General features: G+C 50.7%; 155 protein-coding genes and 4 non-coding genes across 159 annotated transcripts in view; 76 read left to right on the top strand and 83 right to left on the bottom strand.

The window, feature by feature from the left end:
• Positions 1-212: 212 nt before the first annotated feature.
• Positions 213-284, bottom strand: BCR38DRAFT_t200. The gene has a single exon. It is a non-coding gene; the product is annotated as a tRNA-Thr (tRNA).
• Positions 285-1,271: 987 nt separating this feature from the next.
• BCR38DRAFT_458553 (uncharacterized protein) lies at positions 1,272-5,913 on the bottom strand (the record flags this gene model as incomplete). Its single annotated transcript, XM_040862181.1, has 14 exons — positions 1,272-1,820; positions 1,881-2,104; positions 2,157-2,823; positions 2,854-2,976; positions 3,031-3,187; positions 3,227-3,338; positions 3,387-3,429; positions 3,463-3,638; positions 3,669-3,738; positions 3,769-3,823; positions 3,884-3,901; positions 3,959-4,079; positions 4,113-4,205; positions 4,281-5,913. The coding sequence occupies 14 exons, from the start codon at positions 5,911-5,913 to the stop codon at positions 1,272-1,274; spliced, it is 4,041 nt and encodes a 1,346-aa protein (XP_040715070.1).
• Positions 5,914-6,884: 971 nt separating this feature from the next.
• Positions 6,885-7,711, top strand: BCR38DRAFT_410342 (uncharacterized protein; the record flags this gene model as incomplete). Its single annotated transcript, XM_040858453.1, has 2 exons — positions 6,885-7,019; positions 7,085-7,711. The coding sequence occupies 2 exons, from the start codon at positions 6,885-6,887 to the stop codon at positions 7,709-7,711; spliced, it is 762 nt and encodes a 253-aa protein (XP_040715071.1).
• A 22-nt stretch (positions 7,712-7,733) lies between these two features.
• Positions 7,734-9,816, bottom strand: BCR38DRAFT_458555 (uncharacterized protein; the record flags this gene model as incomplete). The annotated part of the gene is made up of 3 exons (XM_040862182.1): positions 7,734-8,125; positions 8,177-8,735; positions 9,766-9,816. 3 exons carry the CDS (start codon positions 9,814-9,816, stop codon positions 7,734-7,736), a joined length of 1,002 nt encoding a protein of 333 aa, XP_040715072.1.
• A 919-nt stretch (positions 9,817-10,735) lies between these two features.
• BCR38DRAFT_410344 (uncharacterized protein) lies at positions 10,736-11,441 on the top strand (the record flags this gene model as incomplete). Its single annotated transcript, XM_040858454.1, has 2 exons — positions 10,736-10,792; positions 11,043-11,441. 2 exons carry the CDS (start codon positions 10,736-10,738, stop codon positions 11,439-11,441), a joined length of 456 nt encoding a protein of 151 aa, XP_040715073.1.
• A 2,083-nt stretch (positions 11,442-13,524) lies between these two features.
• On the top strand, positions 13,525-15,055 carry BCR38DRAFT_458556 (P-loop containing nucleoside triphosphate hydrolase protein; the record flags this gene model as incomplete). Its single annotated transcript, XM_040862183.1, has 7 exons — positions 13,525-13,545; positions 13,600-13,620; positions 13,677-13,959; positions 14,070-14,598; positions 14,680-14,788; positions 14,853-14,973; positions 15,036-15,055. The coding sequence occupies 7 exons, from the start codon at positions 13,525-13,527 to the stop codon at positions 15,053-15,055; spliced, it is 1,104 nt and encodes a 367-aa protein (XP_040715074.1).
• Positions 15,056-20,405: 5,350 nt separating this feature from the next.
• On the top strand, positions 20,406-21,304 carry BCR38DRAFT_227781 (uncharacterized protein). The gene has a single exon (XM_040854295.1). The coding sequence runs from the start codon at positions 20,642-20,644 to the stop codon at positions 21,191-21,193; it is 552 nt and encodes a 183-aa protein (XP_040715075.1). The 5' UTR covers positions 20,406-20,641; the 3' UTR covers positions 21,194-21,304.
• Positions 21,305-24,459: 3,155 nt separating this feature from the next.
• BCR38DRAFT_371259 (PXA domain-containing protein) lies at positions 24,460-28,700 on the bottom strand. The gene is made up of 4 exons (XM_040857288.1): positions 27,970-28,700; positions 27,031-27,868; positions 25,271-25,563; positions 24,460-24,997 (listed from the first exon to the last, which is right to left on the bottom strand). Exons 1-4 carry the CDS (start codon positions 28,478-28,480, stop codon positions 24,756-24,758), a joined length of 1,884 nt encoding a protein of 627 aa, XP_040715076.1. The 5' UTR covers positions 28,481-28,700; the 3' UTR covers positions 24,460-24,755.
• A 9-nt stretch (positions 28,701-28,709) lies between these two features.
• Positions 28,710-30,891, bottom strand: BCR38DRAFT_524982 (zinc-finger of mitochondrial splicing suppressor 51-domain-containing protein). Its single transcript, XM_040865306.1, has 2 exons — positions 29,290-30,891; positions 28,710-29,230 (listed from the first exon to the last, which is right to left on the bottom strand). The coding sequence occupies exons 1-2, from the start codon at positions 30,759-30,761 to the stop codon at positions 29,200-29,202; spliced, it is 1,503 nt and encodes a 500-aa protein (XP_040715077.1). The 5' UTR covers positions 30,762-30,891; the 3' UTR covers positions 28,710-29,199.
• A 202-nt stretch (positions 30,892-31,093) lies between these two features.
• BCR38DRAFT_344457 (CPSF A subunit region-domain-containing protein) lies at positions 31,094-35,085 on the top strand (the record flags this gene model as incomplete). The annotated part of the gene is made up of 3 exons (XM_040856105.1): positions 31,094-31,337; positions 31,514-33,593; positions 33,774-35,085. The coding sequence occupies 3 exons, from the start codon at positions 31,094-31,096 to the stop codon at positions 35,083-35,085; spliced, it is 3,636 nt and encodes a 1,211-aa protein (XP_040715078.1).
• A 232-nt stretch (positions 35,086-35,317) lies between these two features.
• On the bottom strand, positions 35,318-36,218 carry BCR38DRAFT_345664 (uncharacterized protein; the record flags this gene model as incomplete). The annotated part of the gene is made up of 2 exons (XM_040856197.1): positions 35,318-35,992; positions 36,084-36,218. The coding sequence occupies 2 exons, from the start codon at positions 36,216-36,218 to the stop codon at positions 35,318-35,320; spliced, it is 810 nt and encodes a 269-aa protein (XP_040715079.1).
• A 656-nt stretch (positions 36,219-36,874) lies between these two features.
• BCR38DRAFT_344800 (uncharacterized protein) lies at positions 36,875-41,223 on the top strand (the record flags this gene model as incomplete). Its single annotated transcript, XM_040856131.1, has 2 exons — positions 36,875-40,653; positions 40,734-41,223. The coding sequence occupies 2 exons, from the start codon at positions 36,875-36,877 to the stop codon at positions 41,221-41,223; spliced, it is 4,269 nt and encodes a 1,422-aa protein (XP_040715080.1).
• A 1,310-nt stretch (positions 41,224-42,533) lies between these two features.
• On the bottom strand, positions 42,534-43,316 carry BCR38DRAFT_458563 (6-phosphogluconolactonase; the record flags this gene model as incomplete). The annotated part of the gene is made up of 1 exon (XM_040862184.1): positions 42,534-43,316. One exon carries the CDS (start codon positions 43,314-43,316, stop codon positions 42,534-42,536), a length of 783 nt encoding a protein of 260 aa, XP_040715081.1.
• A 1,957-nt stretch (positions 43,317-45,273) lies between these two features.
• On the top strand, positions 45,274-46,382 carry BCR38DRAFT_486169 (4-nitrophenylphosphatase-like protein; the record flags this gene model as incomplete). Its single annotated transcript, XM_040863994.1, has 4 exons — positions 45,274-45,342; positions 45,393-45,414; positions 45,467-45,535; positions 45,619-46,382. The coding sequence occupies 4 exons, from the start codon at positions 45,274-45,276 to the stop codon at positions 46,380-46,382; spliced, it is 924 nt and encodes a 307-aa protein (XP_040715082.1).
• A 721-nt stretch (positions 46,383-47,103) lies between these two features.
• On the top strand, positions 47,104-48,251 carry BCR38DRAFT_345012 (uncharacterized protein; the record flags this gene model as incomplete). Its single annotated transcript, XM_040856149.1, has 2 exons — positions 47,104-47,351; positions 47,510-48,251. 2 exons carry the CDS (start codon positions 47,104-47,106, stop codon positions 48,249-48,251), a joined length of 990 nt encoding a protein of 329 aa, XP_040715083.1.
• A 108-nt stretch (positions 48,252-48,359) lies between these two features.
• BCR38DRAFT_436805 (uncharacterized protein) lies at positions 48,360-51,520 on the bottom strand. Its single transcript, XM_040860481.1, has 5 exons — positions 50,795-51,520; positions 50,189-50,736; positions 49,607-50,134; positions 48,935-49,532; positions 48,360-48,828 (listed from the first exon to the last, which is right to left on the bottom strand). Exons 1-5 carry the CDS (start codon positions 51,189-51,191, stop codon positions 48,671-48,673), a joined length of 2,229 nt encoding a protein of 742 aa, XP_040715084.1. The 5' UTR covers positions 51,192-51,520; the 3' UTR covers positions 48,360-48,670.
• A 1,300-nt stretch (positions 51,521-52,820) lies between these two features.
• BCR38DRAFT_344820 (uncharacterized protein) lies at positions 52,821-53,994 on the bottom strand (the record flags this gene model as incomplete). Its single annotated transcript, XM_040856135.1, has 3 exons — positions 52,821-53,745; positions 53,799-53,858; positions 53,924-53,994. The coding sequence occupies 3 exons, from the start codon at positions 53,992-53,994 to the stop codon at positions 52,821-52,823; spliced, it is 1,056 nt and encodes a 351-aa protein (XP_040715085.1).
• A 2,740-nt stretch (positions 53,995-56,734) lies between these two features.
• Positions 56,735-58,674, top strand: BCR38DRAFT_410356 (uncharacterized protein; the record flags this gene model as incomplete). Its single annotated transcript, XM_040858455.1, has 7 exons — positions 56,735-56,804; positions 56,915-56,969; positions 57,191-57,399; positions 57,454-57,511; positions 57,548-57,797; positions 57,847-57,962; positions 58,017-58,674. The coding sequence occupies 7 exons, from the start codon at positions 56,735-56,737 to the stop codon at positions 58,672-58,674; spliced, it is 1,416 nt and encodes a 471-aa protein (XP_040715086.1).
• Positions 58,675-61,254: 2,580 nt separating this feature from the next.
• BCR38DRAFT_410357 (uncharacterized protein) lies at positions 61,255-63,576 on the top strand (the record flags this gene model as incomplete). The annotated part of the gene is made up of 5 exons (XM_040858456.1): positions 61,255-61,387; positions 61,549-61,663; positions 61,736-62,590; positions 62,662-62,898; positions 62,955-63,576. The coding sequence occupies 5 exons, from the start codon at positions 61,255-61,257 to the stop codon at positions 63,574-63,576; spliced, it is 1,962 nt and encodes a 653-aa protein (XP_040715087.1).
• A 1,716-nt stretch (positions 63,577-65,292) lies between these two features.
• BCR38DRAFT_228272 (uncharacterized protein) lies at positions 65,293-67,520 on the bottom strand. The gene is made up of 5 exons (XM_040854296.1): positions 66,984-67,520; positions 66,816-66,928; positions 66,582-66,764; positions 66,201-66,525; positions 65,293-66,135 (listed from the first exon to the last, which is right to left on the bottom strand). Exons 1-5 carry the CDS (start codon positions 67,182-67,184, stop codon positions 65,632-65,634), a joined length of 1,326 nt encoding a protein of 441 aa, XP_040715088.1. The 5' UTR covers positions 67,185-67,520; the 3' UTR covers positions 65,293-65,631.
• A 2,094-nt stretch (positions 67,521-69,614) lies between these two features.
• On the top strand, positions 69,615-70,897 carry BCR38DRAFT_228278 (60S ribosomal protein L10a). Its single transcript, XM_040854297.1, has 5 exons — positions 69,615-69,972; positions 70,032-70,040; positions 70,095-70,145; positions 70,209-70,418; positions 70,475-70,897. The coding sequence occupies exons 1-5, from the start codon at positions 69,852-69,854 to the stop codon at positions 70,735-70,737; spliced, it is 654 nt and encodes a 217-aa protein (XP_040715089.1). The 5' UTR covers positions 69,615-69,851; the 3' UTR covers positions 70,738-70,897.
• A 2,056-nt stretch (positions 70,898-72,953) lies between these two features.
• BCR38DRAFT_436828 (uncharacterized protein) lies at positions 72,954-73,537 on the bottom strand. Its single transcript, XM_040860482.1, has one exon. It carries the CDS (start codon positions 73,371-73,373, stop codon positions 73,077-73,079), a length of 297 nt encoding a protein of 98 aa, XP_040715090.1. The 5' UTR covers positions 73,374-73,537; the 3' UTR covers positions 72,954-73,076.
• Positions 73,538-73,561: 24 nt separating this feature from the next.
• BCR38DRAFT_436830 (WSC domain-containing protein) lies at positions 73,562-76,437 on the bottom strand. The gene is made up of 4 exons (XM_040860484.1): positions 75,986-76,437; positions 75,575-75,934; positions 75,097-75,515; positions 73,562-74,967 (listed from the first exon to the last, which is right to left on the bottom strand). The coding sequence occupies exons 1-4, from the start codon at positions 76,203-76,205 to the stop codon at positions 73,720-73,722; spliced, it is 2,247 nt and encodes a 748-aa protein (XP_040715091.1). The 5' UTR covers positions 76,206-76,437; the 3' UTR covers positions 73,562-73,719.
• A 2,636-nt stretch (positions 76,438-79,073) lies between these two features.
• On the bottom strand, positions 79,074-82,983 carry BCR38DRAFT_436831 (uncharacterized protein). The gene has a single exon (XM_040860485.1). The coding sequence runs from the start codon at positions 82,675-82,677 to the stop codon at positions 79,468-79,470; it is 3,210 nt and encodes a 1,069-aa protein (XP_040715092.1). The 5' UTR covers positions 82,678-82,983; the 3' UTR covers positions 79,074-79,467.
• Positions 82,984-84,650: 1,667 nt separating this feature from the next.
• BCR38DRAFT_458572 (GGL domain-containing protein) lies at positions 84,651-84,987 on the top strand (the record flags this gene model as incomplete). The annotated part of the gene is made up of 2 exons (XM_040862185.1): positions 84,651-84,811; positions 84,867-84,987. The coding sequence occupies 2 exons, from the start codon at positions 84,651-84,653 to the stop codon at positions 84,985-84,987; spliced, it is 282 nt and encodes a 93-aa protein (XP_040715093.1).
• Positions 84,988-87,140: 2,153 nt separating this feature from the next.
• On the bottom strand, positions 87,141-87,952 carry BCR38DRAFT_436837 (uncharacterized protein). Its single transcript, XM_040860486.1, has one exon. It carries the CDS (start codon positions 87,865-87,867, stop codon positions 87,418-87,420), a length of 450 nt encoding a protein of 149 aa, XP_040715094.1. The 5' UTR covers positions 87,868-87,952; the 3' UTR covers positions 87,141-87,417.
• Positions 87,953-87,981: 29 nt separating this feature from the next.
• Positions 87,982-89,137, bottom strand: BCR38DRAFT_436838 (uncharacterized protein). Its single transcript, XM_040860487.1, has one exon. The coding sequence runs from the start codon at positions 88,835-88,837 to the stop codon at positions 88,349-88,351; it is 489 nt and encodes a 162-aa protein (XP_040715095.1). The 5' UTR covers positions 88,838-89,137; the 3' UTR covers positions 87,982-88,348.
• Positions 89,138-89,549: 412 nt separating this feature from the next.
• On the top strand, positions 89,550-90,094 carry BCR38DRAFT_312982 (Rdx type Seleno protein; the record flags this gene model as incomplete). The annotated part of the gene is made up of 3 exons (XM_040854670.1): positions 89,550-89,582; positions 89,650-89,676; positions 89,822-90,094. Coding segments are annotated over 3 exons (333 nt in total), but the record flags the coding sequence as incomplete, so codon positions are not given.
• A 1,753-nt stretch (positions 90,095-91,847) lies between these two features.
• On the bottom strand, positions 91,848-93,053 carry BCR38DRAFT_344307 (Metallo-dependent phosphatase-like protein; the record flags this gene model as incomplete). Its single annotated transcript, XM_040856093.1, has 4 exons — positions 91,848-91,940; positions 92,007-92,306; positions 92,397-92,798; positions 92,874-93,053. 4 exons carry the CDS (start codon positions 93,051-93,053, stop codon positions 91,848-91,850), a joined length of 975 nt encoding a protein of 324 aa, XP_040715097.1.
• Positions 93,054-95,038: 1,985 nt separating this feature from the next.
• Positions 95,039-96,145, bottom strand: BCR38DRAFT_436855 (uncharacterized protein). Its single transcript, XM_040860488.1, has one exon. It carries the CDS (start codon positions 96,064-96,066, stop codon positions 95,824-95,826), a length of 243 nt encoding a protein of 80 aa, XP_040715098.1. The 5' UTR covers positions 96,067-96,145; the 3' UTR covers positions 95,039-95,823.
• Positions 96,146-98,211: 2,066 nt separating this feature from the next.
• On the bottom strand, positions 98,212-101,902 carry BCR38DRAFT_344909 (uncharacterized protein; the record flags this gene model as incomplete). The annotated part of the gene is made up of 3 exons (XM_040856142.1): positions 98,212-99,295; positions 99,347-100,377; positions 100,436-101,902. 3 exons carry the CDS (start codon positions 101,900-101,902, stop codon positions 98,212-98,214), a joined length of 3,582 nt encoding a protein of 1,193 aa, XP_040715099.1.
• Positions 101,903-102,285: 383 nt separating this feature from the next.
• On the top strand, positions 102,286-102,663 carry BCR38DRAFT_436857 (uncharacterized protein). The gene has a single exon (XM_040860489.1). The coding sequence runs from the start codon at positions 102,301-102,303 to the stop codon at positions 102,571-102,573; it is 273 nt and encodes a 90-aa protein (XP_040715100.1). The 5' UTR covers positions 102,286-102,300; the 3' UTR covers positions 102,574-102,663.
• Positions 102,664-110,786: 8,123 nt separating this feature from the next.
• On the top strand, positions 110,787-112,450 carry BCR38DRAFT_458583 (major facilitator superfamily domain-containing protein; the record flags this gene model as incomplete). Its single annotated transcript, XM_040862186.1, has 2 exons — positions 110,787-111,015; positions 111,066-112,450. The coding sequence occupies 2 exons, from the start codon at positions 110,787-110,789 to the stop codon at positions 112,448-112,450; spliced, it is 1,614 nt and encodes a 537-aa protein (XP_040715101.1).
• Positions 112,451-114,431: 1,981 nt separating this feature from the next.
• On the top strand, positions 114,432-115,918 carry BCR38DRAFT_486187 (histidine acid phosphatase; the record flags this gene model as incomplete). Its single annotated transcript, XM_040863995.1, has 2 exons — positions 114,432-115,264; positions 115,333-115,918. The coding sequence occupies 2 exons, from the start codon at positions 114,432-114,434 to the stop codon at positions 115,916-115,918; spliced, it is 1,419 nt and encodes a 472-aa protein (XP_040715102.1).
• A 2,019-nt stretch (positions 115,919-117,937) lies between these two features.
• BCR38DRAFT_436867 (uncharacterized protein) lies at positions 117,938-118,409 on the top strand. Its single transcript, XM_040860490.1, has 2 exons — positions 117,938-118,144; positions 118,203-118,409. Exons 1-2 carry the CDS (start codon positions 117,992-117,994, stop codon positions 118,254-118,256), a joined length of 207 nt encoding a protein of 68 aa, XP_040715103.1. The 5' UTR covers positions 117,938-117,991; the 3' UTR covers positions 118,257-118,409.
• An 873-nt stretch (positions 118,410-119,282) lies between these two features.
• On the bottom strand, positions 119,283-121,158 carry BCR38DRAFT_228561 (uncharacterized protein). Its single transcript, XM_040854299.1, has one exon. It carries the CDS (start codon positions 120,905-120,907, stop codon positions 119,720-119,722), a length of 1,188 nt encoding a protein of 395 aa, XP_040715104.1. The 5' UTR covers positions 120,908-121,158; the 3' UTR covers positions 119,283-119,719.
• A 2,234-nt stretch (positions 121,159-123,392) lies between these two features.
• BCR38DRAFT_436874 (uncharacterized protein) lies at positions 123,393-126,402 on the top strand. Its single transcript, XM_040860491.1, has 2 exons — positions 123,393-123,613; positions 123,713-126,402. The coding sequence occupies exons 1-2, from the start codon at positions 123,512-123,514 to the stop codon at positions 126,251-126,253; spliced, it is 2,643 nt and encodes an 880-aa protein (XP_040715105.1). The 5' UTR covers positions 123,393-123,511; the 3' UTR covers positions 126,254-126,402.
• Positions 126,403-128,234: 1,832 nt separating this feature from the next.
• BCR38DRAFT_410373 (uncharacterized protein) lies at positions 128,235-130,675 on the bottom strand (the record flags this gene model as incomplete). The annotated part of the gene is made up of 2 exons (XM_040858457.1): positions 128,235-129,956; positions 130,016-130,675. The coding sequence occupies 2 exons, from the start codon at positions 130,673-130,675 to the stop codon at positions 128,235-128,237; spliced, it is 2,382 nt and encodes a 793-aa protein (XP_040715106.1).
• Positions 130,676-132,618: 1,943 nt separating this feature from the next.
• Positions 132,619-132,989, bottom strand: BCR38DRAFT_436877 (uncharacterized protein). Its single transcript, XM_040860492.1, has one exon. The coding sequence runs from the start codon at positions 132,846-132,848 to the stop codon at positions 132,675-132,677; it is 174 nt and encodes a 57-aa protein (XP_040715107.1). The 5' UTR covers positions 132,849-132,989; the 3' UTR covers positions 132,619-132,674.
• A 2,562-nt stretch (positions 132,990-135,551) lies between these two features.
• BCR38DRAFT_394408 (uncharacterized protein) lies at positions 135,552-138,804 on the bottom strand. The gene is made up of 2 exons (XM_040857612.1): positions 138,525-138,804; positions 135,552-138,473 (listed from the first exon to the last, which is right to left on the bottom strand). Exons 1-2 carry the CDS (start codon positions 138,702-138,704, stop codon positions 135,867-135,869), a joined length of 2,787 nt encoding a protein of 928 aa, XP_040715108.1. The 5' UTR covers positions 138,705-138,804; the 3' UTR covers positions 135,552-135,866.
• Positions 138,805-138,996: 192 nt separating this feature from the next.
• On the top strand, positions 138,997-143,146 carry BCR38DRAFT_436883 (uncharacterized protein). The gene has a single exon (XM_040860493.1). It carries the CDS (start codon positions 139,087-139,089, stop codon positions 142,843-142,845), a length of 3,759 nt encoding a protein of 1,252 aa, XP_040715109.1. The 5' UTR covers positions 138,997-139,086; the 3' UTR covers positions 142,846-143,146.
• A 1,772-nt stretch (positions 143,147-144,918) lies between these two features.
• On the top strand, positions 144,919-145,045 carry BCR38DRAFT_t196. The gene has a single exon. It is a non-coding gene; the product is annotated as a tRNA-Ala (tRNA).
• A 512-nt stretch (positions 145,046-145,557) lies between these two features.
• BCR38DRAFT_486194 (uncharacterized protein) lies at positions 145,558-146,111 on the top strand (the record flags this gene model as incomplete). Its single annotated transcript, XM_040863996.1, has 2 exons — positions 145,558-145,763; positions 145,829-146,111. The coding sequence occupies 2 exons, from the start codon at positions 145,558-145,560 to the stop codon at positions 146,109-146,111; spliced, it is 489 nt and encodes a 162-aa protein (XP_040715110.1).
• Positions 146,112-155,221: 9,110 nt separating this feature from the next.
• Positions 155,222-156,238, bottom strand: BCR38DRAFT_228699 (uncharacterized protein). The gene has a single exon (XM_040854300.1). The coding sequence runs from the start codon at positions 156,079-156,081 to the stop codon at positions 155,476-155,478; it is 606 nt and encodes a 201-aa protein (XP_040715111.1). The 5' UTR covers positions 156,082-156,238; the 3' UTR covers positions 155,222-155,475.
• Positions 156,129-157,881, top strand: BCR38DRAFT_344660 (uncharacterized protein; the record flags this gene model as incomplete). Its single annotated transcript, XM_040856119.1, has 3 exons — positions 156,129-156,203; positions 156,395-156,683; positions 156,752-157,881. The coding sequence occupies 3 exons, from the start codon at positions 156,129-156,131 to the stop codon at positions 157,879-157,881; spliced, it is 1,494 nt and encodes a 497-aa protein (XP_040715112.1).
• A 4,121-nt stretch (positions 157,882-162,002) lies between these two features.
• On the top strand, positions 162,003-163,559 carry BCR38DRAFT_486196 (kinase-like domain-containing protein; the record flags this gene model as incomplete). Its single annotated transcript, XM_040863997.1, has 2 exons — positions 162,003-162,770; positions 162,846-163,559. 2 exons carry the CDS (start codon positions 162,003-162,005, stop codon positions 163,557-163,559), a joined length of 1,482 nt encoding a protein of 493 aa, XP_040715113.1.
• A 1,757-nt stretch (positions 163,560-165,316) lies between these two features.
• Positions 165,317-168,037, top strand: BCR38DRAFT_458585 (extracellular glycosyl hydrolase family 78 protein; the record flags this gene model as incomplete). The annotated part of the gene is made up of 3 exons (XM_040862187.1): positions 165,317-166,397; positions 166,450-166,896; positions 166,953-168,037. The coding sequence occupies 3 exons, from the start codon at positions 165,317-165,319 to the stop codon at positions 168,035-168,037; spliced, it is 2,613 nt and encodes an 870-aa protein (XP_040715114.1).
• A 1,164-nt stretch (positions 168,038-169,201) lies between these two features.
• BCR38DRAFT_486198 (uncharacterized protein) lies at positions 169,202-169,651 on the bottom strand (the record flags this gene model as incomplete). Its single annotated transcript, XM_040863998.1, has 3 exons — positions 169,202-169,305; positions 169,382-169,441; positions 169,528-169,651. 3 exons carry the CDS (start codon positions 169,649-169,651, stop codon positions 169,202-169,204), a joined length of 288 nt encoding a protein of 95 aa, XP_040715115.1.
• A 1,155-nt stretch (positions 169,652-170,806) lies between these two features.
• BCR38DRAFT_486199 (major facilitator superfamily domain-containing protein) lies at positions 170,807-172,792 on the bottom strand (the record flags this gene model as incomplete). Its single annotated transcript, XM_040863999.1, has 7 exons — positions 170,807-171,455; positions 171,595-171,811; positions 171,890-172,060; positions 172,117-172,231; positions 172,293-172,387; positions 172,501-172,565; positions 172,650-172,792. The coding sequence occupies 7 exons, from the start codon at positions 172,790-172,792 to the stop codon at positions 170,807-170,809; spliced, it is 1,455 nt and encodes a 484-aa protein (XP_040715116.1).
• A 752-nt stretch (positions 172,793-173,544) lies between these two features.
• On the top strand, positions 173,545-174,705 carry BCR38DRAFT_345154 (putative D-mandelate dehydrogenase; the record flags this gene model as incomplete). The annotated part of the gene is made up of 2 exons (XM_040856160.1): positions 173,545-173,866; positions 173,945-174,705. 2 exons carry the CDS (start codon positions 173,545-173,547, stop codon positions 174,703-174,705), a joined length of 1,083 nt encoding a protein of 360 aa, XP_040715117.1.
• A 2,374-nt stretch (positions 174,706-177,079) lies between these two features.
• Positions 177,080-179,085, bottom strand: BCR38DRAFT_228726 (alpha-1,2 mannosyltransferase KTR1). The gene is made up of 2 exons (XM_040854301.1): positions 177,590-179,085; positions 177,080-177,539 (listed from the first exon to the last, which is right to left on the bottom strand). The coding sequence occupies exons 1-2, from the start codon at positions 178,775-178,777 to the stop codon at positions 177,198-177,200; spliced, it is 1,530 nt and encodes a 509-aa protein (XP_040715118.1). The 5' UTR covers positions 178,778-179,085; the 3' UTR covers positions 177,080-177,197.
• A 5,271-nt stretch (positions 179,086-184,356) lies between these two features.
• Positions 184,357-185,233, bottom strand: BCR38DRAFT_228758 (uncharacterized protein). The gene has a single exon (XM_040854302.1). It carries the CDS (start codon positions 184,849-184,851, stop codon positions 184,393-184,395), a length of 459 nt encoding a protein of 152 aa, XP_040715119.1. The 5' UTR covers positions 184,852-185,233; the 3' UTR covers positions 184,357-184,392.
• Positions 185,234-187,231: 1,998 nt separating this feature from the next.
• BCR38DRAFT_344589 (cytochrome P450) lies at positions 187,232-187,564 on the bottom strand (the record flags this gene model as incomplete). The annotated part of the gene is made up of 1 exon (XM_040856112.1): positions 187,232-187,564. A coding segment is annotated over one exon (333 nt), but the record flags the coding sequence as incomplete, so codon positions are not given.
• Positions 187,565-192,206: 4,642 nt separating this feature from the next.
• BCR38DRAFT_317375 (RTA1 like protein-domain-containing protein) lies at positions 192,207-193,194 on the top strand (the record flags this gene model as incomplete). Its single annotated transcript, XM_040854724.1, has 4 exons — positions 192,207-192,480; positions 192,541-192,601; positions 192,658-193,074; positions 193,137-193,194. Coding segments are annotated over 4 exons (810 nt in total), but the record flags the coding sequence as incomplete, so codon positions are not given.
• Positions 193,195-194,248: 1,054 nt separating this feature from the next.
• On the bottom strand, positions 194,249-195,129 carry BCR38DRAFT_458590 (uncharacterized protein; the record flags this gene model as incomplete). Its single annotated transcript, XM_040862188.1, has 5 exons — positions 194,249-194,264; positions 194,353-194,645; positions 194,704-194,825; positions 194,890-195,055; positions 195,088-195,129. The coding sequence occupies 5 exons, from the start codon at positions 195,127-195,129 to the stop codon at positions 194,249-194,251; spliced, it is 639 nt and encodes a 212-aa protein (XP_040715122.1).
• Positions 195,130-195,293: 164 nt separating this feature from the next.
• On the top strand, positions 195,294-195,746 carry BCR38DRAFT_410384 (uncharacterized protein; the record flags this gene model as incomplete). The annotated part of the gene is made up of 1 exon (XM_040858458.1): positions 195,294-195,746. One exon carries the CDS (start codon positions 195,294-195,296, stop codon positions 195,744-195,746), a length of 453 nt encoding a protein of 150 aa, XP_040715123.1.
• Positions 195,747-196,059: 313 nt separating this feature from the next.
• On the bottom strand, positions 196,060-197,954 carry BCR38DRAFT_228838 (uncharacterized protein). Its single transcript, XM_040854303.1, has 7 exons — positions 197,519-197,954; positions 197,426-197,462; positions 197,286-197,376; positions 196,931-197,233; positions 196,822-196,878; positions 196,703-196,773; positions 196,060-196,644 (listed from the first exon to the last, which is right to left on the bottom strand). Exons 1-7 carry the CDS (start codon positions 197,738-197,740, stop codon positions 196,199-196,201), a joined length of 1,227 nt encoding a protein of 408 aa, XP_040715124.1. The 5' UTR covers positions 197,741-197,954; the 3' UTR covers positions 196,060-196,198.
• A 1,279-nt stretch (positions 197,955-199,233) lies between these two features.
• BCR38DRAFT_436919 (major facilitator superfamily domain-containing protein) lies at positions 199,234-201,787 on the top strand. Its single transcript, XM_040860494.1, has 4 exons — positions 199,234-199,955; positions 200,041-200,335; positions 200,486-200,867; positions 200,928-201,787. Exons 1-4 carry the CDS (start codon positions 199,550-199,552, stop codon positions 201,327-201,329), a joined length of 1,485 nt encoding a protein of 494 aa, XP_040715125.1. The 5' UTR covers positions 199,234-199,549; the 3' UTR covers positions 201,330-201,787.
• A 9-nt stretch (positions 201,788-201,796) lies between these two features.
• On the top strand, positions 201,797-203,600 carry BCR38DRAFT_394429 (putative salicylate hydroxylase). The gene is made up of 2 exons (XM_040857613.1): positions 201,797-202,840; positions 202,894-203,600. The coding sequence occupies exons 1-2, from the start codon at positions 202,013-202,015 to the stop codon at positions 203,314-203,316; spliced, it is 1,251 nt and encodes a 416-aa protein (XP_040715126.1). The 5' UTR covers positions 201,797-202,012; the 3' UTR covers positions 203,317-203,600.
• Positions 203,601-204,057: 457 nt separating this feature from the next.
• On the bottom strand, positions 204,058-204,577 carry BCR38DRAFT_344148 (uncharacterized protein; the record flags this gene model as incomplete). The annotated part of the gene is made up of 4 exons (XM_040856083.1): positions 204,058-204,133; positions 204,188-204,277; positions 204,337-204,439; positions 204,487-204,577. Coding segments are annotated over 4 exons (360 nt in total), but the record flags the coding sequence as incomplete, so codon positions are not given.
• Positions 204,578-206,025: 1,448 nt separating this feature from the next.
• Positions 206,026-209,348, top strand: BCR38DRAFT_475403 (uncharacterized protein). Its single transcript, XM_040863004.1, has one exon. The coding sequence runs from the start codon at positions 206,161-206,163 to the stop codon at positions 209,062-209,064; it is 2,904 nt and encodes a 967-aa protein (XP_040715128.1). The 5' UTR covers positions 206,026-206,160; the 3' UTR covers positions 209,065-209,348.
• A 7,734-nt stretch (positions 209,349-217,082) lies between these two features.
• Positions 217,083-220,585, top strand: BCR38DRAFT_436925 (Cullin binding-domain-containing protein). The gene is made up of 5 exons (XM_040860495.1): positions 217,083-217,499; positions 217,634-217,677; positions 219,192-219,271; positions 219,323-219,497; positions 219,647-220,585. The coding sequence occupies exons 1-5, from the start codon at positions 217,419-217,421 to the stop codon at positions 220,083-220,085; spliced, it is 819 nt and encodes a 272-aa protein (XP_040715129.1). The 5' UTR covers positions 217,083-217,418; the 3' UTR covers positions 220,086-220,585.
• A 545-nt stretch (positions 220,586-221,130) lies between these two features.
• Positions 221,131-222,533, bottom strand: BCR38DRAFT_436928 (ribosomal protein S6). Its single transcript, XM_040860496.1, has 3 exons — positions 222,249-222,533; positions 221,911-221,942; positions 221,131-221,790 (listed from the first exon to the last, which is right to left on the bottom strand). Exons 1-3 carry the CDS (start codon positions 222,270-222,272, stop codon positions 221,508-221,510), a joined length of 339 nt encoding a protein of 112 aa, XP_040715130.1. The 5' UTR covers positions 222,273-222,533; the 3' UTR covers positions 221,131-221,507.
• A 1,038-nt stretch (positions 222,534-223,571) lies between these two features.
• Positions 223,572-225,864, bottom strand: BCR38DRAFT_410390 (uncharacterized protein; the record flags this gene model as incomplete). The annotated part of the gene is made up of 2 exons (XM_040858459.1): positions 223,572-223,641; positions 223,694-225,864. 2 exons carry the CDS (start codon positions 225,862-225,864, stop codon positions 223,572-223,574), a joined length of 2,241 nt encoding a protein of 746 aa, XP_040715131.1.
• A 2,407-nt stretch (positions 225,865-228,271) lies between these two features.
• BCR38DRAFT_436938 (cytochrome c oxidase subunit VB) lies at positions 228,272-229,549 on the bottom strand. Its single transcript, XM_040860497.1, has 4 exons — positions 229,368-229,549; positions 229,221-229,280; positions 228,861-229,120; positions 228,272-228,774 (listed from the first exon to the last, which is right to left on the bottom strand). The coding sequence occupies exons 1-4, from the start codon at positions 229,456-229,458 to the stop codon at positions 228,616-228,618; spliced, it is 570 nt and encodes a 189-aa protein (XP_040715132.1). The 5' UTR covers positions 229,459-229,549; the 3' UTR covers positions 228,272-228,615.
• A 940-nt stretch (positions 229,550-230,489) lies between these two features.
• BCR38DRAFT_313641 (cytochrome P450) lies at positions 230,490-232,289 on the top strand (the record flags this gene model as incomplete). Its single annotated transcript, XM_040854675.1, has 6 exons — positions 230,490-230,667; positions 230,723-231,201; positions 231,349-231,668; positions 231,769-231,877; positions 231,933-232,099; positions 232,172-232,289. Coding segments are annotated over 6 exons (1,371 nt in total), but the record flags the coding sequence as incomplete, so codon positions are not given.
• Positions 232,290-232,480: 191 nt separating this feature from the next.
• BCR38DRAFT_314344 (NUDIX hydrolase domain-like protein) lies at positions 232,481-233,032 on the bottom strand (the record flags this gene model as incomplete). Its single annotated transcript, XM_040854682.1, has 1 exon — positions 232,481-233,032. A coding segment is annotated over one exon (552 nt), but the record flags the coding sequence as incomplete, so codon positions are not given.
• Positions 233,033-234,219: 1,187 nt separating this feature from the next.
• On the top strand, positions 234,220-234,543 carry BCR38DRAFT_410394 (uncharacterized protein; the record flags this gene model as incomplete). Its single annotated transcript, XM_040858460.1, has 1 exon — positions 234,220-234,543. One exon carries the CDS (start codon positions 234,220-234,222, stop codon positions 234,541-234,543), a length of 324 nt encoding a protein of 107 aa, XP_040715135.1.
• Positions 234,544-234,918: 375 nt separating this feature from the next.
• On the top strand, positions 234,919-235,891 carry BCR38DRAFT_229096 (uncharacterized protein). The gene has a single exon (XM_040854304.1). It carries the CDS (start codon positions 235,188-235,190, stop codon positions 235,752-235,754), a length of 567 nt encoding a protein of 188 aa, XP_040715136.1. The 5' UTR covers positions 234,919-235,187; the 3' UTR covers positions 235,755-235,891.
• A 44-nt stretch (positions 235,892-235,935) lies between these two features.
• BCR38DRAFT_345620 (aspartic peptidase domain-containing protein) lies at positions 235,936-237,574 on the top strand (the record flags this gene model as incomplete). The annotated part of the gene is made up of 4 exons (XM_040856192.1): positions 235,936-236,158; positions 236,212-236,460; positions 236,513-237,178; positions 237,228-237,574. The coding sequence occupies 4 exons, from the start codon at positions 235,936-235,938 to the stop codon at positions 237,572-237,574; spliced, it is 1,485 nt and encodes a 494-aa protein (XP_040715137.1).
• A 596-nt stretch (positions 237,575-238,170) lies between these two features.
• BCR38DRAFT_516932 (uncharacterized protein) lies at positions 238,171-239,489 on the bottom strand (the record flags this gene model as incomplete). The annotated part of the gene is made up of 4 exons (XM_040865108.1): positions 238,171-238,610; positions 238,702-238,841; positions 238,902-239,231; positions 239,487-239,489. 4 exons carry the CDS (start codon positions 239,487-239,489, stop codon positions 238,361-238,363), a joined length of 723 nt encoding a protein of 240 aa, XP_040715138.1. The 3' UTR covers positions 238,171-238,360.
• Positions 239,490-240,204: 715 nt separating this feature from the next.
• Positions 240,205-241,596, bottom strand: BCR38DRAFT_344238 (globin-like protein; the record flags this gene model as incomplete). The annotated part of the gene is made up of 2 exons (XM_040856088.1): positions 240,205-240,745; positions 240,881-241,596. 2 exons carry the CDS (start codon positions 241,594-241,596, stop codon positions 240,205-240,207), a joined length of 1,257 nt encoding a protein of 418 aa, XP_040715139.1.
• A 1,180-nt stretch (positions 241,597-242,776) lies between these two features.
• Positions 242,777-243,155, bottom strand: BCR38DRAFT_436960 (uncharacterized protein). Its single transcript, XM_040860498.1, has one exon. The coding sequence runs from the start codon at positions 242,957-242,959 to the stop codon at positions 242,795-242,797; it is 165 nt and encodes a 54-aa protein (XP_040715140.1). The 5' UTR covers positions 242,960-243,155; the 3' UTR covers positions 242,777-242,794.
• A 4,459-nt stretch (positions 243,156-247,614) lies between these two features.
• BCR38DRAFT_410398 (uncharacterized protein) lies at positions 247,615-248,055 on the top strand (the record flags this gene model as incomplete). Its single annotated transcript, XM_040858461.1, has 1 exon — positions 247,615-248,055. The coding sequence occupies one exon, from the start codon at positions 247,615-247,617 to the stop codon at positions 248,053-248,055; it is 441 nt and encodes a 146-aa protein (XP_040715141.1).
• A 4,222-nt stretch (positions 248,056-252,277) lies between these two features.
• Positions 252,278-253,299, top strand: BCR38DRAFT_486220 (glycoside hydrolase superfamily; the record flags this gene model as incomplete). Its single annotated transcript, XM_040864000.1, has 2 exons — positions 252,278-252,541; positions 252,595-253,299. The coding sequence occupies 2 exons, from the start codon at positions 252,278-252,280 to the stop codon at positions 253,297-253,299; spliced, it is 969 nt and encodes a 322-aa protein (XP_040715142.1).
• A 3,698-nt stretch (positions 253,300-256,997) lies between these two features.
• Positions 256,998-259,571, bottom strand: BCR38DRAFT_344673 (uncharacterized protein; the record flags this gene model as incomplete). The annotated part of the gene is made up of 4 exons (XM_040856122.1): positions 256,998-257,207; positions 257,261-257,857; positions 257,928-258,865; positions 259,067-259,571. The coding sequence occupies 4 exons, from the start codon at positions 259,569-259,571 to the stop codon at positions 256,998-257,000; spliced, it is 2,250 nt and encodes a 749-aa protein (XP_040715143.1).
• A 1,034-nt stretch (positions 259,572-260,605) lies between these two features.
• Positions 260,606-261,046, bottom strand: BCR38DRAFT_486222 (uncharacterized protein; the record flags this gene model as incomplete). The annotated part of the gene is made up of 1 exon (XM_040864001.1): positions 260,606-261,046. One exon carries the CDS (start codon positions 261,044-261,046, stop codon positions 260,606-260,608), a length of 441 nt encoding a protein of 146 aa, XP_040715144.1.
• A 783-nt stretch (positions 261,047-261,829) lies between these two features.
• On the bottom strand, positions 261,830-262,809 carry BCR38DRAFT_516973 (pyridoxal phosphate-dependent transferase). The gene has a single exon (XM_040865109.1). The coding sequence runs from the start codon at positions 262,406-262,408 to the stop codon at positions 262,064-262,066; it is 345 nt and encodes a 114-aa protein (XP_040715145.1). The 5' UTR covers positions 262,409-262,809; the 3' UTR covers positions 261,830-262,063.
• Positions 262,810-262,875: 66 nt separating this feature from the next.
• Positions 262,876-263,211, bottom strand: BCR38DRAFT_345120 (thiolase-like protein; the record flags this gene model as incomplete). Its single annotated transcript, XM_040856157.1, has 1 exon — positions 262,876-263,211. The coding sequence occupies one exon, from the start codon at positions 263,209-263,211 to the stop codon at positions 262,876-262,878; it is 336 nt and encodes a 111-aa protein (XP_040715146.1).
• BCR38DRAFT_458601 (uncharacterized protein) lies at positions 263,196-263,962 on the bottom strand (the record flags this gene model as incomplete). Its single annotated transcript, XM_040862189.1, has 4 exons — positions 263,196-263,261; positions 263,327-263,402; positions 263,540-263,676; positions 263,708-263,962. The coding sequence occupies 4 exons, from the start codon at positions 263,960-263,962 to the stop codon at positions 263,196-263,198; spliced, it is 534 nt and encodes a 177-aa protein (XP_040715147.1).
• Positions 263,963-266,418: 2,456 nt separating this feature from the next.
• On the top strand, positions 266,419-268,149 carry BCR38DRAFT_344406 (uncharacterized protein; the record flags this gene model as incomplete). The annotated part of the gene is made up of 6 exons (XM_040856100.1): positions 266,419-266,557; positions 266,616-266,989; positions 267,050-267,113; positions 267,161-267,279; positions 267,342-267,859; positions 267,957-268,149. The coding sequence occupies 6 exons, from the start codon at positions 266,419-266,421 to the stop codon at positions 268,147-268,149; spliced, it is 1,407 nt and encodes a 468-aa protein (XP_040715148.1).
• Positions 268,150-268,391: 242 nt separating this feature from the next.
• BCR38DRAFT_516985 (heterokaryon incompatibility protein-domain-containing protein) lies at positions 268,392-270,813 on the bottom strand. The gene is made up of 2 exons (XM_040865110.1): positions 269,098-270,813; positions 268,392-268,998 (listed from the first exon to the last, which is right to left on the bottom strand). Exons 1-2 carry the CDS (start codon positions 270,752-270,754, stop codon positions 268,409-268,411), a joined length of 2,247 nt encoding a protein of 748 aa, XP_040715149.1. The 5' UTR covers positions 270,755-270,813; the 3' UTR covers positions 268,392-268,408.
• A 2,607-nt stretch (positions 270,814-273,420) lies between these two features.
• On the bottom strand, positions 273,421-277,112 carry BCR38DRAFT_394459 (condensin subunit Cnd3). The gene is made up of 2 exons (XM_040857614.1): positions 274,022-277,112; positions 273,421-273,972 (listed from the first exon to the last, which is right to left on the bottom strand). The coding sequence occupies exons 1-2, from the start codon at positions 276,720-276,722 to the stop codon at positions 273,509-273,511; spliced, it is 3,165 nt and encodes a 1,054-aa protein (XP_040715150.1). The 5' UTR covers positions 276,723-277,112; the 3' UTR covers positions 273,421-273,508.
• Positions 277,113-277,215: 103 nt separating this feature from the next.
• BCR38DRAFT_229337 (uncharacterized protein) lies at positions 277,216-279,572 on the top strand. The gene has a single exon (XM_040854305.1). It carries the CDS (start codon positions 277,288-277,290, stop codon positions 279,514-279,516), a length of 2,229 nt encoding a protein of 742 aa, XP_040715151.1. The 5' UTR covers positions 277,216-277,287; the 3' UTR covers positions 279,517-279,572.
• Positions 279,573-279,628: 56 nt separating this feature from the next.
• BCR38DRAFT_486228 (uncharacterized protein) lies at positions 279,629-281,050 on the bottom strand (the record flags this gene model as incomplete). The annotated part of the gene is made up of 1 exon (XM_040864002.1): positions 279,629-281,050. One exon carries the CDS (start codon positions 281,048-281,050, stop codon positions 279,629-279,631), a length of 1,422 nt encoding a protein of 473 aa, XP_040715152.1.
• Positions 281,051-281,347: 297 nt separating this feature from the next.
• BCR38DRAFT_229349 (GPI ethanolamine phosphate transferase) lies at positions 281,348-284,320 on the top strand. The gene is made up of 2 exons (XM_040854306.1): positions 281,348-283,654; positions 283,709-284,320. Exons 1-2 carry the CDS (start codon positions 281,644-281,646, stop codon positions 284,275-284,277), a joined length of 2,580 nt encoding a protein of 859 aa, XP_040715153.1. The 5' UTR covers positions 281,348-281,643; the 3' UTR covers positions 284,278-284,320.
• Positions 284,321-291,397: 7,077 nt separating this feature from the next.
• Positions 291,398-293,018, top strand: BCR38DRAFT_344614 (GPI mannosyltransferase 4; the record flags this gene model as incomplete). Its single annotated transcript, XM_040856114.1, has 2 exons — positions 291,398-292,023; positions 292,085-293,018. 2 exons carry the CDS (start codon positions 291,398-291,400, stop codon positions 293,016-293,018), a joined length of 1,560 nt encoding a protein of 519 aa, XP_040715154.1.
• Positions 293,019-293,384: 366 nt separating this feature from the next.
• BCR38DRAFT_300661 (uncharacterized protein) lies at positions 293,385-293,742 on the top strand (the record flags this gene model as incomplete). Its single annotated transcript, XM_040854550.1, has 2 exons — positions 293,385-293,414; positions 293,533-293,742. Coding segments are annotated over 2 exons (240 nt in total), but the record flags the coding sequence as incomplete, so codon positions are not given.
• A 293-nt stretch (positions 293,743-294,035) lies between these two features.
• BCR38DRAFT_344306 (transcriptional regulator TACO1-like protein) lies at positions 294,036-294,893 on the bottom strand (the record flags this gene model as incomplete). The annotated part of the gene is made up of 1 exon (XM_040856092.1): positions 294,036-294,893. The coding sequence occupies one exon, from the start codon at positions 294,891-294,893 to the stop codon at positions 294,036-294,038; it is 858 nt and encodes a 285-aa protein (XP_040715156.1).
• Positions 294,894-295,127: 234 nt separating this feature from the next.
• BCR38DRAFT_371394 (armadillo-type protein) lies at positions 295,128-302,021 on the top strand. The gene is made up of 2 exons (XM_040857289.1): positions 295,128-301,162; positions 301,227-302,021. The coding sequence occupies exons 1-2, from the start codon at positions 295,472-295,474 to the stop codon at positions 301,701-301,703; spliced, it is 6,168 nt and encodes a 2,055-aa protein (XP_040715157.1). The 5' UTR covers positions 295,128-295,471; the 3' UTR covers positions 301,704-302,021.
• A 555-nt stretch (positions 302,022-302,576) lies between these two features.
• On the bottom strand, positions 302,577-306,333 carry BCR38DRAFT_475424 (uncharacterized protein). The gene has a single exon (XM_040863005.1). It carries the CDS (start codon positions 306,032-306,034, stop codon positions 302,873-302,875), a length of 3,162 nt encoding a protein of 1,053 aa, XP_040715158.1. The 5' UTR covers positions 306,035-306,333; the 3' UTR covers positions 302,577-302,872.
• A 335-nt stretch (positions 306,334-306,668) lies between these two features.
• On the bottom strand, positions 306,669-307,916 carry BCR38DRAFT_437000 (dephospho-CoA kinase). Its single transcript, XM_040860499.1, has one exon. It carries the CDS (start codon positions 307,667-307,669, stop codon positions 306,845-306,847), a length of 825 nt encoding a protein of 274 aa, XP_040715159.1. The 5' UTR covers positions 307,670-307,916; the 3' UTR covers positions 306,669-306,844.
• Positions 307,917-308,388: 472 nt separating this feature from the next.
• On the top strand, positions 308,389-310,857 carry BCR38DRAFT_486237 (phosphoribosylglycinamide synthetase; the record flags this gene model as incomplete). Its single annotated transcript, XM_040864003.1, has 2 exons — positions 308,389-310,078; positions 310,178-310,857. The coding sequence occupies 2 exons, from the start codon at positions 308,389-308,391 to the stop codon at positions 310,855-310,857; spliced, it is 2,370 nt and encodes a 789-aa protein (XP_040715160.1).
• A 409-nt stretch (positions 310,858-311,266) lies between these two features.
• Positions 311,267-313,377, bottom strand: BCR38DRAFT_458612 (Alpha/Beta hydrolase protein; the record flags this gene model as incomplete). The annotated part of the gene is made up of 3 exons (XM_040862190.1): positions 311,267-311,486; positions 311,584-311,762; positions 311,878-313,377. 3 exons carry the CDS (start codon positions 313,375-313,377, stop codon positions 311,267-311,269), a joined length of 1,899 nt encoding a protein of 632 aa, XP_040715161.1.
• Positions 313,378-314,596: 1,219 nt separating this feature from the next.
• Positions 314,597-316,967, top strand: BCR38DRAFT_410416 (uncharacterized protein; the record flags this gene model as incomplete). The annotated part of the gene is made up of 3 exons (XM_040858462.1): positions 314,597-314,943; positions 315,006-316,728; positions 316,782-316,967. The coding sequence occupies 3 exons, from the start codon at positions 314,597-314,599 to the stop codon at positions 316,965-316,967; spliced, it is 2,256 nt and encodes a 751-aa protein (XP_040715162.1).
• A 1,415-nt stretch (positions 316,968-318,382) lies between these two features.
• Positions 318,383-320,567, bottom strand: BCR38DRAFT_345653 (calponin homology domain-containing protein; the record flags this gene model as incomplete). The annotated part of the gene is made up of 4 exons (XM_040856195.1): positions 318,383-319,222; positions 319,284-320,267; positions 320,341-320,407; positions 320,521-320,567. The coding sequence occupies 4 exons, from the start codon at positions 320,565-320,567 to the stop codon at positions 318,383-318,385; spliced, it is 1,938 nt and encodes a 645-aa protein (XP_040715163.1).
• A 2,276-nt stretch (positions 320,568-322,843) lies between these two features.
• Positions 322,844-324,943, top strand: BCR38DRAFT_437007 (FAD linked oxidase). Its single transcript, XM_040860500.1, has 2 exons — positions 322,844-324,514; positions 324,578-324,943. The coding sequence occupies exons 1-2, from the start codon at positions 322,907-322,909 to the stop codon at positions 324,608-324,610; spliced, it is 1,641 nt and encodes a 546-aa protein (XP_040715164.1). The 5' UTR covers positions 322,844-322,906; the 3' UTR covers positions 324,611-324,943.
• Positions 324,817-324,915, bottom strand: BCR38DRAFT_t199. Its single transcript has one exon. It is a non-coding gene; the product is annotated as a tRNA-Ile (tRNA).
• Positions 324,944-326,816: 1,873 nt separating the features above from the next.
• On the top strand, positions 326,817-327,167 carry BCR38DRAFT_486242 (Tim10/DDP family zinc finger-domain-containing protein; the record flags this gene model as incomplete). The annotated part of the gene is made up of 2 exons (XM_040864004.1): positions 326,817-326,928; positions 327,001-327,167. 2 exons carry the CDS (start codon positions 326,817-326,819, stop codon positions 327,165-327,167), a joined length of 279 nt encoding a protein of 92 aa, XP_040715165.1.
• Positions 327,168-327,594: 427 nt separating this feature from the next.
• Positions 327,595-328,065, bottom strand: BCR38DRAFT_344429 (60S ribosomal protein L25; the record flags this gene model as incomplete). The annotated part of the gene is made up of 2 exons (XM_040856102.1): positions 327,595-327,682; positions 327,737-328,065. The coding sequence occupies 2 exons, from the start codon at positions 328,063-328,065 to the stop codon at positions 327,595-327,597; spliced, it is 417 nt and encodes a 138-aa protein (XP_040715166.1).
• Positions 328,066-328,707: 642 nt separating this feature from the next.
• Positions 328,708-330,047, top strand: BCR38DRAFT_458618 (putative methyltransferase-domain-containing protein; the record flags this gene model as incomplete). Its single annotated transcript, XM_040862191.1, has 2 exons — positions 328,708-329,566; positions 330,043-330,047. The coding sequence occupies 2 exons, from the start codon at positions 328,708-328,710 to the stop codon at positions 330,045-330,047; spliced, it is 864 nt and encodes a 287-aa protein (XP_040715167.1).
• Positions 330,048-331,716: 1,669 nt separating this feature from the next.
• BCR38DRAFT_313694 (HAD-like domain-containing protein) lies at positions 331,717-332,890 on the bottom strand (the record flags this gene model as incomplete). Its single annotated transcript, XM_040854676.1, has 2 exons — positions 331,717-332,325; positions 332,834-332,890. Coding segments are annotated over 2 exons (666 nt in total), but the record flags the coding sequence as incomplete, so codon positions are not given.
• A 5,649-nt stretch (positions 332,891-338,539) lies between these two features.
• On the top strand, positions 338,540-340,495 carry BCR38DRAFT_486247 (serine/threonine-protein kinase ksp1; the record flags this gene model as incomplete). The annotated part of the gene is made up of 1 exon (XM_040864005.1): positions 338,540-340,495. One exon carries the CDS (start codon positions 338,540-338,542, stop codon positions 340,493-340,495), a length of 1,956 nt encoding a protein of 651 aa, XP_040715169.1.
• Positions 340,496-343,545: 3,050 nt separating this feature from the next.
• On the bottom strand, positions 343,546-346,571 carry BCR38DRAFT_437029 (transmembrane amino acid transporter protein-domain-containing protein). The gene is made up of 7 exons (XM_040860501.1): positions 345,985-346,571; positions 345,275-345,928; positions 344,806-345,218; positions 344,586-344,746; positions 344,467-344,532; positions 344,019-344,413; positions 343,546-343,952 (listed from the first exon to the last, which is right to left on the bottom strand). The coding sequence occupies exons 1-7, from the start codon at positions 346,167-346,169 to the stop codon at positions 343,796-343,798; spliced, it is 2,031 nt and encodes a 676-aa protein (XP_040715170.1). The 5' UTR covers positions 346,170-346,571; the 3' UTR covers positions 343,546-343,795.
• Positions 346,572-352,912: 6,341 nt separating this feature from the next.
• On the top strand, positions 352,913-355,665 carry BCR38DRAFT_345099 (P-loop containing nucleoside triphosphate hydrolase protein; the record flags this gene model as incomplete). Its single annotated transcript, XM_040856155.1, has 6 exons — positions 352,913-352,953; positions 353,013-353,040; positions 353,099-353,154; positions 353,216-353,465; positions 353,531-355,022; positions 355,076-355,665. The coding sequence occupies 6 exons, from the start codon at positions 352,913-352,915 to the stop codon at positions 355,663-355,665; spliced, it is 2,457 nt and encodes an 818-aa protein (XP_040715171.1).
• Positions 355,666-356,596: 931 nt separating this feature from the next.
• BCR38DRAFT_437035 (uncharacterized protein) lies at positions 356,597-358,124 on the bottom strand. Its single transcript, XM_040860502.1, has 2 exons — positions 357,584-358,124; positions 356,597-357,470 (listed from the first exon to the last, which is right to left on the bottom strand). Exons 1-2 carry the CDS (start codon positions 357,709-357,711, stop codon positions 357,074-357,076), a joined length of 525 nt encoding a protein of 174 aa, XP_040715172.1. The 5' UTR covers positions 357,712-358,124; the 3' UTR covers positions 356,597-357,073.
• Positions 358,125-361,721: 3,597 nt separating this feature from the next.
• BCR38DRAFT_437037 (uncharacterized protein) lies at positions 361,722-362,974 on the bottom strand. The gene has a single exon (XM_040860503.1). It carries the CDS (start codon positions 362,920-362,922, stop codon positions 362,632-362,634), a length of 291 nt encoding a protein of 96 aa, XP_040715173.1. The 5' UTR covers positions 362,923-362,974; the 3' UTR covers positions 361,722-362,631.
• Positions 362,975-368,061: 5,087 nt separating this feature from the next.
• Positions 368,062-371,128, top strand: BCR38DRAFT_344775 (uncharacterized protein; the record flags this gene model as incomplete). The annotated part of the gene is made up of 3 exons (XM_040856129.1): positions 368,062-368,457; positions 368,513-370,698; positions 370,753-371,128. 3 exons carry the CDS (start codon positions 368,062-368,064, stop codon positions 371,126-371,128), a joined length of 2,958 nt encoding a protein of 985 aa, XP_040715174.1.
• Positions 371,129-372,050: 922 nt separating this feature from the next.
• On the top strand, positions 372,051-374,303 carry BCR38DRAFT_517016 (uncharacterized protein; the record flags this gene model as incomplete). The annotated part of the gene is made up of 6 exons (XM_040865111.1): positions 372,051-372,233; positions 372,323-372,919; positions 373,005-373,181; positions 373,988-374,031; positions 374,086-374,158; positions 374,202-374,303. The coding sequence occupies exons 1-6, from the start codon at positions 372,075-372,077 to the stop codon at positions 374,301-374,303; spliced, it is 1,152 nt and encodes a 383-aa protein (XP_040715175.1). The 5' UTR covers positions 372,051-372,074.
• Positions 374,304-378,114: 3,811 nt separating this feature from the next.
• On the bottom strand, positions 378,115-378,186 carry BCR38DRAFT_t198. Its single transcript has one exon. It is a non-coding gene; the product is annotated as a tRNA-Glu (tRNA).
• Positions 378,187-380,566: 2,380 nt separating this feature from the next.
• BCR38DRAFT_486255 (alternative NADH-dehydrogenase) lies at positions 380,567-382,448 on the bottom strand (the record flags this gene model as incomplete). Its single annotated transcript, XM_040864006.1, has 3 exons — positions 380,567-380,640; positions 380,704-382,008; positions 382,070-382,448. The coding sequence occupies 3 exons, from the start codon at positions 382,446-382,448 to the stop codon at positions 380,567-380,569; spliced, it is 1,758 nt and encodes a 585-aa protein (XP_040715176.1).
• A 1,908-nt stretch (positions 382,449-384,356) lies between these two features.
• On the bottom strand, positions 384,357-384,995 carry BCR38DRAFT_486256 (uncharacterized protein; the record flags this gene model as incomplete). The annotated part of the gene is made up of 2 exons (XM_040864007.1): positions 384,357-384,651; positions 384,712-384,995. 2 exons carry the CDS (start codon positions 384,993-384,995, stop codon positions 384,357-384,359), a joined length of 579 nt encoding a protein of 192 aa, XP_040715177.1.
• Positions 384,996-385,024: 29 nt separating this feature from the next.
• On the bottom strand, positions 385,025-385,605 carry BCR38DRAFT_229835 (uncharacterized protein). Its single transcript, XM_040854307.1, has one exon. It carries the CDS (start codon positions 385,434-385,436, stop codon positions 385,119-385,121), a length of 318 nt encoding a protein of 105 aa, XP_040715178.1. The 5' UTR covers positions 385,437-385,605; the 3' UTR covers positions 385,025-385,118.
• Positions 385,606-387,525: 1,920 nt separating this feature from the next.
• On the top strand, positions 387,526-387,936 carry BCR38DRAFT_410429 (uncharacterized protein; the record flags this gene model as incomplete). Its single annotated transcript, XM_040858463.1, has 1 exon — positions 387,526-387,936. One exon carries the CDS (start codon positions 387,526-387,528, stop codon positions 387,934-387,936), a length of 411 nt encoding a protein of 136 aa, XP_040715179.1.
• Positions 387,937-388,368: 432 nt separating this feature from the next.
• On the bottom strand, positions 388,369-390,357 carry BCR38DRAFT_437054 (acyl-CoA N-acyltransferase). Its single transcript, XM_040860504.1, has 4 exons — positions 390,085-390,357; positions 389,881-389,932; positions 389,256-389,495; positions 388,369-388,961 (listed from the first exon to the last, which is right to left on the bottom strand). The coding sequence occupies exons 1-4, from the start codon at positions 390,144-390,146 to the stop codon at positions 388,632-388,634; spliced, it is 684 nt and encodes a 227-aa protein (XP_040715180.1). The 5' UTR covers positions 390,147-390,357; the 3' UTR covers positions 388,369-388,631.
• A 3,319-nt stretch (positions 390,358-393,676) lies between these two features.
• BCR38DRAFT_229864 (uncharacterized protein) lies at positions 393,677-394,810 on the top strand. Its single transcript, XM_040854308.1, has one exon. It carries the CDS (start codon positions 393,728-393,730, stop codon positions 394,553-394,555), a length of 828 nt encoding a protein of 275 aa, XP_040715181.1. The 5' UTR covers positions 393,677-393,727; the 3' UTR covers positions 394,556-394,810.
• Positions 394,811-396,140: 1,330 nt separating this feature from the next.
• BCR38DRAFT_458629 (uncharacterized protein) lies at positions 396,141-397,631 on the top strand (the record flags this gene model as incomplete). The annotated part of the gene is made up of 1 exon (XM_040862192.1): positions 396,141-397,631. One exon carries the CDS (start codon positions 396,141-396,143, stop codon positions 397,629-397,631), a length of 1,491 nt encoding a protein of 496 aa, XP_040715182.1.
• A 605-nt stretch (positions 397,632-398,236) lies between these two features.
• On the top strand, positions 398,237-401,379 carry BCR38DRAFT_437063 (uncharacterized protein). Its single transcript, XM_040860505.1, has 4 exons — positions 398,237-398,414; positions 398,517-398,671; positions 398,721-399,916; positions 399,968-401,379. Exons 1-4 carry the CDS (start codon positions 398,331-398,333, stop codon positions 401,155-401,157), a joined length of 2,625 nt encoding a protein of 874 aa, XP_040715183.1. The 5' UTR covers positions 398,237-398,330; the 3' UTR covers positions 401,158-401,379.
• A 333-nt stretch (positions 401,380-401,712) lies between these two features.
• Positions 401,713-402,476, bottom strand: BCR38DRAFT_525065 (uncharacterized protein; the record flags this gene model as incomplete). Its single annotated transcript, XM_040865307.1, has 2 exons — positions 401,713-402,370; positions 402,452-402,476. The coding sequence occupies 2 exons, from the start codon at positions 402,474-402,476 to the stop codon at positions 401,943-401,945; spliced, it is 453 nt and encodes a 150-aa protein (XP_040715184.1). The 3' UTR covers positions 401,713-401,942.
• Positions 402,477-403,045: 569 nt separating this feature from the next.
• Positions 403,046-406,052, top strand: BCR38DRAFT_486263 (glycosyl hydrolase family 71-domain-containing protein; the record flags this gene model as incomplete). Its single annotated transcript, XM_040864008.1, has 5 exons — positions 403,046-403,312; positions 403,485-403,713; positions 403,858-405,011; positions 405,054-405,709; positions 405,854-406,052. The coding sequence occupies 5 exons, from the start codon at positions 403,046-403,048 to the stop codon at positions 406,050-406,052; spliced, it is 2,505 nt and encodes an 834-aa protein (XP_040715185.1).
• An 839-nt stretch (positions 406,053-406,891) lies between these two features.
• On the top strand, positions 406,892-409,026 carry BCR38DRAFT_437070 (uncharacterized protein). Its single transcript, XM_040860506.1, has 4 exons — positions 406,892-407,337; positions 407,397-407,687; positions 407,836-408,094; positions 408,162-409,026. The coding sequence occupies exons 1-4, from the start codon at positions 406,993-406,995 to the stop codon at positions 408,857-408,859; spliced, it is 1,593 nt and encodes a 530-aa protein (XP_040715186.1). The 5' UTR covers positions 406,892-406,992; the 3' UTR covers positions 408,860-409,026.
• Positions 409,027-409,582: 556 nt separating this feature from the next.
• On the bottom strand, positions 409,583-411,303 carry BCR38DRAFT_437071 (uncharacterized protein). Its single transcript, XM_040860507.1, has one exon. It carries the CDS (start codon positions 411,046-411,048, stop codon positions 409,987-409,989), a length of 1,062 nt encoding a protein of 353 aa, XP_040715187.1. The 5' UTR covers positions 411,049-411,303; the 3' UTR covers positions 409,583-409,986.
• A 560-nt stretch (positions 411,304-411,863) lies between these two features.
• BCR38DRAFT_458632 (RNA polymerase II elongator complex subunit) lies at positions 411,864-412,927 on the top strand (the record flags this gene model as incomplete). The annotated part of the gene is made up of 2 exons (XM_040862193.1): positions 411,864-411,869; positions 411,917-412,927. 2 exons carry the CDS (start codon positions 411,864-411,866, stop codon positions 412,925-412,927), a joined length of 1,017 nt encoding a protein of 338 aa, XP_040715188.1.
• Positions 412,928-416,440: 3,513 nt separating this feature from the next.
• Positions 416,441-417,527, bottom strand: BCR38DRAFT_475448 (uncharacterized protein). The gene is made up of 2 exons (XM_040863006.1): positions 416,671-417,527; positions 416,441-416,625 (listed from the first exon to the last, which is right to left on the bottom strand). Exon 1 carries the CDS (start codon positions 417,246-417,248, stop codon positions 416,910-416,912), a length of 339 nt encoding a protein of 112 aa, XP_040715189.1. The 5' UTR covers positions 417,249-417,527; the 3' UTR covers positions 416,441-416,625; positions 416,671-416,909.
• A 931-nt stretch (positions 417,528-418,458) lies between these two features.
• BCR38DRAFT_458644 (uncharacterized protein) lies at positions 418,459-421,015 on the top strand (the record flags this gene model as incomplete). The annotated part of the gene is made up of 3 exons (XM_040862197.1): positions 418,459-418,979; positions 419,049-419,249; positions 420,991-421,015. 3 exons carry the CDS (start codon positions 418,459-418,461, stop codon positions 421,013-421,015), a joined length of 747 nt encoding a protein of 248 aa, XP_040715190.1.
• A 910-nt stretch (positions 421,016-421,925) lies between these two features.
• Positions 421,926-424,206, bottom strand: BCR38DRAFT_437078 (peptidyl-prolyl cis-trans isomerase cyp8). Its single transcript, XM_040860508.1, has 2 exons — positions 424,170-424,206; positions 421,926-424,120 (listed from the first exon to the last, which is right to left on the bottom strand). The coding sequence occupies exon 2, from the start codon at positions 423,856-423,858 to the stop codon at positions 422,131-422,133; it is 1,728 nt and encodes a 575-aa protein (XP_040715191.1). The 5' UTR covers positions 423,859-424,120; positions 424,170-424,206; the 3' UTR covers positions 421,926-422,130.
• Positions 424,207-426,356: 2,150 nt separating this feature from the next.
• On the top strand, positions 426,357-428,284 carry BCR38DRAFT_458635 (lung seven transmembrane receptor domain-containing protein; the record flags this gene model as incomplete). The annotated part of the gene is made up of 7 exons (XM_040862194.1): positions 426,357-426,431; positions 426,491-426,524; positions 426,577-427,063; positions 427,113-427,153; positions 427,200-427,274; positions 427,328-427,570; positions 427,620-428,284. The coding sequence occupies 7 exons, from the start codon at positions 426,357-426,359 to the stop codon at positions 428,282-428,284; spliced, it is 1,620 nt and encodes a 539-aa protein (XP_040715192.1).
• Positions 428,285-430,400: 2,116 nt separating this feature from the next.
• On the top strand, positions 430,401-433,879 carry BCR38DRAFT_437098 (uncharacterized protein). Its single transcript, XM_040860509.1, has one exon. It carries the CDS (start codon positions 430,646-430,648, stop codon positions 433,388-433,390), a length of 2,745 nt encoding a protein of 914 aa, XP_040715193.1. The 5' UTR covers positions 430,401-430,645; the 3' UTR covers positions 433,391-433,879.
• Positions 433,880-435,013: 1,134 nt separating this feature from the next.
• On the bottom strand, positions 435,014-436,733 carry BCR38DRAFT_410443 (uncharacterized protein; the record flags this gene model as incomplete). Its single annotated transcript, XM_040858464.1, has 5 exons — positions 435,014-435,248; positions 435,306-435,559; positions 435,616-436,200; positions 436,265-436,490; positions 436,669-436,733. 5 exons carry the CDS (start codon positions 436,731-436,733, stop codon positions 435,014-435,016), a joined length of 1,365 nt encoding a protein of 454 aa, XP_040715194.1.
• Positions 436,734-440,581: 3,848 nt separating this feature from the next.
• Positions 440,582-441,535, top strand: BCR38DRAFT_458638 (uncharacterized protein; the record flags this gene model as incomplete). The annotated part of the gene is made up of 2 exons (XM_040862195.1): positions 440,582-440,715; positions 440,773-441,535. 2 exons carry the CDS (start codon positions 440,582-440,584, stop codon positions 441,533-441,535), a joined length of 897 nt encoding a protein of 298 aa, XP_040715195.1.
• A 562-nt stretch (positions 441,536-442,097) lies between these two features.
• BCR38DRAFT_458639 (kinase-like domain-containing protein) lies at positions 442,098-443,543 on the bottom strand (the record flags this gene model as incomplete). Its single annotated transcript, XM_040862196.1, has 1 exon — positions 442,098-443,543. The coding sequence occupies one exon, from the start codon at positions 443,541-443,543 to the stop codon at positions 442,098-442,100; it is 1,446 nt and encodes a 481-aa protein (XP_040715196.1).
• Positions 443,544-444,159: 616 nt separating this feature from the next.
• Positions 444,160-445,559, top strand: BCR38DRAFT_486276 (putative S-adenosyl-L-methionine-dependent methyltransferase-domain-containing protein; the record flags this gene model as incomplete). Its single annotated transcript, XM_040864009.1, has 2 exons — positions 444,160-444,435; positions 444,492-445,559. The coding sequence occupies 2 exons, from the start codon at positions 444,160-444,162 to the stop codon at positions 445,557-445,559; spliced, it is 1,344 nt and encodes a 447-aa protein (XP_040715197.1).
• Positions 445,560-446,704: 1,145 nt separating this feature from the next.
• BCR38DRAFT_230326 (family 1 glycosyl hydrolase) lies at positions 446,705-448,441 on the bottom strand. The gene is made up of 2 exons (XM_040854310.1): positions 448,213-448,441; positions 446,705-448,102 (listed from the first exon to the last, which is right to left on the bottom strand). The coding sequence occupies exons 1-2, from the start codon at positions 448,254-448,256 to the stop codon at positions 446,722-446,724; spliced, it is 1,425 nt and encodes a 474-aa protein (XP_040715198.1). The 5' UTR covers positions 448,257-448,441; the 3' UTR covers positions 446,705-446,721.
• Positions 448,442-449,556: 1,115 nt separating this feature from the next.
• BCR38DRAFT_230330 (uncharacterized protein) lies at positions 449,557-450,703 on the bottom strand. The gene is made up of 2 exons (XM_040854311.1): positions 450,393-450,703; positions 449,557-450,304 (listed from the first exon to the last, which is right to left on the bottom strand). Exons 1-2 carry the CDS (start codon positions 450,511-450,513, stop codon positions 449,694-449,696), a joined length of 732 nt encoding a protein of 243 aa, XP_040715199.1. The 5' UTR covers positions 450,514-450,703; the 3' UTR covers positions 449,557-449,693.
• Positions 450,704-452,772: 2,069 nt separating this feature from the next.
• Positions 452,773-454,300, bottom strand: BCR38DRAFT_344666 (sodium bile acid symporter family protein; the record flags this gene model as incomplete). The annotated part of the gene is made up of 4 exons (XM_040856121.1): positions 452,773-453,328; positions 453,390-453,828; positions 453,894-454,079; positions 454,144-454,300. 4 exons carry the CDS (start codon positions 454,298-454,300, stop codon positions 452,773-452,775), a joined length of 1,338 nt encoding a protein of 445 aa, XP_040715200.1.
• A 3,752-nt stretch (positions 454,301-458,052) lies between these two features.
• On the bottom strand, positions 458,053-458,978 carry BCR38DRAFT_475459 (uncharacterized protein; the record flags this gene model as incomplete). The annotated part of the gene is made up of 3 exons (XM_040863007.1): positions 458,520-458,978; positions 458,250-458,457; positions 458,053-458,194 (listed from the first exon to the last, which is right to left on the bottom strand). Exons 1-3 carry the CDS (start codon positions 458,728-458,730, stop codon positions 458,053-458,055), a joined length of 561 nt encoding a protein of 186 aa, XP_040715201.1. The 5' UTR covers positions 458,731-458,978.
• A 7,197-nt stretch (positions 458,979-466,175) lies between these two features.
• BCR38DRAFT_344903 (uncharacterized protein) lies at positions 466,176-468,572 on the top strand (the record flags this gene model as incomplete). Its single annotated transcript, XM_040856140.1, has 3 exons — positions 466,176-466,865; positions 466,914-467,484; positions 467,539-468,572. 3 exons carry the CDS (start codon positions 466,176-466,178, stop codon positions 468,570-468,572), a joined length of 2,295 nt encoding a protein of 764 aa, XP_040715202.1.
• A 602-nt stretch (positions 468,573-469,174) lies between these two features.
• BCR38DRAFT_230493 (S-adenosyl-L-methionine-dependent methyltransferase) lies at positions 469,175-470,414 on the top strand. Its single transcript, XM_040854312.1, has 2 exons — positions 469,175-469,352; positions 469,428-470,414. The coding sequence occupies exons 1-2, from the start codon at positions 469,267-469,269 to the stop codon at positions 470,149-470,151; spliced, it is 810 nt and encodes a 269-aa protein (XP_040715203.1). The 5' UTR covers positions 469,175-469,266; the 3' UTR covers positions 470,152-470,414.
• Positions 470,415-470,677: 263 nt separating this feature from the next.
• BCR38DRAFT_486283 (armadillo-type protein) lies at positions 470,678-472,964 on the bottom strand (the record flags this gene model as incomplete). Its single annotated transcript, XM_040864010.1, has 8 exons — positions 470,678-471,031; positions 471,088-471,425; positions 471,481-471,581; positions 471,635-471,894; positions 471,951-472,442; positions 472,499-472,650; positions 472,716-472,821; positions 472,899-472,964. The coding sequence occupies 8 exons, from the start codon at positions 472,962-472,964 to the stop codon at positions 470,678-470,680; spliced, it is 1,869 nt and encodes a 622-aa protein (XP_040715204.1).
• A 945-nt stretch (positions 472,965-473,909) lies between these two features.
• BCR38DRAFT_475464 (phenylalanyl-tRNA synthetase) lies at positions 473,910-476,057 on the top strand. Its single transcript, XM_040863008.1, has 2 exons — positions 473,910-474,107; positions 474,165-476,057. Exons 1-2 carry the CDS (start codon positions 474,055-474,057, stop codon positions 475,945-475,947), a joined length of 1,836 nt encoding a protein of 611 aa, XP_040715205.1. The 5' UTR covers positions 473,910-474,054; the 3' UTR covers positions 475,948-476,057.
• A 583-nt stretch (positions 476,058-476,640) lies between these two features.
• BCR38DRAFT_486285 (myotubularin-like protein) lies at positions 476,641-479,237 on the bottom strand (the record flags this gene model as incomplete). The annotated part of the gene is made up of 2 exons (XM_040864011.1): positions 476,641-479,127; positions 479,223-479,237. 2 exons carry the CDS (start codon positions 479,235-479,237, stop codon positions 476,641-476,643), a joined length of 2,502 nt encoding a protein of 833 aa, XP_040715206.1.
• Positions 479,238-480,120: 883 nt separating this feature from the next.
• Positions 480,121-481,051, top strand: BCR38DRAFT_344964 (40S ribosomal protein S3; the record flags this gene model as incomplete). Its single annotated transcript, XM_040856146.1, has 2 exons — positions 480,121-480,143; positions 480,286-481,051. The coding sequence occupies 2 exons, from the start codon at positions 480,121-480,123 to the stop codon at positions 481,049-481,051; spliced, it is 789 nt and encodes a 262-aa protein (XP_040715207.1).
• Positions 481,052-481,708: 657 nt separating this feature from the next.
• BCR38DRAFT_317429 (uncharacterized protein) lies at positions 481,709-482,353 on the top strand (the record flags this gene model as incomplete). Its single annotated transcript, XM_040854727.1, has 2 exons — positions 481,709-481,844; positions 482,094-482,353. Coding segments are annotated over 2 exons (396 nt in total), but the record flags the coding sequence as incomplete, so codon positions are not given.
• Positions 482,354-484,165: 1,812 nt separating this feature from the next.
• Positions 484,166-484,369, bottom strand: BCR38DRAFT_345190 (DnaJ domain-containing protein; the record flags this gene model as incomplete). The annotated part of the gene is made up of 1 exon (XM_040856163.1): positions 484,166-484,369. A coding segment is annotated over one exon (204 nt), but the record flags the coding sequence as incomplete, so codon positions are not given.
• A 4,978-nt stretch (positions 484,370-489,347) lies between these two features.
• BCR38DRAFT_230775 (DUF803 domain-containing protein) lies at positions 489,348-491,156 on the top strand. Its single transcript, XM_040854313.1, has 6 exons — positions 489,348-489,601; positions 489,666-489,691; positions 489,757-489,847; positions 489,915-490,166; positions 490,220-490,511; positions 490,569-491,156. The coding sequence occupies exons 1-6, from the start codon at positions 489,580-489,582 to the stop codon at positions 491,032-491,034; spliced, it is 1,149 nt and encodes a 382-aa protein (XP_040715210.1). The 5' UTR covers positions 489,348-489,579; the 3' UTR covers positions 491,035-491,156.
• A 783-nt stretch (positions 491,157-491,939) lies between these two features.
• Positions 491,940-493,276, bottom strand: BCR38DRAFT_475469 (ribosomal protein L10-domain-containing protein). The gene is made up of 2 exons (XM_040863009.1): positions 492,983-493,276; positions 491,940-492,880 (listed from the first exon to the last, which is right to left on the bottom strand). Exons 1-2 carry the CDS (start codon positions 493,171-493,173, stop codon positions 492,343-492,345), a joined length of 729 nt encoding a protein of 242 aa, XP_040715211.1. The 5' UTR covers positions 493,174-493,276; the 3' UTR covers positions 491,940-492,342.
• A 178-nt stretch (positions 493,277-493,454) lies between these two features.
• On the top strand, positions 493,455-494,428 carry BCR38DRAFT_437155 (mitochondrial intermembrane space translocase subunit). Its single transcript, XM_040860511.1, has 3 exons — positions 493,455-493,599; positions 493,663-493,732; positions 493,859-494,428. The coding sequence occupies exons 1-3, from the start codon at positions 493,589-493,591 to the stop codon at positions 494,048-494,050; spliced, it is 273 nt and encodes a 90-aa protein (XP_040715212.1). The 5' UTR covers positions 493,455-493,588; the 3' UTR covers positions 494,051-494,428.
• A 250-nt stretch (positions 494,429-494,678) lies between these two features.
• Positions 494,679-500,303, bottom strand: BCR38DRAFT_344128 (nucleoporin subcomplex protein binding to Pom34-domain-containing protein; the record flags this gene model as incomplete). The annotated part of the gene is made up of 3 exons (XM_040856082.1): positions 494,679-496,037; positions 496,090-500,170; positions 500,230-500,303. 3 exons carry the CDS (start codon positions 500,301-500,303, stop codon positions 494,679-494,681), a joined length of 5,514 nt encoding a protein of 1,837 aa, XP_040715213.1.
• Positions 500,304-500,927: 624 nt separating this feature from the next.
• Positions 500,928-503,493, top strand: BCR38DRAFT_437159 (indole-3-glycerol phosphate synthase). Its single transcript, XM_040860512.1, has one exon. The coding sequence runs from the start codon at positions 501,078-501,080 to the stop codon at positions 503,379-503,381; it is 2,304 nt and encodes a 767-aa protein (XP_040715214.1). The 5' UTR covers positions 500,928-501,077; the 3' UTR covers positions 503,382-503,493.
• A 1,522-nt stretch (positions 503,494-505,015) lies between these two features.
• Positions 505,016-506,722, bottom strand: BCR38DRAFT_410463 (uncharacterized protein; the record flags this gene model as incomplete). The annotated part of the gene is made up of 1 exon (XM_040858465.1): positions 505,016-506,722. The coding sequence occupies one exon, from the start codon at positions 506,720-506,722 to the stop codon at positions 505,016-505,018; it is 1,707 nt and encodes a 568-aa protein (XP_040715215.1).
• A 795-nt stretch (positions 506,723-507,517) lies between these two features.
• BCR38DRAFT_410464 (uncharacterized protein) lies at positions 507,518-508,289 on the bottom strand (the record flags this gene model as incomplete). The annotated part of the gene is made up of 3 exons (XM_040858466.1): positions 507,518-507,686; positions 507,900-508,034; positions 508,093-508,289. The coding sequence occupies 3 exons, from the start codon at positions 508,287-508,289 to the stop codon at positions 507,518-507,520; spliced, it is 501 nt and encodes a 166-aa protein (XP_040715216.1).
• Positions 508,290-511,658: 3,369 nt separating this feature from the next.
• On the top strand, positions 511,659-512,906 carry BCR38DRAFT_410465 (uncharacterized protein; the record flags this gene model as incomplete). The annotated part of the gene is made up of 3 exons (XM_040858467.1): positions 511,659-512,411; positions 512,580-512,598; positions 512,824-512,906. The coding sequence occupies 3 exons, from the start codon at positions 511,659-511,661 to the stop codon at positions 512,904-512,906; spliced, it is 855 nt and encodes a 284-aa protein (XP_040715217.1).
• Positions 512,907-513,362: 456 nt separating this feature from the next.
• On the bottom strand, positions 513,363-514,064 carry BCR38DRAFT_437164 (uncharacterized protein). Its single transcript, XM_040860513.1, has one exon. The coding sequence runs from the start codon at positions 514,046-514,048 to the stop codon at positions 513,515-513,517; it is 534 nt and encodes a 177-aa protein (XP_040715218.1). The 5' UTR covers positions 514,049-514,064; the 3' UTR covers positions 513,363-513,514.
• Positions 514,065-516,005: 1,941 nt separating this feature from the next.
• On the bottom strand, positions 516,006-518,186 carry BCR38DRAFT_410467 (uncharacterized protein; the record flags this gene model as incomplete). Its single annotated transcript, XM_040858468.1, has 1 exon — positions 516,006-518,186. The coding sequence occupies one exon, from the start codon at positions 518,184-518,186 to the stop codon at positions 516,006-516,008; it is 2,181 nt and encodes a 726-aa protein (XP_040715219.1).
• An 82-nt stretch (positions 518,187-518,268) lies between these two features.
• On the bottom strand, positions 518,269-519,083 carry BCR38DRAFT_230905 (uncharacterized protein). The gene has a single exon (XM_040854314.1). The coding sequence runs from the start codon at positions 518,838-518,840 to the stop codon at positions 518,352-518,354; it is 489 nt and encodes a 162-aa protein (XP_040715220.1). The 5' UTR covers positions 518,841-519,083; the 3' UTR covers positions 518,269-518,351.
• A 624-nt stretch (positions 519,084-519,707) lies between these two features.
• Positions 519,708-520,816, top strand: BCR38DRAFT_230930 (uncharacterized protein). The gene is made up of 2 exons (XM_040854315.1): positions 519,708-520,624; positions 520,683-520,816. The coding sequence occupies exon 1, from the start codon at positions 519,801-519,803 to the stop codon at positions 520,557-520,559; it is 759 nt and encodes a 252-aa protein (XP_040715221.1). The 5' UTR covers positions 519,708-519,800; the 3' UTR covers positions 520,560-520,624; positions 520,683-520,816.
• Positions 520,817-523,436: 2,620 nt separating this feature from the next.
• BCR38DRAFT_437172 (uncharacterized protein) lies at positions 523,437-526,253 on the top strand. The gene has a single exon (XM_040860514.1). It carries the CDS (start codon positions 523,849-523,851, stop codon positions 525,937-525,939), a length of 2,091 nt encoding a protein of 696 aa, XP_040715222.1. The 5' UTR covers positions 523,437-523,848; the 3' UTR covers positions 525,940-526,253.
• Positions 526,254-526,269: 16 nt separating this feature from the next.
• Positions 526,270-531,777, bottom strand: BCR38DRAFT_525098 (putative death-receptor fusion protein-domain-containing protein). The gene is made up of 9 exons (XM_040865308.1): positions 531,370-531,777; positions 530,483-531,321; positions 529,499-530,432; positions 529,213-529,443; positions 528,915-529,152; positions 528,562-528,866; positions 528,013-528,515; positions 527,202-527,965; positions 526,270-527,151 (listed from the first exon to the last, which is right to left on the bottom strand). Exons 1-9 carry the CDS (start codon positions 531,477-531,479, stop codon positions 526,402-526,404), a joined length of 4,674 nt encoding a protein of 1,557 aa, XP_040715223.1. The 5' UTR covers positions 531,480-531,777; the 3' UTR covers positions 526,270-526,401.
• A 313-nt stretch (positions 531,778-532,090) lies between these two features.
• The window catches only part of BCR38DRAFT_410471 (Tim17/Tim22/Tim23/Pmp24 family-domain-containing protein), a gene marked incomplete at both ends in the record, with an annotated part of 762 nt that continues 541 nt past the window's right edge, over positions 532,091-532,311 (top strand). Inside the window, one exon of the mRNA XM_040858469.1 lies at positions 532,091-532,311. This exon is cut by the window's right edge and continues 433 nt beyond it. Within this exon, the coding sequence (XP_040715224.1) occupies positions 532,091-532,311 (221 nt within the window).

Here is a 532,311-nt window from a genome sequence, read left to right on the forward strand (position 1 = left end):
GCAGCTGGGGGATGCACACACAGCAGGCATGCAGTTACAATCACTGAGAGCACAAAAGTAGACATTCTACGCTCGAGATCGAGGGTTGTTCAACCGGCATAGCATCCATAGAATACACAAAATTAAGGCACACACACTACTAGTAATACAGGAAAATTGTCTTCCATGGAAACATAAGGACATGCACAGGTGAAAAAAAAAAGCAAAAGAGTTGCCCCCAGACGGGATTGAACCACCGACCTCAGCATTACAAGTGCTGCGCTCTACCACTGAGCTATAAGGGCTATTTCATCACAACCGGTTAATCTTCGCTTGTTGATGTGTGAGAATGATATTGTTAGCTTATATAAAACAACAATCTACCGAGTTCTACCGAGACACCAATAAGCAGATGTCATCAATACTCTGTGGAGTTGGGAGACATGTGACAGTACGAATGCTATGATTGCTTGGGACTGAGAGCAATTCTAAGTTCGAAAGAGATGGAATGGTAACAGCTATAGATGAGAAAGTGACGAAATGAGTACGTGTAGGTGGTTTTGCTCTCAGTAACTGTCTTCCATCGCATGAGCAATCATAAGCAGCTGTTCCACAAGGATTGATGGAAGTGTTTGACTCAATGGCTAATTGCATAAATCAGTAGACACTAAGCAATTACTAGGATTCAAAAGGTCGTATCATTGTCACAGCAGCAGTACTGCTGTCATATGCATCTGGACAAGTGACGTTGTACTCGTGGAACTTATGTACTGGATTGCGTAATGTCTAATTGCCTTGCTTGTCCGCCATTTCGGTTCACTTCGGTCCAGTTCAGTCCGTTCCATTCGTCAGAAACCATATCTAAACCTTGCCTGCTGATGTAATGTCGCCAAGCCAACGCCCCCATCAGGAGACATATGTACCACACATATATGCCGACTGTATGCCATGTGTTGGGAAGAACAAGATTTGGAGAGCAAAATCATCCAAAATAAGTAAAACTCCAATCAGCCCATTCCGCCCCCTCATAAGCAAACTCCCAACTCCGCCCTATGTTGTTGAGCCAGGTAGAATATACGTTGGGTGTGTGGAATGAACTGCTGCTGATCGTCGCGTCGTTGCTTCATGAACAGAAGAAACTCACATTTTCGCAACAAGAAAGACTTCGGGTATGACGTGCTTTGGATGCCTGCGGTTGATATGATACAAAAAGCAAGCAGAAATCATGCGATTGAAGGCAGGGGTCGTTTCCATCGTTTCCGAGGTTGAGTTTTTTGGTGGATAAGAGAGCATCAATGGTCGCCGTTGATCCCATTGACTTGTGGCTTCTCCGACGGTCCCACAGGCCCATGGTAGCCGTTAACTTGAATGGTTGGAGAAGCAGCAGTAGGAGATAGGTTTTCGCCATTAATTGCTTCCGCCGTGTCGTTCGAGGTCATGCTTCTTGGCGTCAGGTGAGCGCCGTTCATAACGGACAATTTCTGCTGGTCAGAGAGCAGGTGACTAAGGCCTTGTTCCATGCATAACCGAGGGTATTCAGGCTCCTCGGGAGCGACGGCCACAATGCCACCCCGTCTTGGAACGCGCTGTTCTGGGAACGGACTCTTGCTAGGTTTGTAGTGGCCCGGCTTGTCTTCAGAGATGAATTGGCCGTTGATATAATACTTTTGTCGCGGTGCGAAGCCTTCCCTGCTTTCGGCGTCTGGATCTTGCTTCCACTTTGCCGGTGCACACCACGTGGCGAGTTGACCCTCGTGTTCCGGAAGCTCACGGTAACTGATGGCGAGCCGGACATTGCGGAGGTGTGAGAAGTGTGGGAGTATATAAAGAAAGTCAGATTCCTAGTTAAGCAGTCAGTTTGAGCTCAGGCATGGGTGCTGGAGTGTGTGTTATATACGTACCTTGACGAAGAACATGTCCATCTCGAAAAACAGCTTAGATGCCTCGCCTCGAAGCTGCTCCAGTTTACGGTACCCGACCTTGTTGGGGTCTCCGCCATAATAATCAGGTAGCTGCTCCCCTAGATGGTATAGTTTGCCTTCTGTCAGGGCGTATCTGTCTTGTTCTAGTCGCCAGATGACCGTTTTGGCAATGTTGGACACTGGAATTTGTTCCCACGCAGTGTCTAGGGGCCATCAGCTTGACATCTTCGTTGCGGTCATAGGGGCTAGTCTTACATCTGGAAAGTGTCAGGTCCTTCTCCCCAAGCAGCAGAGCGACCTGGGTGTTCAGAAGCCACTGCTCCCGCCCGTCTGACCTCCCGGTGGCCAATGGATTGATAGTGTCGTAGCGAACACCTTGCATGATCGTGAAAAGCTCGGCGAACTCCTTTTGTTTCGGGTCGGGACATTGATCAAACCAACGAAGCAGCGGGGGCAGCTTCGCCAGTCGAAGCCTTTCCTGTTCCTCCCGGATTCGTTTTTGCTCGGCCTCACGCGCTGCACGCTCAGCTGCACGTTTCCGTTCTCGATCCTTGCGTTCTTCCTCCTCCCGAATTTTGCGAGCATGTTCGGCAGCCTCCTTTTCGCGACGAAGTCGTTCCTCCTCCTCTCGTTGCTTACGCTCTTCCTCCTCCCTCCGCTTCTGTTCCTCCTCGCGGCGTTTGCGGTCTTCCTCTTCCTGCTGTTTCCGCTGCTCCTCTAACCGGACCCGCTCTCTGTCCTCTTCCTCCTTCCGTTTGCGCTCTTCCTCTTCACGCCGTTTCCTCTCCTCTTCTTCTTGCCGTTTTCGCTCCGCCTCCTCTTTTTGCCGTTTCTCTTCTGCCTCCCGTTTTTGCACCTCCTCCTTCTTCCGTACCTCCTCCGCAGCTACGGCTTCCAACTCAGCCTGGCGCTTCTTCGCTTCCTCGCGTTCGCGTTCACGTTCAGCTTGGACTTCGCGGTCCGCAGCGACCGGGGTATCTCGCATGTCCACGTCCATGTCCTGAGAAAACACAGTGATGCTCGCCTTTTCAGAAGGACTTGACTTTTCGGACTCTCTCCGATCCCGGTTGACCTTCTTCAGTTTGGATAGCTCCTTGCGTTCATTCTCGTGAGGTTTGGGGCGTTTTACCGAGTCACGAGATATGTCTCGCTTTTTCGGACGATCATCGGGGGATGGGTTATTCTGCGGCGTACGTTTCTCTTTTCCTTCTGCGTCGAGCCTTCGCCTCTTAGGGGGAGCCTCGCTATCATCTCTATCACCTGATCCGTGACGTGGAGGTGTCACGCTTGTTCGATGCCGTTTTCCAAAAGCGTCGCCCACAGACAGTCTGTCTTTTGATTCATCCCGTTTGAGTGCCTTGGTCCTATCATGGTATTTCTCCGAGATGCGATCCGCCCGAGCCTTTTCGAGTCCTTCATCATGTCGATCCGAAGCCTCTTTAGCAGAGTTGTTAGACACCAAGCTGGCACGGCGCTGTTTCTCACGCTGACCTTTGAGGTCTTTCGCAGACATAAGCTTCCTCCTTGGCTTGACAGCTTCGCCATCAGAAGAGCCTGGGACATCGGATTCAGCTCGTTTGGACTTCATAGGGTGGGTTTTGGACGACGATGCAGGTGAAGCTTCACGATCAGACACTGCAATTGTCGGAACCCGCTCCTCCTTCTTGGGTCGTCCGGGTCCGCGTTTCGGGGAGATCTGATCATCTTGGTTGCTGAATGACATAGAACGTTGTTTCTCTTTGGGACTGTTAGAGACCTTAGCAGAACCGAGCCGCTTCTTGTGCTCAGAGTCCCTGGGCGGGCTCGACGGTCGACGTTTGTGCGATTTTGACACGTCCTGGCTTGATTCAGTGCGACTGCGCTTAACCTCTTGGTCGTGATCCCGTTCTCGCCTCGATGGGGATTTGGTTTTAGCAGAGCTTCTGTGAGACTTTCGGTAATCGTCATACGCATTCTTCAGAATGTGTTCCTCTTCTTTCCACATCGGACCTTCGCGGAGCCTTGCAATTTCGTAATACGTCTCTCCTTTGAAGCGGCGGGTTGGGTCGAAGCCGGACTGGTCTAACAAGAGCTGAATGACCTTTATATTCTCCCCTCCTATCGCAGCAAGCATTGGTGTGCCATGGTCGGTGGGAAGTGTCTTTACTGGGGACGGATCAGGGTTTGCCCCGCCCAAGGCTAGGAGAAGCTCCATCACAAAACTGTGTCCACCACGAGCGGCTGCAACAAGGGCTTCTGAGTCATCACATCCTTCCTTGACTTGCAGAATGCGAGAGACAGTCTCGTGGTCGCCTCGCGCCGCAGCTTGTCGGAGTGTTTTATCGTCGAGACTCATGTAAAGCAGATGATTGCTCGTCTTGGTTGAACGCACATTTCCACCTCTGCGTGCTGCCGCGCTTCCAGAAGTTGCTGGGGGTGACCGACGCGGGCTGTCCGGCCCGTGGGAAGAGACGTCGTGGTTATCCTGAGGTGGATGGTCTTCTGAGGTGCGGCGCAGCTCTCCAATTCTTTGTTTAGCTTGCACCAGTGCGGCCCGGATTTCTTCGGCATTGTCAATATCGTCCGGTAGTAACTCCAGAGGCTCCTGGCCAATTGCATTAGCTTTTCGGGGGTTGACTCCTGCAGCAAGCAAAAGTTTAACAACACCCAGGTGACCGTTTTCAACAGCATCAAGCAGAGGCGTATCCTTCACATCATTTCGGCACTCCAAGTTGCAGCCAGCTTGGATCAAAAGCTCCACAATCTCTTCGTGACCATTCAAGGCCGCGACTTGAAGAGGGGTGTTGCCGGCGTGGTCTGCAAAGTTCAAGTCCTCGGGACGTTCCTGCAGGCGTGTTTTAGCTACATCGTACTCGCCCTTTGCACAAGCTTTGGCGAACAGCGTCTGACCATGCGCGTCGAGATGCTTCTTGTGGGGGCCCATCTTGGCCGGCGACATATTAGAGTCGCCCGTGACAGGTGTTGCAATGCTCTTCAACCGTGAGCTGCGAGGGTGGGGACTGCCGCTGGCAGAGGAGTCGTCTGAGTGGTATTCGGTGTTCTGAAGCGGAGCCGGGATGCGCCGTTTCTTGTGGCCAAGGCCATTCGAGTTGTGGGAGGGAAGCTGTGTCGACAAGCTCCTACGATGCGCACGGCCATGAGGCGAAATGGACCGAGTACGTGAAATCGAAGGCTTATCTTGATGGGGCCGACTGCTCGACGGTTTATGGTCCCGCGGGTGTTTACTTTCGACGCTGGTATCGGACATACGGGGGCGACGTGCCTTGCGAGCCTCACTCTCGTCGTCAGACTCGACCTTGGGAGCCTTGCGCTTGGTGGACAGAGGCCGACCTTCGAGTGGTTTGAGCTTGTCTTTCGACACCTTGGGCGACCGTGGCTTCGACGACTCCGAATCGGACTCTGAGCGATGGTCACCACCTGACCTGCGACGTCGATGGGAGGAGCTGTGGTTTCGTTGGTGGGACGGGGGAGAGGCGGGTGCAGAGCTCAGACCGCTCGAACCATCTTTGCTCTTTTGGTGTTGTTGTTTCTCTTTCTCCAGAAGCCCCAGCCGTTTCTTCTTTCCCAACGAGGAAGCGACGTCGTCGGTGGCTCCACTTGCACCTGCACCAACTGCGCCTGGACCACTCCTTTCTCCATCTCGGCCAGGTTGTCGTGGAACCGCCGGCACGTCGTCGACCTCACCCTCGCTCTTATCCTCATGCTTGATCATTTTTCGCGGCTTGGACGGCGATATGCCATCTTTACCGTACAACACAATTGTCTCGGCGTCTGAATCTCGGTCTGGGATAGGAGCGTCGCCATCGGGCACGGGCAAGTTAGATGATGATGATGATGCACTAGCCGCAGGCTTTGGATCGTTGATTGAGGGCGCCGCTTTGCTGGATACGGGTGATTTGGCATTCGTGTTGGTCTTCGCCTTGGCGTCATGTTCCGCTTCAGAGGCTCCCCACTTGGGAGAAGCGGCGGCCTGCTTCGCGCTTATGGACTCAAGGGCATTCTGCGCATCCATATCATTCAATTCATATACCACACTCGGTTGCAGTGGACCATGGTGGCCGCACTCGTGGGTGACGATGGACGACAATCGAGCAGGGCAAAGGGGCTTCGGTCGCGTCGACGGGGGCGGCGGCAGTTGGATCGCTGCTCGATTGAAGGGCGAGGATACGAATTTATGGGGCGCACGTCAAACAAACAGGCCAACAGAAAAGGACGTCGGGAAATAAAAACAAAACAAGGCACAGCGGAAATGCTACAGTGGCCAAACAGAATGTTTTGGATAATTTTGGCGATGATTTGAGTTGGCCGTGGAAAAAAGTCGCCAACGCCTAAGTTTTCGGTGTAGAATAGTTCGCAGTAGCAAGTACTACGATGAGTCTTGTTTGGGAGGGTCAAATAAGACTGGCACACTGGCTTCGAGATTCGAGATTGAATCAAAGTCTGCCCACGCCGCCCGCCGTCGTCTGATTGGGCCCGAGCAAGATTACGGTGGCCGGTAGTTGACTTTGACGCAGTTTTCTTGGCAGTTCCACCCCTCCCTCATCTTAAATTTCCAGATGTTCGTTTGGGACCTTGAGTCGTTCGTTCCCCCTTCGATGGAGCATCTTTTGGAAGGGAGGGCCGACGTGCGGATCCCACCATCATGGCATTCGACGAACGATAAGCTGGCAACACTTCATTTGACGAAGAATTCTGAAAGTGGACGAAACCCAACCGTCAGGTCGATTGAAAGAGGAGAACTGCGCCCTCTCCCAAATCCCAACCATTACTGCAAGAACGCACGCCTTGTATTTGAGCTGCAGGCTTTCCCGCCCGGCTCTAAAGGCATCCAAACGCTAGCCTGCTGCCTCCTGCAACCAACCCTGTGGCCGCCTGGCGGGCTTTCTGGGATGACATGGATCCTTGATGACACTGAAAGCGACCATCGCCAGATCACCCTTTTTACCAGTTCTTCGCTCGTGACAATCCTGACCAAGTGGTAAGATGGAGATCGAACCAGCCAGCAACATCTCGCTTCCAGCCGCACTTGAAGACGCGCGAATCACAGCCCTGCCATCTGCTGCTTACTATATTCCCGACTTCATTTCCGAGGGCGAGGAGCAAGCAATACTTCAGAAAGTAGGCCTTCATCGCCAGAACTTGACTGTTCTTGTTGTTGCTGTGGCATCCTAACTAGAATCTAGATCGCATCCGCACCCAAACCGAAATGGAAGCAACTCACCCATCGACGACTCCAGACCTGGCCTTCAGACCTCGTCAACAACAAGCTTATAGATGCGCCTCTGCCAGACTGGCTCCAAGAACCCATCGTTTCGCAATTGACCTCCCTCTGTCTTTCGCAGGACTCCAACTCGCCCGGCATCTTTTCCAACAGCCCTCACAAGCGACCGAACCATGTTCTCATCAACGAATACCCTCCCGGTATTGGCATCATGCCTCACAAGGACGGTTCGGCATATCACCCCATAGTATGCACTGTGTCGCTGGGCGCAAGTTTGTGCCTCGACATCTACAAGAGTAAGGAAGATGGAGCTCTCGACCCTGCGCCAGCATGGCGGATTCTGCAGGAGCCAAGGAGTCTTCTCATTACCACCGACGATCTCTATACGGAGTACCTCCACGGAATTGCAGATTCTATAGAAGATACGAACCTTTCCGAAAGCACCGTTGCCAACTGGAATATGCTCCGATCTAGTCACACCTTTACTGAAGGTCGCAACGTACGATCAACCCGCACCAGCTTAACCTATCGTGACGTGCTGAAGGTCTCGAAGTTGGGCAACAAGCTTGGGATGTTTCAAAAGAAGTGAAAGACCCGAGTGGGACTCCCTCTCAGTACACGAGAGGTATCATCAACCATCTGCCCTCAACCTTCTCGGTGCCGAACTTTTCCACATACCACGTCTTCGTTCCACGGGCAGTGACACCAAGATTGACTGAGACAAATAATAAGCCGCACATCAGCGTCTGGTTGTACCATTGATCCTTCGGAGCTGCTGTGATTGCGATTGAAAGGTACAACAGGCATTCGCAAGTATAATGTGGACAGATCAAGAACCGAAACATGCCCTCTTCTGGAAACGAATATTTCCTCAAGCTTGAGAGGTACTTGTGACACCTGTACTGCATTGACCAGCCGAACAGGAATAGCACTAGCCCAACAAGCTCATTCAACGAAGGCGCCTCAACATGGGAGAATCGCCGGTTGTAGTACAAAATTGACCCTAAATAGTCAGTAATTTATTTGAAGATAGCGCTTCCGAATGGACACTCACTCGATCCCTCGACCCAAATGGACACGCCGATACAAAGGTAATAGGCACAGCCCAGAAGCCAGTGGACAACCCACATCTTGGAGGATGAAGGTCGGATGATGGCCAGGTGCTCGTACAGGCGTCGGCCCCCTTGCATCAGCATCATCAACCACGTCAGGAAAACCTGGTTGATGCTCATAGTCGCCGCTGCCGATGATACTGCGGTCTGGCTCTTAGCAATGCCGTTGAGGATCGATCCACGGCACATGAACTGAAATGCCCAGAAGACGGAGCTCGAGATGGACAGTACGTAGAAATGCATGAACCATGAATGCGGCACGTTGCCGACGGACGTAACGCAGCTGATGAGCCTGGTGAACTTGTCTTGCTTTGCCCCAACGTCGTCATGATCCCGCTGAGCCTCGTGAGAGTTTCGAGCGGACGATGAGCTGCGAGCGCCGTATTGGATGAGAAGTTGGCGCGTGGAAGGGGGTGTGAACGCGACTGCGAGGACGGCGGCTGCTGAGAGGATAAAGAAAAGTTGGCAGATTAGTGCCGGTGTGAGGTGGTCTAGGAAGTCCTCCGGGAGAAAGCTAGTGAGAGTCGACGGGTCTAGTTTGATCTCCATGGCTTCTTCCTGAGCCTGAGCCTTCGTTTGGGGACTTTGTTGAGGTTGATATCTTCAATGTTAGTCATGCATTGAATGTTCCCAGCTGACTTAAATCAACCACAGCTCTAGCAGGAATTGGGATAAGCTCGGTTAATCTGATAAAGCTGGATACTTAGTTATGCATATACTGATGCACCTTAGTGGGGTAAAGGGGGCAAGTATACTGATGAGAAAAGCAATGTCAAATCCTCATAGAATGATATATACCTGCTTTAGAAACGCTTCATAAATACCCAACCTTAGAGAGTTCTTTGGGAAGCTGGATACGAACTACTTAGTTCGAGTCTTGTTGCAAGGGTACCATCATATCTAGAGAACTACCGCTTGACGATTCCGAAGTGGGACATATAGAGAGCGCTTGCCCTTTCAATAAGTTACATATGAGAACTCGTATCATCTATTCTACTAGCGCTTTATTATTGAGCGTGTACTTGTCTTACTGTGCTATTATACGTGTGTTTCATTCACCATTACTGCTGGTCCGTTCAGGATTTCCTGGCTCTTCGGACTGTTCTTACCAGCATTACTGCTGTGTTTCTCTCCTCTGCACTTTCTTCATGGTGGAAAAGTATCTCGCCATATCAATTGTCTGCATCTGCTCGTTACTCTTGTCTAGAGATCACATCACCCATCCGAGTCTTATCTACATCTGTATAGAAAGTACTCTATTTTAGCCTATTCTTACTCCTGTATAGTTTTGGACTTCCACAGCTGCTCCTTGATTCCGTCACTTCATTTATATCTATATTATTCTGGGATATTCTGCACGTTTGTGTACAGGAGACTAAATCTACAGGTGTCTTGAAGCGCGTTCGGCAGACGTACCTGGATCGATGCTGAGGTGATTCTCCAAACCCAGGTAGTCCATCATGGGGACTGGGTAGTTAGGAGCAGCGGATGGGATTCTGTAAATGAAAAGCAAAACTAAACTTATGCGTACTACATGTAAACCTTCTGTATAATCCTTCCGCCAGATTGCAAGAGCTGTCATACCGAGAAATACATTGTGCCACGAAACATGTCAAGAATCTTGATGACTGGGGCACACATATACCTTTTCAGATATTCGTTGTTAACGACTCCAGCCGCTGCCATATCATCAAAAAATAACCATGGTTCATATACCTTAAATCATCTTAACTGTTGGCGGCTTTTCCCCTCATAACCATAATCGTAACATGACCATGAAAACCCACCGCCCCTGGTGTTGAAGGGTTGTCTGCAATTTTATTTAGATATTCGCATATCCAAACATTACAGTCTCTCTAGAGGGTATCACAGGACTGCTACCCTATTACTGGTGATACGATGGTTCTAGGAATGAAAAAAATGAAGTATTTCTCAACTTAGAAACACTGGTTCGCCATCTGTCTGCTGAGTGTGATTCACATTTAAACTGCCCACTGTTTTCCTTTTTCTATAGCGCAGTCACAAATATCAGTCGACCTGGACTGAGAATTTGGCATTGCCTCATGAAACTATAGATGTCCTGGAGCCCTTTACGTGCTTTGACTGACAACAATCTTCTTTGCCAAGTGGTAGTTGTGACAAACTGGATTATACTGTGAGTTCTTCTTTTCGTTGTTCTATCCCTCTTTGGTTACAATGTCAGATTTGAAAGAGATTTTTGTTAGAGCTCATTGAGCCCGGATAATCCATGAACCTGGAAGCGTGAGACAGGTTACCCTCACCTGACAAATTGCCCACCCACTCATTGGCCCAGCCTCCGCCCAGTCTGATATTTCTCCCTTCCTCGTGGCGCTCGTAGATGCAGAACATGACTACATAACACTGGGATGTCTTTCGTTGGCGCTGGAGCCACTTCTATTCTTTGTATTTGCAATGTAGAAGCCAGGATGAGGCTTTCAAGTGATGGCCATATGCGTACTTACCGACAGGCCTTTCTCATTATGACCGTCATAATCCACCCCATAGGCCTCTATAGCATGCAGTGTGCGACCAGTCAGGTGTTTTAAACCTTTTGGGGAGCAGCTGCCAAATCAGTCTTTGACTTATCAAACCCATCTACAATTAATCCTTAGCATAGCAACAGCAGCATTGAGACAAGATGACCGAAGCCACCTACTCCTGGGTCTCTACCGACTCGATTATTCGGAATTCAACTCTCCACTGTTCCCAATCCAAACCGTAATTGTTCCCAACTGTGATACTTGCACAAGCCTTCGCTAAAAGCAAATATTGCTCCTGATTCGCTAGACGAGCGAACATGGTTCCGCGTGTTGTCTCCGTGTTGGCTACCAGGTGAACCCCTTTCTGGGCGCCAACGGCGAGAATTGCGATATGCAGTTCTGGGCCAACTACTGGTACTGCGTCAACACGGGCAAAGCCGGCGTCGTGACAGAGACGAGGACAACCATGACAATCATGACGTCGACTGACCAGACTGTCGAGACTATCGTTTTGGTGGATACTAGTAGGTCCGGTGATGCTGCGGTACTGGGTATTATCCCGTCTCCAATAACAAATATAACAATTCCTAAGGCAACTGCGTCCCTAGATCTGATATCGACCGCTGGAGCTTCTGGAACTACTGCTCTGCAAGTTGCGATGTATCTCGGCTTTGCCTACAAGGCTACCTACCGCGCGCTGAACTAGGGCGCTACTGTGATGGCCGACATGACGATTGAGAGGTTTCTTGCACTCTGTACCAGAGACGGGTTTCCCCTTAGCTGGTCACTGATACGGCAGCGAGTTCTTCTGCAGCACCGCACTAGAGCCTGCGGCGTCACTTAACTAAGAAGACCGCACTATGCCTTGTCTAGAAACAAAAGATAGATTTGTGGCGGGATGGATAGATTGAGTATTAACAAAAACTCGTCCATTGCCACCCCCGCGGTGGCGCCCACGGTTTCGGTTTTCAATTATCTGGGTTGTTTCGATGCGAGTAAGAGTAAGGGGTGGGTGCTGCTGGCTACTATGACGGGTGATAATAAGTCGACAGTGGAAAGTGTGCTGGCTTTTGTGATGGTAAGGGGTTGGGCTCTCGGGAGTACGGGCATGAGTGTTGGCGTGTGGAGGAGATGAAGGATGCTGTTAAGTTGGATGAAGGACGTTGTGGGATGAGGTGTACTGAGAATGGGGAGCGTTTCTGGGATGGTTGGGAAGAGGAGTGTTAAGGAAGATGAATTACGGGGAGGAGGCTAAGCCGCTGGTGAAGACGATACAGGTGGTTAGGAGGTGGCGGTGAGATGAAGGCTGGGACGACGGTATGGTTGAGTATGGCGCGAATTTTTGAGACTGCCTTGTTTATTGTTCGTTGTCTACCTTCATATTATCTTCAATATCAATGCGGCTTTGCGATATGTTCAATAGGAACTTACAAAATAACCCGGTTTGTTACTCTACTTGGAGCTGCCTTCATGTTATTGAGCCAGTCAGCCGATTCCGATTTCGCAAATCTCAATCTTGGCCTGACACCCTTGATACCGGAGGGGTGGCATGGGCAGACATGCAGCACTATGGCTTTATTGTATACTTATGTATAATCAACTTTGTTTCTAAAACTTCCCAGTGGAATAGTGGATCTTGGTTATACCCAAGAACCACGTCTGGGATATCAATCACGCGAGATGTGGACTATATACATGTTCATAGTCCTATACTGATCCAGCTGTTCTCGAGTCTAGATACCAGCTAATCGGTTAAATAAATCCATGTCCAACCCCAAGGGCTCGGTTGAGGAAGTCGGAGGAGCGAGTCTTCGATGATACCCATGTTGAGCTGCTACTTTTCTGAATACTTTGATGACTTCATGTTGCCTTGTGGAGGCTGGAAGTTGCACCTCGTCGAAGTGCAAAAAAAGGGTTGCGCCATCTTCTAGAGTCGGCATAAATTACGCATATCCTTCATTGACCTTCCTTTTCGTCGAATCTTGTCCCGTCTCCTCTGAGCACTACCCTTGACCGAGCGTCGACTGGCTGGTTTGCCTTCACAAGACTTGCTAGACCATTAACTGCGCTTGCTTCTTGGTAGCAGGACATATATAGGAAATGTTTCCACTCTTATTCCGCCTAATTATTTTCTTCTCTGTTACTTTTTGCTCTTTTCGAAAGCCAGGTACTGACACTGGGCTTGGTCAATCTGAAGTGCAACGGAACATAATAGGCACCACCCAGATGCCTGGACACCTCAGAGACAGACACAATCTCAGATGAGTACACATGATTGTGTCATTGCATGTTCATCCCATCATGTTAGACTGTCCGTTTTTTCGAGTAGAGATACTTACTTGAGTACTCGAGTATTGAGTAAATTTGGCTATTTTTCACGCTCAAGTGCAAACGTGATATAGGTTCTGCATTCGGTCTGCCTTGAGCTCATGTCGTCAAAGAGTCCACTTATGCCAAAGTCCACGTGCTCCTAGCAGTGTGCTCAATTTTGCAATTACGTCCACGCTGCTTTGAGCTGGCAAAACATTTATTTGGGGGATTCGCTAATTCCTTAAGGTTGGACCAAGTCGTTGCAGTCTGCCTTTTCAGAACCTGAATTGGGCGCCGAGTGCTTTTCAGGGTAAACTTCGGGTGGGGCTCGATTGACATCACACTTTGAAGTGCGGGAAGTTGCCCCACCAAAAACTTCACCAGACTTGCGATTCTTCGATATCGCATTGCGAACAGCTGGGTACCACGCCTCACGAATAGAACACCCATTGAAGAAGAAATCGTATAGTGAAGCAAAGATGTCGACTACAGTAGATAAGGTAAAAAGTCCAATCTTGAATCATCTGGCGAAAAAATGCTGATACACCACACAGATCAAGGAGGTCGAGGCCGAAGTAAGTGGTCCATGAAGGAACCCTAGGAAGATAGGGATTTACTAAGCTCTCGACAGATGGCCCGGACTCAAAAGAATAAGGCCACATCCTTCCACTTGGGTCAGCTCAAGGCAAAACTGGCAAAGCTGAAGCGTGAGCTACTCACCCCATCATCAAGCGGTGGCGGCGGTGGTGCTGGCTTCGATGTTGCCAGAACAGGGGTTGCCAGTGTTGGCTTCATCGGTTTTCCATCCGTGGGAAAAAGTACCTTGATGAGCAAGCTCACTGGCACCCACTCAGAAGCGGCTGCTTATGAGTTCACAACTTTGACATCTGTGCCCGGGCAAGTCACGTATAATGGTATGGTCATCCAAACACCCCTGGAAACACACGAGCTCAGTCCGTCACGGCACGGCTTAAGGCCGCGGGAAATGTCTTGGTTTGGCCTTTATTAACACACTGTTGCACAGGTGCGCCACTGCAAATGATCGATCTTCCCGGTATTATCGAGGGAGCCAAGGATGGACGAGGTCGAGGTCGTCAGGTCATTGCTGTCGCCAAGACATGTCACTTGATTTTTATTGTGCTCGACGTGAACAAACCCCTGACTGATAAGAGGGTCATCGAGACAGAACTGGAAGGCTTTGGCATCCGCATCAACAAAGAACCGCCCAACATCACCTTCAAGAAGAAGGACAAGGGTGGCCTCAACATTTCGAGCACCGTGCCGCTGACCCACATCGACAACGACGAAATCAAGGCCGTCATGAATGAGTATCGTATCAACTCGGCTGACATTGCAATCCGTTGCGATGCGACGGTCGATGACCTCATTGATGTGTTGGAAGCAAAGAGCCGCAGTTATATCCCGGTCATCTACGTCCTCAACAAAATCGACGCAATCAGTATCGAAGAGCTCGATCTGCTATACAGGATTCCCAATGCAGTACCCATTAGCTCCGAACACGGTTGGAATATCGACGAGTTAATGGAAGCCATGTATGTTTGTTTGATTCTTCCGAAGCGATGCCTGTGGCACCTCACTCATGCAACAGCGACTAACCCCTGTCTGGACTGCAGGTGGGAAAAACTACAACTGGTTCGAGTCTACACGAAGCCAAAGGGAAAGATGCCGGATTATTCGGCTCCTGTCGTGCTTCGGTCCAATAGGTGTACAGTCGAAGATTTTGTAAGTGTGACCTCAAGGCACATGCCGTGACCAGGGCAAACCTTGCTGACCGAGTGTTCTAAAGTGCAACGCAATCCACCGCACCATTGTCGAACAGTTCAAGACGGCCGTCGTGTATGGCAAATCCGTGAAGCACCAACCGCAACGTGTGGGGCTTAGCCATGAATTGGCCGACGAGGACATTGGTACGTATAACTATCTCCCCACTCACGTCTTGTTGAGTAAGGCATGCTCATATTTATTTTAGTTACCATCGTCAAGAGATGATGACTTAGATCTGAGTAATCTTGTAGTCTGCGAAAACATCGCGCAGATCTTGCAGAAATGACCTGAGTTATCACGAAATCTCAACAAGACAACCAAAGAATCCTCTTGTGATACGATTGGGCGCCGAGCTCACGAATCCTTTCCCAAAATTTGCGTTGAACAAAAGGTAGGACGGATGAGGGACTCGCCTTCATCTGTACAAGGCTGGCGGCTGTTTGCATTCCCAGGGGTTTGTGGTTGTTTGAAAATCAGCACCAGGGAGCCAGATGAGGCTGCAAACCGACTCGGCACGCACCGCGTGGCATCAGGAAGGGACATTTGTTGCAGAAGGAAAAGGGGTCCTGAATAGGGAACGCAGCCCGAGTTCAATTCAAGAGTATTTGCAAATAATCACTCGAGCCTTCCGCCGCGCAATTTTTTCCGGGGGGCAGGGGAAGGGGGCACGGGGCTGTCTCGATGCATGATCCCCCACAGTATCCCAGCGCCACATCTTTGAAGTCAAGCAGAAGCGGAGACCGGGCTGCAACCATTACTGCCTGCATACGTTACCGATGGCCTCTCTCAATGCGGCCATCATTCCGACAATAGCATGGATGCAGGAGCCACGCTTTCGATGGGGTATTATATCTTGATACACGGTTCACAGCGCTTAGTGCGTCAGGGCTAGTGCTGCCGCCTGCGATTTTGCCGGCCGCTCTCTCCAGGGGCCAAGGGGCTTTTTCCTCTCATTTTCAAGTTCCACGGCATCGATCAGAGTTGCTTTGCACCAGCCAACCAGTCGAATAATGACCCTCTCCAACGGTAAAATTGGAGCTTTGCACTTGACCTTTCAGAAAGCGCCATTAGCCGCCGACGCGCGGACGACGGCCCACAGCATGCTCACGTTTCTTGACTCGGAGAATTACGTGGTGGAGTAGTCGCTCCTCACATGGTATTCTCAAGACACTGACGTCGTCGTCGTCATCCATTGCCGAGGATTGGATCGCCCAACAGCACACATGCGCAGGCACAATGCTATCAGGGCCACAACTGTTTGGCCTTATCTAGGGTAGGGGTCAAATACGGTCAGATATAGCCATTGTTCAGTCACTGGTCAGCGTGGATTCGGATTGCGCAACCCACGGACGCCCCGCCCAGAGTTGACTGACTCGGCCACCTTGGGAAGCCTTCACTGCAAAGTAGATCGCCCAAGACCGAAATGCAAGCCTGGCAGAAGCAGCAACTATCAACAAGGCGAGGAGAAAGAAGCCTTAAACGGGCACAGACGTCAATCGATGCACATTGGATCAGTCGGTGGCCCTGGCTGTGCCGCTGTCCGGCTTGGATCCATGGCTTCCAGGATAACTATGTGCGGGATGCTCGCCCGCCTATGAAATTAACAGCCCCAAAAGTGGAGATATTGGCTCATGTTTTCCAAGCTTTCTTGGTCTTTTGATCTTGGGTTTGAATCTGGTCACTTCTTTAACAATCCAAGTATCTGCAATTTGGCAGATCAAGGGGCCCAGCAGATGTGACAGTCGACCAACTATAGGCTGTGCATAACCCTCATCTCTGCTTTGGGAAACAAGAATCGGGGTTTGCTCGCGACGGTGACAACTCGGATTCTGTACCTTGCTGATTAGACATCAGCATACCACTTACAAGTACTTTCACACTTTCACGATACGCCATGGATCTTCTGCAAAAGCAGACAGACTTATCCCGGTATTCGGCGAATGTTCCTGTTTATTAACTTTACGCTATTCATTTTGGGACCGGCGGCATCCCTCAGATCGTTTCCCTTTCCATAGTTTCTAATGGAAACCTTTGCTGGGACCAACATGCCGCCCCTGTCGTGGATACGCTCTGTTAGATCTGGCTAAAGGGAAAGGGCCGGCCCTCTCTCCGCGAACCTTTCCTTGTTGAGTCTTGTCACTCCAAAGAAACGAAAACCTTCTTGATGGCCCACCACGCCAACATGGCAATAACGTTCAGATGGCAGGAGGAGAGGACCAATCCTTCCAAGTTTTTCCGACTGATCAACCAGCAACACATTACATGTAGAATGCAGTAAGAATTTTCATTGGGCCTAATTTCCGGGTTCAAACACGAGGCGCGCACAATACCCATTGGGTAGAAAAGGCTTCGAGCCTGGGAGGGGGCCCAAGCGATGCCTCTTCCGTATGCCGGACTGAATTCCAGTTGGCCAGCTCTATCGGGGATCCTGGTACTATCAGTGCCACTCTATTCGACGGCTTAGAAGAGGCTTCACACACCCCGACAGGCGTGAGAGCTGTTTCGGGGTTAGTCTTGTATTGGAGACTTTGAGGACTCGAGGGAATTATCAACTGTGCCTTGTTCCCACACACCGAGTTGATTGGATAACTCGGTAACTGTTCCCCTTTCAGTGCAAGTTGGAGGCTGTCTGGGGATAAGATCGCCAATAGCATGTTTCCATGCCTAGATGCAACTTCCCGTTAACTGACCAGAAGGGTATCGATTGACTATGCGCGGGCGTTTTAAAGCGCCGTGCAACGGTGTGAATTTGACACTATCATCTCCGACATTTAAAGAAGCATATGGGAATAATGCGCAAAACGAAAGCAGCCGCTTCAGGCAACCTGATTGCGCTTGGGCGACTCGCTGATACCCACTGTGTAGGTACCAATAATTGGGCTTCTAATTACCGTTGCGACGTTGTGCTGTTGATGGAGCAAGGGACGCACAAAAGAGCTTTGCGTAGAGGACTGGAGGCTTTACACGATAGCGAACCCATCTCATTCTCCCAGGGCTCGAAGACCGGGCGAAGTTGTCAAAAACGCTAGACCAACAATAGCGCTGCTTTGACTTCTGCAAGTTTGGCATTGTGTTTTTGAGACTCGTCTCATGGGGCGGAGTCGATGATGAGCAACTTAAGCATTGCACGTTAGATACCAAACCCCGGCGCGCATTGCATTAATATCCATGAGTGCCGTAATGCCGCTGCGGCGCTGCCCTTGACGTCGAGGCTGAAGAGAGCTTAAGAACGTTTCGGCATTAATTTTGTCAATTCTGATACCAAACAAAACCTGGAATGGCGCGGATAGCATCGCTGTGGAGAGAAGGACAAACTCTAGGAAATTCAAGACGTCCGACGCCTACGCGGACCCCGGTTGTAAGCTAGGACCCCGGCGCGATGTTCATCTCAGTCAGATGGTCTCAGAGTTGGACGACATGGACCAGTACTGACAGCTGCTGACGAGGCATAGAAATGACTGTCCACCTCGGCGACTAGGCGAAGCTGGCAGAGCCCCTCTCCAGCGTTGTCGTATGGACGGAGATGTGCTTGGGAGGACTCGGCAGTGCCACCTTTCCCAAAATCCCTTTCACCGTCCATGATGCGATCCAGTGTCGCTTTCCCCACAGGCGGATGATGAGCAAAGACTGGACTGACGGGCTTATTAGGTTTCCACCACAGGAGTTGCGCGCCATCTATGAAATACGAATCTAGCTGGTGACGAGGTCGGTAAGTGGACGTGTTTCTGGACTATTTTGGATCCATGGAAATGTCGTTGAGGTCATTCCTGCCAAATAGAAATGCGATGAAGCTTGTGGACGGGAACCCGTGGCAGAGAGTGGTCCAAACCGACCGGCGACTGCCCTATGAGAAGAAATATGGCGGTCTTTTTTTTTTAGCATGGAGCCCACCCTGGCTGAGGAATGACCTTGAAGCAACCCCTGCTAGTCAAATCGCGGCCGTCAGTGGAGAGGTTCACAAGCTAGGAAGCCACGAGCCAGGCAAGTCAGGCAGGCTCCTCTTTGGGATGGATTCAATGGATCCTCACAAATTCGAAATACCTCATCAAGCGCTCTTGTGATTCCACAGTAAAGGCCGAGCCAGGCTGCTTTGCGCTGCGACTGGACTGCAGTCGCATCGTGTGACTCGATGTCGGCTCTCGGTTGTCCGCTTTGGCGGGGTACTGTGGGTGCTATTGCTAATCTTGACAAGCTGACCGACGACAGGATCAGAGGACTGACGCTGTTGGACAATCGCAAGATAGTAAGGTGCTCACACGGCAGCTTTTTTTCGCTCTCAAGCTCTCACCTCACGCTGTGATTTGCTTTTGGCATGTCCCGTGGACAGGTTAACACCTCGGGAGGTTCCATTATCGGCCTCTAGTGGTTTTCAGGTTGCTGACCATCCAGATCAAGATCAGCCAGGCCCCCTCGGCAGAGCTCTCCTGCCCAAGAGCCATGGGCAAACAAGACGGCCGAGACGCCAGATCAATCGACCAAAGCAATGGAAATCTGGGGAAACGACGTCTTCAAGGGCTGTGTTGTATGTTACGATTGACATCGTCTAATATCTAATAAGCTGCCTCTTCTTTTCTTCACAGCCTATTGAATTACGCCGTGTCGGATTTCCCGCTGCCTCCGGTTGCTTTTTGCGACCCCCGGTCACCTTGGAAATCTGATAATGGATGAATGTTGTGCCCTCGAGTCAAGTCAACGAGCATACGAATACCAAGGTCTGACAGTTCTCCTCTGACAAGCTAAGGAAATGTACCTCGAGGCCTTGTTCCCACCCCCCTTCCGTCAGCGACCAAGGGTCCCAGGTCTCCTTCCACCCTCTCTACACTAGCCTACCTTAATTCATCCGTTCCCTTCTCTGCAAGTCCTCGTCTGGTTTTATCTTGTCATACCACATCCTCTACTCCTCGAGGGTTCCCACCACCCCCATCCCACCCCCATCTCCTGCGTGTGTCTCCTCGATTCAACGACGCAACATCCTTGTCAGTGCATAGGGACGCACATATGTATCTATGTACGTCCTCCACATGTCTGCGTATGGTTTTGCCTTGATACTATCATCTCGACAAGTCCCGAGTATTAGACTGCATTGCGGCGTCTACCTGCTGCAGCAGACCCTCTGGTGAATCCGTACTTGTCCAGCAGACGGAGCTGTTTGCTACGCCCCATCCCATCCACACACCCATACGCTCTAAACCATGCCATCGACCCAATTACACCAGCTTCGCTTATAACACAATACAACGAAACAAGAGAGGGAGAAACAAAACACAACATTCTGAAATACATTAGGATAACCAACAACACGCAGCGCAAAACGAAAACCAACAAACGTTCGATCTGCATAATTCAAGCCGTTGCCGTTGTTTGTTGTTGGTTGGTGGTTTCTCAAAGTCGGCCGCCTCCTCCCGCGCTTGTAAGGAACTCAAGGTACCCATCGTCTGTGTAGTTTTCCCAACGGATTCTCCGCCCATCCTCTTTTAGGAGGCCCGCTGCAAAGGCTTCTTCTGCCAACACGGCTGCGGCTTCTGACCGCACTTACGACCCAAGGGCTGTTGACCTAGACAGCAGGCCACTGCACGCCTCCTTTCCAGGAACCCATTGGTGGACCAGAATATACATGTAGTCTTCCGCTGCTGCTGTTGAAGGTCCATCCCAAACCGCCAACAACACAACTCTCGGCCTAACTTACAGTCGTATCAGCTCCCAGTCCCAACCAATTTCGTCAATACGTACATACATACATCACGGCGGCGCTACCTCGTGCTCCCCAGTCAATGCGGCTCTCAGCTTCGAGATCTACCAGCATAGTCTCTTATGTTGTATAGGAGCGTAGAAGGGATGCACAACATGATCGGATCATCTGGCATGGACCAGGATAGCCATCTTGCCCATGACAGCAACATGTACTCCAACGATCAATGGTCTGATATGAGCGCTTACAACCAGATGGCCATGTCGGGCTACGGGGGAGAATACTACATGCCGCCCGTAACTCACGGACTGCCTCCTGAGTCCATCGGTAACCACATGCCACCTCCACCAGTCCCTCAACCGATACAGCATCACCATGCGCAGTACTCAAACCAGCTGCCTCCGCCGTTGATTATTCCCACGCAGAGGAGCCAAGTACCATGGCCCAGTCTTCAGACAAATCCATCGCAGAACTACTCGGCGCCGCCGGTCGCCATTCCACCGCAGTCGGCGCCATCCCAGAGACAACAGCCCAAATTGCCAACTTTGACGACGTCGCAGCCCAGGAAGACTCTGACAGACGACGACCGCAGGAGAATGTGCCAGTTTGCCGAAGACAACCCCACCGTAAAACAGACAGAGATCGGACAGAGATTTGGTGTAGAACGCAGGTAAGTCAAGACTGGGTCTGTGGAAGATTGGCTCGAGTATTCTGATGCTGGTGTTAGTACGGTGTCCAAGGTTCTCCGGAAAAAAGAGCTGTATCTTTACCAGGATCAGGAGCGCAGTGGCTCGCCCATCAAGAAACTCAAGGGGAAGAGCGTCGATATTGAGCGAGCACTGGCGCAATGGGTGCGAAACCAGCAGAAGAAGGGTCATGTTGTGACGGACGTGGAGATGGAAAAACAGGCGCGGCTTTTCCTCGACCACGGGGGAGGTGGTGGCTCTGAAAGTCCTCTGAAGACGGTCACCACTTCGTGGCTGGAGAAGTTCAAGCACAAGCACAATATCGGGCCTGGCAAACTGATCCGCCGGGCTTCGGAAACGGCGATTCCAGACAGCGCCAAACTGCCAATAGACTCGCCCATCTTGTCTGCGTCGCAGACGCCTGGTGGCATCTCGCCTGCTTCCCCAGCTGGCCCGCCTTCTCCGCCATCCAAGGGTGAAGTATCTGGATACATTGACTTTGGCAGCCCGACCTACAAGAACAACGCCAATTCACAAAGCACGACTTCTCTGTCGAGTGCAATCACTGATCCGGCGAGCTCTACTTTCTCCGCAAGTGCTTTCAGCCCCAAGTCGCAGTTCACCTTCTCCCCAGATCCAAACTCAGGCCTGTTTGAGCAAAGCCGAGTCCCTCCAGGAAGCGCTAATTTTCAACGACCGCGAAGCCAAACGCTGCCTGCTCTTGACCTCGAGTACCCTCAAGGCACGGAGCCGCTCACGCCAAAGTACAGTGTCTCTGCTACGGCCCCGTCCTCGGCCATGGAACCTTCAGTCCACGAAATAGCAGCACCGACCTTCGGCATCGACCAGGCAATGTCTCCTCCGTCACTCTATCACAGTCGAAGCAACAGCAGCCTGGGGGGACGCTCGACCCACACGCCCATTCTGCCAAATGTGGCGGTGTCGTCGCCCAATTCGCCCACACAAGAAGATGCTAGACGCGCAGCGGATACTTTATTGAGCTTTATGCAACACCTCGGGCCTACTGGTCTTGTCAACAACGAGGAGTACGTGACAGTACTGCGGTTGACTGAGAAATTGAGACTCCACCAGCAGCAGCAGCAGCAGCAGGCACAGCAACAGCAACACCAGCCGCCCAAGCCAAGTACAGGAATCGGTGGGCTTTCACGGATACCCGAGGGCGACATCGAGATGCCTACCATCACTTCGAATATGATCAAGAACGAGGCGATGACGGGGTAGCGTTGATCTCGAGTCGGAATTTCAGCAGCTGCTGATTGGACCATCGGATCTGGCCTTGAAGTTGATTTCTCTACATCCCTGTGAGGCTTATGGCGTTAACGTTTCATACCTATCGACGACGACAAGGCCGTGGACGAATCTTGAAAACAAGACCTGCGAGTTTGCGCCTCGATGCTTCTGGAATAGGGGCTCGGGTTTCAAACCCGTCGGTTTTTGCTGCTGCGAAGGAGGGGAATCACAAGCACGCGGGTTGGAAAGCCCTCCGTCTTTCTGTTTGTTCCAATTGTTGTTTTCACACCATCTTCGCAGTTTGGGTAGTCGATTGGCTGCCCACATTCCACTTACCTTAAACTTCGACTAGTCTCACGACGACGTTGGCCAGGGAAAGAATCAGCAAGCGGAAGGTGACGGGTTCCCGAATGTTTTTTGCCCACCGGGAGGATTGTCCAGCGATACCAGTCATCACCATATATACGACACTTTCTCACGAAATGCCCCTTTTGCAATATTTATATACCCCAAAGCCGCTCACGCGCCAACATCGAAATTCGATAGCTCACCCCCTCCCGATCGATTGGGATTCATGTATCTTCACCCACACGCAAAAGACGTGTCCCGCTCACGCGATTAAGGACCAACCAAAATTCAACTTTGCTTTACGTCATCGTATATATATGTATGTATACACTCTTTGCTACCCATCTATCGACCACTTGAATAAATTCACTGCCGCTCCCGATTGCCACCACCACCATTCGTCGAGATACTCTTGCATTGTGCTCTGGGTCATGCCTGGGGATTATGTTCGGGACGAACAAGCGGAGATAGGGGCTACAAACCCTGGGGAGGGAAAGAGGCCGATGGGCCATCCAGAAAGTAATAAGAGAAAGAGGAGGATTGGGGACGACGACGAACTGGTTTACTTCACAGCATCAGGGCGCCAAATCATCATATTTTCTTATGCCTGCACTTTTTTACCGTTTTGCTTGTTCTTGTCTTGTCTTGTTATCTTGCGAGTCTTTTCTCTCTATATATCATCATCGTCATGTCCAAGCATCAGTCAGCTATTACGGTTGTATGGATGTATGATTGGAGGGATGACTGGGGATTGGGATCGGTGGCAGGGACATAATCTGGACAACACAAGCTGGAAACTGTTTCATTGTTTTCAGTTTACCAAGGAAAAAAGTACGATCGAGAACGAGAACGAATGTGGACGAGGTACAAAGGAACATACAACAGCAACAGCAGTGAGGAGGGACAGACATTGAGGCGAAAGAAAAAACGAGGCGAAGCTACATGTGCATACGCACGCATACAAGGGAGAAAAGAGGGGGCAAAGAAAGGGGGCGGGCCGGTTGGGCAGCCAGTGAACCGACCCTTGGTCAGGATCGAGGTTTCCGAGAGCCCTGTGAAAGGGGCTTCGTTCGACTCCATGACGTACTGTTGGTGGCGGCAATGCTTTGTTGCTGATACTGCCAACGAGTCGGATGTCCCTGCTCCCGTCTTCCTCTTCCAACTTCCCTGTGGCGCGACGTTATGCACGCATTGGTTTATTCTTCTGCACAGACGTTCACTCTCCTTACCCACGCCGCTTGTTATTAGCTTGAGCTAAGGAGCAGCACAATATCAGTTTTTTGGGGCGGCCCTCTGCTTGCTTTCCGAAAGGTTCCTTTACAACTACCAATCAGAATTCCTCGCCTTAGTCGCGCGGCTCATGTGTATGTGTGCTATGTGCTGTGTCTGTGACTGAGTCTTGTTCGTTAAGCCGTCTTCAAAACCATGACATGATCTAATTTAATCTCGTAGGTGGCTTTGGTCGGTGAAGAAAGAAACATTACCAAAGAAATACCAACTTAACCAGGAAAAACAAATCAATGAAATAATAATAATTACAATGCTTCATAGGTAGTCGGTGAGCCAGCCGAGTCTACATCTACGGAATTCAGACATTGTACACAGCTCTGGCTGGCGCTAGGCTGGCTGCTGTGCGACTCTTCTTGATATTTTGTAGAACGGGAACACGAGCATAGAATTGCTGCAAGCGTAGCGTTGTATTGGATTGGATTGGTTATCAATAACAATAAGGTACAGACAACCCCATGTGTACATGCAAGGACAAAAAGCTTGCCGCTGTCCGCGCCACACCATGAATTCAGGCTCTACCGGTCAAGAAGAAAACTCGGCGCGGCTCTGTTTCGTCCCTCCGCAGCAGCTGTCGTACGACGTTGATTAGGAATATTCGCATCAATCGATCAATCAATTCTTCAGCTAGTCAATCACTTTTATAGAAGACTAGCGACCAAGGCTAACTCAGCTTTTCCTCCCACAGCTCAATAATCCCCTTGTCAGCCAACTCGGGCATGAGGCGCACGAGAATCAGCTCGAGCGCGCCGTACATGAGGTGCTTGTTGCAGTAAGCATCCGAGAAAACGTCAAGGACGCCCGTCTCGATCTCGGATAAGATCCTGTTCTCCTCGTCCTTGTCTTCGTCATGGTTGCACAAAAAAGGCGATACTTCTCCTTCCTGACTCCCCCGGTCTTCTGTTGCTTTGCCGTCGGCAATAACAGCCTGATCACCGGCGCCATATTCGACCTGCTGCTGCTGCTCACCGGTGTCGCCAGGGTCATCAATTTGCCCAAGACGACCCTGCTTACCAATCTTACTACTCCTACTGTTACTACTACTTGATGTCGACGTCGCATTGCTACTACCCCTCTCAGGCTTACCCTCTCCAACAACCTTTTGCTCCGCGCGTCCAGTTGCCGTGGTTGAGGAGGCGGCGGCCTCGGAGTTTGAAAAACTGGAGGTGGGCCCTTCACTGGACCGTGGAGCGTTCTTCGTTGTGGTGTTCACACTGCTGCTCTTGCTGGTGGAACTCGGCCAGAAGGACACAGAACCAAAGTACAGTCTGCCCACCCCCTTCGGCACAAGCGCCCAAATAGCGCTAGCGCATTTGCGACGCAGGGCGGCCAGCTCCTCGTCGGATGAGGGAGGGACGAGACCGGGGGCGCCTGGAGCATTGTTGGGAAAGAGGACACCACGGATCGAGCGCAAGAGTGGGGGTAGGATGGCAGGGTCCAGTAGACGCGCGTGGATGTGGTACGAAAGCAGCCTGCACAAATTGCATCGTCAGTAAGAACTGTGTTTGGTTCGAGGCATTAGCAGGGCCATCTTATGGCACTACGGGTGTTGCGTGGGGGTCTGAAAGTGGAAGTGGTACAAGTTGACATGAGGACCCGGGATATGTAGAAAGAGGGGGGGTGTGTTGCACAACATCTTGTAAAACGTGCAAGGCTGATTGATAGAGAAGGGATTCCCGGTTCCGAACGAAATGCAACACTGTTGCAGATTCGCGTTCTGCATTCATGGCAATTCCGGCACGGATCCGGACGAATTACAGCCAACTCTGGTAGTTGGTGATAGCGCTGTGTCGGCGATGCATGATTGAACAAAGTGACCAGGCAATTGAGGCTTGAAGTCGACCCTTCGCTCCCCCTGGAACTTTGCGGGGATGCTAGCGGGAGCATTGAGCACTCAGGAGCATGGGCCAATATGCACCACCTACCCCTGACCCTGATTCTTCGATGGGGAGCTCCTTGCAGCACACCCAAAAGTCCATAACATTGCAATATGATTGGACAAACCAGACAGGGTGAGTGTAAGCTCGCAGTGCAAGGCCAGGGTGCTCGTGAGCCACGCCCATCGCCGCCTCAACCATGGCTTTCATCCTGGTGAAGCCACTTGATGCCCAGGCTGCTTTGCCAGAAATGGCAATGCCAAGCAGCTGGATATGTTCGTTGTTTTCCATCTGCATGAATAGCACCATCGAAGACGAGAGTTGGCGATACGAAGACGTCAATATCCAACGACAATAAGAGGCGCTGTTGAGTCCCTGGCAACGGCGATTTGTCTCCTGACAAGTCGTTGTGTGGCAGCACGATGCCTTGCGCATGCGCGGACGGCAAGCAGCGTGGCGCGCGAAGAGTGGACAAGGCGAAGGAGCTCGTAGCGTTGCACTAGACCATGAAATTGGTTTTGATGGAATCATAGCCGATAGGCGGATACCCTTGCAAGTTCCAGGTCGGGCGCGTAAATGAGGCTTGCGGATGGCCAGGCCAGGTCAGCCCCGCGCCGTTTATCGAGCAATCGGAGGCAGAGCATCCAGAAATACCCCGTCATTGGTGGACGAGGAGGAGCCAGAACCGTTGATGATTTCTGAATGGTAAACACGCCCGAGGGGGATTGTTGAGACATCGTTGAGGTGTGGCTGTTCTTCAGCACTCAGCACTACTGGATAATGCGGAGATGGAGTGTTGCACAGCATTACTTTCGACCGACCCTTCCATCGAGGGCCAGGGAGTCGGGCCATCTCCCATCGTGTAACGGCCGAACTGGCCTGGCCCGTTTCCATCATGCCGGCGGAAATGAGTACGATAGTATCATGAACGGTGCATGCTCTCTATGACAGGCCGTTTCTCAACGCTGAATGGAGCAATCCCAAATCCAGTGACCTGAAGCGCATGCGGTGTGACGTGAAGGAAATGCCAGAGATAACGGTTGAGGAAAGTAATTCGCCTACCTGTCAATAAGCCCGTCATAGGCTGCAAGTCTTCCCGGTCCTTTCATGGCTCCCCATTGCAGGATGGAGAAGGCTCCACTTAGCCAAGGCATACGAACATTCATTTCGAGTAGGTTCACGATGGCCGGCCAAATATTGAAATCGATGATGGGGACCTTGACTGTTGGCGATTGTCTCTCGGAGTGGACCGAAGGAACGAACGACTTCTCGCTCTGATGCTGACCAGTCGCATCCGACCTTGGTACAAATGCAGAGGCGGGTCTAGCCGGTAGCGTTCGCGACAGTACAATGGTACTGATAATGAGTCGTACTGAGTTTACCGCAAAAAAGACCCATTGGAGGACGAACCAGAATATTTGGTGGATGGACCATATCTCGCGGCTTCTAGTTGGATAGCCAGTGGTGGGTTCGGGGCTGTGAAGCGAGTCTCGGGAACTTGGCTCGGTGGTTGTCTCAGATTCAGAAGCTCCGGAAGCTTCCCTGGTCCTCTTTTTGTCCACTAGGCGTGTCATGACGATGATAAGCTCCCATAATAGCCATGGCTGCGAGACCTTATTGGCGATGAGGTTACCAATGATCAATTCCGAGAATATTTGGCCGACCAGCGATGTCAGACAATCGTTCTCGAGATCTTCGGTAGGAAGGAGCACAGCGAGTACGCCTTGAACTAGCAGTTGACGATATGCCGTTTCATTGTCGACCTGGACCTGTACGCTTTTGGGGTCTTCGGGCTTGGGAACGGGGGATAGCGCTGGCAAGGGGCAAAGCGAGTGGTATATCTCGCGATGGCTAGACTCAATAGGGAGTCGCGCCGAAGAGTTCTGAGCAATCCGATATGCTGTGTGTGATGAGTTAGCTTGTTCAGGGATTGGCCTTCAATCTGCCGGGGATATGGGCCGGAGGGATCGAGATGTGAAGAGACTTTAGACAGACACGAACCTCTCACATGTGCATCGAGCAGTTCAGGCAGTTCGTCCAGCAATAAACTCTCCAGGTAGACCTTCCTTAGCCGCTGTTCCAGGGCTCGCGTGCAGTGAGCGATGATCTGCACCACCTCTGCTACGAATGTCTCATCTGGCGTGATCCTCTCGTACCATTTCTGCACATATTCCCTGATGACGATGGAGATGAGAGCGTAGAGCTGGAGATCCACATCATTGCGGCTGGTCAGAGGGGGCAATAGCTCCTCGATAGGAGCCGGAGTACTCCTCCCTCTATCAGCGACTTGCTGGGCGCATAGTGTTCGGCGAATCAAGGCTATCGTCGCCTTGTCCGAGAGGAAGTCGGCTGGTGTTGGACGCACAGAGCGGCGATGGGCCAATACTGGTGATGTTGGACAAGCAGGAGCAGGTTTGCCTGTTGTAAAGGCCACCGAATGTGAGTGTGTGCTTGAGGTTGGCGCCGCCTTCAGTGCGCTGCCCAGCGGTGGCTTTGAGACGGGTGCTGCCATGAGGCTGGCCTGAGGTCAAAATAAACGTTATCGGGGGATCATGGTAAGATTACACCTTGCAGTTGCAGTCTGCAGACCCGTTGGTCTTATGCAGCACATCAGTAGGCAAAGTCGCAATGAATGGAGGATTAACACTGCATGCAGAGGCGAGAGTCAAGTGTCCCCAGCCTCAAGGGAAACCGGCCTGAAATGCAACCAAGACTCCAAGTCATTCATCGCATCCAAGTCCCTTGATTGCACGAATTGGGGGGTTCAACGTCACTAGCGTCGATTTTGGCGGCGGAAGCTGCAGCCCACGGAACGTACCGAGGAAAGGCACGTGTGTACTTACAGACCTTACCAGGGAGCCCTTGCGTTGATTTCGTCTCATGCTCTTGCGATTGAGCCTCATTCATTGCATTGATATAAATAAAAGCCACTGGAGTAGCTCGTAAACAAATCCACCATAGAGACCTACAAGTCTTGCCTCTCTTGAGTATTATATGATTCAGGCGAAAGCGCCATGTCTGTCGATGTGTATCCGGATGACTGCTTCTCATGCAGGTTATGGGCATAGTCTTACGGCTTGGATGTGATGGACTATGGGTATGATTTTGGTACACTGTAGAGATGTACACCTATACATAGTATACAGTCTAAACTGGAGTTCAGGCACATATTTACAACAATCCCCTTGTGCAACCCGAAATCTCCAGACTTGGCATACAATCCAGCACCCCTTATTCCATGTTTTTGTGCGTGGCCTCATATCTAGCAAGGCTATTAGCAAAGTCCAGTCATGAAGCAGGCGAAAACAGTTGGGTGCATACCTCTTTCCACGCATTGCCCACACGCCCCAGTTTCCACAGGTGATGTCTTGTGGATCAAGATCATTTAAATCCCATCTTTGGCTTCGGAAGATGTTCTCGCCTGGCTCCATGAGGATGTCGAACTCTCCCTGACACGTCTTATTGACCCAGTCAATATCCCTCTCCATGTCGTATTGAGTATATCCTGTCACCAAGATCGGTGCCTTCGTTTCCAACAATTGGGGCACCGTCTCCGCCCACTCGTGAGAGCTGGCGGGATGGCCCAGACCGGGGTGGAATAGCACAAAGCAATCAAAGTACGGGTCGTACGGATAGAAGTACCCGGTCTTGTGGATTGTATGGTAGTAATCCACGATTGTGCTTATCTTCATCGTCGGCCATACTCGATCCTCAATGATGGCACCAAAGGGATTCGATGGGGTCCGCGGCGGCAGCGGGAACTCATCGTCACGGTTTGTCATACTCTCAGGCCCAATGAAAACGAGATGAAATTTTCCTCGGGGGAAGAGGTGGGCAAGCTGGACCCAGACATTCCTCGGCAGGGAAGACTCAGCTCGAGCTCCCAAAATGAATATTCTGACTGGAGGTGCCTCAGGTCGTAGTCCCTTGATATCCGTTCCACCACCTGTTCTCGGGGGATGTAGAGTATAGCGTAGTGCGCTCAAGCTCTTCAAACCTTCTGCGGTAAGACGTCCGCCTTTCCTGATGTTGTAGGGACTCAACTCATGCAGCACGCTCCCAATGGTCAATGGATATGTCAGCAGCCGGGTCACCTGACGCATGTTCTGGTCGTTGTTGATTGCCTCGAAGTCTCGAGTGTATAAAAAGGTATCCCAGTTGGTCATGTTGACCATGGCTTCCTCCATTTGAGGCCCGGCGTATTCGAACTCGGGGAAGAACCTGCCAGATCTTAGGTCATGGTCATCTTCGTTGATCTGTCGCAGAGTGTCGCATATTTGCAAGTGGGCTTCATAATCCTCTGCCCAGTGTTTCTCGCTGCAGTAAACTGGGACTCCACAATCGGGACACTCAAAGTCGACATGGGCGGGTGGCTGGCTTCCCGATATTGCCGGCTCCGAAGTGTCCGGGTTTACGGATAGTCGGGTAGGACGGTGGTCTGAATGAGGGCAGAGCGCATGTTGTCTTATGTAGGCAGCACGCCGGCGGATTTCGGGAATCGGCGAGCTCGTGTACGGGTGGAACAGATCATCGGAACGCAAGACGGGAGCACTGGGAGTCTCAGTTGGTGGTGCAGCTGAGCCAAACTGAGTGGAATTCTCTTCAGCGACCCGGGGTTGCGAGCCGCCGAATAACGAAAATGCGCGCCTGTTCTGCAGCTGTCTCGATTGCCGCTGAAGTGCAAGTCGCGATAATGGCCTACTAGAGACCGCCCTAGCTCCAGGTCCTGGTTTCAATGACTGTGAGCATCTCCGGCAGATGCGTGAGGCTGCCGAACGCATGACAATTTCCATTGCCGATATTTGAAAGCTCGGAACTGCAGTTGCGACGAGAATCAGGTTCTCGATCCAACATCCAAACGGTACCGGCCGTTGCAACACTCGACTGCCTCTGGTGTCGTTAGTTGCAGCCCAGAAATTTGGGCGGCACGGATAAACATAGTGCCCAGTAGGAAAGCTCCAATTTTTCGCTGCAGGTAGGTTGAAGCTTCATACCAACAACGCAGGCTGCAGCTAGAAATTTTGGAGCTTGCCAAACTTGACCACAACATCGCCCGCCTTTTCACTTCCATAAGAAGCACTTCTAACAGGAGCCGCGCAGGCTTTCTGCGCACCCCGTTTTGAACATGGCGACGACTTCTAACATGTTCCTGTATTCTCTCACCATCCAAGCCCCTACCACTATCAACCAGGCCATACTGGGCCAGTTTAGTGGCACCAAGGAACAGCAGATTGTCGTCGCTTCAGGATCACGGCTCACGCTGCTGCGTCCCGATCCGTCCCAGGGTAGAGTTATCACCATCCTCTCTCAAGATGTATTCGGCATTATCAGGTCAATTGCCGCCTTTCGGCTTGCAGGAAGCAGCAAGGGTAAGTCTCTCCCTGCCCCCTTTTCTAAAGCTTCACTTAGTGATTCTTGAGCCGCGTGGTAGAAAAAATATGGGCGATACCTTGATCCCTGGCTCGTCGACGGTGTCTGTCCTCAGGTCCGCCTCAAGCTCTGTTATATGTGGAACCTACCATACTAACATCTTTTCTTTGGACAGACTACATAATTCTTGCTACCGACTCTGGTCGCATTGCCATTGTCGAGTACATCCCGCAACAAAACAAGTTTGTCCGCGATAAGCTTGAAACGTTTGGAAAGTCTGGCGTCCGTCGAGTTGTTCCGGGACAATATCTGGCGACGGACCCGAAAGGTAGAGCATGTCTCATCGCGTCTATAGAGAAGAACAAGCTGGTCTACGTCCTGAACAGGAACTCGCAGGCCGAGCTTACCATATCATCGCCCCTTGAAGCACACAAGGCCGGTACCGTGGTGCTCTCTATGGTCGCGTTAGATGTGGGGTATGCGAATCCTGTTTTCGCCGCGTTGGAGATCGATTACACAGAGTCGGATCAGGATCCAACCGGCGACGCCCTTCAGGAGATCGAGACACAGCTTGTCTATTACGAGTTGGATCTCGGCTTGAACCACGTTGTTCGAAAGTGGAGCGATGCTGTTGACCCCAGTGCCTCGATGCTTTTCCAGGTTCCTGGTGGCAATGATGGGCCCAGTGGTGTCTTGGTTTGTGGCGAAGAGAACATCACCTACCGTCACTCCAACCAAGAGTCATTCCGTGTCCCCGTACCGAGACGGAAAGGCGCGACAGAAGATCCCAACCGAAAACGGACCATCGTTTCTGGCGTCATGCATAAGCTCAAAGGAAGTGCTGGTGCCTTCTTTTTCCTTCTCCAAAGCGAGGATGGAGACTTGTTCAAAGTTACTATCGACATGGCCGAAGACGACGAGGGGAATGCGACGGGCGAAGTGCGAAGACTAAAAGTCAAGTACTTCGATACTGTCCCCGTCTCGACGAGTCTATGCATTCTCAAGAGTGGTTTTCTGTTCGTCGCCAGCGAGTTTGGTAACCATCACTTCTTCCAATTTGAGAAGTTGGGTGATGATGACGATGAACTCGAGTTTTCGAGCGACGACTACCCCACGGATGCCAAAGCATCATATACACCTGCCTACTTCTACCCGAGGCCTGCAGACAACTTGAGTCTCGTGGAGAGCATCGACTCGATGAATCCCCTTATCGACTGCAAAGTCGCGAATCTCACCACTGATGATGCCCCGCAAATCTACAGTATATGTGGAAACGGTGCACGAAGCACCTTTAGGACATTGAAACATGGCCTTGAGGTGAACGAGATCGTTGCTTCAGAGCTGCCAGGTATACCATCAGCAGTCTGGACTACGAAGGTGCAGAGGAGCGATCAATACGACGCCTACATTGTGCTTTCGTTCAGCAACGGCACATTGGTCCTCAGCATCGGCGAGACCGTTGAAGAGGTTACAGACACCGGATTCCTATCATCTGTCCCAACTTTGGCTGTCCAGCAACTTGGGGAGGATGGACTGCTTCAAGTGCATCCCAAGGGAATCAGGCATATTCGTAATGGACAAGTGAATGAGTGGGCAGCCCCACAACATCGTTCAATCGTGGCTGCATCTACCAACGCGCGGCAAGTGGCGGTCGCCCTCAGCTCTGGTGAGATCGTCTATTTCGAGATGGATGCAGATGGGTCCCTCGCGGAGTATGATGAAAAGAAAGAGATGTTTGGCACTGTCACCTGCTTGAGCTTGGGCGAAGTGCCGGAAGGTCGACTAAGGAGCTCGTTCTTGGCTGTGGGTTGTGATGATAGCACAGTGCGCGTGCTCAGCTTGGATCCCGAAACGACCTTGGAAAGCAAGTCGGTGCAAGCTCTGACCGCAGCGCCGTCTGCCTTGTCCATCATATCTATGGAGGACTCCTCCTTTGGTGGATCGACCCTTTATCTTCATATCGGTCTCAACTCAGGAGTTTACTTGCGCACTGTCCTTGACGAGATCACTGGAGAGTTGACAGACACTCGCCAAAAATTTTTGGGACCGAGGCCGGTCAAGCTTTTTCAGGTGTCTATTCAAGGGCAAACTTGTGTTTTGGCCCTCAGTACGAGGACATGGCTAGGTTATTTGGAACCGCTTTCGAAGGCCTTCATGATGACGCCGCTTGATTATGGCGACTTGGCTTGGGGATGGAATTTCAGCAGTGAACAATGTGAGGAAGGCATGGTAGGAATCCAAGGCCAAAACCTGCGGTGAGTAAAACCTTTTTCCTATCCCCCCTGACTGATGAAAATGATGAGAAATTGGGATCCTATGCTATGAGCTTTGAGGATGAGACATTTAATATTGTACCAATTGTTCCTTCTGACTCAATTTGTTATTCACACCCTTTCTGTTGACCTTACAGAAGACATGGGCTAATAAGAAACTAGCATATTCTCCATTGACAAGCTTGGAGACACTTTGCTCCAAAAGTCAATCCCATTGACATACACACCAAAGCGTTTGGTCAAACACCCAGACCAGCCTTATTTTTACACCATCGAGTCCGAAAACAACACATTGCCTCCTGAACTACGTGCCCAACTATTGGCAGATCCAGCCATCGTCAATGGGGATGCGCGGGTACTACCACCAGAGGAGTTTGGATACCCCAGGGGCTCTGGTCGATGGGCGTCCTGCATCAGTGTTATTGATCCTTTGAATGAGAAAAGAGTACTCCAAACCCTGCACCTCGAGGACAATGAGGCTGCCGTGAGTGTGGCCACGGTCTCTTTTGCCAGTCAGGACAACGAGACATTCCTGGTGGTTGGAACTGGTAAAGACATGATATTGAGTCCGCGACAGTTCGCCGCCGGATTCATTCATGTTTATCGGTTCCGCGAAGGTGGCCCAGAAATTGAGTTCATCCACAAGACCAAGGTCGAAGAGCCGCCTATGGCATTGATCCAGTTCCAGGGCCGTCTACTTGCAGGCATCGGGAAGACACTGAGGGCTTACGACCTAGGGTTAAGACAACTCCTTCGAAAGGCGCAAGCAGAGGTCGCTCCACAACTTATCGTCTCTCTTCAAACCCAAGGTAGCCGCATTATTGTTGGTGATGTGCAACAGAGCGTTACCTACGTTGTATACAAGTTTGAGAGCAATAAGCTGATTCCTTTCGCCGACGACACAATTCCTCGATGGACCAACTGCACTGCAATGGTTGATTACGAATCCGTCGCTGGCGGCGACAAATTTGGCAACATTTGGATTGTTCGTTGTCCAGAAAAGGCCAGTATTGAAGCGGATGAGGAGGGAGCTGGAGCCCATCTCCAGTCTGCCAGAGAGTATCTTCACGGTGCAAATCATCGCGTCAGCCTGATGACGCATTTTTACACACAAGACGTACCAACAAGCATCAGCAAAACCAATCTGGTCGTTGGTGGTCAGGATGTCTTGCTCTGGAGCGGAATCCAGGGTACCATCGGCGTGTTTATCCCCCTCGTCAGTCGTGAGGATGCCGACTTCTTCCAGAGCCTCGAATCGCACATGCGCTCCGAGGATCCTCCTCTGGCTGGCCGAGACCATCTGATCTACAGAGGGTACTACGTCCCTGTCAAGGGCGTCATTGATGGCGATCTCTGCGAGCGTTTCGCGCTTTTGCACAATGACAAGAAGCAGACGATTGCCGGGGAGTTAGACCGGTCCGTCCGAGAAATAGAGCGGAAGATTTCGGATATTCGTACACGATCTGCTTTCTAAAAGGGGCCAGCATCGGCGCCAGGTTGTTTGCAAGTTCGTTGTATTTTACAAATGGTGGTATATGGAGGATGGCTCGGCGTTTCAAGGCGGGTCTACGAGCTGAATATATTTATGACATATCCCTCGTTATTGAACTCCCGCGCAACTGGAGTTACACAGCTCAAACCTTCAGCCGATTATCCAAATACATCAAATGACATGCAACGGCCAATGCCATTAACGAATGCTGATATCAATCACGACGCTTCCATGAAAGCCCTCTTCTTTTCCCAGCCGCTGCCCTTTCAACTTCTTTTCCCCTTCCCAATCCCTTGACAGGATGATTCTTCTCCCATTCCTCGTCAGCAACATACGCCTCAATCGCCTCGTCCAAATCGTACCCCGACTGCTCGAGGTACAGTACCGCAACATCATACTCCGATACTTTGCACCTAACCATGAACCTTCTGATTTTACTCTTCCGCAGCTCCTCCTCCTCCCCATCAACCGGACGAGGCGATAGACTAACACCGACTTTGTAGTACTCCGCTGGTATGATCACAGTCCGCCGCCCCAGAAGCAGGTGGTCGGACGTGATATTATTCGCCCTTCGCAATGCCGACGCGGGAACGCCGTACCGCAAGGAGAGCGAGGAGATGGTATCGTGAGTGTGATTTAGGAAGTGCAGGGTGTCTTCTGCGGGGGGCTCGTCGTCCAAAGGTACGGATTTTTCATCCAACGGGTCTACGGGTTTGCGGGGTTGGTCTGCAGTTGCGGAATAGGGCGGCGGCGCGAGGGAGTACGATGAGCTGGAACTAGTTGTTGCAATGGAGGTGTAGGAGGGCGGCTCTTTGAGGCCCTGAGGGAGGGAGGTGGGGGCTTGGCTGATTTGACAGTAGGGGCAGTAGGTGTTGAAGCGTTCGTTTTTCTGTAATTCATTTGATCAGATACATACTTCAGTCTACCCGCGCTTACGCTTATGTTTTCATTCAATACGAAGGATGAAACTGGTAGCGCACATGGAGGCAGTTCCCGCATATAACGCGTGGACAACATTCTAGTTGTCGGTCTGCGGGCACCGGCTTCTCTGAGCACTCGCTGTAGCGGGGCACTTGGATAAGGAGCGTTGCGCAGGTGCAGCAGGATTCGGACATAGTGATGGGCGGTGGAGGTTTCTGGATCATGATTTAAGATACTAAGTAATGATACAGAGTGATGTGAAGTCGTTAAAAAGGTGTGATAGGTTACGAGAAACGAGAAGGGAAACTACTCCTCAGGTATAAGTTGGTATAAGTTCACTCTAAGATGGTGGCGTACTGTCGTGACGTTTCTCGATAACCAACATGCTGGGACCGCTCTTCTTATCCCCGGTGCTGCCGATGATCCGCGACATTAGTGCCAGCACAGACTTGGCAAATATTGGATGCATCCCCTGGCAGCATGACCTGGAAAGATTCAGGATGTCGGTTGTTGGGATTGTGGTTCAAGAGCTGATTGCTTAACGTTTCACGTCAATCGATCGCAACAGTTCCGATTGCAGCAGTTTCGTAAAGTGACTGCTGTCGCTTTCAGATAGAGGCGACCTACGGACATGGTTCCGCATTTGAGTCGGGATCCGTGAAAGCCAAAGCTCCGCGAACGTCATACCGCTGGGAATCTTCAGAGGCATCTCCCTCATTTGAACCACCGCAACGTTATCACCTTTACCCCAAGCTATCGCCCCTCTTAGGAGATATACCCGTTCCAGCATCATCTCTTCCCAGACAGCCCCGATGCGATTCTGAAACTGGGTACATTGCACAACCAAGCGATGTCTGACACAGGCGCCGCGGCGCCGCCGCCGACTCCAGCAACATCAGCGATACCGATACCAGCACGGCACTCGAACCCGTCGATACCCGTCGTTCTAAACGAAGCAGGTCTCGATTCTCCATCATTCCGAGCCACTGCGCTGCACTTTTCCGACCAAGTCGATGGTATCGAGCGATGGCTAGAAGGCTACACCAAGACGACATCCAAGTTGTCCCATGATATTCAGATCCTCGAGGCGACTATCAACGATTACCTGTCGAAAATTGTCCCGCCAGTCAACGTCATTTCGGTCGATCATGACTACACGGCACTTGCGCTGAAGAGGATATCAGAGGGCTCGCGGGAATGGTGGACACACATGTTAAATACGGCCAAGAAGCTCGACACCCAGTCAGTCGAGCCCCTTCGAAACTTCTTGCAAAATGACCTGCGGTGTTTCAAGGAGACGCGGCGGAACCTGGAAACATCACAGAAGACATTTGATACAACACTCGCTCGATATGTTAGCCAGACCAAGACAAAGGAGCCTTCGTCGCTGCGGGAGGATGCGTTCGCGGTGTACGAAACCCGCAAGGCCTACTTGAAGGCCTCGATGGATTTCTGTCAAATGGCGCCGCAACTTCGATTCACTCTGGACAAAATCCTGGTTCGAGTATCGTCCGAGATCTGGCGGGAGATGAAGCGGGCACGAGATTCGACCGGTAGTTTCGCCAAATGGGGCCACGAGATGGATCGGGTGAAAGGTTGGTCAAAGGAGATGGAATTGACCGAGTCCCTGTTCAAACGCGAACTACAGTCTGCGAGACGTGAAGTTGGGGAGCGCACAATACAGCACTTCAAGCCCTCGCGAGAGCTCGACGATTACAGCGCAAACACGGTGCCTTTTCTGGGCTCCAAAGGCCCGATGCACGTCACTTCCCAGGGCCAATCAGCCACGATATCGGAGAAGCAGGGATGGCTGTTTCTACGCATGATGTCAGGAAAACCCGCTCGACCCAGTTGGACACGCCGGTGGTATTACTGCCGCGACGGAATATTCGGCTGGCTTGTCAATGGGCCCCAGGGAGTCTTACAGGGCGATGAGATTGGCGTTCTGCTCTGCAATGCTAAGCCAGCCGTGGCTGAAGAACGCCGCTTCTGTTTTGAGGTCAAGACTAAGAATCAGAATATGCTGCTCCAAGCTGAGACACAAACGCAGCTGATGGAATGGCTGGAGGTCTTCGAAGTTGCCAAGAAGAGGGCTTTCGAAGCTAGTGTAAGTCGTGACAACTCGGCACTTCCTGGAGGAGTTGACCCTGCCTTTGCAATTACTCCTCCTTCCATGCCTGAGTTCTCGGCCAAGAATCTGGATGCTCAGGTCAGCCTGGGTCTTGAAGATGCTGCGCCGACCATGGACAGACAAGCAACGCTCGCAGTCCCAACACCCGATGGCGGACTCGCTCCGAGACAGAGCGTAGATATTGGAGTGGCCCCTAGGCGGTCAGCCACTTCACTGGCTCGCGACCTAGTTCGCGAGGAGGGTGAAAGTGGCCGTGAACACGCCGCCAGGATTATGCAGAAGCTGGATTTGCATCGCAAAGCCAACTTCTCCTCAAGCACCGACACCACAGCAACGCCAGCCCCGCCTCCATCTGGCGGTATAGCCAGCCTCATCTCTGCCAGCCATGGTCTCTTGCCAGGCTACCCATCTCCTGTTGTAGGGAACCCTTTGCAATCCCCCCGATTGCCAGCTGCTACCCCAGTTCTCGGTGGACCAGAGCCACAGGCAGGTTCGCTAGCACCTTCAACACTGGCGAAACCGCCTGCACCTACAAGTCTTAGTAAGACTGCTGTCGTGTACAGCAGCGACCGCGCTTTCAGTGGCGAGGTTGGCCACACGATGCCCACTGCGATATTGGCCAACTACTGGGGCAGCAATGCTTGGGCACGAGATTACGCCCCCAAGCCTAAACGTCCTGGTTTTCAATCGGATGATCCATTTGGGCCTGACTCGCCCTCCATCAAAATGTCTACCGTTGGCGATAACGGTGAGCTGAGAACGCCATCTTCGAATCATAAAAAGGCAACCAGCATGGATGCCAAAATTATCCACCCGTCTCAAGCTCAGGACAAGCTGGTTCAGGAACAATTCCCACCGGGCTATCCCCTTGAACTCAAGACGAACGCGGCCCAGTTCCGTCTACTCTTCCCGAGCGTGCCACTGGAGGAGAAACTGGTTTTGGTTTTCAGGGCGTCTTGGAATAGCACTTCAGATTCCGAGGCAAAGACTCCTAGTATGGCTGGAAACGGCCGTGTCTACGTCACGCCGGATACCATGTACTTCTATGGACACCAGATGGGACTGGTTGTTGCATACACCATCAGCTTGGACAACATCACCGAGGTGACAGCCGCGCCCGGTCGGGACTGCGACTTCATCTTCCTGCACCTGAACCAGGACTCTGGCGACAATGCATACAGCAGAATCACCATCAAGACCTTCTTAGAGGACCTCGACCTTCTTCATGCTCGGCTTAACCTTCTGGTTGATGACCTGCAAGCGGAAGAACCCATGGATCTTCCAGACTTGGTGAAGGCTCTCATTAGTCTGGAGAACGAAGAAACCAACGACAAGAGAAGTCCCAGCGTGGAGAGCTGGGAGGAAGTGTCGGCCAACACGCCGATAGACGACGGTACCGTGGCTGGTAGAGCAGTCATTCCTAGATCGAACGACTTCATCTATAAATCTCGGTCACGAGGTGTCCGGAAGCACGTCCCTGCTTTCACCCTACCCACGCACCCTGTACACTACGAACCAGAGGACATGCAGAAGAAGGTGGCGGAGCGCACATTTGAAATTAGTGCCAAGGCTTGTTTCCATGTGCTCTTCGGGGACAAAAGCTTTGTCTTCCCCAAGCTCTACTTTGAGCGAAGGGCTAAGCAGATTGCTCAGGGACCTTGGACGCTCGGCGAAACCGGCCGGATGCAGCGCACGTTCCAGTTCAACGTTGCATATACAACGATGCTTGGTCAACGCAGGGCTGAGGAGATCAGCGACAAGCAGACAATTGATGTCTTTAGTGACCACGTCACTTACGTCGTCGCTCACGTCAAGACGCCGTGGCATCTACCACACGCGACATCTTTCAAGCTCGTGACCAAGATTGTCATAACCCACATCGCGAAGTCCAAGTGCAAGATGGCCATCTACACCAAAGTTGCCTGGTCCAAGCCGCCTGCACTGGCCAAGAACATGGTTGAGCGCCACGCTCTGGACGATGCCGGGCGCGATGCCGAGGAGCTGGCCGATGTAGCCACGGAGCAGGTACACAGGCTCGGCTCCCACAGCCGGACGAAGAGAGCCATTGAGGTATACGGCAGCGTCGGCCAGCAAGCTCAGGTCGTGCTATTCACGCCCGGCGACACGGACTCGGCCAAGAAGCCGCAGATCAACCCCAGAACGCTGACATCGATGTTGTTCGATACCGTCCGCTCGTTTGGTGAGAGCGCCGCGTCGTCGGTATTGATGTGGGTGTTTGCGTGTATCAAGACGTTGTGGGACGTCATTACCTCGCAGCGGTTACTCCTCTCCTTACTAGCTTTCAGTGTATTTACCAACCTTGTCTTCTCGGGACAGAGCACCTCGGCTTGGTGGACGGAGCGAAAGGCAGCCGGGTTCATGAACCGGATTGGTGTGGGACCGAATGTTATGATGAGCAAGGCTATTTATCTGGCGGACCTCGATGAGGCGGCTAGGAGCTCGGCGATTCAACCTTCTTGGCCGCAGGATAGCTATTGGTAAGTTTTCTACCCCACTAACCATAGTACCAGTATTGATCTCTGATGTTTATTCATACGATGCTAATTATGATGTGCAGTTACTCCACCTTCCAATCCATCGCCAACAGCACCGACATTGACGGACCCTACGAAAACTCTGGCTCCTCTCTCTCCTCGGGCGCAAGCCGCGCTACGGCTCGCCGCCTCCGCCGCACACGGCAACGGCTGGGTTCCTACCGACATGATTTGCTTGTTGCGATGCGGATGGTCAATAGTGTGGAGCGCGAGATGATCCAGAGCGAGTGGGAGAATTGGCTTATGGATGAGAATACCCGGTGCGAGCAGGTTAAGGCTGTATTGCAGGCTTGGGATAGCAGTAGTAATGGTGCGAGCGGGAATGATAATAGTGGAGGTAGTGGTATTAACAAAGTGAGCGATGAGGCTACGCAGAAGGTTATGAAGACGGGCGAGAAAGATAAGAGGAAGAGGGAGGGGTTGAGATTATGGCATGAGGAGTATTGTGGGAGTTGTCAGGTAGATCATGAAAGGTTGATAGAGGAGAGGAGGGGGATGTCATTGGGATTGTGAGGTTAGGAGAGACGGGCCGATACGGTGGTAATTTCTTGGTCGGAAGGTCTGAATAGGACTTGACTTACTTGAATTGAACCGATGAGAAGTTTTAATTCGACTGGCTACCTGTCGTGGCCAAGACAAGGAAATGAACGTACATTAGAAGGTGGGATGAGGTGGTGTCGTAGATACTCAAAGGGATGAGAGAATGTTAGACTATGCGGACCTACTTGTAGTACAACGACGACAAGGAGGGGTATAGTACTATGTAACTCGAAGGCTGCAAAGGGGGTTTTACATTGTGTATCCTTTCTAATTTTTTGATCTTTTTCAGAGGCTTAAGGTAATCCTGAAATCCAGGATCAAAACGCGATTGTTTGGTTGAGGAAAGCACGGAAGAATCGGGGCCATATGCCAAGTATCACAGATAACAAGCAGACGTGCCCCTATTTCATGTCCACGCAATACGCCCGGAGCAACTTCGAGACGATGCAGAAGATTAGTATACAACCTAGGTGTTATATGAAAAAAAAGATTATTTTTTATTATTAAATACGCCGTAGGCTCGAAGCCCCCGGTACCTCTACTAGTACTCCCGTATGTCAAACCGTGCCCTAATGGCTGGACTAAATACATACGCTGCGTCGTCGGTTCGCCCTATTGGCGACTGCGTTGCGTTCACTACCATACTACGTTGGTTCTCAACCTACCAACAAAGTCCCCCCTGAGAAGATCGATGCTATCTGGGCCTTGAAGCTGTCCGACCCGTCCCTAGCAGCCACCTTACAATGGTCCCACTAACTACTGGTTCTCCTGTTGCCGTTGCGAGGTCTCTAAAAAATAATAAGTCTTAGGAACAGTGTTCGATGAAATGAAAACTGAATTCTTATTGCGATCAAATCTAATTGGGGATATCAAAGCATGCTGCCTCAGCGAACATAACGCAAAGACTGTATCCTATTCCCGTTTTCCTCTATTGAAACTCGAAAGAACAAATAAAACCACGACGCGGTGATGTTTCGGTCGATCACTGAGTTGCAAAAGCGAATATTCTCAAATGCTCAGGATATCTGGGTGTGACAAACAAAGAAGAGATTTTTACCTCCTCGCATATGTGCGTCGCATTTAACCGTCCTCCCCCTAGTTGCTTGCTGTGCAAGCGCCACCTCGGGAGGCGTAACCGGGACGGTTGGTCTAGAACTAGTTGTAGTTTTTCGCGCGCGTCTAAATTTTTATTTCGTCTTCATTCCTCCCCGAGCAGATAACACTCAAGCTTGGCCACCGCCTGTCGATCACATGTTCCTACATCGCCCAAATCAAAGACCGGCCTACAGGAATCCTCGACGCGGGAACGACACGCCCTCAACAGCCGCCGTGTCCACGAACCATGAGCACCTCTCCCCCGTCGCCTCGTTGACAAGCGCGCACGGCAGCCCATCGCCCTGCTCGAAAATCCGCTTCATAATTTCCTTCTTGCCGCCGCCCGTAGCCACAAACGCAACCTTGACGGCGTGGGTGACGACGGGTAGCGTAAGGGTGATTCGGCGCGGCGGCGGCTTGGGCGAGTCGTCAATAGGGGCGACCCAGGCGCTTGTTTCGCGCAGCAGGGCGTGCCCCGGAAACAGGCTGCAGGTATGACCGTCGGGTCCGCTGCCGAGCAACAGCAGATCGAAGATGGGTAGCTTAACCGAGTCGCGGCTCGCGAAGGAGCGCACCAGGAGTTGCTCATACTGGTCGGCGAGCTCCTGCGTGTCGGAGAGGTACTGCGCATCGATAGGGTGAACAGTGGGTTGGCCTGCGCCCGCGGGGATCCGGTCTAGCAACTCTTTCTTCAGTAATGCGTAGTTGCTGTCTTCGTGGTCGAGGGGCACGGCGCGCTCGTCGGCGAAGAAGATCTCCCATTTGTCCCAGCGTACTTTGTCGTCGTTCGAGGAGGGAGGAAGGAGGAGAGCCTGCGCGAGGGTCTTGGGGAGGGAGCCGCCTGATACGCCGATCTTGAAGATGCCGTGGCGCGTGAGGCCGGCGTTTTGGCACGAGATGACGTAGGACCGCAGCGCGGGCGCCAGCGCGCTGACGTCCTCAAAGGCGAAGAGGTTGGGTTGCTTGCCCATATTTTGTTGTCACGGATCGAAAAAATAAAAAAATAAAAAAAGGCAAATATGGCCGAGTCGTACGGATGGTTCAGGGCAGTTATATATGCCCTTGAAGCAGTGTTTTGTGGATGGGCGAAACGCAGGAAAGAATGGTGCTGTAGATTGACACGACGAGAGCCTCAAGGGTGGTTAGTGGGACGGATGGTGGGGTGAGAGTGAATTTTGTTGCAGTGGATGCTATCGATAGCGGGGTGACGGCATCGGACGTTGACACACAACGTGAGTGTGGTGAGTAACGTGGGAGGTGGCAGTTGTGGTCGCTAAATACGACGGGGCGCGACCAAATTCCAATAATTATCTCTTGGGGGGTTTCTGAAGAGTGAATATGTGGGAGATTGGCTTTGGTTGTTTCTTCCTCTTAGTCAGCTTGTTGCTTGTTTGCTCGAAGTAGAGCGACGTAGAGATGAGTAAGTGACAACATTTTAATTACGTGCATGACGGGAGGACAGCTACCGGGTATTTAAACCGCAGGCCCAATAATGTATTTCCGACAGCCTGGGCCGCAAGTCAAATGGCCGTTAATATGCTATGGCTCACCGCTAATAGATGTAGCCCGAAAGCCGCGCACTTGTCAATGCAGTTTATACCACGTCTTTTTGCCAACTCCCGGGGTTCCTGAGGTTTCTGTCGTGGCCTGTGGTGGGGTGTGTTGACGTAGTTCTATGATAGCGCGACAATCGGAAGCCTTCTAGATTGGGGCTGATTGAGTCTCTGGCGGACCGATAGATGCAAATCGCGCTGTGGGAATCTTGGCAATTAGGTCCAAGGACCCTGAGTTCGCTGTTCCTTCGTGCTTGTGTTGCAAGGTTAGGTCGAGTACATGGCGGGCTAATGCGGCAACGATGGAAGCGATTAGTATGCATTAGTTAGAGGCTACGTTGTTGCTGTAGCTCTCTCTTATTTCGTTCGAGAGGTTCATCCCGACTCTCGCGTGAGCTATGAGAACCAGGGCCAGGTCACCAATTCTAGAGCGTCACTCTACTCCTTTGCAATTTCACCTGCTGATATAACATCAGCTGTAGCGAATACGGACCTGGAGGATTATGAGTGATGTTGTCAACGCGAGTTGTCTCGGGAAAAAGACTTCTCATCTTTGCGATGGAAGGATGGATCCTTCTGTTCCTGGCTGTGACCAAGCATTCGTTTGTTCACTTGTCCGACGTGATGCCATCCAGTTGTCAGAGGTTGAGTGAGTCTGATGACGATCCGCCCCGACACTGTTGTTCAACGAGGCTTGAATAGGCCCGGTTGCCCCTGCCTTTTCTTCTTTTCTGCACACCAACGAAATGATGGAACTCTGAATCGTCGTCAGGAAGATGGGACCGGGAACAGAAAGAAAAAGAAGAGTAGTAGCTTCGACGAGGATCCATGACGGCAACGCTACAGTAGCACCACGCAAGCCGTCGAACCTTCGAAGTTCCCAGTTTCAACGTGGGCATGGACAGGGAAGTCCTGCATTGGAGATGCATCGCGACAGCCAGTAAGAGCCAAGGTGCGCAATGCAGATGCATATCGCTGGATGCTGGTGTAGGGTCTTGCTGCATCTCATCGCGATGGAGGATGCAAGCAAGACCAGGCAGGACTAGGCACTGCGCCGCCAACGAGCACTCACTATCTCATTGAGAACTGATTACCACAAACGACTGCTGCAAGGTCACCATTTTATCAGCATCAGCCTCGGGAGACAAAGCGGGAGTATCCGATAATGCCGAAAGTGCAACTAAATTGAATCGTGGAACTCCGGCTTAGGACCGGCGATGACTCGGCGACAATACCGATGGGCAGACGCCACTGTTCTGTACCTGACCTAACCATTACAACGGCTTCGCAAGTGCTTATAAAATACAACTTCAGGCGAATGCGCGTAAGTAGTCACAACATCAATTCATCCTGTAATTTCAACGACCCTTGGAAGATGGCACCGCCACCGAAATATCTCACTGGAAACGTGGCTGCGATAAATGAATTCATCGACCGCTTTGATGTGCGCCAATTTCCCACCCCAATCCAACTCAGTCAGCTAATCTCGCCCAGGTCTTCCTACTGGACTGTGATGGTACAATCATTTGGCTGTCTAAAGTGAAATCGAAGGCTAAGTGATGGGGCAGGCGTTCTATGGTCCGGGGACCACCTCTTCGAAGGAATTGTCGAGACATTGGAGATGCTAAGATCCCGAGGTTAGCATCTACCTGCCCACGTACTCACGTGCTGAAGATGGCCGTATGCCTGCGCGGTTACTGAAACAGGCTTCCTTACAAAGGCAAAAAGGTGGTGTTTGTGACCAACAATTCGACCAAGTCCCGCCCCGACTACCAAAAGAAACTCACATCCAAGGGGATCCCCAGCGACGTCGAGGAGATATTCGCTTCGGCCTACTCGTCCGCCATCTACATCTCGCGGATCCTGCAGCTGCCCGCCCCCAAGAACAAAGTCTTCGTCATCGGTGAGAGCGGCATCGAAAGCGAGCTGCGCACCGAAAACGTCCCCTTCATCGGCGGGACGGACCCCGCTCTCCGCCGCGACATCACCCCCGAAGACTACGACAAGATGGCCGACGGATCGATGCTGGACCCGGATGTGGGTGTCGTGCTGGCCGGGCTCGACTTCCACATCAACTACCTCAAGCTCGCGCTGGGATACCAGTACCTGCAGCGCGGCGCCGTGTTCCTCGTCACGAATGAGGATAGCACTTTGCCTATGAACCATACCTTTTTTCCCGGTGCGGGGTCCATTTCCATCCCGCTGGTGAACATGACGGGCCAGAAGCCGACGGCGTTGGGGAAGCCGAGTCAGGCGATGATGGATGCTATTGAGGGCAAGTTCCAGCTGGATCGGGCACGGACGTGCATGGTGGGCGATCGTCTCAATACGGATATCCAGTTTGGTATCGAGGGGGGATTAGGAGGTACGTTGGCTGTGCTCACGGGGGTGAGCAAAAAGGAGCAGTGGGAGATTGAAGGCGCAGAGATTGTGCCTGCGTTCTACGTGGATGCGCTGAGTGACCTTCGTGCGGCGAAGAACTGAGATGGGGGCATTTCCTCCTGCTTAAATCCTCAACTTCCTAGAAGATAGAGAGCAAAGGTTAGAGGTTCAACTCCGGGTTCATAGATGGAATCGTCGCCGAGGTAGGTTTACCACGCTGCCCACGATCTACAGACTTAGAAGTACGGGTGTCGAAATTGAGACACACTATTGAAGCCCCCTTATGATCCAAGGCGTTTGGGTTATACTAATATGATGCATGACACAGTGTCCCTATAGATTACCTGGTTATCTGACTGTCTGTATTGCAAAGAGTCAATATGTGTCAATCATACCGCTTGGTTACAATACTTACCCAGTACCTGGTTTCAACATGCATTACACCGACAGAACCCAATATCCGGCGCTGCAAGACCACTCTAAATCCGGAGCACACCCACCATCAGTTCACGGCCTATCCTGCATAGCGTGCCAAATTCGCAAAAGACTACCCAATAAAAGAATTGGGGTTAAATGCAATCATATCCCCCCGCAGACTATCCGCGGACCTAACTGTGATGATTTGGCGTCAAAGTCAAGGATGTTCGCAAAATATACAACATCAGGCCCTCTGTCGAGCCCGGTACAAGACGTCTCTTCGCCACTACATATATACATATATTATTCTTGGCAGCTCTTAGATATTGACATCCCGCTCCTACAACATTGTAATCTCCAAGCCCCGTGGAGCTTGTTTCTCTATCTAGGTATACCATTCCTCACCATGGCATCATCTCCCGAGCGACCCCTAACCCAATCCCAAAAAGACTTCTTCTTGACACACGGCTACCTCCACATCCCCTCCTGCTTCACCCGCACCCAAGCCTCCGACGTCCTCCAGGGCGTCTGGACCCGCCTCAATATGTCCCCCACCGATAAATCAACCTGGAGGACCAGCGAGCAAGGGCAAGGACGCATCCACATGCCCTCGCACCGTTCCTTTGACGCCTCCGTCTTTGTCCCCAAGGCTTGGTGAGTAACTAACTTCCTAGGCTTTATTTATCAACTCTTTTAACTCCGTTTCTGGACGATTATTCGAGCGACGAGGAGGGAGGGGACGAGGACGTACCGGTACGGAAGCTAATTACTAGAATACCCTCATTACTAACACCAAGCCCCTTGCCGGAAAGGTCCGCCATCTGCGATCTCTGCGGCGGCAGCGACCGCATCACCCCCTCTTCATCCCAATGGCGCGACTCGCTTATCGTCAACCTGGGAACGCCCGGAGGAGAAGCAGAAAAACCACCAGTTGCCCCGAAAGACCTGAATAATTGGCACGTAGACGGGGATTTCTTCGTGCATTACCTCGATAGTCCCGAGCAAGGCCTCCTCGTCATCCCCCTGTTCACGGATGTCATTCCGGACGGGGGCGGGACAGTGATTTGTCCCGATGCGATTGCTGGGGTGGCAAGGTGGCTGTATGAGCATCCTGAGGGGGTGTCGCCTCGGATGGTGCCGCGGGGACATGGGGATTTCGACCAGGAGCGGAATCTGGACTGGTATCGGGAGTTGGTTGGCGGGTGTGAGGAGTTTGTAGAGGTGGTGGGCGGTGTGGGGGATGTGTATTTGGTGCATCCGCTTATGGTGCATTCGGCGAGTAGGAATGCGCGGAGGGAGTTCAGGGTTATTACGAATCCGCCGGTGAGCTTAAGGGAGCCGTTTTGTTTTGATCGGGCGGATGGGGGGTATAGTTTGGTGGAGTTAAAGACTCTGCGGAGTCTGGGCGTGGAAGCGGGAGGGGGCTTAAAGAGGTGGAGAATCACGGGGGAGAGGGAAAGGATCGTGCCGCAGAGGGTGAGGGTACAGGAGGCGCTGAAGAGGGAGGAGAGAAAGAGGTTAGAGGAATCAGACAAGGCTGGTGCCACGGCTTGAGTTCCTTAAAGATTGTAAAACATTTGGAGAGTGCGGACGGGTATAAGTGAAAGCTGTATTACCCTTTGCACGCCTTGCCACCAGGAGTTCAAGAGGTTGTGAACATATTCGTAACGAGGCTCTGCCCACTTCCTTTATCCCCCGACATTCTGTGTCTAAGAGAACGGCCAAGATTTACTTCTAGTATATAGACTTTATGGGGCAAACGGGGTTCATGACATGTAGCATATCAGTTCAAGTAGATGGCATACGACTAGAGACCACTGAGCTCATGATAAAAATCCCTTGGTCAAACAAAAGAGCGTTCATAACGTGGTCATTCCTTCATGTAACCTCATACACGCATCCCAGGGTATTTGCCAAAGATCATCATCACCGCCTGCTATATAACACAAACGAAATCCAAAGAACCCCGTGACTCAAAACTGGCCGTCGAACAGATACTTCTCATCCATGAACGACAACAGAAACCTCGCCAGTAAACGCCCCGTATAGTTAAACGACACATCCCTTGGAAACGGGTGGTGCTCCTGATTCGGCAGAATGGGGTCAGCAACCAGGAAGTCGAGTTCGTAGTCTGAGTCCCATCGGTCAGTTTCGGTTTCATCTCACATCCCACATCACCCGTTCCCACACAGCACGAAATCATACACGAAAAAAAGAAAAAGAAAAACAAAACTCACATGAATCTCCCTCAAGCAACTCCCTCAACGCCCTAACCATCTCTCCCGCAGCCGCATCCAACTCCCCCTCCTGCACATCGCACCCCTCGCCCACAAGCGGATTAAAAGCCCTCACGAATGCATCCCGACTGTGTGTCTGATAGATCTGATGAAACTGATACGCAAACTGCTTGAACGGCAAATTCTCGACCTCCTTACACAACCCCAGGGCGAAATCCCGCTTGCACTCCGGCTTTCTCCGATTCCGAATACTGATTTCGTTCTGCGAAATGACAAAGGTGTCAGTTGCCGTCTCTACAGCCTCCATGAAGAGACAGAGGACCAGGAAGGAGGCTAGACAGGGGGCCCACTCGCGCCGGGATTTGGGTTTGAGCGAGCGCGAGAAAGAGTCGAAAAGAGATTGCATATCCTTCAGGAGGATCTCGTCGATGAGAGATTTGATTTGACGGTTCAGGACGCGCGGGGTGACCCAGGGGATGTTTTGGGGGACGAGGTTGGTTTCCCGGAGTGTGAGGATGGAGGCGTAGGTTATGCAGAGGTGACGGGTTAGGACGTATTGCATTGCGTAGATGGAGAGGGCTTTTTTGACCATAGGGGACTGTTTGTTTTGGAATCATCAGCCTGCACGTCAAAGGGAGGAAAGGGGAGGGGGGTTCTTATTTATCGGCTTACATCTGAGCGTTGACCATATCTTTGCACGATCTTGAGGATCTTGCGCGGAAGCTCCGTGTGTCGGAATGCGTCGGTGACTTGCTCGGCGTATTGTGGCTCCAAGGTAATCGACTGGATGTATTCTCTGGTTCGTTTCCTCAGTTCCTCTTTACGTTGGCTGTTGTCCATGTCGACCCCGATCGGCGCGGATCCCCTAGATTCTAAGTCGATTTGGTTTACCCCGACGTTCAAATGCCAATGTTGAAGGGCATCCGGACCCTTTGCCGTGAAAAAGTTGGCTCGGAGAGTAAGTGTGCTCTGGAACCGCGTGCCAGAGAAGAGCTCAACTTGACAGGTCTTCTCCGCTCCGTCGACAGTGAAGCCGGCGATGTTGTCGCTTGTGAACTTGATCATCTGGTCTTTCTTGAAGTGTCCACGAATGAAGTCAGGGAAGAGCACGGGTAGGAAGTCCTGGAATTGCCAGCACATGATCTGGGGGACTTGCACGGTAAGTTTCTTGCAGTTCCTGCATGGCCTCTCTTTGTCGCACTGTTTGACATGTTAGTTGACTGATCCGCTCAACGCATCGCCTCAAGCACCTACCTTGACTTTCCGGCTATGACAGCAGAAACATGCGCCCAGTCTCCTCACCTGAAGAGCATTCTGCTTAATCTCATTGGCCAACGGCCCCTTTCTCCCCTTCTGGCTCGGCCGCATCGCTTGGAAACACTCAAACGGGTTTGGCTTCCCAGCAGAAGCATTGATAAGGCCCGGGGTCATGATAACAAACTTGTTCATCGGCTCGGCGGGCTTTTTCTTCTCGATCTTGCCCGTGCCCTTGACCTTGCGCATAGGGCTCGGCGCCTTGCCTTGTTCCAGCTTGACATCTGGAGACCGCGGACTCGATGACGGATGGGAGCTCGGGGGTGAGGGTTTGGAAGGGCTAGACGCGGTGAATTGAGACGTGATGAAGGTTGGTTCGTTGTTTTTGAAGTTGGTAGGGTCCCACGGAGGCACATCGCTGCCGCGTCGGAACTGCTGTGGTATACCCAGGTCGATGGGCTGACGGAACATGTCGAATGCTTCCAGGCCCGACACGTTTCCCATGTTGCCTGAAAACGCCTCTTTGTAATACGGCGATATATCGAGAGCTTGTAAAGTAGCTGCTTTAGCGTCTTGAGGTGTATACCTGTTATAGGTACAACTCACGGTTAAACGAGTCCGTAAATATGGAGTCCTGGCCCCCAACAAACTGCTGCTGTCCAACAAACTGTTGCTGTCCAATTCCAAAGCCCGCCATGAATTGACCGTCCATCCCCGCCGTTGCCATCATGGACGCATCGGTCTGGTCCGGGAACGAGGTCGCGAAAACATGTTGACTATCCGTATCCAGCCGTAGCGGCGATACGGCCTGTGGCGAGTGCTCAACTTGGTTCGGATGTCCGACTACAGCCCAGCTTTTCAAACTTCCACTGGCGGGACTGGGAAATAAACCGACGGATGCCAGGTTTGAGTCGACACGCTGCCAAGAGTGCTCCGAGTCGTCTGTGGACTCGGCCCGTTGGAAGCTATTTTCCGAGGGCGAGACGGATGCGACCGAAGCCATGTTGGGCTACGGGCCGTTCAACGGTCCAGAGGCAGGTTGGAATACTAGTTGTGCGATTTGCTAATTAGTGGTTACTAGTCGTTGAGGTTTGCGCGCCGTCGCAATGTTTCGAGTCCAGCTCTCACGAAGTATAAACCGCGGGGCCTTGTCGTCACAAGTCGCCAGCGGGCTTCAGCGTGTAGCACCCTCGACGCTCCTCTGGAAGCTCGTCGCAAACACTTTTTATCAGATCACAGTAATCAAAAATCAACGGCATAACTCAGAAACAAAACCACAAGCATAGACGATGCAACTCGGTTGAATGTAGCAAACTTCAACGGAGGGACCATCTGGTTTAAGAGGGTGCCTTTCCCAGCATCCCTGCTGCTCCATTGCGCACTAGACTCGATGGAATGACCGACGTCGAGTAAGGGTTCGGGAGAGCCACCCGCTGTTGCCTTCGGTATTCTGGGGGATTACCCAGCGGGACTCAATTGCGCCATGCCTCCAACACTAGCAAGGCAAGCTGCGAACATGATAGATGGTGCGCCTCTGATTAAAGGATATTGTGGCATAGCTACATTAATATGCCTTGCTGTGACGTCGGATATGGAGTTATCTTATCAGTCTGCTCCCTGGTGTTTACTCTTGACCGCTAGGAACCAAGACCGACTGGCCGACGTAGACTCACTCAGTTGACCGAAATAGACTCAGTTCTCCGAGTCCGAAAGGTAAACGTGCGACCGACTCCAAATCACTCCAAGTGGAGCACTCCGAAGGTCAAAGCAGGGAGAGTCTTGGCGCCATTGAATATAACCGCTCCCCATGGTGAGCCGAAGTAGGTGCGATGGCATGCGCCCGCGTTTTTAGGCAGCAGGTAGAGGCAAGGCGGCGCAACCCTCGCTCATTCCGTCCAAAGTGCAATTCTCGTAGTGTAGTTTAACCAGGTAGGAGGTACTCTGCTTTATTGCCCAACCGACCGTGTGACTGGCCCGACCTGACCCGATCTGTCTTTACTGCCCAACTCCCTCCAACCTGCCCGTCGGCCAGTTCCGAATCAACCAATGTGTACCCAAAGCCTCAAATCGAGATTCAGAGCAGGGCCACTTCACCACCTGGCCCGTCAGGAGGGAATAAACTGACGTGGCTCTGCCGCAAAAATGCTGAATGAAAAAGACATAAAATACAGACGGACGTACATACTATGCTTCGCTTGCTTTTGAAAACGAGAAGAGAGAAAGGAGGCAATATAATGTTGTTTCCTCACTGCATCCCTTCAGTATTTCCGCCTAGAACTCCTGCACGTCTTGCCCGCCGAAAACAAACATCCAGACCATTATTCGCCCTGAAGCTTATCCCAAGTCTGCCTCCTTGACGAGTCCACCTCCGACAAAATGAAGGAGAACAAGAACTGAAGGAAAAGGATAAGTCATTATTCGTTATCCGAGAGGTCCGTCATCTCGTACATGTTTGTTGAACGTATCATCTGGGTAGTTCCCAGATTTCACCCAACTCCGCAGGCTATCCTCCCCATCCATCCTCTCGTCTCGTCCTGCCAAGATGAAAAAAAATAACGTTGGTATTTAATCATGTGGTATCATGAAATCTGTCTCTCCGTCCATATGTCCTTGGCTCTTTCTTTCAAACCATTCAACGGAATCGCGCCGACGCCGCGGTGCTTCGCTCGTTGATCTGTTGTTCCGTCGAAACGTATAGTCTGTCCAGGTAATCCATGGCGGCCGCATCTTTTAGAATCTTGGCGACTTGGATCCCGGCGCTGATTAGTTGAAGAATATTCCTGTCATCCTTCAAGGGGCGCGACTGATGTTTTGCAGCATGGCGCATCTCGAGCGAGTTTTCCAATATGGTGACAAACTGCTTGATTTGCCCGTTATACAGAACCCGGGCGGGTATTCTTCTCTTGGTCGCCAGCCGCTTCAGCAGGTACACCCACTCGGTCCATTCCCGGTCTTGCGGTCTTTCGACCGGTCGCATGTCCTGCGTCAACGGTATGGGAAACTGATACTTGGCGACAAAGTCAAAAGCGCACTGCGACAACCTGTCGTTGACTTGCGTGAGGACACTATCCTGCTCTTGCACCAAGAGGTTCGTGGGAAGGTGTGGGAGCTCCCGCTCCTGCATGGCCACGTAGTCCGGCGGCGGACGTTGCAGGAACTGATGCGGCCCGTCAAACTCGTCACGATTCGAGGGCCGCCGTTGTGGTCGGCCTTTGCTGCTGCTGCTCTTGGACTTGCCAGATGGTGCGCCCGTACCGTTTTCCAGGGCATAGTCTGATGGGTTCGGAGAGGCGATGATATCACCCACCGAGTCGGTTGGCGAATAGCCACCTTGGGGCTCTCCCCATCCCTGCTGCGAGTTGGATGTTTGGTACGAAACCCCGTAGCCAGCGGCCGAACTACCGTACGCCCCAGACGCGGGCCTTGACGTGTATACCGGCGAGGGCGCATATGCAGGCTCGGACCGTCCGGCTGGGCCGCTTGTACCCACTACCGGCGCGTTGATCGGGAGGCCGTACGTGGAACTGGATCCGGACGGGTATGTCACACTTCGATCTCTTTGTTACTTTCGCTGTCCGTGCAGATGGGGCAATTTGTTGTTCTCCCTTACCTTGACCGGTGGTAGCCATTGTCGTAGCCACCACCCTGATAGGGGTCGTTGTAAATGACACTTTGAAAAACCAAGAAAGGGTTAGCCTGACCGCATGGACGATGGAATTGTCGAGATGATCGCACCTGCGCGAGGGGTTCCAGGGTCCGTTTGACATCATGGCAGACGTTCTGTACACAAGCTCCAGCTGTGCCATTCCCTTGTGGTAGTGTTTGGCAGAACGAAAAAAGTCCTCCTCGAAGACGCAAAACGAGGAGATCAAAACAAAACTTCGGCAGCGCACTTGGATCTTGCCAAAGGTTCCTTGATGTACGCCTTTTGCGGCAGAAAAAAACGTTTCCCGGGGGCTTGTCCTTGACAATGGCTCCAAGTATTTCCAAAAATTCAGGATCCTGGCTGAGATGTTTCTATCCGGGATATACTTGCTGGCCTCAGGCGGTGAGGTTTGAACCAGCTCTCCAGCTTATCGGTAGAAAAAAAAAGGGTCCTGTGTCCAAATGTCCAAAGGCGTTCCGGGCAGTGAATCTTGATCCGGCGGTAGAGTCAAACTATTACACGGTGGGTTTCCTGAAGGGAGTTACTTGGAAAACTTCTGTCCGTTCCGAAGATTCTTCACGATCGAGGTAGGGGTGTTTTATGTCCTTCCATATCCTGCCCCGCGGTCGAATAAGTTTTTCGCCACTCTGTAACAAGACTGAACTGATGACCCAAACCTGGCCGGGGCTGCTACTGACGATGTCCCTGCAACACGCCCGACTCAAGCTAGAATCTGGGGCGACGGCGTTCCGAGGCCCAGATAGCCCGCATTAAGAGATTGATACGTGACCCGAAAGGGATCGGCTCCATCAGCGGCGGAATGGGCTGCTAACAAGAACAGTATGGATCGACCGACAAAGAAGCGCAGGTATGAAAAAGCAGATGTGTCTAGGCCTAAACAGCTGGCAATGGCCTAGGAGAATCCTTGGTAATATCGCGCGATTCAGGTAGCAAAGCGACTCACCTTGAGGCATAGGCCAGCTGCATCTTGCGGAGCACCCTCTTGGCCCTGACTGCCAGAGAAATAAAATTGCGGGGAGGTGGTAAGGCATCATTGGGCAGTATTGTCGGTAGGGAAAAAAAAAACCGAGAAGTGCGTGTCGTGCCCAAAGACACCCAAGATGCCGGCAATAGTGTTGACTAGGTGTAGTTGCAGGGGCAGTCCTTGCGGACGAATAGCGGAGGCGCATTATTGAATGGCTGACAGCCGTTGGGCAGAAAAGTGTTACATGTCCCCGAGAAAACAGAGCCCAACGCCGCCCGTTGATGCCCACCGAGAGCCCTCCAACTGCACTCTGGCTACGCAAACACAGATCATCACAGGCTAGCTTCCCGAAGCAACAGGGCGCTCTTAGTCGTCGTGCTATAGCAATCCTGGAGTGGGTGCTAACCGATCAAATCACGATCGGGCGTTCCCAAGTCTTGGAAATCATCGTCAGTATCTCGATAGCCGAGGAGGGGCCGCAGTTGAAGTCCACTCAATTGAGGGAGCGTTTGGGGGCCACTCCTCCCTGCCCTCATCTAAAAGAAGCACGAGAGCTGCAACCGTGAAGCTTATGCCTCAAGGTTAGATGAAGGGCGGAAAGCTAGGCCAACCAGATTGATGAGCATCAGCCTCGCTGTCGTCGTCGTGAGTATCAACCAGGCGGCTGTTCGGTTTCTCGGTTACATCAAGACCGGCCAGAGGGGTGGGAAATTATATGTCTGAGGACTTGAGTGGGAGGTCAGCAAAAGTACACAGGGGCCATCATCTCACCACATGAAGCAGTCAGCTCCAAGTTCTTTGGAAGGCAATAGGTTGAACAGATCATGAGTTGAAGGATTGGGCCAGTTGGCCCTGACCACACTTAACTTGGGCAGAGTAAGCTGCATCTTGCTCTGTCGACTGTCTGGCAGCTGCCTGGTCCACGAACCAGAGTTTCCCCAAATTGGGTTGCATCATTATCTATATCCTCCAGCGATATTCGAAATCCTTCATGCTCTTTCAACAACGGTCAACTCGATCTTGGCCAAGTGCCCAAGGTTGCTTATGCTTTCTAGCAAGAATTCAGAGTTGAAGACATGGCCGAAGTAACAGCGCCTGGCTTTTCTTTGATCAGCCGGGCGTGCCTACCTTCGATCTCTTCAAGACGGCTGTACCTGCTATGCATCGTTCGGAAGTTCGCAACCAAAGAAACTTGACAAAGTAGCCGTTTGCATGGTGCGACTGGTTCTTGCCATCCCCTTCCCCTTTCCCTTTACTACTTCTTGGTGCCTTCAACATATCTGAATTTCGCCCGTCATTTGTCATATATTAACTCGGAATTCCCCAGCTGGAACCGGGCGGTACCTCAGTGCTCACGCACGCTACAATGTAGTGGTAGGGCACAAGATAGGGCTAGCCTTATGACCGGCCCCCTACCTACCCGTATTACATCCAATTGAACGTCGGCATCGTGTGTGACAAGCTCAAAGGCATTGGCGAATGCTCTGATGGTCAAATGAGTTGAACCAATTTTGGTCACAAAGTGGTTCTCAGTCTTTGAAGTTCGGGACTAGTGAAACAGTGTCCTTTGGTGGGCCAACTACCGCGCGTCTCGGCTGACAGCAACCCATCTAAAAAAGACAGAGAAGACGCCTGCGGTTGCACTAGGCCGTTGTCACTCAGGATGACATTGCGTCCGGGCAAAAGTCTGCGGTGGCTTAGACTTGGTGAGACGGTCTGCAGGATGCCAGGCCCTGTTCGAAGTTAATTCCATAATCCCTTTTCAGCGGCGATGCGCCATCCCAAGAAACCACCCCTGGTATTTCGGAGGGAACGGCTGCCTTGACAAGAAATATGGGATATAATGTTCTAGAGCTTCAGACAATGACAAACTCCAGTGGTCTATTTTTCAAGGATGCCTAATAGCTGCGACATCATGGTTGAGTCGGCTGCAGCCATTCTTCAGCGGCAACGCCAACGCAAGTTTCATCGGAGGTCAAGAAATGGTGAGCTTCATTGTGAGCATCCCGACCACCCAGAATAAGCTGACCGTTCTCGCGCGACCGCGCAAGTTTGCCGCCATAGGCAATCTTGCGACAAGCGCGATGGTTTGCAGGATGTTTTATATGTAAAAAGAAACACATTCGCTGTGATGAAAGAAAACCATTATGGTGAGTGATGTTCTGCTCGTCTATTCCGTCTTTATACGAGCACTGCCGCTGCAGGCTTGCACTTGCGCGTCTGTGGCCCAATGTCCAATTGACTTGGGCCCCCAAAGCTAGACCCGACGCAACGGGCCGCCCAAACCAACAACCCTAGCCGTTTCACTTTCGCGTCTACACGATATACGTCTTGTATGTCTTCTCTTGGCTCAATGCTAATGCTGGAGTAGCACGTATTGTCTCCGGCATGGCGGAGACTGTGGGTACCCGGATCTCGACTCCGCTATTACGGATATCAGGCGGGGCTCGGTGCACTCATCAGAAGACCCCCGGGAGGACGATGAACTTTGTCTCCCCCTGCAGGATGCTGCACCGAGAGATACGTTCTTCGGTTCGGGGTTCGACGTACCGCGGAAATGCAGGCCTCTTTTCCAGCTTTGTAAGACTGTATGGTCGACTGCCTTGCACTGCTGTTGACTGACTGTAAACAAAGTCATTACCACAAAATACTCCTACACAAACCCAGTTCCGAGAGAATCGAATTCTTTTGTGTAAGCACGTCCCCGAGACTGGCTTGCTATTACCAGATCATCAGAACCTGACACGCGCTCGTATAGAGTCCATCGAGCACTGTCCAATCCAGGATTCCTCCATGGAGCTCTTCTAATGACGACTTTGCAGTGGGCCTGGTCCACGGGCGATGAGGAATCCTTCAGTATCCCCTATCTGTATCACAAACTGCAAGCTATACGATATGTGAATGAGCAATTGGCCAATCCCGGCTCAGTCGTGGACGATGGGACAATCGCAGCTGTTGCCATCCTCGCCATTGTAGAGGTAGGTCATTGGCGTGACAACAAGCTTGCCGATTGCTGACGGTCCATAGAATGCCTTGGGCTCCATCGAAGCGACGGCCTCACATCTGTGTGGGTTGGCCAAGATAAAAGAAATCCAAGACAGAAACGAGGCGCCTCTCGGTCTTCTCCAGCGCATGATTCTCATGTAGGTTGGGAGAAGCCATTCGCGGAAACCCAATTGGCTGACCATTTCGTCCAGGGCTGCACGTTGTATTGCTGGTCAGCCTGTCTGGAACATACTCGACATTGGCCGCACCGATTCCGTGCACCAATCAATGGTTGTTTCGCTGCTCCGAGTAGCCCTGCGCCCGATATATAGCGTCTTCACGCTCGGTGGCTCTAACGACAACGATAGTGCCGAGCCTCTGTCGGAAATACTGGCCAAGAAGTCCCCTCATCCGCAGGCGGGCGACAGCAACGTCATTGCGCCTCTGCGGTCAGTGGATTGTAGCAGATCGCACTTCATCTCCTGTCACTTCTATCTCTACGTAATCCTGCGCGAGAACACTGTTGACTCCTTCGTGCTCAACTGGTTCATCGAGCAGCTGCTGGCAGACGTGGAGCGCACCGAAGAGGACATGTACAAGGAGCAGTATAGCCAGTCCCTCTGGTTCTGGACCGTCATGTTCGGTGCGTGTGCCACGACAGCCGCCCGAGCCACGTCGGCGCTGGAGATTGAGCAGATGCAGTCCATGCGGAACGAGTACCTGAGGAAGATTGACATTGCGAGCCAGGTGCTGCGAATCAACACTTGGGAAGGGGCGAAAGCACAACTTCGACTCTTCGCTTGGGAAGACGACTTTAATGGCGAGTTGGAGCTCAAGGCTCTGTGGGAAGAGGCGTGCATGGGGCGATGAGGAGCTATGGCAACAGCTTCAAGCGTTCGGCCCTATCGACCCGCAAATCCTGATGCGTTCAAGGGTATAGGCATGCAGATGGACAGACAGGGCGAAGGGTAAGGCATGCTTGGGGCAGCGGTCTTACGGTAAATTTTGCAGATATGACTACGTTGTACAAGGCTGGCAGGTGAATCTCTAAACCATATCGGGCAACAAGGTGCGAGTACGCCGCGTGTATATACCAAGAGAACTTTGTGCGATGGTGAATATGAACGTGTACATGCGGAGGAATGAAGCATTTTTCTCGTCATCTGGATGCTGGCTTGTTTGGCGACGTTGTGACCCAGGATAGTATGGGTGTCCACAACACTCGACTACCGACTGTCTGCCAAGCATCGAGATCAGATCCGGCCTGCAAAAAATAAGACAGCAAGGTAGTGTTATTAATTGGTGGAATGGAAGGGCCAGCCCCAATCTCGAAGAAATGGCCTCATCAGTGCTGAAAAGCAGCAACCTTACCGTGGCTTCATGCTATTGGCGAACACAGCGTCAACTATCCATAAGTCCAACCATCACATAGCTGTCTATTCATAGTGACAGCCTTGAGCTGGGTATGGCCCTTATGATGGCCACATGCACAACGTTCCATCTTGGATATCTCCTGCGCCGATAACGTGCCAACAAGATACCGCGTGGACATCGCTAGCCTCGCGAGAACAAAGATTTTGTCTTCACCGCAATTGTGACTCCTTGACTTCTTATCCACACTCTTGCATTTTTTTGAAGCTGGAAGAAAGATATGCAACATTGGTTGGCCAAAATGTGTTGTCGGTGAGGACTGCACGAGTCGCTTTTTCCCGCGCCTTCCGCAGGGTGAATCGAAAATATGTGGCATCATCGCCGGCGACTCAATGATTTGTTGTTCCTCTTATGAGCTGGCTGCAGTGCTGCGTTGTCGCTGCAGCCATAATCCCTCATCACGTACCAAAATTCTGCTGACCCAAGAATGATAGGCTGGCGACCTTCTACAGCTCCACTTGACACTCTCAGGACCAAGGCAATAACCCATCAGAAACGACCGTCTGACCAGCCGCCGGTCGACGAACCTATCGTAATTGCAGGAGCAAAGGGACAGGCGCAGTATTGCCAAACCTGCGGCCAATGTGACGACCGACTGAGATACACAACGGAAAGCAGGATATCAAAAAGAAAAGCCAAGCATACCAAGAAACCATGATTAACATGTCGTTGGCCAGCATTCAGCGAATCGTGTCGTGACAACCAGGGAAGACAGGGGACCCAGAGCGGGGGTCGTGATAGAACCGCGCAATTCAGTCTGAGCGCAATTTCCACGCTGGGCCTGGATGGGCACGATAAAACCCGCATGTCCCCGTCTCAATGCCCAATTCTGGTCTCTTCCTCAATTCTTTCAGCCCAAAGCTATCAAGTTTCTGCCCAATCTCCCGAATCTCCCAAAATATCCTCTTTGCCATTCCGCAATATCGCCACTTCTTATTCCTCAGGCAAACAAATCTTTACACAACATACTACCCTAGCACTGCACTACCCAAGGCCGTGTTTGATCTTCCCAGAGGGTTGTTTACTACCGTCCGGGAGATCGTCTCTGTGCAACTGCAACACCTTGTCGTCAACACGCAGGACTTCATCGAGAGAACCCAGACTCTCCAAGAAATCCGCAAGGACAATTTCCCGTTCAGGACATCAGGACCTTCGAGCCATCCGGTTCTCTTTTCACAGCCTGGGATTTCAATGTCGGCAGCTATGGTGGCTCAACGTCCAGACACTATGCCTGGCTACAGCTCAAATCTAGACATGGAGCACGTTCACACTCCCGCGAGGTATATTGCATTGCTTTCCATTTATTACCGGAGGTTATACTGTTTTTGCTGTCATGTTGTGCGATCACTCATGTTTTTCTTACTACGACGTTTTCGATAGCCAGCAAGTGCTCTTTTCGAACCCAGGACAAGGACATTGTAGCCCAGGATTCAACAGGATTCAGCCCAGGACATTTCCGTCATCCAGGAGAAACACCCGGGGAGACACGCTGGAGCCCTTTTTCTACCACGGACAGACAATCATCCGGATGTCGCTTCTGAGTTTTTGGCGTGCCATGCCCTCAGATGGACAAACCAATATTTCAAACAAGCATGGGAGGCAATCTCTCAAGTCGACGGTGAGTATCGCCCACGAGACAATTATGTCGCAGCAACTTGACAACCGCAACGGACGACAACATGAATATCAGACCAAAGGAAATGGATATCAAATGGACCTGGACAAATGGATCTACGCTTTTTTCATCGGATTTCTCATCAGGATTTTATCATGGACCAAGGAATCATTCTCGGAATCAACCAATCTCGTCAGGCTCTTTCTTTCCAGGTTTATCAACATTTATGTTTTCTTCATGCCACGGTCTTGCGCTGCAAAACTGGGTGGTATCTTGAGCCGCAAAATTCCCCTTGCCCAGGTCACTTTTTAGAGACGACTTTTTACGCCTTCCCGTGGATTTTCACCGTCGATCATGATACTGCACCCTCAGTGGATTCTCGAACCGTTTCAGGATAGCGCACCATGGTCGCCATTTCTTTTCTTTCTGTTTTCAGGATCATTGCTACACGGATCGCACTGCCTATTGCAACCCAACTGGATCGACTTTGTCTGCCAATTAAGCTCCGGGTACTTGTAACCCACAAGCTTGACCTCAGTACGTATGCCAATAACGTTGTCAATCGCGGAATACACGCCAATGTTTCCTCGTGCGCCTGTCGACTGACCCTCGTCTCCTTCGTGCTCATAGGCACCTGCCAATAAGGAATCCCTCTGTCCGTGGACTTTTCTTATGTCTATCTTGCATGTTGAACCAAGGCCCTGCCTCCCCAGAGGATTTCAACCGGATTTGCTACAACCTAAGGATCATATCGAATGGAATACGACCGGAATATGCCGCCCTGGATTGTGGCTTCAACCGTCAATCAGTTTGGTTTGTGCACCACGGCCCCCACATACCATGCTCCTGCTCTGAAACTAATCATTTTGCTGTACAGGAACAAAGTTGTGCCAACATTGCCTGGTATTTCCTTTGTTTTGCATTTGGCGTACATGGATCGGATGAACAGTGGGAGAACAGCACACTAACCAACCAATTCAGTGACTACAGCACATACTCCAATGGGAACATGATGGCCACTACCAATGCGCAATTTCTCTATTCTCAAACAGTACCTACGGACCTGAGTGGTTCGCTATGGGATGCGACAGCAACAGAAGGCACACAGCACTTCCACGGAGACTCCGAGGAATTCCCTTTTTCTTTTGGCCACGTTACCCCTAGAGGACATGGACAGGAACAACATGAAGCCGTGGATGATACCTGCGGAAAATGGATTGCCCAGGAGGAAGTTCCAGCGGTCACCGCGGAGCCGATGCGACGCATCAGCTCGCGGAGCTCTTCCAGGAGCAACAAACACAAGACTCTCAAGACCTCTGCCCACAAGACTCGACCGAGGATCTTGTCTACTGTGTCGCAGGGGTCTCACATGTCGCAATTCGACATGACAGGTAATGGTCAGATGGACGCGTACCTCATCCATGAATCCGACGCGGTTTCTTCTCAGATGTTTTATCCCATGCCCATGAGTGTTGGCTTAACCACGGACGGTTTGCCATACTCACCGGACGTGCTCGATGCCGCTGGCATGCCGCAGCAGCACATGGATCCCACCCACATGCAACTGGATTTTGACGCGTGCCTTGCCGGTAACTCTCCATCGGGTTCGTGGGGCTCCTCGTCCATCGAGTCTCGTACCTCTTCTCCCACCATTCCGGAGGAGTGGGCCAGCATTCCAATGGGAAAATCTTCGCCGCAGAGCAATGGATCCTCCCCCATGATCGACAGTCAGTCGCCAAGGTACGTAGGACTAATAATGATCACCTCAATTCTGAATACGCCTCTGACTCCTTTGGAATCATCAGTCTCAGCTACCACAGTGGAATCGGATTGGTTACCGCAGAGGACATCCATGGAAATGACATGCATGATGGCACTTTCGCTCCATCTTCTTTCACTCGCCGTCCCAGCGGCGACGGGGAGTCGTCTGCTCGCGACCACCCGCTCTACAAAAGCGCCATGCCAAAGCCTGACGGGCTTTTCCATTGTCCCTGGGAGGGACACTCCAGCTGCAACCACAAGCCCGAGAAGCTGAAGTGTAACTACGAGTAAGTCGACGACGCCCGTCTTCCCCAAGCGATAGTGTGTCTAACCCCCGTGTCAGCAAATTTGTCGATTCTCACTTGAAGCCATACCGCTGCAAGAACGAGTCGTGCGAGAACGCACGGTTCTCATCCACGGCCTGCCTTCTTCGACACGAGCGTGAGGCCCACGCCATGCACGGACACGGAGACAAGCCCTATCTTTGCACCTATGAAGGATGTGACCGCGCTGTACCCGGATGCGGCTTTCCCCGCAATTGGAACCTGAGGGATCACATGAGACGTGTTCACAACGACAATGGGTCGACCTTGAGCGCCGTCAGCGCTGCTCCCTCTGGACGTGGACCCCACAGCCACTCGGCCAAGGGCCGAAAGAGAAAGAGCAAGGACTCCTCTTCCGAAAGCTCATCCAGCGGTCGCAAGACTTCATCCAAGACGGCGTCTGCCGATGATGCCGCCGCCGCCGCCAGGGCGGCCGAGCAACCGCTCATTGAGGAATGGTACGAGCACCAGAGAGCTCTCCGCTCGTATCTCCAGCATTACGACAACCCGGCTGCCTTTGAGGTCCTGGATCAATGCGGCGAGGCTACAGAGCATTTCGCCGCCATGGAGAAGATTTCCCGCAATCTGAAGAATTCCCGTGACACTTACGGACGGTCCTACACGCACCACTACACTGGCTGAATGAACAAAGTAAGTGTTTATATTACGTTCCGTTCTTGACATGGACTGTGCTGACTTGCTGAAGACCATGTGAATGAATGTGTTCACACAAGCCGGTGGACTCTATGATCCATATTATGTTTGCAAGTGCAGACAAAGCCCCCCAACAGTCATGAAGACGTGGGGTGGACTCGACCTACACAGCTTCGCGAGGCAGTCGCCCCAAGCTTGCGGTCAACAGAAGGCTTCTTGGAGAACCTTCGTACTCACATAGACAGCCGTCTGCCCAGGAACATCCCAAGGAGATAAAACCTACCTGGACCGTTGTGAATTGCGGATAAAGGCGCAACTAGAGGGAGTTAAGAATTGCTATGCTGGCAAACCGCGGCCCGACCGCGAGGAAGATTGACAATATAGGGGCTTGGCACGGCCCGAGGCTTATGATGCACTCGAAGTCATTGCCTTCAAAGGCGAGACTCTAGAGCCGGGCAGGTTAGGCTCGGTCTCTATCGGACACATTGTACTGTTTGTTGCTTGTTGCTGCTTGTTGTCTTTGAAACAAAAAATTGTTGGGGTGGCTTGAGATTGAGAAAGACTGTTATCGAGATATGAAATTGACATAGAGAGAAAATTTCAAATTGAATATAGATTCGAATCTACTCGACGAGGAATGAGTGGCATTGACATCATATCCTAATGAAAGGGTCTTGACTTACTATTCTGGCCCATCTCGTACGCCTCGGTTTACACGTGGTGTTGCACCATGCTGTCAAGTGTCTCTAGGGTTAGAGTTGGTTATTGCTCTCTCTACATGCTATGGGTGCTAAATATACAATGCAAACTCGAGTTCAAGGCTTTAACCATATTTCTATTAGACTATCTGGGTCGGCACTCAAATTCCTTCCCAGTTTTATAATGCTGCACTAGTTCGCAATCAGCGCGATGCTTCGTATTTTGACCAAGCACGAGCTTATGAGATCGATTGCCTCAATGAAATGATACATAGCAGAAATTAGCGGGCAGGTAGCACCTCCGGGGTGGACGCGGCGTCAATCTGTGTCACTGGGTTTCCTGCTTCCCCTGAATTCTTGGTACCATAAACCAAGAATACAGAGACGCATGTAGACCGAATGCTGGCACTCGCATTCGCTCACTTGATTAGCTGTGTTCCATATCAGGCCGTACCTACTAGTACTTTTGGTCTCAAAACTCCCGCCGTGCCAGCTTTAGACGAGATGGCCCGGTGTCGAAACCGGTAGATTTCCATCCAATTCTTTGGATGGAGGATATTCCTCGCGAACCTATCCAGCTTCATTGAATATAAGCACAGGGGTATATTCATCCAAATCCTCACCTAGCAGTACCCGAGTTCCCATATCTGGAAGCCAATTACGCCACGACGGGTAGAGTTTATGAAACACCAGAGCGGCTCGTTCAGAATAACTCTAAAGTCTAAATCTCATCAGCAAACCCTCAGTCCTCGTACCGTGGCCTGTGGTATTATCAAGGTGTCTGCCATGACCTTGCCACGTAAATATCAGGCCTCACTAGTTGGCCATGTCTCTTCTTGATCCAAGAATCGTATCTTGGCTTTCATCACGTAGGGAAACTCGTAGGATGATATGCAGTTATAAACCTACTAAGACACGCATTTTATTCGTCTACAAAAGCAAAGCACGTAGATAATATTGAGAAACAATATCTGCTGTACTAGCACGTGTATCTCTAGTCACAAACGTCAACTTCCGCGGAATCATAAAACAACGTTGCAGATACAGCATATGTGGAAAAGACAGTTTGGTATCATGCGAACGCCTCCCAGTGTAATTACCGTGGTTTGTATGTGCGTGTTTATGCCGCAGTTTGCGTACCGTTTGGACGATGGTGTTTGCTGTTTGGAGGTGAATCATGTTCTCTTCGAGCATCGTTTAAGGTGGAATAGCCTCGAGGAGTGAAAAGACAGGAATGACTGATTAGGTCGCACGGTGTAACAAATGTTCTCGCCACACTGATGTGAAATAATTTGTGTGTAATGTTGTGATGATGAGTTGGCGACGAAGTATGTGGTGCCTCAAATCAGCTTTCAGTACTTCGGCCTCCCATTTCTTCGTCGTCCTGGAACATGATGACGACGGTCTGCCGATCCGGGTTCCCAGCATCGGTGGGGTAGGGAGTAATGGAGCGGTTGCTGAATCGTACGCCGGCTCTTTGTGGTGGACGCGAGAAGCGTTCGGTGTACACGCTGGCGTCTTCTGAGACCAGGGATGTGTGATGGTCCTCAGAAAACATGGGGGAGGATGACTGCCCTTCGTCTGAGGCAGATGGCCGAGGAGTGTTCAGACCTGTACTTCTCATGCCGTGATGATAGTGGGAAGGGTATGGTCGGTTCGGAGGGAATGTAGAGCTGGCGGGTGACGGCGTTCGAACATAGGCGAGTTCAGGATCTAGAAGCTGGACTAACTTGACATCTTTGCTATATCGCATGTCGTTGTTGGACTTGTGTGTTCGAAAGGTTTGACCGATAACCTGCGGAAGATACTGTGCGAAGAAAGGTTTGATTGCTGGGAGCGACGCGCACGTCTATAGGCAGATCTTCTGTCAGCACGCTGAAAGGATGTGCCAGTTCGAAAGGGCGTATAACTCACAATGCCAAGGAACAGCTCCACGTTACTGGCAAGAACGACGTCCCAGCCTGTCCATGTGAGGTCGAAGTCAGGGGTAGTTGCGAAAATCCAGGTCAAATAAATCCTCGCGATTCCAGCGCACGACACAAGCAGTCCCGCACCGAACAGCCCCATGACAATGAGCTTTTCTTTTCGCCGCAGCTCCAACCTCATTACTGTCCGTATCGGCAGGAAGACTAGTGTGAAGTCTTCGGCAGTGTTGATGGTTCCCGCGACAAGCAAGTGCACGTCATCATTAATACAGTTCTGAGGCTCCAAAGACACCGTCCAATATTCAGATACCGGTCTTCACATCAGTAGTCAGCTTATGTCGCGTCTGTGCGACCGATAACCATTCCATACCTGCACTGAAATAGCGTCACCACTACAAAGATGAAGCCATTGACGCAGACCAGTCCCGCCATTATCAGGACGCATCGATTTGTCCACTTGTCGTCGGAAGCCACCGTGAGACGATGGATCATAGCCAGTATCGACAATTTTGTCACTGTGGACGCCAGGTCGAAGAGAATAAAAACGGCGAGACTGCATGTCGTTAGCCAACTGCGCCTGTTAAATTGGAGGTGACAGACACACCTTGCTTTTAGCGATGGCACGAAGAACTCTTCGTGCACATCCCATATATGCTTGTTCCAACCTAGGTGTGACTGGGCGACCATGGCGATCACGGCAAAGATAATGGCAGGAATCTGTCACGGGTCTCAGCAACAGTTCATGTCAGATTGATCATGTGGGTTAAACCACATATGCGAGCACAATGAGGATATCATCAAGTCCGAGTCCTTTCGAAATGTATTGACGAGTAAATATTCGAACGGCCAGAAGTACGGTAACAAAGGTTAGGAGCGTTGTGCCTACGATCAAGCCAACTTGCCCCCTGGTCTGTGGATTCTCAAAGTTGGGTCGAGGCCACTTGAGTACGGCTTCAAGTGGAAGCCTCATCATGTAGGTAAGCGTAAGCAGGAGTGTTCTTTCCGAAGGAAGACTTCGCAGAAGGCCGAGGTCTATGACGGGATGTCCTCCTGAAAAAGTGCCTCCGTCCTGAAAGACGAATCTGCTTGATGTGCTTGGTACGACAGACGTCAGTTGGCGTCGAGTCAGAGTCGGTATGTCGAACAAATAGTAGAGACCATGGCGACGGTCATATAATTCGGGAACCTCAGAGAATGTTTGCTCGTTGGCTATCTCACGGACTTCATCGCTCAACTTTTTGAGTGTATGGAATTGGACGTCGTAGGAAGGATCGCGGATGGGAGTTATCTGCTATTCATAGGCCCCAACCACATCTTACTAATAGAATGTTGTCGGTTATAGCTGATGGAGCAACACACATAAATATGCATCCAAACGTTCTTGGCGTAGATCGCCGTCTAGTTGCATGTCCAAGAAAGGCATACACGGATGTGCCTCCCACGCCGCCGCTGGTGGTGCTGCTAGCACGCCATACTAAGGTTGCGGCTGTCCCTGTATGTTGCAAGGTACAACCTTTTCCAAAACGAGCATGATCCCGACCGGTATGAACGGCAACCACGTTACTGTGAACTCTTCTTGGCCTGTCACAGCTGCTATGAAGCAGTCGCTGATTCTAACCCAGTCCGGGATCCAGTCTTCAACAGGGAAAAGAATGCAAGGGGCATGCTGAACATGTCGGGAAACTTGTAATGCACACGTTGCGCACAGATAAGGTTAGCGCTCAGACTGCGCCTCTACCTATGTTCCTCGTGGGGGTTAAGTTCAGTCTTCAAATGACTAGTCTAGTCACACGGATGGAACTTACCTGGTGTTTCACAGCACGGTGTCTCAAGGTCTCCAAGAGGTTTAAGCATCGACATAGAGAATTCGTGACAGTCGAGTTGAACGGTTGAGATGGCCTTGAAATTCCGATGGAACACACATACTATCATGCTGCTTATCAAGAATCGAATTGAGGTCGGGATTCTGAAGATCGTTGCGTGATCCCGGGAGCCTTCTTACATGCGCCAGGATGAGACACAGACCTAAGAGCTGTCACGTTGGTCTAGATAATATCAAGCTGTCTGCCACTTCAATTGAGTACCAAGTCTCCTAGCATTATGCGACTCAGCGCACATGACCCATGCGTTTACTCAGCGTAAAGTGGTGCCGCTGGTTGGAGAACATGATATAGGACGCCCCTGACGTAGAATGATCCTCACCATGGGTGTAACCTCAAACTCCTTCGCAGAGGAACCCTGATCTTCGTGCTTGGCACAAACATCACAAATACCACGAAACTCAACGTGCTGGGGACACCAGCCCAGGAGCTCACTGAGCGGAAGTCACCAAGGTTCTTTTCATAATGACAATGAAAATCAGAGCAAACTTAGGCCGGAGAGGGACCGTTTCTCAGAAGCCGCGAAGAACATTGTGAAACATGATTGGAGTCTATTGTTCGGCAGTTGGAGCTCAAGACTCATACAAGATGGAAGAGTGGGCAGATGCTCTCATGATATCGATATGGGATAGCCGGCTTTCCACTTCATGCCTTTGTGTTGGGCACGTTGACCAGGATGGTTGAAGAAGCTTCTAAAGTGGACATCGTATCAGCGAATCGACAGCATGGCAGTGACGAACCAGAGATCAGTAGCAGGTGCATAGTGTCGTGGACGTGCAGCGGTGTCTACGTTCCATATCCTCAGATAAGTGGAGAAAATGATGCATCTTCGTTGGACTAAGAGAAGCTTTCCTTTTTGTCCCGTGTGCCATTCAAGCTTGGAAACCGTCAGCAATGTCGATTCTGAGGCTCCATGCCAAACCTATCTCAAGCTGTCTTGCCTCAAAAACCATGCCCAACTTCGTGCAATGCGACTGGCTTGAAGTCTGATGGTGACAAAAAGCAGGAAGCGTCCCTTGTCTCAGAGTTCCCGTCCTCGCATTGTAGATGACTATGAGTTGCGATAGGCTCATTGACGCAAGACGGAAGACAGGGGATCATTAGATGACCAAGCCGGAAGCCCAGGGCTGCGGTAGTAACTGGGTGGACATATTGTGCACGAGATGCTGGCAAGGAACAGACTGCAGGGTCTGAGCATGTGGGTTTCAACGCCGTCACATACTCTGCGGTGCCGATGCTGAGCCAACGTGCTGATTGCATTCTATTGTTGCCTAGCATTAATCATGATGGTCAAATGGCGTCAGTGAATAGGAAAGAGTGAAATGCTGCACACGGTTTGGGATTTCGGCTCTACAGCATTGGCTGTCACTGACTGTCCCGCTACCTTGAATTAGAAGGGATTCAGATCATACAGAACGATTACGAGCATGTTGGCTTTGGATTCTAGGGTCGAATTTCACTGGGAATTGCCTAACTTAACTCGATCATCCAAATGCCTGCAACTGACACTTGCTCAGGCTAAGAGATAGTACAGCCACATCTCGCCAAACCTCGGTGACTGCGGAAGTGGCAGACAACCCCTCTATGTCAGCCACACCCACAAATTTTGAGCAACTCCGAGTTGCGCAAAATCCCACTCAACACCCTGGTCGAAACGACTTTTCTTTTTCGACCAAGCCAAAACCAGTCCTTTTCCACCACCACCAACAACTGCGCAATAAACCTCACCATTAGATACCATCTATTGGAAGACAGCCAAGATGTCCAAGATCTCTGTCGCCGGTGTGCGCACTAACGTGCAGGAGCTCCTCGACTACTCCCTCGAGACCAAGAAGCGTAACTTCCTCGAGACTGTCGAGCTCCAGATCGGTCTCAAGAACTGTAAGCAAGTCTGTCGGAATTGCATTGATTATTCATGACTGACCCCGGATTCCAAATAGATGACCCTCGTAAATACGAGCCTCTCCTGATATTCGAGTAACGTCATTACTGATGCGATATAGAGCGTGACAAGCGTTTTTCCGGCACCGTCCGTCTGCCTTCGATCCCCCGCCGTACGTCTACCCACCGCGAAACCTAGTTAGTTACCTTGAGTCGAATGCTAACTTCGAATGTAGCCGGCATGGCCATCTGCATTTTGGGTGACCAGCACGATATTGATCGTGCGAAGCACGGTGGTGTTGACGCCATGTCCGCCGATGACTTGAAGAAGCTTAACAAGAACAAGAAGCTCATCAAGAAGCTCGCTCGCAAGTACGATGCTTTCGTCGCTTCCGAGACCTTGATCAAGCAGATCCCCCGTCTCTTGGGTCCTGGTCTGTCCAAGGGTGAGTACCGTTTTTGTCTCAAACCGTCTTGGATACGGAGCTGACAGCCTCTACAGCCGGCAAGTTCCCCACCCCCGTCTCCCACGCCGACGATTTGACTGGCAAGATCAACGAGGTCAAGTCCACCATCAAGTTCCAGCTGAAGAAGGTTCTCTGCATGGGTGTCGCCGTCGGTAACGTTGGCATGACTCAGGACCAGCTGCTCGCCAACATCATGTTGGCCATCAACTACCTCGTCTCACTGCTGAAGAAGGGCTGGCAGAACGTTGGTAGCCTGACCATCAAGGCTACCATGTCTCCCCCGAAGCGCCTCTACTAGACGGATCAAATTGCCACCGGAGGATGTTTGCTGCCACACTGGTGCTAACAATCATGGGATGGGCATTGCGAGTCACAGAAGATAGATACTGGTAGCGAATGACAAGTCAAACCTCCAAGACAAAAAAAGCTCTGCATTTTCAAGACGAGGTTGTAATCTTCAACCTAGTCAGTGCTTGCAGCACAGCACGTGACGCCTCGAACTATGGCACGATAGAACATACTGTGCGGCTTCGAGTGAAACACGACCTCGGCATAACCCTGTCCACAGTGCTATTTCCATGCGCAATTGGGATGCTGGTGAAATAACAAATTCATCAGTCAATCGTACCACACGGCAAGGCTCAGCTCGGCTCGAATATTACATGACGCGCAGGCCAACGGCAAGAGCAGGAGATCGATCCCCATTTGGATCGACATCTTGGTTGCGGTGTGGGGTACGTGATCGACGTGCTTCCATGGCGATGTGTGAGTGAAAACAGTTTCCAGCGTCACAAAATCCTTCCATTTATTTTGGACAAGACCCGGCATGTGCAGACAAGTGCACAATTGACCGGCTATCAACATCCCTCACAAGCAAGCAAATTGACGACTTTGATTACGATATGTCGTGAGCACCCCACAGTCGCGAACCTCGAAGAGACGGCGTCGACGGCTGATTAGGAAGAGCGCTTCCGTTGTTTTAGGAGGCCGGGAACGGAAGGAAATCCATAGAGAATAAGAATGACCCTCAGCAAGCCGCATTAGCGGAGCCGCCATTAGTTTGTATAAATTCTTATGACGAAGAAATTAGCCAAACCCTAATGATGATGAGGAAGAAAAAGGAAAAGGGCGAAAGGAAAAGCTGCCACAGACGCTTAAGTACACGGAAGTGGAAAAGAAAGGCGGTGAGCCGTTGCAGAATTCAAAATCAGTCAGGTGAGGGGATAAGCTGGTGGGTGACTGGGCAGAATCGACCAAGATCCGATATTGATAAAATTCGAGAATATCCTGGGTGAGATATCTCAGCACCTCCAGCCAGACCCAGGTTTCAAACCAGATGCACAAGGTAGAATAACACCTCTTTCTCCACATTTATATCAGTAGGTCAAAACTTCTTATTTCACATTGTTTCCCCAAAGTATTGCTGCTTGTTTCATAAACATTCCAGGAGATCAACAGTCATTGGGCTGAATCTATTCCATGGCATAAATTTCTTGCGCCATATTGTGCCTAGCGGAAGAAGATGTGAAGAGGATGCTCTTTCTATATAATAACATGGAATCGGCCGTAAAGGCTTCGCGAGACCTGACGCAAGTTTGCAAGCCCTGACGGCAAGTCTGTAGGTTCTTGCGTAACTTAGAAGGCTGAACGGCAAATCCGCAAGCCCTGTATTGAAGTCCGTAAGGCCTGGCGGAAGTTCGGCAAGTTCAGCGTAGTAGAATATGCCACGAATAACCCGACACCTGATATACCGTACGTTCCTTTTTGGTAACAATACTGTAGATATAGACCCAGTAGGTCGTTATTTATCGACACTTGCAACTACTTGTGAAGTAGTCTGTTAATTGGACATGCCGATGTCGCCTTTGCTCTATCTCTAGCATTGCTAATATCGGCATACTATTTCTGAAGTGTGAATAGGTTATCGATGCACGCTGTAGGGCGTCGGTTGTTTCCTTCTTGAGAGACCAGCGGATCATCAGAAATCATGTTGAGTGAATAGGAATGCCACGTTTTGTTGGAATACTAACAAGAGACCGGATTCGATGGAAGTCAAGCAGCTGGTTTGACTTGCAGAGCAGTCACGAACTTTCTCTCGGTTGCTTATAGAGCAAGTTGTATTTCGAACTGGAAGTACAAACAGCGCCCGAGTCGCGGTCACGGTGGGCTAATATAAGATACTTCTGTTACTAGTATCTTGTTGAGATTTTTCGGTAGAATGAGGATGCCTGAGTTACTACCTGGTAGTTTCAGCGATGGGGCGGTCTCCTCACTTTCTTTAATTATGCCAAGCCTAAGCACTGGGTATATAAGGAATATTCTCGTTATGAGCCGTGAAAGAGGATATCATTAGGTGCTGACAAAGGAGCAGAATATCCAAAGAGCAGTGGGATGACGCGAGTGCAATAATCGGCGTTAATGAAGTAGCACTGGGATAAATAAGAAATTGCACAAGCTATTCCAGTCTAATTACATGTTATATTCGTTACCAACAATATCAGCTAACACCCTGAACCCCATTCTGCAAGACCAATCGATTGCTCCAACCCTTGAATATATACGCAATCCGATTAGCGGTGGAATCCTTCACTAAAACCTAGGAGTCAAGCGGACAGGGGCATGCTTGGACTTCCATACCTAGACTTTAGAGTGGTTATTGTAGCCAGTGATGCTTGTATGCTTTTCTGATTGGAATCTGGTTGCGCCGTTGAATACGGAGTCGGAAGCTGGTGTGGATCCAGAGTTTGATACAGACGGAATGACGGGAGGCGGCGCTTGTTGAGTCGAGCCATTGCACAGAAGGGCAGATGGACCGGAGTTCGGACCCGAAACTAGGCCGGAGGAGGGAAGGGGTTGCACTGGACGGCAAAGAGGATGATGGGACATAGGAGCCGTGGTGGGTTCAACAGGGCCGATATGGGAGGGGAGAAACATCGAAACTGCCCAAATGTTTATCCTTTGGCGCAACGCCCACAAGTCACAGCTCAAGAATCAATCGGGTAACAAAGAACTTCACGACGGGTTGATGGCGGACTCATCGTGTATCCAAGCGAGTGAGAAAGGCTCTCGCTTGAAAAGAAAAGATGTGGTATACAAAGTATTATTGTTTAAATATTAATTAAACCGTATGAAAATTTTGCTATGCCGTACACGAATCGTATTCATTCCCCGTCGTACATCTTCTGCCATCGTCATTCTGAGCAAGAACCCAGCAATTCCACCCCTGCCAAAGTACCATCACATGCTGTTAGCTGTACTCGGCGACGCAAAGCCTAATGGGCTAATACCCCTCTCCAAACTTCTGACATTTCCCCCGAACATCAATCCCGCGGTTGACCCTTTTACAATCATCATACTGCATCTGACAATCCCTACTCGCATCATCATAGCCCCTGCTCCAGCGATTAGCCCCCGTGCGCTTCTCCATCCCGGTGGCCTCAGAGTAATTCCGGCCCCTCTTCCGGCTACTAGGGCTCTTGTACCCCTCGCCGTGTATCCGTCCGCTGGAGTCTTTGCCGCCCGTCCTGCAGCCCTGGGCATAGACGCTACTGCACTGGTTGAACTGGACGGTGCAGGCCTCCTGGCAGGCGTTGTCGCTCTGGTCGCGCGGGTACGACTTGCAGTTCTTGCTGTTGGATTCGGTGTACAGTTTGAAGACGTTCTTGGATCGGGAATTGTAGTCGGCCTCGATGTTGTTGCAGGTCAGGACGGGGAGCTTAATGCCGCCGACGGGACCATCATATTTTCTGGACGTTGGCTGGATGCAAATACCGGTCGGGGTAGGCACGGGACAGCTGGAAGTTGGCTTGATGGATGTAGACGTAGTCGAAGTAGGCGCCGAAGTGCAGGGGAAGGCAGTAGTTGAAGTGGTCGGGCGACTGCCATCAGGATACTGAGGGGGAAGCTTCTTGTAACAATCTCCCTTGCTTCCGCGAGAGTTGCCCTTACAATACTCCTTAATGCCGTCACACCACTCGTAGAAGTTGAAGCAATCCATAGCGTCAGGCCATCCGGCATACTTAAAGCAAGTGGCGATCTGGATAGCGCACTGGGACCACGCAGTGAGACAGCTGTTGCTATCTTCAAAATCAGGCAAAGGCTGAGAGCAGAACCTGCCACACTGGTACTCGCATGTGGGAGCAGTGACAACCCTAGAGGTACACATGGCAGGACTGGTAGTAGTGCTCGTTCGTTGTGTGCTGCGAGTGCTCGTCGTAGAAGAGGTGACGTAACCTCGGGAAGTGCTCGTAACACTTGAAGTTGTGCTTGCAGTGCTTGACCTGACACTCGAGGTGGTACTTGTAGTGGTAGATCGAGTGCTGGAAGCTGAGGTTGACGGTACCGCAGTGGTTGAAGCAGTGCTTGACCTTGTGCTGGAAGTGGAAGTTGTTGACGATACTGCAGTGGTTGAAGAAGTAGTTGAAGAAGTACTTGAGCGTGTACTATAAGTTGAAGTTGTGAAGGAGGTGGAAGTTGATGTACTGTATGTAGTACTTGAAGTGGTGCTTGAACGTGTGCTGGAAGTGGGAGTCGAAGTGGGAGTCGAAGTGGGAGTCGAAGTGGGAGTCGAAGTGGGAGTCGAAGTTATCAAGGAGGTGGAAGTTGATGTACTGTATGTATTACTTGAAGTAGTGCTTGAAGGTGTGCTGGAAGTTGCCGTCGAAGTCGGAGTTGAAGTTGTCGAGGAGGTGGAAGTTGATGTACTGTATGTAGTACTTGAACTGGTGCTTGAAATTGTGCTGGAGGTTGGAGTCGAATTCAAAGTTGAAGTTGACGTAATGCTTGACTGTGTGCTGGATGTAGAACTTGAGGTTGGACTTGTTGAAGTGGTGGAAGTTGATGACGACACGGCAACGGTCGAGGAAGTGGTCGAAACAGCACTCGAAGCCGTTGACGAAGATTGCGGTGGAGTATAACCGCAAGGTTCCAGTGAGATGAGGTCGTTCAACACGTACAAGTTGATGTGACCCGCGCCACCACAGAACTGGTCGTTGTTACCCGTACACGTTCTTTGACAATTACCATCGTCGGTGTGGACAGTCCCATTACCGATGGCAACACCGCAGTAGCATTCACCTGAAATAAGATGGATATTTAGCCGCTGTATTTTATAGTCCGTCAGGGTTGATACATACTAGAGAACTCCGTTCCAGCAAAAGGAAAACCCTTGCTTCGGCAGGCCTCGAGACAGATTTCCGTAGTCAGGGGCTCATTATCAAGCTGGGTTTGACGGAAAAACAGAGCCTTTTTGGCCTCGGGGTTATTATCCGTGTAACAACCGAGGGGCCTGTACTCGGCAATAGTCTGCTCATCCACAGGGAGGAAGGTGGTGTCGGTGTAGATGTTGAGCCCAGTGTCTCCACCGCAAGTCTGCGAGGAATTCCCGGCGCACTCCAAGTTACATTCCGTGGCGGCGTTGACCTCAGGCTTGTCGACAGTCTGCCCACAGTAACAGGTGTCGCGCCAAGCAAGACCAGCATATCGAAAACCATTGCCTAGTTCTTAGTCAATATTTGCAGGATGGCCCGTCGTATGTATGTCCGCACCTTTGCATGTTGCCACACATTTCTCAACGGTCATATCTGGGCTTTTATCGAACATCTCAGATAGTGCCGTCATCTCGGTGGGCAGACCATTGTCGTAGCATCCAACTTGAAGGAAGGGTTGGAAAGGCGACAGACATGGCGGTAGTTGCTCATACCATGCGTGGACGTTGGGAACGAGTGACAGAGCTGCAAGCGCAGCCAGGGACTTGAGAGCCATCATAGTTCTGAACGAGTGACTGAACTTATCCAAGAACGAGTGTGGAGGAATGATGTTGGCGTGAGTGGTAGGGACATATCTCTGAGATCGGCAGACGAGGTATGTTATATAGACATCTGCGAGTCTCGATCATCCGGGCGTGGAAACCCTCCTGGACTAACACCACAAAGCGGCGGGCCCTTTGCATCGTGGTTGCCATGCATCGGGCACGACCTGCCAGGGTCGTCGCTCGACGATACCTCAACGAAAGCAAGCCTTGCCACATAGCGTCGCCTTCGAGAATAATCAACGACAAAACGGTACTCGGAGCTAAGACGGGCGTAGTAGCGATTAGGCGTAGGATGGTAGCTTGCCTGTGCATAACAACTAGTCTGTTGCGGGTGCTTTAGGAAGCTCGAGACTATACCTTTGCTGCGAGGCCGGAGGAATGGCTGTCACGACAACCAGGCCAAGTGCCATCAAGTTCCTTCAGATAGCCAGATAGACAAGCTGGAGCTAAGCCAGTCTGGATGGTGAAGGGCGCCATTGTTTTTCCACGGCGGGCAAATCGCCGAAAGAGGAAGTGTGGTCAAAATTGAAATTGTGCTGGAAAGCCACGGGAGAGGCAATCCAATGAGGACGCCAGGAGCAGGCCGGATCGACCCAAATATGGAGGGTTTTCAGGTAGTTACTAGAGGCTGGTTCCTGTACTAGAGCCCGCGGCTAAGCCCCCCAATTATTTGCTTGGGGCAAGTATAACTTCTATTGTCACCTGGTGACACTGAATCGCGACTACCTAACCAGCAAGATAGCTTCAACAACGATACTTGACCCACGTTGCAATTCATCGTGGAAATTTGGGCGTACAAGATGCGCATCTGTTGCGGAAGTAAGTTGGTGGCGTAGTTTGGATAGACACAAAACATCTACGAGGAAGTGTGCAGGGTGTGAGCATGTTTAAGATGGCGTTCGTATATCGCAGCCCGGACACAACTTCTCGTAGGGCTTGGTCAACCGGAGGAACACAAGGTATTTCGAGTAGCACCGTTCAGGCGATGCGAAGCTGGGGTACTGCAAGATGCCGTGCACGTAGATCTTGGCTTTCAAACAAGACTTCGGCAGTGTTCAGACGTGAGGAACACTCCATGTCGTAGAGACACTGCCCAGCGACCGTTGCAATGTTTCTCTTCGGCCACTTAGGATCTGATGGCTTTTCTTGCACGGCCAGTCTCTCCATAACGCACGGTTCGATTATCCGGAGAAGTATACCTGCAGATTCCCCAAGGACGAGGGAGGGACCATCAGCGTCCCCCTAAGCCGTTGCGATTTATCACCTGGGCCACGATCGACCGATAACTCTATTTAGTGGGATGCAAGCTAGCAGCTTCATTTCGACCCCGTGCTCCAATGGGGGCAGCTGCAACACAATTCTCGTCAACCCAACAATCGAGCCGGGTCCAGGACTTCCGAAGAGAGATGTCACTTCTACTGGGTCAAAGAATGTATGAGGAAGTAACAGCCGACCCTCGTCGACCCCGTGCCCTTCCAATGCTGAAGTACAAGTCGTGGTGGAAATTGATCTCATTGCAAGTCAGCCTCAGCGGTCGGTCTCCTGAACCAATGGCAGCCCGACCGATGGCCCGCTGCAGAAAAAAAAATCGACATATCAAGCCCTGTGGGATTGCTAGCGCTACAGAACGCAGCAACCTCTCTGAACTAGATATACAAGCTTCTTAGGTGACGTCGAATGGTATAGTAGTTGGACCGGCATTATGAATACTGTACCGGCGCTCAAGTTAAACATGGGTACTTCGCTAAATAGCAACGGAGATTCGGTTATGGGACGGGCATCCGTGCATACGAGGATACAACGCGACAACCTCCGGTGGACTTACCCTGCTTGAGCTTTGAGAGGCTCCATCTGTGCGGATCGCGTTGAAAAGGGGTGCCCTCAATCAATGGGTCCCGCTTTATTGAATGCTGACTCCTTCGGCTGACGCAACGAAGATTGGACTCATCATACTAACAGCAGCGGAGATACGACGAGATCTTGCCGTCCACGTCCCACCCGGCGTTTGTGGTGCTGCGTTTGAAGTCGAGGCCTGTCAACTCCACTCTATTCAGCATGTATTTGATTATGTCGTTCAGATTCACAGTCACTGTAACATTACGGTGAGGGATCATCAGCGTTCAATCATACCAACTGCAGCCGATACCTTGCCTGCAATGCTGCTTCAACACTGCATGGAAATTAATATTAGCACAGGACCAAGTTGCCCCTTACATGCCAATGGCTCACATCTACGTGAATATACGATTACGTACCGCAGATCCATTTTGTTTCACAGTTCTCATCACATCTAGTGCCTGTCCAGTTCATCGACAGCCCAAGAGTTAAAGGAGACAATACTCCACAAGAGGCCGTATTCATCGTGACCCTCACTAAAGAGTCCCCCTAGCACCTGTCTCCTACCTGTGATTCTATCTCATCCGCGTGAGCCCCCTCAAGGCTCATGACCAATCCTTAGGGCCATGACTGTTACCCCTGTTTGGCGCCTCGCCCTTGGTTGCCGAGATGGTATCCCAGTCTTTTGATATCAAGAATGAAACAGCATGAGCACGTGTTGATCTTCAGCCTTTACGTCTCTAGGTTCCCAAGTATAGATAAATAGTAAACTCTGAGGATGAAAAGTTGCTAATCCACTATTGTTCATGGCAGGTGGAGTTGCCACGACTGCCGGGTAATGAGTTCGGCAGGAATTGATAACATTGAGTTGAAGTATCCTTGATAAACACAAATCATTTGCTCTGTTGTCCGCAGGCTACTCATTGTGAGTAATGATAATGCAACAAGTTAGACAGGTTATTCATTGGGACTGACAGACATATCAAGGTCGATTTCGGCTACAGCATGCACAGACAAGATGGTCAAAAGTGAATCAAGTATTGCAGAATGACATCATTTATAAACCGTAACTTCGCACTCCATCTACATGGGCGCAACGGACCAGACTACCTCTCATCAAATCATTCATTCCCCTAGATGTTTGAGTAACCAGTCCAAATGATAACAATATGGTGGTGTCAATTTCGTACTTTGTGACGTCATGCCACCTCAGCAAATACCCAGGTAGTGTTTTTGGTAAACTCAACATGCTTATATGATAGCTAGCGAATGCTACCCGACAACGCGTTGCTCGTAGCCCAATTATGCTACCTCACTTTTTTTTAAAATACACAGCCAATGACCTGTACCGAACCCCGAACTCCACGTCGATGATTCCCCCTATTTGTTGCGCATGTGGGGAGGCAACCATTTGCCACCGGCCCCCGAAGGCTTAAGCGGTTCAGCCGGAGTGTTGTTATCGCCCCGATCAATGCGATCGGAGCGATCCGGACGATCAATGACGCGAGGTCGCTCTGGCATAGTACGAGGGGGAGGTGCAGTGTCCCTAGAGATTTCCTTAGGGGCAGGGGCACCACCGCTTGCTGCTCTCGCTGCCTCACGCTCACGCCACGAGGGCTTGTTGCCAGCAAGGTTGAGACGAGGCGGACCACCAGCAGCAGGTCGATCATTGGAGTTGGTTCGTTCCATTGGGCTGGCAATACGTGCCGGCGGAACAACGTTGTCTGCAGGGGCGGCACCGGCAGCGGTGCGGGATGCGTCCCTCTCTCTCCATTTGCCAGCGCCGGGAAGGTTGAGAGGGCGGCGTTGGTTCGAGTCGGTGCGTTCCATCGTGGGGACATCCCGCCTGGGGACGCCGGCAAGTCTCTCCTTCTCTTTCTCCTCCTTTCGTCGCTGCATGGCCTCCTCCTCTCTGCGAGCTTGCAGCGCCGCCTTCTCGAGAGTCTCTTGACGCTCCTTCTCCTTCTGCTCCTTGATCTTTGCGAATTCCGCCCGTCGGAGTTCTTCACGCTTCTCCTTCTCCTCCTTTTCTTTCGCAGCACGCTCTTCAGCTTCGCGCAGAGCACGCTCCTTCTCCTCACGCTCGCGCTTCTCACGAATCTTGCGATCGCGGTACTCCTTCTTACGTTGGGCGATTTGCTTCTCGAGCTCACGCTCGGCATCGCGCTGGCGTTTCTCAAATTCGTCACGACGTCGATCGTGCAGCGACTTCCTGAAGATCTCGTACTGGGGGAACAGACGTTCGAGCCGGCGCTTGAGCTCGACACTCTCCTTGTGCTTCTTCTTGGCCTCGATGAGGGTCTCCTCTTTGGTCTTTTCATAGGCAGCCAAGTCGCGCTTTCGCTGTTTCTCGTAGTCCTCAGGAAGCTTCTTGACTTCTTCCCTTCGGAAGGCTCGCTCAAGATGGTCAATACGCTTACCGGTGATGCGCAGCTTCTCATTGACATCGTTCTTCTCCCGCTCCAGCTGTGCCAGCTTCATGGCACGAAGACGGTTGCTGTCAAGATCATCCAGATTCTCAATGTCGATGTCAATAGCGTTGGGTCCGATTTTGAGGTCGGCGATCTGCTTCTTGAGCTCTTCCTTGCGGACACGGTCTCGCTCATCCCGCAGTCTCTTCTCTTCGCGTTCCTTCTGCTCCTGTGCCAAACGACGTTCCTCAGCCTCGGCCAAAGCCTGTTCTTGGAGGCGCTTCTGCCTGGCCTTCTCTTTGTCCTTCTTAGCCTGGAGCTCAGATGCCTCATCCTTGCGCTTCTGGATAATGTCCTTGCGGGCAAGAAGCTCGCGGTGTTCCTCTTCGGCACCAGCCTTGGCTCTAACCAAGGCGGCCTCACGGGCCTTAATGCGCGCCTCATTGTATGTGGGGTCAATGTAGAAGCATGTGGTGTGGAGGCACTTCGCCAAACGGGTCAGCTGGGAGCGAACAATCTCAGAAGGGGTGCTCTGGAGGCGCTGGACGGAGCCGGTTTCGCTCTCAGCAGAGCCAGCAGCGGAGCCCGGGTGACCAGCCTTGGACGAGGAAAATACGTCAGTGTCGAAGCTGAGGACGCCGGTGGCGTGGTCCATGCGAATTGACAAGTCTCCCTTCTTGTTTCCGTTCATGATGAACTTCTCGACAGTGCCACGATCAATTTGGAAAGGCTCAGGGAACTCAGCGAGGCTCTCAACAAACGACAGATCCACAGTCTCGTATACCTGGGACAGCTGTTGGAAAAGTCGGGTCAAGATGACTTGCTGCAGAGGCGGGATGTACTGCTTCATTTGAGGATCATCACCGATCTTGGTCAAAATGGGCGAGATCTTCTTCACGATGGAAAGAGGGTGGAAATCGACTTCAAGGATGTTGTAGAGATCCCTGATTTCAGGTCTGGCCCGCTTCAGGAGAGACTTGGAAAGAGCGTCGCGCAGAAGCAGAGCACGCGTGGGCGCTTGGGTCATCTTCAGAAGGTGCGTCAGACGAGAGTTCTTGTTCTTCCTTGCCTCATCAAAGTCGACCATGGCACCACGAGAACGCGAGGTGCTGATGACGGGGATGGAGAGAGCAGACAGAAGCACAAAAGAAGCAGCCGTCTGGAGGTCAGCCTCATTGATCGGCGGGTTGTCGGCCTTTTTACTTTGACCGGAGGCGACCATAGCAGCAGACTGGCGGAGGAGGTTGTAGTATCTTGAGTAGGCGGCAGCATGGAAGAGGTAGTTCTCGCCGACAAGGAAAATGCGCGTAAGCTTCTCGTAGTAGTTGGCCATCATGACATTCTTCGGGGGGCGCTTGCTGAGGTTGAGAAGGGTGTGGATATCCTCGACGCTGCGGAAAGCCTCCTGCCAGAGCTCGAGCTCGACGGCGACATTGAGTTGCTGAAAACGGGTCTCAAGATGTCTCTGCAGGGTGTCAGGGTCGTTCAGATTGATGGCGTGCATCTGAGAAGAGTATTTGGCCGCCGTCTGTACGTGGTTCCGCAACAGTTCGCAGAGTCTTCGGAACTCGGTCTTTCGGGCATGCTTGAGGCAGAACTCGAAGGCCTGCATCGCAGTGCTCTGGTATAGGATTTCAAGTCTGGCATTGTTACGCAGGATGTCGAGCACAGTACGGTATGCCTCCCACAGGAATTTGAGCCATGGTGTGATGATGGCACGGTCGGTACGATCCCGAGACTGCTCGCTGGATACGGTAGCGAGAAGTATGGACTCCGGGGTTTCACTGGCCTCGAGATCATCAACGCTGGTCGTAGTAGTCGTGGCCTCGAGGCTGGACTGAACTTCATCGGCTTTCTGTTGGGCGACAGTGACCTTCTCTACTGCCAGCTCGATGAACTTCTTCAAAACCAGCTCGATGGTTGCAACGTTCGTGTTCTGTGCGATGTTCTTGTACGAATAGAGCGCGTCCTTGGCAACCTTGCCTTTCTTCTGCTCGACGGAAAGCTCCACCAAGAGGAGCATAACCGGCTCCAGCGATGCGATGGGAACATTGCGAGATCGCTTTGAGGTGATGTGGTCGTGGACGATGGTCAAGGCGGCAGGCGCCTGGTTAACCCCGATGAGTTCATGTGCGCGCTTAAGCACGTTTTCGGGCTTCTGATGCGGCGGAGGCGGCATCTTGGGCAATCTCCTGCTGCTCGAAAGCAGAAACTGGCTGGAGGAGACTGTGATAAGAGATGCGATGGGGAGTAATGATGCAAACTGCAACAAAAACTCGAGGTGATAATTTCGTTGCCAACGGAAGGCGTCACTGGGAGTCAGCGGAAAGAGATTTTGGTTCCTGTCCAAGTTCGTTTCGTGGGTTATTGGGGCAGGCGCAAAAAGAGGGGCTTGCCGAAAATGATCCGTTGCGGATCACGTGATTCGACCATGGTCGCAATTCTGCGGGTTGTGACTTGACTGTTACGATGGGAGCCATAAAAATATAAAAAAATATAAAAAATTGAAAAAACCGGGATGACCGCTTTGATTGAGCAAAATATGACGATACTTATGCTTAGCCTTACACCTAGGGTCGGGCAACGGGACTCTCTCCTATTGTACGAACGTAACCTTATGTTCAGGCTTTGTCCATTATTCACGACGTGCGCATACTCGTATCCCGAGTCAGTTTACACTCGGGTCTACACTGCATCGGTTTAAGTGAGTCGAGGGAGTTGTATACCCCACCCCTAAGGCAGATACAAGCAGTTTGGTATGAAGTGCGAAATCCAGCCAATCCCATACTCATCTATCTCAATTGGAGGATTCCTCGGCTATGAATGCCTGTACACGCATTGCGCAAGCCCAAGTTCTGATGTCCTTCGACAGAAAGCGGCAGGATTCAGCAAGTTGACTCACATGCGTAGTGATCAACTTCGCCTCGTGACCTTCCAACAACACCCAGTTTGAACAATTTGAAGCTCCCAAAGCCAAGATCTGCTTTGAAATGTATCAAATGGAGGACGGTGGGAGCGGCCCGCCACGGGTGGAACGATATGAATACCTTGGCAAACACGTACTACATTATAACGAACCAGTATAGCACTACCAGAGCTTCCAGCTTATTAGAGTATCGGAGTGCGCCATTGATTCATGTGCGGATTGGTTGTCATGTGAGAAAATACCGTTCTCGACTCAGAAGATCACATATGCCCCACCAACATAGATTGTATCTCGCTAGAAACGGAGGTTGGAGCTGTTATGGAGATTCCCGATTGCGACAAGCGTTCTTGAATCCCCGACAAAAAGCTGCTGAAGCAATTTCCCACAGGTCGCAACCTAGCCTGACCTGGCCCGCAAATGCGCGCCCGCCCCAGTCAGGCCAGTTCGTCCCCTCCCCCTTGCGATTGCTCTACCAATCGACGGCAACAAATCTCCAAGTCAGGCCCGTCCTTCTGTCTCTAGTGGTACCGACCTCCGACTCAGCCATTACTCTTTCTCCTTGACTTTTCCTCCCGCGACCCCCGTATTCCGTACTCCTCCTCCCCCATTTGTTGCCAATCCAGACTCAATTGAGGTACGACGAGTCCCAGCTGCACATCGCGCCTTTTTTCCTTTCATTATTTTAACGACGACGACGCGTCAGGAGCCCGTGGTCTTCTTGTCGCCTTACGCCCGTCTGCCGATCAATTGCCCCAACCAAAGCTGTGAGTGATATTGAGTTTCGTCCTGTCCTGCCACATCTGCACTTGGGGGAACGCTGTTGCGCGAATGAGTTGGCTTTCCGACACGCACGCTACAACGCGGTTTGCTTGCCTTCGCCGAAGCATGCTCCCCTCCCGCTAGGGGGAAGCACAACAGGGCGTGAGAAAAATAAAAAGTTCGGGCCATTAGGGAGGACAATTGATTTGAAGCTTCGCCGGAGATTTATGAACCATCCACTGACTCCGACGATGCATTCGCAGAAGCAGAAGCAGCCCTTTGACCAACCTCGTCCTCGTCGTTCGAGTCTAAGAGGTGTCTCGTTCATTTCGACATTGACGGCATCGACCTCTGTTGCTGGCCCGAGCTCTCCGCCGCTGCCGTCGCAAAAGCAGCAGCATTCTCCCGCTTCTCAGATCTTTCCACTGAAGAGCGATTCCGTCTCCTCATTCGATTTATCATTCACAATGCCTCAATACACTTCGAGGGACGTCGGCGACCCGTCGCAAATCAAGAAGAACAAGCAGTCGATGGCCGACCTGAAACTGCGACGCCTGACGGAGCTGAACAACCGACTGCGCGAAGATCTGGAACGAGAACGCATTCCAGTGTCACAGGCTTCAAAGAGGTAAGATCCATCGCCAATGGTGGCGCGAGTACCATGGAGTTAACGCGAGAGACAGCATAATTGCATATTGCAACAGCACACGCGACTACATGGTGCCATCGGTATGGGGTGCCGTGCCCAGAGGAGAGGACCCGTACGCGCCTCAACAGAGCGGTGGATGCTGCTTGGTTATGTAGAGCCAAGGTCAAAGAGCTACCTACCATTACCACAACCATAACCGGGAGCGGCAGATGGCAGAAGGCAGAAGGCTGTCATCTGGGATTTACGTCGTAATGAGAAGAAGGTGGACGAATCTCGATTTCGACTGGGAAGTTATCTGCCCAATTTTCCCTGCGCTGAACTCGCGTTCGAACGCCGACGCAACCAGAAACACCACGGATTGCAAAGAGACATACAAAAAACCCGACACACCGCTGCAATACCCCCGAATCAGCACGTCATGTCGAGGAGTTGATCGTTTTTGGTAACGTCACGATAATTGATGGTATATCGCCAGTTTTTTATTTTTTTCTAGCACGGCAATCAGGCTGGCCGTGGGCTACAGACAGGGCAGGGTCTTGCAGGAAGCTTTTTCAGCATGTAATATTTGGTCTCTTCCAAAGTGTATTTTTTTTACTTTATGTCTTGGACTGTCTGTTTACCGTAAACAGTCAGTCAAATGAAATGTGAATATGTTCATGTATTTTTTATTTATTTATTTTTTCATCTCCCTTGTCTAGCATAACCCCCCAGGTAGCCCTGCCGCTGAAGCAATTAGGAATTACATAAGACAGCTTGCCAATATTAAGCCATAAATGGCGATTGTCCCGTCTCACACTGATATATATATATGCTTATTATTGATCTTCTTTCAATTAATCATTTCAGCGCATTGCTCCTGCTGCGCAGTCATCTCGGTGCGTATCAGAAATGCCAGACGTAGATCTCGTCCATGGGAAATACTAGGCGTAGAACACACGACCTTTACGCGGCTGGCACGCGGCTTGACCGACCGAAATGAGCGCTGCGCAGCGCAAGTGTTATGAGACAGTTACAGTGCGATACTCGTGCGGTAGGACCCTTTGGTCTCGCTCTTCAATCTGCCTCGGGACAACCGACACCTGAAACAAATCAATGTGCAGCAACAACAACAAAATGGCAACGCTAGCTTCGCTGCAGGAGACCGATCCCACACCGTCGATCTTCTATTTTTGTTAGTCATTTGGATTCTTCTAAAGTTATTTATACTCTGTCCATTCGGGGAATTTTTTGGCTTGTCGAAATTAGGAGATGGCTGGCACATGCAAGACGGCCAACCGAGCCTGGGGTGTTATTTTGAATAAATATGAGAAAGCCAGTGGCTTGGGATCGACGTCATGTCGTCTCAGGGTATTGACAGCCACGGACAACATACCTACTTCATGTTGACAAACGTCGTGACATACCGAATTCGATTCTGGAATAACCACCGCGTGCTTCTGGTTGTTCGGAACAATACCAACTGCTGCTTACGATGAACCATTGGTAGGAAATGTAAACATGATCATTCCAGGGCACTTGAGAATTGCGATTTCCACTCATATAGCCCAAACAACCACCTCCATAGGTTTCAAACCAGCCAGCCCTTGACTAGGTCTACAGAACTAGACCCAAAGCAGCGGGTTGTTGTTTCCGTCCACTTAATGATCGGGACTCTGTTGGCTGCTTTATGGCCCGTATGGTACCTAGACCTGGAGGAGGAAAATAATCGGAAACGAGGGGGAAACCCAACAAGGAGAAAACAAGAAGGAATATGTGTGAGGATACATGAGAGCGCCTTTTGGCACCGAATTCAAGACTGACATTCATTTTATTCGGGTCTAAAGGAATACCCTGAGAACGCTTGACGAGAGTTTCTTAGGTTGTATCTCGACCTCGTAGGTCCCCAAATCGGCGCGAGTCACGGAAAGAAGTGGACGGCCTATGAGCTCAGAAATGCATGTTACAGTCATGGTCAGCACACGCGCACATAAATTGAGATCAGCCCCCTTTGGGAGAAGGGAAAGACTTACCAGCAGTCTGTGATCATAGACGCACGAACACGAACGCACTTGTTCAGAATATAGTTGCGAGAAGACTGGATGACAGAGGGAGAGAAACAAAAGAATAAGAAAAACAAACGTACGTCAGTCTTTCCCACACCAGGCCCGCCGTGCAGGAGAAGCTTTGGTCCTCGCCCTTGGTCGCGATAAAATCCGCTCCCCAGGTCTGGACCGACTTCCCCGGGGTAAAGCATGGATCGTAATACTTCTGCACAAGAGCCCCAACCAGCCGCTTCCTCTCTGCAGGCATGGCAAGAGCATCTATAGCCTTGTGGTTGATCCTCGGAGGCTGGCAGAATGCGACCTCCAGCGTCTCCGTGTGTGCGATCTAATGTTAGAACGAAAATTCGGCTAGAGAATATACATATATATATACACCCCATATTCATGACTTGAGCACGAATCATACCAGATGGTCAGTACATCGGAGATGTCTATGCTAGCGATCTGGGTAGGATTGCGGAAGCTCGAGGGTTTTCTCCTCGCGGGGGTCGATGACATCGTATTCTGTCCAGGGGCAGTTGCCTGGAGGGTGGGGAAGCTTGCCTAGACACTTCTCGCATGGGCAGTACGGCGGGTCCTCACCGAGGTCTTCCACTTTTGAATCTCCATTATTTGACTTAGTGGGGCGGCGGCGCAACTACCCAAGTGTGAATTGATATCGACGATGACATGGGGGTCGAACTGGGCGGGATGTGTTAGCAAACAACCATTCTTCCACTTTGTTGTTCTTATAAACCCCCGTCTGCCCATAGTAGTGTTGCTACTGGGCGCCTTGGAGTAGACGGTATCACTTCCGCCTACCCCTGACGAGTTTCTCCCGCGTCGTACCCCCATCCGCTTTGTCAATGAAGGATGCCGGGACGACCTGAGATTCAGAACCGGCGTCCCCCCCCTGAAGGGATCGATCATGATGTGCTTCTTGGCCCTCCTGACGTACCGTCCGTCGAAGCTGAGATTCCACCATGTGAGGGTGCAGGGCTTAGCGTCGTCCATGACTCGGCGAGCGATTCGCCGCCCATGTCGAGCCTCTCTCTGCACAACATAGGCATTCACCTGCTCCAGAGACTTGACGTACACCCTGATCCCAGGTTTATACAGTAGCCAAAGCATCGGGAACTTGCAGACGAGGGGTTCTTGGATGTGTCGGTTTCGCTCGTCTTCGAGTTGCTGCCGGTAGAGGTTGATACCAGAGTGATGAGTCACCACTTCTAAAGGACCCTTAGAAGTATTTTTAACAACATAATCATATGCTGTTTGGCCGTCTTGAACTCGACAGTCGGGTTGTCGAGAATGCCCGCCTTGTTAATGCGCCGCTTTTGACCCGTTGAGTTGTCAGCAGGCAGGTTCGGCTTCATGGCGGTGATGATGACAATGGTCCTGTCCGTGTCAAGAACGATGCCCTTCGCTCTTCGGCAAGAAAAACAGCTCATTCCAGTGCTGTCACTTCAGCAAGCCACCATCCTCGGCTCGAAATTCAGTATTGTGAATGAAATCCTCGCTCCGTCTCGTGAGGTTCTAGTTGCCGCCGGCTTCGTTGGTGGTCGCTATTGGCGTCGTGTCTGGTTTGTATCGCATCCCTTCTCCTCGTTGTCACTGATGATTTCCTTGAAATTTGATGTATTTCTGGGCTTTCCCCTGCTGTGCCCGACTCGCCTGCTGTCGATAGTGCAACATCTGCGTGTTTTTCGTCAAGCGCAAATGCTTCGGTGACGATGATGGCCTGTTCTTCATGATTACTACTCACGTCCGCCGGGTACTTGGGGCAGGTGAGTCTATTGAACTTGACCGGATTTTCGTGACTACGCCCCGTGATGCTGCAAATCTCCGATGCGGACGATTTCACAGCGTCGGATTCCTTCTGTGTTTCCTCTATCTCCTTGTCTCGCTTGGTATCTTGCCAGCAGCCGTTGCAGCAGGGTGAGACTGGGAACAGACGATTGCCCTGGTCGTGTCTGTGTGACATGCCACCATGCTACTGTAGGGAGGAACTTCCATGGGCTCATATCCGTCTACTGGAACATAGAATGGTTTGGATCACCGTTAGAAGAGTAATAGAAGAAGGCCCCCTGTCACTTACGAGCATTTTGAACAATGCCTATGCATACGGACTAATTGAGTTCATGGTTTCGATGTTACGTCCCACACTTAAAGTGATCCTGACTGTTTTGCGGAACAGATAGCATGCCGAAGATTATCATGCCCTGCGTAGGTCATCACAATGCTGAATAGCCCCCTGGGCGGGAGCTTCTCCTTACTACTTGTAGTGCGCTTGGTTGATCCCCTGGCCACTGCAGCGATCCAGACGATTGGGAAGCCCCATCATAGCCGAGACCTCACTAATCGGTAAGACCCGAGCTATCCATCACCTATAGTGGGCTCCCGGTCTTTAAGTGGACTGGACGTACCACAACCTGTGGCTGACTGGCTAATCCCGGCCCCGACCCCATCTCACCCCCGATGACCTACCGACGACGTCAGTGGATTCCAGGCGCAATCGCGTCGTGTGAGTACCTTGAGAGTTGGCTTGCTACATACACACAGATCCTGATCTGGAAAGTAGTATATAAACCAGGCACTCTATCTCACACTTTTCCATCATGGCTGAATCTACTACTACTACTACTACTACTACTACTCCAGCATCGACTGCGGACCCCGCACATCCCACCTTCGCATTACCTCGAGTGACTATCCGGTTCTGCACGCAGGTAAGACAACAGACAGCCAGTACTTACGAACTGTGCTTGGTGACCTGAGCTTACATGCACACCGCAGTGCAAGTGGATGCTTCGAGCCGCATATGTGAGTTGCACCCCTCCGTGACATTTCCAGCTAGTGGACGGCATTGCTTGATCACAAGCTCCAGCTTCAACCACCCCTCCATCCAACTTAATTCACCCCACTTTCAACCATCTCACTTAGATCTCTCTGACCTACCTCCAACCAGTTCGCCCAAGAGCTCCTCTCCACCTTCTCAACCGCCCTCGGCGAAGTAGCCCTCCAGCCCTCCACAGGCGGCACCTTCGTAGTCGACATCTTCTTCGCCCACTCTTCCTCCTTATCGTCCTCGGACCCATACCCCACGATCCAGCAACGCACCCTCTGGGATCGGAAAACCGACGGCGGTTTTCCCGAGACCAAAGAACTTAAGCGCCGCGTCCGCGACGTCATTGAGCCAAACCGCGACTTGGGACACGTCGATAGGGACTACGCCTCGAAATCCAAGGCCGACCAGACCACGGATACAACTACCACAGAAAACATGTCTCAATCCAACGACAACGATAACAAATCCGCCCACCTGCCTACTTCGGTTTCCGAACTCAAAGCGCAGTATCAAGCTCAATCCCAAGCCCAAACGGGTACACCTTTATCATCAGCCCCTGACAACCCCAATGACGGTCCCCTCCGCGCTGGACACTCCAACCCCCTCCAACGCACCGAGCCGGATTCTTCATCAGAAGCGCCAGTAACCAAGCATGACTCCAGATCCTGGAAAACACTAGGCCCGCACCCGAACCGAGCGGATCAGAGGGACAATCCAAGGATGCCAGGCGGGGGGATCATGCCCATTGCGCCGCGGGGGCCGACGGAATCGCATGTCGAAATGCAAGCCAAGGTGGACGAGGTGAATCGGAAGAAGGCCGAGCGAGCTGCTCAGGAGCAGACCGGCGGGGACAATAAAACCGAGGAGTGTGAAGACTGCAAGTAGTAAGTCATATACTACTTAATGGACGATTGGGGTAATGAGAAGATTTGGTATGTACGATCTTCACAGTGCTTAGCAACTTGACAAGCTATATATTCAATCAAGCCGGAAACTTTTGGATTGGCTGGCAGTTGACGGGCAAAAGGTTCCACGGTTTTGGCTAATGAGCACAATGACGGCATACCTCCCTATGTAAAGTAGGTAAGGAGCAATCGTCGCATACTGACTATACGCAGCCACATGATAGTTTAATAGCAGTAACGGTAAACTTCCCGCATAGATTGTTACCCTGGTTGCATAGCCACCGAGTACACGTCCAAGTGCCGCCATATCACTCCACAATCATCCCACCTAGCTATTCCAATCAACCAACCAGCCTATTCTTGCTATATGGCTACCTTCCTACCTGGTTGGACAGGGTAACATGGGCCGCGTATGTAGTGCCAGGGCCACTATGGAGGACACGCATACCTCGTTTGACACACGCAATTGCACCTCCCCGGAATAGTTTAGTTACACGGCTGCCCAACCAGCGAGGCCATTGGAAGAGTTTTGTGAGATTGCGAGGCCCTTGCCGCAAGGTTCCTTGGTTATCGATATCGAGAAGAGGCCGTCAGTAGCAGCTTGGACTCATCGCGTTGTCGCGTTACACGAGTCAGGGCATGCATGCAACATCTCTCTGGTAGAAGTCGAGTTGAGCGGGAAAGTCAGCTCGAGGAAGAGAGAGATCGGTATTGCGGACGAGGAAATTACTTCACCATCAAGACCGAATAAACCTGTAGGATCATGTGGCAGATGCTGCATGAGTTCATTGAAGTAACCGCATCTGGGGAAAACAATCAACTGTCTAGACCCCCTTGTTGGTCTTCATGTTCACGAGAGAGGTGAACAGAAAGGCGCTCATCATCATGAACCATTCCAAAATGAAAAACCTGATTTTATTCTTTTCGTGTAATAGCAACATTCATCAACAACTCCACAGCCAGCTCATCGGTCATCATCGGCGGTGGTTTGGGGAGGTACGGGTGACGACGAAAACGTCGTCGCAGATCGGTGGGTGGTTCGTGGTGTAGTACTCGGACAAGGATCATCGGACGTGCACATCGATGCGGCCAAGGGAGGTCGGAGTGTAGCCGGGACTAGGCGACTTATTGCTGGAATGGCCGGCGGGATGGAATTCGGTGGGCAGGCTGATATCGCGGAGGAGCAGTTTATCGACGGCCGAACCTATAGAGACGAAGCAGTTCGTATGCATTCATATTTTTCAAGACTTGGATTGCTTTCTGGGGGTTGCGAAACCGCTGCCTCCGAGGCCGCCACGGACGTACTTTTGTTTCTTCTCCGCTGGCTTGAGAATCTAATGGGTACTTTGGGTCAGCTTGCGACTTTTCCAAGCTGGGCGTGGCAGAAAGGCGTCACAAACCTGAAAGGAACATAGCAAACTCTCGTCGACGCTCATCATGGCTCCCGCGTTATCGAACTCTCCACAGTAGTTGGGTGCACTAAAGAGGGTAACCAGCTGGCGCTTCGAGAAGAACTCGTAGCCGTCCTCGACTACTTGATGAGCACGGCAGATCAGATCCATGTCGTGTTTTTGCAGGAATCGCGATACGACATCGGGACCGAACGTGAAACTGACACCACGATCGTTCTCGCTCCATCCCGTGATATCCTTGTCGGGATCGGACCACAGCAGGTCGCAAAGCAGACCGCAGTCGGGGATCTAGAGGGGCTCAAGTCAGCAACAGTCGGGCCAATGGTTGGCAGAAGACTGAGTTTTCACGAGTGGAGAGAGGGCACAAGAAACGCTTACATCAGTTGGACGCATGACGCGGCGGATTTGCTCCATGGAGTTCAAGTCGGGGCTGAGGCCACCGTGCATGGTGAAGATCTTCTCGTCAATGATGGCAGCGATAGGCAGGCAGTTGAAGCAGTCGGTAAAAGTCTTCCATAGCTTGATGTTGTACCTGCGCTTGCATTCGTCGTAGAAGCCGTAGATGCGATTGATCGAGGCGCATTCATGGTTTCCGCGCAGAATGAAGAAGTTCTCGGGGTACTTGATCTTGTACGCCAACAGCAGGCAGATGGTCTCCAGAGACTGCTTACCACGATCGACGTAATCACCAAGGAAGAGGTAGTTGGCTTCCGGGGGAAAGCCACCGTATTCGAAGAGTCGCAGGAGATCATAGTATTGACCATGAATGTCGCCGCAGATCTGTCGCGTGACACAAACAGTCAGCCATGATATATATCACCGCGAACGCACCTCCATGTCTCACGGGCCACGTACCTTAATAGGAGCCTCCAGCTCTAACAAGATGGGCTGGCTGATGAAGATCTCTCGGGCCTTGGTACAGAGGAATCGAATCTCCGTCTCGAGCAGCTGGACTTGCTTGCCGGGCCGGCTTCCGCGAACCTCGAGGAGGCGGTCGATGATGGAGTCTAGATCAACATCATGTTGGTCCGCCATCTTAATTCCTCACCTGCCAGGTAGATGGCCTGCAAGATGCGGGGTGGAGGAAGGGTCCTGACAGGAGACAGGAGTGGGGGTGAAGTCGCCGTGTGGATATCGCGATGGGGCCCGATCAGAAAAATGATACACTTCTTCGGCTTTACTCAAGGGGCAGGTCAGCAGGTGGTTGTACGATACAATACAAGGTCCAAGGCGGATATGGCAGAAAAAAGAATGGAAGGGTCAAATGCTGTCACTCTCGATTGGCCAATGATGGCAATCCCGAGGCCGAGTCAATGTGGTCAAATGTGGTGGGGAAGAAGGAGGCACGTAATTCCATGCGGGCGGACGGATTTTGGGTGGTGGTGGATGATGAAAGCGCGATGAAAAAAAAAAGTTGACTTACGATTGAAGTGATCTCAGCGGTGGCGGAGCTCCTAGGAGAAGCTCGCGGGTTGATTATGTACCTGCGCAGAAACAGTCGGGCGGCGACTTGTTCCTCAGGAATAGACGGGAGAAAGTGATGTCGAGGTGAAGGACGGCGAAGATTATTTTCGTCCCCTCAATTTGGGTGCCGGGCTGCCTTCGCTGTTGCTGCTGCGTTGTTGATTTTGATGACAAAGTCGAATGCGTCTCGTCAAAAAGATGTCGGCAATGCGGGGAGGAGATATTTTACAAGTGCTAGCACTGTTCGCTCTGGTGTCAAATACGATGACAGAAATTGGATCGCGTCAAGTCGACGTGTTATCCTTGATAATGTTCGCCGTGGTAGTCGATGCTGATTGCTGTGGCGTTGGAGGCAGAATTTGTTGAGACTGTTGCTGTCTCGGTCGGCAGGAATTCCAGATACTGGACTCGTCGTGTCAAAGTTGCAACGCACTTGCTTGTCGCGTGGATGCTTGGTTGCTGGCCCAAAACAATAGGAAGTCGTCGTCGGAACAAGATTGCGAGAAAGATCGAATCTTATCAGCTCACTAAGATTTGCGGACCGTAGAGAGACAAATATGTCGTCGTTGAAGAATATGAGTTGCCTTTACTCGTCGCGGGGTTTGGCTTGAAGGAGGAGAGAAAGGAATTCGAGACCAAGATTCGGATCCGTCTTTGGGCACTGAGCTGGATTGGCGCTCTCTTCTCTGTCTGTCCCGGTCGCAGCACGCTTGCATGCTTGGGAAGGGGCCGATTTGCACTAGTATAGGGTTTCACGACTCTCATTGGCCAAAATGAGGCAGTGCAAAAGCACTTGCCTCAAGTGACTGCCTAAAAGTTGCTGCTACAAGTTGCTTTGCTTTCCCTTGCCTACTGAAGTTCTAAGCATCAATCCACTGTAGTCAATTCGGCTTCGCATTTTACATCTATTCAGTCCCGCTAGTCCTCGTAAATCATAAATGCACCAACTTCAGATGCCGTGATATTGCCATCCAAGACCGTCTGCTCAAGTGCACTTGGGCTCATCATGTCATGTTGCGCGCCCGCGCCCATGCACACACATACACACATATATATATACACACACACATGGCTACCTTTACGCGAGCATGCAACACAGACACAGATACGCTTTTCATGGCACTCTCAAGATGAGATGAGCCCCTATTTCCAAACTTCACGTAGCCGTGAGGCTTCTCATACGCTCAGGCAGTTTGTCGTTGACTTCATCTTTTGACCATGACATCCCTTTGCAGTGCTTCACCGCTGGGCTTGTTCGACCGACCAGACGCACGTTGTATCAGCATCTCGTACTGACGTCCATTATGCAGTTGCCGCTATTTTGTCCACCTGCATCCACCCTGAATGGTCCGAGGGGCCGTAATCCAGGTCGACCGGCTGCAAGTCCTCGTTTTCTAGCATGCATATGCATCCCGACTCTACCGGTTTCTAGCCGCTTAAGGTTTCTCATGTGTAGGCTTGGCTGGGGTGGGTGGCTGCTGAGTTTCTTTGGTCGGCCTTTTCTAGTTGCTAGACCCTTTTTTGTTTCTTCCACGCCTTTCGTCTTTCCACGCAACCTCTGGTCATCTTGTCATTTTCTCAAAGAGAGGGAATGGCCTGGTCTCAATGATTTGCAGAAGTTCCAAACAGCGTACACGTTTAGGGCACTTTCAGTTGAGCTTGCATTCTAGACAACCGAAGATCTTCTTGACCCGATCCACATGCGGATTGTCGGACTTGTTTGACTCGTCTTTGCCGTCTCATCCAAGCATCTAAAAATCGCTATGTTCCACCTTGCCCGCCTCGGAAGTTTCCCAGTTGCATGGCGGACTGGTGGAGGCCCCAGAAAGCGGATGATTCTTGTACAGCTCACATTGGTTGTTCCAGTGGTATTGCGTAAGATTGTATACTGCTTGGCCCCTCATCATACCAAGCCAGTGTGTTGCTACATTCTCTATCCCTAACAAATGCTCCAAAGAACGTATCCGATAGTCTCACGAGGCGGTCGTATTCAACTCTGCCGGCAGACTAGTGAATTGGCGATTTAGTCACAGCTAAGTGCGACCGACCAGTTCACGCGGCTGAAACCATCCATTGTCCACCACAGGAAGCGAGTATACCGTGCAATAGCGTTTCTTGATACCGTCCCAAGGCTTGACGCCGAATGCTAGGCAGGCTAGGCAGGCTAGGCGCCTTCAACCCCTTGAGGGCGTATCAAATCGTCTCCGGTAGAGGAACCCAAAAAAAAACAACCGAGGCGTCCCGGTTCTTCCACAATCGATTCCCCTTTGTTTCGTCAGCCGCGTAGGTCAACCGGGGTCCCGGCGATTAGGCAAGTGTCAGGGGTCGAGACAAATAAACTTTAGCAGATTGTCGCGGTTGGAGAGGTTATCATTTGTGCTGATGAATCATGTACTATAGCAGACAGGTAATAGTTGCCTTGTGCACATCTTTGTGTGCATTTTTTGGTGGAAGATCGAGCCGACCCTTGTATGCATTCTCGCTGGGATTGGATGCTCCTCATTGCGTGTACGCAGAGCACAACCAGTCGCTGAATGCTTACCAGAAGCTTAGCTCTGGTGAGCTCATGCTGCGCAGCTGACATCAAGGCCGAATCTCTACCAAGCCCTTGTCACCCCGCCTTGGTTTCAACCTGTACCTGTCTTCCGATTGCTCAACCCAGGGTCACATGATCATCAGGACTGCGAGAAATTGCAGTTGGCTCCAGACGATGGATCGATTGGCCGGTATCATGGAGCAAGTTCCGTTTGGCAAAAGCACGTTACTCTCATTGGATATTGCTATCAAGAACCATGACCACGACTGACTCTAGATCAGTCTGATGGCATGACTAGTATAGTCCAGTACCAGACAAGTCTGACATGTGAATAGCCTAGCTGCGAACACCATCCTCGTCCAGCCAGTTCCTACAGCTGAGGGGATGCGCGGGCCTGTCAGGTAAGGTCTGCGTTTCTAGCCAATCATGAGGTCAACTACTTGGTTCAGATCCCAGTAGCAGTTGCCATGGGTGAGCCTGGATGAGCTTCGCATAGTAACTCGAAGTCTTCAATTTTGCAAATGTGGCTCTTTCATTCAGTTGCTTTCCCGGCCTTTTGAGTGTAACCACTGCACCGGAATAGCCAGTTGCGACATGAGAGAACATACTCTGAGGCAATTAAGAATACTCAACTTCATAATAGGCTGCATTTGGCGTGTGTCACCCATTGTTGCAACAGCGAGGCTAGGCTCACTGGCTCTACATCGTTCTTACAATGGAGATCCAAACCTACACGACATTGTCATGTCAAGAGTATTCGATTCTTCCTCAACATTCTGGTTCCTCGATAGTATGATGGCTGCTTAGTCTTGCAAGGTTGGTCGTCCTTATAAGGTCCCAATTGGGCCAAAATCTATCTTACAGTATGTTCACGCTTTGGGCAGGCGTGCAGGTCTCCATACCTTACCTAAACCTCTATAATGTGCCCAAGCATTGTCCGACACTACCTAAATATTTCGATACTACAAAAGACCCGCCAAAATTCCCAAGTAAGTATGCCAAGCTGATCGTTCTCATGCCATGCAGTCCATGTGAACGTACTGCCCCACCATCAAGGATATGATTTCAACCTTGTTGGCCCCTGGTAACGTCTCTCTCCTGAGATGTCACGTGGCACACGCGGTTTGAATACCTTCACCATGGGTTGTATACCCTACTCATTTGAACATCCCATCGCGTTGATCTATCCTTGCCGAGAATGAAACGAGCTATGAATGTGTTGACGGATGGCTTGGTTCAGTTGAGACAATATCAGTACACTTACTATTTGGTCGCTTTTGGCTTCCGCAGAAATGAAAGATATCTACCGCACACATGTCGAATGGTCGAAGGGCATACATAAGTCCAACGATTGTGGAAATGCCTACATCGGTGCATTTCTTCACCTACCACTAACTGCATGTGGCCGGGACAGCAATGGTCATATCCCTGCCCTAGCCCAACGTATCTGTGTTCGTAGAAATACATGCCTATATCCGTTCATACCGGATCCATCGATCATCATGATCTTCCCGCTGTGCGTTATCACGTAAATCAGTTGATGCAGACCAGCACCTCACCCCGTTGGCATTTCCGGATAGATCACAACATGGTTCCCGAGATCACGGGGATGAGAACTGCAATGCGAAGCACGTTAGTTGGGCAGTCAGCCAGTGATTGCTTTGTGCAGGTTTGATTAAACCCCAGTTTCACGGAGCACCCAACCGGGTTGGTTGTTTGAGAGAGGTACACCAACCCCACGCAACCAAGAGCCACAATCCACGAATAGGATACATCCTTGAAGTTCTCGCACACAGTACACCAAGGAATAACTTGAGGGAAACGGAGGCAATATATTATTCAGTACAGTTGTAACAGAGTGCATCTATCTCACCGATTGGGCAGCCCATCCATCCATCCATCTAACGCCTTGAAACCATTTCAAAGCCCGCAGAAGCTGCTCAATCAATCAATATCTGCACGGCCCACTCTGAACTCCAGAGCATCATAAATTACGCCGAAGGTGAGTAAAGTATATGAGGATATAATGTGTTTGCCACCGGGCTAAGGGAAAGGGGGCGAAACCCACCGGTGGGCTTACCAGACCTCCCGCGCCACGGAATACCGGGGAAAGAAAGAAAACGGGAAACCCTCGAGTCGCTAAATTCGTACTGATACAGACCCATCCAACCAACCCCTTATCCGCAATATTGCTCATCTTCGTCGTCGAGGCGTCTTACCCTTCTTCGCTTTCGTGTTCTTCTTCGCGCAACCTCCTACAGCGTCAGCGTCTGCAGAATCGGCAATGCTGGGAGGTGGTGCCGTGTTTTCCGCGTTGAAATCAACACCGAGCCCCTTAAGCTCATCTTCATCCAGTTCTGTCAGCTCCTCGCTGAGAGACCGGACGGCGTCTCGTCCCGGCCATTGCTCGTGAAGAGCTGATGTGCCCTCGGGTTCGAATGCCTTGAGGTACCATGGGATGCCGCCTTCGGTCAGAGCGTGTACTTGCTCGCGGCCAAGACTACCATTAGACTGTGGGGGTGTAGGAGGCGCTGGTTGTGACGAAGAGGGAGGTGCTGCCAGATAGCCATTGGTCGCGGGTGGGGTGTCCAAAGACTTTGTCCCATTAGTGATTGGAGCCTCCAGCTTTTCTTCTGCAGCCTGCTGCTCGTGCTCGACAACCGACCCATTGGGCGGTGAGATGACAGTGGCGTTGTGCTTAGCTTCGAGGTCCGATGTATTCACTCCTATTGCACCTTCGTTGGTGGGCTTCTCATCGCCAGCATCAGCCATAGCGATATCCACCTGTTCTTCTTGAATGTCAGCTGCAGTGTCATCATCCGCAGTGTTTTTCACTGTGATCTCCGCTGTCGACGAGTCAACCATGATAACATCCTGGCTTTCTTCAGCCTCGTCTGTCGCGGCAATTGTATTTTGTCTTAGCTCAAGACTAGCCTCGACCATGCCCTCAAGTTCTTGCTTGAGGTTTTCGAGAGATTTGTAGTTGATTTCCGACTCGAGCCGCAGAGCTGCCTCCAGCTGAGGTTGAAGAGACTTGAGGATCCTCTTGCCGAGTCTCTTTCTGTCTCGGTGATCGGAATAGTCAATCCTGGGAGGAGGGGCGACGACTGAGTCAAACTTGGGTTGGGTTTCCTGTGGAAGCTTGGGTTCGGTGTTGATTCCAACATGAATGACCTCGCAAAGGTCATGGGCGAACGCAAGGGTAGTAGTATAGAATCGTTCATCAACTTTAGTCTGTAACTTGAGCAAACCTTCTTGGAAGAGTTTCTTATCGAGCCTAAGATTTGGTCAGGACTTTGCTTCGCACAACATTATCTGGGCAACTCACATGAGGGCCTTCTCCATGATTGGTGGAAGGGACTTGTGGATCGGGAAGTAGCAAGTGTCGACGAATTCTTCCTCCACTTGAGCTGCCTCGAGTTTGAGCTTTTCACGTTGGACTACTTGCTGGGACAGAAGTTGCAGCTGTTCTAGGTCTTTGATGAGGGTTTCGGCAAATTCGATCCGCCTTGACAGTCGTGCCTTTCCTGATGGACCCATGGCAGCGAAGTTACGTCGCGTAAGCTCCATGGACGAGAATGTCTCCATCTGGAGCTGAAGCCGCTTGAGCAAAGCGGCACCGCGGCGCATCTCGCGCTTCAGGGTCCAGTAGCGGCAGGCATCACTGATGAACTCTCTCCTCTTAAGGAAGTTAAATCGCTGTAGTGATAGCTCCACAATGTCGAACACCGCCTGAGGAATTACGGGAGCACCCGACGGTAGCTTCCATATGGACTTCCCAGCCTGGCCCTTCTTCTGATCTCCGAGGACCGCAGACAGCTTCGCCCCGGTCATTTGGGACTCATCTGGAGGATGCTCAGTTATAGCGTTGCGGTGACTGGCCGCAATCTGCATCGCCGACGCCTGGTTGTCAGCCCATATGCGATCTCGCATTGTCTTCTTGTAATATTTCTTTGCACTCTTGGTGGCTGCTGCTACATCATTCTCCTTGGCGTACTCCGACGGACAGTGCTTATCGCAGAGCGCCTTCAGATTGGTGCTGCTGTCAAGAACGTCAAGGGCACCAGAGCTGTTCTTCATTCGCAAGAATAGCCGAGCTCGACGCGCGCAGGTGACGTGAAACGCCTGGTAACAAGCCTTGTTGCCACACTGGATGCAAGCTCCCATCTGTTGGTTGCAGATGTAACATGTCAACTTCCAGCGGCTCTTTGGGACTTTGTCGACGTCCATCACTGGTTCCATGAAGGTGTGGTTCCCCAATGTGACCTCGGGAATCCACATGGCGCAGAGCAAATGGGCCCATTTCGATGAGTTGGTCTGTTTGAAGGCACCATCTGAGTTTGGGCAGAATATGCAGGTCTAGAAATGTGTGTTAGCCTCAGGTCCAGGTACGCAGGTTATAGCAGGGTAGACTAACTGGGACTCCACGACCAATAAGCTGGCACTTCCGACACAACCATTGGCCCTCGGGGATAAACGGCACACCATAGCACTCCTGGTGGACTGCAAGATCGCAACCATCGCAAAACACTATCGCATTTGTGTTTTCACAGTCTCCGTCATCGCAAATGGCGCACTTACTGTCCTGCTCTTCGCCGGCTTGCGGCTCGCCGTTGACTGCTGCAGCGGAGCTAGAGCGCGGCCGATGAGTTTGGGGGGGTTTCGGGTTCGGCTTGGGGATTCTCTTCTCGAGAGCGTGCCATTCCTTTTCAATCTTAGTGATTGTTATTTCAAACACCTCCCGAGTTACCGGATTCCAGCCGACCGTCTTTCGCTGCGCATTGTACGCCTCAAGCCACATGTCGTCTTGCTCATCCATGTCGTATTCAACGCGACCCAAAGGATGAATATGAAGAGAGGATTCGCCATCGCTCTTTACAGCGGCATGATCCGCCTCATCTTCGATGTTTGCATCGGTCGCCTTAATCAGCCTACGTTCCGGTCGGATATAGTTATCGCTCTCCTGATACCCGACGTTCATCATGGCCTTATCGACATATCTTGCTTGCCCGAATGTCTTGCTCTCGAAAAGCAAGATGCGGTCGGTCTTGCGATACTGGGGAAGCTTGAGGTCAAGGCGCTCCTTGGGCGTCTGGTTGTGAATCGGTAGAACCTTGGGCGCCTTCGGTGTTGCACCCAGATCGCGGTTGGGAAAGTACAAGTCTCTAGGCCGGCCGGAACGACGTCTTGACGGAGTCCCTGGAGTAATTCCAAGTCCTGAAAAGGCGGCGCCGTTGGCCTGGAGTAATGCTGGGTTCGTGGCGCTTCCTGATATGCCATTTGGGTCCTTCAGTGGGCTTTCCACCTCAGTTCGATCTGTACCAAGACTCTGTGCCGATAAGGAATCTAGAGTGGGTTTTGCTGTCCCATCAACGTCGTCGGCATGGAATACCATAAAGGTACCCTCGATATCGAGGTTGGGGTGGAACTCTTCCCAGCCGCGTTCTTCTCTTGGTTTGTACCCCTCACTTTGCACTACGGCGGCGGCAACAGCAGCTGCTGAGCTGATCTGCATATCGTCATCGCCACTTTTATGTGTTGCTGTTCGCGTGCGTGTACTGCGTTCGCGTCTTGGGTAGACCGACGGAGAGGCGGCGACTCCGCTGTTGTTCGTATTCTGGCGCACCCTTGGTCTAGAGGTGCTTGCGCTAGCCGAGCCGGGCCGTCCCCCAGGGATCTCGTTTCCGTCCTTATCAATGAAGCGTCCACCCCCGCCGGGGCCGCCTGGAACATATCGCCGCCGCTTTGGTGGAGGTTCGGTCGCTGCAGTCAGACCGTCGTCTCTCTCGCGTCGTCGCGGATCAGTGGATCGTCTGGATGTCTTGGGACGGCTCCTAGAGAGGGGAGCAGCAGGCTGCCGTGGCGTCCTCGGGCTGGGAGCCATGTTGGAGATGAATAGAGGTAGGAGAAATGGACCTGGTGATGACAAATGGTCCTATTCAGGGTGTGACATCGAAGTGGCAAGAGAGGAGTGAATGACGAGGAAAACCATTGGATATTCGTTACTTGGCGTACAGAAACGTGTCTATGGGCTAGGTCTTGCGGAATGACGCGTCTTTGGCACGTTGAAGGCCTTGGAAGCGGAGGCTTGTGAAGAGGGGGTTGTCGCAAAGATGCCAAAAAGCAGCTGGACGCGATGTGTGAAGTTGGCGCCGGGAGGAGCTAATCCATTTTTGGAGAGGTAGTGGATCCTGATTAGTAACCTGCGCCTTTGCCGAGCGCCACTTCCCCAGGTTATATTTTTGGTCCAGATCCATTCAACTCCGTCCACAGATCAGATGAATGGTGCAAAGTGGTTGGCGAATGCGCCCACCCTTGAGTTGTGATTACGCCTACTTAATCGTCGGAACGATGGCTTTCCTGCAAGTGACTCCCACTCAATGTGATCCAAGCCCAATACGCCAATCGCCACAAGCCGAAAAGGATCTCTCCGAATTTCCCGAGGTCTTGCTAATTGCCGTTCTTGTTGACCTTGAACCGATCCGGTTGATGCCAACCTGTTTCCCGCCAATCAGCCAGTCTATACGGTGGCCCACTAACCGGGCAGGTCTTTGATAATTAACCGTTGAACTCTAGAATTCCAGAATTCTAGGCTCAGCCCTATGCGTCCGTACCTGCCGATCTCCGCCCCCATAGATCGCATGCCAGCACATAGGCCTTGACCGCCTCCTGCTTCCTTGCGATTGACGTCTTGGCTCGAGACACAGGATGATTGTCGTCGCAGAGGCCTAGCTGTGGGGGACAATCCAGGGGGCTGTCTTTTCAATTTCGCCGGTGGCCACACTCACTTCGCAGCAATAGATGTTATTCCAGCAGAATCATTACCCTTCGAGGTCAACATCTTCGCACATTTTTTTTAGTATGTCTCTCCATGGAAATGAATTTGGCCCGGCATGATGAACACTCTGGGAGATTTTGAGGATGTAGTTGCCCGTTGACGCTGTTCGAATTAATCTGAATTTGAGTCGATTTTCATCGAGCCTCCGTCGGCGGGGCCATGATTCAAATTGGCATACCCGCTTCGACCCAGCCATCGCAACTTGTGGGAATGAGGCTATTCGCACCGTCGCAGCTGTTCATGTCGTCACTGATCTTCTCAGCGCTACCCATTTGAGCACTTGGGCGAACTAGCCATGGATACACTGCTGCAGACTGGCCCATGATGACTTGACAGCACAGCGTTATGCTCGTGCCGAAGCTGCCACACTTCCCACATGGCAAGCACCATTGCAAGTCTTGTTTCCTGGATATCACCATTCCACGGCTGCATTTCATCGACAGAAAAATATGTCGAGATACTAAACTTATAGCGCTGACCTCAAAGGTATGATGAGCTAGTACACCAACTTTATCTAGACCGCCATTATGGAACAATGTCGCTGGAAACACTGATGCGAAGATTATCTGGGTAGGTGAGCAAAGAGGTAGAATGTTTCTTGTTGTATTCGAAATCTCTTGACCGCCCCATCTTCGTGAAGAAGCCGAACCCCCGAAAATCACTCTTGACTTGAGTTATTGGTTTGGGCCACATCAGCGGGAGCAGACGCGATATTACATGACAGAAAGGACGTTCGCCACAGAATGCAGCACCAATTTTCCTCTTGTGCAAGGACCCTCGCTTTTCTAGATAACAGTGTTTCTGCACAAACCACCATAAGGTGACCCGAAAATCGTATCCACCCAATCGTGCCCTACCCTATAACGATCCGAGCATCTCAGTGAGCGTGGAGCCAACTATTTGGTTAACCTGCAAATAGGACGGAAACGCACCAGAGCCTTCTGAAATGAAGCTAACCGTATCACCAATTCACGATGTCAGTTACCATGAATTCAGCCTGTAATGGCGTATCCCTGGACGTGCAGGCCATCATCATCATGTATATCCAGTACCTTATCTTGCGAATGCGGTTCGCCGATAACCGAAATGATATGTGAGGCATCAACGGCTGCAGGCTTTGAGAATCTCCCAGACACTCTGCATGTAGCATATCAGTCGGCCTCAACAAAGCGAGAAACCCAGATCACGTGTACATTACTGCAACGATATTGCCCAGGTTCAAGTAAATGGCCTGTCGATATGCCGCCAAACGTTAAACAGGCGGTATCAGACAACCCAAATGGTTTCGCACGATCGTTGTTCACGTTGAGTCTAGGAATGGAAAAGACCACGCTTTATCAAGAGTTCCGACTTGACAATGGAGGTTATTTCCGTCCACAATATCCCAGTCTGATCGTCCTTTCTAGTTTGAAGCTCACAAGGCTAAATATACATGTGAGAGTAGAAGCACGCCTGCCAATCGTTCCGAGCAGCAAGCACTGTTCCCAATTGAATACTAGAAGCAAAGCCATTAGTCTTCGGTGGAAACATACTTCTCAGTGCAACATGTAGGACTAGGACTGGTATTGATATCATATGCCAATTTGGTAAAGTCTTGCTGTTGCGCCGAGAACTACTCAGGAGGAGTTTATCTGCGGCTTAAAGCCTCTAAGGCCGGCAGCGCTCCAATTACCAACCATCCTCCTTTCCAGATCTCAGATCTACTCTCAAATATCGAGTTCAAGCACCATGTCTGTCTAACGACTTATGGGAGGGGTTATCAATTCAACTTGCCACATTCTAAGCAAGACAATCGTAAGCATGTGAACCTCGCTGTTTGGCCAAGGCTGCTTGTTTACGGGCACGAAGAATGTGAGCGATAAAAGCCGTTATAGCTTTGGAAATTTCTGTAAGTATATTTGAGTGATTTATTCTAGGTTAATACGCCTTCTCAGCTCATGGAAACTGTTTTAGGGCATTAGTAACTTGGAGGTTGTGGAAGGGGTCAATCCTTTTACCGGCAATGTATTAAAACGACCATCACATTTCCTCACTGACTATTAGAAAATGAATCACTCATGATGAATCTATATTGCTTCGAAGGAATGGTATTATCTGGATGATGATGAAGTGAACATGTCTGAGTACTTTGCATTTGGCTTTTCGACCCGCTACGTCTCGGTTTGTGTTAAGTTGGTCGTTGACCGTAGACTGTTGGCCGAAGAATTAACTGCAATACATGCATGTTGGACCTATCAAATGAGAATAACATGAAAGAAATCTCTCTCAGTATTTTATAGATGAGCAACAGGGCTCGAATAGTGGCTTGCAGGCTTTGTTCATGCTAGCTGCTAGATAGACGTGACACGGCGAAAGAGATCCAAGTTATGTATGCACAATATGCATAACAAAGCTCCAAAACAATCAAGAGATTGTTTAGAGACAACGCTTTGTCCTTATAAGCAGGCACAGCAACTCCCTATACAAGTACCCATGGATCACAAGACCACTAAAGTATATAGCCTATCCTCTTGTTTCACAGTGAACCCAAGCTCTATGAACCTTGCAATTCACAACCGCAAAACGACTGCAACCACTCAAATCACCTATAGCGACACCGCAAACATGTGCAAACACCTTGTCGTGATCACCTACTGCGAGGTCTGTCAACAGGAGACTGGCAACTGGGACACCAAAAATGACGAGCACTGTCCGTACTATAAGAACCACGGCTACTGTCTCTGCCAGGATAACAAAACGTGGATGACTCGCAGAATTCCGGACAAGGATCCGCATCTTTGTCCCGGACCCAGGCGAAAGCCGCTCAAGTGGGTTTTACTTGAGGCTACTGAGAAATTCCGTGATATGAGGGACTCGTTTTTCCGCGAGTAGGATCGTGACTGGTACAGCAGGGAGGGGAATGGAAGATAAGGGTGAGTGAAGTAAACGTATGAGTGTTAGAAGGAGACATCTTGGGTAGATAGATATGGATACAGTGTGTTCTCGGATATCATTTGTCACTTCGATCCTCGTGATACCTCCTCCCTTAAAGTGTGCTCATTAGACTTGATCATGCTGATACACCTCAATACTCATTGATTTTCTGATTAAATGGGATTAAACTGTTGTTGACCTCATCTTACTAGCTACGATACGATGCCCACGCGAGTTACGTCAAACAGCCATTTCTTTGTTCCCATGTCCACTGGTTCTCAGACAGTCACCCCCATTGCACTTTATCCAGTTAAACACCATACACCTACTCCCTGAAATGCCGATTGCCTCGCAAAGATTACTTTGAAATTACTAAGAACTGTGGGATTGAGCGTCACAGTTATGGCCTAGGCCGAAGGTGGTGTAGCGGCAAGTGTAGCTAGTGGGTCCAACCCTTCCTCCCTTATACATAGAGAGCAACAGCGCTTCTAGCAACCAACGCGGCACAACGCGTAGAGCAGACACGGCAATCAATACGAGATCCACACAGAGTCATCAACAGAGGGCTGAATCTTTCAAGAACTCTTATTCATGCTGGACTTTCCATAATATCCCCCTACTAAGTTATCTCTCTATAAGGAGCCACCAACCTTTCGAAAGTGACCCCGATAGCAGGTCTCGCCAATCGGCCTGGCGAGAAAAATTACCCACCAGCAAATTAGTATGCATAAAGCTATATTATGAATGTTTATGACTCAGACTATAGATTGCAGTCATTACATGACTTCTAAGGCCATGATCTTATCTGTGAAAATCTTATACGGGCGAGGCTGTTATATACGGTGGTTATCCGTAGCGCGATCGCCTTCGGGGCGACTGCGTGGCATACTATAAGTGAGGAACCGGCAGGGCCAGCTAAGAGCCTGATGGGGATACAGAACGAGTGCCTCCGGGTAGTCTGTGGCGCCCACAAAGCGACGCCGGTTCGCCACCTGGAAGCAGAAGCAGCAATCCCGCCACTAGACCTCTATCTTAGTGCCCGGGCTGCTAAGTTTGAAGAACGGCTACGGCTTAGCGGGAAGAGAAATCTGCTTCGCAGCGCGAGCGCTAAAGCGTCACATATACTCCGGCAGGATAGGCCGGCGAAGAGGAAGCAGGCGTCGCAGCTACTCCGACCGGCAGGGTACACTATGGAGAAGGAGGCCCGGGGCTCCGAGTGGATGAGTGAGGAAAAGGAGGTCCCGGCTGCCCTCCTCGGCCACTGGAGGAAGAGATGGCTCACCGGAGCAGAGCATCACGATCGCCAGCGACGCGCTATCGCTGAGGAACCGGAGGGCCCTTCGATGCAGATACCGAAAGGGGGCAAGTATTTCGGCCTGAACCGACTGGAGGCGTCTACGCTGTGCCAGATCAGGACGGAAAAAATAGGACTAGCAGCCTTCTTATTCAAGACAGGGGCTTTTGGCGTGTACTCGCCGCTATGCCGCTGTGGCGACGCCCCTGAGACGGCAGAGCACGTAATCCTCTTTTGCGGGCTGTTGGAAGGACCGAGGGAACGATTACGGGCCGCTATCGCACCACGGCCACTATACTCTCGCAGAGACCTCGCAACGGCAACAAGAGAACCAGTAGTTAGTGGGACTATTGTAAGGTGGCTGCTAGGGACGGGTCGGACAGCTTCAAGGCCCAGATAGCATCGATCTTCTCAGGGGGGACTTTGTTGGTAGGTTGAGAACCAACGTAGTGTAGTAGTGAACGCAACGCAGTCGCCAATAGGGCGAACCGACGACGCAGCGTATGTATTTAGTCCAGCCATTAGGGCACGGTTTGACATACGGGAGTACTAGTAGAGGTACCGGGGGCTTCGAGCCTACGGCGTATTTAATAATAATAATAATATCTGTGAAGCTCAATCAGCTGGATTACTGCGATTGTGTAGAGACCGATTTAACGTGAAGGTACAGCGACCCTCAATAAGTTTGGATACGGGCTTTATTTCCCTGCCAAAACTTACCAAATCTCGCTATATTTAAGATGGGAGTAAAGTTGTATAGTTTGTCGAAATCCAGGTATTAGGGGCTGTATTGGTACTATGAAGGTGCATAAGGGATCAATCTCAAGTTGGCCCGAGGGGTCCCTAAATACTACAACGCATGCCTGCCTGCCTCGTGCCCCTCCACACTTGAGACCAGAACTTCATACATATATCATACGACTTAGTTAAACTATGAGCCTTAAATAATTACGCTCTCATATATCTCATGATTTCAAAGCTATTATACTTCGAAGTTATAGGTAAGATGTATGTTAAAACTTTTGTGAGATTCTGATCACTTCGTGCAGTGCATTTGAGAGGATTGATCAATTGAAGCTAGATAATAGCTCTCAGTGAATGTACATAGTCCGCACAAAGTTTATCCCCCGCGTTTCAGCACTGAAGGGCCCGGATTGGAGGCCGGATACCTGTAGAAACAAATGCAGTAATGTAATGACCATGGAAATACTGATAATTATAAATAAAAGTATGATTACTTTGTAAATTGATAAAGCGACTAATTCTAAACATATCGGTGTACTCTTATCCTTATTACGACTTTTAGTTAACTTTGTATAGCTTTGAGAAGTAGTTCAGTCTTAGTAGCGGAAATATAGGCCATACGCAGATCTATTGAGGGTCACTGTAACGAGTCTGCTTTTCTCGTCATGAGTCAAGATATTGCCCTACGGGCAAATAACATGAACAGTTATTACAAGATCTCATCCAGGCTCTTGACAGCACTCGAGCCGCAAGGAAAACTCAGGTACTGATGTATACGAGTCCTGGGAAGCCCTTCATCAAATTTGTTATTAAGCACATAAAGACGGTTAAGGTACTGTTCATCAGCCAGTACCAATGAAAGACACTGAAAGTCAAGATCAAATCAGCTTTATGATAATTAACTTTAATGTTGTGGCTGATACATAGAAGGAAGATCGTTGTGGGATCCATGTAATTAACAGGGGATTACCTTATATCTCGCGTGGCCGTCGGAGGGGACCGCAGCTGTAGGGCTGCAGCGGACCGTAGAGCTTATGCGAGATCTACTGATGTAACCCTAATTCTGTCCAATGATCTTTCTTGATGTTGAGACTTATGGTGTTTTCGGTGGCCTCTTCTTAGCGAGCGAAAGCGCAGCAATATTTTGTGTTGGAGTTTGTAGAATGTATTCGTTGATCGGCTGGATACCACGAGCAGGGCATACATGAACAAGACAACGCGCTGCATCGCGTAAAGAGCTTTACCTCGTGACGGTCGTCGCGGACCCTTTAGCTTCTACCCGCCTTCCTTATGTGTATGAGAGGCCCGTAAGGAGTCGTGCGGAGCACCTTGTAGCCCCCGTAACAGACGGGCAAAGGGCAGAATGGCGCAACGAATTGAAACCACGAGCTTTCTCCTTTACGAAGTCGACGAGTCTTGTTGACGAGCTAGCAGAGTCATACTCCCTCTCTCACTGAATTCAAAAACCGCTCTAAGAGTCTCCCAAACGTTCATGTACGGTTTCCGAGATCTATCTTCATCCATCCTACGCCTCTCGCCGTAGAACATGGAATATGCCGCACCAAAATAACTGAATACACACCCGGCCTCTTTTGCGACACGTACAATAGGATTTCTAATAGTGCCATAGATCCAGCTGCCCTTAGATCAACTAACGGGCCTAGTGAAGGATACTGGTGCACCCTTCCGTCGATCCGTTCTCTGGCCTCGAATACCGCGACTTGGAAGCCTGATAAGGTGAGGATGTTGACAGCTTTCAGCCCGCTCACTTCTGTGCCGACCACGCAGATATGGGGAGGAGTTGATTCCATCTTTGATACTGTAGAAAGACTTGCCTTTCAAAACCAGTCATGTCGTTCCTTGGAAACTGAAAATCCTCCATATTCTCCATATGTCTATGCTCAGCTGCCAGCTAGAATAAACATCTTATCATTAGGAAACTGTTCTTGGGTAAGGGCACGAGGTTGTTGGTAGTCTGATCTGCGGATATGTAGATAAGTACATATGCAAATTTACCCATTTCGTAGTATCGGGGCTGGTATATGCATAACTTGAATATCCTACTGTCCAGACGGCTTCATTCTTCAATCCAACCACAGGTCAAAGGTCAAAAGAACGATGCCGTACCCATTATTTTCAAGCACGCAACAGTTGAATATGATACCAGGACCATACCATCTCATGAGTCGCACTACGTCTTACGAAGTACGAACAGCCACCACAGCTTTAGGCGCTCGCTGTTGGTGCGATATCGGAAGACATCATCCGACCTGACAACGTCAAGCCCGACCTGCCGGCCATGGAGTTTGCAGACCGCATCCGTGAATGCGCCAGAGGCAAAGATGGAGCATTGATAGACAAGCGGTGGATGATGGCTGCCTCGATGAATAATTTCAAATTCCCAGCCATTCCAGGCAAGCCGGGCAGCCAGGCTCCATAATCGGGCTCCATAATGTGGGCCCGGCATTAGCTTAGCACGTCGTGGACCCTTGTCATGATATGGTCAGCCTTATAAATCCGTTGAGAGACTCCATCGCCCCTATTACCGAGCAAGAAGACAAAAAAGATATTCTGCATGGCACGACGCGTGATAATGGACCATACCATGGCATGCCAATGGTCATTTTCTTGGCGCTCATGTTATCGGTCCACGGCACATGGGAGAAAACTATCCCCATACAAAATAGGCGTGCGGAGGCGTTTTGCCGGGTTTCTTTCAAGTGGAAGACCATCCAGCTTCCCAGGCACGATGGCAGTTACAATTTGCAGTGGGTCCCAGGGATCATAAAGGGACTGCATGGCGCGCTCTCCACTCTGGGAACGGAACGCCGAACCTCATTAGCTCGTGCAATCTTGATCTTAACTCTTTCCTAGTGTTTTGAGATCAACTCGTTCCCTGGCTGATCAATTTTTTCACATCGAGGAATAATGGCAACAGAGGACTCGAGGCTAGACTCATCACATGAGCATCATCCCGGGATGACTCCTCGTCGACCGGTGTGCCAAGATGTCTCCGATAACGAAGTGACGCGAACCTCGAGTCGTTTGGATATTTCACCATCCAGCGACGACGACTCTGATGGAGACAGGGACGGAGAACCCAGGACCTTGACGAGGCCGAAGTCTACCGTGTCCGTTGCAGAGACCCTTCCGTGGTACCGCGAGCTGCTCTTCGTGATCATCATCTGTCTCGCGCAGTTATTTACGCGTAAGGTTATCATCGCTGCGCTACTGGGTCAAAAACTAACGACTAGACAGAGGCCGGTCTTGGACAAGCAATTGCTATTCTCCACGTCATTGGTGACAACTGGGGAATAGCCAACTCGGGCGACCTTTCATGGTTCATCTCCGGCTACAGTCTGACGGTCGGAACCTTCATCCTCTTCGCCGGCCGCCTTGGCGATGTCTTCGGCTACAAGAAGATCTTCCTCATCGGCATGGGCTGGTACAGTTTCTGGAGTATGGTGGCCGGTCTCGCCGTCTACTCGAGCTACGTCCTCTTCATCTTCGCCCGTGTACTTCAAGGGCTCGGCCCGTCCTTGGCGCTGCCCAACGGACTGGCCATTCTCGGCGCAACCTACGCTCCCGGGCGAAAGAAGTCCCTGGCCTTTGCTGCTTTCGCGGCCACGGCCCCGGGTGGCGCCGTCATCGGATCTGCATTCGCCGGCTTGTTTTCACTGAAGTGGTGGCCATGGACATTCTGGTCCTTTTCCATCGCACTAGCAATGACTACCGCAGTCGGCTGGTACGCCATTCCCGACGCCCCGTCGTCCGATAGAGACGAACAGCCGCCGGACTTCTGGGGCAAGGTCCACCATCTCGACGTCCCCGGTGCCTTCGTTGGCGTCACGGGGCTGATCCTCATCAACTTCGCCTGGAACCAAGCACCGATCGTCGGCTGGAAGATGCCATACGTATACGTCTGTCTTATCATCGGCATCATCTTCGTTATTGGTTTCTTCGTCATCGAGAACCACTACTCGGCCAAACCCCTCATCCCCTTCGAAGCCCTGTCCTCCGACGTCTCCTTCGTCCTCGGCGCCGTGGCCTGTGGCTGGTCCTGCTTCGGCATTTGGCTTTGGTACACCTGGCAATTCTTCGAAGAAAGCCGGGGCGCCTCCCCTCTGTTGGCGACGGCCTGGTTCTGTCCTGTCGCCATCTCGGGCGCCATGGCCGCTGGCCTCGTGGGGCTTTTGCTGCACCGTATCGGGCCCCCGCTCGTTATGACTGGTGCCCTCGCGGCATTTACCGTGGGAACCATACTCATGGCTACCTGTCCAGTCGACCAGATATACTGGGGGCAAAGCTTCGTTGCGCTAATAATAATGCCATGGGGTATGGACATGTCCTTCCCAGCGGCGACTCTCATTCTATCGAATGCCGTGGCGAGGAAGCACCAGGGGATTGCGGCGAGTTTGGTCAATACGGTGGTGAACTATAGTATTGCGCTGGGGCTGGGTTTCGCCGGGACCGTAGAGTATAATGTGAACAATGGGGGGAAGACGCCTGAGGATAGGTTGAAAGGGTATAGGAGCGCATATTATATGGGCATTGGGCTTGCGGGGTTGGGGGTATGTGTGTGTATTGCTTATTTGATCAAGTCGAACCGGACGCCCAAGCGGCAGGTTGAGGAGAAGGCTTGAAGGGGAGGGCAGATTTGGTGGATTTATAGAGCATAGAGTATAGAGTGCAGATATAGACGGACTTTGCAACAGCCGCAGAGAGCGACGAAACATCAAGAACAATATGCAGACATCGAAGTCGGGTGAGAGATTCAAGAAAAGTGTTGTAATTAGATGAAATGATTGCCCGCTTAACGCATGATTCGAGCATACATCTTCTCTCTTCATCGTCTCATCAGCCAACACACTTGAAGAATTTGAACTGACTCTTTTACACACTGTTTGGATGCTCCGAGCGCCGGTCGAGTTGCCAGAGCTTCGCAAGCATATTGACCCACTACTGCATGTGGACTCCGAAATTTTACCCATATGAAGGCGGATTTCAAGGTCGCCTACGGACTAAAACCATGGTTATGAGGCAGAACGACGCGCAGATAACAAAAAAGGTCCTCGAAACGGTACCGATTCCGATGAAGAAGACCACCAGGAGTACCAACCCATGGCTTGCCAAATTCTCTTCCGGATCACCAGTTTGAGGATACTTATCATTGAGGTTGACCTTTGTAGCGGGGACGACCTCATCAACCAGAGCCATCTTGGCATAACCAGCCTAGAGCTGTGTGCATTCTACACGCCCGGGCGCGACCTACTTCTCCGTGAGTTCCACAAGGGATCAAACAGATAAGCCCTTCAACTCCACACGGGCGCACTGAAGTTACTCATTGTGAACTTGTACTCGGAAGATTCCAGCTTCTCCGACTACCTCCCGCTTACCTGCTTGCCCGAACCTACCAAAGAATCTGCGCACCTGAAGCTGACGACGCAGTTCGCCCAGTTGTGTAACATGGCGACGAGCAAACTAGGGGACCTACTGCCGCCTTCAACTCAAACCCTGGAGCTCAAGAACGATGGTTCATTGATGTTGTTTGTATGTCGGACGGAGACGAATATCAAAATCAAGATCAAGATGCAGATGATGCACCTATGCACGATGAGGGGCTGGAGTTCATGTAATTAATTTATGTTTAGGAGCATGCATACTGTCTAGAAGGAGAAGATGGCGAGCCTAGACGTATCCGGGGCGAATACGAGGGCCCAATCGATTCAAAAATCTACGGGATACCTTTTGCCGTTCAAGGGGTCGTGTTTATTAACTAGTAACACAGTTTGCTCAGCATGACGGGACCTGCGGTTGCTATATGCGACGCGACGAAGGCAGGCTACGAAGCACGACAAACATGCCTCACCAGGAATCTGGTCTTAAGCAAGTTGATTAGTCAGTTGATTTCAGGGGCAGACTGGGGGAACGAGTAGCAACTGAGGATTTCGCCCAGATCGGCCCCGATGAGCTCATAACCAGAAGCTAGCAATCCCCAAGAGAGTAACAGTTTCGCAGTGAGCATATCAAATCTCACGGCATTGCGTCCTTGCCCTTATCAAGCGTCATCATGTCACCTTCAAGGTAGGGATGTAGGGATGTCAGAGCCAAGGGTAAATGCCGTTCAAGCCGCTCGGGCTGAACTGTCCGTGCCAATGATGAGGCTTCTCATTTCTGTTCATTTCCAGATCGGCTAGTTCACCTATTTGATGACGTGAGGGGATTGACAGCAGGAATATTGTGGGGAAATAAGGTTCCTTGATCTTGTTTTGGCTACTTGCTGGCGGCTGAGAGCTCAGGCCAATGACGCCAAAGTGCTGCCACTTCAGCGCACTACCTCGACGGCGATCACCACGCCGCCAGCCCACAATTAAGCTATCGCCAACCACTTGCCTACACTTGCACCGCTGATGCAGCAAACATAGTTCTTCGTATTATGGGGATCTACGTAAGTAAACAATACCCTAGTGCTAGAAAGTGCAGGGCAGACCGATAGAAATACATTATGGCGCGCTATTCCCCCACACGAAAATCCACCGGACTTGCACTTTCACCACGCCATCGTCAACACTACACAAAGTCCTCCTGCAGCAGCTTGGCCACATGGCACACAAGGCAGTCAAGATGGCTCCTTCCACCACGCAGCTCGTGGGCCTCCTCCCGCTAGCAGCCCTCTCCTCAGCCACCACCCTCTACTCAACCTATAACTTCAACCCTCTCGAGCACCTCGGCGGCGTGGCGCCCTACTTTGAACCCCAAGACCCTCCCACGTCCCCTGACGCGCCTCAAGGCTGCTCCGTGTCCCGGGCCGCCTATCTCAACCGCCACGCCGCCATCTACGCTAACGATTTTGACTTTGAGACCTACATCGAGCCCTTCATCTCCAAGCTCGAGAACAACACGGGTATCGACTGGACCAAGGTCCCCTCGTTGAATTTCCTAGCCACTTGGACCGCGCCTCTATCCGAATCGGAGCAGGAGCTGCTTACCCAGGTTGGCAAGCTCGAGGCTACGCAGCTGGGTGTGGATTTGTCGTTCCGCTATCCTAATTTGAAGTTGCCTCAGCGCATCTGGACTTCCTCGGCTGAGCGCACAGAGAAGAGCGCCAAGTCGCTTGTTCGTGGGCTCGAGAAGGAGGATAACACTATTAATGTGGTTAGCGTGTACGAATCGGCTGAGTCCGGCGCCAACAGTCTGACGCCGTATAAGGCGTGTCCGGCTTACAGCTCGTCGGCGGGAAGTGATGAGTCGGCCGTGCACCAGAAGATCTTCACTAAGCCCATCAAGGCAAGGTTCAATGCCGCGGTGCCCGGGTTCAACTTCACGACAGAGGATGTGTATGGCATGATGCAACTGTGTGGGTACGAGTCCGTCATTAGGGGTCGCTCGCCGTTCTGCGACCTGGATCTATTTTCGCCGGATGAATGGTTGGCTTGGGAGTACACCGAAGATGTCAGGTAAATCCACCTCTTCTCACGGTTCCGTTCTGGATATTTTCCCCAGGTTACTGACTCTACTACCGTAGATACCATTATAACGTCGGCTACGGCAACAACGTTGCCGGCTACGTTGGCCTCCCCTGGCTCAACGCCACGGCCAACCTTCTCATGAGCGAGACCCCCGGTGCTGATGACCTCTACGTTAGCTTCACCCACCGCGAGCTGCCTCCTATGGTCTTCGTCGCCATGGGTCTCTTCAACAACTCTGCTTTCGGAGGGTCAGAAGCTACCGTCAATGATACCATGCCTCTTGACCGCATTAACCACCAACGCGTCTGGAAAAGTTCTCATGTTCTTCCGTTCTTGAGTAACCTTGCAATCGAACGCATGAACTGCACGGGGAGCTACGGGTACGAGGATGGGGAGTATTACCGCGTGTTGGTGAATAGCGCGCCGCAGTCGTTGGTGGAGTGTGCGGATGGACCGGCCACAAGTTGTTCCAGAGAGGCGTTTGATGAGTATGTCCAACATAGAGGAGAGCTATTTAGGGGGTTTTCCGAGATGTGTGGTACCCAGTATGAGAACACGACGGATACCATGTCCATTTATAGTGATAGCTCGTTGGGAAATGGGACGGTGGTGGGGAAGAGATATGAGGCTTTCCGTCTGTAGATGGGTTAATTAGTAATTTTAATGTTTATGAGATCTACATAGTTCATGTTATCGCTGACAGCTGATATGTGGTGTTGGCTGAGAACAGACACGCCGAAATAAATGGTTTGCAAGGACAGTAGGATCGCTAGTCGGTCAAGTTAACCAGCACGGGTCCCGTCTCTAGAATCTCGACGCCGCAAAAACAAGCGCTGTAGTTGTTTGAAACACGAATATGAGCATGCGTCGCCTGAACCTCCAACTCGGGGCTGCCATTTATCTCTTCTCCCCTTATCCGTATTACCTGCCGCAGACGCGTTAGTGGCTAACCTTACAAATGGTTAATACAAATATGAGAGCGATTGGATGGTATCTATCTCCTTTGACGGAGCAGTAAGAGGTCTTATTTGGTTTATTTTGCAGTGGCAATACAACATCTACAGACGTACCGCCTAGGCAGTTACGCTCGTACACCCAAATCCGTCAAGCGGGTTTCAGGCGCACTGGTCAGTCAAGCACTTAACATAGAAAAACGCATAGTGATGACTTGCTGCTCTCAATTTGCACAGATTTCGATCTCGATGTCTTCGGTTGGCATCCAGTATAGGGGCTACGACGTATACCAGAATCCACGGAGGCAACTTGGATTGAATAAGTCGAAATATTCATCTTGTCAATGTTTTCTTCGGGTGAATAACTTAGTGCTGCACTAGTTGCTCCTCGAGTCTGCGGTTGATCGACTGGGCAACAGGAGAAGCGACCTGCATGCATATTCCGGAACACAGAATTACCTCCAACTAAGTCATGGCCATACGAAATTGAGGAAGTAGATTTGTTTTCAAATACCCTTACATACAATATAGGACACGTGAAGTCATGACTTCCAGTTTGAGCATCATCCCTCTCCTGCTTGCTTACTCACCCGTGGGTTTCAATATCTCTTGTCTTCGGTCAAAGTAATGTAATGCCGTCTTTAGGAAATGATCCATATAATTTTATGCCACTCGCCAATGACGACAGAGCCCTGTCGTTTCTTTTGGGTATTCAGTGCCGTGGGATAACAAGCCGCTGCATAATGAGAACCCGGCTTTGGCGAGATGAACCGGAGCATCTAAGGGATGCTTCATGCAAGAAGTGGTGGCGTTGAAGCATTCGATAATGTCTTTGGAAGACTGACTTAGTTCGCCCGAAAGAAATTCAACTTCAGGCATTTCTAAATAGGTGCTCAGTAAATGATATTATCATCTCTCGCGAACGGCTGATGCTGGGATTTTGAGGCTTACGCGCCATATTTTAGTATGGCATACTTTATATCTATGTTGGAAAACCATCCGAGGAACTTCCCAGGGTACATGGTAAAGATTAGTGACGCGCGTGTCTCTGATATATCATTCATTTAATTCCATGTACTATGTTCTCCCGTCTTCTGATATATTGATCTCATTGGGTAACTTAGCTGTGGCCACGTGAGCCTTAATCTGTATACCTCAGAGATGCGTTGCATCGGGACGATGGCAAAGGGTTAATATCGAGTCCCTCAAGTTTGCTTCGCATCATTTAATCTATACTAATCATTGAGATATCCTTACTTCTCAAATATACACATTTATTCTAGATGTTCGCCACAACCTTGATCTTAGAAAACGAGTGTAAACATATAGGCAGATAGCTGATGCAGATCGCATTTGCCGCCACCAATAGGCAGCGCGCAAACACCGCCGCCTGCGGGGATTGTGGCATAAAACAAGCAGTATGTAAAGCGGTTGACGTGGCTCATCGGAGCTGCTTCGATTTTAGTCCAATCTGTGGTGGTCATCCAACACTTTGTCGATCTCTTTGTTGGCCCTCTCGGTATGTGTCCATGCCTGATGAACTGTGCAAAGAGAATCAAGTAGACTGTGACTGTAATGGACGGGATTGACGAACTACACAAGCTGATCAGTCAGCATGAACAAGACCAAATAACTCTACTTGACGTGTCGACGAAACACGAAGAGACGAGTCGACAGCATACCAAGGACATTCAGGCCATGACGGCGACTTCTAAGAACCAGACGTTCGATGTCGTTATTAAAGTTATAGAAATGTTTTCGGATGTTTCTGAGAATGCCATTCGACCACACATCGAGAGTTCCAGCTCGTTCGTTCCTCTGCACCTTTGACCCAACACGTGAACCTTCAGTATACTTCGAGGATGCCTTGGAAGAGTTATGTGAGTCGCCTTTGTTATGGATACATGACTGGGAGGTATGTATCACTGCATCGCTGATACACAACGAAAGTCGTCAACTAATTCCAGTCATAGGGGCTTTACAGACTGCTCGAAATCCTCCTTGAGCGGCAAAACGCCCTAGAATAAGAAGTATAGAGCATAGACCTTGGTCAAAGCATAACCTCGTCAGCTTGCCTTTGTCGTGGGAAGAAGATCAATATGACCATATTGTTCATGATTCCATCGCAGTTTTTAAACAACCGGAGCTCAAGCTCTTACATATCAAGTACCGAGACAGAGACATCCTTACAGTCCTTAACTACCGGCTTCTGCCGACAGCCACTCGCATCCTAATACGCGACACTTCCGTACAATCCCCCAAACCCTCTATCCTATCTACCAAGGCAAACCCGCACCAAGCCGGTCGGAACGTCTTTTCGACGCGCCTCAGTTTACCAAATCCTTCACCCGCGCCAGATATCGTGGCATCGGGCCGCGCCGGTCCACCCTCGCGAGCACACATCCCAAACCCAGCGATTCTCCTGGAAACACCCCAGAACCGCATCTCCCCAACCATACACCCGGCTATCAACAAAGACCGGCAACATGACCACCGACTCCAGCACCACACGCCCCAGCGACTAGACATCAACCGCCTGCCCTGAACCGTCGTCTGGGCTCCTCCTTGGTCCAACTCAAGAGCACAACGATGCTTTGACAGCGGCTCGAAGATATGTATGCGTTGCGGGATGTTTGCAAATCCGTAGCAGGTTAGTCGACACGAGAACTCATCCCGATGAGCGAGGAGGACGTGCTCTGGGTTGGTATCGCCGTGGAGGAAGGCTGGGGCGTTGATGAGCTGGAGCAGGATTAGTGATGTGACTGTGGCGTCCAGACTCTTGAAAGTGGGTTTTAGGCAGTGGGAGTAGGAGGCATTCTGGCGAGGACGAGTTCTTGAGTGAGTCTGTTCATTTTCGTCAAGGTATTTGATTGATATAATTCGCTTTCCTTTAATCTGGAGATTTTAGTTCTTCCCGAGAAATGTTTCTGCGAGTCAGGTTTCTTTTGTAGACTACATAACGCGTCTTTGCCTCGGGGGATGGCAGCTGGTCAGCAATGGTTTACATACAATAATCGAGGCCACAAAGATCAAGTCATGTCTCGTTTCAATGCGAAAGAACATGCTGGATTGACACCGTGAGAAGTCTCATATCTTATCTACCTATAGAACAAGAACTAGAAAGGCAGTAGTATCTCCTACGTCCATTAAGAACGACCCAGCTATACAGGTGGGAAGCAGCTACGGTTTCGAACTACGATTACACACCGCAGTATCGACAATAGCATTTCTCATTGCAGACAACCCAGATAGGCAGCACCAAATATTCTGTATCTGATCCGAACCAACTAGCAGCACGGCGCTAGCGGATGCAGGTCGATCCTGTCTAGTGACAGCCTTCGGCGTAGAAGTAAGGGATAAGAAAACCTGTTATTTGTTCTTTTCTTTAACCAAATTTCAACCTCGTGTCCGTCATGACCATAAATCATTCATACCCATATATATTCCCAAGATGACATACCAGTCATCAAATACTCGTCGCGTATGTCCGTCATCGATATTCTTCAACCTGCCTGACATACTGTCTCCTAACCCCCCGATCATCACCAATAGACTCCCTGCCATCAACAAACCCCTTCGAAACCGGCCGCACAGTGGCATTACGCTCCATGTATCTCGGCGAGCGGTCGTCGCGGTAGTCTCTCTTGGAATCGCTTGATCTGCTACCCTCGACAGTAGCCTCATCATAAGCTTCATCAAAACCTCGTGCACTCCTTGGCCACACCGTCCGATCATCGCGAACGAACTTCTCCCTCCTAGTGTCAGCGGACCGGCTGTCACCCGCAACAGTCGCCGTGCCGATAAGGCCTTCCTCGTATACCCTCTGGGTCCCGCCGACTGGAGCTTCCGTCCCAACTTCTTCAATGTACTTCTCCCTCCTAGTATCACCCGACCGGCTACCGTTCGTGGCATTCGCCACGCTGGCCGCCTCTGCATATTGTCGTTGAACAATAGCTTGGCCCACATAATCATCCTCGATATACGTTTCCCTCCTGGCATCGCCATGTCGACTCCCACTGGCCACACTCGCGACAGTGGCGACGTCCACAAAATCCCTCGAGGCATTCGCAGGCCTCCTCACAATTTGCACCCTTTCCATGTCCCTGTCTTGATCACGCCGGCGAGGAGAATCGGCAATTAACGACCTGCCTCCCCTGGGACCAAACCGTTCATCATCGCGCGGCCTCCTGCTCTCCGGCACCCGATCCCGATCACCCTCATACCGACGAGGCGGACTACGCTGCCGAGGTTCCTGCCCCGCCAAAGCGTGCTTGGCTTTGTTCCCGGCATGCTTTACAGCCTCCTTCATCTCCCACGCCTCCTTCTCACCATAAGTGACACCCTTGGGCCACAGCTTATGCGCTGCATACGTAGCGACTCCCACGGCACCCAGGAAGGCGAGAGAAGTCTGCAGGCCACTTGCCTCTGTAACTTCAGTCTTGACTTTGCTCCTCAGACCCCCCGGCCTAGAGCGCGATCGACTCGACGATCTGGAAGAGCTCGAAGATGATGAGATGGAACGCGGCCGGCGGCGGCGCCGCGACTCAGCCGATGGTGGTGCAAAGGAAGCTGCACGAGTAGGTCTGGAGCGGGAGCGGGACCGTGACCGTGACCGCGAGCGGGAATAGGTCAGGGAGGAAGCGGACGAGGATGCCCTTGATTTGCGGCCCCGATCCATGGTGCTGAGGGAACTTTATGTGAGTGCGGGGGAGGTGAGAGGAAGGTCGGAAACGAGATGTTTTTCATTAGAGAAGTGCGATTCTGGCCCGCAGAAAACAACTTCGGCGATCGAGGAAAATCGAGCTCGGTAACGGCGGGTGGAGCTGCAGTTGCAGCTGAAAGCCTGAAACTCCACTAGGATCTCGCGGAATATACGAGTAGCGTCAGACCGTGGGCAGGGGACTTGGCGTAAGAATCAAGGAAGTTGTGTGATTTATGCGCTGTCAGACCTGCCAATTTGAGATATGCGAGCAGAGACGAGCAACTTCAAAATGAGACAATCAGCAAATTGCGGATTAAGCAAATGCGCATAGTAAGCAAGGCCACTCACGGACCTACCAGGTGAGCATCGTGAACAAGCTTTACAAGATCAGGCGGCAGATTAGCTCTCGCGAGCCAAGGGAAAAAGGAGGAAGATAGCTGGATCATCCAGCGACAAGCTTTTGTTAACCGACTTGGCACTCAATGCCTGCAACTGTCCGCCCGATGGTAGGTCCTTCTGGGTTTGCTGCGATGCGATCGAAGATTCGCAGCTGTGTTTTCTAATTGGCAACACAAGTGTGTGCGGCTGCATTTCATCAGTGGCGCTATGCTGCTATCGAATGATACGCCAGGCTCAATGCACCTGAACTTGAAGCGGTTCTCGCTTCGAAGTCCCAAAGCGACTTCAGGAGGTGCGCCTTGACAACTTCGCCCCTGATGGACCTTGTTTGATGCCCCTGCATAGTAATGTATGTCTGATAAAAACTGGATAGCCAACCAAGGTCGCGGGGAATTAGCCGCAAGACTGACCTGTCCGTCATTCGACGCCACGTCTGGGGCGTTGTTTCGTCATAAACTGATCGAATAGGGTAACACGACATCCTTCGCAAGTGTTAAAAATGCAGCGAAAACTATGACCAACAAAGGTGGGGGTGTGAATGTGTTCCGATCGAAGATTGTTATGTTGAAAACGCACTCGACAGACGTCACAGCCTGTAGCATTATAAAAGTGCTAGCGTTGTTACTATTTTAGGCGGGGCCACTGGGAGATCTCTCACGTATGAAGAGGTAACGGGGAGAGTGCCACGCCTAATTTTTCCTAATATCAGGATACTCGCCATGAGAACTTCTCGGCACACCCTCCCGAGAACAGAGTCGCGCAGGTTAGCACGTCTGCCAGGCAGTTTTCTTGACTGCTGCTGGTGGCCCGACCCATAAGGTGTATTCTGTATCTTTCTTTCCGGCCGAATGCCACTGGTTGGCCGTAGTGGTCTCGCCCGTGGCATGGGGGCCATGCCGTTTCTCTTGGTCGAGCACCACCTGTCTTCTGCGATTCTTGCGTTTACCGTTAGCAGCCAAGATGGTTGTGACGGCAGTACTCTCGCCTCGAGTGGTGCACTGGACGCTTCGTTATTGTCAACTTCTATGTCTTGTCGAAACTGGTCGTCAAATTGGCTATACGACACAGAAGATCAACTCAGAGTCGCTCTTAGGACCTAAGCCTTCTGCAGAGTTCTCCGACGACATTCGAAGACCATCGAGCTAATTTATGAGTTCAGCTGGGATCAAGTCGGCGAAGAGGGTATATCAGGCGAGTGTTTTCAAGACACCGAAAGTCTTTCCGAGCAAAGTCGGCTAAACATTCAAAGACAGCCCCGTACATGTCCGGTTCGTAACGCGTCGCCTCTAGAAGACCTGTCTTCTCCGCCAATGGGTCTAGATGCCCTTTCCATTTGCTTCCGACGAATCTGCAACTAAGGGCACAGCCATGATCAAGTCGTCAACGTCGGGGTGAGAATATCCTTTCGAAGCTTCTTCTTTCTTTGTGACCAATATCCAGGTTGGCCGAAGGTGCAATGTTCGAGATATGAAAACTAAAGGAGGGGCTTCGTTGTCGCCACATACATCGAACATCGAGAAGCACCTAACCTTGGTGAACAGCTTCGCATCCAATTCGTCTGCGTCAGTCCGTCTTTTGCCCTGGATCATTGACTGAGTAGTGTCGCTGGATGACATCGAGACTAGACCATATACAGCGGGAACTTGACCGCCATCCATGGATAACCCGGATGAGAGAGGCTGTTGATGTAGCACATAGTAGTCGGATCATGAGCCATGAGACACGTCCATAGAGGCGAATGAGGTATAGGCCACTAACCGGCCTGCAGCTTCTACGGAAGTTCGTCTGGACATGCTCTTCAATCTCTTGTTTGCAGGTAGACCTGATACTGTTCGGATTGAATTACTGATCAACGAACGAGCTTCGTCTTTTGTGTGTTGAAGTTACTTGCTCGCAGGGTATTGGATTGCAGGTGTCGTCTCAACTGGTGGAGGCCCTGGCATTCACCCGTGCGCCTGCCGGCTTGGCATTGCTCCCTACGAGTGGGTACCCGTAAAATAAAGTGGTGTCAACTGGCGCCCTGTGAGATCCACTGTTTTGCTTGACGCGACTCGACGCGCTACACGGCTGCAGTGCATTGGATATTGAATGTGTATGCCGTTGTCGTGAATATAGTGCTCAATATTTTGCTTCGCCCCATAGCAATGTCTCGTTGCTTCCAAGACTGATGTATACTTGACCATGGAGTCATTCCCCAAACCAGACGGCCCTGAGGCCTTTGACGCGGCGCTGCCCTTCAAGGCCGTCGTCATTTGCTGCACCAGCGTTGCGGCTGATCTTCGAGTAAGTTGCAGCCACGATGGACTCGATCCCGCCAGTCCACAGCTACTATACCTCGATCATCGGGATCCTGAAGATTAACTAAACCCTCTTGCAACTCAGACCGAACTAGACCACCAGGCTGGCCAAATGGGTGGCACCCACAAATATGACCTTACTCCAGACGTCACGCATCTGATCGTGGGAGAGTACAATACCCCCAAATACCGTCACGTCGCCAGAGAACGGCCCGATGTCAAGCCAATGGCTGCTGGATGGATCCAAGCCGTCCGAGACTTGTGGGTAAACGACAAAGAGATTGACTTCCACAAGTTGGAGGCCGAGTGGACCCTCAAGCCTTTCGAAACCAGCGGCGGCCTGGCACAAGAAGACCGTGGCAGACTGCTCTGCTGCCTTACTGGCTTTCTTGATAGCGAGCAGCGCCAGTCTATCGAGGACACAGTTAGGGCAAATGGTGGCAACTACACGGGCGATTTGTCCAAAGCTGTCAGCCATCTCATTGTGTACCAGCCCGAGGGAAAGAAGTACAAAGCAGCTAAGAACTGGGGCATCCCGACCGTCTGCATAGAGTGGCTCCAAGACAGTGTGGAGAGAGGCATGATACTGGACGAAAAGTGCTACGACCCAGCTTTGCCAAAGGGAGAGAGAGGAAAGGGAGCCTGGATGCCCAAGGAGGCCAAACGCATTTTGTCGGGAAAGCGGCCGAGAGAAGGCCCTCCTGCAGCCCCCGACGATGGACGGAGAAAGTTGCGCAAGACGGCCAGCATGAAACTCGACAAACAAAGCGCCAACCTGTGGGATGACATTCTCTTTAAGCAGCCATCTGCAAACCCTCAGGCAACCCAACAGCGAGCCGGACTGGAGCAGAGAGCGGTAACCATGCCCGTTACCGCCCCCGCTGGCAGCTCCCTTGCATCTTTCACCGTCAACCATCCTCTGTCGCTGCCTCAAGCTGGAGCCGGCCAGAGCCAGCCAGACGGTCGCATCTTTTCCGGTTGTCGGTTTTTCGTGCACGGCTTCTCTCGACAGCAATCACAAGTCGTCTACGAACACTTGGAATCTCACGGCGCCCAGATCTCTTCGTCGCTCGCTGACGCCGCATCTCCTGTGCATCCCGAAGAGCAGCGCTTCCTCCTTGTTCCCCAAAGCTCTCAACCCAACACACACCCGCTCTTGCCCGACGGTGTGCACATCGTGACCGAGTTCTACATCGAGCGATGTATTTATTACAAGCGGCTGTTTGATCCGAACGAGCACGTGTTTGGGCGCCCATTTCCGCAGTTCCCGATTGAAGGATTCCAGAAATTGACTATAAGTACCGCTGGCTTTAAAGACGTGCAGACGCATCAGGTTTCCAAAACCGTCACACAACTGGGCGCAGAGTACCGAGCAAGCCTCAATCGTCAGAGCTCGTTGCTGATATGTCCCTCGATAGATGAAGTCTCCAAGCAAAAGTTGGACTTTTGCTTACTGACCAAAATACCCGTCGTCAATATGGAGTGGCTATACCAGTGTATTACAACTGGTTTTCTCGTTCCTTGGGACAAATTTTTGTTTCCGGAGCTGAAGCAGCGGCTTTCTATCGACGTGGATCCCGCTTTGGAGAAGGAAAGACAGAAACTCAAGAGATCGCGGTCGGAGCCTGCTGCGAAGCAGAAGGCCGACTTTCGTGCTCCGCCCTCCAAGGCGACAGTGGACCGGACAGCATTCGAAAACAATACCCCTCTCGCACAGGCACGAGAGGGCTCTGCGTCCGAGGGAAAGGACCCAAATGAGTCGTACTACGAAACCGCAAGAAGTAATCTAGCCGATAGTGTAGATGGGGAACAGGTGGCTGCACCCTTAACGGAAGTGTCAGAAAATGTGCTGAATAAGTCACCATCGGCGAAGCTGGACCAGCTGGACCAGCCTCCCCGAATGCCATTGCAGCGATTTCCAACGGGGGGCACGATCGCTGACTCGGAAGGCGGAGATGAATCAGATGCTGCATCTATACGGACAGACAAGGCGCCATCCGTCCCAGACGTTGAGGCGGCACGGAACCGCAAAGCAGAGGATGCCGAAATGACACAAAAACGGTTGGCAGACGAAGCCGAGGCCGCACGAAAGCGCAAGGTAGAAGAAGAGAAAACAGCTGAACGCCTAGCCCTTGCAAAGAACTTGATGTCTCTTGTCGACGCCACTGCTGAAGCGGCTGCTTCGGAGGGCAACGAGTCGTTCAACCAAGCCTCAGCAGTAGGACCCAAACGTCGCAAGCGAGAGATACTGGGCCGAGCAGTCAGCAATGTATCCGCCACTTCTTCGGCAAGCGCTGAATCATCCATGACCGCCACTGCAACAAAGGTTCCCCAACAGCCAACGGCCAGACGAGTGGACTCGAACAAGAGCGCGCCCGGTGCATTGGGGCTCCTTGAGGGTATGCTTGATGGGCGGGACATGAGTGCGGAGACGGAAGGGGAGAAACCACCTGCGGCAACGCAGTTGGACTACGATAACCCAGAGGCGCGGAAACACCGCGCTGCGGTGGTGGACCGCATGATGGGGAACAAGAAGGCGGCGCCTAGGAAGAGCTTGGAGAAACCCACGCTGGAGGGATTGAAGGGTGATGATCCTACGAGTACGAGGAGGAGCAGACGGCGTTGAGGCGGTTGGTACAGGTCCAAGTACAGGAAAAGTAGACTGAGGTTGGATTATGTCTGCTCTATGAATTTCACGGGATATGAGGAGCATTGAGTAGGCGCAGGGTAGGATACCAATCATGAGAATAACAAGCATTATATAAAGCATTTGAGTAACCCGGTCGTCAGTATTACATCCTCACCAGTGTTGCCATCACAGGCGTGGCGCTGATACGATTGAATTGTCCTCATGGAATGAACTTGCCCCCAACATGGCGGATACGGCTACTTTCGACATCGCTAGGGTGGTCTCACTTGTCATTGCCTTGAGCATCCACGATAAATATCAAGCACGCCGTTTTCTGATCTTATAATACAGAAGAATTCAACTAAGCAAGATCTCAACCGTTGGGCTGGAGTCAGGGTCCCAATCCCGTCTGCTATAAATAACCTACTACGCTGCGCCCCGCTGGCGGTGGCATGAAGCCAGCCCTAGACCAACACGCCCGTCAAGGATACTCGACACCGCCATGGCGTTGAGGGCTCTCTCTCATCTACTATGTCGCATCCAATTGAAACCAGAGATTGTTGACGGCACAGTATCACTGTCGGCTACTTTTCGAGGTAATGGAAGTCTGACATCATGGACTTTCCACTTTCACCAACCGAAGCCACGTACTTTGAACATTCTTTCATTAGACCAGTCCAACTACGCCTGTTGTATAAAATTTCCTCTCCCGTGTGGTGAATGTAGGGTTATCAGGAACCAATGGCCGAGCCCCCAACCAACTAACACCCAATTTCTCCGCATGTGCTAATGTGAACACCTACCTACTGAACAGGGGAGCCATTGAGCACTCACTCAGTACAGAAACAGCAACGATAGTGGAGCTCCACGTACGCCCTTCATACCTAGGTTGGATGCCTTCAGCCTCCAGCATAAATCGCAACATAAACCATCTTCCTGAACTCGAATCTCTTCACCTCGGCAATAAAGATAACAAGTTGGCCGCAGACGAGCCGAGGTCCAAAATCGAAAGGAGTACAAACTCAGGTTTGACAGTACGGCATCGCCACGATCAGGTGGGGGGGGCTCGTCCTCCACAATCCCATAGCAAACACGGGCCCAAAACGGGAAGATCTGTTCCTGGAAAGCTTCAAAGTTGTGGAGTTGGATTGGGTTTCGTCTGTAGCATAGTTTAGGTAATGCTAGGGGGTTAGCCCCATGGTTTCCGTGATAATGTTGGGCATGCATTAATGAATCACTACCTAGAGTTATGCCTTTATTGAATTATGAGTGCTGAATGTCCTACATACTCCCAGTGACGATGTCACGACTGTGGTTGTGTCGCCGGGAGAGGGAGAACTGGGGAAAAAAGAGTTCTTGGTAAGTTGGTATCCTCAGTAGCAAACTGGTTCCAAGGAGGCTTCTGTTCGCCCCACGTTCGCCCCACGGGCACACTTGCTGCCGCTTCAAATTCACGACCGGAATGACGAGGGTCGACAGCCCTCATGAAGAGTTGTCACCATCACAGCAATTTTCATACTCTTCCGCATGAGATACGAATATGATTCAATTCTTTCTCCTCGAGCTTATCAAATCTTGCCTCCGTTGGGTATCATCATCATTATCATCATACCTGTCCGTCGCAGCCCTTCGTCATCTGTCCCAAAGCCTGCGTTCATGTTTAAACCTTTACCCTCCCGAGATTAATAAAACAAAGAAGATATCCAACTTGAATGTCCACGATGTCATCAACAGTAGTTAAAGCCCGAACCTAGAACGTTGACTACTGCTTTCCGCAGTCTGAGGAACGATATGAACCATCATCTCATGCATCTCAACTTTTGCATCTTCTGTTTTCCAGCTGACTTGGCAAAATCTTGCGGGCAGATACCCAGCCCAGGCCAACCCCGTCACGCACAGAGCTTGAACCAGGTAGATATCCCGATATATTACATCTGCGACGAGCAAAGTTCGTACAATCAGTCAATATACTGGCCAACTACAACCCCGCAGCAGCCTCGGTGAGAACGCTCAGCAAGCTAGCGGCGGCACCACCAATGCCGACAGCCCTCAAAGTCTCACCCCTCGCCTTCTTCCTCGCAGCGCGATCTTCGCTCGTCTCAATGCGATCTTTGTCTCTGTACCGGTCCCTGTCGTCCCTCCTCCTCCGCCTGCCGTACTCATCACGCTCCTTCTCTCGTCTGCTACCGCCGGTGCTTCCTCCGTGGTGACGTCGATGGTGGCGGTGAGGGTACTCGTCATCACGACCCCGGTCACGGTCCCGATCTCGATCTCGGTCGTCGTATGACCCAGACACGTAACGGTCGCGCTCTGGCCCACGTTCGGACCGCTCCCGGTGGCGACGCTCTGGCCTATGAAGGTCTCGATCCGAATGCCGTGGGTTGGAGCGTGGGAAAGAGCCATCGAGTACTTTCGGTTCCGGGTCGAAACGCACGTGAGGATCGTCATTCTTGTTCTTGAGAATAGGCTTGGGCGTCACCGTCGCAGCGGGACTGTGCCCGTTTTCTCGTTCTTTCTCAGGGGGTGAAACAATGAAAGGATACGCCTTTGTACCCTTTTCTTCATCGTGCTTTTCGTCCTTGTCGCTTTCGGCATGGTTACCTCTACGAGGGCGGTATCGAGGCAGTTCCTCGTCAGATTCGGAAGAGTCGGACGAATCATATAAATCAGATGACGATGATAACTGGCTGTCTTGCTTCTGTTGGGCCTCGACATCCCAGTTCTTGTACTTTTCGGGATAGTACCGGTCTTTCTCATTGCGTGGTTCTCTCTTGCGCGCTTCCATTCTTCGTCTCCGCACCTCGGCGCTCTGCCTAGCAAACCCGGCAATTTCCGCCTTCGTGAAAACACCGAGAACAGCTACAAAGTCGGGCCGGGCTTCATAACGCACCCGTGCTCGGTCAAGAACCTCTGGTGAGATGAGAGATCGCTTGATGCGGGTCCATTGGGCATCAAGCGGTATGTCATGGCCGTGCTGGTCCGGAGCTAGGCGGGCATACCGCTGGGCTTGCTGTACAAATGGCGCACCAGGAATAGCGGGCGCAGAGGTAGAGTTGGGGTGAAGCGTAGGTGGTGGGCTGCCGCCGTACGGTGGAGGAGCCAAGGGCGGGACAAAGCGTGGGGACAGCCCAAACTGGTCTCCTACACTTGGGTTGAATGATGAAGGGAACAGACTCGCATTCGAACTTGACGGTAAGTTGTATGTCTGAGGCGAGGAGCCGGGGCTAGCAGCATGGGTATAGTTTGATGTGGCGTAGGGTGGACCTCGAGGTTGCAGGTGCATATTGCCCATGGCTATGGCGAGATCCGCCTCTCGTCTGTCCAGAGCCATAAGGTCGCGAGTGGATATGACCAGTGCCATCGAGTTGTCAGAAGCACCGTCATCAACATCTCCTTCCTCAGAGTGGCGATCGTACGAGAGGTCTGTGGCGTGCGTAGGCAAATTTGACGGATATGGCGGGTATTTGTCTGGTTGAAGACGTTCCATTTTCATCGATGGAAAAAACTTCTCGTTGGTGGCCGAAGGATACATCTCTTTAGGACTGAGATTCTCCATGGGGACCGGGGACATTGAATCTGGTGCGCCGTGCAGAGCACCCAAGGGAGATTGGTAGCCCTCGAGGAATCCGCGAACTGTTGGAATGGCGCCGCCAGGCATGCTCTGCTCATCAAGTTGGCGAATGTAGGCCCGGAGAACATCCTGCTGACGGTTAGCACCCCTATGCTCACAGATGTCGTTTGCCAGATGAGGCAACATACCTGATTTTTACGCAGAACGTCTCTCGAGAAGCCCTCCTTTTCCAATTCGTCCCGAAACTGTAGCCATAGCCCGTTGTCGTCTGACGCCTCACTCGACTGCGAATTCTTGCGCTGGCATATCCTCGAGGCAATTACGTCCACCTTGTCTTTGATCGAGTCCAGATTCGCGTTGTTCGTGTCGACAACCTTGCGCGATTTTGACGGATTGTGCAACTGCACTGTGTCGAGGAAAATGTCGATATTCAGTTTCTGGTTTGCCAATTTGGTTCGGATCAGACCGATCCTGTCGTGCTCTCGGCCACCCAGCGAACTGTTACCGGCTGCACTATGGCCCTCTCCGTCGCTTCCGCTGCCGTTGCCACCATACCTCTCGAGAATGGTGTCAAGTTGCTTGAGCGCGAACTCGGAGTCCTCGACAATGGGTGTTAATTGTCGGACGTACACCGGGCTTTGCTCCGAGTTGAGGAGAGAACCAGGGTCTTCTGCCTCGACTTTCAGGTGTTTGAGTACCGTGTGCAGGCCCCGCACGACAATCGCGACATCTGAAAAGTCGGACCCAGCTTGGCGGGCTCGTCGATACAGCTGTCGTGAGAAGACATCAACTCTGTCGATATCGGCCGATGTGCGCGCCGCGGTAGGTGCACCGGTGTTAGTGGACATGGCGACAATGGTGGTTGGGAGCTACGTCCCGTGAGTCGTAAGGCTCGGTCAGTACTTTTTGTGTAGTTGGGTAACCTAGTTGGTTTGGTGTTGAGTGGGTACGGCAAATATGAAGCAAGCTGCAAGGTGTGGAGAATTGGAAGCGACGGGAAGCTGCTGCGAGGTGGTGGAGCCTCTATATGAATTCGGAATTTAGTCGACAAGGTCTAGTCAGCCGGCCGTACGTAGTGCACGAACTCGTGGTATGTGCCTTGGGAAGCCAAGAAAGATAACCGCGTCGAAGTTCGTCGCTTCGCTCCGCTTCGCTTCGAGGCTGGCACGAGATCTAGTTACGTAGTGAGTGAGTGGGTGTATCGTGTGTTATGGAGGACGGGACGAGAGAAACAGGAAACTGGTGCGACAGGGTCAAAGTTGCTTAAATCCACCCCTGCTCACCAAAGACTCGGACTTGGAAGGTTGACAAGGGCTAGCTGGCGACTTTAAACAGCAGCTTGAAATCCACCAACCGCACAGAATGACGGATTGAGAAGTACGTAAAGTACCCGTGTCTACTTCGTATTCTTGTATCTATCTGCAGACAATTGTAGTACGCAGGATGGCTGGACATTGGCATGGACAAGCACGGTCCCAGCCTAGAGAGATGTGTTCACCTCTCCGTGGAACAACACAGGTCCAGAAATGGATCACAGGCTGCTTCTGTCACCATAATGGAAATAGTTATGGGCACAGTCGCATCGAATGCAGCTTCAGAGCTTAAAAGCGTCGCTGCAGAGGGGTCGACGGTTACGAACTTCAGACCGTGGGATCCTGCGCTGGTGAGTGTCTGGAGCTTCCGTCGCTGGGATCAACAATTGAACTGCGAAGGAAATCTACGTGACGTATTTGCTCGACTCGCATGTCATCATAGCTGGTCCATGCTGGCAAGAAGGCGCTGTGGCTATTGGCTGTAAGTGACCCTAACTTCTTCCCTAATCGTTGGTACGCAGGGATTAAGTTGCGACCCGACGAACGACATCTGAGTCTTGACGACCCTGGCCTTCTGCAGTTGTCGACACACCACAATCGATGCGAAGGAAGCCATTAACATTGGCAACCATTTGGCAAGACAACCTTTCAGTTTAGTAAACAAGCACAAAGTTGACATCCATGATGGCTAAGGAATCTACCTTGGCGCGGTGTTCGCCTCGGATTCGCGCCACGGCTCATGTTTTCACTGCGCCACTCTGTGGTCGCCTTTGTGCATCCCCCGCTTCAAATCACTAGTGGAGTGGTTTCCAATCACACGACAAACAACGAACAACGGCGCAAGCTACCAACTCCCAGACCCAAATTACTGGATCAGACACACAAATAAGGTACTGTGTGTCAGGCAAAAAGCTTGACTACCAAGCGGACTCTTTTCTCCCAACGCAAATGGACGTGAAATCGTTGCCGGAAGAATCAAACGAACAAGGTCGCCCAACAGATCTCTGCTACTCTGTTGACGATCTGACGGCCTGCTAGAAGATCCCTCTGCTCCCAAACACGAACGGCCTCGGCGACATTCATATTGCCTTGATGACAGCTCATGGCTTACACGTGCAGCCTAGGCCCAGCGGCAACTGCAAGCGTATGTCACGGATTACGGTAGCTGAGGCTATGGGACAGGTGTAGGCTTGCCTCCCATGCTCATACCGTCCATGGCTGCAGCTTGCCCAACGCAGCTGCGGGCTATGCCTTGCATGCAAGTTCTGGATTACGCGAATTTAAGTGCGTTTGCCTCGCGGGGCATACTGATGCCAGACAACGTGGGTTTCAAGGCATTGCTGCCAGCCATGAGGGAGCCGACTGTGATTATGCGGATAGATATCTATCGAACGACGACTCGCAGAGGCATATGGGTATTCAATGTAGGCTTCCAATATAGCTTGAAAAACGATGAAATCATCTGGCAATTGGTCTACGTACAGTCTGGTCTATCTGACGCTAGTGATTGTGGCTGTTGTGGCTGCGGCTCTATCTAACAGGCAGCAACGCCATGCCTTCGTCGTCTACACACCCTAGAAGCAACTAGTGAAGCTTCTAGAGATGGGGCGATCGTGAAAGTGCCCGAAGATGGAGGACCCATTAGAGTGATTCGTCTCCAAGGCGGTGCCGTAACTTTTCTCCAACATCGCCATTCGGCTGTCTGCATATTATCTGTATCACGCACGAGTACTCCGAACGCTCTCCCAGTCTGACTAAACCATCGTCCGGCCTCCAACAGTTATGCGCTTCTACAAGCAGAGCTGATACCAGGATGAGGCTGCATGGCCGTTGCAGCGTTATTTTAAAGCTGGAGAATGGGTTTATCAGACCGGGAGGCCGCTCCAAGGGCGGGTACGGTGTCCGACACGCAGTTTCGGGGCCTCAATGCACTTTTCCGCCGGGCACCAATCGATTGTATCAGCGTGGGGCAGTCACATTAACGCCATAATAGACATACTCGCGTCCGAGAAGCGCGTCAATGAATTCCCTCTTTACCAACTATGGTGATCGGTCCAATGCGAATAGGCTGACCAAAGATAGTCGCCCCATACCTTCACCGCACTTCTGCTTGCTTAAGAAGTTGCCATCCGTCGAAGGTAGCTGCGACGAGTACATAGGTAAATTGCTATAAGCTCTTATGTCGTGATACCCGGAACGGACGTAGGCTTCAAGCCGGACGACTCATCAGTGACATCTTCCTGGATGACGACTTAATAATGCTGCAGTGGACTCACATGCAAAGCATTTTCAGTATTCCACGACAGATCCCAACATGGCCATTCCGCGGTCAACGTTACCCTTGCATCCCATGGGCCATGGGGGCGCCGTATGTAACCGTGTTACAATACCAAAATTCTGGCCGGAATGAATCTTGATGGCTAAGCCGGGCCGCGTGCTGGGGGAAAGTAAGATGTGGGAGATGTGGGAGATGTGGGGGAATCTAGGGAGGGATCAGTGAGGCTCTGACCCAGACATGCTGACCGCACGCCAAGCGACCACCGAACGGTCATGGGGTGCCCCGTCGGTCAAGGTCTCATCGTCTTATCGCTAATTCACTAGTTAACGCCCAAGTTTACATCGCCTCCGTCACTGCCGGATATCGTTGTCGTCTGGTGGGGCATTATTCGTGGTCGATAGCCACTGCCGGTATTTGATACTTTTTTAGAAGGATTGTATGTTTCAACGGGTAAACTTGGAGACATTCTTGGCAGAATTCTAGCCAATCTGCATGACAAGGATGTCGTCGTCAAAAAGCCCTGAAGATTTCCTTCACCCAGTGAGGACGTGACATGTTTCTGTTAGTGGAAATCCCCAGCATTTTGCTACAACTCCAGGACCATCTTAAGGGCCAATATCTCCAGTGCTGTTCGTCGCCACTCCTAAAATTTATAGGCGAGCCACCGGACGACAGTGATGAAAGGTTCATATGCAGACGAGTTCAATCTTGACGGGGATATCAGGAACGATACGAGGACCAAGCACTCGCACGGCAGATGTTAGAGGCTTTCCAGTGGAGGGATGCCTGCATTTTTGCGATACATCGCCTATACCTGCACTTGTGATTTCTTGCTCAACTACCAGGTCATGTGCACATAATGCCTGTCTGCCGGGGCCACCCGCGAGGCAGGCAAACACTACTCATTCTGTTCTCCGGAGTCGTGGGCGCGGCCTTTCGCCTTGGAATATTATCTGCCCTTGGCATCTGTAAATACATCTCGGTACCCTGGATATGTTCAGCACATGTACGTCAATGTATACCCATTTCGTTCGAACTCTATCCAGGCAAAATCGGGCGTCATAGGGCTGAATAATCCGAACTCACTCACTCATAGACTCAACACCGGCGGTTTGTTTGTCAGGGAGTTGCCTCTTCTTATGAACGAGATGCGTCACGCGGTGGCAGTTAATGGCCTAGGCAGACCTTGCGAGTGATATTGCTTCTGCGCTCAACATGATAGCACCACTGGCATGCAGTATCCATGCCTCTGAAAAAAAAACCCCCGCGTCCACCACCCCTCGCGTCGCCACTCTACCAACCATCACACAGTGGTTTCCTCGGTCTGTCAGTCACTCAATGGACAGGCGAACGAACAGAGGTACACAAGCGGAACTTTTCGAATCCGCAGGGCTGATAACTAACTAATATTGCCGGTTCCGGCTTCCTTGCTCACCCGCGTTCTGCGGAGAGAAAAGACGTCCCACGAAGGACCTGCGGTCAGCTAGTCCATCCGTATGCCGTTTGCCTCGTCACATGCGTGTTGATGCGACGATGCTAGTAACCTCCAAACGCGGTCATCTCGTCCACGGCCCGTCCGTCAGGCTCCCTAGACTTCCCGCGGGATCAGACGCTGAGGATGCTTGCCTGCGACGATCTGATCGTGACATAGTTGATTCTCATTTGTCATTGTGAGTCACAGACCTTGGGAGAGTAACTGGTGCCGGCGTTGAACAGGGATGGGCTCATCGCAGAGCGCCCATAGAACTTATCAGTCAGCTTGGGACTTACCGCACGAAATGTGGAGGAAGGGTATGATGTGCCGGTGTTTGCCACAGTTGCTTACGCATAACACGGCTGGCCAAGTAGTTGAATTGTATTGTAGAACATAAATTGACCATATTGGGACTCACCGACAAGTGACGAGGTTCATGTGGTCAGGATACTGTAGTATCGATCGAATACCCTGGGTACTAGCTGGGCTGACATGAAAGGACCTTTTGTTCAGCTCAAGCATGTATATAGATGCGTAACAATGTACTACGTAAAGCTGAGCTAGCAAGTCAAGATAGATGGGAATTCTCCATCACGAGCTTGAAATATGATAATCGCTTTGTTACTGGCACCAACGAGGCTCAATCATGGCTAGATATCAGCGCTTGGCAGAGCCTGCCTTCATGAAGTGCAAGAGCTGAACTGTAGCTTGGCCCAGTACTTAAAAACCTGGATATGGGTGACTCAAGCGGCTGACACTAAAGGCTGATTACCGCCCACAATGGCGCTTTTCATGCGGCTCAAGTATTATCTTGCCGAGTATCTATCTCCATTGGTTCGTCAGACTACTTGCCTAGTCACGACACACTTTTCACTGCTTATCAACCCTTACAACTTATCAAAAGTCCTTCTTGAGGCGTACATCAAACAATGGTTTCAAAAACCATGACACATACATCTTAATGCTGGGTCTTTCTAGATAGCAATTCGCTCAAGCGAATATGGACCAACCTGCTGACTTCTCAAATGTCCTGTCTCCCGTGCTGTTCTCCGCACGACCTCACCTCCAGAAACGACCTTCGTTTTCTCAATGACCGTCTTGGTCTTCAAGCCAAGCGGCAGCGCCTCAGCGCCCGGCTCACGTACGTACAACGGCATGGGCTTGGTGACGTCAAGCATGGCGTTGGCCTGGGCCTCGGCCTTCTGGGCAGCCTCGCAGTACTTGACGGCTTCCCCAACGATACCACGCAGATATACTGCTTCTTGAAGCCCTTCCAGAGCAGCGCTGACCTCAAGCTTCAGCGACGCCACGAAGTCGCCCGAGTCGTCAATGTTGTTGCTTCCTAGGAGCGCGTCGTTGAGCAGCCAGCCGCCGGGACCAATAGCATCGATGCAGCGGCCCAGCAGATCAGATATCAGTGTGATGATGCCATCTGGCGGGGCGTCAAGTTCGGCATCTTCTTCGAATTCCGTGTTGTCCAGGTACCGTGACGTCCAAGCGCCCTTGACTAGCTCGACTCGCAATAGATACACAAGTGACAGGATTTCTTCGGGCTTGAACGTAGAACGTAGTGCCTTAATCGTGGAGACGGCGGGGCAATTGGCTAATTTGGCAAATGCCACACTCAACCCAGTGCCACGGATACCGGTGTTTCCGTTGAGGTAGGATTCCGTTTTTTGGATCTCCTCCTCGAGATTGTCGAGTTCCATTCCAAACTCTGCATTTTCTGTCTCTGCTTCCTCTGAAGATACGTTTGTGAGCAGCTTTGGCGGGCTTTGCTTGGGATCTTGGATGAGCTCGAGACTTTGCATAATAGCACGAACGGCCAAGAGCAACTCTGTGGACCCAAGTGTCGTCGCGGAGATGTAGCAGGTCAAAAGCTCCAGCGTAGGGTCAAGTTCAGCTAGTCGCGAAATCAACAGTCGAGCAAGGACTGAGTCCACGTTATCAACGTCACGCAATTGATCTCGCAACGCAGATTTCAGATTTGACACCGTCAGATGTCCCGCATCCACTAGATAGGTGACGATGTTGGTGTAGGGTAGCGAGCATATAAGACGGGGTGGTTTTGCGTCGTCACCATGTTCGCGGTGCCATCGAAACGCCTTGCTGATGCCATAGAGGATCCACCTTCGGTCGACTCGAGGGTACTCAGACCTAGACTTGGGCCATTTCCATTCAGGGAGTGGCTGGGCCTCTTCGCCGTCCTCCATGACACGACTCGTCAGTTTTTTCTTGCTGATTCGCAGTCCGACCTTCTCAGCGAGTAATGCCTCAAATTCTTCAAGCTGATCAGACTCAAGTAGTGCATCTGCCTTTTCCAGACCTTGTGTCCACGTCTCCCAGTAATCACCCCTGACCGAGCCAGGCAAATAATTTGAAAAGGCGGAATTGGTGGAGACGTTCGCGGTAGTGCTTGTGTCTGTCCTAATTGGCTGTTGCACACCGCGTCCAATTGAGTCAATCAAAAGACCCTCTGCCCGCCGCTTCTTGGTTCGAGTTTTGGGTGCTTCGAGCTGAATAGCCACCATGTGGCCGTTGGTGATGCCAATGGCCAGCTCCAGTTTCGAAAAGTATGCAACCAGTTCACAGCTGTCCGCGCCACTTAAGTCGTGGGAACTCTGCGTTTGCCCCTCAAGATCGATGGATGTTGAGCTTTGGATAGATCGAAACTGAGGATTGTAGACGTTCAGCTGAGAAGCCGTGCATGATAGAACAGACGTTTTCGACATCTTTAGGAATGAAGAAGCATCACCAAGATCCATGATGTGGGTGACCTTGGGAATGCTCTCGGTCAGGTCGTAGACTGTCAATGTTCCATCACTAAGCTCTAGAAAGCTTCCCGAACGGACGTCCAACTGGTAAGCCGACGGATTGTCCGCCTGCCTCGGTGGCGAGACCATGGGCGCTACGTAGAGCTGTAAAAGGCCTCCACTTGAGTACGCCAGAGTTTGCGAGAGCGGCATTTGGCTGAGGATATGGAGATGAAGGACATTCTGTCCGTCCATGGGCAGGCTGGAAACCACAATGAGTAGCTCAGGGTCTGAATTGTCATGGGATGCGCTTGCCAGGCCACTCAGCGAGTCTCGGCTACCCTTGAACATGCCTTGGATGACATCTGAAGTGGAGGCAGAGATACAGTGTTCCACATGGAAGTCCTTCTTGGAGCCACGCGCAAAGTCTTGGTACAGGACAGCCGGGTTTGTGATCCATTTTTGTTGCAAACTCTCGGCATCGAGGCCGATTATCTCTCCATTGCGCCGAATGACCAAGAGCTCATCGCCAGTTGAAGGCGAGAGTGTGTCATTGGACTTGGCGCCTGGTGGGGACCTAGTTGTCAGGTGAACCACGGGGTTCTGAGAAGCTAAGGCGAGCGAATTGGTGGATGATGTCGTCTTTCCAGATGGGTCGACATGATCCTTGAATAAGGTGACCCTCTGGGAGGGGTCACGAGTGGCAATATAGGTATACCGAATAACTTCCTTGTTTCCGGGTATCCTTCGCCGGAGCGAGCAAGACGCGCAGGTAAAGGACGACTGGGGAGGAATTGGGTACGACGTAACGAGTCTCGCTGAAGATATCTGGGTTGAGGTCAGTCACTGAGAAACCCCAGGAGCAAATGACAGCCTTACATCATAAATATTGAGTGCTTCTCCGTCAATTCCAACTGTCAGCTCAGACCGCTTCCGTTTCCTTGAACCCTCGGCGGTTCCATAAACCTCGCCGACCACATATCGGCCAGTAGCTGGATCTAGGGGCCGGGGTAGTGCATTGAGCACATAGGGCTTTTGGATATGAAAGTTTGAGGCCATTGCCAGCGTCCTGCTCTTTGCGTGAATGGAAGCTGTTGCTGTTTGTGAAGCTTGTCACTGCGCCGTCGCTTCCAATTTGAAGCTGTTGCGAGAACTTTTTGGTGGAGATCATGGGCAGAAAAAGTTATCGGTCGGACTTTGGAAGATGCCAGCTAGTGGGGTCTTGATGCATGATTGGTTGAATATGCTTACAGGATCTGCTCCAACGAAGGATACATGGCCCGTGCATCCAATTGAGCTAAAGTGGGCAGTCACGGTCCAGCGCGTCTATCACTGGCATAGGACGCGACTTCGAAATGGAACTTCGAGACGCGATGTCATCCACCCAACATTCATACTAAGTTTCTTACAATTCCGGGTATCTTGTCGCGGCACTATTACTATGGCTGGGAAAGATGGCATTGAGACCAAGAAAATCCATCCGTTCTTCTCAGCTCCAAAGAATCGCCCAGAAGCACCTACAATCAGCCTAGCACGACCCATGACCCCAGATCTCTCGGGTAGTTCCAATCCCGACAAAACTTGTGAATCTGCAGATGCAGACGGCGAAGACGATGGCGAACCGGAGGACTGCAGGAGGAAGCGACGCAGGACGAACCCGAAGCCAATTCATGCTGCAGAAGCTGCCCAGCCGGCCACAAAAAGACAGGCTCGACCCAAGCGACAATCGAGAATAGGAGGTGATGGGAGCATCGCAAGGCATTTTGGACAAAGCAGAGATGATGAGGATGTCGAAGTCGTTCAGGAGGATGCCGAAGTGGAGAACAAGGAAGCGGGAGCAGACTCCATTCTGGAACCCCAAACCAGGTCATCGCTTCCTCTTGCTCAAACCCCTGAATCGACTCTTAATACCGAACATACACACGATGTGGACGTGGACTCAAGGAAGAAGATGAATTCAACAGCACGGCCACAAATTTTGGTGAAGTTCAACCCAAAGACGGGGACATTTGGCTCTCCACCAAAACCAAAGCCGCAGACAGCGGATAAACCAGGCCTTGCGCCATCGAAGCCAACCGGCAAATCATGCCAAAGTAGACAGATGGTAAGTCTAATAGTCCACATCGACTATGGGACAGACGAGGAGACGAGGCTTCGTATCGGCGAGAAGATTGAGGACGTTATGAGTGGTGTCCGCCTCAGTCCTAGTCATGGGAACATCACAACAGCCGGAGAACCCCGGGAATCTACGTCTGCCAGACGTAACCGGGATTCGGAAACCGTGCAAAAAACTTCGAGGAAGAATGCGCCAAGACGCGGCAAGCCAAGGCGGTTAACTTCTGACGAAGATGACCAATATCCAGAAACCCTACAGCAGATGCCGAAGAAGACTATGCCCAGTGGAAAACAAACTCCGAAAAAGGCCACGCACCCATTTTTCACTGGGAAGCTGAAAGACACCAACACAGTTGCTACCTCAGAGCTCAAAGAAAAACCGAAATCACCCGCGAAGACACACTCTATCTTCACATCAACTCCCTGCTCTCCGCGGCACGCTCGCCAAGTACCCCCAGCAAAATTCAACTTGCCTCAATTTGGCATGAAGACTGGAGGAATCAAAGTTCCTGGAGCACAACACCCATCTTGGCCTTGCCAGGAGATGGTTCATGTTTACGGTGACGACCGTGACGTGAAACCACGAAGGATCAATAGTCAGCTTCTGACAGGCGTGGCTGGAAGGAAACTCAAAGGCCAGGAAAGTCACATCCCGGCCGAAGATTCAATGGTTTACCATGTTATGTCTGGGCTGGAATTAGACCGCCTGGCTGCGGAGTTGAGGGTTCTCAGCACTGAAGACTTCCAATCCCCGCCGCAGGAATTGCGCATCCCAGAAAGATGTTTTGAGAGTGGAAAAAAACTTCGTATCAGGATAGACCCAGAGCTTCGAACCTGCAGGAGTCCACAGGGAACCACGACACATCCTGCCGTCGCTCATGCATACAACTCAGTCCTAACCTCATCATCAGCCTTTGATCAGTCAAAATGCGAAAATAGAATTTGGGCGTCCAAATACGCCCCGACTTCGGCAGATCGAGTACTCCAAAGCGGGAAAGAAGCCGAACTTCTGAGAGACTGGCTTTTGACTCTTAAAGTCCAGGCAGTGCACACCGGCACGCCAGAAATCCTACCCTCCAAGTTGAAACAAGCAGCAGCTCCAAAGAAAAAACGAAAACGGAAGAAGCTCGATGGTTTCATTGTGTCGAGCGACGAGGAGGGGAATGTAATGGATGAGATATCCGAGTCTGAAGCAGACTGGGCACCCAATGGAAGTCAGGGTGGTGTCAAGAAGACTGTCGTCAGAGCCAGAGATATTCGAGGTTCAAAGGACAATACTCGCCTCACGAATGCTGTAGTGCTCAGCGGTCCACATGGATGTGGCAAGACTGCCGCTGTCTATGCTATTGCGAAAGAGCTTGACTTCGAGGTCTTTGAAATCAGCTCCAGTTCTCGAAGGAGCGGCAAGGATATTCTCGAAAGGATTGGAGACATGACACGAAACCACCTGGTCCAGCATCATCAGAATGACCTTGCAGCTGACGAGGTTGAAGGCGTTAGTGACGATGAGGTAGCCCGAGACATCAAGTCGGGGAAGCAGGGCATGATGACAGCATTTTTCAAGCCAAAAACCAGCAGCCAACCAAAAAAGAAGAAGCCAGCTCAGATAATCTTGAATTCAGCCACGGAGAATGAGACTAAGAAGCTGCCAGGAACGAAGCAGAAACAGTCACTGATTCTGCTTGAAGAGGTTGACATACTCTATGAAGAAGACAAGCAGTTCTGGACGACTGTGATAGCCCTCATGTCCCAGTCCAAGCGCCCATTCATCATGACTTGCAATGATGAAAGCCTGGTTCCTTTGCATAGTCTGAATCTCTATGGGATTTTTAGATTCGGCATACCACCCAAGGACGCGGCTGTCGACCTTCTCTTGCTGATTGCTGCGAATGAGGGGCATGCTCTACAGAGAGAGACCGTTGAAAGCCTCTTCGAATCACGCAGTCATGATATGCGTGCTTCGATCATGGAATTGAATTACTGGTGCCAGATTGGTGTGGGTGATCTCAAAGGTGGATTTGGGTGGATCTATCGCAGATGGCCGGCCGGCACCGATGTTGATCAGCATGGCGACAAAATACGCGTCGTCAGCGCAGGCACATATCGAACCGGCATGGGTTGGCTTGGCCGAGATGCAGCGCTCGTCCCTTCCGCATATCGGTCTGTCCAGGAAGAACTCCAACAGCAACTATGGGAGAACTGGGGTTTGGAAGATCTCGAAAGTTCAACAAGTCAGACTTCCTGGGCGCTCAAGGCGAGCAAACCGGATGCTACCCGAAGCACACGGCTTGAAGCTCTGGCACTGTCGGACTCCTTCGCCGAGTCCATGAGTGCGGCAGATATCTGCTCAATGGGGTCGTTCACAAAGCTCCACGAAATAACCATGGATCCTACCCAGCCGGGCCTCTCAAGCAAGGCAAGAGACGACTTCATCATCGGCTGCCAATTCATAGACGCGCCACCGTTGGCTAGTTACAGCAATACTAGCCTTCACATCGCCTCGACCATGAAAAACCTCAGTCGAAGTCTCCTGGCCACCTCGAACAATCTGTCAAATCCCCAATCTTATTACGTTGCCGCCACGAATCAGATCCGCGACAGCTTTAGTAATCCCCTTTACACTGGCCCAGTCGTCAACCGCTATGACTACAGCATCGCCTTTGACCCAATTGCTGCGTCGGAGAAGCCATTGAGCTCGGGGAACTTGGATGCCTCTGTGTTTGATCGCAACATGAAACTTCTCATTCTTGACGTAGCGCCATACGTCCGCAGCATAGTAGCCTACGACCAGCGGCTCCAGCAAGAACGATTACATCGAAGCAACCTTGTTAGCAAGGGCGGCAAGCCTCAGAAGCGAATCAGAACGACAAGAAGTGCTTATTCGGCCCTCGAAGGAGCTTCAAGGGCGAGCATAAGAAGGGAACAATACTTCGCCGCGGACATCAATCCCCACCTGGTCATACGCACTGGTGGTGAAGGGTGGGACGCTCTAGCTGCTGAGGCAACAAGGGGGCAACGCAGTTTACAGAGCTGTGCAAGCGCTCCGCAAAGTAGTGACGGCGAGATGGATACTTCGGGGGATTGATCGAAGACGCCCTGGCAATGGGATTGAAAATTGGTTGGTGTATGTGATTAGGTGTTGTCATTACTCGGAGTAAGGAGTTGCGAATGACTGGCTTGGCGTAGCGGAACATACCGTATGTTCATGAGGATTGAAGGATTATAGGCATTGGTGTAGCTCAGTGCATCAGTTTTCCTTTCTTGACCGTCCGGGTTATCGTTCGTCTCATAGATCTGCTCGCTCTCATCCCTGAGTGGTGTACCCTGACACAAAAGAGAAGCCCACGAGTATCACAATTTGATACAGCCATGATGAAAGATCACCATACGATAGCCCACTCACAGCCTGCTCCTTTACTGAATTTCGTGTAGTATGGCGAATGGTTTCCCTTCAAGCGGGCTTATAGACCTAAAGGCTCCAGGTCGAGGTCCAAGCTTTGAGTGATTCTGGTTCCTACGATGTCGTCTCTTTCCACGTCTCTCTGCCTCCCTCATAGTTATATTGTTGACTTTTTGTCTTTCAGGTGTATACCCTTTGAACTGCAGAATGACCCAATCCTTGCGCCTTGATCGCGCTGTCGATTCGCTTTATGGGAAGACTTGTTCCGGTTTAATGTTGAATTGTTCATGTAGCTACTGGGGACGGCTTGCACTTTATGTGTAGGTAAGGTTAATGTTCCCGCGATATAACCATCTGTATCACCGGTTGTGTTCTTTGTTTGCATTTCATTCATACGTGATATAGTAACTACCCCTAGGAGATAGCGAACAGTGAGCCCTTGTATGTTTTTCGCCTTGGCTAGGTCAGTTGATGAGCTGTGATACTTGGGAAAAGGGGTAGGTGACAAAGATGACAATACATGTTGGTTCGGATTCGTGTCGAATTCGTATCGATGCCTGGTTTGGGACCACATTAGAGGACATATATCAGTAAGATGTGAAACCTCGGCGAAGGGGCTGAAGTTAATACCTTGGGAATCCATAACAGGCAAGGGTTCGTAGTCGGAATCGGAAAGAAGCAGACTTCAGGATTTGACATTAATCAGGCGAAACGGAATTTGACTCCTTTATCACTGCTTGCATCTACACCGTGCTACCCGTTGTTTTCTTTTATACTGCAACTACGTATATGGTCACCGTGGCTGAGACGAAGCCCACGACATCTTGCTTCGTCCTGTCTTTCACTGCCTGGCGAACGTGGAAAAACTATGATAATACACAATTTTCTATACTCGACTACATAAGAGCTGAATAACCTCAGAATAGGACGCCAGATATTATTACACTTGAGGCATATTGTGTTAAATGTGAAGATCAGACTAGACTTCAAAAGTTCAACGAACGTGATCAACAAGGTATTCTTCCTCCCTCTCTGAGAATTCACAAAACCATCCGACCTCTTCAAATATATCCTTAATACTGTCTTCCAAATGTTTGGCCATTGATCAAGGTTCGGGATGCTCAACACGCATTGATCGCCAGAAGGTGATTTAGCAAGTGTGAAAAGGGATACAGCTTGACCCAGGCTTTTACAGCAGTTGCATCTCTTTACCACGACTATAACCCCAATTTTCCCAAGAAATTATACCAAGTTGACAATGAAAAGTTGCCAAACAAGGGACTATGGGACCGCGCCAACTCATATATGATCGTTGGTTATTTGGCAGTCCTCCCAATAGGACTAACATGTTTGGAAGAGGTACTCACATACCAAAGCCCATGCTCCAACCAACAAGCCATGATATGAGAAGGGCATTTGATAAAAGAGCACCCTTCGTCTGTGTGCAGCGCTATAAGTAACTAGCTGAGCAAGTCGGTTGGAGCTGGACAGACTCGCAAAAGGGGCAAATCTTCGAGTTGAACTGCCAAGCGATACGTCGGCATCATACAAATAAAAATGTCGGAAGCTCAACAGTAGAACTGGCCATCTTTCCCAATGTCATATACGGATTCCTTCTTGTGGTTGAGCTGGAGTATGGGGGTGGCTGTTGGTTAACTCACTCAATTCGCACACGAAGATTCTCGTGACAGTCAGTCCTGTTAGCCACTCCATTCATAAAATATTGCAAGTCCGGTTATCTTCAACCAATCAAGTCAAAGCATCTTGGCGCAGCGGAAGCGCGTAAGCATAGCATAAATTCAACTTGGTAAAATATGTTGTACTAACGTTAATACAGGCCGGGCTCATAACCCGGAGGACCCTTGATCGAAACGAGGAGATGCTAGAGTTACTATTTTTTGAGTGACCACCCAAACCACCTATATCTGGTGGATGGTGGTATTGTCGTTCATTTATTTATTTAAATTTTCTGTCTTTTGTACCACCTCATCGTATTTTCTATTGAATATTTCCACGTCACAGAGCATTTCCTTTCAGGGACCGCCACCCGAATACGTAGCGGGGCCGTATGTGGTATTGGGGTTACTCTCATCTGCGGATCAATATGAGAAGAATTAAGAGAATTAAGAATATTCAACTTTCGCCGGCCGGAAGCGATGCGGTGGCGGTTGTTCGCTGGAAGTGACGCGGACGGTGATGGGTCCCTCAGCTTTAGTACGAAATAATGCACAGAAGATAGAGGGTTGTTGACTCGCGACCTGGTCACATTCCTCGTTTACCGCTGTCTCGACTCAATTCGGTGGTCAATCTCGTAACCAGTGGCAAGTATATCACAGAGGGAACCGAACAAGTTTTCGTTATCCTACGACGGTTCTGTTCGTAGTGCAGCGCTATCATATGAAGGAGCTCTACATGCGACATGCTGCAGACTCGCGGAGCAATAGTGCGAATAAGTCGAACCGAAATGGAAGTATTCAGGTGTACTACGATTCCTCCCAAGCCGCCCTCGCTTCTCTGGACCGTGGACAAGTTTACTCACATCACGAAATTGCCGCAACGCATCCTGTTCTTATGCGAGCGGCTGTTAAGTACTCTAACCCACCGTAAGACGGCGCAGCCATGCAACATTGAGCTAGAATTGCAAACTGAGGAGCGTCGGGGAGTGCAGCTTGGCAATGCCAGATCACGGCCAAGATATGACGCATCGACACAAGAACATTCGGTCAAAGGCGAAGAAACATACAGATGTTGAAGGAAACAACGAGGGTATCCATCGCGACAAGACATGGCGGTCGGCGCAGAAGCACAGTCATGGCAAAGGTAAACCAATGGGAACACAAATGATGACGGTCTGTCTGATGCAAGTGGTTGTTATGAATGTTGCCGCACAGCCCGTCAAGAAACGCAATGCGGCGATTGAAGCACTAGAAGCGCATCGCAGCGCCGGCTGAATATCTGCCTCATGGCTGCAGCCGCTTAGTCTAGGGATTGGTTAGTAGATGGCCGCAGAGGCTTTGCTCGTAGCATGCGTGGAATTCGCGCAGGGCAGGTCGTCGTACGCGCGGGACCGGAAAGATCGAAGGGAGCTATCTGTGGTTTGCGCTTGAGAAAAGACGTTTACAAGGCTCGGCTTAAGGTAAGAAAGGTATTTTTGGTTTGCGTGTACAGCAATGCCGCACGTCGTCGGGTCGGGCTGGCGTCGTTTCAACGCACGTCGCCTATGTTTCTCCCTGGAGAACTTTGCTCTTCTGAGTTTTGCCGTTCCCTCGGCAGATCGCTTTCGCATCGCTTTCGCGTCAAGTTTGGTGTGCGTGTGTGTGTATGTGTGTGTGTGTGTCGGTCTGAGAATTCAGAGTAAGTGCGGATCAGGCGGCCCCTAAAAGCGTTGCATTTGTCGAGATGATATCGGCGCTAGAAAAAATTCGGGATGGGGGGAAACAGTCCAAAGGGGGCAATACTCGCGCGTCGTTTGTGCTTGTTGGAAATGATCTCACCATATGGTGGGATGGAACGAGCGAGATGTGTATTGCATGGATCCACGCAACACGACGACACGGGTTGACGGGGTTCAAATGGAGGGCGAAACCAAGCGGCATATTGTGACATTATTACGGTTGAGCAGAGCAAAAGCCTTGTTGGATACGAAACTGTGCGTGTGCAGGAACGGAGATTTGGGTGAGCGTAAGCGGGCCTCCGCTTCCTGGATACGACGGTATCCGAGAAGCAAACGTATCAGCTACATAGTACACAACACATCGCTGGGATCTGTGTAGCTGGGACCATGGAGCCGTGGGAGCACACAGTGTCGCCAAACCTGGCCGCGCTGCCTCCGTGCTAATTGGAGATAACGGGTCATGAGCTTTTTGCTGCAGTTTCGCATGGGACTGGCATCCGCCAATGAACTGGGTGCCTTCTGATTTCACTCTGCTCACTCCGGAGCGTAAGTCTAATTGAAATGGAGAACAGAGCCACCAGAGTTAGGCCTTTCGCAGCGAAATTCCTAGCCTGGTTGAATGCCAGATATGTGATTGGTTCCGTTGACGGGCTTGTGCCACTTCTAGAAGGACATGCCTCATTATTATCGTGATACGCATATTGGGACGTACCTTTGATAATCAGAGTGATGATAATATCTTACAGTCAAATGACGATAATTCACAAGCCGACGAAGCCTTATAGCGGATGCTCCGAAGCAAAAACTAGACATCCTCATACCAGTCGGGCGCTCGAGTTGATGCTGGCCATGTGGATAATGCCTTAAAGCCCAGAGGTTCGTCAGACGCCAACTCTGCTGTCGAGTCTCGAAGCCCCACTGGCTAGAGTTCGATATCATGATCGGGTGCGCAGCAAGATCGTCAGTCTCGGTAAGCGGCTGATTTGGCCACAGGTCTCCCTGACGGGCTGGAGAGAAATAATCAGCCCAATTTCATTAGGCGTGACTCCTGCAGTGGTGTACTATTAGATCTAATGTTCCTGCTGCAGTGCGCAATTGCGTAGACAGAGGCAGGCTATGCTACAGATCGGTACGGGCGTCGGCCGATGACAGGCCTGTGGAGATGACGGGGGTGGTATCTGGTGAGACTTTGCCCATCGTCAAGTTATGAAAATACAGTGTCGACCCCACCAACTTCCAAAGCGTTCTGCCGCTAGTCGTTTGTCGTTGATGTTACATACCTTGCCGGCAGACCATCCAACATGCCAAGCCTTGTGACATCTCGCATGAAGTTTAGGGGGAGAGCAGGAATTTGGTGCATCTATCATTAAGCTCGGCGGAATAATGATGGTGTTGATAGATTTCAGAGTCGTGGATCACCGATTACCGTAATGCCGCCGTGGTCTCATAGAAGTCGACTTGTAGTTTGTACGAAATTAGCAATTCGTGTCGTGAAGAATGCAACGCTAGAGCTGACGCGAAATATATGTGGTGACAAGACACAACCTTGAAAGTGATAAAATACCTACTCCTTCATTTGTGTCTAGTTGGGACTGGGATCATCGTTTGGTTGCCCTGCGCGCCTCACTATGCGCCGATTATGGACCAGCCCAGTGGTGCTTGATTTTACCCAGCTTCGTGATCCAAGTTTGTCTCCCTGTCTCTGTTGCTATTCAAACCTTGCAAACTGGCCGTAATGCTTCGTGTTCCAGATGCGTCCGTTAAGACAAGTGGCTCGACCTTTTACATTTTCTTTAACAAGATTTCTTTAACAAGAAACAAAACCCTGTCATCGTGATTGCATCCCGGTGGACAGGGTTATGGCAGATCCTGCAGCGCTTGATGGGATGGACAAAACATCTGTCCGGCGGGTATAACAATTTGTAGGGTTGATAGCTGCAGACGCCGGAATTGACTCGACTGACACCGAAGCGGGTTGAAAAACTTCGGACCTGGTGGACCTCAAGTAGAAGGGCCGTTGGTAAGGTTCTTGTCGTGGATACTTTGTATCGATCTTGGCCAAGAAGTTTTCAAGTGGTGGACTCTGCTGCTGAGTGGAATGCATCTTGCTTAATATTAGTCGACAAAGGGGCGTCTTGTCCGCTTGTTCAGCTACAGGTGCTACAGCTGATAGCGTGGTCTTACGGATGAATGACCTGGAAACCTTCACGTTGTTGTTGGATGGTGATTGGCAAAACTGGAACCCCCAACTCCTTCGCAGTCATTACTGCCTAGTGCTGCGCGAGCTGGCAACATCACAGAACCCTGCGCAATTTTCGGGTCCTAGAATGGCCGATTGACAGCACGTTGAGGGGTAATCAGGTTGGAATAGATGACGGCAAGACGGCTAGTGATGAGGGGGAAACTCGCAAATACGCGATGCGTGAGTCGGGATATTCATGCAAGATTTAAAGTAGACCTGAAAAGCACGGCCGTCGAGCCTTCGAAACGCCCCATTTGCTCAGATTGATTGACTGGATGTAAGATCACCTCCTAGGCACTGAGACATCGCCCAGCCGCAGTTCAAGGAACCAACTACGTTCGAAGTCCATTGTTACCAACTGCGGAGGAGACAGCCGGGGAAAGAAGAATGAGACACGAAACATCGAGTTTGACGCTGGGTTGTTCTTGAGCCAATGAACATTACTTCACATGTAGTAGTATTTGATCCATCTGATTGATGTGCAACAAACAAGGCTAGTGAGGGTGAGAAAACTAGACCATTTCCCAACACGATGACCATTGGCAAGCTCCGCACGAATAAATCTGCCTTCGCCAGGACATGACACTCATGAGCCGTCAGATGAACGATCCACCATTGAGGTACAAGTTGCCTTCTGATGGTGACAAAAACCTTCAAAACCTTGACTGGTGGAGGACAAGGGCAGCCTGGGTAAAACAAAATAGTGCTGAATGCGTTGGAGTTGTGAAAACCCAACTCTCATCAGTGTGAAGTTACAAAGCTTTCTCAACGCCGTCATAAATCCCAATTGAACAAGGAGCATGCGCCCCTCTCCGGCGCTCCTTCCCCGCCATTACCGGCCGGTCCAAGCCCAGCAACCCTCCGGGCGCCACAAATCCCTTCGCTGGCAACTTTTTACAAGTCGAAAAATAGTCATTACCCTGTTCAATGTTCACCGTCAAACTGACCTGCCGTCTATCTAGGATCCTCAATCATGATCCTCCATAATACTCTGCTCCAACGCAGGCATGCCACCCTGCTAACCTCAGTCCACAGCCTTAATCTCCAACAGAACAGCCGGCATTCCCTTAGGTCTATCCACGTGCAATGTTCCCAGCAATGATGATCGTGAGTTGGTTTCATTCTTCAAACCATCCTTGCTGCGTGTCTCCCACTGTCGGTGCTCCCAGGTGTCCATGTGGCTTGAGTGGTCCGCGCCAAACGAGGGAGTGTATGTATCGGCTGAAGATGGAAACCTAAACGCAGAAACATGGCGGACAAGGATGGCACTTATTCTAGACCACTCACTGTAGGTGGGACAGTGCGAGCTGCCGCTTGCCTGTCCTGTTTCTTTTCTGCGGCATTCGCTGCACCGCATGATTCAACCACATCCCAAACCGGAACCGTATAGCGACCCTTCCAGCACACCGTGTCTTAGGGGTCTTGGACCAATAGCGTTCAGCTTGTAGGCGGGAGGACACTACGAGTGTCAGCGGTTGGTTAGCGTGCAGTTTATTGGACCAACCGATCGGTCGGTCTTCCACACTGGGTTCTGGTCTGCCTGTGGCCTGCCTGCTCTGTTACGCAAGAAGCATCGATATCCGGCCGACCTCTCCTTGGATCCTGTGCTGACAAATTATGTCTCTGGGGCTAACACACAACCTGGAAAGGGGACGACAGCCCAGTGACACCCACAGGCGGAGTTACACAGCTGATAAAGCGCGTCAAATTGGGCGATCACCGCAAATAATACAGTGATACGTCTTGCTGGCCGGCTCACTCATAATCTATTCCAGCCATCCCTCCGCAACCTGGTCCACCCGGGCCCCCCATACATGAGTCGAGGCACAGACAACCTCTTGCAACCATCGGGGCGGAGAACCTTCGGACCGTGAGGCATCGTGATGAGGAGTTGCTGTTACCGCCTCGCGAAACGCAAAGTTCGGTGAAGCTATCGGCAGGTCGTGCTACGATTCGCCGGGCTTGCTTGAAAGTACCCGCGGCACAGAATGGTTAGTCAGGGAAGTGCTGCCACTTTCGACGCGCCGCCTCATCACAATCAGCAGCAAAAACACAGACACCGAATGCATATCACGTCATGGGAAGATAGGGAAATATCCAGTTGTCAATTTCGACGACTTTTGCCACTCCTAACATGGATCATCGCAATGGGGGGCCGCAGTAAGAAAGTCCTCTCGAGACTAAACAGGTACTTGTCTATTATCGTCTGGAGGCGGTGGCCTGTAAGCCGCATAATGACACGGTGCGGTACGGTGTCCCAAGAGCCAGGGCGCCCCTTGAAAGAGTGTTCTATTCTCAACCCAACTTGATTGGATGGGCACCTAGCCTTCTTGCGCATTCAACATCGGTAACATATTGAGCCGCTTTAGGCGGTAAGACGACAATCTCCAGCATTAAGTTGTTTCATTTGCAGTACCATCGCGAGACTTCCTCGTAGCGGCAGGCAGAAATCTGGTCAACTATGCTTCGATAATAGACGTTGGTGGTTATGTCACGACATAATGGCCCCCCTCCGCAGATGTTTGTGCATGTGTCTGGGCAGGAACACGGAGCTGTTGCTTGTGACCGACTGGCATTTGTGACACTCCTCGTTTCTTGTGGTTTCTTGATAGAGCAGACTGCCTGACTGAATGAACGCCTTGTGATTCAGCCGTCCCGGTCCAGGTGCTTTGGAAACGAGTAGTCGCTTCCGCCTTGACAACATCTTTTGGATGGTCTGAAGCAACATACTGCTCGTCATCTCAGCTTGTAGACCCTGATTGGATCCAGGTCTTGTCAGCCTGATTACCTAGGTGCTGCTCTAGGGTACAGTCGTGACACACTGGGCTTGGAAATTTACTCAAGAGACGGCGTTGAATAAGATCGTCAGCCGAGCAAGCATGACTATTGAACTCCGCAGCCTTGTATGCCAAGGTTGCCCGGATGTACCTGACAACCTGCGCCTCGTTACCTTGCGCCGTTGCACACATATGCACCGACATATTGATACGGGCATTCGTACCTCATTCGACGATCAGCACTTACGAGCGGGGTGTTTGACACACATGGGCCGGGGCTAAACAGACAACACTTGCCATTTTTCCAACAAAATACCTGGTTGACGGGGCGGTTTCATAGGGCCGTGGAAGAGCGAGGCTTGGCATCGGTGCATTTCGAGATTCAGCTTCCATCGACATGCCCCGGTTTGGTTGGTCACATCAGGAGGACTATCAAAGGGCAAACATTTAGTTACATATCCAAGCGAGTGCTTGGAGCAGGCCAGCGAAGCCTGGATCCGGCTTTTCCTTCCGCCAACTGTGGTGTTCGGCCACCTGATCCCCAAACCTTTTTTTTTATAAAATTTTTTTTAAAATAGCCCTATCGCATGATTCGCATTCCCCCAAGCTATGATAACACCCTACAACCAAATAGACACAAATATGTAACTCCTCCTTCCGGCGCTGGCGCTGCATCTGTCATATTACATGTATCAATAATTGACCTTGAGTGCGTGCATGTGCTTGTAACATGTAGGAATCCAGGAGGCACAGGGCCCTCTTCACACACAGGCAGCGTTGTCTCAAGCTTGGCATTAGGGATGGGATGTCGAATGACTGAATATGATTGAATCCCGTTCAAAGAAACGCCGCTATGGGGGATGCCCCGTCTCTCGCACTTCGCGTATCGCCGTCGTACGCCCTGCCCGATACATGCGCCAGTGCTGGCATCCTGCCCACTGCCCAGTCTTATCTATCGTTAGGGTTCTACTTGAGTACTTGAGTACTTTTTCCATTCACCTCTTAATATCTAGGTTGTCAGATGGGATCGATCGCCCACAGTATGGATCTGGATACAGGACTGTAATTTTGCCCTTTACGTTATTTCCGAGGCACTGGAACCAAACGCCATCTTCCAATAGAAAACCTGAGATGTTTCTCTAGGCTTGCCTTTCTGGTCTTAGTTCCGACATGAATGTCTATGACACGAAGTCTCCATTACGGCTTTTACTACATTCACACTGTCGGAGGTTCAGACCATGGTCCGACCTGAAAATTTGAGTGAGAAAGTGTTTTCCTTAGAAGACTGACTGCGTCTGGCTTTGATAACACGATAGCTTGCTTCTCTGTTGCTGATCAAATCTCGACAATGACATTCATCTCCGTTCCTCTGGCACTTCAGCACATCTTATAAAGATATAGATAGTGACTCCGAAGCTATTGAATCTTCTGCCCACCCAATTTGTGAGCCGAAACGGTTTCTATGTCCGAAACACCCTGTATTCTCCCGCCGACAATGTGAGAAATGGAATCCCGATGTGTATCCTTTCATTTGCCGTTTTCACGTAATATAGGCAATAATTACTCAAGGACGTACTGTATATCTGGCATTTGGTCCCAGACGGCTTGGTGTTTCCAAGATTGGACGGTCTCTGAGATAGTCGGAATGAATCATTGGCCTCAGACTACTCTATTTGCAGCTAGGTCCGTTCAAGTCTCCTTCAATTTTCCCTTTACGATGTTATGTTAAAATTGTCCAATGTCGTATGTTCCCCTAAAGCGGGCGTGAAAACCCCCCGATCGGCTTTCAGGCCAAGTTTTTTGCGTTTTGCCTGAGGGGCATTGGATTGAAGGAGGTATCTGACGATGAAAGTTTCTGCCCAGTTCTCCAGGTTCCAGACGCAGGCTGCTGCTTGAAGGCTTTCCGCAGCAGCGAAAAAGCCGATCGGTGCGTACGTCCCCACTCCAAAACTTGACCAACTGTGGGACACGTGCATCATCTTGCTCAAACTGTGTGCGGCAGCATTTGAGTCTAGGGCCACTTGTCTACATAGTAGCCACCATTTTTAAAATAATAAGTTGAACCGCGGACCATACTGCCCAGCTGAGGTGTAGTGTATCCATAGGAGCTCTGAGCCACAAACCAAAGATGGATGATGGACCAGGCCTCTAATACCCTCACGTGCTCCACAGTTACAATGGCACAGTGGTGCTCAGGCGACGCAACACCACCACCACCACCAGCAGTGCCTGGGCCTTGCTGCTTGGTGGCATTCAAGATTTTTGGCTGTGAGAGAGAAAGAGAGCGAGATTCAGAGAGAGAGAGAGGACAAATAACGGACTAGGGATTAGGTAGTGAGGTAGGGGCGCTTTTCTAGTTTAGCTTGACGAGTTGGGTTTGACTGCTGCGCCAGCCCAGCATATCGATAACATGACGGAATAAATAGCCCAGTACGTCTCTGAAGGGGTTAAGCGAGTAATCAAAGGAAGGACGTACTGCGGTGCGTCACAAGCACCCAAAGCAACCAAAGTGGTTGTTGCTCCTCCGTCACGCAACCGCACGCAACCTCAACCATTTAACGACGGACGGCAGGGAGACTACGAAGACGATCTACTCAAACCGCCGACGGCTGCACCAAAAATGACTGGCCAACCACATCATTCCCCCAGTGCAGTGCGCCCATCCGCGTCGTCCGTCCGATGCATCCTACCAATGCCTGGTGGCTGGTTGCCTTCTTCCTTTCGTTCCTGCCTGATGTTGTTGCTGCTGCTTGCGGATGAGTGAGCGTGTCCATTCGTTCGTGTGCATTCATCATTCAAGGACCGCCAAACTATCAATTCCGCAATGGCTACCACGGCACCACATTAGGCAAGCGGTGATCCATTAGCATCATCATCATCCATCCATCCATGGCCCACGAGAGCATCCATCAACGCCGCAGTGGTGTACAAAGTCTAGTATTCGTACCCCATGTTGCCATTTTCACTCTCCCTGACCAGCCAACTAAAGAACCTAGCTGCAAAGCAAAGACTGGCCAACCCAGCCGAGTACTTGTGAGTGTGTTAGTTCACAGGGTACATTGTAGTCACCACGAAACGGTTAGTCTCACCCCGGCCCACTCTTTAGCTTCAGGACCACACCCATTTTCTTCTGCCACGGAAACGAAAAGCATGCGCAAGGTGCCATGCCACCACCGTGGGTGCGCGGTTTCGTGGTGCGTGGGCTGCGTGTGCAATTTTTTTGGGGCTTTCACATTCACAATTCTGAGGCCAGCCGGTAACCCTGCTCCACACTTATTTTCCGTCACGCACCCCTCTCCCTTCGGGCTTGCTGGCCACACCCCCTTTTTTTTGGGGTCCTTTCTTCCCATGCCTGTCCATGCATTGTACCTCCGTACTGGCCAAAGCCCATAACGCCGCATCAGACACCGTCAACCACCATTCTCAATTTGGCCGGTACCTTGAACCTACATAGCGTAATGATCGTATATTACTCGATGGACGCCCAAGTCCCAATTGATTCTGGTTGCTGTCCCAGCAATTCCAGGGACGACAGAAACTTGATACACCGGCTTTGGATTACCAATATTGAACAGTTTGAACGTGGAAGGGAGCCGAGCTTCCATTCTTGTTTCCCACTGTGTCTTGTGTTGGCATCTCGAAACGTGCAGCTGCAACTCAACCACCGGCCGCCGCGATATATCACCAGCAACGTCTGAACTGAGTTCCTCAACCAACGCCCAAGAGTTTGGTTCCACACGACATGGCTCACATATGAATGTTTGACGAGAAAGGACTCTGCAGTCTTGCAACTATAATACCCACGCCGCGGGAAGCTGAAGTTGGTTGGAAGCAAGTGAAGAACGGTTGCTAGCGAATGGAGAAGATTTCGGAGACGACTTCACCTCGCACCTTCGCTTCGGTCACACATCCTTCACTACCCAACAATCTCGAACAACAGGAACAGCCTTGCCATCTGCCGTCCCTAACCCGCCTTCCTCTCTCACAATTTGCACGATCACCCTCCGAATTCTAATAATTACCCCCAATGTCTTCGGCAGTCTCGACCGTCCGCTCGGCTCTACATCCGCACCTCCCATCTCCGGCACATTCCTTATTGCATCAGTCACGAAGAGGTGCCCCTCCACCCTTAAGTCTGCAGAAGGTGCAAGAAGCCTCTCTGGCTGACGAAGCTGCCCTTCACACGGGCGGGCTTCGAACGCCGCCGGCAGAGGACAGCATGAGTACGGCGTACCATCATGCCAACCATGTGCTTGCGTCAACCTACAACAGCCTTGGGAGACAACCACAAAGTCGGACGGGGGGAGCGCCTTGTGAGGCCGTCCTGAACCCAAGGAATCCACCGCAACACCAGCAACATCAATTCCAGCACCAACCTCAGCTTCAATCTCAACCACCCTCAGCGCAGCAGATTTACTATGCATCCACAATAGTGGCCAATCCCCACCCGCACTCGGCTTCTTCCCGACACTCGACTCGACCATCGACGCCCTCGTCGACCGCAACATCGCACGTACACTCGGAAGGAGGAACAGTCTCAAGGAGGGACTCGACCATGGTCATGCACAGTCTACAGCTCCCCAGCTGTATAAGTCCCAATGGTGGTAATCTGGATGACTTTGCTGCCTTGGTAAGTTGCCTTCTGCGCCGCCTCCTCACTGGCAATGGCTACAATTATTCCACCAAATACCTTCTCACCTCAGTCGGATGAACCGGTGCTTTAGAGAGTTCCTCAAAAGATCCTGGAGACGAAGGATGTGTGGGATAATTGCTGCCGTCACCTCGTCCGCTCACTCGAATATCCCGACTGACATATATTAGATGACCTGCTTCTTCTGGTTTGAGAACATCGAAACGATTCAAGCAGCGGAACAGATCAAGGTTCGACAAGCAAACTTGACAATCCCTCCCCTGGCGAAGCACACTCGGCCATGTGCGGACTACAAGAAGTGGGTTAACAGTATTCTCACAACTACTCAAGTCACGCAGAACGTCGTACTTTTGGCCCTGCTTTTCGTCTACCGGTTAAAGTGCACGAATCCCAAGGTCAATGGTAGCCCCGGCAGTGAGTACAGACTTTTGACGGTGGCCTTGATGCTGGGCAACAAATGTGAGTTAGCAAGCACCTGTCTCCCGCCCCTCTTGACTCCATTGAATTGAAACCAACCAACTTCGCAGTCCTCGATGACAATACCTACACCAACAAGACCTGGGCCGAAGTGTCTGGTATTGCCGTGAAGGAGATCCATGTTATGGAAGTTGAGTTCCTGAGCAACATGCGATACGGGCTGTTGACGTCCAAGGAACAATGGGCTGAGTGGCTGCAAAAGCTGTCGTGTTTCCACGAGTACTGCGAGAGGGCCGAGATGAGCGAGCAAGCCGAGCTGCGACGCCGACAGGCTCCCATGGCACCTCTCAATATGTCACCTACCCATCGATTCAGCTCACCTATTCCATCGCCGACCGGCATTTTGCCTGCTGCCTTGCAAGGAACATCATCGTCACTCACGGTATACTCACCTAATACCGTGACATACAACGGGCATCAGAACTGGCACGGACAGTATCAGCCGACCCCCTCGGTGTCCCCACTGGCCGCCAAACCTAATCTTGGACTCGGTGGACATAGGAAGAGGAGCTTGGAACGTCCAGAGCTTGTTGAACCTGCACCAAAACGCATTAATCGCCAAGTTGCTGCTACTTTATCTGCCACAGGCCGGCAGCCTGCCGAGTCGGTGCGGCTGCCCATTCCTCAGCTCACTTTGGATATCGGCCAGGCCGCCACGTCGCAAGCTGGCGCTTACCCACCACCATCGAGCCATACTCAGGGCCAAGTTCCTGCATCGGTATCCTTGCCTCCAATTGGGTCAGGTATTCGAGCCATGACCTCGGCGTATCAGAATGCGACAACCTGGGCACCACAGATGGCAGTCCTCGCCACTTGCGGTCCCCAAACTCCATCTTACACAGCACCGTCCAGTTTCGGTACGCCTACTAAGCGACAAAGTCCAAGCGGCTTGACTGTATACGGCTCGTCGCCTCTAACGGAACCTTTCAACACGCATACGCCAATTTCGAACTCGCCTTCCGTGTACCTGCAGCAGCGAAATAGCCCGTACAAGCCGGTGCGGCCTGTTAATACCCTCAACTATCCCCCTCCCTCGATTCCCCTCTCCGAATACCATTTAGGGTCTGCCCAAATGCATTATCAACCACTTGGGCGCCGGAATGTACGAACCGGAATCGTTCCTGACTTTTTGCCCGGTTACAGTGGTCGGCCGACGGGCGCCGGTCATTACTATCCCTGAACTCACACTGCCATCTCGGGACATCACAAAAATCCGCCCCTTTGGAGGACTCCAAGTGTTCAATGGGCATTATCCACCAGCGCGACAGATGTCGATTTGTCTTCCTACCAGTTCTTCTTACTGCGATTTTATTTTTTCTGCTTTTGCTTCGCATTTTGCATGGCCCATGGCGTTTATAGGAAGGGGAACACAGGTGGCAAAACATATCTGCCGATACCAAGGAATTTGCAGATTCACATCACCCGCAGCATCATTCACAGGAGTTGAGGGGCTGGGGCCAATGCTCGGGCTGGCCATACCACACATCAAGCGATCGGAATCTTACTTTGATTTTTGCGGTTCGGATCAAAAAGGGAAGGATGAAACACGTCTGGGTCAGGGAAGGATGAAGAGTGAATAAGTGTGTACGATGGCTTTTGTCCCGATTGATGGCTTGAACGGGACAGGGAAGGGACGGAAGATAGGCCAGAATCCACTTCCGCATTGGACTGAATTCCTAGATAGATAGGCTTGTCAGCGATGACAATTAGCACATGCAAAATGAACAAGCATTTGATACTCACCTTTGTGCCTCTGATGCTTCGTGAACTAATGTGCCTAGCATTGCTTGAACTTCTCTGGACTCAACGCTCTGGATTCCGGAGCAGACGGAATGATGTCATCAAGACCTTATCACTACGTAGAGTCTTATCGGAGTCTTATCGGAGCCTTCTCGTGTTATCAAAATCCTATCAGCAACATGTCTTGGCTGATGAATAAGTCCGATAATTGGCCGGTTGTCGCTCTAGAGATAAGAGCAGTTCGGGTTGTTGCTGGCAGCAAGACTTCAAAACGCAAAGTCATTTCGATTCCGGGTCAAATCAAGCTGTGTAGAGATGGAGCCGAGGAAATTGAAGCCACTTGAAGACTTCAACTCTGGACTTGCATGCTATGCACTTGTATAGGTGTCCTTCGGTCCAGTGGAAACAAAGCCAGCTAACTCAAATTCCACGTATTTACACTACAGCGTAGAATCTTTGAGATCACTTGACTGTCAAGTTTCTGCCGGCTTCGAAGCCGGAGAGATAAAGGTACCTGGTGGCTTATCTTGTCAATGGGTGGATGCTCCGCCCCATGCTCGTAATGAGAGCATTAGTTGCCCATCGTCGAAGCTGTTCAAGAACAAAATGCCAGCCAGGTTTCACAGCCAGCCTTTGATAAGGTTCCGGGCCTGCAGGACGGGTCGCGTCCACGTGTTTTTATGCGGATTGTTTTTCGGTTTTGCTACTAAAGTACAGATTCGGGGCCGCCTTTGTATAACTCTACTACTTTGGTAGCGTGTTCAGGGGTTCCATGCTTGGCTGAACCCTAGGCGGGGAGAATCGCTTCGCTCGTGCGGTCTGGAGTGAAGTTATGAGTTCACTTGACTTGCGCCTGACGAGGCGGACGTCGTACCCCTGCAGTACGAGGACAGATGCTCGATCGAAGCGGTGCTAGAGGCTGATTGTATTGTCTCGACTCGTGTTGCATGACGGGCTTGCGTATGGATATATATATATATATATATATGTGTATGTATGTATGCACGCATGCGCTCGTAAGTGCAGTGAGGGGCACATCGCATCTACAGTAGTCTTTGCGCTTGTTTCTGCAGGGACGCGGTCGATCTATCTGTCTTTCTCTCATCAACTCATTGCGTTGCGTGGCATCGTGGCGAGATGAGTGCCTACCTGTCTTCTACAAAGCCATGGCAAAGCTTCCCCGTGGACGCCACTGAGGCTTGGGTTTGCTGAGTCCCATTGCCAGGCGATGGTCATGGTTATTTAGTACTAGGTCTGCTTGGAACAGCAATTAGCTCTCACTGGCCGTATATGCGGCGGCTTGAGCTTGTCAATGCTGAACAATAGTGACATGCTGTTTATTTGGGGGTATCCTAAGCGCGTGTGCTTCCCAGGTAAGCAATGTGCCTGGCCGCGACAACGAGCAGATTCTTAATTTCTGTGGTGTTTCTTTTCTTTTCTTTTTCCTCAACCACGGAATGTCGGATGAACCTTGGCAATTTATGGGATATGAATAGGTGAGGAAACTTTCCTGATTGAACATGATATGGTCCATTCTGTCCCTTCAGCTTGCCACATGGTTCAGATTGGTTCATGGAGAAAACGTCCATTCAAGTTGCTGGCGATGTATACGCAGCGTCTCTCTGGAATATCTGGTTGACAAGGACATACTGTGACGTAGAAGAAGCTTCTTACTATCTACGGCTCAAACTCATTTAGGCTGAACTTGTTCGCGGCTGTCTATTCGGAACCCCAACAGGGTCATGAATTCAACGTGTTTGTCACTAGAGTATTGCGAGTTGATCTCAATCATCGCATTGAGTAAGGCATTGGCAGAACTTCACGCTCAGTTATCTAAGGGTCAATTATGTGTACTTGAGCGTGACTTCGTCACGTCACTGCAAAATCAGGCGTAATAAAGGAGACACAAATGACCTCGATATTGCCAGTATCAACTTTAAGTTATTTCGTGCTCCGTTGATTCCTATCCAACGACCACTTTCACTGGAAGGACTGGGGTATCTGCGAGTCAAACTACACCTCCGAAGGCAGAAACATGGCCATGGACTTCGTGATAAGGAAAAGGTTCACAATATCTTTGGTGGAATGGAGAATCATGAGGATCAGATTCTGATGTGGCTATTGAACTCTGGGCTAAATAGGGTGCAAAAGGGGAAAGTGACTGGTATCAGCTTCAGAGACTACGTAAAACCAGAATCATGACCACAAGCACCAGGAGATACACCACCGCCTCAAGTTGGAAACAAATAAAGCGTTCAGCCTTTGACCTTTAACCCAGTAACAGGCACATGGGGCCCATCAAGAGGCTGCTATAACCGCAGACCTGAGCTATAATGAAAGAGGAGGTCAAACAGTCTACGAACTTCAGGATAATAGTAGAGTCCAAGATTTACCTGGAAATTACTTTAGGAAAGAAAACACATAATTCAAACAGCAGTGAAAATCCGGCGACGAATAAACCTTTGATCTTGATATTCTCAAGCAGAAAGTAGCTATGAGATGTGTCTAAGATTATGGCAGTGGCATCAAAGGGCACATCGACAATGCCACCAGATTTGGCCCTCGGTCTAAAATCGACAAGTGAGTGCATATCCATATTCTCGGCAGTTCATCATTAGTATGTGCTCTGAACTATTTAAGAGCTGGAAACGGCCATCATTCATTTCATTTAGGTCTCAAAATATCAAATCGTATCGTACATACCCCCTCAGACTCAAGTCACAAGCCCCCTAAATAAGGCAAGGGGCCTTCGACATACATCGAGACTATTATTGCCTGAGACAAAATCCAATTCTTCGTTCGTCAACTCAGGCTATCTTTCTACAGGTCACCCCTGTTCACCTGATATTTAATGAGATGGAAGGCAATAAAAATTTTCGCTGAGGCTTTGCCTTGTACATCCGTCCACCTCACCAAGTTCACGATAGTGGCGGCACCACTGGTTTCCCTAGACAAGCCTTTCCCGGATTTGGAAAGCATGGAGAGGTATTCCTTTTGTTCATGTTCCATGAGATAGATTATTATTCAATAGATAGCCTTAAACTTTTCCGCGGTCTATTGGGCCGCTGCCCTGACAGGTAAAGACGCGCCTTCGTATCTGGAGAACCAAAGAGGCTGTCACGAACCATGGTATGAAACCTGACACTTCCGCGATTCTGAAATCTGAGTAAATTAAAAATCACAAAGATTAATTTACGAGGCATCGCCAATTATTTTGCTACCTTTCAGCGGTTCAACGCTACACCTTTGCCTGATCTCACCAACCCCCTTTTCCTCCAGCCCAGAGCTCCACCACTCGACATCACCTCGACCTCACCATCGGGATTCACGCAACCATCGCGCTGCGAGAAAACAACAAAATCTGCACAGGAATAAAGGCCCGCACAATTAGTGGTCTTCTGCCGACTAATAATCTTGCCGCGACCACCCATCGTCGCCAACCCTCAAGCCTCGCGCAGTCACGAATCTTGACGTACCTACTAACTTTCCCTCAATCGCTAAGCATTGATCCTACCATTTCACTTGCAATACCGTCGATAAATCAGGGCCCTCACTTCCATCATGGCGCCCAGGGACGCTATCCAGGTCAGAGTATGGCACAACGGCGTATGGCTCGAGTGGGACGAGCATATCGAGTACGACCCATCCGGGCAGAAGCGGCGATTGCCTTGTTCACGAAAGCGTGGTAGCCTGGGGCATGATTTGGGGCTCCCACTGATTAAGGAAGCCGAGTACAGAACAATCACCTTCCGACCCGCAGGATGTCAGAGAGCAGACGGTGACATCCTCCTGCCTGGTACCAACAACAGCGACGAGAACGGCAAGACCTTTCGCCTGAAGGTCGACCAGCTTGGCACCTTTTTTACTCTCTTCTACGAACCTTTCAGCAACACCAGGACCCTTGCGGCATCGGGCCGCGCTATCAACTGCCACGACGGAACAGTCGAGCTCCTAACCGTGGCCCTGCAGACCGGAATTGGAACTTACGTCGTCGTCACCACCTTGATGAAAAAGGACGAGAAGAACGTCCTACTTGAGAAGTATCACAAACTCTTCCAGAGGCAGCTGCGACTGGAAATCACCAAACTTACGACGCAGAGCAATCAAGATATGGTCCACTCTATTCCCCAACAACCGGAGGGCGTCAGCGGTGACTATCTGGTCCTGAAGCACGCACGAACGCGTCTTGGAAGTGGCTCCTTCGGCACTGTTCATCGTGGTGTCAACCAGCGCGGATCGCAGGTCGTCGCGGTCAAGTTTCACAATCCTGGCGTCTCTAGTTTGGATGAAGTCCGTACTGAGTGGAAGATCTTGAAGAGGGTACATCACGTAAGTGAAGTCACCAGTTCTGTCCCAATTGTTGTCTCTAACCCCTAAGTCTTCAAGCTGACCACACATCAATAGGAGCACATCGTCGACTGTATCGACTTCTGCAGCAAGGAAGTCGCACTCGTACTGGAGTATTGCCCTGGAGGAGATATCCTGAAGCATCATGCGCCTGCCCAATGGCCCGCATCGGATGTCTGGACCCTGGCAAAACAGATGTGCGACGCTCTGGATTACATACACTCGAACTTCAACGTGGCACACTACGACATCAAACCCGCCAACATTTTGCTCTCCTATTCTTCATCCACCTCTCCCTTCAACACCAGCGCCAGTACCAGGACCAAGACTACTCCTTCCTTCAAACTTACAGACTTTGGTCTCGCATCAGCCGCACCCACCGATTCAGAAATCGGCGAATCGTCGCACACCAAAGTTGACATCTGGATGCTAGGCATAACACTCGCAGATCTTGCTTGGGACTTTTCATACTATTATCAAGCGCCCAAGGAATGCATTCGCCAAGCCAACATATTACTGCGCCGGTTCGAATCAGATTCTGAGTGGGAAGATGTCGCCGGGTTATTAAAGGGCATGTTGAGAACCAATCCTGAGAAGCGCTGGAGCGCCGCGCAGTGCCGGAAGCATATTTACAATGTTAAGAAGAAGAAGAAGAAGAAGAGGAAGGAGATGAGTGCTACGGAAAAGACTAGGAAGAGAGTCAGAGAGGAGGAGTTCGAGAAAGGCGACTTCCAGCTTCGCGCGGAGAAGCACAAAAAGAGATTACGCTAGAGTGGGATCTACTTGAACACAATGACGAGGCTATCTCATGAAAGCGATGAAGGGAGCATGCCAGAGCGAAATGGGGATGATTTTGAGTTTTTCAGCTAGATATTCTCGAGGAGGAACAATGGCTGATATCAAGACTGCATGGATAGATGGAGTGGGGTTTGTATTTATAGATTGTATAGAAAGAGCTATACCGGATGGTATAGCGAGATAGCCTTCGATTATTATTATTTTGACTACTATGATAAATATCAGAATCAAAGTATCTGCATCAAATTTGAGACCCTGATCATTCCCAGTGAAATATGTTGTTGACAATATAGTTCCTGACGAGTATTCCCCAGGAAAGGGTTCTCCTTGGTCTCCTATTGACACCGTGTCCGTGTTGATAATTCTCCTGAGAATAAGACTCACTAAACAAGCGACTGACTGTCATAGATGCAATCCATTCATTTAAACGCCATGGCATGTATACATCAGCTCATTCGCAGCCTTTAACGAGCCTAAAAGAGCACCTGGCTGCTCGACTACTGACTTCGAACGTCAGTCTTGCAGGGAATATTTCCGTTTCAAGGCTCTACTACAGGCACGTTAGCTTCATCTGAGTGATAGGAAAGTTTACTCAATAAGGCTATTCTGCCGATGATTCAAGTCCTCCTCAGATGGTGAGGCTCACCACCACCCCATCTTCCTTCCCGGGATATCGATCAAATAGTGACTCGCACCTCTATACGACTCTCGTCATGAGTCAGTGATTTCATCCTATGGTAGAGAGATACTTTGTTAACGTGACTGAGCTGTGAGAATTGCGAGAGTAAATTACTCCAAAATATTTGCGCTGAAGGGCTCATCTATCCTAGTTTGATCCAATCCTGACCTCCCGAGTTGGGAAATTTCGAAAACCGCCATAGCCTCCCCATACGTCCCCGAATTTGTCAGATCTCGGAATCACTATACAGATCCTTAAAATTATTGATTCTGAATCTTCACCCAGTTCATATATGTGCCTTTTGAATCCTTTCTGTTCTGCCCCTCCTAATCCAGAGTCCCGACAACACCAGCCGCATTGACTGCCGCCAATGTGACACAGCATCCATACCCAGCACCTCGGAAATCCCGAAAACCAGTGATAAACTCCACTTCCGGCCATACATTAGTCTGACCCTTCCTCATTGGCTCCAGTTCTCATCGTGACCCGAATACCTGCCCCGGACATCGGCATGCGGGCCTTGGCATGCGGAGAACGACATCCTCTTGGTGATATTTCGTCCTGAAAGAACTGGAGTGAAGATGGAGGTCGGGTTTGGGGAACTTGCATACATTTGCGGGGGTTGCAGCACTCTAGATCCCTCGGCAGTACGATTTCGTTGCTCTTTGAAGAAAACAAGAAGGGAGTCGGCATTGTGAACGTCATATGCACTACTAGACGGACCCTCGATGCTGCTCCCCCGCAACTAGATGGGTGCCTTGCAAAATCAACAGGCTTGAGAGGATCGCGACCGGCAACATACACCCACCCTAAGTGCTGATTTGACGACGGGGTCGTGATCTGCATAGGGTCCATCATTTCGTTCGGTGTTTTCCTGACCGACCAACCCTGAGAAAAATGAAAAAGGGAAAGTCTGTGAGATCACTAGCCTGAATAAATGGTCGTGGTTTATACCATGACTCGCAAGGAAGAAAATGGCGGTAGTGGTTCTGTATTCAGCAGGACCGCAGACCAGATCCAGACACCCGAATCTGAGCCACCTGAACCTGCAATGGCAGTATCAGTCTCTCACGTCTCGTTCGAACACCATGCTAGCGCCCTGGGAATAGGGGAGACCGAGCCTCGAATCTCATGGCGATTTGACGGTAATGCGCCCAACTGGACCCAGAGCGGGTATAGCATCGAGGTATCCCGGGGCGCAAAAGCCGAGCCAGAGCTATTCGACTTCAACTCATCCGACTCGGTTCTTGTGCCTTGGCCGACCGTCTCTCTAGCATCTGCCGAAGCAGCCACTATCAGGATCCGGGCGTATGGCGCGGGCGATTCACCGCCTACAGATTGGTCCGATGCTTTCACCGTAGAAACCGGCCTGCTAAACGAGGAGGTGTGGGAAGGAGCCATGATGATAGCCGCCGACAAGGAGACGGAAAAGGATGCCCCTCATCAGCCGGTACTGCTCCGAAAGGAGTTCCCTGTTGAGGAAGGTATCGGATCCGTGCGGCTTTACATCACTTCCTACGGCTTGTACGAGGCGTACATCAACGGCAAAAGGGTTGGCAACGCAGTCCTGGCTCCAGGCTGGCAGTCATATGATCATCGGCTTGTGTATGATACCTACGATGTCACTCATCTCCTTGACACTGGGACGAACGCGATTGGCATCCAAGTTGGCGAGGGTTGGTACTCTTCGCGCCTGGGATGGAATGGGGGCGATAGAAATATCTGGGGAGATACGCTTGGTGCGATGGCATTGCTGGTCATCAAGAGCGCCGACGGGACGAAGCAGACTGTGTCTACCGATTTGAGCTGGCAATCTGGGATAGGAGCGATCCTCACGTCTGAGATCTATGATGGTGAAAATTATGACGCAAGACTTGAGCAGCCAGGCTGGGCTACCACTGAATTTGACCCTTCAGATTGGATTGGGGTCAAGAAACTCGAAGCGCCATACAAACGACTTGTTGCTCCAGATGGCCCCCCTATTCGTCGAATGGAAGAAGTCGAATTGCAAGAGATATTCACGAGCGCTTCCGGGAAGACGATTCTGGATTTTGGACAGAATTTGGTTGGTTGGCTTCGATTGAAAGTGGATGGACCGGAAGGACAGTCAATCCGTATGGTACACACTGAAGGTAAGTGTGATTCATCGTCAATACTGATGGAGAAGGCTAATGTGACCGTCAGTCCTCGAGAACGGCGAAGTGGCCACTCGGCCCCTGAGAAACGCCACGCAGACAGACACCCTGACCCTCGCGGGCAAAGGGGTCCAGACCTGGGAGCCTGCCTTCACATATCACGGGTTCAGATACGTCCAGGTCGACGGGTGGCCCACGGACAGCACACCACTAGACAATAATGCTGTCACTGCCATTGTGGTACATTCCGACATGCAAGAAACTGGCTCCTTCGAGTGCTCCAATGCATTGCTGAACAAGCTGCATCAGAACGTGAGATGGTCGATGAAGGGGAACTTCATGAGCATCCCGACCGACTGTCCCCAGCGAGACGAAAGACTTGGCTGGACCGGAGATGCGCATGCCTTTTCCCCGACCGCGAATTTCCTCTATGACACATCAGGCTTCTGGAGGGGTTGGATGAAAGATGTTTCATCGGAGCAAATGGCGAACCAAAGTCAGCCCCCCCAAACCCCCCATAAGCAAGTCTTGTAATCTGCTAACAATAACCAGGCATACCGCCGGTAATCGTTCCAGTGATCCCCGTCGTCTCATCCGGAGGGACAACGCCAACGGCAGTCTGGGGTGACGTCGTAGTCGCCAACCCCTGGAACGCCTACATCGCCTCGGGCGACCTCATCGTTTTGCGTGAACAGTACAAGGGTGCCAAAGCATGGCTAGACACTGGAATTCCACGGAGCGAAGTCGGGTTGTGGAATCACTCGTACTACCAGTACGGTGACTGGCTTGACCCCCTTTCACCACCTGATGATCCCGGTAATGCAACCACGAGCAGCTCCCTGGTGTCTGATGCCTACCTCGTCTACGTGACCAACCTCGTCGCGAAGATGGCGTCCGCTCTGGGCCTCAAGGACGATGCAGTGTACTATAGCGACTGGGCGGCGAAGATCAAAACCGCGTTCGGCAATGCCTGGATCAGCGCAGATGGCATGGTAGCCAACGAGACACAAACAGGCCTCACACTCCCATTATTCTTCGATCTCTTTGCCAACGATGATCATTCTGCCGCAGCAGCCGAGCGGCTCCAGAAAATCATCGCGGATAATGAATACCTTGTCGGCACAGGGTTCGCCGGTACCCATCTCCTCGGACTTACACTAACCAATTACAACCTAACCTCAACCTTCTACCGCATGATCCTGCAAACGACCGTCCCATCATGGTTATACCAAGTCGTCATGAACGGCACGACGACATGGGAGCGCTGGGACAGTATGCTTGCCAACGGGACCGTGAATCCGGGTTCGATGACGTCGTTTAATCATTATGCCTTTGGTTCTGTCGCAAATTGGATTCATCAGGTTGTGGGAGGACTGGCGCCGGCTGAGCCGGGGTGGAAGACGGCCAAGGTAAATGTAGTGCCGGGTGGGAATATCACCGAGGCGAAGGCGAGTTATTTGAGTCCGTACGGGACGGTGTCGACGGATTGGAAGGTGGATCGGCATGGATTTCAGTTGAAACTAGTAGTGCCGCCAAATATGCATGCTGATGTCACGCTGCCGGGGAGTGAGAAAGTGAAGAGGGTTGGGAGTGGGAGGCATGAGTTTAGTATCCCGGGGTACAGAATGGAGGGCTGAGAAACAATGCCTATAGTGGGGTTGGAGGCATCGAACCCCCTGAGCCTCCGGTCTACATGTACTTGGAAAAGCACCTACCATCTTGAGCCTCTCTGCTGGGTATTTATCCTGATTATCTTAGCTTCCCAGCATCTTGATTCTCGACGAAGATTTGGGAAGCAGTCCTGCACTCTTGGATTATCAGATATTCGAAACGATCCTGGGGCAAATCATAGTGATATTAGCGAGCGTTGACTTTCAAGACCGAGAAGTGGTTGAGGTATTTGAAAGTTTCAAGGTTGAGATGTCTGAAGGGGAAGTAGTCCAGGTGAAGGGGACCAAGGGGAATTACAACATTTCAAGGGTCATGAGGATGGCCAGAGGTCATACTATGAGATGGAAGGACTAATCGAAGGTCCAAGCCATGGAGACTAACCACCATGATGTTGTTGATGAGCAGAGATGTTAGACTTCCAGAGTAGTCCTGCTATGCAGTTCTACGCGCTATCAGATACCGAATCCATGAAGGACGATTTACACCTAAAAAGGGGCAGGCTGTCAGAAACGCAGCGTTCATTCAGGCTTAATAGGAACTACAAGGTGCGCGATCAAGAGACGGAAAAGGATTCGGATGGAGAAATTCATGTAAATAAGACGATACTTCTCGCACCATATCTAGAAGATGACCCAACAATACGTTATACGAACCAAAGTCAGACCCTCAAGTAGCCATTTTCAAGTGAATCGAATCGTTAGGCATGTGTCCGGACAAATATGGTGATTAGGTAATAGTTAGAGTTGTTGTTAGACCAGCGGGATCGTGGTGCGAACCGCAGCAACGACGATTCGAGTAATCAACGCAATGTTAGCTCATCTTTGAATTGACGCCTCTGCAAGATTAAACCTAACAGAGGGACACAAGTGGTTTCCAGGCAATTCAACCCCAGAGCTTCCATCTACGTGCACTAGTTCTCCTCCTCGCAGTGGTAGGAGCTAATCCGGTTACTTAGCTCCTTGGGAAGCTCGGTCATTGTTTGCTCCTCGCTGATGATTTGCTTGCAGCCTAGATCACTGTTTTTTGGAAAAACAAAAGTGGTTAACACGCAAACTACATATAAAACCATAGCGAAAGCATGCAAAGAAAAGGGAACCCGGGACAGGAGGGGGGAGGAGCTCAGAAGGGTCTTAGGGGGAAGAAGGAAAAGGCACATACTCGTAGAAAACGCAGTACCAACCCTCGCTGACCTTCCACGACGTGGCAAGGTTCATGAACGTGTGTACCAGCGAGTCTACGGGGATCACATCAGTTGTCAGCTTACACTGTGTTTGGCTGGCCAAGTGAGCCAGTGTTATGGGATCACATACCGCAGCGGGTGGCCACTTCAATATTGTAAGAAGAACCTTGGAACTGAGAGGCATCCCACACTGTGATGACGAGCAATAGTGAGTAAAAGGTTCGTTCTTGGATTCGTGAAACGTTTTGTTCAGATTCATCATGGGCTTGGACTTACAGGTGGCGATGCGGGTCTCTCTGGTGTTGTTGGCGGGAACACTGGCGTTATTGGCGGGAATACTGGCGTAGGGAGCAGCGCTGGTGAGGGCGGCGAAGCCCAGCATAGTGGAGAGGAACTTCATCTTAGGTGATATGATAACGATGTGGTGGTTTGACTTGGCGTGGTTTTTGATATTTAAGGATTGGGATGGAGAAGATGATCGCTGTAAGGAAATAGAGTGGGTTTTATACACAGAAGGGTATCTCGTCAAAGATATTGATTTCGATAACGTTGAGAGGGAATGGTGTCTGCAGGGTCATCAAGGTCGTGATGCATGACATAGTAAGTTTAAGAAAAGCAAGAGGTATATTTGATAATTGCTTCACCTCTGCGACGATGCAGGCTGGTTACATCATAACTCTCATGGCAGACCTGGCCATATTGGCTACTGAGATGCAAGAAAACCACAAATACCTCACATGCTCGACACAAAATGACGGAATCAATTTGGAAAGTATAGCAAGCCGAGTTTACCATTGCCTAATTTCTTCCTGACTCCTTGTCATATTGCCTCTTTATGGGCAATTGCATGTACGTCTTTGCGTTTCGGTCAGGGAGTCGTCAATTCGCATCGTACTTTTCACATGATACAGTAGACCCCAGGCATGAACAGTTAACATCTCGGTTTAATCAGTTTCAATCATGAACCATTGAGGAGGCTAAACCGCCTTCAACCAAACTACTTGCAGTAATTCTGAAGAAATATCGGCCCGCAAAGTGAATAATCGCACTTCAGCATGAACGTTGTTGGAAAAAGAAAAGGGCGGTACGACGTTCAAATATATACATGTCTTGATGCCTAGCAGCCACTTATTTGCTTCTCTTCTTCTAGAAGCAGAAAATTTCGGCTTGCAAGTGTACCGCAAAGTCGTGAAGTTTGTGTGGACTACATACCTTAATCCGTTGTTCTTATCTCACTTATTCTGAAGCTTGACGTAACTCTGCCCCGTGTCTCTTGGTACGGCTTATCATCCAGGAAGCTTGTTCGGCACGTAAATGCGTACTATCTTCAAATGGGAAACCGCTCAAGAATGCGAGAAGGTTTCAACTGGTAACCGTCATTTGAACAAGAAGAGGCCCGAGTTAGGGGGCACAATGTATTCTAGTGACATGTTCAACCAGCGATTTCGCCACTCTATCATGATTAGATTCGCGGCAACGGCAATCTCGTCCCTGAATTTGAATATAACTGATCAAATATAATAACACTCTTCGTAGCATTACACGCGATGCTTGTCTACAGAGTAAACCTATAATCCGGATGACAGTGCCACCTCTCCGCTAACATCTTCGTCCGACTCCCCGCCGCCGTCCCCTCGATGTTCAGATCCTCCTCTGCCGCCCTGTCCAACTTCCCATTCCTCCACTTCAAATAGAATTTCAAAACAGTCGCAACGAAAACACACGCCCCGCAAAACGCCACATTCGCCACGTTCGCCTGCCAGTACCTAGGCCCCTGACGCTTCGGATAAAAATAACTCGCATATATGCTCGCGAAATTCGAGAACGCATTAACCACCGCATACGAAACGGCCCTCTTAGACGACGGGCGGGACAGTGTGGTCGAGACCCAGGATAAGATACACCCGAAGGACCCGTACACCGACATCATGAGGAAAGTAGAGATGTACCGGGCCGCAGCGTTCATGGTGGAGGCTGATACGACGAAGCCCACGCTGCAGAATATTTGAGGCCAGACGACATGCAGCCAGCGCTCGCGGGTGCGGTCGCTGTGCCACGAGTTGGTTATGCCGAGGATGGCGGCGAATACGAATGGTGGGGCGGAGAGGAGCAGAGTTTCGCGCTGGGAGTAGCCGAGTGTCGCTACGATGGTGGGGAAGAAGTTTATGAAGGAGGCGGCGGTGTTGAGGCCGAGTTGCATGAACCTGTATAAATTTTATTGGTATAGCTCTACTCCTTTAACAAACTCCTTCGACGAATAACTATGTTTGGGGGTAAGTCACTCCTTGTAGAACTGGCCAGTCCAAAAGCACGACACGGAAGAAGATTCAGGGGTGCACGTACCAGATCAAGTAAAGGGCCGGATCAGTAAAAGCCATTTTAAGGCCGACCATGGCCGGTGTCTCGGCTCGATCATCTTCTTCGTTAGCTTCTTCGGCGATACGGAGGATGGCAAGGATGCGTTCTTCAGGGCTGAGGAAGGACGTGGTGGATGGATAGTCAGGGATGACGAAGCTAGTCAGGATGGCCACCGGTATTGTGGCTGCACCTTCGATGATGACTACCCGAAAGTTTGGAATTAGTTAATCTGAGCCCATGGATCAGTGTCATTTGGTTTTTCCAGATAAGAAAGACTTACACAGCCATCGCCAAGCGGCAAGACCGGCCTTTCCTTCCATGCCCCCCATGATGGCACTACCCAGGAGCCCGCCAAAGGCCCCTGACATTTGACCTGCGGCGTAGAGAACCGAGATACGCGCGGCAAGTTCCTTTTTTGTGTACCAAGAGCTGAAGAGGAAGAGGGCACCAGCTAGGATATCTGTGAATAGACTAATAGAGACTCAGCGGATATGGCGAAGTGCTTACGGAAGAAGGGAGCCTCGACGAAACCCAATACGAAACGAAGGGCTACCAATCCACCATAACTTTGCACTCCTCCGGTAGAAGCGCTTACAACGGCCCAGCAGCACATGACGGTGGGCTAGTACGGTGACAGCTGGTCAATACGGAGTGGTATGTCAGCATCTTGAAAGTCTACTGACCAGGAATATGGATGGTCGCATTTTGTTGAGAATCATATTGGTCGGAATCTGAGTGAGAATATATCCCACGAAGAATATGCTAATGACAGTGTTGTCTGTCAAACACTCGTTATCAGTGGTCGCGCGAGGGTCGGGCAAGTTTCATGTTTCCACTCGAAATTTCCAAGATACATAGACAAAACGCCAAGAATATTCAACAGTTGCTCACATTGTGTGTCGACTAGCCCAATGTCCTCTTCGAGACTGCCGAGCCGTGCGGTGGCAATGTTGTTTCTGTCGAGGTAGTTCAAGACATCTGAGTAGAGTCAGCACAGCAGGTCTGAGGAGTTCTAGGTAGAGGCAGTCATGCAAATTAACATCATGAGAGGCATCATGCGAATGTCGATCTTGCGCAAGAGTGCCTTCTCTTTGTGTACCCGGTCCTCGATAACCACAGCGCCATTCACAACTTTGAGGTCTGCACCGGCTGTCTCAAGATGCAGATGCTGCACCTCGTCCATTCTGGAAGGCGTGGCCACCTTCACTGTCGTCATTCTTAAGATGTTAATCAACTCAGATCTAGGAGAACAGGGTGTGGAAGAATTTCTTGAAGAGGTGGTGGTGGTGGTGTGGTGGTGACAGTGTCGCACAAGCTGCGGCGGCATATATAGCCTCTTATATGAGTTTCCTTATTTATGGCGCAGTTCTGTTTATTACGATGAACATGTAAATGTAAGCACCCAAATACACCGGAGAACTGGGGTAATACCCCAGGTTTTCCAAGCTGATGTGTTAGGGCAGGTCCTAAAACAGAGTTGATCGACATCGTAATCCGGGGTGGCATCCTCTCACGATTATACGTCGGACTTCGTCCCGGGACTTTTCAAGCAACCAGTAGCCGATCCGACGAGCGGTAATCAGTGTCCCTGACACTGCATTGCCGATCGAGACGGTCGGAAAAGAGGCACTAGCTTGCTCTCTACCAGGTTCTTCGAATCTCGGGGTGCGGGGATAACCATCGTGAGGGGAACTCGACAAATTACTTTAACTTATGGCATATAATATGGTTCTAGTGGCCAAGGTTCATGCGGCGCCGGCATACCGCTTTTGTATGACGCGCGACTAAATAGCTGGGCGTCGGGTCATAGTCGGAGTCTATGCCGGCATGTACAGTTGAAATATCGACATATAGACAACCCATATAGAAAACCCATACCAGAACTGATGACCCCAATCCAAGAGCAACCATTCCATAATCGTTTTACTATACACCATGCCATCAGCCACAAAACCTACAGTCCTCCACATTGGGGACCCCATCAAACACAACCATGAGATATACAGGCGCTTCTCTTCAGAATTCACCGTCATTCGTCCCTCAGTCGAGGAACGGCAAAGAGTAGCTTTTCTACGAGCCTTGAAGGAAAATAAATGGGGCAACTTCGATGCAGTCTTTCGCCCCTTCTGGAACACAGGTGGTGAAATGGGACGCTGGGATCAGGAACTGATCCCACTTCTGCCCCCATCTGTCAAAATCTACGCCAGCGCCGGCGCCGGATACGACTGGGCAGATGTTGATATCATGGCGGAGCATGGTGAGCTTTCCCACCCGTCCCAATATTCCAGAGTTCAACAGTCTCAAGCTGTTGAACGAGGCATTGATATGAAGCCAGGAATCCTCTACTGCAACGGCGCCGCGGCCTCCTCCGAAGCCGTAGCCGACATGGCCCTTTTCCACATCCTCTCAGTCTTCCGGAATCTAACATGGTCCCATCTCGCCGCCCGCTCCGGAGATCCGGCCCAGTGGACCGACGCCCACAAGCACGCCACCATGACCGCGCACAATCCGCGGGGCCACACCCTGGGCGTCATCGGTTTGGGAAATATTGGCCTCACCATCGCCCAAAAGGCCCGTGCTGCTTTCGGCATGGAGATTTTGTATCATGACGTCGTGCGGAAACCTGCTGCTGAGCTAGACGAGGGGAAGAACGGAGCTGGTGGTGGAGTAGGCGCCGTCTACATCCCCACCCTCGATGAACTGCTCAGCAAGGCAGACTGCGTAGTCCTCGCCACGCCATTCGGGGGCAAGGTGTTGATCGACCGGGAACGACTAATGAAATTCAAGAAAGGGGCTCGATTCGTGAACATAGCCCGGGGCGCGCTGGTAGACGAGGATGCGCTGGTGGAAGTATTGCAGAGCGGGCATATTTTCGCCGCGGGGTTGGATGTGTTTCAGCATGAGCCGAGGGTGCATCCGGAGTTGTGCAAAATGCGGAATGTCACGCTGACAAGCCATAATGCGGGAGGGGCCATCGAGACGAATTGGGGGTTTGAGAGGTTGGCTATGGAGAATATTGAGGGATTATTGTTGAAGGGGCAGGCATTGACGCCAGTTAATGCGCATTTGATGCAGAGTGGTCGGGGTGGGAAGTGAGACGGTAGTATGTATGACTCTTGGTTGTGCTGTGAGGTTCTGATTTGCAAAGCGGGATGACAGACACCTTCTAGAGGTGAGCTCTATATCCTGTAAAAGCAACTCCAGATAAAAAGTAATGGGAGATGTACCTTAACATAAGGGACAAGGCATAGGCAGCCGATCTCTTTCCTAAAAGCACGCTCGAAATGTGTTGTCAGTCCGAGAAAAGGGGTCGTCGTAACACATTTTACCTGCCTTTAGCTATTCTGTTCACTCAGCCGCGCGCAGCGGAATTAGCAGTGTTTACATTCCGTAAATATTTATGGATTGCAATCACGTAGATTAACTAAGTGATTCTATCATTAAGTCGTGATATAGGACGAAATCTACGTCGGTAGTTAGTATGGATTCTCTACGGCGCTAAGAGATTGAGGATCCTCATTGCTTATTTGTTATTATGAAAAGTTATTATTTCAAGTATGCAAAACAATTAAGCCTTGTATTCTAAATTAATGCTGTTTCGTAGGTAGAGAAATAATGGGTTCAATATCTCCTTCTGGAGGTTTTTCACAACGATATAAGCAGCATCGGAAGGGCAAGAACATCACCCAGATCTTGAATTACAGCAGGGAACTACTGTCACAACTTTCTAAGCTCTATGAAACTATACTCAGAGATCCCAGAAGAACTAATTCAATCACTCAAGTTATAGTGATGGGCTTGCTTTTCGCGCACTCCCTTGCCGCTACCCTGGTTAAGGCTCTTGATGAGCATAAATCCTGAAAATCAATCACATTGGCTCGAGGAGCTCGAAAGTTACCCTGATTTTATTGAGTATGATTTTCAAATGGAGAGGCTGGTATGATCACTCTAGAGGTTTTGCTGAACTCAGATTCGCTCATAAGGATTATCCTCCCGCAAACCCCGATACGTCATACACGAGTCCAAGTTCCTCTTCAGACAATGGAGCAGAAGACAAGCTACGCCAAGCATCGTATTTCTCCAAGATTTTGGATTTTGGTTGGTTCACAGCAACCTACAAAGGTCTCTTCCTGATCCATCAATATGTGAAGGACTACCTAGTGAGAGAGAGGTTTCAGGTCTTGTCTGGTGACTCGCGCAGGAGTAGAGGAAATGAAGGCACATGACTCAATACGGGCGATAGACTTAGATTTATGGGAAGATCACAATGGCCGAGCCATCTATTTCCACATAAAGGCTCCTCTGGATAGGAGAGAAGAGTCAGAATGGGTAGATGACGAAAATCTCACGGTATTGGCATCGGCAAGACCGAAGAAGCAGAGTGCTCCTTGATCAAGGTCCCGTCCTCAAGGAGAGAAAGGGGGCTGATAGACGGCACAAGTCGATCCCAACTCCAGAGACTACCCGGAAATAAGCAGCATGAACATTGGTTCCGATGAAACAGAAAAGGAGATGGTGGAGGTCTTCATTAAGTTGAGAACAAGCCATGGTATAAGTAATGTGGAGACGCAGAATGACTCTAGACGCACTCCTCCCCATCTCGCCAGCCAGCAAATAACATAGAGGTGTTTTGAGACTCACTATTTTCTGACCGCATAGAGCATGGTGTGCCTGATAAGAGAGTGGGAAGAGGGGAGGTCGCCAATATCTGCTGCCACCGAAGTAGGAAAGACCTCCGCCGCTGGGAGTGCTCGTCACAATCAGGAAAGTCGATGATCCATGTTTGCGCAGTGTCCATGGAAAGCTGTCTGTTTGTTACGCAGTTGATATCAAACAAGGCAGAGCGGCGGAGGCTGCGGCTAGGCCCAAGTGCTCAGGGGTTGGCGGGCGCACCTCAGAAAGCGAGTAAGGCCAGAAGCCGCGCATGTGGATGAAGAATCTCCCCAGAATCAGCACGGGCTAATTAATACCCCCTCACGACTCAGTTCCCGCCGAAGATTTGAGGATAAAACTTGACTTCAACGCTGAGACATAGAGCTTCGATGGCTTGCCCACGCCTGTTCGATGGGGAGGCTGGGTTTGCTTCTTCACGGGCAAATAACTCTATTCAAGAATATTATGTACCATTGATATGAACTCCTAAATGTATGTATGCAAACCCTACGTGTCCGACGAGGCAACATTACTTCGACATCATCCGTGCCGAACCTCATATACTCCCCCTTGCAGACCGGTTTGACATGTCCCACACCCATAGCTTCGCTTCCTGTTTCTCTCAACACTGACTGCAGCCTACAACAATTTCGCTTATATCTAGAAAGCGATTTCTGCCTTGATAGCCTTTTTCTCTAACGTACAGGCTCCCACCAGAAACGACGCTATGATGACTAGTAACGAGGTGGATGAGCACTGAATGCTTCAAGCCGGAATTTCCCTGAATTGGAGAGGTAATATGCGGATAAAAGAACGACGAGGAGGAATTTCATGAAGATCCAGGGGGGATATGTGGCTGAAACAATTGAATAAGAGGGGACGTATGCGTGGATTCATGTCTCGTTCTGGTGACATTCACCAAGTCTTCCAACCGTCTATGGGCTGGCCCATCCACCAGCTACGTCGACCCATTCGGCCAAGCAGGACCCTTCCTTGCCCTCGACATCTACAATGTCCGTGTCGCAGCGGCAGCGACACCCAACACCGTTCTCTTTTTCTGCATCCCACTGCTCCCAGTACTCATCTTCTTCCTGTCGCTTCTTTGGGTCGGTGGTTGTCTTCTCCAGGAAGGGTTCGCGGGGAAGCTGGCGGGCCGGCGCGTTGGCAGGGCAATGCTGAATGGTCGTGTGCCGGTAACCGAAATCTCGGAAGTAGTGAATATCGCGAGGTGCAAGGAGCGCACCGGCCGCGAGAGAGTGGATGGGAGCGTCACCCCACTAGCAGAAGATTAGTGATGAACTATACCGCAATAAAATTGGAGACTTACTCTTTCCATCCAAAACCCTCCACTTCGATCCATCATCTCAAAGAAGTCCTCATACTCCTTGCTGCGGAACCAGCTGAGTCGGGCAATCTCAAAGTTTGACCAGAAATGGCACATATTGTATGACTCGCCCTCCATGGCCTCGGGGTCAATCTCAGGCAGGCTGTTGCGACCGGGGTCGCTGCGCAAGATCTCCTCAGGCAAGGGCGGCTTGTAGTTGGGATCGTCTTCTGGCACCTCTTCCTTGGGCTTCTCGATGGGATCCACAAACATTTCCCACAATCCCTGCGAGGAGATGTTCTTCATACGCTTGTATGCAGAAGCATAGCGGAAAATGTTTGGAACAGTCTCGCGAAGTTCCTTGACGGCGATGGTGAAACCATAGGTCTTATTAGCCGCAATCATCTCGAGGAAGGGGTCGTACGTGATGTCACAGAAGTACTTGATCTCGGGCTCCAAGCGCCAGTACCACTCGTATTTGGCAAGGAGCGGGTGCTTGTAGAAGAATCCAGAGTAGAACCGGCACATGGCATGGTAGCTTTCGAGGCCACCATACATGACAGCCGCATCTCCCTGCTTCGCGATGCCTTCCTTGGCGACCTTGGGGTCAATCCACTCAGGGTAACCCCACATCTCTGGACCAACCGTGCCAAACTCGACGGGGGCCGAAGTGTAGTTGCGAATGACATCCTTGAAAGTTTGATTGAACTCGCCATCGTTCAAAAAGACGTACGGATAGTGGTACCAGCGGTTGAAGTGGCGTTCAATCGACTTGACCGACTGGATTACACCATCCAGCTCCTTGTTTCGCGCAAGTACCACGAAGGCAGCATTGGCCTTGGGCTTGGACGTGTCAGGCTCGAGGCAGCCCGTAAAGAACACCTTGTCGTGCTCTTCACTGATCTTTCGGATGGCCGGAGGAGCGCCAGCGGGCATCAGTATCCTGCCTGGCGAGCTTGGGTGTCTGACAAACAGTACCAGCATCAGGATAAGAACGATGCATGGAAACAGGACCACCACTCCCAGCGGCACAGATATGCTAGAGTTGCCCTTCAATCTGAGAGGTCGTCTGAAGAAAGCGAGGCGCGACAGAAACCTATTCGGTCGGGCAGGTCTCGCCTTTTCGTCATCGGTAGGTAGCTGGGGCGCTGAAGTTGGGACGCGCTTGTACGCCCGCCGGAAGAGATCCATATTGATGACAGGATCTCAATCTGTCTGCTCCAAGACGGAGAGAAGGGTGGTGGGTAAAGCAATCGGCAGTGGAGGATGTCGATACGGTAGGAGCAATATTGATGGAATTCGACCAAGATATTTTCCTCACAGCGTCTCGGTGTGTTCAATGTCGATCATGAACCCGACGCGAGGAAATAGGGGAGGGTCGATGAACTAGGTAAGCTGACGACTAATATAAATCACAGAGGTCATCAAAAGTCGACGTCGTAAGGCCCCTTTTTTTTCTCCAAATGTGTTCCACTCTCTACCCGGTTTATTGAGTTGGCAGAGTCGGCGGTCGAGCAGTAGCGAGCGGCAGGGGAAGTCGGGCCCCTTGAAAAGGTGGCAAAACCAGTAGGCTGCGATGGATAGATCGGTAATGGTAGGCACCTGCCGTGCTGAATGACCGATACGCGTTAGAATCTTGGCATTGGGAGGGCTAATGGGTCGGGATCTGATGGACTTTTGTTGATTGCCGGCCAAACAAAGGTTATTGACTGACAAGCGCCAGTGAACTGGATGCTCCGGTAAAAGATGAAGAAGCTACGGAGCTGCTAGTAATGCGTAGGGGAAAGGGCTGGGAGCGGAAAGGAAAATTATGGCTGCTCAGGAGCGAAGTTTGGGTGTTGGGTTTGCGGGTGATAGTGAAATTGGCCGTCAGCTTTCGCTAGCGACCTCGGGCCAATTGAACACCGCTGTCCTCTTGGTGGGCGAAACAGGAGGCAGGAACCTTGGAAGCGGCTGAGTCCCAGCCGGGTGGAGACTTTTCGCGAAAATGTTTTGCCGATCGAGGCTTGTGATGAGGCTAAAATTGGAAAAAGCTTCAATTGGGGCCTAGGGGAATTTTTGGGTTGGGACCTGTCTGGATAGAGATTGGATGACAGACAACAATCCGTTAAAGCACTTGCGCATTCGTCTGAACATCGCTCACTCTTCAATCAGATTGCCACGATGTTTCGTCTCAAACTTGCATCTAGATTTGGTGCCTTCTCAAACCTGCCTTTCACGAGAAACGCCGGGCTAGCGTCTGCTAACTACCGTTGTTGATCTTAACACATACTTAGTACTCCATATTCCCCGGACTGAGCTCTGCAACGTTTGGCCCCACTATCAACATGTCGTCGTTCCCTGGCCATATTAATTACGGCGGTTGCTGGCTGTCCGACAGTCGAACCACTGCTGAAAAATTGGCATGCACGACTATCAAAGCACGCGTTACCTCGGATCGGGTTGAACTTTGGTGGGTCATATTGGTGGGCAACGTGATGATGAAACAAATTACATGCTGAGATCAACTAGGTATCACTGGGTCATGATATTCCAAGTATGTAGGGCTCTGGTAGGCTTGCTGTGACTTTGATTCGCGGGCTCAAACCTCCTTCCTGCCTCGTTACATGTTGTAATGTGATGCAACGTCTTGATTAGCACCCGAGTCTTTTGACTGACATCATCCCTCGTCACACTCGATATAGAGGATGCTTTCGAGCCGGGAGCCCAACAGCTCCGTGATTTGCATTGTCCAAGGCAGAATGTTGTATCAGCCATCTATCTTCCAAGGTTATTCCTATTGGTTATTAGTCGAGTGTTCGAGCCCTTACCTTTTAAGTAACCTCACGTAGCGAACCGCGCAAACAACCTTACGGGCGGTGAATTGTGCAAACATTATTGAGGGCCAGCATTGACTTCGCTTTCTCTCATTTTGTGATTTGGTATTCGATGACGCGAGGGCAGTCGTAAAGTACTTGAGACTCGAATACACAACCCCGTACTCTTTCACCTCCCTTTCAATCCATGCTTCAGCTCAGCAAACTGCCTTCCAGGGAGCTGACACGTTATAAACTAACCTAGTTTATAACCAAACATGAATCCACTCGGTATCTTTGGCCTTCTCGCCTTGGCCTTCAGTAACGTGGTTGTCTGTTAGTTCTCCGCCACCTGCAAAGACCCAGGGCCCGGCATAAAGCAAATAAAGCAATCCGGTCCACGATTTTATTTGTATCAGTGCTACTCAGTAATACGAACGCAATTCCATCTCTATATTGAATTCTCTAAAATAAATTTAAAGTATTTGCTATACTACCCTGCATCTTCATCAGGATCAATAAATTGCAGCGTATCAGACTTCCTATCGTACTTCAAATCGTAATATGTCTATCAACTCTAACCCTTTAATCCGGCGAACTGCATTATATTTATGGAATCGCCTTAATTAGTAATAGATTGCGTATAGAATAAGGTGGTTTACAAGCGACTCTTGCTTCCTCAGCCGCTCCGGGCTTTTAGTTTTGAACCGATCTTTCCTGAACTTTGGCTGCTTCTGCAGCTTTTCTAACCATTTCTTTGGCTAGTTACTTGTATTTCTCGTCTTAAAAACCTTTATGATATTGGATTGCCCTTCCTAGGTGTGTGCGGAATAGGTTGGGTTCGACTACCCACTAGGAATCGTAGAGGGTGGTTTCTCGAATTTGCGCTCTTTCCGTACATCTCCTACCTACGTTAGGCTAAAATCTTTGAAATATATTCGCTTTACGCTGTCTTAGCTTGTCTTCGGGCAGCTCGCCGATAATTGCGTGTGGTCCAGCAACAGCTTTAAGAGGTAACTTGGTCACAGACGTGTATCGGCTGATTCTCGATGTACTCCAATACTTGTATGTAGTTTTCGATGCTGTCGATATGAAATGCCGGCATTGATAAATAACACTTACTGATAGCAGGGGTCACCTATTATCCGCAAGGGTCGGATTAACCTCACCAACCTTATCATCCCCCTTGGTTGGTTAGTGATCAAATTAGTAAGCAAAACGCTGGTGATGTTGACCAACCAGTGATCATGGTGAGGTTGGTGAATTTTTGGTTGGATTTACTGCTAAGAGATGAAGCTATCGTTAACCTCGCCGGCGCGGTTGGCTATAGCCTCCTCTGTAGACTCGTCTGGTTCATCCAGACAGTTATTTTCTTATAACTCTCTCAGCCGTCAGGGCCCTAAGCAGAGTATCTAGCTGCCTTATCAAGGGCGCTGGCTACCTTGGATAAGGACCGATGGGGATAGGTACTCACAGATTCACATCCTATACTTCCGTAGATGGCCTATTACCGTTAACAACCCCTCGGACAAGTAACTGATGGAAACGCGTGCGATCTAACGACGCGATAAGGCTATTCGAGATGGATTGATCTCACGGATTTAAAATAGCGAGCGAAAAATGGCTCTTAATCGATTCAAGCGTCACCTTCTTCCTAGCGATACGCTCTGACCGGGATATACCAACGCGAGTCTGTGCCCTGATGTTGTGCCTCTTTAACAGATAGTCTGTAGCGTTTTGGGTACTATTAACGTTGAAGTTAGCGGGACAGAGGTGCCGAATAGTAACACAACGTTTACGCACCTATCGCCGCTTATTATCCTTCTGGATATCATGGCCATAGGCCTACTCCCACGATGAGACGGCCTTACCACGTTCGGGGAAAGTGAAGCCACGGAAGTACTAGAAAAGGCGCTATTGAGCCTCCGGGAGTACCGGAGTAGCCTTAGCCTTGGCCTGGTGAGATGGCGATGCCACCGGAGTTGGCGTTATAGGTACAAGTAGACCCTCCATAGCATAAGGGCAGCGGTTAAGCGGTAGAGGAATACCAAGATAACAGAAAAGTTTCAAAGTACCAGATATTTTGCAGAGATTTGCAAGATAATACGTCTTACAGGGGATCCTATAGGGCTGGTAGGGACCTACAGCACCTTCAAATTACCCAAACATTCGGCTGTCAGGGACCCAGCACGGTTAAAAGGGCTACTTGAGCCTTGGCAACCGTAAGCCAACCAGGTTGCCTAACCAGGGCCTCTGGTGAGGTTATCATTGGCAAAAAGAGTCCGGAGAATGGTGAGGGTATTGGTGTATATCCACGCCAACCCTAGCTCACCAGGTTGGCATGGTAAGGTCGTTCCGACCCTTGGGTACTTTTGTTAACTTAATTAGGGTAAAGAAGGCTCTTAGTATGTTAGTCTTTCACCCTCCCGGATCGTAAGGTCTTGTGAAGGATCTTGTTGTCCGTTGCTATCATCTTCAACTTAAACCTGCGAGAATTTACTGTCCGTCGTCAATATCGAGGTGGATACCTAAGTTAAGGGCTACGACGGAGATCTGATTGTACGTCTATGTGACGTAGCCTACTACGAGGACATCGTATATAATCTAATATCCCTCCGTCGAAGGAAAGGCTACTAATATTACTACAGCTGCTAACTGTCCACTTTCAATCCGGATATACCAGCGCCAAATACCCTGAAAGGTTTGCCATGACTTCAATGCACCCAGCCGGCGATGTGCAAACAGCCATTTGAGAGAAAGGAATCAAGTAAGATGCCGCAACCAACTAGCTGGTCAGAACCGACTCCATGCTATGCACCCAGGACAGTAAACTGATGCCAACAATCTGACATTGTGAGAAGACGTCGTCAAGGCCGCAGTCTCTTCGATATACTTGTGAGCGCTCCTCAACTGTTTCGGTTCTTCGCTAACAGCAGCTACCCAGAGCATTCCCAGAGTATTCTCCGATTCCCACGTTACGAAGGTTCGATTCCGAGAACGCGGCGGTACCCTGGAACGATTCCTCCGAGGCGTCGACTTTCTTACAAACTTCAAGACAACGCCACCGAGAATAAGCAAGGAAAATGGGTGTTTCACGCTGGCAAGGTTAGGGAGTTTGCTACGATGCTTCTTCAAGGGTTCTAGGATGAAAACTGGGCACTCTTTGCGTGTGGGACGACACAGATATTATGTCGCACCCGAGACCCTCGACAGCAAAAATGACTGTGGTCCTTAAGCCGAAGTTTGGGCACTCGGCGTCACTATACTGTTTGTACTTGAGAGGAACAGTCTTGGTGGGGTCTCAAGATCAATCCCGCCTTACCGCCTGGCATTACTTCGTATTGGGGCATCCCTTTGGGAATCCCGTCACGATTGCCAAATTCCATTGCAACAACACAGTGGAGGGTGGGTGGCTTAGGGCTTGTGGTGCTACAGCCACCAAGACAATGAATAAAAGTGTCAGCCTCAAACTTTGTTGCGTCAGTGCCAATTGGCTACTGCTCGCAAGAATCAGTACGGGAAGAGCATAAAGTAATGGAACAACCGCGGCGTAGTCGAGCAGGCAGCATTGGCGGTGTAGCTTTGGTGGAATCTGACGGTGTGCCCAGTACATAGTTGTCTAGAAGCCAACCTTCGAGCCTGAAGATGACCTGGTCATATTTGACGATGGAAACAAATTGAACCGAGAAAGAAAGAGATTTACATGAAGGCCAAAAAAGATGTTTTATTTTCTTCTTCTATGATGGTTACTTCTGGTTTGAGGCGGGGTTTTGTAGCCCTGTACTTGGCCGTAACTTCCCATCTGAAAGCTTCTCCCAAATAGCAAACATAGCACAGTTGAACATATTACTTAATACAGAGAGCAGAGAGGAGAGGCTTGATGTGCAATTCTCTGTCTATCTATCGATCTTCCCAAATACCATGGCAGTAGTCCGATGAATCCACCGTCTGGCTCCTACATCGACCTGATCTGGTGATATATCCAGGCAAACAACTCGCCCCCAACGGCTACTAGATCCACCGCTGGCCTCCTGGACCCCAAAGCACCTCGTAGTTTCCAGTGCCGTACTCAGTATCCAGCTTCTGCTGGATATACTCCTTGACGTGCTGAAGCTCTGTGTAGTACACGAACTTACTGGCATCAAGGCCCGGGACGGGCGTCAGGACTTGGAGAGACACGTCAGAAATGCTGCTGTTAGGGGTAGTCGTGTGGTCAGAAGCAGGTTTAATACTGCCGCCGCCCCAAACTATGCCTTCAGCGTTGCGCTTAGCATCGAAAAGCAAAGCACCGGAATCACCAGGGCTTGCAAACATGCTAGGTTCCGAACCCCGGGGGACGATACACTTTTCGACAGTCTCGGTAATAAGACTGGTTCCCTGGTACAAAGCAACCATCACCGAGGTCGAGATCTTGGTTCCGACGGTAGCACCAGTTGCGGCGCCAGCCTTAGAGACAAAGTCGTTGCCCATGTAGGCTCCACCATACTCGTCCAGGCTGTTGGCCAGGAGCGTACATGGATCCTACGTAGATAAATTAGTCAGCGCTGGCTACTCTCGGTATTAGCAGAAATCTACATTGGTACTAATAGAACCACGGTTGTTATCCACATGGAAGACAGCGATGTCCAGACGGGACTTAGGGCTCGGACCCGGGGTTGTGTCACCCATGACGCAAGCATACAGCAGCTTGCCAACAGTGCGGGAGAAAGACTCTGTGGTCTGGCGTTCGTGGATGAACTGGGGATTCGTGCTGAGAAATTGATTCCATTGCTCGTGATGGAAGGCGGAGGGCATATCCATCGTGGTGCCAGCGAAACCGTTTTTGTACCAATCTGAATAGAGTATCAGGTATGCAAATGTAGTTATCAGGTACAAATATACTTACCGGGATTCCCTACGTGGCCACAGGTCACGCCGACCAGTTCAGTGACACCGTTGACGCGTACCTCGAGCACAAAGGAGAAAGACCCATACCCGTCGTCACCCTGCCGACCGAGAGAACAGCCCGGGAATAGCGCGCCGGTATTGTACGTATCCTCGAAAGAGAAGCCAGACAAGTTCATCTTGAGAAAGAGGTCGACCTGGTACTCGCTGACTTGAATCATCAAGTGGTCACCAGTGAGATTGCGTCTGCCGAACACGTCCCAAATACCATGGATGATGGCCGTAGGCTTGGTCGGTCTAACATTGCCGGGCAGCACACCTACGAAGCAAGCGACAGTGCTGCTATCATTGGCGATACCACACAGGGCTACCATGGTGAAGGCGACGTTTTCCTTCTTCAGCATGTCCACAACTTCTGCGCGCAGCCCATCCGCCTCCTAGGCAGTGGTATACTGGCTCGCATTGGGAGGGACATCTGCAGGTGTCAGCGTCGTAATACCGAAGGTTGACAGCTTGGGGGGGTTGCTGGCAGCTGATGCTGTCACAAGACAGGCCAGGAAGGTTGGAGTATCGGAACGAATGCGCTCCGTAGGCACAGGAGGAGACATCGTGGTAACTCTGTTAATGAGGACTTGGGGAGATGCAGTCGACAAAAACAAGGTATGAAAGGTTTGTGAAGCTTGGGAAGGTGAGATCAAAGGCTTGTCTAAGATGGAATTGATAACCTTCACTACAACAGGTTCGCGAAAACTTCGGAAGCGAGATTTGTGACGCTCGAGCCCATTTCTGCGCAGTGTGGTGGCGGTTGTGGCGTTAGCCATGATGCCTGGGGTGGTCAACTTGAATACAATTGTGAGGCATTCGTGGCAACAAAGGCAATCTTAATGAATATTGAGGGAGATGAATGAAGAATGTGAATTCCTATAAGGTCCAAATCTATATATGCACAATTTTCAAGTTTATAAGCTATGACCGCACTGCGACTTTGATATCTCGAATGCCCTATTCATGTGGCTGGCTCTTTACATAGTGCTGCCCTAGTATGAATTGTGTGGTTACAGCCCAGCCACATTCTGGGGAAAAAAGTTAATATACCCTGCACAATCCCTGTAAATATTCATTTGCCCCGCAATTTGTGAGACCTCTCACTTGCCTTCCCAATCCATCAGTCAAGCTATTCACGTGAGCGTCAGCACCTTCTCACATTATGTCCAGTCTCACCACAACTAGAGCATCACAATTGTAAGCTCTGTAGAGGGCGGCGGACATCCCCCTTTCTGATCCTCTCTTTGGCAGGGCGTCCTCGAGGGACTCTAGTAACTGGAGGGTTACAAGGGTCCTCTGACTCGGGCTTGAGCTCAGAGACTTTAATAGCTGGCATAGGGCTATCATAGGTAGCAGCCCAAACTATCGGAGAGACATTCTGGTAGATAAGGGGTTATAGCGCCCTCTTTTGCTAGTAATCCGGCAATAGCATGCCCGCAAGGTATTCCATTACTTTGATACCGGCGGCATGAACAAGTCCCTGCTGTCAAGTTCACAATGCAAATAACGCCGTCAGGCTGTACTACTCTTGCTTCCGTTGGTGACGAACACTGATCACGATTGTAGCGACAATACGGTCTAATCAATCTCACTTAGACATAGAGAACTTTTGCCTTGCAGCTCCGCTGCGACTATGCTCCTTATAGACAATGTGAATCTGCTAGGTATCCTCAAGAGGGGAATAGGTTGCCCGCCAGCGCCACACACAGCCGTCTGATTTAGACACCCAAGAGCCACGGGTCTTATCTAGCCGCTCAACCCGATCAGCGAATCTCTCGTTCGCCGCCTGGTTCATTCCCAAGCAGATGCGACTGCCCTTGCCAAAGGCCACGATGTATTTGTATAGCTTTTTTCCCTCGCCACCAAATCAGCATCCAGGTTAAAATTTGTTGCTATTAAGAAGATTGAGCTCTTTGTGATGTTACATCACGCTGGTCATGCCAACAGATGTCTTTGGCGGGACCAACCAACTTCTGCCTGTCGTTTGGTTGTCATAGGTCAAAGTTCCATTAGGGTTAACGCGGAATTGTGGATCGGAATTGCCGTAGACTAATCGAATACATTGTTTGATGACAGCCGTCAGGTAAGGAAGGCTTTCCAGCGTTGCAAGCGGGACCTTACTGACGTCGTCGACTGAGGTCATCACGCTATGCGGCTCTTCCTGGAGTCTTTGAAGCACATCCGGATTATCGACCATCCAGTAGATCAAATGCTCCAAGATTGATGCTGTGGTCAGTGTGCCAGCCATGAGTAACGTCGGGCGTCTTATCCCAGCCGCTCTACGGACTTCGGGTGAACATAACGGAGATGGGAAGGTACGGCCAAGCGTAGGGCTACAAAACCCCGCTTCAAACCAGAAGTAACCATCATAGAAAAAGAAAAAAAATCTTTTTTTTGGCCTTTATATAAATCTAGCGGCTTGTAAGATCGACACAATACTCTCTCCCGACCAACCAACCTCTGATATCATATCTCGGGTTATCCTCTTCTGATGCGTGCACAAGCCAAGTACAAGATTCAGGCGTTGTAAAAGCGACTTGGGTACTGCCACCAACGCGTTGTTGAACCAGAGAATGCGCTTCAAAATGTCGTAAACCATGGCGCCTGACAAAGAGGCATCGCATTCTGTTAAATCAAAGTTAGGAGTCTCTGAGTTTTCCCTGCGTTAGGTCATGTTTTCCAAGTTCTCTCTTGCTTGTCTCGATTGGAGCTGCTTACCAGTTTTGTAGGCATGTCGTCCGAAAGAGAGCGTTTGAATCGGCAAATTTAGTATATAAGTTTAGTAGCTTGGCAGGCAGCATTATGGATGAGTTGAGCAGCTTACACGTACACAGAATCGTGGGAATAACTTCAAGCCGCTTGCTAATGGAGAATCCCCACCTATAAATTGAAAATATATGGGAAGGTTGTAATGCAACGACTGATCACCACACATCATGCTAGATCAATCAAGGTTAGGCCACTGTGAAAAGCGGTGGGAAGGGTACACTTACAAAAGATGAAACCGCAGCATAACACGATAGTGCTATTCCTCAAGATCCTATAGACGACCAACGCTTGGTCTCCCTGGTACCACTCGTTAATGGCGAGTGCAACCGACGTAACAAACCAGCCCACCAGTATTCCGATGACGTGGACGAATTTCATGCCTTCGAGAGACCTCCCCACTGAATCACCAGAATGAAACAAACCAGCGAAGCAATCAGTAGCACAGTCCCCACGGGATCGAATTGCACAGCGATCTTTCCCCAAGACTACTTCCCATGCATGCCCTTAGAATGGATAGGAGTCCGGAAGAATAATATGAAGCAAGCAAACACCACGCCGCCAATGGGTAAGTTGATATAGAAACACCACCGCCCACTATAGCGCTGATGGCGGGCACTCTGGCAGGCGTGACTATGAAACTAACAATGGTGTAGCATCCTCCTGTTACCCCGGCGGCGCCCACGCCTTGGACCGCGCACACGACGATGAGGGCGAGGGAGCTGGGCGCGATGTCGCAGACGAGGGGTCCGATTTCCCAGATGGCTACGGAGCATAGGAACGACCATTTCAATGGGAAACAGACGTATGCTTTACCCCAATGAGTTTGAAAAGCGGTGAGGGTCAGCGCGAAGGAGGGTCCGTACCAACCGACGTCGGCAGTGGAGTAAAATTCGGTGGTTATGCTAAGGGCAGCTGTACCGATGATACTCTAGAAGAGAAGTATTAATGCGTTAGTCCAAAGCATTCCGAGACGCATCAATGGCTGTTTGGAAGAAGCCAGAAAAGATAGAAACACAAGGGACAAGATTATATCATGTCGAGGGCGCTCTGGGATGGAAGTCAGCAAGGGATTATGTCAATGACATCTACACGGGGTACGAGACATACCAAGAAGAATGAAAGTACTAGACCGACGAGGATGATGTTGAGCCTAAGATCTGTCAGTACTGGATTTTGGCGGGATCCTATTGCGCATCCGGTTTCTTTCCAAGGTCTGTCGCTTGTTTTTCCATTGTCGCAGTCTCTTGACTCGAATTAGGTTGACTGAATGGAGTAGGTTGGGAACCTATCTTTGCTCTCGGTAGTGATTGCCAAGGAAGGAATGCAAGTGTGGTTCTTCGGTGCAAATGACTCGTTCAATTGAAGACTGCCCAGCTGGTGTGTACATCTGGATGTTGAATGGACTTTTGAGAGGAGCTGCAGTGCTTCAAACGAATAAATGTTCCTAAATGAGGAATGCGAGCCCTTAGGATTGGTAATACACACCTCGAACTGTCGGGTATTTTCTGAGGAATGTAATGGTGATGTCGGTGCCAAACATGAAGCGTTTACAAATCCCGATTCATTTCATAGCAGAATGTCTAGTAGTTCGAGCTTTGTCCCGGAAAACTTCGAGTACTTCTCATACGAACAAAATGACCAAGGCGGTCGGGTAATTTTTACTCCGGCAAAATGCAAGCTACACTCTGCAGTCTCAGTCTCAAATAAGACCGTTGCCACACGCAAAGGAGGTACCCGGCGTGTGTACCTCAGGCGGTTGCCATTGACCAAAAGGAACCTCCGAGCCAGCCAATTGACCATTTCGAGGCTCCTGGTTGTCGGTGTCGAACTTCGCCATACCTCTTGTCTAAGCCGCTGCAGGTGATACATTAGTGCAAATGCGGGTTGAGTACTTTCAGATCAGCGCAGTCAGCTGGCACCAGCAAGAAAAGCGTAGATAAGTACGGAAGGTACCATAATAGTCACATGAATTTGCACGGGTCTGCCCAGAGCCAAACGCCGTCCAAATGCAATTTTCGATACGTTTCTTGATTCTTTGAAACCCCTTTGCCTCTGAAAACATGGTAAATACCGAATACCCTGATTCCCTTGACTGTCAGCCGTTGACCTATCATAACGAGGACATCTTCCAAGGCTTTGATGATTGGTCTATAGATGCGTTTCTCGAATCGCCTACAACTTCTCATAACTATGATCATTGTTTGGTAGATACCGAGTACATACACACAGAACTCCAAAAGTGTGTAGACCAGGTGGTGGCAAGAGTCTCGGGCTGTATACCACCACGGCTGGATCAGGTAAAAGAGCACAACCGTAAGGTCATCGACAAACTCACGGCTCTATATATTGCTTCACAGGGGATACGACAGCTGTTGTACTTGGTTCGGGGTCACGCCTGTGTCCATCTACGTCGACGCTCAATTTGGACCGGGGGTGCAGCGGTAGTAACAAGAGATGGTGTGTCTCGCAGTCCACACGCCCGAAACTGCGAGTGCATCAATCCCGAATACGTCAAGTGTGAGCCCACCGTATCCATGACAGAAATGCGAACATGTAGCTGCATGTAGCTGCATGTAGCCATACTCGACCAGTGTACTCACGACTACACAGGGAGCTCGATCTGGAAGTGACTGCCTTCGAACTCAATCCCATGGCCACGGAAGCCCTTCATCTGATGGGCTTAGAGGCGGTTCAAAGCTAGCTAAGAAGTTGCTGCTGATTGGCAACCAGGAAGCTAGAATACAAAGTCGCAGAGATTGCCGCACAACTGAAAGCTCCAGAATCTCATAATAACTTCAAAATTCCCACCAGTTTTCAAATGTGTCGCAGATCACCGACATTTTGGATTTCCTGCTGCTGATTCTGAACCTGGGCTTAGCGATTGAAAGCAGTGCGCTCCTGGAGTAAAACTTCAGGAGTAGGAAAATAATCGCCCTTGCATACTTTTATCACACTTGCATGCTTGCAAAGGACAACCCAGGGCTATTTCTTTCGTGTTATGACGAACAACCGATACAGGGCGGTCCGATGCTGCATCAAGGTGGCAACAAGTCAGCCGTGCAACATCGCTTTGCCGACTTGATCTTTTCTCGGGCCCAAAACCAGGGTGAAATGCTCTTGGCTCGTCCCTTCAACAAAGGCGATGATGTAAAGAGATGAATTGCAAACATATTGATGTGGAGGAAGATTGGCAAGAAATGGGCGCAGATGATCTAGCGCTTTGGCTGTACGATACTTCGGCTACTGCCTACCAGTTTCTCGGAGGAGTAAGTCTTTAGTAACCCAGTAGTTAGGGATCATATTTTAACATATGAAAAGCTAGCGAGTTGCCCATGACGAAGTCATTGCCTGTGGCTTGGACCTGATCTATGGTGGACTCAAGCTATATCGAGCTGATAGATAGAGTGCGAGATTACGGCAAGTTGACGGAGTTTATAGAACATCCCGTCTCATGTAATTTACACTGGATGAAGCATAGCCACTTCCCCGTTTCGCGTTCATGCCTTACTTCAAGCTGGGCCTGACATGGACCAATCCCCATCTAACAAGGTATACAAGGCTTAGCGCTTCGGCTGACGCCAAATCTCGTCCTAAATGGCATGGGGGCAGACTTTCAGCCTCACAGCCCGAGGTAAGATGGGAACAGAGGACGCATATCTGAAAGGCTATTTCAATACCTTGCCGGCATAATCCTTGGCAATCCGGCAAGAAGAATGAAGACATACGAGCGGACCAATAACGGTGGTAGAGGCGGTGCTGCGCTTACCACATAGTTGGAACGCGTAGCTCCAGGGCTTGTAGGATCTATGCACTTGTCGTCAATTAACTTGTCATCAATTAAGAAGAAAACCCATCAACGCATGAAAAGTTGAGGTTGCCTAAATACTCATGGTCTCCATTCATGCATACATACATATTTGACATTGCCAGCTTCTCAAATTCAAGCGGACAACTTCTCATGATATCTCGATTAATCAGTCTCTCAGCAACCCCAACTTCACCTACAAGGGCACGCCAAATACCTTCTTCGGAAACGGTGTCCTGTCACCATCCTCATTCTATTACGAGCTAGCTGCAAACTATTCGCCATGGTTTCTCAACTTTCCCCTGAAGTCTACCAATGGAATATTGGGTTTGGTCCCAATTCCAATTGTACAGTCGATATATGTCCACTGGAGATGAGCGTAACAGGTTACTACCCCAGTCTTCCCGTCAACATCATTTTCATCGCTCTCTACGCCATAGCTATGGTCATCCACCTCATTATTGGCTTTCGTTGGAAAACTTGGTGGTTCATGAGCTGTTGCACCCTCAGTACCATTAGCGCAATCGTCGGCTACGTTGGCCGAATCCTTATGCATTACGACCCCTTTGGCTTTTTCCCCTTTTTGATACAAGCTGGTGCGTTCAATCTTCCTCTGTATTGGTCCCCCAGCATAGTGAAGCTGAATAATGTCACAGTCTTCCTCACAATCGTGCCCGTCTTCTACTGCGCTGCGATCTATGTTACCCTTGCCCTGGCGTGAGTTTTATCTGCCGCATTAAAACATCTCGAAACCACTAACAAAAAACTGCCAGCATAAACAACCTCAACACAACCCTCTCACGCGTCCGACCTAGCCTTTTCTACTGGATTTTCCTCCCAAGCGACCTCATTGCCCTCCTGGCCCAGATCTCCGGTGCCGCCATCAGCGCTACATCCTCGAGCGGTTCCCTCGGCAGCACACTGTCCACCATCGGCTTGAGTCTCCAGCTGGGTACCGTCTTGCTCTTCAGTATCTGTTTCATCGACTTCGACATTCGTTACTTCCGCTCGCCCAGGGGCTGCACCGAGACCAGTGCCCACGATACCCGCCTGCGCTTCTTTTTTGGAGCTATCATTATCGCGCTGCTGCTCACGGTTGCGCGTTCGGGGTATAGACTTGCAGAGTTAAATCAGGGGTACTCTGGGGAGTTAATGAAGGAGGAGGCCTTGTTTATTATGTTGGAGGGATGGTAAGTCCATTGCTCTTAAATGCCGTGTTGATCTCGGACTGACTTCTTTTGTTATAATGCAGTGCTGTTGTCCTGTCGGTTTTTTTCCTAGGCATAGGCCACCCGGGCTTCGTCTTACGTCCCGAACAGAAGTCTTACAAGCGTATTGATGAGAAGACCAGTGAATTGGAGTTTCAGTCCCTAAGTTACGACCGGGCAACTACTGGCCGAAATCCCGTCTCACTGACACAAGAGCGTGGTGGTTTTGAAACAGTTGGGGTAACTAAGGCTTTCATACAAGGCCCTAACTATTATGAGCATTAGTTCGAATCAAACAGGTCATAGATATTAGTGGGTTTGCTTTTTACTACACTAAAATAGAGGACAGGGGGTTTCAAGGGTATTTTCGGATGAAAATGTGCAATAAGTCTGTTTCTAGAAGGTTCTGTTGCAGTCGAAGACACACTCTTGATAAGAAGAGGTGCAGAGAACAACAGCAGAGAACAAGAAATCAAGATAACTAGAGAGGGGGGAGTTCTTTTGGTTTTAAAGTTGTTCATGATTTGTGCTTGTTGAGGTACTTCTGTGATTCAAGTCGATCAATCCAAACCTATTGATGCTTTATCTATTCTTGATCCATGGAGATAATTCCGTTCAAGGACCTGTTGAGGCCCAGTCGATTATTCGAGCCTACTAAGGCCTTTCTATTGATCTGTTAAAGCGACAAGGCTCTTGATATTCCATGTTGTTATCCGCCCGGACAGCAGATCTTATTGAATATCGTGTTGTCGTCTCCATCTTCACCTTAACCTGAGGGCTTTCCTGCCCGTCGTCAATACATAGTGGGATTTTGTGTTGTTGGAGTTATTACCTCGGTCTATTAAGGAATATTGGGCTGTCATTTAGCTTTAATCTACGCAGGATATCTGCAGGGACTACGAACTACTACTTTCGAAAGACTTTGCCGGTTTAGGACTGCCATGGCCCCTGAATACGACTCCTTTCGAGTTCAAAAAACACAACTCATGTAAAAGCACGAAGTGGAAGCATGCCCTTCATTATAGATTTGGTCACTCGAGGGTTCAGCGTCATGATATTAGGGTGCGGGTTTGCCGTCCTTAACTACTTTCCTGTTAGGAGAAGAACATAATTCTGGAGGGTATATTGGGCTTGGAACATATACGAGCAGTCGTCCTTAGTCCTCCACTACCCTACAATGCTTTCGTGTGTTCTACGTCACTGATCACAGTGGGCTTCTGTAGACTTTCCTTTCGCAATTTCCATAATGATCTCTCACACCTCGCCGGCTGGTCCAGAAACGGGCTATGTCCCGAGTCCATCCTTTTGACCGGGAAGTGTAGACCAGGCGTTTTCACAATCATCTCTTGCGCCTTCGCTGACATGCCCAAGTCTTGCGTGCATATTATGTACGCCTTGGGGATAGTCACATCGGCCACAACAAAATCGAATGGCGTTTCCCAAGTATCTTGTGAACTAGGAACCATCATGTTGTAGTATATGTCCCGATCACCCTTGGGGACGTCGGTGTAAAAGAGGTCCTTGCATTCCTCTCTGGGAATCACCAATTGGTTCTATGAAGTTACTAATCTCCGGTCTGGTGGAAAGCTTTATGGATTGAGTATGACCGACCTTGGTGTAAGGCTTTGTAGTTTGAACGATGTCTGGCCATGCACCACGATACATCTCCAACAAATCCATGCCCCTCTGGGGCACTACAAAAGCAGCCAGAAGAATGAGTTGTGAGAAGCCCCCTTTTTCCTCGAGCAGCACGCTGCTCAGTGCCGTGATCCTTGGTAGCGACTGCTGCTATCACACCACCATAGGAATGACCAATCAAAATGATCTCCTTCCCTTGCTCGAAAAGGGGCATGGCGGTGTCATGGATGCACTTGACGTCGGCCTTCCAAGTGATGCCCGGTGAACCCTCGCCTAGAGTTGGAGGCAAGGGGCATACGTACTCGTACTTGAACTCAAGGGCCAACTTCTCGTAAAAGTTGGGCGGTTGAAATGCACCAGAGACAAGGAGAAGACAGGTTTGTTTGAGGTTTGTGCCATTGCGCACACTGGAAATTTAAATGATGGACTTTGCAACAGAGAGATGACAGAGACATAGAAAAGTGGGCAAGTTAGGTCGCGTCTGGGTATTAATGAGAGTTGGTGACTGGCAAGACCGGCCAATCTGTACCTTCAAGGGGAATCAACCAATGAGCTAAATCAACATGACACGGACAAAATCTAGCGTTCAAGCTGACATAGTAGTTTTAATGGTTCCATGTTCGACATGGAACATTATTGAGCCGTCTATTGGTATTGTCTGTGCCTGCTTGCCAACCATGCAGCCCTTGCCCCGTATCATATTAGGAGGCCTGCTCATGATTTCCGGAAAGATAAAAGACGGTCAAGATGACTTTGACACCATCAAAACAATCAGCCAAGTTTCTGTCCGACCGTCTTACCGGAAGAGGCTGAGTAGGATGAAAGGCGACAATGGTACTGGACTGTTCGGGCGTCTGAAAGACCGTGAACTTTCGAGGGCGATGGCCGGGGATTTGTGGCCCAATGAGGACCACAATGAGAGGAATTACAATGCTAGGGGGCAACATGCACCGAGTGAGCAGAGTGTTGAGGTCCCCCTTGAACCAATTTCAAGGAGGCACACAGCCACCAAATGACATTCTTTCATAGTTAATGTTCAATGGAGTTACAATTCGAGGACCGGAAAGGCAAGGGGGGCGCTTGCTTGTAAGAGAATGATCGTATACTTACAAAGTTTCTAGCCAATATCTTCAACTGCCTTGGAGAAACAACGAGTTTTGCGACCAAATCTGTATCTGCGATCTGTAACATCGGCAAGTGGCCGGTATTATCGACAACAAACAGAGTCTTCGCGTTCAAAAAGGCATGAGGGGCAAAAGATTTTACGGCTGAATCAGGCGATGGTGCCCTTCAGGTTCTTTGAGTGAAATTTATTAGCTACCGTAATACACGAATAAACTTCAATGTGCAATCCACAAATGAACTGTGGACTACTGAAACCGAAATGATACAGCCATCTGGTTCTCTCATAGTGCTCTGTCCCCTTTTCATCATGAGGTTTTGCCCGCATATTTTGCCCGCATGCACTCTATTGAGACGTGGAGTTGACATAGTAGGATGACTTGCCGCCCTCCAAGCCGTCTTCTTGTTCATCTTGGCGACTAAATCTGGTCTCAGCAAAACCATACTCTATTGCCACTTCCACTTCCTTTGTGACTTTAATTGCTCGACTGCTCCTTTTGACGATCACATCCTGACTGTCCGTGGACTCGTCGTCTCTATCGAAGCTGGCATACGGCCCCGTGGGCCTTGGCCCTCGATCGATGGACTGGAGCTCACTGGCGTGGGTCTCGTGAGTGCCGGTCGTCTTGGAACCTGTTCTGGACGTGCTGAAGTCCGGCGTACGTCCCAGCACCCGCACGCAGAAGGTATTCCATGCCTCTTCGCCGATTTTCAGAACCGTTGGTATGCAAGAAGCAATGGTCGCAAAGTCAACCTCGAGTTGGGACACAATTTGACCGGTGGATGTCGAGTCTGTTTTCACATTTATTAATACGTTGGGAGCTCGAACAAGGGGTAATGGTACGCTTACACGTGAGATCTGAAGGGCTCTTTGCAGCACGATACAGGCTCCACAGTCGCACTGCGCCCAATCCTGTCTCACTGCATTTTTGTCAACTTCTGGAATCAAACGGAAAGGGTCGTACTCACGCTAGAGCGAGAACAGTCATGACAGTCGCGATAGCATACTTCCGCTTGTAGGATATACTACCTTCATATTAGTTCAAGCTGACGTGAAGCAAAGGAGAGGACTGAATACTGAGCAAAAAGCCACCACGGCAAGATGGCCATGGCGAGTGTCGCCGAGACGTTGATGATGGCATGTGCGTACCAAAATGGCGGCAGGTAAAAACAGTGAGATTGGTCCACCGTCTTGTTCCAGTTGCTTTCCAGTTTGGTGCCGCATTGAAACACCGCCACGAGAGAACATGCCAAGCAGTATAGGCCCATGTATGTGGCAAAAGCCTTACAGACCAAGTTGAAGTTGGGCTTGTGGGGCGTCGATATGGCGAGGAACAGAAATACGGTGGCCATTTTGGCTATGGCCGAACAGAATTTGTACCTGTTCAAGCGTCAGTGAGTCGGTGGTAGGAAAAGCGTGGTGTGTCACTAACAGTACTTGATATATGAAAAACATTTTCAAAACAGCGTGTATCTGTACTATACTGAGTTGTCGGACGTGTAGGCCTTGACCCCATTGGACAGCTATGCATTGTGAGTCTCGTCCCGCAGGATTAGGTGTTCTAGGACTGACCATTCATCTGGACAGCCGTGAGAGCAACGGCGCTGATCTTTGACCACGATGGTTAGCGCACTCAGGTGGCGGGGGCAAGAGGGCAGTAATTACATAAGAGAGTATAATGGTGCCGTCAGACACCAACATCCAAAATCGTGGCTCTCGGAATGTAGCTTTGGTTGATTTGTCCGGTGCTTTGTACCTGTATCGACCCCAAAGTCTCATCGCAACAACCGCTGTCAGAATGACTAGCATCACAGCACCGACGACTTGAATGCCAAGCCCCACGGGGTTCCTCAGAGTCGGCGGGCTCGTCGAAGCGTTTACCATCATGGAGGTTTTCGAAGGATCAATGAGTGTTAGTGGATGAAGCAAGCATGGAGGGGATCGTCACTTCTCCATATATGGTGAATCTCGCCCAGGAAGACCGTTGCATTGCATCAAGGCATGTTCGTCCTCGCCACTTTGAACATGCATCAACCTGCGATGTGATACAATGGAATATGTGTCAAGAAAGGCACAATCGCTTCAGGGGAATTCGAGCGTAATTGCTTGACCAGCTACCAAGGAACTGACCCGGCTGCGTACCCGTTGGCTTGTGTGCGGTATTTTGCGACCGAGCCAGCCTTCCAACCCAGTCTATTACCACAGATCTGGACTTGTTATGGTGTGGCTGCACACTGGTGCTGCAGAAAAAGAATCCATGATAGATTACATGAGCGGCAATGTTCTGGAGTATGGGCAAGGGGCAGACTTCTCACGCTAATGTCGCCGCGCACCCTGCAACATATCTCTGCGGTTCAATTTGTCAAGTGCTATTTGTTTCACGACGTCCTTGGGGAAACCCACCCAAATCTTGGACTTGTCATCCCCCGCAGCGAGACTCGAACATTGCCTGGCTAATCTGAAACGATCGCATAAATGCACGATATACTCTGATTGATTGGTTAGCTGCCTGCCGCGTAACCGCTGACTTGGATGTGTTTTTCTGCTTCTCATTAAATCATAACAGCGACATGGTGCCATTGACAAGGTCATGAAATGGGACCGGGTACACGCCAGGACTGTGCCTCGTTCCACGGTAAATGATCCCGGATAGCGATATGTACCGGAGTGTCTGGCCGGACACGGAAATTAGTTCACGGTGCGGAATTCAGAATTCCCCGAATTGCGGCAGATATCACTGAGGACAACATTGCATCAAGAGTAAATTATCAAGGAATCAGGCTTGATTCAGTGTATATCGGAGATCCTAATCCTAATTCCATGGTTGCTAGATGGCTGAAGCGAATTCACCTGACGTTTACTAGATGGATGAGATATAAACATGGGGTCAGTCAAATGAGTTGTGCTGGTGCTCTGGAATTGGGACTGCTAGAAATATGCCCAATTTGATCCACGAATAAGAGTCTTGTTCTCATTACGAGTATGCTGGGTTACTGTGGAACATGCAACAGCCATGCTACTACATGGCCAGGACACTTGAAGGCGAGGTGGAAATTGCGCTACTCACCACCTGTAATATCGCTACCTGCATTTCTACCGCTTATAGTACCCTGTCCGTTGTCCTGCTGGGATTATTCCAACTTTTTGACCATTGCAAGTCACGAGTACAGGGGCTGGAAGCAAGTCCGCTGCACGGATCAGGCGATAGTCCTGCGGTTCGCACAAGTCTAGATCCGTTACGGACCGACATCGACTCCAGACTGTCGGGCCGCCAACGGCCTCAGATCCACCCCGGGGCCCAATGATGTGTGGGCTCCTGCTCATGCATTCCAATCGCGCGAATCATATCATAGTTATCTACCATATACTATGTAACCGAGCCTCTGATCTGGGCAGGATTAAGCAGGTGGTATGTAACAGATAGGCTAGCCAGACCAGAACCCCTAGCTATGCCTCGCTTCTTCAGTCCAGTAAAAGTTGCTCTAAGTAGATTGATGAATAATTTTTGCACCTAGGGTGTGTCCTGGGACCCTTTCCCCATTACCATGCCACTACCCTCTGTTCATCGCCGCATCCTGTCAACTCTCTAATCAACTTTATGAGCCTCTCTCTTCTTGGTCAGCTTGGCTTGTGTCCCAACCCCTCTGAGACGCCCCAACATCACCGCCTTGTCCAGTAGACTGTGTTCTCATCCAAATGTCCGTCAGTCCAACCCAAAAGCCGCTACCCGACCAAGTCGCCATGGCTCTCAACGACACGGAGACGACGAGCAGTGAGAAACCTGCCTCGTCGATACACCGCAGTCTCCCAATGGCAGCGTTCAATGCCAGACTGTGCTCGAAACTCGACCTGCGAATCCTCACCCCCATGTTCTTTTTGAACTTCCTCTCACTTATGGGCCGAACCAACATTGGCGCGGCGCTCATCCAACATCTCCCAAAGGACTTGAAGCTGGATGCGATGAAGATATTCCTCGTTGTCAGCATTCCCCTGGTGATGCTGATCCTCTTTGAAGTTCCGAGCAATCTCATCATGAAGTGGCTTGAGTCGCGATTCGGATTGTCATATATGCGCTACCTGAGTTTGATCACGGTTGGTCTGGGTGCGTCTTTGCACAATTATGCCCCCCTTCTACCAATGCCCAGGAGTCTTGGTTCAAGGGAAGCTGACTAATTCGATGGTCATAGGTCTCGTTACTCTGGGCCAAGCTTTCGATCAATCCTACGCCGCTTTGCTTGCGACCCGCTTTCTTGTGGGCATCTTTGACTCCGGGCTTATGCCAGGCTGCGTCTTCGTCCTGTCGCTATACTATCCGTCCGTCCATCTTCAGTGGCGCATGTCAATGCTCATGGTGGCCAATATCGTCAGCAATATCATTTCCAATATCCTGGCGTATGGTATTTCCAATATTCATGCCTCCAATGGCTATAGCGGCTGGCGCTGGATTTTCATGGTTGAAGGACTGCTGACGATTGCCATCGGGTGAGTAACTTCCGGAGCGCTGTGGTCTTTCTTTTTTCTTTCCCTTTTCCCTCCCTCTCTTCAACACGATGTCTATAACAGTCCAAAGACAGAAGGACTCATTGGTCGAATATATGACTTGGCAACATCGCTAATCACCCGCGCGGCCAGAGCAATTTGTGTTTGGTCTGACATCGGACGGCCCGAAAAGTCAACATTCCTGTCCCATGAGGAAAAGGACGTAATACATAGCTTGGTCGAGAGCCGTACGTCTACTATTGGCATCGCTGCAGAGCTGAAGGTGTTCTTCTCGAACCCTCTCAACTATGCGTGGGCGGCTCTATACGTGTTCACTTGCACCACGCTCTACTCGGTGGCCATCTTCGCACCATCCTTTGTTCAGGCTTTCCACCCAGATTGGAAAGTCCCGCAGGTCCAAGGGCAGGTCGTACCTATCTTCGTGGTTGACTGTGTCGTCTGTCTACTCGCTGGATGGGCGTCTGACCGGTTGAACCACCGATCTGGATTTGCACTGGCGGGTTATGTACTCACCGTAAGTGACCTCCTGGAATTCATCTTAGCCCCTAACTGCCGATTACTTACTTTTCGACAGATAATCGGCTATGCCATGCTTCGAGTCCCCAACCGATTCTCACCTGCAATCCAGATGCTCGCCCTCTACTTTGTTTCCATGGGCACTTATATCTCGTTGCCGATGATCTGGGCACTTACACAGTTGAACTCAGCAACGCCATTTCAGAAGGCGCTTGGTTCTGCTTTTGTCATCGGAGTTGGAAATGTGGGAGGGTTCGTTTCGGCCTGGATCTTTCGTAGCAGCGAGGCACCTCATTACTCGGCTGGTATGACGGATGGTTTGATATTGACTTGCGTCGCCACTGGGCTGATCATCGTGGCTTGGGTCTATATGAAAATGGCTAACAGGCGTATTTCCGAAACCAAAGATGAGAGCAACGAAGGTTTGGCCAGTGGAGTTGTTACCAAATTTAGATGTTAGACTACGCCGTTGCAAGTGGCATGTTAGAGCTGGGCACATATTGGTTCTTCGAGGCCTTAACTCCTGGACCGTTAGAATCTCTCTGTTAATGATAGGAGAGCATTAATTCGTCACTACAACATGAAGTAAATATCGCATCTGGCTCTCCTATGACCCTCTGGCACAAGTGATATGATGCTTGTGGAGACACCGAGCCGAAATTTACACTGTCTACTTGCAGGGGCGCCTCGAATATTCCGTGCCACTCAAACGGCATGCACGGAGTAGAAACGCCTGCTGCATGAACCATCCTAACTTGCAAGGGGTCGACGTTATTAGTGCGACAGAGTGTGCAGAAGACAGTCCGATCCCTGTCATGTTGTAGTGCTATTTTCGGACATGTCCAAATCAGGCGACATGCAGATGAGGCCAGCTATGGCAGGGGCATATATACACATGGGGGGAAAGGAATAAACAACATCGTTGGAATTATGCATCGCACGATATTGCTTTTAAAGCCCTTTTAGTTTCTTTGCCACACCATCAAGTCAAGAAGTCAACTATTGCCGCCAGACACATCTGACGCCAGTCGTATTACTTTTATACATTCGTTGATCAACATAATCCTTTAACCGCTTCATTGTCCCGCTTTTATACGCTATCAATAAGCCCAACTGTTGCCACTACCAGGAAATTCTGCCACAATGAACGGCAATTCGTCATCTCAAAGTAAATTCCGTATTGCCATCATCGGCTCGGGGCCAATTGGAAAGCTTCTTGCCTGCGCTGCACAACTGCCCCCTCGCATCGAACTGGTGCAGTACGAAGCAGATGTACTACCTCTTCGGCCCTCTTTCGGCTACGGAGTTGGTCCACAAGCGCTCAAAGCGTTCAACATCGCTAACGCCGAGCTGGGCCAGAAAGTACGGGACCAGTGCCTCCTGGGGCATTCATGGATGCGATGGTGGCACAGCGGCGAGTCTGACAGACAACTTGCCGATGTACAGATGCCTGAGGGGGAGGTGCATGGATGGATTGGACGCGATGAACTGCTCGAGCTTTTGGATGCAAGCATGCCACAGAGCACACTTCCGATTCAGTACGGAAAACGCTTGACGAGCGTGACGAAGGTGGGCGAGCAGTTGGAGCTCGAGTTTCAGGGCGGCTATAAGGATATAGTTGATGCTGTTTGGGCGTGCGAGGGCATCAACTCGCTGTGCCGGCAGGCGATCCAGGGTCCAGACCACAAGCCGCCTCTATACAGCGGCATGCTTTGCTTCCGAGGAAAGGTTCCCGCTGAATATGTTCGGGCATCTCTAGGCGATGAGTTTGCCACAGGCCAGTACATGTTGATCGGTACCCAGGGTTGGCATATTCTCACATTTCCCATCGCGGCGGGGGCGTTTATCAATATTGCTGCCTTCTGTGTCGAGCATGATTGGAAGCAGCTGCGACGGGACTACAAGCCGACCAAGGATGATATTTTGGCTTACTTCCAGAGGCGGAACAAAACGGCGGATGCAATACTGAATGTAATGACTTCCACCCTGACTCTGGCTGCCACATTGATGCTAACCCAGTTTAGATGTTGATCGATCTAACCCCTGGCGGCTGCCAGCGTCTCGAGTTAATGCACCTCGGCCAGTTGGGGCCATTCACCAATCCGGAACTCAACATCACCACATTCGGCGACTCGGCCAATGCCATGACACCACACATGGCCGGGTCCATGTCCACGGGAATCATCGGCGTTGCCACTTTCGTACAAGAGTGGAATAAACGCGCCCACGCTCTGAAATCGGAAGCATCGCATGCTGACATTGCGTTCGCCCTCGCCCAGGCATCACAGGCATACGAGGCGCGGCACAAGCCTCTCGCACAGAATATTGTTGATGCTTCTCTACGACAAGGCGAGTTTGGATGGAGTTCTGGTATCACTGATGCGGATACTTTGACGAGGCCGTTTCACTCCCTCTGGGCGGCTGCTGATAAGTTGGAGCTGTCGTAGTATAAAGCTTCTAGATACTTAGATATTTAGACGACAGACCGAGCATTTGTAGTATATTAACTAGATGAGGGTGACGGATATAGCACTCGGGAGATGGTGCGAAACAGTGCCTCTGGAATCCAGATTTGTCGACAAGATACATGATTGAATACTATTTGTCAGCAATATTTAGTATCTAGTACTGCACTCTCTTGGAGATATACAGGTGTCCGAAATGCACCTGAAACAGCGCTGGAGGTGGGGTAAACTCTATCTATGTATATAGTTCAGATTGTCCAGACAAGCAGCATATAGAGAATTGAACCTCACTTCCAACCCGAAATTCTACACTATTAATAGTATATTTATATGATAACAAAAAATTCGTGAAGGCACTTTTATTATAGATAAAGAAAAGTAGAGAATGTGGCCTTAGTAAAGGAACTAGTTTTTTAATGAAGAAATCTAGCTAACAAAGACCTTGCACCTGAACCTACCCAGTAGCGACCCCGTAGCTACCCAGCAATAGTCTATAAACATCCGCTGTATACTCATGGCCCTCGAATAAATTAATTCGATTCAATATACCAATCATAATATTACAAGACCAATCTTGCGTCTCATAACATCCACTGGTCATCTTACAGGTTAAAATAACAGAAGGGGTCAGAAGTGATACTCATGACCTCCCCAATTGTCGTCGATGGATTGGTATGTCACATGTCAATGACAACAAAAAGTGATGTGAGAACCGGTTCTGAATTATTGGCCCGTGTGATATGGGCCGTAGGTTCCTGTGTTGAAGTCTGTGTGTCGTTTCTTGGGATCAAGAGCTTGCCTGAATGAACCGATTGGATTGCGCATCATGGGATATGGTGTTGATGGAACTTACCAATACGTGTAGAGGCGATCCATCATGGAATGATGAACCCAGACAGCCAGATTGGCTGGCGAAGTGAATAAATCACCACCGGGGTCACCGCTAATGGATTAATCAGTCTTTGTTCCGACTCTTGTGCTAGTTGAGAAATTTTCGCTCACTTAATAGTGCAACGAATTCTGCCATGGGGTCCAATCTCGACAATGTTTGGAAAACGCTCAGGCAGAGTACGGTATGTCGTGATGTGCGATTTCAGAAGAAGATCTGTCATCATCAGTAAATGCTACTCGGTGTGTGTTGTATGAATCGACTTAAGCCGGTTGAGTAGTTGGCATATCTTATACGCAATGCCGGGCTGACATCTCGCTCCAAGCCACGGGAATTATAGCCTTGAACACCGTCCAGATGGTGACGGTTTGATTGATGTAAGTCACGACGAAGTCGTCGAATCGAGGCTTGGCACCAGCAGCCACGGTGTGCGCGTCGGTAAGTTCTGGAGACACTTGTTGGCGTTGAAATATTCCAGTATTTCCGACTTGGATAGCCAACCACTACTCATCATCAACTACATATCGTCTACCATGGACTAGAAGGTATACTTGTTATTCCTGGGGAAAGACAGAAAGACAAGATTCTTGGCTGTGGAATCGGATGTCACTCCCCGTTTCCACAACGCATCTTCAGTGGTATTCAGACTGGCAAGCTGATCCTGTGTGATGGAGACGATGAGCTGACTGACTTCATCTTTCGCAGCGTCAAATTCGGACAACGAGTTTATCGGAGATGGAGGAATTTACAATGTTGTTGAATAGTGAGACGACAATCAATCAGACCGTGATGGGATGTGGAATTCAGAAGATGAATAAAGCTTGAGCTGGTTTGCTGAATGATGCGGCGAGATATTTAGGCTGTGCTACAGACTACATAAAACATACATCATGCAGTACACATATATACAATGAGCGCGTTGTCTCATCGCCTGCCTCAGCCCCGATCCTAGAGCTCCTAGCTAAAGGCACTTGAGATCTCGCTATTCGACTTCACCTTGTTGTTTGCCCATCTGCTTCTCCGGAAGACCCTCCAGTACGACCAATTGCGGCTAGCTGCAGATGAAGGCCATGATGAGCACGAGGTTTCAAGAGACAAGAAAAGGCCATAAACCTGATGCCGGGGTGGATGGACCCTCATGTTGAAAGAACCACTCGACTCGGACGACCAGACTCAATGGCAACAACGCGCATAGGAAGATTCGCAGGGCTAAAATGTGGAGGATGAATATGGCCATAAGGTTGAGGACAGCCCTAGAAAACCTGCCATGCTGTCGCTCGCGAGTTCAGGCACAGGACTTCGTCTAAATCTTCCCAAAGTCTTCGCTGGATAGGCAAGGATTTTCTATTTTGTTTAGAGTTGATCGGGTGGAGAAAGGTATACGCAGATGCAAGACTACAAGCTATAGCAACTCTACCGGCTTCTCAAGCTAGGGCAGAGCCGAAACCCGACATTGATATTGAAGTAGTGGTTTGAAGGCGTTCCAGCATATTGTCACCATTAAATACCAATTTACGCCGACTTACAATCTCAAAGGGGAAAACAACATCACGAATATCCTGCAGGCCTTGTTGATATGAAGACTCTCAGTTCAATAGGTTCGTAAAATGAGTAACGTTGGTATCAAATAGCATCAGCAACTTAATATGATGAAGGCGCCATTTCTCATGAAATGTATGTCAATATAAGGGCAAAATCTGGAACAGTGTGTATGTACCGTCCGGAAATTGTACTAGCACCGTATTCCATCATCAGGTGACTTCGCTCCTCGGACGCAGTCCACGTTGAGACAACAACTCTGAAGCGCGTTTCGCGGGGCACTAGCACTATTAACCACCAAACTCAGCTCGTTGAATAAACCACCTCTGATTGACCAGCGACTTGTTCAATTGATCAAGCATTAATTGCACGATGCTCTCGAATGCATTGTTGACAATATGGCGCCAATACAGAAGACCTTTTCCTTGATCCCAGAGCTGCCATCATGTCTGGGCAATGGCAACAACGAAACCGCGTCGGCCGGTCGCCCCTCCAAGCCGCCCATGACGTCGAAGCAAGCCAAGAAGCTATACAAGGCCAAGTCCACGGGCCCGAAGCTCTCCAAGGCCGAACAGAGGCGCCAGGACCTGATGGAACAAGACCGGATACGAAGGGAAATTGAGAAGGAAAAGAACCAAGAAAGAGCGCGAAAGGCACGGGACAGGCGGAAAGAGAAAGAGGACAAGCAGAAGGCGGAGAAAAAGAAGAGGGGCTTGCCGCTTGTTGCTGTACATCCATCCCAAGATACCATCGCTCGCTTTATACAGCCGAAACCGAAAGCGGCCAAGACCGAGGAGCGATCAACACCGTTGTCGGCCATCACTGAGGATGATAGCGATTCGACGTTGTCGGCTGTGGACGGCGATCATGAGCCTCCACGCAAACGGCAACGTAGTAGTGGTTCTCTAAAATTCGTTGGAAATGGCCCTGCGATGCATCTCAATACACCTCCAGACGCCAAATCGAAGACGTCTGGCTCCCAAGCAAAGCCGTCCTCAAACCCAAGAGTCGAGCCGAAGGTAGCTGGATCTCAAGCAAAGCCATGCCTTGATCCAACTGATATGTTCCAAGCAAATGCATCCATTCCTAAACGCAGTTACGATCGGGATGCTCCATCGACCAAACAAGATTTCAATCAACAGTTGTTCAACGAGTCCCTCTCTGCAATTGAGTCTTTCTCTACAGAAGAGTTGTCCTTTCTCGAAGATTGTGTTCAAGATATCAACAATGCGGACGACCCTTCTCATAAAAACTCACATGTTCCTGCGAAACTTCCTTCCCCAAAAGCACCCGAAATTAGCAGGTCTCAGGGCACGAAGCCGAAGATGAATTCCATCCTAGGTACAGGATTGAAAGCGGCTGAGTCCACAGCTTCAACGCGAAAGGTGGCCCAGGAAATTCACGGGAGTACATCCTGTGTCACTAAGCTGCTGCAGAGGACTGCAGAGCCGGCAGATAACCCCAGGCATGTCCATCGAGATACAGTATCACATGCTCCAGCCCGTGTCGATGGTGACGACAAAATAATTGAACCCGTCCCTCCACTGTTGAAGAGCAATGCTAGAAATCCACCAAATTTTCCACGTGCAGCACATCCTCCGAAGCCGCCTCCAGCCAGATGTGGCCCTCAGGTTAGTTTCGAGCCTGAAAATCTAGCCGGATGCGCGAAATCTCGTGCCACTGCCAGTACTGCAACACGCAAACCGCTTGAGAAGTTGTCACTCAACCAAGCTGACACCACTGTTTCGAAAACTGCCGCTCCGCCTCTCAGGCGACCCTTTTCCATGGACGGCTCTAAGCCAGCAGCAAGGACACCACAACTCAATATGCCCGAGCCTCGAGCCCTCACCTCCGCCTCAACTTCATCAGGTCATCGAACAACATCGGTGGGCCCGCCTTCTTTTGTGCCGAATTTCAAAACGGCCCACCAGGAGGCGCTTGTTGCCAAAATGAATCCGCCGAAGTTCCTGCGTCAACCGAGTCACAGGTCACACTTCTCGCCTGCAGCAGTGCAATCTGGTGCGGCGTTTCTACCCCCACCTAGTACACAACAGCTCTTGATGGACTTTGATGACTTTTTCCCGAGCCCTTCACAGGAAGTCAGGGAACTCTTTGAAGACAAACATGAAGGTGCGCAGACATTGTCCTCGGTCCGGTCCCATGTGCCACCATTACGTGACCGACCTATACTACCTCCTCGAGTCAAAACGTCCCTCCTTTCTTCCAAGCCCCCAAGAAATCGTCTCATAACAGCAAACAGACCAGTCACCGCTCCTACTTGCGAAAACTTAGTGAAACCCACCACGGTTTACATTGACCATAGCGTTACGGGACTTTATGAAATGCCGTTTTTTGCAACGCAAGACCTTTTCTTATCCTCCCAGGACCTTATAGAACTTGAGGAACATCCGAAATCGCCTCCAAAGGCTCAGACGCCATACGTTGAATCAATCCCAGGGTCACTACCATCCAGCGGAATGCCGGAGACATCTTCAGGTCCACGTCTCAATCAAAGAGCCTTAGCGAGACCTTCGGAGATTTCTAACCTGCACTCCCGCGAAAAAAGAGAGCATCCGTCAGATCATAACTCTGCCGGTGCTAATAGTGCAGACTGTTCGGTCTCGAATGACGAAATGTTGCAAAAGCCCCCAGTCGCGCCCGCGTCAGTCCAGCAAGCGCCACGATATGCGGAAATTCAACCAACATTGGAAACTCCCCGGCGTTCCCCAGAACCATTCTTCACATCCAGTGGAACCAGAGCGATGAAGGCCTACGCCATCGAGAGAAGCAAGACGACGCCTTGGGAGGAAGCACGTGTACATCTTGAACCTCAGGAAGATCTGGATATGGATCAGGCTCAACGATTACAAGATGAGTGGTTGGAACAGCTGCTTCTGGATTCTGCAGTTGAAGAAGACGAAACACGACGTGCAGCGGTTACACAGAGTACGTGGCAAGTGGTGAAAGAGGTAGCGAGTCAGGGGTTGGAGGACCACAACCAGAAGAAACAAGAGTCACCGGGCGATGGTCAACCAGGGGGTGGGGGGGATGACTACAGCCAGAAGCGGCAGGAACTCCCAAGCGTCTGTCAATTGGGGAGCCAAAAAAGGAACAAAGATTCTCAAGTTGGCCATCCGAAGAGCTCATATGAGATGATGTTGAAGTTGTCTGGGCTATCGGGAAATGAATACGTCTCGTCTACGCCTACGACCCAGGAGGTGGCTGGTCCAGCAGGCCAACATTTTGACTACTGTGATGAGGAGTTGGAGGATGATGATTTGTGTAGCGTGTTGCTGGAATAATTGTCTTTAGCGGATGCAGACAATCGTGAAGACGACCTACATGTTTAGTTGGATATTGATAGCTTTGCCTGGAATGAATGATGAGAGGGCCGGAAGCAATGGGGATCATATACTCTACCTCTGCTGGCTTTTCTCGTCGGAGGCTTGCAGTTATGTCTCTAGTCGGCATTGCTATTGGTCTAGAGACTAAAACTCCGGTTCTTCGATGTAATACTAACCCCTTACATCTGATTCGTGAAACGTTTCCTGCTTTGTAGACACAAAACATGCTAGCACCTGATGTCGCTCATCAAGATCGCCAAGGCTGCGGCAGGGAGGACGGTCGCCACGTATTGATACGATCGTAACTGTTGGAAGAATCGTAAATTGGTCCTGTACGCGAGAAGAGATCAAAAGACGGCAAATCGCGGCACAGTATGGATACGTCCGCATTGGTGTTCAGAAACTTCAGCATAGGTAGAGACTTCGATTGACCTTGTCGCGGTTTATTTAATCTTGTAGAGATATGTAAAGTAGTCAATTGTATGAATTTAGGTAAAAGAGCTGATATCCCAGCTACCCGTCACCATCAGACAGATCAATAAGGACGTCCGCACGGATAATGCTATTGGTCTACACCATGCGAAGGTCAACAGAAAGTCATTTTTAAAGAATACAAGGAGGTCCTTCCCTATGGATGAGAATACAGCACTAACAACTCATCATAGCTCAATCAAAGATTGAAACAATTTATCCTAAATACTTCACTTTCACTAGACCGTATCTCCCAACCCCAGCGAAACCTTTCGCGAAGACTTCAAGATAACCAACGTCATGCACATCCACGGAGCATACGGTGCAGTACCGTTTATTTACAACCGGTGGCACCCTCTGCACTTCAGCGATTGTTAGGACCTTGGGTAGGACTAGTATGTGCACCTCCACAACCAGTTGGAGGAGACGACTCTGGCTTTTGGCACTGCCTGAATTAGAAGTAGCCAAGATCACCATAAGTACCGGCCTTGTTCTTTCCCAAGTCCTTCGCCTTGGCCTTTGTGGCTACCAGAGCCATCAGTTCCCCACCATGTGCCGCCAGTCAGGGGGTTTCTCTAAGGAGATGATACAACTTTCTTTCAGGGCGTCACGAAGAATAAGGATCTACACAGCAGACAATCATGACGCAATCTTGCCATTGCAATCGTTACAGGCCCGTTCCGTTCCGGATCTTCAGGAATCTTGCGTCTAGCAACAGTCTGGAAAGTTTGAAGACGCGAACTTTCCTTTCAATATATTCCGTCTTGCGGTATTTGTGCTCGCGCGAGATTCTCTTGCTGGGATCGGGGTATTCTAGCCGCAGTATCGGATTAATTTGATCAGGAGTCATGAATGGAGCTTCAAAGGTAGTGAGAGAGGCAGTGAGCGAGTCGGCCAAACCTTGTTCAGTATAGTGGATTTACCCATACCTATAGGTGCCGCAAGCCCACAATTTGAGATGACAACTCTTTTTAGTTTTTGTGTTATGATATTTTAAAACGACTCTGACGTTGCGGGGGCTCAAGGGATATTGGTCATAGCTAATGAGTTATGTAATAAAATCATTCAATGAAACTGAGAGAGGAGAGCATGTTTGACTGATTTCAAATGAATGCTTGGCTGGTCGTTCTCCCTCCGCCTATTTGCGCTTCATATGAGTTTGCCGGACGGTCACACCCGATAGGTTTAGCCTGCTCCACGAGGCTAATATATAGATATGATATATATTGCCAAAAGTGACAGGTATTTCCCGTCATCGAGGTGCATGTAGAATATGCACCTTGGCTCGTTCTAGGACTTCATCCTCGTCATGAGCAAATAAGGTTCCCTTTCCCGTATGCTTTTATAGTGGTAGTTGACATATCATTTGCAGTCCTTCTATAGTCTAGTCTAAACGAGTCAAGCCGAGGACATTTGAATACGAGTCATGATTAATATACTGACGCTAACCTTTGCACTCAGGGTTGTTATATGGTTTCGGTTAATCTGTCAGGATACGGCTAGGCCGAAGGCAATAGTACAGAGTGATGGGGAGTAACGGGCGTCCCTCCTACGTAGCACCGGGTGGTCACTGGCGGTCTCAGGTAGGGGTGCCCACGATGATGCATTGATCTCTACTCTCTCTATCTTCTTCCCGGGCCTCCGCCCCTTACATAGATAGCTAGAACCCGACGTCGGAGCCGCGGAGCACTAGTTTCTCCGATTGTTCCGCAAACCAAGACTTCCATATCGTGTCATGACTCGCACGTCCCTACACCAGAGCCCCACTGGTGTCCCACCGGTGCCTATGGCATTCTGTTCTCTGACATAATCCTAGTGTATTGGTTTCAACTTTAATTTCTAATTTCTAACTCCTCACTGCCGCTACGCATTTGACATCGTCGAAGTTAAATCTGAAGGAGCCCAAGTAAACTATTACCTAGGTCGTGGAATAGGATGGAATTAACTATTACCGTATTCGTTTATTAAGTAGAGTAAGGATTTCTCTTACACAAGTAAAGTCATAGTATACTTCGCCAATAAAGCTAGTCTCGAGAGATATAGTTACGAGTCTATTTTACTTCTTTCGGCGAGATACGTGAATTATCCGTTGCTATGAAATCTCTAATCATAAATTCAATTCGTATCAGATAGGAAAAACAAATCACTCATATATTAAAAGGGATACGAGTGCGTATGGGGTCAAATATTGTGTTTTGGGAGAGCTGGCTAGCCGAGGGCCCTTTTGGGCTACCTGTCTTATCTCAAATATAGCTACTGACGTGGGGTTAGGGTTTTTGGGTGCTCGTTTTCGTTTTTTCCGGTTTCAGACGAGTTATGCAAGCGCGTTCTTGAAGGGTATTTAAGACCTTATGTACATAGTCACTCTCTTGAGAAAAAGATAGGAATTCAAGCGGCCTTTTCCACAATAATCTGAACTAATTTCTCTTTACTTGGACAGGCATTCAATGTCTGACGTACCTGTTGAGGTACTTTCTGTTCCCCTATAGATCTGATTGTGCCTGCTGAGGCCATTGTTCCCACCTTTCACCTGTTGAGGTGATTGTTCAAGGACCTGTTGAGGCTCCTTTTCTTCCCCAGCCTGCTGAGGCTCCAGTTAGTACCTGTTGAGGTACTTGTCGTTCCGATCGGGGCAAAGAGCTCTTGATCTTATTATTTCTTTCCACCTCCCGGATAGTAAGGTCTTGTTGAGGATCTTGTTGTCCGTTGCCATCATCATAACACCTTGAACCTGCGGGTGGTTTCACTGCCCGTCGTCAATACATGATAACCTCACTTGGGGTCACTCATCAAAAAAATCAATAACATTGTTATAAGTAAGTGAGAAGGCTGAAGAGAAGGCTACACTGGAGACTAGTAGAGCATTTGAATAATGTAGTCGGTTTGTTTTCTCTAAACACTAATGATTAGTAATACTTAAACTAACGGGATCTTACGTTTTTTTTGAAGTTGCGCTGCTCCTACTTCTATTTGTTAGTTAGGTCGCCGCCCTATAGCTATAAGATAGTTCGAGATATAAATACTCACTCCTTTAACTATTAAGTATTCTAAGATATTTACGGATAGGCACATTGAAAGTAGCTAAAGGTGTTATATAATTAGAGAGCAGTACGACATGTTATTAAAATACTCGGAAATAGTATAATTATGTATAGCAGACTGGATAGTTTGTTTACCACAGGAAGATTAGCATAGCAGGTCAAGTAGTATGTGAAGGCGCGATGCCCTAAGTTACTCTTGTTTCGAAGAGCAGTATGTCCCACATTCGAATTTCTCTATGCCACATCTACCCCATTTGCGGTATTCCTGTGGTGGCGTAACACAACGGGCGCCCCTACAGCACTTCTCCCACTTCTACTCTGGTGTTGTCTGTCCACGGCGGCATCCTCTAAAATAAAGGCGAAGCCGAGTTGAAGACCTGCCCTAGTTTCTACAAGTCCCCGCACATTATCGACCATATTCCCTTCCTGTCAACACAACCACTTGGGGTGGTGGGAAAATAGCAGGCTCATATGAGGTCCAAGCAAGTAGTTCCGAACTGGTTCAGCTAGAAACGCCGATAACAACAGGTCTTTTCCTTACTGCATATACGGTAGTTGAGGTGCATCTGCAAAGGAGACAACCTGAGCATCCTGGATCTTGTATCATGAAATTAACAAAGGACCTGAAAAATTTAAGATCCAAATTGATTTTGAAATCGATTGTGTATTGCATATCATCTTTGGGGGCTGGTCGTTCAAGCTGATGTGATTTACTGAACAGCAATTGCTACAGTATCAGACCCGGTTCCGACAACTGTTGACGTGACCACCCGGATATCACAAAATTTGATATTTTCAGGGTGCTTGTGGGAAATTTGAAGCCAATGCTCAACAATATCGAATCTGGCATCGGTATTATCACGGCGTTCAATGCCTTTTGGGCAGTGTTTTCCAGATGGCCCATCAGGCTGCAACATAAATCGACGAGGATAAGTCTGGGTCTACTTTGTGCATTAGGTTCAGTATTGATTCCTCCACTGCGTCAGAATGGCTAAGGCTGGCACAAGTATAACCGTGGTTTGGTCGCCAGAAATCACCCTGCACACATGCCATGATCGAGTGAAAGATGCAGCACATCGTCCTGGAAGATTGCTGATAGGTGAGAAATATCGTCTCCGGAATATCAAAGCCAAGAGTAAGATCAGCAGGGCCATGTTGGTATCATAGGAAGTAGTGACATAGCCAAGGGATTTCATTTTCATATTTGATGCACAGAAACCAACACCCAAGTCGCCTTAGGCCATCAGTATTCCACAGTTTCTACTATTAATGAGTGCACCGGCAATCTAATGACACCGTATATCCTTGATTCCCAACTCCCATATATGGAAGCAGCGGGTAAGCGGGCAGGACAGGGTAGCAGCTTGGTATAAACTAGTGACGTCAAATATGTAGCCAACACCCTAGAGACGTCACATTATTAAATGATTTTTCCTACACGTAGATGCCCCTAACCCAGATCTCAAGTAACAACTACTTCCCTACAAATTATAAATATTATATCATTCAATTTTGTGAGCATCGTGTGCGTAGTTTTGTCAATCAGAAGCAACTTCTATGATGTTCTAAAGGTGTTCGATAAGTAGAAATAGACAGTAGGAAGTTGGTCTTGATGGGCCCCCACTCGAACAACGTGCTGATGGGGGAAGATACGGACAATCACATTCGGCCAGATTCTACGAAACACTTACCCACTTTCCATCATGACTCGAGCACACTCATACACCGGAAGAGTAGCAAAAATTGGCTATTGTCCGATCCAATAGTCTGGAAATCACCAAGCACTGTATTACATATTCACGTCCGACCGTGACAGAGGCCAAGGGCTTGAGATTGGAACGGTGTATCACGAGACTTTGATGCAGTTTGCTATTTAGCAGCACAGCCGTGCTACTTGAGGAATTCCCAGTGCGTCGGCAATGAGATGCCTGATAGTTGGCCGACTTACAAGCTCCCAAAGGATTCCATCTCAGATGTGTAGGGACTGTGAGCGAAGCTCTGGAGCATATAATGTTCCACCAAGTTGTTGGTAGCCTTCCCGAACTTCAAATAGTAATATTATGATCTTCGATTGTGTGAATATGAGAGACGTGGTACCGCTCCGACTGCGAATTCCGCGTGGCAGTATTGGACCTCGTTTAAATGATCATCGTATTGTGGCCGACATGCTTCATTCTGGTGAGATGCCAAAAGCATGCATTTATTCTTTTCCAATTCCTGGATAATCGAGATGTTTGCTCCACGAATGTTTGTACGTTTGTTTCGAAATCCTTTCGCTCATCCCTTTGCCGTGGGTTCTGTTCGAGAGTCCATTTTTAGAAGTCTTGGGCACCATCCGACCATTGAAGTCAACCCAATGGCCATATTTCCAGTCAGAACGCATGCTCAAGAAGCAATTTTAGTCCATGGTGGGTTTTCATCTTCCTCCATCTGACTTCAATAGTACTGCGACAGGTGACACGTCGTAAGTCTCACAGAAGCTAGTGGCGAGTGACCAACTGCATTTGTAAATATCCCTTTCGAGGCTGGATTGGATTTGTCGATGGTATGTAGCCGACGCTGAAAGGTACAACAGGAATCTTGACTCACTGACGCTGCTTCTGAAGGTAAATTGTGCCTGTCCCGAAGGATATAGGCTCTCAAACATAATGCTTAACTAACATTTGAGGGTATAAGATCGTCATGGCCATTCAAGTCCTATAGTGAATGACTCTCTTCCTCACCAAGATGTTGATGTTGGTCTTCCGCTGCACCATATTTGACGCCTTAGCTTTCATCTTGGCCGCTAAGGTTACGGGCTTGGCCACGATCGGCTACGTTGCTGCTGCAATTTTGATGGCGTTCCTCATTTGCCAACCCCTGATGGACACTGTGGCAACCAGGTGCTATCGCGTCTTATCACTGGCGTGTGGAATATAGTTATTGATGTTGCAGTCCTGATCTTGCCAGTTCGGTACCTAGGTCAGTCCCTCTGAGCCATGGATTATCCTATGAAGAGAAAGCTGAGTATCCCGAAACAGTAAAACTGAATCTGCCCTGATAATTTGGTTTCACTTGAACTTCCTCTTGTCATGAAGCCTCCAAAAATTTGATCGTCATGTTACATGTTCAAGAAGATGGTTATAATTGCAATATTCTAAGTCGCCCAGAGCCCAGTATCGGTGTTGCGATTGCTTCAGTCCGACTGCTTCGCCCACTGCTTAGCCGCTACGAATATTCCAAAACTGGCAACGTAATCCGTTGTGGTCAGACAAAGAAAGTCAATGAGGGGAGCATGGTCCGCAAATTCCGTGATGCCCCAATTGAGACAATCGATGCCGAATCTTCCGAATACCGCCTGCGGCCGCTTGGGCTAGAGTATAGAGCCGAGATTAATGACAATGCTGGTTGTTCCAACTGTGAAGGGAACAAGAAAAATATTGAGTTGACTGGCCGAATTCCATCATCAGTGTGAAGCGAGATTGGAAGGTCGAGGCTCCTTAAGGGGTATCGCAGCCTTGTAAATTGATGATATTACAATTTGCCGGAGACTTTGTAGTTTAGAGTCAGTCTGTGACCTCGGGTCTTTCAGCTACCTGCGTCCTCAGCACCCAGTTTGACAAGAACGGTGACCCGAATGCGAAAATGAATATTTTTATAGTATCGCTTTGAGCTTCATGTTTTTCAAAACAAACAGCTATTTCTCCCTGTACTCTGTTACTGGAGTGATACGCACTGCATACAACAAGATAGTAAGTGAGCGATACTCGTCATTGTTCACTATGTTAGGGTCGTTCTCGGTGAGTGAGACTAGATGGATTGAAGCAGAAAAGCGAGGTCTAGCCAGATCCTATAAAGAATTGAAAGTCAACTGCATATGATCCTGATTGCTATCAATAATAAAAGGCGGGTCAGCAGCTCGTAGTCTCGTAGTCCCAACTTTCCGACAGGGTCCATGATTCAAAAGTAATGGGGCCCCCATTGATTGATTCATTGGGGAGTGGTATATTGATGCAACAGAACGCCTGAAAGACGCCCTGAAACGAGGGTTGAGTTGAACTTAGGTACGGTTGATCGATATATGCTTCATAATGAAAAAGGTGGTCGAATAGTGTTAGCTGAGGGGCGTGTAGATTCTGGATAAGTCGTGATAAGAGACGCTCGCATATTTAGCGGAGGGCATAACGAACGCTGGCAACAGTACATTTTTAGAGTTGCTGAAGTACTCGCTCGTTCCTCAAACCATACTCAAGGATACTACTTCAAAATGGTTGGTAGTTTGTTGTCTACAATTATCGAGGCCGAGGAAGGCGCAATGCTGACATGGAATACGTACGTACCTACAGTTGTAATCGTGGCTTTACTCAAAACCAGAGGCTACCCAAAGTGGGCAGGCATTCCCCGCTCTGCCGCTAGCCCAATTCATCGCCATTACCCCTCCACGTCCAGGTCAGCCTTGTCCCGCCTTCCCTGTAACCAACCGCGACTGACTTGACGTCTTTTTGGCTGCTAACAGAGAAGACATTATTAGACCACTCGACGCGCCTGTTTGGACATTCAATAAGCTGCAACTTTCGCTTCAGTACCAAGTGCTTCGAAATAAATCGTTCAACGATCATACACGTCTTTATCACGCGACCGCTGACCCCAGCCCTACGAACCTCCTCCCGACTCCAGACCGATTGCGGCTTCTACGAGCCGGTCCGACTGACAACTTCTGCCTTCAACTTATCGACAGGCAGCCACCAACCTGATCTCATTTTTCCTGCAGACCATCGTAGCTCATAGGCTTGGTCATCATAAACGGGAACGACCGCCACCATGCCGCTCACGTCGGCACAGAAGACAGCCGTCTCGCAGTTCGTGTCCATCACCGGCGTCTCGGAGAAAGTCGCACAGAGAGTAAGTTGGATCATACCAAACACCTATGATTACGGACTTGAGTTGCAGCGCATTTGTAGCTAAAGCCCGTTTGGAGTGGTGGCCTTTCACTTCCGTCTAATGTCACATCATTGCTAACCACAACTTGTCCGTAGTACTTGAAGAATGCTTCATACAAGATAGACCAAGCAGTAGATGCGTAAGTTGGATTTTCTTCCTTTTCCATGCATTGGCGGCTCTGGACTGGTTCTTGTATTTCGCTTTCTCGGACTGGACCGACTACGCCAATCGATGGTCGGAAGGCCTTGCAATGACCGAATGGCCGTCCTCAAGGCATCACGACATCGAGAGATAGTGGCCCGTTGGCCGCGCACAGATGCGGACACACTTGGCGGCACGGGAGAATGCCTCAGACTTCCTCAACGGTGTATGGCATGGGGGCGAAGCTGGTGAACGTACCCGTTTTCGCAACAGGTGTATGTTTGAATGCCGCCTTCGCTTGCTCATCCTGCAAGGAACGCGAGACGAATGGTATCTGCTTGAATAATGATAAGCCGATGAGCCAGGACGAAGGCGCAATCCGGGTTTTCGACCTGTCCACGAGAATTTGGTGGGCCGTTATCCTGCCAACGGCCTGACGAGCAGTGTCACGGCAGGTATCACAGTTTGTGGCTCACGTTTTCCCGAAATACATGTCAGCATTGGGCATGTTTACCCGTGTCGGAACGATTGCAAGCAGTTGGTACAATGCAAACGCGCACAACCCCAAGTTGCCATGTTCCGGTGTCAGCTGTGGCAATATGTGGCGAGATTGCTCTACATGCAGAACACCTTCGTTCTAAGAACACCTTCATTCCTACCGATAAGGCAAAGGCGGAGTTGGAGGGTACACCATGGGACAATCCAAGATGTCAATACTGGCCCCGGAACACTCTTTATTGAAGCCTGAAATGCTTGCGTGTTGTGCCACTGTGGTTCAACACAAGTGACAACTTCTACGCCTAATGCTGGAATGTGGGCGCAAGCCTCGCACTCACCCCTATCAATCCCAATCCCACTACTCTATCTCATCCATAAAACCAAGTACCTCTGGCATGCAGCGGCTTGGTGGTGACGGGTTTCTCATCACAGAAGCGCCACACTGGATGTAAGGGGCCGGCGATGCTCACAACTGGTCATCATGGAGTGCTCCGTTCATCCGCTATGGACTATCCTCAGGCAGGTTATTCCACGGATGCAAGGTTGCGTGTGGAAGGTTGCCCACACCACACCATGCGGAGATTTCTCATTCGGCGACTCGTTTTCGGTTATTTGCTCGAACTGGCACAGGGACAGACTAGTGTGCCGGCCTCATACCTTCACTAATTCCTCGGGCACAATTCATATTTCCAGCAACATGTGGACGAACTCCGAGCTGATGGGACCGAATCATGGCACTCTCTACAGCCTTTTCTATTGTCCCCACCGTTGCAGGCTCATTCTTGACACGAGAAAACTGGGGCATGGGTTGGCCAACTTGCGGAATATCGTGCTCGACCGCTCTGGACCTATTCACTCAACCGAGCTTGATTTCGACTTTCGGGCATTGGCCAGTTTTACGTACATTTACGGACCACTTCCCCAATTGTTCGGTCGGAGCCGCTAGTCATGTCCATCTTGAATCATCACAAAAGCCAGTGTTCTCCATTAACAAACTTACCTTCGGGGTTTTAGGTTCTACTCTGCCACGGGCGGTGCAACTCCCAGTGCCAATCGCGAGATAGCCTTGAAGAATCAATTCGAGTCTCTGAAAAGTGCGTCTTCTCTATCAAGTCATTTATAGCACCAATTCACCGTCTTCACAGCGTCTTCCGAGGATGAGGCCGAGAAGCTTGGAGCGGAAAGTTCGATGGAGTACCTACAGAAGCTTGGTGTGAACCTGGAAGACGCGTCGCTCTTCGTGGCATTGGAGGTGATACAGGCGGAGAGTATTGGCGAGATCAAGAAGTCTGGCTTTGTTGAGGGTTGGAAGGCCGTTGGGTAAGTCTCGCTCCCATATATCCCGTATTCCACGGTTGGGTCTCCACCTGACGTGGACTATATCACGGGACTTTATGCTGCCAACTCTGGCAATTGCAAATTCACACTCCTTTCCAATATACTGCACCAGTTGCTAACACCCTGCCTAGTATTGATGGCACCATACCGGCTCAGCGCAACTACATTCAAACCCTTGTCAGCAGCCTGCGCTCTAATCCAGAAGCTTTCCGCAAGGCCTACCGCTACACCTTCGTCGTTGGTAAAGAAGCCGACCAGCGAGCTCTTTCGAAGGAAAACGCCATTCTGTACTGGGAAATGCTCTTCAAGCCCCCCGGCCGTCCCTGGGTGGGTAAGAAGACGGGGATCAACTTTCTACCTGAATGGACAGCTTTTCTCAATGAGAAGTGGACACGATCAGTCAACAAAGACATGTGGAACCAGACGCTCGAGTTTGCCCGAAAGTCAATGGATGATGAGAGCTTTCACTTCTGGAGCGAAGACGACTCTTGGCCAGGTGTGATCGATGAATTCGTTGAGTGGTACCGCTCGAAGCACGCTGGGAGCATGGCAATGGACGTTGATGCCTAGGAGGCGAAATCAAGGGGTATTGCTAAAGACTCTAGACGGCAGAACCGCAGAACCTAGTCGACACGGACATGGAAACCGGCTCGACATATTGTGACACGGGACGCCGAATCTCACTCAACACCGATGACTCGATGGGATTGTTGACCCCTGTAGTGGTCGCTCTTTGCAGCCTGAAGCATGGTCTCTCCACACTTCAGAGCACACATGGCCTTTGAACGAGGCACCGCCTACAATAGACTAGAGCTTGCATCACTAGCAGACAGAACAACAGTATATATGCAAAGTTTCCGGACAGCTTGGCTTTCCTGTTGGTCCCGTGGCAAGGTAATGGCTGGTAACGAAGGGAAAAATCCTTGAGGAAGCGACGGACTCGAGCTCACAATCCTCAGTATACCTCGTTTGAGTACAATGGACGGCTGAATGAGACATGAATTCCCATAAGCATGTGCCGGAATTAGTTCTATAGTACCGCACTTGCTATCACTGAAGTAAAACGCTCCTATCGCATTTTGACTAGCTGATATGGAGCCTCCAACTACTGCATGAAGCCCTGACCCAGCAAGTGAAATTGGGTTTCAGAAACCGAGATATTCTCGACCCGTACTGATACGCGTATTTCTCGGTCATGACAAAATTTACATACATCTGAATATCCGCGGTGCACTGTTGGAACGTGCAGGCCGACGGCCGCCGGAGTGGCCGAGAGGCCCAAGCCACGGAAGGTCATGAAGACTCCGAGGCAGACACAGTACAGCGCCTCATCCGCGATACGAGTTCTCGGTATGTCGTGGATGTAGGTTCCTCTTTCTTCAGTCTTCTGGTGAACTTGGCGTTCTCTCGTATGCCCCACGGCCCGTTCATATGCGCTGGTCTTCCTGTCTTCAGCAGGACTGAGAAGCCGTCCAGCAACCGCCGCCTCTGGGGCCGCATAGATTATAAATTGGAAGGCATGGGATCCTGATCTTCATGGCACAGAGTAATTTGCTACACATGCTGTAATGATTCATCTGAACGTGTCTCGCGAACCAACAGAGATCAACAGGTGTGGCTTGCACTGTTCAGGTCGAATTGCCCGTCTGGGATATTGAAGTTTGGTGTTTGGTTTGCCAGGCTCTACGCCTGGCTTTCCTTTGTGTCTGTACTTGAGTGCGTCGTCTCCCTCCGGGCCGAGGGTAGATGACTGAATGTAAGACCTCTTGGTCCCCCAGCAGCCATAGCCATAGCCTCGACAACAGAGCTAGCTCCGCGCATACTAAGACCGCTATCCCGTATCTTACAGCTTCCTTATCTGCATTTTCAGTAATACGCAGGCAGGTGCTTCACGCCGTCCAAATCTCTCCACAGGCCGCAAAGCCTGCGCTCAATTGTTCTCCTGCATTCTTCCTTATCTCTTCTCTTCCCCCTTGTTCACATTACAGTACTCTACCTCCAATCCACCCCGCCAAACTTACTCATCGTCTCCAACTTGCCATCCCCCAATTTCACATTGGTATGACGAATGATACGCGGATCCTTGGCCAATACCTGCTTAACCTCCTCCTGCGTCTTGACGCTCGCGTCGTACCGCAGACAGAAGTAGTGTCCGGTCTGGTGCCGCCTTTGATGTATCGAGATGGCCTTGGGCAATGAAAAGACGCCCCAGTTGGCGATGCCGCGGATCACGCCGCGTTGTCGCAGGATTAGGGACCCGGCTGCTTGGACGATTCTATGAAAGGGAAGAGGGGTTTTGTTAGTTCCTGTGTTTGTGGCTCAGGGGCTTCGCGGTTGTTGGATAAATCGGGGATGGACGAGCGGATAAGGGTAGAGGGTAGTTGGACGGGCGTACTCTTTCACCTCGGTGATCTTGCCGGGTCGGACCTGTGGAGGGGATCGTGGTTAGCATGTTGTTGTGAGCCTCTCGGTCTGTCCCACTGCGTGTCGTTTTCGAGGTGTCTTGTTGCAACTTCCAGCTGACATGCATCCGCCTGTTGTATGCGCGTGAAGCAATGCAGCCCATCGTATCTCCCCGCCGTGGGAACTCCCGGGGCAAGCACTTGCTTTCTTCTGCCGGCTTCGTCTCCGTTCCCAAACACAAGTAGTATCGATCACGGCCAGGAGAGCCAGCAGAGGGTGATAGGACAGAAGCGCCCATCACGCGCAATACGTCGTAAACCAAGGACTTACAATTCCAATTAATTCGTACAACATGGTGACCAGCTGCTTTTCTCAATCTATGCTCGCCTTGACGACGTAGGATCCAGGCTGTTTCGCTTCGGCCAACCTGATTGCACCCGGTGTAGAGAGGGATCCCTTCGTCGGCCGCTTGGGGCAGGTGTCGTGGCTTGAATTGTAGCTTGTCTTGATGTCGGAATTTACCACATCGATCGTGATTGACGGCCAGCACGGAAATTTCGAAGCAACGGTCGAAGTCAGCGTCGGGATATCCCGATGAGGGACAGCAAAGAGTGGGGCACACCTTGGACCTACAGTTTTCGACCCTAAGGTCCTCCCGCTGCGTCTGTCTGGTCTCAGAAAGCATGCGAGTCACGTCAAGGATCATTGTTACTTATTATAGCAGCTCGATCCCTGACACCATCGAAGCTATCAAATGTGTTTCAAGTTTCAATTGAGTTACTTACTTTGACTTGCCCAGAAAGGAAGCAACGGGTCATGGGCGAAAACAATGCGTGCAAGTCCAGTTCGCCGCCAGAGGTTCGTCTCGTTCAAGACTACGTGCGCTAAATCAATAGTACGGTTAATAAATCAAACCACGAAAATCATGATAGCAAAGTCCTCGATTTCTCTATATTGTACAGTGAGTTCCGTTGAGAAGCCCTAGCCATATTCGCGAATTTTGGGGGGAAGCAGGATTCCAGACCTAACAAATGCGAACTCCCTGTGGCCATCTGTTCGCCGTTGCCAAATCGAAAAACAGAAATGACAGAGTCCATTAATGCCAGCCGCGAATTTTGGGGTGCTTAAGCCTTTGTCTAATGCCGTCTTGTCAAACAATCTCTGCCGGAACAAATCAAATCCATCACGCCTGGCCGTTTGCTGTGACTCGAACCTCGAAAATGCAAATGCGCAGACAGGGGGAAAGAAAGACAATATCGCTTGCGTGGCAATCCCCAGCGCGGGTGGGTGCACCCTTCGTATTAGTGTAGTGTATGTAGTAATGTTGTTTGCTGTGTTGTGACCCTAGCCGTGAGCTTTCCAGAGTCTAACCGTTCATGAGAAAATTCGGGTTTACCGCAATGAAACCGTTTTGATGATGAACAGGATGGGGAGCTTGATATGTGGGTTGAGAGGTGGAGACAATCGTGGGGTTTTCCAGCACAGAGTCATCGGTCCGAGACAGCGAGAGCATTCCTGCTGTCTCGGGGTAGGGGTTGTATCCGTCATTGGTCGTCGGAATCGAACAGAACCGCCGAGTCACGTCGATCGTGACAAGCGTAAAGTAGGCGCAATTAACCACGTGCCGTTCGTTCTCTTTATGAGGCATCGAGCTTAAGTCTCCGAATCCTCATCGGGCAAGGTCTGACTCTCCATAGAATCCCAGGCACCTTCCATTTCCTGGCTGTGGGAATGTTAGCATACGTCAGTCGCACAGTTTGCATTGGTTCACTTACTAGCTTTGCTTGACAAGATGGACATTCTTCTTCTTAGCAAAGGAAAGGAATCGCTTCTTCGTTCTCTCGCGCTTGAAGTGCGCCAGGATATTACCACGCTTCCCATCCTTAATCAGGACCAAAACCTTCTGGGATTCGGGCGCGTACTGAATCTCAATCACCTCGTCCAACCTAAGGTCGAAGTTGATGGGCTTCTGGTAGTATCCCCATGTGACCTTGGGAAATACGTCGCGCAGAACCTGGTGCTCGAACATGCTCTTGTCGGGCTTCCAAGTCCAATACTGCGTGACCTCGGTGCTGGTGGTCAGAGTGCGCGTCTTGATCTGATAGACGCGCCAGTCCAGATGCATTATGCGCCCGGCGGAGAAGGAATCGGTCGATGTGTAGCCGTCGTATTCCAGGTAGTCGACCTCGGGCTCCGGCTTGATCTCGGGCAGAGGCGCCACCTCTAGACGCTGCTTCTTGGTTTGTCGGGGTGTTACAGGCTCGAGTCTCTCGACGTCTGCCGGCTGAGGCGGTAGCTGTGGCTGAGCCCCGTCCATCATCACCGAGGGTTCATCCACGTCAACCTGGCCGATCGACCTTCTTGCCTTGCGTCGGGATGCGGTTCCGCTTGATTCGCGCTTTGGCTTCTTCGCCTTGTCCGGATTCTTCTCCCCGACCTTGTAACCCGAAGGGCGACCAATGTTTCCAAATCCATGCTTTTCGCGCAAGGCTTTCAGCCTCGCATCGTGATACAGGTCATGAGTGTACTTGGACAAGCTGAACTTATCGCCCTGCGCCACCGAAACCTCGTGCATACGATGCCTGAGCCATTCAAGGGGCGTCACATCGAGGTCAAATTTCTTCAACTCCTCGTGGACGTTGACCAAGCGGAACATGGTATCGTAGTTGATAAAAGTCTTGTAGAACTTCTGCATCATTTCCTTGCCCACATACTGGTAAGGGTGGAACTCGCCTTCCTTGAGGTAATCGAGGACTGCCTGGCCACGGTTGACTTGGCGGTTTGCGAGGAACACGGTGTGTCTGACGGCATTGGGGTCGCGACGAAGCGCCTCGTGCTTCTCCTTCCACTTATCGAGCTGGGGTTGGATGTATTCCTCCAAGGGTTGCCATTCGGGGTCCCAATAGGGGTGCTTCGGGTCGATTCTCTCCAACGGGACCCCGTACATAATGGGTGGTTCCGTGTAGAACTGACCGTTGTGCTTAAGAATAAGGGTCTCATGGTTGATCTCGGTCTCATCTGGTGGCCCAGATGCCTCTACCGATTGTGTATGGCTTCGCGCAGCGGGCAACGACTTCCGACCGCTGGGAGATCTTCCCTTAGACTCGCTAGCGGGAGTCTCTTGCTTGGCTGCAGGTGATGCATTAGCCGTGATCCCCGTTGTGCAGCTGAACTGGTTCTTCATGCAAGACTTACGTTTGCCAGCGGGCGATCGAACCACGGCGGGGAAGCTGGGCAGACTGTGCCGCTGCTTGGGCTTGAGCGGTCTCTCGCCGTCCTTCTTTATCCGGACAGGCAGAGCATCTGCGTCAAGATCATCTATCTCCATCTCAGTACCATTTGACGTGCCAGGTCGAGTTCTGTTGTGACTCGAGTCTCTGAAGGGCATGATATTACCGTTGGGTTCGGCGTCATCCATGGGGTGGTAGCCGCTGCCGAGCATATTGCCAGGGTCTGCAGGTGGCTCCTCCTCATCGTCGCGGCGACTGGAGCCCTTGTGCGAGTTGGCGGTGCCGTTGATACTCGTCCAGCCACCGGTGCTTCCACCGCTCTGTTGATTGCCCATCTCCTTGCTGGATGCACGATGGCCATTGGCTTTATTGGCATTCTCGAATGCACGTTGCTGCTCGAACCACTGCTGGTGTTCGATATCTTCGTTCTGGCGCCGGGTTGCGATTTGTTCACAGTGTACCTTGAAACTGTTCACGAGGCGCGCCTGTTCTTCCTCTTGCAAGCCGATGCTGGCGCGTAGGGAATTCAGCTCGTTCTCAATGTGCGACCGGCGGTCATATAGCTCCACAAGTCGTGCTCTCAATTGGTCCTGCTGTGCATCGTACTGTTGACGCAGCTGCAAGTCCTCGCGATCTCGTATGGTTCTGGTGTTCTCATACCACGACGCCTGCACTTCATCAAGCGTTCTTCCTCCGACGTCCTCCTTGGCCGACATTGTGATTGCGACCAAACCCGCCACGCGATGCCGTATCACCTCCACTGGGTAGTCGGCTATAAGGTTCGGATAGTCAGCGATTTGAGTTTATTGAGTATGCTGTGATGCAAATGCGAATAGAGTGAGTGGGTTGCTTTTGCATGTGCACCCCCGATTGAGCTCGATGCCCCACTCTAATAATAAGTTTTGAGTAAATAGAAATGGATGTTGGGATGGTTGGCTTGGGTCCAGCTGTATAGGTGGGGACTATTGCTGTACCATTTTGGGAAAGAACACACTTTGCTGGGCGGACTGTAGCCAGGTTTGCGAAACAGTGGTGCGAAACGGGCAGCGCCGTGATGTGATTGATATGCAAGGGGGGGGGAAGTAATGGAAAGGAACAGGTCGGCATCGGCCTATATAGGCGACACAATTTGTGATGCGCGTATTATACTAGATGCAATAGGGTGCATATGGACGGGGCAGTATAAAGGAAAAGTGAACTTACACTCTTACTAATGGGAAAAGTCCAAATGGCTGCTGAAAGCAGTGTTTGATGATGTTGTCATGGAGGGTGGGAAAAAAAAAAAAAAGAAAACACACGACGCAATCTCGACAGATTTTGGGTTGCCCGTGATAAAAGGCTTATGCGAGGGGCGGGAGAAGCGGCTTGTGGTGTCGTGTGTGTGTGAATCACCGTAATTATCGTCAGGGTGAAAAGCTGATGCGGATACCTGGTCGGGTGAACGACTATCTTTTCCTTGCTAATCGCCAGACAAGGGGACGTGAGGCGGGCAGAAAGAAACAAAAAGGGCGTCGCCACTAATCAGATCGCAAATTGCAAATGGTTTGGCGATGGCGAATCTGATATAGGATGCGCGCTAAATGAGGGACAATAATCAGTAAGTCGGTTGCCTCGTCGAGAAGTTGGGGGGCAGGGACAGAGATGCAGATGCGCAGATCAAGAATGGAAGGGAAGGGAAGGTGGATGGAGAATCTGGAAGGTTGCTGAAAGTGAATAGAGGGAGAAATACGATGGGTCAAATGGTATTGGGGGGCCTGGATGATGAGTATTATACCTTTTGGCTGTACTTCGTACTAGTACGGTACCAAAGTCTGACTAGGGCGAGTATGACCCCGTGGGTCGTGGCAACGAATAGTACTTTTTAAGGTGCTTTTAAGGTGCGCGTGTGTGGTGGGAGTAGATAGAAGCAGATTGCTGATGCGCCAAAGAACCCTGGCAATGCGGCTCCCTTTGTTGGTATGGCCGACCAGTCAATGGAACACACACTCACCTTACAGCTCAGCCGTCAGGTGCGTTGGATAGGTGCTCCGGTGGTCCCCGTCAAGAATGACCTGTGTAGGGGTGCTGCAGCGCAACAGGAGAAAAGAAAGAAGTGATGCGCGATGCAATGAGGTTGGGAACCGACGGGTCGGTATGATGATGATACTCTGACTAGTCGCTGCCAAAAAAAGAAAGCGCGTATTCGTAGTCCCAGGTGCTCGAAGAATCAAGATGTGCTGTTTGCAAGGTGGAGTCTGATGGATGTGGGACGAGTATTTGATGGATGATGGGGTGGATGGATGGACGGATGGATGGATCGATCGTGTTATTTTTTTTGTTTTTGGCCACGCCGTTTGAAAGGGGGCGAGGCCTGCGGCCGGGAATGGCACAGTCGAGAGTAGAGTGTTGGTCCGAGATGGTTGAGTTTGAGCTTCAGAAACTAGAAACCGGGTCCCCAAGACGCGTAGAATTGCGAGATCATGTGATAGGCAGTTGGCAGGCCAGGCAAGCTATTACGAGTAGGGGACCGATCGTTCTATTGATATGAATATGAGAAGCAGGGTACCAGGTATTGGACCAGGCTACAAGTGTGCATCGCCAGGGTGTCTAAGGTGGGCGACAGGCGACATTGATAGACCAAGGTCCATGGTCCAAGACGTGTCTACTTTAGTGACAAGAGGTGGTGTGTGCAGAAAAAAAGTGTGTGGCCTCCTATTCCTCAAACTTACGGGCTTGGAACGAAAAGCCACCTGCATAATCATTCATATTCCCATAGGGGGCAATAGTACTATGCATTCGGCTTCAGGCGGCACCCTGGCCAATTAACGCGACGCTCGCTATCCACTAGGGACGCTCTGACTGCTATAAGTATTGGCAAGTAACCGTCGGCATTTCGGATCCCCGCTCCCTTCGGGGAGTATATCTATCCAATTATGTCTTCCGCAAGGTATGCACCTCTGAATCCTGTCATCAAAATTCGGGCATGCTTTGGAATGCGCAAACGTTGTATACACAGTTTGAACTTGTGTTACCCATACTGTCAGGTCGCCCAGTCACCAGTCCATCTTACATTTTGTGAGATCCAAAAACAGCTGTCAATTAAGCTGACACCAATCATGTCACAGTGGCAGTGCAAGAATAAAATGGCGTAACAGTGGGATGGCCCGGAATAGTTGGTGTACCCTTTGGTACCTGCCAATTGTTTCATTGTTGCTTTGTCTAATCAAAGGCCACCATCTGCGGGAGTGGTGTTAGTATGTTAGGTATCAATATGCCTATCAGCCTTCTTCGATATTGCCTATATTTCGCATTGCGCGTATATCGTATATCGTATGCAGTCATGAGGATCATAAAGGTAGACGGATCTTGCAGATGATCAACTCTTTGGGAATTCTATACAGCCACGTCACCGGCCGCTCCTATTCTACAACCCTTGCCGCTCCAGGCACCAACACCGCCTCCTATTACCCTCGATATGTGCGTCCTGTTTACCAGTACTCGGGCTTGACGAAGTTGGCGAATGTCTTGGGCTCTTCGTAACCGTGGTGGTCGTGGTGGCCGTGGTGGTCATCCTGAGGTCCAACGTACTCCATCTTGTAGACGCTGCCGCACTCGGGGCATCGCTCCACCGGTCGCTCGCGGGACATCTGCAGGCAAAATTTTGTTAGTGTCGTGGTGTCCCATGTATGTATGGATGAATGCCTGGTAAAAGGGCAAATTGCACTGAACGTACGCCAAGCCAGTGCACGACGTGCGAGTCGGCGGGGGAGCCAGTGCAGCCAGCGTACTGCTCGTCACCAGCAGACTTGACCGGGATGGGGTTGTCGACCGTGCCCTTTCGCGACGAGTCGAGAGGTCGCATGTCAAAGATATCAACGCCCTCCATCTTACCCAAGATCTCGAGACGCTCGAGACCGGTGGACTGCTCGAGATCGGTGGGGACGGACCCAGGCTGGGCACCAGGTCCGATGAGGTCCTGCTCGGTCTTGATTTCTGTGAATTTCCCGCGTCAACATTGTCGTGCTTGGCCAAAGCTGCCATGATCGCGATCCGTCCTTGCACGGTGTCAATTGGGGGGTTGGAGAATTCGTACCGCTGAAAGACTTCATCTTCTGGCTGACGCTGGAGTGAGGCTCGACGTTCTTCGCATCTCCTGTTCGTTTCAAGGCTCAGTCAGCTTCCTGTGTCGCTGCATGGCGCCCAAGGTGACGCATCTTGTTCAAGGCGGGTGAGGTCTTACGGCGCATGACGGAAGCCGTGAAGCTTCGGCGGACGATGGGCGAGACAGCAGCTCGGCGGGCGGCCGCCACAGCAGTGCGTTGCAAAAACATTGTGGGCGCAATGGGTGGAGTGGAGAGGTCGATTCGTGATGTTGGCAAGAGAGAGGGATTTCCGGTTTGTCTGATTTGACGATGCCCGGGTGGTTCGATTGCGGGTACTAAGGTCTTGATGCAGCCATGTCTGGCTAGCTTAGCTTTTGGGATTCACGTGATGAGCTCACAAACTGCAGGCATCCATCCGGGCAGCCAGAGTTCTCCAATCACACTTCGACAATTGCGCATCTCCAGGATTCAATCATCACTTGCAACATCTCGGGGCGAGCTTTGCAGCTTTGCTGTTCCTCTCTTCATGACTTCCAGTTGAATCAGCTTCACCATTATGGGACAATTTGCGCAATATATTGACTAGGAACCTGCAGGTTTGATGTTTATATACCACACTTGAACCTTATTGATCAGCTTGTCCTTCCCGACTTCCGTGCTCGCTATTTCACTTGTCTCAACATGTTCTTCAGATATGTATGTGGATTTGTTGCGTGCCCTATGCACACCGGATGTGTGCTGGGTGCAGCGCTCGGGCCAGCTACCCACAGATAGACCTTCCGTAGCTACGAACTCTTGGGAGTTGGTCCCATCATCATCAACACTAATACCACTCTCTTGCCTGTATTGCCCACAGTAGTTTTATACATATGCTGCTCAGGTCAAGTTATTGATGAGCCAGATCTTCGGCCTTCCACTTTCTCATTCTAACCATGCTCTCCTTATCCCTATTCTATCCCCGTCTGGGACCACTTGTCTTCGACTTACACGTCAGCTCGCTAAGGTGTGGACTTTGTGGCTTGACCCCGCAGCAAAGGCAACTTCAAAGGCTAGCCTAACTATTGTGCCTTATTTCCCGTGTACTTTAGCACATCAAGGCATTTGCTCTGTGTAGTTTGAGAGTAATGCTCGCGGTGGAACTCGCTGGAAACCTAGTCTTGGGTGCCCAGTGCCGGATACCAGAACTCTGATCGCTCTTCAAGAGGTCCCTGGATCCTCAACCCTTAATTCAAACCATGACACCCCTTCTTGTGGGCACGTTAATGCTCGGACTCGTCGTCTGGTTCTTGTTCAAAGTCTTTCAAGGGTTATATCTCAGCCCTATCTCTCGAATCTCCGGCCCCAAGTTAGCAGCCATCACACACCTTAACGAGTTCTACCACGTATGCATACGAAATCACTGGGGCACTTATCTCAGATCTTTACATGGACGATATGGTGAAATCAGATCCTATGATGTAGTCTTCTTGAGACTGATTGTTGAACTCGCTAGGACCTATTGTTAGAATCAACCCTAATGAAGTCCACATCCTAGATCATGACTTCAACTACATCCACTTCAACCAGCGCAATCTTGATAAAGAAAAATGGTACTTCCAACTTGCCCCAAGGTCAACCGCTACCATCACCCCACATGCTGAGCACAGGCGTCGCCGGGATATCATACTGCCCCTATTCAACGGGAGACAGTTGAGATGGTTCGAAACTAGTTCCTTATCTTCGTATCTGACCAAGCTGGATGCCCATCTTGGTCGATTTGCCAAGTCGAAAGAGCCGCTCAACCTTACTCATCTTTTCTGGGCTGCGAGCAACGATATCCTGGCTGAGTACATCTTTGGTACCGGAATGGGTCTGCTAGACAGGGATGACCTGGCAGCTGGATATGACCACAGGACTTTCAATGCCACGAGATTGGCATCGGTTTTTCGCCAGTGGCCGTTGTCACTCTTATTAGTGGTCCGTAATGTTTCCGTAATGTTCCGCTCTTGAGAGGTTTGACGCAACTGCCTGTTGAAGCTGTATGTGACTCTTTAAAATTGATGACGAATGGGTTCCACGCGTTCATTACTCCCGTTCCTCAACCGTTGGACGACCCCAAGCTGACGAATAGCTGGGTAGTTGACAGCCGAACTCAACAAACCCTTCTTCTCTCCATCTCGGCCTAGAAAAAGCGGCAAGTCATCAGGGGGCATTGCGCAGCATCTATACAGCAATCACAAGCTATATCGGGATTCCTCTGTCCTGAACCCTGAATGTGCTGAATTTATGCTGGGAGGGACGGAAGCAATCACCTACAACCTAGCCCACGTGTTCCACGGACTGATGGGCAATCCCACCGTTGCTAGGAAATTGAGAAAAGAGCTAGATAGTGTAGAGGTACCCCAGGGCCGTATATGGGATGACCCTAGAGTGGTCAACCTCAAATATCTGGTATGTTTGTACGATATTGGTTCACCTGCTGTTTCAACTGACAACCTGCGTACAGAATGGTGTTATAAAAGAAGGGTTTCGGTAGGTGATGTTGTCTTCTTTCTCGAGATTTTTGGCTAAACCCTTTTCCTACAGGCTGAACGATACGGATGCTATACGATTTGTCCGCCAAAGTCATGAGACTGTTGCGTACAAGGGCTTTACCACCCCACCGCGGGTTCGTTTTCCTTCCTTCAGCTTCTCCTCTCAAACTTGACTCATTGGCGACATAGACTACCATTAGCATGACCGAAATGTTCGTCAACTGGGACTCCACCATCTTCCCCGAGCCCGAAAAGTTCGATCCCGACAGATGGCTCTCTAAAAGTCCGGAGGCCGATCGAGCTCGGAAGCTCGCGGTCACATTTGGACTTGGAAATAGGACTTGTGTTGCCAAAGAGTAAGCCTCTGGTCCCCTCCCCCCAGTGTGTACTCTCCTAAGCAATGTGTCTGATGGAGTGTCGTGTGCTAGCCTCGTCATGTCCATCATGACTAGAATCGTAGCGACTGCCGTTTCCAGATACGATGTCGCATTCTGGGATGAGGGAGAGAAGGACGGCTGGGGCATGGGGTATCTGAGGTTATTCCCTCCTGCTTCAGCGGTGGGACCTAGAGTTGATGTCAATTTCCGGTCCGGTTGAGGACAGAGGCAGCTCCAAGCATATGACATACTCTATCCAGAGTTCACTGTCGGTACGATGATGCCCCATAAACGGAGCCGTCTACCTTTCTTGAGACCTTGAATCCCACTCTAGATCCCTTATACGTTCTTGCCATGCCTCTCTCTCCAAACCTCAAACCCCTTGAATACGACGGCCTCCTGGCTCTTCGTCGTATACACCAACTCCACCTCCCCGCACCTCTTCGCCCGGGCCTCCTCCTCCGTAACCCAAACGTACCGCTGGTGCTCATTCGCATCCAATTTCACCTCAAACCCTTCCACCGCAACTAAGAAACTATACTTGCACAAACGACTCCCCTTCCGCGTAAAAAACACCCCATCCAACTCATCATCCCCGCCGCGTACCTGCTCCTCGATACTCTTAGCTTTCAACCCGCTCTCCTCCCACAATTCGCGCGCTACGGCATGCAGGAGCGTCTCGTCTTCGTGGTCACAAGCACCGCCAGGGATTTCCCACAGCAAGGGCATGCTGTCGTGGGCTGCGCGCTGAACAAGGAGGAGTTGGAGCGGAGAGGAGGTGGTGGGGGGTTTGAATACCAGGGCTCCAGATGCTATGCCATCGAATTGGGGATGGGACGAGAGGTAATCTTTCAAGGGCACTTGGAAGGGGGATAGGGAGGGGGCAACGGTGAAAGTTGTGGGTGCTGAGGGGGGTGACGTGGTTGTTCGTTCGCCTGACGAGGCCATTGTGGCAGTGGTAAAGACCGGCTTCTGCAGCTCACTTCCCGTGAGTACTCAGAAAGATGAGGCAAAAGCCAAAGGCGATTAAAACTGGTATATCCTGAAGTTTTGACCTGGACTGGATAAAGAGAGGCGACTGGTGCCTCGTGGTCGCGTCGTCAGCAGTCGGGTCTCCTTTGTCACTTGCTCCCATAGTAAAACCGACTGGCCGAGATAAATGATTCAGACTATCAAGAACTTCGGTCAAGTTGAGTCATGGAGTGATGAGGCTGAAAGATTCGTAGATAAGATGACAGAACTAAGCTCATCTTGGGATGTTGTGGTCTGCCAGGCTTTCCGTTGTTTCAGGAAAGCCGCGCTAATCGGCGCTTTGGTGGACCACCGCCTATGTCTGCCTCAAGGCAGCTGCGTCATACTTCGTTCGAACTTCAAACACACATTACCATACTACGCTCCATACTACGCGCAATACTTACCTTACGACGTTGTGAAATAGTCATTTGGACTCTCGCATTCAGGAGGCTTCATTTCTGCTGTATGCACAGAGTCGCCTTATTTTCAAAACCCACATAAACTTATTCTGCCGTTTTCATTTTGAGGCATTTTCCGAATGCCGGAAACGTAAACCGGCCCGTCTCTCAAATCAAGATCCGACTCATCGCCATGAGCGTTGAAATTCCGTGCTATAGACAACTAAGATATTTGAAATGAGGTTTTCAAATCCCAGATTACATCAGTACGGAGCGCACGTTCGTCGCAAGGGCTGGAATCCATCGGCTTCAACACAACGTTTTGTGGAGAAGAGCCTGCTTACAGTCGAATAAGTTTAGTTATGCTGCAGTATCTTGACCCGACCTTTTCTCTCGCGTCATCCAATTGTGTATGTCTTCAGCTGTCGTCCGAATGGATGAAAATTTGCGTTCCACACGCTATGTATTTGATTAGTCCGCAGTCTACAGAAAGCGAAGTTGCAATTGCTTGGCGTAAGCTTATCCTGAAATTAAATCGCGGGTTGCGGATGGAGCTCCCGATCTCACGGCAGGACCTAGCCGGGACCGTACTCTCATTTCCGGCGTCAAGTTGGCGTCGCCGCCGAGTACGTGCTCGTGCGCGCATCCGAGCTGCCCATCAAGCCCAGAAGCTTGGATTTCTTCGAGATGCCGGCGGTGCCAACTAGCGCATTGACGGCTTACCAGGCGTTGTTCATACAAGGGACGTCGGACGCGGCCGCTTTACAGAGTGATGCAGATGCGAAGGCGAAGATTAGTTATTTGCGCGTGCTTATCACCACTGCGGCGGGTGGCGTGGCGAGTTGGGCTGTCCAGCTTGCCAGAGTTGCCGGTGCAGGTGCTGTCGTAACCGTATGCGGAGTTTGTGCGGGCTCTCGGCAACGTTGGGCTATTGCTGCAGCGCAGTTAAATGAAGGCGGTAGCTTGATTAGCATTTGTAGCATTTGCGGTCTGAAGGAATCCGGTCGATAGTCTGTGGATGATTGTCGCGCCGCTTGGCAAGGACTTGGATGCCATCGCGACGTTGGTCGAGGCAGGCACTTGCCGGCCTGTGGTGTATAGTCGTCGGATTCGTTCATATTGCTAAGGTACCGAGCGACAAAGTTGTCGTGGAGGTGGATAGTCGCATTTGAGGTTGGCAATATTGTGGAAACGGAAGCGTTGCATACGGCTTCGTGAGATGACGATGTTCATTGACTGCTGACAAGTAAGCCTCAGCTGTGACCACTTGAGCACGCGAATCCCTTGGGAGCATTGGATTCAGTTTCACGTCTCATGCTGACGCAAGGACAGGAGCTTCCTCGGGGTGTCGGACATCGCGCCAAGCTTGGTTGACGATGCCGCGCCAACTCGAAAATGCAATGGCGCTCACTGCCCAGCCTTGCCTTCATTGTTGATCGCCTGGCCATTGGAAGTTGGAGGGATCGGGCCGATCGGGTCAGACGCCAAACGGAAAATCTGGCAGTGACGATCTACCGGGATGCCGTTCACAACGGAGAAAGTTTCTTCAAGCATGAGGGAGGGGCCGTGGATTGCACTCCTTGCGTGTTGTAACATTTTACTGGAATGTCTCCTGAGTTCTGAGTCAGCATCCTCCCCCCAAACATTCCACGAACATGTTTGGAAGGGTGACAGTTGCATCTGAAGGAGACAGAAACCGGAGTCGTTGCCGAGCCTTGACCATGCTAGGCGGCTCTTTTTTGGGGCCTTCGGGGTTGCAACCTCCTGAATGGAATCCCTGCACTATTACCAACTTGCAGGGAACAAATACCACGCCGACGTTTGATCATCCCGGCCAAGATTGTTACAGCCATTCAACGATCCGCTTGATGCACTTGAGGTCTTTGCTACGGCATGCAATGCCCAGGAGCTGCCATGAGCCGGTGGCTTGTCTAGTGGCAGCTCTTGCCCTTTCCATTTCCATTTCTCACGGCGTCGGCGAGTCTTGTCATTGGCTCTCGTCCCACCAACCTTGCAGCAGCCGTCATTTCCAACCTCTCAGCACTTCTGTGCATTTCCTCTGTTTATCTTGGGCGTCGTCGTTCATTCGCCTCTGTTTTATATTTCGGTGCTGGGCATCGGCCGGGGGATCACGAGTGTCTCTTCTTTCTTTTTGGTACTATTTGCCTATCGTTTTGAAATTACTTGCTTTCGTTTCTGGTAGCTGGATCTTCCCGACTTGATACTGGCGCGCTTTTATTCTTGTGTGTCACTCACCCACAGAGCCTCAAGGCCTCTACGGCAAGACACCCTCTGTGACTTGCGTCCTAGTTGATCCTCGGCACTTTGTTTCATCTATATGCCGTTGGTGCGGTAGCAGTAGGCTCATATCTTCCACCAGCAATGGCCTCTCTCCTCCCCTTCATGACTCTAGCCCTCGCCGCTTGCAGTCATGCTTCAGTCACCACGCCTCGGTTGGACAACTCTGCAATCAAATCTATAAGCAACTCCACAAGTTCAGGCAAATACGTCAAGTTTCCCGTTATTCACTCGACGAATCGGGATGTCTTCGCCGACGTGTGGGCGAAGCGGGGAATTCAAACTGTGCCGCTGGCAAATCGATCTGATGTAGCCTACTATGCAAGACGTGAGAGCTTTCCTCCTCCTTGACTTGGTGTTGGTGCCTCTAACCCTTGACAGTTGAAATCGGGAATCCTCCGCAGCCGAACTATGTTCAGTTAGACACTGGATCGTTCGAGCTGTGGGTGAATCCTGACTGCTCAAGTTTACAAGGGGCTTCAGACGTCCAATTCTGCAAGGCCGTGGGGTCTTATAACCCATCATCGTCTTCTAGTGCCGTGGTCACGCAGGGAACCAAGACGCTGAGGTATGGCATTGGCAGTGCCGATATCCAATATGTGACTGACGACATTGGTTTCTCTGAAGGAAGTGAGTTCGATCCCAGGCGCTCCACCTTGCATCAGACTGACTTTTCCACTAGATAGCCCATTGAAGAATGTGCAATTTGGTGTTGCATTGGCCACGGTAGATGAATTCTCCGGTATCTTGGGAATCGGCCACGGCGAGAATGTGACGATTCGGTACAAGAACTTCATCGACGAATTGGAGGACCAGGGTGTAACAGATACGAAAGCTTTCAGTCTCGCGCTTGGCAGCAAGAATGAACAGGAAGGTGTGGTGATTTTTGGTGGTCTCGACACGGGCAAGTTCACGGGGACGCTCCAAAAACAGCCAATCATCCCAGCAAAGGAAGCCCCTGATGGAGTACCAAGATACTGGATCGACATGGACTTTATGAGCCTTACGCCGCCAAGCGGGCAGACCAAGAAGTTCGCCAACACGACGATGGCGGTGTTTCTCGACAGCGGCGCCACGTTGACATTGCTGCCTCAAACACTAGCCGATGCCATTGGCGCCGACTTTGGGGCTGATGGTACAGACTCCAGCGGGTTCTACAAGGTCGACTGCGGACTGAACGATTTGAACGGCACTGTCGACTTTGCCTTCTCGGGTGTCACCATTCACGTCCCATATAGCGAGATGATACGGGAGATTCAGACCAGCTTTGGCACTCAGTGCTACCTGGGTATCACCCCCAATGAAGACTTTGTTCTCCTCGGTGATACCATGCTACGGTCAGCCTACGGTAAGCCTATACGTGATGACTCGAAAGAACCACAACTAAAATTTCACAGCTGTCTTTGACCAATCGTCCGACGCCATCTACCTTGCCCAGTACGTCAACTGTGGCACCGAAGAAGTCGAAATCACCACGACGACCGACATTGCCCAGATTAAGGGCAAATGCGGTGCTCCATCCTTCATGACGACTACGTCGACGACGGTTAGCGAGAGCACTTCAAGTAGTTCTGCCACTGCTACGGTCACTGCCGCCGCCACGGCAGGAGGTTCGTCTGTGGTTGCTGCAAGTAGCACCCCAACAGCTTCGAATGCAATTTCGTCGATAGGGGCGGTCTCCATCTACTGGCTCAGCATTGGCATGGCGATGGCGGTTTCTCTTGGTTTGGCGGGGGTTGTTTGAGACAGCATACCCGTTTAGACAAGTCAGACAGGCAGGCATCTTGCATTGGGCGACGGCGTTAAACATTCTGCTTCGACTTTGGATGGGTCGCATTGGAGGGGACATTCGACATACGCGCGTGTCAGATGGGTAACTTGGAGCCGCTCGCTGGTTGATGCTGTACATAGTTCAGAGGAGCGGGTAGGTACATACTTAGCTAGTATATTAGATAATGTGAACACTATACCCATCGGGAATAATTGACCTGAGGGAAATGCGTGTTCAACGTTTTCGGTCTCCAAGCACGCATCTGGCTTTATTTAGTCCCAAAGTCACTTGAGAAGTCATAATCTTGGTTGAAATGAGAGTTAAAGTGCGGCTGAACTACGGCTATGTAGTTCACAGGACGGGGTGACGCGTTGTGCATGCGGTGTACTCATAAGCTAGACTTGGGGGGATGGGGAGGTACACTCATCATCAATCCATAATCATCTGCATGAGAGTATTGGTGCTGAACGAGAATATCTATAAATTTTAGTTGTGCAGACTTTCTTATGGATGTGAGGTCCTCAGTGTCCTCAGCGTGAGAACAGGCACAGCTGCTCATATGAACTTGGCTGAAGTAATTGTGTATTTTCATGTCTATAACCACGTATGCCCACCAAACCTCATCATCTTGATCTTGCGCTGTGTAAAGAGCATCCTTTCAGGAGGTCAATTTGTTTCTAATGCAACGTGCATGATTCGCAGAATTTCATAATATCGTGACCAATACTCATCGTGCCAACAAGCGCCGTCGAGCGCCATCTACGACACCTCCTTGACGACCTCATCAAACCTCTCCTCCTCTATCCCCAAAAACTCCATCGCAAACCCCTCCTTCTTCTCCCAATCCCCATCAATCGCCCCGAACGCAAATACCACATGCTCCACGGCCTCCTTGTCGTCTCTGTCGGCCTTGGCCTTATTGTCCCTAATGAAATCCTCCGACTTAACCCAGTTCGCCTCCCAGTTCGTCCCCGTCGCCTTCTTCAGCGAAGCCAGCACCTCCAACTGACTGACACAAAAACCCTGGATGAACAACATCTAATTCCTCGTCTCCTCCTCCATAACCAAAACCTTCAACACCGCCTCCGGTCCTCGCCCACGTCGATGTCGAGCTACGATACGTGCCGTCGTCCAGCACATATACCTCCCAAGCCTTCAAATCAAAGTGCAAGAAATTCTCCCTCAGCCCCCAATCGAAGAAATTCCCAGCAACAAGGCTCGTATATGAGAACGGCTTCGTCTCATCTCATCTCATCCCATCCCGTTCCGCCAGTTCCTGCAGCTGCTCCCGCACACGCACTTTATTCAGGAAATGCAAGTCCAATTCCTGCGCCTGCGCACTCGACGAGTAACAACTGCCGTAGTCGGCGGGGATAAAGCGCTGCACTTCCGCGGCCGCGGCCGCGTCGCACAGACGCAGGTGCTGCGAGGCCTCTTTGGGCGGGAAGCAGGCGATGGCGGCGTCTTGGCCCTGGAGGGCGACTGCAAGGGAGTCGAAGGACATGGCGGAGTCGAAGCATTTGACTCTGACGGAGAGATATTCCAAGGCGGGGGAGGAAGTAGAGGAGGCGCGCTGCAGGAAGGTTACGGTGAAGAGGCCCCATTTGAAGAGGGCGTCTAGGACGGGGCACTGAAGTTGTCGCTTGCGCCGATGAGGGTGACAGTTTTGATGACCATGATTTAGTGATACTGAGAACGAGATGTGAAAAGAGGTGAAGTTGGTGTCTGGTAAAATAGTCAGCGTCGTGTTTGAGAACTCAAGTCACTCGAAGCCTCAAGGATGGGATGGTGCAGGTTGCAGCCTAAATCGAGATTTATCTGGCTGGGAGACTCACATTCGAGAAGTCATGCGGTCGATTGGAAGCCATTTTGCCTCCCTTCGGACCATTTGCGCTAGATTATCATGAAATCATCGAAGTTCGGGTCTGTTCGAACACTTCGTTGCTGGGATATTGAGACGGGGAAGCCACCAAAAACCGAAGTCCCGGTTCCGCTGCGTCGCTGCCATCGAGTTGATTGCTAACCGTCTGATCTTTGTTTGATCTCATCGTTACAGCCGTCACTGCGATTGGAAGCATTCACATGAACTTTGCTGAACCTCTTCATCAGCAGGCACGTTTCAACGGCATGGGCCATTCTTGCGCATTTTTCGGTTATCAATCCGTACTTAGACTTTGGTATTGATACAGGGTAACCCCGGAGCCGTGTTCTCTCCCGGGATCATACATGCGGGGAAGATGAGTCTGCCTCGAGATTTCTCGATTTACCGCTGTAACCCTTTTTCCTCTTGGTATTCCATTTCATTTTGGATCAACCCACGACCGTGCAGACGCTTATCCCTCTATGCCCCAATCTCATTTCTTGGCATGTGTTCATCGAAGCCAACTGCCCTTCAATCATCATCAACTTTATCAGGGGTCAGTTTGATTTCCTCTAGATGGTCAAACGACGCCCGGCCTCCCTTTTACCGCCTAGTATGCATCCATCCCTCAGCTACGGATGAGCGACATGCCTGCCGTCAATCACGTCCAGGCAACATAGCAGCAGCTACTGAGTGATGACTCTCTCGTAACGACAATTCCATTGTTCGAAAATTGTTCCCCTCACTTTTGTAACTCAAAGGCACCAGTTGCATGCAGCTCGTACCGCACTTTGCTGGTCGGCACTCCGTTGGTCTCGAGGTAGTCTGTCATGTCCCGCATGAAGCGCTCCGGCCCACACATGTAGTATTCTGTCCCCTTGTTGTCGAAGAACATGTCCTCCGGCTTCAGCCACTCCAGGTAGTATCCGAAGCCCAAAGTATCGGTCGACTCGGCTATATCTTTGTTGCCGATAGCTGTGTTGAGGAACGACGTTCTCAACAGCGGGTTGGACGTCTTCAAACTGTCGATATGTTCTTTGAAGGGAGTGCTGCCTCTCGCAGCCTGGATCCAGGAGATCGGTCGATCCAAGTGACGATCCACGACCGTATTGAGCATCGACAGCATCGGTGACACACCAACACCCGCAGAGATCAGTACCAGTGGCGTCGAGGCGGCGTCATTGTTGACGTCGAGGTAGAAGTCTCCCGCCGGATGACTCAGCTCCAGCACGTCGCCCTCGCGCAAGTCGTCAAACAATAGATTCGACATGACTCCGGGAGCCCTAGTCCCAAAGTCGATACCGAGGCTGCTATTACCGATGACGCTAGCTACTGCGGTTGACATGGAAGAATTGTGGCTGCGACTACTGAGGTTACTGCGATTGCTGAGAGACGACGGCGACTTGTCACGCCGGGACGACCTGTCTAGCTCGCAATCACAGCCAACGTGATCTCCAATCTCCCTTTTGACGGTGATTCGATAGCCATCTGGCCGAGGTGCGTCGCTGAGAGAGTATTGACGGATCTGGAAGTATGCCGATCCTGGCACGCGCAGACGGAGTGAGATGTACTGTCCTGGCATGAAACTTGGTAACTGGCCCCCATCTACCGGCTTTAGGGACAGAGACATGATATCGCCCTCAAGTGTCTCGGGTGTCTTCTTGTCGATGATGAAATGGCGCCAACTCGACCATGGCTGGAAGTCGTGGTAGATCTGTGCTTCTCTGGCACTGAGCATGCGTGCCAGCACCCAATATGCCTTGGTCCAAGCCACCCGTATCTCGGGCGTCATGTCCTCGCCCAACACGGCGGCGAAGGCGCGCATAAGGTACTTGCCGACGATCTCGTAGTCCTCTGGCCGGATGCCCAGGCTTACATGCTTGTTGGCGACGCGCTCTAGCTTGGGTGTCAACTCGCTGATGTGGCTAATGTTGGAAGCGAAGGTTAGGATAACGGATGTGAGCGCCCTCGGCTGTCTACCGTTCCTCATGTTGACGCTGTTGAAGTAATTGTTGAGATCTGGGTGGTCCTTGAGCATTGTCTTGTAAAAGACAGTTGCGATGTGCTCTCCATTTTCGTGCAGCGTCGGGATCGTACCCTTCACCAACATCATCTCCTTGTATGTCATCGCCATGATGGCGAGGTGAGTTTGGTGTTCGGTGATTGCGGTTGGTGCTCGATGAGAAACGGCAAGAAAAGCCAACGAACAAGGGTTGAGGACGAATCTTTGTTGAAGAGGTATTGTATCGCATGTGGAGAGAGTGGGGTTTGCGCAACGTACGAGACCGTGAGTCGCTATCAGATTCGTGAGCCCGTTTCTTTCTCGATCTGGGGAAAATGTTAAACAAACTTAGTTCCCCAGACTTTCTGAGCGGAAGATATTAGTTTTTTGTAAATAAGTGTGCCTGCCCCTCAAGCACCAATGCACGATAATGATCGGATCCGATATTGTGGATGTAGAACGCTGCGTAGAATTCTAGGACCCTTCGAGATGTTGACAGGTCCGGTTAGCGGTAGTCGGCTGCAGCCGAGATCGTTCTGGTACCCGGGAAACCCTTGTGGGGTGTTGGGGTTCTGGGAGGGTGGTTTGCTTGTCGTGCCCGCGGGAAGCCAACAACTGACTCGGCCGATCTGATGTCACAACATGGGAGTTCGCCTCGCCGTCATATGATTTCCATTATCCGAGACACTATCCTGTGCGAGCCCTGGCTGCTTCGGACGTGGGTTCGTAGATGGAATTCCCTCGACGGAAGCGGCAATTGATGGGCCTACTGTACATGTTCTGAAGTACCTGCAGCACAATGGCACGATAATCATACGACGAATCACGACAGTCCCGAAACTAAGAGAAATTTCGCCTCCAAACCTCGGTCGCGAGAATACAGACATATTGACTCGAAATGACTCGTCATTTTCGTAATTTTTCTTCTCGGAATGTTTCGGTAGCTGGCTTTGCGCAATCTGACGCAGAGATCTGGATGGTAATCTCTGTCAATATCCCTTGCTTCGGGGCCTTTGGGCTGCTTGGGTTGTTTGTGTTTGGTGGTTGATCAATCAAAAGAGGAAGGAACACCCAAGAGACGGAAGTGGGACTTTGTTGCCCTGAGTCAACCAGTTCTTGCCCATCTAATTCGTGCGGAGCACGGAACTTCACATGCGGGAAGGCACATGGCTTGGCTGCAAGGGAAATTTCGGATTTTTTTTTGCGTAGCGTCTTATTGGTGGATTGGAATGGTTTAGAATATAGATTGATGGCCCTCAGGCCGGGAGTTGATATATCATATTAAAAACCAAGCCCGTCGCTTGCCTCCCTCCGCACCTCTTCCAACATATTAAGTATCAATGTGCAGAGTCAGCCAGTCGTCCTGACGCGCAATATACCAGTCTTCACTTCCAACAGCCGTTGGCGCATAGAAAACGGCCCGTGGGTCGACCTTCTGCTTCTGCTCGTACACGGTAATTCGAACCAACGAACGCCGACCAAGTTCCGGCTCCATCACATCGCCTCGTGCCCATAGCCGCCACTTCCCGGGGTCGCCTTCCGAAGGTGACTCGTCCAGTCAGCCGTGATGCGGACGGTGATAGCCTTGACCTCCTCGGTGTCCGTCACCCCAATCCATGCATCTCCGATAATAGCGAACATGACAGCATCTTGACACGCTGGCAGCGTTGGAGGGGGTTTCAATTGGGGGAGGGGGGGCAGCAGTATAGATATTGTGTTGGATCCATGCAGAAACCTCATTGACGATGCTTCTCAGGGACGCGATGGTTTCATTCAACAGTACAGTGTCCTCCCAGTTCTTTTGTGGTATGAGACGAGACCCCGTGCGGACCTCAGCAGTTCCCACGCCATCTGTGGGGAAGTGGTTCTTCCACGTCTCGTAGACGCTCTCATGTTAAAAATAGGTAGGCTCCTACAGCCACCCCCTGCGTAGCCCAGTCATGAAGCAGCGGCTTCACCATCGCCTTGACATCAGTGATGGTCATGTTTGGCACGAGCCGAGGAAGCATGCTTCTGACATAACCGGCGTGAATGCTCATGTTGAACAGAGTCAAGCTGCATCCCTAGCTCTGCTTCGAGGAAATTTCAGGGAAGCGGCTCCAGTAGGTCTCTATTCCAGCCCCAAAGGTTGCATCGAGCATGTTCTGGTCTGCAATGAGCATCGCAAAGGTCACACCAGAAAATGTCATCTTGGGGTGGACTTTAACAGTCATAGATGTGACAACACCCCAAGTAGCTTTGAGCAAAGCTAGCTTCATGTGCTACTCCAGACTTCCCAAAGAAGGTGATGGCGGGACGGTGTGTGATCCAGACGGGTCTACGCAGGTATAAAAACTCACCAGCGCCCTCCGCCCCGAATAGCTCAGAAGAGCTCCTGATCTAACTCTCATCAGCAGTGATGAACCGACCATCAGGAGTGACGACATCGACGATCAGCATTTGATCAGCAACCAGACCACCACCCACAGTGTACCCACCGATGACACCAATCGTCTGCGATTTCAAGCCAGCGAAGTGGAGCCAAGAAACGAATGCTCATTTCACATACATGGCACTCACCGCCGACTCTGTCAGCAGCCTTATAGAGCTCATGCACTTGGATCCCCGCACCAACCTTGAAAGCCGGCCCTATGTACTATATTAATTACCTGCTGACAGGGCCCGACATAAAGCAAGTCCGGTCTACGATTTGATTTGCTAATGACTTATAAGTCTTTGCCAAGACTATCCTGGAGCTGGAAAATCTGTATCCGGACAATCAGGTTGCAGTGCATCATAATCACTAACCTCACTCTGAATCCATCAACACCTTCGAATCGCAACCGCTCTACCAACTCTCCAGCCCTTAAATCATCCAAACCTTCCATCTGGCGAAGTGTATCAAATTCTGCAGGCAGTCAAGCCCTCTAGCCATCGATTTGCACTAACTTCATCAACTTTTCGACTCTTGAAGCACCCAAACCGCGGAATCCTTTGAGTATCAGCCCTGCGTGTAAATACCGCCGATCTAAGAATGAAGCAGGCTCAGTACAGCACACCGATACAGCGTATTTAAGTAAGTTCGCGTAAGAGGGTTCTAAGCCCATAGTTAATATAATAGTGAACTGCAAGAGGACATGGAACTAATCAACTAGATTTCTTTCCACTGCTCGCTCTGGATAAAGTCAACACTATCGTGGCCATAGCTCCACCAGTTTTTCACGGCCTGAATAGCCTTAAGCGTGTCAATCCCTATACTTAAATGCAGCGAGGATAGCGTCATCTTGCGCACACTGAAGACACACTCCCGATCTACGTTGATAGGGGCGATAGATGGGATGTCTACCGCTATTATATGCAGACAAGGAAATTATGCCTTATCACATAGAAATAGGCGATATAAATGGGCGAATTCTGGCCCTTTTATACATGCTAGGTCCCAAAGGTCGCCAGAATTAGCATACAGATCACTAACAGCGAATTCTCACGAGATAAGCTCTATTTCCTCTTAACAGCGGTCCTGGCCTTGAAACATAATCCCTAGGGGAGTGCTAGTAAGTGGCGCTAACTTTTTATTAGAATTCATACCACGAAGTGGCCCTCTGGTCAAAAGTGTGTCTATAAGCGATTCCGGCTGTATTCGAATAGCTAACGCAAAGTTGTCGCGGAAAGTCGCCTTGTGCTGGAGAATGCGTAATTACGTGAACCAGCCGCTTTGAAGGCCTACTATGGTACTGGAAGCCAGTCATATTCGAAGGGTCAACGCGCAGTTGATGTCCCCACAGCCACAGCCCATGCCAACAGCCCAAATAAGCCACCCTAACTTCGCGATACCACAATAACCGCATACGTAGTGATACGGGCTCTGTTTATCGTCAGAATGGCCAAACCGAGGGCCATCGAGAGGTTAAATTCACTAAGCGTACAAAACCTGCTATATGGAGTTACAGCAGGTTAAAGGCTACGTTGCCTTTAGTGTCCAGACTACTCTGGGGTCTACACCCCACTTGCAGTTGCTTGATCCCCCAGAATAATACTGATTAGGGACAGCTTCATCTTACCCCTTTCCCCTGCGAAATTATAGCTAACCGTAGCAGCGTTCGATCCAGCTTATTCCGGTACTCCCCATAGACCTCTTGCCGGCCGGAAATCTCAAGGTTTGACGGGCTTTTGAGCTCAAGTAAATCGAACAAATCGGACCATAACGTATGTATTTGCAGATGTAGGAGCCAGTTATGTTTGCTTTGACTTACTTGGATTTTCTTTGATTTACTTGCCAAGCATTTGCTTTATGTTGGGCGCTGGCCTGCTGACTGGCAGTCCTTCATAAACTTAATTGCATTGAGGTTATAGGTCCAGACATTCGACGATTCGAAACCAGTGCTCTTTCCCTATTATGAGATGTTGCTACCTTCAAGGCCATTACAATCAAATTGCCAGTTTTTGAGGTCATGTAGCTACCCAACGTACGTTATGGGCCAATATGACGGCCTACCATGCTACACCGTTTCTGCCAGTGGGGAAGGCATCGTTCATTTATACGTATATAAGATCCTTATGACCACAGTATACTCTTTTAAAACGAGTATCTACAGAGATCTACATACTTTCAATGCAGTGCAGTTTGCACAACTAGTCCAATAGGTATCAATGACGGCCCGGAAGTGAGCGTAGTGTCAAGTACGATCATACCAGAAAAGTATGGATAATGTTGCGGACAACCAGACAGATGTTGAGATTCCGTGCAAAGTTGATGGAAAATTGGGTTTGCGTAACATTGCTGATGTTGAAAGAGCACAGAGGGAAGCCACCTATCGTGCAGTTGTTCCCAGTTGCGGCATGTTGCGGCATCCTGCGCTGACATGTGGTTTCTTGAATGATCGGCGATATCACGGAAGTAGAAGGCTCATCACTATGACGGTCAGTCGTTGACCGCTACGAGTTTCTTCTCAGGGACTCACTGGGTGTCAGAGTTTCTCTAGTGATCAAGAAGACACTGGCATTCGTCTGCATCATAATAAAGAGCCGCGTAAGAGGCAGCAACAAGAGACATGGTCTTGATCAAGGCGACCTCTTTTCTGAAGACCTTTCAGACTGGCTTATTGAGCTATGGCTGTAACTCGACTGGGGCTCCAAAGTTTGGGTGTGCAAATATGACATGCCTCCTTGAGCACATTGCCCAACGCGCAAAATGATGCCCGAAATATCTATCTTGTCATTATTAGTGCTTGCTAGCGCGTTAATAAATTGTGCGTGATTGAGGGTATTGCAGGGCGGAGCTGCCAAAAAGGAGTTGATAGTGTATGAGAAGACCAATGATGCTTTGTTGGCTGTAGATCGATGCATTAGGCAAGTTCGCCAAGTAACTTGGGGTGAGACATGAGCTAGTGAGATTCGGTACTTATATGAGCGTTATGCTACTTTCAGATCATGCAACTCCTGAGAGTGTACCCTACACGAGTCGTATCCAAAATTGTTGATGGAACCTGCATCGATCGCCTCCCTCACCATGAGCAATCAGCCTGAATATACCCCATCTTACCATCACACATGGACGCTTGCCGCACCCGGTGTTTACACCCAAACTTACGATAGTTTTCAAAAGTTGTTCAAAACATGGATAGAAGGCGAGGCCTCTACAGATAGAGACACTTTCCTCCTCACCTCTTGCATCAAGCTCAAGTTCAAGCACTCCCCTGACATCGAAGACCGCCTAAGCAAAGCCTGGATCGCAATGCGGTGTCACAATCCCGGCCTGTCGATGAAATTAGGTCCACGTTACAAGATTTACCAAGTGCCCCACCGCCGACGACGTGGAGGCTTGGATCAACGACACCTTTCAGGTTCACTCCGGACAGTGTGCCATTGACTTGATCAGAAAACTCAAGCGCCAGTCGTATCCGCGTCTGCATTAGTTTCCAGCCAGCAACGAGCTGCTCCTTGCGTGCAACCACTTTCACTTCGATGTAAGAGGAGCCTGGTACTTTTGGGACCTTTTCCTCGAGCTGGTGGTGAAACCAGAGGAAGTTCATTTCGGCGATGAGTGGAAGAACCTCCCAATCGCGAGGGACGATTTGCTAGGATTACCGAAATACTCGTCATTGGAGGCAGTCATGAAAGCCCACGCCATGGTCACAGGCTCCCTGAAGCAAGACATGATTCTTGTACGGCATGGCGAGGTTCTTCCTTTCCGTAGAGAAGACCGCCGAAATAATAGCTGCTTGCAACAAACGAGGCGTCTCCGTCACTGCCGCCTTTTACACAGCTCTAGCCACGACATCACAGCCGATTCAGGCTGAGCATGGACCAAAAGGAAGATACGTAATGAGCTTCCACCACTTCGAAGCAAGACCTTGGTTCAAACAAACCATTGATACGCGGAACTTCTTAGGCCTCGACCCACACGCTATCCTCCCCTTCGCCCTGGATATGGGAGAAGATAAGAGGAGTTTCCGCGATCTCGCATTCGACGCCAACAAGTTCTTCAAGTCCTACCAAACAGAATTCGCGGCTGATGCTACGGGCTTGGACTTCATAAACGACCTCCTCAGGTCTTTCTTGCGCCCTGAAACGCCCGCCCCGAATTTGCCAATCTTCTCAGTTTCAGTGTAGCTGAGAGGTATATGAGGACTTCTTTTGAGGGCTTGGGTATGTCGAAATGGAGGTCGAGGATTCGTATACGCTGACATTGATGCCCAAGGTGGTGCATTGTGTTTTGTTACATACTTTTAAAGGTCGACTGCAGGTCGTTGCTACATTCCATGAAGCATATCACGATGCACTCATGTTTGAGAGGTTAGTGAGCGAGACTTGTAAGTGTTTGTTGGAGGGACTTGACGTGGAAAGGTAGGGAGGGGCCTGGAGTTGACTGTCAAGATCTAATGCGCATAGCCGGCGGTTTCAATGTTTTCGTGATGCGAGGGTTCTTTTATTTCCTCCCTAACAGTCGTGTATATGCTAAAGAAGAGAAAATGCGAATGCTACAATCACTTTTGACTTTGATCCACGATACTCGTTCACTGCATGGAATGGCTCATATATTCGCCACCGTATACCAGCCTCGGTAGATTAATGCAGAATTCAGCAAATATTCGGTAGCCATGAGGTTTCGTAATAGTTCATATTGATATGATTCAGGTTCTGACCCAGGTTCTGACCCAGGTTCTGCGCAACCGAGCCGGAAATATAGTAGAAAACGGGTCGAGTGAACCAAGGTCAAGAGATGTGTGCACTTATTGAGAGCCTTACTATGCTAACCAATCATCTTAAGTGAGCAACCAACGTCCAGAAACTCAGTGGCACAACCTGATTGAGAGCATCTAAGAAATTATTGGCCACGTTTAGCATAAGGTGGCGTTGTGAACAGTGATGTATATTCACAACCCAGGATACAGCCAACCGACTGCAGCAGGACCTGCCCAGATAGAGTTGCGCATCATCACAGGTCCAGACACCCCGAGGTTCATTGCCGTGCCAGAGTTTCATCTGATCGAATCGAGGAATCGGATGGCATGTCCTCATATCCGATGCCTACGCATGAATCTTTTGCAAGGATAGCCCTGACATAGACCCGAACCGAAGCTTCATTGACGAAAAGCCTCGGATTTCTTCCAATCATAGCCATTGGAGTCGAGCAATTGAACGCCTAAGCCGCCTGGCGAGCACAATTGTGCCGTAGTGCCTGCCTTGCTGGCATCATATTGCATAGTAAGTCCCACCTACACGCAAGATCCATGATAAATGCTTTGACGCATTGCCATCATGCGGGATCTTTTAGAAGAAGTTCGAATGTCCCACGTTTGTCCCCAGGGTGCGTAGAGAAAGACACCAGACTTGACGAACATCCCATATTGAAAACTGATTTGGTTCCATCGCCGCTAGGATAAGCTATAAACTTTGGTCGTCTGAAGAACCCTCAATCATTGTTAAGATGTATTCCAGAATCTCCTCGTTGGTGGCATTCCTTTACTTTGTTTTTGCCTGTAGCGCACTGTTATCCAACATTCCCGCAGCTTGCCAACAAGCGTGTCAGGCTTCCAGGAATCTCATCGCCTCGTGTGGGATCACGAATACAGATGCAGGTAATGATTCGAGCAAGCAATGCGTCTGCAATGCAGCAGATGCTGAAGCCAATGCAGTGATGTGCATTGCTTGTGTCAAAGAAAATAACCAGAGCGATATCACCACAGGTAAGCTGTCCTGAGAAGCAATATTGAAAATATAGCTGACTGAGTGAAGATAGAGATTGCAGAACTGATGACCAATTGCGACTGGAGCGCAGCCACTGTCGTCTCTAGGTCCCCTCAGTTTGACCTACCTATCATCAACATACCAGGCATCAGTCTACCGACGGCGCTGTCAACAGCCATGCCTTCACTTCCAGGTGGTTCTCTACTGTCAAGCATTGAATCTCAACTTAGTAATGCAATCGCGACCTTGACTTCGGGAATGAATGATGGATTAGGTGGTAGTGGAAGCAGCGGAATTTTGCCAACTATCAGTATACCAGGGGTAACAGCTTCCAAAACGAGTACGTCAACGAGTACAGCTGTTGCTAGTGTGGCTATAAGGGTAACTACGTGGCATTATGGAATGTTTATCGCTGTGATGGTATCCTCTGCAAATATTTTGCTGTATGGTCAAACTAGCCCATGAAATTTTATCAAGAATGATTCAAGGATCCCATCCAATCCAGAAACTCTACTTCATAATATTATCACGCAAGCTCATGACCATATGTTGAGAACGGTTGGTTGTTTCCATACTAAATGACGATTCTTCCACAGTATGTCTTCATGCGACAGACGTTGTGAAGTAAGCAATTGCAGACGGTTGTGTCAGTATGTTTGTATTCGTCCGCCAAAACCTTGAGAACGTGGAAGAAGTCGGGTTGTTTACACCATCGATCAAATATTGCTGGACCGCATCTGTGGTGAACCAGTTCCAACGCAATCATGCAATGACTCTAGTTGAGGTAACTGAGAGGATGACCGAGTAAATAACAAGTACAGGCTTCCACCAAGTCTCCTGCGGCGATCATTGGATGCTGCCGCTTCCCACTGCCAACATTGCACCCGTTGAAGGAAAAATACTGCCATAAGCTCGAGTGGGATATGAATTACACTGATGAATCCACTGATACTGACCAATGCACTAGAACCCCAGCGAAGGTACTGCATAGATACACTGTAATCTTACCATACATAGCTGCTAGTGTAATGTTCAGAAGCCTCGGAATCTAACTTTTTGCAAAGCAGAAACATCTAGAGTTGAATATTGGGGTGGTGCCCGAAGCTTTAACTTACAGCATCAACTCTCGGTTAGCCGGCGTTGTTGATAGTTAGGCCCATCATTATTCACTGCCCGTAATAAAATAAAATAGGATCTTCCATGAACAGAACTTAGTATTGGTCAAACTAGACTTATTTTGCATCACTTCTAAGTTCAGATGAGCCCCATATTGAAATGATAAATCTACATATTTCAGTTCTACACTCCTGTCTCCCAAGCAAGTACTAGCACGCTACTCACCTATCATAGCACCAAACAACATCGATTTTCCGATTAGTATACTCCTTAAACCTACAGAGGAGAAATGGCCCAGTATGGCTGAGTCTGAAGTTCTCGCGTTGGTACAAGGACTGAAAATCATATATTAATGTTACAATAGTCTCAGGAGATATGTTATTGATGCTAACACCTGTGGGCCGGCTGCAGCCAGGTGCGAATACAATCTATGGAACGAGGCCTGTTAGTAAAAGCAGTTATTCAGAATTAAGCCCTGACTATAGCGATTAAGCCCTATAACTATACGCCTACCTTCTACATGTAGAGATATTAAAATTTATATTTGTAGGGCTTACTGCGAGGATTTTCACATTTGAAATGCTTAATTTTAATTTAACGTTGTACTTCTAGCGGGTACGTCTAATAATCATATAGGAACTACCCGCTGTATGAATAGGGCTCTACTGTAATTATAAGCCCTAACCCCTATAGTTATGGCATCTACATCTACCTACTATTAACGCATGGCCTACCCGCTATAATTTTAGCGACTTAATACCTAGTAAACTAATTACTAGTGCAGCTGGCCACAGTTAGCATACAGTTGACAAGTGAGCCTCAGCACTAATAGCAACTCTCATTTTCATGAGTTTCGATCTATCTTATAGATACCCAGTTACCACATTGTCTAGCCTACTGATGATTATTTTCTTTCGCAAAACAATCTACCAAAAACTGAGAGGGGTTCAGTGCGCAATGAACGATACATCAGATTCGTCTCTGATGTCTTGCTAATAACACAAGGAGTGAACCGCACTTGTCTGGCGATATAGGAGTTGTGGCATATTATTCCATCATCACCTTTTCTCCGCAGACCTCTTGGCGACCAAGGGCAGAAAGGAGCACTACGATGATATCTCCACATGCTTGCTTATAATCCGTGGGAATCATTCGACCAACTGTACAGCAGTGAGATCACGGAAAATATGCTTTGCCCAGAGAGTTAGTCGGCGTTGCGGCCAGTATTCCCGTCGTCCCGGTACCATGGCCATAGATAATTTCGTAACCGAGATGCCTTTGGCTAGTCCCCTCCCTAACCTACCACTCCGCTATTCGTGCAATATAAATTCCCCTGGGATTGGTTCTGCTGTTGCCTCCCCACAATGCGGAGAACCCAGCTAGAAGGGGTTTGGAGTCGGGTGACAGTTCCTATTGGTCAATTGGGTACCAACATTGACGACTTCAAATAGATATATGATGTTGGTGTGTCCGTTACTTGGGTTTATTCTGTTGGTCGGTTAGTTACGAGCCGAACAATTTGCCGACCATGAAGTTCTCCAGTTGCATCTCAGCTCTGCTGGGAGCAGCGGTTACGGCCACTGCTCTGCCCAGCTCAAGCGTGAGCGTCAGCAGCAAGCAGCCCGCATCGAAATATCCCATTGGAAATGGAAAAGGGCCTAATGCAAAAGTCGCTGGGAGGGTGTTCGACATCGATGGTCGAGTTGGATATTTCGCTGGCAGCAACGCCTGGTGGCTTGGACATTTGAGCAATAACGCGGACGTTGACATTTCCCTCCAACAAGTAGCTAACGTGGGTAAAGAGGGCATCCAAAAATATGTGATAGTCGCTGACCAGCATTTTAGACCAAGTACAAAGTCCTCCGGGTATGGGGCTTCGGCGACGTGAACACCATCCCTCTTCAGACAAACACCGACCCGAACAAAGTCTACTTCCAAGTCCTCAACTCGACCGGCTCCTATATCAACTACGGCGCCGACGGCCTGCAGCGACTCGACTACGTCGTGTCTTCAGCCGAAAAACACGGCGTCAAGCTCGTTCTCAACTTCGTCAACAACTGGGGCGACTTTGGCGGCATCGCGGCTTACACCACCGCTTTCGGCGCCAACGCGACGCAGTGGTTCACGGACGAGACTTCGCAGCAGGTCTACCGGAACTATATCAAAGTGCTCGTGAGCCGATACAGGAAGTCGTCGGCGATCTTTGCTTGGGAGCTAGCTAATGAGCCGCGCTGCCGTGGGTGCGACACGTTGGTTATTACGAAGTGGGCCACTGAGATTTCGAAGTACATCAAGAGTCTGGACTCGGGACACATGGTGACGCTCGGCGACGAAGGCTGGTTCGCGCCTGCAGACAAGATTGGAGATGGTTCGTATGCGTACGGCGGCGGCGAAGGTGTCGATTTCCTGGCCAACTTGAAGATTCCCACCCTTGACTACGGCACATTCCATTTGTACCCTGAAAGCTGGGGGTACGAATACACATGGGGACCTGAATGGATTCTCCAACATGACGCCGCGGGGAACACCCCCACATGTGGGACGCCCTAGAAATGATGCTGTATATTATAACCATTGACTTCAAGTTTTTTTTACACTTATTCTGATGCGACTACAATACAGCTTTCACCGTCACTAGGGTTTTCAGACTCGCTAGACTCATCTGTACTATCCTCAATTTCACCAGTCTCGATTTGAGCCTTCCGAATAGCCTTGATATTAGTAAACTTCGAATTAGGGCTCATCTTGACCTTCCTCCGCTTCCTAGCCCTACTAGTCTCAAGCTCTGCCTCTATTGCCTCAATCTTTCGCTGTGCGACAGCTAACTGGTAGTCCTTCTCATCAAAGCCCTTTTGAACTTTCCGAAAGAGTAGCCGCTGGGTATTTGGATCACTATCAAGCTTGCTGAATAAGCTGAGTTGATCTTGGAGCTCATCTCTCCTCTTAGGTGTTTACCAGGCTACTGCTGATGTCTCTAACGCCCAGTCCTGACTACTAGAGTGCCCTTTGCAAGTCTGACTAGGCTGTTTGATTGGTGCTGACGTATTCTCAAGGAGCAGGGGGCTCATAAGGGGTCTAGCTATGCTCGAAGGCCAGAGACCAGTATATTTCCATCCACTGATAATGTTCTTAGCGGTCAATGCTGCTAGACGTGCCTTTCTATAGCAGAGGAGAAAATTTCTCTTCCCTATGACAGTAGTAGTATCCCTTTGGTTAAGGTAACCAAGCTCTTTCTTATAGGCTGCCTTGAGGGGTCCAAAGACTGACTGATCGAGAGGCTGGAGAACGTGGTATGTGTGTGGCGGTAAGAAAAGCAAGTGTATCTTGTTTATGAAGCAGAGGTACATAAACTCTGTCGTTTCGTGGCTACTATGCCCATCTAGGATAAGTAACCTAGTCTCTTCAGGGTCCTCCTGGTTGAGTCAAAGGAATAAAGATCTTTTGTAGCCACTCAATAGCCGTAGAGTCTGACGTCCACCCATTCTCTGTTGCTGTAAATCCCAGGCTTCGTATGGAGTCAAGTCCAGAGGAAACCACTGCTGCTGGACAGACTTCCCCTTGTATATCACAAGTGGGGATAGTGCAGTACCAGTCGCAGAGATACACTCTATAAGAGATGTCCAAGCTCGAGATCCAGGCTGTTTCTTCCGTATAGAACGAGTCTCAGATGATCCTAGAACAAGACCATTTGATCCTATACCTTCTAGAATACCTGTCTCATCCATATTGTATCGATTCGAGGCCTTAATAGCTTTGATCTCAGGGATAGCGAGGTATTTGAACCATTGCCTGATCACATTAGCTGAGGCTCCATTAATACGCTGGGAATCGATAGCTCTGCTTCTCTGGACCTTGACTGAAGGATTCCTCTTGATAAAAGCCTGGACCCAGTTCTTTCCAAGTGGTTCGGTGTCTCCGTGGATCTGTAGGATACGCTCGGCGAAGTCTTTGAGCTGTTGATGGGTTGGTGGGAGGCCTAGGGCAGCCTGGATTCGAACCCATTCAGCCAGATGAGATTCCTGGGCTGGAGAGATCCTCTGGTAGTCAGTGAAGGCTATATCTCTTGACTGGGCTCCCTGAATCCGTCGTGAAAGAGTAGACCTTGGGACAAGTTGGACAATATGGGCCCTGTGGGCCATGTGGGTCCTATACTTGCCACTATCGCCACCTAGAACGGCGACCATCCCCACATACCTCTATTACGAGAAATGTGGCGAGGATAGAACATTCCCTACTTATCTATATGCTTCTACAACTTGTCTGAATTAATCAGCAAGTCTACCATTGATTGACTATATAAGAACCCTTTTGTTTCCATACATAGACCCTCGAAGAGAGGACCAGAGTTAGCTACAATACAGACAGGTTAGGCATATGTGCCCTCCTTTTGCTCCTTCAACGGGAACATCAAATCCAAGTGGACACCATGCTCATATGCTGCTTTTCGGAGGCTTTGACCGGTAGCTATTGCTTGAAGAGCTCGATAAATATCATCTTCGGTATATTGACTTATATTAGTGTAAAGAAGACGTACGTAAAATGTCGTAACGATTGAATCGATATTGGTAAAGATAAAAGAGGTTGAAGTTGGAGGCTAGCGGTGTTGATGAGGCATTTTTGGGTGTCCCACATGTGGGGGTGTCCCGGATGTGGGTGTGGGACGTTATGTGACCACTACCCACCGTCAAACAATTTCTGCCTATAGGGCAGGCATTGCTCCCTCTTTATGTATTTAAGACCTCAAAGGGTGGTCCTGTGAGTGGATATAGCAAGCAACTTGGCTTTAGACCATCGGACTTATGCTAAAATCTGGTTTATTTGGGCGAATAGATTTCTTCCTCTATCACGCTTAGTTGATATACCTCCGATAAAATAGCTGCGTAGAGCAATAAAACCACACGATTTGGAGAGTATTGAAAAAAATCCACATAATTCTACACTCAGCTAAGATGGGCCTTGAAATTTGCCATAGCATGCATGCGATGGTAACCAGAAGAGCCAAATTTCTGCCAATGGGGGCAAAGCCTGGAATGCCCAAGAACCTCTGGAAACTGCTGAAAATCGCCGGTCCCAGGGCCATGTAGCTGCGGCCGCAATGCCACGTTTTGCTATAGCACACCCGGCAATAACTCCGTCTCAAAAAGGAAAAGGAGGAAAGTGATACGTCGGCCACGACAGGGACCTTCTTGCGGCCCGGCCCGTAAGATCTCGTTTCAGATCAGACATGCTGCGCCCCGATACTGACCACCGATACTGACCAAAACAGTCCGTCCAGCTTATATACCAGACGATGGCGTCATTTATGCGGCAGTCAATTGCAGAAATTTGGTGCCGATAACCATTGATTTGACTCTACTGGCCCACACAATTAGGGTAGGGTGACGAAGCTAATATTCTTGTGAGTTTTTTGCAACAACTGACAGGTGATGTTATATCTTAGGTGGGTCGGCTGAGAAAAGGACTACCTCTCCAACGTAGCATATCCAGATCTCTTGTCATGCGGCCGGGATGTATTGGATAAGCATGCGGCACCGCCTACAGCGAATTCGTTCTTATTACGCTCGCATGCTGCTGCTATATGAACGAAACGACGACACCGTCAGCACAACTGAGTGTAAACGTGTTCCGATGGTTTGCTTTCTCTGGCGGTGCAGCAGACAAGAGTGAGGTCAAGTATACAGAGGAAAAAAATCGAAAGGGGAGATATAGCGACATGACCTGTTTCACTGGGATGTGTAGAGAGTTGCAGTTGCTGTCACAGAATCAGCCCACTGAGGCCCACGGGATTTATACCTGTGCCCATGGGCCATTGTTCGCAGGAAGAGGAACTTGGTGAAGAACTCTGATAACTGGGAACATAGTGTTGGCCACTGGCTGCTGCGGAGCAGCGTAGAAAGTAGGGTAGTGATCGAACAAAAAGGGTATTATGCACATACTCATCTCCCTCGATTAATGAAACAAACCGAACTGCCCGGGTTGTCAAGACAGGCCAATCTCTGGATATCGAAACACTCTTCCGAACAGTATTATCGAATATGTCGCCGCAGTCGTCAGCCCAAAAACTTTGCAAACACGCCACTCAGCGATGTGCTTGCCGCACCGGCCAAAAGGACCCTTCTCGCTTTAGTCTCGTCGATCTTTCTCGGGCCCGTAGTAGTCCTACTCTCAGCTGTGCCGTCCAGACCTGTTTCCTCATCACATGGAATAATGTTGAGGAAGTTTCCCTGCACATTGTCCCTCGATGACCTCTAGTCCCCAAGAGGCATCCCTTCCAACTCATCCAGTAGTCGTTTCCAATTGTCGGCAAGCAACTCGGCGTATTTCACCCGCTCTTGAGCCCAATCCTGGTTCCATCGCGAAACATGGTACTGGGTCTGTTGGAAGAAAATGAGCTCGTCACGGATACACTCGCGGACGAAGACGGAGCGGTTGTGCTGGTTCACTATGCTTTCCTTGTCCTATCACCGACGTTAGCGTGTATGTCACAGACACGTGAGCATGAACTACTGACCTTGATGATACTCTCCACCACTCTTTCCACCTCGCCAGGTTTGACGAGTCCCTCGGGCTTCGCTCTTAGCCCGGCCAACTTCGTCTCATTAGTCTGGATGCGACGCTCCAGATAGGGGATATTGTCTTTGTCGAGTCTCTCCCTGCGATCAAACATCTCCCGAACGCTGACTAGCGCATCCCGCTGTCTCTTCAAATCCTCGAGAACGCCAGCATCCCAAGCCTTGCTCTCGTCCTCGATCAGTCCTTGCGCGGTCCGTAATCCTTTGCTCATGGCAGCCAGACCGTCATTCAGCAAGGGTATATCATTCGTGTCGGTAGCATACGTGTCTGCGCTTGATTCGGTGAGAGACGTGAGGGAGAGGGCCATTCGAGCATGATCGGCTGCCACGCCCTCGGAGCGCTTAACCAACCGATCCATCAGATTGCAGGAGTTGATGTACAGGTCTGCAGAACGGCGGACACCAGCACGTGTGCGATCGAAGAGCTCGTTCAAGGGTCCAGCAGGAAGAGAATCTTCGAGACCAGGGGGTAAGGGGCGGCCGTCGAACTCGTCTTGGACGGAGATAGTTGCTTGTTTGCGCCACACCGATAGTTCCTACACACCGAAGATGGTTAGTTGACTCTCGCAAAATTTCCGATCTGGAACCGAGACGGAAGACTCTAACCGTAGGGACAGTCAAAAACATTATCGCCAACTGCTCCTGACCGAGAACAGGATGTCTAACAACTGCGTTCAAAAACCTTGCCAAGCCCCGTCTACGCTTCTCGATGAAAGCCCCGTCGTTGCTGAGGTGGTTCCCGTTGACCGCAACACGTTTTGGCGGTAGTAGAGGGAGAACTCGGAAGGGATAACGCTTATGCAAGCAGTCAAGCAGCCACACAAAGTCACTGTACCGACGGATTACTTTGCTCCCCCGGCGCGAAGACATGACCTCGTAGTTGTGATGCTGGAACATAAAAAGTCCCTCCTTCTCCGGCATCAAGGTCACCACGATGTTCTCCTCGATAGCGCCGCCGGTTCGTCCACCACTAATGGTACGTGAGTGGCCGGCGCCGAGCATAGGGCTTGCACCTGGTTCCCGGCCCACGCCTGGACTGTTAACACCGCCGAACGGACTGTTGGGCTGGATCGACGGCCCATTGAAGTTGGGCTCAGGAGTGGCACTCGAACCGTCGTAATAGCCCCAGCCGCCGGCAGGGTTCGCAGGCACGCTTGGGACAGAACCAGAGGCGGCTGATTGACGGCCGGAACCGGGGGCCGAGCCCATAGTCGTGGTCGTGAATGTGGAAGTTGTTCGTTGAGGTAATTCTGGTGGTGCATTTAGGGTTCCGTAATTGCCACCATTCACACCAGGACTTGCAGAACCACTACCGTTTCCATTTGTCGGGGATATCGCGGTATGATTGTGATTCTTATGCACGTCGGGGGTATTCCAAGGGTCTTCGTCCATCGAGGGCTGCTTCGGCCGCGCAGCCAGCGTCGAATTCTTCCTAGGAGTCGCCGGTGCCTGTGGCGGTTTGGCAGCGAGCTCGGATGGGACAGGGAATGCGTTGGCCGGTGTCTTCTTATTGGTGACGTTGGATAATCGGGGCTGAGGGAGATCTATTATTTCCGTGAGCATTGGACCAGCGAATAGCGTCGAGGACCCGCTTGATTGCGATAACCTGGATGCACAGGCTCCCGCATGACGATAGAGCTACGGAATAGGGACTGTGGCAAATGCATGGATCCGTTGACGCCGAGAAGCAGGAATAAGAAGCGAATTGGAGGAATAGGACAATTGGCGTTTGAACTTTGACTTACTACGTCTGCGCTCGTCAACGCCGTCCAGGCTCACAGCTTCGCCCTCTTGCGCCAGTCCGATGAGAGCAAGCAGCACATTGTAGGCTTCCCGGTTGAGGTCAAACTCCTGGCCTCCCGGCGCAATGATGTTCATGATCAGGGATTGCTCATCGGCGTCGAGCTTTGCACTTGCGAGCGTCTTGGTAATGCCAGCCGACGAGACTTTGCCCGCGCTGCCGTCCTCGCGGACGGCATTGTCGAAGGCCTCAACATAGCTCTCTGGCACATCAACGCCAGCAAGAAGAGATCGAATCAAATCAGCACGTGTTTGTTGTCTCCGCGGTGTTGGTATATCCCAGGGCGAGTGAGAGCCACTGCCAGCCGCATCGTTGTCGTCGAAGAGGGTGTCGGACGTGGATCGAGCCATGGCGCCATCCTCGTCGAAGAGGGAGTTACGGGGTCGTGCCATGGCTGAATTGCCCCGAGGGGGGGAATCGCGTGGAGGGGACTCGCCGAACAGAGACATTGTCGTGGCTCTTAGTCTCAACGGAGGGCTCGCGATCTAGATAGGTCGAATGGTATTATGTAGGTCGAGAGGATGACGGCGGCTGCAACGGCGTGGTAATCGCCTCGTAAAGACGATTCCGGGCTTCCCAAGTGGGACGGGATAGGACTGCAACTAAAGCACCAACTGACGAAGCGATATACGTAATGTACACTGGCTAATCAATCCCGGCTTAGAGAAGACAGGAGATGCGATTGATCGGCTTGAGGTAAGTTCAAATTCAGGTTAAAGTGGTCCGAGTCATGGAGCTTGGGGGAGCTGCTGCCCACGCTGAAACCAAGCCGCGGAGCTACTGTGGAGTGCTGACAAGGTGACAGGGCTATCGCTACCATAAAACCATTGCCCACCAATCAGCCACGTCCATCAAGCCACCCTCCCTGGGCCACAAGGTCCGTTATTAAGGTGATGACAGCTTGAATTGATGATTGCTAATTAATTATTTCACTATTTCACAACTGGCTAAACTCTAACAGCTCGGGTGGACTTCATCATTGTGGGTAATAGCACAAAAACCGACAGACTGTCGAACTTTTCAAGTATGAACTCCACACGCAAGGCTGTACTAAATAATACTCTTATTATCAGGTACTATGCTAAGCTCGGAATCCACATCGTGCATGTGATCTTTATTTTTTAAGTTTCAGAATGCCATAGGCCGTGTTGTAAAGATAGTGATATATTATAGAAAATGTTGGTTTCTACAGTCGTTATCATGGAATTTGTTTCCCCGGTTATGCCTATATACTCAGTCGCCTCTGAGCTACGAGTCACGCGGCGCTCTAGTGAGCTAACAGTGACTACTTCTATATCCAGGACATGCATTTGAACCATAAGTTTCAAGCTAATATCCTGCTCTATTCGAAAATTTCTATCAACCAACTGCAACATGAGCAACCAAACCCAAGCACAACAGGCCTTGAACCAGCAGAAGTAATGACCTTGGGGAGTGTCAGTTCGTAGATTCATTCGGAATGCAGTTCGAAGGAGGCCCAAACTCACATTTCTACCTCGGGTATCCCTGCCCCACTCTTCGTCGTCTGACATTTTGGACACGGGTCGACATATCTCGGGAGCGTCGTTGTGGCTGGGGCGCCGGCGGGAGCGGCAGTAGACGATTTTGAGGTCGTGCTGGTTGCAGTATCTGTGATAATATCCGAAACTGTCACAGTAGAGCTTCCCTCGGCCAGCTCGACAACAGTAGCCATGGATCCCGTGATGACGGCGCCGGTCGTAGCACTGGCACTGAGAAGTGTGCTGGTAGAATCCGCATTTTCAGGAAGAGAAGTAGTCAGTGTTGCCGCAGTTGTGGTTGTTGGAGCTGGATCTCGACCCTCGGGTGGCTCTGCTATTGCGGACCGAGCACAGAGGCCCATCCAGAGGGCTAGCATAGCAGACGGCCGCAACCTCTTTGGCCGTTTGTCGTGCTTGACTTTCATGGCTGGGCTTGACTATAATATCGTGTCTGGTATGACAGGAGAGGATGGTAAACTCCCCATATCCAAGTATGAGTGAGAAGGTTAGAGTATCTGACTTAAGATCGTCAACATTTCGAAACACTGAATAAACCTTCGTGGGGTTGAGGAACACCGATGTATTAGACCAAATAGGCTTTCGGGATTTGCTCGTCTGAATCTTTCTTTATTAATTGCATTGTGGCCGGCCAGTTCCAATTACTCATATTCATAACTTCAACGAAATGGCTTCATCGGAGAGTCATCGGGAAATTGCGACGGGCGCATTCTTCGCAGATTATCACCCCAAGCATATATTCTACACAGGGCCGAAAGGTAAAGTCTGATGAGTTGAACATGGACAAGAAGAGGCATATAGGAGGGTATTTCCCCGAGAGTAATTTCGATAATGAAAGACTCTGTTGGTTCATATATCCTGCATATAAGAAAATGTGAAGTGTTCTAGGCGATGTAAGAAATAAGTAGCGTTTGTGAAATCTGGTTTTGAGTTTTATAATTAGACAAGGTAGTGGTTCTTGTCTATAATAAAATCGCCCTTCTATTGATACACTGATGCATTTGAATTTAGTGCAGTATTGTTGATGCTTACCGCTGTCTGTCCAGGTCTTTTCAAAGACCCTACGCAGCCTACTCAATATGTCCTCTTCATTCTGATGTCTCATAGTGCATCAGCAACCTCTCCCCTTCAATTCGAGGCCTTCCTATCGGTCCAGCTTATTGATTCTTAACGTATTAATATACCCACACCTCAAGATCAAGCCAAACAACATTCGTCTCCACCGGTTACCTCGTCCTACCCACTAAACCCTTCCACATCGCCTGTACCTTCCGAGCCGTTTCGTGAGATCTCTCAAGCACCGGCCCTCGAAAGTCTCCTTCACCGCAACTCTCACAGCAGCAGCAAACGCCACGCCCCGACGCACCCCGCCCCTTATCGCCTTCCGCGTGCCTTGCCTTTCTGATCACCTTAGCTTCCCCAGCCTAAATATTCCCCCCCATCGCCCCTAGCCCCTTGGAGAAACATAGGCTAACTGTATCGAAACACGCCGCTTGATCCTTAAAGTCGCTAGCCCTAGCTGCAATAGCCTCTTGTAATCTCGCCCTATCGTAGTGCATTTTAATTTCGTTATTTCGTGCAAAAGTCGAAATATATCGGACCTCTTCGATGAGCTGCATAATGGTCCCTTGCAACGTGTTTTCGAGGCTGACGATGGCCGTGGGATAGGTATTAACATGGTTATCTGGCTTAAACGCCGTCTTGACATCTTCTAGGCTAAGGCAAATGCCATTATGTGGCATAACGGGAGTAACTATAGCCGAAGTCATGATTGCGAGCCCGCCCCGTCTCGATGCGGAAGACGTGGGTCGGGTTATTCAGTAAAGACGGCAAGGTAGCTGGTTGTCCATGGTGCCGCAGAGAATAATGAAGGCAGATTCTTTGCTGGTGAATCGGGCGCAGTAGGATTCCATGTCCAGAGTTTGTGGGCGCTTGGTAGTTACGGCGGCCTGTTTAAGCCGTCGCGGCACCGTTACGGGGAGGAAATCGTCGGAATACTCAAGCCCGTACTGGGAATAGTTCTCTGACCGGCGTGACAGCGTGTAAGCAAGACCACCGAGGTTGGCGTCTGGATGCGCCTATAATTATTCGCTAAGTGTTATTGCCGTTAAGGCCAGAGCCACGACTAAATTAGCTGATAGCACAAAGGGGCCGCCAGCGTATATTGTGGGGTCTACCTCACCATGTTTGTCATGAGGTTGCGGATGAGGATTGATGTGGAGCGCAAGTCGGTTGGTCATGAGGTTTCCGCTTTTGGCACGCGCATGTGGCCGTGCAACGGCTTGATCTTTGGGCCAAGCTGAACGAAGTGCAAGTTTGGTGGCACAAGACTATGCTGTATAGCCAGCGAAGCCTTGAGCATACCCGCTAGGACTGCGATCCTTTTGAGGTGGCCAATCACTGTATTGATCGAGCCAACTAGGAGCGTCTTATCTTCAGCATGGTCGAAGCCCTGACGGAAAATTACAGCCTGGATAGCTTCAGCCTCTATAGGATCGCCAGCTAGTGTACCGGTGCCATGGGCCTCGTAATATTGTGGCCGGTCTGCCGCCTTCGCTAGTCTAAGCCGCATTTAGCGTACGTAGCCTTGACTAGGGTCGCCTGTGCTTCTGTACTGGGCACCTTCAATCCTTCGTGAGAAACCGTGGTTGGCACCAGAACGACACGGTGTGTCAGTAGAACCTGACTGAAGTTCGACTATCCTGGTTTACACCAGTCTCGCGGATGATGCATCTCATGTGGTCGTTATCGGCGATACCCTGGCTCAGTGCCTTACAATTACCGCGGCAAGGCGTTCTCCGCGGGTATATCCATCTAAACTTACGTCCCATATGCAAGAGCACCCGCTCGGGGGGAGCACGTGTAGCTTTCATCCCTATCATGATTCGTCAGCTCCTGACCAAAAGGTAATATAATCCAATGTGTCATATCTGCCCCGACGTGCCTTGGATTCGGCGATGAAGATCTCAGGCCCCAGTATAGGATTCGTCCCAGCTACGGTGGCCGTCTGAGCCTTGCCAACTGAGCCTCGCCAATACTAAGGGCTTGCATGCCTGGTACAAAGCCACAATGCTTGACGAACAGGCGGTATCGATGACCAAAGACAGGCCCCTCCAATCAAACAAGTACGAAACGCGGTTGGCCATGACGGACAGCGCAACTCCTGAGGTGGTATACGGCGGCATGTCGTCTGGATCGCTGAACAACATATGAGTGCAGTCGCTATTCATCATGCCGACGAGGACGGCGGTGGTTGAGCCGCGCAGCTGCTGCATCGAGGAGCCAACTGACTCATTGCCCTCGTAGACGATCTCAAAGAGCATGCGTTGTTACGAGTCCATCGCTTCGGCTTCCTTTGGGCAAATTTCAAAGAAATTGTAGCCGAAGACCCGATGATCTTCACCAAGAAAGTAGGCATGTTTGACATTGGTACTCTGCGGGGCCTCTGTTTTAGCAACGTGATGAAATGCTCGGTAAAAGCAGCATCAACCTCCTCTGAATATTAGCCTAAAGGAGCCTCCTAAGGGGTATAGTATGCGTACTAAGCTAGGAATTACAGAGTGAGAGTGGGAAGTTGTGGCCTCAAGTGTAGAGGGGTATGAGGCAGACAGAAAGGCCCTCGTTGTAGTATTTAGGGATCCCTTGGGGCTAATTTGGGATTGGTCCCTCCTGCACCTCCATAGCACCAATACAGCCCCTAATACATGGATTCTGACAGTAAGCATACCCCTTTCCCTCCTAATACTTAATAAAGGTAGTACGAGTATAATTATATATCTAAGCCATTAGCTAATATTTCGAGGGCTAAAAAGCCTAGTATTATTCCAAGTTAGTATTCCATTCGGGGCCTTGATAGTGACCCCACGGAGCCCACCAGTCCAGTAGAGTATGCATGTCCCGTTCTCTCGCATCACGCTTCATGAGCTTCCCATTATACATGTGATCCCGGCTATGGTACTGCTGCTGATGGATATGATTCAACGCATGGTCAGAAATGAAAGTCATGGCCAAGGCCTGCCACATCCGTTCGCCAGTGAAGTATCTCCGTGACATGCCCAAGGCGCTGCATATATATCTAGCCTTGCTATAATGCGGATAACTGTCGTCACAAAATCGAGTGATGTCTATACTAGTACTGAAGTCCTCAGGGCTTTATACCAAGTCCTCGAGGTAGGCCTCTCGGTCTCGGCGTTGTGGAAATGGACGCCTGAAAGGACAGTGGCAATAAGATCCTATCAAGATAGAGCACATAATACTAATCGATCCGTTGTTCTACTGACTCCATTCGAGGGCCTTCACTTCTTTGGGCAAAATTTACTGGCAAGGTATGCTTGAATTCACTGATTCGAAAGGATCACACACTCTGATGCGGGAGACAAAAGAGATACCGCCACCCTTTATTCCGTAATGGCTCATCTTACTAGAGCCATATGCTTTCCCTTGGTCAGTTCGGCATAGTACTAAGGCACTCAGGTAAACTAGGGTTTACTTCTCTTCGGCTTCTCAGTTCTACGTTAACCGACACGAATACATTATTGATGCAGACTGCTGGTCAGTCTACCCTCGATAAACACTTATGACCGCGAGCGCGGTCCACGCTGGCGATCGGAAGCCGTTATAAATCGGATGCATGTATCGTCGCTTACATCCCTGAGCAGGTGCATAAGGAGCCCTGCCATGTGGCGCACCGATCTTGTTCATGCTGTCAGCAAAACTTGCCGACTTGGAAATTCGGCAGCTACAAATGCTCTAGAAGTCTGCCGGCGCGGAGATTTCTGCCTTATGTTAACCACCCTCTCTCGCATCTATAGCTCAATATTACCCTCCAGGACAAGTTTAGCCCCACCATACCACCATGGTTGAGAAATATCCGTTAGCTGGATGACAATCAAGAATGAAGGCACTGGTCGAAATTATCAAGACGTTCGGGCAGTTCAGCCCCTGGAATCAAAGCTTTACTGAGAAATAAATTCCATCACTGCACGGCGAGTTAAACTCTTTACCTTATCCTTTCTAATAAGGGGCGTATGAGCCAACTACGTATAACAGGTATAGGAGAAGAAGTAGCCAGGGCATACGTGGTAGCACAATCCCCGGAAAGTCCCACAGGGAATTCGGCGACATCAAAGAGGTCACACACTCCTGTACGGGAGAGCTGTTCTTCGTTCTGCTCGACCTAGACGACCTCCATCAGAGTCGCCGCACACCACATACTGGAGCGCGAGAACAAGTTACACGTCCTTTTCAACAATGCTAATGTTGGAGGGCGGCACCGGGATAGCACAAGCATTTTGGGAGTGGAACGATGAACATGTTCAACTGTTCAACCATACCTCTAGCAAGATTTTGTATGTTTTCTTATTTGTACGCAACGAGTAGGCACGCTGGTACCAGTAGTGATAAGTAGGTGAAGGCAAGAGTATTATACTATTATATCAGGACCCGGCGAACTGCTGCCTGTATTCGGCTAGATCAGTCGCATGGGCTTCCCAATAATGACAAGAGTTGGTGAATCATGAGTTGCTATGTTTCAAGCCCCATGTCTACTCCGCATTGAATAAAGTTGACCTAATGCGAGCGACCTCCAATGCGATGGTAGATTAAGCCGAATTTGGGTATTAGGTCCCCGGCTCTCGGCGTGCCTAGGTTAGGTGCTTTATGATGCTACTAATATAAACCTTTCGTCTCCATTGACACAATCCTTCAAGCTGCCAAATGTCATGATTGATTCCGAATCTTCAAAACCCACAACTGTCAGCCCAACATGTCTGCGAAATCCATGAAATGTGACTCCCCCACCAACCTTGAACTGCTGATTGTCGGTGGTGGCATTGGAGGCATGACGGCGGCCATTGAGTGTCACCGCAAAGGACACACGGTCCGCGTGTTGGAAAAAAGGGCAGACTTTAACACTTTCGGTAACTTGTCCTCACGAACCACCCTGACATAAACTCCCCACCACTAGAACAATGACAGGCGACCTCATCGGCATCACCCGCAGCGCGCAAAGAACAATGAAGAAATGGCCCGGCTTTCTTGATCGGCTGATGGCTAATGCTATGCCACCAAGGATTACCTTCTTCAAATTCGATGGCACGGAGATTGCTACGCTGAGTGACCAGGATAGTAGTGATGAGGGCATTATTAGTATGCCTCTGTGGCGTTCCATGCTCCACGGGGAGCTGCATAAATATGCGGCTGAGTTGGGGATACCTATTGCGTTTAATGCGAACGCGGTCGAGTATTCTGAGACAAAGGATCGCGGCTTTGTCGTGGCGGATGGGAAGAAGTACTCTGCCGACCTGGTGATAGCCGCTGATGGAATCGCGTCCAAATCTGCGAAGTTGGTAGTGAGTCAACAATTGGAGTCGCACTCCATTTTACATGCCCTTTGTTCTAACAGATTATAGGACGCAAACCCAGAAACCCCAACAAGCAGCGGCTTTTCGATCTACAGAACCAGCTTCGCACTCGGTAACAGAGCAAATCTAGTCTACACAACCACACTAACTCTCCTCCAGACCATGCCCTGAAAGACCCTCTAGTATCCGAACACTGGGGCGGCTCCGTCGAAGGTGTCCAAATCTTTCTCGCCGACGACCTCCACATCGTCACTGCGAAGAACTCCAAAACTAATAGCGTAACCCTCTTACCCCTTTCCCCTCACTCTCCAAAAATGCAGAGAATTAACACAAATTCCAGATCTCCTGGATGCTGACCCACCGCGACATCTCCCAAACCGCCACAGAAGCCTGGTCCGCCACCGCTCCGACCGACGGCGCCCTGTCTTTGGTCCGTCCCTCCGCTGGCTGGGCCCCCTACCTCGCTGCCCTAATCAGCACCACCCCCGGGAACCGGTGCGTAGACTGGAAGCTCGTGTGGCGCGGTCCGCAATCGAAATGGAGCTCCCCTCACTCCCGTGTTCTGCAGCTTGGGGATGCGTGTCATCCGCTTATCCCGACTTCGGGGAGTGGGGCCGTCATGGCGATGGAGGATGCGTACTCGATTGCGGCTTGTTTGAGGATTGTGGCGGACAGAGATAGGGGAGAGGGAGTAACGAGGAGTGGAAAGGGGGAGATCCCGCTTGCAGTCAAAGTGCACGAGAAATTGCGATTCGAGCGGGTCTCGTTTGCGCAGCGAATGGGGATTGAGACTAGGGAGTTCTATCATCATTCGAGCTGGGAGGATGTTATGCGGAACCCGGAGGCGTTGGGCGTTGTGTAAGTCCTTTCTTTTTTCTCTTCCTTGCTCATTCTGCCGCTTCATCTGTATAACATTAGCGGAAGCATTTTGACTGATGTGTCTAATTTACGACAGGGGCCCTTGGATTGTGAGACACGACGCGGAGAAGTACGCTTTTGAGAACTTCGAACAATGTGCGGAGCATGTGAAGAATGGTGCGCCGTTTGAGAATACGAACACGCCCCCGGGAAAGAAGTATGAGCCATGGACGGTGAAGGGGTTGCAGGAGGAGGTGGATCAGAATAGTAGGAGGGCGGCTAGAATATAGGCCAGGGGCCCATTATTTTACGTGCGAGTTTAGTCTATTTGGCACAGGCAAATTGCTCACCTGTATACTTATTTTGCCTTTCTAGTTCCTTAGCGAATTATGATCATTATCAAGGTAGTCCAATATCCGCGCTTGACAGTAATCTCCACTAGTCGTCCGTTTGTAGATACAATGCCATTATATGACTTTGTTCGGCCAGTACGTATGCCCCTAGCGTAACCTTCCCATATCGCACCCCAAATCCCCTTATACGCTGATGTCAAACCAACACAAAATTCCGTTCCAACACCCCATCCATCTCCAAAGCCTCTCCACCCATAATTCCATGCACATAACAATCCCCCACCAGCCTCCACTGCGCCAAACTCCCCTCCACCTGATGCAGCACAAACGGCGTCCTCGCCCCCTTCAACACCGCCACCGTATCCCCTTTCACCAGATCATCCGGCCCAATCCCGATGTACCCTTTTTCCGTGGTGAAGAAGGCCCTGCCTCGCAGTGTCTCGTTGGCTAGCTCGGCGTAACGCTCTGTGTTACGGCGGTGCGGGTTGAGCCAGATGTAGCCTTGTTTTTGACAACGCCATTCGCAGTCAATGGGTTTGTCTTCGGGATTTTTGTCGTTGGTGTTCGTGTCGGTACTGTCGTCGGAGCGGTACATTTGGTCCAAGTGTGCCTGGAAGTAAGGCTCGAGCTCTTCATCGATGCGGCTGTGCCAGCGGGATGGGACGGCGTGGCTGGTTGGGCCCCAGTCATCACGGCTTTCCATGCTTTTCAGAAAGGTGCCAATAGAGTCGTGTCTGTGCAGTGACTTGGAGTGTTCTTTGACTATGGCCTCCATATCCAGGGGATCTTCGATGGTGTCGGATGTCGGTCCACTTTTGTTATCATGCTGAACCGAAACTTCCTCTCCTGTCCCTTCTTGTGAAGGTGTCCCGTCATATGGACCACCCATTGGCCTCCCACCGGCCGCCAGTCTAGCATCGTCCCACGGAGCCCACCAGTCCAGTAGAGTATGCATGTCCCGTTCTCTCGCATCACGCTTCATGAGCTTCCCATTATACATGTGATCCCGGCTATGGTACTGCTGCTGATGGATATGATTCAACGCATGGTCAGAAATGAAAGTCATGGCCAAGACCTGCCACATCCGTTCGCCAGTGAAGTATCTCCGTGACATGCCCAAGGCGCTGCATATATATCCTATAGGGGGCATCTCGCGCCGGTTGGGAGTTTCCCCACCGGCGAACTCCGTGATCGGGCAGGAGACCCTGACTGTGTCGAAGACGAGACCCTCGACGGAGCACCAGGGGTAGTTGAAGAAGGGCTTGTTTTCCTGCTCTCCGCCGGCATTAAACCACGGGACGGAAAGTAGGGGTTGGTAACGCATCGGCAGTCTCCAGTCTGGTACCCAGCTCTTGTTTCTAGTCGTCATGAGTTGGAGCTCGGGTCGGAAGGCACCTGAGCAGTGCAAAAGCTCGAGATGGATTTTCTGGTTCAGCATAGATTCTGCGAAGTCTGCGTACACGTGCTCCACATTGGCTTCGTAGTCGACTTGGATGGGAATGCTTTGTCTGCTTTGTCGGGTTGTGTATGTTTCCTCGGACCCACTGGTAATGGACAGTTGAGAAAACCGGTGTTCGGGCTCTGGTCTCAGACTTGCAAATGGGGATCGAACGTCGTTTGCCAAACCCAAATGCGCATATATGCGATCATGTTCGTTGGTGCAATTGCAAGAACTGAACCGCACGAGAATATCGAGGATGCCATAGCCATCCTCTCCGTACTGTTCAGGGAACTCATAGTACGCACCCTGCCGCTCGAGCGCGCGGATATGATCCATGACGTGTTGATCAAAGTTGAAAGTGCTCTTATTCAGTGTGAAGACGGCATGGTTCAATGCATGGCTGGTGATGTCCAGAGATCCACAGTAGAAGTGCGCGTTCTTCTGCACTGCCTCCTGAACGATCCACCGTCTTGTAAACCACGGCAGAGCTAGAAACCGTTGGACTGCCTCGATGCCTTCCTCTTTATTCTCAAAGAAGCGGCGCATCTCCGTCTCGATGCTGGAGACGGCGCGCTCAGCTGTAACGCTGGATTCATGCTGGGAGCTGCTCAGTCCCCAAAGGAAGTCGATGCACTCGTCCATCTTGCCGCCGTCTCCTAGCCAGACCAGGACGGACCTTGCATATCTGTAAATTTGGCCCATGCGCTGTACTTGTTGGTTCTTCTCCCTGATGTCGGCTTGGTTGATGCAAACGGCGTCTACCCAGAGTCTGAGCTTTTCTGTCTTCTTCCTGAAGCGGCGGAGGACCTGGTCGAGAGTCGGAGTGATAGAAATCTTGGAGCCATCACAGAATAACTCCTTGAGGAAGACAGGAGGACCCCAGACATACGATACGGCCTCGAAGTCTGGCCAGTCACTTAGGTTGACTGTCTCAATGGTACATTGTAGCTCGGCATCAAAATCTGGTGCGGGCTCAAGCACCATGACCCTGATTTTGAAAAAGTCGAAGGGCTGAAAGTCATCATCGAGGATGGATACATCTTTGTTGTTTAGACTTTGATACACATAGGGAGGTCGCATGATTGAGGCCATGATAGACATAGAAGCAGCCAGGCAGGGGGCTACAGATGTCCGAATCAAGCTTTGTGGGAACGATTATTGCGAGCTTGCGTTTTATTGAAAAATCACTGAAGCAACGACGTGGCAAGCTCGGATTTTTGTACTGACGCTTGACGGAGCATCCGAACACATGACAGCTGAAGATGTGATGGTGGTGACTAGTGCGGCTGAGATGCGGCTGATGATTATGAAGACGGGAAGATAACCCGAGACTCTCGCCGATCAAGACGATAGCATTAGGTCTGGCTCATACAGGAAATGCCCTGTATATTTTGAATGACATTGATCTGGTCCTGCCGAGACAACGACCTTGGGCTCAAGGCCGGCACAATGGCAAGGGTTTCCCTCCAAACGTGAACGGCATCGTCCCAACGTCCAGATGTAGCATGAAGCCGCTCAATCCATATCGCCGCGAAAAGTATGTTCATTGGGGCGAAATGCGATATGGCGAAGCATTGCTCTGGTCTTTTTGCTTCCTGACTTTGGTGCCGGCCAGATCCAAACGGGCGATATAGGCGCGGGCCAGGTGGAGAGGAAGCCTATTGGTCGATTTCCTGAGTCCCAACCTCGCAAGACGGGAGATAAATGCTCATGTTGTTTTCGTAGGGTCCAGAGGTCCCCCTAACTCGACAAATCCTTTCCTACTTTCTACCATTCAAAATTATCATATACTAGCTGCCCGTTTTTCGAGTTATGATTCGGGCCCATGTCGCTCGCAATCCATATATATCGAGTATATTCGTTGCTTAGTTTGAAACCCAAGTCCTCTAAAGACATATTGTACTTTATATACCTTAGCTTAGCCTCTACTAATTTTTGAACGCTATTTCAGAATCCCGGTCCTAGTTTACGTACCTTAGCTTAAATACTTGAATAATATTTGGGTAATAATTCTTTTGAGTCAGAGTATTTGTTCCGCTTACAACACTCGAGAATAGGTTATTCGTTGATACTTTGTAATAGTTTTATCTTGCTCTGTGTAGCTATTTCAGGATACAAACAGGAAACTGTTTGTTATATAGGGATAGGTTCTCATAGTCCTACTCACATTTAGGAAGAGTACCTTCTCAGACCACTGGGTATTTTCGGTGTATATGTTTCATACGGGTGCCATCAGTGGATGTCAATATGGCTGGTGAATACATATGAGAGCCACTACCAGACCACATTCGCATTGTCTACAACCTCACACTGTGGAAGGGTCAGCTTATGGCGATGACGGGTCACGACGACCATCATTACCGCTGCGACTGTGGGCCTACATCTCTTTGCTCGGTTGATAATCATGCGTGCAACTATCATCGTTGATGACTGTGAGTGAGCCAGGTTCTATATATATTGTAGCTCAGCATGTCAGGCACTAACTGAAAATCAGTCAGAATTTGTCTTAATAGCTTTTATATTCTCAGCCGTGATCTCCGCTGCAAGTACTAAACGTATGTCGAGCCTCACTATGCGCCTTGAACAAGAAATAAGTCGCAACAGCACCTGTTATTAAACTTGATTTCAATTCTACCAGCTCAGCTAGCCGTTCCTTCACACCAAAACATATACGTCTTGAATATATTTACGCATACAAACGGCATCGAGAGTATTGCCTGGGCGACTAGGCTTCCTCCAGCGGGATAAGTATCTATCATATGTGGCACCACAGCCACACGGCAGCATTGTTTCAGTCCTAGGTGGCGTGGTTCAAATCTTTCTCTGCGTTTAGTCACCCTCGACTAGGGATGTGAGTCTTCGCCGACAGCCAGTATTATGTCTCTTCCACTCTTACAATATCGGTCTTGCGATCATGTCCCATAACTATGGCAACGAGGGGCCGACCTTGCTACGCGGTCCGAATCCCTCTCCCAGGCCCGCAATCAGTGTGAGGAAAAGAGTGATATTCAGTAATGAGAGGTCGTGGACTACACTGAAGCCCAGGAAGATGACAAGACGCATTTACACGGTCAGGGCATGTCAAGCCACTTCGATTTCAAGCTTGTTTGGGGAAAATGGAGGCTTACAGTGTTTAGCTGTCAGGACACATACTCAAGGCAACATCCAAAGATAGGAGTAGAAGGCGGGATCCGAGTCGCGGAAGGAGTCAGAAGGACGGTAGATGCACACAACAGCAACAACGACAAGATTCTTTCCCAGGCGGGCAGTTTGGAGTATTATTCATCCCATGGTGTAGGCAGTTGAATGAACCGTCCATTTGTGCCCATCATGTCATGTCGACTTACAACATCTCTGACAAAGCCGTTTCCTCCAAAGAATGACGCACAGTCCACGCGCAATTGTGGCGCTTTCTGGTGAGGCGGCATGGACAGGAGACTGTGATGCCTGTTGGGCTTTGGGATAGGCACTGGGAGACGAGTTCAGCCACGAGCCAGGGGTTTGTGAGGGAGGTGGGGGATGGTGTTGGGAATGAGCGGATGAAACTGGTTTTGCGGGCGGCGCGGGACGCGAGTATTGCGGCGGTGGATGTATTTGGCGGTGCAAGGGTCAGGGCTGTGGACGTTCGGGTTGCGGTGCGAGGGGAGATGAATAACTGAGTCAACTCAAATGAGGTCCGTACCCGGCACGCCATTGATAACCTATGAAAGCGAAAAAGGGGATTTTACCGATCGGAGAGCGCGCTCGACCAGGTACAAGAATAAGTTGTGGAACAGGGCTGGGAATCATTCACTAAGTTCGAGTAACAACTACACAAAAATATATCGGATATCATCGCAACATAATCACGTCATCTCAATCTTCCCCATCCGTAAGTAGTTCCTCCACGAGCGAGTCGTCATCCTGACGAGCCGTCCGTATCGTAGAGTGACTCGGGCCATCAAGATCAACGTCAGAATCTTCAGGTTCCTCCTTGATGGGTGACGGGGCCAGTACTGTCTTTTCGTCCCCTTTGCTGTCATCCATCAAAGCGGTCTTTTCATCCTCTGTCACAGAGGTATCTCCCGCGACCGAGACGCTCACGCTCCGACTCCCGCTCCTTCGCATCATTGTCTTGTCCTGCTCACTCAGTTGGTTGACGATCTTGCCAAGGTTCACGTGGATCTTGTAAAGAGCGTTTCTGCTAGTTGCGTCGGTGGCAATGTTTTCTTCCACGGCTGAAGAAACCTCTTCGTACAAGACGCGGATCTTGTCCTCTGAAGACGCAGGCGAAATATACAACTTCCCCAGCAGCGGCCCAACCGTCTTCTTTTCTTCTTCTGTATCTCTGTTAGTAAACCTTTGCAAGCGAAGCTTAATTCCACTTACTGCTAGCACTGCTGTTCAGCTTCTCCAAGATGTCAGTTGCGAAATCAAGATGGACGTCGCCATTGACGTGCTTCTTCTCGGCTTCCATAGGGAGACCTGGTTGGTAGCACTTCCGTGGATCCGTCCAGTCCACCAAGCAGGCGCCAATAGTGCTCAAACTGGCCATCTCCTCGTTAATGTCAGCGTCGTCATCCTCTAGGCCTTCGCGCACATTGTATAGGGCGTGGAGAGCATCGAGAGCCACGGACTGCAACAAGCCCTGGTTCTCGGCCCTGGAAAAGCAGAAGACTGGCAGGAAGTAGTTTAGAGCTTGCCTCACGCTCTGATTGCCGTTGGTAGCTGGGTCGAAATATGCGACGACAAGCGTCTTGAGTAGCTCTGTCGACGTTTCGTGGTCCGTAACAACTCTGCCCAGGAGAAGTTTTGAAACGGCAACGGTGGCGGCGCCCTGTACCTCGGGGTTTTTTGAGCCAGAGCGCAAGGCCCGGATGTAGACTTTGAGAAGTGCAGGATTGGCTGATAGAAGCTGGGCACCGTGCACGTTCAGAATGTCGGTGAGGATTTGCAAGGCTGTGATCTGAAGAGCCGCATGACCCTTGCTGAAGAAATGCATGAAGAGTGTTAAATTCTCCTCTGCAAGTGGCTTATCGAGAAGCGCACATAACCCGAGGCACACAAGGCCTCGCTCGCGGACGGGGGCTTCGTGGCTGCGGACGGCTGGCACGACCAGGTTGTTGAGCATGGAGATGAGGTGATCATTCTCCTGCAGGGTGCCCTCAACGTTGGCGAGCATACACTGGACTATGTGCAGGCACTTCATGTTGATCATGATCTCCTTAATGGCCTTGGCTCGGGCATCCTCCTCATTCAACTCGCCATTCTTGCCACGCTTAGTAGGTGTGCCATCACTGCTTACATCAGAGCGGGCGGAGTGGAAACTGTCGTCGTCGTTATCGGCGCCAGGATCGTCAACTATGGTATCATGGACGTCGGCAACTGCCTCCAGAACAACACTGCAGAACTCCTTCTCCCCAGCAGTATCAGGGGGGCATAGGTCGCGGAGCACGTTGACAGTGAGTTTCGTGACCTCGTCGGGAAGTTCCGGAATGGACAGAGTCTGCCTCAGCAGCGCATACATCTTTCTGCGCCCAACCTCGTCTGAGTAGTCCAGCGTCAAGATGATGTGTAGCAGCTGCTCTACAATAAACTCCTGCTCAACCGTATCTTCCTCGTCGTCATCTTCCTCAGAAGGCTCTTGAGTGTTGACTCGGCGTATCGCCTCGGTGAGAACATTGAGATAACGTTCCAGGTAGAAGGCCAATTTGGTGACCTCTGGTAGCTTTTCTTCAACCAATGATTCGTATCTGCCATTTCCTTCCATTCGGCAGAAATCATTGAAGCTTCTCGCAATAAAGACCGACTCGGCACTAAGTGTCTCCCAGAAATTGTCATCAAACGAGACGGCATCTCTGTAATCTGGGCGGCCCTCCCAAAAGCCCTTCATGGCCTCAAGAGCTACTCCATTCTCAACACCGGAGTTCACTATGTCGATGCGCTCGAGAAGTTCAAGGAGACCATCCAGACTAGGGGTCGCTGCTTCAGCAGGCTTGCCATCCTCGGCCTGCGCAGAAACACCCGCACAGTCCTCGATCCACCGCTCCCGGAACAAACGGCCGGCGGCCTTGCGTACATTCTCATCTCGGTCCCTCAAGCCCCAGCGAAGGAGTTTCTCGCGCATGGAAAGGGAGAGATGGCGAAAGTCGCCGAGTGCAGGAAGCAGTCTTGAGTAGACAGCGCGACGAGTCTGAGCATCTTGGTCACGGGCACGTTCCAAGAGGTAAGGTAGTGTATTTGGGAGAATCGGCAAGTTCACCAGAAGCGAGCGTCTCACTTCGGCGCTAGGGTCGTTCTGCAGAACTTCCAAGAGCTTCTCCAACAGGCCCGTCTCAGCATCATCGTCACTATCCTCCGAGTTAGCCATTCCCTCAACCTGGTTGCCAGCCAGTCTTCCAAGTCCGAGGACGGCTTGAGCCCGGACCATGGCCTCCTTGTCACGGATACGCTTCAGCAGACCATGTCGCAACTTTTGGAAAAGATCATCGTCGATGGCGTCGAGCGAGTTGATGACGTGGGAGATAAGTTGGGTTGCCCTATATCGAACGAACTTGTCCTTGGCAGTGAGCAATGCGACAATAGCCTCCATTACTTGTGTAGTAAGCCGCGTACTGGGGGTCTCGGGCATGGTACTAGCATCGACGTCGTTCTCCCCCAGCACATCATTGTCCTTGTCGCTGGCGTGGCGTAAGAACAAACCGACGAATCGAATCGTCTTCTCCCCGATGCCTTCGCTTTTCTTGACCGGCATGGCGCGTATCACGCAGCGGGTGAACTCGTTATTGAAATCGGCCTCGTCAAAGTCGTTGGAGTCGCCATTTTTGCTTGGACGAATCGGTTCATAGCAGCAGGCTTCGTGGATCTTGCGCAGGTTTACAACCAACTTCCGGTGCGTCGCCGTCGTTCGCTGGGCATCTTTGAAGATGCCGCATATCTGAGTTCGCAGCGCATTGTCAGGCGCCTCCTCGGGGATTTTGAGGGAGATGCGGGAAGTGGCAGATGCGCGCGAGTTCGGGGTCGCAGCCGTTGGCTTGTGCGAAACGGCCGTTGAGTTTCGTGTCGACCTTGTAGACGCTCTGGGCGGCATTCTGGGCGATCGTGTGGATAACCAAGGGACGTCGTACAGTTGTAACTTCCCACGCTATTCAGCGCTGCTAGCAACAAACCTTGTGTGTATGTAGCGGTTGGCGCGCGGTCGTCAAGACTTGTTGACTAATGCGCCTCGGGTGTATAATGGCAACAAAATATATGAACGAGCCCGTAGGGATACTTCGCTTCGTAGTCGTATTATATCGTGTATTCGTTCGAGTATCGTTATGGTATTCCTATTTCGAATTCTTTAGTCGCAGAAGAAGTTGTCGCACTTTGACGCGCCTCGCGTTTTGCACTGTTTGTTGCAGTCCTGGTAAGTCAATAATGGAAGACCGATGAGGGGCTCAATGGATCCTATGGCAACTGCGGTCCGGAAAGGCGGGACAATAGGTAAAATTCCCCACCAGCCACACCCAAAGTCTTATCGACTTGCACATTTGCTGTGGCTTGTTATCATGACTGCCCTCCATCTTTTTTTTCTGCCATCGCAATTGGGAGGCAGAGCTTAACCAGCTATCGCAATACCCATACAATACCATACCACATACCAATTTATCATAATGGCTGGTAAACGTAGGCGTGATCAGGCCGTCGATGCCGAGGTCTCTGCCCCTCCCGACTCCTCTACACAAGCCAAAAACACGACCAAGGCAGAAAAGCCAGAACAAGCCGTCAAGGAGCCAGCCTCCAAGAGAGCTAGAGTCGAGGCCAGCAGGTCTCTTTTTGTTCGATCGCTACCTCAGAATGCCACTGCCGAGTCTTTGACTGATTTCTTCTCCCAACACTATCCTGTGAAGCATGCCACCGTGGTTCTTGACCCTGCTACGAAAACCTCGAGAGGTTATGGTTTCGTCACCTTCACTGACCCCGACGATGCCATCGACGCCACAAAAAAGCTGCAACACCACAAGCTCGATGGTCGAACCATTAGCTTGGAGGTTGCTGAACCGAGACAACGCAAACCTACAGCAACATCGGCGGCAGCCGCAACGAAGAAGGTGGACAGGCAAGCAGCCCTAGCGGAGGCGAAAAAAGCACCCAAACTGATTATTCGTAATTTGCCTTGGAGTATCAAAACGAAAGATCAATTGGGAGCCCTGTTCCACAGCTATGGCAAGGTAAAGTACGCCGATTTGCCCCAATCAAAGGGCAAGTTGTCAGGCTTTGGCTTTGTCACCATCCGCGGCCGCAAGAATGCAGAGAAGGCTTTGGCAGAGTTGAATGGCAAGATCATCGACGACAGAACCCTGGCAGTCGATTGGGCAGTGGAGAAGAAGGATTGGGAGAAACAGCAAGGCGCACAGGCTGAAGACAAAAAGGTCGAGGCCAAGTCGAAGTCGAAGTCAAAGTCAAAGTCAGCAGATGCTGCCGCTGACACCAACGTGGAAGACGACGACGAGGATAAAAACAAGGCCGAAGATGAAGAAGAAGACGAAGATCTTCGCAACTTCATGAAGAACCATATGGAAAACCTAGAGGATGAGGATAGTGATGCTGAGAAGGAAGACGAGGACGAAGACGAAGATGACGAAGACAACGGCTCAACTTCCAATGATAAGGAGACTAAGCCACCGCCAAAGAGGCTTATGACCAGCAATGACACTACCATTTTCATTCGCAACTTGCCATTCTCAACAACAGATGCCGGACTCAAGTCTCATTTTGAGCAATTCGGCAGTATCCGCTACGCTCGTGTGGTGATAGACCGCGCCACAGACCGACCAGCTGGAACTGGCTTCGTCTGCTTTTTCAATGAAGAGGAATTTAAGGCTTGCCTGAAGGGAGCTCCCCGCCCGCGCGTCTCCGACACTGCTGGCAAGCGATCCATTTTACAAGATGAGATGGCCGATGCGCAAGGTCTTTACACGCTCGAGGGCCGCGTACTCCAAGTGTCACAAGCTGTGAACAAGGATGAGGCAAGCCGTCTCACCGCCACTGGGGTTGCTTCCCGAGATGATAAGGCCAAGGACAAGAGGCGTCTATACCTCCTTGCCGAGGGTAGCATTTCAAGGGACTCTCCATTGCACGCGCTTCTATCCACTGCCGAGGTGCAGATGAGAGATGACAGCGCCGCCCAGAGAAAGAAGCTCATTCAAAGCAACCCTAGTTTACATCTCAGTCTTACGCGACTCGCTATTCGCAATCTTCCCCGGAACATCACATCTAAAGACCTCAAAGCTCTGGCTCGCGAGGCAATTGTTGGATTTGCCAAAGATGTCAAGGAAGGCAAACGAGAGCCGCTTTCCAGAGAGGAGATTATTCGCGGTGGTATTGAGGAGAAAGAGGCTGAACGCAAGCGAAAGGAAAAGGGGAAGGGTGTAGTCAAGCAAACCAAGATCGTATTTGAGAACACAGAGGGCACCAAGGTTGGAGAAGGGGATGGTGCTGGTAAGAGTCGTGGCTACGGATTCGTCGAGTATTACACGCATCGAGCAGCGCTTATGGGCCTGAGATGGCTGAACGGCCATGCTCTTAAGAATCACCTTGGAAAGACGCAGAGACTCATTGTTGAATTTGCCATTGAGAATGCGCAAGTTGTGGCCAGACGCAAGGATATTGAATTCAAGTCCAACCAGGGGCCCCGACAGCCCGCGAACGAACCCAAGCCGACCTCTTTCAGTGCTGCAGCTCGCCCCAACAAGAAAGGCGCTGCAGCCGGCGGGGATGCTGGCAAGAGCGGAAAATCTGCGAGCGCAAAGCAGACGGAAGAAAAGGCACTGGAGCAGACAATCATTGGCAGGAAACGGCTCATGAGGAAAAAGAAGGCTGGTACACGCGGCGGGAAGTAAAGGGGCGAACTTCTGAAGCATCCGATAGCACTTACGAAGGACAAATTGTAGTCAATGTGAGCTGAGATAATGCATGAAGCCATACCCAAATAATTCATTACCATTGAGCATTTCATATCCAGAACCAGCCATTCTTTTCTTTCTTTGTGGTTTCCGCAGTATTTGTTTCGACCTCCTGTTCTGAAGTATGCCGCGTCTGCTGGTCACCTCTGCCAGTATACGACTTGGTCGCGGAGGCAGCATCTGATTCCTTCGTCGAGAACTGACGGTTAATGACTGTCCTCTCCACTACACTGCCCTTGGCATTATATTGGACCGTTGTCTCCATGACCTGCGTCATCCCATCGAATACCCGACGTTCAACACGCTGCACAGTCTTGCCTTCTGGAGAGATCCAAGTTTCTGTCGACAACGTTTTACTTGCCGTGGAGTTTGTGCTATTCCCGTTAGGAAAGGAGCTATGACTCGGTGTACTCCACATGGGTATCACTGATCTAGAATCGGACCTGGCTTGGGCTTTACGGTGCAAGTGAAACTCGTCTGGAGCTTCTGACGCCATAAATGCTGATCCCGGATCTCGCCTCGCAAAATCGGAGTTATGAGCCAGGTATAAGTCCTCAGAAGTCTCGGGTTCACGAGGAGACGCGTCAACACCCCAATCGGCGGTCTTGAGTGCTTTAATCCAGGGATTGTATAGCTCAGCCAACGGCTCATTAACCAAGTTGAACGGGTCGAACGCTGCCCACCAAGGATTCACCTGCAAGAAAAGGTGAGGGAAGACCGTAAGCTGGATTAAGGACAGGGCCCCCAAACGTGGCAGGACTCTTTCCTCTTTACACATCGAAGCCTGCCCGATCAGAGCCTCGCGGTCGCCACCTCGTTTCAAAATGCGTTCCGCCTCATCGCGGAATGACCGCACCGGGAAGTAGGCTCCCCATAGCTGGCGGCGTTCCAGCCGGTTGACCCATTTGTTTAGACATAATGGCAACGGAGGAACATCGCAGTGACTGGATGATGCGACTGTTTGGTTCTGGGGTTCCTTTTCAGCCAATTTATACCCCATCGTTTCCAAGTCGCCTAAGGATTCCCCGGAGCTCACGGCCGCGAGATCCTCAAATGCATCTCTAAAGGTGAAGCCATGGGCGGGGTTGCGGCAAGCGTCGCGGGGTTTGGGCTGCGGTAGGTGCGTGAGGTTGAAGGGCGAATAGGAAGAGAAGGTAGCCCAGGAGAGGATGGTTCGATGTCGAAGCTCTTGGGTTATGGAGTCTATTGATGAATAGCTCCGTGGTTGTGAAGGGGGGTCATGTTGTTGAGTTGTTCCAGTAGTTGATCTGTTCCCTATGATATCGGGGTTTCTTGAGAGAGCAGGGGTCTGTGCAGTCGTATTCTCGTCTCGAGCGGTATCATTGCGTGCATCGCCAGTTGACTCGACTGGCCCGGCTGACGAAAGGCTCCGGAACTTCTGCGCTACCGTGTCGTCAACAATGTTCTTGAAGCGAATGAAAGGGTTGTCGGATCCCGAATCAGTCGGCATCTTGAAGCTCGTACTCGGAAATCAGGGCAGCAATGTTATTGTGGACAAGCTTCGTTCAAGTGACGGGTGGCGTGGCCAGATACGCTAATATGAGATGTTACACAACAAATAAGGGTTTCTAAAGAGCAGGTTGTGAAGCTTTGTCAGATGACCTTTTCGCGTAGCTTGATTCTTGACATTGCTAGAGTAAAGATGATAAAAATTGTCATGATCATACATCGTAACGGTCGTTGAAGCGGGGCACATTCTGAGGCAGCTGAGAAGTAGAAGCTGGGGTAGGCCATGACGCTGTGGGGCCGACCCTGGCACCCCTGTTTTCTAGTGGCCTGCCAGGGGTCGAAACATTTCCATAGGGAATTTCTACCGAACACCTTGATGACAGCCAGCTTTAGATAATCTTTACAGCATCCACCACAAGCCAGAAACCGACAACTACCTCTCATTCAGTGCTGTCGCTGACTAGGGAACATGATTGGAATGTACCCGGCCCTTTTCTAAGCAGACATGGAGACGACGAACAAGACACCTATCATCCCGTATTCACGATACTCGACGCGGCTTTCCTCGACTTCCTAGGCTGCGCTACGCCAAAGATGCAACGTCGTCAATACTCCCTCTCCCTCTCCCTGTCGACCGGTCTGCTCATTGTAGCGAACTCACTAATACCCGTCGCGATCCTTCTTTTTGCCACCGGTTTTTTCCCGTACAAACCGTTTCTGCCAGGACTCGCCCAATATGAAGCCTTGGGCTACGGGGCGCCTCCACCGGCGCCATTTGATCGCCTCGTCTTTATGGTTGTGGACGCCCTGAGAAGCGACTTTGTTTACGCCAATGGCTCTGGTTTTGGATTCACGCAGAGTCTGATCGCAGATGGGGCCGCAATGCCGTTCACGGCGCATGCGACGTCCCCGACGATCACTATGCCGCGCATCAAGGCCATCACAACCGGCTCTATACCGTCCTTCCTGGATGTCATTTTGAACTTCGATGAGGCTGATACGAGCTCGAGTCTCGCGTCACAAGATACATGGCTTGCACAGATGAAGGCGAAGGAGGCGGGAAAGCTGGTCATGTATGGCGACGACACGTGGTTGAAGCTCTTCCCCGACACATTTGATCGCGCTGACGGTACCTCGAGCTTCTTCGTCTCGGATTTCACCGAGGTCGACAGGAACGTGACGAGGCATATCGCTGACGAGTTGCGCCAAGACGATTGGAGTACCATGGTGCTGCACTACCTGGGCCTGGACCACATCGGACACAAGGCTGGGCCACGAAGTCCCAATATGATACCGAAACAGCGCGAGATGGATGGTATTGTCCAGCAGATATACAAAGCAATCGAGATTGAGTCCCATCTACAGTCGACCCTCTTGGTTCTTCTCGGAGACCATGGCATGAATGATGCGGGTAACCACGGAGCTTCATCTCCAGGCGAGACCTCGCCCGCTCTGGTGTTCATGTCACCGAAACTTAAAACTATCTCGAAGCCAGCTACAGTGCCAGCCCCGTACGTAGATGAGTTTCAGTATTACTCTTTTGTGGAGCAGTCTGATCTAGCCCCCACGCTGGGCGCCTTGCTTGGGTTTCCGGTGCCAAAAAACAACCTTGGGGCCTTCATTATGGACTTTTTGCCATTCTGGCCTGAAAAGCGTGACCAGGTCAATATCCTCATGCACAATACAAGGCAGATTCTTGAAATTGTCGCAGCAGCCTCTGGCAATTCGTTGTTGGCCAATACTTACAGCGGTATCAAGGACTGCCACCAAGTGTCAAACGCGGCAGAAGAGCTGGCTTGCAGGTGGCATTCTATCAATGGTCAGGCTGGAAACGACCCCGATGGCACATGGAGTGTCCAAGTAACCCAATGGCTACAAGAGGCGCAAAGTCTCATGAGCAGCATGGCGAGCAACTACGACATGAATAGGCTACTGTCCGGCGCTGTGACTGCTGCGTTGGCTCTTCTCCTATCGCTCGTTGCGACTCTCGTCTCTGCACAGACTGCCACACGTACCGCATTACCTCTGGCGGGCATCACCCTGCTATATGGTATAATGATGTTTGCGAGCAGTTACGTTGAAGAAGAACATCATTTCTGGTATTGGTCTACGTCAGCCTGGGTCGTCTATCTAGCGTTCAAGGGGATGAGTAAGACCAGTGCCAGAACCATCGGCGGAGTTCTGCTCGTTCTCACGGTCGTGCGACTCATCAGGGGCTGGAACCAGACGGGACAAAAGTTCGCCGGTGAGCCTGACATTGTCAAGTTGTTCTTGGCATCGAATCCACAACTTCTCTGGTGCCTCATCATTGGGACTTACTGGATGGTTGCTGTTCAACTATTGCGTGGGTTTGGGTACTTGCCGAGTGCGGTGTCCTTCCCGCTCTCCATTGGGCTCGTAGCCTCTGCAGTGTCTTTCAAGCTTGCTTTCACGAATGAAGACGCACCGGAACTGGTCATTGGCTTCGCCAGATCGGTTCTAGACATTCTCGACGGCCCTTCGCTGGTCACTCGAGCACGGGCAGTGTTCTTCGGCTTAGTACTTGCTGCTGTCTGTCCAGTTTACGTACTGGCAACCCATCGAAGTAGGAATTTGAGGCTGAAAGGTGAGTTACCATAGGATTTATGGAGATGCAACTAAACTGCTAACTCATGAATAGCTATACGAACGTTGCATCACCTATGTACGCTCCTCGCTCTCACTCAGTCCCGAGCGACCAATATCCCACTGTTTCTTCTTCTCCAGGTGCTGCACATGTTTCTTGAGCACTTAAATTTGGACACCGTTGAGATAACAACATCATCCCTACTCCTACAGCTGGCTTCCTTCTTCGCCATGGGGGGCTCAAATGCAATATCGTCGATAGACTTGTCGAGTGCTTACAACGGAGTCAGCGACTACAACGTCGTTGCAGTCGGGGTTCTGACATTCATCAGTAATTGGGCGGGACCAGTGTGGTGGACATCGGCAACTAGCTTGCTTCTGCTGCAGAACCAGGCCCGCAATGGTGGCAACGTTTACAAACAGCACGTTGGTTTGCTGACGGTGTTTACCACCGCGAGTCTGGCTTTCGTCATGGCCGCTTGCACGGCTCTACGGACGCATCTATTCATATGGACTGTGTTTTCACCGAAATATCTTTACAGCATGGCTTGGAGTCTGGGGCAACATATTGCCATCAATATTGGATTTGGAGGACTATTGTACGGGCTGGGGCGGGGAAGGTAGCTGAGTAAGGTATTACTGCGGCACATATATACGTATAAATCATATCTTACGATTGATATCTTTTAACACTGGTTCGATGTCCATTACCAACTGGAATGTTGGCAAATTGGCCACCAACGAAAAAGGGAGGTCCCTATAGGAATCGGCCGCCTACTGGCTCGTTCCGGTTTAGCGCATGCCTTGGTGAGCCCATCAACGTGCCAAGACTGCCAGCAAAGAACTTTGGAAGCTTGAACTGAGTCCTTGGGGCCTTGCAATGCGGCTGATCCCTGCACGACCCTTCAAAATGCATCCATCTCCTGGGTCGACCAGACGCGTGAATTACCCCCAACCTAACCTAGATTAATCATGCACACCTAGGTACCATAACTAGACCTGAGTCACGCTGCTTTAAGCCCGACTCCAACAGGGGTCTGGTCTGAGCTCGGCTTAAGTATACGCCCCAAATAAGCGCTCCATAAAATAATGCACAAAGGACGTTAACGTAATAAACTAGCTTTACGGTAAATATTGAAATACGGTTTGTTGACGGCTTGAGGCCTTCTAAATATATTATTATTAAATACGCCGTAGGCTCGAAGCCCCCGGTACCTCTACTAGTACTCCCGTATGTCAAACCGTGCCCTAATGGCTGGACTAAATACATACGCTGCGCCGTCGGTTCGCCCTATTGGCGACTGCGTTGCGTTCACTACCATACTACGTTGGTTCTCAACCTACCAACAAAGTCCCCCCTGAGAAGATCGATGCTATCTGGGCCTTGAAGCTGTCCGACCCGTCCCTAGCAGCCACCTTACAATAGTCCCACTAACTACTGGTTCTCCTGTTGCCGTTGCGAGGTCTCTGCGAGAGTATAGTGGCCGTGGTGCGATAGCGGCCCGTAATCATTCCCTCGGTCCTTCCAACAGCCCGCAAAAGAGGATTACGTGCTCTGCCGTCTCAGGGGCGTCGCCACAGCGGCATAGCGGCGAGTACACGCCAAAAGCCCCTGTCTTGAATAAGAAGGCTGCTAGTCCTATTTTTCCGTCCTGATCTGGCACAGCGTAGACGCCTCCAGTCGGTTCAGGCCGAAATACTTGCCCCCTTTCGGTATCTGCATCGAAGGGCCCTCCGGTTCCTCAGCGATAGCGCTGGCGATCGTGATGCTCTGCTCCGGTGAGCCATCTCTTCCTCCAGTGGCCGAGGAGGGCAGCCGGGACCTCCTTTTCCTGACTCATCCACTCGGAGCCCCGGGCCTCCTTCTCCATAGTGTACCCTGCCGGTCGGAGTAGTTGCGACGCCTGCTTCCTCTTCGCCGGCCTATCCTGCCGGAGTATATGTGACGCTTTAGCGCTCGCGCTGTGAAGCAGATTTCTCTTCCCGCTAAGCCGTAGCCGTTCTTCAAACTTAGCAGCCCGGGCACTAAGATAGAGGTCTAGTGGCGGGGTTGCTGCTTCTGCTTCCAGGTGGCGAACCGGCGTCGCTTTGTGAGCGCCACAGACTACCCGGAGGCACTCGTTCTGTATCCCCATCAGGCTCTTAGCTGGCCCTGCCGGTTCCTCACTTATAGTATGCCACGCAGTCGCCCCGAAGGCGATCGCGCTACGGATAACCACCGTATATAACAGCCTCGCCCGTATAAGATCGCAGCCCCACGACATATTGACTAGCTTTGTCAGGGCTAGCTTTTGAGTTGCCATTTTTGTTTTAACACGCTCAACATGGGCGTGCCACGTCAGTTTGCGGTCGAACCAGACTCCTAGGAACCTCGCTGAGACTACCGGCGACACTGTGGCGTCCCCAAGGCGAATACTTTGCGGCAAGGGCTCTCGGGCCCTAGTAAAGTGCATTAGCTCACTCTTGTCAGGGGCGAACTCCATCCCGTGCCTCACTGCCCACCGCTGACACGTAGCCCATGCGCCCTCCAACCGGCGGCAGGTCGTGTCTGGATCGGTGCCGACGCTTAGCAGGTTCGTGTCGTCCGCAAACCCGACTACTAAAAGTAGTGGGTGCTGCTCCGCTAGCTCCTCGTACAGCGTTGAAATGTATAATATAAACAGTATCGGGGATAGCGGTGACCCCTGGGGGACGCCAGCTCGTAGGGGGATTGGCTCTGACTCCTTGCCATCGAACCGGAGGCGTACCGTCCTATCCTCCACGAAGCTGCGTACCCACTCCTGAACCCACTCCGGGTAGCCTTTCCGGGCTAATATGGAAATCAGCCGTCTGTAATTGACCGTATCGAATGCCCCCTTGATGTCTAGCTGTAGCAGCGAGGCGATGCCCCCGAAATACTATATAAATACCGCAGTAGTGTTGGCTTCCAACTTTAGCCTTTTTTTTGTAGATATTTTTCTAAACATCATGTAAAATGATTTAAGCTTAAAGGTAATTAGAACTTATTTAAGAGTTTACGTGAAACACTGCGTCGGGTAAGATACATTGATAAGAAACCTGCTTCAGATTGAAAAAGGAGGAACTACTGCTATGAAACTATAAAACTCATCTATGGTGACGACGGGCAGTGAAACCACCCGCAGGTTCAAGGTGTGATGATGATGGCAACGGACAACAAGATCCTCAACAAGACCTTACTATCCGGGAGGTGGAAAGAAATATAACAAGATCAAGAGCTCTTTGCCCTGATCGGAATAACAAGTACCTCAACAGGCGAAAGATGGGAACAATGGCCTCAACAGGCACAAGCAGATCTATAGGGAAACAAAAAGTACCTCAACAGGTACGTCAGACATTGAATGCCTGTCAAAGTAAAGAGAAATTGGTTCAGATTACTGTGGAAAAGGCCGCTTGATTTTCTATCTTTTTCTCAAGAGAGTGACTACGTACATAAGGTCTTAAATACCCTTCAAGAACGCGCTTACATAATTCGTCTGAAACCGGAAAAAACGAAAACGAGTACCCAAAAACCCTAACCCCACGTCAATGGATGACATTTAATCGGCAAGCATCTGCTCCTCAACGCTAGCAAAGTTCAAGTCCTGATCCCTTTCGAATAATACTATTCTTTCTTGAACGCCCGGCAGAATCTGAGCATCCATACAAGTCGTATAAACCTCTATACGGCCTTAAGGGACCGTGCTAGTGTAGCGGGGTAAGGCCGGACGCCAGGGAAAATAGGTGACGGAATGGGGAGGATCTTTTGCTTTGATGAAGGAGGCTTGTGGCTGCAACTTTCTTTTCGAGGACGGACCCTTTTTAATGACTTCTTCATCTTTTCTATTCGACAAGCAATAGTTAGCCATCATCGCACTCTTTTCAATGCATGCAATTCAGAAGCTTCAGTTCATGATTCACTTACACGTTCAGGGGATAGCTTCTAAGAATCCATCTATCCTTTCCATTTTAGCCTTGACAACTATGAGACATTGTGTCTTGCTCTGATCAGAGCAATCCAGTACTAGAGACAGCTTCAATTCGACTCCTAGGAGCCAGACGTCCTATTCTGAGAATTATCCCGACACGAGAGTCTCAGAGGCACATCCGACCAACTTGCGCACAAGACTTATAAGAGCTTCGCTCTTACGGCCAGCACCATGGTCTTCGTCTGATCAGACCAACAGATGTGATCTATTGGTACTGGAGCCGTCTGTTCAGTGTGTTAGGTGATAGGCACATCCTACCGACCGCCTGACCCCGTTTCACTAGTAGGAATAGTTAGCTACTCCCAAACCTAGTCAAGCGTATAGTTATCACGGATATTTATAGGAAGTCACAAATTATTCTAGTACCACAGGTCGGCCCCTTGAGGATTCATAGGGACCTTACTATAGATCTTCTAGCGAGCTAAAGAGATCGACCCGTTATTAATCTAATAGTATTAGCTATTATCGAAAGACCGGATAGCTAATAGAACCCCCCTTTGATCCTCTCCGGTTCTAGACGCGTTCCAGACGTGATAGATAGAAAGAAGACGATCATCCTTAGAAGGTAACGTATTTCACACCCATTCCGACACCCCTGTAAACCCCAACAATAACCACACCGCTATTTACATTATCCTTTTATTTCTCAACCACTTTTGCTTCAATTGACTCTATTCCAAGTATTCGATCTGATCTGCTATCAATGCCTTCATATACGGAAGAAGACCTCGCTGCCGCCGTTCTAGACGTCGCAAATGGTAAATCTGTGCGACGCGCTGGCCTGGATTGAGGTATACCAAGGACTACACTTATCGACAGACTTCAAGGCGCTGAATCAAGTCGCGAGGCCTCTGCTAGCCAGAAGAGGCTATCTCCAGTGCAAGAAAAACACTTAGCAGACTGGGTTTTGGTCCAGGAAGCCCTTGGACTAGCCCCAACGCACGCGCAAATCAAGGAGCTCGCGCAGCGCGTCCTAGCCCTCAAAGGTGACCACCAACCACTCGGCAAGAATTGGCTGGAAGCCTTTCTAAAGCGTCACCCAGCACTAAAGACTAAAAAGCAACGCCGTATCGACTCTCAGCGTATCAATGGCGCGTCTACCGAGGTAATCCAAGCCTGGTTTGCTTCAAAATTACGTATTCCTGCAATTCAAGCGATTAAGCCGTAATGCAGGTATAATATGGATGAGCATGGCCTTATGGAGGGTCAAGGGGGCTCTGGGCTAGTTGTCGGGAGCGCTACCTTACGCGCAATACACCAGAAACAGCCTGGTTCGAGGGCGTGGACGTCAATTTTGGAATGTGTGGATGCCCTCGGCAATACCTTACCCCCCCTGGTTATTTTCAAGGGCAAGGACGTCCAAGAGCAGTGGTTCCCTGATAAAAATCTTCAGGACTTCAAGGACTGGCGCTTCAAGGCATCCCCCAAGGGCTGGACAGACGATACGATAGCTATCAAATGGCTTGAAGACGTTTTTATACCCCTTACGCTTCCTCAGGACCCTTCAGACACTCGTTTACTTATTTTGGATGGTCACAGTAGTCACACAACTGATACTTTTATGTCTCTTTGCTATCAAAACAACATATACTTATTATTTTTACCCCCACACTCATCTCATGTCCTTCAGCCCCTCGATGTTGGGGTGTTCTCAGCTATGAAACGGCATATCGCAAGGAGGTCCGGTTTTTAACCCTATTAACTGATTCAGCACCTATTGGCAAGCGGAATTTTATGCGCTGTTACGCCAGAGCACGCCAGAGGCCCCTAACGGCTCAAAATATCAAGTCTGGTTGTCGTACAAGTGGTCTATGGCCCCTAAATGTCGCTATGCCCCTTACTAGCCCTCTTCTGCTTGAAAATAGCAACCGCACACGTCACCAAGGTCCAGACATTCTTATTACAACCCAGCAAGTCCAGAAAACGCTCCAGAAGCCTTCAGAGGGCAATGTTGTATGGTCAACGCCAAAGAAGAGCGTATATATAGAGCGCCAGTTTAGGGAGTTCAATCGACTCCAACAAACTAACATGACTACACAACGCCAGCTATTTAGAAAGATGAAAAAGGGTTTGATGAGAAGGATTATCTATTAGTAAGCGCAGAATTACAAATTGAGGGCTTGAAACAGCGATTGGAGCTTATGAAGCCACGGAAAAAAGAAGGTGCAAATAAGTCCAAACGCGAAATTCGCAAGGATTGAGGACGTACGGCGGATGAGGGAAGTATCTAATGAAGCTCTTGTTGTTGATTCGGGTTCAGAAATATCTAATGTATATACTGTCGAAAGCGATTGTATAGTTGTTCAGAATTAAATTTGTGGTGGTTGTTTGAAATTGCAGTGTTATTCGTGGTGTTTTGTTTTATAGGGTGTCGGAATGGGGGTGAAATACGTTAACGGAGTGCCGTAAATGAATATAGTAGAGTCCCTAGGTTTCTATAGCGTGTTCTCAGGAAGGGTGATACGTCCGTTCTCTTAATACTGTAGGGCTATGAAGTCGTCCGGCGATGCCTGTAATAGGGGGAAGCTTGCGTTAAATTACCTAGCCGTCTGTTAAGACTCCCGGCATGTAGGGTCAGAAGGAAGGATTTCTAGGCTGGCATCCTGACTAGGAGGCGGGAGTAGGTATTGCTGCTTTAGGTTATTGAATGCTAGGTAAAGTCGGGACATAGCGCTACGGATGAACCCTATATCTCCGACTATAGTCCTACTCAGACCGAGACGCCTCACCTGTTCGACCCACGAATAGGCTATCACAAGCGGTAGAACTAAGAAAAATGATTTCGCGAGCATAGTTGAATATGCTTCTTACGATACGACTTTACCTTACGAATGTTTCTGGGATCATTTATTTTATATGTGTGTTGCATAATAGACGGATCTGGACGAAGCCAAAAGCTGCACTATTTAATTCTGTCTGTTGAGCAAGCTATATTAGTCGGGGCTGCATTCAGACCGTTTCTTCCTCCGTTTTCCCTGCATAACTATTCATAATTTCCTAGGGCTCCGGCTGCTCAGGGCATGTGGCTAATAATAGACTGAAGCGAGCCTGAGCAAAAGCGGCATTGCCGCTAGGCCCGATGTGGCCGAAAAAAAAGCTGTCATGGACATCCAGCTACCAAGACAGCGACCCATGTGCCAGCGTGTTTCCAACGCCAGGTGCGGCTGGTTGGCCAGATGCGGCTGGTTGGCCAGACTTGTTGGCTTGGGTGTCAACTTTCCTCTCCTATTATTTCAAACGTTTGATTTGCTAATTAACAGACTCGAAGAAAAACATCGTAGAAACGTCGTTCGAAAGTGGTGTGCCGTTCCTGCTTGTGTCGCTTGTTTCTCTTTTACCTGCAAGCCGTTTGATGACATCATTACCCGCATCGCATCGTCAAATTACTACCCGCGACTTCCCTTTGGCCGAACGTTGCAACCCGCAGATATCGAGATTGCACTCATTTCGCCTCGACGTGGAACCTCGCTTTTTCCAGCGTTGGACAGCTTGCGACCATGCGACTATGTTCCACGGCCGGTTCATAGCAGCTTATTAGACGCGCCGCATCTCCGAAAACCAGTGCGCCGTGAAGCTCGTCAACCGGACGTCCCGCTCCATCCAACTACTCCGGTCCCACATTGCAGTCTCGCAACCGAAATTTGAACCTCGCCGAACCTTGCGCCGCACCTCTAGGCACTCCTAGATGCCTCTACAAGCACTGCGACGACGAAAACATCGAAATCGAACCCCCCGAAACCCAACTTGAACCCCTCGGCATGTGGCGGCGCACCTATCTCTTCCTGGTGCTGGTACGGCTGTGGTTCGCGCTATCACCGAGTTACCTTCACCCCGACGAGAACTTCCAGGGCCCCGAGGTGATCGCAGGCGAGATCTACAGCTACCCGGTGAAGCGGACATGGGAATTCACGAGCGACAATCCCATCCGGAGCGTCTTCCCGCTATGGCCAGTCTACGGTCTCCCCATGCTCCTGTTGCGCTGGCTGTGGATCGGCAGCGGCGAGGACGGCGAAATACCCCCGATCGCCGTGTTCTGGACACTGCGCGTGCTCATGTTCATCATCAGCTTCGTGCTCGAGGACTGGGCTATCCACGAGCTGGTCCAGTCGTCGCGACATCGGCGGGTGGCTGTTCTTCTCGTCGCCTCGTCCTATGTAACTTGGACTTATCAAACTCACACCTTCTCCAACTCGGTGGAAACGCTCATCGTAGCGTGGAGCCTCATTCTGATTGAGCGCATCTTGGATACGTCGCAGCAGACATCTTCTCTTATGGCGTCAACCCTGCTCGGTCTTGTCACCGTGTTTGGCGTCTTTAATAGAATAACTTTCCCGGCTTTTCTGTTGATTCCTGGACTTCGATTGATACCCCACTTCATGAACAGGTACGTTGAACTTCTCTTGCCCGACAAAGCTTGTAACGCCCCCTGCTGACACTGAGAATAGACCTTTGTCTCTTCTTGTACTTCTAGCGTCTGCACTTTTCACTGTTGCAATTGCCATTACACTTGACACATCCTTCTACACGCCACACTCGATTACGTGGTCCGACCTATTGACAAGACCGGTCATCACGCCGTGGAATAATCTCAAGTACAACGTAATACCCGCCAACCTCGCCCAGCATGGTCTGCATCCGTGGTACCAACACCTACTGATCAACATACCAATGCTGCTTGGTCCTGCAGCAGCCTTGCTGTTCCTGCAACCGCAATTATCCCTTCGCCTGTACTCGGCTATATCGGGCATCTTCGTGTTGTCCATATTCCAACATCAGGAAGCCCGTTTCTTACTTCCCACAGTACCCCTGATCCTGTCATCGGTGCAATTACCAAGGAGCAACAGATTATACAAGATATGGCTCGGAGCATGGATCGCCTTCAATCTCGTATTCGGCCTACTCATGGGAGTCTACCACCAAGGCGGCGTTGTGCCCGCCCAGGTCTTCCTGAGCAAGCGGCCTGATGCGACACAGGCCATCTGGTGGAAGACGTACATGCCACCAATATGGCTGTTGGATGGCAAGAACGAAGTCCTACGGACACAAGACATGATGAGCACGGAGGGGGCATTGGTGCTCGAGGAACTGGACAAGCTGGCGACTTGCGACGAGCCAGCAGATCGGAGGAATAACGAGTATCTGAAAGAGTCCAACGGGACGTATTTAATCGCGCCTTTGTCGGCGATTTGGCTGGACCCCTATCTGCCCAATAAGGGTTTGGATGGATTACGGTTCCGGGAAGTGTGGCGGCATACCCATCACTTCAACTTGGATGATCTGGATTGGGCGGAGGACGGGTTCTTGCCGACAATAAATAGGGTTATAGGCAGAAGGGGCCTCGCGGCTTGGAGGGTTACGAAGAGTTGCTTGAAGATATAGACACCGGAATGAATACATGATGAACGATTTTTTCTATTATACTACCAGTTCTCTTCTTGAGCAGACACGTTGAGAATGATGTTGATTCTGCTATCCGCGTTACCATGGTATACAATGCCGGGTTTTGTGGATCGCGCGGAGTGCCAAGCTTCCCGCGGGTCGCGGAACTTCAATCAGATGTTAGCGAAAATTAAGCAGACGTCCAGCCATCGTTAATTCAGATCGATCTGGACATATCCCAACACAACAACCAGAACTCAGCCAGAGCAATGATACGTTGCACAGCCAATCTGCCGCATTGAGTTCGAACACAACGCAGTAAACTTACACCATTGACTCCTCGTATGTTCAGAGCTCATCGGCATCATGGGTGGTCTCAATCTCGAAGTCTTCAAGGTCCGTCCTCATCCTCGTCCTCACTCCACCCAATGCTAGCTAGGTACAGTAGCTTAGTAGTTACCGTGCTCAGTCATATTCAATACCCCTCTTCACGCTTTTACTAACATCGCAACAGTTCGGCATGTACGTCATGTTCCCCATCGGCATCATGTACTACTTCGGCACCAACCTCGACGAGCGCTTCTCCGTGCCCGAGTTCTGGCCCAAGGCCGAGCAGGCCAACAAGGTGCCCATAGACCGAGACGAGATCCATGCCGAGTTACAGCGGTTACGTGCACGGAGATTGTATTTGAGGGACAAGAGGCTCGAGGAGGAGGCTCGACGGCCGCCGCCGCCGCCTCCGCCGCCACAGGAGCCGGAGCAATAGAAGTGATTGCGTTTTTCCGGGCTGCTTGAAGCGGGTTCGGCTGTATGCTGGACGGGAGAAGACAGCACTAAAAAAAGACTGAGATGCAGGGAAGCATGGTTGGCGTTCTAGGGATAAGGTGCGGCAACATGGATACATGACGAATGCGCTATTGGAATGGTTGCATTGCTAGGTGTAAGTGTACGTAAAAGGCCGTCAATGTACAGTATGGTGTATGTCTATATTGTGTATAGGTCCGTTCATACATCATGTCACAAGTCGAGATTCTCCTCTACAGACCTCCACACGTCCTCTGACACGTCGCCCCTCTCCGCATTCGCATACACTGCCTGTACATCCGCATTGTCCCGGACTGCCGCCAGAAAGTCTCCCAGAGCGGCAGCGGCTTCCTCGTTATCGACCCTAGCCTTGTCCGCGTTGGGGACCCACATAACATCCGACGTCAAGATCTCCATCTTCATGGCCGTGCTCAGACTTTGCGCTGTCTGATGCGTCATGTTGGGTCGTGTCCAGACGACAATATTCCCCTCCTCATCCTGCTCCACATCTTCAGCGCCCGCCTCGACCGCCTGCATAAACGCGTTGTCGAACTCTTCCTCTCCCGCCGCCTCGCTCTTGAGCACCGTCCGTCCTCGCTTCGTGAACAGGAACGTCGTAGGCGTGACCGTGCCATTGTGCTTCTTCACCAGCAGCTTGAGATCCTGCAACGCGCGGTTCTTGTTGTCCGTTTCGATGTCGATAACCAGGGCCACCGACGGCGGCATCATCACCTCCAACATGACGCTATCGAGCTTCTCGCCCGTCGTCGACCGGCCCTGCCCCCGCGCCACGGCTAGATCGATGTTGGCTTTCGGCATGCCGGCCTTCTTGGCCACAGCAATGACATTGGCGAGCGCCGAGTTTAAGTTCGGGTCGGGCCCGTACAGCTTCGTGTAGAGCGTCAGGTTCTTGGAGAAGATGCTCCGTTGAGCGGTCTTCTTTTGGTCCGCCGCGCCTTTTTCATGCTTGATTTTGGACCAGCGGTTGTGGCCACTGGGGAGAGCTGGACTCAAAGAAAATGCGCGCCTGCAATCTAAGCAGCGCGAGGAGGAGGATGAGAGCCGGTTCATCGACCTCTGGAGCGGGTTGCGAATCGTTGCGAAAACGGACATTTTGGAAATGATGGCACTGAGCATCACCAAAGGAAAAGGTGAATTAAGGATACAAACTGTACAAATACATGCTGTACGAAGGTCAGGCCCGTTCCTTCCCGAAATCCAGAGCTCTAGAATTGTGCGCCGACCGAGCCCATCAAAGTCGCATCGCGAGCGTCGTGACGAGCCAGAGGCATTGTAAAAGCAGCCCTTTGAGGATCATCAAAAGTCCGTCCGTCTTAGAGTTGCGACTAGGCTGGGGTTTGACGGCGGTCTTCTGTGTGTCTGATTGGCTGTAAACTCAATCGAGCCAGGATACCTGGCAGCGTTTATACATGCCCCCTTCATTGAGCTTGGCATGGGATGAGCTCCAATGTTTGTCACTTTCCCGCATACATTTGACGGGCCCTTTCGCTGCACACTTCCGGGACGACGACTTCTTTGCTTGATAGCGAAAGGGCACACAACATAGACAACGTTTATAATTGCGGTTCGAATTATTATCGAAACTCCCCACACGTACCTAGAGAAGCAAGCGAGCCTGCGATTCTCCAATGTCGACTCCCAAGAATTCCACTAGCGACCCGAACGGAGCTCCCAAGGCCCCTTCACCTGCCCATGCGACCACCAACCCAGAGCTCGAGCTCGCCAAGCTTCACGCTCTACCCGCTGAGCAGCAGGACCTGTTTCTGCTGACGTTCGTATCCTCGCTCCACAAACATGTTCAGGAACTGTCGGCAGATGACTGCACATCCCAACAATTCTATCTCAAGAAGGAGGTCTTCCAGATCATCAACCTGCCCACACCGTCGCCGAGTCGGGTAATACGAAACAACCTCGGCAAAATTCTGGGTCGCGTTTTTGAGAAGGGGGACCGGAAGCTCCTATTCGAAACTGTCAATGAGCTGGTGGCCATCATCTCGAGCGGCAAGGCCAAGACGGATGCCGAAATACGGACGCGGCACGCCGCCGTGAGCTGCTTAGGAGATGTATATGCCGCCGCAGGAGACAGTGTGATTGGCTTGCACCCGCTGGTATGCGGTGCGCTGATCAAGCTGCTCAAGTCGTCTACAAGTAACTCGGGTCTGCGCGCTGCCATTCTCACATCTCTGTCCAAGATTGTGGTTATGATAGAAGGCAGTATGGATGAGAACATTGCGCGGGACATCTGGAAACAAGCGCGAAACGCTGCTTCCGCCGACAAGGGCGCCCTGTCAGTGATCGCTGCCTGCCGTTGTTTGAAAGCTCTGGCGAGACATACCCCCTTTTTCGAGAATCATAGCGACTTCGAGAACCTCAAGACGGCCGTTTTCAAGACCATCGACTCGAGCTCGTCTCATGTTCGCCATGCGGCGGCAGACTGTCTGGCTGAGGCCATGGTCAAGAGTCACTCGCACGCGGCAGTTGACAGCGCGGCCCCCAAAGTGAAGAAGTCAAAGTCAAAGGCGAACAAGCGTGCCTCGGTTCAGCCAGGCGCTGGACTTGCCGAGGAGGATGATATTCCTACATCACGGCCGGGTAGTCCTGCCCCTAGCGGCAAGAAGACACAGGATCTCGCGCTGTCATTTAGTGACATATTAAGGACCATTTCTGCTCAGTACGTGCGCATGGCTACCACGAACCGGGCGAGGGCTGCTCTGGGTGTGCTCTATGGACGAGTTCTCCGGAGGTTTGGCGAGAAGACAGTCGAGGTCAATTATATGAAGATCGTCGAAAACCTCACGATTGAGCTTCTGGGTAACCCGAGCATCACAAACAACCGCTATAGGTTATTGATGTCCCGACGTATCGTGGACACCGTCCTGCAAACTGTCGTCGGCCAGAAACTACTGGGCGAGTCAGGGCAGATGACGGCAGCAAAGGCATTGATCAACCAAGTCTTCAAAAATTACCCCCAAGCACTCAAGGAACGGCCTGAGCCAAGTAAAAATACTCTGATTGCGACCCTCGGCGCCGTCGCTTCTCTCATCCACTCGTTAGGGTCGGCGGCAAACAACTTTGCCGAACCCTGTCGCGACGGTCTCTTGCAAGTCCTGCAGCACCCCAGCTACAGCGTGCAGGTGTACGCGTCACATTGCATGAAGAGCTTCGTGCTGGCGTGTCCACAACAGCTATTGCCCTGCCTGTCCGTGTGTATGAACAGTCTCAGTAGGGAACTATCTGTACTCGGTGGTGGTCGAAACTCCCCTCGACGGTGTATCGGGTTCGCGCATGGCTTGGCTTCGACTCTGAGTGCCAGCCCCGAACGGCCATTGTACGGGTCGGTTGATATCAACAGCCGCGTTCTGTCCATGGCTACCAATCTTCTGAAATCGAGTGGTAAATCAGAGCTCCGAGCATCAAGCACACAAATACAAGTAGCTTGGATCCTCATTGGCGGTCTCATGTCCCTGGGACCCAACTTTGTCAAGATTCACCTATCCCAATTATTACTCCTTTGGAAGAACGCCCTGCCAAAACCACTGGCAAAAGACAACACATCTTCACGCAGTCTGCTAGAAGCATCATTCCTGACTCATGTCAGAGAATGTGCACTCGGTTCCATACTTGCGTTTCTTCAGTTTAACAGTCGGCTGTTGACTGTGGACGTGTCGAAGCGCATTGCGACCATGTTACAGAGCACCACGGCATTTCTCAGAACGTTGCCTTCCAAGAAAACAAGCGACGATATCTCGCAGAGACTGACCCCAGCCCTGCAGCTTCACGATCTTGATTTGATGGTGCAGCGCCGTGTTCTTCAATGCTACACGAAGCTAGTGAACCAAAGCCCGCCAGGAGGGAGTGAAGCCCTGTTGCAGTCCAATCTGCTGACACTGGCCATATCTCTCTTCGCAGACCCCGAGAACTACGCAAACTCTCTGAGCGCATCGATTGCTAATGCTGCCGGAACATTTGAGACGGTCTGGGAAGTTAGCGACAATTCTGGTTTCGGAGTGACGGGTCTTATCAACGGCTTCAAACTGAAGAAGCTCCCAGGACAACATGAGAGCTCGTCTGACGAACCAGTGGATGATGAAACTGATGCTGACAGCATCATCGATGACCTTCTGAAATCACCCATCTGCCCGTCCCTTGAGCATGACGCGGCTGTGCTTTACATTGGAGAGCTGGGTGAAACGCCTGGTCTTCCAGATCCACCAGGGACTGAGGTGGTCAATATGGCCATTCAGCTATTTGCATTTGTTTTTCCTCTCACGCCAACCAAAGTGCAGGAAAGCATCCTGGAGCAAATAGCGAACTTTCGCTCAGCGGGCTCACTGCAACGCGACTCAGGCCGTAAAGCAGCCATAAATGTCAACATCGCCACTGCACTTTTGTCCACGCTTAAAGTTGCCGTCAGGGAGACCTCGTCCCCTCATGGCGACGTGACCAACCCGGCTGTGGAGAGGCTCCTTCAGGAGATGATTCGAGGATTTGTCGTTGATCCAGATCAATACATACGCAACTTGGGTTACGCAGCTATTGCAAGACTTTGCAATGCTTGCGGTAATGCTTTTACGAATCATGAGATCAAACATCTTGTCGACACCATCGTCAGCAACCGGGAGCCCAGTGCGCGAGCTGGATGTGCTATGGCTCTGGGTTATATACAGACGAAGGTGGGTGGAATGGCTGCTGGGTATCATCTCAAGACAATTCTGGGAATTCTCATGTCACTATGCAACGACCCGCACCCCACAGTACACTATTGGGCTCTCGAGGCGCTATTGAAAGCAACAGATGCGGCCGGTCTTGGGTTTGCCCAATTCGTGTCCAGCAGTTTGGGAATGCTAGCTCAACTGTACCTCTCCGACACCCATCACGCTGAAGTGCCCTCGGCCATCACTATGAACTTGGAAATGGAACTGTCCACCCCAAGCTCTATTACCCGCTGCGTCGACTCTTTGATCAATGTGCTTGGTCCGGATCTGCAAGATGCGACAAAATCACGCGAACTGATTCTGACGCTGGTGGGTCAACTCCAGGCAGAAGATGACCTCGACGTGCAACGGGCCAGTCTCGGCTGCTTAGAGCATCTCTCGCTTTATGCTCCTGGATATATGACGTTCGCGGACTACGTCAAACTGCTCCAGAAATATTTCAACTGCGAGTTCCCCGTCCTCCGAGATGTTGCCGTCGATGGCCTCTATAACATCATGAAGAGGAACTCCGACGACGTATTGAACGCTGCGGACGAAGGCTTTGAGGACCAGCTCTGGCTAGTGTTGGACAGCAGCCCTACTCATGACGGCATCCACAACGTCATACGGAATTGGATGCGCCAGACGTCGTTGACAGATACGTCGTCCTGGCTTGTTCGTCTGCAGAGCGTGCTCAAGATGACGAGGCCGAAGGAGACCGAGGAGTCGAGACAAGCAAATAACCAAACCCGTGCCATTGTCGATCTTCAGGATGAAGAAGTGGCTGGGTTTGCTGCTGCAGCTGGAACAAACAAAGACGAGAAGGACGCAGGCGCGGGGTCCGAAATCGAGCCGCTGCGTTGGCAGGTCCGAACGTTCGCAATGAGCTGCTTGAACGAGATATTCGTTCTCATTACGAAAGACGTTTCTACGAACGGGGAATCTCCAGCTCAAATTGCATTGCAGGCTAAAATCGGCGACGTCGTGCGCATGGCGTTCTCGGCTTCGACTTCCAGCGTCCTTGAGCTGAGGATATGGGGTCTGAGAATCATAGGCGCGGTCCTCCGAATGTTTGGCAAGGCCCAGGACCCTGACTTTGAAGAAGCCATGCTCTTGGAACAGTACCAGGCCCAGATCAGTTCGGCCCTGACTCCTGCATTTGCTGCGGATTCTTCACCGGAGCTCGCCGCGGAGGCTGTCCATGTTTGCGCGGCTTTTATCTCCACGGGTATCGTCACGGATGTAGATCGTATGGGACGCATCCTGAAGACGCTTGTGACGGGCTTGGAGAACTTCACCAACGAAACCGAGAACGTTGGGATTGGAGACCTCCAGGGACTTAGTCCCAATGCTCAAGTTATGGTCAAGATGTCTGTATTCTCGGCGTGGGCGGACTTGCAAGTGGCCAGTACCGAGCAGCAATATCTGCACAATGTCCTCAAGCCTCACATTGGAAAGCTGACCCCGTTGTGGTTGGCTTCCTTGCGAGAATTTGCCCGGCTGAGATTCGAGCCCGATATCTCAATGACTCTGGGGCCTCCATCCCTATCTGGCAGTCTGGACACCATCTATGCGGCTCTGAACCGCGAGACCCTGCTCAAGTTTTACCAGGATTCGTGGCTCAAACTGGTGGATGCGATCGCCAGTCTGATTGAGCAAGACAGCGAGTTTGTGTTCGACGCGTTAGATGGTAAGGAGACTGAAGGACCCGCAACCAACGGGGAGTCCAAGGGTGCGGATATCAACTACCGCGATGAGCCTGTGGCTTTCTTCTTTGTGCTTTTTGGCATTGCCTTCGAAGCATTGGCAACTAGACCCGGCCAGGCCGATTCGCTGGCAACTCAAGAACAAACACTCGAAATCTTGCAGGCTCTTAAGAAGATACTGCATCCAAGCGTCTCAGGTCACGCCATATACAGAGAGGCAATCTTCTCGGAAACGATGGATCTGCTTGACCGCCTTGTCTTGACCGAAGGACTCGATGTTCAAGGGGTTATCGTCGAGATTGCCCGGGCTTTGTGCATAGCTCATCCTTCTGCCAGAAGGGACGAGCAACCTGAAAGTGGCGATCTGACTGAGGACATTGAGCAGCTGTTTGAGTTGACTCGCATCATCGTTTTGGTGCTCTCGGGGCTCCTACCCAATCTCACAGAGGCAAACCAACCTGTTCGCCAACAGCTCACCGAAGAAGCCGTGCTGCTCATCAGGACAGGTCTGAGCGCCATTGTCGACGCTGCTGAGGTGTTCCCTGCCATCATCAAAACGGACTTGCACGCCTGCATCATCCACATCTTTGCTACTATCCTTGCAACCCCTTCGTGCCAGGACATCATCGTCCCGCAGGCTCTACCCATGTTAAAGCGATTCATTACAAGCATGAACTCGCGCTCGCCGAGCGAAGGCAAATCCCCAGGCGATATTCAGCTTCAGGGATCTCTGCGCCGTTTCCTGTCCATCTATCTAAATGCCCAGAAGCGCGAGGTGCCCTCCTCGCTTCAATGCGTCAAGAACTGTCTCCTCGCAATAACCATCCTGTTCACGGGAGGGAACAACCGGCTGGCAGCCAACAATGGCCTCGTCACACGATTCCTCGACGAAGTGGTGGATTGTCTGACGGATCGTATGGTGAGTAATCAAACCACAACCCAAGCCCCTGTTGAAGTAGGCTCCTAACATTCATTTTCCCTAGACTGCCAAAATCGCAGCCAACTGCATCCGCTCCCTCCTCCTCCAACCCTCCCCCACCCCAGCGGACCAATCCATCGCCCGGCACCTCCTCCCCCGCCTCATCGCCTTCGTGACGGACACGGACCCTGACGACCCCGAAGAGGCGCGCAAGCTTGTCGCCCACAGCCTAACGCAGTACGTCGTCGTCGTCGGCATCGACCACGCCCAGATTGTCATGTCCATCGTAGTCCCCGCGTTGTTATCGCGCGCCTCGAGCGATGGGGCCGAAGTGTATCGCGAGACAAGCACCAGGTTGCTCGAGATGGCGAGTTTTGACCAGGCGGCGTTTAGGGGCGTCGTGGCCGCTATGAGTGAAGGGCAGAGGGCATTTATGGAGGAGGTTATCAGGTCGGGACGGGTGACGGGGGCCGAGGGGAAGAGGGATAGTGGGGCGGGGCAGCCGAGTATTGCGTTGAAGATGGATTTTGGAGGTCAATGAATAAGGAGATGAGATGGGCTGGGAAGGTATTGGGTGGTCAAGTTAGAGAGAGGGATGAACTGGATGGGTTAAGAATGTAGAAGCCAGAAGACATACATTCACGTACTAGGATTAGTCGAAGCAGGTTGTGAGATTTGGAATTCTTGATTTGTGGAGTCGGTGATGTCTTGATCCATTAATTGAGATACTTTTGAGCTTCCTGGTGTCTGGCTACAACCGTTATATCGAGGTTTGCTGTTAGCAAATATCTGGACTTCCAGGTGTTCGTATTCCAGCAGAAGGATCAAGAGGCGCCGTTACCTAGCCTTTAATACTTGGCCTTGTAACTATCTGCCTCCTGTCTTCGTAACTGCCTTTACAATATTATACTATACGGCACATTTCACTGCACACAATTCTACACTATTGGAGTTGGTGGACTCTGCATAGCCTGGAGACCGATCCCAGGGGACGGCGATATTATCCCACGAGCTTACCAGGAGGCTCACGTACTGAGGCAGAGTACCCAGTGAGACCCAAGTAAAACAGTTGCACTCTGCGGCCTGCACACAGCTCCAGTAAAGTTCCATCTCAATGGGTTTGGGAGCCGGGTACGTGTCTCATTGGCTGCTGACCTCAAACAAATTAGAGCTCGTAAGCTCTGTGGCCACAGACGCCATCAATATCCTCAAGAAACAAAACTTCGCCATCACAAGCAGCGAGTTCTTAGTTGATGGACATACGAATGGTGACGCTCGACATCGCGTACCTGTTATTCCGCAGTCGTTGGATCCAACAGAAACGGCTAGACGCATATATCACGAACACTATCACCTGCCAGACTACAAGATAAACGGACGAAACGCCCACTTGTTGAAATTGCATTATTACTGACCCAGCCATGTGACATGGTTGCCTATGTTACGCTGCAAGAAAGAATCCCCGGCCTGTCCAGACTGCCCCTAGCGGAGGTTTCCTGGCTGTGGCTCTATCTGTCGAATGACAACCGAGGAATTTCCCACTTCCAGCCAGGCGGACCAACAGTTCATCGAGTCGTCCGGTCCCGGAAACAGGGTCTCAAGTCCTGGATATGCATAAGCCGCCACGATGACCCCAACTAACCCAACCACTACGGTCCACCACCACAATTCATCCCAGGTTGAAAGAAAGTCTAGCCTGGGCTTGAGTTCCTACCGTTGACCGCAAAGGGCTTGATTCTCATCCTCGCCTTTGTATTTGTTCCAGAAACCACCCGAGTTCTGCGCTGCGGAAGAGTCTTTCCATCCACACGCACCACCCTTGTTGTTGTTATCATTATTTCCCCAGCTTCCGGCGCCGTTATTGTTGTCACCCCAGTCATCATTGCCGGCCACGTTCCCAGCATTAGACGGCAGCTTGGCACCGTTCGATCCGTGGCGTGATCCTTGGTTGCTTTGCTGACTCCAGCCGCCGCTGCCGTCAGCATTGATGGATGAGGGCCAAGCGCCGGGAAGCCCAACATTGCCGGAGTTTGAAGGTGGTTTGACACTGGCTGAGCCTCGACGGCTTCCGTTTTGGCTATGATCCCAGGTATTTTTACCACCGTTGCCTCCTCCGCAGTTGTTGTCTGCAGCATCACCTGTGGTCTTGTTTCCATTTCCGTTGCCCCAACCGCCAGTATTGCCTTGGTTGCCGTTGTTGTCATCGTCCCAGTCGCAATTATTGCCCTGGTTGTTGCTGTCATCGTTGTCCCAGTCGCCGATGTTATTATGATTATCCTTATTGCCGTCTCCCCAGCCGCCAGAGTTGTCCTGAATATTGTTATCAATGTTGCCCCAGCCGCCGACGTTGTCTTGCTGGCCATCGGTTCCTCCCCATCTGTCGTTCTGCTTGTCATTACTTCCTCCCCACTGGTTCGCATTGGTATCCTTTCCACCCCATCCATCATTATTGTTGGCATTCAAGCCATCATCTCTCTGCGGGCTGTCATTATGGCTTCCCTGCTTGCTGCTCAAACTGGCAAGAAAATTTCCCAGCTTCTCGCTATCTTTGGCCGTGTATTCTTTACCCATAGCCCAAGGAGAGCCAGGTGGCACCGTCTCCTTCCTCTTTCCTTCCGACCCTTTGGATCCGTTTTCGCTGCGGAAACTCTGAATATTCCACAGCCCATCCGAGTCTGCGGGTCGTCCTGAACCTGACCCGGCACTGTTGTTAGACTTTACTTTGTCTGACGCACTCCTAAGTCTTGGCGTATCAGGGATGGCATTCGAGAGCCAACGGTTATCCAGGTCCTTCTGAGCGTTCGGCGACAGGTTGAAGGGGTTCTTCACGTTTTTATTTTGGGGCAAGCCCAAGTCCATGTGACACGGTTGGGGAGAACCGAAGGGGTTCGTTGATTCGCCCGTATGTGCAGGCTCGGGCGGCTTGGGTGGAGCGCCACCCACTGTTGTCATACCATATCCCTGAAACCAGGGATTGTTCTGGGGACCTTGACTAGGTGGGGGAGGTGCGGGAGGCATATAATTCATAGAAGCCATGGGTGGCATCTCAGGCTTGCCATGATCATATGAAGGCGGGAACCCGCTGTACCAAGGATTTTGCATGGGATGTGGAGTACCCATGGGCAAAGGCTGGCTGTTGTATACGCGCTTGGGGTACAGGGCGGAATATGTGTTGCCATACGCAGGGCCATGGTACACACGCATGATACCATGCTCAGTATCATAGAATGCATTGGGCTTCGGATCGCCCATATCCTCAAGGGTGTGTTCGACTTGCAAGACTTGTGAGTTGAAAGGCATGATTAATCTCGGAGGGCGAACCTCTGGCGGCGGGAGATAAGGTGGCAGTTTGGCCTTTTTGGTCTTCGCTGCCTTTGGAAGAGCCGCGGGCTCTTTTTCTTTAACCGCGTCTCTCTTTTTGGAAGCCTTACTACCATCGGTTTCACTGCCTTTCTTGTCCCTATTTCCCTTATTTCGCTTCCTGCTCTCCTCCTTGGGTGGTTCTTCCTGAGACTCAGTCTGCATCACCTCGGGCTCCGAATCAATAACTTCGGAGTCTTCTCCGGCTTTTGTTTTGGACTCTTGCTTCTGTTTGTCCTGTTTTTTGACCTTCTTTCCCTTCTTTCCCTTCTTGCTCTCCTCCTTCTTGGGCGGTTCTTGCTCAGACTCAGGCTGCGTTGCCTCGGCGGCCTCCGAATCAACAACTTCGGAGTCTTCTTCGGCTTTTTTCTTGGACTCTTGCTTCTGGATGTCCGTTTTTTTGCCCTTCTTTTCCTTCTTTCCCTTCTTTTCTTTCTTGCTCTCCTCCTTTTTGGGCGGTTCTTGCTCAGACTCAGTCTGCGTTACCTCGGCGGCTCCCGAATCAATGACTTCAGAGTGTTCTTCGGCTTTTGTTTTGCAATCCTGCTTCTGGTTGTCCTTTTTTTTGCCCTTCTTTTCCTTCTTTCCCTTCTTTTCTTTCTTGTTCTCCTCCTTCTTGGGCGGTTCTTCCTCAGATTCAGTCTGCGTTACCTGGGTGGCCTCCGAATCAATAACTTCGGAGTCTTCTTCGGCTTTTGTTTTGGACTCCTGCTTCTGGTTGTCCTTTTTTTTGCCCTTTTTCCCCTTCTTTTCCTTCTTGCCCTCCTCCTTCTTGGGCGGTTCTTCCTCAGACGCAGTCTGCTTTACCTCGGTGGCCTCCGCGTCAGTGGCTTCAGAGTCTTCTTCGGGTTTTTCCTTGGAGTCTTGCGTCTGGTCATCCTTTTCCTTGTCCTTGCCATTAGGAGCCTCTTCTTCTGGTTCCTTGTCAGTGTCGGTCGCAGCACCAGCAGGATCAGTTGTATCAGTTGTATCAGTCGCATCAGTAACATCAGTCGCATCAACTGTCTCAGAATCTTCAGCCTTCTTCTCATCTTCCTTCTCGACCTTTTCTTTCGCCTTGGCCTTCTTCGCCTTGTGCTTGGCGTGAATTGCTGCATCGTCATCCTCGGGGGTTTCGGCCTTCTTGTCCTGTTTAGCCTTCTTCAGTTCCTTGATTCCTTCAACGCATTTGGAGCAGGGACAGTCGGAGTCCAGCTCGTCGTCTGTAGTGGCTTCGTCTTCTTTCGTGCCTATTTCGGTGTCTGTGGCATTATCTGTACTGACCTCTGTTTCTTCTTTGGCGGACGTATCATCTAATGATTCTTTCAGGGCCGATGGTAGGGGTTCGTCGAAGCGTACTTTTTTTGGCCTGGCTGATCGTTGACGCGGGTATGTGAGCTTGATGATATCTGACTCAGACTCATCGTCTGTGGACAAATCCAAGTTCAAGATGGGCCTTCGTCCTTTGGCAGTCTTCTTCCTCGATGCTACATTGGAGCCCACCATCCACTCCATAATAGAATTGGGCGGCATTGTGGCGTTGATGAAGTTGATCAGTGGGAGATGAGGGTTTTTGGTGGGATTCCAGGCTAGATATAGTTGGTTGATCTTGACTGTAGGTCATCGGTGGTTGTTTTTATTGTCAATGTGTCCAGAGATTCTGATCAACAAGCGAAAGCGCCTGCGTATCTAGGCTGTCGGGCGGCCTTGGTTCATGGGTGCGCGTTCAATGTTTTCAGAGGACCAATGAAGATCATCAGCTGATGGTAACGAAGTACGAAGTTTCTAGCCTGCGCAAGCTGGTGATAGTGTCAAGTAGGCCGGGCGATCTTTCCAAATGCGTCTGGAAATGTACGTAATTGTCGAAGGCACCAAAAGGCGATTGTGGGCAAAATCGTAGAAGTAAAGATACTCATCGAAAGAGAGATGTTGCTTTCAAGGTTTGATTGAAATGGAAAGCGTTGATGGGATGGTGTTTGCCTGGGTGAAGTGCGAGTGAGTTGGTCGGCGGCGGGTTCAGCGACGGTTGCACCTGACCAGGTAACCATTTGACAAAGATCTTTACTCTGGGTAGTGTTGCCCTTTGCACTTGGGTCAATATATCCCAATATGAAATCCTTACAAACCCAAGTGCTTAAAAATAGGTATTTAGGCAACACTTAGCCTGTGGATGTTTCCAATCCCCGGCCTGATTGGAAGAAATGAAGATTCCCAACTTCGTCACCATCTACTAACTATGTGTCGCATTCCATAAACGGCATCCACGATAGAAAATTGATAGCAGAATTATCAGGCCAGTTCCTGAGTACTATATATGATATGTGAGAACAGAAACTATGCCCCTCATAGTTTTGCCTTTTCCCTCGTCTCCATCTCCCTCCAGACCTTGTTAATTTGTATATTCTGACAAGCCGTCCACGCACCAGTAGCGATGGCCAGAGGAGGGCATAGTAGCAGCATGTAGTTCCACCACGCTGGGCTGCTTCGTTGCATTTCTTGGATGGCAGCCTCAATATCTGCCTTCAACTGCACCTTCGACCCATCATTCCAAAGCACCACACCTTTCCCTTTCCCTCGTGCTTCGCACCTCCTTGCTTTCAGCCGCACATCAGTCTGACTCAAAACGCGATTTTGCGCATCTTCATGACTGAGATGCGAGTCACGGTCCATCAGCCTCTTCATCTGTACTTCAGGATCCCGCACGGCGACCACCATGACTACACCACACATCCTATCCAGGGCACTCTCAAACAGCAGGGGGATATCTAAGACCACAGCCCAGTTTCCCGTGAGATAAAACCAAATTATCTGCTTGTGTATCCTGTTCCTTACGGCGGGATGCACAATGCTATTGAGCACAGCACGATCCTTCTTTCTCTCCTCGCTGTCCCCAAAGACACGTTTGCCAAGCGCAGGTCGGTTGAGGGGTCTGCCTTTGCCGTCAACGCCATTTTCGGGCATGGAATTTGAAGGAGGGACGAGCAATTCAGGCGTCGTAGGGCCAAAATATTTTACTATGGAGTTGTAACCGCTCGTGCCGGGTTCGACAACCTTGCGCGCTAAAATATCCGCATCGATGACGGGGAGGGAGTATGGAGCTGACGAGAGAACTGAGGAAACAGTGGATTTTCCGGTCGCGATGGACCCAGTGAGGCCAATGAGTAACATTTTATCCGATTTTTGTTGCCGATGAGTTTGGCCGAGGGTTTACATAGAAAAATGATGACATTGACAAGGTGAAAGACCGCAAGTTGGACCCAATCGCGCGAGCTTCACTTTAAACGTCGTCATCCCGAGGCTCACAAATCCCTGTCTCACGTCTTCCGAAAGTAGCGCTGATGAAATCGATAAGCTGATAAGGAAACCAGAAGGGATATCAATCTGGGCGTTGCAGACTTTGTGTCGCCACCCCGGTGCAAGTGCCTGCCCAAGTAAATAAGGTACCGGGATGAATCCGTCATATTGTCAGTTTTTGAGGAGGCATTCTTGAACCTAACAAAGGGACTGATTTATTTCTTCTGCACTTCTACAATTGATGATCACAGCCTGGGTCAATCTGCTTCCTCACCAGGTCACTCTGTCACAGTAAGTAATGCCATTCATGTTTAATACTCATCAACTTCAATTACATTGGACTATTCAGTGACCTGACACCTGAACTGCAGCTTGAGTCTGCATCTTGTCAGTCTCCCGGCCTGTCAAAATACTCCACCTTCTGCTGTGGTGGGGCCGAGACCCTGCCAAAATTGAAGAATGCGGGGGAGGGGTAAAAAAAAGTTATCGAGGGGCACTCAACTTCAAACAACTTTGAACGGGCGGTATTTTTGGATTTATCGATTCTTTAATAAGAACCCATTCAAACTGCGGTTTCTTGAAACACAGCAATTATGGGCATAAAATCCCCATTGCGTATATTGCTGATCGGCAATGGCGGCCGCGAGCATGCCATCGCCTGGAAACTGAGCCAGTCGTCGAAAGTCGAATCCATCATCGCAGTTCCTGGCAACGGAGGCACTGCAACATGCGCCAAAACAAGAAACGAGACATCGGTCTCCGCTGAAGACTTCCCAGCCCTCCTGGAGCTAGCACGCAAGGAGAACATCAATTACGTTGTTCCGGGACCAGAAGCACCCTTGGTTGCTGGCGCGGTGGACTTCTTCAAACAAGCGGGCATTCAGAGTTTCGGCCCCTCGATGGATGCCGCGCGCATGGAAGGCAGCAAAACATTCTCGAAAGACTTCATGAAGAAATGGAAGATTCCCACCGCTGAATACGAGAACTTTTCCGACTATAAGAAAGCTCGCGATTACCTCAATCAAGTCCAGCACGATGTTGTTATCAAGGCTAGTGGCCTCGCCGCAGGAAAGGGTGTTATTATTCCCACCACGAAAGAGGAGGCACAGCAGGCTCTCAAGGACATCATGTTGAACAAGGAATTTGGTTCTGCAGGTGACGAGGTGGTAATTGAGGAGTTCTTGACTGGAGATGAACTCAGCATCATTACTTTCAGCGACGGGCACTCCATCAAGTCGCTTCCACCTGCGCAGGACCACAAGCGTATTGGCGAAGACGACACTGGTCTCAACACTGGAGGCATGGGCTGCTACGCACCAACAAACATTGCAACACCTACCCTTGTTGCGCAGATCGACCGCGATATCATCCAGCCGACCATTGATGGCATGCGAAAAGACGATATGCCCTTTGTTGGTGTTTTATTCACCGGACTAATGGTCACCAAGACTGGTGTCAAGGTTCTGGAGTACAACGTTCGCTTTGGAGACCCAGAAACCCAGACACTTCTTCCACTTCTCTCACATGATACTGACTTGGCGGAGATTATGGTCGCTTGCTCACAGGGCACACTTGATAAGGAGGGGTTAGTAATCAATGTTGAGCCCAAGTCTAGTACAACCGTTGTCGTGGCTGCAGGTGGCTACCCGGAGAGTTATGGCAAGGGCGACGAGATCCAGATTCAGACACCCCCTGAAGGAATCAACATTTTCCATGCAGGCACCAAACTATCGAACGGGAAGTTGCAAACCTCAGGTGGTCGAGTCATCGCGGCCACTGCAACAGGCGAGAACCTGAGGGCCGCTGTTGACAGGGCTTACGAAGGCGTTAAGCTCATCCAGTTCAGCAAGATGTATTACCGAAAGGATATCGCCCACCGCGCCTTCCGCCCGACTCAGCAGACCAAAGAGGCGCTCACCTACGCACAGGCTGGAGTCAGCATTGAGGGTGGAAATCTGCTTGTCGAACGCCTGAAGAAAGTAACCCGAACTACCGCACGCCCTGGAGCAGACGCACAGATTGGAGGTTTTGGTGGAGAGGTTGATCTTGAAAAGGCCGGCTATTCTACTGGAATCATGGTTGGAGCCATTGATGGTGTAGGAACAAAGCTTGCGATCGCCCAAGCCACCGGTAACCACAGCACGGTTGGTATTGACCTGGTAGCTATGAACGTCAACGACCTAGTTGTGCAGGGCGCCGAGCCTTTGATGTTCTTGGATTATTACGGTTGCAGCAAGCTGAACCAAGAGTGCGCTGCTAACTTTGTGGAAGGCGTGGCAGAGGGTATGTCCTTCCTTCTTTCCCGTCATTTGGTGGGAGAAACACACTACACCTCCCATAAACCATGCTTTATCGAGCCACTGCTGACGTTTAGGAATATAGGCTGCAGGCAGGCAGGTTGCGCCCTGTCAGGCGGTGAGACAGCTGAGATGCCAGGCATGTACCGCGATGATGACTACGACGCTGCCGGTGCCGCCATCGGAATGATGCACCCCGAGAATCGGTTACCGCGTCTTGATGCCATGTCCGAGGGCGACATCCTCATTGGACTCGCCTCCTCGGGGGTCCACTCCAACGGCTTCTCGCTCGTCCGTCGCATTATCGCACGAGAACAGCTCAGCTACGACGCCGCTGCACCATGGGATAACAGCGGAGTGACCGTCGGCGCATCGTTGCTGACACCCACCAAGATCTACGTGAAGCCCCTCCTCAAAGCCGTCTCGCAACTCAAAGGCCTTGCCCACATCACGGGTGGCGGTCTAACCGAAAACGTGCCGCGCATGCTTCCCAAGCACCTCGCGGCCGAAATCGACGTAACAGCGTGGCAATTACCCGCCGTTTTCAAATGGTTGAAGGCCGCTGGTAATATTGAGGCATCCGAGATGGCGAGGACGTTCAACACGGGTGTGGGCATGGTGGCGGTGGTCAGTCCACAGGAGGTTGAAAGTGTTCTTCGCCTATTGCAGACATACGGGGAGACAGTTTATACAATCGGAAAGTTGGTTGCGCGCCCCGAGGGGGTGGAGGGATGTGTGTTGAAGGGGTTGGAGTCATGGCAATAGAAAACAAGGCGTTCTGCGCTTGATGTATAGAAATACCAATTGAACAATTGTCGATATTAGCTAAGGATCGTCCTTGACTACACTTCAGCCACACACCGACACAAGAGCTCCAACACAAGAGTCCGTGATCTTGGCTGTGCAGCCAAGTGAAGTGGAATGGCCCTCTGGTGTAGATCCTGTCAGCACTGTATATCTTCGGCGCAGATTTCCTGTTCAAGTAAATAAGAGTGAAGCAGACTAGATGAATGTGTTCCCAGTCCCCTTTATATACAAACTATGCCTAAGTTCAATTCATTTTAACGCCTGCCAAACCTTGCCACCGTCGTAATGACTTCAACGAATGAAACGACCATACAACCCAACGCCTTTTGTCAATAAAACTGATGCGCATTACTCTAAGTACGCCCAACTATATCTCATCGAAGAGACCCCCATCATCTCCAGCTTGGCCCCATTCCTTACAGAATCCAAACCAATTCCTCCGCACACAATGAGCCTTGGATTTCGGAGGAGGCTCAGTAGGCTCAGTGGGCTCTGGGTCCTGAATCGTTGTGGGCGTTGGCGGCGGTGAAGTAATGGGGGGTGTAGACGTAGCGGATGACGCAGTAGCAGTCTTGTCTTTGCAACCACTTTACGTCGATAATGTCAGCGATCTCCTTTGAAAATCATGGAGTCTCCATGAAGATTTCCATGAATGGGAGGGAGGGAGGGAGGGAAAATACATACAACCAGCCTGGAGTCAAACAAGTAGTAGAGCTGGTGGCCGAAGTCGTTGTGACAGTAGGTATATTCGTGGCAGTGGTCGTAGTGGTTATCTCGTCTTTGCAGCCGAACCAGCCTGGAGTCTTGCAGGTCGATGTCGACGTAGTAGTAGTGCTTGTCGATGTCGCAGTTCCAGTAGTTGTCTGCTCGGGATCAGTTAGTAAGTACCAGGCATCACCAGCGTCAGGACACGTTGATGTCTATAACACCACACTAGAGACCAGGCAAGAGAAACGCATATTTTAGAAAATTGCTTACCGTTTCGTCAAGGCAGCCCCACCAACCTGGAGTCTTGCAAGTCGCCGTCCGAGTGCGCGTCTTTGAGGTCGTCGAGCTGCTTGAGGATGTAGTCGAAGATGTGCTATTACTCTCGTACATCTTCCAACTCGCGCAGTCTCGGCATTCCGGGGTAAACTTGCACTCAGGAACAGTGTCATACTTGCGGATGACATCGTTAATGACAGACCGAATTTTGTGGGTTCCAATGCCGACTCGCCAGCCCTTGTCTCCAACCGTGTCATAGACACACTCTGAGCCCGTGTGGCAAGCAGACTCCATCGCATACCCGGCGAAGGAGCAAGTGGCCGTTGCTCCGTTGCACGTGCCAATATAAATAGGATCAGCAGTGTGGCCGAAGTGGTAGGCTCCAGTGTATTCGCGAGTTTGAGGATAATCCGGGTCGGCATGTGGAGGGATTGGCAAGCCTAAGCGACCGGCAGCCATGGCCTCGGGGACGGCCTCAAAAGTGACGGCAGGCAGTCCATAGGTCAGACCGAGGAGGGAGCCAACTGCCCCGCCGAGTGAGTGTCCGACGACCCAGATATTCGCATCCCCGTAGATCTCGGTTACGTTTGCGTAGAGTTCCCGAGCAGCCTGGTAGTAGCGATTTTCCTCTCGCAACGCTTGGGCGACACAGGTGTTGTTGCAACTGTAGGTCCCCGTTGCGCAATCGCAGACTTGATGCCACGACCACTGCCCTTGTTGGGCGCAACAACAGCTAAAGAACAGGTTGTCGTTGACCTTGTCGTTGGTCGTTGTCCCTTCTCCATCGAATACTGCGACCGAAGTTCCCTTCAGACCAATGACGACGGTCGAGTTAGTCTCATCTGCCCATATGTGGCCGCGCAAGCCGTCGCCTTCCCAGCCAAAATCTGCACTTCGGTTGAATGGAGTGCCGACCTCCTCCCAGTCCGGCGTGCCCGTATTCTCAACGTAGGCATTTGCTGCTATGAAAGCCATATTGAGAACCGTCTCCTTATCTGTTATATTCGGCCCTGGGACTTCGTCAACGGTCCAGGCGGAGGGCATGCCCGCAAGGACATATCCTCGCTGACGGGCCTCCGCGATCATGGGATCTACTACATCCGGTCGCCTATCTACCATGCGTTCGATTTTACGAGGCTGACTCTTGGCCTTGAGCGGCAATATCCTCTCGGCAATGTGTTCATCTTCATCTGCTAGCCATACTTCAGCTTCGGGTTCGGTAATGTCTCTCCGTCGATGGAGACCCGGATGGCGGTAAGTTCCATGATGGAGTATGTGACGTAATGTGAAGGTGTGCTCGGCTGGTCGCGGAGGCTCTCGTTCTGGAACCAAAGGCGACAGTATTGGCGAACCGGAATAGGCTATTTGGACTTGTTGATCGTGTGCAGTGGCGGCAGCTGGGGATGCAGAGATGGCAAGGAATGAGAGGAATAGTTTGGCTGTTACTCTGCCAGCAGCGATGCAAGTAGAGGACGATTGCTTCCGTCGCACCATCTTGTTGGTTCTACTAATCCTGGATTCATTCGATGGCAAAGTGAGCGGTTTCGGCGTCGAATATGGCAAACGGGTCTATTAACAACATAGGAAAGATGAAATGAAGAAGAGAGACGAGACAAGCTATGGTGGCTGCCTCGGTACTAGACCTGACGTTGTCGATAAGAGGTCAAGTGGCGAGCAACCACGGACCCTGGCTAATGTACTAACGCATATCGCGTGCCACTGCTTTGCAGGGGAAGTATGACAACATTGGGGTAATTCGATGAAAGGCTCCGATGTCCGGGGCGCTAGAGGACGCGCCACTCCTGCCCCAAGTGTCAGCACGACCCCTGCAGACCGCCAGCTGGCGTCCTACAGTCGAGCATTCAGATTTGTTGGGCCTGTAAACCTCCTGAAGTCCGTGTAAAGCTGTTCATTCGCAGGAAGTAAAATAAACCGACTTTCAGGTACATACCAGGATCATGACTCGGGACCATGAATCATACAATTAGATGTACTGCTTTCCATGATGGGGTGTCTTATTCAACTCGCCGTTTCATAAGAACCACATGCACCAGTGATGCACCGCCACATCTCGAATGACCAGGATGGATGAATCAGGCCTATTTCATGCCGGGCAGCCTGCTTGTCCAGATCAATATGGACATGATTGTATTTCGTAGAGTGCTCTGTCGGATACTTCTCGCTGTTCGATCTCGATCTCCCCTGTTTACTCAATAAACGTAGACATGGCAGATTCTGAGAATGGGAAAGCTAGCAACTTATTAAGGTTAGTTCTCGTGTCCTTCCAGAAGCTGCAGATCGTTGAGACAGGGGTCGGATGGTTGCATTGTTGCAGCCAGCTAAAAGGTCACTTTATCTTCCTCTTATCCAATTGTTCGATAAGGAACCCCGTAATTCGAATACATGTGCCGCCCCGAGTTGGTGATCCTGGAGGTCCAATTTTGAGACAAGCATCTGACCCAGTCTCAAGCAACCGCAGATGCGTTGTTGCTTTGCTTTGACGGGCAATACTCATACATCCGCGTTACTATGCTTGTCGCATAAACGGCATATTATACCGCCTCGAAGCTCTTTCTCGCAGCAGCACCTAAAAGGTTATCTCAATCCCCTGCTACAGTTTCATATCCGTTCAACGCTCCATCACACATTTCGACTTTCGCTTGTAGCTCGAGACTTCTTGGTTCCGTGAAGTCTATCAGGAAAGCTAACCATCATGGTCTACAGCATCAAAGCCGCCTTCATGGCGCCTTCAACACCAACCCACGGTTCGGAAACCCGTCCCCGTCCCGGGTTGCTCCGCACCACACGGTCCTTCCCACGTCACGATGCTCAGGAGATGATAGATCCGTTGTCTAGAAGCCAGCGTGCCAACACATTCGAAAATGGTACTTCACCCGAGGTAACGGTGACACAGCACAAATCGCCGCAGAAACATACTGCGGCAAAGACAGATGAGCCAGATGCCTTCGAAGCTACCGAGGCAGAGGAGTCAGTGGAGGTCCCTCGCGCGTCAGTTGACATGGAGGATATTCCCATAGAGCTCGTCAGTATGACAGACAAGTAAGTTACGGATCCTCTCGTGACAGGTGACAGAAGTCGGCCGCTGACTCCGTGAGCTGTAGTTTCATCGACTCGCTCTCTGCGAAAGTCCATCCTGTTCCTCCGAATATCGAGAGTCTTTCTAAACGTTTCCAAGAGTTTTATGTCATAACAGCCCAGCACATTCAAACACATATTGCGAGTTTAGCCAGTAGACAAAGTCGCGACAGCTCCCCTTGTCCTCCCGCCCCCGCGAGAGCGTCCACAGCAAGCCTGCTCAGAGCAAAAGCCGCCTCGTTTAGCAAGGAGAAGACAAAGCCAGCACCTACACAAGAAGCCGAACAGCAAATGCTCACAAGCGAAGAACTGGCCAACAGGAAGAAAGCAAGAAAGGCGCTAGAGCACAAGAGGGTTCTGCTAGAAGAAGGAGTCGAGAGGAGACTATGTGAGGGCATATATGATCGGATATATCGCCACAGGACCACCCAGGACGAGGCCCAAGACGACAAACTGAGATCAAAGACTGCGGCACTTGCTCTGGTTGGTATTGGACCCGCCGATCTAGGGGTAGACCTGGGCGAAGTTGCTGAAGACGACGTCGAGGGGGCTGCCAAGAAGCAAGAGGAAATCTCCCAGTACCTGGATCAGGCACGAAAGGACTTGATGATGATGCACGAGAAGCGATATCCTCTTGGCAAGCTGAATCAACTTAAAGCCGCTCACAAGAGCATTGTGGATACTTTGTCACACTTTCATCCCTCATCTTCCGCGGACGAGATCATGCCGATGCTCATCTACACCTTGATCACCATGCCACCAGAGAAGCTCAACGTCATAAGCGACTCGATGTTCATTCAACGGTTCCGATGGGAAGAGAAGTTGGAGGGCGAGACCGCTTACTGTCTCACCAACTTGGAGGCTGCCATTACTTTCCTGGAGACAGTAGATCTCGCAAGTCTTCGGTCAAACGAGACGCTAGCCGGACCAGAGAAGGGGGTCGGCGGTTTTGAGACGCCTTTGAAGACCGAGACGTTCCCGCCAGCTTACACTCCTGGTCTGTCATCAGCTTCTCAAAGCTCTCCGGTCATCGGTGTTGGGACCGCTTCGGAGTCCAAGCCCTCAACATCGTCCACAGCCGCAAAAGCGGCAGCACAACGCCGCAAACTGAGCGACCTCATTCAGACACCGTCGCAAGCAATCGGCAACGCAACCGACTCGTTCTTCAATACTGCCGACCAAAGCTTTAAAAACATCCAAAATATTGGGAACAGTCTTGGGGACAGCTACAAGCTCCTACTCGGAAAGCTGCGCGATTCCTCAGCCAACGGGAAGGAATTGGTTGTGCCACGCACGCTGGATGACGCCAGGAAGCTGATTGAAACACCTTCCCCCGATGACGATGTCTTGGACAGCGCAGTTTCTGTTCAAAATAACGACGATAATGAACGTCCAACTCTTCGCAAGGACGACAGAGTCCTCAGTCTGGTCGGTGGCAAGAAATTACCCCGGGATCGTAGCGCAGACAGCACGCGGAGTGCTAGAAGTGCAAGCTCGTCCAAGAAGGTCGTGTTTGCAGAGGATAACAAGGACAAAGCCGCCGTCGCCGTATCCACGGCATCAGCAGCGTCTTCGTCTAACCCCGCTCTTGTTGATCAAATGCGGAACCTTGGGAACACCTTGAACCCCATCAACCGGCTGTCGTCCATGAGCATGATGCGAGGTTTTGGTCGAACGACTCCAACCCCTGCTCAACCAGCCGCAAAGGACACCGCCAGCAAGCCGGTTGACGGGGGTGATTTGGCAGCTGTAAGTCTAATATGGAAGCCCATCTTACTGTATCATGCTAATTCGTTCACCAGGCCTTCCCAGACATTGCCACAGCTCTACCGCCGAAAGACGTCCCGCAGATCAAACCCCCCTCGAAGAGATTCATGGAGCTCCAGAATCCTGCGGACTTGAAATTAGGCGAGGTACTAGAACTACTGAGAGATTATCGAAGACTTGCTGGGGCACTGAAAGACATGGGTGCCTTTAAGGAGTCGTAGCGCAGGATTTTGTCGCATCGGATACAGATACACCGGTGACTAATTGTACTGCATTGGGTTGGGATAGAAAGGGCATAGGGGTTTGCACTTGGGGTTCAGGCATTTGCATGGTGTTGGAGTTAATTGGAAGGGAGTGTTGGTTTGAGGATCGTGACACTGCGTCGGGACGGTTTGCTTGAGGTTAGGATAAACTAGAAAAGCTTAGGATATAGGTAAATCGAATGAACAGTTTGAACGATGGTAGTATATCTAGATCTTGCTTACATGTGGCAATGGTAGACCGGTATATTCTTTAAGCCATGTGAGAGACCGAGCACGAGTAACGTATGCCCTATAAATGCTCGATGACTATTCACGTAGTTTCCGCCGTTGTCAAGTATGGTTTCTCAGTCAGGCAGGTCTTCGGTAGGAATCTCCCTTTGGCAGACAGAAGCTATCAACATTCGAAACACTGTTCACTTTGCCCAAACAGCAGGCCAGGGACGGCCGGTCGCTGCAGGAAATATGAGCATTTGACATCGGCAGTTATCTGGAAATTCGAACTATTGAGGTTATCGGCCAGTAGCTTATTCGAAAGCTAACAAAGGAGAGATAGCCTGGTTGAAGTCCTAATATTGTAGCTCGCGGGCTTCATCACGGGATGTGTATATGGTAAGAGTTGGTGGCATCCCTTCCATTGGCCGAAGCAACCTTCTCTTAAGCTTTATGCCGACTATTTTTTACAAAGACAAGAAAAAGAAAAGGTAGTCCAGAGCCACTCGCAACAAACTGATGGAAAGGACACTCCATCTCCAACAGCTTATTTCGCTTTCAGCTATGTGTGGATGACATACCACGTGTGATGTCGCCGTTGGATATAAACCAAACTCTTCCTTCCCGGGACTAGAAACTGTACTACTATATTCTCCCGGCATGTGGTTCATGTGAGTGCAGATTTCTGTTTTCAATCTTCCGCCGTTTGACAATCCGAAATAAACACACGCAAACGTCCTCCGTTATCCCATGTCCAAATTATAAGAAGTCTCAGTAATGAATTCATCTCGAAGTCTAATTACACAGGATATATAAAGTCCCTCTATTTGCCAGGCCGACACACTACCAACCACCATAGCCGTGTCCTGCACTTGACTTGAAACAAAGATACAAAACAGAGGAACCCCGACCGAGAGGGAATTGTGTTGGTCTGCCCGCCCCGCCCTGCCCCTTGAAAACCCCCAATTGATGCTATCCCTAAGAGTGAAGTGACTTCCGTCAAAAATACCTTCCCTAACTGTACTGTAGTAACCAGTCTACAGCGTTGTGCCTGTCCCTAAAGTTGCTTGGCTGGCTATATATGCTTTCTCTCTTTCCACGGCATGACACTTGCGAGCCATATACTTGCTCCTCAGGGCAAAAGGTAGGTTCGAAGTCAACGCCTAGTGCGATCCATTCGTCCTTTTCGTCGGACTACTCCTCCCATTGGTCACATCCTCCAGCGCCCCGCCCTGCTCATTCATCAACTTCTCCATAAAAGCAATATAATCATACTGCGGCACGCCGCGATCCTGCGCCATATCCGGCCCCGTGTGCTCGGGGACGAGCTCACACAGCTTCTCAATAACCTCGTCGGGCACCAGACTGTGCCTCAGGTCCATCTCCGTGACGTAGGGTTTCCCGTCAGCGACCTCACGGAACGACTGGAATACCTGCTCGGCCGTGTTCTGATCCTCGGTTACGTCGACCATGAAACGAATGAACTGCTCGAAGGTGACGCGATCGCGCCCGTGCGACGTGTCCATGAAGTAGTCGTGCATCTCGTCCTCGGAGAATACGAGGCCCAGTGAGGCGAGGGCCGCGCTAAACTCGAGCTCAGAGAGCGAGTTGGTGTCGTCGCGATCGAAGTGGCGGAACACGGACTCGAACTCTTCGAGCTGGATAGGTGTCAGGTTCGTCATGTTGCGGGCCACCATCTGGTTCTCGAGGAAGGAAAGTTTCTTAGAGACTGACGACTTCACGAGGCCTAGCTCGTACGAGAGCTCGTCGTACGTGTATGTTGTGAAGTCGTTTTCCTCAATGTTGGCTTCCTCGCATTGGGCGTCGACGATTGCAATCTTGTCTAGATAGGAATCGAGGGGCGGCAAGTTCTCTGATAGTCTGCGGACGTGTAGGAGTTGGTCTTCCACATCGCCGTCGAGCCCGGATATGGCGACCTGCATGGTGTTGAGCGCCATGGCGAAGTCATTCGCTTTATCGGCAAACGATTTGCGGAGAGCATTCTTGATACTGGTGGGGTGTTAGCGATATGGTCCCGTGGAATCGAATTGCAGTATCGAAAACTTGCTCTCTGATGGTCTCGTTGATTAGTTGACCACGCATCATCTCAGCTTTGGTCAGATTGGCCCACTCCTGGTCCATTACCTCCAACGCTAGCTCCGGTGGAGGCTCATACACTCTTAAGCGATACGTAGCCATCTTGGTCTTAATGTTGCCTAATAACGTGGCCAAGTCGCTCTTCTCAGCTACCCAATCACGCTTCTTGCCCCTTTTGTGAGATGCAAACTCGGTGGCTTGCTTCTTCGCGTCGACGTAGGTTCCCTCGAAGGTGGCATGCTGCCAGCTCTCCATTTGCTCTCTGATTTGCTGGAGTAAGGCTGCCATCCTCCTCTCGTAGTTGCTCTGCATCTCCCAGGCGCCTTGCATGTTGTTGACAAACTTCTCGACTCGACGACCTGCGTTCTCGACCTTTTCCATTTGTGAGAAGGCGTGGAACCAGTAGGCAATGTACGTCATCAAACTCCTCTCGTCAGGCTTGGCAACATCACACACATCCTCGACATCCAGAAGGGCGGGGATACCAATCTCCTTATGAGCAATATCGAAAGCCATTTGCATGTTGCCGCGGTGGTCTGCCTTGTCCAACGCATCGTAGTCGATCAGATCGGGCCGGTGGATGTCGAGTAGGGCACAGAAAGCCAGGCCATCGTTCCAGCTTGCACTGAAGTCTCTCACGTCCACCTCGTCGTAGCATGCTGTCTTACGTTGACACCATAACAGGAGACCTTCCTTGGCCGTCATGCCCTCCTCGTTGATGTCGTTGATGGTAAACCTCAGAATGAGGGTCCATATCAGGCCGAGTATGATCTTGCGGTTGCCGTCGACGACATCTTCGGCGCCAATATTGGTCATCTGGATGCCCCTCGACTTGATGAAGTCGAGGGACAAGTTTGCATTTTCGAACCTTTGCACCCGGAGTTTGGGCTTGGCGGCATATCGACCGAGGGGCTCGTTGGAGAGGCATTCTAGGAGGTGGATGAGGATGACCTGTGTGGTACATGTTCAGTATTTACCCTCGTCCATGTGTGTTTCATTCAGATCGACGCGGGGCCCGACTTACACCGTCACTTAAGTCGACGACCAAGTCTTTCACCTCCAAGTTCCGTGTCTCGATTTTAGTATTTAGCCTACCATTCCGACGCAGTCAGTCTTCGCTCTCTCTCTCGGTGATACCCTTTTTTGCTTCCGTTTCTGCCCAACTTCGGATTGGCGGAGCTCGGTTTAGTGGAGATGGACATACCATTTGGTAAAGGTCTTTTGCTGGACCGTGATCCATTTACTGTCCATCTTGGTCAAACCGGGCTGCTCGGCAGCAGAGTCGGTCGGGCCGTTGGAGGAACTGAGCGAATGTAGTTGGTGTTTCTTTGTCTTGGATTCCTTTGGGTCCTTTTTTGTGAGCGAGGCGCTGGAAATTGTCGCCGACCGCTGCACGCGGGCTGCATGCAATTCCGGATGCGACCGAACTAGGGTGGTGTGGGTGGTGCGCCTCGACTTCGGCGAGTAATTTGGGTAGCTATGCCGTGATTGGGATTGCGAAGCTTTTGCGGTCGTGCTGGTCCTCGATCTGGAAGTAGGCAATGCAGCAGATACGGATGATCGGTTTAATGACTTGTTATTGTTGTCTGCAGTAGCTTCTTGTTCAGCTTTTGCGTGACTGTCATCAAGCGTTGCAGTTTCGTGCCAGCTTGGGAACGCTTCTGTGAGGACGGCGTTGACATCCAATTGCGGGTGTTGGCGAGGCGACAGCTGCCCACTAGCCTCTTGCCCAGGAATAACACTGTGAAGCGGCGCGTCTCTTTCCCCGCCATTGGACACATAGGCCAGGCTCATCGCTACCAGCAATCGATAACGCCACGGCGACTTCCAGCGGGGCTATGGGTAGTTTGCGGGGCGGCGGACCGGCAGATTTTCTGGACCCTGGGTGCTGGATTGGGATGCCGTCTAGATTAACTTCGATTCTTTTCTCTTTTCGCTCTGCAGAGTTGACGATGGGTTTTCGATAAGAGAGACTGACACGACTGACTGACTGACTGACTGGCTGTCGTGAATCAGACTAAATAGAGTGCAGCAACCGGTTCTCAAATACTGACCGTCGGCGTATTACGCCCCTTAATGCATTCTTTCAGACGGCTGTCCATCCGTCTAAACTGACCACCGCACTTGGGCATCTGAAACATCACCTTTCCTCCAATTCGCTCTCTCGATACAATCCTCCGAGGGTTGGAACTCTCTGCGCAAGGGTCGTTCATGTTGAACAATATTCAGACCGTCGCCGTCATCATTCTGATTAGCTGCTTCTGCTTGCCCATGGGCAGTGCATGGATTCTCGTCGATAGAATCACCAGGTGGCCCTTGCTATCCAGTATGGAGATGTCATCGTCGATCTCAAGGGTCCATTACCTTCCTCATCCTTACAAATGAACAAGATACAGAGTAGTCCGTCTTGAAACCGTTTTTTCAATGTTACACGGCGGAGTCATGTTCCCCAAGAGCTAGCATTTGTTGACAGCTCCGGCGAGAAAATCAGAAACCGGAGAGCTGGTTCCCACATATTGGTTGGCCTATTCGTGCTGCTCCGAGGAAGTCGATCTCCCTCTACATCGCGCATGAATTGTCCAGGGTCAGCTCTGACAAGCTGTGCGTCAACTTGACAAGAGCATCCGGAGTTGACGTCGCCAGCAACCAAACACGTTCGAAAAGTGGTAGAAACCCTGTCAGATATGATCGGATGTCGTGTCCCTTGCGTGTATGTGTCTTGACTTGACATCTCAGCTCCGTCAAACCTTGTGAGGTTTCCTAGTATTTGGAAACAAAGCCTGCTGAACTTCAGTCCCAATACTATCTTCTCATCAGAGTAGACATGTCTTGGTTGAGGCGCGGTCGATGTTTCGCTGCACCGTAATCCCTATTCATATCAACGCAGCTGCTGCCAATGGGCGTGATTTCTACTGTAAGTCGAGGTGCCACCTCTCAAACCTGGATCTAGGCGGCAGCTAGGAAAATCTGAAGCCACACCGTACCGTTTTTGGGGCAGTCCGCTTGGTAATGACCGAGGTACACCATTCAGGCTAGTGCTATGGTCAACTGGCCGGCCTCGCACACATGGTCTGCCGAGATTTGGGGGGCATGATTCAACTGCTCGCAACGATTCATACCATCCCGACTGATCCAATCGGCGTTCCAACTCCATACAGCCAACAAGTTAATTTATATGCAAGGCACATAAACTTTGACATATTTAGTCCCTAGATAATATCAGGTGAATTCTTAGCTCCGAAGACTGCATAATGCCTAGTAAGTGTACAGATTCGCTCCGGCACTGATTATAATAGTAGCAATTCTAAGGCGGGTGAAATAGTGGGCAATACATCACTTGGCAGCCCCAGAATGAATGGAAGCCATCAACCCAGCAAAGACGTTGAAATGATCTGCAGTAAGCATCAAGGCCAAAGGTTCGGGATCGGGCCCGTGCACATACATACAAGCTCGGGTTGCACCGGGCCGGCGCTCCTGGCATCGCGGCATCTTGAGAATTTGATGCCGATGGGTCACATTGATGAAAGTACGCTTTCTACACAGAATCCCTCGGTGTCCAAGGCGACCAAATCCCTCCCCAAGCCTCCAACATGGCTTGTAGATCGGGCCTCACCCCCGTTCTCCGCCGCGCCCGCGCACTCGGCTTACTGAAATCCTTCAACACCACTCACGCATCATCCGCCAACGCCCTCCGGTACCTCTCAACCTCTTCTCCACGATCCTTCCGCGCCGCGACGCCGACGCTCGCCAAATTCACCACCGATAGCTACCCCGAAATCCAACGCAACCCCCGCTTCGCCCAGATCACCAAGGACCATGTATCCTACTTCCAGTTGCTCCTGGGCAAAGGATCCGCCGTCATCGACGGGGTTACCACCGAGCTGGCTACCGACGATATGGAGCCCTACAACGGGGACTGGATGCGCAAGTACCGGGGCCACTGCAAGCTGGTGCTGAAGCCCGGTTCGACGGAGGAAGTGAGCAAGGTGCTCAAGTACTGCAATGACAACATGCTCGCTGTGGTGCCTCAGGGCGGGAATACGGGGCTTGTGGGCGGTTCGGTGCCTGTTTTTGACGAGATTGTCATCAATACCAGCCGTATGAATAAGATCCAGTCATTTGACGAAGTTAGCGGGATCTTAGTCGTGGATGCTGGTGTGGTCTTGGAGGTCGCCGACCAGTTCCTTGCCGAGAAGGGGTATATTTTCCCTCTGGATCTTGGCGCGAAGGGGTCTTGCCATATCGGTGGGAACGTGGCCACGAATGCCGGTGGGCTGCGCTTGCTGCGGTATGGAAGTCTGCACGGGAGCGTTCTGGGAATCGAGGCAGTTCTCCCCGACGGTACGATTGTGGATGACCTGAGCAAGCTAAGGAAGAATAACACCGGGTACGACCTGAAACAGCTCTTCATCGGCGGCGAGGGAACCATCGGCATGATCACGGCGGTTTCTATAATCTGTCCGCAGCGATCGAGCGCCGTCAACGTGGCCTTCTTGGCCGTGGAGTCTTACGAGAAGATGCAGCGGACGTTCCGCGAAGCCAAGACCCAGCTGGGCGAGATCTTGTCCGCATTCGAGTTGATGGACTTGGGCAGTCAGCACCTGGTCAATAATGCCCAGGGCAGCAAGCCGCCCTTGGAGACTGAGTCTCCGTTCTACTGCCTGATTGAGACGAGTGGCTCTAACTCGGATCACGACAACGAGAAGCTGGAGAAGTTCCTCGAAGACGTCATGTCCAGGGAAATCGTCTCGGATGGTGTGGTGGCTCAAGATCAGACCCAGATCAAGTCATTATGGAGCCAACGGGAGGGTATTTCCGAAGCCACGGCACACTGGGGAGGGGTCTATAAATATGATGTCTCAATACCTCTGAAGGACCTGTACAGGCTGGTCGATGATACGAGGGAGAAGATCGAAGCGGCGGGGCTCAAGGGCGACACCGACGAATTCCCGGTTCTGGATGTTGTTGGATACGGTCATATGGGAGATTCGAACCTTCACCTCAATGTCGCGGTGCGCCGTTATGACAAGCGAGTCGAGGAAGTTCTCGAGCCTTTCGTGTACGAGTGGATCGCCAAGGTACAGGGCAGTATAAGTGCTGAGCATGGGTTGGGGCTCGCGAAGAAAAACTATATCGGGTATAGTAGGAGTGAGACTATGATCGGGTTAATGAAGCAGATCAAGAATCTGTATGATCCGGTAAGTTCTACGTCTGTACTCCTTGCTAACTGTTTGAATATTTTTGCTAACTTGCATGCACAGAATGGGATCATGAACCCGTACAAGTACATGTAGGGTATATAAACATGACCATCTTTGGAATATAGAAGTAAAACTAAATGACACATGGAGACAGTGGGCGAATCTCATCAAACCGATATTGCCGAAGTAGAAATTCAAGTACGAACAGCTCATGTAAAACCTGATACGGGTGGAATTCATAGGGTGTCGTCCGGAAAAAAAGGCAAAAAATGATCGAACTCCATAACTTCATGGTTAACTGCTCAGTATGAGGATTGAACTCATGACCTTCGCATTACTATATATGTCTCCGGGGAGAGGTATTAGTACGACGCTCTAACCAGCTGAGCTAACCGAGCATTGCATCCAGGTAAACCGAATTAATCGGTTTGATTGGATGATATGGGTTATGAAAGTGGAGTATATATCCCATACCCGACATAAAGGGATATTGATTAAGCCACTTCGTATGAAGGTATGTCAATATTTCTGGCTTATGTCGGGTGTATCAGGAACTGTAGGGACCAGGAGATGTTGTAGGCATCTCGTGTATCGTGCGTAGATGAAGTTTTATGAAAAACTCCCCAGTCTGACTTCTCTATGTTGATACAGTCACACATCATTGTCCACAACCTTAGGAACTTGATAATGATCCGGCCTCCAGCCCATCCAAGTCGTGATTATCGCACACACAATTAACAGAAAAAAAGGCCCATCAATAAATAGTATGACAGATACAATAAACAGGCAGGTATTATGAACCATAGAAAACAACCACACCAACTCAAAACATGTCTGATACTTGCCTGGTTTCCATATTGCTGGCTTGGGAAAACTACTTTACTTTTCAGGAGAACCTTGACTTCACGAAACCCAGAACCTTTCTTCCAAAATCAGATCATTATCTGTTTTATGACTCCTAATAATCATTTCCTACCGTTAAAATAAAAGGGATCTCGCGAATTAAAAGCCATAATCACCTATTACGCCTTGCTTCACATGCGAAGCCTTGCAGCTAAGAACACGGTCCGATTACATTAGTTCAACGTACGTAACCGCGTTATATCGGTAGCAAGCGGGTAACCAAACAAGTGGCTCACACGGAGGGATAACTACTTCCTAGGTGAATCACTACGCTCGAAAATCCAGACATTTTACTTGATCTCACCCTTGTTTCTCTGTTTCTCCTGAATAACGCTCAAGGCTCACAGGAACAAGTACCTTCGAGAATATCCTTTTTGATGCGTGTGCATATGGGGTGTGAATGTTGTATTGGGAAAGGATGCCATGTCAGCTATTCTGGCCTGGCAGAGCTTTTTTATAGCTCTTATCTATCTTATCTATAGCTATAGGGTAACCCCCATGGGGTCACGTATCACTTTTCCACAACTAGGATGTGGAATAAATTGCATGTGGTATCATTTTCAAGGAATCCCGGAGCCATAAGATCAATATTTAAATGATCATACACTTAAACAAGTCCAAAGTCCGTGTTCAAAATATAAGCCGGTGTTGGCGCTGGGTATATTCATGATCAGAAGGGTAGGTTCAACAACGTAGCAATTTCACAGGAGGATCTCACTGTTGACTATTATAGACTTTCCCCAGACTGTGGTATTTTTTCACCATGATGATACCCTTATGTTGTTGGATTCCGAGTATTGGGGCCTGTATGAGTATTATGAACATGCGTGGGCCAGCCCCAGAGGGTCCCTAAGCACACTAGTCCATGCCTAGGTGCCTTGTAGCCCTCTATACCCGAGGCCACACTTGCCCCCAATATTCTCTAATTATACAACGACTTCAACTCTCTATTCTAGGGTGGCGCATTTGCATACGTGCATGTAAGTGTGGAGGATTAGTAGACGGTTATAAGTGAAAGTCTACTCATTTTGTGAACTCGTTAATATCGGATTCCCACTACAACATGTCTCGGCTATTGTAAAACTTTTGAATCAGAGCCTCGAGCAAGTTGGACTGGCCTCTGGTGAGGGGTGGTAATTTTTAGAGGTTCTTGTTGCAGAGTAAAGCCATTGACGGGAGTATGTGCGAAGATTTGTCCTTGGAGCCACTCTCACACTGTACAGCGATAAGATAAGGAGCTCCTGGCTTCCTGAATTTTGCGCATCGAGACGGGTCATTAACAACTGGATCCCTAGCGTCGAAACAGGCAGTCACAACAGCAACCTGAACACCTCAATTCTTCCTGTGCCGAAAAAAATCTCCTCAACCCGTCAAACAGCCGCACAGCCCATCCAAAATGGACGCCGTAAGCCTCAACGACTACGATCTCGACAAGCTCAACGACAAGGACAAGGCGGATCTGCGCCAGTTCCTGAATAACGAGAACCAGAAGGCGCGCGTGCAGTCCAGTAAGCGGAGTCGAATCCTAGGGAGCCTAGAATATTCAGATACAACAGGAAGCTAATACTACCTTCTTACAGCCGTCCACTCTCTGACCGACATGTGCTGGAAGAAGTGCGTGACGGGCGCCATCAAGCAGGGCAAGCTGGACACGACAGAAGATGGGTGCATCGTGAGCTGTGTGGACCGCTTCTTGGACGTTAGCAATTTGACGATGAAGCACCTGCAGAACCTGCGACAGGGGTGAAGTGGCGAAACAGCCACACAGGACCACGAAATACTTGGAATCTGGGACCGCTACGGAGACTCCATGCCCTCCACAGAATGAAATGTACGACTACTACGAACGATGAAGCAGGAGGATGCGCGGTGTACAACCGGATGTAGACTATAGATGTTGACAAATATGGAAAGCCCAATACCCAGCTTTGGAATTACCATCTCATGCCCGAAAGCACAGTGAAGCTCACACAATCAAATTAAGAAGCATACGGATTGAGAACAATCAATTGCAGTCATGAGAGGGCGGCAAACAATTCTTCTTCATTGATCTCATAAGCCAATCCCTCCTGAACGCCGGTGCCAATGCAAATTTGTCCGACGTAACCGGCCGGAACGTGCCGCGACTGGAGCGACCCTGCAACCATATTTTAAGACCTGAACCAATCTAGCATTTACACAAGCGCGAGCTTGGTGGCGGCAATGTCGAGAGCATCGACATCGGCAGTAAGACGGCAGTAAGCCTTCTTGGCACCATCAGGTCTGGATACATTAGTCAGTACAGTGCTTTCCCCAACATTGTGAAATCGAACTTACCGGATCAGAGTGTTGATCTTGACGGTGTCAATGTCGTAGAGCTTCTTCAATGCAGCCTTGATCTGAGCCTTGTTGGACTTGACGTCAACAATGAAGACAAGGGTGTTGTTCTCTTCGATCTTCTTCATGGCGCTCTCAGTGTTGAGAGGGTGGACGATGATCTTGTGCTCGTCCATGCGGTTCTCATGGGGGATGGACTTGCGGTGGTACTTCGGCGCGCGAGAGAGCTGGAGGGTCTTGGGGCGATGGAAGGTGGTTGACAGTCTGACCTTGTGCTTCTTCTGGGCATGGCCCTGTGATGAAATGTTTAGCGGTGATTTCACGGGCATGACATTGAGATTGGGTCGTGGTAACTTACACCCTTGAGAACAGCCTTGGCGGCAGCGCTGGCCTTCTTGTTGCCCTTAGGTGCCTTGGAGGCACCGCCTGTTGAGATTACGCATCAGCAATCGCTCTTGTGACAGAACTCGCAAAATCTGCTGCAGCTTGATGCTTCTGTCCACGGCTGCTCATGGGAGCAGAAACTTCACCGACGAGCGCATATCGCAGTTGCGGTGTCGCAGACTAGATGTCGGGTTTCAAGTACCTTTCTTCGCTTCTTGGGGAGCCATTGTGTCGACTGTTGGTCCGGGCTGGTCGTTTGTCGATGGTTGAACGATAGTCGGTTGTCGAATTTGCGCCTGAAGAGAAATCGAAACGGAAAATACAGCTCAAAATTGGCAAAAGTTTTGTGGGCTGGAGCGTCTCAAAAAGTGGGTACTTTCGCCTAGGGTTAGGTTATTTGGTGTAATAATATGCATGGCTATGGCTTTCAGGGATGCCACCGAATTAGTCGAGTGCAATATCAATTTCACTCACTAACAAGCGAAGGACACCACAAGAACCGCAACTTGATCTTCAAATATCGGAACTAAGCAGACTTTGAACCGGAACTATGACAAGAACTTGAAGACAATTTTGCCGGAGCCACGATGGGAATCAAGAAGAAGGAACGCAGCCGGAATTTAGCAGCAGGACGCCCACCAACGCTTCAAAGGCCAAAATCAATCTCACGAAAAGCTACCAAGGCGTTGATCAACTCTCATCACATCCTGGGGAAGAGGAAAGCACAGGCACTGGCAAAGGGAAATCATGCCGAGGTCGCGGCGATTAATGCGGAAATTTCTGCCCTAGGTGGCCTTGAGAGGTATCAGCAAGCCAGTCTTCAGGGACAACGAATCGATCGTGGTGGTGACAGCTCCAGGGTACTGATGGAGTGGTTGAATCCAGTTCAATCGATGTTGAAGGATTTGCCAAATGGACCACTGAGAATGCTCGAGGTTGGGGCTCTAAGCACCACAAATCAATGTTCCAAGAGCGGCGTCTTTGCCATGCACCGGATCGATCTGAACAGCCAAGGAGAAGGTATCCTACAGCAAGACTTCATGGAGAGGCCACTTCCAAAGGATGACTCGGAACGAATCGACATCATTAGTCTATCACTTGTACTGAACTTTGTCCCAGACGCTCACGTCCGCGGCCGAATGTTACAGAGGACACTCGAATTTCTCAAAGAGCCTAACCGGCACGCAAATCCCGAGTTGAATGAGTTTTTCCCCAGTCTGTTCTTGGTATTACCTGCGCCTTGTGTCACCAACTCACGTTACATGGATGAGACTCGATTGGAAGCAATTATGGTCGCATTGGGCTATGTCAAGGTCAAATCCAAAATGACGCAGCGGTTGGTATACTATCTCTGGGCGAAGAAAACTGCAGCATGCGACACGGCTTTTGCGAAAACCCAAGTCCGGACCGGAACAGCTAGGAACAACTTCTCGATTGTGCTCCGTGGTTCGTCGGGCTGAGCTGCAGGCTACTCCATGTCTGCCCGCGATCGACAAGTTCTGACCTCATAGTTAAAGCGCATCCAGCCGATTCATAACACCTCAATGACAAATGGTGGGTATTGGAGTCGCGCAGAAAGTAACCTTCCTAACAGGTATTGACACTTTAGGGTTGCAGTCGACTCCCACCAACTCGGTGCTAATTAGCTTTTCGCCCAACTCCCATAGTGCCCCAGCTTTCTATTTGCCTGATGCTCATCGAGTTCGAAGGGCTAGTTAGCACTCTGTCGACATCGTCAGTCACTTGGACTACCCCGCATATCACAGATAATACCAGTTAGGCTGGGTTTAAACATGGCAACCAATAATGTTGCGCAACCTGGGTCAGGCAAAATCCATGCATCAGAAGGGTTTCATTGAGTGATTTGCGGAACTCAGGTCCTGTATCGCTAATGAGGCCGGTTGAGATGACTAGTGGACGAGTATAAGTCAACCGGCCAATGGTTGAGATGTGACGATGGCGACTTACCTCCCGGATCCGCCGTACAGTTCTCGATGCAGTGCGACCGCAACCGATCCATCAGCACAACTGCAAAGAGGATGTTGGCATTCTTGCCTATCCCATACGCCATCGTCCCCGGGCATCTATCGATCTCTTCGTATGGGTTAGCGGCAAGTTCTGGAGGGGTTCTTCCTCAGGAGGTATTGGCTTTCCCCCTAAGCTAAAGTCACCGAACCGCATTGGCGATATACGATACCCGCTACTGGAGACATTGACGAAACGCGTTGCCCCCGGCTTGCGGCTCTTACCGCTTTCGACCAAGAGTGGCAGGAGGATAGTGAGCAAGAAAGGACCAAAGTGATTCGTAGCAAATATTAGCTCGATGCGCTCGGGGCCACCGTCATGTCCCGGTGTTAATGCCGGCACTATCGATCAAGCCACCAAGGCTGGTAGTCAGGTTCCTAGTTTGTCGAGCAGCCGATTTGACGCACTCTTGACTCGCCATATCGGCCACTGTAGTGTAGACCAGCGACGGCTTCTCCAGGCGAATTAGGGTTTGCTCCTGAGATGATTATTAGATAGACCCCGCAAGGGCCATCGGCCAAATGATAACGATGTTTCAAATCAAGAAACAACAAATAGTCTTATCATGATCAGCCGTGGGAAATGTGCTTAGATGCAGGTTGCGAGTCAGGTAACTCGCTCAACGTAACCCAGCATACGTAACTCGCTTGCCTTGCATATGGTCTTGGAATGCAGTGGCGACTCCCGTCCCTGTTGTGGACTAATCGAAAGTTTGGGGCCGCGGAGACAAGCCATATTGAATGTGCTATGTAAGGGACAGGCTGGAGTCGCGAGGTTCACATATCACGCAGTTTGCATAAGCACTGTGCTGCATGCCAATAGTGTGGTTGTTAGGTTGAGGACACAGAGCGTGCGATTCGATGGCTTAAAATTTGTATTTGTCTATGTTGCATCACCTGGCATGGCTAGCCTACTTTCACACACTATCCCTTGTAAGGCAATGCAACAGCCGGATAGTTACTTGGAGTTCTGCGGGAGGCTTGCAACTAATTCTCTGAAAGTACTTTGACTAGTTGAGGGGAGCTCTAAATTTGTCGAAGCTCTCAGCTTAGCAAGTAACACTCCCACTTATACACTGGATAGCTTGCTTAAATATTTGACATTCATTCCCAGTTCGAGCGGTGCTTCGATATAACGTATTCGCCAAGAAGCTTAAGCTTGAACTTGCGGGAATTGATTTGCATTGCAGCAGATATGTACTTTAACCTCGTTGTAACGTGTAGGTTAGGTGAGTCGTTGAGCCTGCTGAACTTCAATAGTGCCTCCCATTAGCCAGCCTTTCCATCGGCCGGAACGTTCGACTCGTCCTTATCTTGCGCAAGGGTGTCACCAGTAGGTTCCTCGGTCGCCGTATCTCCTCCCTCTTGTGTTGTCTCCACGGCCTCGTGCCGCGACTCTTGAGCCTCTGCCTCGGCCGCCAGTCGCAGCTTCTTAGACTCATGACTGTCTTCGGCAGCAAGAGTCTCAGCACCCCCCTGCTTGTCCTTCTCCCCAACTTGATCCTGACCTCGCTCCCTCTTGCCCAGCGTCTGCCGCTGCGATTGCTGGATCTTGAACTCCTCGTCGAAGACGTCAAACGTCTCCACGACTTGCAGCCGTTCAGAGACTTCGGCCGGCAGATCAGCGTTGCCGGGTCGCTGAACAACCATGCTCTGCATCCCGGCCGCGATGGCAGAATCCACCTCCTTGATGTTGTCGCTTAGGAACAGCCACTGGCTCGGGAGGTACTCCGGGTGCTTGCTGAGGATGGTCTTGTAGCTCGCTGTCTCAGACTTCAACCCAGCACTCACCGTGTCGAACCAATCAGAGATCAGGAATGTGAGATCAGACGGTTCCGCGTTTGTATGCTTGAAGAGCAGCTTCTGCGCCGGAACAGAGCCCGACGAGTAGATCATGATCTTGAGTCCCTGTCCGTGCCATCTTGCGAGCTTCGGCGGTACGTCCGAAAACAGCGGGGCCTTTAGATCCCCGGACTTGTAACCTTCCTCCCATAAATAACCTTGCATGCTCTTCAGGTAGGATATCTTGACATCTCGGGCGATTAGGTCTATAACGTGCGCCTGGAAAGCTTCCTGAGATGACGCGTACTCTGGTGGAAATGCGTCCCGGTATTTCTTGAAGTCCGGGCTATCCCATTGTGCCTCGACTGTCTCCGGAAGTACCCTCAGAGCATATGGAAACTAAAGTCAAGACATTAGTTGCCAGTTTGCCAGATGCCCAATTGATCATGCCTGGTGCCAACCGAACTGCTGGGCAGACACGAGGCGATGACTTCTGGTGCGAGTTCATGAAATGATTGTCAACGATGATGACGAGACCGCTTAGGCAGTAAGGCATCATGTCCCACTGGTCGGAAATTCATATATTTGCCACTTCCAGTCTACACGAGTACGGAGCCGGAGTTATTTGCAACTTGCAAACAAATGGTCTTTTGCCAACTCACAGCAGAAGGCCAGGGTGTTTCTGGGATCACAAGACGGATAGTACCCATTGCCAAGACAGAAGTTCCCAAAGGCTGCTGTGAGTTGCAGAGTGACACATAACAGACGGCACTTGCCCATCTGCAAGCAAAATCGATCCATGCTCATTTCATATCGCAGTCTCACGCAACCTGATGGTAGCTCCTGTGGATTCTCGACATATATACTTTTCAAAAGCGGAGATTTTCATGCGAGAAGAGTGTCTTACCAGAACATCCTTCACGAAAGAGATTGGGCATACTGTACCCTCTGCAATGAGGAAAACGTGTAAATTAGCCAGCTGGTCCAGGGGCTAATGCAGTGCTGCATCCAACGACAAGGAAGTCATAGTGGATAGATTGGAGAAAGGTAGGGGGGCTTTGAATGGAGCTTTGGGGAGCTGCCTGCTGGTCTGGCTGGTCCTTACCAATGTCTAGCAACACGACTTTGATGACTGCTGCTATAGCGGCTGCCATTGTCATTTGCGTATGGCTGAAGCTGTCCGTTGGCGTGGGGTCTTTGGTCCGGCTTAAAATCTTTTCTTGGAAACCGAGATTTTGGGATGGCAGGTTTTCAGGAACGATGCGAGCTTTCGTGCCGCAAAGTGAGCGGTGACGACGTCCCAACGATGCAAGGCTGAAGACCGTACTATTTCGTGCCAGACGCAAAAACTCTGATCTGGAAGGATGTCTGGCAGGTGGAAGGAAAACTTTTATTGGCTTCTGGGTTGGAGCGTCGCTGCATCGGACGTGATACCGAATCAGATCGAAGATGTCAATGTGTCGTCGGGGGTGGGTTAGGTGTGGCAGGTGTGCGTCGGGGTAAGAAGGCGGTCAAGGCTCAAAAGATGGAGAGTAGTCTGCAAACGTTAAACGTCGACAGACCAAGTATAGGGTAAGCTGCCGTATTGCACCGATAGTATCGCCCAAATCTCATCACGGTGCCCAGGCTGCAGCGGTACGTACAGAGCTCCTGGGTTTATGGTTTTCTTTGGCGGAGTTCATGTAGCCAACCCAAGGCAGTAAGAAGACATGCAGGGCTGCCGGGGGACACACAGCGGATAAAGATTATCAAGTGGTGTTGATATCGAGTTGATGTTTGGGATCCACTTGATACCACTTGACGGAAGAATGCCAATATCCATCTGCATCGGCTTTTTTGACACGTTGGGGCGATGGAGAAAAAGAAGAAGCAGATGTGGATTAGGGAATATGGCGATATTCCAGAATGGGGGGCAAGGAAGCCCGAGTGGCACCAAGAGGACGTCTGGTAGCCACCACGGCTGCTGCAGGCGATGCCGACGGGCTGGGGTTGGGGTCCAAAGTTGCGCTTCCACGGTTGCTTCTCCAACCTTTTGGTTGTCAACTCAACTGCCAACCTGTAAGCGAAAAAGAGGCGTCGTCAAGAAACTCAGATTACAAACCCGAACTCTTTCAATATTTCCAAGGTTACTTACTATAGTATACGCACTGGACAGGAGTTGGCTGCATGCAACCCAAGATTTTGAATTTGCCGAACTTCACAAGAGCGAGCGCCCTTGCTTGGTTGTTTGGGTTGTTGCAGCATTGGATTCGGGGCCGACTTCAGCTACGCCCAACGACTTCACACCCAGAGTACCCAACTTGGTGGTGATTGTCACCAATCACATTGACGGGTTACCCGTTGCCCTAAAGTTGGTTTTGCACAGCCAAGAACGACAGCGGCAGGATAGTCCGTCGTAGGAACTGCACGAGTTTGGAGCTGGTGCCATCCTAGGTAGACCGCTAGCATGCAACAGACCAAACAGAAACTCTACGGACGCGCATTGGAAAGAAAGGCTGGTTCTGGCGCGACTTCGATAAGGACCATCAGTAAGTGCTGTTGTACAACGGCACGCTGGCATGAACGAGGGTTAAAACATAACTCAAATCCCGATTCGTCGCAGGCGTGCGTCTGGATGTTTCGGAGTTTAACTGCCAACTGCGATGCCGCCATCGTTCTCACCGCCAAAATACCACGATTTCTCTTAAGTTATCATTACAATGCTACAGGGCCAGGCAGTATCGACAGGTCGTTTCAAGTCAATCTTCGAAATTATCTCTCAGCCGGGGTCAGCCTATGATGACGGTGGTGGGTTGGCGGGGGTTTCTAATAAAGTCGACTATCGGGCTCAGAGGGACCGTGTTTCGAAGTCCATGCACGAGATCGGCCAATATGTCAATGGCTGCCAAGCTGTCTGTCGCTTGAAAGAGGCATCCACCAATAACCCACCAGTTCCTTAAATCGGTCCCTGATTCATGAACAAAAGTGATGTAGAACTAGGAAAATAGAGGAAAACTGGGGGAACCCAGCCATGGAACTGGTCGAACGCGCGTGGGATATCTTGGAATGATAAACGAGCCAAAGAGCAGCGATGCTAACATTTGGAACGAGGTTCGCCACATAGACCTAAATCATCGGACGATGCTCAAACGTTACCGCATTGGGGTCACACGACACCATCGCCGGCAATCATTGCAGTCACTGTGTCTGAAGCGGCAGGCTAAAGCAGGTTAGTAGGCTCAGAAGGCTGACTTACTGAGCCCCAAATGTCAATAGCATCTGCCGTCCCTCTGAGGCCGTCACCCTGAGGAAGGTCAATTTGAGACGGGTGAGCTAGCTATGGCATCATGCTCTATCAATTGATCATATACGAGAATGCTCGCTGTCTTAATCCGGAGCTGCTCGATGACACCTTGCAACAAGATAACAACGCTGGTTTGATTCACGATGACAAAGTCTCGGCTAGCTCGGCTGATGAACTGACCGACAATTTTCCATCGTCATTTCCATTTCAATTTCATGTCATCGACGATGGTCTCCTGTCGTGTTCTGAATTTCGGTGTCCATCAGCCAGGCCGCGGCCGTTCGAAGTTAAAATGACCCAAGTTGATGAAAGGGACACGATAGCTTTCGGGGCGGGCTCTTCAATATTGCCCAATGCCCAAGCGTTCTCCAACTCTCCGACGGCTTCAGGTTGCCATTTTCATCGTCCTCCGGTCTTTTTTTACCAGGCGCCTGCTGCTGCTGGCTGCAGGAAATAAAATTAAATACAAGCGGTCAATAGGCACAAAACAGAGCCAGAACAAGCACAATACGCAAAGCAAGCAAAGCGAAAACGAGGCTACGAGATGCAGCAAGTAAGGAGTGCATATGGCCATCCGCCAATGGGCTAGTCGGAAAGCTTCAAGTGAAACAGAAGATGCTAGAAACCTCGAGACATGGCTGATTGGCTCCCAAGCAATTCCAACGGCGGCGGGAGCAGCGCTGCGCGCAATGAAGCTGCGACGTGTCGATGTTCTCTGTGTGTCGTTAGTAGGCCTGCATACAGTGTAGGCAATACTTGTCCACGATAGAGCGACCAGTGCCCAGTTCGTACAAGATGCAAGGAAGGATACATGCAGAGCCAGTCTCCCACCATCCGGTTCCCGTGGGACTATGCTATTCAAATACCGGCCGGTTATGTACTGAGCGGTGTGGCGATGCGCGGCCGGTGGGCCTGCTTGCAGCAAGTCTATTGTACACGGTGCTCGAGTTGCATTCCTCAGAGCAGCCCCCAAGGTGCTAACGGTATGAGGACTAGTACGCAGCCGCGGCTTCCGATTATTCGATAAGCTTCCAGTAGGTCCGCTGGATAGAAAACCCCAGTGTTTTTGCTAGTGAAGCATAAGGCAGAGTAGAAGCTCGCAATCAGGTCCCTCGATAAAAAGCTGCTAGCCACGGCCAGCTAACCTGCCTGAATTGTCTTGGTTGCGTACAGTAGGCTTCTATTCTTGCCAACATGCCCAGTGGACAATGGCACTGTGGCAGGTCGAGAGCTAAGCCTGGTCTCACCAAGCTGGACTATGAAGTGGCTATGGCGGTACTTGGCCTATTGACGTAATCCACCGACTTATTGACGGGTCGGCGGGCATCCACTAAGTACTCTCCTATTGTAAGACACACCATCCTGGAACAACTGTATGCAATTCATTCGTCATTGCCATTCTTGGAATCATGCCTACAGTGTCCAAAACTGTAAAAACGAAGAGAAACACACTGAAAGTCTGCCAGTCCGCAGTCTCGTGCCTGCTGGCTAAGTACTTGAGGGTACTACCCAGTCCGTCGTCTAGGCCTAGCCCACACCTGCAGCTATTTCGTACCTTTGTACTTGGTAGCGTCGTAGATACTGGCGCTTGTTCAGGCTTGTTTGTTGACAAACCCCGGTCGCTGTGTCACTCGACCCCAGCTTCTCATCTGGCCATTCGACAAGTCGCTCCATTGTCGGCCCACGGGTCCCACCACACCAATTCGAGCATTCATGTCCCCACGGCCATCCTATCTCGTCGACTCTTTCTGCATCCTTCACCCATCTCTACCGCTTCTTCCAGACCGACCTCCATTCAACCTTACCTTTTATCTTCGTCCTGTCGCTCTCTGTTCCTTTCTCTCATGCACGCAAGCCAGCTCATACTCATTCATCGTGCTTACGCAAGGTCAACAAACAAACCGAGAGAAAGGAGACTTGTCTTCCAATTCATACTGTACCTAATTAATTAACTCAACCTTCTCCTTCCGCACAAAGAGCGACAGTTGCACCTTCTCAACGCTGTTTTTTACCAACCTACCAACCCGCCCAGACCATCCAGACCCTCGACACGCACCAACATCAACAACAACACAACAACAACGGCAACAACAAGAAGCAGAAGAAGAAGCAAAAATTGCCTCCTTTCTTTGCCTCGTTCGAGACAGTTCTTTAAAACTAATCATCGACCCTGAATCACCTGCCACCACGCTTTTACCCCTTACCAATCCCGGTGCTCGATCATTTCGAACAGCCCCGATAGCGTGCTCATCACGTAGCATCCGCTTGACTCCATTGATTGCCCGGCTCCGCTACCAACCCAGGAAGACCTTGTAAACTACGGCCGCTACTATCAATTTTTCTCCACCGTACGAGGACTCAACGAAGGAGTCATCCGAGTCAAGCTGTCAACGCTATCGACCAAGCCTTGCATCAACACTTACTTGATTGATGGTCCACATCATCTTCGTGGCAGACCAGCTTCCCTGAACTTGGTCGTCCAACCGCCACGACCTTTTCCGTCTTCTATTCCGAGCCCTTCCTGCATTGCAAATCAAGGAAAGCCCAATCAGACAACAATCTCATCCCGCTCGAATCCGCTCGAATGCAGCTTTAGCACTAGGATTGCTCTCGTGTCTTGATATCGTGGCTTCTCCCGCGTTCATCATCGTTGCCTGGGCAGACCGATTCATTACTCGCACTCGACTTCCTCGCAACAACACGAACACGCACCCAATCATCATCTCAAGGCAGGTTCCGCACCTTCCACAAGGAACACCACCGCAAGAACCACCACCAGCATAACAACAATAACAACCCTTATTACAATCGTCACTCTTTCGGATTTTCATACCATTACTAACCCATGTCCTCGTAACGAACCTTTCCTTTCATTCTTTCAGGACGTCGGTCCAACCTTTGACGAACATCTATCTCGTTTTCATTTGTGCTAGCAAGCAAAACCAAAATACCCCTCGATGAGCCTCTGACCCGTGAACGATTTGGAGTTACATGTGCATTTCTCTTTCCTACACATCGCGCAAACCTGTATATCTTCTCTGCCTATTCCCCCGCATTGAACATTGTGCGTCGATTTGAAGAAGGCGGTTTTGCTACATCAACACCTTTCTCTGTCAAAACTATCGAACCAGGTGACCTCAACCCTGAACGCAAGGATACAAAGCTTTTCATCGTTTTCTGGATCGTGCATACCTCATCGACACTGACGAGTACGAAAGAGAAAACAACTTCTGCGAACGACTTTGTACCATTACCCGTGGTCACCACCCGTTGACAACACCCGTTGACACCCTCGAAACCACAGCTCCCCCGTCTCACCGGGACGACGTCATGGAATGCTTGCGCAACAACTTTCAAGATGGCGTTGTGCTCGGTGGGAGGTTTCAAACCATCTCGCCTCTCAACCATGGATCTTTCGGAATGGTCTTCATGGCGAGGGATCTTCAGACCAACGACATTGTCGCCGTCAAATGCCTAACCAAAAAGGCAGCTGCGAACGATCTCGGAATCGACTTTGCCGTGGATGATCAGTCGGAAGAACTATTCTGCCATCGCGTCCTGGGTGCTCACCCCAACATTGTCAGCCTCATCGATACATTCGAGACGGACGCTCACGTCTATCTGGCCCTGGAATTCTGCTCTCGCGGCGACCTCTATGAAGCGATCCGCACTGGTTACGGGCCGTTGGAGACGGAGCACGTTCGCCGTTTCATGCTAGAGTTGGTGGATGCCGTATCGTACATGCATTCCAAGGGTATCTACCATCGGGACATCAAGCCCGAGAACATCTTTTTGACCGAGAACGGTTCCATGAAATTGGGTGACTTTGGTCTGGCAACAACAGACAAGTGGTCGTATGAGTCAACTGTCGGAAGCGACCGCTACATGGCTCCAGAGCAATACGATTCAGCTGGCGCTGGCTATTCGCCAATTCAGGCTGATATCTGGGCCATCGGCATTTGCCTGTTGAACATCCTGTTTTCGAGGAACCCTTTTACCACTCCCACAGAGGCCGACCCCTTGTTCCTTGATTTCTCCCGGGACAAGCAGTCTCTTTTTGACGTCTTTCCGACCATGTCACAAGACACATACGAAGTCATCGTCGAGTGCATGAATCTGGATCCTACCAAACGATCTCTCGTCGGTGTCAAGAACGCGCTCCGACGTGTCGTCAGCTTCACCACGCTTGAGGAAGAAGACGATGACTTCTGCTGCGGCGATCGTCCTTCCATTGCCACGGCAAACCGCGAGCCTCTCCGCACACCATCCATCCAAAGCCCCCAATTGGAGCAGGGTTCCTTCCCCTGGGCCAAGGCCTTGCACGCCACCTCACCTCGTCCAATTCGGCAACTCAGCGCTATTCCGGACGACGAGAGCTACACCGAGGACCTATTCCCCAAGTCCGAGGGAACCGTGGACTGGATGTCTTCAGCACAGACACCATCAATTTCATCTGTTCTGACATCCAGCCTTGGAGCGTCCATCAACTCGCTCACAGCCGGTCGGCACATGAACATGCCCATGCGAACAGCTCCTAGGGTGTCGCCTATGGCCGGTTCTCTGCCCATTACCATGTCGCGGACCAAGCCTAACCTCAGCGCTATGTCTGTGGTGTTTGGTCGTCCGAAGGAAGCTGTGTCCAAGAGCTGGAGCGACATGTGGGAAGAGGACGAGGAAGATGAAGCAGAGCTTGATCGTCAAATTCAAGCTCTGAAGGAGCTCAATGCGAGATCTTGGAGTCAGGATAGCAAGAGAGAAGCCACGCCGACGCTGCAGAATTCGGTACCCGTGGCCCAGGCCCCAACTCTTGGTCATCAGAAGTCAGCAGCTTCACCCGTGCGTGATACCTTCAACGACATCGACGGAGATCTCGTCGCGGATGGGTTCTTCTTTCAACATGAGCCAACGCCAGTGAAGCAGACCGACCAGTTTTCTTCTCGATACTCTCCAGCTTCTAAGCACAACGCCGTTGATAAATGGGCCGCGCTCGGAGAACGGCGCCGAGCCGTTGCGGGATCTTCAGAGACAGAGAGATCGCCGGATAACTCCAAGTTCCGACGACAGTTCGGACTTGGATTTGCAGCTGCCCCAGCAACTGGGATAGGGATTATGGACCACGCCACGCATAACCACAATCATAACAAGTGGAATTGGAACTTGAACAAGGAACGTACCACGGTGGGCGATTGCCCGTGGACAAAGGGCCGTGATTGGAACTGGCGCAAGGAGAAGCGTCACGATTTCGGCGACGTTGAGTGGGTTGGCAATTGGCAGGCGGCTCATTAAATTGAGCAGCCTAGACTAGTTGCCTCTTGTAGTTGGGCACATCTTTCCATTACTTATGGGTATGCATCATCATTTGGGTTTGCCACCCTTCATTTCAGCCATTTTTGTTTCTGATGGAAGAGTTTGGGAATTGAGGATTGGGAACCATGGAGGGCCGGTTTCTTGGTGGAAGTTTTTACATGGCTATTGGCAACCCAGCATACCCGATGGATTTGATCTGCTTTCAGCTCGCTCTCTGTGTATTAATATCTCCACACATCACAATGATGAATACCAGAAGTTACCTACTCAAACTTAGATGTCTTCTACTATGTGATTGTATCAACCTTTGGACGTGCCCATAGAACAACTGGAACTTCTACCTCTCCAATACTGCACGGTTTGTCGACTAACACATCTACCGCCTACAATATCCGCAGTCGACCAGTGACCTCCACATTGCGCATTTCGAATGACGATAACTACGTCATAGCCTTCCTGACTCGTGTTGCATACAAGGGGGGGTCCATAGGAGATGCCCGAGGTAGCGCTCCGAGCCCGTTCTAACCTAGGGAAGTCCCGGAGCGCCAGGGCGTTCTCAACTCAACAGCACTACGGTCTGGAAATCGGGAAGAATCGAACGAGCATTAGAAGGGTGGGACAAAGCTAACATAGGTAATACGCATAGAAAGAAGTACGCGGTACTACGCATGCATGTGTGGGTAGTGTGCTGTGGCCTAATATCGGTTTTGTGGCACACATCCTGCTGGGTCTGCTGGGTCTAGATCCTGATCTGCCGGCAGTGGCCGATGGGGGTAGAGTAAGGTAATAGTAGGGGACGCGTATGCCGCTTTCTTGAGTCCGGGTTTCTTGATGGCTCGGTGGTTCAGCCACTTGTCGAACGGGGTACACGTTTGTGGGGTGGGTGAGGGGTCGCGTGACGGATGTTTCGTAACTACATACATACGACGGGGCTTGAAGATGGAGCTGGGGATGCAGATGGGGTGGTGTTAATCACGGTGTTGAATGCCATGATGGTAACCTTGGGGGCCAATTAACTACCGCATGGAGGAGTACTGCGTGGGAATAAACTCCGCGTCCCTTGAGTGGCTGGTGTCGACCCCATACTATCCGGGTCGTCCGATAGACACGTGAGGGACGCATATACCGCAGTATAGCTAGCTGCCTAGGTCCTCAGAGGGTCGGGTAACTACAATTTGGGAGGGGAGAGGGTTTCATAAACCTTCGGAATTCAAACATGTAAACAGGCATTATCCATGTGTTGCTTGCTGTCCTTTTAGTTTGTCGATCACGATGTTGAATCCATATTAGTAGTGCTAGTCCGCGTTTGTGCAGTCAGAGGCATGCACGTGCCACAGTGACAGGTATGTATTTGGTGGGAAGCGACTTCAAGCGTTCTTCCCCACGGGTTCGAGTCATGGAACTGTAGATGTGGGAACTACCCAACATTCTCTCCCGCCGCGATTCGCGACGTATTGCGTCGGAATGGCGAGAATGGAGTAGACAATTATGGAGGTGTATGTACTTTGCGCGACGCTCCCGGTAGACTGTCTGTCTCGGAACACCCCGACGGCTATACACAGTATACAGCTTTGGTGTATCAAGTGTGTGAGTTGCGCATCATACGACGTGGGGCGATGTTGTACTTGCATGTACGAGTATCCATTTTCCGCAGGCTGCAACGGACGGAGTAAGAGCTGGGCAACGGTTAATTGTCTCATTGGTCTGGGATGGTGTGACCTGATTTAGCCTTGGTTTAATTCGCCAAGGTTGTCATAATGGCTAGCTCTATTTCACTTGGTCACATCGACGTTTACGAATATACATATCCACATACATGCTCCATGAGGAAAGCCTGGCTTTAACTGGGTGTATGATCCCCGAGGTCGCAGGTTCCTGCTCGCAAGACGTGCTGGATCCATTTTTGAGCCTCGAGGCCATAACTCGCGGATAGGATGAGTCGCTGATAGGACGTGTGATGTAGCTGTGGGTTATGTAACTGATACTTCATACTGTGAAGTATTCCCTTCGCACCCACGGCATTACAGCTCTTAGCCCGGACTTCCAACGGCTTCTGCCAACTCCGTGAAGTGGCACCTCGGTGCTCGCAATAGTCGTGTTCCGTCGAACTCGACTGGGAGCCGGCTGGCTATCTCGCTGTCTCCAATACCACGAAGTTGGTTATCCGGTACTTGAGCCGCCTAAGGGGAGAAACGGTCAGGCTCTCTTGATAATGTTCGCGTACATAGCATTAATAGCGTAGCAGGCAGTCTCCTCTAGTTTAACACCATATCATTCGAAAATGCCCTCGTCGTCAATTCGACCTACTTTATTCGGTTCTAATCAAGCCGAGTCCAGAGCGGTAAGCTCCAATATGCTGGAGGTAGGTCAGTCGACTTCTTTGAATGGCAACCCCTGACTGTTTTCGAGAGTTATGTCAGCAATCCGTAGCCAGTGAAGCCAGAATAGCGCATCAGTACTGGGTAACTATAGTCTTCCCTATTGTGACATCAGAATGGACCTATTCTACTCTTCTATTTCCCTGGAGGTCTGGTGGAAAAGCCTAAGACAAGCCTGCAACCCGCTTGCATGTTCTGTCTTGTCACCCCCACCATTTGCCATTCATTCTGACTGCACCTTCGCAGTTTACCAATGTCGAAACGTGCTTTCTGGGAACATACCCCGCGTACTGTTTGCAGTGCATAGCGGTGAGTTGTCTCCTTTCGAATTTGTCTCTACAACAGCGGTGTTCCAGTTCGCTTCTATCCTCATCCTACTCTATACTATAATTTCTTGATCCTCGGTAAGTCGACGAGGATGTAGGTAGAAAGTCAACATGAATTATTCATGAATAGGGATACTTCAATCAACAGATGTGGAATCTGGGGATTCCATAGAGTGGCGCACAATTTCGGCCCAAACGTCCACTCTTCCTAACACAAGGCGAACTGTTTCCCGCCGGTACTCCTGTGCAGATCGAGGGTCGTATACCTCTCATGGAATCACATAATCACAGAACAAGCTACACACGAACAGAGGATAGAAAGCAAAGCAGGTGAACTGGTCACGTTTTCCATATTCGTCAACTCCATCAAACTTGACCAATGTGCAGAATCCCGCGAGTGATATGCTATGAATGATGCAATAGAAGATGTCTCGCCTCATATCATCATAGTTTAGGAACGATTCCGTGTATGCATGGATCATTATTCAGAAAATTCGCCTCCCTCCCTCGCTTCCCAGACCGGGTGCGCCATCAGATCGATATCACCATGAACCTAGCAGCTCCTGGCACACGTCCTATGTGGTGATGCCGATGAGGCTCTTGGGGAGGAATGCCCAGACCGTACCGATGACCGAGAGCACGAACGACGTAGTCATCACGAACCATGCTAATATACGTTCCTTGGCCATGATCTCGTGCCCGAAAAGCTTCAGGTAGAACGCCAATGGTAATCTGTAAACCGAAGTCAACCACTGATTCCTCGAAGACTGGTAAGATAGTTGCATGGGGAAACCTTACGTCACGCAAATAGTAAAGCACAGAGCGCTCCCCATGAAAGCCATGATGCTGTCGAAATCCGGGAACAGAATGGCAATGATCAAAAGTATGAGCAAGGTCATGATACGGATGACGATCTTCATAACGCCCCTGAATGCGCTGGATCGACCAAGCAAGGCAGAATTGTCCGCCATAACATGCTGACGCAGGCCGGCCAACACCTCCATGGTGGTCACGATAGGCTGGGCATTCAAGGGGATCTTAGTTAAGGGGATGATGGCGATAAAGATGACCAGGGACACATTCAGAACTTCGGGGTAGCCCGTTGTCCGAAGGATGTTGGAAGTGATCTCATCCCGCACGCCGTCTCCGAACATGATGAGGCCGACGACGGCCATGGTAACGTCTAGCAGGTACTATTTAAGGGTCAGTCTACACAGCTCCAAGATAATCCAGCGAGGAAACCAACGGTGAAGCTAAAAGTAATGGTTACAGCCTCCTTGTATCGGTGAGGGTGTCGCATATCACGGTAGATCTAGCTACAGTCAGTATATTACGTTTGCTTGTCAGGACGGAGCGACCACTCACGTTTGGGAAAACACCGTGCCCACCCCAAGGAGACATAAGTAGGCCAAACGATAGTGGCAACGTTAGCCAGTTTTCTGGGAATAGATATGTAGCTGCCGGCTCGATGAGCGAGCCAGGCCCATGCGGCTTGATCAACCCATCCAATATGACAATAATGGCAACTGTTATCACGGTTAGTGATCTCCCATGATGTAGCCAAGAACCATTCCAAGTGACTGACTGCTAAGGACGCTAAGGATGCCAAGAAAGCTGGTGTAACTCAAGATCCGGAGAGGAGCAAATTGAAAGGGTATTAACACTACGGCGCAGATGACTTTCCATCCGTTAACGGAGAGCATACCCGGGAACAAAAGCGACAGGGAGTCGGCAAACAATACTATGAGAGCGACGCAGGCCGCAATAAGTTCGAGCGTAAAGACGATACTTGTGATTACTCGAGCATTTTTCCCAAACGAGATATACGCAACGTCGGAGAAAGTGATGAGGGTAGGGTCCAGATCCATGCACTTGCTGAGCAGTCGCGCCGTCCAACTTGTCACAGCGGCGCAACAGAAAAGCGCGACCATGCCGACAAGCCAACCAGCATATCTCATGCCAATGGGCAGACTGAGTAGGCCGACACCAATCAAAACACTGATAGTGTTATTAGTCAGCATGTTTTTGAGAATAACCACTTCGGAGTAACTCACTTGGTAGAGTTAACGACTGTCTGCGGCAGTGTAGACTGGCCAGCAACTGCGAGAACAAACTTGCCGTCCTGTTCCACCTCCTTGACCATAATGCGCGGGTGTTCGCCATTCGGCACTTCAACACCTGCTTCTTGTTGTTGCCGCCAAAGCTCTCCAGCTTCGGCCATGGACGGCCGACTTATCTCGGAGTCAACGGTGCCATACGTCACATACGACGAGTAACTGCCCACGAATGGCACCTGCCCCGAGAGATGAGGCGGCACCTCAAATACAGAGTTGGTCCTTGCCGACCCAGACGGCGATGTTACCCCAGGAAGGTCATTGTCGAACAGCTTTCCCTCGGCACCCCCCGATCGATGGGGCAGCGTGCCCGCGGGCCCTGCGTCGTCCTCTGTGTCAAGAATGGCATTTTCAGGAGCAGTGTTTGCCTCGAGGTGGCTCCGTAGGAGCGACGTCCGAGGACCAGTCTCAACATCAGTCCTGCCATAATGAATGGGGTCGGCCGGCTCCTGGTCTGGGGCGAATACGAAGGACGGTCGTTGAGGAATGACCTCAGGAAACACAGCGGCGCGTTGCCAGCTTCGAGTGAAGGATCGAATGCTATTGACGCCACCGATTTCGGTGATAGCAGCGAGCCTGTTAGTTACGGAGGATCTGAAACAACAGTAAGTTTTTTAAACTACGAATGAGGCGCAGAGATTTCAGCCAACCTCCGGCGAAGGCGCCCCATCCACTCTGTAGAGTTATCGTGGTCTTCGTGGCCTTCGTGATCGCCCAGGAGACTCTGCCCCTCGGCGAAACTGACGCTGTGTTGTCCAGTGGAGGACACGCTGCCCCTCCCAGGAGAGTTCCCACGTTCATACTGGTCCCACGATGTGGGATGTCTCGAAGACATGATGAGCTCTCGATTTGGTCAACCCTTCTTCCTTTTTAGAGATTGCGCGACTCGCGATTGAATATGTAGGGTCCACAAGCTTTCGTCCTTGGCAAAACAAGCAAGACGAAAACTCGAGGGCGGCACTGGCGGTGGAGGGGTGGGATGAAGATCAATGCGACGCCGTGGATGTCGTGGATGTCTACGAGGAAACTGGTTGGGTGGTAGATTGGTACTCTCTACTTTTACAACATGAGAACAGACGAACAAGAGTTTGAGCAGAGGCTCAAGTGTGGGAAGTTGAAGAAAGAGTCAAAGAGATATTTCTATAGAAATCAGAAACTGCATTTACTAATTGCCATGACCACTTGACCAGGTTACATCATTTCGGCCGCTTCGAAAGCGCCGGATAGAAAAATGTAGTTTAGTAGCATGGTTGATAGTGATGGAGAAGTGGCAGGGTAACAGGGTTATGGGAAGGTTTGACCGACTGCGGATTATGTTAGCAGATACCTTTGCCCAGCTCATGTTCTGATGGAGAAACACGCCAATCAAGCCATAAGCGACTCGTACCATCGCATCTGGCACTACAGAGCCCTTCCTGACGGCTTATCATCAGCCCCACCATTGAGTTCGGCTCTCGTTAATTGGGCAATGGGTCGTCGGTGCAATGCGTCTTCGGTGGGGTCGTCATGCAACTCTATAAACGCGTGAGCAAGGCTAAGAGATGTATTATCGTGAGATCTCAACTAGTCAAGATGGCAGCTTTGATCTCCATCTGACGCAGCTACCGCAGCTACCGTGGCTCTTGGGCCCTCGAGGGGGTGAAGGCCATCTCAACGATCTGGACCAGTGTGGTCAAGGTGGCTTACATCCCAACTGAAGGTCATCTTCACTACCTCTTTGCAGCCAGTTGACATATCGAGTAAAGCTGAGATACCCTTGCTATGTTTCGGTGCGCCAAGGTGAGCGACATGTGCTTCGCGGCAACTTGATAAAAACGGTTTTTGTGTGTCCATCATAGCTTTTTTTCAGCCAAGTTGGGCCTAGCGCCAATGCCGCTTTTACTCAGACTCGGCTCAGTCAATTATCAGTCTGAGCTGCCCAGAGCAATTCCCAGAGCAATTCCCAGAGCAGTTGAAGCCATGACAAATTATGCACAATTATGCAAAGAAAACGGTTTCCAGCCGTCGGCGACGCCTTGAGAACAGCCATGCCTGTCTTTCAGTCTTTCAGGCAACCCAATAATTCTGGCATCCATACTATGGTAGCCGAATTCCGACGAGGCTGCGTCAGGCAAAGCGCCACGTTCAGTACATCTGCTTTGCAGAGCGTCCACTGCCACAATTATCTCTTGATATTTTTCTGGACGCCAGACGTGGGCTCTTCCCAGAACAGCTGCCAGCATATTTCTCGCCCCTTGCCCAGGTATATGAAAGGATAGCACATGCGAGGATTTCTGAGTCGGCAAGGCGCCCAAACCACATCGTCTGCAAGTCACAGCTTGATCCATATGTTCGATATAAAAGGTTAGCATCGAGTTCGCATCTATTTCTGATGATCCGTCCGTATTGGCCCGGAAAAGCTCGACCGACAGCTACTGCTTAATTGAATAACACGTTCTACGCCCACAAGGTGCCTCGCGTATCAGAACCAAGCTCTTGGAGACTCTGGTTACTAGCACGTACGGGATGTCCTCTCATGCAACAGGGCATAGATCAACGCCAGCGTCGTCGTCGGCAAGCAGAAAATCTGGTCGTAGTCTCTCAGCATATGTTCTCGTCCTGAAAACCATTACATCCAAGTGGCCTCCTGGGTCCGTTACTACTAGTTCTTCGACGCCCCGCTATCCATCTGGCACTTGCCAACGCCAGTGTAGCTTGCAGGAGTGTCCTATCAACAGCAGTATAAAACTTACGGCAGATAACACAGATGCTCGAGCGACCGTGGCTCCATTCGGTCACATAAAGTGAGTTTCGATGCCACTAGTCAAGCTACTCAGGTTTTGTCTATCGGTACATCAAATCTATCAACGGTGCCACGACACAGGTTCAGCATGCGAAATCTTAAGCTCGTCTACACCATAACGGCTCTCTGCCCCACTACCAGATCGCTACCCCGCCGTTGTTGCGGCCCCACCTGGCTCCAAAGTAATGCCCCGCAGCAAGCCAGCAAGGTTGGTTAATCTACTGCATACTGCAGTAGATTCTTTTGCTTGCTACGTCATTAATAAATACACACCCACGTAAAGGACTCCCATCAAATATGTTAACTTCTACTAGCATCACGGCACTAGCCCTGCCGGGCATCCACTATGCTGCATTTGACTGTGGTAGGCACGCCCCACGTATGATGTAGCTAATCGCCCCCCCGCGCATACATGCCTTTTTATATCGAGCCACTGCTTTGAGAAGCTGTGATATTAACGAGCATTGGATTAAATATTATGTGTCAGAGCGCTAGATGCATAGCACCAATGGGGAGCCGGTGGAGGTTTGGCCCGTGAGTTTATGGGTCATAGAATATTATGGAATTATTAGAATGCCGCTGAACCCGAGAGATCTGGGCGTTGTAATTCGGAATAGAGGCTTCAGCTGTCTGTATAAGGAAGGTGTCTTAGAGGATGAGCTATTATGGGCATAACTCCCTGTGACCACCCGGTGGTCAATAGTGGCACGCCTATTTCTCCTCTTCACTCTGTACTTTTGCCTTGCGGCCTAGACGTCCCTGACACTATGTCAAGCCGGATCTTCAGCAGCTGAGCTTGCTGCTCCGCGTCGAAATTCAACCGTTTTATACTTCTGTAGCCTTCAGTTGAAACTGGTCGCGGCCTTATCAACCTATAGCCACGCAATTGTAGAACACAGGGGCGCCTGTTTGCCGTGAATGATTGACCCTACAAATTAGTTCAAGCATGGTTTTGACAAAACTAAAGGTCAATCGCGAGTAGGGTCTATTGGAGGTAATATTTGAAGGACGCTTGGAATAGCATGACCGGGCCGAGTGCTATACCAAATCCAAAATTGGTCTGTTCAAGCGAGCGGCTACATTGACCAACTGTGGATTACCTAGGCTGCCCATCTAGAGGATGGCTTAAGCGCCCTTACTATAGTAGACAACTTAGGTAGTCAAGTAGTGCTTTTCGGGAACGTGTCCCATCCGGACATCAATTATCAACCACATTCCCCAGATTTTCGCTTTTCGGAAAGCCGTCATGGTACAGCGATTTCCAACTTTCAATAATCACCCAACGCTCTTCTGCCTATCTCGCATCATTCGAGGCCGCAGGTCCGGATTTCACGGAGACTTCGGTGTACATTCCCATGTTTGATGACCGGGTCGCTCCTATGTGGTATTTCTTCTACGGGACTCTCACCAAGCCGGAAATATTGCGGCATGTCCTCGACATCGAGGAAGAGCGCCATAACCGGAGCGGAAGTGACTGGCTATGCTTATCAAGTCCAAAATCGCGAACAGGAGGAGAAGCTGGCGCGTTACGAGACTGAGATGCATACATGGTGTGTTGCTGCAAGATACAATTTAGCGATGGGAAGGATCCGGCTGAGGTGTATGGTAATGCCTTCATGTACGCTGGAGATGCCGAGGCCCTGAAGGAGGGTCGATGGGATCGCCGGTTGTGGCTGATTCGCATGGAGTGTGCATTACCGGAGACCTGGGAAGAGACCAGGGAAGTTCCTTCGGTTAACAACGAGAAGAAATAGGATCGTAATTACTTTCATGCTCTTTTCAGAGATTAAGAACACACTGATAACAAGTAATAGAAAAAAAATCGGGGAAGCGACGCAAAGCGGGCAAAACACCGGAGTGTTACCAGGACGCATATGGGTGAAGCTGTGGGCTGGTCCAGGCCAGGGTTTGCTACCAGCGCCAATTCCGTTCTGGCACAACTTGATCATGTTACCAGTCCACATGTGTCATACTGAGCTAGTGAAATTATGAGGTCGCTATCACATGAGTGTGTTGTCAGTATACATCGGGGGCTAGTGAAGTTATGAGCTGGTAAAAGGGGGGTATCGCTACCAGCGTTAGTATGAGCTACGCTTGGTACTTTCGCTCAAAGTATGACGATGCCGAAAAAGGCATATTGACATGTGTGACAGTACGCGAGGGTCTATAAATAGAAAGGGTGAATATACATATTTACCACATTCGACAGAATTATATTTTGTCCTTGCTCTGACAATGCAATAACGGTGTGCTAGCCAATTCTGGCGATACATAACCCCCCAATACGCGTCAATGCTCCTGCGCAGGAGGGACCTGCAGAGCTGGAACTGGGACTTACTAGCTCTCGCCAAGGAGTCAGAGAGCATAGTGCAAACTGGGGATATACACGTTGAGTGTTCATTTGTTACGCCGTCTCCAGTCGCAAGTGTGTACAGCGAGGGACAGTTGCGGCACGATGAGCAAAGGAATATTCAGATCTCCAAAAGGCCAGCTTGTGAAGGCTATAACGAGCTGCTGGCCATATTTGACAAACACGTACAAATGTCTTCAATCCTCATCGTTTGGTGTACATAATCAACATAGTAGGAATGGATGTGAATCCACCCCTCAATTGACTGCGTCTTCAGCATGCGGTAACAAAATGTATAACGGTGGTTTTGGCCCAACAGGCGCAAGAGGGAGACTTCTCACTGTAATATCTACCTCCTGAGATTCAGTTTAGTTTCTGGCAACTCACTTTACCTGGCACGTGAAAACCCTCTTATTGCTATTCAGATGAAGAGCTGTGGACATGGTGATAATTATGTCACACGTATTGTTTCTCCTCCCCTTCTAACCGACTTAGACGTTAACAAGTCATCTCGCTAAGAAGCACTTCGAACTCACCAACCATTTCCGCGGTATATTCATACGTCGGAATCGAAGAACGACACTGAATTTAGAACCCCGAAAGAGGACATCCTTTCCCTCGACAACGGTGAACGTTATATGAACCAAGGGTAACTGGGACGAAGAGCTACTGTAGTAGAATGCGACGTTGGCAAGTTTACATGGATATTCGGAAGTCACGAACAGAAACACTCCGTTAAAGACTTTCGTCGTAAAGCCGGTTTATTACGTCAAAGTTATTTATGCATATTTTCTATATGCACATTCCATTTCTAATTTACTTTTCGTTATATATTATAAAACTTTTATGAGGGACAGGAGGTTTAGTAGTCGTTTGGCTACAAGTTTACCTGTATAACCGCCCGACGCGGCTTAAGGGCCCGCTATATCATCTATAGCCCCTTAAGGGAGTACTTGTAGAGGTACCGAGGGTTAACACCTACGGCGTATTTAATATTATTTAAAACTTTTACTATGGGGCAACTCAGGCCAAGCTCAGGCAAAGCTTAGGCTAGACCCAGGTCAGGCTCAGGCTTAAAGCAGCGTGGCCCGGGGCCAGATGCGGCACCTAGTTATCGGGTTCCAACGTACACGACTCGCGATTTATCATTGGTTATGACTTCGCAGTATTAATCACTTCAAGACATCTTCTGATAGGAAGGTCATTTACAGGCTTGCTACTGTCATGATACCGAGGTTGTTGTTAAGTAGAGAGCAGAATAAACGGTGACCGAAAGATAGAATAAGATGGAACAGGTCGCCAATCCAGTATCGTAGAAAGACGTGGGGCGTTTATTCCACCGGGGTACACCGTTTATTCTGTGTTCTACTTGCTGATGCTATTGGCTTGGGGATAGTTAGGGCAAATTCTCAACAGTCCGAAATGATAGCATACTACATCTGCATACTGGAGAAAATACATTAGATTTCGGCAAACTGGCATCTTATCATCTTGAAAATTATGGCTAAAACCCTGAGGACGAGGAGAAGCATGCCATAATTTCAACGTTGGGGGGACCTCTTGGGCTGGCGATAAAAGACGACAGGCAGAGAGGTCTAGTAGTCAACTACTTCACCGAGTGGAATAGAATGGGATGGACCCAGACTCCTTTGTCATGAATATGCATAAAAGCAGATATGGTCAGGTCATTCTGCCCGCGCGCATCATTTGTTCCGTCTCCTTCTTTCAACCTTCTAGAGATAGGTTGTATGTTCTCTCACTAAACTGAAGGTTATCAAGAGCTAGAAGGCTTATGACCTAACTCACCCACTTCAGCCTCATAGGATTTACTACGATAGATAACAACAGTAGCTTCGGCAGGTAACTACCTGCTTTATCTAAAAGGATCTGAAGGCAGGTGGTACCTTGTAACGAGGGGCAGGGTTTCGTAGGTGGTGGTAATTTACACCCAAGACATCTTACAAATTCGTGATTACGCATCTAGCGTCTGCCTCATTCCGGTTGCCGTCACGTTTACAATCCTTTGGCGCATGCAGCTCGACGCAAGCTACCCGGAATCTAGCATGAGTTCAGGTGTGGAAAGTCTTCGAAGTTGCTGGAGCCCAACTCACAGCTGCCACTTGGCCACAGTGTGGCGTGGAAGATACCCGGCTAATAATGGCCCGTGCACGGCGTGCCTGCTTAAGGTCGTCATCCGGTGCCTACCTAGATTCGGAGCTTCAACAACTTCACCAAATCCGCGAAACTTGCTTCCTCCCCCATTCACGTCCCCATTCCATCACAAAGGTCCCTTCTCTTCATATCATCCAGAGAAACAGACCTTCCACTCTCAACCCATTCACTCCTTGCGTTCCGTTGCATCGCAAGTCCGTCCGTTCGCGACGCTTTCCCCTCCAACCCGATCCACTTAACGCAAACCAGCACATCCTCCGAGCAAACAGACACGATGGCACCTGAACCTGATCACAAGAAGAAGGCCAACTTGGCGTATGTTACAGAATTAATGCTCTATTTTGACTTGGCAACGATACTGATTTTTGGGGCAGCGACGTTTCCGGCTCAGAGCCCAAGGATGTGGGTTTCAGCGGGCCTCAAGTCACCTTCACCAAGATGACAGACTGACATGATGTAGGAAAACGACACCTCCACGGCTATTCTCAAGAAGAAGAAGAAGCCCAACCAGCTGATGTACGTTGATATATTTCCACGGCGGCTTACCTACCCGTTGCTAATTTCTGCTTACCAACAGGGTCACTGATGCAACCAATGATGACAACTCCATCATCGCCCTCTCTAACAACACTATGGAGCAGCTCCAATTGTTCCGTGGTGACACAGTCCTCGTCCGCGGCAAGAAGCGCAAGGATACAGTCCTCATTGTTTTGGCCGATGATGAACTCGATGATGGCAGCGCCCGGATTAACCGTGTTGTTCGTCATAACCTTCGCGTGAAGCATGGCGACATGATCACAATTCATGCCTGCCCAGACATCAAATATGTAAGTCGTTGAGCATCGCCGAGTCCCACCATGAGTTAAATTTGTGAGGCTAATAATCTCCCAAGGCCAAGCGCATCGCTGTTCTGCCTATTGCCGACACTGTTGAGGGCATTACCGGCTCGCTCTTCGATGTTTTCCTTGCCCCATACTTCCGCGAAGCCTACAGACCCGTTCGTCAAGGCGACCTCTTCATTGTACGCGGTGGTATGAGACAAGTGGAGTTTAAGGTCGTCGAGGTTGACCCGCCTGAGTTTGGCATCGTCGCTCAGGATACCGTTATCCACTGCGAGGGGGAGCCCATCCAGCGTGAAGAGGAGGAGAACAACTTGAACGAGGTCGGATACGATGATATCGGTGGTTGCAGGAAGCAGATGGCCCAGATCCGTGAGATGGTCGAGCTGCCCCTGCGTCATCCTCAACTCTTCAAGTCAATCGGTATCAAGCCTCCGCGTGGTGTCTTGCTTTACGGTCCTCCGGGTACTGGTAAGACGCTCATGGCTCGTGCTGTTGCCAACGAGACTGGCGCTTTCTTCTTCCTGATCAACGGTCCCGAGATCATGTCCAAGATGGCTGGTGAATCTGAGTCGAATCTTCGCAAGGCATTCGAAGAGGCCGAGAAGAACTCGCCTGCCATCATTTTCATCGACGAGATCGACTCTATTGCTCCCAAGCGAGACAAGACCAACGGTGAAGTCGAACGACGTGTTGTTTCGCAACTGCTCACCCTCATGGACGGTATGAAGGCGCGCTCCAATGTTGTCGTCATGGCCGCCACCAACCGACCCAACTCTATTGATCCTGCCCTACGACGTTTCGGTCGCTTCGATCGTGAAGTGGACATTGGCATTCCCGACCCCACTGGCCGTCTTGAGATTCTTCAGATTCACACCAAGAACATGAAGCTTGGCGATGATGTCGATTTGGAGCAAATCGCCGCCGAGACCCACGGTTACGTCGGTTCCGATGTTGCCGCGCTCTGCTCCGAGGCTGCCATGCAGCAAATCCGAGAGAAGATGGATCTCATTGATCTTGACGAGGATACCATTGACGCCGAGGTTCTCGACTCATTAGGTGTCACCATGGAGAACTTCCGATTCGCCCTGGGTGTGTCCAATCCCTCGGCTCTTCGCGAGGTCGCTGTTGTCGAGGTTCCCAACGTCCGCTGGGAGGATATTGGTGGTCTCGAGACAGTCAAGCAGGAGCTGAAGGAGAGCGTACAGTACCCCGTCGACCACCCCGAGAAGTTCCTCAAGTTCGGTCTTTCGCCATCTCGCGGTGTTCTGTTCTATGGACCCCCTGGTACTGGTAAGACGATGTTGGCCAAGGCTGTTGCAAACGAGTGTGCAGCCAACTTCATCTCTGTGAAGGGCCCTGAACTGCTCAGCATGTGGTTCGGTGAGTCGGAGAGCAACATCCGAGACATCTTCGACAAGGCTCGTGCTGCAGCCCCTTGTGTTGTGTTCCTCGACGAGTTGGATTCTATTGCAAAGGCTCGTGGTGGCTCCGTCGGTGATGCCGGTGGTGCCTCGGATCGTGTTGTCAACCAGCTTCTGACGGGTAAGTTTTTTTCCCTTGGCATGCATACTTCGCAGATGACTAACGCCATATAGAAATGGATGGCATGACCTCAAAGAAGAACGTGTTTGTGATAGGTGCCACCAACAGACCCGAGCAGCTTGACCCCGCTCTTTGCAGACCTGGTCGTCTTGACTCGCTGATCTACGTGCCTCTGCCCGACGAGGAGGGCCGTCTTGGCATTCTCAGCGCCCAGCTTCGCAAGACCCCGGTCGCTGGAGATGTCAACCTACAATACATTGCCTCCAAGACTCACGGGTTCTCCGGTGCCGATCTTGGTTTCATCACTCAACGTGCCGTCAAAATTGCCATCAAGGAGGCCATCACTGCGGATATCAACCGCGCCAAGGAACGTGAGGCTGCTGGTGATGACATGGACATTGATGATGAAGCTGAGGACCCTGTGCCTGAGCTTACCAAGCGTCACTTCGAGGAGGCTATGCAAATGGCTCGACGGTCAGTCACCGATGTCGAGATTCGCCGGTACGAGGCCTTTGCCCAGCAAATGAAGAACGCTGGCCCTGGTGCCTTCTTCAAGTTCCCCTCGGGTGGAGTCGATGGAGGTGCACCCTCCGGAAACAACGACTTTGGCGCTGGAGGCGACGACGATGGTCTGTACGACTAAATAGAACCGGCTTGATCCGGCTCTTGATCACTGGTTCATGTACTCTAATTTCCTCCCCCACCGTTCACCGCTTTCTCCATGAGGACGCGGCTTGACTGGGTTCACTATGAGTGAGCAACAAGACCACCTCAAAGTTCGGCTTCCCTCCCGCTGTTGCGAAGGGGGGTCGGGTACTTCGGTAGATTTGGGAATATCTGGGTGGTAGAGCAAGATGCTGATAATGGTTTGCCTTATGTGAGTTTGCATGGCATATGGCTGGTTGGTCTGCTGCTTACTTGTGGAGGGCTTTTGCCTCTTGGGAGCAGGGAAGTCATATTGCCTGCCATACATATAGCGCCTTGCACCTGATGATAGGGAGTTTACGATAGATTTCATCGATTTGCATTCATGACAACGTTCGCTCGGTGATAATGCATATTGTGTGTTCTAATGTGGGGTTTGATGATATCAAGGTCTAATGTCCCAGTCTACCTGCTAAATTCACGGTACTATGGGAAATACCTTATTACTACCGACTTCTACCATAATAATGGACTTATGTTATCCAGTGGCATGCACTCCTATCGCGCGGCTTCCCAGTTCGAGCGCAAAACCAATACAACACTTAATGGTTGGGTCTACAGATTTTGGAGCCCATAGGAGCCTCCAAGATAAGGGGGGATTGCTAGCTTTCCAAGTTTTGCAGCTGCAGAAACAAAACAGGACGGTTGGCAACGATAGCCCTACCAGTTTAGTCTGGGTGTCTATCTGCTCTGAGTTACTGTTACGAGGCAACGTTGAGTTGCTAAACGGGCAGTTCGCAGTGGATTTACCCAAAGGACTCCAAGGTAGGTGGGTGATACGAGCTCGCAGCATCTTCAGTCCTTTGTGTCCTGGTATGGGTGTTGGTGGGTCAATTCTCTTGGGGACCATTGAATTACTCAGCCCTGGTGGTTATTGGTATTCAACGACAACAATACACCTCGCAAGATGGGGAGTGGTAGAACTTGAAGAATCGAAAACAGACCAAAATGGTTAGGAAGAGGATTGATTGGTCACAAAATGTCTATCTACCCCTGCGCATAGCAACTCAAACAGTACCCTTCAGACTGTCTGTCATGCAATTCTGACCTTATGTGGTATTAGTACTCGACCTGAAAATGTGTAATTGGTGCCGCCAATGAAATTACTCTCCTCCCCCCATGTCCAGTATCGAAAAACCACAGTAGCAGTGTAGTGAACGCCATACGCCTTGATGCCGTACTTTGTTCTTTGTCTTCTCTTGTCTTTTCTTCACCCGATCCCATGGCTGTCTCAGTCTGTGTGGGCAGCCCAGCATCCTTCCCGTCTCCATGATCTTTATGACGGCAGTACTGCTTGATCTTTATTCAGCAACCCCTCTGCTCCATACTCCTTCCGGCCGGACCAACTAAGTCCCATCGTCAATCGTACACACAGCCTCCAGACTCTCCCTCGTCACCTTGAGGATGTCCTCCACGACAGCAGCCGGCATGGCTAGACTACCGTCTACTCCTGCCACCGAGTTGTTACCACCGACACCATTAACAGCCGCTGAAACCTTCTTCGTAGTTCCGTTTGTGCCGTTGCCGTTCACCTCGCCGTTTTTAGTGGTGTTTGCTGTTGATTCAGCCGCAGCCGTGGTCACTTGTTGCGTCTCATGCCGCACGTCCTCGAGCACGCGCCGGATCAGCGCTGGGAATGTGGAGACTTCGCCTGATCGGAGGAGTTGCAGGGCGTGGGATTGCACGGCAGACGGCCAGTTGGACTTATCGGCGTTGAGGGCATGGAGGAGGTGGTCCTGGATTCTGTTTGGTGGGGGGAAAGGTGGGTGTTAGCCATGTTAAAGACTTGAATAGATACAAGTGGGGGAGGGGAGTGGGGCGGGGATGAATGAGAGACACAGAGGAAGGCAAAGTACTTTTCAATGTGTCCTTCTGATATTAACAGAGAATTAATGTGTGAGCGCAGCTGTGCGTCCAGTGTCGCAGGGGTGTAAGTCGTTGCCGAGGCGGGCACCTTGGCCGGTGTTGAGGGTGGGTGCGACATGGTGGTGGACTGGTGGAGGGGATTCCTCCAAGGACTGACAATGAAGACCAGTAGGAATGTTGTCTTTCGTTTAGAGTCAACACAATATTCTCGTAGTCGAGGCTCTTCCTTGTCAGACTTGCGCCGCAAGACGATCGCTTAATAAACCTCTAGCTAACTGAGGTGAGCAGCTAGGCACAGTAGCTAGCGAGCTTGATGAACCGAAGCAACCCCAAAACCGGCAACAAAAAAGAGGGAGGAACAACGAGGAATGAGAATTAAGGTCGGCCCGTCCAGCTCTCTTGGGGGTGAATCGCCGTTGACCAATTCGCCGAATGACACCAGCTTTATTGGCCCCCGATGACTGCGCAGAGCTAGCAGGAGATGACCATTTGAATTCAACCTCGCCGCGGTGACGTTCTGGATGGCGAGGCTGACGATGCGCTACCCCGGACCCTAGCAACTTTGCCAATGCGCAGAAAATGTGCAGCCGGGGCCGGCGCTTTGGCCAACCAGACGCGCGGGTGAGCTGCGCCGCCTTTGAGCGCGCGACGCTGTGGGCCCTGGGTAAGCTAGGCAGCTCTGCATAAGGGAGCGACCATAGCGACAGCTCGTATTAGTAAGTTTTACCAGTAATATATTGCCCTACAGGCTTTCCTACTACAAGCGGGGTCGTTTATGCCTCCGGTTATGTGACTAGACTAAGACGGCAACCTCCGCAGTACTATCCTAGTACTGTACTGAAGGTGAGGGGTGCGTCAAGGTGATGTTATATTGCACTTGTATCTGAATAAGACATGTAATTAAGGTGGTTGATTAATAGGCAGATCGGGGGAATCGGCCCTATGTTGAAGAATTAGATGGTTGTCGCTTGATCGCTGTGCCGGCTTCATGCGTTGTGCTGCGTAGATTGGTGTTGCAGGACCTGTGAGTTGGTCTTGCTCTTCTATGTGTATGTGGAGGGAAGGAAGGGTCGGACCCACTATCTACAACTAGCAACTATACTTGCCTCGCGTTTCTTTCTCCGACCGTTCTGTCCGTCTGCCCGACCTCGGCTAATTCCCCTTCCAGATCTCTAGAGCGCAAAGAACCAGATTCTGGGGGGGCATCCGGATGGAATCCGAACCGATCAACGCTAGGCCCGTGGCCGAATACTTACTCTTCTTATCGCTAAGGCTAAGACGCGAAAATAACGGTAACGACTATGGAGACGCTTAGTCGGCCTGTTATCCATGTTCAAGTTCTGTATTGAAGTTATCGTATACGAACTTGACTAAGGTGTACGCTATATAGTTTGTCGGCCGGCATATATCGATTCTAGTGTCTAAAGTCTACTACGCGTTCGTCCACAAGGGAGCGACATATATGATTATAACCTGGATTAGTAGCATACTCAGAGTATCGTAGCGGGCCCGATAAATCCAAAAGGTAGATCCTCGATCAGCTTTAGAGCATAGTTACCGAGCCTCGCTCCGTCACCCGCCCTAAAGGGATAGGTATAGCCAACATTAACGGTGGCCCCCTCTACGACTATCGCTTACCTCGAAGCTGTTCTGGGGCCTATTCGGTCCAGCCAGTAATTTCCACGAGGCACTACGAACGGGGCAGACGCAGAGTTAAGGTTTGAGAACCTGCCTCCTAATCTCCACGAGCTGTTTACCTTCTATCGGTACACATACAGTAGGCCGGTTTACACACGCGGCAACCTAAGTAGCTTGAATATCCTAGTACGGAGGGACAACGTAGTTAGTAATGATATTAGGAGACAGTAGGTTAGTTCCCACCTTACTACGGTACACTTATGCATAGTATCTTGATCCCTGAAACATGTTTTAGTATAAGAGATAGATAAGTATCTAACCATGATACTAAACGAACTTAGGAGAGAAGGTATCCGGCGTAAGTCTTTTAGCGCCTTCTGAAATGAGAACCCAATTCATCATGAAATGTTTACTATAGCTTTAGTATAATCAATATTCATCACCTAGTGCTATAATAGTACGGTTTTTTATATTTATAGCATTAGTTCTCCATTGTTGAGTATATCCCAAGTTAGTACTTTAGTCGAGTTGTAATTTATTTGTCTATCAAATCGATAAGCAGTCTTCTTCGACTCGATATACTACATGACCTTATCTCGGATAGACTGCTAGTTAGTAGCAGATATGCCTAGGGCACTACTGTCTTGTAGAGCTGCACTAAGAGCCTCTTTTTCCTATTCGATATAATTCCAACCCTTTATCTCCGGTCGAAGTAGTGTTCTCCCAAAAATAGACTGAAGTTAACTCGTGCTTTTAATCTTGCCAATAATAACGCGAACTAGCAGTATAGATGTCGGCGCTAGGGGATTTATGTTTCTTCTTATATCTATATAGACTACGCGGTGGGTAGTTGGCCAGTAAACGTGACTTCGAGCCCAGGCACATGGTTTGGATAAGGCAATGGTATGGAACGAAGTTACGGGACAGGATAGTACCGATTTATAACGATGGCCATACATGGAGGCACCAAAATTATGCCGCGTAATGTACTGATCAGGAGACTGCAACTGGCATGAAATGTGGCTCGTGTGTGAAGTTGGAGTGCGACGACACGGTGTGAGTCCTAACAACTGAACAGGTTTATCAGGTCTCACGTAAAGGTCTTAATCTACTTCAGTACATATGAAAAAGTAATTATTCATCCTCCCTCACGGGAGCATGTGCATTTATTCAATTGTTCCTGTTTAAGATTTTGTTGGCTTGTGGCTTCAACCTCCTCACAAGTCCTCGGACAACTGCGTCAAGTTGGCTCAAGGGCTCAGGGGTAGCTATCGGGTAGTTCCGCCCATGCATGCTGGTTGATCAACTACCATTCCAAGCTGAAGAACTTGTAAGATGTTTCTCTCTAAATCGTGATTTCCTGGAAAAGGCACATGAATGTTATATGAGCCTTTTTGGTGTTTTCTGATTTCAAATGCTGCAGCTTGTTGCAGCCAATGTCACTGCCTGATATTCGCATTGCCACAGTGTGTTGGTTGCATTCCATCTTGTTCATGTCACTTCATTTTCTTAGGTCCAGTAATCCAGCCACGATGGATAATTCTACCCTTAAGCTGTGATGTGCCCTGAGTATTTTCATAGTTCGCATTATTTCTACAGCGACTGCGTTTCGTGGATCACTCTGTATTCCTGGATCTTTGATATTCGCACCTTGGAAAGTTGAGTCAGCTTACACATTCAGATCCCAGAATGCAACCTTGATCACACCGTGAGTGTATACATTGAAAAGAAAATGATGTCAGCTTACTCAAATGCGAACCCAGAGATAACTCGTCTCATTGATGGTTGGTCATTTCGTGGGTTTTCATAAGAGAGTCTCGTGTATGGGATGACCTATTTCATGAGACTTGGGCTGAACTATCTTTCAATGCGTTGCCTATCTATTTGGGCTTATGCTGAGAGTAATGCACTTCTATGTTAATACCTTCCTGCTTTGCTGTTAGCACTTTATAACAGCATTTAAGGCAAATATGTACGTAAAACATGTTGGTTAGTTCCCACAGCCAAGAAGCATTGGCATGTCGGAGTGTTTTCAAAAGAATTTATTAGGGTAAAATGTTGCATGAGTAGGGTGGGTTTATGATGATATAACCTTCCCAGCCACTTTCGACGGAGGGTCATCTTCCCAATTATATCTATACACAAGCGAATGCTAGAGAAGCAATGTATAATGACGTGCGATATTGGAGGAGCAATGCAGAAGCTGGCGACTGATCTTGACGGCCTAATGGGACTAGTGATGACATTCCAAGTGGCTGAGTGGTCATGAGATTCCACCAACATTTGTCATTAGCACTATTACGACGAGTTCAGGAAGCAAAAGACCGAGGGAAACCGATACAGCATTAATGGAAAGCGGGTGATGTAATATTTTAGTTTCTCCGGAGTGCTGGGGATCTAACGTGAGTCACGCGAGGTGAAGACTGTGACGGGCTAATACTATGCTTAGACTGACCAAGGAACGAACCAGTGTAAATTTGAGTACTTAGACGCCACATGATGCTGGAACCCGAATAATCCAGGATAAACTTCTATTTGTTCGTGACTGCAATGGATGGAAGCTGCATATATTGGATACTGTATCAATTTGGAAGAGAGGTGGGAGGCATACGAAAAGGCGGTATATGTACCGAGGATGGTCGTCCTTGTGTGATAAGTTCTTCAATACAGCCAGCCTTGTGTTCCTCGCGACGAATCCGACATTTCATCAATATGGCAGTCACAAGCATCTATAAGACCCTTTGGAGGGTTTGCGAGGAATCTCAGGGTCCGCAGCACCACTGTATACACCAAATGTGGAAAGAGCGAAGCCCTCGCTGTCATTGAATCAAATTGAGCGCTCTATAGACTGTCACTTTATTTTTGGTAGCTGGCCTGGAGCTTGTTGACATCGAGGAGATGCAACTTTGTTAATTGAGGCATGGGGTATACTTACTACAGCATGTACTTTGTAGATTGTGAGAGAAATCATTTGCAAGCGGTCGTTTGCAAGCCCCACAGCGTATGGGTTATCTAGTGCCGGAGGCACTCGATCGGATTAGTGGGCAGATACATGATGTCGCCATCATGAAATATGTGCCGGAGCGGCTATGAAAGACCGAGATCGCTTCGATTGTCCAGAACGGGGATTCCGTGACTTGAAGGACCTATGGAGAGCGGCTAGACATGGGCAACTGCGTCGCTGGATCTATGTTTCATTAGTGGACTGCGGAATCCCGCAGTATCTCCTGTGACACCCGTTCGGTGGTAGTCTCCCAAACTGTCCTCGCGCTCCCGGGGGCATTATTCCACCTGTCGGTACTCGTGCAAGAGGCCTTTTCAGACGGACGCACTTGTTGTGTTTGCTACGCTTGTTCCGTAGGAACACTTGGATGCCGAGATGCGATTTGGACAAATTCACTTAGCCAGGACAGCTTGCCCGCAGGTTTCGGGTACTTTGCTCATCAAACAAAATGGTGCTTGATAGCGACGGTGTTTTCGGGTAGCGCGATAGCCCCTCACCATACAAGCTCGCCATTTGTTTCTCATCGCTGTAGAGGATGCTGTTGCTATGCTCTGGTAACGGTTCCGAGGTCTTTCCGGGCAAATTGTTCGGCATGGTTAACGAACACAGCAAATGTGGAGTGGTAGCTGTACATATCTTTGGCAGGAGAAGAAGTCCTGTTGTATGGAGTGCTTCGGGTTTCAGCATGCAGCCGACTCAAGACTTCTTTAAGTGGGCGCCACCGGCGTTTATGTAGGCGACAACCCGGGGAGATTCTGGACACGGCATGACCCCCACGACAATGTAACTAGATCCTGGCTGGATTGCACACCACTGTCCCGTCACCTGACGTCGTAAGGCAGTGGAAGTTGCAGCACGCATGCCGACTGCAGGAACCACAGACAGGGTGGTAAATCGTGGCCATGATCGTCCACCACGACCCACGGGCCGCTAGAGGGGTAGCTTGTGGTGCATATCAGCATGCTTGTTTGGGAAGTAAAGAGGTGGGCGACGCGGAAACAAGATGTGCCTGCATCGTGGATGGGTGGATGTCCAGATAGCCGGGTCCTGGCGTGGGACCAGATATGGTTGCCTGCAGACGCAACAGGCCTGAATGGGAAGTGGAGGATATATATTCGTGGGGGTTGCATTGGGGCTAGTTTAGCTACTGCGAAATAGCATGAGTTAGTCCACAAGTATCCTGAGCCGCTGAACCTCGTGTTGTGGCGAGATTATTGCCAAGAGAGACCAAAGACACTTCAAGTCTTCATCTTGTGCAACAGCGAAGGCAAACGAAGCTTTCCGGAGAAAATCAAATTGAAGAAAAGGAATGGAGAAAGAGAGACATAGAGCAATAAACATTTACGAAGATAAATGTGCCTTTGCCGGTCGCTCTGGTACTTTGACAAGGTGCCAGAGCTGACTCCACAAGGCTCAAACAAACACCAAATCATGAAATATTGACAGGAACGATCTCACATTGGCAGGCAAACCACTCTACAGCCCTACCAACTGCTCTTGGTTCGTTGCCCATCAAAACTGCTAGAAAGCGGCCGGATAGCGAGATCAAAGGCAACTAACTCACAGAAGCCCAAACACACCTGCGTAATGTCGGATCAACCTGAGAGACTAAAATACCTCAATGAGTGACCCTCACGTCAACAACGGAGATAGAGGTATATTTACCATCATGTCCAGCGTGCCTAATTAGTAAAGTCAGGAGATGCTACAGGCAGGCACACAGAGCGCTTAAGCAAAGCTCGCTCCGGTCCACCAGAGAATTGGCTTCGAAAAGAGAGCAACCCCGACTCTTAATCCCTTCGAGCGCATGCTGTTTCATAATACCGCAAGAAGCCTAGGTCAAGATGCGGTTTGTCTCTCTCCATTCCCCGACCCATAGCACACCTACGCAGTAGGCGAAGCAGATCATTCCAAGAGACGAGGTTCCCTGCTGTTGGCTTTCCGACTCCAGTATAAGAGTAAGCAGTGATGCGCCCAGGTCTTAGAGCCATACAAGAAAGACCACAGCGGGAGGGCAGAAAAAGAAATCGCCACCGGACGAGCATCTAGAAGCCGACTGGCATGCAGCAAGAGATGGAGTCGCTCATGCCGTTGCAAAGGAGCAGGAATTACCCCAGTGGCGGGTCCGGCTTCAAAAACTGCTCATCGTTCCTGCCTCATTAGCAACCCAACCTGGAATGCCGTCATTCCCAAATTGCTGCACCACTACAGCACGAGTAGGACACGTGTCTTTGACTCAACTACGGCAATTTTTGCATGTTTTCATTCTTTTCCGAGGTTTTCGCCAACCAAGCAAGCGGCCGTTGGGTGATTCGTGACTTGTAAGATGGTTCAACCCATAATAGAGCGTTACGGAGCTGCATCTATCCCTGAACCAGATCTCCTGTCTTCCTCTCAAGATCTTTCAGTTTTCACCCTCACTCAGAAGCAAGCTGTGGTCCTGACAAGCACTAAGGTATCTTGGACCTGAGTTGGCACAATCCTGCCAAAACCAAATCCGTGGCCATTGCATGACCTATAACCATCATAGGGCCATGAATGAATACGTGTCTGACAACCGGCAGGAACACGTACGTTTCATACAGCAAAGTTCGTTGTTTTTTTCGCCCGATGGCTGTCGAGGACTTTCAACCTGCCCAAGTCCAACTCCTAGAACGGAGTCTGGAACAGAGGACGCGTCTACTTGCCATCGTCCATGACATTGTCGAACACCATATTGGAATGACCTGCAGCCGCTGGAAGGTATGTAACACTTGTCAATTCTTTCTAGTTAGGCTGACGCTGCCTATAGTGTGTCATGAAGCGATTGGCTAACTACGGCTCTCACTTCTAGGGAGAACTGTGGCTGTATACGGGCATATGTCCTACCTTTACGGGGTTCCATTTCGTGATGGATTATGACATGACCTAGTCTGTGTAACCAGAGTGTAGGCTCTAGTGAAGAGCCAATCATCACAACTCTCAAGACACCTCGACAGCCGGACAACAAATGTCCGTTGTTCGATCTGAATCTAGATGCCTGAGGATTTCCCCACAACCCAGGTCAGGGTTGCATATGTCGTGGAATATCATCAGCCTTGTGAGACACAGCCTTTGTCCCCATGGGCAGGGGGGAAGGGAAGAAGGGGGGCGGTTGGACACATGTTAACCCGCATCTACAGGCCATTTAAGCGACCAATACACGTCTTGTTGGCAGTGCCAGGCAGGACGTCATCTGAACGGACCGTGCCTAATGGGAATAGCCTGCAGTGAAACACTAGGCCAATGACACGCATGACAGGGTTGGATTCTCGGGCCTGAGGATAAAGTATAAGTGGCTTGTGCAAGTCTGGCGTGCTAATGTTGCATCCGTACCCAATATTCCGATGCAGAGAGCCATTCTGACAGACTTCAACGTCGGCCTGATCAGCGACAGGAGCAGGGCCTTCCTGCATCACAGCTGTGGCGCTCTGTATGAACACGTTGCGAGATGGGCGTGCACGACCGGTGGGATGCGGGGAATTGTACAAGACGGCCGACGGAGATTAACACGGTATGGGATGCTGATCTGGATGCTTCAAGTGGTTGAAACCCATCGTCGGCAGGCAAGACCCATGATTCTCATTGAAGGACTCCATCCCCACTTCTCACCGGTGTACCATGTATGCCAGGCTGGCATCCTATTATACTTTATCGCAATGTCGGTCAGTCGCTGAACCAGAGACGAGTGACAGCCAAAAAGCGGATAGGCTGACGGTGTTCGGGACGCAAAAGCGACAGCAGACAAGTGATTGATGTAGCATGTCGCCGTCTACGTCAAATGAGTGAACACACAAGCGAATGCAGCTGAAGATTCGGCAAGCCGTCATCCGCATGCCAGAATGGGTCCTTATCGCTAGAGATATTAGGAGAAGAATGCATAGGTGCGTGCAGAATGGCGGAAACCACTCTGGCTCTTGACGCGTGGCCGAGAGACAAATACTGGATCGGGCCAGAAGAAGAGCCAGCACCTTCACCGATTTCATCTTTGCCATTGACGATATAATTGGTGGTACCAAAGTGGCTACTGCCAGTGCAGTATTGCGCAACGGTTTCCGAAGTCGCCATTAGCCTACCGCAGCTGGAACTCACCGTCGATGGTGTAGCAAGCGAGCAGTTTGTCTACCAGTCTTCAAGTACTGGGACCAACATCAAATGATCACTGCATACAAGCCCAGCCCCAGGCATCTGGTGCAATACTGGCAAGGAAAGCGTACAAGCATCCATGGATGAGACCCCTTTCAGCAGGCCCGAATCACAGGTGCAGGTTGCACAGAGAATAGTTCTTTCAGTTGGGAGAACATTGAAGCCGTTAGGCTCAAGCGTGCTGTCAAGTGTCATCAGGATCTTTCCAGTATCTAGCCTACCGATACCACAGTCCGGTCACACGGCATCGATAGGGCCAGAGCACAACGAGACCATCAAGAACAAGATGCCGCGAGGAGCCGTGATTGATATGACTCTTTGAGCCTGAAAGAATACCATCATGATCTGTTCAGGTGAGCGGCTTGGATTTCTTTTATTATCCGCTCCCCCCCGGTCCCCCTCCCCAACCCGAAGCTCCCCCTCAACCCCACCAAAACCGAGACCTTCGCCCACACCTACAAGCCCCTGGTCAACCGAGCCTGCATGCATGCAGGTTTGCTGCAATCACCGTTCCCATCAACAGCTAAGAGGCAAGGCGGTGAGAAGGCTGCAAGCCGTTTGGCTCTCGCGGTAAGCCTCCCTGCAAAACCATAGCACACTATTCGCATATCGGGCATCGAGCCTGCATCTGCACGCTCATTATCACCTTTGGAATACTCTTATCGGTCGACAGGCACTCGGAAAAAAAAAACAAGCGCAGGGCCTTAGCCGACTGAATACATTGTAGTGTGTGGTAGACTAACGATCCTGGCTGACGTGGAGAAGCAGGTACTTCTGCATCCGACCAGTGGAATTGATTGCCGGCGCAAGTTGCCAGTCGCCAGCCGCTCGTGAAAGCTGGGTGGTCGAGACGCGGGCTGCAAAGTCGGCCGTCCCGTGCTTTCTGTCCCATCTTTCTTCGTCAATTTTTTTCGACTCAAGAAGGTCGGTCGGGACCGACTAAAGACGATTCTGTCCACGGCATTGGTCATTGTCGGAGTAGTTGAGGCTAGACAGCTCGTTCTAACACCGGTTATCATTTCTAGTTGGTCGGGCCAGGGCACTGGTTCCCCGGTCACTGATTATTTTGTACTCGTCTACTTCAAGACCCCTCCATCTTCTTTCTCTACGCTCGATTCGAACCTCCACCGCCGTTCTGGCTCTGGTATCGACACATGCCATATTGACATTTTCGTCTAGGCCTTTTTTGTGTTCCCAATCCCCGACCTATTGCTGGTGTCACGATCGCTCTGTGCCATCGTCCACAGACACAGTGCGTGTCGATCCCTGTGAACACGAGGCAGTGCCAATCGTCTAGTCTCGAGTCAGTCTCCCCAGAGCAGCCAGCCCGAGGGTGTGGCTGTCGCCACTAACACCATCCTGTGACCCTGCCCCACCAGACCCTGCCCGGATTTCTTCTGACTTTGAGCCGAGACAGGACCGTAGACCTCCATCTCGGACCACCGCCTTCACAGGCTACGTACGGCAAGCATTCAAGGCTTTGCAATTGCGGCCCTGGGTGTGTACTTTTGCCTCCATTACTCGGAGAGATGAGCAGGTCCTGGGGGTTTCTTTCATAAGGAGTAAGTTTTGCATCTCGAAGCGTCCCAACACGTACTTCCTATGATGCATGGTTCTGTCCCTCTAAACTATGCACGACCTGACCGCGACTTAGCATTCAATATGGCTCCGGCGATAGTCAACCCAGACGAGGACCCTCTAGAGGCTGTGAGACGCATCTTCCACTACGCGTATCCCGGGCTTCTTCTGTTGTCCTTCTTAATTGTTGGCGCGACACACAGCATTGTGTCGGCGTTGCGCAAGGAAGATGTCGTGGCTACCACAGTTCGAGGGCCCGGTGGCAAACCTCTGCCCGTCACGAAACGAAAGCGAGAAGAATATGGCGACGACGATACAGACGGGCAGCAGTTTGGACAGGCATCCAAGGCCTTCTTTAGAGCCAGCATGGTGGTTGCGACGCTGACATTCTTTGGTACGGCCGTCAATGTCACTGCTCGTGCCCTGTACCACCGATCTGTAGATGGAGAGCATGGTTGGTGGTGTGGGGAGCCCAAGACGGTAAGCATTTTGAAAGCCCAGTGGCTTGCTCTCTGTTCACGGCTCACACGCATAGGTCTTCATCCTCGGTTCCGCATTCCTGTATGTCTACGTCTCAATCACCCTCTGGGACTGGCCGACGAGTCCATACCTGGTCCACATTGTCTTCTGGAGCATTGCCCTTATCCTCGATATGGTCATATTCGTCTGCGATTTCCAGATTCTTTCCGGACCGCATCATGTCATGACAAATCTCGGTCGTAATAAGTTTACCATCGAGACGGGGCCGAACAATTGGGACAAGGTTGACCTCGGTTTCTCAGCATGCCGCCTCATCCTGCTCATAGGTCTCGTAATTGTCTATTTGGGTGTCATCTGGGTCGGATCCCAAACACATAATGAGGATTATGACGACGATTACCAGTCTGATGCGGATGAGAACACGCCTCTGCTGGATAGTGCGGGTCACAATGGGTACCATGCAAATGGACACTCGGGTACCAACGGGAATGGAAATGGCAATGGCAACGGGACCGCCAATGGCACGACAAATGGCGTGGTTGAGGTGAATGCTCCAACGGTGGATGCCGAGGCTGCCTTCTACCGCCCAGAAAAGCTGCCGCATACGACATGGGTTGAATACCTCAGAGGCTACTCGATATTCTTTCCCTACATGTGGCCTAGTGCGGAGCTGAAACTACAATTAACGGTCGTCTTCTGTTTTGTCCTCCTGGTACTCCAGCGAATTATCAACATCGCGGTTCCATGGCAGATTGGAAAGGTGGTTAGCCAGCTGGCTGGAGAGCACATGGAAGCAGGCCAGACATTCCGAATGCCTTGGGTTGCTCTGTCATTGCTCATGGTCTTCAAGACTCTTCAGGGACCTTCTGGACTTCTCGGCTCTATACGGTCGCTCCTCTGGATCCCCGTTTCGCAACACACGTACCGAGCTCTGACGACATCGGCCTTCGAGCATGTGCACTCGCTCAGTCTTGATTTTCATCTCGGCAAACGGACGGGCGAGGTCTTGTCGGCGCTGAACAAAGGAGCATCTGTGAACTCGTTTCTCGAGCAGGTCACTTTCCAGGTGTTCCCTATGCTGATTGATTTATTCGCCGCTATCGGCTTCTTCTATGTAGAGTTTGGTCCCACCTATGCGGCCCTCACCTCCATCATCACTTTCTTCTACCTGTTCTTGACGATGCGCATGGCACAAAACACGGCAGACCAAAGGAGAAACATGTCCAATGCGGACCGGGAGGAGGAAGCCGTCAAGAATGATTCCATCATCTCGTACGAGACCGTCAAGTACTTCAACGCCGAGGCGTTCGAGTTCAATCGCTACCGAGGTGCCATCAGGAACTTCCAGGCGGCCGAGGCCAAAGTGACATGGAGCATTGCCCTGATGAACATGTGCCAGTCTCTTGTTTTCATGACGGGCATGCTTGTTGCCATGATGCTCGGCGCCTATCAAGTCAGTCTCGGTACGCGACGAGTCGGTGACTTTGTCACTTTGATGACCCTCTTGGGCCAGTTGCAGGGACCCCTCAACTTCTTCGGTACATTTTACAGGACAGTTCAACAGTCCATGATCTCAGGCGAGCGACTACTCGAGCTTTTCAAGCAGCGTCCAACTGTAGTGGATCGGCGGGGCGCCACCGAGGTCACTCATTGCGATGGCCATGTTGAATTCTCCAAGGTTGAGTTTGCGTATGACCAAAGACGACCTGCTTTGACGAAACTCAGCTTCGAATGCCCTCCTGGAACGACCACAGCACTGGTGGGCGAATCCGGTGGTGGAAAGTCGACACTGTTCCGGCTCATGTACAGGTACTTCAACTGTCAGCGTGGCACAATCAAGATTGACGGCCAAGACGTCAAGGACGTGACGATCGATTCCATCCGTCGTTACATCGGTGTGGTGCCACAAGATACCATCTTGTTCAACGACACACTCATGTACAACCTCAAGTACGCAAACCAGAATGCCACAGCCGAGGACGTGTACGCCGCCTGCCAAGCAGCCAGTATTCACGACCGCATCATGTCTTTCCCCGACGGGTACTACACCAAGGTTGGCGAGAGAGGTCTACGTCTCAGTGGTGGCGAAAAACAGCGTGTCGCGATTGCTCGCACTCTTCTCAAGAACCCCAAAATCATCATGCTCGACGAGGCCACTTCGGCGCTAGACAGCCACACGGAGCAGGAGATTCAGTCAAGACTGGCAAAGATTGGAGAGGGACGCACCATGATGATCATTGCGTAAGTATCCCAGTAAGGAAACCGGCGAATAATTGTGCTAATCAATATGGGCAGACACCGTCTCTCGACCATCACGCACGCCGACCAGATTCTTGTGCTTAAGAACGGCACAATTGTCGAGAAGGGTACACATCAGAGCCTGGTGGACAGACCCAACTCGGTGTACGGGCGAATGTGGAAGAAGCAAGCCAAGGCAGAGGATGCGGCCGTGGCGGCTAGGAATGCCATCAGTAAGGCGACTTATCTCCTCCGCAAGGCTAACCTTGGCGGCACGGAAAGCTCTACTTCCACCAAGATTCGCAAGGACGGGCGGACAACGCCTTGCGATGATGCTAGCAGCTCGTCAGACGAGTCGGCTAAGGCTCTCTGCGATCTAGGGACAACGCCGCCACGACTTTCACTCAAGGACGAAGCAACAGCTCCTCCGTGAGCCAGCGAGGCTCTCGTGGTCGCCGGCCATCTTGAACTTCGCACATAGCACCACGAAAATCCGAGTTGCTAATTACTAATAACGACTCACCCAACCCCTCTCGACTCGGACCTGGGTTCCACCGGCGCGCTTTTTACCTATACAATTTTGTTCATTTACTTTTTCTTTCGCATCTGCACATAGTTCCAGATGTGGGCAACTGTCGTCGTCAGCAGCATTGAGGTGGCGTTCAGGACGGCATACACAAAACGAAGCCAAAAAGGATGGCTTCGCGGGTGGCATCATGTTATTATCAAAGAAATCGCAAGATACCATAAGGTTTTGTTTATTACTCGAACTGGAGAGCCTGGCTCTTGAAAGGGGGTTAGGACGAAGGGGAGAGAGAGAGTCTAGTCTATCTACACCTACGAGAGAACAGGATGTTGGTTGGTCGGCTTGGTTAAGCGGTGGGTTGGTCGGTCTGTGGGTCGGTCTGGTGTGTTTTTTGAGCCTGAACGGTTTGGTTTTGCATGGCGGGGTTTACGCATACGATGTAGCCCGTTGATGACGATGATGCACGACTGATGATGTGAAGAGGGAGATGGACAAGAAGAAGGAAGGGAATTGAGTGTGTGTGCACCGGCATACCTATTAGATTCACGGGTGGGATCACCACTTTTTGAGGTCAGACGACTATTGAATGAAAAGAGCTTATACATAAAGAGGATAGATGAACTGTGTTACTCGGTATTAATAAACACACTATGAACAGGCTTCCAATCCAAGCGTATCCATAATTGACTTGCGGTTTGCAGGCACACGGCGAGGAACTGAATTGAGTGCATCATCCTATTTGACCGACAAAATATCTGGGGACTTGCATGAACATCGTGCATACCGCTACGATAAGCGATAAGCTCTCACCCCTCCCTCAACCCAACCTAACTTGTCTTACGTGCATGCTCGCATGCAGATGGGATCTAATCTAGCTCCTTTCCGCCTTGCTTCTTCTGTGTCACGTTGGAAATCTAGAGTTCTGGGAAAAGAAGAAGGACAGCAGCTCCTGAAAATGACGGACGAAAACACCAAGCCGTCGGTTTCGATCCGGAAGTATATCAAATGGGGTGTGAGTCTTTCTTTCCCCCCCCCTCTCTCTCTCTCTCTTTTGCATTGTGATGAGTAAGAAGATCTCATACAAGCCCGTTCGCTATCTAGGACGCACCCCCGTCCGAACCCACGTCAACCTTGGTCCTCACCTCCCCGCAAAGACGATTCGTGGACGTACGGCTCCTGCTGCCTCTCCCTTCGGTTTCTGAGAAACAGCTCGACTGGGCGTTTGCAGGGACGTCGGAGCACAATGCTAAGGAAAAGCCGCCGCACTCGGTTTTCAGGCATTGGGTCGATTCGCGGTATGTGGATGCGGAGAAGGTGAGCGATGAGGGGGATGTGTTTGAGGGGGATGAAGGGACCGGGGTGCGGGGGGAAGTGTTGGAAAGGGGCAAGATGGAGAACCCGGATAGTGGGAGGGTGGAGGAGTATGAGGAGTGTTGGGTTGACGGGTTGGAGAGGGATGGGAAGATGGGAGTAGGGGGTTGGGTACTTAGGTTTGAGGATGGGGATGAGAAAGATGGAAGGACAAGGGGAATGATGGTTAGGATTGGGGAGGTGGTGCAGGGGATTTTGAGGATTGGTGGGGAGGTTGGGGTGGGGAGGTGGAAGATTGGGGCTCAGGGGGGAGAGAGGGAGAGGGAGTTTGTTGCTGAGATTGGGAAATGTGAGGAGTTTCCGACGGAGGGTTGGGGGGAGGTGAAAGTAGGCAAGGTGGTTGAGGCGAGGTCGGGGAGGAGGTGGGTTTGTGTTGAGTGTTGGTGAGAATGGCAACTGATGTCCCTAACAGTCAGTTACCGGTGGAATATCATGCACTCTCTACGTTACACGGCTTATTCAGAGTGAGGGTTATAAGTCTATGACGACGTTCAAAGGATGTGAATGTAGGGATTCGCATACTAAGTGCTTCTGGACGATGATAGTAGTTACCAATTACTACCTAGCAGGGAACGGACTGTATGATATTGTATGTCTGTGCGAAGTATTCAAACTAGTAATGCCATCTACTCGTCTGTATTTCTAGTAATAATTTTGATGCCATTTGAAGAGTATCTGAATGCTTCCTTTCGCTTGCATTGAAGCATTCCTATATAGCAAAAGAAATGATAATACTTATCCGTGTATTTCACATTAGTCTTCTGAACCTATGACAGGACACCTATTCGCTTTGAATGCGTCCTCAGAGATCATCTCCGTAATGTGATCAGTATTCCGCTGTTGTATCTCTTGTTAGCGGATTCTGGTTCTCAGACAACACAGCCCTGTGGGCAGGGACGACGGGGCTAAGTCTCTTGCGATATATGAGGTATAGCTGTCCTCTTGATTGATCTAAGATGCAGAGTTAATTTCGCTACCTCGTCCGTGCTTCCTGTAACCTCCGTCTTACTCTGTAAGGAAGGGCGGTAAAGTCCGAAGAAGTGACGAAATCAACTCTGGACCCTATTGGTAGCCGAGGGGATAACAGCAACACTGAGATTGGCTACTCCTGGGTTGGTAATGGTATCAAGCCGCTTCGCTTTGCGCACAACCTACTGAAAAGCACGAAGACTTGGTATTGATCAGTTGACATTTCAAAGGAGCGCTTCGTGGCTATGAGTTCAACTTCGTACGCAAAACCCTTTACCGACTTTCATTTGCGCAACCCTTTGGACCACGCGGCAAATTTGCAGATGTACGCTTCGCAAGGATTTTGCCAGTTTTGAAGGCCGGCATTGTGGAGGGAGCAGGCTGTCTCAGCCTTACATGTTGTAGATAATGCTCCATACACAACAGAGAGCCAGAAAGGCGCCCGTCTTGGAAGTGGCAAAGCGACTACTGTAAGTTATGAGGGGACTTTGTTGATTCATAAATGCTAACGACTTGGTTGGCAGTTATATTGAAAATTTGAACCCATGGGACATTCTTTCCCTGGCTGCAACCACCAGTTTAAGTGAAGCTTCATATGTGAGTCCTTTGATCTGTAAGCATATTGCCTTTGGTGCTGCAGTCCATGCCTCGGTCCCAGTCAGTTCTTACTGCGCTTGCGCTTCAAAAAGGGGGCTTCTGGGGTTCGCTAACCTCGGTCCAGTCCACTGGGTTTTCACGATAACTGGACTGGGTCGCGATCCTTCACCAACGAACTAATCTCGGATTCTCACTTAGCTTTATAGGGACAATGTTATTAAAGTGTTTACGGAATTGATCTATATAAATGTTTGTCTTATATTATTATTATTATTAAATACGCCGTAGGCTCGAAGCCCCCGGTACCTCTACAAGTACTCCCGTATGTCAAACCGTGCCCTAATGGCTGGACTAAATACATACGCTGCTACGTAGGTTCGCTCTATTAGCGACTGCGTTACGTCCGCCGCAATACTATGTTAGCTCTCACCCTACTAACAAAGTCCCCCTGAGAAGATCGATATTATCCGGGCCTAAGCGCTGTCCGACCGGTCCTGAGTAGCCACCTTGTGATAGTCCTGCTGACTGCTGGTTTCCCTGTCGCCGTCGCCAGGTCTCTACGTGTGTGTAGCGGCCATGGTGCGATAGTGGCCCGTAGGCGCTCTCTCGATCCTTCCAGCAGGCCGCAAAAGAGGATTACGTGCTCTGCCGTCTCGGGGGCCTCTCCACAGCGACATAGCGGCGAGTACACACCGAAGGCTCCTATCTTAAATAAGAAAGCTGATAGTCCTATTTTTCCGGTCCTGATCTGGCATAGGGTAGACGCCTCCGGTCGGTTTAGGCCTGAGTACTTGCCCTGTTTCGGCATTCGCATCGAGGGGCCCTCCGGCTCCTCGGCGATAGCGCGTCGCTGGCGGTCGTGTTGTGCTGCCCCGGAGAGCCATCTCTTCTCCCAGTGGTCTAGGAGGGCGGCCGGGGCTTCCTTCTCCTTGCCCATCCACTCGGAGCCCTTAGCCTCCTTCTCCAGCGTGTACCCCGCTGGTCTGAGCGATTGTGATGCCCGGTTCCGTCCCGCCGGCGTATCCTGTCGGAGTATGTGTGACGCTCTCGCGCTCGCGCTTCGAAGCAGGCTCCTTTTGCCGTTATTCCGTAGCTGTTCTTCAAATTTCGCCGCCCGGGCACTGAGATAGAGGTCTAGTGGCGGGATCGCTGCCTCTATTTCCAGGTGGCGGACCGATGTCGCTTTGTAGGCGCCGCAGACTATTCGGAGGCACTCATTCTGTATCCCGACTAGGCTCTTAGCTGGTCCCGCTGGTTCCTCGCTTATAGTGTGCCACGCAGCCGCCCCGAAGGCAATCGCGCTGCGAATAACCGACGTGTATAGTAGTCTCGCCCGTATAAGATCGCAGCCCCACGCCATGTTCACTAGCTTTGTTAGGGCTAGCTTCTGAGTCGCCATTTTTGATTTAACCCGCTCGGTATGGGCGTGCCACGTTAATTTGCGGTCAAACCAGACCCCTAGGAACCTTGCCCAGACCGTCGGCGTTACTGTAGCGTTTCCAAGACGGATACTCTGCGGGGAGGGGTCTCGGGTTCTAGTGAAGTGCATCAGCTCACTCTTATCCGGAGCGAACTCCATCCCGTGCCTGACGGCCCACCGTTGGCACGTAGCCCAAGCGTCCTCTAGTCGGCGGCAGGTCGTACCCGTGTCTGTGCTAACGCTAAGTAGGTTCGTATCGTCCGCGAACCCCACGACTAAGAGTAGGGGGTATTTCTCTGCTAGTTCCTCATATAGCGTCGAGATATATAGGATAAATAGTATCGGGGAGAGTGGCGACCCCTGGGGGACGCCAGCTCGTAGAGGGATTGGCTCTGACTCCTTACCGTCGAACCGGAGGCGTACTGTCCTATCCTCTACGAAGCTGTGTACCCATTCCTGAACCCACTCCGGGTAGCCCTTCCGGGCTAGTATGGAAATCAAACGCCTGTAGTTGACTGTGTCGAACGCCCCTTTGATATCAAGTTGTAGTAGTGAGGCGATCCCTCCGCGCCTCCACGCTGTATGGGTTACGTCCTCAACTATACCTATCGCTAATTCGGTGGACCGCCCTTTTCGGTTACCCATTTGGCCGTTTGGTAGCAGACCAGCCGTCTCCGCGACGGTAGTGATACGCTGGCACATCACCGCCTCTATCACCTTCCCTATCGTACTAAGCAGCGCTATCGGTCGCCAGCCGCTAGGGGTCTGCTTTTGGGCTGTCGTTTTGTTCGGCTTAGGGATAACGACTACCTTTGCCGAGCGGAGGCGCTCCGGGTAGTATCCTAGCCTAAAGCTTGCGGTCGCTATATCCGCTAGGATATCCCATAGGGGTTCACCACAGATTTTCAGCAGGCCCGTAGGGATCTGGTCATCGCCGGGGGCCTTCCAAGCCGCTGTCTTCTTGATAATAGCCTCGATGTCCTCCGCGTTTACCTCCTTAGGGACGTCCAGGTCTGATTTCGTCCGTGCCGGGTTGTGATCGAGGTCCGACAGGTCTATATCCGGGTCTGGGAAGAACCTCTCAGCTAGTAGCTTTGACTTCTCGTCGTGGGTGCGCGCCGTGGGTGCACCGCTTGCGTTCCGTCGAAGATCCGGCGTCCCATGGGTGTCAGGGGGTGTCCAGCTCCGAAGCCTAGCCCACCTCTGTAGTGCCCAAAGGCTTTTATGATCCTTCGCCGTCCTCTCGAGCTTCTCATGCCAGCTCCGCGCCTGTGCCTCGCTGATTTCGAGCCGTTGTTTTTGGTTAGCTCTTAAGTATTCGTCCCAGTTAGTCTGCGACCTCGCGTGGAGGTAATCTCGTCGTCGCCTCTTCGTCTCAGCGCAAGCCTTGCTGACCTGGGGGCACCACCACGGGGTCCCGGCGCCTCTACCAACAGTACGCCTAGGGGCCGCTACGTCGGCGATCTCTTGGAGGTTTTGGATGACCCAATCGATCGCCTGGTCTAGCTTGTCTTATATGTAATATACATTCCTCATGCGCCAAAATTAGGGAGGGCTGGACAATTAAAGGTAATGATAAAATTCGGTAGATATTGGAGGCCTTGTCTCATATGCTTCTGGTTACACACAGCAGCGCCTGCAATTGCAGATGGTGTTTCGCTTATTTCGCGTGCTGTGAATATAATGTGCCTGTTCGTTACAAGACGGGGAGGAGTCTGCTCGAAGGGACTTCCTACGTGCTCGTAGCTGTATTCCAGGCATGTTGGCAGTGGGCTCTACGCCCTCGACAGAGAGATGCCGGTTGCCAATGTAGTTACTAAAATAGATCACGATCCATCCTTCATTACCAAGGCTGCCTTGTCACTAGTTTGTAGCTGATATCACAGACGCTTCACCCGTTGTCACCACCTCGTGACTTGGTATCGACTTGAGCTGCACGCAACAGGTCTATCCGAGACGTATTAGAAGCATTCGGCCCCAAAATGAGATAAAGTGGTTTTTTTCCAGCCTCAAATATTTTCTTGAATATACTTGCATAGGCTCCTGAGCTTTCAGGTGCAATACTACATACATAAACCTACCAACTAGTCGTACTGAAGTGTGTGTAACACGCATCCGGGGATATGTTCCGGATATTGCTACGTGAGATGATTTTACTTGAGAGTAACACAGCCGTCAGTCTTTATGTAATTGGACGGAAAGAAAAATGACTTATAAACAATGCTGGAAGTCAATCTTGGCTGAATGTTGCAGGTGTTGTCAGCCAAGCGGAAGACCTGATAGCTGTCTTGGTCGCGAGCTTACGATATGCTTGTAATATATAACTAACGATAATTTCAGATTTGAATATCTTGGTCCAGTCTTTTTCTACCCCAAAGATCAGCCATCAAAACAATGAAAGTATGAGCATTTTCCATATTCAACAAGTGTGTAACTGCCGCAAAATATAGAACTAGTGCTGAGTATATTGAGACCTATGTACTGAAAAAAATGACATTTACATGTGTCAATTACCCGAATAAAATTCAAAGGTAAACTCCGAATCGGGGAATCGAACCCCGGGCTACACGGTGAGAGCGTGTAATGTTAGCCACTACACCAATTCGGAGGGCGTTACTTGACTTGTTACAGGGAACGGTAAATTCTAAATCTATAAACTTTTTCGGCTTCTCACTTTCAGTGGAGCTGGTTTGGTTCAATTGGGCCATGGTTCAAGCCAATCAAACTCAACTCTATAGACTCAGAATAACATTAACCTGTGCAAGCATTCCACAAGTTGTGGCTCCTGGCGCATTGTTTGGAGCATGTCAGCACGGAGCATTTCTGAGATTCACATCAGCGCTTGTACACTCTTCCAACTCCATTTTCAAGTTGTCACATTTCTCTTAACCATGTACTCCCCCGCGTTGTTAGCCTTGACTCCAATCTTCCCCGGACACACCATCTCGTGATCGTTGCACTTAAGCGAATTGTCTGAATCATGGCCACATATGGCATTACAGCGCCCGTGTGTTTATGTTTGAGACCTCACTGATAAACCCTGATGGCGTCTCTTTGAGTGACTACCTCGAAGGGCACGATTATAGTATGACTCCACATGGATACCATATTTCTATCTTCCGATTTTCATCTAATCTGGCTTGCTCTTTAACCCTTCGGCAACAATGATGAAGCTGAAGAGCCTGTCGTGAGTCTACTTATTATACAATACATGCGTACAACTGATAGATGCCGTAATAGCCACACTAGGGACATTTTCCAAACCCAAAAAGGGTAATACTAAGCCTAACTACGAAGCCTCAATAATTCAATGGCATACTCGGGCGGAGATCCACCTGACTAATACGGTTGCTGTCCCTTGAATCGATACTCCTAGCTTCCGTGCCCTTGCTAATAACAACAAGCCTCTTCCAAAGTCCTGGCCCGCTCCTTGCATTGAGATGACTGAGGTGTATTATTCTTTGGTTCTTCTCTGTTAATTAAGCATCCTCTGCCCAACGTTTCAATGAACTCCAAGAGCACACAGGTTCAGAGTGATGCGGGCTGTGTGAGACAGTCCACGAGTCGACAAGCTCTCCAGCCAAGTCTAAAGGTAGTAGGCATGGAGTAAAAGGAATATGAAGGTCCATTATATGGTGTCCCATAACTTATTATGGCCCTTCTAAACTAGGAACCATGATACCCGATTGTAGGTGGGCATGCATGTCATGTAATCATCTTGCGATCTACCTGACCACTTACTTCTATAGTATTAGAGTTTAAGCACATAAAAACTATGGCAAGCCGGATTACGCCGTAGCGAAACGCACCTTCTTCGGGGATAACCACAAGGACAGGTCATTTCTTCTAACATATAACGTCTCCACTCTACAGCGTACCTCCCAGGCTACACCACTAATAAGTCTGGTGATACTTTTACAGTCGTTGGAAACTTTCCCTTGCTCGAAAGGTATACTCTGCTCAAGTATCCATACCTCGATTTCGACGATCTTGCTCCATCGTCGCTTCAGCTTCCCCAAGCGCAGGACCAGCCCCTTTCCATTCGGTGTGCTTTTACTACATGTTATCGATACACTCGATTGTCCCCCCTGCCGCCAAACCTTCATTCCCAGGAAAAGGAAACAACTCGGTAAATCTGGATACATATGGGATAGCCTAACCTCAGCCAAGGTCAAAGCGCAGAAGCAACAGCTTTCGTACAGTGTTGCTAGGAAAGAGTACACATGTTCTACCTACCGCAAGTTCCCCCACATAAAGAATTACCAATGAGGACACATAAAGCCTGGAATCTGGGGCTTCGTGAATTCGACGACGGGTGCCTCGGTGTATTGAACACAAATCTCAGCAAAAGAGCTATCTATCACATGATCGTCAACGGTTTATTAATCAGGGCAAATGTGCAGATAGCATGGAGATTGCGACACCTGCTTGTGATTGTAGACCACGCCGTGCCAACGAGAACGAAGCCGAATGGAAACCATCCCATAGAACCATGAGTCCATTTTGATATGGGCACATCCGCATCACAACACACCCCACGTGCAACGCAGCAAATCGACATAACCATAGGGACCAGCTTGATGACCAGAGAAGATATATATGAGTGTGAGGTGCGTTGTTAATACCGAGTTTCCTCTCGGCCAGGTAACCAAACGGTAAGCGATGATTGCAAAAATCCATTTAATACTCGTCCGAGAAGTGCGCCGTCGCCCGCATTATACGCTCGATGATTGCCTGTGTGTGTAACAACCCACAACCTGGAGCTGTAAAACCGAGGTCGTCTGGTTCCAATCCGTCTATATTATCCATCCCCCACTGGTGTTCCGAACGGTTCCTTTTTGGCCTCACCACGTCTATTTCTGGTTGAAGCACGCCAGACCAACTCCTAAGAAGTGACAAGCAAAGAGAGTTCCCAGAACCGTGGTATCCAGTTGAGAAGAATCTCAACCCTTATTTCAAAAGCACGCATATGATATTTCTCTACGACCTTATTCACGGGAAACATCCCGGCCGTATATCTTGGCCTTGACCCAGTCCAAGGCGACGAGCACTCGGTTGCGGGCTAGCGACGAATGTCAGTACCGTTATGTCTAGTTGGCATCAAAGAAGATAGGGTGAAACTTACTGCTGAAACACATGCTCAAGTACGCACTCCTCCAGAAGTAGTACGTCAGGTTGCCGCCAAAGGCGAGGTTGCCATTGAACCACGAAACATCAGCAACGGCACGATCGCTACCAATATACGCCAAGCTGCCCTGGTGCGAGTAGTGGAATGGCTTGATATCCTTAATCCGTCGGAGTTGGCGCTCACAACCTTCGATCTCCTGCGTAACCTCGGCAGCATTGCCAGGCTTGATGTTCAGGGTCGAGCTCAGCTCGTGGATCTCGGACTCCAAAGACTCAGTCTTGGCCATGTTGTTGAACAGACGGGCGAGGAAAGCTCCTTCTTGCGAAGCGACTTGGGCCGTGGGCGCATATCCTGCGACGGCACAGTCACCTACGGCCCAGATGTCACGGGCGCCTTGAACAACGAGATATTCGTTGACGGCTAGACCGCGTCTCGAATCTTTCTGGGCGGGAATCTGGGACATGAGGTCCTTGACAATAGGTCGCAGGGCGTTGCCAGTGGCCCAGACAAGAAGACCATAGGGAATCGTGATCTTCTCCTTCTTGCCATCGGGGCCGGTAACATCAGCCTCGATAGTCTTGTCAGTCACTTTCTTCACCATGGTCTTCGTCTTAATCTCGATGTGCTCCTCCTTAAAGGTGCTTTCGGTGTAGTCAATGAGCTGCTTGCTGAACATGGGCAAGACGTTGGGCAGTGCCTCCACCAGCGTCACCTTGAAGCGGTCAGCGATGTCGGGGATCAGTTTCTTGATGTCCTCGTCGAAGAAATCGCGCAGCTCTCCGGCGAACTCAACACCGGTGGGACCTCCTCCTACGACAACCATGTGCAGTAAACGGTCGATCTCATCAGAGGCTTGATCCTTGAACGCAGCAGTCTCAACGCAATCCATGATCTTGGTGCGAATGGCCTGGGCATCGCGGATCTCTTTGAGGAAGCAACTGTGCTCGCGCACTCCAGGGATACCAAAAGTGGCATTCTCGGCACCAACACCAATGACCAGCATGTCGTAGGGAACCTCCGTCTCGTTGATGACGCCCTTGATCTCGCTGCTGTCGGATATCTTGATGACCTTTCTCTCGGCGTCGATATGAGTAGCCTCAGCTTCGTAGTACTTGACAGCCGCCTTCTTGTGACGCAGAATCTGGCGCACCGGCTCCATGATGGAGCGGTGCTCAATGTTACCGGTTGTACATGACGGGAGGAGGGGCGTAAACAGGAAGTAATTGCGCGGCGACACGACAACCACGTTGTAGTTTTCCGTGTCAAGCTTCTTCAGGAGAGCAACAGAGCCCCAGCCGGTGCCTTTCGAACCCACACGTCAGGATTTTGTGACTCAGCGATTGACCAGCGTTTTTCGACTTACCGAGAATAACCAATGTCTTCTTGTGGGGATCGGGGTTGTACTGCTCTTCTGGATGGCGGGCATCGTAACCATCGTAGATAATGTAAGCAGTACCGCCGATTAGAGACAGGTAGGTCAAGCGCCAGGACCATCTGACGGTACCGCGTAACCTTCTCGACCACTTGCCGGGCCGAGCTGGGACGGTAGGCGGCACGTCTGCATATCCTCTCGTGAATTGACGCGAGACGGTCGATCGCGTGCGTGTGATGAGGGCGGACGGAAATGCGGGTTTACGCGCAGGTGACGTCGTCGCGAAGTTTGCGACAGCTCCTCCCGCAAGCTTCTTCTGGGGAGCTCCAGTGGCAGAGAGGCGGGTCAAGGCTCGCGATGATGAAGCCATAGCTTCGACGGCCTGTTTGTGAGGTTCAATGGGTCGCGATCTGGGTAGGAATGCACCGAAGGTCTATGGAAGTAAAATAACTGAGGTCAAGGGGGGTTTATTAGGTGAGCTGTCGACGACAGATTGGATGACAATCTTCCTCTCGTGAGAGGATTTTCAGATTTCCCAGCCGCAGGGTAGATCAACGTAATTGATTTCTGCTGGAGCTCCTGTGATAAGCTAAAAAACTGGGTGCGCCGCAGGTCCGACAACCAATTTTTCTATTGGACCCGCTACAAGTAGAAGTAGCAAAGCTGCCGCAATTCGAAGCTTGGTCTTCGAAGGTTTCGACTTCTGCATCAACCTGCAGCAAGAAGATACGGCAGGTGCGCACCATATGCTCTCCACTGGTCCGGCCGACTATCATCCGCGGTCTTATGCATTTCTAGTTGAGTCTTCGATAGAGGGTGTTTCTAAAGTTATGCTCGTTGACACTAGCACCGCCTTGCGAATTCGGAGCATTCCAAGACCTCTAGGCACAAGTGAACCCGGGGTTCTTTAATTTTTGTGAACATTTTCCTACATGTGGCTGCCGCGGTCGCACACGAGGCATTTTCGTCCTCCCCCAAATAGCCCAGCCCTAAAATACGCTTTGTTCCAATGTCACCGCTGTTCGTGGGGGCTTCGTCCAGTTGGACCTCGAGTTGACACTAGCGCCACTTGTCGAAAATAACTCAGCCAGAATACCATTACAATGCGAAGTCAACTAGTCATCTGAAGATAGGCACGGAAAGTCTCATAGTGCAACACCACCCGTCCCAGTGTGCATTGCAACATCGGCAATCGGCATTCGATCGGGAATTCGGCGCCGGCAGACTTGGGGTACAACCCACTTCAACTCTCTTGTGACAGCCGCCTACGGCAGTCTGTTCTGTCATAGCAACACAAAGATGTGGATAACGGAATAAAAGTCACATCGACTGCAATGACCTTGGATAAGTTGATATTCCGCTGTTGTAACGCACGAATATCGGCGTAACCATCCAACGAGCCCTCCTGGCGACATCAACTGCAACTGATCTTGTTGTTGATGGCAAGCCGTCCGCACAACATGTCACCTTAATCAAAGCCAATTTCGGGTTGAGCATGCCTATCCGCGGCTATGAGTGAGGAATCACAAGCTCTCACATCCGAGACAGGAGGCTAGTGGGTTTCCCGAGGTATGATGAGCGCCATGTATCAAGGTCACCAGCACATGGAATCCACGAAAGGTTGTTCTCCCGACGAACAAGGCAGTGGCCCAGGAGATCATGGCCTGAGCTCGACACGAGCGAATGCTGTCAAGCAGATTAATAATAGGCATTACTTATTCAGGCGCAAGTCGGTTGTATTCACTATCGACGTCACCCTAACAGAATTCCAGCATTAGGATTGAGTATAAAACATCTTTCAAACCCTTTCGTCATGTCGTATCGTACTATCATGAGGATGCGGCTGTTACGGCAAAAATAAAAACAAACAGAAAAAAACAAAGCCCAACCTCCTCCCTCTCCAACTCCTGCCCAAAAAAACAGAACAGCAAGCTCTGGACAGTAGAAAGCTCGAATGCGTATGCCAGAACTTGGCATATATCAAAAAGGCTCGCCCGGTCGATGTCCCTTTGCGCCATACCTCGTACCTTGTTGCCGTCCGGTGGCCTGGTTTCCGAATAGGGGTCAGGCCCGCCGTATTTGGTAACTGAAGAAGCCCCGGTGGAATTCTCATGGGCAGCCGTAGTAGTGGAAGACCCGGCAACTTCGACCAATGTGCATCCTATGCCTTCGGGGCCTTTCGAGCGTTGTCTGCGAGGGAAGAGGCCGACTTTGAGCCGGTGTAATTGCCACAGGCTTTTGCGCATAAGTTTTCGTTCATGATACAGACCTCCAGGGGTCACTTCTCGCAGCCTTTGCACTTCTCGCCGTTAGGATGCACTGTGCCGTTCTGTTCTATAGCATCAGCCGCTATCTTCGCCTGGCGCGTCTTCTGGTTAGGCCCACCCGACTGTGTTTCGACAGGAGCATGTGTTTGTATTTGGGATGCGGCAGGCTGGGCATTCGGGGCCTGAGTTTGTATCGGGGCCGGCTGTTGATTACCCAAGGTGTGGATGGCGGTATCGCTATCGGCCCCTGCCCATAATACGGCGTCTGAGGTGGAGCCAAAGCTGGAGCTGGAGCGGAATGCGATGCTTTGAAAAATCCGGGTTGATGACGGCCCGGTATGTTACGAAATGGAGTCCTGGCGCTACCGCTTTGGTGGCCTTGCCGGTACTAGGTCTGCGCGTTTCCTCCACGTTTTGCTCCTCGGCTGGCCTTGATCTTGCTCCGAGTGCCAAGGATACTGGAAGCTCACATCCCGTGCCGTATATTCCTGCTGGCTTCCTGAGGCTTGAGTACTCGAGTTGGTCGAAGCGTAGGCGTGAGCTCCCGGCAGTGAAGCGTACTCGTTGTTCACTGGTTCTTCGATGAGACCACAGTCCTTTCGGTTTGGTGGCCAGCGCCTCGCACTGTCGCGGGCAGCAATGCGGTCCATCTCATTATTGCGAAGGAGAGGGCTGATGTATGGAGAAGCTCTCTCCACCGCGGCGCAACCTTTCGTTTTCCACCTCGACCGGGACGAGTAATGGATGACAATGCTTCCTCTTGTCTACATTCATTACTCTCTGTTTGATGCTGAAATGGGCACCGTTGGCAGCGTCGTATTCGTTCCTCCAGATCTCCTTGTTGTTTGGCTGAGGCCTGCTGGAGCCTGCTGATGGAACGTAGCAGGGATGTTCATCGCGGTGCGGTAGGAGTAACCAGTCGCTGAGATGAAGAAGATGTGGTCTGGCCGAGAGGTTCTGGGGCCCGCTGAAGACTCGGCAGGGTTGTTCGTCACGGTCTGTAGGTAGGATTTAGTCCTCGAAGTCTCCCTGTTGTCTTGCCAAGTTCTACTGGAGCCCGCGGTGGAAAAATCGGCAAAGTCGTCCATCATGGTCGGTTGATAGGATACTCTCCTCGAAGTGCCCCTATTGTCAGGTCTAGGCCTGCTGGAGCCAGCAAATTCGCCGACGTTAGATAACCCAGCATAGTTTGTGCGTATATGGCTCACTGGAAACTAAAACATTGCGTTCGTCGGCAAATGCGCACCTGGTTATGATGACGTTGTCGGATGCGGGTGATCTTGTTGACGGCTTGAAAGGGGCAAAACCCGTGTGGCGCAAAAAGTTGTGCGAGGCAAGTTGGAGGGACGGGATACGAGGAAGTGACACTTGCATTGGATGAAGAGGATTCGTGCCGTAGCTGCCTCTTGTCATTTCTGGTACAGGGTATGTTAAAAGCAGCTTTTCGCCGCCTGCGCCCTCTTTAGGGCGCGTTCTATTTGGCCCTTTCTCCGATGGGGTTGACTATTGTGACTTATTTTTTTGATGATTAGATGATGAGGAAACCTCGAACAAAATGGAGATAAAAGGCCTTGTTTATGTAAGAAAACGTCCCTGTTCGATATCGCCAAATATGTCTAGACGATTATAAATAGGCCATCATTCTGCTCCAGTTATACGGAACAACACTCTCCGCCGTCATATAACCGGAGTGACGTCTTCTAGTGAAGTATCTGACGGTGATTGTGTTACCTTAGGTAAGCCTTCCGTCTTGGGTGCTGAATATAAGCAATTTTAGATTACGTTGAAGATTCGGTGGATTTAGGTGGCCAGTATGAAGGTGTTGCATAGGAAGGTGAAAGCACGAAACTTGCTGCGGGATCTCAGAATAGCAGCAGAACATTATTCAATATGGCAGCATCACATCGTTATAGACTGGCATTTATAAAGCTACCGTCGGCTTGATCCGATCGTTTTACTTTTTTCGATTATTGGGTGGTTTTAGAGAGGGAAATCCTGTTCGTCAGGTCAACTGTATGCTGCGAGAACTGTATCTTGGCCCCGACCATGTGTCGAAAGGAAGGTGCGACAGTGTGCCACCAGAAGGACTGTGTCTGCGAAAAGAAGAGCTGGCAGTGTGCCGACGCAAAGAAGAACAAGACGAAGAAAGAAGTTGACGAGTGGACCGACCGCGAGGAAGATTGATATGAGAAATAAACTCCGAAGCTACGGAGCGTGTGATCCGAATTTAAGTAAATTGCAAAGTTGAGCGAGTTAGGGAAGCCCCATTTACCTTGTTCTATTACTCTGAGATCAGTTGATCGATGTGTTTCTGGGATATCCAACCTCTGACGGACCACCTTGTCGGCAGTACATTTCGTTGGCCTTACATATGTGACTATTTGCCAAAGCTGTGCCTGAAGCAACGGATCCCGAAATTTCTTGAATTCCAAGTTGATTTTATGTAGAAAAAAAGTTGGGACTGAACATATGAACCGCCTTATGAAATCGATGCTCCATAGGTTCAAGTTGGGGGTAACGCTGCAGTAGATACGACTTCTAGACCCGGCGGCATTCAGGGACACACACACATCACTACAGAAATTAGCGAAATATACCAAGTCTTTGAGTCCATGTAGCAAATCTCTGCTATTGTACCAGTGAAAATATATCAATAAAGTAAGCAAAATCGATCGGAGCATCGAGGATGTTAAGGGCCAAGCCTGGAGTGCATCTGTATTCCTCAGCATCTCCTATTTTAAGATCGGAAAACAAGCAGACTAATATAGGCCCGTGAGCCTCTTAGCCAATAAGTGACGGTATCCTCTCCGTGGAGGTCCAGCCCCATATATGCTAATTTTGGTAAGATCTATTCTTGCCCGGGTACACAACCCGGAGTAAATAAGACCCTACGTTGAAGGTATCTTAGACTCTGCGACTACGAATGAGATATTTGAGAACCAGGCGGAAATGGGCCAAATATGCAGGCACTACATGAGGAGCTCGATGTGGTCCGACGTTACGTAAAACAGCCCGTCAACGCCTTTCAACTTCTGTATATAAGAACCAGACAGCTTCACACCAACGTGGAAAGTCCTCTTATCAACGGTTCGAATAGCACAGGACATCAAAGACACTCACTTAAATCTTCTCAAACCCCTCAAGCAACTCAGACATTTCTAAACTCCCCAACAACTCACCATGAAATCCTCAAACCCCCTCGTCCTCCTTATCACCCTCCTGACCACCCAAACCTACACCACCCTCGCCGCCTCAGGCTACTGCAACACCGTCGTGTCCACCAAGTCGGGCGCCTACACCATCAGCTACCCGGCTTACAGTAGCGGTGGCTCCACAACCAAAGACTGCATCATGAATGAAGGGGCGGCCGGCAGCGGCGTCAAGTCGGTCCAGGTCGCCTACAACCACTGCTACGGCTCCGGGCTGGCCGAGGATGGCGACTACGGCCCCAATACCAAGGCTGCAGTCAAGACGATCCAGCGTGGAATTGGTGGACTCGACATAGATGGGATATACGGGCCAAAGACGGGGGCTAAGATGAATTATTGGGGGGTTCACAGTTCAGGTTCGCATTGGTGTGTGAGCATTTAGGTCGTATTCAAATGGCTTGGGTGGTAGCGAAGTTAGGTATATTTAAGCAATGAATTATGTTGGTATCTTTGCACGTTTTTTGTGGTTCAGTCTACTCAAGTGGACATTAAGTGAGTAGGGAACACCAGTCTCTCATTGCGTCAGCAGTATGCTGCGTAAGAGGCTTGAAGTCGGGACATCCCGTAAGAACAGCGTGCCATGTATGATCTCACGGACGAGGCCAAAATCTCGCGGTCGTCTTGACCTGGCCGTTGCTGGTAGATGTGGACGCCAGGTTCGTGAAGGACCTACCGTGATTCTACATAGCAACATGTATTCCACAATCGAGATCGTGCAATCTCTTCCTGGTTGCTTGGCTTTCTGATTTTGATTCACGCCTACATTGGAGTTATTCACATGATCGTAAATTCATAATAAATTTCCGAAGGACGCGGGAGAGTGACCACAGCAAATAGGTATCAAATGAACCCTAGGGATCAGTAACCCGAAGTGCTGAGACTCCGAGTCTCACAAGTAAAAATTCATCTGATTCTGTATGTTCGTAGGTGTTTGTGCCGTGAAGAGTAGTTTCCGAGCAGGTTTTCAGCGACTTTACTAAGGTTGTTCCATGTGCATCTTTATTGTATCGTCCTTGTCTGACGTTAGATTCAGTTTTTCACAATCAGATGTTGATGTTGCATCCGGTGACTTGAAATTCATCTGTCCTGCGGCTCCGCATTCGGCTCCCTCACCATAGAGAATAGCTTGATAGCTATACCATCGTCGTTGCACTCGAGCTCCGTCGCAAACTTGAAGCCGAATCGACCATAGATCTGCATGTTAGGAACATCGCGACTGGATTCGAGGTAGCATTTAATCTGCTTTGCGTCGGCAAGATCCGTCACGGCTTCCATCATAAGTCGACCAACCCCCTTGCCCTGTGCTTTAGGCACTACGACCATAATATTGAGAAAATAATATCCGCGAGGATCAGTCCAGACAGTTGATTGGGCCTGGGCTTGAGCTTCCTTCCAGATGTAGTAGCGCTATGGCACAAACAACGTTAGCTGAATCGTGATGAAATACCGGAAGAGTGGCAGAGATGGCTGAGTCTGGTTCCGAGGGCTGGGCTGACACACGTATTGAGACGACGAAGCGCACAGGCAGCCTCGGTCAGACCCTGAGTACAACCTTGTTCGGTCAGGCCAAACAAGCTTTCTCGTTATCACATCTCCCGAGCTCCAACTAGAAGAACGTTTGGTTGGATCCCAGCATTGCGACTTCAAAGAAGACTGGTGTATTATTGTATTCGAGCCGTGGTGAAAGCTGACATGACTTACCTTCACATTCAAGCCACCTCGACCGTAGTACAGATTCATACCGACTTGATTGAGCCACAACCGCCAATCCTCGAACAAGTCATGCCAAGTGGTCACGTGGCCTACTCTCTGGGGTTTCAACCAACAAGCAACGCCAAGAATCTCATCGGAGCCTTCCTCCTTGGCCACATGGAAGATCCCATTGCGTATCCCCCATCGGCAGCGAATGCCGAGCGAGGTAACATTACGTCGCGGGTCGAACTGTATAACTGGCTTGTTAATGGCAATTCTCTCTGGATTGAGTGGTCCACGCGTTCTTGACGGAATATGAAACGGTCAGCCTCGTGAGCAGAGCAGCTGAGTTCACTCAAAAATGTATAAAGCCGCCGATATTCGGGCCTGCTACCAGAAAGAACCACGGAATTTCCATGCAGTTTGCAGTTGCCGCAGGCGTAACGGAGGGTCACACCCAGCGGGAGAATATTCCACTTTCATTCATCAAGCGAGAGCTCTATTGCCATGAAACAGTATTGCGGCTTGGCATCCGTCCAGCTCAGGCGAAACGGGCGCATCTCAAGCATGAAAAGGTCGACGACGGCAGTTGGAGTTCATGACCAGGGGAGCACTGCTTGCAAAGGACGCATACCTTGGACTTATCGAATATCCAGTTGTTGTAAGGATCGTCTGCGAATGCAACCCTTGATGGGTGAATAGTTAGCATGCGTTGTTATTAAACGTCAACGGCAACGGGCGCAAGATGGCAGCGGGTGATTCTGACAGCTCCCTATGATAACTGCCAGTCGGCGACAGAAGAAAGGCCAGTGTAGAGTTGTCAATCTTATGAACATACTGTATGGCTTTCACTGCACCTGATATATCCGCCTCTGTCAGAGGATAGACCTTGATAGCCATCGCGACTATGTTTGTCGGCCGAGCAGAATGAAGCAACGTCCGATACTCACGTCTTAACTCATTGGAGGGGAAGCTGCATATCTTTGGCTAAGCAGGTTATACTCGCGAGTTTTCGTTCTGATCGAGTCGCAATTTATATTTTTCCAAAGAATGCTCACAACGGCATTGTGAGCAAATTGATAAAATTAATGAAAAGAGGTATCGAAATGGACTGTCGATGTGATTAGTGACAACCGCCACAAACTGATGGTGGAAGCCCTACTTCCCGTCTCGACCACCCGCTAATGTCTTATGCACCAACTGGAAGGAAAAACCTGTTAGTCACCAAGTGACTTTGGAATCCATCGGGATCCCTCTTTTTCCTACCTTTCCTGCCTTTGAGAATTCATGTGGACCGTTTGCATTTGTATGGCAAGTATTGCCAGAGAAGGTTTGCTCTTTCCAAGGCATTTGCATAGACATGAAGTATGGGAAACACCGCTGTGGCGTACAGCGTTGTTTCTTCTTACCGATTGCTGAGTAAAAACATCCAGCTAACGCTGTCAACAAAGATTGGCTTGTCCTAGCCGATACCAATACACCATCGACAAATTTCCCCTATAAAGTGAATTTTTACAACACGTCAGGTTTCTTCAACGTCGTTCGCCCAGTGCAGCAAGTTCCAAACGGGCAACCCCTGGAAAGAGGTTCGGAAGCCGGCTTGCCCAAGCACGCATATCCAAGACTTAGGGCAAGGACCGTCTGGACGCCGAGTCTGACGCTTGCCTGGGGTGCAAATGTAAGGCTGTCTCAGGAAACGCCACAACAATATGTGATACTGATAATTAGATCTGGGAGGCTACCGAAAGTTCCGAGTGAAAGTAGAATACCCCGAAACTTACTATCGTTCCCATCTGGCCTGTCTTCTCGTGTGCACAGTTTACTGATGTCAGTGGTCTGTGCCGGACTTCTGACAACGGGGGAACGTCTCGAACATGCGGGGCAATATTGACTGGAGCAGATGTGGGCAGTTGAACAATTCTGGACCTCAGAGTACTACCAGCGCATACTATGACTATGTACAATGTGCCGTTGTTTAAGCGAAGCGTCTTCTGGGAAGAGTCTCCGAGATCAATCTGCGGACGTTCGATTCGCGACGCATGACCAAGTTGCCCGATGCGATCTGTTTTGATTGACAAAACAACTTGCAATAAACTTTAAACAACCCATCAAATTAAGGCCGTTTCGCTGTCGCGATACTGGAGCTTCCGATTGCTTAATCGCATTACTCACGTAGCGAGAAGCTGCAAGAGCCACAATTGTTTACGCGTCACCGTCAGCAGTCGTCGGGGTGGAGCATATGAAGCATATTCTTCGTTGCACTGCACCTGATGCGCTCCATAGACGACTCACTGTACCAATTCTTTGGCGTCCGTGACGGTTAACTGCTTGTAGGAGTAGGTGATGGTATCGCTCGCAAGGATTGTTGCGCCACTTGTTGGATTCTCTACCCGAACACCTTCTCCTGGTCCAGTTCGAGGCACAGCATTGCGTCAAGGCACTGTTCTGCTGATGTTGATGAGGCTCGCCGCATGCCGAGAAAGATGCAGATCAGGGTGGGACGACCCTGGTTCACTCGACACCTGGTTGAAACCCTTGCCCCGCCGACTTATCCATGCTGAGACGTGAGATCCTTGGCCTTCCTGTCACAACCTCAACTACACCTCAATGCAAGACGTGCAATGCCCTTGACGCCATGTCGCTCTGCTCCTCTGATGAGCCACTGATGGGATAGTCGAGCCACGTCGGATTCTACGAAACCTGCACCGAGTCCCACCGAGCCAAGTCTCTCACACTACACTGCCGGACAGGTCTCTCACAAGGTCATCGTTGTCTCCGTGTGCGTGAAGATGGGGTCTCAAATGGGACCTTATGCATCATCCATGGAGACTCAGTAAGCTCCCCATTGGTCAAAGCGACTTTCCATTGCGGTTTGCGGCTCCAGCGAGGCTCTTCCGCAAGGCGTTTTGCAACTTGGCGCACTCCCGGTAGCAAGTACCTGGCTCATTTGCAGCCTTGGGGTGCTGGGGTTTTCCTGGCGACTCAAGCATGACCTGCCCCGGGATGGTTAGCAGCGGAAGAAGTTGTTCCACGGACCTTGCTCAACACGCAATGAAGCACACCGCGGATGCAGGGATAATGGTCTCGGTGACCATTACATCCCTGAGGCCGTTCGTGGCGTTCAACCTTATGCCCTCGGGAATCTCCCCATGTCGCAGAGATCGTTACCAATCCTGACTCTCCCTTACGTTTTCGTTCTCACCATACAAACGCATACCTTTCATTTTTTTCGTTCTTCACGACAAGGCTGGCCTTAGACATTCACTTCTTGCGCGCCCGTAGATCTGGGTTTTATTTTGTCATTCCTACACTTGCCTGCCAATTTTCGCTCTAGTACTCTACATTACGCAAACTTCCACTTCGCCCAATATACCCACTTTCGGCCATGGTTTGAAGACATTATACGAGAGCTTGGATTCAAAGCGTCGCGGTGCATTTTTGAGTGAGATATTATGGTACAGGCGCTACAAATGGCACCGTTCTTCGTGGAGGCGATGCAGGTCTCAAGGCGACGAGAAGGGAATTACGAAAATCGGTCACTGCCATCAATTAAAATTCGAGACGACTCGGATGACGATGACAACAACAAGCATGGGAAACAGAGACACGGGGGAAAGAAAGGTCGAAACGATGATGGCAGCGAAAGCGACGAGGAGGAAGGGGGTACGAGGAAAAATTCAAACCGAGATGGAGATGGCAAAGGAGACGGAGATGAAGATGGCGACGGAAACGGACATGGCGGCAAAGTGAGGGCGCAAAAAAGTGATGGTGGAAAGGAGTACGAGAGAAACGATGACGACAGGAACCACGGCAATCGGGATGGCAACGGCGATAACAAGAACTCTGGCCCAGAAACACGATCGCCGAGTTCAACTACTATTGCCCTCGTTTTCCCGCAGCCCCACGCTGGCGGCATGCCTCCCCCTCCTCCTCCTCCGCCGCTTATTACAACCACCACTGCGGAAGTTACCACTCCCGAAATCATCACATCAACATTATCTCTCCCAGAGATAACAAGCACCGAACCACCAACAACAACTTCTACTAGCGTGTCTGTACTGGTGACCACTATGACCGCTTGGGTCTCTATGACCACAACCCTGGTGGATGCAACGATATCCAGTCAACCCCGGAAGGGACTCGAGCCAGGCACTTTCACTCCTTCAGCTATTGCTACACCTCTTCCCGATCTCGAGACGGCATTGACCGGCACTACCTCGTTCACTGCAACAGAAACTGCATTGCCCGCATCTGCTACCAACTTCGAAAAAGGCAGCGACAACAGTGATAACCAAGACCACCATGACATGATGGGGGAAGGAGGTCCACGGGGCCTGAGTCCAACTGCTGAACACCTCCTCATCGCTGCTGGATCAATAGGTACGAACTTCTATAATTTATGATATACGTGTTATTCTAACGGAGTTCGCACAGGTGCCTTCATCCTGTTTTGCTTCATTGGCTGGATCGTTTACCGCACAATGAAAAAATCGAGTCAGAGGCGAGGCGATAGCTATGACAGCGGCTTTCTCGATAGCTTACCTTGGCGCCGAGAACGCGAAATATTCAACGAGCCTCCCCCTGGTTACGAAAGGGGTGACATAAATACGATGCAAAATGCTGGTTTCTACGGCTCGGAAAAGCTGAAGACATCACAACGGGGTGGCTTGACCCGTGCAAATACCGGGGCTTCACAGAGGAGCTTTCTACCGCAAAACATGGCTCCTGGATCTGTCGTCATGATTCCGATGGAAGAATATGCAGCTCTGAGCCATAACCAGAACCAATCGCCAATAGCCGGCACGGACACGACGATGGCATCGCGAATACCGGACCATACACGCCAGATTTCAGAACAAAGTACGCCGTCTAGCTCTGAGGCATCAACAAGGTCACGCATGCTAGATCCCTTCTTCAACCAGTCGGAACTTGCACGACAGCCTTCAGATGCATACAATCCGGGACAGCGGCAGGTGTACCGCGCGAGCGAACTGTCTTCGCTATCTTCTGGATTTGGGGACGGCGACATTATCATTCCAGACTTGCCTAAGCCACCTCAGGCGTCGATGCAGATGAGAGAATCGAGTAACCTCGGTCGCTTCTCGTGGGTCAGCCGTGGTGGACCCGGAGACAGGGAAACAATTTACACAACCACCAGCGAAGATCGACCGGCGAGATACCGCGGGGTGAATAGCTGGGTAAATCAACAAGCCGGCCGAATCAAGAGAGCTGCGATAGGAGATCGAGACGAGGAAGAGATACCGGCGGTGCCAGGTATTCCCAAGCAAGCGCAGACCAATCCGACGTGACGACATTCGATGCGAACGAAGGATAAGCCAGCGAGCGAGCGAGCGACAAATGCATATTTGATGGTCGACACGACATTGATCGGACGGGCCGGTATTTGAACAGCATAGCATTGGTTGTTGACAAAAAGAGCGAGGTGGTTGGGGTCTGTAATGTTGCTTTATCCACACACACACCATATATACTTGGTATTATTAACTCTATACTGTACATAGCTACTACAGCCATTCTTTGCTGGCCTTAATTTGGGCCTCGCCACTTTGTTTTACTTCTTTTCTCTGCTCTGGCCCGGTGCCTTGCAGAGAACTGCCATCTGCATTGGCAGCGCGGCTCGATACCCCAAGTTTCAGGTGGAGCCTTTCAGGACTCACATCTAGGCGGTTATTGAGAGAGCCCCAAATTTGTACATACCTCAAGAAATATGAACCTTTGGATTGTTACCGTGCGGTCGATTACTACAAATAGCGTAGAAGTGGCCGCGGAATATTCTACGGACAGTTTAGTGAGGGAGGTCTTCCGAGATTTTCCATACACTAACCTGGACATATCGAAAAGCGCCTAGATGGTTTCTTGTTGCCAATGGAATCGGTCAATAACGATGTGTGGCGAGAGTACTCGTAGACATTTTTCGGAAATATGGGTCAAATCATGCTGTAAAATCCTAGTAGCCAGCTTTCCCATGCGAGCATGCTCTCCCGTATCATTATTCAAGTATTTCTAAGCCAAACTCAGGTAGCCGTCACACATGCTGTGAAACACTAGCAATGCCATAACTCTCAGTACCCACTGTCTCATAGGAATCGTCTCAACATCGAATTGACACACAGAAACTTGTAGTAGATTCTCAAATATATAAAAATGTTGACAATCAAGTCAAAACAAGACTGATTACCAAACGCATTGGCATCAACAGAGCGGTCCGATGGGACGGCTTGGAGGTTCGTCAAAGAGGACCTGAAAGGGAACTATCGTTGTTTGACCGGAGGCTTAATGGTCTCCAGAGCACAGCCCCAAGGTGAAGGCACGCAAGCTGATTCGCTGCGCCAATCAGATGGTGGTCCCGGCGCCAGTGTTCGGCATCCGGTGGCTTAGCCCGTGACGACACCCAAGTAAACTTAGGATCGACAACTGGTGGCCGAAAACAGCACGCCGCAATGGATAAACAGCAGGCCAAGCCTACAGTTCAGCTTCCTGTGGGTGGCGGGCTGGCGGGCCGAAACTGCTTCTTCTGCAATTAATCAATTATCCTTCACAAGAGGCCAGGCTGCCGTTGCCAGAATTCCGAAATACCCTATCATATATCCCTAACGTGAAACAACCTTTAGTGGTGGTTCGAATCCTCTGGCTTCTTCACCTTGCTCGTCTGCTCAGCCTTGCGCTGACCGGTTCGTAATTGCGCCTTCTTCGGCTCATCCTTTCACTTCTACCTAGCCCTGCTTCCTATAACCTTCTTTTCATGTTGCATTCCCGAGATCAACACGTCATCTCTTTACAGCTGTAGATCCTGGTCTCTCTCTACCGACTGCACTCGACCAAACCCTTATCGGAGTATCTGCAGCTTCAAGGAGCAGTTGCACATAGACGAAGATGCTCGACGAGAATTTGCCCACGTTTTTTAACAAACACTCGCCTGACAACCCGCTTACGAGCGTCGTCTACTTCACACAGAATGGCTCTGAGCCAGCGCCCGAATACTCGTTTCGAAGACCGAATCCGAGCCTCCCCCAGTCGAAGAACAAGTTCGCAGTGGCCTTGGCCGACGCATTCAGCCAGGATGTCATATTCGCCGAGGTGCTAGTCGAGCCCGAGTGGCAGCAGCCGACCTTGTCGGCCGCCGAGATCAGAGCGCAAAACGGAGTTCCGCCGCCACCGGTGCCGATGATTCCCGAGCATTTCATCATACAGCTGTACAATCCGGACCAGCAAATCTCGGTCAGAGGAGAAAAGAGTACGTGGACGGGCAAAGAATCATGGGAGTTCGAGATGCCGCAACAGAGCTTTCGTATGCCGTCGGCGTCCAAGTTGGACCAACAGCAAAGCGATCCTGTGGTTAGCGAACTGACGCCCAAGATCCTGTTTCGGTGGAAGCGAGACAGCAAGTTCTCCAAGGACGTGACGTGTTATATGTGTGGGAAATCACTAGGAGGTAAAAGGAGCAAAGAGCCCGATATTACGGTGGCCATGTACAAACAGGGTCGCGAACCGGCTCTCACAGTATACGAGCCGAACCTCCAACGCGTCGAAGTCGAGGATCGTAAAGGTCTAGAAGTGGTTTTGCTGCTAGGGGCCGAGGTCATTCGCGACGTCTACCTATTCCCCAACCGCGACTCATTCAACATCAACGGCACCGTGCCCCCAAACAAGCGTAAGAACTCGCGCCCTATCCCAACATCCAGCTCGCCCAAGCTTCAAGTAAAACCCCAATCCACGGCGACCGCTGGATACGCCATGAGCGGCGGCCTAAGCATGATGAATGGGGTGAACAATGTCCAGCCCCAACAACAGCAGACAACCGCATCACCCGTAATGCGGCAGCTGCCCACGCCGCCCAGCGACGCCAGGGCGCAGTGGGAAGTAGATACCGAGACCAAACGCCTGCAGGCGATGGTAGCGCAGGAGGAGCGTGAGCGTGAGCAGCGTGACCAGGCCGAGGCGAAACGCATCAAGAAGATGCTTGACGATGAGGAGAAGGAGCGCAAGCGCCGCGATGCCGAAGTCGCTAAGGAGACGGAGAGGTTGAGGAAGGAGTTTGGCATGCAGGGGCAGGAATACACCAAGCCGAACTTGCCGCCACGGCCAGAGCCGAATGGACGGGGACCGCAATTGCAACCAGCGGGGATGTTCAACGGCATGCAGCATCCTCCCCCTAGACCGATGAGCGCGGAGCCGCCGTCGCATCCGGGGGCTTTGGGAGGTTGGTTTAGTCGGCCTGGGGTCGGGCCCGGGTTTCTGATGCCGTCGAATTCCATCCCGGCGATGCAACCGCAGGCACAGCCGCATCATGGGTCCGGGAGGGAGACTCGACACAGCGCGGAAGGGGGGAAGAAGATGCCGAAGAAACGTAGTATGTTCTTCTGATCACACTACCCTCTGAGTCCAGGTCGGAGTTGATACTGGATCATTTACTTAGTACGGTGTTGCGTGGCATGGTACTGCGTGGCATGGGTATGGCAGTTTTCTGTTAGATTGCTTCCTTGAATGGGTACTGGGGTTATGGTGTTGAGGCTACAATGGTATCAAGGAAGGTTGATTGTTTAAGGCCACATAGGGATGAATTGATGATTTTGATACCCTCATTCGTTCGTAGAGGCACGTTCCGTCGAATGCTTTGGTGAGGTTCCGTGCTTCTCTATCCCCAAGTTTGACGACATCCACGGAGGCATTGCCGAAGTTCTGCTCACTCCAGTTGTGTAAGTAGTAAGTAGACAACGGATCCCAGTTTGTGATTATCGTACGGCTTCTAATGCCCAGGGTGTACATGTGAGAGGGAAAAAGTATGCTCCTCAAGCCTAAATCGGCGGTTTGACCTACTAGCTGCTCACAGAGGTGATGTACTCAGGGAGTTGTCAAAATCATAAGTGATCAAGTTGCGTCATTTGATAGGCAGTCCGCTAAGCCATTCCGAGTAGCATTTACGCCACCCTGTCATTGGCATATTGCGGCTGCCTGCAAATGCTTGTGCAACTACAAACATGCCAGATCCAACATCCAAATAACATGACGATGCTCGAATTATGAGCTTTCATTGAATTTTGATTATCTGCATTGCTAGTAGGAATGGAATCTCAGGTTTTCTTCACTGCCCCTGAGAGGTGGGATACTGAGCGGTCTCATACCTTCAACAAGACAGGCGACAATGACGTAGGTGCTGTCCCAGCATAGCCCAGAGCCCAACTCCCTCGAGTGCTCCCAGTATCGCTTCAAAACTGAAGTATATTTTCACAGAATGCTAACATATACTAGAAATCCGGCAATGGCGCTTCTCTTCCTGCCATTATTGCGGCTTTTGTCCCATCATTCGTCACGGCAATACTCTTCATGGTAGTCTTTGTGCTCATTAGGAGACATCACCAGCGAATATACGCGCCCAGAACTTACATCGACCTGATCCCCGAGAAGTTACTAACCCCAAGTCTTGCCACCGGCTTCGAAACTGACAACGTCCAGAGATCGAACGCCGTCGTCGGGCACCGCTCGCTTCGCATGGATCAAGGCTCTGGCGACGCTAGGTGACAAATTCATCCTTGAACATTCATCCCTCGATGCGTATCTGTATCTCCGTTTTCTACGGACCGCCATCTTCATCTGCTTCATCGGCTCCTGCATTACCTGGCCCATCTTGTTTCCTGTAAATGCAACTGGCGGCGGGCATGCCTCGGAGCTGGACAGACTCGGCTTTGGAAATGTCCATGGCCACAAACGACTCTATGCACATGCTGTGGTGGCATGGCTCTTCTTTGGCTTTGTCATGTTCCTCATTGCGAGGGAGCGTCTGTGGTTGATTGGTCTGCGCCAAGCCTGGTATCTTTCGAAGACCAAGGCTTCACGGCTTTCCTCTCGGACGGTTTTGTTCCTTGATCCTCCCAAGCATGCTTCCCAGAATGACGACGTGCAAGCTAACTTCGGCGACGAGTCAAAGCAGCAATGGGCTGTGATAGCCACGCATGAGCTCGATCATCTTGTTGGGTCGAGGAACTCCAAGGCTCTGGAACTGGAATCTGCTGAGGTCACGTTCTTGAGGAACGTCAACAAGAAGAGGTCGAAACTTGCCAAGGACAACGACTCCGACAATGTGGAAATCAATATAGAGACAATTCAGTCTCTACGTCCTGTTAGCAAGCAATATTACGTCACCGGGGAGGGGACTGATGCAATTAATCATTTGCGCGACAGCCTGAAGGAGACCAGTCACAAGGTGGAGGAAAGTCGGGAATCCCATTTAGCTCACGGTAACCACACCCGCTTTGCTATATTTGTTGAGTATGCGACCCAGTCAGCAGCTCAGAGGGCGTATCGTGGAAGATTCAAGCTTGGCCTGCCGGTACCTCCCAATCTGGCCGTTCAGTTCAGACTCATCGGCGTGTCTCCATCAGAAATTATCTGGGATAACCTCACAATGCCGCAGACCGCTCGAATCTCAGAAAAGTCGATCGCAAACTTACTAATCGCCGCTCTGATTATCTTTTGGTCCATTCCCACAGCATTCATTGGAACCGTCTCCAATGTCAACTACCTCGCCGACAGGGTCGAATGGCTTCATTGGATCAAGAATTTACCACAACCAATCCTTGGTCTCCTGACTGGTCTGTTACCGCCGCTTCTGACCAGTTTGTTAGCTTCTTACGTACCGAATATCATGAGATGTGAGTCGTCTTAGACCTATAAGTTGAAGACCAGCAGCTAACGCTATACAGACGTGGCTAAGAAGTCGGGGGAACCAACAACTGTGTCAGCCGAGCTCCAAGTTCAGGCATGGTACTACGCCTTCCAACTCATACAAGTCTTCTTCGTCACTGCGCTCTCCTCTTCGGCAACTGCCTTCATTCCCAGGATAATCAACCAGCCTCACGAGGTTCCCACGCTTCTTGCTGACAATCTACCGAAATCCTCAAACTTCTACTTGACATACTTCATTCTGCAGGGACTCGGTTCGTCCGCCCGGAACATCCTTAACTACTCAGATCTCTTCCAGTACATCTTGTGGGACATGTTCGTTAACCAGACACCGCGAGAGAAGTACAACCAGTACACGAATCTCAAGGGTATCAGCTGGGGCAAGCTCTATCCTAAATTCACCAACTTTGTGATCATTGCCATTGCATACTCCTGCATTTCTCCTCTGGTGCTGGGATTCGCCACGATTGGCCTTTCGCTATTCTATCTTAGTTATCTCCACAACTTCCTGTTTGTGGTGCAGCCCAAGCTTGAGACGAAAGGCAAATGCTATACTCGTGCGCTGCAACAAATCCTTAGTGGAGTCTATGTGGGAGAACTGAGTCTCATCGGCCTTTTTAGTCTTCGGAGGGCGACTGGACCTTCTATCATGACGGCCGTTTTGTTCTTTGGGACTATTGCATACAACGTGGTGATGAACCGCTACCTGGGTCCGCTGGAGGATCATTTGCCCGACGACTTGATGACAGCAGAGGAAGTAGAAGAAGAAGAGCCGCTGCTCGCGGCGGAGGAAGGGGAGGCAGTAGAACGTGCCCACGATCAGTCCCAAGTGCAACGGCTAGGCCAACGGCTACACGCCCCGCAGCAAGTCATCGACCCTATTGCCCGCTTCTTTGAGCCGCATATATATGCGTCGCATAAAGTCATGAAGGCGTTCCTCGCTAGTCATGCTTTTGACTTGGAGCCGCCAGAATATAGCGAAGAGGAGCTTCGAACGGCTTATATGAACCCGAGCTTGACTTCCAAAACTCCGACTATCTGGCTGCCAAAGGATGAAGCAGGGCTTAGTAAAAAGGAAGTTGAGGACAATTCGGCAGCTGGGATCAAGAGCACGGATGAAAGGGCTTGGTTGGACAAGAAATCGAGGGTCGTGTTTGACAGGGACAGCCTTCGGGAGTTGCCGGTGTGGAAGAAATCGGCTGAATACTGAAGGCGTCAAAACTTGAACAGCTGATGCGACTAGACAGAAAACGTGCAACATGCTGTACGCTTGAAATAGTGCTCAAGGTACTAAGGGGACTTAGAGGCACAAGTTTCCTTCTCTATGTATTCTTATTACTGGCGTTAGGAATTAATAATCATGCCTAGGCTCCCTATTTGTCTGTATCTTTTTGTCAGGGTACGTGATGCGAGTGCATATGGGGTGTGAATTATTGTATTGGGAAAGGATGACCAGGTCAGCTATTCTGGCCTGGCAGAGCTCTTTTATAGCTTTTATCTTATCTATCTTATCTATAGCTACGGGGTAACCCCCCATAGGGTCACGTATCAGTACGGCTTAGCCGAAGGCGATAGTACAGAGTGAAGGGGAGTAATGGGCGTTCCCCCTGGTTACCCCGAGTGGTCAGTGGCGGTTACTAGTGGTCTCAGGTAGGGGTGCCCAGAGTAGTATATTGATCTTTGACTATCTTTCTATCTTCTTGTAAGATACCTCCCTTCCATAGATAATTAGAGCCTGTATATCGGCGCCGTAGAGCACTAGTCCCTCCGGTTCCTTAGTATACTAAGACTTCTATAAAAAATTTAAACTAAAATCTAAGTAGCATACTAAGAAGATACCAATTGTTAACTACGAAAAGATCATAGAATAGAAGATGAGAAGAAGATAATGGTTAAGATGACCCGCCCCTGCGTACTTCTTGAAGTGAAGAAAAAGAAAATCCTCCCCTATTTTCCCTGATAACCGGCCCTGCTCCACTACAGGGTACACTGTTTTTACGCGCAGTTCTGAATACAGAGTCGAAACGTAACCGTTGGCCGAATTTCCGGCATAGACTTGAAGAAATCTTTTACCCAGGGGTGGTCCTGATTTAGCACCCAATGCTGCCTCAAGTAGGGTTCCTCGTCCCAATCTTCATCTCCGTCAGGTCGCTCCGCCCAGACTCCCTCGTAGTCCTCGATAGCCTCCTTGCCAGTCTTACGCCACATATGCATAAACCACCTGATACGCAGCTCGTCCATGTTATCGTGAACCCACGACTCCGCCTTACCGTACACTTGGAAGAAATGCGCCGTTTGCCGATCCTGCCCCGACCCATGTACTTCCGAGAAGTTCTGGAACTTGCGCTTACGCTCGCTGTCGGCCGCGTCAACGAGCACGATACGCTCCTCGCCCAGTCGTCCAAAAAGCCCAGATTCGATGGCTCAGCGATTAAGTAGATAGCCCCACAAAGGGAATTCCCAAGCGTTGAATATAAGCATCAGGCCCCGTAAGGCCAACACACCTTCCTGCAGGGGTGCCATGAGCATTTTGCCCTGTCTGTGCCGCAGGCTATGTAGTAGGCTCTTGCATTTTGGCCTTCGACTTTCTTTAACTGAATCAAGTAACGTATCCCACAAACGAGCCATCCACTCAAGTGAGCCGCCCAGTTGCATTTTTATGTAAGAATGAGCCATGTATCATTATATATGTATGTAGCCGGGTTTCATATCATATAAAACTTGAACTATGCGGTATATTTGGATGGGCGGCTCGTTTGTGGGATATGTTAGTGGATATCATAATTTGTGCGGTGATAATGCTGTCGTGCCACTCTAACCTAGTGCTTATCTATCTTCGACTTGTTTTGGTTCTCTGCTTTAGGCCATTGATTCGGCGGAGTCTGACCAGAGAGTTTGGCAAGGTTCAACTTCCTGCAGGATACCTCCGTGACGCATCGGAGATGAACCGTGCTTACGCTGGTAATAAATCTATACTGAGACAGACCGAATCACGCCAGAGATCCCTTTTCAGATTCTCCGTCCTTGCCAGAACCCTCGATTCAACTCTTCCAGCTGACAATGCGGGAGGCTGGTCCCAAACTGACTGGCAGACCGAGATGATCATCGCATCGACGGCAGGGATCGACGCCTTCTCGTTCGACTATGCCGGGAACGGCGCTTGGACGAAAGCCGACGTCATCTCGCTACTCAGCACGTACGCCCGTAATGGTGTCTACTTCCAGCACGATGGGTCGATGCCGCTTGTTTCGACGGTCGAGGGTCCCGCCAGCGCAGCGGATTGGGTCGAAATCAAGGCGACCAGCGGCTGCTTTTTCATGCCGGATTGGTCGTCGCTGGGTGCCAAGGTGGCTGTCGAGCTCGAGGTCAGTTTTTAGATCGTTCTTTTGTCTTCCGCGGCTGCAAGGTTTCTTGCTTGCCTCATGACAAATCCATCTACATCGTGGTGGAAATCTGGTCGAACCGACTGCTGACTTCGACGATGACTAGGACGGCGTTGCAGACGGCCTCTTCAGCTGAGCGGCCTGGTCATACCAGGGCTTGGAAATAGACACCTACGGCGATGCCTCGTATATCCAATACCTCAACGGCAAACCCTACATGATGGCCGTATCGCCCTGGTTCTACACCAACCTGCCGGGCTATAACAAGAACTGGATGTGGCCGGAGAAGGAGATGCTTCTTTGGCCCCGGCGCTGGAACCAGATTCTCTTCCTGCAGCCCGACTATGTCGAGATCATCAGCTGGAATGACTTTGGCGAGGCGAGTGAGACGAACTAAATGCGACGTTGAATTTCAGAACGACTCCAAGGCTCACATTTTCATTCCCACTAGTCTCATTACATCGGTGGCGCCAAGAGCTCGCCACCGTTCGAAGAAGACGGTCTTGCAATCTTTGACTATGTCACAGGTATGGACCACAGCGGCTTGCACTATCCACTCCCCGTTTGGGCGAATCAGTACAAGAACAACGTTGCCACCGTCATTGACGAGAGCCTGATACTCATGTATCAACTTCATGACGTGATGAGCTGCAACGACGGCGGCACGGTCGTCAATACTGCATCACAGCTACAGGTCGAGGTGCTGCCCGAGGACTCCGTAATAATTTCCCGCTACATCGGCTTCATGGCCACGCTCGGATCCTCAGCAAGTGTGCGAATCACGGTTGGCGGCACAACCATGACCTCCGGTTGGCTACGTGAACCAGCCGGGGGGGTGGGCGTCTACTACGGCACGCTCTACCTGGAAGACGGCATCACCGGCGATGTCACGGCTGAGCTGGTCCGCGACGACGTAAAGGTGATCCAGATGACCGGTGACGCGATCGGAGGATGCAGAGACGACGGATACGCCAACTTCAACTTTAATGTCGTCGGCAGTTTCTCCCCGCAGACAGTCTCAGCTGACACGGCCAATCTAGACGATCTCGTGTGCAACGCGGGCACAGGAGCGGTAGACTTCGCAGTGATCTGCTCGAAGTCCTGCAGGTACGGCTACTGCCCCTTCGGCGCCTGCGTCTGCACGGGCATGGGTGAGCAGACGGAGTTGCCCGAGGCCACGGGTGTCCTTGGGTACGCCAAGAGCGATACCAACTACATCGGCCTGTGCTCCTTCCTGTACAACTACGGCTTCGAGTTCGACAAGTACTGCTCCACTACCGAGAATTCCCTGAGCACGCCTAGTGTGTCGCCCTTTCTTCCGGATTACTGCACCGGCGGCACCGCTACGGATGACTGGACGGAGTATGGTGCCGACGATCTGTGCGCCTGGCTCTGTTCCTACGGATACTGCCCCATCCGTATCTGCAGCTGCTCCTCGCAGGGGACGCTGGTGCCATTGGACAATATCGCCGTGCCTAGCGATATCGTTCTGCCGGACGAGGATAACATGACGCTGGACAACATGTGCACCTTCGCGTGCAACTATGGCGTCTGCGTCTGCGAAGTGAGCGATGAGTCCTCTCCTGCTTGTGATTGGACTCTTTCATTCGACACCCTCTTGGACCTGGCGGCCGTGTCCGACTCGTACACAGCCTACTGCAACGAGATTTACGCACTCAACGTGCTTTCCAACGACATCACGAGCGCGCTGTGAGGCTACGAGGACGTGAACGATGGCTACGATACCCTCTTCGGCTACTACGTCAAGTACGTCGACAACTTGATCCAGCCAGCCATCGACACTTTCATGGCCCACGACGGCTGGACCTTCTTCGAGTGCGCGTGGGGCAGCGGCGCTGACGCGACGGACCCGGGCGACCTGGCGTGCCCAGACACCTCGGACATCGACAGGGAGAACCAGCTATTGCAGAACGGCATGACGGTAACCTGGTCATTCGCCAACGAGACAGGATTCTGGGCGGTGCTAGAGGAGACGTACGGCATCGAGCAGGCCTGGGTCAAGATGGGGTCGATCGAAGTCGCCACCGACTGCGTGCCTGGCAGCATCAGCTGCCTCGGCTCCGTCTGCGTCACCACCTCGCCCTGCATTGCCAAGTTCCTGAAGTACGACAACTTCCCCATGAAGGCCGACGACATCGTAGTCCCCAACCCCAAGGACATCTTCACCGAGGCGGGCACGGGCCTCGGCGATCTCCCCGACAAGATCGACGCTACGACTTTCGACATCATGCTCGGCCAGTGGAACGGGTCTGGTCTCGATCCAGTACAGGTCGTTTCCATGCCCGTGGCACTCGCTCAACAGGCCGTCAGCGCCATGCAACAGGTCAAGGACTTGGGGGAGACGGAGAAGGAGGAGGAGTAGAAAGAACTCATAGGCTGGATCGTGACTGCTGTACTAGCTTTGGTGCCGTTTGTTGGCGAAGAAGTGGCCGCCGCCGCCGGGTTTGCGACGTTATCGCGAATTGCCACAATCGCGGGAGAGGTGGCAAATGCTGGGTACAGTATTTACACTATTGTGGAGGATCCCGACAGCGCACCCATGGCCATTATGGGTATGCTAGTCGACGCCGGTGGGGTGGCACTGGCGGCGAGAGACGCTGAGGGCTTTGCTACGATGGCTTCGCTGCGTAGGGGGATGGGCGAGGGGGTGGAGGAACAGGCTACGCTAATCCAGAAGATTACGAGGAGCTCCGACCAGTAGAGTGCGGGTGTAAGTAACTCAGTCCCACTCGAGGTTGGACGTCCAGCACTCCTGAACCGATAAAAGGTGTTGCTAATGATAAACTACACATATAATAGAATATTCCAAAATTAGAGCACGAACAGAGTATCAGAAAAACACCAAACCTGCATTTTTCGAGCATTGGGTGTAAGCCACAGAAGTACTTTTAAGCACTTTGTAATTGTTGTTGTTGTTGTTGTTGTCCTAGTAGAGTTCCTGCCTGAGTGCCACTCGACAAAGAATAACTCGAAAGATAAAATGGCCATGTGCGCGAATTCAAATACACGCCTCCGTATATTTAAATACTTTCCTTCAGTTTCTCGACTCGCTATCCGTAGGCTGTCGCCCATAAACCACCCAGCAAGTTCAGGGTCAGTTCGGATTCAGAAAATCGGGTTGTGAATTTATGTGGGGAAGCTGACTTCCAGCGCGTTGTTCTTGCCATCCGATTTTGCTTGAGCTACCAAAGTCTTCAATCTCTAGCAGGTCGCATATCTGCTAGCACGGGCGCGCGAGTTATCACTCAGGCAATAACTCGAGGAGTTTGACGAGCTACACTCCCCCCTGTTGCCAAGATGACATGTGGGTCTATATTCCCCACATATATGTCTTTCCGACGTGACCCACATGTCATCTTAGCTACCGGGGGGGAGGGGGAGCGTAGCTCGTCAACTCCTCTAACTCCTCCTCTCCAAGCGCTAAACGCAGCCACGCGAGGTGAGCACAGACGAGAGCGGATCCCATATACTCTTTCTAGTACGCTGCACTTAATCGTCACATGTAACCAATGACGTCATTCCTCACTTGGAGTTGGTAGACTGGAATCATATCTTGTAGACCTTGACTTATACAATGAACAACCGTCTCTTTTCCGTCTAGCATCATTGTTCCCAGCCCGGCCGAAGCCACCATTGCGAAGATGAATACACATAACCGGAAACAGCTTTATGAAGATACTGAAATCTGTCAATATCTCATAAACAGCATCACCACCACCCACTCCCTCAACATCCGACAATCCATCATCCCAGGTGCCGGATGCGCCCTCTTCGCCACGAAATACATCGCCGAGGGTCAAGAAATATTCAAGTCCCAGCCCACGGTCAACTGCGTCTCGAGGGACTTGATGAACACCGTCTGTGATTTCTGCTACAAGGACAGTGAAAGCAAATTACACCCAAGCGGCCGGTTCCGGCGCCGGGGTGATGAAATCCAGGCGCTTGTAGAGTGCAAGGAGTGCCGGGTTTGTAAGTATTGCTCTGAGGTATGATTGGCCTTGAAGATGTCCTTGAAAGCTTGGAACCGATGACAAACACAACAAAGTTCTGTCGAGAAAGCGCATGGAAAGCATATCATAAGCACGAGTGTGAGATTTTAGCAGATATATCATTCGTGTTTCCAGCGAGGATAAGGGCTTTGTATCGGATTCTGGCCAGGAGGAAATGTGGACAGATATCGGAGCGAGAGTGGAGATCTATAGCGTATCTGGAGTCGCATTATGAGAAACGAATGCACGGCGCGGATGCCAATGAGATTCGTGAAGTGGCTGTCGAGGCGAGGAGGCGCACGGGAACGGAGATGGGGGTTGAGGAGGTGGGGAGGGTTTACTGTGCGGTGTGTACACACAGCCCCCTGAACATCAACCCGCCCCTTCCTCTTCTAGCGGTCAAGTCTCTTCTAGGAGAGATATCTGAAACCAACGCTCCTGTTATGCCTCACTCGCCCACTTGCTTACTTATTTGCTGACGTACCTCCTCCACAGCTATTAACGAACACAATTTGCATCCGCGAAGCCGGTCAATCCAAGGTCCTCGGTACTTCCATCGATGTAGTCATGGCCCTCATGAACCACTCGTGCTTCCCCAATGCACTGACCATCTTTGAAGGCGGCGAGATGCATGTTCGTTCTTTGCGTCCTATACGCGCGGGTGAGGAGGTGATGCAGTGCTATGCGGATGTTACGTGCGATGTCCTCTTGCGGCGGCCAATGCTGGAGAGGGATTTTGATTTCACTTGTGGATGTAATGCAAACTCAGATCAGCTGCATGGGATTAAGACATCATGAAACTGATAATGATGAATTTATAGGCTCGAGATGCGAAAAAGAGACGGAGGCACACAACGCCATCACCAGCAATGACAGGTCCAAAATTGAAGTCATCAGGCAGACGCAGGAGCAGATGACGGAGCTTATTAACGGCACCATCGTTACTATGATGAGCGATCCGCAGTCCCGGTCCCTACTATCCCCAACCGAACTAGAAACCAAAGTAAAGGACCTCGCAGCCCGCGCGTATCCAGACAGCCAATGGCCCAAAAACCTCGACCCCATGCCCCTCCTTTGGAAACGCCTAGGCAATATGTGCAGTCTCCAATCCCAACCCCTCGCCGCTCTGCGCTATAGTATAAAGGGGTGTGCGTACACCGATGTGCGGGAGGGGCAGGAGTGGAATAGTGATCTGTTGGATTTGATCAGGATATTGATATCGATAGTGATTCAATTGGACGGGGAGGAGGACAATGAGGGATTGCCCGGGAGGAAAGAATTGTGGAACTCGGTTCTGGGGTATTTGAACATGCTGCGGAAGATGGCAGACCAAAATTTTGGGGAGGAGACGGGGTATGCGAGGGCTTTGAGGAGGTGGTTAGCGAATGTAGTGGAAGCTGCAGATGAGCTTGAGGAGGGAGCTTGGGCAGATGGGTATGAAGGTCGGTTTGGGGACGTTCATGGGAGGCTTTTGGCCTGGGCTGGGGTTGAGAAGGGACAGTGGGTTGCGAATGGGTAAGTAAAAATTGGCAATCAGCTGTGTGACAGTTGTCGTGAAATTCCCTTGGGCGTTGGTGTTGAATACACTAGAATACTGGGATATCAGACCTCTCTTTGCTTTATAATCCGCAAGTGGCTACATAATTACGCTCAACTTTCTGGTCAGGGGTATATGTATCATTTCAGGGGGACACAGTATCGACTCGTCGCACTTCAGGAATTGAACTCCTGTTGTGTTGAGAACCGGGTGGGCCACTCTGTCTGCTCTTTTTCTCCTCAAAGACATATATGTACCAATAAATCCCCAATCATCAACGTTGAGCCCACATCTTCACTGTCGCAATACCCAAAGACAGCCTCTAACAAAAGTCCAAGCCCATCTTCAAGGGCATCCTAGTCGCTTCCATCGACAAGCTCGACAAGACAGGCTGATCAACATCGTCAACCTCAACTGGCTCAACGACTCCATGAACAAGGGGACACGGCTGCCTATCAAGGAGTACTGCCTCATGAAGACGCAACGCGAGCCCAACGCTAAGAAACGACGGGTGGAGGAAGAGGCTCAGACGGCGGAGCTGAAGAAGCGATATGTAAATCCCAGTACGTTCTTTTTTGAAACAGGAACAGGCACAGGCACAGACTTCGGGCGATGACGTTTCCTCCTCATCATTCCACTAAGCCCCTTCGTATCTTTCTCTTAGCATTGGCGCAATGACTGGTGCTTGCAACAGATTTTCCCCTTCTTTCATTTGATGGTACTGTCTTAGGCTGGGCATTTGGTATTATCGCCATTCTACGATTGGGAAGAACAGTCCCGCGACTTGTCTATTCTCGCGCAGTACGGTGGATGGGAACAAAATAGCTATAGACGCGCCTGCGTGGGTTTTCCGCCGAGTTTCGGAATGGATGGGCATAGTTGCTTTTCTGCAGATTTTCCGGCGCGGCTTCTGTATGGATGGCTATTTGTCATAGATGATTGCGTTACCCTTACATAAATAGACAGCATAGTTTCTCCGTCGATTCCACTCCCACATTCAAAGCTAGGGGTGTCGCTTCAATACTCGTGATTCATTGTTCCTTCATAATTGCGGTAATGGTAAAACGTGCCTCCTCAATGGTCGTAAGATGGATGCCCTTATCCGCTTCTCAAAACCGCAGCTTGGGCAGTACGAAGACAATCAGTATCGCCACGACCATCATGGCGAAAATCATTCCGTACAGTTTCATCCTCCCAAACCACCCCTCGCCCTCTGACATTCTTGTGAGGAACCCCATGCGCCTTGATGCCGCTTCCAAAGCCGTTTCATTCTTTTCCAGTCCAGACCCAGCTGTGCTGAGTATGTCCTTCTCCCCCTCCAACGACGTCGCGAAGGCGTGGGATGACGACTTTAGCGCCGTCGCCATATTTAGTAGCGACTCTGTTAGTTTGTCCTGCTCCTCGCGGTGGTGGTCCAGGATGGCCTCCGTCGTCGCCGTCGTGGATACGGCCGTCGTGGACGTTGCTGTTCGGTTGCCAAAAAGCTGTTTCCTTGCTGACGTCTCGGCGGTGTCTACTTGTGCCTCAGGGCCCTTTTTCCTCGCGCGTAGCGACTGTTCTGTCTCTGTCGCTATAACGGGCTGATCTCCCCCCTCTACCGGCGCCCGCGTTGCCTCGACAGCTGCCGGCTCAGGTTCCGACTGCCATTGCCTCGGGTGCTGCTCCGGTATCACCGTCGACTCCTCTTCATATGCATCCTCCATCCCAGCTCCCCACGCATCCCCACCATCATCCTCGTCCTCTCCTCTGGACCCCATACTCTCACTCGGGGTCCTCACCACCAAATCCGCCAACAAATCCTCCTCATCTTCTTCCTCGCTATCGCCCTCATCACTATCCACACTAACCTCCTCGAGCTCCCTCAGCCTCTCCATCAACTGTTCGAACACGTCCCTTTTCTGGTTCAAATCGGCCTGCATCTCCTGCCTGCGTGCCTGTGTCTTGATCCCCGCCGCGTCTTGCTCCAGCTTCGTGAGCAGTGTTCGCGCGTACTCGAGATTGACCCCGGCTTTGTTGCGCTCATATTCGCTTGTACGCAGGCGGCGCTCCCGCTCTGCGTCAGCATGGAGGATGTTGTGCTGCAGGCGCGAGAGGAGGCGGTTGAGGTCGTTCAGGGAAGAAGAGTCGCTGCGGCGGGAGGGGGTTATGGGGTCGTGACTTAGGCGGACCATGTTGGTCGTGGTGACGTCGGACGCGCTTTCTTTGGTGTTATTCTCCTTGTCAGGTGGGTTATTTGCATCTACAGTGGGACCGCAGTGGATCGGAATCCGTGTGGCAATAAGCAAATCGTTGTAATTGTATAGCTTGGTATTTATCGGTACATGGCATAAATTTTGATGTGATCGAACGTTGGCGGGTGAATAACTTGGACGACGCGGTGAGACCGTGTCAAGCTCGGCGGTTGGTGGGGCAGATCGGATGGCAACATATAAGGGTTGGGCCTGTTTGTGAATAAATCGCCGGAGCTGCTGTCGATCTGCATGATGCGTTAAAGCAGCTGAACTCGGAAAGCGGGGTGCGCAACGTTCCCGCCTTGATTTACGCGAAAAGAGCATCATGCCTAGGTTCGCGACACGAGATATCCATTGTATAAAGATACGTTGTACTACGTAGTTGATGATAACTAGAAGTAATGCATACTGTGTCTATATCTTCCCTAGGCTTCGGGTGCTTCTTCGTTAGATGCATAAGTCTGCCTGCCGACTATACCTATCAAGTTGAAGACGGTCATGTCTTACAGCAGACCCCCAAGCTCTTGAAGAAAAAATGAATTATTAAAGGTTTCCAATTCTGGCGTTGTTGTTGTTGTTGTTGTTGTTGAGAATCTGGGGTAGCAAGACAGAGAAGCTGGATACCCCTGTGAGAGCTTCGCACCCATGGCGGGGTATGGTGGGGTTGCGTTGAACGTCGTCAAGAATTTCTAAAGAGCATCATCTATTTCACCTTCAGACACTAGCAAATAATTGTTGTCTTCTTAAGTCCCGTCATGCCTGTAAGCACTGTAAACCCCGTAAAAAGTAGCAATACTGATCGCACAAGCTCATCATCGTAACCGGCTTCCCCACCTCCGGCAAATCCACGCGCGCAAAGCAGCTCTATTCCTACCTCTCCGAACGCATCGAGACTGCAACCGCCGGCGCAACAGCGCCCAAATACCGCCTCCACCTCATATCCGATCAAACCCTCTCCATATCCCGCACAGTCTACGATCTCTCGGCGCTTCCAGCCCACACCCGCTCTGCCAATGCCTCGGAAAAGGACGCGCGCGCCAGCATCTACGGCGCCGTCAAGCGCGTCCTAAGCGACAAGGATATCGTGATCCTCGACGGATTGAACTACATTAAAGGATGGCGGTACCAATTGCACTGCGAGTCCAAAGCAGTGCGAACGCCGAGTTGTGTACTGCAGATTGGGTGCGGGAAGGAGAGGGCACAGGGGGTGAATGAGGAGCGGTTGAGGAAACGAGACGAAGGTGCAGCGGCAGGGTTAGGCGAAGAAAAGGCCGAAGCAAATGAGGACGAAGCACCGTACGAACTGGGTAATTGGGAGAATCTCGTATTCCGCTTCGAAGAGCCAAACCCGATGACGCGGTGGGACAGCCCGCTATTCACGCTGATATGGGACGACGATGAGGAGCAAACGCGGAAGGTGTTTAGTGAATTGTGGGATGCGGTGGCGGGTGAGGCACGGAAGGTGGTCAAGCCAAACCAGGCGACGGTGCAGCGGAGTCGCGATGCCGGAGGGGATTATTTGTATGTGATGGATAAGGAGACGCAGGGGATTGTGAAGCGGATATTGGACCAGCAGTCGGAAGATGGCGGGGATGAGATCACGATACCCAAAGTTTTGGGGGAAGGAGGAGAGGATTTGGTCGTGGATCTGCCTGGTAAGAAGGTCGGACTGTCGCAGTTGCAGAGGCTGAGGAGGGCGTATATGGGGTTGAATAGGGGTGGAATTGGGCTTGAGCCGGTGGGAAACCTGTCTGGTCCTGCGAGGATACGGGAGAGCTTTGTGAGGTACCTGAATGATGCGTTCGACAACGATGGTTGAGTGGAACCTCGAAATAGTTGGGCTTTCTTGCCTAGCTCCGTTCTTCAAGGTCTCAATTTAGACGAGCTAAATTTATGATACCCCTTACTATGCATGGTTGGACCGGGACTGTACAAATCTTTACACTGTGTGGCCAGTACTGTAATGCGTAGGGCAATCCTGAGATCCAATCGTCATCAAACTGCGCACCACATCTGTTTTGAAATGGGGAGCCGAATTTTCCTGGGACTCGGGTGCAAACGTTCATAGAGGCATGTTCGTAGTACAAAAGCCCATATAACCGCATGCCAAGTGATGGTCGTTTGGTTAAATGAAGTAAACCTTTCCTACAAACCAAACATTGAGATGACTGAGTTCTCATGGCGACTCTCACCATGTCTGACACACCAATACCCATGACCCTGGTGGTCGTCTCTCTTCATGACGATTATGGCGAGGGTCGCGTCGCTAACATCATCAGACCAGAATCCGTCAGGCTTCAGCAAAGCTGTGTTCGAAGGCTTTCGGTATGTCTTTCCTGATTTATGGAATACTGCTTCTAATATACGACAACCAAGCCTCTGATCATCCAGGTAATGTGAGCCGGCCGATCTTTTTAGCTCGTCCGTATTTCCGCTGTCTAGTGAAGATGATTGCAGTTAAGGAACAAGACTCTATGGTAGTGGAACTGCTTAAGGGGTCCGATGTCATAGACAGAGCTTGACTTCGCCTTGTTAGGATTGGTTTTTCTCAAGACAGTAGTTTGAAGGAATCAGAAAGTTTGGTGCTACAGCATTGGAAGCCAAACCACTACCACATTGCCGTTCATTTGGGTGTTTTATCTACCATATTGCGGCTTATCAAACCAGGCATAAAGACACGGTAAGACGATAATGGTTCCACCCAGAATCGAACATTCACGACATACTAAACATACCACGTTCAACATGTGGTGGAGACTCTCAGTACAGTTAACAATATGTGTCAATTTCTATAGCTTCAGGCGGTTTTTCCCCTACGGTAATCAACAAACTAAACACCTAGGTGTCGTAGAGACGATTCCAATTTCGGTCAGAGCGTCGAAGCAATCGTATACACATATGGCGAGTTCATTATCGTAAGTGGTAAAAGGAAATGAGGAAATAATAACCACGTTATGCACCCAGCTCCGCGTATTATAGCCCCTGGCCGTGATGTCCGCTGTGCGGCGCAGGGCATCCAGGGCCTCCCGTGTCCGTACTTATGATCAAGGAAGTTATGTTATCTTATGAGGATCAAGCTAAGGAGGTGGCAGGTGTAATTGATTCTGTGAAAGATATGTCGAGTTTCGGGGTGAATCACTTAAGTGGTCCCCAAGAAGGGTCACACGATAAGCCGTTTATACATCGACCAGTTCAGCATTTTGAGTAAAAGTTCATGGCAGATGAGGTAGGAAAAATACACAAGATGGTTTGAGAATACCAAATGGGACCAGTCATGAAGGCCCGAGGCTGGAGAGACTGAGATACAGTGAAACTGTTCTTAATCGGCCTGCTTTTGCAGTCTCACTCGTATAAGTAATTTTTCTCGGTGAGGTATATGCTCTGTGGCGTAAGTACCTCATCAGCAGCAGAAAGTACAATGTAGAGGTCCTACATATTAGTTCTCAAATGGTATTTCGAACTTCAAGTTAATAGAAACTGTTTGTCTCAGCACTCTAAACGTGATTAGGCACAACTCAGCTTAGTGGGCTTTGGTTGCGTGATGGGTTCTCATTGAATTTCATTTACTGATAGACCCATTCCGCAATGACGTTTCCAATAACTTAATCATGCTGCACCATGACAGGAGTCGTTCTTAGAATAGCGTTCTCGCTATCATCATCATCCCTATTCCTCGCGTCCCACGTCCCACTCAGCCCACCCCTTTTCTTCTTCCCAGCATTAATTGCCATCTCAAAGTCAGTCTCAGCACCTTGTACCAGATACATATCCGTGTCTTCGTTCAAATTGGCACACCGGTCCCGCTGGCGTCTTCATGTCTGGCTCGTCCCTTCCACTTATTCGTATGTCTTCAGTGTTCAAATTGTCTTATACCCGTAGTGAGAGTCTCATATTATATTGGACGCTAAGTGGCTAAAGAAATTGCGTAGTGTGGTTATGAGGCACAGATGTCGAGGAGGTTGGCCTCGACGACGATCCAGAGGCTCGCGAAGAATATGAGCCAGATTTGGGGTAGGCCTGTCAACATGCTCAATAGGATGGCACATTGGACAATGGAAGTCATGGTTTTTAATATTTGAAGGTCTTTTAGTGGCTGTTGAATCCAGGGTGCTTCAGGATGCTCTCGCATCCATTTTGTAGGAAGAGTGTGTGTTGGGAGAATCCGCCTTTATATCGTTGAGAAATTGATCACAGAAGAAGTGATTGTCCTAGAATAATCAATGATAAGAAAATCTGATCATATAATTGGCTCACAGTAGCCCCTAGAAGTTGACGACGAGGGGGGGGGGGGGTGTAGTAGGGATACGGGAAGATGCAGTAGAGCTTGACGGCCGCCAGTGCGGTGCAATAGACAAAATCCGTATTGGCCCTAAACTAATGGATTAATACTCGGTTTGGAAAATAGGTAAGTCTCAGAACATAGAAGATTAGACCCCTGGAAGCGGTTCGAGTAATTTATGACAGGCAGGTTTGAATCAATAACCATTGGGTTGAGCCATGACATAGGCAAATGGCAATCGGCGCTTTGCCACCTCTTACGGCCGGATGGTTGCGCAACACACATGTAAGTGAATTTCAGCCATTGAGAGCCCATGCAGTAGCTGGGCAGTGCGAAACTTGGACGTTACTGATTCGTCACTCGATAGCAGCCAGTGAGAGCAACGTTCTCAGTTTCAATACATGTTGTGAGTAAGCTTTGGGTAGGCTTCATGTGGGTTATTTCAACGCCGGAGTCGCATCTATCACATCCTCGCTCGAAGCATCAGACCCTTTTGGGGCGAAGGTACTCCTTCAACAGGAGATTAGATGGTAATGAACTTTTTAGGATAGTTTTCAGCAAGCAATGCAGCAGATCATAAAAGGCAATGGGGACCTGTAACTATACCTAGTTCAGCCTGCATCAGGGCATATTGTTGGCAGGAGCAATGTTGTGTGTGACCAGAAGGTACTGCTACTACCCCTGAGCACCTTGGTGAGTCAAATACTTCAGACTTGGCAAACACAATCAAGCCATATTTCATAACTGGATGACTATGATGAATGAACGATGCTAAATATATTAACCTATATTCTAGATATGAATAGGAACCATGGTGAAATGAAAGTATACATGAGACCGTACTAGTCTTCCTGAGTTTCAATATACGACTGGCAACGAGGAAACTGTAGATTGAAATCAGGAAGATGAGCATACCTGATGAAGCCGCTGCAGAGTGGGTGAGTGCAACAGGGAAGCTGTGTTGGGGCATTGGAACTTATAACATATCAACCGCCCTTGGAAGCGGAGTCCACCCGTGTCAACTAATAGTCTCGCTTTGCATTGATGTATTTTGTTCTGCCTAAAAATTCTGACAACATGGCTAACTGAATATTATTCTGAGTAGAACTCGTTCACAGAACTAAGGTCGAATTTAAACCCAGCGACAGTTTGTCGGTAGTGTCAAACAGTCTTATACGTGGGCTTCAATCGTAGTTCAGAAAAATATTAGAAGTCGGACCGTGTATACCCGGATGTGTCCGCGATTGTTAGCATGTCTCAATGTTTCTAATGCTAGAGCCTACCTGCAAACAAAGCGATTCCTCGGTTCATATTCACGAGCCCCGCTATGACCCATGTTCCCTTCAAGCATCGGGCGGGTATTTTTCGAGCAGACACAAATTCTCTTGCACGCTTGCTCGTCCATCCACTACAGAGCCGACTGAACCGGATCGATTTTCCTCTTCAGAATATCCAAGCCACGTGTAAGTTTCCTGACCGATTGCGCAATCCAAGAGCGCACGAAGAAGTTGATGAGCCCCCCTCAAGCCCAGGGATCATTCATGTCATCAGTCCTAGCCTCAGCCTCTGCTCCCATATGCATTCGTTTCCGCACAACTTCCCATTCGGCCCTCGCAGCGACAGCACGTGTGCAGCGCCTGTAATCCCACAGATCCCAGGTTACCATGATAGCCCCCGCTGGCAACATTGTTGCCCTAGCAGCAATTCTCAGTCGCGGATTCTTCGATCTGCCGGCAGTGAGGCGCCATAGGACCAGCGCCATAGGTGTAGCGGCAAAGTAGCCCCATCCGGCGTCCGCAACACGCCGTTGGTAATCTGTGGGGGCAGGAGGCGCTAAGGGGTCTTCCATGCCGGGCGCCATTTGGCGTTGTAATGTTGTAAGTGGATTATTTTGAGGATTGGGACACAGGCGCTGAAAGCCAATATGCTCGTGCCTTAAAGAAGATGGGACATGTCTGCTTGTCAAGGGTCAAAAGTACAGAACATTATCGTGCCACCCAGGTCCACATCGAGAGTTGTGATGGAAAGAAAGTGGTGCCAAGCAGGAGGGCCGCCGCTGAGGACTGGGCAAGGAAACAACACGAGCCGTAAGTGGTCTGAGCTCCCAGGCGAGGGGGAAGTCGTGGCTTCTTACTGCGAGTCCTAAGTTATTTCAGACATGCACAAAACAAAATAAATAAATAAATTGAAAAGCTTGAAGCTTGTAGGCAGAATCTCTTCGGCGTACATCAGAAGACACGCCTTTGCGACAAGCCTTTGTTCTAGTTCTATTTCATAACAGCATTTTAACACAGAATCCAGAAAAGGTTAAGTTTACGGCTGTTGGGCAGGGGGGTCCAAAAGTCCCCCACCAGCAGGAGTACGCTAATTTTGTTCAAACTTGAGGCCATATTCAGCCTCCAGTTCTTGACAATATGCCATGAATGTAGGCATGATCAGCTTGGATCTGGTTTGTCGACTTGGAATAGAACGGAACACATACAATAACACCCGAGCACCACCAGAATGCTAGGCAAGTCTCCCAAAGGTTGACCGGCTCGCATAGTCTTTCGCGTAGCCAAACTGGCGGGCCAGCTGATGTAGCTGACAGCTCAATGTGCCGGATAATTGGAGCAGGAATGAGGCTTGAAAAGCTTGATCTGACGAGTAGGGCGGCACGATGTCTGCCAGCTTGGCCATTTCTCGGTGACTTGCAGTGATGGGTTGAGGCTGACTTCATCCAATTGACCAATCACAGGCGCCTGGGCCGTCCCAACTGGGATAGTCTCGCGTTCAGAGTCGTCAGAGATCACTCATTGGAATTCGTTTGTCCCTGCGATTGCGCTGCTGCCTTCACCAGCCATCATAGGAAATATGGAGCCTTGAGATATCCAAGATGGACTGTACATATAAGACTGACAGTTTTGTACTTCCTTCACTCATACGAAAGCCCCAGCAACACGCTTCCGAAGACCAGTCATAGTTCACATTAACGCTGTTCCTCTCCTTTTTCAATCATCAGTCAACATTCCACGCATCGTCCTTCCAACAAACGGGTACTCGCGTTTGTCTATTCCTTTCTCGATCGCAGCATGCCTCTAACAGAGCAAAACAACATCTCTATCGCAGAAATATGCTTCTACACTCTCTCTCTCTTCCTCGCCATCTGGCTCTCGACCCGTCACGGCTTCGGTCGTAGCGCCGGCTGGTTCTATCTCATCATGTTCTCCCTCGCCCGCATCATCGGCGCGTCACTACAACTCGCCACAATCTCGCAACCCAGAAACATCAGCCTGTACATCGGTGCCGCCACACTCGCCAACGTCGGCCTGTCGCCACTGATCCTAGCGCAGCTAGGACTCATTGGCAGAGCATTGGCAAGCATACGCAAATCGCACGCCACGTTCCTGGACGAGAAGAAATTGCGGCTGGTGCAGACGATTGTCGTCGTTGGGCTCATCCTCGGCGCTGTGGGAGGCAACAAAGCCGCGAGCACCTACGGCGAAACTGGCACTTACGAAGCCCCGGGCGAATCCAAGGCGGGAATAGGGCTCATGATCGCCGGATACATCCTTTTGTTGCTGGCGACCATCGTTATTGCTCTCCAAATTCGGTATGCGGAGCCTGGCGAGAAATGATTGATACTGGCGGTGGAACTTTCACTCCCATTTGTCCTCGTCAGACTTGTCTATGCCGCCATCTCGACTTTCGCAAACAACTCCAAATTCAATCAATTGAGTGGAAATTTCAACATTCAGCTGGGCATGGCTATCGTCATGGAGATGATTGTCGTTGCTATTGTCGAGGGAATCGGATTGACGTTGAAGCAGATGCCCAACAACCCGCCGTTCACTTCGGCTGCTACTTCTACGAGTCAGCACATGTATCGATATGATCAGCTCGAGATAGGGCGGTTTCCGGAAACGCGGGACTCACCGCATCAACAGATGGGCAGGGATGGAAGAGAATTGCACCAAGGGCTTTAAACATATTGTTGGCTTCATATTCATTGATAATCTACTGTATGTGGCTTGGAAGAGTCAAGACGTCGGATCTTTGTTCTGAATTGATTCCAGATACACCTTACAGATTTCCAAAAATGCACAACAATACTAATGTAAACCACAGCAATCAAATGTCCAAGATTATATGTCGATTATGTGACAGTCCATCTCTTGTCTCCACCTCAGGAGGTATACCAACGAAGCAATAATTTTCCAGCAAGGCATCTTTGGTCTACGTGGGGGGTACTAGGAATGCTTGCGTTCCATATGTACAGTTCTCTCCGTTCCTCTGCACCAGCCCCCTTCTACTGTAGCGTGATCTGTAAGAGAAAATATACGCAAGCAGCAACAGCGCTAGCTTTCTTCAAAATCATGATTGGTTAATTGTATGGCTGCTGCTTAGGTACTTCGAATTTGGTGCTCGGAGGGCGAATACAACATACCTGGACATTGGCCTGGTTGAAGTATCCGATAAACTAATTAGCTGTGGTAAATACACTGTCCGAGAATGTAGTATCCAAATACCTACAATCAAGGAGAGGCCTCTTGCTTATTATTGTACTTAGTTCGGGGCTTTTCCACGAGATTTTCCTAACCAGCTTACATGTAAAGATTGGCCCGATTTTGTATGTCCCGGTATAGTCTTCACTACATCATGCCGCCTTGCTTTCTTTATTGAAGTTTACTTGAAGTACAACCGGTTGCCCTTAATTAGGCACAGTGAAACACCATGCGCAGTGCATGAGATACTTTCGCCATCAGCTCGGTTACGCAGGGTTCCGCCGAGTGGACTAAACACTTCTTTTCCGGGCCTTATCAATACAGGCATATACGGTCACTGTCACGAAGTGCAAATATTGATATACGGAGTTTACGTGGCTTCGTGTTGGCTACGCCCCAACATTGCAGCCGCTCTCTCGGGGCTCCATGCCGATCCTGACCAGAATATAGCCATGGCCAAGATGGCGATTCTTGCAACCACAAGAATCCAGGGGGAGTAAAGGAATTTGGGGATTTGAGGTCAGACTTGGTTAGGTTTTGTGATATATGTTACACGCGATGATAAATCCGAGTGTTGTACTACCTTCCAGTGCATGCTACTGCATTTTGGGAGTTGGGTTGTAAGATTGAGGGCTTCTCTCGCATTGGAAATATGTTGATTTTATAAATCTTCGACATTCATCACAACCTCCTCGGTCTGATATCGTAAACAGCAACACCAAGATAGCCGCACCTTGCAATATCCAAACGTACCTGTTAGGCCAAAATCCAGGACACGATAATCCGACTGGTGAGAAATCCGCCTCCATTATAATTATTTTCCCTTTCACCCCCGCCAACTAAAGCCAAGAACGCTAAACTGTCTTACACGGGTGCACTGCTTCGATGCACGAGACCCATCGATACTGATAGACTCTGTATACACGCCGGAGAGTCACCTCAACTATGACCGGTTTTTGAACGAATCACCACAGATCAACTTGCGCAAGGCGTGGGCCAAGAAACCCTAGCATATGTACGATGGTTTTGACACGAAGCTGCACCTTGTGCAGTAAGACTCTTTCTCATTTTCCAACTTCTTTCATTCATTTCTTTGCGTCCTAGTTCGGGTGTGGAAAGGGTGCGACCCGCCATCTCAAGGTGATATGAAAGAAAAGATTCTCCTCTTCCAGTAGTAGCATGGGAGTGCATAGGTGTATGCTTGACTGACCCGTCCTCTCGTCACTGCACAGGAACATCTTGATTGAGTTACCGCAGCCAACTGCTCAAGTCATCACTTCCCGACCAGACAGTTGCAAGGTCCTGGCTTACGCACAAGGTTCGTTCTACACAAGGGATGCAGAGGGCCGCCCGCGTATCATGGCTTTGCGCAACGATATGAGTTCCATATCCGTATTCATTTGATTTATACACCAAGATCTTCAAATTTATTGACATACTCGCAAGCCGCTGCGTGGGCCGATTTTTCCAAATGTGAAAGGTCGGAAAGGGAAGTGAAGGTTGACCAACGGGGTTTTCCCTTGATCTATACGGAGGCGCTACAAGCGTGGGCTCGTCCGGCTTCATGACGTGGAAGAACAGGGCGGGGATCCGTGGAGGATGAGCAAGCATCAAACCAGGCTGGTATGGCAGGACAAGGCCGCGGGATAGGGCCTTGTGGCTTGTCGTCGCAATCATTTTTCGCCGGGGGAACGTCTCAGCACATGCGTAAAGGAGATGGTGCTGCAGAAGGATGGCAAATTCTACTAATGGCTGACAAGAACTTTGCTTTTATAGTCTCAAGTTGTCTGCTCCTGTCGATCTACTCATTGTGTCTTAGGCGTTCTTGTTGTAGTATGCCAAATATGGATCCACATGTGAGTTAGAGCAGCTGGTGTCATATAGAGGCTGGGAGGTGACTACAATGGATACTGGTACCACGTTCTGGTTGAGCAAAAACGACACAACGTTTATGCTCATCGCTTGCAACACCAAAAGAAGACCTATGGAATTACCAGGGAAAGGTTAAAAGGTCGGTTGTCGGCGATGCTTTCAGGGGTACCGCAGAGCTGGACCTCGTACACACCAATATCATCAGGACGAAAGCTTCCCTGAGCTATCCGCGGCTACTTTGCACGTCCACGAACATGCAGATAACCCGAGAGGACGCAACTTTCTTACGAGATCAACGGCAAGCATAAAATTTCAAATAGCAATGCTATTGTGAATACCGTGTCCGATCTTGGGGTATGCCAACGCCATGAATGCAATGCAACCAATTTACCAACCATCAAAATTCCCAAACCCACCCGACTTGGCCCTTTTCCTTACCGGCTCTTCCCAGGTATCGACCACATTCTCTTCCACAATCTCGTTGGCCTCACCATGTTGTTTCTCCATAGCAGCTTTGAGGTACTTCCCAACGCCAGCGTCCCTATTTCCTTGATCCACCGTACCGTCATCCCGCACCCGTTTGCCCGTCCACGTCGTCCGGTCGTCTTCTGTTCCGCCACGACGCTGCACATCCGCCTTTTGCTCAGCGATCTTGTCGCGCTTCGTCTTCTCCTTCTGGAACTCTTGGAAGGGATCGATGTAGACCACAATATTCTTGATGACAATTTTGTTAAGCGGGCGGTCCGACCCGTCCGTCGGCACGTCTTCCATTTTGCTCAGTACATCGAGTCCACCGACCACTTTGCCAAAGATGGTGTGCTTATTGTCGAGGTGCTTAACTGGTTTGTACGTGATGAAGAACTGTGACGAGTTTGTGTTCTTCCCTTTGTTCGCCATGCTCATTATGCCACGCTGGCTGTGCGTCAGAGGGCCCTCGAACTCGTCGCTGAAATTCTTCCCCCAGATACTTTGGCCTCCACGTCCGGTGCCTGAGGGATCACCTCCTTGAATCATGAAATTCCGGATATTGCGATGGAAAGCCACGTTTTGGTAGTACCCCTTTTCCGCTAGGCGAATGAAATTCCATACCGCCTTTGGAGCGTGCTCGGTCTGCAGCTCAATGTTCAAGTCCCCGAGGTTCGTCTCCATGCGCGCGTAGCCTTTGTGCTTTACCCGCTTGGGTTTGAGCATGTACTCCTCATCTGTAAGCACTGCTCTCTCGCCGCTGGTTTCTGGTGTTAAGCCGGTGCTGGTGAAACTTGCAGCTGCCCTCCCCGTTGTGTATGCTGCTGCATTATATGCTTGCTTCTTGTCTTGGATCATGGATTGCCGCGGTTCATTGCTTGCTGATGACTTGGCGATGGCTTTGGACCGGTTGACATCCCCACCGGCTTCTCGCTCTCTCCTTGCCTTCTCGACGGCTACTTTCGCTCGCAACACTTTGTCACCGACTCTACCCAGCGCATTGATATTCACGTTCCCTTCTTTCCGCTCCTCCTCTTGCTCTTTCGTCAGGAGCGCATCCTCGCCGTCCTTCAGGTATTTGAACTGGCTCAAATCTCGACTCGCGGCGTTTTGAGGATCTTGCAAAGTGATTATATCCGATCGTCCGAATCCCTCATCGTCGACAAGATCGTTCCACATTTTGGCCTTGATGTTCATGCGCTCCACGGTATCCCAAGCAAACACGTTCGCGTAGCCACCATGCCTGATAGCCACAATGTGTGTGTTGTCTGTGAAAACTTTAAAGCTGACGGGGTCAATCAGGTCACCCTTGCCGTCACCGCCGGAGCCATCTTTGCCTTTGCTGTCCAAGTCGCCATTGCGCGCAAAGTTGAGCTTGATCAAGTCGCGCAAGGCAAGGGGCTCGCCGTTCACCGGATTCGTCTTGTGGTTTTCGAGCCATTTTGATATAACCTCGAGGTCGAATATCTGGCCCTCGGCTGTACAGACGGGATTTTTAAAAGGCTGGAGACTGGCGGCGCAAAAGTTGAAGGGGAGGCGCTTGAATGAGCCGTTGTTCGCGCCAGTTCGCGCGCCGGTGCTGGCAGAGAACGCGTCGGACGAGGACCACTCGGAGTGGGTGATATAAAGCTTATCCGTACCTTTCCCCATGATTAAGGATCAGGCTGTGTGAGCCTTCAATGAAACAATGAGTGACTTCGGAGTACGTAACGACGGTCTCCCTAGTTGTCGCACTTCGATGCTAGAAAAGCAATTGCTCAGCGGCGTTCAAACGGTTCTTATCTTATCGCATTAGCGTAGCAGCTTTCCTTGCCAGGGTGTCACGGCTCAATCCGCAATTGCTGCCAACTTGGCCTAGACTCTAACCGCATTGACCACCTTTTTGCATGCACCCCCATTTTGCAGGGTCTAACTGAATCAACCTAAATACTTCGTCCATATTATTTATATACAGAACATACTTAATTTAAGTGTCCGAAGACTTAGATATATTCTTTCGAGCTCTCTTTTTAGGAGGGACCCTTCCTTCGAGAAAAGTATCAATTTCTAACTGCTTATCCGGTAAAATAGGCCGTATTCGCTTATTTCGCTTGTCCTGGGCTGTTCGGATCGCTGATAAGTTAACGAATACTTCATTCGGGTCTGGTTCGACGGGCTGGCGTATATGTGGAGCGTATTTATCGAGTTCTTTATATAGTTGCTCGTTTTCGATAGTTACGTAATTTGGCATTCTCGGCGGCCTAGAGTGTAAGGGCCTTGCCCGCCTTGCCTACTAGGGTACGAATCTTACGAGATACCCCGCCCTCGGCTTTCTCTATCGACTGTAGTTGGCTAGATAGTTGCTGCGCTTTCTGAGGAGTAAAAGCAACTAAAGGTGGTGATATATGAGGCGGAGGATCTGGTGTATGAGGCTCCGGAGGATCACAAGATACGTCGATGTAAAGATAGGTGCGGCTGGGTGCCAGGGAAGGTGACTACGGTTGGGCGCTCACGGAAGTCAATTCCAAGAAGTGAGGTGTTTTGTTGACTTCTATCTGCCGAGCTAAGTGTTGCGCGTTTGGCCCCTTTTGAGGAGCTCAATCTCCGACAATTATCCGATCGCTCGGCGATTTCAGCCACACAGCCACACTGTCCTTGACCTCACAGTCGACTAGTCCTTCGGAGCCTAGGGGCCATATACCAGTCTTCCGCCAGCCAGATTTAATATTTTCCGTAGTAAAGGCTCTCTCCGAGGCACGTAGATATGCTTCTAGCATACGTTGCTTGTAAATTGGGGCTGTAGCCTTGTAGGAAGCGTAAGCTCTGAGCTCTTGGCGGTAGTAGGTCTTCAAAGGTGAGAACGGCCCGACATCGCACGGCTGGAGATCGTCACTGCAGTGTGAGGGTAAATACAGCACGGCGACTCTATTCGAGTAGGCTTTCCACATAAATTCGGCATGAATATATGTCTGGTGGCCGTCGAGGATAAGGAGTCGCCATTCGGTACCCCTAGGCTTCGTCTTGGGGAGAAAAACCTGATCTAACCACCTATTTGCGATAACTTTATTACTCCAGCCCTTACTCGTCGCGGTGTATTCCCACTCATGGATATTTTGGTCTGGGAACCACTGTGCTTGGACTCTCTTGCCGGAAAATACGTAGACAGGTGTACCCCGTTGGGTATGCGAAATGTACTCTAACCAGGAGCACCACGACGAAGCGTCCGACTTTGATACGCGTACCCGGCGTGAATTAGACGTCCCAATAACCGTACCATGCCCAGATTCCCCCTCTTGGACACCTGTCTCATCCATATTATACTTGTTGTCGGGTTTGATACGATACTTCGTACGTAAGCGTTCGAGGAGGATGTAGAAGTCTCGGATCTTGTTCGAATCGGACGCTCTAACTCGGCTAGCATATACGACGCGCCCAATTTTGGTACGTATCTGTGGATGGCGGCTAACGAAGTGATCCACCCAGTGTTGGCCGAGTGTATTGTTATCCCCTTGAGCAAGGAGGATTTCGGCAGCGAAGTCGGCCACATAACGCTTGCTAGGAGCCCGTCCACACACTTCTTCGTGTAGGATCCCATTCACGATAACCTCCTCTTGCTCTGGAGTCAACTTTTGTTGCCTGGAGGCCGCGTCGCGATGCGAATTACCGTACCGATGAGCTGCTACGGCCTGGGAAGAGCCCTGACGGACAAGCTCTTTGGCGCGTTCGATTCGCTGCTCAAAATCGTCCAGACTATTCCCCACTGTATTAGCCATTTTGTACGTAGATAGGGAGCAATTGCGAGGTAAATTGAGAGACGTCGTGTTGTTGAGGCGTAGAAATTCCCTGCAAAATGGGGGTGCATGCAAAAAGGTGGTCAATGCGGTTAGGGACTGAAATGTTTCCAAAGCGGAAGAGACAAGCAGCCGTGGACGCCGTTCTAACTTGGGGGGAGCTGTGTTTAAGCATCACATTCGCCGACATCCAAATCTATATACTCTTTACACTATTCATGTTGCTCAGCCATCGAATTACTGTTAATTAACAACACATCATACAAATCCCAAGCTTTCCGCGACCGTGAGACACCCGAGAGTTGCACTGCCGGGCTGTTGACAGATCTCCCAGCCAAGGCTGCCTCGGCGGCTCATATTCAGACACACAACATCGCCATGAAGAGGTGGATTTCGACCTTGCTTCTGTTGGGCTTGTCCCTATGGACAGCCCAGGCGTTGGAGGTCAAACTAGTGCGTTTTGCCATGTCCTGTTCTGCCCGATTGTTTGGTCGCAAGCTTACAGACAAAAGGATCAAGCCGAGGAGAATAGACAACGATGCGCCGGTACGCACCACCTCAATTACGTATGATAGACACAAGTGCTGAACGCAGACAGGAATGTACAGCAAGAACGCCTGGGGAGGGCCCGTCGACCCCTTTATTCAGGTGGTCTTTCCGAATGTAACCATCCAAGGCGATGCCGACCCTATCGTAAGCTTGGTCATCTTCGAGTGGAAGGACGAGGACTACATCGGAGTCCGCAACCAAGAGATCGAGTTGCAAGAGTTCATATGCGACCCTGCTGCTGTGAACGCCGGAGCCTGCAACGAGACCGACATTGGCGAATTCATCATCTCCGGCGATGCTACCGAGAAGTCGGGCAACTACATCTTCACAAAGGCTGTCCATCTCAAGTCGTCGCCGCCCATGACCTACCCAATAACGAAGACGGGATACTACTGTGTTATGACATACCCCTACTCGACGGATAAGTACGTGGCCGCTGCCGAGTTTCGCGAGGCCTACGGCGAGCTTCCGGCTACCCAGATCCCCAAACTTCCGTTCTATGGAGGAATTACCATCCTCTATGCGCTTGTTGTAGTGTACGTCTCCCAAAATTCGGCATGTTCGCCTTATACTAATACTGCGCAGATTCTGGGCTTTCCTATACTACCAGCACAGATACGACATCTGTAAGTTACTCGATTCCGTCCAAAACTCCGAACTAACTTGAAATAGTGCCTGTTCAGAACTACATTACGGCTATTTTGGTCTTCCTCGTCTTCGAGATGTTGATGACTTGGGGATTCTATGGTAGGTGGTGCTACAAGAACCATGGATGAAAAGCGGCATCTAACTCATCACAGACTACTTGAACCGTAACGGCACTAACGTGGGGGCAAGGATCCTCCTCGTCGTTGTTGCCGTTCTAAATGCCTTCCGCAACTCCTTCTCCTTCTTCCTGTTGCTTATCGTGTGTATGGGATATGGTGTTGTCAAGCCATCTCTTGGAAAGACCATGACATACGTCAGATACCTGGCGATTGCACACTTCGTGTTTGGCCTAGTATATGCTGTTACTAGTCTTGTGATCTCACCAGACACTGCTGGTAAGTCTCGATCGTACAACTCGCGCACCATTTAGCTAACATGTCACAGGCCCCTTTGTCCTCCTCATCGTGCTCCCCCTTGCAGGCACTCTTACAGCCTTCTATGTGTGGACACTCAACTCGCTCAACTTCACTCTCAAGGATCTTCGTGAGCGAAAGCAGACGGTGAAGGAGACGATGTACCGAAAGCTCTGGTGGTGTATCCTGATCTCGATCATGGTCATTTTTGGGTTCTTCTTCTTCAACTCCTTCTCGTTTGCTAATGCCTCGGATCCTGACTACGTGCCCTTCCACTGGAAGAGCCGCTGGTTCGTACTCGACGGCTGGCTGAACTTGGTCTACTTCGCCGATGTGGCCTGGGTTGCATACGTGTGGCGACCAACCGCAAACAACCGCCGCTTTGCCATGAGCGACGAAATCGCCCAGGACGAGGATGGCGGGTTCGAGTTTGCTGATGTTGGGAACCCTGATGACTCGGAAGAGGACGAGGAGGCGAACGTAGGCATCAAGGGCTCGAACAACGCAAGCTCGAGGCCCGACTCCAATGCAGCCTCATCAGGCGCCCCACCATCGTATGGCAAGGGGCCGGCCAAGTCTGCGAGCCCGAGGGACTCGTTCGAAGATGGAGATACCATCTTCGCCGTGGGTGAAGACGGAGACAAATTCAGCGATGACGAGGAGGAGGATTCGAAATTGGTCAACAGCAAGAAATAGGAATTCGTGTAGATTGGGTGGCAGCAGTTCGGTGGCCTCGTCAAGAGCGCGGAGAAGATGTGTGCTCTTTGTATGTGTAGTAGTATTATAAAGATAACTAGGAGGCGTTGGTGGCCGGTTGCTGCATTTCGTCTGTAGGTATCGGAATTGCATTCTGTTTTTTTCTGCTCTTGGATCGCGTTACCTACGAGCTGCTGAAATACAGGGTAGCAGTATGATTTGGGTACTGTTATTGTCCAGTTACACTGACTTATTATTAACCATGATCGGTGACTGACGTGAACAGAGGGGGTTCGATCTTGGCAATATGGGACATCGGGATGTACAAGGGTATTGAGGACGTCTATACATACTTACGTTACACCTTTGCTAGAGACATCAGTTGGACTGACTCGGGCTCTAGTTGCCAGCGGTTGCGGCATACTTAGTATTGAGGGCAGCAAAGAACTTACCGAAGAGTTCATCGCCTTCGTTAGGAGTAAATCCACAGTAAATTTCGGAGCTCCTGTTACCCGAGTCGAGTTCAGAGCAAACCGTACTCAAAACTCGCCAGTCATGAACGGTGCTGAATCGTCTCCTTTGTTAGCGTTAAACTAATAGTGAAGTAAGGGGAATGGGTAGGCCATCTTACGATTACCTGCAGCCGGTTCAACTATCATAGCATAGAAACAGGGCCAACAAAACCCTACTACAGCTGGCTGCTTCATACGACGCCCAGGTGAAGGGCATGGCAAGTCGTCCACATGGGTTATCAGGATCAAATAATGCTGAAAAATCCGTCTTCTTCGTGAGGGTTAATATTGCAGTGAAGCCAGACATTTGACGCGCTTAAAGCCAGCCTCCTGATCCGTGAGACTTGCGGGTGATTGCCTTACACCACCCGAGTCGAATGTTTTGTCATTCGTTCGCTTAGCTCGCCAGCCACGAATTGTGCTTAGCAGTCAGTCCCCTTCGAGATGGTTAAGTTTGCAGTGAAGGTTATTATTCTTTTGCGATAGTTTTGGTGTTCCTTCGACAAACTCGACCAGATCGTCGCAACCTCCAAACAAATGGCGAGTCAAGCCCAAAAGCCAAAGCCAGTTCAAGCGATCGACCCCGTACGAACTTTCTTAAACTATATCGTAAGGATATCAGATGATCAGACTAACAACGCTGATTTAAGAGGTCTCCTGGAAATAAGGAATATAGATGATTGTGCGTGGTTTTGTTGTGATGGGTTATGGTAGGAAATATTGGTAATTGGTAGCAGCTGGAGTTGGTAGCGGCTGTTGTGCATGTGGTGAATGCGGCTCCTTATGATTACCTCCGCCCCAGATCAGTGCAACACCTTTGAACATACGCCACTTACTACCTGTTGGCTATGCATCCGTGAGTGCAGCAAAAGCACTGAAACGAACATATGCAGATGCCACTCGCGCTCTAGCTTTCAATAACGTCAAATCGACCGGAGTGATTCCGTACGGGTGGGGTGGATCCAAGTCAAGCCAAAGAACTCCGTCCAGCATGGAGCTTTGAAATTGAACCACTCGAGCTGGCAAAACACTTAAAAGAAAGCCAGACTAGTTGCGCAATCCTGAGGTTAGAACAAAGCAAACGTCTACCAAACAGGTGACCTATCAATGACAGACAACCATTACAACTGGACTCGCTGGCCAACTGGGCGAATGAGAGATGTCGAAAGGCAGATGAGTTAAACCATGTTATGTACCAATACGTGTGCCCCAGGGAGGCTACCCTGTAGAGTCTACAATATAAGTAGGGCTGCAAGGCTCGTTAGCGTTCGGCCTCCATATATACATACCCTCTTATAATGAGGTCAAAGCAGGAATGGGAACTACTTGCCCGTCGATTCACTTCGCGAAAATCTGAAACATGCTTGACTACGAAAAATAGAATCATCTTCATGAGGCTACTGGTATCCACTCGGGAGATGTGAAGCAGAGAGCCTTGTAGCCTGGTAGCCTGGGGTCAAACTTATAGATGAGCTTTGTTTCCAAGCGGTATTGAGGCATTCCATCCCGGAAATGCTTGGCTCGGCTGCGACTTGGACCCACTCAAGCATCGGAGCTTTGAAGTTGAACCACGTCAACCAATCTGTCCGCCCGCGCCTGCTGCCCTCCTCAATGCCCAACGCCAAAACATTAATCGCATCGTAACCGCACGGTCGACTTTTGATATCTCACCGTTCTTTCGTGCGTTCCAGTGATTGACCATCACTAGCAGAAATAAGTGACAAACAACGTTTCGTCTGCTTCTACCTGGCCGGCCGCCCACGACGTCGCATCCTGCCCACCCCCACCAACAAGACAGTAGCAAGCCTCCGCGTCCCCGCCGTGGATATGCTAGGACACCTCAAGCATCATGGCTCTAGATCAGGACAAGATAACGCTTGAGGATTGGCTGGACGACCTCTGCGTCCGATTCATCATAAACCTCCCCGCTGAAGACCTGTCCTCCGTCGAGCGCATCTGCTTCCAGGTTGAGGAGGCCCACTGGTTCTACGAAGACTTCATTCGTACATTGGATCCGGCACTGCCCAACATGCAACTCAAGGCATTCAGCGAGCTGATATTTAAACACTGCCCGATACTCTCGTCCTTTTCCGAGGCCAACCGTGCCCTCGCATTCGACCAGTTCATGCAGTACAAGCAACGAGTACCCGTGCGCGGCGCCATTCTACTGAACAGTCGCATGGATAGCTTGGTACTCGTCAGAGGCTGGAAGAAGCAGGCTAGTTGGAGTTTTCCGAGAGGCAAGATCAACAAGGCCGAAGACGATCTTGAATGCGCCATTCGAGAGGCCTACGAGGAGACGGGGTACGATCTGCGTGCCGCTGGACTGGTGGAGGATAAACCAGACTTTGTTGAGGCCACTATGCGTGACCAACACTTGCGACTATACATCTTTCATGGGGTCCCCGACGACACCCATTTCGAGCCCCAGACGAGAAAGGAAATCGGCGACATTCAATGGTACAAAATATCCCAACTACCCGCTTTCCGAAAGAACAACAAGAAGGGCGCCGCGGCCCAGAATACCCGGAACGAAAAGGCCGTCAACCCCAACAAATTCTACATGGTTGCGCCGTTCCTCGTTCCTCTGAGGAAAGTGATCCGCGAGAAGAAGCAAGCCCAGTTGATGAACGCGACCTACAGCGGTAACCCACCTCAAATGCTTCAAGATGATGTTTTTACGGAAGACGACATGGCACCAAATCCGTTGAAAAGCTCTGCGCCACCCGCACCTGCGCCTGGTACTGAGTATTTGGACCGCACCGAGAAAGAGTTGCAACGCCAACTCCAGATTCAGCCGCCAACAGAAGGACTGCAAACTGACACAGCATACAATGTGAATCCGAATGCCGGAGCCGCCTTGATGTCGCTTCTGCAGCCCAAAGCAGCAGCCGCTGCGACTAGCCAAGCACCTCCGGCCAACAACAGCTACCATTACTACCCTCATACTCCGTTAGATCACACTATCTACGAGCCCGCAGAGCCGCAAACGCCCCATCGCCACCATCCCACTCAGCAAATGCATGTGAATGTGCAAGAAAGACCCCCGCAATTCCCCATTGTATCGGGCAATCACGGGTTTCATGAGCAGCAGTACTACCACCGGCCTCAGATCCGCATGGACAGTAATGGGCAACCGAATGTCCTCACTTCTCGTCAATACCAGAATCAGCCGGTTCAGATCCTGCATCCTCAACCCCAGCATCCTCAAGTGCAGCAATCCTTGTTGATGCAGGGCGTGCCCCCTACACCGACCTTACCAGAGAACACGGCTCCTCATCAAACGCAGGGCAATCAAGGGTTTATCCACAGCCACCAGCCCGATCCATCCTCAGCCCAAATAAACTCCCAAGAAGCCACGACCGGGCCAAGGACAGCACCACAACCGTCCGCTCAGACGACAAACTTGCTGGAAATGCTGAAAGGAAACGCGAGGCAGGCAATTTCAGATCGGCAGCCGTCGGTCCAGTCACAGGCAGACTACAGGCCCATCCTACCCCAACACCAACAACAGCAACAACAACAGATGGGTACTCAAAATCAGAAACCGACTAGGTACTCTAACCAGTACGGTGTAGCCGCTTCGAGTATGAGTCCCCAAATTGCACCAGCTTCGCCTGGCTCGCGCCCTCTTCCGCCAACCGATAAACACCGTTCAGGTCTTTTGGGCATGTTTAAAAAGGTAGAATCACCAAAGGCCCCAAGCTATCAACCGACTGTAGATATGCTGTCTTTATTCAAGGCAACGGAATCACCTCGAGCGGCGGTGCCCCAAAACAATCAACCAACTCCAGACCTGCTGTCTTTATTCAAGGGAACGGAGTCGCCTCGAGCAGCGGTCCCCCGAAGTAATCAACCAACGCCAGACCTGTTATCTTTATTCAAAGGGACGGAATCACCTCGAGCGGCAACTACCAATTCTGCGGGCCTACGTCAGTCTTCCAACGGTGGGCCCAAGCAGCAGGCCTCGGATAAACCATCATCAATGGCCAATATTCTGCAAACAGCGGTCCAAGAGAACGGTCGTCCTATGGTGATGAATCCGAACTCCAATCTGCCATTCGGAGCTGTCATGATCGCTAGGCGCCCCAAGGACGGGAAGAGCAGTGCAGATTTGGGGCAAGAGGAAATATTGAAGAATGCCCACGCACCACAAGTTAGGCAGTCATCGCTAGAGCACGCCTCGTCCGGGCCCCGTGGAAGGCAGAGTGCAAGAAATCTCAAGGGTCAACCGGCTCCTGCCCCGGCCAATGAGCCAGGTTATCCATATGGGAAACCAGATCATCCGACCAACAGTTCGACGGCGCATGGGCCTCCGGCGTCGGCTCTTCCAATGCCTCACATGCTCAAACGCTCAGAACAGTCATCTGAGCATAAGACTGCCCTACTCTCTCTCTTCAACCAAACCAAGACGAGTGGTGCCGCACTGCCACCTAAAGGCAAGGAGGCAGCGGCTGAGCAACTTGGCTCTATAGGCAGCACACCGGGCAACAGGCGTGGTAGTGGGACATTACTTTCTCCAGCGGACAGAGAGTTCTTGCTGGGCTTCTTGCAAGATGCGTCGAAGAACGCGCCTGGCACCTCTAAACGGTAGCACCGTTCGCATGACTATGATCGCACTTTTTAACAAGGCACCCATTTCTACTACATCATATAGTACACAACGACCCGCGATATGATTGCATTGGCGACGGGTGGCAGGAATTAAGCGAGGGTATTTGAATCTGTTTCTCGTTCATCGCACTGGAGTCGAATATGGATGGGGGATATGGACCTAGGGCATGAAGAAGCATTGCGCAGCCTTTTGATTGGAGTAGGTGCGCTCAGCCACATAGCGGATCTCAAATACCCTGTTGTTTAGTACTTTGTAGACATATTATGATTGGTACATCGATGATATTTCCCGCCAGACCAGCCACCGGTGGTCTGCTTGATTATGATTTCGCTGATGTAAGCAATCCTCAATGCGAGTAGCAGGGTCGATTCCCATTCTTTGCAACGAGTAGGGGACTTGGTTCACCTGGGGATTACATAACATAGGTTGGTCCAGCATCCTATGGGATTTGACTGCAAAAATACAAGCGATCGATTAGTATTCCAGGCGTCTTCACTCTTCTTGCCGTACACTTAGCGAGGCATACTAACCATGCTCCCTACATGTCCTTTGAAGTCCAATGTAAGCAAGCACATGAAACCCCATCAACCTCCTCCGAACCCTAATAGAATACAGCTCGCACCAGAACCAGCATCTTACACAGCCGCCCGCACCACTCTGCCCCATCCATCATCCTAAGCATTCATACCTTCCTATGTAAGAACCCCTCTACCAATACGCCCAACTAACAACCAGGATCAGAATCCTCTCAACATCCTCTTGCACACCATCACGAACCACTCAACCTACATTTCAGACTAACCAATCACAAAACATAGCTGGGCAGACGCACACAACACCCTGCCTCCATAACCCTTAGCCGCCCTGTTTACCCAGTTTTAGCAGTCTTAGCGCGCTTACTAAGTCTATAACGGGCTTAGACGAACAGTGAAATGAATCCCGGTGCCATGGAGTCGGGCCTTACTTATGTGGAGACGTAGGGTTTTGTGGGGACAGTACTGCTTGGCTTAACTACCAAGTTCCGATGAGAGAGGTAGGCTCAGATACGATTCGTAAGGGCTTATTAATAACTATTCTATTTTCGAGTACTTCGTATGTTGTTGAGATCAAGAGCACGTCCCGCTCAACGTTACACCGAGACTCGAAGCAAGGCCATACATTTGATATGATATCAGAAACCGAACGTAGTAGGACAAGAAATCAATCGAATTATATTCCTCGTCATTCATATCTGACTTTAAACGATTAGTTGGACTCCTCCCTCCCCGAAGAGACGAAACTGCTCGGGCAGACTGACCAGAAACGTTGCGTTGCGACGACTGGTACTGTTTCTTATGCTAGTGCATGTCCTGTAAGCCCCCAACCGAGCAGTGGTACCACGGCAACAATGACAGGCCCTGGGTATTGATTTCCGTCCTTAACTCCTCCACGTCTGTCTGTCCAACAGACCAGACCATTTTTTCCGTCCAGCAAATAAACTTCAGGACAACATCAACTATGAGCAAGCGCCAGTCCGGCCATTTTTAGTAACTTGAACAAGTAGGGGCTGAGCGCCGCCTAAGAAAAAGGGGTTCGTCCTAGGGATGAGGTGGCGTCGGTCTTTCACGCTGATACATTAACAGTACTCGCAGCCGGAAAATCAGAAGAAGTGTCGAACTTATCGTCACTTTCATCATCGTCGTCATCCAGTCGCAGGCTTGCGAACCGGTTTTGCACTCTGACTGGTTTCTTCATGGATGGAGCACGTTGCGGCAGGAGAGTGGCAGTCTTGTGGACAATTTCCAGTGGCTGTTCGCACTCATCCAGGTCCCATTCAATCTTAGATCCCTTGTATTTTCTTACGGAGTATTATCAGCAAGCAGGCCGAGCGGATTTAGAGGCAGGTGAAACTTACATTCTGCTCATCATGCAAGTTCGAGCGAACATCGCATTGTGAACCGAGTTGGTCTTGATGTAACAGCTGCCACCTAAGAACTCAACCTTGATGACGACTAGATTGTGAATGTGCTCGAGATCATCTCGAATGCTGTCCTCGGTGTGGCTGGGGTCGCAGCGGCGAATGATCATGTTGCGGGTGGCGCCGACAGCGATTTTGCCAGCAACATGACCAGCCAGGTGGAAATGGCGATCGGCCCACTTGATGAATACCTGAATAATCTACATGTAAGCAAGTTGGCAATACCTGGTTCCAATGTCCGACTTACGCGCTTGTGGTTGATGTACAAGTCATTCTTTCTGGCATGGTCGAAAAAGCGCACGGCATCTTCCTCACGGAGGAAGGACACAAGAGCGGCGTGCTCAGCTGCCCGCAGATACACTTCCAAGATCAAGCCGCCCCGAACAACCTTGGTGACGTCCAAATGCGTCGTGCTATCCGGCAGTCCTGCTAGGACCACAGTACGTTTGCATGAACGAGCAAAGTACGGTCGATCGGACGGCCCTTGCTGGTTGAACTGATTAAAGACCGGTTGGTTGGTGACGTCGGCTGTTTGCGCGCCTATCGAGTACGACGCCGAGAAATCGTCTCCCATGCCATCCGCATCCGCCCACTCCTGAGAGTGGGGCGGCTTCCCACCCAGATTGGCGCCGTAGCCAGCATTTCCAGCAGCATGGCCATTGTGCGAGGACTGATGCATGGGGGTGTTGGGGTTCAATGTGAAGGTCGGTGGGGTGGACGGGTTCAGACGGGCACCGCCCTCGTTGTTGTGATCTCGATTGCATGCATAGTCGGTCGAGTAGGTGCTCATGTCTTGGGTAGTACATGCCGACTGGACATCACGACTGAGGAGCTGGTTGGTCGAGGTCAGTTGGATATTTGACAGAGGCGGTCAGTAGCCAAAGTTATTGACATACATCGATCTGTTCCTCGCTGACGCCCCCATTCATCAGATTCTGCCGAAGACTCGCAAATCGGTGGGCGATGGAGATGAGACTCTCATAGTCGATTTTGCTGACGATGGTCAGGTTCTGGCTGGCCAGCGTCGACGTTGTCAAATCATCCTCGGTATTCTCGAGCTTGATGTCAGCATTGCCAGCCAACGTCGTACAACCAGGCGGTTTGGAACCTACAAGATTGGCCCTATCAAGAGTAAACAGAGTTCGGTCAGCCTTGCAACATTGGTTTCAATGGTTGGTAGAGTGAGAGAAACTGAAGCTTCTCGAGCTGATGCCCCCCGCCAATGGGACCCCCAATGGATCCAATGGAGCTTCTCCACATCTAAGTGTTCAGATAAGGAAATCACCAATGTGGCACTCACCTGCGAATTAGCGTCTCGAAGTGACTACGCTCGATGGTGACGGAGCCGGTAGTGGTCGTTGCCATTTCTGATATGGACGAGGGCACGCCTCCAATTGTGAGAGGAAAATAAAAAGATGCAGTAGAAACGAAGCAGAAAGAGAGGGAAGCTATGCTCCTATGCTTGCCTGCAGCTCGAGATAGGAAAATGTGACGACTCGTTAGGACCCCTGCCAATTGATTCAACCTGAAGGTGGGTCCTGGGGTTTCTCTTTCGTCGTTGAATGCAGCTACGTCCCATAGGGTGATTACGCGCTAGTGAAATTTCAGCTTAGTCTGAGGCCGCCCTTGCTGGATTGATCTGCAGAATCTTGGGTGACAGGCGCATAGGCCTGGAGCTCCAGGCTTAAAACCAAAATCGAAAAAACCTCGAGTAGATGCTCGCTGTTGAGTCATGAGAAAGCTTCAGGCTTCACCGTCAATCTGTGTGAGATGATGTTCACATGTCAGGAATCAGGTCTGACAGGTGGGCTGGTATTTGTAGTCAAGAGTCCGCCGTCCTGGACATCAATGGCTTGCTGCGTTATACTTAACAACATGAACCTGAACACATGTTTGCTACTTGTTAGCCGCCTGAAATGGACATACATATCACCAACATCATCACCACCAACCGCTATAAATAACATTTAGCAAGGCATATTGAAGCCTCATTTCGTCCCCACTAGTTCCTAGTCCACTACATCACGCTATTCTTAGGTCATCGAGGGTTGTGTACTTGATCTTGGTTGTTGTTTGGAAATAGAAGGGCCTATGTCCGGCCGGCAGCGTCAAGCTACCGCTCACAGTGGAGTACTTTTCGCATCACGGAATGTATCCGATTGTAGGAGCTCCCTCCACAGAACCGGGACATATTATGTTTGACAAGTTGTGCGCTCAACCCGTTGGACAGCAACTTCGGTCCGGGAATGTACTACCGGATTGTGGCGCTGGAGGAATACGGGACTTTCGGGACTAGGGATTTGTGGCGGGCGGCCGGGAATGAACCTTGGTATTCACTCGGTGTATTCTTCTAACGAACATGTTTCCGTTCTGCCGTTCGGCTGAGCCGGGTTTCGGGAGGAAGCCAGGGGGCTCGGGAGAACCGTACCTTCACAAGATACTGGACCGGAGACCTGGCCGGCTTCAAGAAGACCAGCGTCCGTAAATGGCGCTTCAGTCGCAGCAGACCCGTACATAACTGCTGCCCTCCACACTGGAAGGCCGCCAAAGAGCAACGAGCATGGATGGCTCTTTTGCGTCAACTGCTGGAGTTCCTCGCGGTTTCAACAGCTTGATCTGCATTTTGCCAGCATGGCCCCGGATGATGGCATCGACTTTGTGATCGAGCCTTTAGAAGTCCGGAGGCCAAACTTGATTCGCACCGATATTTGGAGATTGCGTTGTGCGCTTCCTCTGATAGACCGATGTGGCATGCATTGCCAGGCTGCCGAGATCGTTTTTCGCCAGGTTCAAATGCAATTCCGCCGATAAGCGCCAGAAGGAGGTACATTAGCACTGCTTCCAAATATTGTTGATATGTCTGTGGTTTGGCAACCGTCATTTTGCTGGTCGGATGTGGCTGAGAAGGAAGTACTAGTATCGTTGCTTGCGAAGTACGTCGAGCTGGTGTTGACAATGCTTGAAACGGCCAGATTGACGGCCTGCTGAGCATGGCGCAATCTTAAATGGGCTCGAAATGCCCTTGATCTCTCCCTGGAGTCATAGACTAAGACAAAGTCTAATGCATTTATTCACCGCATGGTCAATCCGCGATAGATGCCGTCATGCAATCCACCCTGTCATCGTTGAACCAACAGCTTGAGGCCGTTTCTTTGTCTCCCTGATTAGGTCCTGCATATGGCCAGCAGTTGGTCAAGGTGGAGGAGTATCTTGTTTTGCAACATCTCAGCCGACCTGAGAAAATAGCATCTGAAAACCTCTGGTCTCCGGCTCGTAAGAAATTCCGTCGAATCCTGTTGATACATGAGGGCTTTCAACAAGTCGACATCGTCGCGGCCACGTCTGGCCAATGAATATGATGGATTCTGATCGTCGGCTGGTCGACTTTGACACAGCTTCCACTCGTCGAGCTGGCTCATACATTTTGCAAACTGCACGGCGAAAAACCTGCTGCAAATTATGAACGAGAACAGCGTAGCGGAACCAGCGACCGTCGTTGAGCAAGAAGTCAAACGCGTTTTTGTTCAGTTGGAAATGTGAGATTCTGTTCACCAGAATAGTACATTTGACACGACTGTGGTATTGTATCTATCGCTAGTCCTAGAAGTACGGAAAGACAGTTGGTATAGAGTTTCTTGCCCCACGTTTCAGGGTCGAAAGTAGCTAGAATAGGATCAGGATACTAGTAACAGCAAATAAACAAACAGTCGAAAATCTTCTGACGTAGCGCATGCCAGTCATAAACTCTCTGATGTTTTGAAGTTAGGTTGGCCGGCTCGTGTGGAGTCATGTAGTGGGTAGAGTTCGCTTGACGTGCATGTCCGCCCGGGAAGATCGTTGACGATTTGAAAAGATCGGCTCAACCTTACCTAGAGATTGTAGCCAAGTTGCGAAGTAACTGTGTCGCCCTTTCAGAGTTCGTACCAGGATGACAGCCCGATATCCAAAGCCACTCTTACGTGATGTTGTTCGGAAGGACTGAGTCCGTCGTGGGCATGATCGGATATGGTTGGTATCCGTTCGGTACTTGGCCGGTAAACGGCCAGTCACAGCTGCATTGTCGATGTCCATGACTTCAAAGCAGGCTAGTGATTCGAGGCAGGATCGACAACTTTTTGAGATGGACTGTTCCGTACTGGAGCATTGAATCGATCATTGCGTCCGCTAAAAATGTGCCACCCAGCTGAGGAATGTCAATGAAGCTCAAAGGCGATGTAATGTATACATATGAGATGCTTGATTCGAAAAGGCTGGAGAGAGAAGTTGAACATTTGCTGTGGTTAGAAGCTATTTTTAGGCGTTTAAAATGGCTGCGGTGCCACCACCCCCCAAGCCCAGCCGGAACTCCCCATCACGAACAACTCTAGAAGCCGACAATCCAAATACGGCACTGGACAGATCGTCGCTGGGTCGACCAAGCCACTTCCCGACGTATGACTGGTCCAAATATTCTCTAGCTGCAGCACAACCTATTGCTACGCCACCGCCAACCAGGGAACTTCTTTTTCGCCGTTTTCCTGGCAACCTGACCGGTCAGGGGCCATGGCACGAAGGTTGTTGCCCATTAATGCGCTGCGGCACCAAGCCCATCTGGGCTGGTGCGTTCCACCCGTGGGCCAACGCTTCTTCGTGTTCAAACTTGCAAGCCTGTGGGCGATCCGATGGGCAAAAGCCAGCCAGGCGATGCAACCCCAGCTCGTCCGTCACACGGTTGCAAAGCCTCGTTTTGCCTTTTCTCTTTCTCTTCTCTCATCATCATCAACGTCAAATTAAACAATTTAATGGTTTTGATTTGAGATATTCCTTCGCTTTTTGTTTCCGACGACACTCGCTCTGCCACTCGCTTTCAATTTGAACCAGGACACTCTCTGTTGGCGTCTATCGAAGCAGCCACATATTGTTGTTTTTCCTCACTCAGCCGACCAACCAACCGCTCGATCAGTCACGGACACCTGCGTAAAAAGGGGGCCAACCCAAGCAAAACGCAGAGACCCGGCCTCCATCCTACGTGCGACGCGAAACGACAAAAACTCGATTGTAGACTATAACTCGGACGTGTCACGGCATTTACACCACGGAAAAGGGGTTCTCCTTGTCGTCTTGGTGGGAAAATAGACATAGACGGACGACTCGGGTGTTGCCCACTTTAGGTCTTGCCTGAGATCGATTGAGTTTATTCTCCATCCGCATTCCAGCAATTGAGACAGGGCATAATGAAGGGTCCCCAGAGTTTGGTTCATCTTTTGACTGCTGCCGTGGCATTATCGTCAACAGTAGCAGCATGGCCTGGTTGGCTTCCAGACATGGATACGCTCATCGTGAGGCAAGATGACGCGACAAACAGTAAGTTTTTGCTGAGTGTTTCTCAAATATCGTCAATGTGACTACATGTGGTCGCCGGAAGTGCACAACTAACAACACCTTTAGCAGCGGAAACCAAGGCAACCCAAACAGCCGACGCAACTGCGAAGGAAACGACAACTAATGACAGCGATGATGTCAAGACAACAAATATGAACACGGCCGGCATAACGGCGACGGCAACAGGGACGGGGAAGGAAACAGGGACGAGCAAGACGACCGGCACCAAGAAGAGCGGCACCAGCTCCGGTAGCTCCAAAACCACTACCTTTAACGCCGACGATCCCGCTGGCGGCATCACTATGATAACGCCCGCGGCCTCCGTAGGAACACCCTTATACAAAATCGGCGAGACGATAACCTGGGTATGGAACTACACGTCGCTCCAAGGCACACCCACCGCCATCGATGTCTTAGCCGCCTGCAGCACGGCGTCGCAGACGGTGACCCTAACGCAGAACATGACGTTCAAGGCGACGGGTACGTACACGTGGGACACCAACGAGTACAAGCAAACAGCGGTGCAGAGCCCGCTGTTGACAGAAATGTACACGCTCATCATCTACGACGCCGATTCGTCTCCCAGCGCCACAGCGTCCCCGGGCTTCCTGGCCACGTTCAACACCTTCAGGTTCGGCATGTACGCGCCCAAGCCGTACGAGCCGCTCGGCGAGTGGCAGTGCGCGACGTGCAGTGCGGCGAATGGTGATCTGAACCAGAGAGCGGTGGGCTTCGCACTGACGATGAGCATTATCACAGTGCTGAGTTTCACGTGGTTCGTGGTAGGCTTTGGGGCAATCTTATAATCGCTGAGATGTCCTGGGGCTTGCAGACATTTTGGATGGACGATGTGTTGGATAATCCTCTGAACTGTGAATACTGAGGAAAGAGACGAACATCTTTTTTGGGGGGGATAATCCAACATAGGGTACCCCTGGTAATTTGGGAAATGGGGAAACAAATCATGCATTGGCGTTATGTCTTAACCAATTTTTTTTGGCACCCGCTCCTCCTTGCGAGGCTATCGAATCCTCTACAGAAGGCGGGGGGTTATCACTATTATATGGGTATTGGGGAAGGGGGGGGCGGGGGCAGGGGAAAACCAGGCTAGAACGTCTACCAACTACATCTACAAACTACTGAAACCTTGCATGGAGGGGCAACACTTATGGGCCACGAACGATGTATTACTCGTTTATCACTATATAGCTAGCTAATGATGCACCCCTATCTTACTCGACTCACTTTTCCAGAAATGGACAGGCACTTTAACAAGTTCTTTAACATGGTGTTTCTACTAATATCACATCAATAAACCTCAATGAACTGTTTTGCCACTGTAATCATGTTCACTAGATCTACCGGATATCATAGCATCCTCAAGGTAAACCCGCCCCCCTTCTCCTCCCTCTCCCTCCCCGCAAATATTCCACTGAAATCCACACTCCCCAACTCAGCCGCCTTCTGGCCCCTACCGGGCGCATTCGGCGTCTCCCTCCTCCTCCTCCTCTCCTGTCCCGCCTTGGACGGGAACGTCGGGAACATAGCCTCGTGCTTCGGCTTCGGGTCCTGTACAAAATACTCATGACGCAACATCTCCCTCGCACTCGGTCGCTTATCCGGATCCAGACTCAACAAACCGTTCAGCAGCGCGGTCCCCGCCGCCGTGAGCAACGGAAATCGTGCCCGGATGACACTCCCTGTGGCCGCGGAGCTGCCTTTGGGTACACGCAGACTGCGCGCATTGGGGAGGCGTCGGAAGGACGGCCAGGATTCGTCGGTCGGGATCCCGCAGAGTTCGAAGATTTGCGTTAGTTCGTCGACTTCGTTTTTGCCCTGGAGGAGTGGTTCGCGTGCAAGCAGCTCGCCGAATATGCAGCCTATGCTCCACATGTCGACGGCATTGCCGTATGTTTTGGCCCCTAAAAGTAGCTCGGGAGACCGGTACCACAGCGTGACGACAAGCTGGGTCAGTTTCGGCGGCGCAGGATCGCCCACATACCGCGCCATGCCGAAGTCCGCGATCTTGAGCTGGCCGCGGTTATTGAGGAGGAGGTTTGATGTTTTGAGGTCGCGGTGAAGGATCCAGTTGTCGTGTAGGTAGGCCACGCCTTCGCCTAGCTGTCGGAGGAGGGTTTTGACCTCGGATGCGAGGAAGGGCTCTGACATGTCTTCGAGTATGCTCTTGAGGTCGTGCTCGACGAATTCGAGCACGAGGAAGATGGACTCGATTTTGCGCGAGCGCGAGTCCGAGGCACCGTCATTGACGACTACTTCGTGTAGGGAGACGATGTTGCGGTGCGAACAGTCCTTGAGGATCTGGATCTCGCGCAGCCCTGTTTCGGGCAGGCCCACACGGTTGGAGGGGCTGTCGTCGAGCTTGAGCCGCTTGAGGGCGACTACCTTGCCCGTTTGTATTTCTTTTGCCCGCGCGACCCAGCCGTAAGCGCCTTCTTCTATGTCGTTTAGTTTGTCGTAATTCTCGACGCTGCGGGCTGGTCCCCAGCTACCGGCTTCGAAGCGCAGGAGCTTTCCGCTGTCGCCCCCTTGTGATTGGGATGTAGGTTTCAACGGGTCGTGGTCGTGTTCGGGTGTGAGTTTCCGTCGCTTGGAAGGCCGATCCGCATCCAAATCTTCTTCATGTTGCTGTGCTTGTAGGGTTCGTTGGCGGGCTGCTTCTTCGGCTTGTGCCTTCTCTGCCGCTTTCCGCGCCTTTTCTGCCTTCAGACGTTTCTTTTCTTCTTTCTCGCGCTTTATCTTTGCTTCAAGCGCGGCGTCTTCTTCTGTGTCTGCCCAACGTGACTTGCTTGCCATGGCTGTGGACAGGTGATGGGAGGTGAGATGGGGGGCGTTGTGTGGCCTTGTGGAGGTGCCCGGCGCGCAAGAGTCCCAATGTTCGTCATTCAGCAAAGCTAAAGACAATTTCAATCGTCCCACCGGGAAACGACACTTGGCACAAGTGTTTGTGAATTTGACTGCTGGTATCAAGTGACTTGGTAGTTGACGTCAAGTTCGAGATCGGGGAATACTCGGCCCAAACTTTTTGGAGTTGAAGCTTCAAACAAAGCTTCCCCTAAGCTCAACTCGGAGCTCCTTCAACTTTCCGGTCAACTTAAGAAAGTCAATTCAACGTCGTCACTTTTCTGAGTTCACCAGCTGTAATTCCTCATAATGACAAAATAGCCACGGCTTCAAAGGGTAGAAATGAGGACCATTATCGCACGTGCAGCCCACCATGGGTTGAAAAACGCATCCCGAATTTGTCATGCAAGGGTTGCGCCGAGCTTCTTTCAGAGCTCCCGGAGCTTGTCTGCAACTGCCGTAAGACAAGATGAAGAGCGTAACTGGACAACATCCCTAGCCAAACAATTGGCAGAGGCGATAAACGTACGTACCAGAAGAGTCCGACTTGAGAAATCTACTAATCGAGATGCAGACAACTGGACCTATTACTTTGGCAAGCTACATGCGCATGTGTCTTACTTCAGACGTTGGTGGCTATTACACTGGAGCTCTTGAGGAAGGTCGTGATCAATTTGGTCGGAAGGGCGACTTCATCACATCACCCGAGATATCCCAAGTCTTCGGCGAGCTCATTGGCATCTGGTTCGTTGCGGAATGGATGTCTCAGGGTAAACCTAAGCAGGGCGTAGAGCTTGTTGAAGTTGGGCCCGGAAGAGGCACTTTGATGGACGACATGCTCCGTGTAAGTGCTCAATTATATGATGCAAGTAAGACGACTAGCATCTAACAGCGATACAGACTATTCGAAACTTCCCCGACATGGCTGGCAGCATTGATGCTGTCTATATGGTGGAAGCAAGTCGCGAGCTGCGCATAGCTCAGAAAAACTTGCTCTGTGGAGAGGACGCGCCCATGTCTGAGTCCAAATCGGGTTATCACAGCACCTGCAAGTACTTAGACGTTCCCATTGTGTGGATGGAAACAATACGGTCCCTCCCTAGAGACCCGAATCGAACCCCTTTCATTGTGGCCCACGAGTTCTTCGACGCTCTACCCATCCACGCTTTCCAAGTCGTCGAGGTGCCCCCACCCCAGCAGACCACTCCTTCACCTTCCAACTCCCGAGCCGCACCCTCCGAGCCCAAATCCCCAACCCTCCAATGGCGCGAAATGGTCGTAGCCCCCACTCCTTTAGGCTCAACTCATACCTCCCTCGGCACCCCGAAATCCGAACAACACTCAGGGCCCCCTCCCGAATTCCAACTCACCCTCTCGCCCACCTCAACCCGCCATGCCCTCTACCTCCCAGAATCCTCCCCACGCTACCGCGTCCTGAAGTCCACCCCCACGTCCCTCATCGAAGTCTGTCCCGATGCCTCCCTCTACGCCTCCAATTTCGCCGCCCGCATTGGCGGCTCCCCGCAACACCCTAAACCGAAACCCTCGGGTGCGGCGCTGATCCTCGACTACGGCCCCGCAAATACCATCCCGGTCAACTCGCTCCGCGGCATCCGGAAACACCAGCGCGTGAGTCCCTTCAGTGAGCCCGGGCTCGTCGATCTCAGCGCCGATGTGGATTTCATGGGTATTGCTGAGGCGGCTATGAAGTCTAGTGAAGGAGTCGAAGTGCATGGACCGGTTGAGCAGAGCGACTTCCTTGAGGCGATGGGGATTAGACAAAGGGCGGAGATGTTGGTTAAGAAGGCCGGGGATGGGGCGAGAGCGAGGGAGATTGAGGGGGCGTGGAAGAGATTGGTAGATCGGACGCCGGGGGGGATGGGGAAGGTGTATAAGGCGTTGGCGATACTGCCTGAAAATGGTGGGAAGAGAAGGCCTGTTGGGTTTGGCGGGGATATTGGTGGTTAGTGGCCGCCCAGGTCTCCTGCTCAATGTATCTAATATGGATCGGTTGTAATATGGGTGAGGTTGGTAAGGAATTTAAAAAGGGATAGAGAGGTTCAATCACTGCTTTTCAAGACGTTCTGATGGTGCTGCGTGTAATCTGTAAAATAACAACGCGATACATAGAATCATGTGTGGCCAGGGGTCGTCGGCCTAGTGTATACAGAGAATGAACACGCAACAATGGCACAGCAAGGCGAACCAAAGCATGCCTCAAGTCCACAGTCGAGACATAGATGGCCTCGCCCACACTAACCTGTCACGCCCAACCATGTCTGGCTGATACGTGCTGTCGGGCATTTTCTGATCACTAGCAAGAAACACCGCCTCGAAGCTACACGGGTGTTTCACTCAGCTATGGCCTGCCTTCGGATTCGACGATATCAATCCATGAATCCGTACTTAACAAACCCAACATAAATCATACTCTACACGGCCATATTCGATATTCAAATTACTGTGCATCTAGAACAAGCCGTTTACGGGTAAAGCGACCCGCGAGGTATTGTACGACTTACCACCAGAACAACTGGCTTCGGGTTCTTGAAGTCCTCGAACCATCCTCTCCTCGTGCCTTGACTATTGAAGTGACTAAAAAGGGTCATTTCCTTTCCTTGCTCTTTTCTTCTTATTCCCACCGCTAAAAGTAGAGTTCGACGAGGCATCGAGTCATCAATGGTCGACCCTGTATCATTTCTCCTGCAACATATCTGCGTGACCTCACCAGTGCATACGTCTCCAGACTGCTCCTGGTGCTGCTCGTCCGTTTACTCGCTTCTTCAGGACCTATCTGATTCGTACTGGCCATATACTGAGCAACTCTTGTACATAAACTTGGCCATAGATGTACGCACTTGAGTAAGAGAGGGGAAACGGTTTCGTGCATGTTATAATCACATGCAATTGTGCGGGGGCATCACTACTTCGTGCAGTGATGTTTTATGCTGTACTAGGCAGCTTGTCGGCACGCCGCAGCACGCACATAGAGGCATAACACAATCATTGGTTCAAAAAACGTACTATTATGTTCATTTCAATCATATCAATTGTCTACTCCAGTAGCACGCATTTGTACAGATCCCCTCATCATTGATAGCATCAACTATTCAAATGCATTCCTTTCATATCACTTGATAAGCGCATCAAATATCCCCTTCATCTCCTTAGCGCTCTCCTTAGGCGTTCTAACCTGCCCATTCTCATAATCAACGTAACAGCACCCAAAGCGCGTCTCGTAGCCCTCGGCCCACTCGAAGTTATCCATGAGCGACCAGGCCATGTAGCCCTTGACATTGCATCCGTCCTCGGACACGGCCTCGGCCATGGCCTTCGCGTAGTCGCGGAAGTACTTGGTGCGGAAGCTGTCCTGCAGGATCTGCTCCTTGGGCATGTCGTTCTCACCCTTGATGCTCGTGCCGTTCTCCGTTACGTAGATGTTGGGATATCCGTAGCGCTTGCTAAGCCAGTTGATGAGGTTGCGGAAGCCGAGCGGGTTGGGTCGCAGCCAGAAGGACTGCGTCTCCTCGCCGATATTTTCGCCCTTCTTGGACTCGAATAGCGTCTCGAGGTTGCCTAGGAAGTCGTCCTCCTCGGGCTGCGTCGTCTTGTGCTTGACGTAGTTGGCCGTGTAGTGGTTCATACCGTAGAAGTCATTGGACCCCTTGACGAGAGCGCGCTCCTCGTCGGTAAACTCGGGCAGGCGGTCTCCAAGCTGCTTGCGCATTGAGTCGGGATATTTACCAAAGTAGATGGGGTCCGCAAACCACGAGATAGCAAACTCAATCTTACGGTCGGCGGCCTCAACGTCGGCGGGGTCTTCAGGGTCCCAGGGGTAGACACCGTCACCATTCAGGGTGATACCGATCTGGCCCTTGTCGGTGGGCTTGAACTCTTCACGGTAGACCTTGACGGCTCTGCCGTGGGCCAGCAGCAGGTTGTGGCCGACGATCCAGGGCTCCCGGGCGCTGTCACCAACGGGCGACTTCTTGCGGTCCGAGGTGTGACCAGGGGCGAAGAAACCAGAGCTGTAACCGAGAATGGAGCTACACCAGGGCTCATTGAAGGTAATCCAGTTCTTGCACTTGGGGATAGCCTTGAAAACCACCCGGGCATAGTTCTCGTAGTCGAGGGGGAACTCGGTCCGGTTCAGGAGACCGCCATAGCGCTTTTCCAGACCATCGGGAAGATCCCAGTGGTACAGAGTGATGAAGGGCTCAATACCGGCATCGAGCAGGTCGTCGACGAACTTGCGGTAGTGGTCGAGACCAGCCTGGTTGACGGGATCATTTCGACCACCGATGGGGATGACACGCGACCACGACAGGGAGAAACGGTAGCACTTAGACCCGAGCTGCTTCAGAAGAGCAATGTCCTCAGCGGTGCGATTATACGAGTCACAGGCGACACTCCCGTCACTCTTATCTGCAATCTTTCCAGGGATCTTGCAGAAAGTGTCCCAAATAGATGGACCTCGACCATCCTTCTCGGTGGCACCCTCGATCTGGTAGCTGAATGGGGAAACACGCAGGTTAGCCTCCGCTTCTCACCCGCTCGTTGGGGTTAAGATGAGCATCATGTGCCCCATATGATATGACGGCCAGGAACCAACGAAACTTACGATGCCGTAGCAAAACCCCACGTGAAGTCGGAAGGCAGCGACATGGTGTGTTTTGCTGAGTAGACTACCGCACAGGCGACAGTGGGTATATCCAGGCTATTTGTAGTTCTTCTCTGATGGGTCCGTCTCGTCTGGAAGAATACCAAGTCCAATATGATCAGGCGAACGCCAAGACGTACGACCGCGGGTTGATTGCTGAGTGGCAGAGAGAGACTGTTGTAGAGTGATTGCGAAGGAGAGGGCGTTTACCGAGAGCACAACGGTGTCCCTCTGTTTGCGCTCGACGGAAGCACGGGGAAATGCATCTTCTTATAATTCACCGCACCGTACCGCCAGGCCGAGTCTTGGATGAATACCGTGCTCGAATCCTTTCCCAATTCACCCCCGTCGGACCGTCACGACCGAACAGTCTGCGATGGTGTCGCTTCTCCAAGTCCCCAGTTGTGCCCTCGGCGGGGTAATTGGAGCAGGTCGTAGCGACCCCTCAGGAAAGGACCCCCCAATTCCTCCGTCACGAACTGTCACTGACGGGCCGTCTCTCCGACGCGTGAGCTCTCATGCACTTTGTTCGCAGGGAAGGCCTGTTGAAACTTCGAGCCAACAGCTGATGGCCTCACATTGGAGGTCCGCATATTGCCCCTAGATGCGGGCAAGGCGGGAAGCGCATGGCATTGAGTGAAACTAACGATTTTCAGCAGGGAGTAGCCTCCCATCGTTGCAGGTATAGAGCTGTTGTGCATGTGGCGCAATAGCTGGCTTGGCTGGCGGGTAGGTCTCGATGGAAGTGCGGATCGGCACTGGGAAAGGGCAGCGGGCAGAGAGAACAGACGTTTTTTCTTCTTTATTTCAGTAGACAAGAGGCTGCTGCAAGCTTGAGGCTGGTTGAGGAAAGAACGGGCTAATCTTTGACAACCGATTGTCCCTGCTTCTGCACAATAAACCTGACATCGCAGCTATAGTGTTACCAGCATTCCATATGAGTGAGCACTTCGGCCATTCGAGTAGCCAGCTCGACCGCATATGACAGGTACATGTATGCATAAGTAGAGCCCAGAGTTGCCATATAACGCTGTGTATTATTACATTTGACGAAATGTCTGTCCCAATTCCCATTTTGCGTGACGTAGCCCGGAACATCTGATCTGTGGCCACCTGCCACCTGGCGAAATGCCAATCCGTTAGTCCTTACCCAGTTTTTCCTACGCTGCAAACGCCTATATCGGGCAACTGGACTGGTCCATCCGGAAGGTCGGGTCTGCTTCCAAGATCGAATTCATGACGCTCGTCAATCAATCTTCCCAGTATGTCATTCGCAAGGTACCGACCTGTGTGCATCAAGGCGAGCCTGCCGGCTCAATCAAGATAAAGAGGCTTGATAGAAGAGCAATGTGTTTACACGAGGCCGTTTCAAAACAGCCACATGTCACATCCGTAATAACACGGATTTGCGGACCACTGAACCATCCACCTCCAGCTTCAGATCACAATGAAGTAGCTCCGACAGCAGAGCTGCCCGACTCCCCTCGCTTTCTCTTACCCGTAGCCGACGACTCAGATGCCTCGGCCTCTTCCGCGTCATCCTCGTCGGCCCTCCACTCAGTGATCTCCCACTCGACCCGTACTCTGCCATCTTGGCTCTGCTGTGTGCCTTTACTTGTGCGCATGTTGCCCAGGCGACTGCCCTGGATCATGGCCTCAAACCAAGGGATGCTTTGGAACTCTCGCCCAATTAATTGTGTCTCTGAGGTCGCGGCCGCGGCGGGTGCAGGTGTAGGAACAATGTCCATCTCATCCGCATCGGAATCATCGGGAATAAGGCCTATGTCTTCCAGGTCACGTAGATCCTGTGTAAGCAGACTGCCAAGCGTCACGCGAATGTAGTCTGCCTCGCTTCTCGGCTGCTCGCTCCAGGTCGCTAGAGGGGTAGAACAGAACCCGCAGAAGTATCGCTGCACCTGCTGTTCAGAAGGGTGCGAGAAGGTTCTTCTGATAGTCGATCTCGTCTCATCCGGGAAGAAGGCGAATGTTTGGCTGTGATACCATTCGAGTGGAACGCGAAGAAAGGCAGAAAGTGGTGCCGCGGTCGAGATCCCTAAATGTAGTGCGCCTTGTTAGCTCGAAGATTGGCTACGTGATGGTCGTGGATATATCGCAAACACGGCTAATAGGTAGTACCATACTATGTCCACTGTCTGTGTCGAAGAGGATTTGAGCATCGTGAGTTGCATTGCTCGGTAGTCGTACGAGGTACTGGTTTCGACCGCAGTGGCAGCTGCCCCGCAATGCTCGATTGCAGCTCATCCTGGCTGGGTGGGCTCCCAAGTGCTTCAGATGGCTGAGGCTGGACTTTGGACTTTTGCACTTGCGGACGTCTAGCAGCCGATGTGAGGCCAAAAAAATGGTTGACAGAAGGGAATGGTTGGGTTTGCTAGGTCGAAGGTGCTGGAGGGAAGACTAGATTTGTGGCAATCATCCAGCTGTCAGGTCACAGCGCAGTACAAATTACACTTAAATAATAAAGCAGGCAAGCGCGTCACAAGTCTGTCTATCTGGTGGCTTTGTACTTGCATTCCATTCACTAAAGGAAGTTGCATCAAAGAATACCGTTATTGTCTGCCACAAATCAATATTTACTGTCTCAATTCACTTGGCTCAAACGCAAATGCTGATTTGAAGGCATCACTACCAGATTAGCGAACGCTCGTAAGTGAGTACAGTCAGGCTCCAAAAGTCTGGGGACACTCCACTTTTACTACAGCGCTCTTTAGGGGACTGGGATTTTAATATGGCTATGTCTCTATGAATATATAGGCTACAGGTATTAAAATAGAGTCATTTCGAAGCTTATAACCCGTAGATTAATATTTTGTATACCAGCCGCGGGATTTAATAATAGCGTGGAGCCTATGCTCTAGAGTGTCGTATAGCTTCTTAATCAGCGCTGCCGGTACTGCCTTCCACGCTAACTGCAGCGCAGCTTTAAATTTCTCAATATCCAGCCTCAGGGCATTCCCTAGATAGACACCTCTTTAACGAGGCCCATACGTGCTCTATAGGGTTGAGATCTGGGGAATGCGCTGGCCAGTCTATTAGAGAAATAGCGTGCCGGCCGAACCACTCCATAGCTTGCGCCGAGAGGTGTATCTTCTCATTATCTTGCTGAAAATGCTGCCAATCCTTATAAAATGGGAGTAAGCCCTCCCTCAAGGCCTTAAGATAACTCCAGGTATTGTAGCCCTTCTGTCTCTTACCCTCCTCCTGGGGGGGTCGCTCCATCACGATCAGGTCGCTCTTCTTCCCTACTCCTCCCTCGACGTAGATCCCACCCCAGACCATAACCGAAATATTCGCTTTTACGTGTGCCTTAAGATTAACGAAGTCCTTATTATACTTCTCGCTCGGAAATCGGAAGACCCAGGCGGTCGGGGATGACGTAGAATTCTGTATAGAGGACTCGTCGGAGAAGATTACCTGTGGACTAGATTAGCGGGGGAGCCCTCGATACGCCGGAGGCTATACCGTCATCAATTCCTCCAGATTTTCGAGCCAATAAGTTGCAAATGCAAGGCGATCGGCTGCTAATTCTTTGGTGAATGGTATGCGCTTAAGCGCACGCCATTTCTTCATATTAACGGCGCGTAGGTACCTCCGAAGGGTACTCTTCGAAACCTTGCCACTCATAGATTGCATAAGCTCTTTATAAGTCCAATTTCGATTACACTTGTATAATTGAACGAGGAAACGCTTACCCCGACGTGAAAATCTAGGGCGACGACCGCTTCGAGCTAGCGAATCGAAGTTATGGGGAGATTTCCAGGACACCAGGGATTTCGTGACGGCCGATGATCAGCCATTACTTGCTGCGCAAATTCGGTGAGATTCGGCCTCATTTTGATATAATTGTGGTAGTTAAAATGTTAGAGGATGTAGGTGCGAAGTGCGCGAATTTTCGCGTTGGCGTAAAGTGTCCCCAGAGTTGTGGAGCCTGACTGTATCGACCATGACGTCCTTGTACACAAAGAAGGCATTTGGATGGCCCACGAAGAACGACCTGGAGTCATCGCGAAAAGGCGCCTATACGCATAATCACTTCGGTTGATTGCTCCGATGATGGACTATTAGGTTTCACAACAACTCCTATCCATGGATGCTTCTAATTTGCAATAGGCAACTGCCAACTGCCAACTTTTGGCTCGCAGTAAACATGCTATACTTTTGGTGGGAAGTTTGGCGGAGGCGGATGGCATTCTTTTGGAGCTGCGTTTGCTGCCCAGTTGTAGTGGCCTTTTTCAGCTCAAAGCTATCGAGATCGTCATGACAGTGATGCTGGTCAACAACGATAAAGGGACAAGTAACGGGGTGTGCTTCGACATCCTCCTGGAAGTTCGATGATCCCCTGGAGTCAGATAGTTGTAATGCAGGAGGAAACTACTGAGATTCCTTTCACACCAAAAGCCATATCCCAGGTCATATAATTATCAGCAGACTTCCCCATAAACGTTAGTCATGCTTGGGTATCATGGAATGTACTTTTTACAGATTGCGCCCCTATGCCCATTCTCAGGCAACACCACTGTCTCCTCCCAGCTTCTTTTCTTCCTCAGGTCTGCCATTCGACACAGCCATATTTCCAGGTTGTTCTGAAACTATCGAGTTCCCATCCACCTCTCTCTTCTTGCCCCTTTCCAGCCACCAACGAAAGAGAATCGTCAAGAACTGAGCAACGAAGACCTGTTCCATCGTGTACAAGAGGACCGGTATCTGGATCAGCGACTTGACTCGGTCAGTGTGTTGAGACCACATCGCATCAGCCAGGGGAATCCCCAAAGCCTGTGTCTTTGCCGCACCACAGAAGCAGACGGCCACGACCTGTTCCTTTGACAGCCTTCTGATGGTGATGCCGCGCCGTACTATAGCAGGCAAGCGGGCGGTCCACTTCGAGTCGGCGACATGGTTATTGACAGGTCTGGCTACAAATCCCGGCGGTGCTGCTGCGTAGAAGCAGACCAGAGTGTAGAGAGCGTACAGGAACAAATTCATAATGACGTTGAAGACCACCGAGCCTTTTGAGAGCTGGTAGAGGCCCCCTGTGTTGAAGGCGCCGGAGAAGGTTGACCTGGTTATTGTTAATGAACGGGAACCACTTTTCTTTTCCAGATTGTTGTTCAGTTACTTACCAAACGAGCAAACACATGCAGACCGATGCAACCTTGGCCAAATAGAAAGTCTTCAGCATCCATTCGACCTGCTTAGACCATACCCACCGAATCGCCTGCCCGACTGCAAGCGGAAGCAGCACGCTGAGGCCCAACTGTTTCATAACACTAGCGTACATGGGCCCCAAAGTCGATGGCGATGCGGGACGCCACTCGTCGAATATTGCATCAGACGGCATGAACCCATAGATCAAACCTGGAGATATGAAGGGGCCCAGAACATTGCCGATGACTACCTCGATGATGGCTGCCGCTTCATCGCCTCCGCAGTTGCGTGTCATGACCACATTTGACGCTACGGTGGTGGGAACAGCGGCTAGGACTATCATGCCAACTAGCACGCTCACGTCAATGGCCCCTGATGATACGCCACCGGCGACTATGACTATACGAACGACAACTGCATGCCTGTCAGATACTCATGTGCGGATTGTCAAAGACTGACAGTGCGTTGGCTGTGCTTACTGAGCTGTATCACCGGTATAATGACGAATCCAATACCCTGCACGATGACATGGAGGCGCCAGTTGAAGATATGCTGTCTCAGCTTTTGCGGCGATAGCTGCATTCCATTGATGAAGAAGATGAGCGCGATGGCGCCATATAAAATGGAGTACTCCGATCTGATTATGCCGCCATGGGCCGCGACGTCTTGGGGACTGTTAGCATCGCGTTCCGTTGCTTGTACTACGCCAATGACAAGGAGTAAACTTACGAGGGAAGAAATACGCCAAGAGCGTCGCAAGACCAAACCCGACTATAAGCCAATTCGCTAGCACGAAGTTGCCAACCTTTTTCGAGACTTCAAATACTTTTGAAGCCCGACTCTTATCGGGCGTAGGTTTGGCGTCGGCCTGGGGTTCGCTCGCCATTTTTGCCAAGACAACAAGACCGTTGAAACATGTCCGGTTGAACAGAGTGAGCGAAGTAGTATGTGTAACTTCATCAATGTCCAGAATCGCAAACGGGGACTCGACGATGCCATATAGTTACATCTCGGACTTTCCAATATAGGACGGTGTAAAATAAACCCGATAATGATATCGACCCTATCCGTCTTATTACCACAAGCCGTCCCGATTTCGGGTGCACAGATCATTGGGACATGCGATGGTGCCATTCCCTCCGGCCCACCCTTGCCGGTCGGCCGAGACTGGCCGGTAGTAGACAACATTTATATACAATGAACTATAGTTGCAAGACAAGCTGCAAATTTGACTTTCTAATTGTGTCTGTTTATTCGTACTTCGTGGTCTGTGTCACAGATTGGCTTCGGGTTCGATTATGCCTAGCAAGTCGGGTCTAATAGTGGAAATAGGTATATTCCAGTCTCTTCGGGACACCTAAGTTTCCAATGGACGATCGTAAACCTCAGGAACTACCCACTGCTGCCAGCTCCGTTGGTGAATGTAGGTATAAAAAGTCTACTTGTTCTAGACTGGCATCCAAGAACCAGTATATATGTCCATGTAACTTCGATCAGACTGGCTTGAGTTTGAAGTCAGTCCTTTTTGGAAATAATCTCTGTTCAACACCAACCCCCAGAGCGGTAGAATAAGGAGCATGGGTGACTACTAAACAACAGATAACAGGAATATGGGAACTGGAATATTGGAAGCTCACTAGAAATGTACTGTTAACACAAAGGTGTTATGTTACTAAACCCCCCTTGCTAGATACCGATGGGTCTGTATAGTATATTCGATCGCAACCTTTGGTTTAGGTCTTCTGAATGACTATTCCACGCCTTTCTCTTCTTTCATGCCTTTTACTAAAAAAATATCAGTATACTAGAGCATGGTATGTTTCCTAAGCCAACCCTTTAGTCTAGTCATAGGTTCAGAGTGAGGGATATGTCACAGGCCTAAGGAATAAGGACTCTGATATAGATTGATTGGATGTATCCCAGTGTATAGCATACATTAGGAACTTAAAGGCATAACGAGATGATCAGGAGTATTAACTCGACATATGCGTTTTTTAAAAAATAAATAATAAGAGAATGAAAGAATTCCTAAAATACACCATGGTAGAAGAAAAAAAGGCTACCATCACCGACCGCGAGGCGAATCGAACAGCAGGTTTTTGTAGGCTTAAAAATCAGTAAATAGCAATACTGTACCGTCCGGGTGAAAGCCTGGGATTTATATATACTATTCTGTGAACTGATGAACGTTATGAAGTGTTCTGAGTCTTGCCAGCTAGGACTGGAAACGAATGCTTCGGGAAGAAAGATTGTCACTACTAGCCTTCGGGCCATCACCTGCATTATGCTGGGGTTCAGTGGGCTGATGATCCCAGGTATTTTCTCAAGGTGGCATACAGGTCCTCCTCCCCCTTCGGAATGTCAAGTAGTTCCCTACTCAGGTATTCCACAATGTTTCATATAATAGCGAGAATTATTTCAGGGGCTAACTATAGAAAGAGATGGCGGTATTTCATATGCGTGCTGTCGTAGGGCGCCTATCGCAACTAAATGCGTTTGGATGCCTCTTAACGAGAAGTTATGTGTACAGCGTGCCATCATGTGGTAGACTGGTGATACTTGCTTGAAGGCATGAAATTGTTTCAATGTACAAAATATGTAGCTGTGTTTCAAATTAGAAGTTTACCAAGAACACTTCAGAACTCTTCTATTGAAAATTGAGACTGCTCGAAGTTCTAATCCGGATATGATCTAGCCTAAAGAGTCTCTTTACCACGGCTTCAGTCTATAATCAACTCAGAAAGTCCTCCCTTGAATTCCATAGTCTTAATAGAGCTCATCGACATAAGTGGATAATTCTGTAGAACTGCTGTGTTTGCTACTGGAAATCTCAAGATGTGTACCATTGTTCGTGGGATATGCCGACCCATTACACGTATCAGTCCCAGGTTGGGAATATTGCCGCCGACCGCAAGTCAGGCCAATATGATAGTATGGAATATAAACTTCCAGCCGCCTGAAGACAACGGGAGAATAAGTTGAAAATTCCGGGAATCACCTTGCAGGTAAAAGGGGCTGCGGATTAGAAACACGCGACGAGGGAACCAATACCTACTATGACGGATCTTACCACTCAGATGTCTTCCTAGGACTTCATGATAAAGAGAAAAGGATACATGATGAGCGTTGGCGTGCTTAGAAGCAATCCCTCGACAAATCAACGGATAACCCAATGCGCAACCTGCCATGTCCAGCGATACATCGGCCCCCGACTCCTAGATTGTGACATGTAGCTAGTTCTGTATCGAACCATCAATATCAGATGTTTCCTCAGAGGTTCATATCTCAATATAAGACCCAACGAGAAGCCCTCACCTCAAACCTACTCCATCAACCACGGGCCCTCGCCGACGTCAACATGCGCAACAGACGAAGACAAGTCGGTATCCCTGTTACATTTGAGATATGTTCATTCCAATCACTGCGTTTCTTCAGTACTCCTAGGGTTGTAGTCAAGGATGACTGTTCGACATCTCCAGGTACATTATCCAGCACATACTTGTTGGCCACACGCAAATGCCCCGCTTTGCTGAATAATTGTACCACCTATCCAGTTATCTTTTCGTTAGTACTTAAGGAATTCTAGGTCTTTCGGTGACGTTCACATTCAACTGGTTCCGTCCCAGTCTCGGATAGTATGAATATACCCATCGCCCCAGCCTTCCCGCGGGCCTCGTTTCACCAACTTATTTCCTTTCAGTAATCCTTCTTTCCGCGGCCAGCCACTCCCTCGAGGTCTTCCAAGTTCGACGCGGCGAACCCAGTGGCCACTATTGGCCATATTATTACGAGGCTCGGTCTTGACGGTGGACTGGGAGCTGCAACGGAGCCTCTCGCGCCGCTATGTGTTTCGTTATCGTAGGGTAATTCATTCGACTGGCAGGGTTAATCCCCCTGAACAGTTCTTAACCTAAAATGTGATTGGAAATATTGGAAATTCAATGAGTAAGAAAGAGCTATTCTATGATGTGCCTTTCGAAGCAAATCTGCTCAGTGTCCTGACGAGTGACCTTATCTGACTCAGCAACCATGATGATTAGGGGAAGTCGCGTAAAAGTTGGTTTGACCATAGCATCATAGGCAAGTTCTGCATGAGCTCATCCGTTTCATTAGGTCTGACGAACGTCACATATCACATGTTAGTGGAATGACGAGCACTCAAGGGGAATGTTGTACCCGCGGCATATCATGTAACATCATAGGGAGCGGTGTATCAATGTTAAGCTACGTATTCAATATCAATGTCAATTCGACAGAGTGATGAGTGAGCATCGTTCGTGAGTTCAGATCTCCTATCCAACTTCGTCTCGACAATGAGCAGGTGAAAAGGACATCTGATCTCCGTGCAATCGTGATAAAAGCCCCCATGAGCTCTGATGAGGTGTAACACCTGCCATCCCCGAAGACCATTGCTTACAAGTTCATGCCAACCAGTCCATAGAGTCCAGAGTCTAAAATTTAACCTATCGTCACCGTGTGACATACCAATCTGGTTTCCGAAGCCTCCCTGAGACATGACGCCATATCAAATGCTGATTCCATTGAGAAGATACAAGGGCAAGACTGGTCGTCATCAACATCTCAGTCGAGGTGACCGCCGCGTAGTTACACGGTCACACTCAATCGTGCGGTGGACCTTCACATAGCCACACCGTTGACCGCGAAATACAACGGGCCCGGATGCCCGAAAACGATGCTGTTGTCCGATCTTCCACCGGGGTTCAGAGTTCCGTTGCAATCGGTGAAGAACTGCGGGTACTCTGTACTCGGCTTCCAGCGCCTAAAACACTGTTAGCCAAGCTTCCAATTGACACTGAGATAGAGGACGTGCTTACTCGGTATCCTCACACTTGTGGCCCAACGTCCATTTGAAGCCGAACACGTTGGTGAATTGGGTAAACCCAAATTGCCAGTACTCGTGGAAGTCGACGTGGCAGACCAAATAGCCTTCGCTGTCAGGGCCATGGCCCGAAGAGACACCGTCCCACTCCCAATTTGCGTTGCAATGGGCAGATTTATTGTAGTTCGGATCATCCCAGTCGACTAACGCCATGTTAGTTCAACATTCATGCCGATAGACATGAAAAGGAGACCCAAGTACTTACAGTCAATTGTACAGTTGTAGGGGTCTGCAGTGGCAGCTCGGTTGCAGTTGGCGCAGATATTTGTCAAGACCTGGTCCTTGAAGTCGAACTGGGCAAGCTCAGCCGGGAGCATCATCGCACCCCGAGATGAAACGTTGGTGTCAAGCTTAGCTGCCGAAGGTATGCAAACCACCAGGGGCAGTAAGAAGCTAGGCAGGATTAGGAGCTTCATCTTGAATGGTAGTGATGGCGATGGTGACAGTCTATTGACGACCTGAGGGTGTAGGTGATGGAATGGTACAGCCGATGCTGGAGGAGATGAGGATTGACTAGAATTGGTGCCTGAATGCTTTTCGAGATCTGCAAGAATTAGGGTACCTAGATAGGACAAGATTGTGGGAAACTTGCGCAGCTCGATACTGAATGAGGGACGCGGGAAGGAGCAACTCGGGCGCTTCTTATACACAAGGGATATGTAAGTTCCTCACTGTAGAGAACAACCATCTAAGGCACCTGCAGCACAGGATGTCTTTCACAGCAGGCATGTAGATAACAAGAAGGTAACAACCGAAGACTCACACATGTCATCGGGAACACGATGAGCACATGGACAAAGCTTCCAGCCTGGTCCCGGCACCCACGAGTTAGTTCTGCAGGTATCCGCTGTACCTGCCTGAAGTCCCTTGGCTTTTCCATGCTACACAATCAACCAACAGCAGAGAAGATGCGCCTTGGGGGGTGGTTCTTTGACCCGAGGAGGCCAAGGACCCTCGAATAAAAAAGGCACCAACTTTACTCGGTCAACGTCCGAGAGCGGGGGTTCGTGTGATGTCACATAATGCAGCTGTGCTTGTTCCACTACTCACAACTTGCTTGCGTTGCCCTTGTGAATCCGAGTCAACTTGGTGTTGTTGGAATGGGCTTGAGGGTATGGAGCCTTGAGACGCCAGTGATTGCCTGTTTGACAGCTCAGCAAGGGCTTATAAAGTAGATTCAACTGTTGAGCAGGTTCCAATTATCGATTGGCTTTCAACTTAGAAATAAATAGCTTACGTACCCAGTCGTTTCCTTGCGACATCGTTTGTATGCTTCTCTCTTTTGGCAAAAGGAGGAAAACTAAACCACGTGGAGTGAATTGTGTCGAGCTCTATAGTGCATGGACGATTTGACTCTAATACTAGCCCCAACCCTAATAACCACGGGGTAGTTCTACCCTGTAGACGTTGGTTCCAAACGACTGGACGTCCAGATTCTGGGGTCGAATGCGTAAAAATGATATCCAATCGGGGTGCGTGGATGCAAGCTGGTTTTTAATTGTTTCCCATTTGAGGGAAGGACGATCTAGTCGTTGGTTCTATCTCAGGGTTCATCCTTCCTTGTTGAGCTAAGAAAGGGGTGGTTCCAGGGTAGCCCTGCTCCTCATTCCCATTCTCCGACCTCACAAATGTCTTCCAATGCAAACACCAATATATTGCCGGATACATTCCTCATTGTGACGAAAGATCTCCAAGTTCTGTGCGTTCGCTTCGTTTTCTTGATCACACCCGTTGGCTCGAATGAGTATGCGTTTGCTTCCAGCTGTCGTCGGCTACTTGCTGCGGGAGTCTGCTACAACCCCGGAACTTGCCTCGTAAACCTGCCCGTTATAGGCAGCGAGCTCCGGGTATTGTGTCTTTGGAAACTCCAGACGAGCCTCCTCGGCGGCCTTTGTCACCGATCGTCGACTGAACGCCGGCGCCTTCCTTGACCACGACCACCAAGGGAAACACGATACGAAGAGCAATAACAAAAAAAAAAGACACCTTCGTCCACGTTATACAGCCCAAGACACAACAAGAACACAAGGAGAATCATATTGACAAGCTTTTGTTTCCCTGTGCCCCCTTTAAGAATTCCCCGAGGGGCCACAAGGCAAGTTTTTCGTATGGTGGTGTCTTTGGCGCTGCAGGCGGCCGCCGGTTCGTTTGGTCCCCTTGGCAAACTCAGTGCCACCTACGAAAGTGCTTTTTCATGGCGGTCGAACTCGACCGTTTTCGCTCACCATTCTATACAGTTATATACCCATTCGGCGAGCCAAGCCCAAGCCACCCGCTTTCTTCCGAGGCGCGAGGGCGCGTCATGTCATGCGGGATCAGATGCAGCCACCCCGGTGACGATGCCGCCGTTCGTCAGCTTTTCTATTTACAGGCACACAACATCGCCCTCGGTTCGTCGGCGGCCGGCAGACACGCAAGGCACGCAGGCAGGACCTACTTGTTTTTGTTCGGACGACAAGCAAGAAAGGGTCTGGCCTCTCCTGCCATCTGCCGTTGCCAGCCACTCAGTGGTCTTCACCTCCTGTTCGGCAGTAACCCTTTGGCCTGAAGTAGATGAACCACTGCCCGGTTTTGGAAACATCGAGCAGCAAGTCGAGGGTTCGTGAACGCTCACCGCAGAACTGGTGACGGCCGAAAAAAGACCGTTTCACAAGTACTCATTGGATAGCTGGCAATTACTCGGGCAGGCAGTGCCCTGCCTCCGAGACAATCATTTCTTTGCCGTGTGTACATTGTGGGGTCGCCTCGCTATCAACTTGGGAGAAGCGGTTTCCACGAGATAACCAGAGGTTCTGGACACACGTGGCAATTCTTCAACTGTTACACCCGGGGTGTTTCAGAGGTGAATCTGAACATCTGCGGGTCCTGGGCGGTGAGGCACAACTGTTTCGTGCCATGAGGAGTCCTGCGGCCTCCTATCGAGGCTTCGGTGGCTGGGCATTTCCAGTTGGGGTGCAAACATGATGGTTACAGCTAACAGTTGGGCTTAGGTCTACTCATCAGCGGAGTCATCAAACATTGCCAAAAGATGACTCACTTGTTGATGATGGTAAGTGAAGTGACTTGTGACTGCAAAGACGTCGCATTGGAGCTGTCATAACGACACTCCCGATTTCCAAGAAAACCTGCCGAGCAGATACACGATCTCTGCAGGCCAACACCATGCCGCTGCCGTTCCAATCAGAACGTCACACTCGTCTCTATAGCATCCATGAGCTGAGCTCCCTTCAAAGCCAATGATTTGGCCTTGCTCGTCTCCTCTCTCTCCGCCACATTCCTAAACCCTTCCTCCCAGAAATGTCACCGCTCAATCGAGTAGCACGAATGGCCCCCTGTACAAAGCGAGCCAACCTGGGTACTCCGGGCATCGACGTCGGTAATCGTCTGTGGCATCCCAACCCATCTGAATAATCACTGACGGGCGTGTAGGATCCACTGGGCTGCACCCATAATCTCCCCATGCAACGATTTGGGATTGTGTGGTTCTGCAAAAGAGCCTCTAAGCTGCCAAAGCCTCGTGTGCCCCGTTCGAATGCCATATGAAGCGAGGAGAGTCACGAATGCACCACAGTTTATCCACACAGGTACCTCGTCTTCGAATTCACGACAAAATCCTGACGAGTCTTTTCCTTAGTTGAATAGAGCATAAAAGGAAGTATACAAGGGTTGTTTGTCACCAGAGCGATAATCCTCAGTACAGTAGAAGGCCGGCCGTCTGGTCGTGCCATTGCCATGAATGGATACTGGAGATGTAAATAATGGAAAACGCAGAGAAATTAGGGCAGGATAGGGGGGAGAGGTAGGTCAAGTTCGGGTCTATCACGCGGGTCGTCTTTGCTGACTCGGTCAATTCGACAACGAACCGGGCTAGTCGTCTCTGGGGAGGTTGGTGATAAGGCACGTCAGTAGCCAGCACGTACCAAGGAGCCAAAGTATTCCATGTATCCCCATCCTGCTTTGATGGGTGGCGATGGAAGTAGTTCTCCATTGGATTCATAGGGCCGGCCGTGCTGGAGACCGTGTGGAGAACATGGCTCCATGGTCTTGAGGCAATTGGGCTCTTCCCTGGCCCCACCCAACTTGAGAATAGCTATTCATTGTTTTATGTGTCCGGTGAGCACACACCCTGTACATTTATTAGGGTGTCAGCTGAGTCTCGCTTGGTATTGGGTGCTGTTAGAGGATAGTCGATCAAATTGACATCAACAAAGCGCTTGCCACCAGAGTAGTAGATACTTCTCAAATGCATTCAGTTCGGAAAACCAAATGGTACATCAATGATATTGTTGACCCAATCTTTGAAATAGGGGGATAGATGAAGATACCGTCAGGCTTGGAGTTGGACCCGGTCCCCCGTATATAGATATAGCAGATCACGAACCACTCGGCCCATTCATCCGTATTAGCCACAAAAAGACAGGTATCGACCTAGAGTATTTACCACGGGGCAGCGCTTGGTGGGCTTAGGAGTTCTTGAACGACCTTGAACGATCATGAAGGTCGGAGCGGAATTCAGTGAATGAGACCTATCCAGTCATTGCAAGTATACTGGTGAAAATCCGAGGACAGCCGAGGGCTGCTGCTCGGCCTACGAAGTTTTATCGGTCCCAGAATATCTCAGCACGGTGACGAAACTCATATTGAGCTTTCCACAGCCACAAGCTGAGCACACTCTCAGGTCTGCTCTCGGAAGAGACAAGCAATGTCACGATATCATACAGATTTGAAGAAGGCGGCGGAATATCCTAAAAGAGCCTGACCGCTAACTTCCCCTGAGAACGGAAGCGGCATAGTACGATGAGTTCCAAGAATAGAACGGCTCGAGACCACATTGACAACAGGTAAACCCATACTGCTTTTGTACACAGCGCTCTCGACACAACTCTTTTGATCAGGATGCAATCAGCGGTAGTGGCTGCAACGGAACTGAGTTGCGCTAACGTGAGCTGGACAAGTCACGAAGAAGCCACTTAATATGCATCAGAGACAAGCTGTGCTGGCTGCGCATGTACTCTTGAGTTGTTTCTAGGTCTTCGAGAAGCTCGCTGCAATACTGCCGTTTAGTATTGCAACGCCCGGAAAGACAGCAACCCAACCTGATGATGATCTCGGGCTGGTGAACACACAGATGCTAGCGAATATCCTTCAGGCTGTACAGAGCTGCTTACATTGGATCGCCATGCGAGCTGTTGTCCGTTGTGGCAGTGCCAAAGCTATACGTGAGTTCGCTAATGCGGAAGTAGCACATGGAGTTATTGAAGTCGAGACTACTCCGACTTCAATGGGACGTGATGACATGGAAACGTGCAGAGTCGCAGCCAACTGCCTCCAATTACAACGAGGGAAAATGAGGCTGAGTCGCGCGGGTTGAAGGGCAGATGGTAATATAACCATGGAAGAAACGGACATGTGCTGCTTCATCCAGGGTGATCGACGGGGTTGCAGCTGGGCCCTATCGGTATTCCAATTGAAACGTTGGGCTCACAGTGTTTCACAAGACCCGGTTGAGGCTCCCGAAGCCAGGTAGACCGACCGTGGCTATTGTCAAGAGCCGACTGCAAGATGCTGCGAGGCTGCTTACTGGACCGACGTTAATGATTCGGCGCCATGGCGGCCCGTCATCGGCGTCGGCAGCATGTTGCACTCGGGGTCGGCCTCGTCACCGCAACAATCCATCGTGGCTATCGTCGTTGCGCCTGTGACGATACTTGCGTTTCGACATTTGCCACGATCTTACACATGCACACGCATAACCACATTTCCTCGGTGTTGTCAGAATTGGCTTGCATATGCCGAGTCTTTCGTTCGAGAAGCTGGGCTGGGCCGCACCAGATCTTAGTGGAGATTGTAATAAGCAGGAAATTAACGAGCTTCGTTTCTATTAATAGCGCGACAAAGAGAACTAGACTCTAGCTTGGTTACTCGTACCTAGCTTGGGCTAGTTTCCTACAGGGGTCCACCCACACTGGTCTGTTGGAAATAAAGTTGCCAGGGTCTTATCCCCACTGAAAGGAAAGGAACCTTGAACCGCACTGTCAGACTGGGGCTAGGGTATGGGAAAAGGTTTGGGGGCGATTGAAGACTATCAGCCTGGGGAAAGATGATGCAAATGAGTTGATACTTAATAAGGCCGAACTTGGAGCTGTATTGGTCAATTGAAGTGAATCAAACAAACAAGTTCGATGCAACCAATAGGCAATAACGCGAAGCGATGGCAAAAGACGTCGCCATACATGGCTTTGATGTGTGCGTTACCTATATACCTGTGTCAATGCTGGCAACGATGGGCCGGCCGGTCGTGACACCGAGATGCATGACAGCCGAAGTTGCCATGCGTCCAGTCAAGCATCTCTGATATATGACTTGTCGGTCGTGCCATGGTCCGAACACCTCCTGTTTAAGCATCGAGACACTTTTGAACTCTAACATGACAGCAAAAGTTAGGTAAGCCGGTGTGGCGTGCTTGTTTTCAAAAAACTGGCATTCACTGGATGGACTATGGCGACTTAGAGTTCAGCTGATCAGACGGGGATTCATGCGGCTTTTACTGTAGGGTAGGGTACGGCTCGTTCGTGTTGGGTAATGAAGGATGACGGGCTCTTTTGGTTAGTCCAGCAACATACAACCATTTCCGGGAAAAAAGGCCGCACCTCAGCTAAATAGGAGATGCTGCCGCTCGTTTCTCAGCTTAGAGCATTGATCTTCAACCAAGTTGATAGGGGGGAGAGGGCCGGTGAACATCAACATGCTACATAAACAACGAGGCAACTGCTTCCTACAATACTTAAGTAGCACTAGATAACACGATATCCTCGTGGAATAGATACCTGGTAGGTATAGACACTAGTGAGAACAAAGCGGCATAACATTGGTATACCTTGGTAATTGTAGCAGTTTTGCCTGTCAACTGCACCGGAAACTCGGGCTATCCCACACTATCCCATCCTCACCCTCACTGCACCATTTGTTTTGTTGTTAGGCTTGGGAGGTGTGCACTATTGGACGATGGAGAAATGATCAGCAGCCCGCCCTGTCGCCAATCTTGAAAAGGCTGGATTGGCTGGTGCCATCTTTTCCACTTACAACTTTGTTTTGTGTCTATCAACTTCAAATCAAAGCGCCCTTGGTTCCAAAAGCGCTTGCCGTGGCCTTTATCGTCTCTTTCTTCCCTCTCTGATGCCCCGTCCAGCCGCCGGGGATGGATTAGACCTCCAGCACGACAGTCCACGCGCCATTGAAGCACCAAGCAGATCCAGCATTTGAGTTGAACTCATCGAGGTTGACAGGTCTTGCTCCACCCGAGCAACTCAATTGCACCACTTGCAAGTGGCATCCAGCACAGCCCCTCCAAAGACTACCCGCCCCTGCACTATTGTGCAGGCTCATTGGCGTGCGTCAGACTGCAGCTGCCGTGATAGTGAGCAGAAAGAATAAGCCAGATCGTCTCCGTCCCGCCGTCCCATCCCATCTTTTGCCTGCGTTTTGCGCAGCACAGCACAACACCGCACAGTACAGCACGGCACTGCACAACAACTCTTTTTGTTCGTGTGAAAGAGCAGGATTAATTGTCGTCTAAAAAACTGGCGTCCCGTAGCACACATTGGCAAGCACAACCCGGTCGGCTCTCTCGACCGCGACTGCCTCCTCCATCTCCTGCTGGTGGCCCTGGGTCCGCGGCAATTCCTCTAGCTAGCCCCCCGCCCCAGACAGCAGTAGCAGCACGACACAGACATTCCATATGTTCAGCTCGTCACAGCAGCAACGGCAGCAGCAGTCGCAACACAAGGCCCAGGATCACAACTTGGCCGACCACATCTCCCGTTCCCAGTCAACGCGATACTCTCAAGTTGCTCCTCTCCAGATGCAGCAACAATTTGGTCCTACGTCGAGCTCTGTGGACGATCTTGCCCAAACCCTACATTCCCCCAGTGTTTCCCAGGGCCAACCGGGCCTTCCAGGTCCAGTGTCAGGTCAAGCTGCTGCACTGCATCATCAACCCGCCCCCACCGAAGCAAAGCGATCCAAACGCAATAATATAATCAAGAATATATCGTCTGCCTTTTCTTCGAGCCGAAACTCGGATAACTCTCACCACCAGCACAATCACTCCTACGACAACACCTCTAGTCTTGCTCGCCGACCCTCGAAGCGAGTGAGCAACCCCTTCCCGCCGACCATCCGAACCGGTGCCTCGCAGGTGTCTCTCGAACAACTCGTACAGCACCCCGACTGGACGGCCCCGCAAAGCCAGAACACACAGCAATCGCCATTGCAAGGCGTAGGTGAAACTGACGAATCCTGCGTGCACGACGGTCCTAACCAAGGACGACGCGCACAGAAACTCCAGAAATCCCAGCCGCAGGATCCACGACCCCGCCCCCACCAGAATACCATCCGACAGGTACCAACTGACATTGACACTTCACCTTATAGCCACGAAGACCTGGTTTACCAGCGACAACAAGCCCAGGCCCAGCACCAACAGGCCCACCTACAGCTCCAGGGACATACCCAGGTCGAACAGCAACAACAGCAACAACTTTACGGCCAGGTTGTCGTCGACCCCGCGCAGGAACAGTATCGTCGATACACACATCAGGGGCATTACCACCCAGGAAACCCACCTCAATCATACGTTGGTCACCTCGGCGCAAGCTCTCAACCACCCAACCCAGAGACAGTCTCGCAGCTGTCATACGAGTCGCCAGTTACTGATAACGAACAGCGCGCAGCCCAACCTCAGTCAGCCCAGACCCAAGCATCTCCTGCAGTGAGTTACCCGCATCAGGACGTGTCAACCACCCAACCCAGCCCACAGTCAGTCTCGCCGGCACCGTCTGCATCGCAGCCCGCCAACATGCCGCTGCCACCTGGAGGACCGGGTGCTTCACGTAGATCGGCGGAGAATGAGAAGGCACTGCGTGGCTCTAGCAACGTCGATCCTCCCCCCGGCCCCCCGCCTGGCTACCGCCATAGCCAGGCACCATTGAATAGCATGAACCCCGTACCTGCCACTCCTGCAGGTGGTAACCATAACCAGAACTACCGTGCCAGCAATGTACCGGAGAGGGCAGGATTCGATGGTTCGGCAGAAGCCGGTGGCCGTAACAGTCCGCAGCCCTCGACCGGAGACCGCGAGGCAGAACCAGACAAGCAGTTTAAAGATCTATGTACGAGCCACCCGATACCTAATTTCATGAAGCGCCTACTCACCCATTTCCCAGTAACCAAGTATAAGAATGTCAAGAGACTCTATTTCGACGGCAAGACTCAGATCGAGCAACTCTCTACCCAAGTAGAACAGCTCCAGAATGCCGTAGCAAACCAGCGCATATCCCAATCACGCACAGCTTTAGATGACAGTGAGTATACGACCAGGTTCAATCGACTGAATGGCGCTATCAACAACCTGTCGTTCAATATCCGTAAGGATTGGCGAACATTACCTGCCTGGATCGACAGATATGTCAGTACAGAGGCGCTCAAGACGGGCAAGCAGGAAATGACAGCAGTGGGACGAGCTATCATTATTCGGTGGGTGGTAGACGAAATATTCAACAGGTGCTTCCACCCGGGTTTGGACATGGACCTAAGCCGGCAACTCAAGGAGATTGAGCAAAACATCCGGCGGTTCTCATATACCATGAGCAGCCAAGAAGAGTATGATGCATTGACGTCCAAGGTTGTGTCGTGGCGGATGGCCACACTGGAAGGTCTCCAGCGCTCATTGCAGTCTCCAGAGAGTGCAATGCACCGGGCCGATTTCACAACCATGGCGGCTAGCAACCTCACGGCCCATCTCTATCAGCACCTAACGGACCCGCCGCCTGCTGGTGTAGACGGAAGCGTGGCCATGATTGTAGAGCTTGCGGTGGGAATCGCTGCCAACCTGCCTCTAGAGAGTCGTGACGTTGCTGTCGTATATCCCCTGCCCGGTGATCTGATACGAAGCGAGATCATGGAGCCCGAGAAGGCAGGTCTGCCCCCGCTGCCGGAACCCGACGAAGCCGAGGATAGTGGCAAAGACGGTGATAAGACATCTCAACGAGAAAAGGCCAAGAGCGGTATGTTGCACATGCTAAACGGCGCGCCACTGTCCAGCAGCAGAAAAGGCAGCGTGGTTTCGAATACTGACGCGACGGACTCGACAGCACCGCCTCCCCGGGATGCCAGCCGGGTTCGCTTTGCGGGCTTCATTGCAGTTGAGGTTAGAGGACGACAGATTCTCGTCAAGGCACCTGTATGGAGCTTGGGTTGAATACGAGCGTCCAATGGGCGGACGCTTTGGATCATAAGGTGGAGGGAGAGGGTATTTTCTCACGTCTTGGCTCATATTCATGTGAAGGATTGCTTTAGAATTCCGGATGGATTTTGGAATGGGGAGTGACGGTGTATATGGCCCGTATGGATTTAAAATGTCGCATCGTGCGACGATGGATGGATGGATGGATGGATGGACGGCTGGACGGGCGAGCTGAAGATTTGGCCAATAATTCAAATGGACTTCACGTTGAAGTTCCCCTTCATTATCCACGCCGATTGTTCGTGCTGGCATACTGGGCGGAGCATGAGAGATGACTAAAAGCATCTAAGACTTCTTCTCGTAGCCCCTCCAAAGGGAAACCACTTGCAGATCTATTAATACTCCGAATGCATGATGACTGACAATATATAAAAGAAGGAGAGGTTGTGTATGTAGGCGAGTATGCGAAGCCACACCGCCTACCTTGTTGGTGGTAACTGTGGATTCTGCCGGCTGTCCCTCCATTGTAATGTCCCAGAACTTTGGACGATCACTGTCGAGGAGGGGCTGTTGACTTACAGACGATTAATTCGTGCAGAATAGCCAGAACCTGCCTCCAGAGCTCTCAACGAAGATGCTTTCATGACATATAATCCAATCACAAAGCTGTCGCAATAGCAGACGACAAGGACTCGCTCATCTTCTCACGATGGCGTTCTCCAATGACCCAGTACCGGTCAACTCAGACCCCCAACCCCTACACCTTGAACCCTCAGAGCTAGGCACGAAGGAATAGTACGTTCTCTTCTACTTGGTTCCCTCTCCAGAACTCTATTCTCGGTTCCAAGCTGACCTCGTTCTGTTTTCTAGCTGGGACCACCTCTACACAACCGAACTCAGCAACCACGCCTCCGACCCTACCGACACGGGCACCAACTGGTTCGACGACTCGAACGCGCAGGACAAAGTCATCGAGTACCTCTCCACGCTGTCCCTCCCACAATCCATGACGTCCTTCCTCGACCTCGGCACGGGAAACGGCGCGCTCCTCTTCGGCCTGCGCGACGACGGGTGGGCGGGGCGTATGCTCGGCGTAGATTATAGCGAGCGGAGCGTCGAGTTCGCGCGCCGAATCGCCGTCTCACGGCGGATGGAAAGAAAAGAGGAGGGACTTGAGGAAGAGAAAGAGGATGTCGAGTTCAGGTGGCATGATATCTTGAACACCCCCCCTGAGCAACTGTTTTACAACGGAACCGAGGGGCAATGGGACGTAGTCCTCGACAAGGGGACCTTCGACGCTATCTCCTTATCGGCCGAGACGGACGCGAATGGGAGGCGGGTTAGCGAGGGGTATAGGGGCCAAGTGTTGAAGTTGGTCAGAGACGGGGGTATATTCCTGGTTACGAGTTGTAATTGGACCGAAGAGGAGCTGGGGAAGTGGTTTGAGGGCGTCAAGGAGGGGGATACGGAGGGGGTTACGGAGGGGGTTGGGTTTGAGAAGGTGGGCAGGGTACAGTATCGGAGTTTTAGTTTTGGGGGTGTCCAGGGACAGACGATTAGTACGCTGTGTTTCCGCAAGATGGTTAGGAGGTGATGATGGGTTTACAAGGGATCGGTCTGCCAATTTAAAAGCGAGCTGCGATCAAAGGCAAATACGTCCCGGGAGATACCCCTTGATTTAAGTTCGGATGAAGCCCTCCACACTATTAGATGGAAACAAAACAACAAAAACAGGAGAGCATCTATAAAATCATGCGCATTTTTCGTGACCTCTGGTATTGTAATTGTACAGAACCCCGTATATCCTGGGGTTGACAAGCTGCTTCCGCACAGCCAGCCCAGGCCCTTGCTCATCGTCTATGGGTGGGTGCCTTGCTAGATGTCAACCAGAGACACTCTTGTCGAACGAGCATTTCAAAGCCCGAAAGGCGTGCCGCCAACGTGCCTTGCCTCCCACGAGCCTCTCCATCTCTCTAAGTTTGTGGATTATTCGTGTGGCATGAGGGTCTAACGCGGTGAAGCCCTTCCTTCTACCACGCAGACAACGAGTAGGAAACTGGCTGACGGAAGATGCTGCGTTGACGAATGAGAATTGCTTCATTTACTTTTTTCTCTTTCATCTATGGTGATGTGTTCATCGGGTCTCCACCGTTCCCAGGGATGGCAGCCGCTGCTGTCGTTGCGAAGTACCTAACATCGACATCGTCGTCCTTCTGCAGCTTCTCCAGACACGGCAGGATTCGCTCTTGGATCAGCTCCAGGGATCTCGGCGATGCCGTCAAGTCTTTCGTGGCAGCCTTCTCCAACGAATAGATGGTACCCTGTTCCGGTAGACGCTTAAGCACATCGATCAGGGCAGCATACGTCTTGGCCACGTTGAACCGGATGTTGGGAATATCGTCATCCACCAGCTTGTCGAGCATGGGAAGGATAGACTTGCCGATCACATCCAAACTCACGACACTCGCCAGGGTCTAAGTGGGCACATATTAGTACCTGTCTGCGGTGTTCTGACAGCGAATCAACATACCGAAATGGCGAAGCAGGTTGTCATTCTGTAGAGGTAGTTGGGGTGAGATCCCATGGCCATAACTTTAGGAATGATAGCCTCGCTAGCCCACTCAACACCAAACACCTCCGTCAGCTTCTTGAGGTTGTGCGTCGCAGCTTCACGAATGGAGAAAACCGTGTCTCCGAGCCAGCCCATGCACAAACCGCTAAGCTTTTCATCGAAGAACTTCACTCCCAACTGGCTGGCGAGCAGGGGGATGTACTCGATGATAGCAAGTCGCACTCGCCACTGCTTATCTTCGGCGAGCTGAACGATTGCGGGCAAGAGGGACTGCGACAACAGATCGATTCCGATGACTGGTTATGTCAGCAACTTTGTACACAACCCCAACACAAGGGGCACAGGACAAACCTTGATTTACGAGCTCAAGTTTTGAGATAATGTGGAGTCGAACTTCGGGGAACTCATCCTTCAGCATTTGCAAGAACATGGGCAATAGGTGATCAATCGTCCTGTAGGAAAATTAGCATGTTGACTCATCGTTGTCAGAAATGACGCGACTTACTCCTTCTTGCCCAGAATGGGCGCAAGACCACTGATTTGAGTGCCCAGAGCGGCGCGAACGTGCTGCGAAGTATCCGAGACCAATGCTTCAACGGAGCTCATAATGTCATCGAGAAGCGTCGCGCTGTCGACAATTGCGCAAAAGCCAGGAATTTGACCGGCGATAGCGGTTCTCACTTCGGCTTCGTTGTCCTTGAGCAGCTTCACAAACGAAGGCACCAAATCTCTCGAGACGACCTCCTCGTCTACTGCCTTCGCGATCTGCATGGCTTGTTAGTCCTAATCCAGATTCGAGCCGTATAGGCACAAATGCATACCTTCTCAAATCTATCGGCAATCATGTAGCGAACCCTCCAGCTCTTGTCTTCTATCAAGTTGCGCAAAGATGTGAGCAGCACGCCATGGCTGGCCTGCTGTTCCTTAGGCACAACCTCGGCGACGGAAATGAGAATCTCGACCGTCAATAAGCGCACACTATCCTGATCATCTTGAGCAAGGTGTTGGAAGAGGGGTATCATTTCCTCAACGACAATGGCGGCTGGCATCTCCTTGACGAATTTTGAGAGATTGGTGGCTGCTTGTCTTCGGACCATGGGCGTCTCATCATGTACCAGTAGGCCGAATTGCGAGCGAAGCTGCTCTTGGACGGGGGGTGAGACCTTGCTGTATGGAGCCGTGAAGAGGCCACATCCTGAAACTTTGGAAGTGAACCAGTCAGCCTTCGAAAGTCGGATTGTGAGCGGGATGAAGTATTCCTCCACCTGTTGCGGCGACAGGTCGTTACAAATCTTGTTAAGCGACTCAACAGCCTGAATACTGTTAGCAGCGAGCCCAGAACACGTGTTGAAAGTCAGGCGCCGCATACCTTGTCCCTTACGACAGGCTCCTCGATCGCAGCGAGGTTCTCCAGGGGCGACAGCAGGACGTGTCCCCATTGAGGTCCACCGACATATTCGATAAAGCTGCCCAGCTCCTCGCTGAGGGCGACAAGAACCTCGTCTTCATCTTCAACCGACTCTGTAGTAGGTGTTAGAAATGGTGGCCTAACTTGTAGGAATGTGGGATTTGGGGTGATGTCTGACCATCGAGAAAGGGAATAAGCTCCTCACGAGTGCGCTCGGGGCCAAGAGCCAGCGCAATTGTGGAGAGACGGTGGATGGCGTTCAAGCGAAGGAGGACATCATCGTGCTAGAGTTATTAGCAACCGTGGTTAGCCGTGATCGCTTGTTATGACGTTGCTGGGTCGGGTCACCGCCGGTACCCACCTTGAGTTCATCTATGAGCACCGCAATGGGATACAGCTCATCGTTCGCGTTCGGCGCGTCAGCCATGGTGGGCTAAATGGATGGTGATGGGTGCCGTGGAGGGGCTGGCGGGCCTGGGAAATGCAAGGCCGAAGGAGTTGGACGGTGGTGCTGAAGATCGCGTGCGTGAGTGATGCAATAGGATTTATGGCCCGCCTGACTTGTGATGCATACCACAGAGGCAGCGAACCTGTCAGGGAAGCGGGTGCGGGTGCGAAAAGACGGCTCGCACAGGAATGGGGGAAAAGTATTCAAGGGATCTAGATTACCAGATGCAATGGCGTCGTGGGTGGTTGCCAGTCCAAATCGAGGGGTATCTTTGGTCTTGGTGGGACTGACGTGTTGCTGGATGTTGATTGAAAGGAAAGAAGGTCCTTCGCACCTAAGGCTCTCTCTCTCCTCCAATGTGTCTTGGCTGGCTCGAAGCAGAGCTTTGGAGGCGACCTAAAAGAACAGGGGGCAGTCAAAAGTGTGGCTTGTTGAGAACCCCACCTTGCCTCATTCCTGCTGTTCAAAGCTCCAAGTTTCGTTCCAAAGCTCCCAATCGTTGCCAACTCCAGGTCTGATATGTGCCTGAGATTTGATGCACTCACCCAAAAGTCATTTGGAAATCATAAGGTATCTAGGCAGTTAATTCAAAATTCATCGAAGAGTTCATTCATCAAGTAGCTTTAGTACTCCGTACTGCATTGGGACTTAGAGACAATGGCAGCTACCCTAAACCCAAAGATCAAAGAACCCATTCCTCTGTGTTTAGGCCATAGCTTTAAGATCACGTTTAATTTATTGGATATTTTACGGAATGATCCTCTTGTTGTCACAGCACTTTGAGCATCGCAGTACTACGAATACTACGAATACTTGGTAGCAATTAAACTCGAGGTGCAGTGCCTCATCGGAAAGCTGGTAACGTGGGGAAGCAGTCATTGTGGCTGGTGAGCGGCGCGAGAATTTGGACTTGAACGTGGGGTTGCGAAGCCGTCGTCCAAATTTCCAGTGAGTCAAGCTGCGATTCTGCGAAACGTTATCGTCCAAATTAACAAAAACATCTCCATACCAGGGCAGGGCATACTACTAGGACGACCGTTTACGAACTTGAGGTCAACAACTGCCCAAAATGCCTACCATTTCCGTGGACAAGTACGACCTCTTCGAGGCCCTCGGTCAAAAGTGCGTCATGCTCCCAATCCCCGCCGCCCTAGATCATCCCACTAACCCATGGCCTAGGTACACGACCGAGGAGTTCGAAGAGTTATGCTTCGAATTTGGAATCGAGCTAGATGAGGATACCGAGAACGAAGATAGACCCATCGTCAATGGCCAACAAGAACCTCCCACCCTCAAGATCGAGATACCGGCCAATCGCTATGACATGCTCTGCTTCGAGGGCATTGCTCTCATGCTCAACATCTTCCGAGGGAAGACCCCGACGCCCAACTTCAGATTGACCACACCAGCCAGTGGCGAGCTCCATACTATCACAGTGCGGGAAGATACTATGAAAGTCCGGCCTCTGGTTGCTGGTGCCATCCTAAGGAATGTCAAGTTCACCCAGAAGACGTACGACTCCTTCATCGCGTTACAAGACAAACTGCACCAGAACCTCGCCCGCCAACGTACGTTAGTAGCTATCGGCACGCACGATCTGGATACGGTCAAGGGTCCGTTCACATACGAGGCGCTGCCGCCCAAGGAAATTGAGTTCATACCCCTGAACCAGACCAAGAAGATGAACGCCGAGGAGATGATGCAGTTCTACGAGAAGGAATCCAAACATCTTGCCAAGTTTCTGCCAATCATCAAGGACAAGCCCGTCTACCCCGTTATCTACGACGCAAACAGGGTAGTATGTTCTATGCCGCCCATCATCAACGGCGACCACTCTAAGATCACCCTTGACAGCAAGAACGTTCTCATCGAATGCACGGCTACAGATGCCACCAAGCTGGAAATCGTCATCAATATGATGGTGACCATGTTCTCCGTCTACTCCGAGGAGCAGTTCACAGTGGAGCCGGTGAAGGTATTGTCCGATCACAACGGACAAACTAGAATCACACCCAACCTATCACCACGGATAGAAAAGGTTGAAGTTGACTATTTGAATAACTGCCTGGGTCTCCAGGAGTCGCCGGAGACAATATGTGAACTTCTTTTCAAGATGGCTCTGTCTGCCAAGCCGTCAAGCGACAAGAATATCATCGAAATCTCCATCCCACCAACAAGAGCAGACATCCTTCAACGGTGCGATATAATGGAAGACGTTGGTATTGCATACGGCTTCAACAAACTCCCACGCATGTCAGTCAACAAGACCGTCGGCGCACCCCTGACTCTCAATAAGCTAGGCGACATTGTCCGTCTAGAGTGCGGCATGGCCGGCTGGTCCGAAGTCATGCCCCTGATCCTATGCAGCCACGACGAGAACTTTGCATGGCTAAGGCGCCACGACGACGGCAAGACCGCTGTGCGTCTAGCCAACCCAAAGACACAAGAATACCAGATCGTGCGCACGTCCCTGCTCCCGGGACTCCTCAAGACGATCCGCGAGAACAAGTCCCACAGCGTGCCCATCAAGGTCTTCGAGACATCCGACGTTGTCTTCAAGGATGAGTCGCTCGAGCGCAAGGCCCGCAACGAGCGGCACTTCAGCGCGGCATGGTACGGCCGGTCCTCGGGCTTCGAGGAGGTGCACGGCCTGCTCGACCGCGTCATGCTGATGCTGCGGCAGGCCTTCCTCACACGCGAGGAGGGCATCAAGTCGGGTGGCAGCATCGACTTCAAGGTCGTCGAGAACCACCAGAAGCGCGACGGCTACTGGCTTGAACCCATCGACACCGACAAGGAGCAGACTTTTTTCCCTGGGCGCGCGGCGGCGATTTACCTCAGCATTGGGGGTAAGGCGGCGAGGATAGGGGAGTTTGGTATCTTGCACCCGGAGGTGCTGGAGAAGTTCGACTTGAAGTATCCGGTTAGTACGTTGGAGGTCAACTTGGAGGTCTTCTTATAGTAGAATGGGCAAATTGGTTGGGAGAAAGAATATAAAATACAAGAGCTTTGAGTTATGTAAACAGGCTCGTCGACTGTAGATGAATGATGAATGGATACATGGATGCCCGCATTACGACACCTCACATGACACCTGATATGGTCATGATCTTGATTTCGGCCTTCTTGCCCTCAATTCCCCCTCCTACCATCAGTCTCAGTCAAGCCCAAAAATGCGTAAAGGTGGATCATTATCCGCACCTGCATATTTTATCGAGTGCTATGATTTTCTAGTCATGCGGCGTTGGGATTAAGTAATTCGACAGGAACTCTTCAAGCTATCCTGTGACTAACCATGCATATTTCGACACGCCAGGTTCAAGCTTTCTTTGACCCAAACTGAAGGAGACTAACGTGTCTCGCTTGATCTCCATCGTTCATGGTCTCCCACAACCCAGACACCAGTCTCTTCGACTACCTCCTCGTCTAAAGATGGACAGTATGATGGACAGGAACAAATCGAATGGTCATCGTCGGTTTCCGGGACCTGCTGCTCTGGTTGGTCCATTGAATCCTGATTAGAGGAACAGCGATTGTCGGCGGTTCCATCGAGTCCCTGTGTCTTCTGATTTTGGGCTTGGACTTGTTGTGTCTCTTCCCATCTGCGGGCGTTGAAACCTTCGGGATTGTTGGTTTCGAATCTTACTGGGAGCTCCTAGCTCATCTCCAGCCCCTTCTCACCCCCGACGGCCGTGGCTGGCATCTCCCTCATCTCTTGTTCGTCTTTCCCACTTGCTACGCCTTGGTCGCCATTACTCTTCGTTTTATTGCCTAGTCCGGCGTCAGCGCCATCACCAGCAACGGCACCGGTACCAACACTGCTGCCACCAGCGAACAATCCCCGCGCAAGATCTAAGCTACCAACGCCCTCCCTCAGTTTCGCAAGGTTGCTCGCAAATGCGCCGGGCGTATCCGCGCTCGAGCTTTGCTTAAGATTAGCCTGGTGACGAGCACCCTGGTCCGCTGTCAATATTGCGTGCGCCGTTTCCACACCTGTCAACACACTTTTGCTGTTAGGCATGCCTGGTGGCTGTTCTTTAGACGGCACCGGGCTGCGAGTCCTACTCCCAGGCCCAGGGCTCGTCACAGCGCTGTCTGGATAAGTGACGGCCTTTTCTCCCCTGGCAGCCTCACGTTCCAGGTATTCGTTCATCTCATTTTCGCTACGTCCAAAGCAGGTTGCCCACCAGCGCACCTCACGGGGTCGTGGGAGAATAAGTCTTTCTCGCCCACTTTGACGGTCGTCGACGGTTGCATCGTACTGAGGATTCATAAACTCGTGCTTGCGGCTCAGGAAATAGTCCCATACACTTCTCGTACGTTCGTAGGCATGCGCATCGCGGCGTTGTTTTTCCGAATTCCAGAGGAAGGTGCCGTACTGTGCCGAGTATAGGTGGTACAGCAGTCGCCGCAGGAAACGTTCGTTAAACTCAAAACGGGTGGGATGTTGACGAAGCAACTGGTATGTTGCATCCAGAAATTGATGGAATATCGGCGATATCTCATTCGGCTTGGTAGCCACGCTTGCCTCTGGCACGCTGGGTCTCTTCATCTGAGAGGGATCATCAGATGGCAAGGAAATGTCATCTACATCGGTATTGGGAATGTCTGGGGAGCGGTTCTTATTAAAGAAGCGCTTAGCACTTGCGAATGCGTTCTCGAGTGCATCGCCAGCGCGACCTTCTGACTCGCCCGGTTGCATGGTCGTGCCTGCCATGGTATCACGTTCAGTGACAAACCATTTCTCATGGTTTAGCGGACCAGATCGTTGCTGAAACATGTGACCAAATGAAAGCCAATCTTTTTCAACGAGTACAATGAAGCCCTCAATGGTGCGGTAGAAAGGATCTAGCATGAGCTGCGAGAGCGCACTTAGCTGAGATGTACGGTCCCATCCGTCAGAGCAATGTATAAGTACGTGCGAGTGCCTTATGCCCACTTGCTGTGCGATTATCATTGACCCTTCCAGTACGCCAGCAATGTGCTCGATCCAGCCACTCTTGACAAGTAAGTCGCGGTTTAGGGGAAGACGGCCGATGTCACCGTCTTTGATGGCCTCAATGACTCTATTGAGTGAATCACGCATCACATGAATGTTTGCGATGTTGAGATAAGCCTTTTTCGCAAATGGGTAATATTCCATGTTCTCCGATCCCTTGCCTACTGCCTGCATGGCAATTGCGTTGATATTTGGCCGGGCATCCACGATAAGGTTGCTTTGTTGCGCGCCGTATATAAGTCGCTTGCCGGTCTTTGGGTCGTATGCTGCGTCATCGGTAGTGGAACTAATCTCCTCTTCTAGATCCGAGACTTCCACAGTGTCAGCTTCCACGTGGTTCTCTGCTCGCAGATCTGCTTGGCTAGAAGCAGGGCTTGGTACGGTAGTTTCTGTAGAGGGAACATCAAGTCCGTTAAACTCAACAGTCGCTGAGGCAGAGAAGCTTGCACTGACGATTTTTTCGTCTTGCACGCTGCGATTTCCTCTTAAACCCACACATGGCTGCGAACTGCGGGTAATGGAGCAGTTGTTCAAAGAGTGGAGGTAGGTTAAGACAGGTATTCGCTGTCGCGACCGAAAAGACCCAGCGTGTCTGAGAGTGCTATCGGAAATCTTGGAAGGCACTACAAGCAGTCCCGGATATGTCGGGGAAAATGTGTATTCTTTGTTGATTTGGGAAATTCTCCATCCTCTTTCGACACTCTTGGTACTGATGCCTTGGCGGCGGAATTCTACCCTCGGGTCGTACAGCTCCCATCCATTTAAGACTTTCTCCTGCTTGACTGGCTGGTAGCTGAAGGCGTAGAGCTTCTCGATGCTGCCCAGCCGGCAAGTCCGATTGCGCATATATTCGAAAGCCTCTCGAGCCGAGGTATCATCGCTAAAGTGGAAACTTATGAGCATGAAGTCGCGAGAGCGTAGCCGTATTGAAGATGGGCGCCCGGAAGCCTGGGGTTCGGGTCGGAAGGTGCAGTTGGCGATGATGGGATATGCGATGTAAAGCTCTCGTGGTTTCGGGGGAGTGGGTGGCGGTGTAGCTCCTTCAGGTATTACGTGCGGAATGATCATTACAATGTGGTGATCTGTCAAATGCATATCGCCCTTTTGCATCTCGCCGCCACGAATGGCCTCAACATTGAGTATCTGCCATCATCGTCAGCCACGTTGACCAAAGCATTCAACACGGTGATGGACGATAATCCGTGGTATCATATAATAGTCATAAAATCTATGCTTACCTTCTTGATCTGCATCTTGTCGGCGATACCTATCTAGTGTTGTGAAATGCACTACATGAAGAGAAAATGGTCGGGTCGTTCAACCGTTGCATTTGCTCGGCGAGGAGCCCGGTGGGAGGGCAGCTTTATATAGCAACTGGAAAACCACGAAGAGACTGACCTTGTCGACTATGGCGTTTCAAAGTGAATGTCTCTTCAGTAAGAGCGTCACATTCGCAAAGAGAATGAAGATGAAGCGACGATGTTGCACATGGTTTGCTTGTCTTGACGTTGTAGAAGATCTGCAATCACACGCGGCCAGCTTGTTAGTTAGCGAGCCTAAGTCATCACCACCTTTGGCCCACCAAGGTTAAAGCTTAGCGCGAGGTTAAGGTTGGCCATCTAAAGAAGGCGGCATGTGGTCCTTCATACTTTCATACCAGTATCAAATTTTACCAATTGTATCATTATTTGAATAACTTGGTATAATGCTATCTTCAGTTCATTTATACGGAGTATCATTTTTCGATGAACAGATTCCATGCCATGATGAGTTTACAGTTAGTCTACAAAGTAGACCCTGGGTACATCACAATCCTCACAATCCTTGAGGTGCAAGGCTGAACAGGTCGGAGCTGACTGTGGCTGATGCCGACGTCACATGCGGCAGGAACGACTTCTGGTCTGTGCACTTTTTGCCAAGAATTCTGGTCGTCACGACTTTCCTAGCCGCACACAGATTTTGAGCCCTACTAGAGCAAAAAAAATTGGCCGCCAAAAATCTCCCCCAGTGTGGCTACCAGTGCTCCAGAATCTCCAATACCCGACTTGGACATCTTGATCATTGAGCTGCTAGCACCCAGATCACCAATCTACACAGAACCTCTTTTCCAGCAGGCATCTAGGAAATCTCGTCAAGATGGCCACTCCGGGTACACAAATGTAAGTTGCAATGCTGTGCTTTGTACTGGCGACGAATCTCTTAATATTGCCCCTCCATGCGCCAACAAATTCCCACGTCGAACCGTTGCCACGATGCCCTCAAGTTGCTGTGTTGAAGATATTCTGACATCATCCTTTACAGCTCAAAGCGCAGAAAGTTCGTAGCCGACGGTGTTTTCTATGCCGAGCTGAACGAGTTCTTCCAGCGCGAGCTGGCCGAGGAGGGCTACTCCGGCGTCGAGGTCCGCGTCACCCCCACCGTCACCGATATCATCATCCGCGCAACGCACACCCAGGAGGTTCTTGGAGAGCAGGGCCGCCGCATCCGTGAGCTCACTTCCCTGATCCAGAAGCGCTTCAAGTTCCCCGAGAACTCTGTCTCCCTCTACGCCGCCAAGGTCCAGAACCGTGGGCTGTCCGCGGTCGCCCAATGCGAGTCCCTCCGCTACAAGCTGCTTAACGGTCTAGCCGTCCGTCGTGCCTGCTATGGTGTCCTCCGTTTCATTATGGAGTCCGGTGCCAAGGGTTGCGAGGTCGTCGTTTCGGGTAAGCTCCGTGCTGCTCGTGCCAAGAGCATGAAGTTTACCGACGGCTTCATGATCCACTCCGGTCAACCAGCCAAGGACTTCATCGACCACGCCACCCGTCACGTTCTCCTTCGCCAGGGCGTTCTCGGTATCAAGGTGAAGATCATGCGCGGTTCCGACCCCGAGGGCAAGGCTGGCCCCATGAAGTCGCTACCTGACGCCGTCACCATCATCGAGCCCAAGGAGGAGCAGAGCGTCATCCAGCCCATGAGCCAGGACTACGGTGCTAAGGCCGCCCAGGTACAGGCCCAGGCCGAGGCACAACGTGCTGCTGAGCAGGAGGGCGGCGAAGAGGAGGCCGCACCCGCTGAGCAAGAATAAGAGTAAGGCAGTCGGTGCTGGACTTCCCTCTTAGACCCTGCTGGTGGTGGAATGGTTGGGTTGTGGAGGACACAAGGGTGTTCTGGGCAATGTCAATATTCACGATTTCGGCGTCTTCGATTACATTTGCATTGCAAGGAGGGCACAGGAAAATTCCATCAGTTGCAATCACAAGGGTCTCTATAGTGGCATCTACACCAAGATCCCTTAGAGATTACGGTATGCAACGGTCATGACATAACTTCATTATTCTTCTACGTGAACTTCTTGTGAGATTGGTGCCACCGACAGTGGCTAAGTAGATTCGCGCCATGGGGCCGTGAACAGGGGGCGTTATTCGTCAGTAGGTCGATACGCCCAAACGAATCTCGCATGTAAAGGAAGCTTCTGGGTGGCAATTCCAGGCAGGTTCTCAGCACTGTCGAAACTTCTCTGTGGCTTACTTGCACTTTCATACTTGTTTCATGATATTCGCACTGGCAGAACACCATTCAACAACTTCTGCAAATTTAAACACCCCAATATCGGGTCATGCCATGGCGGAGCCATATCCCATAGTAGTGATGGCGAGTGGAGGCGCTACAAACTTCCAAGTTCTCATCTATGCTATCGATTCCGGCCAGCTACCCTTTCCCAAAATCACCCGTCTCATCGTAAAACAGGTATGATGCAGCGCCAGCTACCATGGTACTTCAGGGGAGTGAATTGAACCCAGCTCTCATGGTCTTGGCGGGTTGGATGCAGATACTTGGGGAGCCACCTTTGGAGCTTATGGGGGAAGCGAGTGTACGGGGTAACAAGTCTTTGAGACCAAAGGTCCTTTGAGCCTTTGTTCCTTTGCAGCACCCACCTGCAGACACACCACTTCTTCGTTATCTATGGCTATTTAGTATGGGTCTTTAGAGCCATTCCAGAACTGATCCTCCATGGGATTTTCACCTTCCATGATCAACTTGCCTCTAGGCCTACCAGGCAAGTACTTCCCAAATTATCTCCTTTAAATTACTCACTCGCTATATGTATCTGTGCTTGGACTTACAAGAAAACAGACTAATGCAAGGATGCCATCAAAAAGCTTTTTACGACTTTGAAGGAGGGAAACTGGAGAGCAAGAAAACGGGGGTCATGGTACATTATATTACCAAGCAGTTCGATCGAGGAGCTGTGATCATGGCGAGAGAAATTGAGGGTAGACAAAACAAGGGGTTGGGTCAGCTGGAGGACAGGATGCGTTGTCTTGACCATGAGGTCGTTGGTAAGGCGACAACGCTAGTATTTGAAGAGATCCTCTCTAGTAAAGCAGCAGACGAAACTGTGGAGATTTTAGGAGTTCTACGGAAAGGGAGGCGGGGAGATGTAGATAGGGTTCCTAGGGGGAAGGTTTTCTGCTCTCTCAAAGCTATTGCTTCTCCTTCACGTTGGTATATAGTATACGGCTAGAATGTAAGAATGCTGCCAAGACAAGCCTCCTGCATCAATTAAAGTCCAGCTATACACCCATTACGATTTCCTGCAAAACTGACCGTCATGGAAGCCATGGAGCCATTAGGCCAAAGCTGTACTTCATCACCACCTCGGACTCCTTGTCCCTACTGTAGCAGACTTAGTTCAAGGTTTCACCATAAATCCAACTTGCCTGAAGGCTTTCAGGGGCCTTTAACTGTAACCCTTACGGACAAAATCACATCTGTAGGAGGAATAATGACAACATGCGAGGCTGATTCGCTCTTACCCATGAGGCTAGTAAGGACTTCAAAATAAAAGTACAAGTGATGAGAGCACCGAGTGCTCGATCAGTGTCTAATCAAGTAGGCATTATCAGTCATGATTCCAAAAGCTCACACTCCTGACTACTTCGAATAGGACGAGAACACGGATTACTGCGATCTATTTGAGGTACTTGATGAGATAGAGGGGGCTCTTGATTATTCTTCTGAAGACCCGTGCCGGCACAGCACATGCCCCTTCACGACTGCGAAGACAGTCTCGAGATGCCTCTGGCCCTAAGCTTCAAATATACAGGTTACATGTAGTTCAAAGACGAAGAATTCGTAGTCCTTCCAGAGAAGTACTTGACCGTCATTATCAATACCGCTAATTTAATCCACTGTAAGGGATCTATGTTTCTGTGGCTCAATTATAACTTGACAAATTACCGTGTCTCCCAAGGCTGTTGCCCTTAACAGGAGCACTGGGAATAGGTTACATCTTATGTGGAACATTGTGCTGTAATAAGAAAGAGATAGTCGAGAGCTCTGCTCCATTGTCCTGGTCAAAACTCGTTCGTCACCAATAAGAGGTGTCATTTGCGACATTTCAAACTAGATATTAATCACGTATGAACTCTCGTGATATTATCCCGACCTTCCAACTCCATAGGGGTATCATAACTGCGCTCCAAACGCTCGTTCCGCGGAATCGTCTAATCCCATACCCAGTGTCCCAAACTCAAACCTCATCACCAATCCGTACTGCTCATCCAAATGCCACGCGAGCCCATCACCTCATCTCCCTTAACTCCTCCATCTTAGTCCCCAACTCCTCCCTTAACACCGCTGTCTTGAAAATGGAAACATTCACTTTCATCAGCTCCTTTACAACCTTCAACAACTCCTCCAATGTCCCCTTCACTTCATCCGCCTTCGTCTCCGCCAGCCGCATCTCCTCCTCCAACACCGCCCGCTTATCCCACTCCTGCACGAACTTGAATGAGTACTCAAAGTCTTCCAGATTGTCCAACTGGCTGCGGACGCGCGCCTCAGCTTCGTTGAGACACTGCTTGATTTCCTCGTTGAGCTCTTCTTCGGAGTCAGTCTTGAATTTAGACTGGGACTGCTTTAGAGTGGCTTGATCACGCAGCCGTTTGAGGATTTGCAGACATTTCTTGAGTTGTGGGGTCACTTTGGAAGTGAAGTGCGGGATAAACGTGGCGTCTTGTTTCTGTTGGGGAGCAGCATACCGCGATGCATCTTGGGTCCACTGCGCATTGGACTTTCCCCAGTCATTGTTTTCCGCATGCGCAGCACCATTCCATGAGTAATAGTCGTCATCATGCCACCGCTCCGAGTCAGGATCCGGATGGACGGTTTCGCAGTGATACTCGTAGAGGAAATAGTCGTAGTCTGTGCGCTTCTTGGGGTTCGACAGTACATCGTAGGCTTCGCCAATTTTCACGAAGAGCGCATGTGCAGCTTCCTTGTCCTCGGCTTTGTCGGGGTGGTGCTGCCGCGCTTGTATGCGGTAGGCTTTCTTTATGTCGGCGTCTGCGGCATCGCAGAGGATGCCGAGAACTTTGTAGTAGTCTTCTTTGATGGCCATTTTATTTCTGGGGGGAAGGTAAATCTAGCTTACCCGAGGGCAGCCTTCGTTGGAGGGTTTTTGTTGCAGGATAATTAGTTGTTTGCTGAATGTTAACATCAGGATAACATGCCAATTTTCATTAAAAACTAATGGTGTTGATGTTTGGCGTAAGCGAAGTTTCACTTACGAGGAGTTGAGAGGTGGTTGGTACACTCTCCAAATACCAATCACAGCTTTCTCCGTCGCCGAATGAGTCAGCCGCAACCGGGTTCATCAGAAAGTCAAGATTTCATGTCAGTTCAGCACTGGTGGATGTTTCCTTTCAAATTCGATTGAGCACATAGCGCATAAAGAGGTAGCCTGCAGGCAGGCTTCGTTTTGGTTTCTTCATTTTGGAGTATCATTTGGTTTGGGCTTCCATCGTGTCCTGTCTTTGAAGCTCTAGACGCTGCGATATCGCTTATTTTGGGACCTCGGTCGCCGTGAAACGTATGAGTCCTTGGGGACGATGCAGGAATCAGCGCCTTAAATGGCAATCATATGTAAGGAAGCAGGGACGGCCCGCGGTTTACTGATCATCATGCTTGTGGAGAAATGATCTCCTTAGAGGGCAATAAGGTTTTTCGTCGACTCGGAAGGGAGGGATAGAATACAGCTTTATAGGTTGGCATAAATGCAAAGACGGATACTATTGAAGGAGGCAAGGGCATCGCAAACAAAATGGGAAGTTGCACTACGTATGGGCCTATCACACTGAAATCCTTATGCAGATGCTTTCTTAAGATGGGATATGAGTGACGCCGTTCAAGTACCCTTCCAGGTTAGAAAAGAGTGAGACCATGGAGAGTAAGTCTTTTCAAGAATTGGACCCGAAAAGAAGCGTTGCAGCTACTTGTCAAGCCTAAAAACGGCAGTTTTGACCTGTTCATGTAACTGGTCAAGGACATCTATTTGTCATTTTTCATGCCATTTTTCAGGTACTTCTGCAAGCTAGTAGTCTGCACCAAATATGAAGTACCCCACCAATAAATTGTAGCTGGTATAGAAGGGCAAGTGCACCTACCCCAATCCGTCAACACTCTATGAGTGAAGTTAGAAGTGCACCGCAATTTCGGGCTTTGGCGGGCTCATTACGAAGAGGCAAGCACATCTCAACGAAAAAATCAGCGAAAATATGAGATTTGCCCTAGTAACATGCAGTGCTATTCTAGATGTAGTAGAGTGCGCATAGTAAAGCACGCGAAGGGCCCGCGTTTGTTAAATGCTCCTAAGCGATGTATTCGACATTTGAGAGATACTTTGAATTTGCTGTGAAGCTTGGAGGTATCGGTGGAAAATGACAATAGATGACAAAGTCCAATGTACGCCCTTGACCTCCTGTGTGAGTGAGCAGTGGGTCAAACCGCTTGACGAGTAGTTTTTGATCAGCCCAAGGAACTCGTCATCCCCAATTCCAATTTTCAGATTTCTACTCAACGTCAGCTGATATGGATCCCAATACGAGGCTTGTATTGCTGGCCGCGTATGAAAAGAGCCAATGCAGCCTCACTTCATCCAAATATGTCTACACTAGTCAATGTGGTGGCGTTAATATTCCTTACGACGCGGTTTGCGCCCAGCCACCGGAACATTTCCTATGGTGCGGGTGCAGATCCTAACCGGCAACCGATCTGGCCAGGACCAAGAGGCCAACCAGCAAGGAAGGGTGATGTCTACAACAAGTCAACCCTGACAATAATTTATCCAAGATTTCAGGTACCACCACCGTGGCCTGCACGACATGTAACCGCAAATTTGTTCCTCCAAAGTTAAATAACCAACAACTTGGAAGGCCCGAGATTTATCATCTGACTCTGACAGACGAGCCGAGGTCTAGGACAATGATCGCCATACCATTTTCACTTAAGCAATAATAGCAAGCCGTTCCAGTTCTCTGGTATCACAGCATTGTGGAGGACTCCACGAACATCAGCTACGATAGTGGCAGTTCGTCTCGAATTCCGAATTCGGACAACGTTTCCTCTTTGCTCCCCACATCATCAACTAAATCGACTGGAAGAGGCTATGCTCATACAAAGACTGGCGCTAAGAATAGATACCGGACTAAATCGTTTGCCGGGTAGGGCTTTGAAAGGTTCCAGTTGGAACTCAACCAGGCGTGGAAACTCAGCCCCAGTCCAACAAGTGTCTGGCAAACTTTGAAATTGCAGATATGGGACTCAACAAGATCAGTTACGTACTTGGCTTCTTTCGTCAATTAAAAGTGCCTACTGAATAGAATAGCCAAGGACGCTAATATGCTAGCTTACAATGTCGAAAGACCTTTGTTCCTGAATCCTTGGCTGGAGCAGGCTCCTTAAAATCGTCACGTCGCCTACATCCCTGTGACAGTTAGAGGAAACTCAGGGGTGTGCAGAAAACCCCACCACCAAAACATTTGCACACTGCAACTTGGAAACGCGCAAAGTGTTTGGACACGGCCTTTCCTCAGCGGCAGTACGATCACACTGCCACCAACGGTATTTTATGGGCTACAAGTGGAACCAAGTAACGTAACTCACCCATAAGCGGGCCACACCCCTTAGCGGGCCACCCATTTCGGCTCTGTCGAATTGGCTCAACTTAACAACATCATCAATTTCTACGTCGATTCTTATCGCTAGGTCTTTATTCTTTCGTCAAATGGATCAGGAAGACCAGATCAAGAAAGCCATCAAGTCTATTCGTTCTGGGGAAGTCCCTAGTATACGTAAAGCAGCCGAGCTCTTTGGGGTCCCCAGAACAACCCTCCAAGCCCGAATTCAAGGCGCCAGAGCCGGACCACCGCCCACCAACACCGACAGCGATTATTACCTGCCGAAGAAGCTACGATCGAACGAGCCTTGCTTCAGTTAGCTGCGTGGAGATGGCCCTTGACTATCAAAGCAGTGGAAGGGCTAGCAGTGAACCTGCTGGAAGCGAAAGGAGATACAGGCCCCCTAGGGGTCAACTGGTACACTAGCTTTCTAGACCGCCACCCTAAGCTGAAGACCTATAGGGTTCGTAGTCTAGATCAAGCTCGAAAGGATGGTATCGCGTACGATATCCTCACCGAATGGTTCGACCTCTACCGACGAGTTAAAGAACAATACGCGATCACGGACGATGATATCTACAATATGGACGAGAAGGGGATTAGCAAAGGGATCGGTGATAACCCTAAAGTTATTATCTCTCGAGAGGACGATCAGGCCTTTGCTAACCAGCCTGGTAACCTTGAATGGGTCTATCATCGAATGTATAGGAATCAACGGCTACTCCCTACCGCCTTTTATCATATTCGAGGGCAAGAGGATTCTGCCGTCTTGGATAGACGAGAGGATCGATCCAAGGACTGTTATTCAGGTCAGCCCAAATTGCTGGACCGATCGACAGATTGCCTCGACCTGGCTACGCCATTTTAATACGTATACACGTCAACAGTGTCGTGGTCAATACCGCCTTCTTATTCTAGATGGTCACACAAGCCACGTATCCCTTGAATTCTTCGAATACTGCGAAGCAAATCAAATCATTCCTCTCTGCCTGCCCCCCCATTCGACCCACGAGCTTCAACCCCTTGACAAGGGTATCTTCGGCCCTCTGGCAAAGGCGTACAAGTCTCTGATGACTGAACGGTCTATCTTCGGTGCCGTACGAGTCGACAACCAGCAGTTCTTATTATTATATCAACAATCTAGATCTACTATCTACCGCAATATCCCGGGCGCTTGGAGAGGTACTGGCTTATCCCCACTAGATCCGTCGAAGATCCTCGCCAAGTACTGGCCAAAGAACCCTCCATTTGCGAGCCTTACCGACGAGAATGGTGTACGCGTTGATATTCAAGTTGATAGGGATACGGCTCAGCAGATCAATGAGATTGTAGCTAAGCTTGTCACTGTTTGTGATAGCCCCTTACAGCGTAAGGTTTCTTTTATTAAGAGACTTGCCTAACAGCTCTAGCAGATAATCTAGCCTTACAGAAGATTAACGAGGGCCTCGTTAAGAAATAACAGGAGAGTAGAAATAGAAGGACGAAGAAGGCCTGTGGTACTGCACGTGTATTAACTGTTAAAGAGATTTGAGATCAACGGCGCCGGAGAGAGGAGCGAGAGGCTCAGGTAATGAGTGAAAAGGAGCGTAGACAAGCCCTTAGGGGCGTTGTTACCTTTGCTAAACGCGTTTGGAAGGAATTACCGCTCGATTCTGATGTATTTAGTTGAAAATAGCGTTGTGAATAGCTTCAACTCTGCTTGTTATGCTGTTATTGATCATCTTATTATGCCAAAAATGGTGGCCCGCTAAGGGGTGTGGCCCGCTTATGGGTGGGTTACGTTAAAGTCCCAAACCTATTGCACAAGTGGACGGAGCCTGCCACGCTGCTTGCACAACTCTCATCAATCGCCGTATCTTCCCTGTCGGCCAAAAGTATCCCAATCTATCGCAGATCTTGCAGCCAGGGGGTAGAGCGAGTGCTCCGAAACCTTGAAACCCGGAAACCCACATAACGGATGACAAGACGATTCTGCGCAGAGGTGTCGTCGAAACCACTTGACTTTTTGACAATCCGATTCTCGATTGCACAACACACACACACACACACACACATCGTGAAGGTTCAAGTCTTGGCACCTTCTGACCTAGGGAACCCTCACGAGACGGACCGACTTGCCGCAATTCACTTGCCTGCAATTGATGTACTTGTGCACATCGTTTTTCTCCAGTAATCAATCGTCCGACCATTTGCAAGCGCTACCGCCCCCATCGGCATCTCAGCGTCCAGTCCCCGTCTAGCGCGCAACGCAAACCACCACAAACTTGGGGTCCCCGTGGCATCTGCTCACGTCCACTTCTGCTGATTAGACGCGCGCATTCTTTGACTTCGCAACAAAGTTCACTTGCAAACGCTTGAGCCCCATTCCATTTGAGGCCACCGGTTCCCCGTCTACCGCGACACACACTTTCTCTCGCCCGGCGCGAGTCTTGATAATACTCATCGTCGACATCCCTTGCCTTGATCATTGGGACGAATACCACAACGGCCTCGGTTCGAGCGGCTGTCGCATCACCATCAGCACGATGCTTGAAGACAAGTACGTGATCCCCTCTCAGAACCATTACAAGGGGGCGATGGCCGACATGGCAGCCGTGGTTGAGTAGATTGGCTGACATCGCATATTAATAGATATACCGGCCTGGCATTGGCCATGTCATCCAGCTTGTTAATAGGTATTTCTTCTTCCCAGTGCACTTTGCTACATCAGCAACTGACGTGGCATTCTTTATCTCCCAGGCACGAGTTTCGTGATCACCAAAAAGGTGCGATACCATCCTCGACGAGGGCGATTAACTGCGGCGACGTGCCAGCTAACCTGAGTCTCCAGGGCTTACGCCAAGCAGAAGAGAAACACGGGTTCGACGGCGATGGATATGTATATCTAAAGAGTCCTCTATGGTGGGGAGGGATCCTGACTTGTGAGCGCCAACGTTTTCCTATAATATGTTTGGCAAGGTCCTGCAAGCTGACGAGTAACGCTTTCAGTGGGTATTGGCGAAGTGTTCAATTTCGCCGCATATGCGTTCGCGCCCGCCATTCTCGTGACGCCGCTAGGAGCCCTCTCAGTGTTGATAGGAGCAGTGCTGAGCTCCTATTTCCTGAAGGAAGAGCTGGGGACGCTGGGGAAGCTGGGCTGCGCCATATGCCTCCTCGGTGCCATTGTCATCGTCCTCCACGCACCACCCGACGAAGAAATCCAAACGATCGACCAGATTTTACAATATGCGATTCAACCTGGTGAGTAGAGGTCACTCGAGCAACCGACGAGCCCTAGTGCTTACATATGCTAGGATTCCTTCTTTACTGCATATTCGTCGCAGTCTTCGCATCCGTCATGATATACAAGATTGCCCCCCTCCACGGCAAAAAGAACCCCTTGATATACCTCTCCATCTGCTCCACCGTCGGGTCCATCTCCGTCATGTCCGTCAAGGCATTCGGCATTGCCCTGAAGCTCACTTTTGCGGGCAACAACCAGTTCTCGCATCCTTCGACTTATGTATTTATGATCTTGACAACGGTGTGTATCCTGACACAGATGAACTACTTCAATAAGGCCCTGGCCACCTTTTCAACACAGATGTAAGTCACAGAATAGCAAATAGCTGTCTTCATACCAGTGGAGCTAACAAGTGGTAGCGTGAACCCTCTGTATTATGTGACCTTCACGACGGCAACCCTCTGCGCCTCCTTCATCCTGTTTTCTGGCTTCAATACGACCGACACCGTCAACACGATATCCCTCCTGAGCGGCTTCCTGACCACCTTTGCGGGCGTGTATCTCCTGAATCTATCGCGGCGCGATCCTGACGGAACGAACTTGCTTGCTAGAAAAAGCACTGATGTAACGGGAACCGATATGGTTTCGAGTATCCAGACACGGCTGAGCATGCAAGCACGCCGGAGCAGTGTTGGAAGTAGAGGCGATCGCGAGGGATTGATGCACGCCTATGATGAGGAAGAGGCGAGGGGCTTTGGGTTAACAGACCTGACCGAGGACAGTGACGAAGAGGGAGCCAAGGAGAATGGGAACAGGGCCAACGGACACACGCCAAAACCCGGCAAGTCGTTTGAGATGCAACCTTCAGAGTCTTCTGATCGATGAAGCATGCACCATTGTTTTGATTTTCCGCCGATTTGCATAGCATTCCAGCGTAGTGCCACCTCTTTTTTTTCTTCTTTTTTTCCCTCTTATCACAACTGTACATTATGCGTTCCCGAACGCCACGTGACACCATGATGACCATGGTGTGTCGCCAGGACACGATCGAACGCTCGACATTATGGAATCATGTGGGTTTGACGGGAAATCAATCGGGTGGACCGCAAGTATCTGCTTGTAAGGCAGAATGCGGCCCAGGGGAACGACGAAAACAGCTTCTCATCACGATAGGAGTATAAAGACGGCTGGCTTTTTATTTGGGCAAACTGGGTTGGACCTCTGTCCACGGCGTTTTAAAAGGTTGGGGTGGGCGCGGTTGTTTCCACGGAACAGACCACCGCGATATGTCCTTTTTAAATGGTCGGTACAATGTGGTGGGTAGGAGCAAAGCTACCTGATATCTAACGGAAGGAGGTGGTATTCACACTCATATCCAACTGTGCGGATGTGTTCTTGAGCTTTACATGTATTTGTACGATTACTTTTTTTTGTAAGACACCCAACCACCCTCTCCTCAGATATCCTGAGAAGCAGGTGACGATGTTTTTTGACATCAAGAGCTAGCTGCTGTAGAATGGGGCAGCTAGCTGGAAGAAGGGGGGGCAAGCGAGGCCAGACGGGTGGATGATGAGACGGATAGAAAAAGATGAGATAGTATTGCTACGTGATCTAATAGAGCTGACGGCATGATAGCAATGCATATCTACAAACCCCCCCAGGCTCAAGGTTGTTAATGCTGCGCAAGGCATCGACTTGTTTCGCGGTAGATTATAGTGGTGCCATAGTCTCAGAGAAGAATTGATACGGTCAATAGCCACTTTCTTATAGAAAACTGTGCACAGGAAACTGAGGATGCCCGGCGCCACATCTAACTGCCTTTATGCTTTTGGTGGTTGGGTTGTTGTAGTGAGAAATCGGCAAGCTGATTAGGGGCATATATGATACAAGTTGAGAGTCTTAGAACGCCTGAGCGTACTTGGTCTCAGCGAGGTTATGTCTGATTATCCTTCTGATTCTCCTGTTGTGAGGGCACATTGACCACATATGCCACCAGTAATGCACCCGTTTTCAGGGCCTGCATACATGAAATTGATAAAGTTTGGTTTGCGACAACACAAATGCGGTTGCCAATCCGTTTCCTTTTTCCACTACCGGAACGCCAGTTACCATGCCATCAGATGGTATCGCCCCAGTCATGAATGCGACGAGAACAACATAAGACACACGCCGCCCTTTGAAACATTAATCCCATCAGCTCTCGGCATCCGCATCCACCACCGTCACCTCCCCAGTGGCCGCCGTCCAATACGCCCTAACCTTGATAGTGAAGTCGCTCATGCACACACTAAACAGCTTCAATAGCCTCGTCTGCCTCGAATCCAGCACCTCGCCCTCTTTGCACACACGATAGCCCTCGGAGCTGCCGTCCTCCTCGCCCAACACCACCTTGCCTTTGACCATCCGCGTTGGGACGTTGAGTTTTCGCAGCTCGGGCTCAATCGTGTGGCCCATGGGCACGTCATGCTCAGCAGGGATCTCGCCGCCCGTTGAGTAGACGGGGCCAGACGGGATGATGAAGTCGCGCGTGGCGACGGTGCCGGCGCGCGCGAAGTCGGCTTCGGACAAGGAGGACAGGTACTCGATGACTTCGGAGGGCTGGCGGTTCGTCATGAGCAGGCCTACACCGCCTGTGACGTAGGGGTTGAGCTTGTGCAGGTTTTCGGCCGTTTCTTCTTCGGGGGTGCGACCTAGTGCACGGGACATGACGGTTGTTTTACCCAGGAATATGCTATGTCATGGTCAGTGGCCAAGGCACGGAATATTGGAGAGATACGCGATCGAATCAATTGATCTTTTTGCAGCGTTCCCTGCAGAGGAAGGAGAAACTAACCGGCTATCAGACAGCTCTTTCCTTACATCCTTCAAGTATGTGTTGCGCATGTTCTCGACGGCGAAGACGACAATGTGCTGGTACTCGGGAACGGCATCGCGGACGTTCTCAAACAGGCGGTTCTTATCCTCGCGGGTCTTCTTGGACACCTGCGTCAAGTGGACGACCTTGGATCTTTTGGACTTGGGCATTTTGGCTGTATTCTATTGGTGGAGACTCCGATTGGTGGTGTTGGGAAGGAAGTCGAAAATGCTGGCCGAGATATCTCTTGATGTCGACCTTCGATAACGATGCCGACCCTCGAACTTTTTTCTCAAAAAATTGGCTTTGCGGTCTACGATGCCCCGCGCTTCTGGGATCTGGGCAGGGGTCTGACCAATCAGAAAATGGCAGGGTCCGAAGGGAAAGACCGACTCCGTTATCGATACAAGGCCAGACCAAGAGCTTCTGGGGTGGCTGAAAGTTGGACGCTGCTAACGTCGCGACTATTAGCTTTTCAGATAGCATCATCGGCTTCACACGACACGACGACAGTCTCTGCGACACAGCTGGACTTTGACAACACGCCTCGACACTCAAAAAGAACACAGAAGACCAACCGACATCATGGATATGGGGTACGGCTAACCACCCCCCGCCCGATTTAGCAGAGTCCGATTCACTAATCAAATCTTCAACAGACTCTCAGCAGCCGAGCAGCGCGAGCTCGAAGGCCGCCTGCAAAAGCGCCAGATGAAGGACTTCATGGGCGTACGTGCCCCCACTCACACCATGTCCACCACTATACCTACAATTCCTCTTGCCTCTCGATTCCCCAACTCACATCCCATTCGAAGCTCGAATGAACGAAAGCTAACGCGACCTTCTAATCAACAGCTTTTCAGCAACCTCGTCGACCACTGCTTCGTGTCCTGTGTCGATGACTTCACATCTAAATCCCTCTCTACGCGCGAGACGGGCTGCATCCAACGCTGTGTCCAGAAGCAGATGGCCCAGTCGCAGCGCCTGAGTGAACGCTTCGCCGAGCACAATACCGCTATGAGCCAGCAGGCTCAACAGCCGCGGTAAAAAGCTCTCATGGCGGACGATGAACTGCCCGTAAAATCGGTGTACTGTATTTGTGCGGAAGGATGGAAGGAAATATTCTCGGTCGGGTTGGGAGAGTATTGATACGGAGACTGAGATGGAGACATATCAGTTTCGAGTGTATACTGGTTGCCTGGGAAATCTCCGTAGACATGATCTAAGGTCGTTGTGGATGTTTCGGCATGAACGCCGTGCCTGACGCCACTGGCTATTCAGACCACACGATATCGAGGTCAAATACTTGACCTGTACTGTAGAACCACTTGAGGTGGGACGATGCTCCTTGATCGAATCCTCCGTACATCTGGGCACGAAAATATCACAATTTCAACTCCTTTTCACCCTGTTCCGTGATCTTGATGGTTGAGTATACCCATATACACATAACCTCGGGTTTTACATTTCAAAGACATGTACCAAATGCATCTATCTATCTCCGTACATGACTTTCCAAGCAGGCAGAACGCCTAAACACCAGAAGCCCTTAACGCTTCAATTGCCAGGCCAGTTTTGTGCTTCAGGAGGGAATCATCTGCCAAAAAGCCCACCATCTGTCCGCCTGACGAGGCTCCTTTATTATCGCCCAAAATGCGCAGAATCGGTACGGTGCTCATTCCAGATCCTCGCTCAGCACAGCTCGAACGGCCTCCAACTGCTCAACGACCTTCTCCTCCAACCTACTTTCACAGCCTGCGGCTTTCCCTATGTCACTCGGTGGCATCGCCTTCCACTCTGCCTCTCTCGGTCCCAAAGGCAGCAGTCGTTCCCTCAGAATCTTGCGAGTTGAAAGCCAGAATTCGACGTTCTCCAGCAGTCCTTGAGAATCCCACTCAACCTCAGGTACGTCCCTTGTGTTGTTCGAACGGAAGACGCCTAGGACACGTGTGATCAACGCCAGGGAATGCACCTCTGACACGGAGAGGAGTGTAATGTAGGAACTTTTGTTGCGGCTCTGCGTTCGGCTGCCACCCAGCGCCTCGAAACGCTCGACGCTGGACTTCATGAGATTGGGGAACTGGTTAAGCACGTACGCAACCTCCGGGGCTATGGTTTGGCCGAGAGAAGTCGTTACGTTGAGCAGAAGGGGAACGATTGCTTTGGCCCATATACTGTAGCAGCGTTGAGGACCAACCGTATCAGCAAAGGGCGTTACGTTGGGACGGCTGAGATACGACGCCATACTTGCCGATGTGAGGTGGTTCAACAAGCCGTCGCAGGCTAGTTGTTCAGCCACCAAAGGGAGCGCAGACAATTCCAGTAGGAAAAGCAGGGATAGCTCGCCGTAAATAGGATCGCCCTTGTCGGCCAACTTGTCGGACCAGGAGTACAACGACACAGCCACATGGACTGCATCATGAGCAGCCATGATGTTCACGATCTGAGTCTGACTTTGACTAATGCCTGGGATGCACAAACAAGCCTGCATGATGGCAGTCAAGATTGCGATATCCTCGGGGAATATGATGGCTTCTGAGTCATGAATGAGGGAGACAAGCGTCCGAAACCCTCCGGCGACGACACGATCGAGAATGCTCAAGACAGTCTGGGACACAGCTGCAGCAGAGTTGTTCATAGCAAGCTTTTCCGCTGTATCCTTGGGGTTTCGACCAGATGCACTGACCTGGGCCCGCAGAGTCACATAAAGTAACTTCAGGAGGGTCCGGTATAGGAGAATGCTATCCTTGTTGTACGGCTCTTCGACAGTGCTGACCGTTGCCCATAAGGTAGTCAACAGTTGAGCCACGTCGCCTGCTGATGGGGTGTTGTTGACCACTCGCTGAACAAGCATGAGTGCTAGATTCACGCGGGATTCTGTCAGCCTTTCAAATATGAGTTCGTGGCCCTGATTTGACTGATTCGCTTCGAGGCACTGCTCGGCAACTTGCAATGACTGCTTTTTCAAGGCATCATTGTGCGGTAAGCAGTTACTCAGTTCAAGCAGCAGGTATTCCCAAGCGTGGAACAAGGCCTAAAAAACTGTTAGGATGTGACGACACAATGGGTGGCTTCAGGGAACTTACTATTTGTGCATCGACAAGTGACAAGTTTGCGTTGGCCATTTCCATCTCACTCTTGAACCCGTTGTTCCGAGGCCCAATCCAGCCCGGATCGAACTGAAGCATCCTGTCTGCGAAGCTCAACGCATAGTAGTACTCAAATCCAAGAGACCGGGGTTCAAGTAGCGTTCGCTTGAAGTTCTCTAGTGTGCAACCGGGGTATTGGTTGCTAAAGTTTCTTGAAAAGTTGGCATGCAGCGAGTTGTTATACCCCGAGACAAGGACACCGTCCCTCAAGTAATAATCCAGGTCCTGTGCGAGATCCTTGGCAAGAGGACCTGCTTGACCCATTTGCCGCAGATGGAACAGTTGCATTGCAAAAGTTTCAGCAATGTACGCCGCAATACGGGCCTCGTTTGAAGCCTGCAGAACATCCGTCTTCGAGGTGATGCTAGATGACTTAAGCTCACGGACGTAACTCCGCAGGCCAGACATGAATTCGTTGTTTTTCTGGAGGTTGAATATCGTCCAGGGCCAGTAATTCTGGGCAGACGTTAAGAAGTCCAGGATAGAGAGGGCTTCAGAGGTAGGAATGGATGAGATTGAGGACAGTCTACCCAATGCCGACGTAAGAACAGAATCCGAAGATGTCTGTGAAGTTTTGTCGTGCCCTTCCCTTACATCACGTGGCGTTTTCCCAGTAAGAAGGCAATTGGCCATCCACTGCTGTCTATTCCGGACAATGGTTGAAAAGAAGCGCCATATCGCACCGACCTGTTCAGCTTGGTCAAAAGGTCTGTCTAAAGTCGAGAGTAGCTGCAAAAATGCTCGTGAAGTCCGAGGACCAAGGTACCCAAGCAGCGATGGTGGCTCTCCCGTGGTTTTACCAGCGCTGACCACAAGGGCCTCGAGGAGTGAAATTGCAGGTTTTCTGAATGCATCATTCGCCGCACATACCCTGGCAACAAAAGGTGTCGCCTTGAATAGCTGCAATTCGATAGTAGTTGAAGACCGGTCAAAGAAGTTGGCAACCCTCACGAGAGTTGTTGCCAGGCCGAGAACAGCAATTGTCTGATCGAAGATTGCTTGACGCCCATTCGCATATAAGGTTGTATTGGGACACTGGCTCGCCGCCACCAGGGTGGCCAAGAGAGGTTGAATGCGTAGACTTCCAGCGGCAGGGGACAAGAAGCTGTCAATGACATATTTGGCAGATATCTCCAACGGTGTCGTCAAAGTCTTCCTCTTGGTCATATCATCTATGCCGAAAGTGTAGGTTATGACGTTATTCATGACCGGGACCAGATCGCGAATGAGAATGGTCCGATGCACTTCGGATGGAAATTTCCAAGTAGACGAGCTCTCGAATATGTCTACAACAGCATGGGAGATTGAGACCGTAATTTGTGTCATAATCTTATCTGAAACTCCGAGCCAAATATTTTCATTCGCTTTTTGTCGTGGAGAAGGTTTTGTGACTGCTTTTCGTTGGACAGAACTGCTCATGGCGCTGTCGACGAGGTTCGAGAACACACGAACGGCAGACAACAAGAAGTCAAATTGGGCGTTCGACAATTCTAGGGTTCCCACGAGCCTGGATAGTCGTCCTCCGCTCGAATCGTTGCTTAACGCCGCGCTCCTTGCCATGTAAGACCAAACTCGGCCAGGGAACAGGGGCAATATCGCATGCAAAAACTGGAAACACGCTGTGAGCACTGCCAAGCTGGAGTCGCCTGGCTCGCCTTCAAGGTAGATGTCCAAGATTTCGCAGACAATCGAGATGATGTCCTTGTTCCGTGGAAGGGCGCGGCTGACTTCAGCTAAGATTATCAACCCAGCTTCAGAGCCCTCAGCGTCGCCAGCTGCTCTCGAAGCCCGTAGTGTTTCGGTCCGGATCAAGGTCCCAATTAAGGAGATGGCCTCAGATGTGTCATCCGGGCTCAGCTGGCCAAGTGCCAGTTGGTACAGCTTCGGAGAGAGGGTCGCTTCCAACCGTTTGCCCAAAAGCGCTAGAGCAGAATGTTCCCACTCGACTCTAACTATACGGGGACCATCAGCGCTCGCCGTGTTCATGAAGACGCCGGTTGTTCTGGCAGGTACGATGAATGGATCCTCCTCATCCATTGGTATTCGTTTCCGGCTTGATACGACGGGAAACAGAGGTATATCCTCCAACAGCTCGAACATGTCGTCGTCCCTATCTTCGTGGATCAGTTCGAATTGGTTGAAGTGGTATGCTGGCATAACAAAGACAAGTGTAGGTGTTTTCTGCAGGAGATTGACGATATCCACGAGCTTTTCCCCACTTGACGTGGCGCATGAAAGAATCCGACAGAGCCTCGAAAAAGGGGCGAACTCGAAAGGGTACCGGTTCAAAGCTTGGTGAAAGTAGGTGTCAAGAGTGAATCCGTCAGTCAGTGTACAGGACACGATGTCCTGCCTGGGAAGGAGGTTATTGGGCTTTGAGAGATTCCAGTAGTCGTGGCCCGGGGACAGGAGCGAAATCAAAGCCGTCACAGACTCAGCATTGTATGGCACATAAGTATATGTGGCTTTCAACAGGTCTAGAAGAACTAATCTCATCCTCGACCCCACCGAGGCAGCAAACGCAACGTGCTCAGAGGTACCTAGCCACTCAGCTATTCTTGTGATGATTGAGAAGACACGGCCCTCGCTTGTCGCAGCCTCCGCAAGAAACTGCGCCGGCTTTATTTCTTTCTCCATTTGTGTGTTGGTCAGAAAATCGTCATAGCTGGACTTGTCGATGGTAGTGATGCTACCGGCGGAGTTCCTTCTGCCGGCGCCCGGTATCATTGCCGTGCCGGAGTCGTATGTTTCAATAGCCTTCTGGTTTTGCAGCGCGTCCCTCTTCTCAGCGCGGTTTTGGTATGACCGCCACATTCCATGCAGTATAGGTATCCAGCCGTATGCAACTGGTATCGCGGGAGAAATGTTCCGCTCCACAGCGGCCATTATGATTTCATGAACTAGCTCAAGAGCCTCAGATGAGCCAATGTACTCAACCTGACTGTCAACATCGATTTCGCCTTCGAGGTACTGTATGACCCTTGGGATGTTGAACATTGTCAGCGAGATTGCACAAAGAAGGCAGTAAACCGGTGGTATGAGATCGGAAAGATCCTCAAATGCTTCAAGCTGGTTGAGAAACGACGTGTCGCCGAGGAACTGGAACCACTGCTGAAGGAGCTCAGCCGGAGCCAGCACTTGGTTGGCGAGATCTAACAATTGGAAAGCAACCGTCATTTCATGAATGGCCTCCTCGAGGAACGCTTTCATCCATTCCTTTTGCAAATCCACGTCATGCAGGATTTGATCCTGGGCAACTGAGCCCATGTCTCCGATATTATTGATGCTTCCAGTCACGAGTGTAAAATACTGTGACACCAGGGCATGGTATGTCTTTGCGGGTGCCTCGCTCTGGGGTGTTGCAGATGTGAGACCGAAAGCCTGGAGGAAGGAGTTGCGTATCACGGTTGTCGCATTTGTCACTGGCGACGTAGGCAAACTCTCCTGCAGCATCAGGGTGAATATGTAGTCGGTAGTCATGGAAAAGTAGCGTCGCTCCACAAGGTAGAACTCAAATATCCGCCGCCGCCTGGATTCCAGCTTGTCGAAGTCGGTCTGGATCTCCACGGCGTCGCGTGTGCTGGTCAAATTCAGCCCTGGCAGGATGCTGGATGCTTGCGCATTGGTAGCGCCAGCCGCTTCCTGAAGACTTGAGTTATCTTGGCTCGAAACCGGGCCAGTGAGCTGGCTACGAGCTCGAGATTGGAACTCAATCAACACTACGCGCAATGCAGCAATGAGGTTGATGCGCGCGTTCTTGCTCAGCCATACCGAATCCTCCTTTATCGCTGCGACATCGTATTTATCGTTGGGGGTCGGTGTGACCTGAACAGCCGACGTTCGCGTCTCAAAGGTCTGTTTGTATGGGTCATTGTCGCCGGCGGGGGCCTCGAAGGTAGTGGAGGGTTTGGTGAAGAATGTCTGGACTTGGGGATTGGTGAGGAAGTCTACGATGGTTTGACTGCTTTGCCGATGGCCAGTGTTGTCTGCCAATGCCAAAGCAACAAGCCTCCAAGACCTGGGATCGAATGTCAGCGCATCTGGTGGGAGTGAATACCAAACCGGGCCGCTACTTACAGAATCGCTGTCTCGCCCTTCAAGCAAGGTTCTAAGTCTGGCAGATAGACCTTATCCACAAGAAGCGGTGCCATTGCTGCAGACAACAGCCGGCAATGCGCGCTGCCTTGTGCATCAAAATCATGCAATGATGTGGGATGTGAAGAAAAGTTCGGCTGTGCTTGACGCGCTTTCAGGTTGGTGGTGTTTGACAGTAGTTGCAGCTTGCCTCAAAAAGTTCTAGAGTTCAAGATCCCGGTCCAAGCTCTCAAGCTCCCTGTCTCTGGCGACGAAAAGACAACAACTTAAAGAACCCGCTGTTTGTCAGCCTTGCATCCAAATGACTTGATCAAGCCAATTAGAAGAACTATTGAAGGCGCAAGGGACTTAAGCCTTGCATGGTCAAAGAACTCATTAGTGGATGGGGGATGGACGCTTCTTGTTAGCTACTTATGGGAGCTGTGGCCACTGCATGCAGAGGATGGCATGCTGCTGGAAGAATTTTAATGTGTAGCCCCAAAATGAATTAAGTAAAGTTTCTAGAAACCATTGGCATAGAGCTACGAGGTTGTCTATTAGAGTAAATATCTACTGGAACAACTGCCAGCAAGACAGTGAATTAATATCAGCAGTCACTACCGTTTGGAAGCTCGGGCCTTCCGAGTTCTACGCTGTCCAATCAAGTCACCACCCAAATTTCCGAAAATCTGCCTCTTCTCATGACGTAAACACGAATGTGCTCTTCTACTCACCTGTCTTACTAAGTCATTAAACCCCAAAAGACAACTTCGAGATATATCTTCTCTGCTACCAATCCACTGGCCGGGATCCATCGCGGCTGTCTGCAATACACCCGACATATTTCCATCATGGCGGCTTTGGATCTCATTGACCACTCACCCCACCATCCAGATCCTGCCCCGCCAATCGCAACAGCTTCAAACGTCGTTCTCATCGACAATTATGACTCCTTCACTTGGAATATCTACCAGTATCTTTGCTTTGAGGGTGCCACCTGCTCGGTCTACAGAAACGACCAGATAACTGTGGATGAACTTGTAGCTAGAAAGCCGACTCAATTGGTTATCAGTCCGGGACCGGGCCACCCCACTACAGATTCTGGCATCAGTCGCGACGTCATCAAGCATTTCGCTGGCAAGATTCCCATCTTCGGCGTTTGCATGGGCCAGCAATGTATTTTCGATGTGTACGGCGGCGATGTGAACTCCGCTGGCGAAATTCTACACGGCAAAACCTCGCCCCTAACTCACGATTCCAATGGTGTCTATGCTGGTCTAGCCCAAGACCTCCCCGTGACCAGATATCATTCTCTGGCTGGTACCCATGTCACCTTGCCTGAATGCTTGGAGGTGACGTCCTGGATCCCGAAGGAGAACGGTGAAAAGGGTCTCATTATGGGCGTCCGCCACAAGGAGTATACCGTTGAGGGTGTTCAATTTCACCCAGAGAGTATCCTTTCAGTCGGTGGGAGGCAGATGATCAGGAATTTTTTGCACATGCAAGGTGGAACATGGGCGGAGAACGAGCGACTGCAGAAGCTGGCACACTCGAACGGAGTTGCGGAGGCGACTGGAGCCGCTTCAGCGCTCTCTGAAGCCAAAAAGAACAATATTCTCCAGCAAATATATGCCCACCGACGGGAGGCAGTGGCGGCACAGAAAGAAATTCCATCTCAGCGGCCTGGAGACCTGCAGGCAGCATACGACCTCAATGCCGCTCCGCCGCAGATCTCCTTCGTTGATAGGCTACGTCAGAGTCCTTTCGACGTGTCTCTAATGGCCGAAATCAAGCGGGGCTCTCCGTCAAAGGGCATTTTTGCCATGGACATCGACGCGCCGACTCAAGCGAAGAAGTATGCCCTGGCTGGAGCGAGTGTTATATCAGTTCTCACTGAGCCCGAGTGGTTCAAGGGCAGCATCGAAGATCTACGTGTGGTGAGGCAAACTCTCAATTGGATGCCCAATCGGCCAGCAATCCTACGAAAGGAATTCATCTTCGAGGAGTATCAGATTCTGGAGGCAAGACTGGCCGGAGCCGACACGGTGCTGCTAATTGTGAAAATGCTGAACGTCGAACTGTTGTCACGATTATACAATTACTCATTATCTCTTGGTATGGAGCCTCTTGTTGAGGTCCAGAATGCAGAAGAGATGCAAGTTGCCGTGGAGCTTGGATCTAAAGTCATCGGCGTCAACAACCGCAACCTAGAATCCTTTGAGGTAGACCTGAGTACCACCACCAGACTGCGCAGCCTGGTGCCCAAGGAGACCCTTATCTGCGCCCTGAGTGGAATCAACACCTACGAAGACGTTGTGGCAAATCACAAAGACGGTGTAAATGCCGTTTTGGTCGGGGAGACAATCATGCGTGCGCCAGATGCCTCGCAATTCATCCAGCAGCTCTGTGCCGGTCAGGTAACGCCCAAAAAAATTAATACCGAGCCTTTGCTCGTCAAAATCTGCGGAACAAGGACGCCTGAAGCTGCCCTTGCAGCTGCGGAGGCGGGAGCAGATCTGATAGGCATTATCCTAGTCCCAGGACGGAAACGAACTGTGTCTGACGAGACTGCGACAGCAATCTCAAATGCGGTACACGGATTTACTCGCCCGGTCTCTCAAGCACAATCTAGTATTCCCAAGAACGTCGCAAGTGACTTTTTCGCTTCGGCAAGAAAGAAGCTCACATCTATTGGCCACATCCGGCCGCTCCTGGTAGGAGTGTTCCTCAACCAGCCCCTTGACGTTATTTTGGACTTCCAGAGCCGATACAGACTCGACATCGTGCAGCTGCACGGCAACGAACCTATTGAGTGGTCGGGCTCCATCCCAGTACCAGTGATCCGAAAATTCAGCCCAGGACAGCCAAGTATCGGAGCACGCGGCTACCATACAGTACCTCTGTTGGACTCTGGCGATGGCTCGGGACAGCTGTTAGATGCCGTGGGGGTCAAGGCAACTTTAGAAAAAGACCAGGAACTTCGGGTCATTCTGGCCGGGGGATTGAATCCCAGTAACGTATCCGATGCCGTGAGGTCAGTAGATAGCGCCAGAGTTATAGGAGTCGACGTGAGCACTGGGGTCGAAGGGCCTGATGGCAGGCAGAGTTTAGAAAGAATACGGGAGTTTGTGAAGGTGGCCAAGTCGCTTAGGTGAAATGGTAGGCTGAACACTGTAGATATACTGAGATGACTTCAGCGCTGCTGTAGTTTACCCCTGTTCCAGATCAGCCGTTGGTAGTATCAACACGATGCCCTTTCTTTACTAATGACGAGACGAATAAACCGTGAGCTACCTGGAAGACTAAATTGTCAAGTTTTTCGAAGCCCTACAATAGCTTGTCGAAGTCAAGTCCTGTATACAAGCCAGCGGTAAGTCATGCCTGACACCAAGGAAGCGGCCATCCTGACGACCGCAGCGGTTACCCGCGCGCGATGAGACTCAAGTTATTCGTCTTTGGGAGAGGTAACGGTCACGTTCTAACCTAAGTTGATCTATGAAGTATGCTTAATTCCAGTGGTATAAAGTCGCCTGTAGGACAGCCGCCCTCCCCATTTGTCCAATGGGAGCCTAGCTGTTCAGTCCAGCATCCTGACTTCACCTTACATCGGTCGGGGCTGTCAGACTCCAGTGACTGATGGCTCCCATAAGACAAGTACTCTCGTTATTCTATTTACTCATTGATTCCAGTAAATGCTATCGTGCTCTCGAGTAAGGAAGTAACAACTGCCACCGGCCAGCTGGAGAGTCAAGTGTGCAAGCGCGCCGGCTGAGGCCAGCTGTAGGCAGTACAAGACTGAGCTCTGGCCGCACTTGCATTTCTTCTCAAGCTAGTACAGTTCTCAACTTCGAACAACTGCGAATTGCAGTTCATTTTCTAATCATTTTACATGTCCAAATCCAACCTTCGTCAACAATTTCCATGGTCAATACCTAATACATATGCCCAACTATGCCCAACCACCTGAGCCAATGAAAAACAGTATTATATATAGTGACGGTTGAAGACCGACCAGCGACTCCAATCGCACTGCAGCTGCCAGCATGGCATTGGACCAGCGTCCTCCCTCATCTGCGGACGCCTGCCTCACTTCTTCATACTGGCTAATATTGCTGCAACATCCCACTTGTGCAGCCGTTGAATTTACACATCGACACAGTGGGCACGGATTTACACCTGGTCATCCAGTAGCCCTGGATCGATCTATCCCCGCACTTCATGCTGCATAAATGTCGTGATGTCAGACGGTTGGCACTACTAATGAGAACTACTAATGAGAGTCGACTCAACTTGAACATTGACAGTTAAAAGTGGAATTTGTTGACTGCTCTCGATAAAGACTGGGATTGAAGGGGTAATCGAGCTGCCTCTCATTCCTTTGTTCCAAACCGGCAAATCCTCCTTTCCGTTGCAGCCCAGATTGTTACGAACGTTGGACAAATCCGCCTCCATGGCCACCATGGATAAAACATACAGGTCATGCTAGAGAAATGACCGCGAAGTTCTGGTAAGCTTTACTATCTCATACATCCGCATTGAAGCCAACAGACAAACAGTGCAAGGAAGAAACCCAATGAACAGAACAGATCATCAGAAACGGCCAGGCCTGTACTGGGCTCCCCGTCCCAAGCCAGGATCAACAGGCTCGAAAAGGTTACTGGCGAAAGGCTCTCTCGCGCTCATTCCGACGTGAACGAAGTGGTTTGCCTCACAAGGACGTATGCACGCGCGTGCCCTCCGCTCTTGACCGTGATATGGGACCTCTTGGACGAAATCATCGACACTTTCCTCAAAAATACCTCGGTGAAATATCGAAATCACGACGACGAGCCTTGTCATGACGACGAAGCTCTCGCTCGTATTCAGACTCGTCCAAAGACAAAGCGTCGAAGTGAAGTCCATCGTCTGAGAGCCCTCCGTACCTGGGACGGTGGATGTGGCTAGTATCAATTGCGACTCTGCGAACCCCTGACGGCATCTGGACAATCCGAGGCGGTGGAGGAGATGGAGTTGGCCTTTGGCGTCTTTCGCGTTCGTCATCTACTATTTGGTTCGCTTTCTCGTGGACTCTCCCGGCTAAAAAGGCAGCCTCCCTGATCCTCTCGATATCACTCGCCGACGTTGTGTGAACGAAGCGTATGGGAGACCCAGGTGCCCTAGACATTTGCCGAGGACTAAGAAGGCTAATAGGGCTTCTGCGGCCACTGTCGACGATGAAGTTGCCCTCATTTCTAGAGTGCTGCCTGGGGCCATCAATCCCGAAGTGCCGACTAGTCTCCCGTGTTCGACCCTTTCTCACGTGGCTTCGGCTTCGGCTTCGGTGTCGGCTCTGGTTCCTCTTGCGACCTCGCTTGGAGCCTGATGAGTTTGACGACCGCGAGGTTGTGTATGTCCCCGGCAAGGAGTATGAACTTGCAGTAGAGGAGGAGCGGTCAGAGCCGTCACTAATAGATTCGTCGTCGCTGATGACTTTCGGGGCCGGCTTTTTCCCAGGGCCTAGAGCGATTCCTGCGGGGCGACCACCTCCTAGAGGCCCACCATATCCTTGTGGACCAGCGCCTCTGGGTAAAGGCTTATGGCCACCTGGAGGTCCTCCTTGTCCACGTCCTCCAAGTGGCGGCGGCGGGGGTAGGCCTTTCTTTGGACCACCGTCTTTGGGTAAAGGCCAATTGCCACCTGGAGGTCCTCCTTGTCCACGTGCCCCGAACGGCAGTGGCGGCGGCGGGCCTTTCTCTGCACCACCGTGCTGTTGGCCGTGCTGCTGAGCCCGTTGCTGGAACGTTTGCGGATGACCCTGCATCATGTTCGGTTGAAGTATGACTTTCGCCATCCTCTGTGTTGCATTATACAACGTTTGTATGTTGACAGTTGGTCGCGGAGTGCGTTTGAAATACGCGGTAATCGCCACTCTTTCCCATTGCCTTTTTTTGTGATGGGACGACCTCCTAGCCGAGGGATTGCAGTGCCTATTCTTAGCGACACGATCGAGGCGCTTGAGCTGGTGGTCTATCTGGGCGAGAATCCATTGAAAGTTGGCAGGATCATGATCGCTGGTCAACAGGTCGTTCAAGGCGGTATCAATGTGTTGTTGAAGCACGGGACTGAGAGAGGCCTTTTTATTCATGACGTCTCCTGTCGTCTGGTCTAATTGACGGATCTGCCTGGCGGTATCTGTGCTGCTTTGACCACGGACTTCGGTCTTCAGTGCCTTTTCCCAGCTCGGTTTCACCAGCTGCCCATCTATACTATACTTTCCGGGTATCTTGTCGAAGCGGATAGTATAGTACTCGGTGAGAGCCTCGCGCATGTCGTTGTCTGACACGAAGTGTTGACTAACATCCGAGATCTCTTGCCATGGACGGTTATTTCGCAACTCCATTGGTAGGAAATCTCTCGGCGGCGGCGGAGGGTTCATTGGAGGTCCTGGGGGGCGTGCCTGCCCAGGCGCTTGCGGACCGTTCCCGCTAAGCTGGACGAACCCTTGGTAACCAGCCATCGTGTTCGCTGTCACTCTATAGTTGTCAGAGTTGACAGCCGAGGGGGGCAGTTCTCAGCCTTGCGCGTGAACTTTGATCTTGGGGACAATGTCAAAGAGCAAAACGTGTAGGTGTGGAATTTATAAAGATGATGGTTTGGCGTATATTGCGGAGTCCTTGAACAAATAATTATCCAGGTTGTGACCATAATTGGCACAGTATGGATGGATGGGAGAGTGGCGTGAAAGGGGAACGGTTTCTCAATACGGTGGGAAGGTCGAGTGGGAATGTGTGGTTTATTAGCATCTAGAGGTGAAGTGGGGTTCCACCATCCAATTGATGAAGGTGGGAGTATCTACGCCCCAAGCATGATATGGAACGTGAACATGACATATACTAATGAGCTCAGGTCGCACAGCGCTTTTCAAGATTATCAGTACATCCTGACTTCTGCAATCCCACCAAAGGTTTCCCCGGATCAGTATAATACCAAGATCAAGGATATAGGAATCGTGTCGATCAACTGCCAAGTGTTATAAGGCGCCGCCACACCCTGAAGGATTCTACGACGCCTCCTTTTTGCACCTTTACCCTTGCTACATCTACCGCAATTTATTTGGAAGTCGTTCTATCCCCAATATGCATCAAGAATCGCCCAGGTTGTATGGCTGTGCTGCGTCCATTCCTGGTAGCGTTGTTTGCACGACTCGTCCAATGGATGATATATTCTATAAAGCACGACCGCCTTGGGAATGTGAAAAGGGTAGCTGAGGTGTTTCAGCGTCGGCTGCTTGCAAGAATCTCGTTGTCCAAGCTTATCTGCCGTACAACTCAGTTGGACTGCTCAAAAAGGTTTCATCGGAATCGCAGGACTCAGTTGCGCCAATATACGTAGTCTCAATCGAGTCTGTTTGGGGCTCGGGATGAGGGACCACCCGGGACCATGTCATGAAAAAGGCAACCTCCGCGGTTCGCATGGATTGACTAGTTCGCAAATTTAGGCAAGCAGTTGCCTAATATCCAGAGCGTTGGCTGGGTGCCATTTCCCAGCAGGCTGGCAAGCTCGTTCAGAAGCGGGGTGGAGTCCAGCCAGCCTACACGATATGTTGCTGGATATGCAGCTTCGTTCGACCAATCAATATCTACGGAGTGAAAACTTCTAGGCGACGTCAGCAACATTTTTTCGTCTTCGCGTACGCTGACGAAGCTGCGATATTGGCTTCAGTTTCATGAGGGTCACTTGACGATACCAACAGCCCCCAACATTGCAGTGCCCGATGTGATTTGTTAGTGACAACCTCACAGCTACGGTCAACTTCAATGGCGAGATTCCTGGAGCCTGGTCAGTTTTTCCTCTTCCTCCCACACCTTATTGAGTCTCATATCGCACGCTCTCTGGTCGGGCGCAACGCTAAAACTTACCCCAGTATCCCCGATTTCTCGATACTGGTTGTCTACGAAGTACATCACCTCTTTCAATATCACCATGAACGAGGCTCCGCGTGGATTCAAGGTGGCAAAATCCACTCTACTGGTTGCAACCTCTTTGGCTATCCAGAGAAGCTGTGTTTGGGCTTCACCGGCCATACCGACGCGCAACTCATAATGTGTCGGCGGGCAGTTCCCTACTGACTGAAAAGCCATCACACGACACAATGACGTTTCTTCACCTTCCACCCAATCGTCATGAGCCCGGTCCTTTACCGCTACTTAGTCCCTCTGAGGCTCCGATATTCTGGTATGAACCAATTATTCGGATATCATCGATACCCCACACGCTCACAGTTACTGTAGTTGAGCACATACACATAGACCCCAAGAATCAGGCTTCAATTCAGAGAATCGTTTTGCTCCGCGAGCTCGGGTTAAATATACTGCATGACATTTTGCGCCACAAGAAGAGCCGCGATATCACTCCCTTGCGGCCCGCAGGGGATATCGAGGTACGTCACATTGTGATGGCTAAGACAGGTCTAAAATCACTGGTTCAGAGGCTATTTCGACGACATACTAGGTAGATATTACCTCGTTTCCACCCTAGCCACCTTTCTATCTGGGGGGTGATCTTCATTCTATGTACCGGGCTGTTCTTTTCTTCAAAGACTTTATTGAATTATTTTATTGTCATACTTGCGACCATGCAATCAGGCAGACTCATAAGACGATGGGCTAGACGCAGTGAAGCCTCGCTCAGTGTTGTATTACGTTACGTGGCCTGAGATTTCCAAGGCCATCCCCGAGAAAATGGTTGGCTTTGGACCCAAACCCGCACAGACAGTGTAGCAGTCAAGTGACCCAACCTCTGCAAGTCTCCAAGATGCCAGATTCTTCAGCATATATAAACTTTGAAATGTTGCCTGGAATGACCGCTACAGATGTTCACAGCCGCTATCAGGCTCGACATTAGGAGTCGCTCCAGGGGTATCTTGGGCCAGACAGGGGTGCATATTCGTTTACAGGCCAATTGATTCCCTAACCTCTTGGCCAATCCTACAACCAAGGCTGCGCAATTTTCGTTATCTTCTTCTTCAAGGTCTCGAATCTAGATGCATTGAGACATGCTGCCTTTTATAGCCTATCAAACAACCGACTCAGCAAGTTTAGCATCAAGTCCACGTTGCGTAGTAACCTAGTAGTCGGCATGGCGTCTCCCACGGAACCCCACGAGCGTAGTCGCAGGCCCGCAGGATGACATATTCCTACTTGCAGGTAATAGCTGTTGTCACTATCCCTTGTGCAAGGTCACTTGCAGCTTCGACTGTTTAGCTGGGCGACAGCTGTATCTGCGCAGTAGAAAAAATGTCCGATCATCGCTGTATGCGGTATGACAAGACAAAACCCCGATGCTTGAAGGTGAGGCTGCGTAAGATGCATTGTAGTCCAATAGAGCTCAGTCGAGATCCATAGCACGGCAAAGCGTCGCACCTTCATCTGCTGTGTGTGGCACTGGGAAGCTTCCCCTAGATCTGTGCAATGCATTGGCAGGGCCAGGTATGGCGAGTCGGGTACGACAATATGTCATGTGGCTCTTGTGGGCGCCTGCGATGTCTCTCTCTATCTCTGGACCTTGACCTTTGAGATCAAAGGTATGTTCGGTGAGCAAAAGTAGCTAGCAGCTAGCTGCATGAGTGACAATGGAACTGTCGGTCCTGCCACACTCACAATAGATACTTCTGGCGGTGACAGTGCTGGCATTTTTGAACGACGGTATGCAACAATAGTCTTCGTGTAACTTAATGTCTGCGTAGTGGTGGGCATTTATATGGGGAAGAAGCTTTTCCAGGTGGTGTAGGGGGGTGGCTCTTGTCTGGATTTGGGGGACATGGCTTATATAAAGTTGCACAGGCTGCGCCACTACACCTCGGCCAGGCGCAAAGGTAAGCAGCCACAAGGCATGTGGTGGTAAGACTGCATTGCTTGTCTAGAGTTGATGGTAGGTGATTACGTTGGTCTGTGGGCTGATGAATGAAGGCTTGGGATTACCCCTATTCTCAATATCAACCCTAAAATGCCCAGACTCCATCAGCATCCCATCGAGCATCGCCTAGAAGTCCCTCCCGCGGCCTGCGCCCTAGATAAGCAACTTTATCTACTTCATCTCCCGGTCAATATTGATCTACAATTCCTGCGCCCTCTGCATCGCTTTATTGAGTATGGTCTCATGGTGCAGCAAAGAATATGATATTAGTCTTGTAGGCGGGATTTCCGCTGTTAGTCCACTGTCGGCTTCCTTTTCCATAGTGATGCGCGGGTGGAAATCGCAATAGCAGTTAAGACGAAAATAGAGGATGTAAGTTAGGAGGTAAGTACCCTGTTCTGCTGGAAGTCATCCAGGGGACGGGGGGTCGTAGAATTCGAGGTGGGTGTTTCAGGCTCGCAGGTACTCTGGGTCAGATGCTCAGGTATGCCGGCAGCGCTTGGATGAGTCTTCGGGCTTCTGGGGTACTGCGTGGGTGCAGTTGAAGCAGTCTTGGTACGCGCTCGATGTCTCATACCTGTGTTGCTTCACTGTAGGATACAGGTATCGACCATCTGGTGACGGTGATAACAGATAAAAGGACCTGAGGTACTTAAGCCAATAACACTGTCATATCTGAAGAGTTGAATTACCATCTTATTCTTGTCTGTGGAAACAAGAGAGGAAGGAGTGACGGAGTATTTGGCCAGGGTCATACTTGCCACTCTGTGGCTCAATGACGCTCTTTCTCAAGCCGAACTTTGCAGATGGACCAGGTAAAATGTCCCTATAGTGATTCTACTTTATTTGACTGGCTTGTTTATATTACGAATATAAAGCTACAGAGCCACAGAATTGTCGCCTATTTTTTAACAATCACTTATGAAACCTTTGGTACATTCCGTTGAATGGCTCTGAACACCTTGTTTGGAAATCAGTCAGACCCTTTGAACTTGGAGACTTCAAAGTACTTCCAGAGGCAGCTTGAAAATGTTAGCGTACCCTTTGACACAGTCCAGATTCATCCAGACACCATGGCCGATAATCTAAACGCTTCATACTCCTCAGTTGAACTTGTTGTCTCTTGGTTGAAATGAAAACATTATATAGGAGCGAGATTCTATCTCAACATAATGGTACATAGAAGGATTCAATGGCAGACAATTTGGAGTATAAAATGATGCGGTGTTCAACTTGCCATACATCACAACAGATAAACTCTACCACTCTCCTGGAACTGATCCACAAGGACGCATGAATACTTTATCTGCTGGTTCCCAGATATACCCTCAACCTTAAACCCATTTACAGAGATAAACGGAGAAAGAGAGTTTCCCAAAATAAATGTCGAAGAAGGCTTGCGTTAGTTCGACGTTGTCCACATTCAACTGACCGGCTCGAAATGAACTTGTCTACGAACTGTCTTCACATTGGGCGCAAATGGGCGACATAGGCATATCAGTCTTTCGGTCTCTTCAAAGTTGATGATGATTAATACCATGAACGACACTTCAACCACTCTCGGCGAACTATCCAACAGTGCCATGCCGCAAAACACTTCGACTTTTACCACCGCACTACCATACAATAAATCCATAGACCCCAAGAAAATCTACCCCATCTGGGACGACCTCCGCCACCGCATCCTGTGGCCTTACACCGATCGCACACTGTCCGCTATCATGGAAACCAATATGAACAAAACCCCCACCATCAACCCCATGACCAAACGCGCCTTCGACATGGTCTTTACCCCCGACAATGACGCCTTCCGCAAAAACGACTACGTCCCCACCGTCATCGGCGTCGCTGTCCTGGCCTACCTAACCATTGGCTTCATCTTCATAACCGCCGTCGCGCCGCGCATCATCCTCTGGCGGTGTCTGCTCGACTCCACGTCCAAGCGCTGGGGAACGTTCCACATCCTTCGCGTCAGCCTGATACTCATACTGTATTTCGTCTGGCCTATTGTGTGGGTGGTGTTGCTTGTTTGGACGGCGGTCAATGATGTCAGGGGAATGTGCTGCTACTCATCAAGATGGAAGAGTGAGGGCACGGTGCTGCCTGTGACGAACCAGAATCTGGAGACGGAGGGTGAGGATATAAGGAGGAGGAAGACGAGCTTCGAGATTGAAGAAGGACCGGATAGTCTAGAATTGGTCGATCTGGATCGTATTGCGCTGCCAGAGAGGACCAAGACGAGGCCGAGGTTGACGGTTATGAGGCCAGGATTTTGGACGGGGCCAGATAAGGTAACGCCGGTGCTACCCCTTTATCATGCATTTGATATTGGGGAGGAAAACGAGGAAGAATAAGCAAGGGAAGGATTGAGCTGGTTGTTGTTGTTGATGTTGTTGAACTGGAGTAGCACATATACCCCCTTTATTTGAATGTAGGAAGTTCGCTCTGATTTAAATTAGAGAACAGTGGAGCAGAAAGGTATGCTACGATAGCGGGAAATGAAAGGGCTTTCGGAATACGATTATGACGATTCGCGTGTCGAGAGGCAACCACTTGCTAATGTCTAACTTTGAACCCAGCCTTCCACGAGCCCTGATATGACTTGGTCACACTGCAGCTAAGTGAAGTATAGTTAGTGAATGAGTATGCCAACTCGAGAGCTATACATATTTATTTCACCATACAGCTACGAATCTATTCAAGCATGTCCGGCCCTGCCCCAAGGCCCCCCGGTTCTCCAGATGGCACCTAATGCTAACTACATGTTTTACAATCGGTCTCTGTGAGAAGAGGCGCAGTGTATGCATTACATTGATCACGATCCTGGACCTTACAAGAGATGGGTTGGGTATCTCTAGCAAGACAACCAAGGAGACCACCTACGGGTTTCCCAGTTCCGCTTGCGTGCATTCCAATCCTTGAACTCATACACTACAACTTTATTCTACGCAGAGGAGCTCAGTCATTGAAGCAGAAAAGGAAGGAGGACGGTGAAGATGCCATCTAAGGAGTATGGATGGATGCAATTCCAGCAGTAGCCTGCCGTGATACGATAACTTGTCATCAAAAGCTTCCGCCCCACCGGGACTTTTCCGGTAGTTGTTCTACTAGATGGCTTGCTCCTGGGCCATAATTCTTGTACTCGTAGCCTCGACTGCTTTCCCAACGCCGGTCGCTCGATTCCTGCACGAGGTTTGAATAGAGCACATCCGTCAGAACCGCACCATCTGACATTAGGCGGTACCTCCAGCCATATCTTTCTCGTAGGAAGTTTATGAGTAACTTCAATCTCTCAAGTCCCCTTCACCTAAGGCGTCAAGCCTTTGCAAATACTTTCTTTGAGCCGTCTCATATTCACAATCTGTAGCAGTGGTAATAGCATTCCTATCCTTGCCTACACGACCAACTTCCAAAGCGGGACCTGGCGACTATCCTGGGTATCATCATCAAGCCTCAACTCCTCATTCATCCTTTCAATCCACTCGATTTCCGCCCTGGTCGCCTCCTTCTCAATCCTCTCCATGACGGCTAATTCAGCCAACATATCGTAGACCAGATTCCCTGTTCCTTCCAGGACCCTTGCTAGACTAGATCTCTGCCTCATCTCATCGTTGCCGTCGTTGTTCTTGTTTTGATCGCCTAAGGGTGGTGATGATAAAGCACCGCCATCTCCCAATAACTTCAACATCTTCCCCCAATTGTCCAACTTCCGCGACAACACCAAACACTCCCCCTTCCAACTTGTATTTAGCTCGCTCAAGAAAACCACCTCCCCCTTCCCAACCAACGAATCCACATCCCCACTCCTTTGTGCAGCCACGATACCCGCCATCTTCTCCGCCCAGACCTCAAACGCCGCCACAGCACGACTATACCTTCCCCCGGGCTCGCTCAACCCCCATACCCCGTTGAGTACCTGATCCAACATTTGTACCCTCTCATCCAGCCCCCCTTCCCCTCCCCCCTCACTCTCTCCCCACATAACCAGAGCCTCCACATTCCGCCCCTCAACCCCATCCCTCTCTGCCCGTCCCAGCTCCTCATCATCTTTCACCAACTTCCCAAATCGCTTCCCGAGCTTCCGCCGCGCGCTATCATGCCATTCCGACCCAACGGCCCCGGCATCGCGGTGCAGGAGCGAGAGCTGCAGGAGCTCAGTCTGTAGCCTGCTCGTCTCGGCCGAGAGGGCGACGTTGGCGGGGAGTTTGCTGGGCGAGGGGGGCGCTAGGAAGGTCGAGGTTAGGGGTTTGGGGGCGTGTGATTTCAGCGGGGAGTAGTGTTGTTGGTTTGTGTTGAAGGCAGGGCGTTGTTGCTGTTGTTGGGCGGGATTCTGGGAGTGGATTGCAACGGCTTGTTGTTGTTGGAGTTGGATGGCGGGTTGGGAGAGGGCGCGGGCGTGGGTCGAGGAGCGGGTTTGGGGATTGGTGGAGATTATGGACGAGTTTGCGGTACTTGTGGGCGTTGTAGCGGCTGAGGATATGTGTGACGATGAGGATGCTGCTACTGGTGGGCGGAGGGTCGTGGCGGTCGTTAGGGCTGTTGCGGTCGATATGGCACGCGAGTGGCCCCGTGGCCTTGTTGGTTTCACGGGGGCTACTGGTTTCACCGTGGCGGCTGAAGTTGTGGAGGATGATGAGTAGCCGCCTAACGTACTACGAATAGGTTGGTGGGACGGTGGCAATCGCGTCGTGGCTGCTCTTGTGAGAGGCTTCGTTGCCGTAGTCGAAGCTTGGGAGACATTCGAGTCTCTAGTCGTTGGACTAACACGCCGCGTCGGCACTGCATTCAGTTCTCTCGTCGGACTAGCACGCCGTGTCCCTGTGGGCACAGCCTTCGTAGAAAAAATCCCAGACGCAGGTCGACTCGAGATCGGATTTGCTCCGGGTCTGACTCGGGCGGTTGCATTAGACAACGCCGCAGTCGTCGTTGCTGACCGCGTCAAGGGCCTGACTTGCGGCAGCCGGCTGGGCGATGCGGGTGTGGATTTCGTAGTCTCATTGCGCGAAGACGCAGCATCCTTCTGGCACAAATCTTTCCCGCTAACAGCTGGCTTGCGGAGGGATCGCGTGCGACTGAGACCTGTCGAAGACGACATGGTTGGCGGTGAAAATGTGTGGAAGGTTGACGTTCCAGCTTTAGAGCTCGTTAATTGGCGATCTCGGCCCCTGCCGAGCCCCATGCGCTGATCGCCCGAGTCGGTCTTAGCGGATGCAACCCCCACCAACACGCCTATCAGATGTACTTCGTACCTGACAAGACTTCATCTAGATGAGACCGTCCCAGGGCATCAACACAGGGCTGAACTATAATATTCACGAGCTCAGTCGGTCAAATGCCGTGAGAGCTTGAGGGTCATGCCGGCAGTTGGTGTTTTAATTCCATTACACTGACTACGATTGATCAACAGAAAGTTACGCTGAAGAAGTGAGAATCCATCATGGACATGACCTTAGGTATTTCTAGAGTTGGGTACATAAGTTGTCTCGTACCACTGCAATGGCTTCTTGGCAGTTGTCTTGTACCACTGAATGGCTTGAAGGCAAATGTCTCAAGTCCGGCAATATTCTTCAAAATTCTGGTATGCTTCGGAACTCGGCATGTTCACATCTCGCGTATCTTCCACCCTCTCACCCTAACCTGAGGACTGATGCGGCGCTTCATACCGGCTCCTCCTTCGAAATGGTATCATCCAACGAGAATCGCGAAATCTCGTACTGTAATATTTCCTAAACGCCTCCAACATTCCCCATTTTTTATAGTCCATACGTTGTAGACAGTTCGAAGAAACAAATGAAAAATCTCCTGCTACACATTGCCAAGGTCTGCCGTTTGGTGAATGAGATGCAGCTCCATGGGCGAGTGTTTGAAAGAGTGGTGCGTCGTGGTCAAGCATTTGGCCGAACCTTGCCCACCACAACCTTCAGATCCTTATGCTCTCTCAGCAAATCTGCGCATGCGCGGCAAACCCGGACATTGCAAGCTTTACACACGCTGCGTGGGTTCATATCCTGGACGTGACAGCAAGCGCAGGCAACGGGGTAGCTGCGGTTCTGCGTGGACAACCACTGTTGATGGTCACCGAGGCATTTGAAGTGGTTCACCGTGAGCGGCGCCGCAGGAAAGACGCCTTCTGCGCTGGGCTCTAATTTCCAGGTTCGCGGCACATCCTGGAAACGTTGGATCGCGTCGCTGACCTTTTTCTGATCGGCTTCTGAAAGAGGCTTCATCGGAGACGGGCCACCACCTGAAAGCTCTGTCTCATTGACTTGGCTCAATGGCTTGGGCGCGTTCAAGTTGTCCACACTAAGGTTGCGAATGCGCTTGTTAGTTGCCAATGATCCAGGCACCTCTAGTTGGGAAAATTCTTTGGTGCCATTGGAGTCCCCATTCTGCATTGGCCGTCCGTACTGCTGCATTGGTGGTCCATTCTGCACTGGTGGTGCATCTCGCATTTCGCCTGGGCCTCGTACAGATGACGACGAGCCAGGTTTGGTGTTCTGAGAAGTCATTGGTGTTGGCCCAACCTTTGTCTCTTGAACATAGCTTGGATCTGAGTTCAAATTCCGAGCGTTTGCGTTGCTGGCAGTAGGTCTTGGGCCAGACGGAAGACCAGGTCGAGAAGTGGTGCGAGGAGGGTGAGGCTGCGTCTGCGACGATGTCTGCGATGGTGGTTGAGATTGTTGAGGTGAGTTCAGACTGGCGTTGCTTGGCTTTGACTTGAGCTGTGCTCCGACTGGTCGTCTTTGAATTGAGTTTCCGGAATTTCCGGACGCCCGTGGGGTTAAATCGGGCGATGTTACAGGTGACACCACTTCTGCTCCCGCAGGCTCCCGTGCAGCCTTTTTGCTATTGTGATCCGAGAGCTCGGGCATCGGCCCTTCTTTAGGAGGTGGAGCGGGCGGCACAGTCGGGATATTCTCTTGAGACGGTGACTTTTTCGGAACCATCGGCGGCATCTCGGGTGTCTCATCGTCCGGAGCTTCACCGACGCTCTCACTCTGCTTCTTCAGCGTGTGAAGGGACTTGACCTTCTTGATGAACGACTTCATTTCGCTGTCTGGCCCTGTAGCTGTGGCCGGCTTGATATTTCTTCCTGGTAGACCGCCAATGGCCGCCTTCTGTGGAGGAGGTGGTGGCTGTGAGGATGTGATGATGGGGTTCGTGGGATTGTTTTGTGCTTGTTCTGAAGTAGGACCCGCGAGGGGTTGTGCTGTAGTTGTTGTGGTCTGCGCCGTAGAGCCGTGGCTGACACCATCCAATTTGAGCGCAGCAACTGCTAGGCTACGATCCGACTTGGAAGATGTCCTCCTCCGCCTCCAAATTTCATGTTTTTGGGGTGAGCCGTTCGTCAATGACACTGGTGATGATGGCGCATTCGCATCCGCGTGAGATTCTGCAGGCCTTGTACTTCGGGGAGTTACCGGAAGGCCAGTTCGGGGGGTTGCCGGAAGACCAGTCCGGGGCGTGTTAGGCATCGACACATCCTTCAACGGAGGTGGTAAAAGTCCACGGCCTGTATCTTTCGTCGTATGTGGTAACTCGCCGTCACGCAGATTCCCAGAGTACGACTCTGAGGTTTGAATGAATTCCTTTCTTGTGTCGTTCGTCGCATCCAGCTCTGGTGAAAGTGATGGTTCACTGTTCTTTGTGACCGAGCTGTCCTGGGACGACCTTTGCACAGATTCTGTCGAGGAACGAGAATACGCGGACAGCAAGCTTGAAATGGATGACTTCCTCCTCAGTTTGACTTGCGCAGCTGTGAGCTGACTGGGAGGCGAGGCTATTGCTTTCCTAGGAATCGAAGGCAGGCTCTTGGTCGGCGCCTCTGACACGGGAGAAGGAGCCGGCAACGATGGCAAGGGGGAATCAAGTGATTTCGGCGACATGCTGGCGCCGACGCTTTCTTTTCGGGGCGGGAAAGCCATGTTTGAAAGCGCTGGAAGTCTTCGAGGCACTTGTCGAGCATCTATGGCTGTACCGTCATCTAGGCCAGGCGGAGGAGCAGGCAACGCTTTTGAGAAACGCGAGCGCCCCATCTGGGACGCCTGGAGGCTCGTAGTATCCATTTCTATTAATGGCTGCAGGGCTGAAGCAAAAGAGGGTGAAGTGGTGTTACAAATTAGGCATTAATTGGTGGATTGTGCTCCATGATACCTCACCAGGAGAGCAGGAGAAGCAGGAAGGCCTGCAATCTTCCAGTTGCACATATAATCCCCCGCTGGCCGATGTCGTTACCCGGTCCTTGCTTTGATGCAGGTACCACAAATGCGATATCCACAAGGCCGTAGAGGAGTCACTTCATGCACCCATGTTAGCCCATGGGCCCTGAAAATGGGAAAACAGGGGTCCACTCGGAGTGTGGGATACTTCTTCATATGAGAATTTATCTGATGTTGGTTGATATCAGCAAAATTTCTCCGCATGTTACCCCTGGATAAAATGAAACAACGGCAGAATTTTACAGACAACGCAATCAACTTTAATTGAAATTGGCAAGGAAGCGCGTCCAACTGTGGGATGAACAATGGGAAGAGACGCGAGCTCTCAAAAGAAAAACCAAAGACATCAATAAAGACGGAGAGATACTCAATAGCGTACCAAAGTAGAAACTGATGAGTTACCGCACACGGGTACACAGACCTCCTCGTCTCAGACTCGACAGATAATCTTATTTCGTGCTGTGGTTGGCGGTATTCAGGGCTGTGAGACACACCAGTCATCAGCCACACTCGTCATTTTTGCCCTGTCCCCTTTTGTCTCTAGCGTGGTGAAGGGGAAGATGGCACCACATCGGCGTCCGCTGAGTGGCTCATTGGGAATCATGGTCAGGGGAAATGACAGGAATAGCATGGCTGTCCAGGAGGTTTCGCACGAGATGCTTAGAGCCCATCAGAGCTCGCAGGTTGTTGCCGCTGCGTTGTGCTGCTTTTGGAGCTCTGGATGGACTTCGAGGTGTTTGTTCCCGGTTTCCACGCCCCTGAGTCCTTGGCCCTGCGCGATCATCACGATGAGAAACCTGGAAACCGAAAGCCATATTGCATGAGACGAGAATGCACGTTCGAGAAAATGCACTGCCGGGGCACGCGGTTGACATCTCCATGTAGTTCGTACGTTGCACAACTTGGGCAGCCGATACGATCGTTGCAATATATATGTATGTATATCTTTTTTTTAAGGAGTATCAATAATATGTAGGAAACTCCGGGATGATCGCTAGACCAATATTAAAGTTATGGTCATTTCGAAGACGCAGCAGATTGGTCGAAATGAAAACTGGATTGGACAGCGTGGCACGGCGGGGTATATCGGCCGCCGGTGGAGTGCGAAAATGCCACGAGTCGTTCGTTCCTGATAGGAGATGTTGCCAAGTTTGGGGAATGTCCCTAAAGTTGTTCGTCATGAATCTCGTCATTCCAATCCGGAATTTATGTGGGCACAACATGAACTTGTCTCGTTCCTGCTGGAAACCGTTCCGGTGTCACAAGATATATTGACGGAGGAGTACCTGCATCCGATGGTACCATTGCAGGTGGGCGTGCCCAGGGTCGGTTCTTGATGTTGATTTCATCACATGTGAGCTGAATTCACCCGGAATCCCAACATTGGAGGTGGAATCATTTTCCAACGGACTCGATTACCAAAGTGATTCCGTAGCAGCATCGTGTCGTGGGTGATTGCCAATGACAATAGTCGGAGTTGGCGCATTCGAGACTTGGAGAAGCTTCAAAAAGAGCCAACATTCGAGTTCCTTTCATACTATGGATTCATGTCGCAAAATCGACTTAAATACGACAGGGCAATCAGGGAATCCTTATCAGCAACCGTTCCATGCCTCTGACGCCTGGGACCGCAACGGAAAGGCTGCCGTCTTCCAGCCTACTCGGGGCTTGAACTACGGTGCCGGCCCCATACACTCGATTCGAGGACCGTCGCTTGTTGTGCGTGAGAGGTGGGCACAAACGGCTCCTTTGTCCTGTACATCGAGGATGGATTGGGAAATAAGCCCGCTTAGGACTCCCTCAACGTCTGCCAGTGCGACTTTAGATTTTGTAGCATCTGCGTTCGTTACCAATTCAAGAAGTCGCAACCCACCAACCGTCTCGCGGCGCCGGTTCGGACGGTACTGTACCGTACCACAAGCTGGTCGAGATCCCGCACTTCGGAAGAGGCGGTTGTACGAAGTCGCGGCTGCCTCGCTCCTCCTGGTTCGACTCGGACTTTTGCGGAAAGAGGAAGTTCTCTTCACTATTATTTCTCTTGACGATCGAGATGGCCGAAGAGCAAGACACCCGGACCCAAGACGCGGCAGCGTTGTCCGAGACTGCCCCGTTGCTCCGGCCCAATGCCTTCGGAGCCAGCAACGCCGCACAGGTAAAGTCGAACCGCACCTTCATGCATTCGGGAGATTTGGGTCGAAAGGACGACATAGATGCAAATGAAGACGTTGAGAATGGTTCTACCATCGAAAGCGTTGGCAAAGGGGTTTCCTGCAGTTGCTTCAAGAGTATGTTTCTTCTTACAACGAGCCCGTGAATTTTCATACTGATTGGGTACACATCAAGGTCTACCTTGTCGGCTTGGACACGACATTGGCCACTGCAAGTTGTGGCAAGGTGGAAGTGATCGGAAAGCTCTGGTCGATCCAAGCTGGTTCGCTACCTCGTTAGTCCAACGCTCTTGTTCACGCTATGATACAATAAATAGCGGTCTTCTGTCTCGGGTACTATCATCTTAACGGCCTTCCCACGTCTGCACGGTAAGCGACCCCCTTTAACCCGGACACACGGCTAGCAACCACCGAGCTGCCACGAAACTCCCTGGGTAACCAAAACCCAACAACAGGATAGCTCAGCGATATGTTCGACCGCAGGAAGTGCCTCCTGTTCGCCTACACCGTGTTTGGTCTAGGCTGTGGTTTATCGCAAAACCGTGCCCTTGTGCATCTCCAGAGCAGTCACCAGTGCTGGCGGTGGCGGTATGAATGGCTTTGGTCCTGATGAATGACCTCGTCTTTCTGCGTGACCGCGGCATTTGGCAAGGCTATGTCAACATGGTATTCAATACTGGTATGGCGACGGGGACGCCCTTTGGCGGTTTCTTCGCTGATATCATCCGGTAAGTCAGGGCAGACACTCCTGTTCGATATTTACCCCTTCTGGAACCCCAACTCACTGAACTCTAAAGCTACTGTTACATGTATTTTATGCAAGAGTATCATAACTTACGTCTTGTCCCCCTACAGCTGGAGATCGTAACCCATCGGACAGTTCCCTATAACCATTTTAGCCTTGACGGCCGTATACCTCGCCCTCTACGTGCCCGCGCGTTAAGAAGCAGAGCCCTGGATCAGCAAGTTCAAGCGCATCCTTTTCCTGGGCGCCCGTACCTTGACATTCGTTGTCTTCCTCCTGCTCTTCGGACTCGACAACGGTAACAACCGGGAAGGTGGGGACAAAGTTATCACCACCGTACCTCTGGCACTGACGCCCCTGTTTTCCCTTCTTCGTCCTCATAGATGTTAAGGTCGCTTCAAACCCCAGCCCATGCCATCTCCAATCCTCCACTTCTGGACTTGATTCACTAATTTCTGTGGAATGGCTGTGCGGACGGGTATCCCATTGTTTGCATTGGTGAATAACTCATGGAACTTCACTTTTCATTTCTTGATATGTTCTTAGATTGGTGGACTCTTTAACGGGCATTAGCCCCCCCTGAAACCACTTAGCCCTTCGAAGACAACGTTTGAGGGCGAATTACTGGCAATCAGTTGCATAGTTCTACCAAGCGGTCATGGGGCTACACGCTACATAATCAGGAACGATTTTATCACCAGCACAGTGGCAGGGTTGATTGGGTCCTTGGGATTCGGATAAGTCACGAAGGCGACGGGCAAGTTCTACAAGTCGCCTTAGTAGGCTGCGGCATCCTCCTCAGCATCATCCCTTTGGTGCTATTCACAGGTCCGGCTGTCAAGTCAGTCACAGGAGAAGTGGCGAGCGTTGCCCTTATGGCCGTCGGCGCCGGCGTAGGTATGCTTCCGCAATCCCCGAGCATCTGCATCCTAAAACCAGGATTGACTTGCGACACAGCCATTACAACAATCCCCATTGCCATCATCGCTAACGCCAGCAGAGAAGACCGAGCGGTCGCCATCGCCCCTGTTCCGTTCTCTGGGCACGACGATTGGCATCAGCACCTCCACTGCCTTCCTCCAGCAGACGCGCGGCTGAACGAGAGCGGTCAGGCGGCGGATATTGAGAGGCATGTTCGGTAGTCTGGATTCCATCCGGACTTTGCCACCATAAGTCGGGGACATTGTAGGTGATTGCTATGCCAGGGCTACGGCATTTGCGTTCGTACCCATGCCGGCATTTGCAGTTTTGTGGATGCTGGCGACGTACTTTAGTAGGGAGACGAGACTTGATCAATCCCTACCGAAACATGTGGGCATTTACATTGCATGAGAGCAAGATGTGTTTGGGTCATACCATGATGCCGAGAAGATATGATAGTAACTTGCACGATTGCTAGAGATGTATCCCGTCGTAATTGGTAGATTTCCTTCATGGGCGGTGGCTCCTGAAAACCAAAACTGGTACACCCCGTAATGCTAATAGAGAACGATCACTTGCCACAAACATGTCCCCAGCTTCGTGATTTAAGCAAGTGGCGGTATTTAATGCTACGCTTTCCGCATTCGAAAGTCAACATGAGTGAATGAACCCCATTGGCATGCGATCTTGGAGATATAGATGCGCATACGTATATGTGCAGGTGGATGCAGTTTCTTGTTGGATCAGCACGACGTGTATTCACACTTAACGGTCTACCCGTGACCAATAATTGTGAAACAGCGATGGCGCAGTTTGGATGAGCATGGCCGAGCATGGCCTGACTGCTTTGGAAGACACCGACGATCACTTTTGAGAATGACACAATACCAGAAGCGGTCAGTTGCACTTTTGATTAGTTCCAACCCGCCAATCTGCTTTCCCATGTGGACAACATATTTCATTTTGATTGTAGGGATCTCATGCGGGGTTGAAAGGGGAACACAAGTAAACCAATCAAGATTTGCTGATGATATAACCAAGAATCAATAGCAGGATGATTGAATTGTTTCAAATGGTACAACGACGAAAGACAACGGTGGACTTCGGAGAAAAGCTCCGCACCGAATCGCGTTGAATTGACCCCAGGATAATTGACGTCGGGTGCTACCAGGATTGTCCAGGTTCGGTTGACCCCTGCTTGCTGTGACGTCAATTGTGAAGGATCTGAGATCTGGTCTGACCGAGCTCTTTCAACCACCAGATATTACGAGGAGGAATCGTGATATACGTAGCCGTGTCGCTTGTGGTAACGTTTGCTGTTAGCCATATTCAGCATTTGCCCCACTGAGTGAAACCAACGGTACGGACAGCCGTATTTGTTGACGGGATGCGCCTAAAGTTATGGGACTTCCTCTTTTATACATTCTGAACAACTTTCCGTTTCCGCGTTTTGCATCATATTTGACTTTGAATCTGCATCTACATAGGACATGGAAACAGTAGCAGCAACACTCTCGTTTCTCCGTATCGCAACCTAGATCGCTGGATGTTTCACTAGTACCCCGCGACCGTCACGCAGCAGCCTCGGCATCTATAGCTGCGAACAACTGCAAGCACTACCTTGATTGCTACGACAGTGTATTTTTATGGGAAACATAATAGATCAAACGATACAATGAGTCCGAATACTGCCCACGAAGCCTTCAAGGCGCTTGCGCCCATCGATTGGGACAAGATCGACCCCGACGACGTTGGCGCCTTCATGAAGGACACCTTTGGCGACGCCCAATGTCTCATCGACTCGATACCCATATCCCTCACCTCTAACGTACAACAGAACGGCCGGCCGCGCTCCGCAACGGATCCAGTCTCTCCCCAGCTCCCAGGTAGAGCACCTAACTCGTCGGAACGGGCTCAGCAACTACGGAAAGAGTGGAAGGAAGTACAAGTAAACCCGCGCGACAACCCACTAGGAGTTAATGTATACCGGCTGGGCGCCAAGGACAAGAAGGGAGCATGGTTCGCCCGCAGGAGCATACATGAAGGCCTATCGTTCGAGAAATGGAAGCTGGGCATGGAGCGCGAGTTTGCCGAGAGCTTGAAAGTCCAGGGGAAGCCCGGTGATGGCAAGATTCGAGGCATTGGCGCCGACAAGCGGGTCGTCAACACGGTACTGGACGGCGTGGGCAAGATGGAGGTCTACCAGCTTTCGGCACAGTTTCCTGGCCCCACGACCCCGCGAGACTTTATCACTCTGCTCCTCAGCTCGGATTGCGGCCTCGAGGCGCCGATGCAGGAAGGTCTAGGCAAGCCCAGGTATTTCATGGTTGTTTCCAAACCTTGCATACATCCCGAGTGCCCGCAGCGTAATGGCTACATTCGAGGACAGTATGAGTCGGTGGAGTTCATTCGCGAGATCAAGGTTGAGAAGCCGCTGCGCAAGGTGCGCTCCTCGATCGATCTGGCTGGTGAGGAGGCAGCGATACGAGCTAAAGTGGCCGAGGATCTTAATAAGAAAGCCTTGACACGCTCAGCCAGCACCCGTGGATTTGCCATGTCCAGTTCCGCATCCGATGCTGGAGACCAGGAAGGGCGGAAGCGAGGTCGAACTATCGCCTTTGCTGGCACCGGGAAAGAAGGCCAAGATAACGACGAGGAGAGCGAGACTTTAGTTGAGTGGCTGATGGTGACTCGAAGTGATCCCGGAGGTAGTGTACCGAGATTCATGGTTGAGAAGGGCACCCCCGCCGGTATCGCCGGTGACGCGGAAAAGTTCCTTAAATGGGTCTCGTCGGCCCATCTCGAGGACTTTAGCCAAGACGATCACATCGATGAGAAGACGATGGATGATGCCACGGAGGCCCACGAGATTGGCCAGCAGAAGCGTATGCCCACAACTGGTCCTACATCGAATGTCATCAACAATCCCGCGGCCAAACCGGGTCCTGTACCGGTTGAGGAACAGGTGGAAGCACCAGGCGGCTTCTACGGAATGATCGCCAATGCCCTAGGGGCAGCTGGCTCGGCTTTCGCCGCGCGTCTCCCGGCCCCGTTCGGGTCTGCGAAGGGTGGCGACACCGACTCGGACCTGTCAACGAGTTCCTTAGACGGAGATGACACCACATCAGATTACAGCTTCCACAGCTTCGCCTCCGACCACGAAGACGACTCCAAACTGTCCAAGTCGGAAACCAACTCCCTCCTCACGCCCACTGTCACAAATGGCGAGGCGCAATCTACGCACTCGTCCGAATCAGCAGCGGGCAAATATACCGTCCCCTCCCAACATGAGAAAGACCTCCGCAAGCTCGAAGACCGGCGCCGCAAACTACAAGAAAAGCTCCAGCGGTCCCAGGAGCGCACCCTCACCAAAAAGGAGCAGGATGCTAAGAACGACGAATCCGCCCTGGCCAAGCTACGTGAAAAGCACGAGCGCGAAGTAGCCAAGCAAGAAGAAAAATATCGGAGGGACCTCAAGCGGCTCGAAGAAAAGCGCGCGCACGACCAGCGCAAGGCTGAGGAGCGGAAGCGGAAAGCGGCTGAGAGAGAAGAGAAACGGAATATTTCGATGGAGTTGGAGAAGACGAGGGCGGAGAGGGATATGGCGAGGAAGCAGATTGATATTTTGAAGGAGCAGGTTGGGGAACTGCAGAGCCAGAATACGCTGCTTGTGGCGAAGCTCGGAAAAGCGGGCTCGGCGGAGGCGTTGGAGGAGCTGAGGAAGAGTGTGACGTACTCTAGTCGGGAAGGGGCTGCAGAGGCTTAGGTGGACGAGCAGCTCGTGAGGTGAAGAGACTCGTTTCAGTGATTGAAGTGGATGGTTGAACACACGGTACCACGAGCCGTATGGATGGATTGGTTGAGCGTCGTTACGGCCTTTCGGCTTGTCTTATTTTGCGTCGAATTAAAGCAAGCAATTATGCATATACTATACCAGTACCGGACTTGTGTCCGGCACACGAGCACGCAATCATTTCAGGACGGGTAAATAGGAGTCCTTGAAATGATTGATGATCTACATGAATCGAGTTTGGGTGAATTATAGACCGGAACGGAGGTTAATAAATTCATATTTCAGAGAAATATCAATATTTCATGCCCGAGCCTGTATTGAGGAATACATTGCGATGTGTACGCCAAAACTGCAAGGCTTACATACTCAATGCATCTGTATCCGCAAAGTCCCCTTCTGCTTCCCCTTTACTTCTCTCAAAGGTAGAACGATGTATCACTCCAACCCACACATACCCAATACCTGCCCATGGACCCTGAACTCCGTCCCCTTGATCCAGAATGCCCGCAACGCCTCGCTCACTTCTGTGTCTCCTCTTTCCGCCAATGCTGCACCGGAAATCACGATCCGGGCGCAGATGGCAAATACCTCGGGCTTCGACGTCCACCCCAGAGGCCCGTCATCTGTCTCTGCCATTTTCGTCGTTGCCTTCAGACCGTCAACGGTCCAGCTTTTCAGAGACTCCAGAACAGCGTCAGACTCCTGATGTGTTGGCAGAGCTGCAAAAATATCCCTCCACCGTTGCGCCTCCCTCACTTCATCGATATACAAGTTTTGCTCCTCGACGACGAACAGCGCATCATCGAAGACCATGGCCTTGAATAGTTGGTTTTCCGCGGATGACCATTCGTTTATTACATTAACGCCAGCGCTACCACTAGAGGAAGAGTGGCCAATCATCCGGCAGGCAACATGAGCACGGAACTCGTTCGTGTGCCCGAAGCGCTGTCCCAGCCAGGCGAGGAGCCGGACACCGGCTTCCATAGAGACGAGGGATTTCCCCAGGAGAGGGGCCGTGGCTGCGGCAGCGACGTCGCGTATCTCGTCGTCGTCGTCGTTGAGCGCGTCGTAGAGCGCCAGGAGCCAGGGGAGGTGGGCGGTCGAGGTGCTCGTCTGGGACGACAGGGAAACGTGGGATGAGAAGGAACGGATGGACTCAATGGCAGCCATGCGAGTATCAAAGGCCTGTGAATATTTAGTTTATCGCTTGTGCGACGAATAGAGGTAAACCTTACCTTATCGGCTAGGCCAGCATCGCCCATCATTGTCCCCCAAGACCTAAGCCAGGACTTGTTGTCGGAGTCAGATGGCTGTTTAGTTTGAATCATGACGACAGCAAGGAGAGGCCCGCTGGCTTGTATGATGGCATCTGAGAGGCCTGGATTCATGGATTTGGATCGTAGATCTGCCCATAAGAGGCAAATCTCCTCCTTCGTGGGGAGTATCAGCTCCGCAGGCTGCTTTCCCAGGACTAGGTCTAAATGCTGTGCGAGCATCTCGAGGGCAATTATTTGTGGCTCTGGTGCATCCGTCTGCTGACATGTTTTCAGACAAATACGGATCAGGTGTTGCGATACACTAATATGGCTGGGTAGTGATCCAGCCGAGGCCTTTGCCAAGGTCTCGAGCATATCGCATGCTACATTTATGTCGCTACTCAATGCTGAGCCAAGGTCGAAACTCTCTGGTGTCTTCCCATGATTGAAAAGTTCCAGCACACTGTAACCTGCGATAGCTTGCCCTTGTTTCGAACTGAGAAGGGCCGAAGAGAAATGCTCCTGGTTGCTCGAGTCGAGCATACCTGTACTCATTGAAATAGGTTGGAGAAGTGCATGTTCGACGCTGGGATCAGTGCTTGATGCAGCAGCGAAGACACGTAAGTTATTCACAAAGCTGACAATCTCGCAGTAAACAGCTCGTGCTTCTGAACAAGTATGAAAGCTGCCTCCTTGGGTTGACACCTCTTCCAGGACACTTACCAGCACATTTGGATAGTAACCTGCCCGTGTCAGAACAAACCAGAAAAGCAGTGTAGTGACTACTTACATGTCAGTTGATCTGGCATGACATCCAGTAGTCTCTCTAGCAAGAACTTGAACGTCAGTAAGGCACCATGAAGCCTATTGGCTGAAGATCTCGACTCCTCAAGCAGAGCTCGGATCGGGTCAATCCAGCCTGGTCTGAGCAGGAACGAACAGAGCGTGCGAGCAGCAATCTCCCGTACATGCCAAAGATGGCTTCCGAGATACCAAGCGATACTGTCATACAGCTGGTCCTTCAACTGCCCTGGAGGGCCAGCACGCCGAATAATGTCCAACGCAGGAAATACCGCTTCTGCCGTCTCACTTCCCTTGGCTGAGGTTGAAGGCTGTTGGCCCATTTCTAGTAGGCTTACGAGGACAGCTGGAAGTGCCTCGAATTTGTGCCAAGAGATCTTGGTCGTTCTGCCGTCCCATCCAGCTTCCATTGATATTTTGCTTTCACTGGTCCCAAAGAGACAGTCGATGAGACTTCTGAGGAGAAGAAGGCCGCAATTACGAATAGCCCAACTGAAGATATCAGCAGATCTGGTTTCACCGGGGAGTGAGTACTTACACTTCAGATTTCAAGCTATCAGTGGATAGTTTGAAGCATTCAGTAAGATATATTTCTGCCCGTTTGCTCAGATAGGAGCTCTTGGAAATATTGTTCAAGCAGTTCAACGCATGAACTTGGGGTAAATTAGATCCATCTGTATCCAACGTACGTGCTGGCTTCTGCGCAATGCCTCGTAATTCTTGTATAGCAGTTTGCACAGAGGGGTGTTCTGCATTGGCTGAGAGGACCCCGACCATGAGAGCCGGTATTCCTGCTGATCTTCTGGTCGTTGACACTTGAGCATAAATGCAATCAAGAGTTCCCTATCACAATTAGCATTATGCACCCATTGATGAAGCTCATGTTCCCACCTTGTACCATTGATCCAATAGAAAATTTTGATCGCCAGACGGAGTAGGGTAAAACTTGACCAATTGGCAACAGCTCGTAAATGTCTGGGACACGGTTGTGAAGGCTCCTCGGTGCCGCAAATGAGACAGCTCGTCGAACGTCAATCTACCGATTGCTTCGAAGTCGCCAGGTGTTGGGGAGAGGAATCCAGGAATGCCATGATACCTGGCATTGCTAATGATGGCACGCAGAAGATTACTAAAATTCGTCAGCTAACTTCTTCGGGGGCAGTTAGTTTACCATAAACTATAAACTAACCTTGACTCGTGGATTGCACGGAAACTGTAGCTAAGCACATCTTTCGTATCAAGTCCATCAACCTCTTCCAGTTCTTCAGGCAAGTGGCCCTCAGGGGAATCATCGCAAAGGACGTGCCTGACCATTTGCCAGATCCTGATACAACAAGTCATAGCACGTATTTGCAGTGAGTTGAGAGTTTCAAGTTCTTGCTGGGAATATTTACCTCCCGAAAGGGCCTCCCAGATGTATCTGCACTCGTCAGCCTCAAAGGACGGTCAGTTTTGTGCCGGAACGGCGAACCCACCTAAGCGAAGCAAAATTGCCATGGACAGGGGCTTCGAGCACCGCCAACGCCAGATCTTTTTCAGCTGCGGAAAGCTTGGCTTCAAGCTCTACGATAAGCTTCTCAGGTATTATCAACTTGTCCTTTTGAGCTGTCGCCAGACTACAGCGGAGCTCCTGGGATCGAGCAACTCCATCAGAATGATCGGCTCGAGCTGTTTTGCTAGCAAGAGCATTGGCTCTGGTGCAGAACTCTTCAAGCTCGTCGACTACGATTGCCGAAGGCAATTTCATCAATAACGATGCCGCTGCCTCCCTCACATCATCGAAAGGATCCATTATTAGATCCATCACTGATCGTACCCAAGTGGCATCAGTAAGAGAGAATGCTGCCTCGGTTGTAGAACATTCATCATGTGCTCCTGACACCAGACCAGCGTTGAGAACAAGAGTCGTGGCTTTCAAGGCAGTTATGTGGCGCTGGTAGGATGCAGTAGGGACAAGCTCTTGTTTCAGGAACTCGAGATACCAGTGAACAAAGGCTTCGTGTTGGAGGAGTGCTGCGTGGGGATCCGTGGACGTGGCAGTTTTGGGACTTTTAGACTGATCATTACCAGCAAGCCCCGGCTTGTTTGTTGATTTCTGTGCCTTCTTGAAGTTTCGCTCATGTTCTCGGCTGAGGGAAACGATCGCGCCGTGGATTCGCTTGATCATATTTCTCGAATGCCCAAGCACGTCGTACCTGAATTTTGCATCCGTGTCCGCATGGAAGGCGGGCAAGTGCTTACGCAACAGTTTCAGAGCCACAGCGGCGTATGGCTTTGTTGTGGAAGGCGATGCAATCAGGATGGAAACTGCAGAAGAGCGTGCTTCATGAGATGAATGGCCCAGGATATCTTCAAGCACACCCGCCTGAACTCGAGTAACTCCGTGTAGCCCAGGCAATATGCCTGGTTCTTCCAGTAGTTAGACATATAATCAAAAATGAGAAGACTTGTTTGCATACCAATATCCGGCTCATCTACTACACCGACTTTCTTTCCTGCTTCGAGTGTTGCCAGCCATAAGACCGAGTTGACATCTATGTCATTGTTATCTTTAGAGGTCAAGGTCTGCAGAGTGAACAAATAGTTGACATATGCCAATGATTGAGTCCGGTCTGATTTGAACAACGGGACCAGAACGTAAAGCTTAATAGGCTCGAGGAGCTCAGTATTTGTGAACAAGGCCTTGCGTAGAAACTTGTGCCAGGAGTCTGGGAAGAACCTCGTCTCCTCATCTTCAGACCAGGGGCTAGTAAATATGGTCACAAGCAGCTTCCCAGCTTGAGGACACACATACTGCATATCCATCCAGTTGAAAATTTTGGTGATGAATTCATCCCAAGTAACATCCTGGCTGCTGGGAATCCGATGTACATGACGGTAAATATCCAGCACATCTGGCAAGTTTAGCAGTTTCTTTTGTAGGAAGTGATCCAGAGCCGTCATAGCAGACTTTACAGAAGGTCTGGTGGATTGCAATGCGATCATAGAAATGGTATCATTCAAGACCCTTGTCTTGATGACCTTGCCCACCTCGGGGTCTGGGTTGTTGGAAATGAAGAGTTTGAGAAAATCAAGGACCAGCCGCATAGAACGATGCTGGTCTTGTTCATTCCACTCGATAAAGAAGTTGAACAAGTCCCAGGCGGTTTCCTCAGCAAAAGCAAATTTGCTCAGGGGTGTGGAAGCAGACCTGGCGCAGAGCTCAATGAAACCACACAATTTGACGCAGGCATTGCCTGAAGATTGTTTGGGCCTTGCAGCGCTTTGAAACAGCTCTTGGAAGATGTCTTTGGCATACCTTGTATCCATAAGCGACAAGATCGTGTATATATATGACAAAACCTACAGGGCTTGAGTGGTTGGTGGTTTTTTTTCGACCCAAGCAACTGCTTGCTTAGGATTGAAGGAAGTTTCGGTGATTCCGAGAAACTTGTCCAGAGCCTCCATTGTTTCCATTGTGAAGTTGTGCTCGTCAAGGTGGCCCCTTGCTCAATCTGGAATCTGGTGTTTTCCAAAGCTCCTGGCCCGTGTATATTTCCAAGGACGTGCAGCCGGGAAGGAGATCGAACCTTAGAAGGGAGGTTTGAGTTTGGGTGCTGAACTTCACACACAGACTCCTCGTAGATCAAGAGAATGATTCACCCTCTCTGGATGATATCATCTAGTCATCTCAAACAAAGGACAGTAACTACCCATAATTATGAAAAGTCCATCTCCCTCATGCAAGAGTCAAGATTTTACGGGGAAATATCGGACGTCAATATTTATGGTGAACTAGCACAAACTCTGGAAGCTACGAAGTACTTTGTACTTTGTACTCCAGGCCGGCCTGGTCTTGGCAGTGACATTGAGTGACCATTACAAGCCTCAGCACGGGCCATTTGGCCAAATCGCGAGATGGGAATTTTTTTTATATGGATCGGGTCGAGCTTCAATATTCGTAAAGCTAGCTGGTGGTTTGACACCCATAGACGAGCCCAACGATCGATGACACTCGGAGCCACGTTATCGGCTGTATAATCTTCTTTGTACTATTCTACCGCACAGCATTATACCCAGTGCCTATCATGTCGATCTGGGATGCTCTTATGGGACGAAAGTCCTCGTCTTCGTCACAGCAAAAATCCACATCTAATGCGCCCCAACCGGCACCCACACGAACCGACTACCAAAGCCCGCCACCTTTCGACCCGTCTGCAGCCCAAGGCGTGGAGGAGTTTCTCAAAAGTTCTGCATTTGCCGACCCGGCGTCGCTGGGCCCATTGGCAGGATTGGATAGGGACAGCCT

Source organism: Pseudomassariella vexata (genome assembly GCF_002105095.1).
Source record: "Pseudomassariella vexata strain CBS 129021 chromosome Unknown BCR38scaffold_8, whole genome shotgun sequence".
In the NCBI taxonomy this organism is placed as follows: Eukaryota; Fungi; Ascomycota; class Sordariomycetes; order Amphisphaeriales; family Pseudomassariaceae; genus Pseudomassariella; species Pseudomassariella vexata.

Coding starts and splice junctions, on each gene's coding strand:
- BCR38DRAFT_227781 (XM_040854295.1), top strand. CDS start 20,642: ATGTTGTATAGGAGCGTAGAAGGGATGCACAACATGATCGGATCATCT.
- BCR38DRAFT_371259 (XM_040857288.1), bottom strand. CDS start 28,480: ATGGCAGCACCCGTCTCAAAGCCACCGCTGGGCAGCGCACTGAAGGCG. Junction 27,869..27,969: donor GCTCGATGCACATGTGAGAG/GTTCGTGTCTGT, acceptor CATCACACACAG/CATATCGGATTGCTCAGAAC. Junction 24,998..25,270: donor GAAGAACGCTCCACGGTCCA/GTGAAGGGCCCA, acceptor CCGACGGCAAAG/CAACAGAAGACCGGGGGAGT.
- BCR38DRAFT_524982 (XM_040865306.1), bottom strand. CDS start 30,761: ATGGAAATTGTCATGCGTTCGGCAGCCTCACGCATCTGCCGGAGATGC. Junction 29,231..29,289: donor TGGGCAATGCGTGGAAAGAG/GTATGCACCCAA, acceptor TAGCCTTGCTAG/ATATGAGGCCACGCACAAAA.
- BCR38DRAFT_436805 (XM_040860481.1), bottom strand. CDS start 51,191: ATGGCTTCGGTCGCATCCGTCTCGCCCTCGGAAAATAGCTTCCAACGG. Junction 50,737..50,794: donor ATTTACGGACTCGTTTAACC/GTGAGTTGTACC, acceptor CTACTTTACAAG/CTCTCGATATATCGCCGTAT. Junction 49,533..49,606: donor GATATGGTCAACGCTCAGAT/GTAAGCCGATAA, acceptor CAAAACAAACAG/TCCCCTATGGTCAAAAAAGC.
- BCR38DRAFT_228272 (XM_040854296.1), bottom strand. CDS start 67,184: ATGATGAGGCTTCCACTTGAAGCCGTACTCAAGTGGCCTCGACCCAAC. Junction 66,765..66,815: donor GTGCCATCGCTAAAAGCAAG/GTGTGTCTGTCA, acceptor AACGACATGCAG/TCTCGCCGTTTTTATTCTCT. Junction 66,136..66,200: donor TGGAGCTGTTCCTTGGCATT/GTGAGTTATACG, acceptor ATCTGCCTATAG/ACGTGCGCGTCGCTCCCAGC.
- BCR38DRAFT_228278 (XM_040854297.1), top strand. CDS start 69,852: ATGTCCAAGATCTCTGTCGCCGGTGTGCGCACTAACGTGCAGGAGCTC. Junction 70,146..70,208: donor TCTGCCTTCGATCCCCCGCC/GTACGTCTACCC, acceptor CTTCGAATGTAG/CCGGCATGGCCATCTGCATT. Junction 70,419..70,474: donor GGGTCCTGGTCTGTCCAAGG/GTGAGTACCGTT, acceptor CAGCCTCTACAG/CCGGCAAGTTCCCCACCCCC.
- BCR38DRAFT_436828 (XM_040860482.1), bottom strand. CDS start 73,373: ATGTTTCTCCCCTCCCATATCGGCCCTGTTGAACCCACCACGGCTCCT.
- BCR38DRAFT_436830 (XM_040860484.1), bottom strand. CDS start 76,205: ATGATGGCTCTCAAGTCCCTGGCTGCGCTTGCAGCTCTGTCACTCGTT. Junction 75,935..75,985: donor ATGTGTGGCAACATGCAAAG/GTGCGGACATAC, acceptor ACTAAGAACTAG/GCAATGGTTTTCGATATGCT. Junction 74,968..75,096: donor CTTCAACTCCGACTTCGACG/GCAACTTCCAGC, acceptor CCCACTTCGACT/CCCACTTCCAGCACACGTTC.
- BCR38DRAFT_436831 (XM_040860485.1), bottom strand. CDS start 82,677: ATGCCGCCTCCGCCGCATCAGAAGCCCGAAAACGTGCTTAAGCGCGCA.
- BCR38DRAFT_436837 (XM_040860486.1), bottom strand. CDS start 87,867: ATGGACGACGCTAAGCCCTGCACCCTCACATGGTGGAATCTCAGCTTC.
- BCR38DRAFT_436838 (XM_040860487.1), bottom strand. CDS start 88,837: ATGTCACACAGACACGACCAGGGCAATCGTCTGTTCCCAGTCTCACCC.
- BCR38DRAFT_436855 (XM_040860488.1), bottom strand. CDS start 96,066: ATGTCAGCTGCGCAGCATGAGCTCACCAGAGCTAAGCTTCTGGTAAGC.
- BCR38DRAFT_436857 (XM_040860489.1), top strand. CDS start 102,301: ATGGTGCAAAGTGGTTGGCGAATGCGCCCACCCTTGAGTTGTGATTAC.
- BCR38DRAFT_436867 (XM_040860490.1), top strand. CDS start 117,992: ATGTTTCTGAGAATGCCATTCGACCACACATCGAGAGTTCCAGCTCGT. Junction 118,145..118,202: donor TATGGATACATGACTGGGAG/GTATGTATCACT, acceptor TTCCAGTCATAG/GGGCTTTACAGACTGCTCGA.
- BCR38DRAFT_228561 (XM_040854299.1), bottom strand. CDS start 120,907: ATGGATCGGGGCCGCAAATCAAGGGCATCCTCGTCCGCTTCCTCCCTG.
- BCR38DRAFT_436874 (XM_040860491.1), top strand. CDS start 123,512: ATGGAGTCATTCCCCAAACCAGACGGCCCTGAGGCCTTTGACGCGGCG. Junction 123,614..123,712: donor GCGTTGCGGCTGATCTTCGA/GTAAGTTGCAGC, acceptor CTTGCAACTCAG/ACCGAACTAGACCACCAGGC.
- BCR38DRAFT_436877 (XM_040860492.1), bottom strand. CDS start 132,848: ATGCAGACAGCCGAATGGCGATGTTGGAGAAAAGTTACGGCACCGCCT.
- BCR38DRAFT_394408 (XM_040857612.1), bottom strand. CDS start 138,704: ATGGCCTCAAACTTTCATATCCAAAAGCCCTATGTGCTCAATGCACTA. Junction 138,474..138,524: donor AAGCACTCAATATTTATGAT/GTAAGGCTGTCA, acceptor ACCTCAACCCAG/ATATCTTCAGCGAGACTCGT.
- BCR38DRAFT_436883 (XM_040860493.1), top strand. CDS start 139,087: ATGGCTGGGAAAGATGGCATTGAGACCAAGAAAATCCATCCGTTCTTC.
- BCR38DRAFT_228699 (XM_040854300.1), bottom strand. CDS start 156,081: ATGTTGCGGTCGACGAGGGCGTCGATGGTCGAGTCGAGTGTCGGGAAG.
- BCR38DRAFT_228726 (XM_040854301.1), bottom strand. CDS start 178,777: ATGGATCTCTTCCGGCGGGCGTACAAGCGCGTCCCAACTTCAGCGCCC. Junction 177,540..177,589: donor GAGGGTTTTGGATGGAAAGA/GTAAGTCTCCAA, acceptor ATCTTCTGCTAG/TGGGGTGACGCTCCCATCCA.
- BCR38DRAFT_228758 (XM_040854302.1), bottom strand. CDS start 184,851: ATGGGCAACGACTTTGTCTCTAAGGCTGGCGCCGCAACTGGTGCTACC.
- BCR38DRAFT_228838 (XM_040854303.1), bottom strand. CDS start 197,740: ATGATGGTAAACGCTTCGACGAGCCCGCCGACTCTGAGGAACCCCGTG. Junction 197,463..197,518: donor GCACCATTATACTCTCTTAT/GTAATTACTGCC, acceptor TCGTGGTCAAAG/ATCAGCGCCGTTGCTCTCAC. Junction 197,234..197,285: donor TTTTTCATATATCAAGTACT/GTTAGTGACACA, acceptor ACGCTTGAACAG/GTACAAATTCTGTTCGGCCA.
- BCR38DRAFT_436919 (XM_040860494.1), top strand. CDS start 199,550: ATGTCCGTCAGTCCAACCCAAAAGCCGCTACCCGACCAAGTCGCCATG. Junction 199,956..200,040: donor TTTGATCACGGTTGGTCTGG/GTGCGTCTTTGC, acceptor CGATGGTCATAG/GTCTCGTTACTCTGGGCCAA. Junction 200,336..200,485: donor CTGCTGACGATTGCCATCGG/GTGAGTAACTTC, acceptor CCGCGCGGCCAG/AGCAATTTGTGTTTGGTCTG.
- BCR38DRAFT_394429 (XM_040857613.1), top strand. CDS start 202,013: ATGAACGGCAATTCGTCATCTCAAAGTAAATTCCGTATTGCCATCATC. Junction 202,841..202,893: donor CGGCGGATGCAATACTGAAT/GTAATGACTTCC, acceptor AACCCAGTTTAG/ATGTTGATCGATCTAACCCC.
- BCR38DRAFT_475403 (XM_040863004.1), top strand. CDS start 206,161: ATGGCGCCAATACAGAAGACCTTTTCCTTGATCCCAGAGCTGCCATCA.
- BCR38DRAFT_436925 (XM_040860495.1), top strand. CDS start 217,419: ATGCCGCTCACGTCGGCACAGAAGACAGCCGTCTCGCAGTTCGTGTCC. Junction 217,500..217,633: donor CGGAGAAAGTCGCACAGAGA/GTAAGTTGGATC, acceptor ACTTGTCCGTAG/TACTTGAAGAATGCTTCATA. Junction 219,498..219,646: donor GAGGGTTGGAAGGCCGTTGG/GTAAGTCTCGCT, acceptor CACCCTGCCTAG/TATTGATGGCACCATACCGG.
- BCR38DRAFT_436928 (XM_040860496.1), bottom strand. CDS start 222,272: ATGTTGTACGAATTAATTGGAATT. Junction 221,943..222,248: donor TGTACGAATTAATTGGAATT/GTAAGTCCTTGG, acceptor TCCCCTCCACAG/GTCCGACCCGGCAAGATCAC. Junction 221,791..221,910: donor AAGATCACCGAGGTGAAAGA/GTACGCCCGTCC, acceptor TCCCTTTCATAG/AATCGTCCAAGCAGCCGGGT.
- BCR38DRAFT_436938 (XM_040860497.1), bottom strand. CDS start 229,458: ATGTTTTTGCAACGCACTGCTGTGGCGGCCGCCCGCCGAGCTGCTGTC. Junction 229,121..229,220: donor GAAGATGAAGTCTTTCAGCG/GTACGAATTCTC, acceptor GGAAATTCACAG/AAATCAAGACCGAGCAGGAC. Junction 228,775..228,860: donor ACGTCGTGCACTGGCTTGGC/GTACGTTCAGTG, acceptor TTTTGCCTGCAG/ATGTCCCGCGAGCGACCGGT.
- BCR38DRAFT_229096 (XM_040854304.1), top strand. CDS start 235,188: ATGTTTGGAAGGGTGACAGTTGCATCTGAAGGAGACAGAAACCGGAGT.
- BCR38DRAFT_436960 (XM_040860498.1), bottom strand. CDS start 242,959: ATGGAGCCGGAACTTGGTCGGCGTTCGTTGGTTCGAATTACCGTGTAC.
- BCR38DRAFT_516973 (XM_040865109.1), bottom strand. CDS start 262,408: ATGACTTCGGCTATAGTTACTCCCGTTATGCCACATAATGGCATTTGC.
- BCR38DRAFT_516985 (XM_040865110.1), bottom strand. CDS start 270,754: ATGTCTATCATGGCCTCAATCATGCGACCTCCCTATGTGTATCAAAGT. Junction 268,999..269,097: donor GGCCGGTGGGAGGCCAATGG/GTGGTCCATATG, acceptor ACACCATCGAAG/ATCCCCTGGATATGGAGGCC.
- BCR38DRAFT_394459 (XM_040857614.1), bottom strand. CDS start 276,722: ATGCCGCCCAGAGCGTCTACAAGGTCGACACGAAACTCAACGGCCGTT. Junction 273,973..274,021: donor GCTGAACAGCAGTGCTAGCA/GTAAGTGGAATT, acceptor ACAGAGATACAG/AAGAAGAAAAGAAGACGGTT.
- BCR38DRAFT_229337 (XM_040854305.1), top strand. CDS start 277,288: ATGGCTGGTAAACGTAGGCGTGATCAGGCCGTCGATGCCGAGGTCTCT.
- BCR38DRAFT_229349 (XM_040854306.1), top strand. CDS start 281,644: ATGCAACGTCGTCAATACTCCCTCTCCCTCTCCCTGTCGACCGGTCTG. Junction 283,655..283,708: donor TAGGAATTTGAGGCTGAAAG/GTGAGTTACCAT, acceptor ACTCATGAATAG/CTATACGAACGTTGCATCAC.
- BCR38DRAFT_371394 (XM_040857289.1), top strand. CDS start 295,472: ATGTCGACTCCCAAGAATTCCACTAGCGACCCGAACGGAGCTCCCAAG. Junction 301,163..301,226: donor ATTGTCTGACGGATCGTATG/GTGAGTAATCAA, acceptor CATTTTCCCTAG/ACTGCCAAAATCGCAGCCAA.
- BCR38DRAFT_475424 (XM_040863005.1), bottom strand. CDS start 306,034: ATGCCGCCCAATTCTATTATGGAGTGGATGGTGGGCTCCAATGTAGCA.
- BCR38DRAFT_437000 (XM_040860499.1), bottom strand. CDS start 307,669: ATGTTACTCATTGGCCTCACTGGGTCCATCGCGACCGGAAAATCCACT.
- BCR38DRAFT_437007 (XM_040860500.1), top strand. CDS start 322,907: ATGGCTTGTAGATCGGGCCTCACCCCCGTTCTCCGCCGCGCCCGCGCA. Junction 324,515..324,577: donor TCAAGAATCTGTATGATCCG/GTAAGTTCTACG, acceptor TTGCATGCACAG/AATGGGATCATGAACCCGTA.
- BCR38DRAFT_437029 (XM_040860501.1), bottom strand. CDS start 346,169: ATGTCTTCGAGACATCCCACATCGTGGGACCAGTATGAACGTGGGAAC. Junction 345,219..345,274: donor ACAGTCGTTAACTCTACCAA/GTGAGTTACTCC, acceptor TAACACTATCAG/TGTTTTGATTGGTGTCGGCC. Junction 343,953..344,018: donor TGCTTTACTATTTGCGTGAC/GTAAGGTTTCCC, acceptor TTCGGTTTACAG/ATTACCATTGGCGTTCTACC.
- BCR38DRAFT_437035 (XM_040860502.1), bottom strand. CDS start 357,711: ATGTCGCACCCACCCTCAACACCGGCCAAGGTGCCCGCCTCGGCAACG. Junction 357,471..357,583: donor TCAGAAGGACACATTGAAAA/GTACTTTGCCTT, acceptor CCCACCAAACAG/AATCCAGGACCACCTCCTCC.
- BCR38DRAFT_437037 (XM_040860503.1), bottom strand. CDS start 362,922: ATGCTGAAACCCGAAGCACTCCATACAACAGGACTTCTTCTCCTGCCA.
- BCR38DRAFT_229835 (XM_040854307.1), bottom strand. CDS start 385,436: ATGATGGACGACTTTGCCGATTTTTCCACCGCGGGCTCCAGTAGAACT.
- BCR38DRAFT_437054 (XM_040860504.1), bottom strand. CDS start 390,146: ATGGCTATCAAGGTCTATCCTCTGACAGAGGCGGATATATCAGGTGCA. Junction 389,933..390,084: donor GGTGCAGTGAAAGCCATACA/GTATGTTCATAA, acceptor TCACCCATCAAG/GGTTGCATTCGCAGACGATC. Junction 389,496..389,880: donor GGATATTCGATAAGTCCAAG/GTATGCGTCCTT, acceptor CCAGTTATACAG/TTCGACCCGCGACGTAATGT.
- BCR38DRAFT_229864 (XM_040854308.1), top strand. CDS start 393,728: ATGAAAAAATCGAGTCAGAGGCGAGGCGATAGCTATGACAGCGGCTTT.
- BCR38DRAFT_437063 (XM_040860505.1), top strand. CDS start 398,331: ATGGAATCTCAGGTTTTCTTCACTGCCCCTGAGAGGTGGGATACTGAG. Junction 398,415..398,516: donor ACAAGACAGGCGACAATGAC/GTAGGTGCTGTC, acceptor AACATATACTAG/AAATCCGGCAATGGCGCTTC. Junction 398,672..398,720: donor ATCGACCTGATCCCCGAGAA/GTTACTAACCCC, acceptor GACAACGTCCAG/AGATCGAACGCCGTCGTCGG.
- BCR38DRAFT_437070 (XM_040860506.1), top strand. CDS start 406,993: ATGAATACACATAACCGGAAACAGCTTTATGAAGATACTGAAATCTGT. Junction 407,338..407,396: donor TTTGTAAGTATTGCTCTGAG/GTATGATTGGCC, acceptor AACACAACAAAG/TTCTGTCGAGAAAGCGCATG. Junction 408,095..408,161: donor TTTTGATTTCACTTGTGGAT/GTAATGCAAACT, acceptor ATGAATTTATAG/GCTCGAGATGCGAAAAAGAG.
- BCR38DRAFT_437071 (XM_040860507.1), bottom strand. CDS start 411,048: ATGGTCCGCCTAAGTCACGACCCCATAACCCCCTCCCGCCGCAGCGAC.
- BCR38DRAFT_475448 (XM_040863006.1), bottom strand. CDS start 417,248: ATGGCGCCCGGCATGGAAGACCCCTTAGCGCCTCCTGCCCCCACAGAT.
- BCR38DRAFT_437078 (XM_040860508.1), bottom strand. CDS start 423,858: ATGGGGAAAGGTACGGATAAGCTTTATATCACCCACTCCGAGTGGTCC.
- BCR38DRAFT_437098 (XM_040860509.1), top strand. CDS start 430,646: ATGGCTCTAGATCAGGACAAGATAACGCTTGAGGATTGGCTGGACGAC.
- BCR38DRAFT_230326 (XM_040854310.1), bottom strand. CDS start 448,256: ATGTCGCTGCCTTCCGACTTCACGTGGGGTTTTGCTACGGCATC. Junction 448,103..448,212: donor TGGGGTTTTGCTACGGCATC/GTAAGTTTCGTT, acceptor TTCCCCATTCAG/CTACCAGATCGAGGGTGCCA.
- BCR38DRAFT_230330 (XM_040854311.1), bottom strand. CDS start 450,513: ATGAGCTGCAATCGAGCATTGCGGGGCAGCTGCCACTGCGGTCGAAAC. Junction 450,305..450,392: donor CGACACAGACAGTGGACATA/GTATGGTACTAC, acceptor CACTACATTTAG/GGATCTCGACCGCGGCACCA.
- BCR38DRAFT_230493 (XM_040854312.1), top strand. CDS start 469,267: ATGGCGTTCTCCAATGACCCAGTACCGGTCAACTCAGACCCCCAACCC. Junction 469,353..469,427: donor GAGCTAGGCACGAAGGAATA/GTACGTTCTCTT, acceptor TCTGTTTTCTAG/CTGGGACCACCTCTACACAA.
- BCR38DRAFT_475464 (XM_040863008.1), top strand. CDS start 474,055: ATGCCTACCATTTCCGTGGACAAGTACGACCTCTTCGAGGCCCTCGGT. Junction 474,108..474,164: donor TTCGAGGCCCTCGGTCAAAA/GTGCGTCATGCT, acceptor CCCATGGCCTAG/GTACACGACCGAGGAGTTCG.
- BCR38DRAFT_230775 (XM_040854313.1), top strand. CDS start 489,580: ATGTCATCCAGCTTGTTAATAG. Junction 489,692..489,756: donor GTTTCGTGATCACCAAAAAG/GTGCGATACCAT, acceptor CTGAGTCTCCAG/GGCTTACGCCAAGCAGAAGA. Junction 489,848..489,914: donor GTGGGGAGGGATCCTGACTT/GTGAGCGCCAAC, acceptor TAACGCTTTCAG/TGGGTATTGGCGAAGTGTTC.
- BCR38DRAFT_475469 (XM_040863009.1), bottom strand. CDS start 493,173: ATGCCCAAGTCCAAAAGATCCAAGGTCGTCCACTTGACGCAGGTGTCC. Junction 492,881..492,982: donor AAAGAGCTGTCTGATAGCCG/GTTAGTTTCTCC, acceptor ACCATGACATAG/CATATTCCTGGGTAAAACAA.
- BCR38DRAFT_437155 (XM_040860511.1), top strand. Junction 493,733..493,858: donor AGATGAAGGACTTCATGGGC/GTACGTGCCCCC, acceptor TCTAATCAACAG/CTTTTCAGCAACCTCGTCGA.
- BCR38DRAFT_437159 (XM_040860512.1), top strand. CDS start 501,078: ATGGCGGCTTTGGATCTCATTGACCACTCACCCCACCATCCAGATCCT.
- BCR38DRAFT_437164 (XM_040860513.1), bottom strand. CDS start 514,048: ATGTTGGATCAGGTACTCAACGGGGTATGGGGGTTGAGCGAGCCCGGG.
- BCR38DRAFT_230905 (XM_040854314.1), bottom strand. CDS start 518,840: ATGACTGGTGTGTCTCACAGCCCTGAATACCGCCAACCACAGCACGAA.
- BCR38DRAFT_230930 (XM_040854315.1), top strand. CDS start 519,801: ATGACAATAGTCGGAGTTGGCGCATTCGAGACTTGGAGAAGCTTCAAA.
- BCR38DRAFT_437172 (XM_040860514.1), top strand. CDS start 523,849: ATGAGTCCGAATACTGCCCACGAAGCCTTCAAGGCGCTTGCGCCCATC.
- BCR38DRAFT_525098 (XM_040865308.1), bottom strand. CDS start 531,479: ATGGAAACAATGGAGGCTCTGGACAAGTTTCTCGGAATCACCGAAACT. Junction 527,966..528,012: donor CATGCCAGATCAACTGACAT/GTAAGTAGTCAC, acceptor TGACACGGGCAG/GTTACTATCCAAATGTGCTG. Junction 527,152..527,201: donor ATGCTGGCCTAGCCGATAAG/GTAAGGTTTACC, acceptor AAATATTCACAG/GCCTTTGATACTCGCATGGC.